This window comes from Schistocerca nitens, chromosome 6, assembly GCF_023898315.1.
Source record: "Schistocerca nitens isolate TAMUIC-IGC-003100 chromosome 6, iqSchNite1.1, whole genome shotgun sequence".
In the NCBI taxonomy this organism is placed as follows: Eukaryota; Metazoa; Arthropoda; class Insecta; order Orthoptera; family Acrididae; genus Schistocerca; species Schistocerca nitens.
The window spans coordinates 4,070,597-4,647,312 of record NC_064619.1 but is presented as its reverse complement, the minus strand read 5'-3'; the positions used below and the strand labels follow the sequence as shown (position 1 = coordinate 4,647,312).

The 576,716-nt window shown below is 41.0% G+C and overlaps 2 protein-coding genes and 1 non-coding gene across 14 annotated transcripts in view; 2 read left to right on the top strand and 1 right to left on the bottom strand.

Annotated features, from left to right (window-relative positions):
- The window catches only part of LOC126262889 (voltage-dependent L-type calcium channel subunit beta-1), a 766,368-nt gene extending 719,328 nt beyond the window's left edge, over positions 1-47,040 (top strand). For 2 of the 12 annotated variants that reach the window (XM_049959774.1, XM_049959778.1), the window contains exons 9-11: positions 2,895-2,936; positions 5,117-5,164; positions 44,427-47,039. In XM_049959774.1, coding sequence (XP_049815731.1) covers positions 2,895-2,936; positions 5,117-5,164; positions 44,427-44,962 — 626 coding nt within the window. In that variant the 3' untranslated portion in view covers positions 44,963-47,039. Of the gene's footprint in view, positions 1-2,894; positions 2,937-3,339; positions 3,463-5,116; positions 5,165-6,837; positions 6,926-44,426 lie in introns of all 12 variants that reach the window. The other 10 variants (XR_007546774.1, XR_007546775.1, XR_007546776.1 and 7 more) reach the window with 10 other exon arrangements.
- Positions 47,041-128,810: 81,770 nt separating this feature from the next.
- Positions 128,811-557,904, bottom strand: LOC126262654 (laminin subunit alpha-1). The gene is made up of 34 exons (XM_049959424.1): positions 557,787-557,904; positions 458,280-458,386; positions 425,617-425,800; positions 415,035-415,174; positions 414,465-414,698; positions 371,535-371,789; positions 367,673-367,843; positions 366,243-366,415; positions 365,950-366,084; positions 360,453-360,708; positions 344,336-344,535; positions 338,472-338,668; positions 334,095-334,348; positions 327,542-327,653; positions 317,194-317,338; positions 297,699-297,846; positions 294,947-295,111; positions 279,575-279,735; positions 272,308-272,446; positions 270,620-270,851; positions 258,171-258,338; positions 256,801-256,967; positions 235,723-235,887; positions 235,496-235,644; positions 235,116-235,415; positions 234,850-235,009; positions 224,440-224,605; positions 213,621-214,386; positions 204,843-205,137; positions 201,995-202,285; positions 171,473-171,635; positions 154,149-154,282; positions 130,708-130,936; positions 128,811-130,622 (listed from the first exon to the last, which is right to left on the bottom strand). Exons 1-34 carry the CDS (start codon positions 557,902-557,904, stop codon positions 130,477-130,479), a joined length of 6,825 nt encoding a protein of 2,274 aa, XP_049815381.1. The 3' UTR covers positions 128,811-130,476.
- On the top strand, positions 552,053-552,127 carry Trnas-cga (transfer RNA serine (anticodon CGA)). Its single transcript has one exon. It is a non-coding gene; the product is annotated as a tRNA-Ser (tRNA).
- Positions 557,905-576,716: the final 18,812 nt, after the last annotated feature.

Here is a 576,716-nt window from a genome sequence, read left to right as displayed (position 1 = left end):
TAATGTGTGAACATTGCATTGGTTGCTTTGTTGCTGGAATGAGGTTTTTGGAGAAAATGTGGATTCCATCATTTCATATGCATTGTTTAGCCACCAGCTCAAACTGGAGGCAATGCGTTTCATTTGTGGATCACAAAAAAATCTGTCTACTATTCATATGATAGTGTAGAGAATATAACATTAGTGCATTTGTTGGTGAATACTGTCGCTGACATTTTCTGCGTTCACCAGGAATGTTTCTGCTGTATTATATTGAATCATTCAGTTACTTATTTTACAAAACGGTCTGTGATGTCAATTACTTCCCTTTGATAGTCTTGTGCAATTGTGCAGGAGATCAGATGTGCTCTCTATGGACAATCACCCATTATGAAAATCTCTGCACCAAAAGAACACTATGTATTGTGATAGATAGCTTTACTATTTATATTCCACAAAATGATATATTGCCACCATCATCAGCAAGTGTAGAAACTTGGTGGAAATCTGCATATGTATATGTCTCTTATTTAACATCAGCATCATGTTTACACATATCTTCAGCACAAACTACTCTTTCCAGTGGTAATCATTGTACAGACTTGCAATACACATAACACCTTCTAGTGGTGCAAATTCAGAGTTCTAAGTTTTGATACAATGAAACTGTTGGGGGATTTACTTTCATTTGTACAACTCTTATGATATAGAGGCCATGGAGTCTCATCAGTTAAAGATACTGGGAATGACTTGTAATGAAAAAGGTAGTTGGTACTCACCATTCAGTGGAGATGCTGAGTCGCAGATAGACACAACAAAAAGGCTGTCAACCAAGCAAGCTTATGGTCAAAAAAGCCTTCATCAGAATTACACACACACACACACACACACACACACACACACACACACACACACACACACACACAGTCTCCGCTGCTGCCGAGCCATAGATTGTGGTCGTGTGTGTGTGTGTGTGTGTGTGTGTGTGTGTGTGTGTGTGTGTGTGTGTAATTCTGATGAAGGCTTTTTTGACCATAAGCTTGCTTGGTTGACAGCCTTTTTGTTGTGTCTATCTGCGACTCAGCATCTGCGCAATATGATGAGTACCAACTGCCTGTTTCATAATGAGTCAATATTCCATCCTGGCTTTCTTTCCCATTGTTCATTATAGGAAATAAATAACTTGTGATAAATGGAAAATTTTTTCCAGACCATGATTCATACCAAGCATTCATGTAACCATTTCAGCTACTCAAACGTGCCTCCAGCTTTTGCTCAACAATTAAAAATTCATTAGAAAATGCAAACTCCACATGGAAGACAGTACATGGGAATGTCAAAGATTCATCTGTCTGGCTGCTAAATGAGCTAATGTAAGATAATGTAAATACATTGAGAGAGAATGTAAGTGCTATCCTTCGCAGGAGAAGTATTCAGTGTAAGAAACCATTTGTTGAATTAATAAGGGACAGGGTAATACTTATGACCTGCTGGTCAGTGAAAATGTAAAAAGTGGCATAGAGTGAAAATGTAAAAAGTGGCATAGACGTGACCAAGCTTAAACATGTGAACAATGAGTAACTAAGATACAATGTATTCTAGAACAGTATCAAGGAATGTAATGGCATTGTTTGAGGTCATAGGTATATGTGGCAGGAAGAGAGGAGGCAGCTCACTATCAAATTTAGGAAAAATAAATGATTGTCAGCAACTACTAAATGATAAGGATTGAGAGGTTACACAGTAGTTTTGTGAGCATTTGCGCTACTTATTTCAGATAAATAACTGGGGTAAAATTGTGGTGCTATATCCAGTAAGAAATACAGTATAAGTGGTAACCTCAAAAATATGAAAGAACAAAAACTGTGAGCAAACCTTAAGATAGGCAACCACTCACTTGCAGCAGTTTGACAGATGACACATAGACACATGTGACAGACCGAGAAAATGCACTTGCCTTGTGCCAGCTAGAACCCATTTCACTCATTTGTATGGCAGTTCAGATATTGTTTTTGTTCTTATACGCCATTAGTGATGCCCAACATATCCTTACATGCAATTAAGTTTGGAAATGGTACACTGCAGTTTGTTTTGTGGCAACACACAGCATATTTTTCAGCATGATGATGCTTTTCCTATACTTATTTCACAAAAAAGGCCTCTGTTACACAAAACTCATCAGTTCCTCATCTCTTTAGTGTAAATATATCATGTTATCATTTTGAAAACACAACCATATGGTGCTAATGTAGAGTATTTTCTAATGTCTTGGACTGTAGACAATAAACACACAGAAACTTAATAAGTCAATGCGATTTAAAGTAGCATTTTGTAATTATCTCATTTACAACCTTCATGTCCAATGATATGCCTTATCCTGTCTTGTTACTGTCTCTTTCTTTACATTGTACATATTTACTGTTATGTACATTTACTGGCTTTTTTATTTTATTTTCTCTGTGAAGTGTTTATCTATTGAAAAATCCATTGTTTTCCTTCCCTTTCTGCTGTGCCTTATATTTAATTTCCCTTTCCTAATCCCACATTTACCTTCCTTTGGATACAGTTATTGTTGTTATTTTCTTTAAGAACAAATGATTAAGTTTTATATAATTCTATGTTGTAAGGAGAGCACATAAACATATATATTAGAATATCATCACACTATATATCATTTTTGCATGTACTGTCATGTGTTTTCATTGTCCAGTGTCGTTCTTTCATATGCATGATGGGCTCCTTCTCTTACGTCTTCACAAAAACTGTATCATTTCACAAATGGATCTAATTGCTTATGTGTGACATTGTCAAAGGTTTAGGCACATATTTGATTTTGTTATGCATGACTATAATTTCTTCATCTTGTTCAACTGTGCTTCTGCTTAACAGCATCAAACTTTATGTCTATCCTACAGGAATTCATCATGATCCGTATGGATATCCACATGCTCACAGAGGTACGAGCTGACACAAACATGTTGCAACAGATAGTTAATAACAGAAAACCTTCAATTAAGTATGTTTTGTGTTGTACCTCATACAGGTTGTGCTATATGGATAGAGATAAGCTGTGCGTTTCTTAGATATTTGCTCATTTAATTTTCACATAAGATGCTTCTTTTTTCTTTTTGTTGTATAACAAAATCTGTGCTTAGATATTTATAATTGTAAAAGCCATTGTTCTGGAGACTACCTATCTCGAAAGAAAACATACTTCTCTTTTCCATTTTTCTTTTAATTTCTTTTTATGTGGCATGCTCATTATCAAACTTAGTTTTCTTTCTTTTTAGCATGCAACTGATATTTTAATTTTTTTTATATTTCTTTTATTCTCTTCTCCTTTTGTCTTATGACTGGCAGAGCCTGTAGTTCCATCAACTGGTGTTGTGCGACAAACTTCTACAGTACCATTATTAGGCTGAGCACTGATGTATTTGGAATTGAAAACAGTAGTTGACCCAGATTTAATTATATTCAGTTGCCGTAAGTATAGTAGTAATGTGCATGTGATGTATCTTTGATGCATGTTTGAGTTTGTTAGTTTTGAAAGGTTGCCTTGATTTCTGCAAATCTTGTGGCATGTCAGACATGAGTTTATCTCTGTGATGAAAGTTTGTATGAGATTTTGGCTCACATTTTTAGCCTTATGTACTATAAAAAATTATGTTGCTCATTTAAATATTGCTGTAAATATATTCATTTTTCTCTCTGTTGAATAGTTTTTCAAGTCCCATTTCAGCTCCTCTTTAATCCTAAATCATCAAATAGATATTCTGGTTCAGAACACATAACATGATGACAAACATTATAACATTTCGACTGTTTGGGAGATTACTTGATGATTATGTATACTAAGATTTTAATTTTGTAAGGTACACATATTACAGAATGCGATTGTTTAGCTTAATATAATAACTGTTTAGGAAGAGAGTCTATACATACCAATACATCTCAACACCAAGAATGTAATTAATAAGTTACAAGAAATGCCAAAAAATTAATGTGTAAGATTCTCAACTGCCATCAGCTTAACACCACAATAGTGCACTGTAATGTACTATCGTGCAATGTTCAGACGTATGGTTATTAGAGAGGGGATTCCTTTGGTATTCTCTCTAATTAATTTATTTGACATAATTTCGACGTGACCTGGCACAACACTGACAGTTTCTGAACATACTAATTGAATGTCAAGTAAACCTGCAAATTTTGGCAGAATTGCCACTCTGAATAGACATTCTAGTGAAGTTTTCATTAGTTTGTTCCTTAGTCTGTTTCTTGTTTTGTATTTCTTTGTTGCAGCAATTGTTATAGCTACTGTGATTTTCATTTAAAATTCATTAATTTCTTTTAGCAAATCTTTATTTGGGAGAGGTGCAGCAGTCATTCTCCCCCTCTCCCACCCTTCCTCACCACCTCTCTCTCACCTCCTCATCCCCTCTCCCTGTCCTATCTCCATGCCCCCCTCATATCCTCTCCCCTCTCTCCCCCACTCTCTCTACCCCTCCTGCTCTCTTCCCTCCCTCTCTCTCTTCCACTTTCTCTCCCCTGTTCCCCTGCCCCCCCTCTCTCTCTCTCTCTCTCTCTCTCTCTCTCACACACACACACACACACACACACACACACACACACACACACAAACCAATTACACCATCTGTGCATGGGCATTGTGTTCCATTTTAGCATGATACTCTCAATTTGTATTTCCAAAGTGTTGCTTGCAGCTGAGTGCAATGTTGTCCAGGTTTATGCTTTCAGATACCTTGTATATTGAATTTTTCAAATCAATATTTAGTCTTTATACATAAATTAAGGCTTTTATATCTCTCCATGACATTTTACATCTGGTGTAGTTGCTTATGCAACGTCCATCTCCACAGTTTCTTTGCAGTCTTATATTTGTAAGAAACGTGCATAAAAAAATCAAGCATTTAGTGAACTAGTATTAAACTATTATCTAACTTGTGTGATAACATAATTTCAGGGAGTTTTGTTATTAGTGATGACACTATAGCTTCATTTAATTGAAGTTCACTAATTTCTCTGAATGCTAATAGTCAGGTTTCTTCCATATTACACACATCTACAGAATTTAAGTGTATTTTCAGAGCTTTTGTGATTTTCATTGTCATTACAGATCCTGAAGAATACCATTTTCTTGCTGCAAGAGTGTTATCACCTGAAGGTAACCCATTTGGAAAAGTATATGCTGAAGAATGTCAATATTTATTACTTTCTTTCCTTTTGTTATGCTCATGATCTGTGGTGTGGACACTTGACATTCACTATCGCTAATAGTGCGGCACGCACACGCACGCATACACACACACACACACACACACACACATATATGTAAAACACTAAAAACACACAAGACCGTGAACTACATTTATGAAAATACTTGATGTGGTAAAAAAGGAGAAACTTGCATAATCATAATAAATAAATGAATAGTACATGTAGAATAATTCATTCATTGATACCTCAACCTGCATTAAAGATTGTTAATAGCCTGAGTATGTTGGAGCAATAATATTAATTACCCTTTGATAATAGAATACTTATAATGCTAAAGTTCCATCAAATTCATTATTTTTTTACTCAGTAACTTTTTTATGGTGAAAACATTGCATAAAGAAACGTCTGTCTTACTACTAGACGTAAACTGTATTTTAATTTACTCCTAATTACTGTATTGTCCTTAAACTTTTCCTATTACCCACAAGACAGGATAATTGTGCTATTGTGACATAATTATTTGGATATATTTGACAGCAACAATCCAGTATTTCCATACATTGATAATCTATTGTAGTCTATTTGGGTCATAAGATGTTTTGTTTCTAAGGAAATAAGATTAGATTTTAAAAATATATGTCTCAGACTTCTAATGTCAGTGGCAAAAGATCAGATTTGGAATGCAGATACTGATTTTTGTGTGCTGTTAAAATGTGTGGTTTCTGGATATGAAGTTCACATAATACTTTCTAACTGAAAATGACTACAGACAGTAATATTAGAGTTGCTAATGATATAAATGACCATGAAATTAATTGTTAGAAAATATATTTCTTGGTGATGATTCAATGTGTCTACACAGTATTTCAATAGCTGGCGTCGTCATCTTCATCAGGTCTCATGAGTGGTGCTCTCAGATATGCTTAGTGTCTGGTCTATGCTTGGGATGATGAGAGTCTGGTTGAAGTCCAGACAGTAAGCACATTGAAAGTCAGCACTTTATGGGGATGAGTAAGTCAGTTGTCAAAATATTGTGCAGAAAGGAATACTTATCCTGAGCAGCACACTCAAAACATACCGTATTTGAACCATATCAGGGGAATCTCTGATATTACTGGGGAACAATAATTATTACTGGGGAACAATAATAATTATTATTAATACTTCACAAGTAAAAAAGTATCTTCCATGACTACACACTGATTGTTAGATCAAGGCAGTCTAGTAAAATTATATGCCACAGCATGAGTCAATGCATGACATAGGCATGTTGTCTGTATGCCTGGCAAAAACCCTATATCTATCAGAAATTGTGCTAAATGTACTATTTGTTTTTGCTACCTGTTTAGCTAACACCCAATGGTGATAAGAAAGAGATATTAGTCTATTTGTTTTAACTATATTTATTTCCAAGAAAATGTAGTGTATTGGAAACAATACCTTGTTTCAAGACTGTATCATACTTCATTTATTTTTTGTTTTTATGAAAGTAAGGACAGTCTTTCCTCCTCTTTCTGTAGATTTTTTGGTAGTCAGTTGCCTCAGATGATAGTATTTCTGGACAATTGTTGTTACAGAAGAAACTGTTCTGTGCTTAGAGTTTACAAATTACTTTCACAGATACCAGAAGAAGTGTGTACTGATGAGAGCAGTGGCATCTGTTGGTCACCGCTCACTTTATCATGTCTCACAATTACCAAAAGGGAAGGTAACAGTCTCAGATGATAAAAGCAAGGAAAATAACAGAGCACAGGCTTATGTGGCAAAGCTCCAAAGGCAAATTAACATGATATGTTAACTCAAATTTATGTGTTGCAAATATTTGACTACTTAAATAAATGCAGAAATATGCTTTTGTGTGCAATTTTTCATCAAATGCTTCATATATTTTGCATGTTGCAACTGTTTAACAGTGAACTGTGAGTTTCTTATGTGTTGTTATGTGGCATAATCTTACAAATATTTCACATATCTAGCACTATTCTTTGTTTATCTTCGGAGTACTATTGTGATATTAATAATTTTTTGTATTTGGTGTTACGTTCATTTGTGTCTAGTGTGGTTTCATGGCTTTATTAACATATTTTCTATAAGCTTATTGCATGAATGAGATTTGTCATTTTAGCTTTTTTTATATCATTATCAAGAAATCAAAATTAATTTTATCTTTCTTATTCAAGATAGTGTTGAAATATACGTAGAGTGAAACATTGTGTAGAAGAATAATATAAGACCTAACTGATAAATTTTATAACAAAAAGAAACAGAATATGATTTACTTAAGTGTAATTTGAAATCTGGAGAGGCAACAAAAAAAGAAATGTTAACAAAAATTTGTCCCAGTACTCAGATTTCTGTTTAATTTACATTTAACGCTATGTTACCCCACCATTCATAACAGCTTTGTTATTATTTGGAAAACTAAACTGCCCAGAAACTATAGGTGATGTTTAGGACATGATTTATAAATTGAAAATCTATGACATGATATTGTAAGTTGTTCATTGAAGAACCTAGTGGATTCCCATTTCTGCATTTCTTGATTTGTCTTCATAGAATATAGAAATCCCAAATGGATAGAGGAAGCTATATATAACTCTTAATATGTGCCAGATATTCTGACAGTGAAATGATGGAGTAGTTAGTAAGAATGTGTTGGAGTTAATATTTATGTGTCATAGAAGTGTGTACAACATTCCTAATTCAAATCTCCACATTTAGGAAAGGTCACAAACTACAAATCATTGCTATGTTTTCTAAGTTTTCAAAATTTTATGTATGAAAGTGCATCTGTGGCAAAGATACTGTAATCTTCCAGCAGTAGCAGCAGCATGCAAGATATGACAGCACCTTAGGTATTGCATTGTTGTGCCACTCGCAGTCTTGCTGTGGTCCAGAATGCTGGATACTTCAGAGACACTCAATAATTCTCACTTCTTTTTGTTCAGAGCTTTGGACAATAACTGTGTGCTTTATGATTATTTAGTTACATTCTTGTGTGATATGGTTTTGTTGTACAGACATACAAAAAAGATTAAAGAAGCGATATACTTATTATTTCACTTAAACAGGATAAAATCAAAATATTTACAGTTGGTGAGTTGTTTGTAGTACATCTCAAGGAACAGAAAAGCATAAAGAGTCACATTGCATTATTCACACAGTTGTTTTTCACATATGTTGGATATGTAACAAACACTAAAGTGTGCCAAGAGTCTATTAGTAGCAGTGATATTGAACTTGTAACACATTTGTGTGTTTTGCAACAAAACACATCCTCTGACTTTAAAGCAAATGAGATGAGAGCCTGCCAACAGTGCTAGCATCAAACTGATGCCAAAGTCCACTGCAGCCAAAATATAACCAAGTGTGTGTCACATTGTATGACAGTAAACTTGGTAGATATTCTAATGCATTAATGCAGAACTGATTTATGCTGCAAAAATAGGTAGTGCCAGTTTTGGCCATTAGGTGCAAATCTAGCAATCTGAATGCAAGAAAGATGTATAGAAATTTTACCATATGTAACAGATTAGGAATGGGATGTGGGCTAAAGGGTCAAACAAGTGCAAAAGGACTAATGTTTATATTATTATTAACTGCCACTTACACAATTTGTTCAGTATGAGCAATGAAGACATCAATGGGACATGTACATTGCCAGATTTGCACCTAGTGGCCAAAATTGGAACTAATTGTTTTCCATTGTAAATCTGTTCTCCATTAACACATTGGCAAATCTGCCAAGTTTTGCTGCCATATGATAATTACAACCCACACAGTACCTCCATGACTGGCTGCACTTTAATTATAACTGCCCGGTATATGACTAGTAGAGCTACAGTATCAGAAGATACTGTAAGGAATGAAATAATGCACATAAATAATTTAATTTGATAGGAATAAAAAGATGCACATCGTGTACATTGTGAATTACTGGAAGGAAGCTGAAGCTGTTTGTATGGAGGAAATAGGTGTTTGTGCATGTCAGATGCTTAACACCTTACCTATACAGTGAACAGTTTACCTTTCCTTCTTGCAATATTCATGTTCCACCAAGGATTTTTCAGTATCATTTCAGTGGCTAGTATTATTGTTTCATATGCATTTGTACAAGCAGTGGGGAGGGGTGGGGACAGTGTGAATAAACAGAGTGCTTCAAAAGCAATGAATCTGATCTTCAATCCCACGTTGTATGTCAGTTTATGATTGAGTGAAAGCTTATTAAAAAAGTTGCGTCACTGATGTAATGTTTTTAAATTCCAGTGTGCAGAACTACAGCACAGTTTTTAATAGTCTCTGTCAGATTTATAATCAATCTAATGTACTTAAGTGAAGTGGAAGTAGCCATCTGTGCAGGCTGAATGATATAAAAACTGGAGATACATGAAAATGTTTTGAAATTAAACTGTAAAGTGCATTTGCAGATGTTGAAAATTACAGTGTTCATAATGCCCAAAAAAACTGCAGTATTAAGCACTAGAGATGTCTGTTTCCTCTATCTTATTATTTATTTGAAGGCATTAGTGCTTGCAGGGCCTGCTTTAGCAGTTACGCCACCCTGGACAAAAAGGCAAATTGCCACCCCTTAAATTAAGTTGTTTTGTGTGTGTGTGTGTGTGTGTGTGTGTGTGTGTGTGTGTGTGTGTGTCTGTCTGTACAACATAGATACATAGTTATAATATTAGGAAAAGGACAGATTGCTACTCACAGTAGAGATGACCCATTGATTGCAGACAGGCACAATGAAAAGTGTGTTACACATTATAGCTTTTGGTCAAAGCCTTCTTCAGCAAAGAAAACACGCACATTCATACAAGCAAGCACACCTCATGAACACATGACCCACTCCGGATTGTTATTCACGTGACGGGCACATTCTGGTCAGTGGTGGTGGTGGTGGTGATGTGTGCATGAGGTGTGCTTGCTTGTGTGCTTTCTTTGCTGAAAAAGGCTTTGGCCAAAAGCTATATTATGTAACAGGCTTTTTATTGTGCCTGTCTGCAACTTTTCCTAATGTTGTTGATATAAGTTTCCATTGTTTGAAAGTAATATTTTTTTATTTTCAGTAAAAATCAAATCTTTTGTTTTAATTTTAGTAAAAGAATATATTTGGAAAGAAATGTATAAAATAAAATAACATTGATTATGAAGCAGTAAAAAACAGTGGAAATTAAGAAATATATGTACCTAACCACAAACTGATAACCATATAATTTTTTTTACATTTTTAAATACCATGATTTTCAAAATAAAAGAAGGTAACATTATCTATACCAAAATTACAAAAAACCCTTTTCTCTTTCTTTTCAGTTTACTTGATCAACAAAATCATGCTCAGTTGCCAAAATGGCCAAACCATTAAGACAATTTTGTGTAGTAGTTGAACGTAAAATGTTGTTAATTGATTTTAACTTAGAGAAACTCCTTTTGCCTCTTGTTAGTGTTATTGATATCATCAACAACATTCTTAAAGCAATAGTAAATTAATAGTAGGTAAGCAATTGTTTTTAGTAAATAACTTGAAAACTAATAGAGGTAGCTGACTGGTGTTACACACACAATGTTTGTACATGTACTGAGATAACATACAAATTTTTATCTTTCATAGTCTAATATTAAACACGTTCAAGTTTTCATAACAATTGCCCAAAATATTGCTCTGATCAAGTTGAATCTTGTAAATTTCAATTGTGACACACTTTTGCATTTTATGACCAATTTTTAGCTTTCTAGTTTTATTATTTAGTGACACTTTTTTCTTACGTTTGTATATTTTGTGTAACTTATTCATTTGATCATTTTGAGGCCTTACAATGTTAACATTAATATACTGAATCATACACTGATGAAGTTTGGAAAAGTTATTTTAATTTTTAATGTCACTCTTAGATTATTGTGAGTCCTTTGTATGTTGAGCACAGGCATGGTATGGTGACTTGGCAATGGTAGTGATGAAATGGGGTATGCCCCAGCACTTTCACTCACCTCTGTAACTATTACAGTGATACAGCACTTGTTTTGCCTCAGAAGGACAAATCCGACCAAAGATTGATAAGAAATGTTTTCCAGATTTGTAAAAGATCAAGTTCAGAGTCTAGATCAAAATCTTTTGTTTGCATCAAATTCCTTATTGGGTTAATGGAATTCAGTGTTTCATGCAAAATAACTGATGAACACACAAGTTTAAATTTCTTAATACAAGTCAATCTCTCTTGTTAAATAAGCAACTTCTCAGTTTCTGTAAATGTTTAGCAAGGTGTCACATATATCTCCCAATTGAAATATCTCTGTGCTACTCTCCCATCTAGTATCAATCAATGTTTTCAAAGTTCAATCTTGAACTCATTTTAAAAGCACTGCCCATTGCAAAGTAGATGGCAAAACACATTTTTTTTAAATGGACAATGTTGAAGAAATTACTACTTCCAAGGATGCTTTTGCCGTACCATTAACAACAAGAGTGAGAGAGTGGATACTACACAAAACATAGAATGCTCGTGAATTACATTGTTTGATTCTGGATTGCACTTTTGCTTTAGCGCAACCCATTATTGTATTACTGCCTTCTGATATTCGGCAAATGTAAACACAAGTCATCAAGTTTTACTATTGTAATATCAGACCTTTGTTTTCCTGTTGACCTTCTAACCAGTAAGAAGCCTAAAAAGCTCCCATTAATTTTAATTTCAATGCCAGTGTCAACTTTATTGACGGAAACATATCTAATTACAAGGGTCACCTGCTCTACCTTATTACTGTCAGGAGTAGAGTCTAAAAATGTGGAAAAATATTTTGTTTTTTAATTTCATCAATAATTGTCACTTTACACTTTGATGCAGTCAGTCTGATATCTTGTTTTGTATAAAAGGCACTCAAAATGTTTCTGTTTGAAGGCGCTACAGTCCAGAATCATTATGTTAATAAGGCAAAACTTCCGTGAACACTGAGGCAATGTACCCTACCAATGTAAAAGGCTGAAGATATCCATTTGGTAAAATACCACATTCTGCTGCATGAAGAATTATGTAATTACCTGCTGCACATCCTTGACTGACAGAAATCATTGACACTTCAGAGCCTTTTTTAAGGGAGCAAAGGTATGATAATTGCATGGGGACACATCAGGACTATAGGCTGGGTGCACAACAGTCTTCCATTTGAGTTGGTATAACTCCTGCAGTATGATGTTTGCAGTATGGGGACATGCTTTATCATGAAGCAGCAGCACCCCTTGTCACGCACCACTCCAAAACAATGGTTTCTGACAGGCATGCTGCCCCATACACATTCTTATTCTCCAGTGGATGTCTACCAGTGTTCATCTTTCAGCAGCCAAGGAAAAAATAACAGCACAGTTGTCCTGTCTGGACACATTTGCTAATAACATCACCATAGCTCACATTTACAACATGCATGTTTGAAAGACATGAATGCTCCTCTAATCACTTGTGTACAGTTTGATGCTCATGTACCCACATTGGAGTTGCACTACATTGCATATACGCTGCAGCAACACAATCGTGTGAAAACTTTTTGATCGTCCCTAAAACATTTTTCAACTGTTTGTAAGAAATTACTATTTTTATACTCGAACACTTTCTTGCTTGCACCCTGAGAAGCCAGGCCGCTTTTACCAAACATTTTAGTAATTGCTATGATTCTCAGAAGCACCTCGTTCCAATGATTTGTTTCAGCATTAATAATTCTTTGAGTAGCTGCATCTATAGTTTTAAACACTTTAACCTTTGGTTCATTTCTAGCCATGGTTTTTGGGGCTGAATAAGATTTTTGAAAATTTTGTGTTCTTTTGAAGTTTCATCAAGATGCTTCCAACTTTTAAAACCATCCTTTGAAAGAGAACTAACCACTCAGCTGAAAATTTTGCAACAGGAACGGTAAATGCAGTTTTGCAAAAGAGAGTACCCTAGCCTTCTCTTAAAACTTGCTCTCCATCGCTTGACCATTGTCATTGGAAGCAAATTTGTAATTATATAATGACATCTTGGGTTGTCGGGTGTTTTGCCGGATATCAGCGTCGCACCTGATGAAGGTTACGAGCTACGTGACCGAAATATCGTGCAAGTACGACGCTGATATCCGGCAGAACACCCAACAACCCAAGATGTCATTAGATCGCCGGGAAAGCCTGAAGAGTTACAATTATATAATGGTTTAAGTGGTTCTTGTGTTAGTAAAAAAACATATTTCAGCATCTCACAAAATTCTTGTCCACAATGCCAGATCTGTTCTCAAAGTTTATAGAACATTTTCTGTGGGTGTCACATTGGTGTCAGTTTTTTCAGTACTTTCATCTGGTGGTTATAGAGTCAAAGCGTCATTAGTTCCAATTGATTTAGAAATTTTGCACATTTGTTTGTCATTATCATCCTTTGATGATTCAATATTTTCTTTTATAACTATATTTGACGTTGAACTCTCAAAGTTGTCATTTGTGTTGGTATAACTCTGGATATAATTTTTAAGATATCAGCTTGTTTTGCCTTTCAGCTGCCTTTTCCAAACTTCTTTTTTTTGTGCTAGAAACCAAACAATTTTCTTTGACTGTTAGATGATCTGGAAAATTAAACAACATAAACTATAAAAAAATATTTAAAAAGTAAAGATTTGTCTTTGTTATAGCTTTTTTTAGCTTTAAAACTGTAATTAACATAAACTTGGAATTGTATTCTGCCAGTCAACATAAAAAATATTTATGCCCACACACAATATTTTTCATATCCTGCAAAAATAAAATCTAGTATTATCATATGTATTTTATACTAACAAATATTTCAGCAAATCATAGTCATGAAAGGCAGTTTTACAATTCTTGTTTTTGAGATTTCATTCAGTTCAGTTATATAAATATAGTATTGATTCAAAAAATTATTTTCATAAAATAAAAATATGAATAATAGTGTCTGTAGAATACATTTAAATTTGATATAATATTTTCTTGATTCAGTAAACAACCTTTTTATATAAAATAAATATTTATTTTATTTAAAAACACTTTCATTGTTTCAAATCAATAATCAACATACAATAAAGTAGTATCTTTAAAAAAAATGTCTTAATTACAAATGTACTTACATTTAAGAAAATCAGGCAAGTGTAAAAAGAACTCGTGCTCTAAGGATTCTGTACTGTTAATGGCACATGTCCGTCACCTGCTAATGCAGGAAGGCGTGTACATACATACATTAATACTTGTTCTGTAGATCATGAATACAACATTTCATAATGATGTGGAATGTGTCACTTTAACATAAGTTTTCTTTACACAAAATACTACTACTACGTGATCAGGTCCAGTGGACTGCAGGCATCTACAAGTTTCCTCCTCCACTGTATTCTGTCCATTGCTGCTATCCGCCACCCGTTCACATCTATTGACAGTTGGTTTAAATCTTCATGGATTCCATCCCTCCAATGCTTCTTGGGTCTCCCTGGCGGTCTCTTTCCTGTAGGTGCAAAATCCAAGAGCTTCTGAGGCCATCTGTGATCCTTCATCTGGGCCACATAGCCGGCCCACTGCATTCGTTTGGCTTTGACAGTTCCTGTTATGTTGGACTGCTGGTATAGTTCCTCAAGCTCTTGGTTGTATCTGATCCTCCATTCCCCTGTATCTGCATCCAGAACTGGACTGAAGATCCTCCAAAGCACTTTTCTCTCAAAAACAAGGAGCTAATGGAAGTCCTGTTTCTGGATACTCCATGTCTCACAGCCATATAGAACAACGGGCTGGATCAGGGTTTTGTACAGTCGAATCTTGAACTGTCTAGAGAGAGATCTGGACTGAAGCAGTTGTGCTAGGCTGTGGTAAGATCAGTTTCCTGCTTGTATTCTGGATCTCTGCTTCACATGATGAGTTCTCAGTGAAAAGTGCCCCTAGGTATTTGAATTCTTGCACTCTCTTGTAGGACAGGTCCCAAACCTGAAATATTATTATTAATAATTTTTTTTATTTTTTACAGTTACTATTTCATATCTAAAACTTCATCTATTGGTTAGGAGTTGTCATTCAGAAATTATTTTAATTTGCTTTTAAATGTTGGTTGGTTATCTGTCAGGCTAAATGACCAGGGATTTTTGTGGAAGCATAATTCACCCCTTTCTGTGCCAAAGTCAGATTAAACCCAGAACAGTGTTGTAGCTATGCACCCCACTGTTTTATCCTTTTAGTAAGCCATGGCTTTTTAGATGGTTTCTTACAATTACATTTCATGCACCCCACTGTTTTATCCTTTTAGTAAGCCATGGCTTTTTAGATGGTTTCTTACAATTACATTTCACTTTTTTCTTAGGGAAACTGTTTCCAAATATACTCACAAAGGTACCATGAAATAGGTTAAATTTTAAATTAGTATCAAGTTCCCTCTACACTGATCCCAGTTTAACTGTTGCAAGCTATACCTAAAATTTTCAGTTGTTAAATCGTTAATTGAACGCACTATTTTGGAGGACTGTTTTGCATTACTGTAGGAAGCTATGTCATGTACTGTAACTAGCTGTGTATCGTGATCAGACAGACCATTCTTTAACAGGAAAAGTTTTTATTTGAATAAATTTATCTGGGTCTATAAAAACATTATCAAACAGTGTGCTGCTTTCCTGTACCACACGAGTAGGAAAATCAATAACTGACATCAAATTGAAAGAACCAAGCAATACTTCAAGGTCAAGCTTTCTGTTGAACTCTTTCAGGAGGAAATCTACATTGAAATGGCCTCAAGCAATAATTTGCTTCCCTCTGTCTGACAGATAGCACAACAAAGAATCTCAGTTTTAAAAAATAGTTGAAAATTTCCCAATGGAGACCTATACAAGGATACTATTATAAAAATACCATTATTTAGTTTAAGCTCACGTGCACATACTTCTTTATGTTGCTCTACACAACATTTTTTGGTTTCCAAATTTTTCACACCATGACAGATTTTAACATATATGGCAACTCCTCCTTTCTCCAAAGTGTGTCTAGTTACATGTGCTGGAAGCTTATATTCGCCTACATTTACCATTCCATACCTGTGTCTATATGATGATCATAGAGGCATAGTATATCTATTCCATCCTCAGTTTCTAAATCTCGTAAACAAACAGAAGCTCATTTACTTTGTTATTTAATTCCCTGATATTCTGATGCAATATACTAACATTATTTTTCACTGTGCTTTTATGAGAATCTTATGACATACTAACATTATTTTTCACTGTACTGTTATGTGAATTTTGGGTTATTTTAACATCTCTAGTACCTGCCTGTCAGAGCTTCTCATTAAGCTTAACTTCAATCAATGTTGGATGTTTGGACACTGATCTTAGCCTAAAAAGGAAGTACTCCCATGAGTTTCAGTGCCACCTTAAAGATTTTGCTATCAACTCACTCTTTCCTATTGAGATGCAGGCCATAGATTGTGAAGTCCCACCTACCAATATCATCAATAGGAACCAAACCTATGCCTGACAAAGTAGCCACCTGAAGCAGCTGATCTAGGTCCATATTGACCCTCCTGACAGAACTGTTCAATTGGGGCCAACATACTGCATGAAAGCAGGAACCAAGCCAACATTTGTACGTTTCATCGCAGATGCTATTTTTACTGGGTCACACTCAATATTGGAGCCCTGACCCTATCAATACTGTTTCCCGCTCCACCCAGTACCACATGATCCTGCTGTGTAAAACCCTTGCAAAATGATCCTATATCCTCTATCAGTTGCCTAAGACATGCTCTAGGCTTGAAAATACTTGTGACCTGGTATCTGTCACCTAATTTTTCCTACAAGATCTGGCCCACACCTCTTCCATGGCTACTACCTAACAACAGAACTTTCCTCCTACTTTCTACTTTTTTTTAAACAGTTGGTTTCCTAGTGAAAGTCTGCTAGGTGCTGACTACACTTCCACGTACTTGAGCCACTTCCTTAGTTGACTGAGGTAGCAAGGCAAATCTGTTGTTTGGGCCAATGATGAAACTGTCAGACACTGTTCTCTTTCTGTGGCCCCTGTTCTTTGCTACCACTTCCCATCTGTCTTCACCCTTCTTCCCCCTTAACCTCATCAGTTCCTCCCTAGTATGATCCAGTTCAACATTACGGGCTCTAATCTTCTCTCCCTGTTCAGCTGCCTTCCTATTCCTTGAACATACTCTCAATACCATGGAAGAGACCCACTTACGTCCCCAGTTCCCATGCTACAACATTCCCCCCAATGTAACCATCTGTCACACCAGCTGCACAGAACCCCAGAACTAACTTTCCTACATCAGCTCAAACACTTCTCACTCAAAGTTGTTTACAATATTTTAACAAAATTTATCATGGCAATTACAGTAATATTCTATTAACTACAGATCTCAAGAGTCACTGAAGTTACGTGGAACACGAATAAACATGTATAATATTAATATAATAATGTAATGCATTTAAACTAACTGTTAAAAATCAAAACTTGTATACCCAAAAAAATTAGGCATAAGATCGTGTAGGCACGATATGCACTTTACACGTTTTGAAATGAAATAAAAGATAGAACCTTTAATTCCCCAAGTAGATATGGCACTACTAAATATATGTGTAATGAAGACAATGTAAATTCCTCAATAAATACTGTACTTAAGCAAATGTCTTAAATTTGTAAGTAAACTTATGTCGGAAGTATGTGGAAACCGCTCCTTAGGTTATGTTTTTTTTTTTTTTTTTTTTTTTTTTTTTTTTTTTTTTTTTTTGAGAAATACTTTGAAATGAGTGAAACCTTCAATAAATAAAATGAAACAGACTCTAATTAATGTCCTTACAATGTAATATTAAATTAATTGACAGTTATTATAGAATTAACTATTTATCTTCATGAGCTCAATATCCAAGCATGTGCAGTCTGCGCCAGAGCTGCCAACATAATAATGAAAGTGCAGATAGCTAACATGATGTAAACCACTCACATGACTACAAATTATATTTTATGCTTGCATGCACCAATATTTTTCTATTTTGGAGTATTTAAAACAGCAAAATTTTTTTCATAGTTACAGTCAATATGGTACCCTTAAATTTTTGAACCCTGGACAAATGTTCAGTTTGCCCAGTCCTAGAGCAGGCCCTGGTGCCAGCCAGTCATGATAGCTAGTTGTGCTGTGATGCACATATATTGCTAAATGGAGACAAGCCATTGTCAATACACTTTGGCAACATATTTGCTACAAGGCTTTCTGGATGACTCCTGTGAGTGCCTGTGTGGATACACAGTTTCACTGGATATATAACAACAATGCTGCATCAAATATTGACAGAAAATTTTTCTTGGTTATTTCTTCTTATTTAGGAATTTGGGGCATCTTTTGTCCATGAATGTAAATTTTGCATTTTTTTCATCTAATATAGAAACACAGATAAAGTAATCTAGAGTCAATTCCCATGATAATCTTTGTGAACAGATTTGCTCTAGTCCTATTAATTATTAATATACTTTGGCCTGCAGTGGCTGCCTCCGCCTGCTGACTTATTCCCTATATCTGAATGCTCTTTTTCCTAATGATACTTACAGAACATGGTGTGAGAATGAGTGAATGAATTAATTAAGTACTTAGAAGTTCATGATGCGTGTCATCACAAGCAGTGGCTGAAGAGAGTGAGTGAGTATATCAGGGCTCTAAACATGTAATTCATACATAAGAGAAGATGAAAGTCTAATAACCATTGGTGACTGGAACACTGAAGTGGGGTAAGGAATATTGAGAATATTGAGTTACAGGAGAGTATGGGTCCGATAATAGGAATGAGAGAAGAAAAAGACTTCTTTAGGTCTGCAGTAAATTGCTTCTTGTCCGCTACAGTCGCAGGTTCGAATCCTGCCTGGGGCATGGATGTGTGTGATGTCCTTAGGTTAGTTAGATTTAAATAGTTCTAAGTTCTAGGTGACTGATGACCTCAGAAGTTAAGTCGCATAGTGCTCAGAGCCATTTGAACCATTTTTGCTTCTTGTCATAACAGACAGTCCCCCTCAGTAGCTAAGCAGTCAGCATGTCTGATGGCTATACAGGGGACTTGCATTCAATGTCTGTTACTGCCAGTTCTTTTTTTGGGAAGGGGGAGGAGACTGGAACAGGGCACTTTCAGCCTCATGATTGCCAATAAAGGAGCTACTTGAGTGAGAAGTAGTTATGCCAATGTTTGGGGAAACTGAAAAAGGTTGGGAGAGCGGGAGCAGACCCTGTCTCCTGCCCCCCTCCCCCTCCCCCTCCCCCTCCGCCAGGGGGCTCACCACTCTTTGGCAAGTTCATGCTTGGCAACCATGGGGCCCCAGCCTCTGCAGCACTTTTTCCCTTCCATGCTGCCTGTCTATCCTCCTGCTATTCTTTTTTCCCTCCCTTGGGGAACATGTCTGGGTTATTATTGGGAATGTTCTGCATTCTGTTGCTGACCTGTGTACAGTCTCAACTTTCTTTTTGGCTCCTTTTTCCTTTCTTTGTTTCCCTTCTCCTCTCATTCCCCCGCTTCGGCGTTTGAGGATCCTCTTTTTTTCTTCTTCCTTCTTGTGTGCTCCTGAAGGCCGGCCCATGCATCTGATGTGTAAAAAGTGACTGGGTAACGCGTAATTCCCAACCCTGGGTAGACAGGTAGCATTTGCACGTACCCCTTGGTACAGGCCAGACCCAGCGAGCAGTGACTGGCTGAGCTGTAACCTTCCCAGATTGCCCATTAGTCCCTTCGTCAGGTGTTCGGCAGGTGTGACCGGAGGTGAGAACAATCACTTAAGACGGGTGCGCCTCCTTGCATAACGGGCCACCAGTTGGAAGGAGCATGCCATCGGAGATGCTGGCAATCGTGGGGGGTTTCCTCGTGATGAGTCACTCATTCTCTCCATCAACATCGACAAAACGAAAACATAATGAGGCTACTGATTTAGAGGCCCTTCCCACTGCACCGTGGTTCCTTGTGGTATCACGTACTGAAGACGGTCAGTCCTTCACCACGATCAATCTGTTTATTATTCAGAAAGATGTTGATGCCCTGTTAAGTCCTGCTCTCGATTACGGAATCGCACTTAGCTTTTGGAGGTGGCTTCTGATGCTCAACCACAACAACTACTTGCTGCCTCGCTTCTCCACGGCTACCCTGTTTGTGTCGAGGCACATAACACTTCGAATTCTTCCCTTGGTGGAATTTACACCAAGCTGCTTGATGGTTTAACCTAGGCTGAAATACAATCTTACCTCTCTGATCAGGGTGTCAATTCCCTTCATCGTTTCATGAAAAAGGTCGATTCCTCCTGGGTGCCCATCCGCACTCTTTTCCTCACCTTTGATAGGGTGGTGCTGCTGTCCAAGATTAAAGTAGGCTACGAAATCATCACAGTCTGGCCATACATTCCGTATCCGATGTGCTGTCATTGGTTCAGTCACACCAGAATGTCTTGTCGATAACCGGTCCAATGCGTAACCTGTTGCAGGGATGCACACGACGGCGAATGTCTGCCTCCTCCTCCCCGCTGTATCAAATGCAATGGCAGCCGTGCTGCCTCCTCCTGGGATTGCCCCGTGTATCTAGATGAGCGGGCTGTTCAAGAGATTCGGGTAAAGGAAAAAGTGCCTAACCCAATAGCTCGCAAGTTAGTGGCTATTTGCAAACCCTGTGTTCTCCCGTCTGGCACTTTAGTTCAGTTCTTGTTACCCCTCAGAAGGACATGGCTACGCAGACATGCGATCTCAGATTTGGCTCTGAGGTTGTGAAGTCACCCAGTGTCAAGGTAACATCGCTGTCCTCCCACCCTCCTCCCCCGCCCGCTGTGCAAAAAAATTCTGACTAACTCTTGCCTCAAGGAGAGAAGCTACCCACTACACAACCGGCAGGCAGGAAAGGCCAGAAGGAGTACTCCCGAGAAGACTTCCTCTGTCCCTCCAGCCAAACAACACCCAAGTGTTCCTCTAAGCAGAAGGGCTCGAAGAAGTCCGTTAAAGACGAACAGTCTTCCCCTTGACCAACTCGAAGATCCTGCTCGGCAGTGTCACTGTGTGGTTGCTGAGCCCGGCCGGCCTCTGTCTTGCCGGTGTGCTCCACCAACAATTTTTCGGTGGTGGACTCTACCGACCGACTGCACAAGCACGCCGATGCTTGTGTGGAAGCCATGGAGCGGGATCCTCCTGCTTCTATGGCCTGTAGTAGCGACTCTCCACTGGCTGTCCCTCAGTGGACACTGAGTTGATGCCCCTACATCTCTTCCTCCTCATGACTGTCCTCCAATGGAACGTTCGCGGGCTTCGGTCTCACAAAGAGGATTTATGGCTGCTTCTAACATCACAGCATCCCCTTGTACTTTGTCTTCAGGAAACGAAATTGTGCCCTCAAGACCACTTTGCACTTACAGATTACTTACCGATTCTTTTTGACCTTCCCCCTGAGGTCAGCATCCCATCTCATGGGGGCGTCATGCTGCTTATACGGGATGACCTTCATAGTCAACACATCTCTCTGACTACCCGTCTTCAAGCTATTGCCATTCGCCTCTTCCTTCCCCCACCTGAATTTGCTCCCTCTGTGCCATTTCTGCACCACCGTCCTTCAGTGTCACCTGGGCTGACTTCCTTCATCTTATTGGGCAGCTACCTCCACTGCTTTTGATACTCGGTGACTTCAATATGCATCATCCCCTTTGCGGTTCTCCCAGAACCTGCCAGAGAGGTGCCCTCTTGGCCAACATTCTTAACCAACTTACCTGCTTCTGCCTTCACACAGGTGCACCCACTTTTCTTTCTGACTCCTCACACACCCATTTGGACCTATCCTTTTGCACTGCCCAGCTTGTTCATCATCTTGAGTGGTCCATTCTTTCTGATGCCTACTTGAGCGACATTTTCCCGTGTGCTGTCAGTCTGCTGACTCCTACCCCACCCCCCTACATGCCCAAATCGCAGCTTACTAAGACTGACTGGCAGCTTTACTCTTCCCTGGCGACCTTCACAGAACAAGATTTCCTCAGCTGTGATAACCAGGTGGACTATCTCTCAAACGTTATCCTAACTGTAACTCTTCAGGCTTTCCCGGCGATCTGATGACATCTTGGGTTGTCGGGTGTTCTGCCGGATAAATACTGGACCAGGTCCACTCGAGGAGCAGTCTCAGGTCGCACCTGATGAAGGTTACAAGCTACGTGACCGAAATATCGTGCAAGTACGACACTGATATCCGGCAGAACACCCGACAACCCAAGATGTCGTAATCCTAACTGCTGCAGAATGTTCCATTCCTCACACTTCCTCTTTACCATGTCATGTCCCAGTCCCCTTGATGGACTGTGGCATGCCACAATGCAATTTGCGCACGGAGACGTGCTCTCTGCATTTTTAGCTGCCACCTTACGCTGGAAAACTGCATTCATTATAAACAGATGCATGCAAAATGTCGTAGAGTTCTTCAGGATAGGAAAAGTGCTAGTCGGATTTCGTTCACTAGTTCTTTTAACAGTTCCAAACCTTCCTCTCTTCTGTGGGCCAACCTCTGACGGCTCTCTGGAACTAAGATCCAGTCCCCCATTTCCGGCCTGACAGTAGGTGCCGATGTCATCGTGGATCCTGTTGCTATCTCCAACACCTTGGGCCGCCATTTTGCAGAAGTTTTGTGCTCTTCCCACTATCACCCTGCCTTTATCCATAGGAAACGAGTGGAGGAGGCTCGGGCGATACCATTCTCTTCTCCGAATCGTGAGTGCTGCAATGAGGGAGCTCTCAGTTCATCCCGGTCCTCCACCCCAGAGCCAGATGCTATGTTGCAGCACTTCTCTCTTGTGGGCAAGCACTTTCTGCTTAACACATACAACTGCATCTAGGCTGAGGGGACATTTCCTGGTCCCCGGTGTGAAGCCACAGTCATACCCACATCTAAGCCCGGTAAGGACATAAACCTTCCTTCTAGCTACCGCCCCATCTCTCTTACCAGCTGCATTTGCAAAGTGATGGAATGTACGATTCATGCCCGGCTGGTGTGGTGACTCGAATCTTGCCATTTACTCATGAATGCACAGTGTGGATTTCGAGCGTGGCATTTTGCAGTTGACAATCTCGTTACTTTGTCCACCCGTGTCATGAATGGTTTTCTGCAGAAATCCCAGACTGTGGCCACGTTTTTCGATTTGGAGTAGGCCTACGACACCTGCTGGAGAACTGGTATCCTTCGTACACTTTACACGTGTGGCTTCCGTGGATGCCTGCCTTGTTTTCTTTGGGAATTTTTACAAGACCAAGTTTTTAAGGTGCATGTGGGTTCTGCTTTGTCGGACATCTTTATTCAGGAAAATTGTGTGCCTCAGGGTTCCATCTTGAGTGTCATCCTCTTTGCTATCGCCATTAACCCTATCGTGGCGTGTCTCCCACCGGGTGTCTCCGGCTCCCTAATTGTCGATGATTTTGCCATCTATTGGAGTTCTCCACGGTCCTGTCTCACTGAGTGGCGTCTTCAGCACTGTCTTGATCACCTTCACTCCTGGAGCATCACCAATGGCTTTTGCTTTTTCAATGACAAAACCGTCTGTATGCATTTCTGGTGGTGCAAGTGGTTTCTCCCACCATCTCGAGTACCTCTCTTTCCTCCAATGATCTCTGTGTTGCCATCTGTCAGGAGGTACCGTATTTACTCGAATCTAAGCCGCACTTTTTTTCCGGTTTTTGTAATCCAAAAAACCGCTGGTGGCTTAGAATCGAATGCAAAGTAAGTGGAACTTCTGTAAAATGTTGGTAGGTGCTGCCACAACTAACTTCTGCCATTGAACATATGTAGCGCTACAGAGGCGTGCTTTACAGGCACAAAGATAAATACAGGCGCCGAAACCTCTGCGTCAGTAAATAAATTTAAAAAAAAGGTGGAAGACGAGATTTTTTTCTCCGCCCCGAGTTTCGACCACTGCATTTTCATACATTATCCAACGTAGTAAATACAAATTCCGTATTGTTCATCTTTGAATGTAGCAGCCTTTCAATGTACTACGAAAATCCGACTGGCAAGACTGTTTGGATGTTTGTCAATAAGGCCAACTCTACGTTCTGAATTTTTTCCTACCTGTGACAAGAGATGGTTGCTAATAGGAACTTTTATGAATTGTGAATCACATGCAGTATTCTCTTCACCATAAGAATAATACGAATATAAACATTTTGCCATGTATTCTTTCGTGTTTGCTGTTATCTCATTTAAATCATGTCTGCCTAATAAACTACAAAACTAGAATGAGACAACAGGAAACGCGGAAGAAAATACATATCATGCCATGTTTATATTCATATTATTCTAACGCCGAATGGTGATACAGTCAGAAATGAAGCACGACAACTGACTAGATTTTTAAATCTAAGATGACTCTAATTTCTGTGCAGAATGTACTGTACTAAAGAGGTGTCTGCAAAGATTTTCAAACGGAGAAAAATTTTCGCTAAATTCTCCTTCACAACATCTTCTATCACACACAGTCTATTATTTGGTTCTTGTTGATTATTATCAAAGAAAGCAGCAGTTTAAGTAACAACAAACAGCAGTCTCTTGCCATTGTTTCATTAATGAGACGATTCCTCTCTTTTTTTTAATTGGAAGCAGCAGTAGCGCGCACAAAAGCAAGCCATGCCGCGAGCGGCGACAGGTCGTAAACAAATGCGACAAACAATGCATGACACATGACAATAATGCATTTTCTGCTTAGAGTGATGTAAACACCTATAACAAAAAGAACGACACTGATCAGATCAAAGAAAACTAAGCAATCAATTCAAACCAGATGAAGGATGTGAAAAAGGAAGGGTACCCATATAAATACAGACCGAGCGCCTGATGCATAGCAATGGCTACCTGGTAAAGCTTAACTACTAAGCTTACAACTCGAACCAAACTACTGTAGTTGTATCATCATTCATTCGACCTACATTGTGTCTCATATTACAATGGACCAACTTTGTTTCGATTTGGAGGTGCGGCCTAAAACTTCTCTCTCGCCTTGAATTTAGAGTCTCAAATTTCAGGTGCGGCTTAGATTCGGGAAAACTTTTTTCCTTGATTTCGAGTCTCATTTTTCAGGTGCGCCTTAGATTCGAGTAAATATGGTAGTGACCCTTTGGCACCACCAACGGTCCTCCCTCGACGGCAATAAGCTTCGGCTTATGAAGCCTCTCCCGGCACCTTGGACAACCTCCTCTCAGGCCTCCCGCTGGGAGGATATTATTTTAATTCGGCTGTGTATTGGGCACTGCCTTTTTAACCATCATCATTTGCTCAGTGACGCTGTCCCACCTCTTTGTACACAATGTGCCCAAATTTTAACTGTCCGCCATTACCTGCTGGAATGCCCATTTTTACTAATTTACATTCCATCTTGGATTTGCCATCTGATTTATTAGCTGTTTTAGCAAATGATATGCAGGCTGTCACCCACGTTTTACTTTTATCCTCTGAAGCAATGTGGTGAAGGCTATTTAATTTTTAGTTTTGGATCTCCATTTTTTTATGGTGTCTTTTTTAGCCCCTTTTTCCACGGCCTTGTTTAGATGTCTCCTATTCTTTCCATTGGGACTGACATATAGTCGTATCCCTTGTCTCTGTGATTGCGTTCTGTAGTTTCGACTTGGGCGCGTATGACCTCAGTTGTTTTTTGCGCCCCAAAACAAAACAAACAAGACTCTGTCCCACAATACTGCTTCTGAATGTTGCCATTGGCATCAGGTGACATGGCAACTTGCAAAAGACCCAGAAACATGGAAAGCTACCAGTTAGATTACATCATAGTGAGACAGAGACTCTGAAATCAGGTAATGGGTTGTAAGGCATTCCCAGATGCAAATATAGCTTTGTATCACACTTTAGTAATGATGAGGAGCAGGTAGAAATTTAAGAGAATCATCAGAAAAAATCAATGTTTAAAGAAGTGGTATACTTCATTATTGAGGAATGATGACTTGTGTTTGAAATTCTCTAAGGCTGCAGATGCAGCTGTAATGAATACCACTATAAATAATTCAGGTGAACTAGAATAGACATCCCCAAAAATTGCAATGACAGAAGTTGAACAGACAAATATAAGCACACAGAATCAGTGATGCAGCGCTCCACCCCTCCTCCACCCCTCCCTGCAAATAAATTTTGGGGGCTTTGTTTCCTAAAAACCTTCGAAGAACAAACATGAAAACATTAGACATTCACACACCATAATTCAGGTTAAAACTGTAATAAACTTACTATTTGATGCAATTGATGCACTTTTTGTGGAACGAACAACACTTTCAGTTTAGTAACTTGAGGCTACCCGCTAAAGCAAACGTCTTTCCAGTTCTCCTACATTTATCGCTCAATAACTTCTCGACAAAGTTATACAAGTTAAGAGAATAACATGTTTTGTGTTCAGTGCATAAAACTGTTAAAGCTTTTAATCTGGACTCGTGACATTGAGTTTCTAACAAATATTTTGATTTGTTTCAATTTAGAAAATGATCCTTCTGCTATTGCAGAAGTAAGTGTCAGAGTCAAGCATAGATGAAGACTATGTATACATCACCTGGACTACTTGCAAGAAAAATATTTTCAACAAACAAAAATTTGTCAAGCTCTTTAATTGACAACATTTCCTTTCTTTTCAGTTCTTTTGACAAAAGTGTTTTCGTGTTAATAAGTACATGTGAAAGATTTATGGTTAAATCTGATCTGTACATTTCTAAACAGCTTTTCTGCTCTTTTATGAATATCTTCATTTTATGACTGACAAAGATGAATGGGACATAAGAAAGAAAATAATTATTAACATTCTGTATGCTGATAAAATGTTTAATTCTCAAATTGCAATATCAGTGGAAGCATTGAAAACTTTGATTTGAAAAGACTCTAGTGAATCCACAACACTACGATCTGTAGAAAGCTCATCCAAAAAATCCTGCACTTTACGAGAATGTTTTGAGATCAACACTCCGCACTTCCAGTAGTACTTCTTCTTCTTCTATTTCAAATTCAGAATTGTTGTTCTGAGTGACTAGGTTGTTTTTTGCAGTTTGAAGAAGTTGAGTCATTATCTATATCAGCATTAGGGGACTGCAGCAGTTTGGAAACTAGGGCAGCATTTCCAAAATATTACTTTGAAATACGGGAGGCAGGAAAAAATTGAAAGTTTCCTCATTTTTTATCAGGTTAGAAACTACTTCCCTCTCCGCTTTATTTTTACTCTGTAAAATGATACTGGGTATACACTGCAAAATTTATTTGATATTCTGTTTCATTGACAACAATGAATCAAATCTGGAAGACAATCTAATTGGGCACAGTAAGCTTCAGAGTCATTGTAACACTTCTGTCAGTTGCAACAGTTTCATTTGTTTGTTACCATTGAACCATAGAAGCACTGAAGAAAGCATAAATGGATTGTACTTCCTCATAAAACTGTTGTAGTTCCACAACATCTGTGATGGAATCATTTAATACCAGATATAAGTAATGCATTGAACAATGTACAAACTTGACATTTGGAACAAATTCCTTTAATTCTCAACTTCAAACCTTAGTATTTGCCTCTCATAGATGCAACATCATCATATGCTTGACCTCTGCACTTACCAGTTGCATGTTCACCTCTTCTAAGTTAGTTTTTATTTCTTTTTAAAAACTCTCAGCATCATTGCACCTTACCTTATAGAATCCTAAGAGTGATTCCTTTATTTCAAACTGCTTTTATTTGGTTTGCTTAAATCTAAGTGCAAATATCTTACAACAGAATGAAGTTTTTCTTTTCTTGATACATCAAGTGAAGAGAACAACTCCTATTTAATTTCATCAATGATCCCTCTAAAACACAACCCTTTAACAGTCATGTAATCTCGTTTTGAATTTGTGGGGTCAGATATTTTGTCTCAGTTTTTATTTCACTTGAAAGATATACTCTGAGAAGAGCATCATATATGGAGAGAAGTTCTGTTATATTTAAGAAATTGCCACTCTGTTTCCCTATATCAGATTTATAATGGCTGCGGAAAGCTGTTTGACATAAAGCTAATGTACTTGTTACATCCAGTACTCTAGATATTATAGCTTTCATTTGGTAATGCTCTTCACTGACAGGCATGTTAATTGTTTTGCCATGTTTCCATGTACTGTAACTAATTCATGCATTTAAATGTGTGGATCTAGTTTCTTGCTTAGATGTTACCAGTCATTAATATCTATATCCACCATCCCACATCTTGAAACTTCCCTGTGTGCCCTGTGCCATTCTCATGCAAACCCTGGGAGAATGGGCATCTCAGTGAGGCAGGGGAGGGGAATCATCACAACCGACCACTGAATGGTTGATGGGTGTAGGCTCAACTCACACGAGATCTGATTGGCACATGAGAGGTGGTAAGTGCAGGTTTGGTGCCATCACGCAGTCGTGGAGAACTCGACTCAGGTGGTTGTGGGATGCATTCCTCAACTGTCCCAGCTGGTTTATCCCACTGAGTGAAACTGTCTGATGCTGGACACTGCCGACGATGTCCATACTATTGGCCACGCATGCCAGTACCCGGTGTGGGCCAGAATAGGGTGGCTGTAGAGCTAGGTTGGCTCTGGCATGCTGTAACATAATAAAATCACACGAGTCCAGAGCAGAATGCAAGAAAACTTGGGACAGGTATGCGGTTGTGGAGGAGGCATACGGATAACAGCTATGTGTGACTGGACAGGCTCGACAAGAGTGGGGAGGACAGATAGGTTGACAGTTGTAGCATAGTCCACAAACTCAGCTGGGAGGACTAAAGTTTCACTATATAGGACCTTAGCAAGATAAATGATGATGTCTACCTTATAAGTTGCGCATATTCCTAATATGACCCACGGAAGGGCGTCAAACCCACTGACCACTGTGGAACAAGAGGGCAACTTTCAGAGTCCTGTGCCGACACTCGACGAGCCCATTCCCTGAGGGTGGTACACTGTGGTATGGAATTTATCCACACCAAAGAGCTTGCAGAGTTTGTTAAACAATAGTGATTTGAACTGCCTACTGTGATTGGTGGCAATGGATGTAGGACACCTGAATCTAGTTGTCCATGGATAAACAAATCCTCAGGCTACAGAGAGTAACACAGTCGAAGATGGACAAGATATATCTGAAACCATCAGTTGTGGGTGATGGCCCTACGAGGTTTAGGTGCACGTGTCAGAAATGGCCTCTTGGGATGTCATATTTGTCTAAAGTGGGCTGTGTATGCCTGCCAGGTTTGCTGTGATGAAATGGCACACAGGTGCGAGGCCACACACAGCAATCCTTCTTCATGCCTGGTCACAAAAACGATTCTGTGACAAGACGCATAGTAGCCTTAGCACCAGGGTGTGAAATATTATGCAAAGCAGCAAAAACTTTGTGACATAAAGCAACTGGGAAAATTGGCCGAGTGACACCCGTGGACATATCCCACCATAATGGCCGACCGTGCCCAGTAGGTTGCAAGGAACTGTCTGTAGGGAAATGGAAGAAGCCTCACATAGGTTCTCAGGTTCGATATGATTGTCTTGTAAGCAGGCCAGTTTGTCGAAATTAAACAGGAGACAAAATAGCGTTGACCCTTGACAGATAATCAGCCACATTTTCTGAGCCATAGATATATCAGATGTCCGTTATGAGCTGAAAGATGAGCTCCAGCTGCCAAAACCTGTGTGGAGAAAGGTAAATGGCAGGATTGAGAGTAGTGCCCATGAGGGGACAGTGCTCTGTAAAAATTGTTATGTTCCTTCCTTTGATGTCCGTGCACCACAAGAAGTTCCCAGTCAAAAGGCGACCACCTCAATTGAGCAGTAAATAGCGTTTTGGAAAAAGCAGAGTGGCTGAGTTGCATCACCAATGTGCTGTTGAAGAACTGCATCTATTGCAAAATCATTTGTCTCTGTCCTGTAAGATGCAAGTGTCTGGCATGGGGTGTGCAGGAGTGACTGCATGTTCAAAGGTGTTTTGAGATGAAACTTCCTGGCAGATTAAAACTGTGTGCCCGACCGAGACTCGAACTCGGAAACTTTGCCTTTCGCGGGCAAGTGCTCTACTATCTGAGCTACTGAAACTTCTGCCAGTATCTCGTCTCCTACTTTCCAGACTTTACAGAAGCTCTCCTGAGAACCTTGCAGAACTAGCACTCCTGAAAGAAAGGATACTGCGGAGACATGGCTTAGCCACAGCCTGGGGGACGTTTCCAGAATGAGATTTTCACTCTGCAGCAGAGTGTGCACTGATATTTCTGGTGTTTTGAGATTCTCAAAAGCTTGCAGCCTATTGTCAGACCGCTCTTTCTGCTGATTACTGGCAGTTTGTTTGCCAGCAAATGCATCAGTAACAGGGGCTTGAATGGCTGCCACCATCAGCAGATTGCATCTGTAAAAATTGATGGTCTCCAAAAACCAGCACAATTCATGAAAATTCACTGGGACTGGTAAATTGCAAATTCAGTCAACCTGATCTTATGGAGGATTTGCACCATCACAAGAGAGGTGTACCCAAGAATGGTAACAGAGATGCATCAAAGTTGTGATTTATCGTGATTAATCTCATCTCCATTACATGCTACCAAGTCCTGTACCATGGGCAGGTGTAGCTTATGTTCTTCATCATAGGAGGAGACAATGAGAGTGTCATCTAGGTATGTTTAGGAGTTGTTGTTGTGATCTTCATTCTGGAGACTGGTTTGATGCAGCTCTCCACGCTACTCTATCCTGTGCAAGCTTCTTCATCTCCCTGTACTTACTGCAACCTACATCCTTCTGAACCTGCTTAGTGTATTCATCTCTTGGTCTCCCTCTACAATTTTTACCCTCAACACTGCCCTCCAATGCTAAATTTGTGATCCCTTGATGCCTCAGAACATATCCTACCAACCGGTCCCTTCTTCTTGTCAAGTTGTGCCACAAACTTCTCTTCTCCCCAATTCTATTCAATACCTCCTCATTAGTTATGTGATCTACCCATCTAATCTTCAGCATTCCTCTGTAGCACCACATTTCGAAAACTTCTATTCTCTTCTTGTCCAAACTATTTATCGTCCACATTTCACTTCCATACATGGCTACACTCCATACAAATACTTTCAGAAACGACTTCCTGACACTTAAATCTATACTCAATGTTAACAAATTTCTCTTCTTCAGAAACGATTTCCTTGCCATTGCCAGTCTACATTTTATATCCTCTCTACTTCGACCATCATCAGTTATTTTGCTCCCCAAATAGCAAAACTCCTTTACTACTTTAAGTGTCTCATTTCCTAATCTAATTCCCTCAGCATCACCCAATTTAATTCGACTACATTCCATTATCCTCGTTTTGCTTTTGTTGTTGTTCATCTTATACCCTCCTTTCATGACACTGTCCATTCCGTTCAGCTGCTCTTCCAAGTCCTTTGCTGTCTCTGACAGAATTACAATGTCATCGGCGAACCTCAAAGTTTTTATTTCTTCTCCATGGATTTTAATACCTACTCCAAATTTTTCTTTTGTTTCCTTTAGTGCTTGCTCAATATACAGATTGAATAACATCTGGGAGAGGCTACAACCCTGTCTCACTCCCTTCCCAACCGCTGCTTCCCTTTCATGCCCCTCGACTCTTATAACTGCCATCTGGTTTCTGTACAAATTGTAAATAGCCTTTCACTCTCTGTATTTTACCTCTGCCACCTTTAGAATTTGAAAGAGAGTATTCCAGTCAACATTGTCAAAAGCTTTCTCTAAGTCTACAAATGCTAGAAACGTAGGTTTGCCTTTCCTTAATCTTTCTTCTAAGATAAGTTGTAAGGTCAGTATTGCCTTGCGTGTTCCAATACTTCTACAGAATCCAAACTGATCTTCCCCGAGGTCGGCTTCTACCAGTTTTTCCATTCGTCTGTAAAGAATTCGTGTTAGTATCTTGCAGGTGTGACTTATTAATCTGATAGTTCGGTAATTTTCACATCTGTCAACACCTGCTTTCTTTGGGATTGGAATTATTATATTCTTCTTGAATCTGAGGGTATATCGCCTGTCTCATACATCTTGCTCACCAGATAGTAGAGTTTTGTCAGGACTGGCTGTCCCAAGGCCGTAAGTAGTATATTTAGCAGTAAGAGCTGTTAAAGAGAAGTGAGTCTACAGAATGTTGGCAAGTGTGTGCTATGTTTTTGAGACCATAAGGCATGTAAGAAAATTTGTGAAGGCCAAAGGGAATGGTCAAGGCTGTTTTTGCTATTTCGCTCTGTTCCATAGATATTTGTAAATATGCCTAGCTGCAGTCTAAAACACTGAAAATGTGTGCTCCACTAAGTATTTGGGCGAAGTTTTCAATGTGGGTGATATGGTCATAGTCTATTACAGTACACACATTGAGACAACGATAGTCACCGCAGAGGTGCACAGTGCCGTCCTTCTTGGGTACTAAGTCTATGGAGTAAACCAATTACTTGGCTGAACAATGCATTCGTGCAGTTCATCGACAGCAGTCTTAGCAAGGCGCAGTTTGTGTGGAGGGAGGTGGGGCGTGCTTCATGATGCACTTCAAGGGGGTGGAGGGGGGGGGGGGTTCTTTTGTGACATTTTTGTGTGTCATTACATTTGTAATAGCATTAATTTGAACAAGCAAAGATGACAAGAGGACATCTCGAGCAGGAGATGATAGCACACAAGAGTCGCTAACCTGAGATGCCGTCTCTGCTGGTGAAAGCGGGCGTGCCAGAGTCACACGAGGTGCGTCACTAGTGTTGCAATATGGCAGCTTAGACAGGTGCCATATGAGGTGTTTCACATCAGTGAGGGCCTGTGTAGCTGTCAACACAGTGCCGTTCAGTTCTGTAATCTGAGCACGAAGGTCGTCGACAGCTGAGCCAAGTGACAGAAGCGGTGAGGCAATTTGCCAGAAAAGAACACTCGGTGAAAGCTGTGTCAGTATTGTTGCGGGGCTGAGGGGGAGAGGGAGCTGATGCAGTGGCTGAACATGCAATTGTGTACCCAAAGTATGGTGCAATAAAGGAGACAACAGAAGGTCAGGTAACAAGCCCAAGTGAATCAGAAATAAGTTCCAAGTACTGGGTCTTTGATGTTGGTGACATGAATGGTTCACCAGGGATGAGATTAATATCTAAAATGTCCATACTATCGATGCAAAGTTCAGATTTATTTTCCGTTTGAAGGAAAAGTTTGGTTGGTATCATGTCCGCCATAGTGCATGAGAGCAGAAATTGGTGGTAAGGTTCTATGGGACCAAACTGCTGAGGTCATTGGTCCCTGGGCTTACACACTAATTAAACTAACTTATGCTAAGGACAACACACACCCGCACCCTAGAGAGGACTCTCGACCTCTGATGGGGGAAGCCACTCGAACCGTGGCAAGGCACCACAGACCGCGCGGCTACCTCGCGTGGCCATGAGAATGGAACGACACTAACGTCAGCTCCAGTGTCAACAAGAAAATGGCAACATGAGCATAAATCCAAGGCATACAGACACTGTCATGGAGTAGAGGATAGAACAGAATGCAATTTCTGTAGGTGCTTTACGTCATCCTCGTGAGCCATAGCTTCTTCTATGGTCCACGTGAAGCATTTGGAAATGTACAGGGTGCTTGGCAGTTGTGAGCAGTGTCCCTGAAAGTTTTGTGGAACAAGCATAGAGGATATACTGGGTAGTGTGCTGCAAGTGAGTCAGCTAGAACCACTACACCCCTTGCGATGGTGTGAGTGGGGAGCGGAGGAAGGGCACCCGCTAGCTCTGTCGTAGTCAGGGAAGTTTGATGAGAAGCAGCTGACGGTCTCATTGCTAGCCACTAGGTGAGTACGGTTCATTGCATTACCCAAGGTGTGCCCGCCCCCAACATCTGCCAGCTGACAGCGGAAGTATGTGCGCTGGCATTATGCACTACACCGAGGAAGTTGGCAGCAGTGCTGAATAATGGCATGTGCTTGGACAGCCAACCATTATTTATCCTCATGTGATGATGAGGTGTGAGGAAGCAATTGTAAGTGTTGTTCCTGTGGCAGCTTAACTAATCACAATGCCCTGAGCCCTAACTCTGACATGAGCTCTGTTATGACCTGACAGCTGGGTAGGGGTTCTGTCATGTAAACTCTTGTCTGCTGGCATATGTGAAAGACGCTCAATGAGGAGTGCACGTACAGAAGTGTGTTTGTTATGCTCGGGTGGGTTTTTCAAAATCACTTAATAAGATCAGGGTACTCTTGCAGATGGTTCCCCAAACAAACAAAACTAATGCCATTGTCTACGATAATGTGTATGCCCAACAAGTTGTCCACTAAGGTAACCATATCATGGGGTTATCCATTTGTATTGGCAGTTGCTTTAGAAAATGACCTGGAGGCAGAGCTTGTGGCAGAGTTGGCAGGGCACAGACAGCGCAAGGGTTTGGTGATGAGCGCAATGTTCTGATGAAAGTCCGGGACGTGTGTTGGCGCTATATGATGCCCAGCACTGACAGTTCGTGTGAAGAAGGTGCCTGCGTGGCCACACAATGAACACGGCATGGCCGGCCTAGAAGAATCGTGAAGCAAGATTGGTGAAACGAAAGCATCAGTGCCGACTTGGGTTTCCAGAGATCTTCGTCTGTGGTCTGCATAGGAGGGAGCAGAACAAGACAACGAGCAAAACGTGACACCGATGCCACAGAAGTATCGACAATGGATGCGGATGGATTCCCAGAGGCAGGCATGAAATTAAGATTGAGTGCTGAGTAGTGGGACAGAAATGTGGCTGGTTCATTGCTTGATGTCTGCGTGGTACAGTAGGTCAGATAGATGTAGGAGTATCCTGGCATTGTTGACTGGAGTGTTCCATCGGCTGGTGCAGAAGTGGGCACATTAAACAGCAGAGTGCAATCAGCAAGAAAGTAGGCATTGAAGGTGTGTGACACATATAACTGTGGACCATACTGGGGAGAGGAGAACTGTGCATGTGGACCCTGAAATTGTACAGCTGAATGGTCTGTAGTGGAGTGAGCTAGTAACTACAGAGACAGGAAACCAGAATCTCATAGTGAAGCAACTTCCTGGCAAAATAGAATCCAGTAGCAGGCAGGTGTATGTTGCATCCAGTGTGGCATGACAAAGGAGGTGAGAGTTGTCTGTTCTGGCAGAGTAAACATTGGAGAAATGGGCATTCTAATTGTATTGGTAGCACCCATGGAAAAACATTGCACTTCACAGTTGACAGCCAGTTCTGTGATAGTGACATCCTACACTGTCAACAATGTTAGAGGTTTTAGTCACTGTTTGAGCTGGCACGAAACCAGTAATAAGTAATGCACAAATTGAAGCACATTCACAGAACTCAAGGTTACCAGTGTCTGTTTTCTATCGACGCTGATGAAATCCACTGATATAAATAACCAATCTTTTACTGTCAAATGCACTTTATTAATGTACAATCACACAAGACATAGCAAAGGATTCAAAACAACAACAAGAAACATGCCAATTCCATGACTCACTGACTCAGAAGATAGAGCATTATTCGTTCCAGAGTCATTGGCATCAGTGATCACCACGACGTTAAAGTAGGGGAGTGGCATAGCCAAAGCCATTCAGTTTTCTGATCTGTTTTTGTGTAGTTATAATAGTAATTTCAGCTAAACAATGTTTTGGTCATAGTGTGTCTAGGGAAAGGTGCCCAAGGTTGTCATGAGCTGCTGTTTATAGCTTCTAGTTTAGTTTCTTCATTTAGTTTACCTTGGAATAATCCTCTAACAGTGCTGAAAGGTGCATTTTGCCAGTTGTCTTGAAATTGAGAATTACAGTCTGTTGGTGGCAAATCTGCATCTGTTGCTCTTGGCCCATTTTCAAACTGTGCTTCACTAGAATTTACATCCAATTCATTTCCACAGCTTGTAACACGTCTTTTATGAACTTCCAGACTGTTAGAATCATCCCCCATTCTTTTTTGCCGTTTTATTAACTTACACTTTCAACTTTTAAACTGTCAAACTTTTCTCCATTTTCACTTTCATTACTAATTTTAATACATATCCATTCTGGGCATGTTGCTGATCACTGGAAGATTGTACCTATCTCCATTGTCTTTCTAACTTCTTCATCCTAGCAGGTTTTTAATACTCTCTTTTCAGCACCACATAAATATGACTTATTTTTAGACATTGTGGTTCCAACTTGATGCAAACATTTAAGAGCAGCCCAGCAAAACATTTTACACTGATGCTTGCACAACTGAAATGAAGAGGGAATAAATTGCATTATACAGATAACTGATACACCATTCTACTGTAAGAGTCACTTTCTGTTAGCTGTTAACTTGCACTGTAACACACACCATTGCCCTGTTAGAGTCACTTTCTATTAGCAGATCACTTGCACTGTAACACTGAATGCATTACAAACATGCAATAAATAAATAAATAAATTGCAAGTCATTATTTGTAGGAGAGCCAATTGTTCTCAATAACAATTGAAGAAAATGCACACTGGAGGAGGTAGCGCATTCCTGACTGCTAGCTGGTGTACAGGCCACTGCTTGAGTAGAAAAATAGCATAGGTAGAATCTGTGCACTGTGTGCAGTGCTGGTGTTTACTAGCACACTCCATTTCTCCTTAATGAGTTTCCATGGTTAAACTGAATATAAGAATATATATAAAAATATAATAGAGGGAAACATTCCACGTGGGAATGTGGATAGATATGTGTGTGTGTGCGAGTGTATACCTGTCCTTTTTTCCCCCTAAGGTAAGTCTTTCCACTCCTGGGATTGGAATGACTCCTTACCCTCTCCCTTAAAACCCACATCCTTTCGTCTTTCCCTCTCCTTCCCTCTTTCCTGATGAGGCAACAGTTTGTTGCGAAAGCTTGAATTTTGTCTGTGTGTTTGTGTTTGTTTGTGTGTCTATCGACCTGCCAGCGCTTTCGTTCGGTAAGTCACAATATATATAAAAACAAAGATGATGTGACTTACCAAACGAAAGCACTGGCAGGTCAATAGACACACAAACAAACACAAACATACACACAAAATTCTAGCTTTCGCAACCAACGATTGCCTCGTCAGGAAAGAGAGAAGGAGAGGGAAAGATGAAAGGATGTGGGTTTTAAGGGAGAGGGTAAGGAGTCATTCCAATCCCGGGAGCGGAAAGACACCTTAGGGGGAAAAAAGGACGGGTATACACTCGTGCGCACACACACACATATACACACACACATATCCATCCACACATATACAGACACAAGCAGACATATTCAAAGACGAAGAGTGCAGAATATAAGAATACATTTTTAAATAAACCACTAAAGACAGTTGAGCCCCCCCCCCCCACCCAAAATAAGAGGCTCCCTTAGTATACTCTCTTATGAAATTTGTTATTAACAACCAAACCCAATTCAAAAGTAATAGCAGTGTGCATAACTACAATACTAGGAGAAAGGATGATCTTCACTATTCAAGATTAAATCTAACTTTGGCACAGAAAGGGGTGAATTATACTGGCACTAAAGTCTTTGGTCACTTACCAAATAGTATCAAAAGTCTGACAGATAACCAACAAGTATTTAAGAAGAAATTAAAAGAATTTCTGAATGACAACTCCTTCTACTCCATAGAGGAATTTTTAGATATAAATTAAGAAAAAAAGAAAAAAACCAAAAAAAATATTTAAAAAATAAAAATAAATAAATAAAAAACACAAAAAATAAAAAAAGTTGTTATATTAACTTAAGTATGTTGTTAAATTAACTTAATTATGTCATGTATTGGAAAATTTGACTCGTTCCACATCATTACGAAATATCGTATTCATGATCCATGGCACTAGTATTAATCTAATCTAATCTAATCTGAGGGTCTGCCTGCACTGCAGGATCTGTGGGACCTTATTTACACCAGTGCAGGAAAGGCAAAGGCAAAGAAACCTTGTATTCTGATAAGAGAAGAAATAATTCAATTGAGTGACAAAAAAGAAGACAAAAATTTTCAGGAAAAGGTAGATATACAGCAATATAAATCACTTGGGAATGAAATTAATAAAAAATGTGAGGAAGCAAAAGCAAAATAGCTACAGGAAAAAGGTGAAGAAATCCAAAAGGAAACAGTCATCAGGAAGACACATTCAGCATATAAGAAACTCGAGATAACTTTCACTGAAATTTAAAGCAGCTCATCAACATTAAGAGTGCTCACAGATACTAGAGCAAATAGGTGGAAGGAGTACATTGAAAGTCTCTATGAGAGAGAACAACTATCTGATGGTGTGCTAAACCAGAAATTGGAGTTGGTACGGAGTTCCAGTATTTGAATCAGAGGTTGAAGTGTTTTCAAAGACTTGCAATCAAATGAAGCAGAAGGCATATATAACATTTCTTTGGAATTTCTAAAATTATTGATGGAAGTGGCAACCAAATAACTCTTCAAGTTAGTGTGTACAGTCTAAGAGGCTGGAGCTAAATAATTGGACTTTCAGAAAACACACACTGTTTAAAATATAGCAAAGGCAGGTAAATTTAATAATTAATCCACAGTCAGCTCAACAACTTGCGCATAAAGTTGTTGTAAAGAAATATATTGTCAAAGTGGTTTTTATGTGAGATATCTGTAAAGTTTAATTAATTGCTTTGAAGTTAGATCACTATATTGTATCTGAAACTTGAGATGCCAACTCTAGCTCAACGCAGAGTTATTTCCACTTAATCACATGACACTGCCCCATCTTTTGCCAGGATGAATATATTCTTGTTCAAAGTTATATTAATTTTTAAGTTAAGTTCCAGAAAAGGGGATTACAGTGAGCTTGGCATTCCTTTTATAATTCTCACCCATTCTGTTGGACTTTTTGATCTTGTCATGAACTCCAGCCTCCAAGCCAGACTACAGTACCTCATTTAAACAATAAATACCCCATGTACATCTGAGTATTAACTAATCCTATTAAGGACAACCCATTCAACACTCTTGCAAAAGGCAGTTGCAATAAATGTTTTGGCTGACCATTTCTCTCTCATGTGTATTAACTACTGATGTAATCAGAAGAACATTAGATATGTAGAGGTTTCACGTGTAACAGTTCCTCGTTCATAAGTTACAAAAATTACTGTGTGTGCCTTAGAAGAACAAATGAGGATTTCAAAGATAACAGTTAAAAATATTTCATTCATTCTTTACAGACTTTCCTGTGTGTGAGGTGACTCTTTTCTGTCTCTCTTCTTTGAGATATAATGACACACTGATAAATGAAAGACTCACTTTAATATCATTTAAGTAATCATGTGTACTGTTATATAAGCAAAATGCACAAATAATGATTTTATTTGTAAAGACTTGTGGAGGAGAAAGAGAAGGAAAAAAACATTATTAAAGATTATTGCAAGCAAACACCACAACCAACATGCTTTATATCTACTTCTGTGCTGCAGTATGATGGTAATTCATTTATTGATTCATTTATCCGTCGTGTTTTGCAGATCCTGTGACAAAGGAAAACCTAGTGGGTGTGATAAGAGGCAGTTTATACATTAACATTACATTATGTTAGTTGTATTCCATGGATCCAGTGGAGCAAGGTCCCTGTGATATAGAAAGATTTCAATGATATACATTTTATTTAAATGCAATACATTGAAATGATCTCACATTATTAAATATTACATATTACAGTTATAATATTAATTATAAAATATCAATTTTAAGAGTTTCTGTGAAGTAACTCTTCTATGAAGTAGGAGTTGCCCAAAAGAAGGTCCTTCTGTTCAGTCTTAAATTCCATCACATTACCCACAAGACACTTGAAAGTGGCTGTGATGTTGATTACATGTCCCCATATATCTAGTTCCTGTCTATACTACCACTGAAGTCATTGTAGACATCATTTTTAGACCTTGTATGCTTTTCACTATTTTTGAGAGAATTATTGATAATGAGAAGAAGAAAAGGTGTTTGTAGAACTTTCTGGAACTAACACCATATATAATTATTACAATCCAATTCTGAATTCAGAAAATACTATCCATGTAAGTTGAAGTTTCTTAAAACATGATTCTGTAACTCATTTATTGAACATAACCATGCAGACCAAAATAGTTCCCTCATTTTTTAAATTACCTACAGCACTAATCATGCCTATTGCAAGTAACTGAACTAAGACATTTAATTAATTCTAAGGTGTGGGGTTTACATTTAGGGAATGATCTATATAGTCCTAAAAAGTTTAACACTTTGTACTACGTGAATTTCATAGCTTGTGGAGTTCTATGAAATGCACTGAACTGTATCTTCTTGCTCTTCTCCAAAATTTAATGATAATCTGTTTGTCCCTAACTATTTGTTGATGTTCTCAAATATTCAATTAGTTGTCTTTTCAGTAAGGAGACTGGTACTATTTTTTATTCATATCCTTGTATGAAAGGAGAAAATGGACATCAACTAGAATACAAGCAAAATATCATTTTTGTAGAGTGTAAATAACACAAAAGCCAAAATATAAACCTGTGGTTCACTATGTTTGATTGATTCGAGTTCCTGTTGCAATGTGACTGGTATGGAACTGCTACATACACCTCCCTGCCATGCAGATAAAATTTCTTCATTTTTCTGACATTGTACATTTTTTCTGTCACTTTTTTGCTATGCTTGCAGTAGGGCTTGTCTTTTTCCTGGAAGAGAATATGTTTGTTTAAAAAGTGCAAACATTTCTATATTTTGATGACTTTGCTTATAATTTTACTATACATTTTGTAATGTGATTCATGGCCCTTGATGCTATGTAGAGCCTTCTTTTAGTTTTACATGTAATTCTTTATCCATTTGTAAACTGGTTTTGGGAGCATTTGATCTACTTACGCAGGTTACGTTTTGTGGACAACTGTTTTCAAAGCAGTCTATGGTTGTGCTACAGATATGTATAACTTCCATTAACATCAAATGTATTCTGAAAATTTTGTTAGTCTGTCTTCATAAATATTTCTTGAATTTCTCAATTTCTTTTTCATTTATTACTCTTATAGTTTTACATTCGTTTTCAATTATGTCATGCACCCTCATAGCAAATGTGGACACACACACACACACACACACACACAAACTACAAAAATTGAAACTTGTGTGGCTTGAAGGGGGAAACCAGATGGCGCTATGGTTGGCCCGCTAGATGGCGCTGCCATAGGTCAAACGGATATCAACTGCATTTTTTTAAAATAGGAACCATAATTTTTTATTACATATTCGTGTAGTTCGTAAAGAAATAGGAATGTTTTAGTTGGATTACTTTTTTCGCTTTGTGATAGATGGCACTGTAATAGTCACAAACATATGGCTCACAATTTTAGACGAACAGTTGGTAACAGGTAGGTTTTTTAAATTAAAATACAGAAATTGAGACGTTTGAACATTTTATTTCGGGTGCTCCAATGTGACACATGTACCTTTGTGAACTTATCATTTCTGAGAACGCATGCTGTTACAGCATGATTACCTGTAAATGCCACATTAATGCAAGAAATGCTCAAAATTATGTCCGTCAGCCTCAATGCATTTGGCAATACATGTAACGACATTCCTCTCAACAGTGAGTAGTTCGCCTTCCGTAATGTTTGCACATGCATTGACAATACACTGATGCATGTTGTCAGGCATTGTCAGTGGATCACGATAGCAAATATCCTCCAACTTTCCCCACAGAAAGAAATCTGGGGATATCAGATCCGGTGAACGTGCGGGCCATGGTATAGTGCTTCGACGACCAATCCACCTGTCATGAAATACGCTATTCAATACCGCTTCAACCGTACGCAAGCTATGTGCCGGACATCCATCATGTTGGAAGTACACCGCCGTTCTGTCATGCAGTGAAACATCTTGTAGTAACATTGGTAGAACATTACATAGGAAATCAGCATACATTGCACCATTTAGATTGACATTGATATAATGGGGGCCAATTATCCTTCCTCTCATAATGCTGCACCAAGCATTAACCCACCAAGGTCGCTGATGTTCCACTTGTCGCAGCCATTGTGGATTTTACGTTGCCCAATAGTGCATATTATGCCGATTTACGTTACTGCTGTTGGTGAATAATGCTTCATTGCTAAATAGAACGCGTGCAAAAAATCTATCATCGTCCCATAATTTCTCTTGTGCCCAGTGGCAGAACTGTAAACAATGTTCAAAGTCATCGCCATGCAATTCCTGGTGCATAGAAATATGGTACGGGTGCCATCAATGTTCATGCAGCATTCTCAACACCGATGTTTTTGAGATTTCCGATTCTTGCGCAATTTGTCTGCTACTGATGTGCGGATTAGCCGTGACAGCAGCTAAAACACCTACTTGGGCATCATCATTTGTTGCAGGTCATGGTTGACGTTTCACATGTGGCTGTACACTTCCTGTTTCCTTAAATAACATAACTATCCGGTAAATGGTCCGGACACTTGGATGATGTTGTCCAGGATACCGAGCAGCATACATAGCACACGCCCATTGGGCATTTTGATCACAATAGCCATACATCAACATGATATTGACCTTTTCTGCAATTGGTAAATGGTCCGTTTTAACACGGGTAATGTATCACAATTGAAATGCCGTCCGCACTGGCAGAATGTTACGTGATACCACGTACTTATATGTTTGTGACTATTACAGCGCCATCTATCACAAAGTGAAAAAAGTGGTCCAACTAAAACATTCACATTTCTTTATGTACTACATGAATATGTAATAAAGAATGGGGGTTCCTATTTTAAAAATCCTATATCCCTTACTACTTGTTAAGACTTGCACTAGGCATGAAGAAGTTTGGCACTTGGTTGTTGTTTCCTAAATCTTCCTGTAACAACTAGCCCTCTCCATATCCATAACTGTTACCTTACAGGAGAACTTTCCTCCTCTTTGAAAAGGAGAAGCAGTTGTAGGAAGTTTATTAATAATTATGTTTAAGTAACCTACTAAAATTAGCAGGAAACTCAATACTTTAGGGGGAAAACAGAAGAACAGCTGTTATTTCCTCAATTATTTTACATAGCTGTTGTTTCTCTTCCATTTCTAATGCAATGTTTGCATATCAGAGGAGCAGTTACCAAAGAATGACAACTACAGGCATTTGTGCCCGAAACTGAGACTTCTCGAGTCAAATATGAATGAAACTGGTATGATTGTTTTATTTTTATCTTTTGTAGTCTCTTATGCTGTTTCATACTTCGCAAAGCACATCAGGGTGAGCCGAACTTATTAACTTGAAATCAACCTATCCTCTCTATCTTTCATTTCTCATCTCTGTTCTTTAGAACTGGAAGAGAGGACAAGCTTTACATTGGGCTGTAGTATGTGGTATAAATAAAACAGTTTTCTGCATCGGTCACTTATATATTTTGCCACTAAGCATTTCAGTAGTTCTAACCATCAGTTTCAGGATTCTTTGTTTACATAGCTGATGTTAGTAAAGAGTACAGATGCCTTTCCACACCAGCAGACCAAGATTATGTTGCATTTTTTGCTGATGATAAAAACTACACAAATAAATTTTTTTTATTTTTTATTTCTTTATAGAAAAGGGGCACTTTTAAAGTTAAGAAACATGAATTTTTGAGAATAATTTATACTTACATGGGAAGTAGAGTCGTAAAAAAGTCTGTATGCTGCTGCTTGTAAAAATATTGCAACTTGTAACAGTACACTGACTTTCTACATCTCTGCTTCCTTTGTAAGTACAATTTACTCTTACAAATTCTTGTTTTTAACTTTGATAGTGCCTTTCCTACAAAACAGTTTTTATCGTCAACAAAAGACTCAACATACCATACATTATGCTCGGTCTGCTGCTGTGGAAAGGTGTCTGTGCTCTTCACTAACACCAATTATGTAAGTAAACAATTCTCCACCTGAGGAGGATGGTGTGAATTGTCGAAACACATAGTGACCAAATAAATAAGTGACTGATGCAGAAAACTGTTCTGTTTATATTGATCAACAGTTGCAGGTCTCAAGATGCTGCCTTTTATGGAAAAAGTGTTCTTTAGTATTTGGGTCCCAAACTAGTATCTGAATATTATTGAGCTGTCAATAAATACTATATTCATAATGCCAGAACAAATATTTAACACCTGAGTGATTACCTACATTATGTGTGTATATAACTCAAATATATTTATTCTGTTTACTCACAATAGAACAATTTTAAAGTATTTCATTCTGTCCTTAAGCTGAATTATTTTATAATATTGTTTAATGACTTGATTTTCTTTTCACGTGTGCAGGAGCAGTAGTGTACCACCAGCACCAACACGGCCGATCGAGGCTGGAGCGGGACCGTTCCGAGTACGACGAGTACGACGAGTATGATGATGGAATAGCACCACTTCCATTGGCAGCAGCATACCACCACACCCATTCCCACCACGAACGTGACCTCCACGACCTCCTCGAAATACCGCTGCAGAGTGTCCGTCTGGAAGACCCACACCGTGATCGTACACATTTCCATCCTGGACACCTCGAACGTGTGGTGCACCACGAACAATCCCATCACAACCATCCACGTGTGGGACACGAACTGCGCGATCATACTCACCGTCGTCCGGTGCGTCGACCCGACCCTACTTTTGTGCCACACGTGCAGTACGGGCCGTCGATGGCCAGAAATGCGGCCATTGCTGGACCTTCAGGCCTGTCTCTGGGGCCGCCTCTAGGTCGTGAGGAGAGGTACCGGCAACACCATTCCATGCGAGACCCGGCAGATGATTACCACTCCCCTCACCACTCTTCCTCACGCCGACCTCTCAACGCTATCTAGCTAGAGCTTCTCTCACCAGAGTCCCGAGAAGACGATGACGACTAGCGGTGCTAGTCGGGGCTCTGTTGTGAGGTGGCAACATAGGAACCATTGCTGAGTGGTGGTTGCAAACAGACTGTCTGTGACAGACAATTTATTTAAAATTCTGTCGATTACCTGGTCGCAGTGTGACTTTTTGAACAATTTTTCATACGGATTCAGTGAAATCATTTGGTGCCACATACTGCTGATTATAAGAGTACTTTATCGGTGGTGACAAAATTGTTTTACCAATTTTGTCCCTGCAGATTATGTAGGTGTACATTGATTTTACTGTTGGTACATGTAGAATGGAAGAGCAGTTTGAGTTTTACGTTTAAGTTTTTCCTCTCTCCTAAACACGAAGCACAAATACTTACTCCATAGGTTAATATTGATATATATTTGACAATTTGCACAAAATTTGTTTACGAAGGACATTTAAATAGTTCACTGTTGTAGACAGGTATGTATCCAGAAGTTAATTCCCAGCATTAGATCAGATGTTTTTGTTAAAGGCACCTAAAACTTGATCCATTTCTTTCCAGCTGACATAGACTAAATTACATTTGCAGTGCATCATAATCCATTCCTTTTGCAATGCAATTTGATAGTGCACCAGTGCAGTTGTTTTCAGATATTTTTTATGTTTCCTGGATACATACCTTCTACTACTAATGACAGAATATATACTCAAAATTTAACATTTCTCTTGACATCGAATTCAAAATGCTGGTGTTTATAACAAAGTTATTACTAAAAAATCATTCAGCATGTCTCAGTAAATGCAGAATTTCTTCCATTTTTGGTAGTGGAAACTTTCAGATTTTTAGGTTTCCATGGAACATGAGGATCATACAGCACTGTGTAAGATACTGGTGCCTAGGTAATGGCTGAGATACAGGTATTAATTTGTTTACTTCTCATCACTGTTTTTTTTCTGTGATACAGAGAAGTGAACATCTTTACCTTCTTATTTTAAGGAATGTGATGTTCTGTCACTATTCAGTATCTGGGAAGAATTAGTTTTCCTCTCGAGACTTAAACCTAAATTTCACCTACCATATTGAAAGTGTAGCTCATTCATTGTACTAGGAATTTTCTAATTTCATTAAGATCTATTTTCACTACACATCTGCTGGAAAAGACTGTATACTTTTATTAAAATTTCTAATAATTAAAATGTAAGTGCTTTTTTGTCTAATTCATGCTTCAGTGTATAAGTACATGCTGCTAATAGTAAGAACAGTGTAATAGTTATGGGAAATGTAATTATACTGTGCCATTTTAAGAATCTTTTTAGCTTTCTATAGATGTTTCTTTTCAAAAATTTGATTGCTGTAGAGAAAATATTAGTACAAAAATCAGTTTCAGCCATTGTCAGTAAATTGTTTCAGAATGTAGATCAATTTAAAAGAGTTAGTTTGTAGTTGGTCTTTGTTCAATTTATAATGAGTAGCTGTATAAAAAAGCTCTGGAATATCATTAAGAGTTATACTGGGTATGAATGGAATTCAAGTGTAATAGCTGTGACTGTGATACTTTTTTTTAATCAAACAAGAGCAACCGTAACTACAAAGTCAATATGGCTGGTGAAAGGCAGATGGGAGGATTGCCTAACAGCAGCTTCGTGCATAATAAAGGGAGCAAGACAGTCATAGGTTTTCAGTTTTGTATCCAAGTCGTGTGGTATGTGCCCTTGGTTCTTACAGTTTTTAGTCAGTTTAAGATAAAGCAGGAGTGGCAGTAGTTTCAGTGAAACACCTGCCTTTTTACAGCAGAAGCAAAAGTTTCAATAAAAGTTCATCATTTACAAAGATTGAAACACAAGATACTTGCCTTATTTCTAGGAGAAATATTAAGAGAGTTTGCTGTTGGCACTATCATAATTGAATATTATGTATACATAAGAAAATACATTATATAACTGCATTTAATCTGTCACAGTATATGCTATTTGATACAAGAATTCATTGCATATTAAGCTGTGCATTAATGTCATTAACATATAAATTTTATCACAGAAGTAATAAGTTTGTTTTCTATCATTGTCTACTGTTTTCCTGTGTCTCATTTGAAATGAAATACAGCTGCATGCAGCAATATAAATGTTGTTTGTTCTTTCATCTGAGATTGCCCTAGACTCATTGCACAGTAAAATAACACCACTTAATAAAAATCCTTGGCTAAAGTGTACTTCATTACTATTAAGTTTGGGAGAACATTAGTTGTTTTATCAGTTACTGAACAGCGTGTGCCCAACTATTCATGCAAACATTCTTTATCTTCTATTATTTTATGGCATAATTTCTCATTATGCCCACAGCTGTTAATTTGTGACTAACTAATTAGACAGATGTAACTTGAATAACCCATATATTTTGTTTGCAACATTACCCAGAGTTAAGATTATTTCATTATTTTCCTGCAGTTTTCTCATAGATGTATGTTACATACTTTTACACCATCCTGATTAAATCCCGCTGAAAAGAAAGTATTTTTCACATATTAACTCAGTAGAATAAAAATGGACCATTCATTCAAAAAAAAGAGGATGAAATTATATGAAATTATATACTTTTAGTGTCTTATTCTGTTAAGACATTTTAACTCTGATAAACAGTGAAGTATTTAGGCTAACTGTCAGTGAGTTACATTTTCGTGTGTCATATTTTAGTCCTGTAGAATCAATTAATTTATGAATAATTTAGCGAAGTTAATTATTATATATCACTATGTGCTACCCATAAACAGATGAAAATTTAGAAAACGAAAACATCTCTTAATGACTGCAGTAAGTAGCACTGCTGAAAATCTCTTGTTATACACATTATGTCTGTGTATGTACTTTGGTGACATGAAAAATTTGAAAGGAAATGGAGGATGATCCATGCTGCAGAGCAAAAACCAGTGAGAGATTAAGAGGGGGTGGCCTGCCCCGGGCTTCTGATCATTGGGGGGCCTCAAGATCTAGAGGCCCCCTCCAGGACCACACCATTTTTAATCATCTCTCAAACAAGGCCAAAATATGTTCAGAAAGTAAGAGGCAGTTTGGAGTTTGAGGTCCCATACATATGCAAAATAGAGTGTGTCTGGGTTAAACATATAATAATAGGAAATGTAGTAATACACAAAGTAATTGAGATACTTATTGCCAGTAGGTTTCTACAAGTACAGTAACTCAAAATTTATTTTTACACACCTAATACTCATTTATATGCATACTGTTAGTTGTGTAACAGCCATCTAATGTGTGTTCCACTTCTCTCCAAGCATTTCACATCATTGCATATCTTCATGAATGCAATGGCACAGATCTGGTAGATTATGAACTGGTGTCTGGTACACCTGATTCTTGCTAAACACCCACAGAAAAAAATCAAGTTGTGTAATATCTGGGCTTCTAGGGGACCAAGCAATGGATGGACTACCTGTTTCAATCCTGTGGTCTGGGAACTTCTGATCTAAGAAATCCCTCACATTGTTCACAAAATGGCATTGTGCACCATCTTGTTGAGAAATCATGTCACAATGTTGCACCAGTGTAACAGATTTTAGCTATATGGCGGAAAGCACAGAGAACATGACCTGCTAAGGCGTCCACATGGCTACCGAGGCACATTTTTGTGCAGGAACGGAAATAATGCGGAATGTAAAGTGACCCCACCATGCTGTATAAGCTCTAGCCAAGTGACCAATGGAAAGTCAGAACCCGAAGGCAAATCAAAAAGTGGTGTTTTTCATCCCTGTGCAGGTTATTAATGTTTTGGCTGCTCTGAAGAGATATCACAAACATGTCACCCTCGGTATGATTTCTTATTATTAATTGTCAGTGACCAACATATCAGTGGTGAAAGCCTTCAGGAGACTCTAACATAAACAACATGATAATAGTAGCCACGCTACCATGCTATTCAGTGTGGCCATGCCGTTGAAGGCGTCTGGTTAGGACATGATGCAGCAGAAATACGCCAGTCAGAAATGTCACTCATTGCAACATTTGAGTTATTTGTCTCTTTATGATCTTCATATATACAGATATAAACATCCAAATGTATGTGACAAGGAAGATTGTGAATGTTATTGCCCCTTGTTTCACTCACAGAAATTTAAGCTCTCCTCTTAGCTGTCTGCCTGACATAGGGTTGCCAGACAATCCATCTTTTTGCTTTGATTAAACCCCTCCATTACTTCTGTACTCAGTCACCAGTTTTTTGTTTTCTTTTAATGTTGTGAAAAATGTCAGATTTAACATGGCCCATAAGAGAAGATATTTTTCAAATTTAAAAATTTGTAAATGGTTGTACAAAATTGTTTAAAGATACCCAGTTATCAACAAAATACAACTGAAGAAAAATTGGATAAAAATACAACAAGATTTACTCCTGTGCAGAAGAACTAAATATCTAAAGGTAATATTTTGTTCTTTTAGTATATGAAATCATAATAACTACAATATGTATTTAGTATTTTATAATACTTTGCTTTTCACTTAGTTATTTATTGAAAAAATGTAGAGAACCTTGTGGATGGGGCAACCAAAGCTATGAGTAGTCATCTTGGATATTAACAACCACTTCAGCAGTATTTAGTCCTTTATTATTGGATCATTACTGGTTTCGTGCCACTGAAAGCCACATCTTCAAGTGAAGATATGCCTAAAACATTAGAGCGGAAAAGCTCAAAATCTTTTTACCCAACTTTTGTTTTCCGTCAGTGCCATGAAACTGGTACTGATCCAATAATAAAGGACTATTTACAGCTGAAGCAGTCATTAATACCCAAGATGAAAAACATGTGTCTTGTGTTGAGGTGACACTCAAAGAACAAAGTCACAAAAGTATCTGCTTTAGTTTATGTGTAACTGTATCAATATGAGCTGGAAAAGATGATCTTTAAAAATGGTAAGGGAACACTTAGTTTTTTATTTTTGAAAATCTGGCAACCCTGGTTTAACCACACACTCAGAAATCACCACATATTCACAAATCATCATCATCATCATCATTTAAGACTGATTATGCCTTTCAGTGTTCAGTCTGGAGCATAGTCCCCCTTATAAAATTCCTCCATGATCCCCTATTCAGTGCTAACACTGATGCCTCTTCTGATGTTAAGCCTATTACTTCAAAACCATTCTTAACCGAATCCAGGTACCTTCTCCTTGGTCTGCCCCGACTCCTCCTACCCTCTACTGCTGAACCCATGAGTCTCTTGGGTAACCTTGTTTCTCCCATGCGTGTAACATGACCCCACCATCTAAGCCGGTTCGCCCTGACTGCTGCATCTATAGAGTTCATTCCCAGTTTTTCTTTGATTTCCTCATTGTGTACACCCTCCTGCCATTGTTCCCATCTACTAGTACCTGCAATCATCCTAGCTACTTTCATATCCGTAACCTCAACCTTGTTGATAAGGTAACCTGAATCCACCCAGCTTTTGCTCCCATACAACAAAGTTGGTTGAAAGATTGAAAAGTGCACAGATATTTTAGTCTTGGTACTGACTTCCTTCTTGTAGAAGAGAGTAGATCGTAGCTGAGCGCTCACTGCATTAGCTTTTCTACACCTCGCTTCCAGTTCTTTCACTATGTTGCGATCCTGTGAGAATATGCATCCTAAGTACTTGAAACCATCCACCTGTTCTAGTTTTGTTCCTCCTATTTGGCACTCAATCCGTTTATATCTCTTTCCCACTGACATTACTTTTGTTTTGGAGATGCTAATCTTCATACCATAGTCCTTACATTTCTGATCTAGCTCTGAAATATTACTTTGCAAACTTTCAATCGAATCTGCCATCACAACTAAGTCATCGGCATATGCAAGACTGCTTATTTTGTGTTCACATATCTTAATCTCACCCAGCCAGTCTATTGTTTTCAACATATGATCCATAAATAATATGAACAACAGTGGAGACAGGTTGCAGCCTTGTCTTACCCCTGAAACTACTCTGAACCATGAACTCAATTTACCGTCAACTCTAATTGCTGCCTGACTATCCATGTAAAGACCTTTAATTGCTTGCAAAAGTTTGCCTCCTATTCCATAATCTCATAGAACGGACAATAACTTCCTCCTAGTTACCCGGTCATATGCCTTTTCTAGATCTATAAAGCATAGATACAGTTCCCTGTTCCACTCATAGCAATTCTCCATTATTTGCCGTAAGCTAAAGATCTGGTCCTGACAACCTCTAAGAGGCCTAAACCCACACAGATTTTCATCCAATTTGTCCTCAACTAATACTCGCACTTTCCTTTCAACAATACCTGAGAAGATTTTACCCACAACGCTGACTAAAGAGATACCTCTGTAGTTGTTACAATCTTTTCTGTTTCCATGTTTAAAGATTGGTGTGATTACTGCTTTTGTCCAGTCTGATGGAACCTGTCCCGACTCCCAGGCCATTTCAGTTATCCTGTGTAGCCATTTAAGGCCTGACATTCCAATGTATTTGATGAGTTCCGACTTAATTTCATCCACCCCAGCTGCTTTATTGCACTGCAATCACTGACCATTTTCTCCACTTCCTCAAATGTGATCCTATTTCCATCATCATTCCTATCCCATTGTACCTCGAAATCTGAAACATTACTGATCGTATTTTCACCTACATTGAGCAACTCTTCAAAATATTCCCTCCATCTGGCCAAGAAATCCACAGGATTCACCAGCAGTTTTCCTGACCTGTCCAAAATACTTGTCATTTCCTTCTTACCTCCCTTTTGAAGACTGCTAATTACACTCTAGAATGGTTTTCCAGCAGCTTGACCCAAAGTCTCCAACCTGTTTCCAAAGTCTTCCCAAGATTTCTTCTTGGATGCTGCAATTATCTGTTTGGCTTTGTTTCTTTCTTCAACATAACTTTCTCTGTCTACCTGAGTTCTATTATGTAGCTATTTTTGATACGCCTTCTTTTTCCTTTCACAGGCTGCCTTGACTGTGTCATTCCACCAAGCTGTTTTCTTCATCCTACTTTTACACACTACTGTTCCAAGACATTCTTTAGCCATTTCTAGTACTGTGTCCCTGTACCTTGTCCATTCCTTTTCCAATGACTGTAATTGACTACATTCAACTAACTGGTACCTTTCTGAGATCGCTGTTATGTACTTGTGCCTGATTTCCTTATCCTGAAGTTTCTCCACTCTTATCCTCCTACATATTGACCTGACCTCCTGCATTTTTGGCCTCACAATCCCTATTTCACTGCAGATTAAATAATGATCAGTGTCATCAAAGAATCCCCTGAATACAAGTGTGTCCCTCACAGCCTTCCTGAATTCCTGATCTGTTATTATATAGTCAATGACAGATCTGGCTCCCCTGCCTTCCCAAGTATACCAGTGAATGTTCTTATGTTTAAAAAAGGAGTTTGTGATTACTAAGCCCATACTGGCACAGAAATCCAAGAGTTGTTTCCCGTTCCTGTTGGCCTCCATATCCTCTCCAAATTTACCCATAACCTTTTCATAGCCTTCTGTTCGATTTCCAATCCTGGCATTAAAATCACCCATGAGCAGAACACTGTCCTTGTCCTTTACTCTAACAACTATATCACTGAGTGCCTCATAAAAACTATCCATCTTATCTTGATCTGTCCCTTCACAATGCGAATATACTGACACAATCCTAATTTTCTTGCTAGACACTGTCAAATCTATCCACATCAGTCGTTCGTTTACATACCGTATTGCAACTACACTGGGTTCCCTTTCTTTTCCGATGTAAAGCCCTGCACCCCATTGTGCTATTCCTGCTTTGACTCCTGACAGGTAGACCTTGTATTCTCCCACTTCCTCTTCTTTCTCACCCCTTACCCGAATGTCACTAACAGCTAAAACGTCCAGCCCCATCTTGCTTGCAGCCCCTGCCAGCTCTACCTTCTTCCCAGAGTAGCCCCCATTTATATTAATAGCTCCCCATCTCATTACCATTTGTTTGCCAAGTCGTACCTTAGGAGTCCCTGGTTTGTCAATTAGAGGTGGGACTCCGTCACCTCCAAAGGTCCAAGGCATTTTGCTCTGATTGTTGCCAGCATAATATTTAAAGTACCGGTGAAGCAGGTTGCTAGCCTTACTTGCCCTAAGTCCCATTGAGTTTTACCCCTAACGGTTGAGGGACTAAACGGTGGATTTGGTAGTCTTTGCCGTATGAGCACAAAGGTGACCACACCTCAGAATATGTCCGAGATGCCCAGCCTTATTCCAAAGTAACTGGTATCCCGACTGTCGGGACCATGGTATCCCGACTGTCGGGACCACTTACTTGGTCACTCATACGTTGCCCGTGGTTCATGAACTAGGACATGACTACAGGAACCCACACCATGAACCACAAATAAACAGCCAAATTTGTATTTCATCCTTTTTTTCGTCTAATCAGATAGAAATGCAAATAACTCAGAATATTTTGGAACATACTTGTATTACATTCATGAGAAAGTCCTATAATTGGTCAAAAATGTTAAGATAGAAAAAAAAATCAGCAAATAATGGGTCACAAACCTTCATCCTGCACCTCCATAATACATAATCTTATTCATTATGCTAAGTGTGTATTGTGACTCTTTCGCTTCCTGCCTTGGATATCATAGTATCTCTTGAAAGCTAATATTGTTGATGCATTAATAACTAACATTTAATGATAATGGTGATATGTTTGTGATAAAATTTCAGTATGCAGTTACACTGAAACGACATACTGCAAGTTGTTATACAAAATAGGTAAATACACCGCATCAAGTCGAAGATTTTACCAGAACAGAGTAATAATCTCTGGTCGTAAATGAAAGTTGTAAAATTGTGCTGCTAACGCCTGCTTTTGGTTTGGGAGTGAAAGGAAGTATGTTTGTATCTTGCTGTATGCTAATATTTTTTCCCCTTTTTTCATGTTTTTAACAGATTCTCAGACCATCAATGACATATGTATTCTTTCCTGTCACAAATATTTGTCCTTTTTTTCTAATATGTCACATATTCTTAGGGTGTGTACCTCAGTTAAAGTGCATGTATGTGGGCCATAAAAATTGCATACAGCCAACAATACATCTCAACAATGTTATCCTGCAACATTGCCACATGAATTGCAGGCACATTTACCACCACACTAAAGGCCACTATTGCCTGGCAATGTTTCCAGCAACACATTTCTGAGCCAGAAGTGTTTGCAAAGGGCCACACTACTGCCACAAAATGGATGAACATGAGCTATTGCAAGACAGTGCAGCACTATTACATTTACATTACACAACCAAGTTACAAACTGGGTGACAATCACCCTTTTGTTTTTAGCTACTGGTGATCCATATAGAAGTTAAATGTACACTGTTTGACATAAAACCTAGTCAGTGGTCAGGCACTGAGTCTTAAGTGCACGCTAATCATGGCATGGAATAAATAAACAGGCCACACCGATAATACACTAAGTCCACCTATCTGCACAATCTGGTAACACTGTGGTCTGCAGCATTTTCTGGAGTCAGTCTTGTGTTTTGTGTGAGTTGTTATACTATGTTGCACCCGTGATCTAGCAGTAAACAGTGCGTTGTCTGAATGCAGCATCTTACAGTTGAAACCACTCATTGCATAAATTTTTGTAGCACCTTTCATCTTCAGTGAAATGGTAGCACAGCTATAACATATTTCACTTTCTGACACACCGGCAATAACAGTTTCAACCAATTACATTTTTTAAATGATTCGTTGGCAGACTATCTGCTTCTGGATGCTACATGCATCAGGCCTCTCTGGGGACCACTAGCAGTGCCCTGCAGTGGCTGCTGCAGTGGTGCTGTGATTGCTTGCACTTTCCAGAAAGTGTCAGCTACTGCTCATTGGGGTGTATTTTTCCTCCTTTTCCTGCTGCTGTTGCTTATTTTGTAAGATTTGTGGTGGGTCTTAAACCATGCAGGAAGCTGCGTCCCTGGCCGATATAACAGGACAATATTTTGACGACCCCAATACACTGCCAGATGAAAGTAGTATTACCTTCCTCCTCTTGGTGGTCCGGATCCTTCCGTGCCACCTCCCTACTGTTTACAACACAACTCACAGTTGCTGTGGTAATACCACTCTCTTGAGTATATTCAAATGTCCATACATGCATACTGTGGGACCTGACAGGGAAAAAAAAAAAACAGAAAAACAACTACCACTCATAAATTGTTCATTACGCCCTTGTTGGTGGGTCATTTACGCCATGGTTCTTGGATTCAGGCACTTGCTGCACCATGGCACAAATGACTCCTGGATGACCAGTGGTTGTAATACCATTTTTTACTAGTCCCCTTCTTGCCAGCTCCACCACTGCTCCACATTCACTGCGTACAAGAAAGGAAACCACACAGTTTCTCTTTCCCACTACATTTATCCTTATTCAATTTACTCATGAGCATCTCTTTTACACTCTCACCTACGAGAGTGTAAAATGCTTTGTTGTTCTTGAGTGATGCTCTAAAAAAATGGCTTTGATATGCATTTCATACCCAATAGCAACAGAGGGAGGTGGTTTGTTTTTATATGATGATTATTGTAGTACACTAATATGCAAGATGCGAGTATTGCTCAAAATTAATTTTGTAGTTCGTGATCCAACTGGACTACCTTACCATTTTGTTTAACGTTGTTCTTAATGCTTTATATCTCGCTTCTTTCCCTTTTAGAAGCAATTCCTTATGCAATTTTTTCATCAGAAATTTGTATGTTTTTGTCAAGCTACAGTTAATAACTGTGCAGTAATGTTTACTGTGATGTTTTGATTTCTTGTTGAACATGTATGCAATAAACAGTGTGAATGCCTTGTAGTGCAAGCTCTATAGCAACATGGGCATAATGCACATTTTCAGGTCCACGTACGGGTTCATGGACAACTTAATATTGGTCAATTGATTGAAAGCGATATTCAAGGCACTATACCGTATTTACTCGAATCTAAGCCACACTCGAATCTAAGCCGCACCTGAAAAATGAGACTCGAAATTAAGGAAAATAAATTTTCCCGAATCTAAGCCGCACCTGAAATTTGAGACTCGAAATTCAAGGGGGGAGAAAAGTTTTAGGCCGCACCTCCAAATCGAAACAAAGTTGGTCCACTGTAATATGAGACACAATTTAGGTTGAATGAATGACGATACAGCTACAGCAGTTTGGTTCGAGTCTTAGCTTAGCAGTTAAGCTTTACCATGTAGCCATTGCTATGCGTAAGGTGCTTTTTCACGTGCTTCGTCTGGTTTGAATTGATTGCTTATTTTTCTTTGATCTGATAAGTGCCGTTCTCTTTGCTATAGGTGTTTACGTCACTCTAAGCTGAAAATGCAATACTGTACTGTGTCATGCATTGTTTGTCGCATTCTGATAATGAGTGTTTATGACCTGTCGCCGCTCGCGGCATGGCTTGCTTTTGTACGCGCTTCCGCCGCTTACAATTAAAAAGGAATCGTCTCATTAGTGAAACAATGGCAAGAGACTGCTATTTGTTGTTACTTACACTGCTGCTTTCTTTGATAATGATCAACAAGAACAAAATAATAGACTGCATATGATAGAAGATGTTCTGAACGAGAGTTTAGCGAAAATTTTTCTCCGTTTGAAAATCTTTGCAGAAGCCTCTGTAGTATTCAATTCAATTCAATTTATTAGCGTCCTTGTAGTACATCATCGAAATGACATAGGACTTGTCAATAAACATTACAATTTAAAATACATATACATGAAAATTTGTAATTGAATTTACTTGTCACTTAGACATTACAATTTTAATAGAACTTTTAGAACATTAACATAAAAATATACAAGTAGGATAACAACGTACAAAAAAAAAAAAGTTAGTTATTCTCACATCAAAGATTATTTACATTCTTACATTAACACTGTTTCACACTTTCATAGAAACAGCAAGTATAAATGTGAGCAATTACACATATTTATTATGTCAGGGAAATATTAACTGCGCTTTTATTGTCAACGATTCATAAACTCTTCAATACTGTAAAAAGTATTGCTCAATAACATGTTTTTTAATTCTCTTTTAAATATGTACAGTTTTGGTATTATTTTTAGTTCTTTGGGGAGAGCACTGTAGAGGATTTTGGGTTGGTATAGTACACTTTTGTGATACATAGCTGTTTTATGAATTTCTCTGTGGAAATCATTCCTATTCCTTGATTCGTAGTTGTGAAATTCTCTGTTTAATGTAGAAAATTCCTCGTGTTATTTTAAGAAACATATGCTGTCATATATGTATAAAGATGGTAGTGTCATGATTTTTAATTCTTTGAAAGCTTGCCTACAAGAGTCTCTATATCCTATACCTTTTATTATTCTGACTGCCTTCTTTTGTAGTCTAAATGAGTGTTTTGTTAGACTGATGTTCCCCCAAAACTGTACGCCGTATCTTAATAAACTGTGCGTGAATGAGAAATAAACACATAACACTGTTTTAATATTACTTGTGCTTTTAAGCATTCTAAGTATATAACATGAATATAATAGAGGGAAACATTCCACGTGGGAAAAATATATCTAAAAACACAGATGATGTGACTTACCGAACGAAAGTGCTGGCAGGTCGATAGACACACAAACATACACACGAAATTCAAGCTTTCGCAACAAACTGTTGCCTCATCAGGAAAGAGGGAAGGAGAGGGAAAGACGAAAGGATGTGGGTTTTAAGGGAGAGGGTAAGGAGTCATTCCAATCCCGGGAGTGGAAAGACTTACCTTAGGGGGAAAAAAGGACAGGTATACACTCGCACACACACACATATCCATCCACAAATACACTGACACAAACAGACATTTGTAAAGGCCAAATGTCTGCTTGTGTCTGTGTATTTGCGGATGGATATGTGTGTGTGTGCGAGTGTATACCTATCCTTTTTTCCCCCTAAGGTAAGTCTTTCCACTCCCGGGATTGGAATGACTCCTTACCCTCTCCCTTAAAACCCACATCCTTTCGTCTTTCCCTCTCCTTCCCTCTTCCCTGATGAGGCAACAGTTTGTTGCGAAAGCTTGAATTTCGTGTGTATGTTTGTGTTTGTTTGTGTGTCTATCGACCTGCCAGCGCTTTCGTTCGGTAAGTCACATCATCTGTGTTTTTAGATATATAAGTATATAACATGTTTGACTTAATTTTTTGTTCAATGATATTACATGCTTTTCCCATCTTAAGTGTTCATCAAACCATACTCCCAAGAATTTAGTGTAAGATGCTTGTTCAATCTTACACTTACCCAGTTCTACTGTAAGGTTAGTTTTTATTTTATTTGTAATATGCCTGAAGTGGATCCACGTTGTTTTTTGGGCATTCACAATGAGTCTGTTTTCATTAAACCATCTGTCTGCTTCGTCTGTTGCTAATGTGACTTTTTCCTGTAAGTCAGCTTCACTATTTGCTTTAACAAACAAACTTGTATCATCAGCAAACAGTACTGCCTCTGCTTCAGATAGTTGACTTGGTAGATCATTGATAAATATTAAAAACAGTAATGGCCCTAATACAGATCCCTGGGGTACTCCATACAAAACTCTCTCGAATCTTGATGAATATGTCCTATCTGCCTGGCTTATCTCCACCTTCTGATACCTGTCTGACAGATATGATTCAAATCATTTGTGGGCAACTCCACGTATCCCATAGGCATATAACTTCCTAAGCAGTAACTTATGGTCGATGACATCAAAGGCCTTTGATAAGTCTAAAAACAATCCACAATTTAATTCCTTTCTGTTTATGGAATTTAGAACAAGTTGCAAAAAATTGAAGATAGCTGTTTCAGTTGATTTATTTTTACGGAAACCATTTTGCACATTAACCAATATTCTATTCTTAATAATAAATTTGAATAGTCTCTGATACATTATCCTTTCTATTATTTTTGAGAAACCTGATAACATTGATAAATGCCTAAAGTTACTAACATCATATTTATCACCATTCTTGTAAAGTGGCTTTATAGTTGATATTTTAAGTTTTGATGGAAACATCCCTGTCTTAAAAGATTCATTTATAATTTCAGTGAGATGCGAGGCTATGTTTCTTGCACTTTGCTTAATGACTTTGTCAGGAATCCCATCACACTCACATGACATTTTATTTTTTAACTTATTTATAGCATTTAGTACCTCTGAATCAGTTACTGGATAAAGGAACATTGTCATGTCATTCATGGGGATTTTTTCCTTGCTATTGGAATTGCATTTAGTTTTAATTAAATTTATGGCTATATTTGTGAAATGTTCATTAAATATGTTGGCAATCTGAAGTAGGTCCTTAACAGTTTTACCCCCACTTTTAATGACAAAGCTGTTATCTTTTCTTTTGTGTCTACCTATATTTTTATTTATTACCTCCCAAGTTGACTTCATTTTTTTGTTTCTCAATATAGGTATCATTATCAAGCTTCTTAGCTGCAATTATTACTTTCTTGTACAGGCTTCTATAACATTTCACATGTGCTTTCAGTACTACATTCTTCCTGGCTGATTTATTTAACTTTCTGAGAGTGTCTGATGACTTTCTAATCCCCTGTGTAACCCATTTTTTGGTTTTATGTTTAGTTTTGACTGTTTTTTATAGGAAAGGCAACATCGAAGCAGTGTTTGTAGCTTTCAAGGAATGAGTCAAACTTTCTGTTGACATCACCACTTGATTCAGAACCCCAGTTGTTATTTTCCAGAATGTAATTAAAAATTCTTATGCTGTCATCATTTATAAATCTCCTTTCTCTGTAATTGTTATTGATAACAGGGTCCTTGTAAGATGTGACATTTAAACTCAATTTGATACCCTTGAGTTCCGAGAAACCAGTGTTATATTCACACTTGTCCTTGTTTATAAATACTTGATCTATTATAGTTTCAGGCATGTTTCCGCATCTGGTAACTTCATTTACAGTTGCCATCATATTATGACACAAAAACAGATTGCACAGTTGTTGTTGTTTGCTACAATCATTCTTAAAGTTAACATTAAAATCACCAAGAACAATTACATTATGTTGAAGTTCATTCAGCAGTCCCTCAAGGTTTTCCATAAAAATGGCAAAGTTGTCCAGTGGTGATCGGTACAAACACACAATAGTAATTTTTAATTTGGTTAGCTCACATATACTGTATTCAAAATCTTTTTCTATGCATTTTAGTTTACATTTAATTTCTTTTGATTCTACCCCTGTCCTAACATAAATACATGTCCCACCCCCTTTATGGTTGATTACATTCTGCACAGAAATTAGTGATCTTAGATTTAAAAATCTAGTCAATTGTCGTGCTTCATTTCTGACTGTATCACTATTAGGCATAAGAATAATACGAATATAAACATGACATGATGTGTATATTATTCCGCGTTTACTGTTTTCTCACTCTAGTTTCGTAGTTTATTAGGCAGACAGGATTTAAATGAGATAGCAGCCAACACGAAAGAATACATGGCAAAATGTTTATATTCATATTATTCTTATGGTGAAGAGAATACTGCATGTGATTCACAATTCATAAAAGTTCTTATTAGCAACGATCTCTTGTCACCGGTAGGAAAAAATTTAGAACGTAGAGTTGGCCATATTGACAAAAATCCCAAACAGTCTTGCCAGTCGGATTTTTGTGGTATGTTGAAATGCTGCTACATTCGAAGATGAACAATACGGAATTTGTATTTACTTCGTTGGATAACGTATGAAAATGCAGTGGTCGAAACTCGCGGCGGAGAAAAAAAAGATCCACTTCCGCTTTTTTTTCCGACGCAGAGGTTTTGTCACCATTATTTATCTTTGTGCCTGCAAAGCATGCCTGTGTGTAGCACTACATAATTCGACGGCAGAAGTTAGTTGTGGCAGTACCTACCAACATTTTTCAGAACTTCCGCTTACTTTGCACTCGATTCTAAGCCGCAGGCGGGTTTTTGGGTTACAAGAATCGGGAAAAAAGTGCGGCTTATTTTCGAGTAAATACGGTATTAGTTTTGAATCAACAAAATAGCCTAATTTTGGAAGCTGCCCAGAGTGGAAGGAAGTTCCTAACATCAGTGTCAGGAAACATTTATGGGGGTGCCGAATTGCTACTTCACAATTTAGCATAGACGAACGACATTCGCTTCACAACTATTCCCCTCACACATGGGTGCAATGTGACAAATGAAAGTCAAATTCGTAAGTTGACAGTTTAGTCAAAGTACTTCAGAGACGTTTGTGTAGTGAAGGAACTTGTTATTCTCAAAGCAGAAATACACTGATGAATCAAAACATTATGACCTCGCCCTTAGCAAGGCTGTATGCTGCCTTGTGGCACCGAGGGTACGTGATGTGGTAAGAGAAGTATATGAGCAGAGAAGAGGCGAATGGAGAATCATTCCAGTGATGATAAGTGATGAAAATGCAGAAATCCAACGACTTACACAACTTTGACAAAAGCCTAATTTTTGTGTCTGGGAGTGAGCGATCAGAAACAGCGATGCTGGTCACCTGTTCATGTGCTACTGTCGTGAGCATCTATGGAAAGTGGTTGAAGAATACTGAAACCATGAGCAGGCAAAAAAAGTTGGATGTCCATACTTCATCACGAAATATAGGAATCAGAGATTTTCCAACTCTCTGAAGCTGGATAGGCAGTGATCTGTGGCACATAGCACGGTCTGGTGCAGGAACAAGCATTTTGGAGCACTGTCGAGTGCGGTGTTCTGCAGCAGAGGATGCCTACATGTTCCCATGTTGACTCAACAGTATCATCAGTTATGATTACAGTCAGCACAGGATCATAGAGATTGGACTGCAGACCAATGGAGTCGTGTTGCCTGGTTGGACAATTCCCATTTATTGTTAAACCAGTTCGACGGCTGTGTCCAGATAGGCCATCATCCAGGCGAACGGCTGCTCGACCCGTGCAGCACACCGTGGACACAGACCAGTGGTAGCAGTATTATGTTATGCGGCACATTCACTGGGCTTCCATGGGACTTGCAGTAATAATCAAAGGCAATATGACAGCTGTGGACTACGTGAACATTGTTAGGGACCACCTGGAACCCTTATGCTTGATGTCTTCCTCAACACTGATGGAATCATGTTGCAATGGTTCAAGGAGCATGATAGTGAACTCACACTGATGTCTTGGCCATCCAGTTTAACTTATCTGAATCTAATGAAAACCATCTGGGACGCTATTGGGAGCCAGCTCAGCGCCCATAAACCAGCCACCCGTAAATTACGTGAAGTGTGTAGGCATCTGGTGCCACAAACATCTGTAAACCTATCAAATACTTGTTTAGACCGTGGCACACAAAATCACTGCTGAATTTTGTTTCAGAAGTGGACCAGTAAGCTTTTAAGTAGGTGGTCGTAATGTTTTGGGTCATCAGTGTATGTGACAGCTTACTGAGATGAGCTTGTCAAAAGACTTAACGTGTAAAGATTTACTTCAGATTTGTTAAAGAATTTCTTCTAGCAATTTGCAGCTGCTTTAAATAAAATGGAAAAATAATAATCTAGACTGCACTGATCTGCACAGTGAATAGAACTGCGAACTCGCACTTCCACTACATCACAAGACAGTTGTGGGACAACTGATTTAATAAGATACTGGTGGGAACAGGTCTCTCTCATCTCAGTATTGAGCACCAAGCCTCATAGTGCAACATCAAAGATAAAAAAAGTTGCTACTTGTGTGAAGTACGGCATTCCTTGAGTCTGAATTTAAATTTTCTGTCTCATTGTCTCATCGTACATGTGGATTATGTAGCAAAAATTATTGAAATGTAAAGGAATTCCAGCTGAATTTAGTGGAATGATTCAGGACCACGTGTGGAAGTAAATGCACTATCACAGGATTGCCAAATATTTGCAACAATGTTACCAATTCTTAGCTGTACTAGGGACAACTATGTAGTGAAACTTGTGTCATGCTCATCTTTTACAACTGCTCAGAGGGCGCGCATGAGCACATTCAGCTATTATGCAGCATTATCTACTGATAATTTCTGGAATCGCGTTTTCTGCATGGCAGAACATCAAACATTCCATTCTTCCAAATTCACTGGCATGTGCATCAGTACCAGATAGGGATAGGAAAGCTCTTGTGACTAAACAACAGTAATAATAATAACAACAAACTAACAATGAATGAAATTTATAGAATTAAAGAAGAATGTTCACAATTAAATCGATTTTCAAAGCAAAGGTCTTCTTAGCATTTTCTTGCAGTTCTGTTATGGTTATTTCCAGAGAAAAGAGCAAAAACTGAAGTGATACACATCAGTAGTCCATCTCCATCTGAATCAGCAACTACTCTCAACTTGGGTCATGAGATGAGCATGATGCTATGGAGCAAACATGACATTGCTTTGTTTAGCACTCTGCCATTGCTCTTTTGGTAGGTAATGCAGAAAGTTCCCATCATTAAATACAAAACCAGTTGGAATTGAAGCATGGAATTACCTTCCTACAGTCTAGAATTTAATTTACAATCTTTATCTAATATAAACAACTACTCAGATTATTCATCATATGAGAATAGGGGTAGCTTATGGATGAAATGACCATTTTGAAATCAAAAAAGTTTACTTCACTAACTCAAATTGATATCTTAAGTGGGAATTATTCAGAATATTTCATTGGATTGACAAAATAGAAGACAATAAACTGTAGTTGAATTAAGTCAGGTGATGCAGAGCAAGTTTTGCTATGTAGGCATCAAAATATCTAATCGTGGTAGAAGTAAAATAGGTATACATTGTAGACTTGCAAATCAAGAACAGCTTTTCTCAAAAGATAAACATTGTAACATCAAAGATAAATTTGTAGCTTGTTTTTCAGTTCCCATAAACAGTACCCCTAGATAAGTGTTACCCATGATTAGAATCACAAAAATGGGGGAAAAAAAGTACTCATTGGGGTGTTATTCAATTTTCTACTCTTCTTAGACAGCTGGCCACATCGTGTATTTGAAATCTGGAGTGCACAGTGTCTCATGCTAGATTAGAGGGCTTTAGTGTCTGTCAACACAGTACAATATGTAAGAAGATGAAGCACTGCCAACATTTTGTCCAGAGATGTGAAGATGAAAAAGTATCCTAGCATTGTCATATTGTTTTAGATAATGGGGAAGAGTATATTGCTGCTGATATATTAATCTCTCATATTTGTCTGCCATGTTCAACAAAATAATGAAAAGCAAACAATGGAAAATCCAGGATGGAATATAACAATACCAGAGAAGGAAAGTTGCTACTCACCATATAGCAGAGATGCTGGGTCACTACAGGCACAACAAAAAGTTTCACACAATCATAGCTTTTGGCAATTAAGGCCTTTGTCAGCAGTAGACACACATACACACAGGCACACATACACTCACGCAAATGCAACTTGCACACACATCTGCAGTCTCAGTATCACGACTCAGCATCTCCACTATACGGTGAGTAGCAACTTTTCTTCTCTGGTATTGTTAAAATAGTGAAAAGATACTATTTAGTATGCACTGCACTAATATAAATGTATTAGCTAAGCACCTGCTGCTTTGCTCACATAGACTTTATGGCCTGCAGAGTTTTTTTCTTTTCATTTAATTGAATTTTTATGTTGTTCATAAATTGCAACACCTTCTGAACTTTTCACACTAATTAAGGTGATATAAGCATGGTTCTTTTCTGAAAGTACTTCTGACCAAAAAATACTTCTGGTAGCTGGAGTCCAAAGATTTTGTTGATCATGTCTGTTGAGTTCTTGTGGAGATAATGTATTTCCTTAGCAACTTTAATCCCCTAACAAATATTTCTTCATATCTAACGGGGAAGTGAAATACCAGTTTTCATAAATTTAGCTTTAAATTTTGTAAATGTAACAAAATATTTTGTTAAAAATTTTCATCGGTATTACACTCCCTTAGGGGTTGAATTTCCAGAAATACTGAAACACATTTTTTTAAAAATTTCTAACTGTGAAGTCAAATACCAGTTTTCATAGATGTAGCCTTAAAAATCCTTAGTAATTCTTTAGTAATTATTTATTTCAAAAAGACTTTCACCCACTTTTTACTCCCTTATGGGTTGGATTTTAAAAGATGATGAAAGACAATTTTTTTTTTTTTTTTTTTTTTTTTTTTTTTTTTTTTTTTTTTTTTTTTTTTTTTTTTTGGCAGAGAAACCAAATACCAATTTTCGTAGCTCTAGCTTCAAAATTCCCTTAATAGTGACAGACTTCCAAAACGCCTTCCATCCCCTATTTTACTCTTTTAGGAGTGAAATTTTGGACAATCCCTTCTTAAATGATGCCTATAGTAAAACATCCACACCCTCTCCAAACTTCAAGTTTCTGTTCGCACCAGTTTGGGCTGGGCTATGGTGAGTCAGTGAATCAGTCTGACACTGTTTCCGCCCCTTTGGGGTTTAATTTCCAAAACAGTGAAGCATGTATTTTTTCATCTCTAATCGAGAAGCCAAATACCAGGTTTCAAAGATTCAGCTTTAAAAATGCTTTTGCAATGAAATATTTCCATAAAAGTTTCACCCTTATTTCACCCCATTGGAGGTTGAATTTCCAAAAGTACTGACATATGCACGTCTTATTTCCATCAGAGAAGCCAAATACAAATTTTCATAGATTTAGCTTCAAAAATGCTTGCACAGTGAAATATTTCCACGAAAACTTCCATTCCCTATTTCTCCGCATTAAGGGTTCAGTTTCCAAAAGCACTGAAACATGTATTTTTTTTTTTTAATTTGTAAAGGAGAATTCAAATACCAATGTTCATAGAGTAGCTTTAAAAATACTTAAGTAGTTCTTTAATAATGACATATTAAAAAAAAATTTCACCCCCGCCCTACCCCATAGGGTTAAATTTCCAAAAATGCTGTAACATATATCTTTTGTTATTTCTGACAGAGAAACTAAATGACAGTTTTCATACGTCTAGCTTCAAAATTGCCTCAATAGCAGCATAAAAAAAACCTTCATCCCCTATTTCACCATTCGGGAGGATGATAGTTCAATCCCACGTTTGGCCATCCTGATTTATGTTTTTTGTGATTTCCCTAAATCGCTGCAGGCAAATGCCAGGATGGTTCCTTTGAAAGGGCACGGCCAACTTACTTCCCCATCCTTCCCTAATCCGATGAGACTGATGACCTGGTTGTCTGGTCACCTACCCCTAATGGGGTGAAATAGGGTAGGGTTCTTTTGGGGGAGAATTTCAAAAAATCCCCTCTAAAATGACACCTACAATATAAGATCGACACCTCCAGATTTCAAGTTCTTATCCTTAGTGTTTTGGACTGGTTAATGATGAATCAATCAGGACATTGCCTTTTATACATAGAGATTACACCTCATTATGGTAATATTACAAAAAAAAGTATTTTGTAATAAAACAAACTATCCCAAATTGTCACAAATTAGCAGGATAATATGCACTTCCTGCTTCGAAATGGTCTCTCTCTACATTGAGTTGGTGGCAGCAGAAGTGTTCTACAGTCAGCTTCAAATGCTGGTTCTGTAAATTTCCTTGGTGGTGTTCATGAAATAGAGCATTGCCTTTCCTCCTAGGATATCCATTTGAGTTCCCAAAACATATCTGTAATGGTTGCATGTTGTTTTAACCTACTGGTAACAGATCTAACAGACCACCTCTGAATTGCTTTGATTTCCTCCTTTAAGCTGACCTTGTGCACATCTGAAAGACTCAAGCAATACTCAAGAATAGGTCACACCAACAATCTATTTCAATCTATTTGTTGTCTCCTTTACAGAGGAACCACAGTTTCCCATAATTCTCCCAAAAAACTGAAGTTGACTAATGCTGTATCCAAACATTATGGTTTCGTTTTTCCTACTTACCTGCATTAAACTACATTTATCTATGCTTAGAGCTAGCCGCCGTTCATTACACCAACTACAAATTTGGTCTAAGTCACCTTGCAAGTTCTAGGCACTCCAGTCCCTAACAGTGCGCCTGCTATGGTTGCAGGTTTGAATCCTGCCCCAGGCATGGATGTGTTTGATGTCCTTACGTTAGTTAGGCTTAAGTAGTTTCTAAGTCTAGAGGACTGATGACCTCAGATGTTAAGTCCCATAGTGCTCAGAGCCATTTGAACCATCACCTTGTAAACTCCTACAGTCAATCAGCCTCAACACCTTGCCATATATCACAGCATCATCATCAAACAACTGCAGATTGCTGCCCATGCTGTCCACCAAATCATTTATGTAAATAGAAAATAATAGCGGTCCTATTAAACTACCCTGGGACACTCCTGATGATACCCTTGTCTCTCATGAACAGTCGCTGTTGAGGACAACATACTGGGTTTTATTACTTAAGAAGCCTTCGAAGCACTCGCATATCTGGGAACCTATTCCATTTGCTCGTACCTTTTAACAGTCTGCATTGGGACAATGTGTTTCAGATGACGGTATGTTTGTATGATTCTGCTGCATGAACAATTTCCTAAACACAAATTTTAAAATTTTGGTTTTTGTTTTGCTACCTTCTACTGCCATGCCAGACTAGTCGACCAGTGACTGTATGGAAGCCTTAGACACACTTTGTGATTTTACATAGGACCAGAATCACTTTGTGATTTTACATAGGACCAGAATTTCCATGTGTTCTCAGCCAGATCTTTTGCTAATGTATGACAGTGGAAGTTGTATTCTTCATGCATAAATATTTTCACAGACATAAGAATCTCTACTAACCTTTTCTTCCTCAAAAATTTTCGAATTTCATTGTTAATCCATGATAGGTCTATTCCATCCTTAATCCACGTACTAGGCAAATTTTGTCCAGAGCACAGTTTACAATCAATTTAAACTTAGCCTATAATTCTTCTGTGTCCATCGTACTGGAACTAAATGATATCAGTTCATTGTCTAAGTGAGTTGCTGACAACTGCTTATCTGTTCTTTATAGCAGAAATACTCTCTTAGCCTTCTTGATTGACTTATTGTAACCCTAACTACATTGATGACATCATGATCACTAATCCTCATCTCTATGCTGGTGCCACGATAAGGCACAGACAGTTTGTAGCCACCAGGTCTAAGATATTTCCATTGCATGTGGGCTGTCAAACTACCATAGCTGCTCAAGGCAGTTTTCAGTAAATGTGTTCAAAAGTACTTTGCAAGACTGTAAGCCTGCATGCCCTGCAATGAATCCATAGATTTCCCAGTCTATACTAGTATGTTACAGTTGCCTCCAACCAGTATTGCATGATCTTTGTATTTACGTACTACTGAACAAAGACTTCCTTTGAATGACTCTAGAACTATCACAGTGGAACTGAGTGTCCAGTAAAAACATCCAACAATTAACTTTGGTTTGCCTAGACCCGTTATACACAATGTGAACACTTCCTCTTTCCCTCTTATGCCCCCCCCCCCCCCCCCTCTTTTCCCTCTTATGGCAAGCTCTCAGTCCCAAGAGTGATTTGAGAGAGAGAACTTTTCTGAAGGGCAGTTAATTCAGGAACTTTGTTATGAATACTTCAAAAATTTACTAACAAAACTTTTTGACACTTGAAGTGTCTTTACTTCGAACAGAACCTAACTTCGCTAACTGAATATAAACTGGCAAGTTTTCATCAGAGTACCTCAAACTATGGCCTAGCCTAAAAAAGAAAACTCATAATCTCTCCACAAGTACTTTGTTACCCGTGTAGCTCCTTTGTTTGTGGGGTGCACACCTGACTTGTCAAGGGGAGTCCTACAATTCCCTACTTAGTAACACAAGTCCTGGAACTTGCAGCCAAGACTGTCACCGTGTCAACGAAGTCTTCCATTGAGACCCTCCACTCGGCCCCAGACTAAAGGATCACAATCAACTCTGGGAACAATACTGTGAATTATGATCTCTGCACCACATGAACAAGAACAGCAGCCTTCAACACCTCTGCCAGTTGCCTGTATGAACTGAGGATGGCCTCAGAACAAATGCAATAGTTGTTGGAGCTAAACTTGAACCACAATTTGCAGACAATTGCATCCTGCACACTTGATAGCCCCAAGCAAGGCTTACTCCACATCTTGAATGAGGCCCCCCAGCAGATGTATTGAGTGCACATTGGTTTTCCTTCTAGCCCTGAACACTATCTTTCTAAAGTGCTCCATAATGTGATTAACATTGGAGCTTCCAATAACTAGCAAACCCCTGCCCATGTGTGCCTGCTTGGTCCCTGAAGGAGTGGCAATCTGTTCACTCATGCGGGAAACAGACAGACAGCCTCTACATTGGCCCTCTACCTTGAGCCACACGAAGGCATTACCATCTGCAAATCACCCCACTGTGAAGGTGGATCCACCATGTTGGATACACTCGGAGGTGTGTCTGCAGCAGAGACTGTGGGTGAAACAAGTTACACATGAGGTGTCTACTATGTAATAACACTGTTTGAGGATGTTAGCATTTGGTAAAGAAATTTCATATGCTGCAAGTAACATATAGTTGCAAACAGAAAAAGCAAATCATCCAATAAAATTTTTTTTCAGTTACCAAAAACATAAGACTCAAAAGCCATACACGTAATTAAATAGGTGAATAACTGCAGTGCAAGTTTGATTCCAGATTCCAATAACATGAAAGGAGAAGCAAGTGTGAAACAAAAAATGTTGACAGTAATGTGTCAAGTATATCATTCTTAAGCGAAACTGTCATTCGTTCCATAAAAACCTACAAGAGAAAAAAGATCAGCTACTTACAATGTAACTGCTGGTGATCCTTTGTGAGTGACAGTGATAAGTGCCTGATGAATGAGTTTTCAATTTTCAGATAGCTTAAGACAGAGAGGAACCAAAGTAACAGGAAGAGGCTACCGAGAGTGTGGGATTAAATTTCTATGCAGTATGTCGCAGTTGCCAATTTTGTTAGTAATTTATTTCTTTATTGCTTTACACCAACAACACCTCTAGGTTACCCCAACAATCATATATGAATTATTGAACCATACTGCTATTTTAAATGTTGCACTTGTGACTGGATCTGACTCAGTGGACAATGCTACTTAGAATTTCATTTTGCCTTGGAGACTACTAAAATGCTTAATAACACATTCTGGATAATAACTGTATCTCCTGAGACAATTATTCATTGGCTGTTGCTTAAGTAAAAAGTTCAGGGTCACATAAGTAGAGTGAAACCAGGAGCACAAATATATATGGAAACTAGACACATCACTCTTTCACATCACTGTGGAATAACTTGAAAAAGTTAAGCATTGGTAAGGCAATGAATTTAGATGAAGTGAGGTTGGTGAAATAAATTAAATTTTTCGAGATGAAACCTAAGTCATCCTAACAACACAGGTTTGAATTTTTGTGCTCCATGTGCATCTTAGGATACATTTATTAATTTTTTTTTCCTTTTGTTGTCATGGAAGTATAAGAGATCAATGGCATCAATATGTTCTGACATTAAGAAATACAATGGGATTACTTTAAAAAATAAGCATTTCAAATATAATCAAAATTATATTTTACATCTAAAAACAAAGATGATGTAACTTACCAAACGAAAGCGTTGGTATGTTGATAGACGCACAAACAAACGCAAACACACACACAAAATTCAGACTTCGCAACCAACGGTTGCTTCATCAGGCAAGAGGGAAGGAGAGGGAAAGACGAAAGGATGTGGGTTTTAAGGGAGAGGGTAAGGAGTCATTCCAATCCTGGGAGCGGAAAGACTTCCCTTAGGGGGGGAAGAAGGACAGGTGTACACTCAAAAACAGAAAGAGAAAGTAATTTTGTGTGTGTTTGTGTTTGTTTGTGTGTCTATCAACATAACAATGCTTTCGTTTGGTAAGTTACATCATCTTTGTTTTTAGATATATTTTTCCCACGAGGAATGTTTCCCTCTATTATATTCATATCATTAATTTGAACCCAACAATTATGTTTGTTATTGTCACTGTTGCATTTCGAAATCTTTTCTGTCATCTTACTTTCTGTTTCTGTTTTTGAGTGTATAACTGTCCTTTTTTCCCCCCTAAGGTAAGTCTTTCCGCTCCCGGGACTGGAATGACTCCTTACTCTCTCCCTTAAAACCCACATCCTTTCGTCTTTCCGTCTCCTTCCCTCTTTCCTGATGAAGCAACCGTTGGTTGCAAAAGTCTGAATTTTGGGTGTATGTTTGTGTTCATTTGTGTGTCTATCAACATACCAACACTTTCGTTTGGTAAGTTACATCATCTTTGTTTTTAGATATATTTTTCCCACATGGAATGTTTCCCTCTATTATATTCAAAATAATATTTTATGATATTAAATCCTGTATAACCTTATGTAACTGACAGTAATTGAAAATGAAAAAATTATAAGTTCTATTACTTTTGTTTTAGCTTTAGTTTTTACTTTTATGCTTCAAGAGAACCACTATATTTTCCAGATGATATCTATCACAAAAATGTTCAAATCACAAAAAGTTGAAGCACCACCACCAAAATATGAAGGCACGTATGCCGCAGTCACATTCTTTAATGTGATTATCTTGAGGAAAAGCATCTTTGGTAACTCTAAATACCTGGCAGTCAGGAAATAATTTCGTAGCAAAACTAAGCATATCAAAGCATTTTGTCGAAAGCTGGAGCTTGCAATTGATTATGGATATAGAAGTATGTTTTATTAAGTTCCTTGCTTCAACTTGTGACTTCTGTTTGATGTGTGATGAGAACAGGCAACTTTTATATAACCTGTTAATGTAATTTTTCGCCTGTCAGTAAAAAAATATATTGCATAGTGCTAATAGAATGGTGTTTCCAATTTCAACTGCCAGGCCATTATAAAAGGAAAGATAGCTTTGCCCATCCCTCCATTTTTATGTATAGTCACAAGCTTTGTCCAGAAACTGATGGTAAGTATCTTTTGTGAGTGCTCCAGAATTTGTAACTGTTGTGTATGCATTATGATGCCATTCCATTGGCTGGTTTTTGTGTTGTTGGACTCAAGTAAGAAATTTGGCACTGACTTCTTGGAGACAAACAAAAACTGTTAGTAATAGTCTTTTGGAAAGTGGCAATCTGGTAATCTCTACTGGTCTATGTATGAGTGCACAAGCTCACAAGTACAAAACAGTTATCCTGATGAAGTGCCTAAATGACAGATGGAGGACAGACTCTACATAAACAAAACATGATCGATTCATGGATGTTCGATTATTTTGCAGAGGCTAGAAGTAATGGACAGTGGTTACTACACGGGCATTGTAGCAATTGGTAATGACTACATCAGTCTCATTGCTGTCATAAAGCATTGAATTCAAAGCCTCAAACACCTGGTGCATTTCATTCAAGGGAAAACAGAATTCAGCAGTGTTGTGTCTTCAAATACATGATACCAATGACAAGGTTACATTTGATGAATTATTGGAAACAGCAACATTCTTTCAACTTCAGACCTCTGCAATAGTTCCTGAAGTCAATCATATTTAGTTATAAGTATGGATCAAACAGAATGTATCACATCTCTAGTAAGAGAATGCTACCATTTTGAGGTGAGAAAGTTACAGAAATAGATTTTGGCCAATTGAAACAAAGAAATCTATCATCAACTTTCGGACCAAGTTTTGCAACCTTACATAAAAACCAGACGAGTGCAAGGATGTAAGGAGTCCCCCCATGTAGAGGTTTTCACACAAACTTAATTGTGTAAATACATAATAATATTTTTGTGTGGCTCAATGGCCTGATGCCACTTCAGTGACTTGTGTGTCCCTAACCTTCCCCAGTCACCCATGTGGAGGAAGGGAACTTATGGTTTAACATGGAAACTGAACCACATGTTGTTTTTTGATGACTCTTCACTAAGTTAGAATTAAGACTGAAAAATCTGTGGTCTCATCAAAATTTGATCCTGCACTCTCCAGATTTGCAGACATGCACTTTACCACTTCTTTTTTTAAGAAAGTGACACAATTGTCGTTGGTGGTAGCAGGGCAAAGTGGGCAGGGGTCATAACTCGAGACCTGACCTCACCACCTGTTGTGACTGCTCAGTCAAGTTAGGAAATGTGTAGAAGTGGCCTAGAATAGGAACCATCAATTTCTTTTATTCCTTTCCTTTAATCCCCCCCACGGATTTGATCAAAAGGGATATACTTCCCTAACAGCTCAAGACCCACAAACACTGGGAAGCATGGCAAGAAACAGAAATAAAATGAGGAGTAAAGGCGAAATCATAGAAATGTAAGGTGGGAGGTAAAGTGTGCACTTCTTCGAGCACATCTCCCATTCACTGTCCAGGTCTAGGGTAGTATGCTGTACCAGTCTGAAAAAGGGTGTTTATCAGGCCCTTGAACCATATGATAGCATGGTGCTTGGTGAGTGGAAAATGCGTGTCCTCCAAAAGGAGAAGGAATTGTGGGCTGATTGTCATTGACGGGACACAGAGGTAACATGCCAGCATCCATTGCATGTGTTCCCAGACATCACATGATGGACATGTCAGTACCTCACTGTGGCAATGAACATATAACACTGATTCGGCTATCCCAAACGATGAAGTCGCTGGTTTGATGGTATGATAGGTATGTTCAGTAAATGCGATACCCAGGTATTGAAGTTTGTCTACCGCAGGCAGCAACAGTATCTCTTCATCGTGGAGGCCACAAGCAATGTTTATAACCACTGGTCTGGGCACACTGAGGATGCTTCCTGGTAGTTTTACATACTGTCAGATCCATGTGATGGTGTTATGTATTTCCAAAGGTGTATGTGCCAAGAGCAGGAGGTCATCTGCACATGCCTGGTAGCAGAAGATATGGCTACTCAGGGTGAGTCCTGTAAGGCCTTTGATAACAGATTCAAGGGTGACTGTGAACAGTACAATGGACAGGGAACAATCCTGTCTCACGGAATGCTGTATTGAAATCGGTCCCACTTGTGTCCGTTGACTCGAATACTTGATGTGGCATTGGTAAATAGGCATTGCAGGGTGTCAACGAATGGTGGAGGGAAACCTTACGCATCACCACCAATAGAAGGAACTGGTGTAGGACCCTATCAAAGGCAATATTGAAGTCGATTGATTCCAGTGCTGCACAGAGGTGGCAGGACGAGGCAAGGTGACAAGATCCTGACATTCGCCCTTGGCAATTTGTAGGTTGTCACCGTGACCAAGCAATATCTGCTCTACCAAAATGATTGAGAGCAATACTGAGTTTGTTTATGCTGCATTGAGAAGAGTAAGTGAGTGAAAGTTTGGTGATATCCAGATCAGGGGATAGTTTATGTACTGGAATTAAAATTCTGGCCACAAAGGCTGTTGACACATCTAAGTTGGGACTGAGCATCTTCTGGATCATCCTGGTCCAACTCTGGAAAACCCATTAGAATTCAACCAAGAGGCCACCTGGGCCTGGCAATTTGTTCATCATACCTTTGGCGATAGTGTTTGCCACCTCATCCACAATGACTGCCTCTGCCAAGGATGTTGCCTTCTTAGCACCAAGAGTACATGTGACATGCTGGATATCACCCTCAGATGTTGCATCATCCATAATCCTGTCATGGTAAAATTGTTGAAAGTGGTCAGCAAAAGCAGAGACAATAGTCACCTGTGTGCTGACACAATTACTGTCTTGCTTTAGGAGGATGGAAATAAGCTGTTGACAATGACAACAATGATCAAACACGGTATGGAGTGTAGATGGTAGTTCTTCAGCCACGATATCCTGTCTGCACGATCTCACGACCAGACCCTGAAGCTTATTGTATGTCAATGAAAGGAGCTTGGCCTTAATGTGCTGCCATTTCCTCTGCATTTTGAGTGACACAGGTAGCTCATAGAGTTCTCATCACATGGTGCTGTAGTAGCTCATGGTGGCTCATGGTGTCTCAATGACACACAGCTGGTTCTTTCCCACATTGGACCAATTCCCTCCCGATCATTTGTTTGGCGCAGTTGAGCCATCACGTTACTGTAGAGGACTATGTGGGAAGACATTCACAGGAATTCCGTGTTGCTGTGATAAGCTGTCAACGAACTGGGTCATTTAGGAGGCAGATGTTAAGCTTCTGTGGCCCACGGCTGCAGCAGGCTGACTGCGGCAGAAGTAGGAGGGAGCTGATGAGTGTACAGTGGTCAGAAAAGGGAGTGGCAATTTCTGTGTGGTGATCGCTCTGGACTGGACAGTGTTGGGAACCTAAATGTGATCTATTCTGCTTGTACAATGGCTTGTAAGATGTGTGTGACTTTGGGTATTACCATGAACCTTCTCCCACACATTAACAAAGCCGTGTTTTCCACCATTCTATGTAGCGCTGGAAATGGAGAGTAGCTGGGATGTTGGTCTATTGATGCAATACATAATTAAAGTCACCTCCAACTATAGAGTGGTTGAAACAACAAAGGAATAGGGGGTTGAAGTCTATGGAGTAAAAAAACAGAATATTGATGTTGGTTTGATATGCCTGACAGAGTATAGATGATGATACACATTCCAGATATGGCGAGGGCATTTCCCATGCAGATAGGAGTATGGTCACACTTAGATTTGCTACCCCTCACTCCAACAGAGTGGTACAAGTTGTATCCATCAAAATCTGGATTTTTTTAAAAATATGCACCTCTAACCCTTTAACTGCTCTGGACGTGTTAATGTGCACGCCTTTGTACCTCTCCCTGTGTGCTCTGAAAGTGCTTACGTGCACCACCATTCCTTCTGCCTGGTACTCTGAATGTGTCTGTGCATAGACACGTTCAGAGTACCAGGCAGAAGAACCGGTGGTGCACGTAAACACGTTCAGAGCACACACGGACAGGTACAAAGGTGTGCGTATTAACACGTCCATAGCAGTTAAAGGGTTAATAGGGTTATATTGTCATCCAACACGTGAATCATTGTTTCGGAATTATTGTATCTGTGCTGCACTGTCAATCACATTGACATCGACTGTGACCGAGCAACGTGGCACAGTGGTTAGCACACTGGACTCGCATTCGGGGGGACGATGGTTCAATCCTGCATCCAGCCATCCCGATTTAGGTTTTTCGCAATTTCCCTAAATTGCTCCAGGCAAATGCCGGGATGGTTCCTTTGAAAGGGCATCCATAGAGGAACAGGTGCTAGAATGACAGCTCTATGAGGTTGTCCGCCACTGTCACTGTTACTGTCTGATGACATCAGTTGGTGGGTGTTGTCCACATGTGAGATGCTATCGTTCTAGTGCATAAGATTGTCACTAGTTCCTGGTATCAACCTTACAACCTTTCTTCCATTTGGATTGCTATGGTGAATGTTCTTTGCAGACATGTCCTTCTTCATAAGATGACAGCAGCGAGTCTCACTGTCTGGGTTTATAGCTTCCATTGGCACCACAAGGGAGCCAAGTGTTGACATGATAGTGAATCTGATAGTGGTGATGGGTGGAGTAGGATACTGTGTAGCAGCCTCCCTGTCTATTGGTCTCTCCACATCCTCCAAACAGTTGCTTTGTGCTGGCTGTTGTGGGTTGTGGTGGCTAATTGGCAGGCTTTGTACAGTCATTGTGGCAGTAAGCGCAGCTGCATGTGTCACTGGCAGAGCGGACAGATTGGGTGGGGGCTTTGCGTCCTTAGCTGGTTATTGTGTGATCCGACACTGTATACATTCTAACTGAAGATGTCCTTCCTTTCCTCATCACAATCACGTGTGGGGTTAGTCATACACGGTAACGGGTCTGCAGCCCCCCAATGTGGAGGTAGGAACGCACGTGGCCACAGAGATCAATAAACACATGTTCAACACTATCCGAGACAGGATATGTCTTCAGCTGTGCCCATTTCTCAGCAATGTTGTCAAGAAACATGCCATGGTGGCAGAGGACAGTTATCACAGCTTCAGCAGGTAGTTCAAAGGCCAGCTAAAATTGTTCAGACACCCAAATCCACATTATTGAGAGTCGGAGTGCCTTAATTGCCGTCCTCTTCCCAGAAGCAGAGTCCTTGTCTCACCTCCCTGATGATCTTGTAGCGTGTGACATCATTGATAATGTTCAGTACACTGTGCTGCTGATGGTGGAATCATGTGTACCTGTGATGTACAATACTGATATCTTTACCTCGTCTCTTAAGAACCATTCCACATCGAGTGTTTTGTGCCGCACAAAGTTGGAGCAAAAGGTGAACTGTAATATTGCTTTATGATATTGGTTCAACCATAGGTCCTGCTAGTACAGCTAGTGCACATGTAACAGCCTGTATGATCACAAACACAGGCAAATGTTGTCCCATGCACAGAACACAGTCATGCGTCCACACTGTAGCAATCCCAAAGGCAGACTGAAGAATCACTTCTTCTTCTTCTTCTTCTTCTTCTTCTTCTTCTTCTTCTTCTTTTTGACTCCTCGTCACAACAGTGAGAGGAGAAGGCTAGGTTAAAGTGAAGACTGCAAAATCTGTGGTCTCACTATGATTATATCCCGCACTCTCCAGGTTTACAGGCACACACTTTACTGCTAGGCCACAACATCTGGTATATATGAAGATAATTCATCTATGGGTTTCAATATAAGAGTTTGCGAGTATCTAAATATTTGACATATATCACCGTGTCTTTTGATTGCATTTAGCTTAGAAACTTATATTTTTACATTTCCAAGGGACCATAGTCATTAGAACCTTAGATAGAATTCAAATTGTTACCTCTACCAGTTCCTGAAAATAGTAGTCTTGACAGACAGCCAGACAGATAAATGGATGGACACATGGACAACAAAGTGATCCTATAAGGGTACGGACAACAAAGTGATCCTATAAGGGTTTAGTTTTTACTGATTGAGGTACAGAGCTGTTTCTGTACATTATTCTCTTGTTGGATGGGCAAAGTTATTCCTCCTTGTACAATGATCTGGTTGTTGATGAAATTGGAATATTAACATGTTCATTAAAAGTGATTCCACCAATGTACACAGTTCTCTCAACCTTTTACTGACGGATAAAAATTACATTCACCTGTTACAAAAGTGCCCTATTCTCATCATGCAGCAAACTGAAATCACAGCAGAAGCTATGAAATTAATAAAATATACACCTGGGTCCATAATCAACTGAAGGTTCTATCTTCCAAGAAAATGCTTTGATGTGCTTGGTTTGCCACGGAATTATCACCAAATCGCATGGTGTTTAGAATATGACCAAAGTTGTTTTTCCTTGAGATAATCACATTAAAGAATGTGAGTGTGGCGTATGTGCTTTTACATGTTGCTAGTAGTGCTTTGATTGTTTATGCTTTGAATGTTTTTATGGTGGATTATCACCCTAGGAAATAAACTGGTTCTCTTGAAGCACAAAGGTAAAAATCAAAGCTAAAACTGAAACACTAAAATTTACATGTTTTCATGTTCAATTACTGTTAGTTACATAAGGTTTATAACATTTATGATGATAAAATATAATTTAGTAATATTTGAAATGCTTCTTTATTTTGAAAGTAATTCTATTGTGTTTCTCAATGTCAGAAAAATATTGAGGATATTGACCTCTCTTACTTCCATGACAACAGAAGAAAAAAGTTACATCATAAGATAAAATTTGAGCATGCAGCACAAAATTTTGAACCTGTGTTGCTAGGATGGTTTAGGTTTCATCTCAAAAAGTTTAATTTATTTTACCAATCTCATTTCATCTAAATCCATTGCCTTATCATTGCTTAACTTTTCCAAGTTATTACACAGTGATATGAAGAGTGAAGTGTCTAGTCCCCATGTATATTTGCTCTCCTGGTTTCAACCTACTTATGTGACCCTCAACATTATACTTAAGCAAGAGCCAATGAACAATTGTCTCAGGAGACAATTTGATATGCACAGTGAATGTCTTGAAAGTGTTATTAAACCTTTTCAGTAGTTTCCAAGATGAAACAAAATTCCAAGTAGCATTGTCCACTGAGTGAGATCTAGTCACAACCGTTTAAAAGAACAGACACCAAGCATTCATATAATTGATTCACTTAGTTCGGCAATGCAGATGCACAAATATGTTCACTTCCTGTGGGAATCTCAGAGTAGCGAACACAGTGTACACAGACAGGGACTGTGGATAGGTGGTGATTGATGGGAATGTGGATCAGCCATGAGGCATGCCAAGATAGTTAATGCACTTGCCTAGTAAGTAGGAGATCCCAGGTTTGAATCCCAGTTCAGTACAAATTTTCACTCATTGCCACTGATTCCACCTAATGCCCCAATGCAGCTGACAGCAGCAATTGCCTTCCTTTCTCCCCATCTCCACCTTCAGTTTACACATAATTTAAAACAGCAGTATGTTTCACCACTTCACCTCAAGAAATCATGTACAAATGTTGGGATAGCTAGAGGGGCTGTTGGTGTGAAACAACCAAGAAATAGATTATGAGAAAAGTGCACCACCTGGGAGAAATTGCATAGAAATTTGTTCCTACACTCACCTAGGATAGCCTCTTCTTGTTACTTTGGTTTCTCTCTGTCTTAAGCAGTCTGAAAATTGAAAAACTCATTCATCACTTGCTTTATTGGCAAAGCATCACCAGCAGTTATATTCTAAACATTATATGCAGTCAGTACTTTTCACCTCTTTGGTTTTTATGGAATGAATAACAGTGTTGCTTAAGAATGACATACTTGACACATTACTGTTCACACTTTTTTTTCCTTGTTTCATCTTCTCATCTCACTTGCCTTTCCTTTTGTGTTATTGGAATCTGGAATCAAACTTGCACTGCAGTGATTCTCTTATCTAATTATGTTCATGGCTTTTGAGTCCTATTTTCCAGTAATTTCAAAAAATTCCCTTGTATGATTTGCATTTTTTGTCTGAAGCTATATGTTATTCACAGCATATGATATTTGTTTACCAAATGCCAACATCTTCAAACAGTGGCATGTTGTCTTTTCATTGGAGTTATTATATACAAGAGGTGGCGTTAATGCAAGCATTCATAACAACTTCCCGGATTGGTTAAAATGATCCCCGTAAATTTAGTTGATATTTTCTTGTTATTTAGATTAAATTTTCTGAAATTATACTCATTTATGGGATGACATAGAGATAACAAATTTATGGTTTTGAGTTGAGGAAGCTCGTTCCAACAGAAACTGCAGTTAACTTCACCAATCATGTTGCAAATTCTTTAGCTCGGTAATAATCGGGACAACAAGGGAGGGTTGTAAATTGCAATTGTGCACTGGATAAGCGGTAAAGTGTTCAGCCTTCAGACAGAATAGTGCATTAGGTTTCAGTTTTAATCTCACTGGAGACAAGATTTCCACCTCTTCTCTGAAAGAGCCACTAGCAGGCAGATGGTCAATCAGCAAAGAAATTCTAAAATAACTTCTCTCCCATACAGCTGGTCGCCACTTTGATTCTGCACCTTTTAGATCTAAAAGTGAAAAAATAGCTGAATTGCACACTTGTTAGGGCCTGCTTCTGTCAATTGCATTGACCTAACTATGGCACTGGATGATTTGCTAGCGAGATGTTACATATATACCCATATCTGCTACATTTGCGTACTTTCTTCATAGTGCTTTAAACCTACATCAGTATGAATATGGACTGAATGTAAAGACAGACTATTTCAAAGCAGAAAGTGTGTATTATTCTGTTAATTCACATAATTTGCAATACCATACTTTAAAATAAAATAAAATAAAAAAATTTAAAAAAATTTCATGACATTATCAAGATAAGTTGTAATTCATTTATATTAGTACAGTGCATACTGAATAGTGTCATTTCATTAGTTTGTTGATCATAGAAGATAAATGTATGAGATTAATAAATTAGCAGCAACATAGTCTCCCCCATTATGTAAAACAATCTGATAATGAAACTTCCTGGCAGATTAAAACTGTGTGCCCGACTGAGACTCAAACTCGGTTAGAGCACTTGCCCGCAAAAGGCAAAGGTCCCGAGTTCGAGACTCGGTCGGGCACACAGTTTTAATCTGCTAGGAAGTTTCATATCAGCGCACACTCCGCTGCAGAGTGAAAGTCTCAATCTGATAATGTCAGACAGTTTTTTGACTTCACACAGGGCTTCATCTTCTTGCGTGTTGTGCTGTGTTAAGAGACAGAAGCTATACAATCTAGCACAAGACACTATGCTGTCCAGATTTATGATAAATGGTGTGGTCAGCTGTCTAAAACGAGTAGAAAACTGGATAACACTGCAACAAGTGGCTTTTTCATCTCTGTGCTTCTGATCATGGGTAATACTTATCTAGGGATAATGTTTATGCGCACTGACAACAACCTACACCATTGAACAAGAACAGAAAGGCTGACAAATATTTTTAAGAAGACTTCCTAACATTCAAATTTATCTTAGCATGTTTATCTTTTGAGAAAAGCTGTTCTTGATTGTGCCAGTCTACATTGTACATCCCTTTTACTTCTGCCGCCATCAGGTATTTTGCTGCTTACATAACAAACCTCAATCTGCATCGCCAGAGTTAATTCAACCACAGTTTATTGATTTCTATTTTTGTCTATCCATCAAAAGAACAATAAATGTCATCTACATGTAATGTTTACTGCATGGTCACTCAGGAAACTTTGCCAATAAATGCAAACAGAGACTGGTGAATGAGCTTTTCAATTTGCAATATATTTCAGGTTGAAAGAAATAAAATAATAATAACAGCAGCATGTTTACCAGTTTGAGTGTGGGCAGGATTGATATAGTGTCCTGAAGATGGTACAGTTTCCTCTCAGTTTACTACCTGATTGATACTAAAGGCATTGGGCTATTCATAAGGGAATTACTGTCAAGCTGTAATCAATAAAATACCTTGCTATGTTAAGCCCATTCAGTTTATGGCTAATCTTAGTTTCGCCCCATTTCTTGAAGACATGCTGAATGTATTCCAAACTTCTCTCACTGTTCCCTGCCTTGTTGACTTCAGAAAGTGGATTAGTTTGACAGTCAGGACTCAATGCAGAAGCCCTTCATTGTTGTACACCATAAAATTGGTTGAGTTGTTATTTTCTTCATACAGTGATTCAAAAATAAAAAATATCTGAAATTTGTAGAGCACAGCATCTCACACTAGACTGGATTTCCGAATCTGATCTTGCATGATTCCATCTAGGAAACTGTATTATTCTTGCCACAAGTGTAGTCAAAACTTTGCAATACTGTAGGCATTGTTTGGCAACTCCATTGCTTAAAAATGATTTTTATGTGTGGGAATGATTGATCCTGCAAAATTAACTGAACTGTTTCTTGTCAACTCGATGAAATAATTTGAATGATTCTCACCTAAGATATGAATTTGAGTTAGTAAACCAAATGTTTTGATTTCAAAATAGTCGTTTCATGTGTGAGTGAGCTACCCCTACTGTCATCTATCACATTATGAGCCATCTACGTCAGTTCCAGTTCTAGCAATGAGAGAGTGTTTGCTACAGAAGTGTTTTTTTATCTGCATTGTTGTAAAGTGCTGCCTTTCTAAAACTGTAACTGTTTTCAAAATGTTGTTGTTGTTGTTGTTTTGGTCTTCAGTCCTGAGACTGGTTTGATGCACCTCTCCATGCTACGCTATCCTGTGCAAGCTTCTTCATCTCCCAGTACCTACTGCAACCTACATCCCTCTGAATCTGCTTAGTGTATTCATCTCTTGGTCTCCCTCTACGATTTTTACCCTCCACACTGCCCTCCAATACTAAATTGGTGATCCCTTGATGCCTCAGAACATGTCCTACCAACCGATCCCTTCTTCTGGTCAAGCTGTGCCACAAACTTCTCTTCTCCCCAATCCTATTCAATACTTCTTCATTAGTTATGTGATCTACCCATCTAATCTTCAGCATTCTTCTGTAGCACCACATTTCAAAAGCTTCTATTCTCTTCTTGTCCAAACTATTTATCGTCCATGTTTCACTTCCATACACGGCTACACTCCATACAAATACTTTCAGAAACGACTTCCTGACACTTAAATCTATACTTGATGTTAACAAATTTCTCTTCTTCAGAAACGCTTTCCTTGGCATTGCCAGTCTACATTTTATATGTTCTCTACTTCGACCATCATCAGTTATTTTGCTCCCCAAATAGCGAAACTCCTTTACTACTTTAAGTGTCTCATTTCCTAATCTAATACCCTCAACATCACCTGACTTAATTCGACTACATTCCATTATCCTCGTTTTGCTTTTGTTGATGTTCAACTTATATCCTCCTTTCAAGACACTCTCCATCCTGTTCAGCTGCTCTTCCAGGTCCTTTGCTGTCTCTAACATAATTACAATGTCATCAGCAAACCTCAAAGTTTTTATTTCTTCTCCATGGATTTTAATACCTACTCCGAATTTTTCTTTTGTTTCCTTCACTGCTTGCTCAATATACAGATGGAATAACATGGGGGAGAGGCTACAACCCTGTCTCACTCCCTTCCCAACCACTGCTTCACTTTCAAGTCCCTTGACTCTTATAACTACCATCTGGTTTCTGTACAAATTGTAAATAGCCTTTCGCTCTCTGTATTTTACCCCTGCCACCTTTAGAATTTGAAAGAGAGTATTCCAGTCAACATTGTCAAAAGCTTTCTCTAAGTCTACAAATGCTAGAAACGTAGGTTTGCCTTTCCTTAATCTTTCTTCTAAGATAAGTCGTAAGGTCAGTATTGCCTTGCGTGTTCCAATACTTCTACAGAATCCAAACTGATCTTCCCCGTGGTCGGCTTCTACCAGTTTTTCCATTCGTCTGTAAAGAATTCGCATTAGTATTTTGCAGCTGTGACTTATTAAACTGATAGTTCGGCAATTTTCACATCTGTCAACACCTGCTTTCTTTGGGATTGGGATTATTATATTCTTCTTGAAGTCTGAGGGTATTTCGCCTGTCTCATACATCTTGCTCACCAGATGGTAGAGTTTTGTCAGGACTGGCTCTCCCAAGGTTGTCAGTAGTTCTAATGGAATGTTGTCTACTCCCGGGGCCTTGTTTCGACTCAGGTTTTCAAAATAAGTTCCAATAGTTCTGCAAAAACTGTATCTTATCACTTCCTTTCATTTCACTTTAATTGAGCTGCTAACTATCACAAGTTAAGTGATGAATCTTAGCACACCATGTCATGTGTTTCCTGGCAGCATCACAGGAACAGCCACAGTCATCTGCATCACATATGCAATATTACATCACCAACAAAATGAGAGAAAGTCTCTGAACAGATACAAAGCAACTGCTAGTGACGCAAATTTGTATTTTGTTCATCATATTGATATCAAACAAGGATAAGTCACAGAAGCAATGAATAAACTTGGTAGTATGCATTACCTATGGCAGATCTGTAGTTGAAAAACGTATCAAACTGCACATTTGCTTGGTTTGTTTTTGCATAGTAGTCATGTGTCTAGTTTTTCTCGATGAATCCACAATTTGATTTATTTCTCTGCGGCATTGATGTATTACTGTATTATCCATAATACCTCCACATTTTGGCAGTATTCCTTATATTATACTTACGTATGACTCTAGGTTGGTTGTAGATACAGTTCAATTGAGATCAGCAGTGCATAGCACTTTACTGTTTAGTGACATTTTGGAAAATGTCATTTTGCACACATTTTTAGTTTTGTTACAAAATAAGTTTCACCACAAGCCAAACAGGATAAGCATGCATTTATATTTTTCAATATTGTAATCTACTGTTGACTTGAAGATGTCCATTAGATTAGCATCTGTTATCACAGCTCCACTGAGAGTTGTCTGGAGCAGGCTGTGGATAGTAATGAAGACATTGTGCTCTGTCAGTGGAGTTCATCATTTTGCTAATACAGCTGAGACTTGGCAATATTGCTGATGATGTTTGGCATCTCATGATCGTTCACTCACTTTTGGGATTGGTGCTCAGTAATCCTGCCAAATTGTTGTAATATTCTCTTTCCTTACTGATGAAGTAATTCGAATAGTCATCATGTTTATAGGAAATCAAGATAGTAAATTAAATATCTAGACCCTAGGAAGGTAATTCCTTGCTTACATTCCAACTGTGTGAATTGTCTACATTAACAAACACAAGAGCAGTGGGAGAGAGCTAAACGAAGCAATATCAAGTTTGCTGTGTGGCGCCATGCCTATCTTGTGGTCTAAGACAAGGGTAGAGCTGGTTCAGTACTCATGCATGTTGCTTTGGTTTTATTATTATTATTATTATTTTATCTTATGAAATAGCCAGTGCAGAATTCAGTAACAAAATGCTAAGAAATTCTTTGCTTTGAACATTAGCTGATTTTTATTTATTTTTAATTCTCAACAACCTCGTGTTATGTAATAAACTTAATTCATTATTAGTTTTTTTACTGTTATTATAGTTGTTCATTCAGTTGCGAGAGCTTTCCCGTTCTTATTTGGTACTGGAGTACTTGGTCAGTGAGTTTGGGAGAATGGAATGTTGAATGTTTTGCCATGTAGAATACATGATGATAGAAGGTATCAAGTGATAATGCTGAATAAAAACCAATTATGCTCATGCCTCCCCTTTGAGCACCAATATGAGATGAGCATGACAAGAATTTTGCCACATATCTGTCCCTATCACAACTAAGAACTGGCAACCCTGTGAGAGTCCACTTACTTCCACATGCAGTCCTAAATCATTCTACTAAATTCAATTGGAATTCCCTTTACAAATCAATGACCTCTGCTGCATAATCCTCATGTAAGATGAGGCACTGAGACAGAAAATTTAAATTTGGACTTGACGAATGCCATAGTTCTTGTAAGTAACAGCTTTTCTCATGTTTAATGCTGGATTAAATCTAATTCTCCACGAATACTCTAAAACTGCCTAGAACACATAGCTCAGAACCACCACTCATGATGGAAATATACAGGATTGAATGGCAACAACTAGACCTGACCTCTTTGAGGATGCCCACATCAAAAATGTTATCAGTGACCGTGACATGATTGTGGCAACAGTGATTACCAAAGTACAAAGGGCAACTAAAACAAGTGGAAAAATATATATGTTCAGTAACAATATTATGAAAACAATGGTTGCTACTCTCCATATAGTGGAGATGCTGAGTCACAGATAGGCACAACAAAAAGACTGTCACAAAATAAGCTTCTGGCAAACAGTGCCTTTATCAAAATTAGATGACAGACACACTCACATAAACTCATGCAAATGCAACTCTCACGCACACGACTGCAGTCTCCGGCAGCTGAAGCAACGCTGCGAGCAGCAGCAGCGGCAGTGCATGAAGGGAGCAGCAAGTGGGTGGGGGTAAGGAGGAAGCTGGGGCAGGGAGGGGGAGGGATAGAAGGTTAGGTATGGGGGACAGTGAATTGCTACCGGGGAGTGAGAAGGGACGAGGAGGAAAGAGGGTGGGGCAGCTAGCTGCAGTCAGGTGGGTGAGGAGGGGGATAGCAGAAAAGGAGAGACATAAAAAGACTGGCTGCATTGGTGAAATAGAGGGCTGTGAAGTGCTGGAATGGGAACAGGGAAGGGCTGGATGGATGAGGACAATGACTAACAAAGGTTGAGGCCAGGTGGGTTATGGGAACGTAGGATATACTGCATGGGGAGTTCCCACCTGTGCAATTCAGAAAAGCTGATGTTGGTGGAAAGGATCCATATGGCACAGGGTGTGAAGCAGTCATTGAAATGAAGAATCTTGTGTTGGACAGCGTGTTCAGCAACAGGGTGGTCCAGTTGTTTCTTGGCCACAGTTTGTTGATGGCCATTCATATGAACAAATAGCTTGTTGGTTGTCATACCCACATAGAATGCAGCACAGTGGTTACAGCTTAGCTTGTAGACCACATGACTGGTTTCACAGGGAGCCCTGCCTCTGATAGGATAGTGATGTTTGTGACTGGACTTGAGTAAGTGGTGATGGGCAGATGTATGGGACAGGTCTTGCATCTAGGTCTATTGTAGGGATGGGAGCCACGAGGTAACGGGTTGGGAGCAGGGGTTGTGTGGGTACGGACTAGTATATTGTGTAGGTTCAGTGGATGGTGGAATACCACTGTGGAAAAGGTGGGAAGGATAGTGGGCAGGACGTTTCTCATTTCAAGAGAAGATGAGAGGTAGTTGAAACCCTGTTGGAGCATGTAATTCAGTTACTCCAGTCCTGGGAGGTACTGAGTTGCAAGGGGAATTCTCCTCTGTGGCCAGATGGTGAGACTCTGGGAGATGGTGGGAGACTGGAAAGATACAGCCCAGGGGATTTGTTTTTGTTCAAGGTTGGGAGGATAATTACAGTCTGTGAAGGGCCCAGTGAGACCCTCGGTATATTTTTAGAGGGGCCGCTCACCACTGCAGGTGTGACGACCACAGGTGGCTAGGCAATATGGAAGGGACTTCTTGGTATGGAACGGGTGGCAGCTGTTGAAGAGGAGGTATTGCTGATGGTTGATAGGTTTGATATGGACAGAGGTACTGATGTAAGTATCTTTGAGGTGGAGGTCAACATCTAGGAAGATATCTTTTTGGTTTGAGTAGGACCAGGTGAAGCAAATGGGGGAGAAGTTGTTGAGGTTCTAGAGAAATGAGGACAGGGTGTACTCACCCTGGATCTGGATCACAGAGGTGTCATCAGTGAATCTGAACCATGCGAGAGGTTCAGGATTCTGGGTGTTTAGGACCTATTCCTCTAGATGGCATTTGAATAGGTTGGTATTGGATGGTGACATGTGGGTGCCTGTTACCATACCCTGGATTTGTTTGTAGGTAATGCCTTCAAAGGAGAAGTAATTGTGGGTGTGGATATAGTTGGTCATGGTGACTAGGGAAGAGGCTGTTGGTTTGGAATCTTTCAGGCACTGGGAAAGGTTGTGTTCAATAGTGGTAAGGCCATGGGCATTAGTGTAAAGGGAGGTGGAATCAATAGTGACAAGCAGGGCACTGTGCGGTAAAGGGACAATGGTTGGTATCTTTTATATAGAAAGGTAGGTTCTTGGTAATAGGCTGAAAGTGTTGGTCTACAAGAGCAGAGATTCTCCAAGTGGGAGCTCAGTAACCAGCCACTATGGGGCATCCACGGTGGCTGGACATGTGGTCTCCAGAAAGCATGTTGAAGGTATGAGTGCGGGGACCATTAGGGTTGAGCAGAGAGGTGGACTCCAGGGAGAGGTTCTGTGATGGGTGTAAGGATTTGAGGAGATCCTGCTGGATTTCTGAAATGTTGTCACTGTGGTAAGGTTTATAAGTGCATGTATCTGACAGCTGGCAGAGTCTTTCTGCCAGGTAATCCTTGCAGTTCAAAATACCAGAGGTGAAGCCTTTGTTTGCAGATAGGATTATAATGTCAGGATCAGTTCTTAGATGGTGAACTGTGGTTATTTCTGTGGATGTAAGGTTAGTTTGCATGTTGAGGAATTCTGGAAAGTTGACAAAGGGTGATTGGGGGCAGTGGGGGCAGATCATGATTGGATGGAGGAGTGAACTGAGTCAGGCAGGGTTCAACATTGGTCTTTGGTTGAGTCTGATTGGTAGGTTTGGTGTCAATAAAGTGTTTCAACTGTAGGGACCGGGAAGCTGGAGGAATCCTTTCTAAACACCCAGAACCCTAAACTCCTTACCTGGTTCAGATTCATTGATGACATCTTTGTGATCTGGATTGAGGGGGAGGACCGCCTATTCACATTCCTCCAGAACCTCAACAACTTCTCCCCCATTTGCTTCACCTGGTTCTACTCAAACCAACAAGACATCTTCCTAGATGTTGACCTCGACCTCAAAGATGGCTAATCAGTACCTCTGTCCATATCAAACCTATCAACCACCAGCAATACCTCCCATTTGTCAGCTGCCACCCATTCTATACCAAAAAGTCCCTTCCATACTGCTAGTCACCTGTGGTCATCATGTCTGCAGTGATGAGTGATCTCTCTCAAAATATATTGAGGGTCTCACTGAGGCCTTCACAGACCATAATTACCCTCCCAACCTTGTACAAAAACAAATCTCCTGGGCCTTATCTTTCCAGTCTCCCATCATCTCACAGAGTCTCACCATCTGGCCACAGAGGAGCATTCCCCTTGCAATTCAGTACCACCTGGGGCTGGAGCAACTGAATTACATTCTCCTGTTGAGTGGTACTTAAGTAAATAAATTAGTGAAATCAAAGTGAACTAGAAATTAGAATATAAATGAAAAACTTGGTTTAGTTTAGAGAGTTACATACTGGCACACAGCGGGCACAACAGCAGAGCAGAAGAGACAATGACCGTGAAGTCAGCAAGTTCCACATAAGCGGGCGCTGTCGATTCAGCCGTCAGGGCATCGCCCGACCGGCTCACGTGTTTCTCAGTTGTCGGATGTGAGCGAAGGCCCTCGCCTACATCCCAAGAGCCAATGACCGATGTTAAGAAGATTCTTCGAGAAGCTTTTCAACGTGACAGCAGAGGCAATGACCGGCTCACGTGTTTCTCAGTCGTCGTGTGTGAGCAAAGGCCCTCGCCTACATTCCAAGAGCCAATGACCGACGTTAAGAAGATTCTTCGAGGAGCTTCTCAACGTGACAGAAGAGCCAATGACCGTAAAGTCGTTCACCTCCAGTAAATTGAAGTGAATAAATATGCAAGACGCAGTGGGGCAGGGAGATGAAGACGAGGACGGAGACGGAGACGAAGAGGGAGTCGAAGACGAAGACGGAGATGGGGACGGAGACGAAGACGAGAGACGAAGGAAGAAAAGAAGAGTAGCAGTAGTTTTCAGTCAGTTTCGGTGCTGAAGACCGTCATGCAAGAAGAGTCTGCATCATGCATAGACGAACCAAGTCCGCCGCTGTAATGGAATAGCAAGCAGCAGCCGCGGCGCCAGAAGACAGAAGTTAAAAGGTATTTGAAGTCTGATTTTTACGTACCCGTGTGACTCGTGAGGACGGGAAGGAGACGGCCTCACCTCAGCAGTCACCTGTGAGCTGGGATGAAGACCTGACAGCCGAAGACTGGCAAGCGGGAGTCCGTGGTTCGAGTCCACCACACTGGCCTTCCCCCCGCAGCGCCGCTCCACTGGCCGACGCAGAACACACGCGGCCGCTTAGAGAAGAGAAACACTGGGACGCGACACCCAAGGTATCATCCGATGCACGATTTCGCTCGCAATAATTAAACGGGCCACCTCATGCTGCACGCCTCCAGTCAACTGGGCGAGACGGCGACACGAGATACACACCGCTACGCGTAATCAGACGCCGCCGCCGCTGCCACAGCAGAAGACTTCACAAACGACACAGCTGCCGCTCTCCGAACCAGAACATTCCGTAAGATACAGTTGTACAAATCTTCAATAAAAGTTATGTTATGTAAAAATGATGTTTCATTCGACCTCATATCCGAGCCAAGGAAGAACCCAGCCTGCCCACATGTTGTTAAGAGAGAAAAGTTAATTTATTTAATATTTTCACCCTGACAGAATGCTTTAGAATGCTCATCCTGACAATTGACAGCATCGAAAGAGAAAACCCCGTTACATTTAGTGAAAGAAGTGTCACATTTAGTATCACAACTGTTACACTCCATCTGTTGTTGTCTCCCGAGAAACGTCCTGCCCACTATCCTTCCCACCTTTCCCACGTTGTTATTCCACCATCCACTGAACGTACACAAAGTACTTGTCCATACCTATGCAGTCCCTAATCCAAACCTCTTCCTTCGAGGCTCACATCCTTGTAATACACTTGGATGCAATACCTGCCCCATACATCCTCCCAACACCAACTCCAGTCCAGTCAGTAACATCACCTATCACATCAAAGGCAGGGCTACATGTGAAACCAGTCGTGTGATCTACAAGCTAAGCTGCAACCACTGTGATGCATTCTATGTGGGCATGACAACCAACAAGCTATCTGCCTGCACGAATGGCCACCAATAAACTGTTGCCAAGACGTAACTGGACCACCCTGTTGCTGAGCACACTGCCCAACACAAGATTCTTCATTTCAATGATCGCTTCACAGCCTAAGCCATATGGATCCTTCCCACCGACACCAGCTTTTCTGAATTGCACAGGTGGAAACTCTCTCTGCAGTTATGTCCTACCTGGCCTCAAGCTTTGTTAGTCATTGTCATCATCCATCCAGATGCTTTCCTGTTCCCGTTCCAGCACTTCACTACACAGCCCTCTATTTCACCAATGCAGCCAGTCTTTTTACTTCTTTCCTTCTACTCCCCTTCCTCGCCCACCGCTGCCCTGTCCCTTGTCTAACCACCCGACTGCAGGAAGCTGCCCTACCCTCTTTGCACACTCCCCAGCAGTTCACTGTCTCCCAACCTCTACCCTGCTATCCCTCACCCTTCCTGACCCATCCTCCTCCTCACCCCCCCCCCCCTCACCCCCCTTTCACTTGCCTCTCCCATCACGCAGTGCTGTTGCTGCTGCTAGCTGTGTGACTTCAGCCACCAGAGACTGTAGTCATGCGTGTATTGCTTCATCAGGAAAGAGGGAAGGAGAGGGAAAGACGAAAGGATGTGGGTTTTAAGGGAGAGGGTAAAGAGTCATTCCTCATTCCTATCTCGGGAGCGGAAAGACTTTAGGGGGAAAAAAGGACAGGCATACACTCGCACACGCACACACATATCCATCCGCACATATACAGACACAAGCAGACATATGTAAATGCAAAGAGGTTGGGCAGAGATGTCAGTCGGGGCGGAGGTGCAGAGGCAAAGATGTTGTTGAATGACAGGTGATGTTCGAGGGGCAGCAACTTGAAATTAGCGGAGGTTGAGGCCTGGTAGGTAATGGGAAGTGAGAATGTATTGAAGGGCAAGTTCCCATCTCCGGAGTCCTGACAGGTCGGTGTTAGTGGGAAGTATCCAGATAACCCGGACGGTGTAACACTGCGCCGAGATCTGCTGGCCGTGCACCGAGGCATGTTTAGCCACAGGGTGATCCTCATTACCAACAAACACTGTCTGCCTGTGTCTGTTCATGCGAATGGACAGTTTGTTGCTGGTCATTCCCACATAGAAAGCTTCACAGTGTAGGCATGTCAGTTGGTAAATCATGTGGGTGCTTTCACACTTGGCTCTGCCTTTGATCATGTACACCTTCTGGGTTACAGGACTGGAGTAGGTCCATCTGTCCAATGGCCAGCTTCACACATCCGTCCACATCAAACTCACCAACAAGCAACACTACCTCCATTATGACAGCTGCCACCCATTCCACATCAAACGGTCCCTTCCCTACAGCCTAGGTCTTTGTGGCAAACGAATCTGCTCCAGTCCTGAAGCCCTGAACCATTACACCAATAACCTGAAAACAGCTTTTGCATCCTGAAATTACCCTCCCGACTTGGTACAGAAGCAAATAACCAGAGCCACTTCCTCATTCCCTCAAACCCAGAACCTCCCACAGAAGAACCCCAAAAGTGCCCCACTTGTATCAGGATACTTTCCGGGACTGGATCAAACTCTGAATGTGGCTCTCCAGCAGGGATACGACTTCCTCAAATCCTGCCCTGAAATGAGATCCATCCTTCATGAAATCCTCCCCACTCCAACAAGAGTGTCTTCCACCATCCACCTAACCTTCGTAACCTCTTGGTTCATCCCTATGAAATCCCCAAACCTCCTTCCCTACCCTCTGGCTCCTACCCTTGTAACTGCCCCCAGTGTAAAACATGTCCCGTGCACACTCCCACCACCACCTACTTCAGTCCTGTAACCCGGAATGTGTACACGATCAAAGGCAGAGCCACGTGTGAAAGCACCACGAGATTTACCAAATGACCTGCCTACACTGTGAAGCTTTCTATGTGGGAATGACCAGCAACAAACTGTCCATTCGCATGAACGCACACAGGCAGACATTGTTTGTTGGTAATGAGGATCACCCTGTGGCTAAACATTCCTTGGTGCACGGCCAGCACATCTTGGCACAGTGTTACACCAATCGGGTTATCTGGATACTTCCCACTGACACCAACCTATCAGAACTCTGGAGATGGGAACTTGCCCTTCAATACATTCTCTCTTCCCATTACCCACCAGGCCTCAACCTCCGCTAATTTCAAGTTGCAGCCCCTCGTACATCACCTGTCATTCAACAACATCTTTGCCTCTGTACTTCCGCCCCGACTGACATCTCTGCCCAACTTCTTGGCATTTACATATGTCTGCCTGTGCCTGTATATGTGCGGATGGATATGTGTGTGTGTGCGAGTGTAAAAATGGTTCAAATGGTTCTGAGCACTATGTGACTTAACTTCTGAGGTCATCAGTCACCTAGAACATAGAACTAATTAAACCTAACTAACCTAAGGATATCACATACATCCATGACCAAGGCAGGATTCGAACCTGCGACCGTAGTGGTCATGCGGTTCCAGACTGTAGCGCCTAGAACCGCATGGCCACTCCGGCCGGCTGAGCGAGTGTATACCTGTCCTTTTTAACTTCTAAGGTAAGTCTTTCCGCTCCCAGGATTGGAATGACTCCTTACCCTCTCCCTTAAAACCCACATCCTTTCGTCTTTCCCTCTCCTTCCTTCTTTCCTGATGAAGCAACCTTGGGTTGTGAAAGCTTGAATTCTGTGTGTGTGTGTTTGTGTGTTTATTATTGCATCTATCTGCCAGCACTTTCTCGTTTGGTAAGTCACAGCATTTTTGTTTTTTATTTATATTTTTTTCCCACGTGGTATGTCTCCCTCTATTATATTTTTCCATTACATTAGATTAAAAAATTCATAGTGTCTTATCTCAATGAGGAACATGAAACTTTCAGCATGATGCAGGAGAATTTAGAGGAACTATGCCTTAACTTTAAAATAATAGTTGACCATGTACTGGCTTGATTTGTACCCAGTAGAACAGTTCATAATGGGAGGGATCCTCCATGGTGTACTGTCACTGTAAAGAAACTTCTAAGCAAACAGAGATTACTGCATAATAGGTGTAAAACAAACCAAAGGACCAAGGGTATAGATAGAGAGATGCTGAATGAAACACATTTGGCTCTCAAGAGAGCAATGTGTGATACCTTCAATGACTACTGTAGCAGAATATTATCAAATGGTATTTCACAAAACTGAAAGAAGTTCTTGTGATACGTAATGAGTGTCAATGGTACCAAAGTTAGTGTCTAGTCCATTACAAATGAGACAGGAACTGAAATACAGGGAAGCAAAGCAAAAGCTCAAGTGCTTAACTCCATTTTCAGAAGTTCCTTTACAAAGGAAAGTCCAGGAAGATTGCCCCAATTTAACCCTTATACCACTGAAAATATGAGGAATGTAAGTATTAGTGTCAGAGGTTTTGAGAAACAGCTGAAATCGTTGAAATTGAACAAAGCTCCAGGACCTGATGGAATCCCTATAAGATATTATGCTGAATTTGTGGCTGAGTTTCCCCTCCTCTAACCACAATCTATCATAGATCCGTCGAACAAAAAACTATGCCTAGTTCCTGGAAAAAAGCACATGTCACATTCTTCTTACAGAAGGATTGTAGAAGTGATCTTCATAAAAACCGTTCAGTATCCTTGACATCGATTTGTTGTACAACCTTAGAAAATATTCTGAGCTGAAACAAAATGAGGTATCTTGAACAGAATGACTTCCTCCATGCCAACCAGTGTAGAGTCTGAAAACATCAATCATGTGAAACCCAAGTAGCACTTTTCTGACATGACATACTGGAAACTTTGGATCAAGGCATGCAGGTAGATATAGTATTCCTTAACTTCCGAAAAGCATTTGACTTAGTACCACATCTATGCTTATTGTCAAAATTATAATCAAATGGGGTATCAAGTGAAAATTGTGACTCAACTGAGGACTTTTGTGTAGAGAGGATGCAGCTCGCTACTTGGATGGGGGGTCATCATTGTAGAAGTAACTTAGGGTGTGCCCTAGGGAAGTGTGTCGGTACCCTTGCTGCTTATGTTGTATATTAATGATGTGGCAGACAATATTAATAGTAACCTCAGGCTTTCTGCAGATGATGGAGTTATCTATAATGAAGTACTATCTGAAAGGATGTGCATAAATATTCAGTCAAATCTTGATAAGATTTTAAAGTGGTGCAAAGATTGGAAACTTGCTTTAAATGTTCAGTGCACTTCACAAAATGAAAAAAACATAGTATCCAGTGAATATAATATCACTGAGTCAGTGTTGGAATTGGCCAACTCATACAAATATCTGGGTGTAACATTTTGTCGGGATGAGAAATGGAATGATCATGTAGGCTCAGCTGTAGGTAAAGCAGATGGTAGACTTCACTTTATTGGCAGAATACAGGGGAATTGCAATCAGTCAATAAAGGAGATTGATTGACAATCACTTGTGCAATTGGTTCTAGAATATTCCTCAAGTACATGGGACCCATACCAAATAAGATTAACAGGGGATGTTGAATGTATACGGAGAAGGGCGCATGAATCGTCACAGGTTTGTTTGATCTGTGGGAAAGTTTCTCAGAGATACTGAAGAAACTGAACTGGCAGACTCTTGGAGATAGACATAAATTATCCCAAGAAAGTCTACTGACAAAGTTTTAAGAACTGGTTTTAAATGATGATTAGAATAATTATAGCATGCACAGAGGCATTCAATCAGTTATTCTTCCCACACTCCATATGTGAATGGAATGCGAAGCAACCCCAATAACTAGTGCAATAGGACATATAACTCCTCAGAATACAAATAGACCTTTGCAAAGGTCCGAGTTCGAGTCTCAGTCCAGCACACAGTTTTAATCTGCCAGGAAACTTTCATAGCAGTGCACACTCCACTGCAGAGTGAAAATCTCATTCTCAAAACATCCCCCAGGCTGTGGCTAAGCCATGTCTTTGCAATATCCATTCTTTCAGGAGTGCTAGTTCTGCAAGGTTCGCAGGAGAGCTTCTGTAAAGTTTGGAAGGTAGGAGACGAGGTATTGGCAGAAGTACAGCTGTGAGACGGGGCGTGAGTCGTGCTTGGGTAGCTCACATGGTAGAGCACTTGCCCGCGAAAGGCAAAGGTCCCAAGTTCGAGCCTTGGTCCAGCACACAGTTTTAATCTGCCAGGAAGTTCCATAACAGCGCACACTCCACTGCAGAGTGAAAATCTCATTCTGGAAACATCCCCTAGGCTGTGGCTGAGCCATGTCTCCGCAATATCCTCTCTTCCAGGAATGCTAGATCTTCAAGGTTCACAGGAGAGCTTCTGTGAAAGTTGGAAGGTAGGAGACGAGGTACTGGTGGAAGTAAAGCTGTGAGGACGGGGCTTGAGACATGCTTGGGTAGAGCACTTGCCCACGAAAGGCAAAGGTCCCCGAGTTCGAGTCTCGGTCTGGCACACAGTTTTAATCTGCCAGGAAAGTTTCATAAAAGCAAACACTCCACTGCAGAGTGAAAACTCGTTGTGGATACTAGATTCTTCCTTAACCATAACTATCTTACCCACTCCAGTACTGTTTTTGTCCATTCCGCACTTTACAATAGGACTTTTGTCCTCAGTCCTTAAAGTTACATTCATGTCTGATTTATAATTGGTTACAGAACCAGTCTCACTTAGGTCCTTCTGTTCGCTTAAAAACTTAACATCTACATATTTGTTCTCATTCACACTGTCTTGTTTGTTAAAGTCACTCATTATGTATCACTAAATACAAAACAGCTTTTGCTATGAAATAACCTTATTCTCATTCACTCTTCTTCCACTGCTCTGCTGTTGTGGGGTGCCATTGGTTTCTGTCCTGGTATAACTTTTCCCTCTTCACTACATCCCATGTTACTCCTCTCCTCTTGAGATCTTTCTTAACCCGGTCTGCCCATCTCTTTCTAGGTCACCCAATTGGTCTTCTTCCTGGTACCTCCATCACCAAATACTTGCATGGAGTTCGAGTCAGGTGCATTTGCTTCACATGACCGAACCACTCCAGTCTCAACCACTCGTCCTCTCCTCTGTAGTCAATGTCACCTGCAGGTCTGTCCTTACATAATCATTCCTACTCTGTCACTCCTAGTTTTTGTAGAGCGGACCTAAGGAACTTCATTTCACATGCTTGTATTTGACTCTCTTCTCTCTTATTTATGACAAGGCCTCTAGACTATACATCATGATTGGCAAGAGATAAGTTTTATACATGGTCTGTCTGGCTCTTTGAGGGACATCCTTGTCCCATATTAGATTTTGCACTTGGTGGAAGAAGCTAGGTCCTTTTGTTATTCTGTTTAAGACTTATAGTTTGGAACTTCCATCGCATTATATGATGCTACCCAGATAATTGAAGCTTTTCAGACATTCAACCTTCTCCCCCTCCAGTATGATGTGACAAGGTGTGGTGTCCCGCTCATCTTCGTTGCCACTCTCTTGTTCCTACTCATAGTTAACGTGAATTTTTTAAATTTTATGTTCTAGTAATCTAGTCTCCTCTGAACCTCCATTTCATCTCTCCCCAAATGGCGACATCATCAGCAAAAACAAAAGTGTTGATATCTTCATTTTCTTCTTCCTTGATTTCTTTCATGATTGTGTCCATAAGTGTAATGAAGAGTAAAGTGGAGAGCGAACTGCCTTGCTGAACACCTCTCTTCATCTTAAACCATTTTGATCTTCCACCTCCTACTTGTGCACTGCTCTCGCAAACATTGTGCAGCATCTGGACCTTTTTAATTAATGAATCAGGAACATTATGTTTTCTCAAGCATTCCCATATTTTGTCCCTTGGTACACTGCCATATGCTTTTTCCAAATCCACAAATACTACTGTCAAGCCCTTTCCTTTTTCCCAATACTTCTCCATTAACTGATGGAGGGAGAAAATGAAATCTATTGTTCCCTTATTACTTCTGAACCCATGCAGTTGTTCCTCTAATTGGTGTTCTAGAATGTTCCGCAATCTGTTTTCTATAACCTTTTCCATTATCTTAAGGCAGTGTGATAACAGTGTGATTCCTCAGTAGTTGGTGCATTTCTTTCGACTACCTTTCTTGAACAGTGGTATTATAATTCCTTTTTTCCATTCATCTGGCACTTTGTTTTCTTTCCATATCAGCCCCAGCACCTGGTGTAACCATTGTATTCCATGGAATCCTGCAGCTTTAATCATATCCACTGTCAGCTCATCTACTCCAGCCACCTTTCCACTTTTCATCTATTTCAGGAAATTCTCAGTTTCTAACCAAGAGATTGGATCCTGCTCCTCCTCTAATTCAATGACTTTGGTGTCACTTTCTTGTGCACCTTCCCCATTCAGTAAGATTTCAAAATAATTCTTCATCTCTTCTCTGATACTTTCCATGTTCCCGATAATATCCCCATCCTCTGTTTCTATCACTTTTATGTCTTCTCTATCAGATCTTTTACTTTTCAATAACTCCTATAGCAGTTTTTGGTTTCCTTTGCTATCCTGCTCTAGTTTCTGGGCGAATATTTCCCAACTCTTCTTTCAAAATTCTCTTTGTTTGGAGTTTCTTTTGTCAGTATTCCTTCTCCACTGTTATTATCTTGTGTTCATCCTTTGCTACCAGCCCCTAGTTCTGATTTCTTTTTTCAAACTCCATGTTTTTTTTGCCATATTACATTTTTTAATTGCAACTTTTACTGTATCATTCCACCAACTGGTTTCTTTGTCCTTCACTTTTACCCTTTGTTTTGCTGCATATCTGCACACCCCTGTTAACTATTGATGTTTTAAATATGTTCCACTCTTCCTCTACACTACCCCTTTCAGTTTTGGCAATTTTTGTGCTACTAGATTTTGGAAACTTTTCTTTTCTTCTTCTTCTTTCAACTTCCACTCCTTAAATTTTGGCATTCTTTGTACACCATTCAAACTTTTCATCTTATAATTTAGATCAGCTACTAGTAACCTGTGGTCACTATCCAAGTGCTCACTTGGTATGACTTTAGTGTTGCTTACTTTTCCTCCAATTAATTTGTCCATTAAGGGGCTCCGGAATGCCCTATACTTGCAATGTTAAAATAACGCTTATAAATTACATCTTTCCTCACAAAGTATTTGAGGTAGGAAGTTGAACTTTTTACAGATTATTTATTGGAATATGGGCTACAACTTAACACAGGGATTTTACAAAATTTTAGTTCAGTTATTAAAGATGATTTTTTTCAATTGTAATGAAAATTCACAACATTTTTTTGCAATTTTTTATTTATATATTCAAAAATATACAGTTTTTTGGAAAAAGGCTGTGTTAAATTATGCAGAAGGTACTGTGTAACATTTACTGAAAGTTTGAAACAAATATGTTTGGAAGATCCTTAGAAAACATGTAATTAGTATGAGAAAATAAAAATTTTGCGAATCGAGCGACAAAGATTGGATTAACTTTTTAGTGCATTCCAGGTCCATAGGATGGATTATCTTCATCCTCTGCAAACTCCTCCTCCAGCTTCCTCTTGTTCCTCCTCCTGTTTACTCTTGCTTGTATTTCTAGACTCTTTACAGCCCTGTCTGCAGCCCGAAGGCGTTCCTTGTCTAAAGCAAGCATCGCTCGTACCATGTTAGAACCTATCTTCATTCCCATATTTCTAAATACCTTGCACCTTACAATGTTGCCATCATTGAAAGTCGCAACAGCATCATACACACCAAAGTGAAGTGTTTCTATTCCAACAAATACAGTCTTGGGGATTCTCGACCATATAACACTATTTACACTTTCATTGGGGTTTTGAGTTTTTCCGTGAATACACTTATTCAACAGTTCAGGTGCTGCTAAGTCTCTGAAAATAGGTTTTATCACCTCCATTATTGCATGAGGCAGACTATGCTTATGAGTGTACACTTCACCAGTTAGCAATCCTTTGTTATATTTACACCAACTGTCTTCTTCTTTGGGACACAAGCTATGTTGGGGATTTTCATTGGTTGAAGAAGTATGAAAAAAAAAGAGCCCAAACAGCCTTCTTCATTTCGTCGACACTTTGTGTATTTTGCCTAATAGCCATTCCATAATAGTTCTGTATTTTGTCAATTACACTGTCAGTTAACCTACCCTTCCCATCCAACCCTTTACCGTCACTGAGTTTTTGTTTTTTGTACGAAGCTTTCAGTCGCCGAAGTCTTGTTCCCATTCGCTTCTGTACGTGTCCAATACACTCAAATTTCTGCACTACAACATCATCACCATAGGGCTTCAGTCCTTGAACATGTTTGAAACTTTTAGAATCACCGTCACCAAGATAATTAACATATCGCACTTTATCACACGCCTCAGAACGCTGGAATATACTGGCAACACCAGCCACTTCCATTCCTCCACTACTGCCACTATAGTTAGCTTTGCAATTATTTTCATGTGTACCTTTATATTTTTGTGGACATCTACAATACTTTGATATTACTGCTACATCTAAAACTTTCCCTGTATACATACTGGTGGCAGATACTACACCATGAAGAGATGTGTGTCCCCGTTTATGCCAGGTACCATCGAACGCTGCAGTCAAATCTCTGTTACCATTATTTTCCATTGCTGCCTCTTCCACAGCGTTCTTCATAGATTCTATACAGACATCTTCTACTTTAGACCCTATTAATTTATTATAGGTCGTAAACTTGGTTGGGGGATTTGGAAGATTCATGATGCCACAGAAAATTGCACCTGCAGTAGCACCCTTACCAACTGAACGCAAGGAATAAACAAATCTAATGTTGTGTTCGTAGATTTTGCTACCATTTTCTTCAGTTGCAGTTACTGCAACACTGTTCCAAAAGGTGGTCATGTATGAACACTTATCACATTTCAGTTGTATTTCACTAGCAAGTCCTACGTGCTTTATTATGGAGAGTTCCAGACCAACTTCACTACAATGAATACATCTTACACAGTTTGAAAAAATTTCTTTGAGAACCGACATATCAAATATTTCATTCACATCTGATTCACCCATAAAACATTCATAGTTTTCACTCATTGAACCAAGCTTCTTCTGTGAAGTATTTTCTTTCCCACTTTGACTGCTATGGGCAGGTGTACTTGAGAGGTTAGGTTCACTCACTTGGTTATCGTCTTTATTGTTTACAGTAATAACACATACCTTTGGCTTTCCAACATTTCTCCTTTTCTTAAAAGCCTTCAGAGGATTTCTAATAACTTTACTTTTACTCATTATTATACTTCAACAAAACAGAAACTCAAGAAACAGAATTAATTACGAATATTTTCGAGATAACGACAGAGTAAATAAACATGAAACAATCGACAATCACACCAGCGATATATATTGAACCATCACAGGTTAGCCACAACACATACTTTATCTCACATCACTAAAATGTACCTGATGAACATGGACGTTAATAATAACACCATTTGACAGCAGTTTAACAGCGCCACAGTGGGTCACGCCCATGTAGAACACATTTCAAAAAAAATTTAAAAATAGTTGTAGTCTTCGGAATTGAATAAATTATATATCTATTAAAAGGTAATAGTCTGCAGATTCAGAAAGCGCAAAAAAGTAAAAATTGAACTTTTCATGATTTTGAGCCTTTCCAGAGCCCCTTAATATATAGTCTATAACTGTCTTAGATCTGCCATCCCAGCCATATCTAGTAATCTTATGGCTATCTTGTTTCTTGAAGAATGTATTTTTCATTAAAAGATGATTCCTTATGCACAGATTTAGAATTTCTTCACCCTCAACATTTTGTCTTCCATATCCAAAAGGGCCCATCACCTCCTCATATCCATTTCTACCTGTGCCGATCTAAGCATTCAGATCCCCAATTATCATCATGTTATCTTCTCTTACTTGGTCTTCCAGTTATTCAAGGAATTTCGTTTTTTCTTCCTCACTGCACCCTTGCTGAGATGCGTACATTTGGAGTATAGTAAAACTATTCTTTCCCGAGTTCACTCTTGCTCTAATTATCCCTTCACTTACAAAGCTCACATCTGTAACTGGGTCAATATCTTCGTGAAACACAAACCCCACTCCATTTTTTGCCTCTTTATTGTGACCCTGCCAGTATAGTTTGTACCCACCTCTCAGAAATTTAGAGTTTTTTTTCCCTTCCACTTGGTCTCACTCGATCCAAGGATATGAATCTTTCTCCTCTCCATCATGTCTACAATCTCTTCAGTCTTTCCTGTCAATGTTATTACATTTCATGTTCCCACTCTCAGCTTGTTTTTTGGATTTATGTTGGGTAGGGCTGCTGTCCTAATGCAGCCATGAAACCCCAGTGCTGATTGGCTATATCATCACTACACTGTAAACCGCTCTCGATTTCACTTTTCAAACTTTGTGAGTCCTTGTTTATTGTGGTTACGTACAATACTCCTCACCCGCAAGGGCACCACACGTAGCGGTTCCACCCGCTTTCATTATTCAGTGATTGTCCTCAGTGTCAACGTACTGCGTTGCTACTATGGCTGAAAAATGGGGTTTGTAATTTTGACACTGACTACTGTTAATAATATAGTTGACAGATGCTCAGTTGCATTTCACTGTCTTTTACTTTCACTTTGGTCAACCCCCCAATACTGCACAGTTATACATATATGGCCAGTGCACTATTGTTCAACTTTCCATAAGCCTCATTAATAGTTTGCAGGCAAACCTACACATACTGCTACAGTCAAAATAAATTAAAAAATCAATTACATATCTAAAACTAAGCACAAAATTAGATCTGGTGTTATATTCTTTAAAACTGAGGGCCAATCTTTCTCTTTTATGAAAATGCAGATTATATTCAAGTATGCTAATGGTACATAGTTAAACATAAAAAATGAATTTAAGGAGGCAGATGGCAAAACAAGAGGAGAATTAAAAATATCCCAGCTTACTTTGTCATAACCTCTCCAGTCCTTTGCCTTCAGCCCTCTTCCTTCCCCTTCAACCCTTCTGCCCAAAGAAAGAGCCACTGGCTCCAAAAGCTTGCTTAATTATAACCTTCTGTTATATGTGTGTTCTGCGCCACCTGGTGAGTAGGTTGTTTATATATTTTTTGTTGCATTCTCCAGAAAGTATATCAACAATCCCTGAGCCCAAAAAGTGTTGTTTGATTAGTCGCAGATACATAATTTTTACTTCATCCTGGACATGACTCCCCATATTCTGATCTCTCACCCTATAATTACTAATTCAAATTCAAATTAATTATTTAAATTCTGTCTCTGCTGACTTTCAAGACATATACTTTGTCCTTTGTAACAGCACACTGAGCAAACATGGTGGATAGCTCAGACTTGTCAGTTGATCAAAATAATTGGTAATTAGCTGGAAAAACCTTCATTTTTTTTCTCATGTTTATGTCTAGGGGTCTCCTTTCTCATTTTCCTGTAGAATATTAACAAAATATTTGAACCTGTAGAAGTTAACAGGTCTGATCTTGTTGTATCAGTTCTAATCAAAACATTGAACACGTTTCAGTTTTCACTTTGTTGATACTCTCTTGAAATCATTTCACAAATTTTAAACAATTCTTTTTCTTAGAGCGTTGTTATATAGACATAATGGACAACACTTGTCCAACTTTGACCACACTACTTTTGTCGGCAAACTATTCCACATCAACTAATTTACTTTACCGTTTGATAATCCATCAATTGTTAAATGCAAAGGTAACAACACATTGGTCAAAGATTATTAAATTCCTCCATGCTTAAAATTCTCTCTGACATTTACATTCATCAAAAAAATCAAGACAGTTTTTTTATATAAGAATTATTTAGCAAATTTATGACAATCAAAAAAAAGAGTATTGCAAAATGTGTGATAAAACATCTTGTATTTGAAATTACACTTGTTGCATAGAATATGATGTAGTCAGACCAGTTTCATTGCGCTATCACATCTTGAGTGATGAGCAGTCCTTATGCAAATATGCTGACGATCTCATTCAGGCCATCACAGACCAAAATTATCTCGCTACCTTGTACAGAAACAGATCTTCCTCACCTTGGCTCCCCATTCATCTTCCATATGCACTGACCAAACACAAATGAGCACCCCCCTCGTGACTCAGTACCAACTATGACTAGGTCAAATGAATCACATTCTCCACAAGGTCTTGGACTTCCTCCCATAGTGCATGTAACTGAGAAATAACCTCTCCATCAACCTCCCCACCCCCTCCCACAGTGGTATTCCACTGTCCACTCAATCTACACAATGTCTTTGTATATGTCCCCCCCCCCCCCTCCCCCCTTGTCAGCACAGCTCTCCTGATTCTGCATCTCTTCACACTTCAACAAGCGGCACTACATCATCTTCCCTCCTCACCCCTACCCTGCTATTCTGCCTCTCTTTCTGTACTCACTGAGTGAGGCAGCACAGTGCTTAGCACACAGGATCCCAATTTGGATGATTGGTGGTTCAAATACCCATCTGACCATCTAGATTTAGGTTTCCATGCTTTCCCTTAATTGCTCCAGGCAAATACCAGGATGGTTTCTTTTGTATTAGCAGAAGAGCCAACACCGTGTTACGAGTGGAGGCCGAAATGCACGCGTTTTAGCTCACGCAGGCTGGCGTGAGGGGGGAAGAACTATACTGACGTGAGGTCTGGAACATAACAAGGAATGAGAATTCAGAAAGCGGACGTAATTAGTTTGATACTTAACTTTAATCCATTAATGATGAACGTCGCTATTGACGGTACACGAGTCACAATATTATCTGTTCAGAATACATTCTTGAAGATAGTACTTATAGTAACTGAATATGATGCCTTGCTAGGTCGTAGCAAATGACGTAGCTGAAGGCTATGCTAAACTGTCGTCTCTGCAAATGAGAGCGTATTTAGACAGTGAACCGAGCTAGCAAAGTCGGCTGTACAACTGGGGCGAGTGCTAGGGAGTCTCTCTAGACTAGGCCTGCCGTGTGGCAGCACTCGGTCTCCAACCACTGATAGTGGCGACACGCGGGTCCGACGTATACTAACGGACCGCGGCCGATTTAAAGGCTACCACCTCGCAAGTGTGGTGTCTGGCGGTGACACCACAGTTTCTTTCAAAATGGCAAGGCTGATTTCGTTTCCCATCCTTTCATAATCCGAGCTTCTGTTCCATCTCTAATGACCTTGCTGTCTTCTTTACCTCCACTATCCACCCCAGCAAAGATCGAAAATCACTACTCACCGCAATGGGGTCACAAAGCCTGGAGATGACAGTGGCTGCATACATGTGATGACAGTGGCTGCATATGTGTGTGTGTGTGTGTGTGTGTGTGTGTGTGTGTGTGTGTGTGTGTGTGTTTGCGCACACTTCTTCATCTGATGCACACTTCTTCATCTGATGAAGGCCTTTGTCCAATTTCTGAATAAATTTCAACAGTCTACTTTTAAATATAGCAGTCTGCAACGCACCACAAAGAGAGGACATTGGGTGTCAATCTATCCAGAAAAAAGACATTCATGAAGAACTATTGAACATTTCCCCAACACAATGGCAATAGATCAACATTTATCAGCATCATGTTTCTGTATAAAACTAGTTGGTTGTAAAGCAGTCTGAACAGGATTTAATTACTTAAATAACATACTACCAGCCATAACATTTCTGAAATGGGATTGAGCAATTTTAGAGTGCTTGGTGTATTACACACACTTTGCAGCAATACAAATGAAAAGGATTTTGTCACCAGTAAGTAGAGGTTAATGCAGAGGCTGCCAAAAAGTGTAAGTGCTCCCTTACGAGAAAGATATTATGCAGAACCTATTAATTACACTTTTGCCGACTTAAAAATTAGCAACAGTTAGTAAACTGTGACATTTTGTTGCACAATGCACACTTATGAGTGGTTGAGACATATGTGACTATTTGCGAATGGCCACTCATTTTGCTGAGATGATGGGGGTAACACACTATAGTTTGGATTTCATGAAACAGTGAAAGCATTGCGGGGAGGATCCTAGTCCAAGCATCATTCACTGATGAGAGACAGTGGCAGATGATTCGAGAGCCTCATTTCATCTCACATAAATATTTTCCACACAATAATACCTCAAATACCTGCTTTAGGCATACCTTGTTGCCAAGCTAGATGCATTGATTCATATAGTTTTTGATGAACTTGTACTGATGTACAATGTTCCTATGCTTTTGCTAGTCTCTGTGCCCTGGCACATGTTGTGAATGAAGGTATACAGGCTGTCCCATTTATCGTGACCACCTTAAATAACTGTTTGTCCACATGAAAATTACAAAATGTTTCAAAGAAATGTTATTTAGCTGTCAGGGGGACATCAATCAGCATGATTGCCTTCATTGTAGCTTCACTTTTTACAAATATTCGAACAGCGGTATGACTTTTTTAAATGGAACCCTGTATTTTTTATTCAGTAATTTATTTCCTTTCCTAAATATCTGTTCAAAAATGTATCACAGTATACCATTCACTGAAACACAATGTTATTAATTACATAACACAACATTGACGTTGACACTCCCAGTGGATAGTACTCGGGGTAATGGAACACATCCACATGCTGATGTTGACAGAGGACAAATGTAAACATAAGTAAAATGCACACCCGTCATCCCGTCAATCGTCATCAGTTGAAGAGTTGTGTGAGTAGAATGTACACCAACGAAGAGAAGGTAGAAATGCTACTCATCTATGGGGAATGTAAGTTAGCATCACAGTAATTGCAATACTTTTTTCTTATGTATGGGTACATTTAGTACAGTAGTTTAGTCCTTTTAAATATTGTTGTGTAGAGTAAGCATGCAGTAAAGGCTGTCCTTCCTACAAACTGCATCGACATAACATTTCTTTTATTGTTGTTGTTGTTGTTGTTGTTGAAGGTAGGTGAAATGCTACGCAGGCAGTGGAACTGTACAGAGAGCGATATCCTGGCAAGAACCCACCTTCCCAATGGATGTTTTCTCGTCTTGTTGTGATGCTTCAGGAAATGGGAAGTTTCAACCCACAACAATGCAATTGTTGTAGCAGACACACAGACGAAGCTGCCAAAGTTACTGTTCTTGCTTTCGTTGCTATGAACCCACATGTGAGCACACGACACCTTGAACACGAGATTGGCATTCCTAAAACCAGTGTACATTGTATTCTTACACGTCACCAGTTCCGTCCTTACCATGTACACCCACATCAAGAACTGCATGGCAATGATTTCCAGAATCATGTACGGTTCTGTCAGTGGGCACAGCAGCAAATCCTCACCAACCCAAACTTCTTCTCCAATGTTCTACTTACCAATGAATGTTCCTTCTCAAACAAAGGACAGGTAAATAAAAGGAACTTGCATTATTGGTCCAGTGACAATCCACGATGACTTAGACAGGAGGAATATCAGCGTCGATGGAGAGTTAACGTCTGGTGTGGGATGCTTGATACTACAATTATTGGCGGTTATTTCATCAATGGTAGTCTAATTGGCACAGTGTATGCCAACTTTCTCAGATGATTTGGCTCTGAGCACTATGGGACTCAACTTCTGAGGTCATTAGTCCCCTAGGACTTGGAACTAGTTAAACCTAACTAACCTAAGGACATCACAAACATCCATGCCCGAGGCAGGATTCGAACCTGCAACTGTAGCGGTCTTACGGTTCCAGACTGCAGCGCCTTTAACCGCACGGCCACTTCGGCCGGCCCTCAGATGATTTCTTCCTCTTCTTCTAGATGAAATGCCACTAAGAACCAGAATGCTTATGTGGTATCAACACGATGGGTGTCCAGCATATAATGCCTTGCGTGCACGTCATGTTCTGAACCAAAGGTATCCTGCCAGATGGATTGGTCGAGGAGGAACAGTTACTTGGCCTGCTAGGTCTCCTGATTTAAATCCTCTGGACTTTTTTCTTTGGGGATGCATCAAAGACATTGTCTATTGCGATATTCCAACAACTCCAGAGGACATCCAGGAACACTGGAAGCAGTAAATAACTCTTTCATTCAATGAGTGCACCAGTGTGTTGGTATCCAGGTTCACCACTTTGAGCATCTTTGAATGTTCTACTCCTGGGCAATGGTATAGGAGAGTCAAAGTCAACTTTGTGTTATTTTTTACTTGGTTTTCATTTGTTTTCTGACAACTACAGCAAGTGGATGAGTTTGTGATCCCAGGCTCAAAGTCAGTGTTGTGTTATGTAATTAATAACATTGTATTTCAGTGAATGGTATACTGTGATACATTTTTGAATAGGTCCTTAGGAGAGGATGGCTAAAGAACATCTGCTTGAAACATTTTGTAATTTGCACCTGGACAAACAGTTATTTAGGGTGGTCAAGATAAATGGGACGCCCTGTATACACAGGGCTTTGACCCCCGCATAGTATAGCGTGAAGATGGTTCTGGATGGTATGAATACTCAATAGTTGTTATTGCAGACATATAGAATTGTATTTGGGAGTTATTAGCTACTCTATGTCTTTCTGTCAGTTGTACTACCCATGATAGTTAACACTGAATCTTGCAGTCAACATGTGTCTGTTTAGTCTGGTAATGGTAGTTTTTTCCCAAGCAGATACTTCTGGAACATTCCTGTTGGCATATCAACCTATATGACCATGGTAATAAAGTTTTCCATGTGCCACTTACGCACCATTAGATCACAGTCAATGCACAGATATTGCATATGTTGCTCATCCGGCAATCAGCCCACACATACACACATGACCACTACCTCTCCCTCAGTGGCCAGGAATAGTGGTCATGTGTGCATGAGATGTGCTTGTGTGAATCTCTGTGTATGTTTTCTATTTCGGAAGAAAGCCTTTTGGCTGAAAGCTTAATGCATAGCACTTTTTTCATTGTGCCTGTGTCTCAACTATGTAGTGAGCAGAAATATATCTTTTTCATAATAAAGAAGCTTTTTATTTGTTTCTATTTTCCCTACATGTTCTGAATTTATATTACCTTTATTACACAATGTTTTATTTTCTTTAGTTGCTGTTTTCTTCTCTTCACCCATTTCAAATTTCATTTCTTTCTCTTTCACTTGTTTATATCACAATGAACTTCAGAAAAGAAGTGCTTCCTGGACTGATATCACCACTCTCAGATGCACTTGTATCTCTGTTTCTTCCTGCTAAAACAATGTGACTTGTAGGTTTTGAGGAATCTGACCCGACACTGTCATAGTGCTTTCCTCCCCTTAAGATGAAACCTGTGGTTCCATAAGGAGTACAATTTTGTTCATTTTTATGTGTGCCTACCGGCTCTACATTTCCTGAAGGTAAGTACAGACCAACAAAACTGTCTGTGAATTTAACAAATTTATTAATGGAATTTTGCTTTAAGTTTTTTACTACTATATTGGTTTATGTTGTGCAGTAATGTAAGTCATATGTCAACTTGATCTGAAACTCAATTGCTTTTTTTATGTGGCTTTTCAATAAAGATGTTATGAAGATTTTTTGTGTGTATTTCATTCAAATGGATAAAGGGGAGTACTCTACTACAAAATATTTTCTGTTTTGTATCGTTAATTGATAACAGAAAATTGCACAAAGTTGGTGACAGTTTATAAGGAATTAGTACTTTGATTCTGAATATTTAAGGGATGGATTGATTCTGAATATTTAAGGGATGGATGACTAAATTCAAAGATTATCCATGTGAATAACACCACACATCCGCAAGTGTTAGTTTAAGGACCCAGAAAGTGCACAATAAGATATGAGAAAAAACTTGTAACCATGAAAGTGCTTTTGCATTTAAAAATTAAAAAGTTCTTGTTCACTAGATTTGGCACCTTCTAACGTTCACCTGTTTCCATCTCTAAACAGATTTGAGGCTAGAAAACATTTTGGCAGATGTAAATGGTTGTTTTGCAGAGCTCTGAAAATTCCACTTGAAGGAAGGAATTCACACGCAAATTGTGTTAACGCAAAAAGACGACAAGCAAGAGCATTTTTCACCTGAAACAAGCAGCTAAACATTGTGATTGCAAGAAATTTTCTCCTTGGTCTCTTGTGTCAGAAGAAAGCATGCAAGCTAACATCCATGAATACCATCAGTATAAATGTTTTTTGTTTGTCTATGCGTTCTGAGAAAAGGAAGAGTAAAAACAGAAACGCACAGAAAATAGAAGAAAAAGCACACAATAGACTCAAGATACAATAAATCTACATCTACACCTTTACATCTATATACATATCTGGAAACTACTGTGAAGTGTATGCCTAGGATACTTCCGATTGTACTACCACATTAGGATTCCTTCCTGTTCTATTCGTATATGGAATGTGGAGAGAATTAGTGCTTCAATGCTTCTTTGTTGCTGTAATTTGTCAAATACTGTCTTCACAGTATGTATGGGAGAGGTACATAGAAGATATAGTACATTCCAGGATCTCTCATTTGGCACTCAGTCCTGAAACTTTGTAAGGAAGGTTTCATGGGATAAGTGACAAGTTTTTAAATAATTGCTTACCTCTCTCATGTGAATCAAACAAACCTATGACCACTTGGGCTGACCTCCTTTGTATATATTCAGTGTGCCTAGTTAGTTGGATCTTGGTATGGGTCCTACACACTCGACCAACATGAGTATTTTGTAAGCAGTCTCCTTTACAGACTGGCTCCATTTTCCAAATAGCCTAATAGTGAACCAAAGTCTGCCATCTGAGCAGTCTGATCATTCCTGTTCACATCTCCATAAATTGTTAAACCAAGTATTTGTAAGTGTTGACTGATTCTGATGACACATTCATATTGAAGCTGTCAGATTCAAAACTAATTTTAAAATCATTAGCTGACAAATTTCATTGTATGTCCTCTCCAGCAACCACCACTTCAAACTGATCTTCGTGAATGATTACAGATGGTTAAAAAAAGCAAGCAAGGAGATTACACTGTGCATAAATGCAGATACTGCAAAAACTGGATGCTTCCAGGACTGAGGGGTAATCTCTCAATGACATCTCAGTGACGATTAGAGAAACTGACCAGAGTAAATTCAAATGACCAAGCCATACATTCAAATCATACAGCTGTTAGTACCTATAAAATAAAAATCATGATGGCTTGATTTATGGTGAAAAAACTGCTCATTGAACCTCACTTAGGGCAGCACAGAGGGTCAAAATCTGCCACCCTCTGTACTAAGTGTATTACAACCGGCATTAGAACTCACTGACCACTAAATAAAAATACTGATTGTACACTTGATGTTCCTGCAGGTACATGATCTGCATGAAAATTGCTTGTGTTGATCCTAGGCTCTAAGATTTAGAAGCATTATGAACTGGTATTAGACTGCTGTAACTGTAGCTCTGCTAAGGTTTAACACTGTTAAAGTGGCTCACCAATCTCTTTAGGCACTGGTTGGACTATGAGAGGCCCTGCAGCCTCCTGCAAGTTTCTGGGACATTGATATTCCATTGCAAGGGGAATAATATTGAATGTAGAGGACTGAGGATTCTCAGGTAATGGCTTCAGGTGGTGGATACTGACATCTCGATACATGAATTTTCACTAAATATGCAACAATATGGCCTTAAAAACTCTATTACTTTTTAATTAGGGACAACAGATTGCAGAGCTTTAAGATCTGAAACAGGTTAGTGGAGCTGAATGCAGCTAATTGCCAGAAGAATAATGGCGTGTGACGAGGGCCTCCCGTCGGGTAGACCACTCGCCTGGTGCAAGTCTTTCGATTTGATGCCACGTCGGCGACTTGTGCGTCAATGGGGATGAAATGATGATGATTAGGACAACACAACACCCAGTCCCTGAGCGGAGAAAATCTCCGACCCAGCCGGGAATCGAACCCGTGCCCTTTGGCTTGACAGTCTGTTGCGCTGACCTCGCAGCTACCGGGGGCCAGAAGAAGTCATTACAACCACAGAAATATCCATCCTATCTCAGTGACTTACAATGTGTTCATTGGGTCTTTTTTAGGATAATTTCATCTGAAAGACAGAGTTGCAGATTAAACATAAATACATTTGAAATGGCTACTGGTACCACAAAATACACCAGTTTCCACAAAGGCAAGGATATTAAAGAAAATATATTGAGTGTCTTTCAACAAAAACATAAGAAGCTGTATACATAAAAAAGAATTTCTCATATCCATTCAGGAAAATAAGAAAGATAGGTGGAATTCTAGTAAATTTTTGTTGCACGTATCAATATATCACATGGCAATCACTGAAAATGAACAGATGAATACAAGCTGTTATCATTCTACTATACAATTGATAAAAAGAAAGGAGGAGTGGCTATAAATGTAAAAAAATGAAGTTCAGACCCAAGCCCTTCAAGTTAATGAATACTGTATTGAACAGCTTTCTGAATGTTGTGCCATAATAATGGATCAGGAAACGTGTAAGCTTGTAGTACTGACAGTATGCAAACCACCAGTAGGAAGTATCATAAGCTTCATAAAACAGCTACAATCAGTTTAAGCACTATATACAGGGTGTCCACCTAACTCTGCCATCTCAAATATCTCTGGAATAACAATAGATATTCAAAAACAGTTTTCATCAGCATGAACGTACAGCAGGGGCTTAGGAAACCAAATATTATGCAAAATTTTAAAACATAAACAAATACTATTTTCAACACAAAAATGTATTTTTAAATGGACAACCCCTATTATTTTTTTATGCAATCAACAGCATGAAAAATCACAAAAATAATGGCGCTGGTTGCATTGCAATAAGTCAATTACATCCCGAGAAATTACGAAGCGAAAATGATGCTTGAAATAAATGAAGCACTAAACTAGTGCACGTCCTGAGCGTGCATCTCACGCTGCCTGTGTCAGGGGCTCACACACTCGGGAAGGTATGCACAATCCACAAACATAAACAACTAACACATCCAATGCAAAGTTACATTTTTCAAATTGTAAATGTATGTTTATTCTAGCAAAATCACAACTAGAGTGACAATTAGAGATAACACACTTGAATTCACTTTGTTAAACACATTTATTAGTGCCCCGTCACCCACAGGAACTGTATTGTTGTGCATTGCATCGAGCATAGAAAATACACCCACATCTTGACCAATGAAACTGTGTCACGTCAACATATGTTCGAAGTGCCCTCCGTTTGCATCAATAAACATTAGCAGATGGGTAACGAGAGAGTGTTGCACATATTGTACAGTTTCTACAGATATTGCCACACATGCTGCAGTAATACTATGTTGCATATCCTCTACTGTCATTGGGGGTTCTTGAACACTCTTGTTCCTCACTGTGCCCCAGAGAAAGAAGTCTAACGGCATCAAGTCGGGGGCCGTGCTGGCCATCACACAGTACCTTCCCGTCCCATCCACCTATTTGGAAATGTCACATCTAGAACATCTCTGGCAACTTTTGCACTGTGTGCGGGACACCGATCATGTCGGAACCACACTGATAGACAAGTTTCCAATCCTAGATCCTCCATGAGGAACGCTAGTGTGTGTTGAAGAAATGATACATATCGCTGTCTATTCAATGTTCCACAGTAAAAATAGGGACCTACAATACAGTTAGCAATGATACCACACCAAACATAGACACTCGACTGTCGTTGATGAGCAACTTGTCAAATCCAGTTGGGATTTTGCATGGACCAGTAGTGCATGTTTCGCAATTCACATTACCACGATTTGTAAATGAAGCCTCATCTGTGAACAACGTACTGATTAGGAATACTGGATAACCTTGCAACTGCCGAAGTGCTAAATGACAGAATGCAATGCGGGATTCAAAGTCATTCCCATACAGTTCTTGTGGCAGTGAGATACGGAACGGATGAAACTGATGCCGATGCAAGATTCTGCACACACTACTGTGGCTTATACCTACACCTCGTGAAATTTCTCAAACACCCACCTGACGATTATGTACTACAGCAGCCAGAAGAGCAATTTCATTTCCACTGCCAATCACTGGCGTCGTACGTCGACGTTTTGTGGGAGCCCAGCTTCCTGTATCTGTGAGTGTCTTGCAGATGTTGCCAATGGGTCGACGTGATGGACACCGCCAATCTGGGTAGTGTTCAGCATACAGTGTCACAGCTGTGGTTGCATTTCTGTGAGATTTGCCATAAATTAAAATAATATCTAGTTTTCCTTCGTTACTGATAGCCAGCATATCGATTAGATGACGGCAAATGTAACAAGCCACAAGGAAACAGGTTTTAATGTGGCAACGTATGTGTATTACGTTACAATATGACAGTTGTTCAGCAGACCAGATTAGGAGACACTCGTACACTGAAGGTAGAGCATGCCACGGTGATATTGGTATGTTTACGGCAGGACACAGGCGCCAGTGCTGGCAACGTCAGAAACTGTGACGCCATTGCTATCCTTTACAAGCCACATATTTCAAAACTTATGAGGTTTAGAAACGTGAAAACAAGTGTGTTACCACTAATTGTACCTCTAGTTGTCATATTGCAACAATAAACGTTATGTGCAAGACATCCATCATTCTGATACTGCATTATTTGACACATTATAAGAGGTGGACCAGTTCAAGTAAGGTATAGCTAAAGAAGGGGCTAAACTATCCACCTTTAGGAGTGCCATCAATGAAGTATAGGGCCAATGATGTGTTGTCGTACAATAGCACACCATACATTAACACTTGACTGACATAGCACGTCAATCACATCATGATTACCGGCAGCATGAGGTGCACGCTTGAGTCTCAGGATGTGTGCTAGCTGTGTGCTTTATTTATTTCAAGCATCAACTTCTCTTCACAACTTCTGGGGATGGTGGTGGTGGTGGTTAGTGTTTAACGTCCCGTCGACAACGAGGTCATTAGAGACGGAGCGCAAGCTCGGGTTAGGGAAGGATTGGGAAGGAAATCGGCCATGCCCTTTCAAAGGAACCATCCCGGCATTGGCCTGAAACGATTTAGGGAAATCACGGAAAACCTAAGTCACGATGGCTGGAGACGGGATTGAACCGTCGTCCTCCCGAATTCTGGGGATGTAATTGATGTATTATGATGCAACCGATGCTATTATTTTTGTGATTTTTCATGTTATTGATTGCATGTGAAATAACAGGAGATGTCCATTTAAAAATACACAAGTTTGTGTTGAAAATACTATTTGTTTACATTTTAAAATTTTGCATAGTATTTCGTTTCCTAAACCTCTACTGTGTGTTCGTGCTGCTGAAAACCATTTTTGAATATCTATTGTTGTTCCAGAGATATTTGAGATGGCAGAGCTAGGAAAATAATTGTTTGTGCAGAATTTAATGTTGATTTTTTGTCAGATAATACTGACCAAGTGCACCTAGAGATGTTGATGTCCAGCTTTGCACTATTTTCCACAGTAAAATTCCCCATAATGACTTAAGGATGTAGTGCATTGGCTTTGACAATGTGTTTTTAGACCACGCAACATGCAGTGATTTAGGTGCCAGACCAATAGTCAGTCATCTTGTTCAGGTTGTAAGCTATTAACATTTTTTCCATATCTGCAAAGTAAATTTTGGTTTTTAAATTCTGCCTTATGTGAAATGCAACATATTTCTTTTTCTATTTGCCCAGACATGTTTTGACAATTGTGTGTCATCTTCCACATTACTTGTGAAAATGGATTTCTACAGGTTGGTTTGTTTTTATGCCTTTTTACTGCTTTGACGACATGTCATCTGCCGAGCAGTCATAAAAAACTTGCTTATTTTTTAAACACTTTTTTGAGAGAAGTGGTTGTGTATGTCACTATACTTACACACTCAAAAAATATATATATATATTACAAAAATAAGCAAATTTCTTTATGACTACTTTGCAAAAGATATGCTGTGAAAATGATAAAAAAAGGCAAAATACAAGCCAACCTGTAGACATCAATTTTGAAAAGTAATGTAGTTTCAGGAAAGGGATGAAAACAAATTAGAGAAAATGCACGATATAGTTTTTAGGCCAAAAATAGAAAAACAACCATCACCTTTGTATGATATTTTACAGGCTTAAATAAAAATCCATGATGATGACACAGAGGTGTCCAAATATTTTTGGGTAAATAGAAAAGAAATACACTATGTTTTGCATAAGATAGAGTTTAAAAACTCAAACCCAAAAGTCAATGGTATATTTGACCAACGTGGTCAAATGTCAACATTAAAATTTAATGACCAGTTAAGTGCAAGTCATAGAAGAACAATACTGTGTTACAGAATCATAAACAATATTTTGCAGGTCTCTTTTGTACAACCTGAAATGAAAGACATTAAGATATTTTTGGCTCCCCCCACTTTCCTTATCATCGATTTTTGAGAAAACTACCCATAAAGGTCATAATGCGTAATCAAGTCCAAATTGATCAGATTGATAGATAATTGAAAATTGAGCAGTTTTCAACATCACATATAGGGTCTGCAAATGCATAGTTTCCCAGAAATCAAGAAAAGAAACAAACAAATATAGATTTGTTAGATTTATTTGTGCAGTCACTGTTTTTATTACCAACAGACACTGGTTTCAAAACTACAACCTCTTAAAGGGATTGCAGAATTCATCGGTCACTAAAAAGTAGTAATTCTACTGGCTATGATGGTGTTTCTAGTAGAATATTAAAATCTTATGTTGACTTGATGGGATTACCTTTAAGCTGTTGCAAAACCCAGGCAGTTTACCTTAATTCCTTTTGTTTTTCTTTCCACAATTATTGGTTCAGTTTTGTGATTTTTAGCTCCAGATCCTTATATTTTTTCTAAAACACAGTTAAAGAAGAAAGGTGATAAGCCATCTCTCTGTCTAACACCAGTTTTTATTTCAAATGGTTGAGGTATTTCTCCTATAAATTTAACTTTAGATACCAGAACCATATTTGTTAAAGATTCATAAATTATGTTTGGTAATTTTGCTTTAACACCAAATTCTATAATGACTCTTATCTACTGCTTCTCCAATCAAATGCTTTATTGAAATCAATAAATTAAACTGTTATAGGTTTGCTGATTCACATTCTGTGACAACCTGTTCTATGCAGGAACCACTCTGACATTCTCTCAATTGTTTGCCCAAAGTTTCTTCAGCTTTGAGCAGGAGAATCTTTGATAATATTTTCATGACATTCCTTTGTAATTGTTGACATTTCGGTTGTTTTCATTTCTATGTAGTATATGGATTAACGCTATTTCCCACTCTTCTGGAGTCTTTTCTGCTTTCAAATTGTTCTCAAAAAACAAGTGTGGATCATTTACAATATTTGGTTCTAACCATTTCAGTAATTCTTCTGTAATGGAGTCTTCACCATTGCTTTATTTTTTTCTGTGTTTTGATAGTTTCATGAATTTCTAGTTCTGTTAGTGGAAACTCTTCCTCAAGATTATCTTATATTGATAGAAATTCTAATTTAACTGTTTCAACTGAATGGTTGAAGAGCTTGTAAAAAAAAAATTTCGATCCCTGTTAGATGAAATTTCTCAAGGGTTCTTTTATTTTTAATCATTTTTGATGTTTTTTTCCTTTTTTGTATGGCTTGTTCTAGGTGTTGTTCTTGCTGTGAACATCTCCATTTTTGAGCTCTTAGTATCATTGCTCCTTCACACTTCTCATTTCACCATATTTTCTTTTTACTCTTGGCTAATTCTAAAGTTATTTCAACCACTTTAGTAATTTGTACCTGGAGTTCATGCCAACCACCAGCCGGCCGAAGTGGCCGTGCGGTTAAAGGCGCTGCAGTCTGGAACCGCAAGACCGCTACGGTCGCAGGTTCGAATCCTGCCTCGGGCATGGATGTTTGTGATGTCCTTAGGTTAGTTAGGTTTAACTAGTTCTAAGTTCTAGGGGACTAGTGACCTCTGCAGTTGAGTCCCATAGTGCTCAGAGCCATTTGAACCATTTGAACCATGCCAACCACCTTTTTCAGTTTTCTCATTTTCTTCTCTGCTGATTTGTATCTGATTACTTTCTGCTTTTTTATATGAAAGAAATCACATTTTAACCTTAGAGAGACAATAATCTGAATGAAATTCCCCATTCTTGATCACTTTTAACATATTTTCCTCGACATTCCTTTTTGATATGACTATGTGATTCAGATGAAATTCTCCTAGGTTTGGATTTAGAGATATCCAAGTTTTGGCTTTTTTTGGTAGTTTGTGAAAATTAGTGGGGAACAGTTTTAACAGGAACATTTTACACATATGATCAGTCTTTTGCCGTTTCTGTTTGTGTTTAATTGTGCTGAATATTCACCTGCAATATTCTTAAGTTTCTTTACTTAAGCACTGAAGTTGCTGAGAAGTAGTAGGTTAACATTGTTTTTATGTATATTGCAGATTTCATGTTCTAAAAGATCACAAAATGGATTTACTTTCTGCAGATTTCTTCTGCTATCTTCCTTTGCAAATTATAAAAGTATAACCTTTGGTCTTGTACCTTATTGTTATAAATAACACATTAAATGAAAGAGAAACGCAGTTTTGGTTGAACACCTGTGTACATGCACCATTTCCGGTGTCTTCAATTGGAAAGTGCTACTAGCAAACATGGTGTTTAGAGAACAAAAAACTTTTTGGGTTTTACAGTTTGCAAAGACTGCTGTTGTTACAGTGCAATATGCATTCCATATTACGTTCCATTGTAATCCTCCCAGGGATAACAACATCAGTACAAGCAATCATCAGTTTGAAGACAGGTCTTTGCAAAAGGAAGAGTATGGGACAACCAAAAGTGACTCAAGAACATATTGAACAAACAAAAGAGTCTTTCATGCTTAGGGCCAAGAAATCAGTTCGTAAAGATTTGTGAATTAGGAGCTCCAGTGACATCCATGTGGAGACTTTTGGGGAGACACAACTGCATGCTTATAATTTGCAGTTGTTAAAACTTCTAAAGCCTATAGACTGTGTTTTACTTGACAACTATGCAAACAAAATGCTGTTGCATGATGAAGATTTTCTGGATCATGTCACCTTCAGTGATGAATTGACATTCCACCCAACTGGAAATTTGAACACACATAATGTGCACATTTGAGGATCAGGAAATCACCACAAGATGGTACAGTTGCAATGAGACAATGAGAGTTTATGCACCTTTCCTTTCTGGTGAAGCAACTGCAACTGGTGTTTCTTATCTTGGTTTTCTAGAACTATGTCTTTTTCTGCAACTGCAGGAAGCTTAGTCACAGAAATTAATTTGGCAGCAATACAGTGTACTGCCTGACTGGCATAACTCAGTATGTGATTGGTTAAACAGTGGTGTCCCTGACTGCTGGATTGGCCACTAAGGGCCAGATGGCAGAGCTTATTTTGCATTGCCTCCACGTTCACCCTGTCTGATGCCATATGATTTTTAGCTGTGGGATTTCATAAAGGAGCACGTGTATCTCCACTACCAGCTGATCTACCCAACTTAAAAGACAGGATTGAAGCAGTTGTTGCAACAATTACTCCAGACATAGGTCCAGCAAGAACTTGCCTGTCAACTTCATGTGTGCCGTGTGATGAATGGTGGCATATTAAACAATTGTATGACAAACTGTTTGAGTTCTTCTTTCATTTGATGTGTTATTTATAATTGTGAGTTGAACATAATAAACGTTAAAAAGCTTTGAAACTGTGATATTCATTATGAAACACCTGGTGTCATCTTGTCTAATAATTTCCCATGCTGCCATCCACTCATTTGGAGCACCTTTTATGTACCTCCCACAAGCTACTTCTTTGGCTTGTATGGGCTTAGCTTTACAATTCTTACTTATAAGGTCAGCACAGTAAACCATCTGCCTCTGCTCAGTCCCTCAAATATTGTCACTTAATATAACTGACACAAGTGCTTGGTGTGCAACTCCTTCCTTCTTCCAAAGCCATAGGCACCTCTGTCCTGCACTATGATATTCACTGTAGCATGCTTTCCCATGCACTCGCTGTGATTGCACCTCAGGATCCTTCTTTACTACTCTTCTGCACTGAACTCATGGCCACCACAATAGCTAGGCCATGACTGACATGGTGTTTGACAGGTTGCAGCCATCTCCTTGCATAATCTTTATAGTTGTTTTGCTCCCACGGCTGGAAGCACAGGGTGATAAGTAATAAATGGCATGTCTTGCGCAGTGGGTCTCACTAATTATAGTTCAAGACAGCCATATAGTTATTTAATTGTAACACTGACGTTTTTGAAATGGTTAGCATTTCTTTCTGAGCTGAATCAGTGCCACACAGCATGCCTGAGTTGCAACACAGAGACATAACACGAGTCTGATTGGCCATAACATCTTCATATTTCAAACCACACTAATCCGGTCGTGCATGTGACGCTAACTTCACTCCCGATGCCAGCTCATCCTGAGCTCCAATATCAAACTGCCGACAAGACGGTGCCTACACCCACTTATAAAAGTTTAATACATTTTTTGTTAAACTAAACATCTATTTTCAGTTAAACTTCCCCATTGGTCTTAGCACATTAGTTTACTTAATTACTGGTTTAGCTAGCCAGTTTACTTGTCTCCAAGGCTGTGCAGCACCATCCAGCCTCTTGCCCACGAAGAAAGCCTGTGGTTAAATTTAGTGTGGGGTTTAATCAAACACATCACAGAGTGTTTACAGAGCTCTTAATCTATACAAACAAATTAATTTTATTGTTCTAAACCATGTGTTCATTTTTATTTACCTACTGTACTAAAGTAACCATTTCATGAACGCATATTTTTATTTATATACTAAATTGTGAGGATCCTCCTGAACTTCTTGAAATAAACACAGAAACTCCAATAATAACCCCACCAGAAAATATAAACCCACTGACAATTCAGGAAGTCTACAAAGCTTTGAGCGAGCTCAAAAACTACAAAGCAAATGGAGAAGATCAAACATTTGCAGAACTCTGGAAATATGCAGCAGAACCCCTGAAGATATCATTACATCAATGCATAGTTAAAATCTGTAATGAACAAGAGCTACCAGAACATTTGACTACAGCTATCATATACTCATCACACAAGAAAGGAGAAAAATCAAATCCGGGAAACTATAGAGGGATTTCCATATTGGACTGCACATATAAAATATTATCAAGAATTCTCTACAGTCGCTGTAAAGATCAACTTGAAAAGGAGCTAGGAGAATATCAAGGAGAATTTAGATTTCAGAAAAGCTGCCCAGAACAGATCATCAGATTAAAATTAATAACAGACGCCTACAAAAGGAGACAGAAGAAAGTAGACTTCGAAAAAACTTGTGATTGCATCCACAAATCTTCTATGCTGGACATATTAAGAAATTTTGGACTTCATCCCAAATTAATAAAAACTATATAATTAGCCCTTACAAACACCAAGTCCAAAGTAAAATTCAGAGGAGAACTATCTGAGTCATTTATGATTAAAACAGGGTTAAGACAAGGAGATGGTCTATCACCACTGCTCTTCAACTATGCTCTTGAATACTTGATGAGAGAACGGTACAAAGAGAATCCTAAAAACATAACAACTGGAACCAAGAAAGATGATATAAACCTAAATTGTTTGGAATTTGCAGATGACTTGGCATTACTAGCTAACAATGTACAGCATGCTAGAAATCAAATAATGAGCCTGAAAAATATAGCGCAAAAAGTAGGACTCCAGATAGGTTTCAAAAAGACCGAGATGATTTAACAGACCTGCTAGTAATAAACCACATAACAATAGACAACAGAAAACTTAAAATAGTGAAGCAATATCTTGGAGGGATTATAACACACAACTTGGATGAAAAACCTGCTGGGCAAGAAAGAACCAATAAAATGATAAAAGCTCAAAAACTAACATAATCTACATACAATAAGAAATGTCTATCAATTCAAACAAAATTAAAATACTACAAGACGGTGGTTCAGCCAGAGGTAACATATGCAAGCGAGACTCTTCTTAAAGACACTCAGAGAAACAGTGTCGACAAAATACTAAAAGTAGAGAGAAGAATAGCTAGAACGTGCATAAATAAAAAATACCAGAAGGAAGGACAATGGCAGATAGTGCCGAATGAAGTAGTGTGCAGGGAACTGGAGCCCATCACAGATACTATCCGTAAAAAGAGGATTTCTTTCTTTGGCCACACAATGACGACACCAGAAACCAGATTAGCAAGAAAAATTATGCAGAATCTGTGGAATCTGAAGCAACAAGGAGGATGGATCAAGGAAATTAAAGAGGATGTGGAAGAACTAGATATAACCTTGTATAATCTGCAAAACAAGACAGAAAATCTCAAGAAACTGAAAGACAAGAAAATAAGATTTAAACCAGAAGCACACAAATGACACACAATGAAAAGGGTATTTACATATGAGAAAAGACAGGAAAGATCAGAAAAAATGAAATATATTGAGCAGTTAAGAAAGAATGAAACACGTGTTTACCGAAGAAGAGGGCCAGGAAATAATTGGCTAAAGTGGTCCAATGAGGTCATAAAAGCAAATAATAATAATAAAGGATAGAATGCTACACACTATATAGAAGAGGTGTTGAGTCGCAGAAAGGCACAATGAAAGAAGAAAGACTGCTAAACTATTTAAGATTTTGGACAAAGTTCTGTTCCGACATGGAAAAGACATATACATTCACACAAGCACAGCTCACACACACATGGCCACTGTCTCAGGGCACTCAGGTCTGAATGAAGCCAAGTCTGACCTGAGCAGCCATCTAGCTGGGGTGGGTAGTGGGGGTAAGGAAGAGGTTTCAGGTGTGGAGTCAATGCCTCTGCCCTTTTATTTGCTATTAAGCTCGAACATGTAGCAGCAGATTATGGGCCGCAGCATAAGCAGGTAATGACTGAACAGTATTATTACTAATGCTCAGCTATCACACAGTAATTTATAAATGGAAATAATTTAATGGACAATAATGCAGACTGGTGGTGAATTACAGCTTGAATAGTCACTTTGAAGTGACTGAACAATGAGAGAAACCTCAGTGGTTTTCACACACAAATACATTTTGTAAGTCAATACTCATGAGAATATCAAATCATAAAACTTATAATACACATATTAATATTGGAGGAAATACTGATAAATATTGTATTGTCAATAAAGTTTGAAATAGTATTTGGTTTGTAATGTACAATCTGTAGTTTTACTGAAAGTACTTTTCACAAAACTATTACTAAATGAGTTTAAGTGAGCTGAGTGCAACATTCAAACTGAATGAAAAAGTAATTAATTATCCTACATTGTATTGAAGACACAATGCGCACTGTGGTGACTATAAACAAGTGTAAAAATGACATCATTAAACATTATGCTTCCTATCATTGCAATGATATTATATGCTGATTAAGTGATGGTTGACTTAACTGAAAAGCCACTATGCCAATTCTGAATAGTATAAGTAGTGACATAATACCTGTAGTCTTTAATATGCAACGATGCAGCTTGATTATATATGATCTCATTGACAGCACAGGAGTTCTTAAATAGAATTTATGGTATTGCCTCGTTTTACTTTTCATATGTCCATCCATACCACGACAGCCATTAGTAACACTCTAAATTAGGTACACATTAGTACATCTTATAACACAGGAACAGTATAGACTCACTTTGAATGACATGATAAGACAACATTAATTCATCTTTCAGAACCAAATTATTATCTAGTAAGATAAATAACATGAAAACTGAGTAAACTTGCTGCACAGTTTTAAATAATACTTTCCCAAATTATCTTGTAAATATGGCACCTCAGTTATGTCCGTTCTTTCACTAACACAACTGAAAATAATACTTAGGCTGTTGCTATTTTCATGAGCATTACTGTTTGCCTCACTGAAAACTGCTAACTCTTCTAAAACTGAAATGTGTAGTTTGGGTTCACACACATAACTTGTTGTAATCACACACAATTACTGAGCGAGGTGGCGCAGTGGTTAGCACACTGGCCTCATATTTGGGAGGTTAATGGTTCAAACCCACGTCCAACCATCCCGATTTAAATCACTTCAGGCAAATGCCAGGATGGCTCTTTTGAAGGGGTACGGTCGACTTCCTTCCCCATCCTCCCATAATCTGATGGCACCGATGACCTTGCTTTTTGGTCTCCTCCCCCCAAATCACAAGCAGTTGTTCATCCACAAAAGCAAAGCTTACATGAAAACCATGTGTTGTTCATGTTGCATAACAGCATAGAAACTGCACGATTAGCTGAGAATGAACCCGATATTATCTGAGTCATGGTTAGGTACTAGTACCAATGATGATAACATCACCTGAGTCACTTTGGTTTTTTGCTCACTAAAATTAACTTCCAAGCAGCACTGTTTCACATCACTGTTCTGATTACCATGTCTGCACTGTAAGTGTCGTCTTTGCACTGAAACATGTGCACTAACACCTAATGGCCATTGAATGAATGGGATTCCCATCGAGATGCACTAACTTTACTTAAAGCCAAGCTTCTTGAATACATTTTTCCACATTCTTAATTTCATAACCAGTATAAATATTCTTTCGACATATTTAATCAGTAATGCGATTGATTATTCATATGACATTTAGATAAGAAATAATTTACTAGCTTCAAGTTTTGTTGCCAGTTGGCACCATGCTGCAGTTGCTACCCCTAAACTGGTACAGGGTGTATATGTGGACAAGGAAAACAAATTCCCAGATTTTCCAGTTAAAAATACACTTTCTCCAGGGTGAAAATACAACATATCAATCCTTTGAATGGTTATGGTTTTATACACCGGCACAGAATTTCCCAGCCCTCTAGAAAACGAAACTCAGGGAAATAAACACGTTTGGAAAGAGCTTTGATGTACAGAAACATGTTCACAGCATATTTTCGTGTTACGAAAGTATAAATTCGAGATTGCGATGCACTTTTGTAAGCCTGTCATAGCTCACGTCATGTGATGTCGCCAGCTGATAACAGCAGATATTCGGAGGATAGGACATGAGATTAGTCAGCCAACAGCAAACACTTTTAAGTAGCATGAACACACAAATAGGAAAAGGTAATGGTTTAAATTAATATACATAGTGTTGCTAAAAGAACAGAAAAGCTTTCACATATAACATTGGTCTCAAAAATTAATAAGCTGCCAGAGAAGCTACGCTTTCACATATGTTGATCTTTTCTGAGTGTGTTACTCTTCAAGACACATCACACAAAAGTGACAGTAAAATTTTTAACGACACCAATGTCTGATCTGGGCTCGAAATTCTACTGTATTATCTCATGTTTGGTTCTTTATTACAGCATAATGCCATACATGCTAGAAGACGAAAATGTACAGTGAACAGTTGAAACAGGCCAATAGTGTAGAATTAAACACTTCATTTCAAATTAATTGACTGCCTCAGCCAAATTTCTTTAGCAAACTGACTAAAATAACTTTATTGTTCTGCAAGGTGATTAATGCTTGACTGTCAGAAAGGAGGAAATAAAATGAAATCTCAAACTAATAACATATTTTAGCCTTCCGTAATTATGTGAATGTATTTTAATTCGCTTGATAGATCCCGGCCACAGAAATCCATTTTGTTTTCATTTGACGTGAGAGCAATAAACAAAGAGGAAGCAGCAAAATCACTAAACATAAACACGGGTCATGTGGAGACTAGCCGCCTCCCCACTACAACTGTCACTGCTCTGTGCATCAGCCCAGGATCTACGATCCCTCCCTCGAGCATTTGAGGTAGGACGAGGGGGAGGATATCGACTTGTCAAAAATATGTTCATTTTGTAGCGCACATGTTTCTGAAGAGTCTGATACATAAAACATATGTGTTCGAGGAAATGTAAGACAAGTTATTTGTTCTTAAGTGTGTCAAAGTGCAGTGCCACACTTCTTCACACAGCATTCTCTATCTTACATCATTGTACTTAGCTCTGCAAATTCAAACATGTAATATTTTGTAATGGATGCCATCAAACTATATTCAGGACAGTGGAAATTAAAACGTCCTGTGGTGCCTCTCCTGCTCCCAGTCGGCCGGTTTGAACCCCCCCCCCCCCAAAAAAAAAAAAAAAAAAAAAAAAAAAAACACCACACACACCACTACTCACAATTAATACTGGATGGGATTATTTGTAACTGGGACAGCAAGAACTCTTCAGAAAATTTGCACTATTTATTACCGATTGGGTCCACCACTCGTGGTCTCGCAATAGCGTTCTCGCTTCCCGAGCGTGGGGTCCCGGGTTCAGTTCCTGGCATGATCAGGGATTTTGACCTGCCTTGAGATGACTGGGTGTTGTGTCTTCATCATCATTATTCATCCCCATTATGGTTGGAGGAAGGCAATGGCAAACCACCTCCAGTACGACCTTGGTTAGTATGGCGATGCGGGTCTACCGCATTGTTCCCCAATGCACTGTCGAGAAGCATGGGACTTCATTTCCATTTCCATTACCTACTAGCTAATAACTCGCTGTTTTGTGTTACATAAAATTAAATATAGCATACATAAAACCAGTAAAAACAAGAGACAAGCAAGACAACACAGATTTCTTCAATCCTTAAGTCCTAGCATTTTTTTTCTCTCTAATATTGCTACAGCTTTACATGGCGTAAAGTTCATGAAAGTTTTTGCTACATGAAAAAACGAAATGTCGCTGTCTAATACTGAAAAAATCTGTTAGTACAAATAGTGCCAAAGACTGGTATGGTTTCTCGATCTGATTAGGTGTGGTTTGTCACTGTCAGCTAGATAAAAAGAAATAGGCCTGCCTAATATTGTAGCAATTGTAACGCACACTAAATAAACAAGACTGTTTTGGCACAAATGGTAATTTTTATAAGACGACAGAATATAATTCATGAAGTACCAATATCAAATGCATATTAGGCCTACTACAAGTAAAAAGCTTTATATTAGGAAATAGTTTCACATTTCATTCATACGCTGCAGCTTCTCAGACATGAGATTGAAAAGTGGTAGTATGAAATTTTTATATAAATTTGGAATCATATTCTTCCATAATTTGTGTGATGTCCACGTTTCTGCTCCTTCCTCGTTCTAACAAACAATCTGGTCATCACTAATTCTGTAACTATTCCTGCCAGTGTCAAAACTTATTCTCCGGTTGATTTCACTAACCCTGGCACAGTCACCACTTTAGTTATCCTCCGTTTATTCTCTGGTTAGCGATTATCATAATGCATTTTCCATGCTACTCCCAGAATAGAACTTAAGTGGCTGCTCAGCGGGGACTGTATAACTGGCCCTTACTAGTGTAACAGTCTGGCCAAAAGTTTTGTGTCAAAATTTCATTTTCTTGGTACAAGAAGATAATATGTAATCTTTCTTACCTGTTATTCCTGTTAGTCATTTATTTCCACTCTGATAGACTGAATCTATGGCCTTCCCTAGTAATTATAACAATGCTGATCATTTGCAAGCCCAGTAAACCACATGAACAGCGACTGGTAGTCACCCGTTCGGCTTTATTAATCTTAGCTCGTACAGCCCAGTCCCCTTTTGTCTGCGGGAAAGTTTATTTCAAGTTGTGATGCATTCAAAAACCAACTTATGACTCATTCAGAAATCAACTTAGAATGTGTTCAAAAACCAACAGGGATGCATTTCAAAATCATACGAATAATTGATAGGCCACCGTGTGCTGGATGCTAGGTGCTTTGTAAAACAAGGTTTATTTCTTCTAGAATATGATTGTCTTTGGTTGCAATATTTTGACCAGCAGTTTTGTATCCAATGTGCTTAATCATCATTATCATCAGCAGCAGTAGCCATTTGGTATCCACTGCTTGATAACGGCCTCCTATAGATTTTTCCATGCACTGAAATCTTTAGCTGCACACATACAAGTAATTCCTGCATATTTCTAATGTAATTTGCTCATAATTCAACAATATAGTCAAGATGCTGAGTCGCAGATAGGCACAACAAAAAGATTATCACCAATAAGCTTTCGGCCAGCGAGGCACACTGCAGTGTGGCTTCAGTTCCCAGAGACTGCAGTTGTAAGTGTGTGTGTGTGTGTGTGTGTGTGTGTGTGTGTGTGTGTGTGTGAGAGAGAGAGAGAGAGAGAGAGAGTGTCTGTGTGTGTGTGTGTGTGTGTGTGTGTGTGTGTGTGTGTGTGCGCGCGCACCTGTCACCTATTTTTGACTAAGGCTTGCTGGCCGAAAGCTTATTTGTGACAGTCTTTTTGTTGTGTCTATCTGTGACTCAGTGTCCAGCGTCTCCACTATATGGTGAGTGGCAACTTTCCTTTTCATAATAGTGTTACATTCCATCCTGGATTTTCCACTGTTTGATTACTCATAATTCATTCACTCACATATTGTGTTCCATAAAGCCCATCACAAAGCAGAGCCTCCATGGAATGAGTCAAATTATACATTCACAGGCAAAGCAACCATTGCAGCCTATGTAAAAGTACACTAACAATGATTTACAATTACTGCTTATTTATTCATGTTGTCTATTATGAAAATTACTTCTCAATTACATTATTACATATTTTAACAAGAAAGCAGCTCCATTGGAAAAAAGTCTCTGCTCTTCCTCTCACATCATTTAGATGATTCTTTCATCTAACAATTCAGACTAAATAGATCACATGTGACTTTGCTAAGAAGAGTCAGGCACATTTTCTCTGTCATTTCGTAGATATTTAAAATTTTGTCTTTTCAGTGTGTAAATGGAGATAGCCCTAAAAATACTGCTCATCACATCTCATAGGATGCTTGGTACAGATAGAAACTGTCAGTTTGTTTCTATTAGCATTGTGAGCTCCTCTTCCTAACGGCAAGCGCACAACCAGTCTGTTTGTGTTGCTATGATTTTCGCTATGTCACACACACACACACAAACAAATATTTATTTGGTGTTGCAGCATAGTATATGAAAAATAGTATGAACTAATGTATGGTTATTAATCACGAAGCCTGAATATTTATATTTCCTATTAGACAGGATACGTTGTTTTTCTTTCCCAGTTCAAAATGACTTCGTATAAACAGAAGCCACTGTGACATTTTGTTGTTAAAGGTTAATAAACTTAACTCTTAGAAACCCAGTTACTCTGCCTCAGGAACGAGAAGTAAGAAATATAAAAAGAACTTAATGCTTTTAATAGTTAATAATTTCTTTTCAGGGTTCACCATTTATTTGTTTTTAGCAAATTATATGTGTGTGAATTCAAATATGCAATAAAACAATTTTTCACTGTTAATTACAATAATAATGTACATACAACAGTAATTTGTGAATTATGGTACTGCAAGTAAATGACAGTGAGGACCAGCATAGGTTAAGCATTCATTTCATCATTATCTAATTTTGCTTCTCTTAATGTCAATGACCAATACAGCCTTTCTAGGCCAACCATTTTGTACAGTCAAATGAAAATTTTCTGTAGATATCATAATTTTAGTATCTTAAATCCCTTAAAAGGATAACTGAACTAGTATGCGAGTGCATAACCCAAAATCTATGTTATAAATCTGTCACTTCAACCTTGGTGACTCACAGTCACTCACTTGAATGTTTCACATTATAAATGAGTTACATACATCTGTACAAACAGTTGATTAAACCAATATGATGCCACAGAGCTACAGAGCTCAAAACCCTTTACATGCTAGTAATTTATCTATAAATTTCCAAAATAATTTTTAATCTGAGCATACTTCATATCAGCTGCCTAATGATGAGTTAATGAGGTGCTATCTTATATAATGAGGTCACATATAACAAAACAAAATATAGCTTAGCAATCACAGTTAAACGACTATACAGGAAGAAAAAATGAAATGTGTGACTTGTATGAGTGACACTAAATGATTTACTTTCTCTACAACACATAAGCGATACGAATAAAGACAAATAAAAAACCATATTACTCAATTATCATCATATAATCACACATTGTACTGCAGGGACTGGATTTTCTCCATATGTGAGTTATTAGCATAATTAACATTTGAATCTTTTTCATAGAAAGTCTGACCACATTTTCCTGGGATTATACATGATCCCTGCCTTTATCATGTGCAGCAGACATGTTTTAAGAAGGTATCTTTTGCCCCTAAGATTTGAGAGTCACTCTTTACTTTTCTGTTTTGTCAACTGCAGTACAATCACCAATTTTACAAGTATAATTTCTGATCCGACCTTTTTTTTTTCTTTTTTTTTTGGGTTGCAACATGTTACATTTAACTTTGTTAATGTACAGAAAACAAATACATGAAAACACACACACACACACACATACAAACCAATATATACAAGTTATGTTTCACAAATAAATACATGATCATTGAGTAATGCTTTCTCACTATTGTACGTATCAAAAATATATACTAATTTACACAGTCAATGCTAAAATTATTGATAAATTAATACTGATTTTCACCATCCACAACCTTAATTACTACAGTACTTTAATGCAACAAAATTGAGCCAAATATGAATTCTTGATTGGCACTTTAAACACTATTATTACAATGGAAAAACCTAGCATAACAAATGAATCTACTGTTAAGAATAAATTATTACATTCTTTCAAGACAACAAATAAGTTAATAACAACAAAGATTGGAATTCATCACCATTCATTATTTTCAATTGTTCAGTATGTTTAAGACATACCTTTGATCAACTGAAATGTCATTCACACCACTTTCTCACAGGAATTACTTATGGCAGTGTTATAATATCAGTCTTCTGTTGCTTTTCCCATTCTCTTTTGAGCAAGAGGCATTGCAGTGGGAACACTAAAACATAGTTATGGCAAGTTAAGTTGACATATGTAAACTATACTTTATGAACTGATTGGGCAAGAGTTAAGTAGAATATTATGCAAGGATGCCATGTCAGTCCAGTCTCTCCTAATGTTCCCAATTTTCACATTTCTGATGCAACCTTTAAAGCTGTCTCTTGTCTCCAAAATAGTACCAGATCCATTATCTGTAAAAGAGCAGTTAAATATTAAATTTAACCACTGAGCCTTATAGTATTGTAAGTAAATATCTCAGACTCAAATTTTACTTACCTGGTAATCCACCAATGTACAGTGGTATACCAACACTGGCCTTTATAAATGAACCATTTCCGGAAAGGCCATATTTGTTTGGTAACTGGTCAACTTTAAGAGCAAGTTCATCTTTTGTAAAAAATGCTGTAATCCTATGCCATTTATTATCGCAGATTGTATACTGTGATGGAAATTCTTGTTCTACACGAAAAGGTTTCCTGTCTCCCATATCAACTTTCATTATGACCTGTAAATAGACACGGTCATAAAAAAAGAGACATTTTAGAGAAATATTTCAACATATGACATTACCATTCATTGAGAAATGAGTTGTATTCTTGTGGGGATGGTAGGAAGATATTGGTGTTTAGAAGAAAATAATGACTGTCATTGTCTATTAATGGTAAAAGAAAAAGGTAAATCTCTTTTCAGTCTGAAAGTTAGTCTGAACATTATGGTGCTCTGATTGGCATGGCCCTGTCTGCCTCCAACATTTGAACTGCACTTACCTAGCTAGTTACTAAGTGACCAACAGTTCATTATGGACTTTCCAGAAGACCTAGCTAGTTACTAAGTGACCAATAGTTCATTATGGACTTTCCAGAAGTGAAAGAAGCAATAAGTGATAGAAAAAATCCTAGGACTAACGGGGCTTGAAACCTGGACACCATGGCTCAAATTCCTTTATGGCCTTACAATGAAGTTGTGTTATGTTTGATGACAGAATTTCTTTGCTTCATACAAGATTATTCAACAGCATGTTCTATATGATGGATATTTAGAGCTTTTAACAAATACATAGTTAACTGTGGCTTTATTATCCTTACAATATATTTTCTGTTCAACTTAGAGCATTGCATGATCTAATAGATTGTAAAGTTTCAACAAACAAGTGTGTAAAAAATCAACTGGAGATGAATTTTCAAATTTCAAAACAAGTCAGAGTCCAGCTTTAAATAAATATTTACAGCAAATTAGCAGTTTTTTTAAAGGTTTTAATGTTTTATGTATCTCAGTAATTTTCAAACTGGGACTGGTTGCCAATAATGACACAATGTATAAAGGGACAAATACACTGTGAGGCTGTTACCAGTGTGGCTTAGTAACCTTCTACCAGTAATGTGAAATACAACACGACAGATTATCTTTGGCAATGTTCACTACACACCGTGACATAGAATTATTGGGTGTATAAGTGTAAGATTGCTCTGAAACATTACACGGGAGACTATAATGCATGAAAATGAAGGGGGTACATCTGGGAGAATTTTATACAATTATAATGTAAAATGTATCACTCAATGCATTTTTGTCCCAGCAGACTGTATCACAAGAGCACAGCAGCTCAATTGAGGTAAGAGATTGTAATGGGTGGAGTAGACAAGGGGGAAAAATGAAGCAGGGAGGGGCAGAAACAGTTGGAGGAAATGGCAGCTGGTGGCTAGAAGAGAAAGGTAGACTCCTCCTCCTGGCACTATCCCTCTTCCTCTCTTCCTCCATGTCACTGTGTGTGAGCTGTGCAGGTGTGTGTGTGTGTGAGAGAGAGAGAGAGAGAGAGAGAGAGAGAGAGAGAGAGAGATTCAGGAGGACAACAGTTCAAACTCACATCTGGCCATCCTGATTTAGGTTACCTGCGATTTCCATAGATAGCTCCAGATAAATGCTAGGAGGGTTCCTTTACAAGGGACTGGCCAGTTTCCTTCCCTGGCCTTCCCTACTCTGAGCTTGTGCTTAGTCTCTAATGACCTCATTGTAAAACACTTAATCTCCTCCTCCTCCTCTGTACCATTTAACTCCAAACAAGATCATTATACATGAAGCGCAACATCAGATTAGAGAAGAACGAGGAAGGAAATCAACTGTGGCTACTCAAAGGAACCATCGTGGCATTTGCCTTAAGAAAATCTAGGGAAATCAGGGGAAATCTGAATCTGATGGATGGACAGTGATTTGCAATGTGAGTGTGCTACCCAGTGCCCTCTTCGCTTGGTGGTAATTTCTTAAAGCTTAGCAATGTTTTCAGTCATATTTGTGTGCATTTCAACTTCTGAATGCCTCTTTAGCCCTTTCATTATTCTTATTCCATTCAGAAGATTCCCTCATCATATTTACACACTAGGAAGAAACTGACACTGTAAACCTGACATATAAAATGAAGCTACTATCCAATGCATCCACAGAAAAGTTAGTTTTATGTCATGATGTTGCGTGAAGACATAAAAATAAATGTATAAATTGAAATCAAATTTACTTATTTCTGTATTTTTTTGAAGTCCTGAAATATTTATTGCAATTAAGCAGGATATTCTTGGCACTATACTTGCAATAATTGGGTAAATGTTCAAGGGAAAAAAAGCTGATTATCTCTATGTTAATAACTAAGCTATACTAAACACCTGCTGCATGTCTCCCACTGCTAGCTTTGACTTATTCATTGATTACAAATATACCTCAAGGGTGGTACTATAAAGTCAGACTCTTCTTTTGTGGTGATCAATCTGAGGACTGCATGGCAGCAATTAAGTTGGCAGCATATCTCCACTCTTAATGTGTTTCTGATTTCTTCTTCAGAAGTACACTAAATGATCATTTTGAAAAGCCTCACAAAAAAGTCTGACATTGTCTACTAAGTTGTTTACATACATCATGAAATGAAATGCTCCTATAACACTTCATTGGGGCATGCCCAAAGTTACTTTTATGACTGAAGATTTCTCTCCATTAAGAATGACATGCTGTGCCCTATTTGTTGGGAGCTGTTTGCTCCAGTCACAAAGCTGGCCTTAAGCCTGTATTACACAATGCGCCTGAACCGTGCAACATATGCACCAGCATCCCTAACGTGCATACCTGTAACTACAGGCTGGTTCACTTCCAACTTATTACACAATTCATGCGAGATATACCAAGCACGCATGTACAGCAGCAGATGAGACGCGTGAAAAGAAAATAGAACTGTCTGATGTCTTGTAAAGTCGTTTGTTCTACCGCGTGCAACTCAAGGGCGACTGTATGATATACTGGGGTGTCATAAGCCCAAATTATTTCTGTGAGCTCAAGGTTCCTATTTAACAAGAAATTGTTTTTTACCATTATTGATTAAGTAATTGTTTTTCTCTTATGTAGGTTAGTACTGTTCTGAATTACAGACTGAACAGTTTTATATTACGACACTTGGTTGCACAGGTACATGTATATCGAAATTTACATTTATACAGCATATTACACATGGAGGATCCACTTGGAAAACCAAATGTCAGACTTTGTTGGGTTCGACCTTGGGTGAAAAGAAGGGATGAAGACAGGGGAATATATTCACTGTTAATGAAAGAACTGAGGCCCGAAGATCCACATGTATTTTGGAACTTAATTAGGATGGACATGGCCAATTTCGAGAAGCTGGTGTTTGTGATAGAAGACAGATTTGGCAAGTGTGACACAGTCATGAGGGAGGCTATCTCACAATCTTGAAAGAAAAATTAAATCATATGTTTATACGTTTTGTGATTGTATCAGCCTACATCACTGATAAAATACCGGTAAACGCCCTGCTATGTTGCAGGCTGGTTTGCAACATTACATTTCCTGCGAATGGGGAATCTTTTAAGAGCCTGGCTTTTAGCCATAGAATAGCACAGCTCACCAATTCAAACATTGTTGTGGATGTATGCAATGCAATTTGCAGCACTTGAAAGGGCCAATACTTAAAAGGTGTACTTGTGTTATTTGTCCAAGTTTTGAATATACATTATAGAAATAATGCTTTCACAAACAGCTAGCATAAAAGAAAGTCCACTGGCAAAAAAATATAAAAATGTTTTCTCTGCATTAATGAAAATTTACTTACTGAAAAAAACACTCCGAAAATCCCCTACACGAAAATCTGAAATGAGCTACTAGCCTCCAAGCAGTAAGCAAATAACAAGCAGAAAACACTGCGGTAGCCCCTTCTGCACATGTGCGCATTCTCACTGCCTAGTGCACGGTCATGGATTGACAACAGTTTAGAACTGTCTCTATTCTGGCACGCGGATAATGTGTCTGCTAATTTTCATAGTTTCACCTGTTCTACCACTAGAGGGCCGTCGCGGTAGAAAAGTACCATTTGCAGCAGATCGTTGTGTAATACCTGCTTTAGTGGCCCAACATAGCATCCGGCAGTGTCCCTTGCTGTCAGCCAAAAGACCATGCCTAAAGAGCAATCCCATGAGGAAAGTGCAGATGGGCATGTGAATCAGGCAACAAATCCAAAAGACTCTGTAACTGGCACACATGCCAAAGTTCCTCTGGATTGCACCCTTAACGGGTGTCACCCAGTGCATGGTGAGAAAACTACACAGAGGATCATCAGCGGATGAGGCAGACATGAATTTTTTTCATTTATGTCTTGAAAACTTGTATGGAGTGCTCCACCTTGGGGTTAGTAGACAGGTGAAATGGGGTGGTAGTCAGATGCTGGGTACCATTGCGAATGCAAAAATCGTCAAGCTCCTGTGATACAAATTGCTGACCTTTATCTGATATGAGGGTCCAGGAGGGAGGTGGGAGGAATGTTGACAGAAAAAATGATGCAAAACACTCAAACAGCAGCTGTTGATGTTGTGGAAGACAGTTCGACAACACACTGGAAAGTGGACAATGCATCAACTACAAACATCTACAGGCTTTTCCAAAAGGGACCTACTGAGTTGGTGTGGACTGCATTCCGAGGGGGCTTCAGGACTGGCCAAGGGGAAAACTTATATGGCAGTGTGGCCTGGTTCTGTGCACAGGCCGTGCAAGGCCTCACAGGATGTTCAGTATCACTACCAATTGCTGGCCAGTATACACGATGCCATACCGAAGCTATCATATGAGACATACCACAATGTTATGCATGCAGCAGCTGGAGTACGCACGGACGTAATGCTGACAGGATGATCACTTAACAGCTTAGCTCTTCCATTGCAGTCGTGAGGACTTTCTGGACCACAGAGGCTGTCATGGAGGAGGAAAATCGTACATAATGCTGACTCCGTTCCCGAAGGAATGCGTTTGGATCATCCAATCTCAACTGCTGAAATGATTTTCTGAAAAAAGTGGGTCTTCAGCCATGGCAGCCACAACCTTCCATGCCATCAAAGGAAAACTGAGCAATGTCTGCTGCAAGATATTGTCCAATGTGAAAACAAGAGCCTTTTGTCTGCTGAACTCCAGCTCTGGTCCCACTGACAACTGTGGTAATGCATCTGCATTAGTATGTTGTGTGGTGGACTGCTAACTAATGGTATAACAGTAATTACTGAGAAAGAGTGCTGATCTCTCTGCAATCGGTGGGCAGTGCTATCTGATGGTTGCGAACAAGGACCAAATAAGATGATTTGTGGTCGGTGCTGAGTAGGACCTTCGCTCCATACAAGAAAAAATGAAACTTTTTAATGTTGAAAACAAAAGCACTGTAGCGCTACTTCATTTTTCATCTGTGAATAATTATGTTGCTTTGCTGGAAGAGTCTTCAATGCATAGGAAAGAGAGGCACAGTGCCATCCATGTTCTGTTGTGACAGGACGGCAACAATGCCATACTGGTATGTAGCAGCTACAGTTAATGGTTTACCTGGTGTAAAAGAAGGCAACTAGGGAGTGGAGTAAGAACTCATGACCCAAAAAATGCATACTTGGGGAAGGAGGCGATGGGGGGAACTACATTGTTTTGCAATTTGCAATAAAAGCCATTCCTTGGAAGGCTTTGGAAAACCAGTTGCAGATTTCGTAAATGCTCCTCTCACGTGACACGCATGAACCAGATGTCATTGAGGTAGATGACAACAGGGAATGTTCCGAATCAACTGCTCTACGTATCATTGATAAATTCCTGGCACAGTTGAAATTCGAAAGGGCAAGCAATTAAACTGGCAAAGCCCAAAGGAGTGTTGAGCATTAATAAACGTCAATGGCAACTGCAGTTGTGCGTCACACGGGTCAATGCATAGAGAATACTGGACCTCAGTAATTTTGGCCAATCTCTTCTCCAACTGCAGACCTGGATACCAGTCTGTGACACATTGCATGTTAACCATCTGTTTAAAATCACTGCAGTGGCACAGAGCACCTTCTGTCTTCTGAATCACCACCAAAGAAGTGATCCATTGGCTCAATGAAACAGAAGAAACAACACAAAGGTCCTGCCAATGCTGCAACTCGGCCTTGACATTGTCGCTTATGGTGAAAGTGATGGGGCAGTGTTGACAAAATTTAGGTACTGCAGATGGTACAAAGGAGGCATGGCCCTCAAAATTTTCTGCCTGCCCCAAAGCATTTTCAAACAGCTGGTCACGTGACCACATTAGTGAGTCTCAAGCTTGAAAAGTGACCAACTGAAACACTAAATGTACTTTTTCTACTACATGGAAGCCAAAAACTGAAAAGGCGTCTAAATCTAACAAACCACAGCTGATATAGATTGTTTTTATTAGCGAGAGACAGGACAAGGAGCTATTGCCATTTTGGAAATTTAAAGAAAAGTGGCCTCAGCATCAGGCAGATTATAAAAAAGTGAGGAATTCAAGTTACACATAATTCTTGAAAGTATAAAGCAGATAGGAAAAGGGAGAATGTATTTCAACATGTCAGAGAGTCATGTTAAACATTGCTACTGTGCAGGGGAGGGGAGAGGGAGTGGGGGATGTTTCCAGAAAAGACACTCATTACTTCATCATCTTCAAAAGATTCCACAATGAAGGACAGCAAGCAACTCATAAAAACTTAATTTGTACACATATTAATAGTATATCACTATACTACTTAGTGCTATTCTAGCTTGAGCCAGCTAAATTTAACATCGTAAATTAGAAAGAAAACCACTAACTTGAAATAAATAAATAAGAATAAAAAAGGCTAGTGCTTCCTCAGTAATATTAAATATCTGCTGTTCATTTCCACATGGTAGATTAACATATTTTTATTATGAGTACATTGGTACTTTTCGAAGAATAGAGTTTCCTACATTTATAACAACATAGGTCAGTTCATAATAAATAACCCTTAACCATTCAGTTGCACAATGAACACACCCTCTTGTCATGTAGCTAGTAAGAGGAATTTTCTATAATTGAATTTAGATAATCAGATGGTTTATAGATGTGCATAACGAGGCATGTATTTAATTTTCTTTGGAATTGTCCATGATTCCCAATTTATTGCTTTTTGTTGGATGGGAGCTTGTTGAACACTTTTGAACTAGAGTGCATAACTCCACTCTGAACTTAAGATATGAATGCATAGCCTAAGTGAAAATTATTTTTGTGTTTAATATGACTCTGTATCACAGTTCAGCTGAGACTGATTTTTATTACCAGCAACAAAATTTTGATCTGCCTTCTTCCCGGTATTGCAGCCATGATTCATGAAAGTATAGGGGATGGATCTCGGGCCACACATGGTCAAATACCTGTTGTCATAGGTAGGAAAAGTGGGTCTTTTTTAGGATAAATTCAGACAACAGGTTCCCCTGCCTAAAGAGTACTCCAGCACTTTAAAAAATACTGAAAAAATCACTCACAAGACAGATTAAACACCTCAAATATTACATATATCAGATATCACAAAGAAAAACAAACCATTGGAAAGAGTAACATGGGGCATTTCACACACCTAACAATCCTCCATCAAAACATGCAATCAATAAAAAATAAAATACAACTATTAGAAGTTGAGCTCCAATCATTGAACTACACAGTAGTTTGTATTAATGAGCACTGGTGTAGTGACACAGAAATTCAACATGTAGTATTATCATTGTATGAAAAGGCAAACTCTTACTGCAGAACTACTGCAAGGGGTGGAGGATCATGCATTTATATCAGAAAAGGAACACAGTTCAAATCAAGACATAACCTCAGTACCATTAAGTGAAGACAAACACTTTGAAATATCAGCTATTGTATTAACAGGGCTTGATATCACCAAGAAATTAATCACTTTTTGTGTGTATAGAACTCCCAGTGGAAGTGTGGACACTTTTTTCAATAAGTTAACAGAAGTTCCAGATAAAGTCTCAAGTACAAAGGTCAACATAATTCTGTGTGCAGACATTAACATCAACACTAACATCACAAATGAATCCAGCAGCACCATCATAAACATCCTTCAAAGTTTTGGCATGTCCCTATTGGTCAACAGTGCAACAAGGGTTACCGCAATAACTTCATCAGTAATTGACCATGTGGCCACAAATATGGACAGGGAAAAATGTGATGTAGCTGTAAAAGATCTTGGACTATCAGACCATCTCTGTCAAATAACATCAGTAAAGTCAGGCATCGAATCATTCCCTAAACTACAAGACTACGAACTACATCTATCAGAAATCAAAATAAAAGATTTTTCCAAAGAACTAGAAAAACAAAGCTGGGATGAAGTGTATAAGGAAACCAATGTGAATATGAAATTCTCAAAATTCTGCACATTGTTTAAATTGAACTTTGAAAAGGCATTTCCAAAAGTATGCATGTCTGTATCAACATCTCACAAAACAGATGGATAACAGCAGGTATTAAGAAGCTCTCCCAATCACTTAAACACCTCAGTTCCATGAAAAAGATTTGCAATGATCCAGAATTCTTAAATTTATATCACAGATACAAAAAGACCTATAGGAAGGTGCCGATTGCTGCAAAAAAGTCATTTAATAACAAAATCATATATAATGCAGAGAATAAATGCAAAGCAGTCCGGGATGTTATAAAAAAGGAAACAGGGAGAGGCAAACAAACACAGAATAACGTACTGCTAAGGGAGGGGGATACAGTAACCAATTGTCCACAGCACTTAGCAAACTATGTAAACGAGCATTTTTTAAGTATTGCAGAGAAGTTACAGCAAAAATTAAATGTAGATGGCACATCTATTGATTGTGTAACAGATGCAAAATTTCTAGGAATGAATATTGATTCTCAGTTGAAGTGGTGTGAACACACAGAGGTACTTGCAATCAGAATGTCATCGGCATGTTATGCCCTTAGAATCCTATCATCATTGTGTAACATGCAGTGTCTATTAGTTATATATTATTCATATTTACACTCAATTCTTAGCTATGGCATTCTTAACTGCTCCATGTGAATACACTTAGCAGTCAGTTGTACACATCAAAAATAATATTGGTAATTGCGGTACAAAAACTCTGTCCATGACCATGCAACAAGAGATAGAATCCACTTACATTTACCAAGAAAAAATAAACATAAAACTCAAAACAGCATTTTATACCAAGGGATAAAACTGTACAATAAATTACCAAAACAGATTAAAGAAATTGCAAAAATACACTTATTTAAAAGGCAGCTAAAAAGTACCTGTTATGCAATACATTTTATACATTGAAGGATTACATAGCTAAAACAGAGTAGGGGTTTGATAAAAATGTTATACAAATGAATAATAATAATAATTATAAAATATCCAACATTCCACATAACACCTTCACATTATGTATTTTTCCTTCTGTTTTCTCCTTTCTAGAAATACTCACCTCCAAACTATGCATGGCACAATACTAACACCTCTTCCTCTTTCTGAGCTCAACATCTCACTCATTATGGAGGGATGCTGAGTCAGTGTTTCAGGATAGCAAATGGGAAGTTGCGGTACAGAAAATGGCCCAGAGGTCACCAGTGTGTGTGTGTGTGTGCGTAGTGAGTGAAGTGTTATGAAAAAATGTGTGTATAGTGTGTGCAGTGACAGATAGTGAGGTATGAGTGAACAATGTGGCATTACATTATTTAATAAGTTATTTGTAAAAAAGTATTGTATACCAGGAGTAAATATAATGATTGTCTCTAACTAGAAGTCTGTAAATATATGTGTATACAAATTAGTTATAATAGAGGGAAACATTCCACGTAGGAAAAATATATCTAAAAACAAAGATGATGTGACTTACCAAATGAAAGTGCTGGCAGGTCGACAGACACACAAAAAAACACAAACATACACACAGAATTCAAGCTTTCGCAACAAACTGTTGCCTTATCAGGAAAGAGGGAAGGAGAGGGGAAGACGAAAGGATGTGGGTTTTAAGGGAGAGGGTAAGGAGTCATTCCAATCCCGGGAGCGGAAAGACTTACCTTAGGGGGAAAAAAGGACGGGTATACACTCGCACACACACACACACACATATCCAGCCACACATATACAGACACAAGCAGACATATTTTAAGACAAAGAGTTTAGGCAGAGATGTCAGTCGAGGCAGAAGTGCAGGGGCAAAGATGTTGAATGACAGGTGAGGTATGAGTGGCGGCAACTTGAAATTAGTGGAGATTGAGGCCTGGTGGATAACGGGAAGAGAGGATATATTGAAGAGCAAGTTCCCATCTCCGGAGTTCGAATAGGTTGGTGTTAGTGGGAAGTTTCCAGATAACCCGGACGGTGTAACACTGTGCCAAGATGTGCTGGCCATGCACCAAGGCATGTTTAGCCACAGGGTGATCCTCATTACCAACAAATACTGTCTGCCTGTGTCCATTCATGCGAATGGACAGTTTGTTGCTGGTCATTCCCACATAGAATGCGTCACAGTGTAGGCAGGTCAGTTGGTAGATCACGTGGGTGCTTTCACACGTGGCTCTGCCTTTGATCGTGTACACCTTCCGGGTTACAGGACTGGAGTAGGTGGTGGTGGGAGGGTGCATGGGACAGGTTTTACACCGGGGGCGGTTACAAGGGTTGGAGCCAGAGGGTAGGGACGGTGGTTTGGGGATTTCATAGGGATGAACTAAGAGGTTACAAAGGTTAGGTTGACGGCGGAAAGACACTCTTGGTGGAGTGGGGAGGATTTCATGAAGGATGGATCTCATTTCAGGGCAGGATTTGAGGAAGTCGTATCCCTGCTGGAGAGCCACATTCACAATCTGATCCAGTCCCGGAAAGTATCCTGTCACAAGTGGGGCACTTTTGTGGTTCTTCTGTGGGGGGTTCTGGGTTTGAGAGGATGAGGAAGTGGCTCTGGTTATTTGCTTCTGTACCAGGTCGAGAGGGTAGTTGCGGGATGCGAAAGCTGTTGTCAGGTTGTTGGTGTAATGCTTCAGGGATTCCGGACTGGAGCAGATTCGTTTGCCACGAAGACCTAGGCTGTAGGGAAGGGACCGTTTGATGTGGAGTGGGTGGCAGCTGTCGTAATGGAGGTACTGTTGCTTGTTGGTGGGTTTGATGTGGACGGACGTGTGAAGCTGGCCATTGGACAGGTGGAGGTCAATATCAAGGAAAGTGGCATGGGATTTGGAGTAGGACCAGGTGAATCTGATGGAACCAAAGGAGTTGAGGTTGGAGAGGAAATTCTGGATTTCTTCACTGTGAGTCCAGATCATGAAGATGTCATCAATAAATCTGTACCAAACTTTGGGTTGGTAGGCCTGGGTAACCAAGAAGGCTTCCTCTAAGCGACCCATGAATAGGTTGGCGTACGAAGGGGCCATCCTGGTACCCATGGCTGTTTCCTTTAATTGTTGGTATGTCTGGTCTTCAAAAGTGAAGAAGTTGTGGGTCAGGATGAAGCTGGCTAAGGTAATGAGGAAAGAGGTTTTAGGTAGGGTGGCAGGTGATCGGCGTGAAAGGAAGTGCTCCATCGCAGCGAAGCCCTGGACGTGTGGGATATTTGTGTATAAGGAAGTGGCATCAATGGTTACAAGGATGGTTTCTGAGGGTAACGGATTGGGTAAGGATTCCAGGCGTTCGAGAAAGTTACCCCCAGAAACCATCCTTGTAACCATTGATGCCACTTCCTTATACACAAATATCCCGCACGTCCAGGGCCTCGCTCGATGGAGCACTTCCTTTCACGCCGATCACCTGCCACCCTACCTAAAACGTCTTTCCTCATTACCTTAGCCAGCTTCATCCTGACCCACAACTTCTTCACTTTTGAAGACCAGACATACCAACAATTAAAGGGAACAGCCATGGGTACCAGGATGGCCCCTTCGTACGCCAACCTATTCATGGGTCGCTTAGAGGAAGCCTTCTTGGTTACCCAGGCCGGCCAACCCAAAGTTTGGTACAGATTTATTGATGACATCTTCATGATCTGGACTCACAGTGAAGAAGAACTCCAGAATTTCCTCTCCAACCTCAACTCCTTTGGTTCCATCAGATTCACCTGGTCCTACTCCAAATCCCATGCCACTTTCCTTGATGTTGACCTCCACCTGTCCAATGGCCAGCTTCACACGTCCGTCCACATCAAACCCACCAACAAGCAACAGTACCTCCATTACGACAGCTGCCACCCATTCCACATCAAATGGTCCCTTCCCTACAGCCTAGGTCTTCGTGGCAAACGAATCTGCTCCAGTCCGGAATCCCTGAAGCATTACACCAACAACCTGACAACAGCTTTCGAATCCCGCATCTACCCTCCTGTCCTGGTACAGAAGCAAATAACCAGAGCCACTTCCTCATCCTCTCAAACCCAGAACCTCCCACAGAAGAACCACACAAGTGCCCCACTTGTGACAGGATACTTTCCGGGACTGGACCAGACTCTGATTGTGGCTCTCCAGCAGGGATACGACTTCCTCAAATCCTGCCCTGAAATGAGATCCATCCTTCATGAAATCCTCCCCACTCCACCAAGAGTGTCTTTCCGCTGTCCACCTAACCTTCGTAACCTCTTAGTTCATCCCTATGAAATCCCCAAACCACCTTCCCTACCCTCTGGCTCCAACCCTTGTAACCGCCCCCGGTGTAAAACCTGTCCCATGCACCCTCCCACCACCACCTACTCCAGTCCTGTAACCCGGAAGGTGTACACGATCAAAGGCAGAGCCACGTGTGAAAGCACCCACGTGATCTACCAACTGACCTGCCTACACTGTGACGCATTCTATGTGGGAATGACCAACAACAAACTGTCCATTCGCATGAATGGACACAGGCAGACAGTATTTGTTGGTAATGAGGATCACCCTGTGGCTAAACATGCCTTGGTGCATGGCCAGCACATCTTGGCACAGTGTTACACCGTCCGGGTTATCTGGATACTTCCCACCAACACCAACCTATCTGAACTCCGGAGATGGGAACTTGCTCTTCAATATATCCTCTCTTCCCGTTATCCACCAGGCCTCAATCTCCGCTAATTTCAAGTTGCCGCCACTCATACCTCACCTGTCATTCAACATCTTTGCCTCTGCACTTCTGCCTCGACTGACATCTCTGCCCAAACTCTTTGTCTTTAAATATGTCAGCTTCTGTCTGTATATGTGTGGATGGATATGTGTGTGTGTGTGTGCGAGTGTATACCCGTCCTTTTTTCCCCCTAAGGTAAGTCTTTCCGCTCCCGGGATTGGAATGACTCCTTACCCTCTCCCATAAAACCCACATCCTTTCGTCTTTCCCTCTCCTTCCCTCTTTCCTGATGAGGCAACAGTTTGTTGTGAAAGCTTGAATTTTGTGTGTATGTTTGTGTTTGTTTGTGTGTCTATCGACGTGCCAGCGCTTTCGTTTGGTAAGTCACATCATCTTTGTTTTTAGATATATTTTTCCCACGTGGAATGTTTCCCTCTATTAATTTATATCATAAATTTGTAAATACTTTGACATGTCCTATATCCTTGTAAAAAGAGATCTACAAGTGAATAAAGCTACTACTACTACTACTACTGTGACAAGAAGCTTCATCACAGTTTCTGACAAAAAGTACACACATATAAATGAACAGATTTACAAGTTAGTAGCCAACCTACTAAGGACAATGTGACAGTGCTCCCTACAACTACTTTTATAAGTCATACACTATTTTTGTATTTTTTTTTTTTTTTTTTTTTTTTTTACATGTTGGCAATGTGAGAAATATGTCCCCAGATGAGAAGGCCATATGAGACACGTGACTGGAAGAGTTCGAAAGTATCGAGACTCATGAAATCTCTTTGCAGATAAGGCTGACATGTTCTTCTCAATTAAGTTTGGGATCAATATGTATTCAAACAGTTTAAAAGATTTATTTTCTGTGCTTGGTCAACCCTAAAAGAAGATGCTGTGTTTCCCATGGATTGCGGATTAGCTTATTTGATGAGGAACGGTGTAGCGCAGATTCAGGGGATTTCTGTGTAATATTACCTGGAGCAGAACTGTCCTGATGTAAGTAGAATTGTGTCATTAGCATACACATATAGCTGTCTGATCCATGTGATGAGGTAGGTCACTGACAGCAATGACGAAAATGAAGAGTGCATGGAAAGTGCTAATTTCTGTACACAGGACACTGTTCCAAAGTCAAGTGCATTATGGAGCCCCTATGGGAAATAGTGCCAAGGGCTGCAAAGAAATCCAGTGTGCACTCCACATGTCTGCCACGTTGTCTCATCTTAGATATGGAGGAGGCCCTGTCTGCAGCTAGCAAGCATACACGGTCCAGTCACTGGCAAGATGTAGCTCATGTCAGCACCAGTGACGATGTTGCTTGGGTGTGAGACCATCCTCAGCTCCAGGTGCAAGCACAGTTCACAATTTGCAGAATCATTCCCACAACTGATTGGGGTTCTTTGGTTTGGAGCCAAGTGGAGGGTCTCAAACAAAGGCTCTACCAATCATTGATGGTCTTGGCTCCATACTTCTGGACCTGTGTTTTATGGTGGATAATTGTAAGACAGCCCTTGATAGGCTAGAGGTGCTCTACACAAAAGCAGCAGCTACCCATATTGCAGAGCAGTTGTGAAGTGCCCATGGCAGTTTTTTAGGCTAGGTGGTAGTTTGAAGTCCTCTGATCAAGCATCACCAATCAGTATGCAGAGAGCAAACTAAAACTGCATAGGAAGTAAAGACACTTTGAATGTCAAAATTTTAATAGAGAACTGTCAAAATATTTGTAACAAGGTTCCTGAATTTACTGCCCACCAGGAAAGTTATGCCCAAATTACTCTTGGAACCGAGAGATGGCTGAAACCTGAAGTAGAAAGCTCTGAAATATTTTACAAGGCATGGACCATACATCAAAAAGACATATTGACAAAAATACAGTGTCTATTAAGGTAAAACCTAAGTCTGACTGTGACGTTACCTGGACACATGTGAAAGGTCTAGGCGATCTCAAATTAATTACTAGATGTTAGTACCAGCCACCTAATTCTGCCATGGCAGTTTTAGAATCATTCAAAGACAGTCTACACTCCACAGTGCGGAATAACTCAAGATCACATAATACTGGTTGACTCATTGCTGGTAGTACGGACATAAAGTCTTGTGAAGTAGTTTTGAACACATTTTCCAAAAACTGTCTTGAGCAATTAGTTTAACAGCACACATGCAATGGAAGTATTTTAGACCTTGTAGCAACAAAGAGGGATTGCTCAGAGAGAATTTTTACTAGAAACAGCAGACAAGTTGTTGTTAGCATCCCACTAAGAAAATGAGTGGACATCATTTGGCTCCAGTATGATGGACATAGAGAAATTATGGACAAAGATTAAATGGACTGTAAATCAAGCTCAGGAGAAATATGTGCTGAATAAGTGGATTAAGGATGAAAAACATACACCATGGTTTAATAACAAATTTCAGAAATTCTGAGGCAGCAGAGATTGTTGCACTTTCGGTTCAAAGAAGAACATGCTAATGATGACAGGTGTAAGTAGTAGAAATCTGCGCATCAGTAAAAATATGGATGCGCAAATCATACAACAAACTCCATCATACCTTGGCAATAAATCTTGGCAAGAAACCGAGAAAATTCTGGTCCTATGTAAAATCGCTAAGGAGGTTCAAAGCTTCTGTCCAGTCACTCACTGACCAATCTGATGTGCCAATGGCACACAGCAAAAGGAAAGCTGGAGTTTTGAATCTCGCATTTAAAAAATCATTCAAGCAGTAGGATAGTAGAAAAATATTGTCATTTGAGCATCCCACACTCTCCCATATGGAGTACACAGTAATAGGCATCCTTGGCATAAAAAAAGCAACTGAAAGAGTTGAAAAGAAATAATTTGTCACATTTGAATATACACCCACTTCAGTTTTATAGACAGTACTCTACAGCGTTGGCCCCTTACTGAGGTTACATTTATTGCATATCTCTTGTCCATTGCCAGGACCCAACTGAATGGAAAAAGCACAGGTGATTCCCATACCTAAGAATGGTAAAAGAATGGACCCACAAAATTACAGACCAATATCCTTAACTTCGGTTTGTTGTAGAATTCTTGAACAGATTCTGAGTATGAATATAATAAATTCCTGTAAGAAGGAAAAGCTTGTGTCCATAAATCAGCATGGATTTAGAAAGCATAACTCAGCTTTGCCTGTTCTCACATGATATATGGGATATTGGTGAATATTTTCTCTTCTTTCACATTGTCTTACTTTTGTCTCTTTGTCTGTTTAAATTGTCAATTATTTTGTCTGTGTAACTTTTGGCGAGCTCTGACAGTGATCTGTCTCTCTCTCTCTCTCTTTTGGCGAGCTCTGACTGATCTCTCTCTCTCTCTCTCTCTCTCTGACACACACACACACACAAACAAACAAACAAACAAACAAACAAACACACACACACACACACACACACACACAAGCGAAAGATGCTCTCTGCAGGCAACACAATACTGCCACACACCTGGCCTATCTGCTCCAACACAGATTCTTTGAACATAATTTTAGTCATGCTGTTTCATTTATTTACATTCTGTAAAGCATAAGGGAATTGCTACCTGTGCCAGAGTTTGTGAAGTGCTATAAAATTAACATCACTGGAAAACATACATTATTTATGTACGTACTGATTTATATTATATCTATTATTTGAAAAAATAATACGTATCACACTGCAAAACTGACATGTGCTATTTACAAATTGTTATAACTTCAAGTTTAACAAGTATATTTAGGAACGACACAACAACACATATATGTCACAGAGTAAGTTGACATGTGTACACGTTAGCGGTCAGATAAGCACTGAGTGTCGGTCTAGCGGCCGCTGCTCGGCTGGCCACTTAGGTGGCGCAGCTGCTGCATGGCTGGCAGACAGACAGCGCCGCACGTAGAGGCCGTGCGTAATTGCGCGGCGGCACTTTAAATGATCGGCGAGTCACAACACTTTTCCCCCCTTTGAAATTGTTGCACCGGTCTTGATGGATGTGTCCTGGAGATGGCTGACGTCCATAGGCGTTGTTTGGCTCGTCGTAAAGTCTCGAGGAGGCGGCTTCCCGTACGGGCGGAAGTGTCCCCGATGATAACGGGTCGCGATGACAGGAGACGTAGGGGTCGACTCTGTTGGGGCCCCACGCACCAATCTGCCCGTTGCGGCAAGTCCAGTTGATATGACAGGAGACACGGGCGATGTGTCAACGTCTGTTGGAGGAGGAGGTGAGTAGATGTACTCTGACACTGGATGGTCCTCCGGTTCCCGCATGGGCACGTCTTCTGGTGGCATCCGTTCTGGTGCTGGCATCGCGATGACGGGTAGAGGGCGGCGTTGTGAGTATGGAGATGTGCCAAGATCCCGAGCATCAGGGAGAGTCAAGAGTGGTGTGGCGGCATTCGGAACAGGTGTTGCTGGCACCCGAGGCCGAAGCTGGTCCGAATGACGCACTGCAACACCTGTGTCCGTCTGGATTTCATACAGGCGTCTGCCACGGTGTCTTAAGATGTGGCCCGGGCTCCATTTTGGCCGCCTGCCATATCCCCGTACCCAGACGAGGTCGTCGGTGGTGAACCGGCCAAGTGAAGGCACCCGCGGCCGGGAGGTGGGAGGCCGCAGAAGATGAAGTAGAGTGCGGGGCTGTCGGCCATGTAAGAGCTCAGCCGGGCTGTGATCGCCCATGGGGGTGAAACGGTAAGACGCCAGGAACTGGAGAAGCGCCTCATCAGCAGCAGAAGTCAGAAGTTTCCGCATCTGAGCCTTAAACGTGCGGACCAGTCGTTCAGCCTCACCGTTGGATTGGGGATGGAACGGCGGGGCCGTGACATGCGTAACACCGTGACGAGCACAAAAATCCGCAAAGTCAGAAGAGGCAAATTGCGGACCATTATCAGTAACAAGTGTAGAGGGGAGGCCTTCCAAAGAAAAAATGCGGGCGAGAGCACTGGTGGTTGCCGCGGTGGTAGGTGACGTGCAACGGACGATGAAAGGAAAGTTAGAGTAAGCGTCAATTACGAGGAGCCAATAAGTACCTAAAAAGGGTCCCGCAAAATCAGCATGAATGCGCTCCCAGGGCTTCTCAGGTGAAGGCCACGGTGACAAAGATGACTTCGGGGCAGCGGCCTGTGACGCACAAGGGCCGCAGGCAGCGACCATGTGTACTATTTCAGAGTCGATGCCAGGCCAGTACACATGACGGTGCGCCAGAGATTTGGTGCGAGACACACCCCAGTGCCCCTGGTGAAGGAGGCGCAAGACCGAAGCACGCAAAGACGCGGGGACCACAACACGTGGCGAAACATTGTCAGTGGAGAGGAGGATAACACCATCCCTAGCCGTGAGGCAGTAGCGCAAAGGATAGTAGTTCCGCAATGGATCAGAAGTCTTAGCGGGCGGGCGATCGGGCCAACCCGTCTGAATACAGCGTAAAACCCGGGAGAGGGTAGGGTCAGAACCCGTAGCAGCCGCCAGCCTGTCCCCAGTGATGGGGAACCCATCCACAACCCGCTGCTCGGCAACATCCAGGTGGAAACACAAAAGTTCGTCCCTATCGAATGCCTGATCAGAGCCCAGGGGGAGGCGAGACAAAGCATCAGCATTCTCATGTTGAGCCGTTGGCCGGAAATGAATCTCATAGTTGAAACGGGACAAGTAAAGAGCCCAACGCTGGAGGCGGTGTGCAGCCTTGTCAGGAAGTGACGTCGATGGGTTAAACAAGGAAACAAGCGGTTTGTGATCCGTAACAAGATGAAATTTTGTGCCATAGAGAAAAACACCAAACTTATGAAGAGCATAAATGATGGCCAAAGCTTCTTTCTCAATCTGAGAATACTTTTGTTGGGCATCCGTGAGCGTTTTGGAGGCATAAGCAATGGGTTGTTCCGAACCGTCAGAAAAACGGTGCGCAAGGACTGCCCCAACCCCATATTGAGAGGCGTCTGTTGCAAGGACAAGATGTTGGCCAGGTCGATAAGTAGCTAGGCACGGGGCCTGTATCAGCATAGTCTTCAATTTCTGGAAAGCCGCGTCACATGACGCGGACCAGTGAAAAGGCACGTTTTTATGCAACAGGCGATGCAACGGCTGAGCCACCGACGCTGCAGACGGTAAAAACTTGTGATAGTATGCTATTTTCCCCAAGAAGGCCTGCAGTTCCTTAACAGACGTAGGGCGAGGAAGGGCATCGATCGCAGCGACAGTTTGTTGAAGCGGACAAATACCATCCCGAGAGAGTTGAAACCCCAAGTACGTGATAGATGCCTGAAAAAATTGTGATTTCTGAAGATTACACTTAAGACCTGCAGTCTGTAAGACATTAAAAAGTGTGTGGAGATTTTGAAGATGTTCGTTAGTGGTGGAGCCCGTGACAACAATGTCGTCCATGTAATTGATACAGCCAGGGACGGGGAGCAATAATTGTTCCAAGAATCGCTGAAAGAGAGCAGGGGCGCTAGCAACCCCGAAAGGCAAGCGTTGGTATTGATAGAGGCCGAAAGGCGTGTTAAGGACCAGAAACTGCCGGGAAGCAGCGTCGAGAGGAAGTTGATGATAAGCTTCTGACAGGTCAATTTTAGAAAAATACTGCCCCCCAGCGAGTTTAGTGAACAGTTCTTCAGGACGGGGCATAGGGTAAGTGTCGATGAGGCATTGAGCATTTACTGTGGCCTTGAAATCGCCACAGAGACGAATAGCACCATTGGGCTTGGCAACTACAACGACAGGAGAGGACCACTCACTGGAAGTGACAGGAAGCAAGACCCCTGAAGTAGTGAGACGATCCAACTCCTGTTTGACCCGATCACGAAGGGCCACAGGAATGGGCCGAGCCCGAAAAAACTTAGGCCGAGCAGTGGGTTTGAGCGTGATATGAGCTTCAAAGTCGTGTGCACAGCCTAACCCAGGAGAAAAAATGGACGAAAAGGTCGTCGACAAAGAATCCAGTTGAGCATAAGGAATAGCGTCAGAGACAATATTGACGAGTCATCTATGGAGAACCCAAAAACGCGGAAGGCATCGAAACCAAAAAGATTTTCTGCGTTGCCCTGGTCGACCACAAAAATGGGAACAGTGCGAACGACGGATTTGTAAGATACCTCCGCATTAAACTGTCCCAAGAGAGAAATCTTCTGTTTATTGTACGTCCGTAATTGCCGAGTGACAGGGGACAGGAGTGGAGAACCCAGCTGAAGATACGTCTGAGAATTAATTATAGTGGCGGCAGAACCGGTATCCACTTGCATGCGAACATCTCGACCAAGGATTTGGACAGTGAGGAATAACTTCCCTGAAAGGGAAGAAGTGCAATTGACAGACAACACAGAATCAGAATCAGCGTCATGTTCATGAACGTCATATATGCGGTCGGATTTACAAACGCAAGACACATGACCTTTCTTTTTGCAATTGTGACACACAGCCCAACGTTGTGGACAATCCTCGCGTGAATGTTTCGTAAAACACCTTGGACATGAAGGAAGTTGCTGGGGATTTTGCTGCAGTTTCTTAGGGGTTTGTTTACGGCTTGGCCGAGGCTGCGCGTGGGAGCGCACTGCGGCCACGTCGACCGGCGGGGACGCGCCGCGCGCGTCGTCAACAGCGCACAGACGTTGTATCTCCCCGACGTCACCCCACGCTTCTATTTGTGCCCCAGCGGCGCGAGAAATTTCTAAAGACTGCGCAATGGAGAGAACTTCATCTAGAGTCGGATTCGCCAACTGAAGGGCCCGTTGCCGAACTTCTTTGTCGGGTGCTGACCGGATAATAGCATCCCGTACCATGGAATCGGCATAGGATTCTTTGTGAACTTCAGTAACAAAGTGACACTTTCGACTGAGGCCGTGTAGTTCAGCAGCCCAAGCGCGATAAGATTGATTGGGTTGTTTGTGACAACGATAAAAGGCAACACGAGAGGCTACCACATGCGTTTGCTTTTGAAAATAGACCGACAGAAGTGAACACATTTCAGCAAAGGACAAAGACGCAGGATCCTTCAAAGGAGCCAATTGCGACAATAACCGATACATTTGAGGCGAAATCCAGGAAAGGAACAGAGACTTACATGTTTGTTCGTCCGAGACATAAAATGCCAAGAAGTGCTGTCGAAGACGTTTTTCATAATCAGACCAGTCTTCCGCCCTCTCGTCGTAAGGAGGAAAAGGAGGTACAGCCAACGACGAGAAACGGCCCGCATTTGACGCCGCGACGAAATCGCGAATCGCCGCTGTTAGAAGCGTTTGCTGTTCAAGAAGATTTTGCAAGAGTTGCTCGACAGTAGCCATGGAATCCTGTGAGTCAACGGTGAAAAGGAAAAATCCACTACCTCGTCGCCAATTGTTATAACTTCAAGTTTAACAAGTATATTTAGGAACGACACAACAACACATATATGTCACAGAGTAAGTTGACATGTGTACACGTTAGCGGTCAGATAAGCACTGAGTGTCGGTCTAGCGGCCGCTGCTCGGCTGGCCGCTTAGGTGGCGCAGCTGCTGCATGGCTGGCAGACAGACAGTGCCGCACGTAGAGGCCGTGCGTAATTGCGCGGCGGCACTTTAAATGATCGGCGAGTCACAACACAAATCTATCAAACTAAGAATTTAGAATATTTCTTCTACAATTTTAGTATTGAAATTAAGTCTGACACATTTCTTTTTGCATAGTGAACATTGCTTATGAATGAAGTGTGTGTGTGTGTGTGTGTGTGTGTGTGTGTGTGTGTGTGTTCGTGTGTGTGTGGGCATGTGCACACATGTGAACAAACACCACATATTCATATAATTGATTTGCCTTGAGGGGCAATAAATAAACCAACTTCACTACATACACACAATTACATTCTACCTTCAGCAGGTATCTCAAAGTAGCGAACATGGAGGACATAGATGGGGCTGTGGATAGTGGTGCTAGGTGGGAGTGTGGATCAGCCAAGAGGTATGCCAAGACAGTCAGTGCAATTGCAGTAAACACATTATGTCCAGGTGGTGCAGAGGTTCATAAGCAGCAGATCCTGGGTGCAAATCCCAGTCCAGCACACATTTTTGCGTATCATCCCTTATTCTGCATAACATTCTGATGCAGCTGACATTGACAGTCTCTTCCCATTCCTTTTCTTTCTCCCCTCCACCCCCACTGCGGTGCAACTATTTCAATGGCACTAATTTCCAGATGCGCCCTCTGACAGCACCACACCAGATTATGCAATGTGTGCAAATGATCTTTCAGGCAACAGCCAGTGACAGACTCGAGTTTCAATCTCTCGATCAATGGACTCGAGCAAGGAGAAAAATTATGTTGGAACTGCCACCTCCTTGGAAATGGTGCTCAACACTGCACCAAATGCACACTGTGGTCTTCTACAACTCCCTCTGGGATGTTTTGCATTCACCATTGCCACTAGTAATTGATGATGTTTTTTTCCAGGTAGGCACTTCGACACGGGACCAGGAGCTCGAATGTCACCCAGTCTGCATGCCCAGGATGATCTCTACATGCCACAGGTCAGTGATGTATACTGGGGCCTCTGCCCACGGACTTATTTGGTGGTCCCACCAGAACCAACTTTCCCTCCACAATTCTGGTAAGCAGCTGTCAGTTTCTCTGGTTTTGGGGCAAATCGTGCAACACCCATCAAGTATTGTCCTGCATTGGGCATCTCTTATGGACAATGTGCTGCCTACAAGCTCCCCCTCCCAGCAAATGCTGCTAGGGAGAAGAGGGCATAGCGACGCCACCCAAAGTTGCTGTGGAAACTGAGTAGCTGGCACAACACTAGTGTTGATCACTGTGTTGCCACCGCTTAGTTGGCACTGGTCAACAGGGGCCTCCTCTGATGGAACTGCACCAGGCTCTAGCACATAAGCCAGCACTGGGCCGGTTCCTCTCTGTGAGGTGGTGATGTGAGCGGTGGAGTGCATGCCATGAGCGTTATCATACTGGCTATGGCATTATTCTGGTGGACTCTATTTGTAATTATAGAACTCTGATAGAGCTCCAGTTGCAGCTTGCTTGGGAATACAGACTTACTTACTGTTCCTAGTAGCATCTTGTACATATAGCTCTTGTGAATAAACTTTGTTGTTTGTATAAGTTGACTGCCTTTTACAAAAACATAATTTTTAAATTTGGTTGTAATAAAGGAATGAATGAGAAAAAGTGATGGAAGACAAACATTTAGGGTTTACATCTGTGATATTTTTTTACTATGATGGGATGGCTGTATTGTACAAATTAACAGATCTGAGTGGGGGGGATAATGCATTGTTTTTTCTCTGTCAAGAAAAAACTTGTAAATAATTTTGCCAAAATTTTATATCAGTTTGAGACAGTAAAAGAAAACAATAACTGATTACCTTCCCACTATTTAGCTCCAGGGAGAATGCTGGTGAGTTGTTTGGTGTAGCAGCACTGAGGAGGACTCCAGTAATTTCTGATGTTCGGAATTCCAGCTCCAGCTCCAGTGGATCCACAATCTCAAAATTCTCTTCTACAAGAAAAAAAAATACAATTATCACCATTTATTTTCACAGATTATGCACTAAAAGTTTATAGCAAAGAGATTGTTACAGTGTCTACTGCTGTTATAATCTCTGAGCTGTAATGGAAGCTGCAGCATTAATATTTCTCAACACACTTTTTCATCAGTCTTTTCTGTGTCAATGTTTCAAACACTTATAGCCAATTTACAGCAATGTTAACAAAATTTCATTTTCTTAATTACAAAGTAATCACAAATTATGTGGTAGGAAAGAAAATAAGCAACTTATTGACTAAAGTATAGGTTGCCACATGTACAATAAAAATCAATTATGCTGACTGCAGCCAAATTTTTACTTGCAGAAATTGGTGAGCTTCTGGCTTATGTGATGAAAATTGCACTACAACAGTGCACATATGACCTCTATAAAAAAAATCATACAAATTCTTGGAAGATTAAAACTGTGTGTCGAATTAGGACTTGGAACCTGAGACCTTTGCCTCTTGTGGGCAAGGTAATTACCTTAGCCAGCTTCATCCTGACTCGCAACTTCTTCACTTTTGAAGGCCACACATACCAACAATTAAAGGGAACAGCCATGGGTACCAGGATGGCCCCCTCGTACGCCAACCTATTTATGGGTCACTTAGAGGAAGCCTTCTTGGTTACACAGGCCTGCCAACCCAAAGTTTGGTACAGATTTATTGATGATGTCTTCATGATCTGGACTCACAGTGAAGAATAACTCCAGAATTTCCTCTCCAACCTCAACTCCCATACCACTTTCCTTGACGTTGACCTCCATCTGCCCAATGGCCAGCTTCACACATCCGTCCACATCAAACCCACCAACAAGCAACAGTACCTCCATTATGACAGCTGCCACCCATTCCACATCAAACGGTCCCTTCCCTACAGCCTAGGACTTCGTGGCAAATGAATCTGCTCCAGTCCGGTATCCCTGAACCATTACACCAACAACCTGAAGACAGCTCTCGCATCCCGCAACTACCCTCCCGACCTCGTACAGAAGCAAATTACCAGAGCCACTTCCTCATCCCCTCAAACCCAGAACCTCTCACAGAAGAACCCCAGAAGTGCCCCACTTGTGACAAGATACTTTCCGGGACTGGACCAGACTCTGAATGTGGCTCTCCAGCAGGGATACGATTTCCTCAAATCCTGCCCTGAAATGAGATCCATCCTTCATGAAATCCTCCCCACTCCACCAAGAGTGTCTTTCCGCCGTCCACCTAACCTTCGTAACCTCTTGGTTCATCGCTATGAAATCCCCAAACCACCTTCCCTACCCTCTGGCTCCTACTCTTCTAACCGCCCCCGGTGTAAAACCTGTCCCATGCACCCTCCCACCACCACCTACTCCAGTCCTGTAACCCGGAAGGTGTACACGATCAAAGGCAGAGCCACGTGTGAAAGCACCCACGTGATTTACCAACTGACCTGCCTACACTGTGAAGCTTTCTATGTGGGAATGACCAGCAACAAACTGTCCATTCGCATGAACGGACACAGGCAGACAGTGTTTGTTGGCAATAAGGATCACCCTGTGGCTAAACATGCCTTGGCGCACGGCCAGCACATCTTGGCACAGTGTTACACCGTCCGGGTTATCTGGATACTTCCCACTAACACCAACCTGTCAGAACTCCGAGGATGGGAACTTGCCCTTCAGTATATCCTCTCTTCCCGTTATCCACCAGGCCTCAATCTCCGCTAATTTCAAGTTGCCGCCGCTCATACCTCACCTGTCATTCAACAACATCTTTGCCTCTGTTCTTCCGACTCGACTGACATCTCTGCCCAAACTCTTTGCCTTTAGAAATGTCTGCTTGTGTGTGTGTATGTGCGGATGGAAATGTGTGTGTGTGCGGGTGTATACCTGTCCTTTTTTCCCCCTAAGGTAAGTCTTTCTGCTCCCGGGATTGGAATGACTCCTTACCCTCTCCCTTAAAACGCACATCCTTTCGTCTTTCCCTCTCCTTCCCTCTTTCCTGATGAAGCAACTGTTGGTTGCGAAAGCTTGAATTTTGTGTGTGTGTTTGTTTGTGTGCCTATCAACATGCCAGCGCTTTCGTTTGGTAAGTTACATCATCTTTGTTTTTAGATATATTTTTCCCACGTGGAATGTTTCCCTCTATTATATATATATACACTCTGTTTTGCGCTCACATTATAGTGTAATTTGCTGTTAGTCTTGTCCTCCTGTATCTCTCTGAATTCAATGGTGCTGATTGATTCTAATGTAATCCCATCCGCTCTGAATGAAATATATACCGTGGTACTTTTCATTTGTATTTGTATCTTGTCACCTGGTAATTAGAGGCTTTTTATGTACACTCCTGGAAATTGAAATAAGAACACCGTGAATTCATTGTCCCAGGAAGGGGAAACTTTATTGACACATTCCTGGGGTCAGATACATCACATGATCACACTGACAGAACCACAGGCACATAGACACAGGCAACAGAGCATGCACAATGTCGGCACTAGTACAGTGTATATCCACCTTTCGCAGCAATGCAGGCTGCTATTCTCCCATGGAGACGATCGTAGAGATGCTGGATGTAGTCCTGTGGAACGGCTTGCCATGCCATTTCCACCTGGCGCCTCAGTTGGACCAGCGTTCGTGCCGGACGTGCAGACCACGTGAGACGACGCTTCATCCAGTCCCAAACATGCTCAATGGGGGACAGATCCGGAGATCTTGCTGGCCAGGGTAGTTGACTTACACCTTCTAGAGCACGTTGGGTGGCACGGGATACATGCGGACGTGCATTGTCCTGTTGGAACAGCAAGTTCCCTTGCCGGTCTAGGAATGGTAGAACGATGGGTTCGATGACGGTTTGGATGTACCGTGCACTATTCAGTGTACCCTCGACGATCACCAGTGGTGTACGGCCAGTGTAGGAGATCGCTCCCCACACCATGATGCCGGGTGTTGGCCCTGTGTGCCTCGGTCGTATGCAGTCCTGATTGTGGCGCTCACCTGCACGGCGCCAAACACGCATACGACCATCATTGGCACCAAGGCAGAAGCGACTCTCATCGCTGAAGACGACATGTCTCCATTCGTCCCTCCATTCACGCCTGTCGCGACACCACTGGAGGCGGGCTGCACGATGTTGGGGCGTGAGCGGAAGACAGCCTAACGGTGTGCGGGACCGTAGCCCAGCTTCATGGAGACGGTTGCGAATGGTCCTCGCCGATACCCCAGGAGCAACAGTGTCCCTAATTTGCTGGGAAGTGGCGGTGCGGTCCCCTACGGCACTGCGTAGGATCCTACGGTCTTGGCGTGCATCCGTGCGTCGCTGTGGTCCGGTCCCAGGTCGACGGGCACGTGCACCTTCCGCCGACCACTGGCGACAACATTGATGTACTGTGGAGACCTCACGCCCCACGTGTTGAGCAATTCGGCGGTACGTCCACCCGGCCTCCCGCATGCCCACTATACGCCCTCGCTCAAAGTCCGTCAACTGCACATACGGTTCACGTCCACGCTGTCGCGGCATGCTACCAGTGTTAAAGACTGCGATGGAGCTCCGTATGCCACAGCAAACTGGCTGACACTGACGGCGGCGGTGCACAAATGCTGCACAGCTAGCGCCATTCGACGGCCAACACCGCGGTTCCTGGTGTGTCCGCTGTGCCGTGCGTGTGATCATTGCTTGTACAGCCCTCTCGCAGTGTCCGGAGCAAGTATGGTGGGTCTGACACACCGGTGTCAATGTGTTCTTTTTTCCATTTCCAGGAGTGTATTTTGTTGGTTGTAGTTAATTTGGACATCATTTCTCTTGTAAATATTCTAGCAGTTTTAAGCACAAACACACATCTGTGTGCTTTGGTGGTTTAGTTTTCGAATCTCTGTGTGTTAATCTAATTTACTAGACACAGTTCTTGCGTTTTTGTCAGTGTCTACAGTAGAATTTCACAGCATGTGTCGACAGTCATTTGTTTGTCTGTGTACTATAGTTTTCCACTGTCTGCAATAAGGATAGTGACTATGACTGCAGCATGCAGATGCAAGCTGAGTGTGAGACACTTTGCTCTCAGCTCCAGGATGTGTTGACTTCAGTTACACAGATTGAGGCTGCAATCGATGGGCATCACTGTTTTGGACCGGCTGTGGGGATGCAATCGACGTTCAGCACAATCCACAAGTCCGCCTATCAGTCCGTATGGGTGGCCAGCCCAGTTACTGCTCGCACTGAGGTTGACCCCTAACCTATGTTCAAGTGGGGGGGGGGGGGGGTCACCTTGCGGTGTGGCAGGCTGTGAAGGACTTCCCAGGGGCTAAATGTGAAACATCCGTGGTTAGTCTGAAAAACAGGTTCCAGGTACTACTTGTGGCTGACAAATGTCTCTCAGCCACGTGCTACCTGTGGCTGATAATGTCACTCAGTGAGATACAGTTGCTTGTCCCATTTCAGAATAAACCTCTCAGCCTGCGAGATCCTGGCACTCACAAACGGTGGGATATTGATAGCTGGGAGTTCCAATGTTAGGAACATTATGGGATTCCTTAGGGACATGGCTGCCATGGAGGGGAAGAAAGCCAATGTGCACTCCATGTGCATAGTGGGTGGATGCCGTGAAGAGCACAGGGGCAGCCAATTGCAGGTGGTGGCTCATGTCAGTACCAATGATATGCGTCATTTTGGATTGGAAGAGATTCTCTCTGGCTTCAAGTGGCTATCAGAAATGCTAAAGGCTTCCAGTCTTACTTGTGAGATGATACCAGGGCTCACCATTTGTAACATAGTCGAAAGGACCAGTTGTGGAACTCTGGTATGGAGCTGACTGGAGAGTCTGAATCAGAGGATCAGACAGTTCTGCAACCATGTAGACTGCAGACTCGTCAACTTGTACCACAGGATGGTGGGGTTTTGGTTTCCACTAAATAGGTCAAGAATCCATTATGCACAGGAAGTGGCCACACAGGTAATGGGGGCATGTAGTGTGGACTGGGCTGTTTTTTAGGTTAGAAAGCCTTGAGGAAGCACAGAAAGAGCTTCAGTCTCAAAGGGTGTAAGACAAACACAGAAAAAACATAGATCATAGGTATAACAGTTGTGAATTGTCATTATTGTGTTGGGGAAGTACCAGAGCTCCAAGCACTAATAGAAAGCATGATGCTCAAATCATTACAGGTGATGGAAGCTGGCTAAAGCCAGAAATAGGTTCAGCTGACATTTTTTGAAGGACTTCACGGTGTTCAGAAAGAGTAGGGCTAAATACAGTTGGTGGTGGTGTGCTTGTTGCAGTCAGAAATAGTTTATCTTGTAGTGAAGATGGGCAGAGATCATTCTTTGCAACAACAATAAAATAATGATTGGATCCTCTCACTGACCTCCCAACTCAGATGATAAAATTGCTAATAGGTTCAAACAAAACTTTTGTCTAATTTGAAAAATGCACCTGTCTCATACAATTACAGTTAGTGGTAACTTCAATTTATCCAGGATATGTTGGCAAAAACACATGTTTAAATCTGGAGGTATGCATAAAAAATCATCAAAAATTGTGATAAACACATTCTCTGAAAATTATTTTGAGCAATTAGTTAATGAGCCCCTTGAACAGTAACTGTTGTGAAAACACACTTGACCTCTTAGCAACAAATATCTCTGAGCTAATAACGAGCATCAAAACAGATACAGAGATTAGTGAACACAGGGTTGTCATAGTGAGACTGAATACCACAACTCCAAAATACACCAAAAATAAACAAAACATACATCTATTCAGAAAACCAGATAATAATTTGCTTGACACCTTCCTGAGAGACAATCTCCACTGCTTCCAAATTAACAATGTAAGTGTAGACCAGATATGGCTTGAATTCAAAGAAATAATATCAACAGCAATTGAGAGACTTATACCAAATAAATTAACAAACAACAATGCTGATCTCCCATGATATGCAAAACACGTCAAAACACTGCTGCAGAAACAATGAAAAAAGCATTCTAAATTTAAATGATTGTAAACCTGCGAAGGTTGGCAGTCTTTTACAGAGGCTCGAAATTTAGCACGGACTCAATGAGAGATGCTTATAAAAGTTTTCAATATAAAACTTTGTCTCAAAGACAACAGAGTAAGGGTGGAAGGTGCTACACCTGGCATTAAAACAAATATAAAACCATAGAAGAGCTAAAAGAGAAAATATATATATATATATATATATATATATATATATATATATATATATATATATAAAAACAAAGATATATCCATCCACACATATACAGACACAAGCAGACATATTTTAAGACAAAGAGTTTGGGCAGAGATGTCGGTCGAGGCGGAAGTGCAGAGGCAAAGATGTTGTTGAATGACAGGTGAGGTATGAGTGGCGGCAACTTGAAATTAGCGGAGATTGAGGCCTGGTGGATAACGGGAAGAGAGGATATATTGAAGAGCAAGTTCCCATCTCTGGAGTTCGGATAGGTTGGTGTGGATGGGAAGTATCCAGATAACCCGGGCGGTGTAACACTGTGCCAAGATGTGCTGGCCGTGCACCAAGGCATGTTTAGCCACAGGGTGATCCTCATTACCAACAAACACTGTCTGCCTGTGTCCATTCATGCGAATGGACAGTTTGTTGCTGGTCATTCCCACATAGAATGCATCACAGTGTAGGCAGGTCAGTTGGTAAATCACGTGGTTGCTTTCACACGTGGCTCTGCCTTTGATCGTGTACACCTTCCGGGTTACAGGACTGGAGTAGGTGGTGGTGGGAGGGTGCATGGGACAGGTTTCACCCCGGGGGCGGTTACAAGGATAGGAGCCAGAGGGTAGGGAATGTGGTTTGGGGATTTCATAGGGATGAACTAACAGGTCACGAAGGTTAGGTGGATGGTGGAAAGACACTCTTGGTGGAGTGGGGAGGATTTCATGAAGGATGGATCTCATTTCAGGGCAGGATTTGAGGAAGTCATATCCCTGCTGGAGAGCCACATTCAGAGTCTGGTCCAGTCGCGGAAAGTATCCTGCCACAAGTGGGGCACTTTTGTGGTTCTTCTGTGGAAGGTTCTGGGTTTGAGGGGATGAGGAAGTGGCTCTGGTTATTTGCTTCTGTACCCGGCCAGGAGGGTAGTTACGGGATGCGAAAGCTGTTGTCAGGTTGTTGGTGTAATGGTTCAGGTATTCTGGACTGGAGCAGATTCGTTTGCCACGAAGACCTAGGCTGTAGGGAAGGGACCGTTTGATGTGGAATGGGTGGCAGCTGTCATAATGCAGGTACTTTTGCTTGTTGGTGGGTTTGATGTGGACGGACGTGTGAAGCTGGCCATTGGACAGATGGAGGTCAACGTCAAGGAAAGTGGCGTGGGATTTGGAGTAGGCCCAGGTGAATCTGATGGAACCAAAGGAGTTGAGGTTGGAGAGGAAATTCTGGAGTTCTTCTTCACTGTGAGTCCAGATCATGAAGATGTCATCAATAAATCTGTACCAAACTTTGGATTGGCAGGCCTGGGTAACCAAGAAGGCTTCCTCTAGGCGACCCACGAATAGGTTGGCGTACGAGGGGGCCATCCTGGTACCCATGGCTGTTCCCTTTAATTGTTGGTATGTCTGGCCTTCAAAAGTGAAGAAGTTGTGGGTCAGGATGAAGTTGGCTAAGGTAATGAGGAAAGAGGTTTTAGGTAGGGTGGCAGGTGATCGGCGTGAAAGGAAGTGATCCATCGCAGAGAGGCCCTGGACGTGCGGAATATTTGTGTATAAGGAAGTGGCATCAATGGTTACAAGGATGGTTTCCGGGGGTAACAGATTGGGTAAGGATTCCAGGCGTTCGAGAAAGTGGTTGGTGTCTTTGATGAAGGATGGGAGACTGCATGTAATGGGTTGAAGGTGTTGATCTACGTAGGCAGAGATACGCTCTGTGGGGGCTTGGTAACCAGCTACAATGGGGCGGCCGGGATGATTGGGTTTATGAATTTTGGGAAGAAGGTAGAAGGTAGGGGTGCGAAGTGTCGGTGGGGTCAGGAGGTTGATGGAGTTAGGTGAAAGGTTTTGTAGGGGGCCTAAGGTTCTGAGAATTCCTTGAAGCTCCGCCTGGACATCAGGAATGGGATTACCATGATAAAACTTATGTGGTGTTGTCTGAAAGCTGACGCAGTCCCTCAGCCACACACTCCCGATGATCAAGTACCACGGTCGTGGAACCCTTGTCCGCCGGAAGAATGACGATGGATCGGTCAGTCTTCAGATCACGGATAGCTTGGGCTTCAGCAGTGGTGATGTTGGGAGTAGGATTAAGGTTTTTTAAGAAGGATTGAGAGGCAAGGCTGGAAGTCAGAAATTCCTGGAAGGTTTGGAGAGGGTGATTTTGAGGAAGAGGAGGTGGGTCCCGCTGTGAAGGAGGACGGAACTGTTCCAGGCAGGGTTCAATTTGGATAGTGTCTTGGGGAGTTGGGTCATTAGGAGTAGGATTAGGATTATTATTCTTCGTGGCAAAGTGATACTTCCAGCAGAGAGTACGAGTGTAGGACAGTAAATCTTTGACGAGGGCTGTTTGGTTGAATCTGGGAGTGGGGCTGAAGGTGAGGCCTTTGGATAGGACAGAGATTTCGGATTGGGAGAGAGGTTTGGAGGAAAGGTTAACTACTGAATTAGGGTGTTGTGGTTCCAGATTGCGTTGATCTTCATGATCTGGACTCACAGTGAAGAAGAACTCCAGAATTTCCTCTCCAACCTCAACTCCTTTGGTTCCATCAGATTCACCTGGGCCTACTCCAAATCCCACGCCACTTTCCTTGACGTTGACCTCCATCTGTCCAATGGCCAGCTTCACACGTCCATCCACATCAAACCCACCAACAAGCAACAGTACCTCCATTATGACAGCTGCCACCCATTCCACATCAAACGGTCCCTTCCCTAAAGCCTAGGTCTTCGTGGCAAACGAATCTGCTCCAGTCCGGAATCCCTGAACCATTACACCAACAACCTGACAACAGCTTTCGCATCCCATGACTACCCTCCCGACCTGGTACAGAAGCAAATAACCAGAGCCACTTCCTCATCCCCTCAAACCCAGAACCTCCCACAGAAGAACCACAAAAGTGCCCCACTTGTGGCAGGATACTTTCCGGGACTGGACCAGACTCTGAATGTGGCTCTCCAGCAGGGATATGACTTCCTCAAATCCTGCCCTGAAATGAGATCCACCCTTCATGAAATCCTCCCCACTCCACCAAGAGTGTCTTTCCACCATCCACCTAACCTTCGTGACCTGTTAGTTCATCCCTATGAAATCCCCAAACCACATTCCCTACCCTCTGGCTCCTATCCTTGTAACCGCCCCCGGTGTAAAACCTGTCCCATGCACCCTCCCACCACCACCTACTCCAGTCCTGTAACCCGGAAGGTGTACACGATCAAAGGCAGAGCCACGTGTGAAAGCAACCACGTGATCTACCAACTGACCTGCCTACACTGTGATGCATTCTATGTGGGAATGACCAGCAACAAACTGTCCATTCGCATGAATGGACACAGGCAGACAGTGTTTGTTGGTAATGAGGATCACCCTGTGGCTAAACATGCCTTGGTGCACGGCCAGCACATCTTGGCACAGTGTTACACCGTCCGGGTTATCTGGATACTTCCCACTAACACCAACCTATCCGAACTCCGGAGATGGGAACTTGCTCTTCAATATATCCTCTCTTCCCGTTACCCACCAGGCCTCAATCTCTGCTAATTTCAAGTTGCCGCCACTCACACCACCTGTCATTCAACAACATCTTTGCCTCTGCACTTCTGCCTCGACTGACATCTCTGCCCAAACTCTTTGTCTTTAAACATGTCTGCTTGTGTCTGTATATGTGTGGATGCATATGTGTGTGTGTGTGAGTGTATACCTGTCCTTTTTTCCCCCTAAGGTAAGTCTTTCCGCTCCCGGGTTTGGAATGACTCCTTACCCTCTCCCTTAAAACCCACATCCTTTCGTCTTTCCCTCTCCTTCCCCTCTTTCCTGATGAGGCAACAGTTTGTTGCAAAAGCTTGTGTTTGTTTGTGTTAGTTTGTGTGTCTATCGACCTGCCAGCGCTTCGTTTGGTAAGTCACATCATCCTTGATGATGTGACTTACCAAATGAAAGTGCTGGCAGGTCGACAGACACACAAACGAACACAAACATACACACAAAATTCAGGCTTTCGCAACAAACTGTTGCCTCATCAGGAAAGAGGGAAGGAGAGGGAAAGACGAAAGGATGTGGGTTTTAAGGGAGAGGGTAAGGAGTCATTCCAATCCCGGGAGCGGAAGGACTTACCTTAGGGGGAAAAAAGGATGGGTATACACTTGCACACACACACATATCCATGTTTCCCTCTATATATATATAGAGAGAGAGAGAGAGAGAGAGAGAGAGAGGCCAGTCACCCTGTTAACACATTAAAAACATTTCCCTAAAATTTTTGGAATCAAGTTGGACACAACACAAAACCCTAAAAGCTGCCCCACACTCATCTGAACATCAGTTAAAACAGAGGTCAGATCTGCTGGCAAATCTGCCGCTGTCCTCTTGTCCGAAAATAAAACACAGTCTAGTAGAATATGGGGCTCAGTGATCTGAAGCCACAAGCACCACACATTGAACAGCTGTTGTGACAGAGCAAGAAGCTGTGCATCAGAGGACTCTAGACTATCCGAAGACGTTTTCGTGGCTGGAAGGAGGTATGCCGTGGCCGCGTAGTGGGCTTTACTAGATGCAGCTTATTATTAATCACTTCCAGCCCTTGGCTTCCCCTTGACACATAACTCTGTACTGCAACAGCGAGGTGATAGCATGCAGTGGAATAGCACACTGAAATAACTGAGGATCACTACACACCTCCTCGGCTGCCCTATCTGCCCTTTTGTTCCCTGCAACATCCATGTGTTCTGGTACCCAGCAGGAAGACAACTCCTTCCCCACCCACTGTAGTTGAAGGAGGGCATCCTGGATATTCTAAGACTACTTTACCTGCTGGGTAAAAGCATTGCAGAAAGGGAAGGGTACTCAAAGAATTGGAACAAACAAGGAATTTACCATTTGAAGTACACCTCATCTGTTCCAGTGCCTGCAGTAAAGTCTTGATGCAGTGGGACCTTGAGGACATGATCAAGGAAGATAACAGAGCAACCACAAGGTCCCCCTGTTTCAGCCCACCCGTAGAGACAGCTATAGAGCTTTGATGATCAGATATAATGGCAGAAAAGAAAGTATTAAAAACATATGCAGGAGTGTGATATCTCCTGTAATGCACCAAATCTAAAATTACTCTGGCCCTCTGCAGTAACCAGGGCAGCAGATGGTTTAAACCTTGAATTTGGAGTTTTACATGCTCCACACCAAGTGACTCCAGCACAAGCTGCACATGGATCCCAAATGGCATTGTTGTTCATGGACAACTGAAGAAAAGGTGTCCCAGAGGTGGACGAGAAACAGTAAGCACTTGTGGCCAGCCTAATCCCCTCATGATGGACAGCATCAATGATCTTCAAATAGGAAGGCCTCACCGATCCATACACAGTACATCCATAGTCTAGCCCCAAATGCATGAAAACCCTATAAACCTGGAGCAGATGTGTTCTGTCTGTTTCCCAATACCTGTGGCTAAGGGACTTTATGATATTCAATGCCTTCAAGGTCCTGGCTTTCAGGCAACCATGAAAATTGGGAGTAAATAGTGAGGCCCAGACCTTCACTGGGTCTTTGAAATATAGAATGGTGTACTTTGCATACATGTCAGGTAAATTAAAAATATGATGAGAATGAGTTACACAAGTATATTGTCTCTCCAGTAGTGTTGTAAGCCTTATGGATATCAAAGAATGTACCAAGAGAGTGACATTTACATACAGAAGCTTGCTGAACGGCTGCCTCTAATAGGGTCATGTTGTCAACAGTGGACGGAAATTTCCGAGAGAGCAGCTAAGGAGTTGCCTGGTCTCTAACAAGCAGACTAGGCGACTACTAACAATGTGCTCCAGGGTCTTTCCCACATAGTTGTTAAGGTGACACGCCGGTAACTATTGGGACATGTGCGGCCCTTTCCTGGTCTGAGCAGAGGTATCAGAATTGCTTCTCCATGAGTTGCCTGTCTACGATGTAAGATTGAAACCTTCAAGGAGGATTTCATTTGATGCTGCTGGTAAATGTTGAAGCATACAGTACCAGATTTGATCGTGACCTGGAGCAGTATCACAAGTCTCAGACAGTGCCAACTGTGGCTGCCATATGGAGAGAGGTTAGTTGTAAGACTCGGAATTGTGGGATCTGAAGTCCAACTTGTAGTCGCACGGTAGCAGCAAAATGCTGGATGGTTAGTTGTAAGACTCGGAATTGTGGGATCTGAAGTCCAACTTGTAGTCGCACGGTAGCAGCAAAATGCTGGATCTTGGCTGATATTGGCTGTACTTGCTGCAAAATGCTCTTCCGTCACCTTAGCGATGTCTATGGGCATTGTTTGGAGACACACCTCTTTCAGGCACTGCTGCTATTGGTAAACGACTGCGTTTACTGTAAATCCTCCGGAAGGCTTCCAATACTGTTGTAGAACAAGTGGAACGGTGGATAGAATCCAGGAACGCTTGGCACGATCTTTTCTTGTTCTCGTTAATTATGCATCAAGCTTTTGCTCTCGCAACTCGAAAGGTGGTGAGGTTGTCTGCTGTCGGGTGGCATTTAAAGCGTTGAAGAGCCTCATGTCTGTCCCGATTGCTGAATGGAACTCATCGGTCCATCAAGGTACAAGTCGCCTCCTAAGATGTCCTGAAGACTTTGGGATCAGTAGGTCAGTGGTGTAAAGGATCACTTGGGTGATGTGGTCCACTCTTTACTGTACACTGTCATAGTGTTCAAATATAGCCACCTGACTGAACAGCGTCCAGTAAGCCCTGCTGACCATCCATTTTGGTAGCTTCTTTTCAGGGAATGCTCCATCCAAATGGTGAATGCCGAGTGGGAAGTGGTCACTAGAATGAAGATCATCAATGACCTCACATTGAATGGGGTCTGCAAGGGCTGGAGACCAGAAAGAGAAGTTGATGGCTGAGAATGACCCAGCAGCAGTACAGAAATGAGTGTGAATATTTATGATGAGGATGCACAGCTCGTGAGACATCATGACATTCTCCAAAACCCGACCCAGAGGGCCAGTAGAGGTCAAGCCCAACAAGAAACGATGAGCATTGAAGTCTCCCAGCAGGAGAAATGGCTGCAGGAATTGTTCCATAATATCTATGAAAGCCTCAGAGTCTATTGCATCTTGTGGAAGTAACAAACAATGATCTTCCAACACACATGAGTATCAACAGCAACTGCTTGCAGATCAGCAGCCAGAGGGAGAGCAGAGGAGTGATGCACACTATTGACAAACACAGCGTTTCAGTTCCTCCACATGTGTCTTGAACTCATAGATGTTCCACTGTAATATAGGAGCCATCTATCATGGGAGTTGCACATTCATCCTGTCTTTCTGCTGGGGAGGGGAGCCCTAATGGGTGGGGGCTCAGTCTCGGTGAGAGATGATTGCCCCAGTCTGACATCAAGGTCCATCAGCTGCACCAAAGGGTCACGAGAGACATCAGCAGGTAAAACAGTGCATTGGGTTAGGAAAATATGGTCACCTACTGAGGTGAAGGAAACCAGCCTTAACGTGCTCTGGAAGTTTCGTGCTACTGAAACTCAGTATAAATGAGTCTTATTTCATGAGATCACCATCCACCCATCTCATTGTGTTCTGTACATCAATGATGCCTTCCTGGGATCACTCAGCTTTCAGTTCTTCTCGGGGAATGTCCACCAGATCCCTGCCGTCACAACACTTTTTATGTAGTTCGAGGTGTTGTGCATACTCCCTGTGACATTGAGCTTTCTAGATGTTCTTCACATGCTAGGAATTAGATGTTTCTAGCAACAGGGTCCTGTTTCAGAAGCACTTGACAGATTTTAAACTTCCAGTGATTCCCTCTAAATCTTTTTGTATGTACAAAGATGAAACTGTCTCGAAGCTCCCCACTTTTGATTTAATTATAAAAAACACGTTCTGGCCACCTGCACGTGTTCTGTTATTCGATACTGAAAGAGTCTGTGTGATCCCCAAGAGTGGAGAACTGGCTACACGAGCTCTCTTGTTTCATTGGGTGTTAGTAGCTACCACTGGCCCACCCTTTCCACTAGGAGGAGGCAAATAAATTTTCGAAGGACCCATCCCAGTCCTACAAACAGTTAGGGAAATAGAAGTCCACCTAGACAGGGCCCCGCATACCTAGGTAAGCCTTGTACAACAGAGGTGTGACAGATTCGCTAGAGGTTGTCCACTAATGACTGTTCCAAACCAACAGCCACGCATCGCATCAGTACGCAGCACATCAGTGCAGCAGTATGAGGGGTTTTTCATAGAGTTTTTTTACCACCCTGGAGACCTGGGCAGTCAAGCCAAGATCCCCATTCCGCGTGACACACAATGTTCCACTGCCATGCTGCACAGTGGCCACTGAAGCATGCCCAGAGCTCACAGTGACAGAGGCCTCGCGACAACTACCGGGCCCCAGCTCAGGAATGCTGAACCCTTGTGGGCATATGCGATTGGATTCGTGTTTTCCTGTCATAGAGGTCACAGTCCACAGTAACTGATGGAAACTCATTGAGTAAAACAGAAGCAATTTCTGCTGTTCTCCAAGATAACGTTATAGGTGCTCTGTTGTTCTTTATGTATATCAATCATTTGGAGACAATATGAGCAGCCATCTTAGATCGTTTGCCGATGATCTAGTAAAGTGATCAAAAGATCAAAATCAATTGCAAAACGATTTATGTAAGATATGTGTATGGTGAGAAAATTGTCAATCAACACTAATTAATAAAAAGTTTGAGATCATCCATATGACTGCTAAGAGTAATACCTAGGAATTAGAACCAACTTAAATTGGAAAGAATACATAGAAAATGTTGTGGAGAAGGTGAACGCTTAGAAGATGCAACAGAGCTACTAAAGATACAGCCTCCCCTATGTTTGTTCATCCTCTTTTGGAGTACTGCTGCACAGTACGGGATCCCTACCAGATAGGATTAACATTAAGAAAGTTCAAAGGGCAGCACATTTTATTTTATTGAGAAATAGGGGAGAGAGTGTCTTGGATATGATGCAGGATCTGAGGTGCACATAATTTTAAAAAAAAAAAAAAAAAACGGGGGGGGGGGGGGTTGCTCATTGTGGCGAGATCTTCTCATGAATTTTCTATCACCATCATTCTCTTCTGAATGTGAAAGTACTTTGTTGACGGTGACCTACAAAGGGTGAAATGATCATCATAATAAAGATTAGATTAGATTAGTACTTGTTCCATAGATCATGAATATGACACTTTGTAATGATGTGGGACGTGTCAGGTTAATTAAAGGTGTCTATACAAGATATTACTTTACACAAAATAGTACATGACACAGAATTAGGGAAATCGGAGCTCACACAGAAAGATATAGGTGTTCGTTTTTTTCCATGTGCTGTTCGAGAGTGGAATAACAGAGAACTATTGGGAAGGTCATTTGATGAACTCTCTGTCAAGCACCTGAGTGTGATTTGCAGAATAGCCATGTAGGTGTAGATTTAATATTATCTTTTGCTTATACATCATATTTCATCATTTCTTATTTACTATTTTTGTAATGTCTCACTGATTTATCACACTGCATAGAAACACTGATTATGAAGGAGAGACTTAACAGGTGTGGACTGAGACTCACTCTTCATGCAATCTGTGATTGTTTTCACTCAGTTTTTCTTTGATCATGATTAGTTTTCAATCTCTTATTGCATAATTTTGATGCTTTCTGAGTTACTATTTTCAACTTGTTTCAGTTTTCTTGCTTTTACCTACACTGTCTCAGTTTTTGTCATGATATGATCTCTCTCAATTTCTCACATGACCCTTCTGTCTTTTATTATGCTGTTTCAAAACCCCACTTCAGAGCATTTGTAACTGTAATTTAACTCTCCCACTTAACTACTGCATGAACATTTTTGCCCTTGTTCTCACTTTGAACCACAGTCATTTATTAAAAACTTTAAACTACAGTATAGAACTATATCTTTTTTCCCCTGTGTGATAATATTTATGTTAGCAAAATAAGTCTGAGAAAACTAAGATTTGCTTGAGTTGCCCACTCAAGGTCTTGATCTGAACACCATGGAACATTTTTGAAATGAGCTAGAATGTTAGATGAATGCCATATCAATTCATGCTAAATTCCAGAAATAATAATTTGGCATCATTATGAAGAATGGAAATAAACTTCGCCTTCACTGTATCATAACTTAACATAAAAATCTCATTAAAATTAAACACTGCATTAGCACAGAAAAAGTTGTCCCACATGCTGCACACGATAGGCAAAATAAAATTAGTTGCAAAAATATGTACAATATGACTAACTGAGAACTGACCCTGGTGAATGAACATGTCATTTTGTGTCATTTTGCCAGTAAGTTTTGCACTGCAGACTTTGCTGGAGGTTTTACCAAACCAGTCTTAAACTCTCATGCAAACAGTTCTGCATAAGCTTTCCATGAGTGTAACATTTGCCAAAGAACACAAGCTGTTTTATCTTGAGCACTTTTCTGTGGTTCATTCAGATGGTCATTAGACATGTCTACTTCCCTCACTTATTCAAATGTAATGACAAAGTAAAAGGACAAAAAAATATTGGAGATGCAAATGTGTAAACATGTGATAGCAACCGATTCACATGTCGAAACTGAGGTTTCAAGCAATTTATATAATGGACAGCTCTCTTCATTAAAAAGCATCAATTCCATATTAGTCTTATAAACTGTTGAATTGTTGATAAATTTTGTATTCCTTAATAAATATATAAAATGCAACATAATTTGTTTTTACGATTGTATGGTCGGTTTTACATTAGTTGCTTTTTGGAGAGAGTTCAGTACACATTACCTGTGAATGCTTTTAAACCTTTTATGAACTGCAATAAGCATGTTTATAAACAAGCTCAGAAAACTTTTGAAAGCAGTGTAACAAAATCTATGGTCATACCAAAACATGTTTTGTCTCTCTCCATTTTTTAAGGAAGAAACTATGCCACAGTTAATTATCACCCGCAAAATGATAAAATATTATAAGCTGGTAACAACTTTTCATCTACTCTACAAATACTGCACATACTGTAAATAGCATAGGCATCTCCAGAAAAATAAGACCCGGCTTCCACACGAGGAAAGCACTGTCCAACTTTGTGATGGGTTGCTTTAGGTCCAACAAGATCTTCTGTTTGCCCATTAATTGTCAGATGGCGTATACACCCTTTGAATGTCTCATACCTCTTAACCTGGAATAAGAAAATGAAATGGAATATTTCTAGTATTTGTTGGCAAAGAAAGAACTGTTACTCACTAAAAGTAAAATAAGATTAAAGAAATTAACTCAAGGACAGCTAACAACATTATGTAAAGGATAGTTGCAGCTCACGATACAGTGGAGTTGCCGGTCACAGATAGGCACAAAAAAGACTGTCAGATAGTGAGCTTTAGGTCAACTAGGCCTTCATCGGAACTAGACATCATACACATACACACACACATGCAAAAGCAGCTCAATGCATATGACCACAGTCTCTGGCTTCTGAAGCCAGACTGTTAGCAGCAGCACATGATGGGGGAAGCAGTCAGGTGGGGGGCTAAGGAGGAGGTTGGGGCAGGGAAGAGGAGGGATAGCAGGGTAGGGATGGGTGACAGTCAAGTGCTGCTTATGGGAGCATACAGGGACGAGGTGGAGGGGGATAGGGCAGCTAGGTGCATTTGGGAGGGGAAGGGAGGTAGGGAGTAGTGGAAAAGGAGAGAAGTAAAATGCTGTGGGCGCATTGGTGGGATAGAGGGCCAGGGAGTGCTGGAATGGGAAAAGGGATGGGGCTAGATGGGTAAAGACAATGACTAACGAAGATTGAGGCCAGGAACATACGATAAATAGCAGGAAGAGTTTTCACCGGTGCAATTCAGAAAAGCTGGTGTTGGTGGGGAGGATTCAGATGGCACAGGCTGTTAAGCAGTCACTGAAATGAAGAACATAGTGTCGGGTGGCATGCTCCGCAATGGGGTGGTCAAGTTGTTTTTTGGCCACAGTTTGACGCTGGCCATTCATAAGGACAGACAGCTTGTTGGTTGTCATACAGATGTAAAATGAAGCACAGTAGTTGCAGCTTAGCTCATAGATCGTGTGACTCGTTTCACAGGTAGCCCTGCCTTTGATGGAATGGGTGACACTTGCGACTGGACTGGAGTAGGTGGTGGTGGGAGGATGTATGGGACTGGTCTTGCATGTAGGTCAATTACAGGGATATGAACCATAAAACAAGGGGCTGGGAGCAGGGGTTTTGTAGGGATGAACGAGGAAATTGTGTAGGTTTGGTGGGCAGTGGAATACCACAGTGGTAGGGGGGGATAAAGGGAAGGACATTCCTCATTTTATGGTGTGACAAGCGGTAGTTACAAAACCATGCAGAGAATGTGATTCATATGCTCCATTTCTGGATGGTACTGAGTCATGAGGGGAATGCACCTCTGTGGCTGGACAGTGGGACTTTGGAGGGGGGGGGGGATATGGGGGACTGGAGAGTTATGGCACAGGAGATCTATTTTTGTACAAGGTTGGGAGGGTAATTATTGTCTGTGAAGGCCTCAGTGAGGCCCTTGGTATATTGTGAGAATGAGCACTCATCACTACAGATGCAACGGCCATGGGTGGCTAGGAAAGGTACTTCTTACCACAGAATGGGTGCAGCTGTCTAAGTGGAGGTACTGCTGGTGGTTGGTAGGTTTTATATGGTTGGAATTACTGATGTAGCCATCTTTCAGATGGAGGTCAACATTGAGGAAGGTGGCTTGATGGGTTGAGTAGGACCAGGTGGAGCAAATTGGGGGGGGGATTGGGGTTCTGGAAGAATATGGAAAGCGTCTCCTCACAATCCAAATCATGAGGATGTCATCAGTGAATCAGAACCAAGTGATGGGTTTGGGAGTCTGGGTGTTTAGGAAGAATTCCTCTAGTTGTTGTTGTTGTTGTTGTTGTGGTCTTCAGTCCTGAGACTGGTTTGATGCAGCTCTCCATGCTACTCTATCCTGTGCAGGCTTCTTCATCTCCCAGTACCTACTGCAACCTACATCCTTCTGAATCTGCTTAGTGTATTCATCTCTTGGTCTCCCTCTACGATTTTTACCCTCCACGCTGCCCTCCAATACTAAATTGGTGATCCCTTGATGCCTCAGAACATGTCCTACCAACCGATCCCTTCTTCTGGTCAAGCTGTGCCACAAAATTCTCTTCTCCCCAATCCTATTCAATTATACTTCCTCATTAGTTATGTGATCTACCCATCTAATCTTCAGCATTCTTCTGTAGCACCACATTTCAAAAGCTTCGATTCTCTTCTTGTCCAAACTATTTATTGTCCATGTTTCACTTCCATACATGGCTACACTCCATACAAATACTTTCAGAAATGACTTCCTGACACTTAAATCTATACTCGATGTTAAATTTCTCTTCTTCAGAAATGCTTTCCTTGCCATTGCCAGTCTACATTTTATATCCTCTCTACTTTGACCATCATCAGTTCTTTTGCTCCCCAAATAGCAAAACTCCTGTACTACTTTAAGTGTCTCATTTCCTAATCTAATTCCCTCGGCATCACCCGACTTAATTCGACTACATTCCATTATCCTCGTTTTGCTTTTGTTGATGTTCATCTTATATCCTCCTTTCAAGACGCTATCCATTCCGTTCAATTGCTCTTCCAAGTCCTTTGCTGTCTCTGACAGAATTACAATGTCATCGGCGAACCTCAAAGTTTTTACTTCTTCTCCATGAATTTTAATACCTAATCCGAATTTTTCTTTTGTTTCCTTTACTGCTTGCTCAATATACAGATTGAATAACATCGGGGAGAGGCTACAACCCTGTCTCACTCCTTTCCCAACCACTGCTTCCCTTTCATGCCCCTCGACTCTTATAACTGCCATCTGGTTTCTGTACAAATTGTAAATAGCCTTTCGCTCCCTGTATTTTACCCCTGCCACCTTCATAATTTGAAAGAGAGTATTCCAGTCAACATTGTCAAAAGCTTTCTCTAAGTCTACAAATGCTAGAAACGTAGGTTTGTCTTTCCTTAATCTTTCTTCTAAGATAAGTCGTAAGGTCAGTATTGCCTCATGTGTTCCAGTATTTCTACAGAATCCAAACTGATCTTCCCCGTGGTCAGCTTCTACCAGTTTTTCCATTCGTCTGTAAAGAATTCGTGTTAGTATTTTGCAGCTGTGGCTTATTAAACTGATTGTTCGGTAATTTTCACATCTGTCTACACCTGCTTTCTTTGGGATTGGAATTATTATATTCTTCTTGAAGTCTGAGGGTATTTTGCCTGTCTTGTACATCTTGCTCACCAGATGGTAGAGTTTTGTCAGGACTGGCTCTCCCAAGGCCATCAGTAGTTCCAATGGAATGTTGTCTACTCCGGGGGCCTTGTTTCGACTCAGGTCTTTCAGTGCTCTGTCAAACTCTTCACGCAGTATCGTATCTCCCATTTCATCTTCATCTACATCCTCTTCCATTTCCATAATATTGTCCTCAAGTACATTGCCGTTGTATAGACCCTCTACATACTCCTTCCACCTTTCTGCTTTCCCTTCTTTGCTTAGAACTGGGTTTCCATCTGAGCTCTTGATGTTCATACAAGTGGTTCTCTTCTCTCCAAAGGTCTCTTTAATTTTGCTGTAGGCAGTATCTATCTTACCCCTAGTGAGATAAGCCTCTACATCCTTACATTTGTCCTCTAGCCATCCCTGCTTAGCCATTTTGCACTTCCTGTCGATCTCATTTTTGAGACGTTTGTATTCCTTTTTGCCTGCTTCATTTACTGCATTTTTATATTTTCTCCTTTCATCAATTAAATTCAATATTTCTTCTGTTACCCAAGGATTTCTACTAGCCCTCGTCTTTTTACCTACTTGATCCTCTGCTGCCTTCACTACTTCTTCCCTCAAAGCTACCCATTCTTCTTCTACTGTATTTCTTTCCCCCATTCCTGTCAGTTGTTCCATTATGCTCTCCCTGAAACTCTGTACAACCTCTGGTTTAGTCAGTTTATCCAGGTCCCATCTCCTTAAGTTCCCACCTTTTTGCAGTTTCTTCTGTTTTAATCTACAGGTCATAACCAATAGATTGTGGTCAGAGTCCACATCTGCCCCTGGAAATGTCTTACAATTTAAAACCTGGTTCCTAAATCTCTGTCTTACCATTATATAATCTATCTGATACCTTTTAGTATCTCCAGGGTTCTTCCATGTATACAACCTTCTTTCATGGTTCTTAAACCAAGTGTTAGCTATGATTAAGTTGTGCTCTGTGGAAAATTCTACCAGGCGGCTTCCTCTTTCATTTCTTAGCCCCAATCCATATTCACCTACTACGTTTCCTTCTCTCCCTTTTCCTACTACCGAATTCCAGTCACCCATGACTATTAAATTTTCATCACCCTTCACTATCTGAATAATTTCTTTTATTTCATCATACATTTCTTCAATTTCTTCGTCATCAGCAGAGCTAGTTGGCATATAAACTTGTACTACTGTAGTAGATGTGGGCTTCGTATATATCTTGGCCACAATAATGCGTTCACTATGCTGTTCGTAGTAGCATACCCGCATTCCTATTCATTATTAAACCTACTCCTGCATTACCCCTATTTGATTTTGTGTTTATAACCCTGTAGTCACCTGACCAGAAGTCTTGTTCCTCCTGCTACCGAACTTCACTAATTCCCACTATATCTAACTTTAACCTATCCATTTCCCTTTTTAAATTTTCTAACCTACCTGCCCGATTAAGTGATCTGACATTCCACACTCCGATCCGTAGAACGCCAGTTTTCTTTCTCCTGATAACGATATCCTCTTGAGTAGTCCCCGCCCGGAGATCCGAATGGGGGACTATTTTACCTCCGGAATATTTTACCCAAGAGGACGCCATCATCATTTAATCATACAGTAAAGCTGCATGCCCTCAGGAAAAATTACGGCCGTAGTTTCCCCTTGCTTTCAGCCGTTCGCAGTACCAGCACAGCAAGGCCGTTTTGGTTAGTGTTACAAGGCCAGATCAGTCAATCATCCAGACTGTTGCCCTTGCAACTACTGAAAAGGCTGCTGCCCCTCTTCAGGAACCACACGTTTGTCTGGCCTCTCAACAGATACCCCTCCGTTGTGGTTGCACCTACGGTACGGCTATCTGTATCGCTGAGGCATGCAAGCCTCCCCACCAACGGCAAGGTCCATGGTTCATGGGGGGAGGATGGTCCATGAATAGGTTGGCATAGGATGGTGCCACACGGATGCCCACAACCATACCCCGGATTCGTTTGTAGGTAATGCCTTCAAAGGAAAAGTATTTGTTGGTGAGGATATAGTTGGTCATGGCGATTAGGAAGGAGATTGCAGGTTTGGAAATCATTGAGCATTGGGAAAGGTAGTGTTCAAAAGCAGTAAGGTCATAGGCATTAGGGATGTTAGTGAAAAGGAAGTTATTGGTCTACAAGAGCAAAGATTCTCTCAGTGGGGACATAGAAACTGGCCACAATGTGGTGTCCTAGGAGACTGAGTTTATGGAGTTAGGAAACATGTAGAAGGAAGGACTGCAGGGAATGGTAGGGGTAAGGAGAGAGATGGACTCGGTGGAGATGTTCTGGAAAAGGCCTAAGGATTTGAGGAGAGAGTGGAGATATTGCTGGATTTCTGGAATGAGGTCATTGTGGCAGATTTTGTAGGTGGAGGAATCTAACAGCTGGTGGAGTCTTTCTGGCAGATAATCCTTGCAGTTGGAAACAATGGTGATGGAGCCTTTGTCAGCAGGTAGGATTATAAGTTCAGGATCATTTTTTAGGTGGTGGATTGTGGTTCTTTCTGTGGATGTAAGGTTAGTTTGCATGTTGAGGGATTTGGGAAATGATGATGAGGCAAGGTTTGAGGTTAAAAAATCCTGTAAAGTTAACATGGGGTGATTTGGGGCAGTTGGGGTGGGTCATGTTTGACTGGAGCAATGAATTAAGTCAGGCAGGGTTCAGAATTGGTCTTTTGTTGAGTCTGATTGGTAGGGTTAGTGGTAAGTATTGCTTCCGCCACAGGGATCGGGAGATGGAGAGAAGGTCTTTAACAAGCCCTGCATGATTGAATTTGGGACTGGGGCAAAGGGTGAGGCCTTTGGAAATGACTGATACTTCTGTGGGGCTAAGGCTTTTTGAGGAAAGGTTCATGACTAATTCAGGTCAGTTTAGGCTCTGGATTCTGTATGGTGGTGGAAGAGAGTTTTTGATGGTAGGGTAAATGTAGTAGGTCTGCAAGGCAGGGATTGTCAGCTATGAGGTTGTGTGGGGGAGGTTTGGACATTGTTGTAGAGGTGGTGGATAGTGGTAGTCCAAGGCAGAAGTAGGAAGTGAACAGGGTGGAGCGGAGGTACTGAAAGAAAGTTTGGGCCTGATTGATATGGTTTTGCACGAATATGTTGGTGGCGGTTAAGGATTGGCAGAAACTGAACAGATGGAAGTCACTGTGGAAGGACGGGTTATAGCCAGAGATGCGTAATTTGATGGTAAGGTCATCTGGGGAGATTCCACAAGCCGAGCAACAATGCAGGAACAATATGTGGGACCTGGTTCAGGCTAGGGATAAGGAAACTGTTCTGTAGTGGCACAGATGGAAGGAGTGAGGCTCCATGGTGGTGGATAAAAACGTGTGAAAATGCATAAATAACCTACAAATACGTCCGAAAAAATTCACAAAAATGCACCCAAACACATGGGAAAAAACATGAAAAGGATGAAATGGATTAAGCAAGGGAAAACAAGATGAAATCTGAGGAAGTAGGACGATATGAAAAAAGCGAAAACAAACTGAAATTAGTGAGAAGACACAATGAGATCAAAAAATGAATAATGTAATGTGGATTGCAGGACTGTGGGTGGACAAGTGTGAACAAGGGGGACAGAAGGTGTGACTAGATTAGGTGAAGTTGTTGGTGCAAACTGGAATAGAGAAGAGAAGTAGTGGGGGGTGGGGAAGGGTTGGTGGATGAGATATAAGTTCGTGCGGCTCAGGAATGTATGGGAAATAACATGGGAAAATAAGTTAAAGTGATGCAGGAAGAGTGATCAATTTGACATGCGGGACATGAGATGCTGCTCCAACAATCAGCACAGTCTTGTAGCTGTATGTTGTGCACAGCCGAGATGGTTGATACAGTGTGGCTCGTTAGTAGAGTCTGCAATGTGGTTTGTAAGGAAAGAAGGATGGATACCGAGTATTATAATAATGCATTAGAAAGTAGTAACACAGGAAAATAGCACTGTGTTAAAGGATGAAAGAAAAGTTATAAGTCAGCCCCACTGCCCAAAATCATCCCATCAACTTTCCAGAATTTCTTAAACTAGAACATTGCTTCACCATCATTCCCCAAATCCCACAATATGCAAACTAACCTTACATCCACAGAAAGAACTGCAATCCACCAGATAAAAATTGATTCTGAACTTATAAATAATTCTATCTGCTGACAAAGGCTCCATCACTATTGTTTTGAACTGCAAGGATTACCTGGCAGAAGGACTCCTCCAGATGTCGGATTCCTCTACCTACAAACCCTGTCACAGTGACCCCATTCCAGAAATCCAGCAATATCTCCAGTCACTCCTCAAATCCTTAGGCATATCCCAGAAATTTTTCCCAGAGTCCATCTCTCTCCTCACCCCCACCACGTCTGCGCCCTGTAGCTGAGTGGTCAGCATGACAGAATGTCAATCTTACGGGCCCGGGCTCAGTTCCCAGCTGGGTAAGAGATTTTCTCAGCTCAGAGACTGGGTGTTGTGTTGTCCTCATCATCACCATTTCATCCCCATCGACGCGCAAATTGCCGAAGTGGTGTCAAATTGAAAGACTTGCACCCGGCGAATGGTCTACCCGACAGGAGGCCCTAGTTAGAAGACATTTTATTTACCCCTACCACAACCCACACTCTTATATGTTTCCTACAGATCATAAACCCAACAATATAAGACACCCCATTGTGGCATGTTTCTGTGCCCGCACTGAGAAAATCTCTGTTCTTGTAGACCCAACATCTTCAGCATATTACTCACAACCTATCCTCCTGTATAAAAGACACCCGCCATTCCCTCCACTGACTCTCCACAATTCCTGTTCCTTTACCACATAATTCCTGCTCATCATTATTGATGGCACCTGCCTTTACACTAACATCATTAATGCCCATGGCCTTATCACTACTGAACATTATCTTTCCCAAAGCCTGACAGATTCCAAACCAACAACCTCTTTCCTAGTCACCATGGCCAACTACATCCTCATTCACAATTACTTCTCCTTTGAAGGCATTACCTATAAACACATCTGGGGTATGGTTATGGGCAGCCGCATGGCACCATCCAATACCAATCTATTCATGTCCACATTCCTTCAGAACCTCAATACCTTCTCCCCCATTTGCTTCACCTGGTCCTACTCAACCTAACGTTCACCTCAAAGATGGCGACATCAGTATCTCTCACTATACCAAATCTACCAACCACCAGCTATAACTCCACTTCGACAGCTGCACCCATAGTATGCCAAGAAGTCCCTTCCATACAGCCGAACCACACATGGCTGTCGCATCTGTAGTGACAAGTGCTCCCTATCAAAATATACCAAGGGTCTCACTGACGCTTTCACAGACCGTAATTAGCATCCCAGCCTTGTGCAAAAACAGATCTCCCACATCTTATCTCTCCAGTTCCCCATACCTCCCACCTCACCCTCCGGCCCAGAGGAGCATTCCCCTCATGACTCAGGCCCTGCAGGACTGGAGCAACTGAATCACTTTCTCTGCCAGGGTTTTGACTATCTCTTTGTCATCATCCTCGTCCATCCCTACATAACTCCTGCTGCCAACATTTTGTCTCATTGCTCATATCCCTGCAATAGACCTAGATGCAAGACAGTCCCACACAACCTCCCATCGCCACCTACTCCAGTCCAGTCACAAACATCACCTATCCCATCAAAGGCAGGGCTACCTGTGAAACCAGTTATGTGATCTACAAGCTAAGCTGAAACCACTGTGCTTCATTTTATGTCGGCATGACAACCAAAAAGCTGTCTGTCTGTATGAATGCCCACTGACAAACAGTGGCTAAGAAACAACTCAACCACCCCATTTCTAAACACACCACCCAAACCATGTTCTATATTTCAATGACTGCTTCACAGCCTGTGCCATCTGGATCCTCCCCACCAACGCCAGATTTCCTGAACTGTGCAGGTGGGAAATCTCCATCCAATATATCCTGTGTTCGTATAACCCTCCTGGCCTCAATCTTCATTAGTCATTGTCCTTACCCATTTAGACCTGCCCCTTTTCCCATTCCAGCACTCCGCAAACATCTATCCCGCCAATGCACCCTTAGCCTTTTTACTCCTCTCCTTTTCTGCACTCTCCAACCCGCCACCCCCTGCACCTGTCTAACCACCCAACTGCACCTAGCTGCCCTACCCTCTCTCCAGCTCATCCCTGTATGTCCCCACAAGCAGCACTTTACCGGAAGGCCTAGTTGGTCGAAATCTCACTTTCTGACAGTCTTTTTGTTGTGTCTATCTATGGCTCAGCATCTTTGCTATATGGTCAGAGACATACAGACTTTTTCACTAGAGCACTTACAGACAAAGTAGAGAACTATTCAAAATATTTGTAGTCTTTACTAAATCAAGTGACAGGAAAATTGACTAAATGGACAGTTAATGCATTTCCCCTGAAAACTGGTGTATGTCCTCCAGATATAGCAAACACTTTCAACAGATATTTTTTAACTGTGGCAGTTAAATCAATAATACAAAATAAAACAGATGAAGTGACTAAAATGATAAAAATCTCAAGTATTAGTTGTAACATTGTTATCATCATAGCAATCAATAAGCAACTTTTGAACAGAATAAAACAAGTTAACCGCTTTACATATTATTATGTCACATCCCATAAAGAAGAATAATGAGACTCTGCTAAAGTTGCTGTCAAGTTCTGTCTCTCACTTTTGCAACTTTCAGTATCATCTAGTATAGTCTTTGCAACTGGGCAAGTCAGTCTGTCCAAAATAGCTTGCAACCTAGTGGCAACTTTACAACTGCATTTGTGTCCATCTACCTGTCCATTTGCTTAGGGCGAACAGGTAGTTCCAAAATACTGCACTGAGCACATGCATTTCTCAGCCTGCCAAACTCTGCAGGAAGTGCAAAGTATCATGTATCTTGCTATTTATTAAAATAAAGGCGATTTGTTTTCTAGTATCATTTGTGTGGAAATTAGGGGAGGGCAGAGAGCACTTATGCACTATACGCTCAGAACTTAACAGTACAAATGGTGAAGTCAGAGGTCTGCAATTGAACAAGTTATTTACAGTCACTAACGACTGTATAGATTGCTACACTAAGGGACAATAGTTTTCCCAATGAGAAGCAAGTGAAGTAAATCCAGTTGTGATGAAGCAAGCTAGGATCTCTTTACTTCCTCTCTTGTTTTGCCATCTGCCTCCTTAAATTCATTTTTGACTAACTAACATTGACATAAACGAGTATGATCTGCATTTTCAAAAAAGAGAAAGGGTGGGTCTCATTCTTAAGAAATATAGCACCAGATCTTATTTTGTGCTTAGTTTTGTGTATGTAATCAATTTACTAATTTATTTTGACTATTACTAGTTAACATCTTTTGTTAAAGGGTGAAATCAGTAATCGTTTCATGACATAAATTCTATTGTTGACTTATAAACAAATATAAATTCTGTGCTAATTATAAACATTTGAAAGAATAACTACTACGATTCTTTAAGTATTTATATGGCTCTATATGAAAAAATGTTAGCAAAGCCAGCTCTTATTTAATTCCAAAATAATTACCAGATTTGTCAAAAGCATTGTTTGCGTAACTATATCTGTTAATGTCATTATTTAAACAAATAATTTGGCCTAACCTTTGTGGTTGATGAAAGTGTTAAAAAGAATGAAGTTTTCGATGCATTCAGTTGAAGGAATGTTTTAATTGTAATTTCTGTAACTTAAACATCGAACAATGTATAGTTTCAGGTGCCTATTATTAAGAGGATATATAAAGGCCCAATTCTTGATCCCGAGACAGTCAGCCCACAGCCGTTTCTCAGTGGGAAACTATGTACTGTTTCAAGTAACAACAATGTATCAACTTAACAGTGGAATCAGTTTAACACAAAGAGGTCGTGGGTTAAAACAATGACAGTGTCCGTTAAATTTATTTGAGAAATAGTGTCACACATAGCTTATTATTCTGCAAGAACTGTGAACTGTGTGGTTAGGTCTTTACTGCTCATAGGTGTTCAACAGCAGAAACTATTGTAGCAGTATGCTGATGTTTGCCTGCAACCTATTAATGAGGCTTATCAAAGTTTACCAATAGTGAACTGGCCATATAACAGTGTAATATTGGGGGGTTGTGAACAGTGAAAGTAAAGAACTGTGAAATGCAACTGTGCAACTTTTGGCTACATCATTTCCAGTAGTCAGTGTTGAACTTCGACACTCCCCCCCCCATTTTTCAGCCAGTATAAAAGTGCACAGTACATCAACACTGAGGACTATCAATGAAGAAATAAAGCAGGCGAATGTCACACAGTCTTTAAGCTAGGAATCTGAGGTGAATTAGGAAACTAAAGGGCAATATTATTCATTCCTACTTTTGCAGAAAACTGTAAATACAACGTTCATCATAACATGGTCCAATTGAGAAACAGTCAACACATATGCGAACAACAGTGTTGGTCATCTTTTTAGCTCCCTTGGCAAACATGAGAAGACTTGATTTTTGCTAGTGCACTTCTGAAGCATTCAGCTGAGTGAACCATTTCAAATGTGTAGAGAAACTGTATCAGCACGGGATTCGAAGGAAATTCTATGTCAAAAAGGCAACAGTGCACTGTTCCCAGATTTACTAATGCTAGAAATATAATCAAATAAAAAAATCTACTAACCAAGTAATGGAAGGAGAACACACACAAACAAAAGGATTTACCTTTCACAAACTTTCAGAGCCAATGGCTCCTTCTTGTGGTGGAAGAGTTGAAGGGGAAGGAAGAGGGGTGAAGGAAAAGACTGCATAGGATTAGGGAAAGGGGTAAAGATTAGAAGTCACCTAGAACACGGGTCAGGGGAGACTTAGCGGATGGGATGAGAAGGAAACACTGATTGTTGAGCACTGCACCAGACGAGAGTTGAAAACCTGAGAGCTTAAAGGTGGAAGACAGGGTAATATGCAAGACAGAGATTACTACTAAAACATTGTGCAGGAGTTAATAATAGTGAAAAGCTAAGTGCATTTTACGTAACAGAGGTGGGAGGGGAGACAGTGTAAAATAGATAAGTAAGAAAATGAAAGATGTAGAAAACTGAAATGGAGTGAAGAAAGTAGTAGTTACTGAGAATATATGCCGAGACGAAAGGAATTAATGTATATTAAGGACAGGTGGGTGGCGAGAAGGACATGATGTAGTGTTAGTTGCCACCTGCAGAGTTATGAGAAACTGGTGTTTGGGGGAAGAAGGGAAGAATCCAGATCTGGTCATGAGGTCATGATTGGGTGCAGAACGAGCATAGGGTCTGACAAGGATATTGCAAAGATTGGGAGGGCGACGGAAAACTATTCTAGGTGTGGTGGGAAAAATCTCAGACAGAATGGATCTCATTTCAGCTCATGATTATAGGAAGTTATGGTCTTGTTGAAGTAACTGATTGATTCATTTAAGACCAGGATGATACTGGGTGACAAGTGATGTGCTCCGAAATTGTTTTTTGAAGGGAACAGCAATACCAGGCTTGAAGGTGATGGTCCAGGAAATCTGATTTTTAACTAGGCTGTTGGGATAATTATGTCCATTGAAAGCTGAAGTGAGAGTAGTGACGAATGCTTTAAAGAGTCTGCATCTGAACAAATATGTTTGTCTCGAATTCCAAAGCAGTATGAGATGGAACGTTTGACATGAAAAGGATGGAAACTGTAAAAATGTAAGTACTGTTGTTTGTTAGTGGGTTTGATGTGGACAGAAGTTTGTAGCTGGCCTTTGGTAAGAACGAGATCAACGTCAAGGAAAGTGGCATGGGATTTGGATTAGTACCATGTGAAATTTAATTGGGAGAAAGTATTTAGAGATTCCAGGAATTTTAACAGGTCAGCCTCATCATAAGTCCATACAGAAAAGGTGTCATCAATGTATCTAAACCAAATCAGGGCTGAAGACTTATGGATCCCAGGAAAGCCCCCTCCAAGCGACCTATAGAAAGGTTGGCATAAGAAGGAGCCATCCTGGTTCCCACGGCCATACCCCTGATCTGTTTGTATGTCTGCTCTCGAAGGTGAAGTAATTGATGGTAGGTGTAAAGTTGATTAAGATGATCAAGGATGTCATAGGCTTGGAATGAGGTGGGTGTTGACTGAGGAAATGTTCAGTAGCTGATAGATCATGTACGTGTGGGGTGTTGCTATAGAGGGAGATGGCATCAATGGTGACAAGCAAGGTGTGTGGTGGGAGTGGGACGGGCACGCATTTCAGACAATCTAGGAAATGGTCGGTATCTTTAATATAGGAGGGAAGCAACTAGAAGGAAGAATTAGGTGAATACCAAGGAGGCTTCAGACTTTGGAGAAGCTGTGCAGAACAATCATCACTTTAAAATTAGCCTAGCATATTACAAGAAACGAAATAAACCTCTTGTAAAAACCTTCGTGGACTTTAAAAAAGCATATGACTGTATCCATAGACCTTCAATGTTAAAAATCTTAAGAAATTTTGGGCTCCATACAAAATTAAACAAATTGATAGAACTCACCTTACCCAACACAGTATCAAAAGTCAAGTTCATGGGGGAACTCTCTGGGCCAATCATCATAAAAACAGGTTGAAGACAAGGAGATTGCTTGGCACCCCTGCTATTCAACTGCACTTTAGAATACATGATGAGGGAATGGTACAAGATTAACCCAAAGAAGATCCAAATTGGAGGACCCAAAGAAAACATAAGTTTAAATTGTCTAGGACTTGCTGATGACCTTGCTCTCTTGTCCAACAGTATCCAGGAAACCAAACAACAGGTTATCTAAATATACAGGAAATAGCACAGAAAATTGGTCTTGGCATATCCTTTGAAAAAACAGTCATCATGTTAAATGACCCACCACTCATAAACAAAGTTGCCACAGGAAACCAAGAAATGACAATTGTAGATAAATTTAAATATCTGGGAGAATTCATAACATATAACCTCAATGAAAAGCCAACATGGCAAAACAGAATAAACAATTGACTTGAGCACAATATATCACCAAGAAAACCTACAACAAAAAGAGCCTGTCAATAGCAACAAAATTAAAACACTACAAACCAGTCACTCAACCAGAAATAACATATGCAAGTGAAACAATCTTCAAAACAACTAACACTGCACAAATAGACAAAATACTCAAAATAGAGAGAAGAATCATCAGAATGTGCATCAACAAATCGTACCAGAAAGATGGACACTGGAGAGTAGCTACAAATGAAACAGCCTACACGGAAATAGAACCAGTAATGAGTACAATCAGAAGAAATGCATTTCATTTTTCAGACATCTAATCAGAACAAGAGAGAACAGGATTATCAGGAGAATAAAAGAAAAATTGTGGAACAGTAAGTGCAACATTAAGTGGATTACAGAAATCAAGGGAGATATGGATGAGCTACAGATTACATCGGAAGACCCAAGAAACAAAACTTACTAAATCAGGAAACTCACAGACAAACAAACCAGAATGCAAACGAGATTCAACAAACAGACAATAGGAAGGGTGATTTCCGATGAAGAAAGAAGGATGAGGTCCGAGAGAATGAAGAAGTACTGGGCTGACAGGAAACTGAAAAATTCTTTGTATAAAGTTGGCTAGAGTGGTCCAATGAAGGCCAAAAATTGTAAATACTAATAATAGGAGGGTAGTCTTTGTACTATGGGTTGCAGGTGTTCACCAACTAAGGCATATATACATTTAGTGAGTGCTTTGAAACCAGCAACTATAGGACAACCAGGATGATTGGGTCTGCAGATCTTAGGAAGAAGGTGTGTGGTTTGGGTGAGGTAAGAAGTTCTATGGACTGAGTTGTAAGTCCTGGTGAGGGGCCTGAGGTTTTCCTGGATTGTATAATCTGCCAAGTCAAATTCAGACTGCAACAACATGCCAGGCTTCACCTCAAAAAGCTATCCCACCTTCTCCTAAACTACCTCAACAGTGGTGTTTCCCTTCCTGTCCCTCTGCAGCTCCCCAGACAGCCATGCCATCAACCACCACTCCTCTCCTAAAAAGCTTGGCCAACCTCCTTAACATCCCAACATCCCACAGCCTTCACCACTGCCCCACAGACCTGTAATAACTCATAATCACGAGCACCAGTCACAACAGTACAGTATTCTTAACCCTCTCATCCAATGCACTCTCCTTGCCTGAATTATCTTTATTATCCAAGGGTCTCACTTTCAGCCTTAAACCTGCATTTAACCATGCTGCTTTGGTGAAAGAGCTACTTTCCTTTATGAGTAATGTCAACTGGAGATATCACTTTACAACCCAAACCGAAAACCTTCCCAACAAGAAACGTGGCATTGAACCCTGCCTTGAACAGTCCCGACCATGATCCTAACTTGATCCATCCCAATACCTCAGAATCATCCCTTATCAACTTTCCAAGAATTCCTCACATCCAGCATTGCTTCACAACCTTTCTTCATGTCCCTAAAACACGGCCCTATCCTGCCCTCTAAAGAATTCCACGCACTACGTTCCCTAAAAGCTGATGACTCCATCATTACCCCCCCCCCCCCCCTCTGTCCACAGCAGCAGACAAAGGATCTGCCACTGTGGTACTTGAGTGACAGGAGCATCTTAATGAAGGTCTATGCCGGCTGTCTGACACCTCTACATACAGCACTTGTCACCAAGATCCCATTCCAGTGATTCAAACTGACCTGCAGCCCCTCCTAAAAATCTCAGGCCCTTCGCAAGGACTTACACCTCAGCCCATAGAACTTCTTACCCCCTCCACCACCTTTCACCTTCTTCCTAAGATCCACAAACCCAATCACCCTGGTTGTCCTATAGTTGATGGCTTCAAAGCATCCACCGTACGTATACCTGCCTTAGTTGATCAACACCTGCAACCCATAGTACAAAGACTTCCCTACTATATTAAAGATACCAATCATTTCCCGGATCACCTGAAATCTGTGCCTATCCCACTCCCAACCACCATGTGCCTCGCTTGTCACCACTGACGCCAGCTCCCTCTATACCGACACCCCCAAGTGCATGGTCTGTCTGCTACTGAACATTTCCTCAGTCAATGCCCACCTGAATCCGAGCCAATGGCATCCTTCTTGCTCGTCTTAATCAACTTTATACTTACCAAAAATTACTTCACCTTTGAGGGGCACACACACAAACAGATCAGGGGTATGGCCATGGGAACCAGGATGGTTCCTTCCTATGCCAATCTTTCTGTAGGTCACTTGGAAGGAGTTTTCATGGGATCTATAAGTCTTCAGCCCCTTATATAGTTTACATACAGTGATGACATTTTCGACGTATGGACTCGTGGTGAGGCCGACCTGTTAAAATTCCTGGAATCTCTAAATACCTTCTCCCAATTAAATTTCACATTGTCCTATTCCAGATCCCATGCCACTTTCCTTGATGTTGATCCCATCCTTACCAAAGCCCAGCTACACACTTCTGTCCCTATCAAACTTACTAACAAACAACAGTACTATTCACATTAGGACAGCTGCCATCCTTTCCGTGTCAAACGTTCTCTCCCATACAGCCTCGGCATTCGAGGCAAACATATTTGTTCGGATGCAGACTCTTTCCAGCAATAAATCACCACTCTCACTTCCGCCTCAGTGGACGTAATTATTCCAACAGCCTAGTTCAAAAGCAGATTTCCTGGGTCATCACATCCACTCCTGCTACTGCTGATCCCTCCAAAACACAATTTCGGAGCACATCACTTGTCACTAAGTATTATCCTGGTCAGGTATATCGACATGGCCATAACTTCCTAAAATCATACCCTGAAATTAGATCCATTCTGTCTGAGATTTTTCCCACCACACCTAGAATAGCTTTTAGTCGCCCTCCCAATCTCCGCAATATCCTCATCAGACCCTGTGCTCCTTCTGCACCCATCTCCCTACCCTACGGCTCCTATCCCTGTGACTGTCCTCGGTGCAAGACTGGCACTGTGCACCCACTTACTACCACCTATTCCAGCCCTGTAACTGGAAAAACTTTTTACTATCAAAGGGAGAGCCACCTATGAAAGAACACATGTCATATACCAGCTGTTAGGTAAACACTGTTCAGCCTTTTACATCAATACGACTAACACCCAGTTATCAGTCTGGATGAATGGGCATAGGCAGAGGGTGAATACAAGCAAAACACAACATCCTGTAGCAAAGCATGCTGTACAATATGACATTCACGACCTTGGTGCCTGTTTCACCACACGGATCATCTGGATTCTCCCCCAGACACCGGTTTCAAAACTCCACAGGTGGGAACTAGCACTACATTATGTCCTCAGTTCTCGCCACTCACCTGGCCTTAATTTACGTTAATTCCTTCGTCTCAGCATATATTCACAGTAACTACTCCTTTCTTCACTCCATTTCAGTTTTCCACATCTTTCATTTTCTGACTTGTCTATTTTTTGCTGTCCCCCCTTCCACCTCTGTTACATACAATGCACTTAGCTTTTCACAATTATTAACTCGTGCACGATGTTTAAGTAGTAATCTCTATCTCGCACGTTACCCTGTCTTCCACCTCTAAGCTCTCAGGTTTTCAAATCTCACACAGTGCAGTCTCCACCAATCAGTCTTCCTTTCTTATCTTGTCCATTAAGTCATCCCTGACCCGGGGTTCTGGGTGAAATCTTTACTACACACACAAAATTCAAGTTGGTTAACCTTTCCTCCAAACCTCTCTCCCAGTCCGAAACCTCTGTCCTATCCAAAGGTCTCACCTTCAGCCCCACTCCCACATTCAACCAAACAGCCCTCGTCAAAGATTTACTGTCCTACACTCGTACCCTCTGCTGGAAGTATCACTTTGCCACGAAGAAAAATGATCTTAATCCTACCCCTAATGATCCAACTCCCCAAGACACTATCCAAATTGAACCCTGCCTGGAACAGTTCCGTCCTCCGTCACAGCGGGACCCACCTCCTCTTCCTCAAAATCACCCTCTCCAAACCTTCCAGGAATTTCTGACTTCCAGCCTTGCCTCTCAATCCTTCTTAAAAAACCTTAATCTTACTCCCAACATCACCACTGCTGAAGCCCAGGCTATCCGTGATCTGAAGGCTGACCGGTCCATCGTCATTCTTCCGGCGGACAAGGGTTCCACGACCGTGGTACTTGATCGTCGGGAGTATCTGGCTGGGGGACTGCGTCAGCTTTCAGACAACACCACATACAAAGTTTGCCATGGTAATCCCATTCCTGATGTCCAGGCAGAGCTTCAAGGAATCCTCAGAACCTTAGGCCCCCTACAAAACATTTCACCTGACTCCATCAACCTCCTGACCCCACCGACACCCCGCACCCCTACCCTCTACCTTCTTCCTAAAATTCACAAACCCAATCATCCCGGCCGCCCCATTGTAGCTGGTTACCAAGCCCCCACAGAACGTATCTCTGCCTACGTAGATCAACACCTTCAACCCATTACGTGCAGTCTCCCATCCTTCATCAAAGACACCAACCACTTTCTCGAACGCCTGGAATCCTTACCCAATCCGTTACCCCCAGAAACCATCCTTGTAACCATTGATGCCACTTCCTTATACACAAATATCCTGCACGTCCAGGGCCTCGCTGCGATGGAGCACTTCCTTTCACGCCGATCACCTGCCACCCTACCTAAAACCTCTTTCCTCATTACCTTAGCCAGCTTCATCCTGACCCACAACTTCTTCACTTTTGAAGACCAGACATACCAATAATTAAAGGGAACAGCCATGGGTACCAGGATGGCCCCTTCGTACGCCAACCTATTCATGGGTCGCTTAGAGGAAGCCTTCTTGGTTACCCAGGCCTGCCAACCCAAAGTTTGGTACAGATTTATTGATGACATCTTCATGATCTGGACTCACAGTGAAGAAGAACTCCAGAATTTCCTCTCCAACCTCAACTCCTTTGATTCCATCAGATTCACCTGGTCCTACTCCAAATCCCATGCCACTTTCCTTGATGTTGACCTCCACCTGTCCAATGGCCAGCTTCACACGTCCGTCCACATCAAACCCACCAACAAGCAACAGTACCTCCATTACGACAGCTGCCACCCATTCCACATCAATCAGTCCCTTCCCTACAGCCTAGGTCTTCGTGGCAAACGAATCTGCTCCAGTCTGGAATCCCTGAAGCATTACACCAACAACCTGACATCAGCTTTCGCATCCCGCAACTACCCTCCCGACCTGGTACAGAAGCAAATAACCAGAGCCACTTCCTCATCCCCTCAAACCCAGAACCTCCCACAGAAGAACCACAAAAGTGCCCCACTTGTGACAGGATACTTTCCGGGACTGGATCAGACTCTGAATGTGGCTCTCCAGCAGGGATACGACTTCCTCAAATCCTGCCCTGAAATGAGATCCATCCTTCATGAAATCCTCCCCACTCCACCAAGAGTGTCTTTCCGCCGTCCACCTAACCTTCGTAACCTCTTAGTTCATCCCTATGAAATCCCCAAACCACCTTCCCTACCCTCTGGCTCCTACCCTTGTAACCGCCCCCGGTGTAAAACCTGTCCCATGCACCCTCCCACCACCACCTACTCCAGTCCTGTAACCCGGAAGGTGTACACGATCAAAGGCAGAGCCACGTGTGAAAGCACCCACGTGATCTACCAACTGACCTGCCTACACTGTGACGCATTCTATGTGGGAATGACCAGCAACAAACTGTCCATTCGCATGAATGGACACAGGCAGACAGTGTTTGTTGGTAATGAGGATCACCCTGTGGCTAAACATGCCTCGGTGCACGGCCAGCACATCTTGGCACAGTGTTACACCGTCCGGGTTATCTGGATACTTCCCACTAACACCAACCTATCCGAACTCCGGAGATGGGAACTTGCTCTTCAATATATCCTCTCTTCCCGTTATCCACCAGGCCTCAATCTCCGCTAATTTCAAGTTGCCGCCACTCATACCTCACCTGTCATTCAACAACATCTTTGCCTCTGCACTTCCGCCTCGACCGACATCTCTGCCCAAACTCTTTGTCTTTAAATATGTCTGCTTGTGTCTGTATATTTGTGGGTGAATATGTGTGTGTGTGTGCGAGTGTATACCCGTCCTTTTTTCCCCCTAAGGTAAGTCTTTCCGCTCCCGGGATTGGAATGACTCCTTACCCTCTCCCTTAAAACCCACATCCTTTTGTCTTTCCCTCTCCTTCCCTCTTTCCTGATGAGGCAACAGTTTGTTGCGAAAGCTTGAATTCTGTGTGTATGTTTGTGTTTGTTTGTGTGTCTGTCGACCTGCCAGCACTTTCATTTGGTAAGTCACATCATCTTTGTTTTTAGATATATTTTTCCTACGTGGAATGTTTCCCTATATATATATATATATATATGAATATAACAGAGGGAAACATTCCACGTGGAAAAAATATATCTAAAAAGAAAGATGATGAGACTTACCAAACAAAAGCGCTGGCAGGTCGATAGACACACAAACAAACACAAATATACACACAAAATTCAAGCTTTCGCAACAAACTGTTGCCTCATCAGGAAAGAGGGAAGGAGAGGGAAAGACGAAAGGATGTGGGTTTTAAGGGAGAGGGTAAGGAGTCATTCCAATCCCGGGAGCGGAAAGACTTACCTTAGGGGGAAAAAAGGACAGGTATACACTCGCACACACACACATATCAATCCACACATACAGACACAAGCAGACATATATTGGTCTTTAAATATGTCTGCTTGTGTCTGTATGTGTGGATTGATATGTGTGTGTGTGCGAGTGTATACCTGTCCTTTTTTCCCCCTAAGGTAAGTCTTTCCGCTCCCGGGATTGGAATGACTCCTTACCCTCTCCCTTAAAACCCACATCCTTTCGTCTTTCCCTCTCCTTCCCTCTTTCCTGATGAGGCAACAGTTTGTTGCGAAAGCTTGAATTTTGTGTGTATATTTGTGTTTGTTTGTGTGTCTATCGACCTGCCAGCGCTTTTGTTTGGTAAGTCTCATCATCTTTCTTTATATATATATATATATATATATATATATATATATATATATATATATATATATATATATATATATATATATGGTTATAATAAAGGGAAACATTCCACGTAGGAGAGGCAACAGTTTGTTGCAAAAGCTTGAATTTTATATATATATATATATATGTTGATAGACACACAAACAAACACAAACACACACACAAAATTCAAGCTTTTGCAACAAACTGTTGCCTCTCCTACGTGGAATGTTTCCCTTTATTATAACCATATATATATATATATATATATATATATATATATATATATATATATATATATATAACAGAGGGAAACATTCCACGTGGAAAAAATATATCTAAAAAGAAAGAAAGTGATGAGACTTACCAAACAAAAGCGCTGGCAGGTCGATAGATGGATGCGGATGGATATGTGTGTGTGTGTGCGCGAGTGTATACCCGTCCTTTTTTCCCCCTAAGGTAAGTCTTTCCGCTCCCGGGATTGGAATGACTCCTTACCCTCTCCCTTAAAACCCACTTCCTTTCATCTTTCCCTCTCCTTCCCTCTTTCCTGACGAAGCAACCGTTTGTTGCGAAAGCTATATATATATATATATATATATATATATATATAGTTCAAATGGCTCTGAGCACTATGAGACTTAACATCTGAGGTCATCAGTCCCCAAGAACTTAGAACTACTTAAACCTAACTAACCTAAGGACATCACACACATCTATGCCCGAGGCAGGATTCGAACCTGCGACCATAGTGGTCGCGCGGTTCCAGACTGAGGCGCCTAGAACCATACGGCCACACCGGCCAGCCCACTTCCTTCCCCTTCAACTTTTCCACCAGAAGAAGGGGCCACTGGCTCCAAAAGCTTGTGAAAGTTAAATCCATTTGTGTGTGTGTGTGTGTGTGTGTGTGTGTTCCACTGCGCCGCTTGGTGAGTACATTTTTTATCTGTCCATTTACATTATATTAACAATAATTGATTATTTTTGTTGTTATAGAAATATAATTAGTTACAGCTCTGTGCGGACATTTGTTAAATATGGTACTTGGGCTGTACTTGGGTTTCTAACTATACATTCTTGAATGATTTCCTGCAAAATGTTAATCAGTCACTTTTAATGAATAAGTATAACATTGCAATTATCAGCACAAGTATGACATAGGAGCAAATTGAAAGCAAAGCAGTCCTGATTACTGAAAATTAAAATACATATCTACTACAAAACAATGTTTTAACAAGGCACCAAAACAACTTATGTAGTATTCCAAACCACTCAGTGTGAAATGCATTAAATATACAGGATGTGTAAATAAAGTTTCAAGACTGATCTCAAAGCACAAAATTTATTGAATACTTTCATACATTGGACTAAAATTCTTCAAAATAGGTGCCTTCAGAATTCACACACCTCTACCAATGAGATTTCCACTGCTGGTAAGCTCCCCGGAACTCCTTAAACAGAATGCTTTTCTAAACCTTTGTGAAAGCCTTTTGGACCGCTGCAGTGCTGTCAAACTGCTTCCCTTTCAGGTATCTCTTCATCCGAGGGACAAAAAGAAGCCACTGGGGGCGAGATTGGAACTACAGCGTGGCTGCGGCAGTACTGCCTTGTTGAACCGGGTCAAAACTTCAGTGATGGCGAAGCAGGTGTGAATGGTCACATTGTCACGGTGGAGCATCCAGTTGTCTTTCTTCTCTGGGTGGACTCGATCCCTCAAATGGCAAAGCTCTCAAGTATAATACTGACCCAAAATTGTTAAGGCTTTCGTGGGCACTTGTTGACAAACTGCCTATTGGCTTCTGTCTCAGGTTCTTCGGCCGACGTTCATCTAATGATTTTTCTGACGTTTCGCCAGCACGAGTGGCTGGCATTGTCAAAGTTTCACCCTCCATTGCCGGTGGTGAACTGGAGGCGAGCTCGCGGCCGCAGACTATATGTACCTGGCGCGCCAACGTCCGAGGGCTTCTCCGCGGTCATTTCCGGTGCGGTTCTCCTCTTGCTACCTGCGACGGTCGTTCGCTGCAGTACGGGAAGCCCGGATCCGTTTACCTTAAGGCTTTCCTCTTTCTTGTTGAAACTGTTCGCGTGTTTTTGGATTTCTACAGCTTCTCTGAACAAGCGCGTGTGATAGTGCTTCTCTACAGCCAGAACTTCCGTGTCGGCGAATTGTATTACGTGGTCGGTCTCATTCAGTGCGTGCTCTGCCACGGCCGATTTCTCCACCTGCCCCAACCTGCAATGTCGCTTATGCTCTTTGATCCTGGTGTTAATGGATCGTCCAGTCATTCCGACAGAGCACGCACTGAATGAGACCGACCACGTAATAAAATTCGCCGACACGGAAGTTCTGGCTGTAGAGAAGCACTATCACACGCGCTTGTTCAGAGAAGCTGTAGAAATCCAAAAACACGCGAACAGTTTCAACAAGAAAGAGGAAAGCCTTAAGGTAAACGGATCCTGGCTTCCCGTACTGCAGCGAACGACCGTCGCAGGTAGCAAGAGGAGAACCGCACCGGAAATGACCGTGGAGAAGCCCTCGGACGTTGGCGCGCCAGGTACATATAGTCTGCGGCCGCGAGCTCGCCTCCAGTTCACCACCGGCAATGGAGGGTGAAGCTTTGACAATGCCAGCCACTCGTGCTGGCGAAACGTCAGAAAAATCATTAGATGAACGTCGGCCGAAGAACCCGAGACAGAAGCCAATAGGCAGTTTGTCATAATACTGACCACTATCAGTCTGTCCAAAAGGCACAAACTCAGCTTTGGTGATGCGGAGGAGTGCCACTTGAAGCTTTGCCTCTTCAACTCTGGATCGTATTCGAAGACCCAGGTCTCATCACCAGTCACCACTTTGTACAAAAAATCAGGTACGGTTTGTAAACGTTCAAGCATTTCCTGTGAAACAACCAGGTGTCACTCCTTCTGTTCATCCAAGATCATTTTAGGGACAAGTTTTGTACACACTTTTCTCATCATTAGATCTTCTGCCACTAGGTGAAACACAGTTTGGTGATTCATACCCACTTCATCTGCAATCATTCTGATGCTGAATTGTCGGTCACCTTTAAAACTTGATGCACTTTGGCCACATTTTTGTCAGTTCTGCTCGTTGAAGGTCTTCCAGTGTGTTCATCGTCCTCCAAGTTTCCACAGCCCTCTTTGTACCTCTTGTGCCACATGAAAACCACGGCATGTGACATGGTGTACTCTGGCCTCTTGAATCATTTCGAACGTTTCCGTACCAGTCTTGTTCAGTTTTACGCAAAATTTGCTCAAACACTGCTGCTCCAAGAGGTGCTGCATTTTGGACACACTGATTTCTCAACGACGTTTTGAAACGGACACTCCCTGCACTTGCAATGTTTTCACTCCAGAGTTTCGCTGGCGAATGTCGATGCTTGGCTCACTTAGCCAACACCCCTGACAATCTGGTGCAGGTGGTGAGACCGGTCTGCACATGCACCACTACTCAGGAAAAAATCATTTTATTTACACACCCTTTGTATATTAAAATAAATACGCAGACTACTGTGTTGTTTTGAATGACTTGTAAAAACACTGTTTTGAAGTAGATATGTATCTGAATGTTCAATAGAGAGGATTGGTTCTCTTTCAAGCTGCTCCTTTGTCTTACCTGTGCTGATAATAGCAATGCTATCAGGATTAAATAAAAGTGACTGATTAACACTCTGTGGAAAATCATTAAAGAATGTTTAGCTGTTGGTCCAACTACATAACTGTCTTGTATACCATATTTAATAATTACCGGCCTGTAGTTTCCTAATTCACCTTAGATTTCTCATTTAGTGACTGGGTTTTCTTTGCTTGCTTTTGACTGGGAAAAATATCTTCCCCTAGTGCAGCAGTCAATACAACCATTAGTGACTGTACATAACTTGTTCAACTGCAGACCTCTGACTTCTGCATTTGTTCATTTAAGCTCTCAGTGTATAGTGCAGTACACTCTGCCCTACCCTAATTTCCACTCAAATGATAAGAGAAATCAAGGTATTTGACATATAAATTGCATTTATTGTAACAAATGACAAGATACACAATACATTCCACTCATTGTAGAGTTTGCTAGGCTGATACACACATCCATTCAATGCAGGATCTCAGAACTACCTGCCTGCTCTAAGTATACAGACAGACGGGCATACCCAAATGCAGTTATACAATTGCCGGCAAAATGGACTGACAGATTTGTCCAGATGCAAACACTATGCCAGATGACATTACAAGTTGCAACACTGATAGAGACAACTTGACAGCAATTTTAGCTGATCTTCACTGCTCTTCTTTATGGGATATGATGCAACACCATGTTAAGTAGATAACTTGTTTTATTGCATTTGCTATAGCAGTGGTTTGAGCTGTATGAATTGTAGTACTCATATCACAGATTCTAAAGACCACACCGACAATGAAATGTATGCCTTAAACATACTACAACGGGCTATTGTATGAGGTTCTTTCAAAAGAAAACTGGTCAGTGCGTATACAGTGTGTCTACGTGGAAATTCCCGGATTTGTCCTGGATTTCCCGGTTAAAAATACACTTTCTCCCGGGCGAAAATATACTTTTTCCGTGTTAAGTGACCGTAAACTATTCCTTGGCACTCCTTTAAATGTTTATGGTTTTATATATCGATGTAGAATTTCCCGCCACTTTAGAAAACGAAACTCAGGGGGGGGGGGAAACACGTTTTGAAACACCTTTGATGTGCAGCAATATGTACGCTAGATATTTTCGTATTAAGAAGGTATAAATTCAAATTTCACCAAATACCGCATGTTACTTTCCGAAGCATTGAAATCGAGATTGCGATGAGCTTTTGTAAGCCAGTCATAGCTCATGTTACTTGATCTCGCCCGCTGATGACAGCATAGGACATGTGATGTAGTCAGCCAATAGCAAGATCACTCTTAAGTAGCGCGAACACACAAATAAGAAAAGGAGGAGGAGATTAGTGTTTAACGTCCTGCCGACAACGAGATCATTAGAGACGGAGCACAAGCTCGAATTAGGGAAGGATGGGGAAGGAATTCGGCCATGCCCTTTCGAAGGAATCATCCCGGCATTTGCCTGAAGTGATCTAGGGAAATCACGGAAAACCTAAATCAGGATGGCCGGACGCGGGATTGACAAATAAAAAAAGTTAATGGTTTAAATTAATATACATAGCATTCACATATAATATTGGTCTCCAAGATTAATAAGCTGGAAGAGAAGCTAACCTTCCACATAGAATATTGATCTTTTCTGCGTGTGATACACTTCAAGATACATCACACAAATGTGCCAGTAAAATTTTTAATAACGATGTAAATGTGTGATGATCTGAGCTCTAAATTCTTCTAAATGGCCGTCCTCAAAGAGTTGATTTTTAAATGAGAGTCAAATGCTTTGTTATTTAATGTATGTAACGCTTTTCAAACCACCGTTCGCAATATTTTCCCGCTACCTGTTAGAAATAGGTTCGTTTCAGCAGTTGCAAGAGAACGCCAGATAACAGTAGTCACCGCGCGATGACGCAGGAAGCCCATATGTTCGTACGTGTAAAACATTAAAAGATCTTACATTATGTCATAAAAGAAACAAGACATCAAAGGATACTCCAAGAGCATCGGAATTTCCTGAACCATACTAAAATGCATAATTCGGGTTAAAGTGCACATTCGTATGTCCAGATACGGATGTAAATTTTCTTGGAGTACCAGTATTGTATTATCTCATGTTTGGTTCTTTATCATGACATACGTGCACTTGAAATGAGCGAACAGTTGAAACCAGCCAACAGTGTGAAATTAAACAGTTCATTTCAAATAAACTGACTGCCTCAGCAGAAAAGATTAATAAAAGCCGAATCTCTTTAGCAAAGCGACAAAGATAACTTCATTGTTCTGCAAAGTGATTAATGCTTGACTGTCAGAAAGGTGGAAATAAAATCTGAAACTAATGACATATTTTAGCCATCCGTAATTATGTGACCGTATTTTAATTAATTTGATATCTCCCGGTCACAAAAATCCATTTTATCATTTAACGTGAGAGCAATAAACGAAGACGAAACAACAAAATCACTAAACGTAAACACAGGTCACGTGGAGACGACCCACCTCCGCACCACAACCCAGACCCTCTGTGCATCAGGCCCGGATTTACTATGTGTCCGAACCGGGGCAATATTAGGTAGTGGCGCCCAGCCACACTTCCGTGACCAGAAGCACGAGAAGGTACTACTCATATGCGACTCAACTACGCCCACAACTGCTCAGAGGAATCTAATTTAAACAGTTGTCACGTCACGCTCATCGGAGGCAATTTGTTGTTATGAAGCACTGCATAGTCTTCCAAAAGCCTTTGGCACATTTTACTATTGGCAGACGCTTGTATGAGCACTGTGTTTTGTTGTTGTATACGGCGCATTTCCTATGCAACTCAAGTTCTTAAGATTATTTTACATTTTTTTTCCTCTCTCGTTCATGTTTTGTTGCTGCAGGGTTATTCTGCAGTAGTGGGGTACAGTAATATCCTTTACTAGAGTATTGGTTCTTAGCACTCAAAATGATAAAAATTTAACTGAAAACTAAAACAATGAAAAATTCTCGGAACTGTTAACAATTCCCCTGAGTACCTCTACCTCGACCTCTTTCGAAAAATCTATGAGCAGTGGGTTCCCCACCAACTGACTGCGGTGAAGAGGACATTGGAGCAGTTTCGATGGGAAATGCTGGAACATCCATCATATAGTACCAACCTTTCACCACGTGACTTTCAAGTGTTTGGACCTCTGAAACAAGTCATTCGCAGACATCTATTCACAACGGATGATGGAGTGTGGGCTGGGTCCAGGCCTGGATCCGACAGCAGCCTACTAGCTTCTTCAAAGATGAAATTGACCAGCTAGTGTCGCAATGGGATAAATGTGCCAATAGTTTTGGTGACTATTTTTGAGTATGTGTATTGTGTATAACTACATTTTTGAGTTAATAAAATTGTTACCATTACTTTCTTTACACTAGTGACCAGGTTTCATTCGAATGCCCCTTATATCTTGTCTTTGGCAAGTGCTGGTGACATGCTTTGTAACTCAATGGGTGGGAGGACGACAAGTAATTGCTAGACACTGCAGGGTGGCGTAGCACATGTTTTTGAAATGGTTCTCAAAGGGGCATTGTCTCCTCAAATGCTCCAGATGGTCACATGCTTTCTCAGTCCAAGAGTGGAAAGCCAGATGACACTGTGTATTAGATACCTAGGCTACCGCAAGCGTGTATGCAAAGTCTACAGAAGGGACAGCCACCAGTGATTCGGCCTGCCTCGTGTTGCTTTCAAGACATCCTCTGTGTATATTATTGGCTCTCATCAATACCAATCACCTATATAAGGTTAAAAAATGCCAGCACAAACAGTATCAAACTGGAGTTCCCCTTTAGTCTCAATCAACTACCACATCAAATCAAAATATGAATGGTTTCTTAACAGTGAAACCGGAAAAGATTTATATATCGAATACTATGACAAAATTAATACATGCTAATGGAATCATCCAAGTAAACACATATTTTATGAGAGATTGTGTTGTGATCTTCAATCTGAAGATTGGTCTCCAACCTACTATATCCTGTGCAAACCTCTTCATCGCCAAATAATTACTTCAACTAAATCTCTTTGTATCTGCTTACTGTATTCATCCCTCGGTCTCCCTCTATGATGATTTTTAGCCCCCCCCCCCCGCCCCAAACACAACTTTCCTCGAATACTAAACTGGTGAACCCTTGATTACTCATAATGCGTCCTATTAACCAATCCCTTCTTTTAATTTCTCCCCCAATTCTATTCAGTATCTCCTCATTTGTTACGTGATCTACCTATCTAATCCTCAGTATTCTTCTGTAGCACCACACTTCAAAAACTTCTATTGTCTTCTTGAATAAAATGTTTACCACCCGTGTTTCAATTGTGTACATGGCTACATTCCAGATAAATACCTTGAGAAAAAACTTTCTAACACTAAAGTCTAAATTTGATGTTAACGAATCTCTCTTCTTTAGAAGTGCTTTTCTTGCCGTTGCCAGTCTACATTTTATATCCTCTCCACTTTGGCCATCATGAGTTATTTTGCTGCCAAAGTATCAAAACTCAACTACTACTTTAAGTGTCTCGTTTCCTAATTTAATTTCCTCACCATCACTTGATTTAATTTGACTACACTCTATTATTCTAGTTTCATTCTCTCATATTAAGTGTAGTAAATACACAGTGTTTGGTGTCATTAAAATCAAACTTTTAAGTGTGATTTAGAATATAACTTCTGTTTGGTTGTAGTTGTTGAGATTAGCCAATTGGTTCACAGCTGTGTAACTTTGTCTATCTTATTGCATGACAATACAATCAACTTATATGGTGGGAGAGGAACAGTTGCAGTCAGCCAAGGTCAGCCAAACTGAATGGTATTGGGGGTGGTATTTTCAAAGTTTAGCTGAGGATTGACGTTGAGAGGATGAGGGGACTTCAGGTTGAGACTCCAGACAGTTGTAAACTGTTTCAGATTATTAGCAGACTTCGGTGTGGGACTTCATCGAATCGAAACATTTTTCAATGTGTTTGAGGACTTCTGTTGGGAGTCAGGAGAGTCCAGACATATCAGTGTTGGAAGGTGCTATGTTTCCTTAACTGTGTTAGTTCCAAACTTCACCTTTTTATCGATAGTATACTGTGATTTCATAGATTTCCATGTAGTTGGACAGAGCTTTGAGCTCTCACTGGGTTTATCTGAGCTTGGAATGCTTACACCAGTGGTATTAGTTCAGAGCAGCAAAGTTGTATTGGAAAGTGTTGTCAGGCTAAGGAACAGTTAGAACATTATTTCTGCAAATTGTGAATGAGAGTTTAAGTCTCTCTGGTACAGTGTTTAACTGCTGAAGTGACTGAGATAATTAGTGCAACTCATATATTGTTATTATTAGATAAATAAGAGCAATTTAAACAAGTTTTTTGTGTCACCCAGTTTCATTGGTAAAATCAAGTTCCAGCTACTTGAATTTAAATAGCACACAGTTAGCAGGTCTACTAGGGCATTACAAACACAAGATCATTACAAAGTTTTGCAGAGGTGTGTGTTTGTGTTTGGTCTGTAGACAAAACCTGATGAGCAAATTTCAGATAAAATCCAGTCCCAAGGAGGAATAGTATTTCTGAACAGGGATAGAACACAAGATGTAAGTATAAATTTTCAGAAAAAGAGAACTATGGAGTTCTTACCTCTTCATCAGCTGATGCAAACTGAAGTCCTGCTTCTGGCAGAGCTCCAAAGTACATTATATTTCGGATATTTAGCTTTTTTGGGTATTTCATTGTCCCATTTCTGATTGTATCGATGAATAATCTAAGATTCTGTTTCTCTCTTTGGAGGGATACATGGTGCCACAAACCATCATTCAGGTCAGAATGAGTTACAATTTTGTTTTGCCGTTTTCCTTTTTTAATTACTACTTTCATTTTCTTGTTAAATAATGTTCCTACAATGTAATGCCTCTGTTTCCGTCTTGAATCCTGTAACGGAAAAAAAATGTCATCCTGAACAGTGAAATTGATGTTATGCACATTTACATAATAAAAATAGATTTATAAATCTTCAATTAGCTATTTATAAATAGAATGTTCTAATGTAAAAAGCAATAGCAAAATCCTTTGCTAACCTAATAGTCTCCGCTTCAATTTCATAAACTCTGTTGATTTTTTGTCACTGCAATTTCTGTTTTTCCCTTTTTCTTTCTTTTTTGTTTTTCTTTCCTTTTTTTAATTACATCTGAACAAATTTTAGAAGATGTTGTGAAACTGTTATATTCACAAAATATTGAAGAGTCAATTGATTTCTTAAACTTCTAACTCACTTCCTAAGTGGTTAATCACGAGAGAAGACTGGATTAAATAAATCACAAGAGTCAAGTTTTTGTAGCTATCCTGGAGTTATGAAATATTGTTTAATTGACTTCGTACAAAATCTTTCCTAGTGTTAATCCTGTTCTATGGTGTCTGCTGTTTATCTCAACCTGGCAAACTTATTTTATTTTATTCTTCTTTTATTTTAATTTACTCCCTTAACATTACAATGTAGTCAGTTGATTTCTTTGTTCATCATATAAATCTTTCCAGATTGTGGGATACAGAACGGACACCCACCCACCCACCCACCCACCCACCCACACACACACACACACACACACACACACACACACCACACACACACCTATATACAGTAGTTATTTCAGCAGACAGCAGATACGTGAATTTTAGCTTTATCGACAAAGGTTCTTGCAGTAGTTGCACTGTCTTGTTTCAAGTCTTTTGTATCTTAAATGATCTAGAAATTCTTCTACTGAATAGAAGCAATTATCCAATAAGAATGCCCTTAGGGCTTTACAAAAAAGTAAGAATGATGGTATGTCTTTTACTTTATACATAAAAAAAAAAAAAAGCTCCGTCTTTAGGCCACAAGTGGCCCTTCCGGGACCGTCCGGCCGCCGTGTCATCTTCCGAGGAGGATGCGGATAAGGAGGGGCGTGTGGTCAGCACACCACACTCCCGACCGTTAGGACGGTATTCTTTGACCGAAGCCGCTACTATTCGGTCGAGTAGCTCCTCAATTGGCATCACGAGGCTGAGTGCACCCCGAAAAATGGCAACAGCACATGGCGGCAGGATGGTGACCCATCCAAGCGCCGGCCACGCCCGACAGCGCTTAACTTCGGTGATCTCACGGGAACCGGTGTAGCCACTGCGGCAAGGCCGTACTTTATACATAAGACTATTGTAAATTTGTATAGTGCTGTTTCCTGTGGTGGTTTTATAGGCTGATGTCCTTATTGACTGGACATGAAACTTTTCCTTTTGCCATGTATCTTGTTTATGGACATCAAAATTTTCATTTACATCTTTTTAATTCTTTCTAATATATTTACAGATTTCCAGTATATACATACAGGGAAGAGGAAGAACTGATGACTTTTGAAAGAGGGGTTTGCAAGAATCTGTTTGTCGACCATGTTGCATTGCTCTTACAGTTCTTTTTTGAGTTAAGAAGATGGCTGAACTAGGTGCTGTATTACCCCAGAATATAATTCCGTACAGTAAGATGGTGTGGAATTGGACACAGTAGGCAGTTCGGACAGTGCTATAAGTTGGTTTGACAGAGAGTAAATGCCGACTGTAACATATTTTATTTAGTGTTCCGTTAATTTTGTTTATATGTGTGTGCCATTTGAAGTTATTTTGAAACCAAAGCCTAAAAACTTTGTTTCCACAGAAGATGAAATTTTGTTGGAATTTATTGTCACACTGGTGCATCATGCATCACCTTTTAAACAGAAATTTAGGAATGTTGTTTAGCTGTTCTGTAACCTTATTAACAGCTGTCTGAAGCTGACTTGCGGTATTTCCTGTAGTTAGGATGCTTGTATCATCTGCAAAAAGTGTTTGTTTGTGACTCAATTTTCAGGTCTAGATCACTTACATACAGCAGAAAGAGGATTGGCCCAAGAAAGGATCCCTGAGGGACTCCTTTATTTAGCACATCTGCATCTGAGAAGATAATGGCATTCTTTACTGTTTTGTTACACTTTCGACACTTTTTGCCAGTTAGATACAATTATTCACTTAAGAGAGGGAAGCCACGAATTGCGTAAACTTCGTTGTATGTGTTATCATGTTATAAATGTTCATCTGCCATATTTTTTGAGGTGTAAATTTGAGAAAAGCCAAGCATGTACCTAAATAAGCACGGAGAACTGCCTAAACACCACACTCAAGCTGCCTGGTATAGTAGACCGATGGTCATTAATCCACCATGCAGATTCAATTCAGGTCTGTCTCAACCCTCCGTCACACCAGCTAGTGCACTGAGCATAAAGCTATATGAATGGGTCACTTCATACAAAATCTAGTTGTATGGTAAATAGTTTAAAACCTGATACAAATTGGCTGTTCTCTCAACAAGGTACAAGATAAAGAATCATACACACATTCATGTCACGTTCAGAACAAACAAACATACTCTCTCAAAACAAAGGTACTTCTCTATCACTTTATTATGTTTGTGCAACATACTTACTGGAATGAAGAACAGAAGCCCATTTGGGTAAAATGTCCTAAAATCAAATTCTAAAGCAAAGTTCTTCTGCAAGATGCTCCGGACACCAAGATCCATTTTTATGTGGCTCTGGTGAGAATCTCCAAATTTCACTGCACCCTGCTCCACCGAATAACTGGCAACCTGACACTTATTCATTTTATGCCAAATACTTCCTTGTGGTATAAACTGGATGTTGTTCCGATCAGGAATACTTCTGCTTGAGCGTCCAATGGCTGCATGTTTAAAAGAAACTGGGTCATCAAACTGAAGCAGTCTGCAACAAGAAGGGCATTTTACTTTAACAATGAAAATGTGGAATAATAAAAGCAACACATAATGTAAATAAATTCAAAGTCAGAAGACTTACAGTTCATTATTTCCACAAAAGAAGACCAACAGACAGTCTCAATATGTTTTGGAGAAGATGATGTACAATAGAATTTATTAAGATATCTTGTTGGAAAAACATTACAATCAAAATTGTTGGTAATTGAATTGTACAGTAAAATACAATGCAATTTTAAACAATTTGAATTTTAAGATGGTCTATGATCTTAACATGCTGTGTTTCCCTATAAAAATTATATGACAGAATAAAAATAATAATCACGATCAGGATATTATGTACTTACAGTCACTGACTATTTAATCAAGATATTCTCAGACAAATGTTAAAATACTATGAAATAACTGACAAAGTAGGTTCACAGTTTTCATATTACTCATATGATAGGAAGTGGTATGTGTCAATGCTGGGTCCATTACAGTACATTCGCATACCCAGTTTGAAACAATGAAGCATGGTGTACCCCATAGTCCTCTGCACGGTTCTTCATTGTTTCTAATATATATTAATCATAATATAATAGAAGGAAACATTCCACGTGGGTAAAATATATGTAAAAACAAAGATGATGTGACTTACCAAACGAAAGCGCTGGCAGGTCGATAGACACACAAACAAACACAAACATACACACAAAATTCAAGCTTTCGCAACCAACGGTTGCCTCGTCAGGAAAGAGGGAAGGAGAGGGAAAGACGAAAAGATGTGGGTTTTAAGGGAGAGGGTAAGGAGTCATTCCAATCCTGGGAGCGGAAAGACTTACCTTAGGGGGAAAAAGGACGGGTATACACTCGCACACACACACATATCCATCCACATATATACAGACACAAGCAGACATATTCTTTGAATATGTCTGCTTGTGTCTGTATATATGTGGATGGATATGTGTGTGTGTGAATATGTCAGCTTGTGTCTGTATATATGTGGATGGATATGTGTATGTGTGAATATGTCTGCTTGTGTCTGTATATATGTGGATGGATATGTGTGTGTGGGAATATGTCTGCTTGTGTCTGTATATATGTGGATGGATATGTGTGTGTGTGAATATGTCTGCTTGTGTCTGTATATATGTGGATGGATATGTGTGTGTGTGCGAGTGTGTACCCGTCATTTTTTCCCCCTAAGGTAAGTCTTTCCGCTCCCGGGATTGGAATGACTCCTTACCCTCTCCCTTAAAACCCACATCCTTTCGTCTTTCCCTCTCCTTCCCTCTTTCCTGACGAGGCAACCGTTGGTTGCGAAAGCTAGAATTTTGTGTGTATGCTTGTGTTTGTGTGTCTATCGACCTGCCAGCGCTTTTGTTTGGTAAGTCAGATCATCTTTGTTTTTACATATATTAATCATAATATATATTAACCACCCCGAACTTGCAATGTAACAATATGTAAATTTTTTGGAAAGGATAGACAGCTACTCACTGTACAGAGGAGATGTTAAGTTGCACATAGACACAAGAAGAAGACTGCTATATATGTGAGTTTTCGACCAAAAGGCCTTCTCCTTATGCATAAACCACACACACATTTATGCAAGCATAACTCACACACACACACACACACACACACACACACACACACACACACACACACACAAACAGTCTCTGATATTTTGTATTTAAGGTCATTGACGAATCATGAAATTCTCGTACCACACTTAAAATTCTATGAAATGTTTGACATAGTAGGTTAAGAAACTGTGAGAGAAATGAGTTTGTGTGTGTAAGCTGGATTGGTGGATTAAAGAAAAAAGTAGATTCTCACAAAAGTAAAGTAAAAAATAATGTTACCATTTTTCACCAAAATATTCCGGGATTGAAGAATAAAGTAGATGAGCTCCTGGTTTGTTTAGATGACATTGAATCTAATAATGTAATAGATATACTATGCCTGTCTGAGCATCACATTGTGTCTGATATGGAAAAGGTAAATATTAGTGGTTATAAACTAGCTGCACATATGAGTAGAGAGAATAAGATGGGAGGAGGAGTTGCCACATATGTCAAAAGTTATCACTGTGTAGAAAGCTTAGATACAAAAAAGTTTTGTCTAGAGCAACATATAGAAGCATTTGCCTGTCAACTTAAACTGAAGGAGGGCTATTTTGTAATTGTAACAGTATATAGGTCCCCTATACACGAAGCCCATGCCTACTACAGTAGTACAACTTTATATGCCAACTAGCTCTGCAGATGACGAAGAAATTGAAGAAATGTATGAAGAGATAAAAGAAATTATTCAGGTAGTGAAGGGAGACGAAAATTTAATAGTCATGGGTGACTGGAATTCGACAGTAGGAAAAGGGAGAGAAGGAAACATAGTAGGTGAATATGGATTGGGGCTAAGAAATGAAAGAGGAAGCCGTCTGGTAGAATTTTCCACAGAGCATAACTTAATCATAGCTAACACTTGGTTCAAGAATCATAAAAGAAGGTTGTATACATGGAAGAACCCTGGAGATACTAAAAGGTATCAGATTATATAATGGTAAGACAGAGATTAGGGAACCAGGTTTTAAGATGTAGGACATTTCCAGGGGCAGATGTGTACTTTGACCACTATCTATTGGTTATGAACTGTAGATTAAAACTGAAGAAATTGCAAAAAGGTGGGAATTTAAGGAGATGGGACCTGGATAAACTGACTAAACCAGAGGTTGTACAGAGTTTCAGGGAGAGCATAAGGGAACAACTGACAGGAATGGGGGAAAGAAATACAGTAGAAGACGAATGGGTAGCTCTGAGTGATGAAGTAGTGAAGGCAGCAGAGGATCAAGTAGGTAAAAAGACGAGGGCTAGTAGAAATCCTTGGGTAACAGAAGAAATATTGAATTTAATTGATGAAAGGAGAAAATATAAAAATGCAGTAAATGAAGCAGGCAAAAAGGAATACAAACGTCTCAAAAATGAGATCAACAGGAAGTGCAAAATGGCTAAGCAGGCATGGCTAGAGGACAAATGTAAGGATGTGGAGGCTTATCTCACTAGGGGTAAGATAGATACAGCCTACAGGAAAATTAAAGAGACCTTTGGAGAAAAGAGAGCCACTTGTAGGAATATCAAGAGCTCAGATGGAAACCCTGTTCTAAGCAAAGAGGGGAAAGCAGAAAGGTGGAAGGAGTATATAGAGGGTCTATACAAGGGCGATGTTCTTGAGGACAATATTATGGAAATGGAAGAGCATGTAGATGAAGATGAAATGGGAGATACGATACTGCGTGAAGAGTTTGACAGAGCACTGAAAGACCTCAGTCGAAACAAGGCCCCGGGAGTAGACAACAGTCCATTAGAACTACTGACGGTGTTGGGAGAGCCAGTCCTGACAAAACTCTACCATCTGGTGAGCAAGATGTACAAGACAGGCGAAATACCCTCAGACTTCAAGAAGAATATAATAATTCCAATCCCAAAGAAAGCAGGTGTTGACAGATGTGAAAAATACCGAACTATCAGTTTAATAAGCCACAGCTGCAAAATACTAACACGATTTATTTACAGACAAATGGAAAAACTGGTAGAAGCCAACCTCGGGGAAGATCAGTTTGGATTCCGTAGAAATGTTGGAACACGTGAGGCAATACTGACCTTACGACTTATCTTAGAAGAAAGATTAAGGAAGGGCAAACTTACGATCCTAGCATTTGTTGACTTAGAGAAAGCTTTTGACAATGTTGACTGGAATACTCTCTTTCAAATTCTAAAGGTGGCAGGGGTAAAATATAGGGAGCGAAAGGCTATTTACAATTTGTACAGAAACCAGATGGCAGTTATAAGAGTCGAGGGGCATGAAAGGGAAGCAGCGGTTGGGAAGGGAGTGAGACAGGGTTGTAGCCTCTCCCAGATGTTATTCAATCTGTATATTGAGCAAGCACTAAAGGAAACAAAAGAAAAATTTGGAGTAGGTATTAAAATCCAGGGAGAAGAAATAAAAACTTTAAGTTTCGCCGATGACATTGTAATTCTGTCAGAGACAGCAAAGGACTTGAAGAGCAGTTGAATGGAATGGACAGTGTCTTGAAAGAAGGATATAAGATGAACATAATCAAAAGCAAAACGAGGATAATGGAATGTAGTCGAATTAAGTCGGGTGATGCTGAAGGAATTAGATTAGGAAATGAGACACTTAAAGTAGTAAAGGAGTTTTGCTATTTGGGAAGCAAAATAACTGATGAAACTTCCTGGCAGATTAAAACTGTGTGCCCGACCGAGACTCGAACTCGGGACCTTTGCCTTTCGCGGGCAAGTGCTCTACCATCTGAGCTACCGAAGCACGACACACGCCCGGTCCTCACAGCTTTACTTCTGCCAGTATCTCGTCTCCTACCTTCCTTTCTTTCAGGAGTGCTAGTTCTGCAAGGTTCGCAGAAGAACTTCTGTAAAGTTTGGAAGGTAGGAAACGAGATACCTGAAGAAGAGAAATTTGTTGACATCAAGTATAGATTTAAGTGTCTGGAAGTCGTTTCTGAAAGTATTTGTATGGAGTGTAGCCATGTATGGAAGTGAAACATGGACAATAAATAGTGTGGACAAGAAGAGAATAGAAGCTTTTGAAATGTGGTGCTACAGAAGAATGTTGAAGATTAGGTGGGTAGCTCACGTAACTAATGAGGAGGTATTGAATAGGATTCGGGAGAAGAGAAGTTTGTGGCACAACTTGACTAGAAGAAGGGATCGGTTGGTAGGACATGTCCTGAGGCATCAAGGGATCACAAATTTAGCATTGGAGGGCAGCGTGGAGGGTAAAAATCGTAGAGGGAGACCAAGAGATGAATACACTAAACAGATTCAGAAGGATGTAGGTTGCAGTAGGTACTGGGAGATGAAGGAGCTTGCACAGGATAGATTAGCATAGAGAGCTGCATCAAACCAGTCTCAGGACTTAAGACCACAACAACAACAACATAGGTCCCCTTCAGGAAACTTTCATTTATTCCTGGAAAACTTGGATGCCTTGTTGTGCTATCTGTCAGATAAGGGAAAGCAAATTATTATTTGTGGGGACTTCAATGTTGATTCACTGAAAGAGTGTAATAGGAAGAATGACCTGGAAGTCTTGCTCGGTTCTTTCAATTTGACATCTGTCATTAATTTTCCTACTCGGGTAGTAAAGGACAGTAGCACATTGATAGATAACACTTTTATAGACCAAGATAGGTTTAAAAATATAAATTCTTGTCCTGTTGAGAATGGGATTTCTGATCATGATGCTCAGCTAGTTACAATATATGACATAGCTCCATTCAGTAATTCAAAACTACCCTCCAAAGTTGTGCATTGAGTTAATGACGCAACAATTACAAATTTCAGAGAAAATCTTCAGCAGTTAGACTGGGATGAGGTGAACAAGGAACCCGATGCTAATTTAAAATATAACTTATTTCATGATACACTTGTAAGAGAATTTGAAAATTGTTTCCCCAAGAAAGTAGTTAAATCTAATTATAAGAACCATGCAAAAAACATTGGCTTACTAAAGGAATAAAAATATCTTGTAACCACAAAAGGGAACTGTATCTAACAACAAGAAAGAGTAATGACCCAGAAACAGCCAAATATTATAAAAACTACTGTGCTACATTAAGAAAGTCCTGAAGCATGTGCATCATGTCTGAGATTAATACCTCTGATAACAAAATCAAAACAATTTGGAATATTATTACAAGGGAGACAGGACAACCAAGAGTACAGGATGACGGTATCACCATCAAAGCGAATGGAAACTTGATAAACAACAAGCCAGAAGTCGAAAACATTTTGATTAATCATTTTTTAAATGTTGTAGAGAAAATAGGATCTAAATGTTCATTAGAAGAAGCAAGGCAGTTAATGGAAGAAGCCTTACCCACACCATTTGATACAATTGAAATTCCACCCACCTCTCCTTCTGAAATTAGAAAGATAATAAACTCTCTCAAGAATAAAAGCTCACATGGAATTGATGGAATTTCCAGCAGGATAACAAAAGCTTGTTCCCAAGAAATAAGTGGGATTCTTAACCACATATGTAATAGCTCTCTGAAGCAGGACATTTTCCCAGATAGACTGAAGTATGCCATTGTTAAACCACTGCATAAAAATGGGGATACGACTGATGTCAACAAATACCGCCCCATCTCTCTTCTGACTGCCTTATCCAAAATTCTTGAAAAAGTAATGTATTGTAGAGTAGCTTCACACCTTTGTAAAAATAAAGTTTTAACAAAATGTCAGTTCGATTTCCATAAGGGTTTATCAATAGAAAATGCTATATATACTTTCACTAATGAAATATTAAATGCTCTGAGTAACCGGAAGCCACCTGTTGGGATTTTCTGTGACCTATCAAAGGCTTTTGGTTGTGTAAATCATGGAATACTTTTAGATAAGCTCAAGTACTGTGGTATGAATGGGCCAGGGCTCAAATGGTTTAAATCATACCTAACTGGAAGAGTGCAGAAAGTTGAAATAAACAGTTCACATAATATGCAAAAAAACTGGTGATTTCTCAAACTGGGGAACAATCAAGAATGGGGTGCTGCAAGGCTCGGTCTTGGGTCCTCTGCTGTTCTTAATACATATTAATGACTTGCCATTCTATATTCACAAAGATGCAAACCTGGTACTTTTTGCGATGATACAAGTATAGCTATCACACACCCAACAGACAAGAATTAACTGGGGAAATTGTAAACGATGTTTTACAGAAAATCATTAAGTGGTTCTCTGGAAATGGGCTCTCATTAAACTTTGACAAAACACAGTATATACAGTTCCACACAGTAAATGGAATGACCTCATTAATAAATATAGACTTCCATCAGAAATCGGTAGCTAAGGTAGAATATTCAATATTTCGAGGTGTATGCATTGATGAGGGGTTGCACTGGAAAAAAACACACTGAGGATCTGCTGAAACGTTTGAGTTCAGCTACTTATGCTATTAGGGTCATTGCAAATTTTCGCGATATACATCTGAGTAAATTAGCTTACCACACCTATTTTCATTCTCTGCTTTCGTATGGCATCATATTCTGGGGTAACTCATCATTGAGTAAAAGAGTGTTCATTGCACAAAAGCGTGTAATCAGAATAATTGCTGAGACTCACCCAAGATCATCCTGCAGACACTTATTTAAAGAGCTAGAAATCTTCACTGTAACCTCACAAAAATATATATATATATTTATAGAGGGAAACATTCCACATGGGAATATATATCGACCTGCCAGCGCTTTTGTTTGGTAAGTCTCATCATCTTTCTTATGAAATTTGTTATTAACAGTCCGAACGAATTCAAAAGTAATAGCAATGTACATGGCTACAACAATAGGAGAAAGGATGGTCTTCACTACTCAAGGTTAAATCTAACTTTGGCTCAGAAGGGGGTAAATTATGCTGCCACAAAAGTCTTTGGTCACTTACCTAATAGCATCAAAAGTCTGACAGATAGCCATATAGCATTTAAAAGGAAATTAAAAGAATTTTTTAATGGCAACTTCTTCTACTCATCAGATGAATTTTTGGATATAGTAAGTGGGTAATTTCCCAACCCCACAAAAAAGTGTCATGTAATATTTTGTCTAATGTAATATCTTGTATAGACACCTTTTATTAACCTGACATGTTCCCCATCATTATGAAGTGTCGTATTCATGATCTATGAAACAAGTACTAATCTAATGTAATCTAATATAATCTGTATTGCAAGTTTGCTATGTTAGAATAAGACATCTCACTTGTATAGCAGTGTTTTAGTAATGCCTGTTTGCGATTCAACATCTCCTCTATATGGTGAGTAGCAATTGGTCCTTCTCATAATATTGATGTTATTCCATTGTTTAAAATGTAAATATTGCTCTTTACACAGATCATACAAGTAAAGGAATAAAAAATTAGAAAACATCAACACTTGACAACTCAGCTGAGTAGCTCCATAGAAAAATTATCCATCTTAAATTGAGCTAGTTAAAGAAAGAGTTTTAATAATTTCAGTTTTTAGTAGATAACTATAAGAGAATTTATTTTTTTGCATAACTTTATGAATTACGTGTGACATTTGTGAAATTATTCACAATTTATAGTTGCCTTTCAAATCACGTTCAGACACACAGACAAATACTATAGCATATGAGAGTTTATCAACTGAAAATTATTTCTTGTGACTATAATTATTTAATTTTATTGTACAATGAAATAAAGGAAGCTTGAAAAATGAAAATCAGGAAACAGTCAAGTTTAAACATCACTTTCTAAGTCCCTGTCACAACTTACATCCTCAGTGTCGACAGTTTGAATTACAACCACCTCATTTCAATACACAATTTTTCTTTTATTTATTTATTTTAATTTACTTAATTTTAATGTTTCAAAACATAACCACTGCCCTTACTCTTAGTTAAACAGTAGAATAGCGTTTTTTTAAATTACTCACTCATTATTGAAGTTTGCATCCTTGATTGTGCCAACCATTGGATTTGCACTTGCTGCCATACTGTGCCAATTTATATCCTGAGGTACACCACCAAAGTAAAGTCCACCAGTTTTTCCTGGAGCTTTAATAACAACAGCACTTCCTGGTAAAACAGCTGTGCTCTGCCATGCATCATCAACTCTCAGTTCCAGCTTCCTTGATTGCTTTATTACTGACACAACATGAAACTGCCCATCATTGAAAGAGGTGGCTGAAGTGAGCACAGCCTTTCCAAATCCAGCATCTAACCATACAATAATTCTACCATTCTTGAGTGATACGGAATAATAATGTGACACATTGTGAGACTTTTCAGTTCTCTCTTCGTCCAATGAATCAGTTTTCGCTGATGTGGTAAGCATAAGCAGAGCATCATTCTGCAAACTACGAAAAACAAATTCAAAAGAGGATTTTCTTTTGAGTGTGTGTGACGGTAATTCCAGATATCCATTCCCTTCAAAACTAACTACTCTGAGTGACAGGGAGCACGAAGCTTCTACACCATAAAATTTTCCTTGAAGAGGATTAATTCCCTCATTTACTACTTGTATACCTGACATGCAACCTAAAAACGGTTTTGTAAAGCCGATGTTATTCTGAGCCAAGTCAAACCCTGGAGGCAGACCACCAATCAGGTAATAAGCCTCAGACAAATCTGGAATAGTGTCAGAACTTTGAGGTGAGATGGGGGATGCTTCATGTTCATCATTCCCGATCTTGAGTTTTGCTGAAATATAAAATAATTAAATTTACTTTCAGCCATTAGAAGAATCAAGTTTGCAAATATAACAAAAGTCACGAATTAAAGTATAAATTTACACACAATCTGTACTTTAACTGTAAAATGTTTTCTTATCTAATGACTCCTTTCTTTTAAATAATTGAAACCCCAGCTAGGAATATCAACAATGTAGGAAAAGACAGATTGCTACTTACGATAAAGAGGATGTGTGAAGTTGCTGACAGGCACAAATGGCCACAAGACACTTACATAAAGCTTTCGGCTACAGCCTTCAGCAGGAAAAGAGACACACACACCATTCACACACACAAGCAAACACTCCTCAAGCACGCATGACTGGCAAGTCCAGCATCTCGGGCCCGAATGCAGCTATCACGTGGGATGCAAGCAGCAATCTGGAGGGGGCGGGGAAGGGAAAGGGATAGTAGTGTACGGGTAGGGAGAGAGATGAATGCTGTCTGGTGGAGTGTGCAGGGACAAGACTGCCACCGGGCAGGAGGTTGTGGGCAGGGATGAAATTCTTATGAGCTCCAGAAGCATCAGACTCTTTTTGCCTTTTTCCTTTGAAAGATAATTTTATGTTTAACTTCTAACTAACAATAGTCAACGCACTGAAATGAAAAGAACTGGACAACAGAGTTGAAATCAATGGCGGGGGTGGGGGGGAAGGCAACGATATGAAATGATATCAGTGAAAATTGTTCAGAAACACTGAAACTTCAATGTAATAAAAATGTTGTGATGACTGAAAATTTGTGGTATTCATAGACTCAAACACAGGTTTCCTGCTTTTTTTCAAAGACTCATCTTATCTATCTATACCATTTGGCTCTCTCACGACACCTCTGGACCTGACAACTTTCGCTGTCACTGATGTTTCTCCATGTGATTTCCTAACACTACTACCACAGGTTCTACCAATGCCACTGTCACACACCCTATGGGAGAACTGATGGTAGTGTTTGGAGATCACACACAGCAGCTTGAGTGACAATAAACGTTTGAATCAGGCCTAGAGGCGCACTCTGAGAACCTAATGGTTACTGTGAAAGCTAGTGAAAAACTAAGAAATCAGGTTTTCTAAACAAACCTGGCACAAACTGACTTATGTTTTAAGGTGGTGTGTGTGTGTGTGTGTCCACACCACAAGTTAATTGGCTTGAGGTGAATGGTTGTTTTTCCTCATTTTTGTTTTTTGTTTCTACTCTGAAACTACTGCAATCGTAATATTTATCTGATTAAACACTGGTACGTTAAAGTACGATCTTTTCTTTTTTGAAGAGGAAGGGAATCCAAGTAGCTTAAATTTTCACGAAATTTACATGCATATCCATTATCAATAATCTGAACAAGTAATTAAAATTAGGATTGCAATATATAAAGAGAGATCAAAAAGTTTCCACTCGAAGACGGTGCGGTCCAGAATTGGTATGCCTATCAAACAAAATCACCGTGAGCACCGAGGCATCCAAAGGCATGATAATCATGTGGGGAAAGATCAGGACTATATGGTGGGTGCTCGACATTTGTGATATGGGGAATAAGAACTGTATATAAAGCTATGCTCATATACAGTGAGTATTAGTGTTGTTATAACAGGCATGTGAAGATTGTTTTTGAACTAAAAGTGAGTTGTAAAGAAAGTGATACCTGGAGGTAATGGAGTGCTGATCTCATTAAAAGAGCAAACCAAAAATTGACAGAAAGTTGAGTTAACAGAAGTCATGCGGGATATAGTGTCAAGAAGTAAAGGAGACCCCTCAGCAAATATCAGAAGCATTGAGTCTCTGAAGGAGCACAGAGAAAGAATAAAAACTTTGATAGGAGGGATAGGTGGCAGGGATAGGAATGTGGGAAAAAGAGGGAGTACCTGCATGAACACTGGAGTCAATGAGTTCATGCAGTGTATGATGACAATGACATGGAGGCATGGTTTGGGAGGGAGTGGCAGGTAAGATGAAGGGGAGACTCTTGTGTATAGGGTGTGGGGTTGTGGGTTAGAAGAGATTAACGCCACAAGGACTGTGGAAGTGAATACTGAATTATAAGGCTAATTTCCATGTCTATAGATCAGAGAAACTTCTGCTGGAGGTAGAGGGGGTGTCCAGATGGCACAGGTTGCGAAACACCCATTGAACTAGAGGGTATTGTGCTCAGCAGTGTGTTCCACCACTGAGTGGTCAACTCCACTTGTGGCCACACTTTGGCAGTGGCCATTCATTCAGGTGGGCAGCTGGTTGGTGATCAAACCCACATAAAATGCTGTGCAGAAATTGCAGTAGATCTTGTGTATTACGTTGCTGCTTTCACAGGTAGTCCTGCCTTTTGTGAAACAGATTAAGCTTGTGATGGGACCTGAGTAAGATGCACAAGGATGGGTAAATCACACAGATCTTGCATATGGGCCTTCCATAGTGATATGACCTCTATGGCATGAGATTGGGAGTGGGAGTGGTATATGAATGGACCAGCATGCTGTGCAGGTAGGAGAGTTGGGAAGGATCATTGGTTAAGATGTCATTTATTTCTGAGTGTGACTATAGATAGTCAAAGCCCTCATGAAGAACATAGTTGGTTAAGTTGTTCCAGTCTGGAATGAAGTCATTAGAGATGGAGCACAAGCTCAGACTATGGAAAGATGGGGGAAGGAAATCAGCCACTCCTTCAGAATGGGGAACCATTCACAAATTTGTCTTAAGTGATGCAGGGAAATCACAGGAAACTTAAATCTGGATGCCAGAAAGGGGATTTGAAACATCACCCTCCCAAATGTGAGCCCAGTGTGCTAACAACTGTGTCACTGCACTCTGTCTCCAGTCTGTGACGATATTGGGTGATGAAAAGGGCTCTTCTTAACAGCTGGTTCTTGGGGGTTGTGGGAAGGTTAAGGTTATGTGAGGATATGGTGCAGAAAATCTGTATGAAGACTAGGTTTTCGGGACAGCACCTGTCTGTGGAGGCCTTTGTGAGACCTCCCCAGCATATTGGGCAAACAAATTCTTATCACTGTAGATATACCATCCATGGGTGACCAGGCTTTAATAGGGGTGATTTTTTGGTGTAGAAGGGGTGACAGCTGCCAAAATATAGGCACTGTTGGTGTTAGTGGGTTTAATATGGACAAAGGCATAGATTGTATAAAAATTTGTCCTGTTCAAAGGCCTCAACTTCAGCCCATACCCAAGTTCAACCATGCTAAACTCATCAAAGACCTACTTTCCTTCTCCTGATCTCAATGTTGAAAACACTTCTTTGCTTGCAATTCCTCCAATCAAAGCCAATATAATCCTCATACTGAATGTCATTTCTTGCAATTCATATCATTGTCCAAATGAGATCTCCTCCCCCAACCACCTCCTGGTCACCTTATAGGAATTTCTTACCTTCAACTTGGCCTCTCCTTCCTTTTCCAGGTCCCTTTCCAAGACTACAAACCTTGCAATGGAACAAAGAACAGACATTTGCAACCTCATGATAGTCTCTGACTTAGCTATCCTCTCTGCAAACAAAGGCCTCATCACAGTCATAATGAACTGAAGTGACTACCCAACAATACATACTCAAATCCTTAGACCCATCCCAGAATCTTCCCCCTGAATCCATTACCCTCCTCACCCCCATGACCCCCCCCCCCCCCCCACACACACACTCAACTTCTACATGCTTTCCAAAATCCATAAATCCAACAATCCTGACTGCATCATCATAGCTGGTTACTGTGCTCCCACTGAAAGAATCTTCACTCGTGTTGAGGAATGCCACCAATGAATTGTTCATAGCCTAGCCACTGATATCAAAGACGAAAATCACTTCCTTCACCAAACCTTGATCATCCCCACCCCATTACCACCAGGATCCCTACTTGTCAATGTTAATGCCACCTCCCCATACACCAACAACACTCAAGCTCATGGCCTTGCTGCTATCAAACACTAACTCTTCCAACACCCTTTGAACTCCAAATCCACTACATTATATGTTATACATCGAACTAAGTACATCCTGACACACAACTACTACTTCTATGCAGAGAAGATATATAAAAAGAAGTCCATGACCTGGTTGTGGCCACCTACATGGCACCCTTCTGTACCAATCTGCTTATATGCCACCTAGAGGAAACATTTGTAGCCTTCCATGATCCAAAACCCCTTGTCTGTTTCACATTCAATGATGATGTCTTAATTATCTGGACCCAGGACCAAAGCCTATCCACATTTCTCCACAACCTCAATAGCTTCTCTCCCATTCTCTTCACTGGACCTCCTCAGCCCATCATGTCACTTCCCAGATGGTGACCTCCACCTCCCTGATGGATCCATCCATGGCTCTGTCCATATCAAGCCCAGTAACCATCATCAGTACCTGTATTTTGACAACTGTCACTCCTTTCACACCATGAAATTGTTCCCATTTGCTCTGGCCACACACAGACAGTGTACTTGCACTGATGAGATTTCCTTTGCCCAAGATGCTGGAGGCCTCACAAAGGCCTCCACAGACAGGTGCTATCCCAAAAACTTGGTCTTCAAACAGATTTTCTCCACCATATTCCACATACCCTTAACCTTCCCACAACCCCCAAGAACCAGCTGCAAAGAAGAAACCTTTTCATCGCCCAGTATTGTCACAGACTGGAGACAGAGTGAAATGGCACAGTGGTTTGCACACTGAACTTGCATTCGGGAGGGTGATGGTTCAAATCGCCATTTCACCATCCCAATTTAGGTTTCCTATGACTTCCCTGTATCACTTAAGACAAGCACCTGGTTGGTTCCTTTGTAATGGGATGGCTGATTTCCTTCCATAGTCTAAGCTTGTGCTCTGTCTCTACTGACTTCATTGTTGATGGGATGTTAAACCCTAGCCAATGATCCCTACCACCCCTCCTAAAGCAGTATTCTGCTGCCCACCAACCTACACAACATCCTGGTCTATTCATATCCCTGTAGAAGACCCAGGTGCAAGACCTGCCAAATTCACCAACCTCTGCACATTCTATGCAAGTCCCATCACAGGCTTATTGTATCCCATGAAAGGCAGAACCACCTGTGAGAGCAGCAGTGTCATATACCAGCTCTGCTGCAATTTTCTGAACAGCATTTTATGTGGGCATGATCACCAATCATCTGTCCAAAGAATAAATGGCCACCATCAAACTGTGGCCAAGAGCAGAGTTGACCACCCAATGGTGCACTGCTGAGTGCAACATGCTCAAGTTTGAAGGCTGCTGCACAAGCCACGCTGTCTGGATCGTTTCCCACCAGCAACAGCTTCCCTGAACTACACAATTATGAGCTAGTCTCGCAACATATCGTCCGCTCCTGCAATTCTCCTGGTCTCAGACTCCAATAACCCATTGCACTCACATCCTCTACCCCAGTCTCACTTTCCTTTGTCCTGCCACCCCGTTCAATCCACACCTGCACATCATCTTCACCATAAGTTGCACTAACTCACTGACTCTAATGTTCATGCACCTGCTGCACTCCCTTCATCATTCCTATGCCACACCATTGCTGCCTCCCTCCTAGCTGACTGCTACCTTCCCCACCCCTCCTCTTGCTTCATGCCTCTCTACCCGTCCCACGTGATGCAATCTCTCAGCCCAAGCCCATCTGCCGACCTGTGCTTTGTGTTTGGTCAACACAGTGTTGCTACAGAGAGAGAGAGAGAGAGAGAGAGAGAGAGAGTCCTCTACCTCATTAGTGAAGTTTTCATTCTTTTTATGTGCCTGTCAATGACTTAATGCTTCTACTGATCAGTGAATGGTCTCCTTCACTTCTACATCTTTTACAGTCTTCCTGGACTTTCCTAACCATATTTTAAGAGTCCAGAAGATATTGCCGATACAATATTATTAATAAGTATTAAAAATTATCAATAATAAAAAATAACAAAAGGAACAAAAAGCCATTCTGATCACTTATAAGTAGGGCCCGGATTTTAATTACCTAAAAAACAGTGAAACATGCAAGCATTTATGGCCTAAGACTTACATAAATATAACCTTAAAAATAAAATATGACTTAAAAGAAGTATATTTAAAGCATTCTTGTGTGTTTATTTAATTTTTTATTCGCCATAAAGTAAAACAAAATTCACTTCTCAAAATATTGTAAGTATAGTTCTTTCTTTCTGTCGGGTTTGTGGGTAATTTGCACCTATTTTTTGAATGTCTCAATGTTTTATTTTCTCAACACAAAGTACAGTGAAAAGATCATCTATCAAAACAGTAAAACAACGTTTTTATTTCTACATAATATTTAAAGCCACCTAAAGGTAGCAGGGGTAAAATACAGGGAGCGAAACTAGATGGCAGTTATAAGATCAAGGGGCATGAAAGGGAAGCAGTGGTGGGGAAGGGAGTGAGACAGGGTTGTAGCCTCTCACCGATGTTATTCAATCTGTATATTGAGCAAGCAGTCAAGGAAACAAAAGAAAAATTCAGAGTAGGTATTAAAATCCATGGAGAAGAAATAAAAACTTTGAGGTTCGCCAATGACATTGTAATTCTGTCAGAGACAGCAAAGGACTTGGAAGAGCAGTTGAATGGAATGGACAGTGTCTTGAAAGGAGGATATAAGATGAACATCAACAAAAGCAAAACGAGGATAATGGAATGTAGTCGAATTAAGTCGGGTGATGCTGAGGGAATTAGATTAGGAAATGAGACACTTAAAGAAGTAAAGGAGTTTTGCTATTTGGGGAGCAAACTAACTAATGATGGTCAAAGTAGAGAGGATATAAAATGTAGACTGGCAATGGCAAGGAAAGCATTTCTGAAGAAGAGGCATTTATTCACATCGAGTATAGATTTAAGTGTCAGGATGTCGTTTCTGAAAGTATTTGTACGGAGTGTAGCCATCTATGGAAGTGAAACATGGACGATAAATAGTTTGGACAAGAAGAGAATAGAAGCTTTCGAAATGTGGTGCAACAGAAGAATGCTGAAGATTAGATGGGTAGATCACGTAACTAATGAGGAGGTATTGAATAAAATAGGGGAGAAGAGGAGTTTGTGGCACAACTTGACAAGAAGAAGGGACCACTTGGTAGGGCATGTTCTGAGGCACCAAGGGATCACAAATTGAGCATTGGAGGGCAGCGTGGAGGGTAAAAATCATAGAGGGAGACCAAGAGATGAATACACTAAGCAGATTCAGAAGGATGTAGGTTGCAGTAAGTACTGGCAGATGAAGAAGCTTGCACAGGATAGAGTAGAATGGAGAGCTGCATCAAACCAGTCTCAGGACTGAAGATCACAATAACAGCAACAACAGTATTTCAAGCATTTCACATTATTTAATACCGTATGTGAATCTTCAGTATCTGCAAAGTTGCACTGGATCACAAGGTGCATTTTCAGATTTTCCATTGTCAAAGATCTACAGTTGTCACTGAGGATAGTTTTGTACCTGGAAAAGCTCCTCTCCACTTCACAAGACGTCACTGGAGCGTATTTGAAGGCAGCCAGGTCACTGGAATTCAGCTTTGTTTCAGTATCTTCAAATGTTGCGGCATTCCATGAAAGACTGTCACTAATTTTGCACAGTGTAGAATATCCAGGATTCCGTTGGAGAACACTTTGCAGTTTGGTTTTCACTTTGTCAGCCACATGACGACAAGCTCGACCCAACTCACTCTGCATATATTGCACAATACTCAGGGCCTCATATAGCTGAGTGCCAACAGCTTCCAGTCGTTTGATGGCTTTTAATATCACTGAAAAATTGCTAAGAACTGGTATAGGTGGGAGGAGCGCTGAAGGTGCTTGTTCCTTGAATTTCTGCACCTGTAGCGGAGCCTTCACATAGATTTTCTTGCCACGGGAAATTAATTTGTCCACGTCAGGGTAATTTGGTACCACCTCTTCGGCAACTCTGTGCAACGCATGTACAAGGCAAGTGGCGTACACCATACTGGGGTAGAGAATCTGAAGCCCTTTGGCTGCTTTTGCCATATATGAAGCACCATCTGTTACAACCAGCAAAACATTGTCTCTTTTCACACATCCAGCCACAATAGCTTCAGAGAGTTGTCAAACAAAATAGCAATCGTCATATTGTTTACTCTATCGAGAGCTTCACACATTAGTAGAAACATATCTCTGGGGCCATCAACTTTTAGAACACCAACAACATCTGCAATATATTGCCCACTAATATCTGTAGTTTCATCTATTGACAGCCAGATCTTTTGCTCACTAATAATAATTCATATTTTGTTGAGCACATCATTGTAGCATACGGATAAATAGTTCTTCCTCAGTGTAGATTCATCCAGAACTGGATGTGTTGCGTACTTCTCCAAGAACCATCTGAAGTGGAGATTCTTCTGCTTTTCCAATGGGATGTTGCAGGACACCATCATCCCTCACAAATCCTTGCAGAATGATTGCACAGTTGACGATTGACCTGTCTGTTCAAATAACAGCGTTTGCCTGCTGTTATTTTCAGCACTTTGTTTCACACAGCTACTGTGTATAGCGGTATTACAGTGTTGTTGCACATTAAAGCGCTTTTCTGCACAAACTTTAACTTCACAAATTTACAAAATAATATTTTCCCATCAGTACTAAAGAACTTCTCTCCAAATTCTGAAACATATCCTCGCAACTTCATGCTGTTGGAGCACTTTGCTTTAGGCGCGTTGAACAAGGCTAAGGCTGCATTCAAACTGGTTAATGGGAACACCTGTGCGACTGCGATGATTATTACGGCAGAAGCCGCCTTTGTTGGCTCTGAGAGCGTATTGTCGTCTCTGCACAACAATGTTTTATGTTCGCGAAACGACTGTTGTGGTACACCGATTTTCTGCTACAGTCCAGAGAAATAAAGCTGCGTGCTAATTTATCTGTTTATCTTTCATAATAGCACGTTAAATATTGTCTCGTAAGCAACATATTCATTTTCTTATTCATGTGTCCCGTAAGATATGAGAAAAACAGTATATACATTTTTGGCAAAAGTTGACGGAAATATGACCTATTATATTAAAAGTTAGCCGCAATATGACCTATTACTAAAATTTGTTGAAATATGACTTTATATGCACAATCAAAATACATTTTTCGACACTAAAATGCCTAGATTTGTGTATAAATTGTTCTAAAATTCACCCTATAGTTCAGAAAAAAATATGGCTTGTCATTAAAATCTGGGCCCTACTTATAAGCTTGCTTGTTGGCACTCCATACACTCTGTTTTTGTAGTCTGACTTACAGTCTCACAAACGTACAATTATTAGTGCTGTCTTTGTCAACGAGATAAGAATCGCAAAAATGTAGGAAAAGACAGACTGCTACTTACTGTGAAGAAGACATGTGAATTTGCAGACAGGCACTATTAAAAGACACTCACATAAAGCTTTCTGTCACAGCATTCCAGCCAGAGATGCTGGAGTTGGTGGTCCTGTATGCGTGAGGTGTGCTTGCTTCTTGCTTGCTTGTGTGTGTGTATGTGTGTGTGTGTGTGTGTGTGTGTGTGTGTGTGTGTGTGTGTTTTCCTGATGAAGGCTGTGGCCAAAAGCTTTATGGAAGTGTCTTTTAATTGTGCCTGTCTGCAACTTGACGTGTCTTCTTTGCGGCAAATAGCAATCTGTCATTCCCTACACTGTTGATATTCCTACTGGGAGTTTCCATTGTCTGAGATGAGAATCTCGATTTTGCAATGGTCTATGTATTACAAACTTCTAAATTCAGGTTTATAACTATAATATTTATAACATGAGGAAAATAAAGAAAATATAACAATACTGAATTGTGGATGATAATAAATAGAATTATAAAGTTAATGTATTACCAGCATTTTTTTTGGGGGCGGGGGGTTGCTATAATTCATCTATACATCTACCTATAAAATGAAGTATGAAATAAGTTTGTAATAAGAGTAAGACTGAAACTTATAGACATAGATAGCTCTATATCCTTTCTTCAAGAGATTGGAGAAATACTTACTACGATACGATATCTTAAGTCACTTGCAACATGATATTACCTACGAATGTGATAGACGTACTATTAATTTTGCAACTAACCTGTTTCATGATTTGATCTTCGGTCAAAAAATCTAATGGCATCTATGTGAAACCATTTTCCAGTGTTGTAAAAATTGGAAGTTGATATTTCCAGTCGATTTCCATCACCATAGAGTATTATAAAAATAACTTTCCCTTCCCTCATTACTACTGCTACAAACTGGTCCTGTTAAGAAAGACATAAAATATAAAAATAAAAGCTATATGACATGCAGTAGCAGTTTCTCTAATGTTTAACATATTATGACTCATTTCTCTAATATTTAAGTGCAAAATGAATCTCATAATAACACTAAAATGCTGAGACTAGAGGCATGTGTAACACAGTTTGGATAATTAATGATCACGAATGGAACTACTGAAAGATGGAACGTGCAAACTTCATGACTTGGCTATGATTACATACGGCGAGAACATTATATGTCACAACAGATAAATAAATGCAAATCTTAATGTTACTGGGGTACAAACTGATGTTAACCTGTCACTTTAAATACAATCATTTGGGACTTGTGTACCAAATGTATCTGAGACAAACAGCACAATCAACAAACCTCGTGGGGCTGAAATTTTGCTAGCAAAAATGCAATTACATTGTTTAAAATAACATTTTTTTTTATTATTCATTGTCACTAATGCTAAGATGTGGATGCATTACAGTGTCACTGATACTGAAACACCAAAAATCTTGCAAGGCACACAATTAAAAGACATGGTGACATTACTATAATTCCTATTTTTAGTTACATGGCACTTGCAAAATTGTTTTGGTATCACCTCCAGACATTTCTTATTCTAAAGATGCAAATGCTTGCAAGTAAACTAGTAAAATGATAACAAGAAGTTCACAACTTTCACACATGTCTAATGTTGAACAATGTGGACTTCACTCTGCTGAAGTTCTTGAATTACAACACAGAACAACAGGAAGTATGTGCAAAATAGCAGGAGGAGCACAACTATCAACAACGACAATTGATGGCACAGAAAATCAAATTTCTTAGTCATTAAAATTGCCTCAGCCATTGGTGCCACAGTTCCACTGGTTGCCTACCTGCCACTATCTTAGTTCCTGTCCTTTAACAAGACCAAAGATGATTGAGATTTGCTCATTATTGGCTGTGCCAAAACTTCATCACAGTTCACGTAAAGAACATCAGTCTTTAGAGGGAATTTTTTAAATATTGTCTGGGCTATAATTTTTTTCGGTTACTCCATAAACTTTGCTCCATGACTAGATCCAGGAAAATTGCATGCCTGAAATTTGTACCCTGCTAGAGACCTATGTTAGGCAAAAGTGTCATTTAATATAAGAATGTATACAGCTTAACCAGCATATAAAGCTTCAGGGGAGTTGAATTTAGAATGGGGTATTAAAATGAACATAGGGAAGAAACTTATACCATCTCAGGTGCAAGCACACTGATGTGCCAAAACATTATGACCACCTGCTTAATAGCTTGTTGACCCAGCTTTGTGAGAAATACATCACTGATTCTGCACATCAGAGATCTGATAGTTTGGTGGTAGGTCTGTGGAGGTATGTGGCATGTCATGTAATCCATGTAAATAATGGGATGCTGATTTGTGTACACAGTAATGGTGCTTGAGAGCAACCCAGATGGGTTTCACAGGATTTACATCAGGTGAATATGGTCACAGACATCAACAAAAGTTCACTGTAATGTTCCTCAAACAAATGTAGCATTGTTCTGGCTCCAAGTCAGACAATTATGCTGATGAAAGATGAAATTGCCACTGAGAAAGACAAAGGGTGAAGGGATGCACGTGGTTTGCAGTTGCCAGCTTGTCTTCGATTACTACCACAAGTCCCTTGCATATGCAGGAGAATGTCTCCCATAGCATAATTATGCTCCCATCAGCCTGCACCCATGGCACACTGCATGTTTCAAGCCACCACTTACATTGATGACGTGTTTGTGGAGACGACCATTGACATGTTGTTGTTGTTGTTGTTGTGGTCTTCAGTCCTGAGACTGGTTTGATGCAGCTCTCCATGCTACTCTATCCTGTGCAAGCTTCTTCATCTCCCAGTACCTACTGCAACCTACATCCTTCTGAATCTGCTTGGTGTATCCATCTCTTGGTCTCCCTCTACGATTTTTACCCTCCATGCTGCCTTCCAATACTAAATTTGTGATCCCTTGATGCCTCAGAACATGTCCTACCAACCAGTCCCTTCTTCTTGTCAAGTTGTGCCACAAACTCCTCTTCTGCCCAATCCTATTCAATACCTCCTCATCAGTTATGTGATCTACCCATCTAATCTTCAGCATTCTTCTGTAGCACCACATTTCGAAAGCTTCTATTCTCTTCTTGTCCAAACTATTTATTGTCCATGTTTCACTTGCGTACATGGCTACACTCCATACAAATACTTTCAGAAATGACTTCCTGACACTTAAATCTATACTCGATGTTAACAAATTTCACATCTTCAGAAACGCTTTTCTTGCCGCTGCCAGTCTACATTTTATATCCTCTCTACTTCGACCATCATCAGTTATTTTGCTCCCCAAATAGCAAAACTCCTTTACTACTTTAAGTGTCTCATTTCCTAATCTAATTCCCTCAGCATCACCCGACTTAATTCGACTACATTCCATTATCCTCGTTTTGCTTTTGTTGATGTTCATCTTATATCCTCCTTTCAAGACACTGTCCATTCCATTCAACTGCTCTTCCAAGTCCTTTGCTGTCTCTGACAGAATTACAATGTCATTGGCGAACCTCAAAGTTTTTATTTCTTCTCCGTGGATTATAATACCTACTCTGAATTTTTCTTTTGTTTCCTTGACTGCTTGCTCAATATACAGATTGAATAACATCGGAGAGAGGCTACAACCCTGTCTCACTCCCTTCCCAACCGCTGCTTCCCTTTCATGTCCCTCGACACTTATAACTGCCACTTGTTTTCTGTACAAATTGTAAATAGCCTTTTGCTCCCTGTATTTTACCCCTGCCACCTTTAGGATTTGAAAGAGAGTATTAATCTTTCTTCAAGATAAGTTGTAAGGTCAGTATTGCCTCACGTGTTCCAATATTTCTACGGAATCCAAACCGATCTTCCCCAAGGTTGGCTTCTACTTGTTTTTCCATTCGTCTGTAAAGAGTTCGCGTTAGTATTTTGCAGCTGTGTCTTATTAAACTGCTTTCTTTGGGATTGGAATTATTATATTCTTCTTGAAGTCTGAGGGTATTTCGCCTGTCTCATACATCTTGCTCACAAGATGGTAGAGTTTTGTCAGGACTGGCTCTCCCAAGGCCGTCAGTAGCTCTAATGGAATGTTGTCTACTCCGGGGGCCTTGTTTCGACTCAGGTCTTTCAGTGATCTGTCAACTCTTCATGCAGTATTGTATCTCCCATTCCGTCTTCATCTACATTCTCTTCCATTTCCAGAATATTGTCCTCAAGTACGTCACCCTTGTATAGACCCTCTATATACTCCTTCCACCTTTCTGCTTTCCCTTCTTTGCTTAGAACTGGGTTTCCATCTGAGCTCTTGATATTCATGCAAGTGGTTCCCTTTTCTCCAAAGGTCTCTTTAATTTTCCTGTAGGCAGTATCTATCTTACCCTTAGTGAGATAAGCCTCTACATCCTTACATTTGTCCTCTAGCCATCCCTGCTTAGCCATTTTGCACTTCCTGTCGATCTCATTTTTGAGACATTTGTATTCCTTTTTGCCTGCTTCATTCACTGCATTTTTATATTTTCTCCTTTCATCAATTAAATTCAATATTTCTTCTGTTACCCAAGGATTTCTACTAGCCCTCGTCTTTTTACCTACTTGATCCTCTGCTGCCTTCACTACTTCATCCCACAGAGCTACCCATTGTTCTTCTACTGTATTTCTTTCCCCCATTTGTGACAATTGTTCCCTTAGGCTTTCCCTGAAACTCTGTACAACCTCTGGTTTAATCAGTTTGTCCACATCCCATATCCTTAAATTCCCACCTTTTTGCAGTTTCTTCAGTTTTAATCTACAGCTCATAACCAATAGATTGTGGTCAGAGTCCACATCTGCCCCTGGAAATGTCTTACAATTTAATACCTGGTTCCTAAATCTCTGTCTTACCATTATATAATCTATCTGATACCTTTTAGTATTTCCAGGATTCTTCCATGTGTACAGTACAACCTTCTTTTATGATTCTTGAACCAAGTTTTAGCTATGATTAAGTTATGCTCTGTGCAAAATTCTACCAGATGGCTTCCTCTTTCATTTCTTTCCCCCAATCCATATTCACCTACTATGTTTCCTTCTCTCCCTTTTGCTACTCTCGAATTCCATTGACGTAGTGTAGCAAAAATGTGATTCACCCTAAGAGCCAACACATTTCCATTTATCGACAGTTGAATTCCAATGGTCCCATGTCGACTGCAATCATAATCGACAGTGTCGTTGGGTCAACATGTATGGTCTGCTGCGGAGCTCCATGTTCAAGAATGTACGATGAACAATGTGCTCCAAAACACTTGCGTCAGCACCAACATTGTGCTCTTTTGACAGATATGCCATAGATCAACATCCATCCTTCTTTACAGAGCAGACAAGGTTTCAAACCCCATCTAGTGGTAGTTTTACTGTCTTTCTGCCTCTTTCCGTAGATGTTCACAAGAGCAGCACATGATCATTCGACCAGATTCAACATTTTCAAGATACTTGTTCAGAGGCTCTGCGTAATAATAATCTGTACTTTGCTGAAGTCACTTATCTCAATGGATTGCCCCATTTGCAGCTCATATCTTCATTAGGGTGATCCCCTGACCATGTCTGCTCCACTAACATACTTTTGTTACTGTGTCGCAAGCCCACTTACTGCATCACATGCCCACAATGCCACCAAGTGGCATCGAACATCACGGTGGGCAGTGGTCATAACATTTTGGCTCGTCGGTGTATAATTTCATGTGTCAAACACGCAATGTAAACACTACTATGCTGACTCCTTTATTTGCGATGTAGTTATTCTTTTGCCAGACAAGGAAGTACACTGCCGAGCACACAAACATGTAAACCTCACTATTATGAAAGTTCTGTCAATAGTAAATTAATCATTTGTATGAACTCCAACCCCCACTCAGCAGTACAAGTTAAGTCCTCATAGAGATGGTGCTCAGTTCTTTTTGAGGTAGCAGGCTCTGATTTTTTTATTGTTAATGTCCTTGTATCACACACAGCTTTATGCCAAAACTCCTACAAACCCCATGACAGGTGTCACTGCTTCTACTATTGAATGAAATGCACTTCCAGAGTATGCCAACACAGCCAAAAGTGCTCCAAATCATCACCCTCCACCGAGATAAACACTGCCTTTCTTCAGTCAATGGTTATAAATACTGCAATCTTGCATCTCCCCATCATATTCCAGACTGATACCCAGGACGTCATTTTTCAAGCTGACACCAATTTCACCTATATCATTACATTCTACAGTGCTGTAACTTCACTATGTCAACCACTTGATTTCAAAATCCATTCAGTCATGATAAAAGGATTTCTTACCACTTCTGTAGCCTCTAACAATTGTTTTGCGCTTATAAATATGGACTGCAGTATATTAAATGAATCCACAGGATTTTTGTTTACAATTTCCTAACTATTCAATCTCATTTTAGCTGTTCTACAGTAATCTAGACCATGGTGCAACCATCACAAGTATTAATTTTTTTAAACATAGGTCACATCTAAGCAAAGAAAGCACATATCCAACTAAGCACATTCATTGGCCATTGATAATTTGCCTGTGATGAATACCTCGAAATAATTTCAGATAACATAAATTTTTATACCATATTCCTATCATGCTGACATGCTGTGACAGTCACCGATCTCCTAAATCAGTTACAAAAAATATCCTATTTAAATGCACAACTTGTGCAGTGCATATGTATTCTTGAAGTAGCAGCTTTGCCCATATGCTGCTCAGGAAACTACACACTTGGAAGGCCATCAATTTGGCAGCCAGTGCTTTCCAATAGTGTCATTCCATCAGAATGAATTCCCAATGTCTCCAAAAAAACTCAGTAGTGCAGTGTCTTAAAAAAAAAGGGAAGGAAGTAAAAGTTCTGCATTCAGACCCACACGGTTAAAATTTGGACAAAGATCACCATTCTCCCTGCAGTTGTTGGATACTTGACATTGCAGCCACTACACGTCACTCGAGTAGCTCCTCAGTTGGCATTACAAGGCTGAGTGCACCCCTTTCCAGTCCCCCACCAAGGAAAAATCTCTAGCAGTCGAAACCAGGTCGTCTGCATGTCAGTCAGACGTGTTGACCACTGAGCTACAGAGGCGGACTAATGGATCTGTCACCTAACTATTTTCTGGCATTTTGCAAAATACGAGGAGAACTGTGCATTGCATGTAATGGTGGGTATTATGTCTGAGTGTCTGCAACCACAAGATTTACTTCACCAGCAGGCTGATGCTGAAGCACTGTCACACTACTCTTATTGGCACAGGCCCATTATTGACCTTATATGACACAGTCTGTTTCTATATCAACACACATTACATAGATTTCCCATCAGTGCAGCAATGGCACTAAAATGGGTCAAGCAGGATCTCACTCCCCAGCAGGTCTTACAGTGCCTACAACAAGGATGGTCTATATAGATGCCACAAAGTATCACTAGTAACCTGTGAACATTCCTTATGCTGGCTGCCATCTTTCCTAAAGGGTGGTGTCATTAAGCTGAGCACAGAATGAAAGACAATGAGCTGCAACATTATTTCAGGAGACACCTTTCCAATGTCTACTACGAAAGTAGTTGCAAAAATATTAAATTCAAATTCAAACTGATTTACATCACTAAATCCATTGTCAAAGCAAGCATTCTCTCATAGCCTGTAGCACAGTAACAAATCCATAAAAACGTTTATTCAGTGTCTCCTTTAGCATATTTTTTCCATTTACAATTAATCTAATGTTTGGAAATCTCACACATGAATATTCTGAAAGTTTCTTTGTCTTCAATGCAAATTTACTGGGCAAACATGAGGTAATTATCAAAGTGCTTGACACCATTTTGATTTCAAGAGAAAATTAGTATTGTGTGTGCTTGGTCACTTAAATTAGAAATTCAATATCTTACCCCCACTAAGAGGTAATTCTTTTACTATCTTTTCTTTCATGTCCCTGAAAAGTGTTCCGTCTTTACACACCTTGGAAATACATAGGAAAACAACACCTTTACTCAACCAGCATACTTCCGAAAAATAAGGCACATTACTACACTCCTGGAAATGGAAAAAAGAACACATTGACACCGGTATGTCAGACCCACCATACTTGCTCCGGACACTGCGAGAGGGCTGTACAAGCAATGATCACACGCACGGCACAGCGGACACACCAGGAACCGCGGTGTTGGCCGTCGAATGGCGCTAGCTGCGCAGCATTTGTGCACCGCCGCCGTCAGTGTCAGCCAGTTTGCCGTGGCATATGGAGCTCCATCGCAGTCTTTAACACTGGTAGCATGCCGCGACAGCGTGGACATGAACCGTATGTGCAGTTGACGGACTTTGAGCGAGGGCGTATAGTGGGCATGCGGGAGGCCGGGTGGACGTACCGCCGAATTGCTCAACACGTGGGGCGTGAGGTCTCCACAGTACATTGATGTTGTCGCCAGTGGTCGGCGGAAGGTGCACGTGCCCGTCGACCTGGGACCGGACCGCAGCGACGCACAGATGCACGCCAAGACCGTAGGATCCTACGCAGTGCCGTAGGGGACCGCACCGCCACTTCCCAGCAAATTAGGGACACTGTTGCTCCTGGGGTATCGGCGTCCTGGGGTATCGGCGAGGACCATTCGCAACCGTCTCCATGAAGCTGGGCTACGGTCCCGCACACCGTTAGGCCGGCTTCCGCTCACGCCCCAACATCGTGCAGCCCGCCTCCAGTGGTGTCGCAACAGGCGTGAATGGAGGGACGAATGGAGACGTGTCGTCTTCAGCGATGAGAGTCGCTTCTGCCTTGGTGCCAATGATGGTCGTATGCGTGTTTGGCGCCGTGCAGGTGAGCGCCACAATCAGGACTGCATATGACCGAGGCACACAGGGCCAACACCCGGCATCATGGTGTGGGGAGCGATCTCCTACACTGGCCGTACACCACTGGTGATCGTCGAGGGGACACTGAATAGTGCACGGTACATCCAAACCGTCATCGAACCCATCGTTCTACCATTCCTAGACCGGCAAGGGAACTTGCTGTTCCAACAGGACAATGCACGTCCGCATGTATCCCGTGCCACCCAACGTGCTCTAGAAGGTGTAAGTCAACTACCCTGGCCAGCAAGATCTCCGGATCTGTCCCCCATTGAGCATGTTTGGGACTGGATGAAGTGTCGTCTCACGCGGTCTGCACGTCCAGCACGAACGCTGGTCCAACTGAGGTGCCAGGTGGAAATGGCATGGCAAGCCGTTCCACAGGACTACATCCAGCATCTCTACGATCGTCTCCATGGGAGAATAGCAGCCTGCATTGCTGCGAAAGGTGGATATGCACTGTACTAGTGCCGACATTGTGCATGCTCTGTTGCCTGTGTCTATGTGCCTGTGGTTCTGTCAGTGTGATCATGTGATGTATCTGACCCCAGGAATGTTTCAATAAAGTTTCCCCTTCCTGGGACAATGAATTCACGGTGTTCTTATTTCAATTTCCAGGAGTGTCTTTTCACAATCAAGTTCTTCCAGGAAAGATGTAAACTGCCAATGCCTCAAACTGTGAGCTCTCAATATATTACTTGTGGTTTACAACATAACATAGTATACTCCTGGTATTTCCTGGCATATATCATTTTTTTTAACTTTTTTCTCATTAAATCAAAAAAGGGGGAGTACAGGTTGGAATATCAAAAATGTTATGAAAAGGATAGACTGCTAATCATCATAAAGATGACATGATGAGTTGCAGACAGGCACAATGAAAAGACTGTTACTCACTTAGCTTTCAGCCAAAGCCTTCAACAGAAAAGAAAAGCAAACACACACATTCCCACAAGCAAGCACACCTCACACATATATGACAACTCTCTCTAATCAGTGTGGCCAGAATGCAATGGAGAGTGGGGCATGGAAAGGGAACGGATAGCAGTAGAAGAGCCAGCATTACCTGACAGAGTGTGCAGGCACTACATTGTGATTAGACAAAGCAGCTTCACATGGCATCTGGCAGATTGTGAGGGCAGAAGGGGGAGGCAGGGAAAAGGAGAGCAGCAAAGAGGGGGAAAAGGCTGGTGGCATTGGGAGAGTGTAGGGCACAATAGGGACGGGAAACTTGACATGGGAGGAGGTGATAGAACAAAGGAGGGCAGAAACTGTTGGATGAAGGGTGTGAGGACAATAAGTTATTGTACGTGAAGGCAGAGATAATTTCGGGAGAGGAGAATGTGATGTAAGGATAGCTACCATCTGCACAGATCAGAAAAGCTAGTGGTGGAGGGGAGAATCCAGATGGCTCAGCTTGTGAAGCAGCCACTAAAATCAAGCGTGTTATGTTCCGCTGTGTGCTGTGCCACAGGGTGGTCCACTTTGTTCTTGGCTACAGTTAGGTGGTGGCAATTCATCATGTTATACAGATGGATGGTAGTCATACTAATATAAAAAGCTCTGCAATTATTGCACCAGAAGTGGTATATGGCATGGCTGCCTTCACAGGTGCCCTAGCCTCTGATGGGGTAGGATAAGTCTGCGACTAGAAAGTGCTGCGTGTGGTGGATTGGGCAGGTACTGCACCTGGGTCTTCCACAGGAATGATCCCTGTGGGCAGGGGTTGGGGCTGGAGGTGGCATAAGGATAGACTACGAAGCTCCACAACATCCCAGTCTAGTAATTTTATATTACAAAGCAGACACTGGGTGCTGCTTTATTTTTCAGTAACAAGTAATTTTCTTTCTACTGTGATTTAAAGTGGAAAGCTTTATTATATTTTTGTTTTGAGCATCTTAACTACTTCTTGGCCATTTTCTTCTCACTAACTCTCATTTTACTACAAAGAAGACTTCAACATACACAATTACAACACACAAAGTCACCAGCAGACCTCATTGCTGAGTGCATTTCCGTTTGGAAAGAGTGGTGATAGAAGGGTATGGGAGTTGGAAAGGGGACTCATAACTGGGTTGGAATGGGTGGGTGGGGTTGAAACTGGCAGCCACTGCAAACAACTGAGAGTGCCCACATCCACATTCTTGCTTTTGCCCGCCATATTCTGGCAGATAAAATTAAAGAAAGAGTGAGATATCACAATTACAAGAGATAACATGGCAGCAATAAATTGAGTTCACCAACCAAAATGCAGTAAATTTTCGTCTAAGAAAGGCACAGAGATAGGGTTAATTGTTGTCATTATTATTTTTATGATGAGCACTTAATGGTACCTTATTTTTGTTAACAGCCATGAATATCAGTGCATTTTCATCCAACGTCCGGATTTTCAGTGATATACTGAAAGCATATTTATCATACAAAGTAGCATCTCGTATTGCATATCCATCACCAGTGAACCTGTATGACTGCTCATCTCGTGATTCTTCAACCCTGTGAAACAAAAAGAATGAAAATTTTTAAAAAGAATTATCTTTCATTAATTCATTATTTATTAAACTGGATAAAATTACACCGTGTCCACCAAAATCCAACTAACCCTTCAATGCAAGCTGTACAACTTCCTTTGATTTCACTGTTAAAGTTCCACAATCCTATTGGTCTTCCATCAAGAACAACTCGATGCAAACACCCGACAAACTTTTTTCTTGCACTGAGCAACTGTGGTGGAACAGGAATGTATGGTGGTAAGCCTCCAATCCAAACAACATCATCTGCTCCAACATCTAAACGTCCAAATCCTGGAGCAGTACTGTTTGTTTGAGGATCACCACTGTATTCTGGTGATCCATCAGGTAAAACTTGATGCCTAACAGCAAGTTTTGCTATGTTGCTAGTCCTGTAAGGAACACAATATTTAATGTCATATGACACTGTTTCAAATGAATGGAATTCAACAACAGTGAATGTAAGTTGTACCTCTCCACCTCTATGCGATACCAGTTCTTGTCTTCCTTGAGAACAGCTGTTTCTATTTTTCTGGGATGTGTGATAATTCCCACTCCACCTCCAACATCCCAAAGAAAACGAATTTTTCTGTTTACCATCTCAAGTGCTATGAAATCTTTCTAGAATTGAAATTAAAAAGTATTTTTATACAAATTACTCTGGATTACAATATGCAAGTGTATATCATTCTGACTTACTGATGAGGAATTACTGCTTGACAGGTAGAACAGCAATGCATCCTTCTCATCTGAATCAACAGCATAATTTAAAATAATTGATGTTGTAATAGTAGGAACCAGAGTCTTAGGTTTATAAGATCGCACACAACCATTATTAGCATTGCTAGTAATAGAGAGACGGATCTGCAACAGAGATTTCAAAATGCATTAAAAATGAAAGTGAAAAGTACCAACACAATTATAGCCTGCAATTTTATGACCTTTCATACAGCAACTAAATTAATGACATTGAAGCCACTGATAGAAGCAAAATTCACATACTTAAAGTCATATTTCATGAAATAATTTTCATTTTGAGGTACATTTCATTTGCTGCATTACTTATTATATCTGCATTAGGTTATGTACATTTTCTATTCCAGTGCTGCATGACCCAAAATTCTCAGAGAAATAGATCAAAATTTTTTCCTCTAAATACTTCTGTTTCTTATATAAATCCACATTTTTGCAGCTGCAACAGCATATGACTTAATAGTGCTGTATTTTTCAGTTGTAACAATTACTCAAATATATCAATGATGCAGCATGAAATATGCACAATAAATATGAACCCAGAAAAATTCAACAATTATATATAAGCAAGCCAAGAAGAAAATACAAAACCACAGCAGGCTTACTACATTTCTTTCTTTTTTTGTATGAAAACTGCATAACATTTTTCAGAACTTTACAGGAACTCATTAAATAAATGCACTTCTGAAAACTTTACAGTAAACTGAAAGCAGCCAAAGAAATGAATTTAAATAATTCTGAGTCACAAGGAACTACAACAAACAATGGAAAATCTGGGACAGAATAATAGCAATATTAAAGGGACAGTTTGATACTCATCACATAGAGGAGGCATTGAGTGGCAGAGAGGTGGACTGAATAAAGATTCCTTATGTATTTAGCTAAATAATATCCAGCAGTGTGTATTCAATGTGCCTGTCTGCCACTCAATGTCTCCTCTACGTGGTGTATAGCAATTCATATTGGAGCTATAACAAAAAGTAATAACACAAACAGAATGGGATAACCACAACAGTGAATATGTAGACAAATTCAAAATAATAATATTCATATTTTTACATAATTCAAATATGATTCCTACATCAATGTAATCCAGCTAAATGATTTCAGAAACATAGTGAAAACATGATAACTAAAACCAGACTCCTTGTTTTACAGTGCTTTAGCTATTTGAAAAACCATTTGAGTAAATATATGGATGATGAAAATCTACTCTGGTTGGCCAGGAGAGGTTTTTACAATAGATCACCCTTGCCTCTGAGTATGAAACAAAAATCATTACTTTCATCACAATAGTTGGTTAACAGGTACCATACAAATGAGGTGATCAAGACAAACTGGAGAAGAAAGAAAGGAAAACACTCAGAAAAATTTTAGAATCACAAAAGAACGAAGATAACAACTGGATAAAGAGGAGAAATGAAGATCTACAAAGATTAGATTAGATTAGATTTACTTTCATTCCAATTGATCTGTAGTGAGGAGGTCCTCCAGGATGTGGAACATGTCAGAAAAACAACAATACATGACAAATATTTACAACTAAAACAAATAATAATAAATGAAAAGCACCAGTTTGCTTTTGTTCTACAATATTATTTTTATTGCTAATCGGTTTTCGGCTTACAAGGCCATCTTCAGGCATTTACTGAGTATTATCACCAAAGAAGTTAAATGTTAGCAGACAACATTGGAAGAGAAGTAACACATCTAGAGTGAAGTAGAAACATACAGTGAGTAACATCTTTGCAATGAAATAGTAAAAACTGAACAGTACATAAATAACAATGGAGTTGACAGGAAAACCTTTAGCACAAAATAAGAATAGCATGCCTACATAACAGTTTCTATTGATAAACAAAACTATTGAAATAAGATAAAATTAGTACTAGGCAAGGCTGCATCAAGAGGTATGAAACATGGAGAGTGATACACAACCAATTAAAAAAGAAGAGACAGTTGTCAATGTAAATACAGAATACTGTTGAATTTATTATCAAGCTGTAATCCCAAGAATTTAACACTGTCCACTTCTTCTATCTTCTTGTCATCGTATGTTAGACATATACTCTTGGGACACCCCTTACAAGTTCTGAACTGCATGTAGTGTGTTTTTTCAAAGTTTAGTGACAAAGAATTGGCTAGGAACCAGTGATTAATGTCCACAAATATTTTATTGGCTGATCTTTCTAAGACTACACTTGATTTGCTATTTATTGCAATGTTTGTATCATCGGCAAACAAAACAAACTTGGCATCTGGTAATGTTACTGATGAAAGGTCATTGATATACACAAGAAAAGAAACATAGGAACAATCACAAACACAATAAGAAAGACGAAATTAAAATTTTGTGGTCTTATGTACAGGATGAATGAATGAAGAACATTTCTAACTTTATTTTAAAATTTAAAAACACCTTGAGATGGTTGGAAAAGAAAAGAAAGACTTGAGAAAACTTAATGTTGCAGAAAGACCTTACACAACAGAGGTATAATGCAGAATCGATTCAATTGAAACTTTTAATTTGCTGCTACGATACATCATACCATTACATATCAGTACCATTATTGCTACAAAAGGTGTCCAGAAGAGTCTGAAAGTGCAGGATTGCATTCTGCACAGCAGAACAAAGCATGTCCGTAGGTATGTTGGTTACCTCTGTTAATATTCTGCGCTTTAGATCAGCACATATGTGATGTTCCACTGGTAAATCTTGTACTTCAGTTACCCTCAGAACCAGAAATCACAGGGAGTGAGATCAGGTGATTGTGCTGGTCAAGCATTTCAAAATGACTGGCTGATAATTCAATCGTTTCCAAATGTGTTTCCGAAAAGCAGATGAACTTCACGAGCGATTTGCAGTAGGGCCTCATCTTGCATAAAAACTGTCGAGTTCAATGCATCTCTCTCCTGTAGGTTGGGCGCGACATGCTGGCAATGCATATTGCAGTAACACTAGCCACTCACACTGCACATCTTTGGATCTTGAGCGTCAATGTGTTCAAAATATGGTGACCATAGCCGTGAAGCCACACCGTATGGTGACACATTCACCATACAGAGGAACTGCATGCACAATGACAGTATATTAAGATCCTTCCACTCAGCAATTGTGTATGTGTTCACCTCATTCGTCAGAGAAAAATGAGCCTCATCTGTCCATAAGATGGTCCAGGGCCAGCCCTCATCAACTTCAGTCCTTGTGAGAAAGTAGAGAGTGAAGTCAACATATCATTGTGCATCCTAGTCCAAGCAGCTGTACGATATGGATCTTGTACGGATACCATTTGAGAATGGTTCGAAGTACCTTCCACACAGAGACCACGGGACGTTCAACTGTCATGACACAGCACGCACACTGCCTGATGATTGAGAACTGCATGCAGTGTTATCTGCTGTAGCAACAGCAATTTCATCAAACTACCTGTGGTGCAACCGCTCGTCGACCTCTTCCCAGAGCCAAGCCCAATTCCTCAGTTGATTCCAACTTCTTCATAGTGATCCGCAGAGCAAGTGGAGAAAGAGGACCCTTCTATAATCCTTTCAGCCAGCGATATTCTTGCAGCTGCATTTTTGCACTAAAATATCTGATGGATAAGAAGTAAAATTAATGAAGTACTTATCTGCATTGATGAGTTGTGAGTAGTCAGCCCCAGTTGACACAATCTGCCTCTCTGAACATCATGTGACCACAGGTATAGATGTGTTAATTGTGGCAGGATTGAGGTTACATCTCATTTCTCCAGAACAGAATTGGAGAAAGGGGGAAATATAACATTCATCAGAAATTGTCATAAATTTATGAACATAAGAGATTCAAACAACGGAAAATTCAGGATGGAATGTAACAATATTATCACCATATAGCAGAGATGCTGAGTCGGAGACAGGCACAACAAAAAGACTCTTGCAATTAAAGCTTTCGGGCATCAAAGCCTTCGTCAATGACACACACACACACACACACACACACACACACACACACACGAGTGGTGACTGGGTGGGGGTAAGGAGGAGGCTGGGGCGGGGAGGGGGAGGGATAGTGTGGTGGGGGTGGCAGACAGTGAAGTGCTGCAGGTTAGATAGAGGGCAGGAGTGAGGTGGGGAGGGGGTAGTGGGGCTAGGGGGGAGAGGGGAGAAGTTGCAGAAAAGGAGAGAAATAAAAAGACTGGGTGTGGTGGTGGAATGATGGCTGTGTAGTGCTGGACTGGGAACAGGAAAGGGGCTGCATGAGTGAGGACAGAGACTAACAAAGGTTGAGGCCAGGAGGGTTACGGTACTTAGAATGTATTGCAGGGAAAGGTTCCACCTGTGCAATTTAGAAAAGCTGGTGTTTGTGGGAAGGATCCATATGGCACAGGCTGTGAAGCAGCGATTGAAATGAAGGATATCATGTTTGGCAGCATGTTCAGCAACAGAGTGGTCCACTTGTTTCTCGGCCACAGTTTGATGGTGGGCATTCATGCAGACAGACAGCTTGTTGGTTGTCATGCCTACATAGAATGCAGCACAGTGGTTGCAGCTTAGCTTGTAGACCACATGACTGGTTTCACAGTTAGCCCTGCCTTTGATGGGATAGGTAATGTTAGTGACCGGACTGTAGTAGCTGGTGGTGGGAGGACGCATGAGACAGGTCTTGCATCTAGGTCTATTACAGGGGTACGGGCCATGAGGTAAGAGATGGGAGCAGAGGTTGTGTAAGGATGGACAAGTATATTGTGTAGGTTCAGTGGATGGCGGAATACCACTGTGGGAGGGGTGGGAAGGATAGTGGGCAGGACATTCCTCATTTCAGGGCACAACGAGAGGTAATCGAAACCCTGACGGAGAATGTAATTAGTTGTTCCAGTCCTGGGTGGCACTGAGTTACAAGGGGATTGCTCCTCTGTGGCCAGACACTGGGACTTTGGGAGGTAGTTGGAGACTGGAAAAGTAAGGCGAGAGAGATTTGCTTTTGTACAAGGTTGGGAGATAATTACACTCAGTGAAGGCTTCAGTGAGGCCATCAGTATATTTTGAGAGGGACCGTTTGTCACTGCAGATGTGATGACCACTGGTGACTACGCTGTACGGAAGGGACTTCTCGGTATGGAATGGGTGGCAGCTGTCAAAGTGGAGGAATTTCTGGTGGTTAGTAGGTTTGATATGAACGGAGGTACTGATGTAGCAATCTTTGAGGTGGAGGTCAGTGTCTAGGAAGATGGCTTGTTGGGTTCAGTAGGACCAGGTGAAGCAAATGGGGGAGAAGTAGTTGAGGTTCTGGAGGAATGTGAATAGGGTGTCCACACCTTTGATCCAGATAGCAAAGATGTCATCTTTGAATATGAACCAGGTGACAAGTTTAGGGTTTGGGTTTTTAGGAAGGATTCCTCTACAAGGCCCACGAATAGGTAGGCATAGGGTAATGCCATTCAGGTGCCCGTAACAGTACCCTGCATTTGTTTGTAAGTAATGCCTTCAAAGGAGAAGTAGTTGTGGATGAGGATATAGTTGGTCACGGTGACTAGGAAGGAGGTTGTCGGTTTGGAATCTGTCGGGCGTTGGGAAAGATAGTGTTCAGTAGCGGTAATGTCACGGACATTAGGACTGTTAGTGTACAGGGTGGTGGCTTCAATAATGATGAGCAGGGCACCGTGTGGTAAAGGGCAGGAACTGTGGAGAGTCAGTGGAGGAAATGTTTGGTATCTTTTCTATACGGTGGTAGGTTCCAGGTAATAGGTTGAAGGTACTGGCCTACGAGAGCAGAGATTCTCTCAGTGGGGGCACAGTAACCGGCCACAATGTGGCATCCTGGGCAGTTAAGTTTATGGACTTTAGGAAGCCTGTAGAAGGTACGAGTGCAGGGAGTGGTAGTGGTAAGTAGAGAGGTAGACACTGGGGAGAGGTTCTGGGATGGGCCTAAGAATTTGAGTAGTGACTGGAGATCCTGCTGGATTGCTGGAATGGGGTCACTGTGGCAAGGTTTGTATGTGGAAGTGTCTGACAGCTGGCGTTGTCCTTCTGCCAGGTAATCCTTGTGGTTCAAAACAACAGTGGTGGAGCCTTTGTCCACAGGTAGGATTATAAGGTTGGGATTAGTTTCTAGATGGTGGACTGCAGTCCATTCTGCAGATGTAAGCTAACCTTACATCTGCAGAAAGAACTGCAGTCCACCATCTAAAAGCTGATCCTGACCTTATAATCCATTGCCCAGCCTAGGTATTAAACCAGTACTTGGCTTTAGTGATAACCTTCATTGAACTGGAGGTAAATGATTGTGACTTGTGATTTATTAGTCTCATAACATACAATTCACAATATAATGCTAATTTGCAGTTGGATTCTGCTCAAATTATCAGTTCATCTTCCATGAACTCTTCTAATGAGTAGTAACATTTGTGTATAAGAATTTCATGTAACTTCTTTTTTAGTAGCCCTAGTTCCATGTTTAGGATGTTTTTGCCTTCAAGTTTGTTGTAGACTTTCATGCCCATATATTGGGGGTCTGAGCATATAATTTCAATCTATGGGCAGGAAGCATAAAATTATCTTTATTCCTTGTACTGTATGGATGATCAAATTGGTTTTTAATGAACAATTCCAGTTTGTTGTGTAAAAATATCATTAGCTCGTATATGTATAGGGAGGGGACAGTCAAAATTTTTAGTTTCTGTAATAATGGACGACACGATTCTCTTTGCTGTGCAGTGCACATATTTCTGATAATTTTCTTCTGGAGCTACAGTACACGAGATATATTATTGGAGCTCCCCCAGAAAATAATGCCATATCTTATCACTGATTCAAAGTAACTTAGATATGCTACTTTGCGAGTGGACATGTTAGTAGTACTTGATAATACAGGGTGGCGCACGAAATGTGTTACCAATTGTTTCTTTCACCATTTACGACGCACATTAGTTATCCCGCTGGAATCTCTACAGCAGTACCAGCAGAGCTTGGAAAAACAAATGAGTTACGAAATGACGTGTAATTCACGATACTGCCGCTAGGAGACTAGTAAGCAGCAATAGCTGACAATGGAAGACTGATGACACAGCAACGATCGGCAATTGTGTTACTTTTTCATGAAATGAAAAGCCTTGTTGTGACTCAGAGGTGTTTTCGACAACAGTCTAACAGACAATGGGTCCCATGCAAGAAGACCATCCACAGGTTGTATGATAAATTTGTACAGGAAGGAACAGTATTGGAAGCGAAGCGACCTCGGCCTAAGCCTGTTTGTTCGCCAGAGAATATTGAAGCGGTACGAGTTGCTGTACAGACAAGTCCCTGGAAATCGTGTAGAAAGGCAGCAGTGCAACTGGGAATATCCAGACGTTCCGTTCAACGCATTCTTAAAAGTGACTTCCATATGTACCCATACAAGATGACCTGTGCACAGAAGCTCACTGAAGAACACAAGCAGCAGAGACTACTGTTTGCTCAGTGAGCGGAGGATAGGGAAGAAACTTTCAACATTTGGTTTTCAGATGAGGTGCATTTTCATTTAGATGGTGTGGTTAACAAACAAAATGTACGCTTTTGGGCCACTGAAAACCCACAAGTGCTTCATGAATGACAACATTACACTCCAAGGATTACAACGTGGGCAGCAATTTCCAGTCACGGACTTATTGGACCCTTTTTCTTTGAAGAAACTGAGAAAAGCGAGCGTTATTTGAGCATGTTTCGCAATAGCTTCATTCCACAGCTTCTTGCTACTGCCTTGCCCTTCAACACGCAGTGGTTCATGCAAGATGGAGCAACGCCACATACTGCAAACACTGTGTTGGAGTTTTTACACGAGCATTTCAACATGTGGATTATTTCACTCAGGTTTCCAGATTGCTTCAATGACGGACAAAATTGGCCCCACAATATTCCAGACCTCAATCCATTTGACTTTTCTCTTTGGGGGTACCTAAAGGAAAAAAATTTTCCGAAATGCCCACGTGATTTAATGGAGCTCAGAAGACTTATTCTTCAAGCTTGCAGTGAAATTACAGAAGACATGTGCCATAGGGTAATCACTAACTTCAGTGTTCGTTTGAAGGGAGTTAGGAAACAAAATGGTGGACATATTGAGCATGTGTTGAGTTAGAACAAATCTCCATGGACGGCTCTTCATTGTAGTATATGTTCCTTTCAGATTGTATTGACAATAAAGTTTATATTCAAAAACAAAATGGTAACTCATTTCATGTGCCACCCTGTATATCCGTGGCATATGCAAAGCTACCCAGTTTGCTGCACAGGTACTCAATATGTGTGTTCCAGTTTAAATTCTTATCGATGTGTAGGCCTAGAAATTTGGCAGAATGCACTTCTGTTAATTCTTCATTTTTATGATTTATACTAATTTCCTGGTCTTTTGACTGTTTGGTTCTGAATTGAATCAAGTTTGTTTTTGATATGTTACGCTTCAGATCATTTAACTGGAACCATGGCTCTAATCTAATTTACCAGTGACTCTACCAGGAATCGCTTCTGTTTCTTCGCTTTCTATCAAGACAGACATGTCATCTGCAAACAGAACGGATGGTGAATTTATGTTTAATGGTGAGTTGTTGACATACAATAAAAAGAGAACTGGACTGAGGATCAAACCTTGCAGAACACCCTGTGTTATTGTTTTCCAGTCTGAATGGTAGTTTACACAATTTGAAGGGATTATTGTTCTTTGTTTTCTATTAGATAAGTAATAAGTAAGCAATTGAAGTACTGCAACCTTAATCCCATATTTTTCTAGTTTGTGGATTAGCAAGGAATGATTTACAGAATCAAAAGCCTTTGTCAGGTCGTAGAAAATTCCGGCTACTTTACTGTTTTTGTCTAGAGCTGTGCTAATTTTTTCAATGAAATTATTTATGAAATGTGATAGCTGCAAAAAATTCTTTCTTGAGATGACAACGCCATCAAAAAATTCTTCAGCTCAGCATTTACTATACAGGACGGCATTGCAGCCCAAACGATCAAGCTTATTGTTTACCCACTACTGCTCATAGTAACTAATGCTCCCTAGACCTTGAAGCTCTTGCCTGGACAAAACAGCAGAAACAGTTGTTCCCATCAGAATACAAGCACTAGAGATCCGATTGCTAAGAAGAATAGCTGGGTATATTCTGTCTGACAGGAGAGTGAATGTAGACAATATAAAAGAACTGATAGCATGAAACTTAATGAGCAGTTTATGGAATACAGAAACAACTGAAAGTATTATGTCATAAGAATGGAAGACAACAGAGTACTAAACTTGGTGATAATTATTAAACAGTGAGCAGAAGATGTTTAGAAAGACCAAGGAAAATCATCAATTTCAGCCGTGAGGCCATAACAGGCAGAGAGATGAAGAAGATACCGTATTTACTTGAATCTAAGCTGCAGTCGAATCTAAGTTGCACCTGAAAAATGAGACTTGAAATAAAGGAAAAAAAAATTTCCCACATCTAAGCCGCACCTGAAATTTGAGACTCAAAATTCAAGGGGAGAGAAAAGTTTTAGGCCGCACCTCCAAATCGAAACACAGTTGGTCCATTGTAATATGAGACACAATTTAGGTCGAATGAATAACGATACAGCTACAGTAGTTTGGTTTAAGTCATAAGCTTAGCAGTTAAGCTTTACCAGGTAGCCATTGCTATGCGTCAGGCACTCCGTCCGTATTTATACGGGTACCCTTCCTTGTTCACGTGCTTCGTCTGGTTTGAATCAATTGCTTATTTTGCTTTGATCTGATAAGTGCCGTTTTCTTTGTTATAGGTGTTTACGTCACTCTAAGAAAAAAAAAGAAAAAAAAAAAGTAGAGAGGAATTGTCTCATTAGCGAAACAATGGCAAGAGACAGCTATTTGTTATTACTTACACTGCTGCTTTCTTTGATAATGATCAACAAGAACCAAATAATAGACTGCATATGATAGAACATGTTCTGAGCGAGAGTTAGGCAAAAATTTTTCTCCGTTTCAAAATCCTTGAAGCTGCTTCTTTAGTACATCAAATTCTGCACAGAAATTAGAGTCATCTTAGATTTAAAAATCTAGTCAGTTGCCGTGCTTCATTTCTGACTGTATCACTATTAGGCATAAGAATAATACGAATATAAACATGACATGATACGAATATTCTTCCGTGTTTGCTGTTTTTCACTCTAGTTTCGTAGTTTATTAGGCAGACAGGATTTAAATGAGATAGCAGCAAACACAAAAGAATACATGGCAAAATGTTTATATTCGTATTATTCTTATGGTGAAGAGAATACTGCATGTGATTCACTTTTCATCAGGTTCCTATTAGCAACCATCTCTTCTCACAGGTAGGAAAAAATTCAGAACATAAAGTTGGCCATATTGACAAACATCCCAAACAGTCTTGCCAGTCGGATTTTCATAGTACATTGAAATTCTGCTACACTCAAAGATGAAGAATACGGAATTTGTATTTACTTCGTTGGATAATGTATGAAAATGCAATGGTCGAAACTCGGGCCAGAGAAAAAAAGCTCGTCTTCCACCTTTTTTTTAAAATTTATTTACTGACACAGAGGTTTTGGCGCCAGTATTTATCTTTGTGCCTACAAAGCTTGCCTGTGTAGCGCTACATATATTCGACGGCAGAAATTTGTGGCGGTACCTACCAACATTTTTCAGAACTTCCGCTTGCTTTGCACTCGATTCTAAGCTGCAGGTGGTTATTTGGATTACAAAAACCGGAAAAAAAGTGCGGCTTAGATTCGAGTAAATACGGTATATCATATCGAAAACATTCTGATTCTTTTAGTAACTGTGACTTTAATCAGTTTTGTAATTACATACCAAACTCTGGTGTGGTGTAGAAGACTCCTGAAGGCATTAATCTGTTCAGGTTAAGCAAATAAATAAAAAATTAAACATAATATAGAGGTTGTCCTAGGATGAATGGTCAATATTCATGGATATGAAAGGAATGATGAATTGCATGAATGGTTTCTGAGATAGAACATATTTAATGTAAATTGTTACTTTTTTCCTTTATTGTTCAGTACATCGTCATTGTTTACAACATACCATAATTGTGTGCACAAAGTCGGGACGAATAATTTGATATAGGACACATGGTCTATCAAGTCAAGAAACTACCACGAACTGTCTTATATACACCTCAATGCATGCACTTTGCACAAGATTTTCTGTATTCTCTCATTCTCTTTATGAATCAGTAAGCCCTTGAGAAAAAATGAGTAAGACCTTTTTAAGGGAAATTTAACTTAGCTTCAGTTTATTCTGCAACAAGTTTTCACTAGAGGCCATGGATTTTGTGTTATTCAAGAAAAACGTACAAAATTAATTTTTAATGTGTTCCTTCTCAGAAACCATTTAGAATGGGGCATTGTCCATATTTTGTTTTTTGCTTCAGATGATCATTCTTGTCATATGTGAATATTGACCATTTCTCCTAAGACAACCTTTGTAGGCAGACTATTGAGTATGTTACAATAATTATGTGTTATACATACCATTAAATTTAATATTCTACCCACCCAAAGTAATTAAGACCTGCATTAAGGCTACCAACACACTAACAACAGAAACTTAAAATGCAACAGACATAGAAGAAGACATAATAGTACAGCTAACAAGAATGCTCACACAACAAGAAAACAGAAGAGCAACAACACATGAAAATGACAACTAGAACAAATCAAATAGGATACAAAGAATAAAGAGCTGAACTCAGATGGCAAGACTCTCAGTCAAGAAAGCGACTTGCAAGCTGTATCACTGTGCCAAGAGTGCAGTGAACAGAGTGACGAGTCAAGTCGCCACGTGGTCTGCTCTGTGCGATCTCGTCCACGAGAGCGGCAGGAAGCAGTGAGCTAGCTTGCAATCTAATCCGTAAGAGTGGTGGGGAGTAGTGATGTTAGCGAGCTACCTTGCAATTCGATCCCTGAGAGTGGTGGGGAGCAGTGAGCTAGAGAGACATCCTACTCTGATGGGGAGTCTGAGCTGCTGGGAGGGAGTTATGCCTGGATTACTTTGCAGCATGCTCCGACCACACGGTGGCTGAAGATTGTAGCTTTTATGATCACTGGCAACGCATTCCAAGTGTAATGCCAAGTCAAAGGATGAGATGTAACAACACACTCAAAAGTATGTAAACATTTACTGAGATTCTGAAATTTGAGATATCCTTTTGAAATCAAGAGAGGAAACATGATGCTGATAGTGTTTTCTGCATTAGTGTATTGGCCTGAAGCACTTTATATCATCATAATTAGTTATTATTATAACAGAGGGAAACATTCCACGTGGGAAAAATATATCTATAAACAAAGATGATGTGACTTACCGAACGACAGTGCTGACAGGTCGACAGACACACAAACAAACACGAACATACACACAAAATTCAAGCTTTCACAACAAACTGTTGCCTCATCAGGAAAGAGGGAAGGAGAGGGAAAGACGAAAGGATGTGGGTTTTAAGGGAGAGGGTAAGGAGTCATTGTGTCTGTATATGTGTGGATGGATATGTGTGTGTGTGTGTGCGAGTGTATACCCGTCCTTTTTTCCCCCTAAGGTAAGTCTTTCCGCTCCCGGGATTGGAATGACTCCTTACCCTCTCCCTTAAAACCCACATCCTTTCGTCTTTCCCTCTCCTTCCCTCTTTCCTGATGAGGCAACAGTTTGTTGCGAAAGCTTGAATTTTGTGTGTATGTTTGTGTTTGTTTGTGTGTCTATCGACCTGCCAGTGCTTTCGTTCGGTAAGTCACATCATCTTTGTTTTTAGATATAATTAGTTATTATGTTTTAAAAGAAAACACGTTTAAAGACAATACATTGAAGGAAAAAAGAATGGAGGTTTCTTTATTTTCTATTTTTATAGATGAGAAAAGCTTCATGTACTAAATAACATATGCAAATCCACATGGTCTTATAACACTTTTTTTAGCTTGGGAAATATTTCTTAAGGATGTGTTTTGGGATGCTGTTGCAGCAGCCTAGCGCAGAATTTTTATCCCGCGCTTTACAGCCACCAGAGATGCATTTTTAAATCAGATGAGCTACCATTCATTTTTTCCAAATCATCCATCACCTACTCTTCAGAAAGATCTGGCTCTTTGGATCAATTCAGGAGTGGACTGCCCATTTCTAATCTATAGGATGCAGCCTTGCAGATTGACCAGCCAGTTTCTCACATACTGGCAAATGGGGAAAACCATATCACCATTGCTAATGGAAGTGATAAAAAAATCTGCAGAAAATGAGAGGTACAGACAGAGACTTAAAAGACTAGACATCTCTCAGGAGAATGCTTAAGCATGTACGGTTACAGGAAAAACCACCAAGAAAGAAGACAGGTGTCCTATGGACAAATGAGAGGAAGGTAAAACACAGCCAGAGGATACACAACTACTGGGGAAAAAAAACAAAACCCATTCCAAATACAATATTTGAATGTTATGGTCCTTAGCTGGCCTATTAAAATGACAACAAGAAGAATATCAAGTAATGTCAGCATTACACAAATTCTGACTTCCATACATGTTCAGTGCAGTAATGGAATCAATGTGAATAAAGACTGTAAACTGTGATGCATGGCTACAATAGCCTAACAATTATCTTATGAACTTCAGTATATTATACATTTCATGTTTTGTGACAATTTTGTTATTATGTTTAAAAGAAAACCAATTTAAAGTTTTTTGATTTATTCCATATCCACTAGGACTGTTTCTGTTGATTTCCATAGAATGTACATTAGCACATTTCTTTTCCTTTATAAATACTTATTTTTCATTTTTAAGGTGAAATCAAATAATGGAAACTCCAGGTCGGAATATCAACAATGTGAAGAAAAGATAGATTGCTACTTACTGTAAAGATGACATGTTAAGTCGCAGACACGCACAACTAAAAGACAAAGACACATTAGCTATCAGCCACAATCTTCATCAGAAAAAGAAACAAAAATACACACCATTCATTCATGCAAGCACACCTCATGCGCACGTGGCTGACATCCCCGGCATCTCAGACCAGAATGTATTCTGGTCTGAGCTACCAGAAACGGCAGTCATGTGTGTGTGAAGTGTGCTTGCTTGTGTGAATGAACGTGTGTGTATTTCTTTTTCTGATGAAGACTGTAGCCGAAAGCTAATGTGTGAATGTCTTTTAGTTGTGCCTGTCTGCAACTTAACGTGTTATCTTCACGGCATTTAGGAATATATCTTTTCCTTACATTATTATTATTATTATTTTCTGACATGTTCCACATCCTCGAGGATTTCCTCACTAAGAGCCATGTAATGAAATCCAATCTACATCAACAGTATGCATGACTGTATATAGAAATTGTTCCCAAGCCAAGAAACTGATTTATTGAGATGTTTCCATTCAGGTGAGACTCAACTTTAGAAGCAGCATTTTCAGAACACAGAAGCACATTATAAGAATTGTACCTGATACGAGTCCTAGAACATCCTGCAGATACATACATTCAAACTTGGTATTTTGATAACTTTGTCACAATGTAATTGATGACATTCCTCTTACCTCAAAAATAGTACAAAGCAAACCCAGGACAAATTAAAAAAAAAAAAAAAAAAGGAAATCTACAGTTCAGATATCTCAAAAGTTTAACTTTAGTTCAGAAATGAGCCAGAGACATGAGTAAACATGTGTTTCTGCATCTGCCAGAACATTTCAAATGTCTTGTGCATAACACAGTGGTGTTCAGGAGAGAATTAATAATATTTATATTGGACAACTGGTTCTATGCTATTGAACAGTATCATCCCAGGGCTCTTTAACATTTATGGTTTAGGATTACAATGTAATTCATTTTAGAACAGTAATACCACAATATTTTCATAACGTAAGTCCATCTAGCGTATTTTTCTGAAATGAAAGTTACTTCTTTGACTTCTTTATACACCCCAGAGACTTCTGTTTGTTCAACCTGAATTGCAATAATTTGGCGTCCTCTTGGGTAAAATATTCCAGAGGTAAAATAGTCCCCATTCGGATCTCCGGGCGGGGACTACTCAAGAAGATGTCACTATCAGGAGAAAGAAAACTGGCGTTCTACGGATCGGAGCGTGGAATGTCAGATCCCTTAATTGGGCAGGTAGGTTAGAAAATTTAAAAAGGGAAATGGATAGGTTAAAGTTAGATATAGTGGGAATTAGTGAAGTTCGGTGGCAGGAGGAACAAGACTTCTGGTCAGGTGACTACAGGGTTATAAACACAAAGTCAAATAGGGGTAATGCAGGAGTAGCTTTAATAATGAATACGAAAATAGGAATGCGGGTAAGCTATTACAAACAGCATAGTGAACGCATTATTGTGGCCAAGATAGATACGAAGCCCACACCTACTACAGTAGTACAACTTTATATGCCAACTAGCTCTGCAGATGACGAAGAAATTGAAGAAATGTATGATGAAATAAAAGAAATTATTCAGATAGAGAAGGGAGACGAAAATTTAATAGTCATGGGTGACTGGAATTCGAGTGTAGGAAAAGGGAGAGAAGGAAACATAGTAGGTGAATATGGATTGGGGCTAAGAAATGAAAGAGGAAGCCGTCTGGTAGAATTTTGCACAGAGCATAACTTAATCATAGCTAACACTTGGTTTAAGAATCATGATAGAAGGTTGTATACATGGAAGAACCCTGGAGATACTTAAAGGTATCAGATAGATTATATAATGGTAAGACAGAGATTTAGGAACCAGGTTTTAAATTGTAAGACATTTCCAGGGGCAGATGTGGACTCTGACCACAATCTATTAGTTATGACCTGTAGATTAAAACTGAAGAAACTGCAAAAAGGTGGGAATTTAAGGAGATGGGACCTCGATAAACCGAAAGAACCAGAGGTTGTACAGAGTTTCAGGGAGAGCATAAGAGAACAATTGACAGGAATGGGGGAAAGAAATACAGTAGAAGAAGAATGGGTAGCTTTGAGGGATGAAGTAGAGAAGGCAGCAGAGGATCAAGTAGGTAAAAAGACGAGGGCTAGTAGAAATCCTTGGGTAACAGAAGAAATATTGAATTTAATTGATGAAAGGAGAAAATATAAAAATGCAGTAAATGAAGCAGGCAAAAAGGAATACAAACGTCTCAAAAATGAGATCGACAGGAAGTGCAAAATGGCTAAGCAGGGATGGCTAGAGGACAAATGTAAGGATGTAGAGGCTTATCTCACTAGGGGTAAGATAGATACTGCCTACAGGAAAATTAAAGAGACCCTTGGTGATAAGAGAACCACTTGTATGAACATCAAGAGCTCAGATGGAAACCCAGTTCTAAGCAAAAAAGGGAAAGCAGAAAGGTGGAAGGAGTATATAGAGGGTCTATACAAGGGTGATGCACTTGAGGACAATATTATGGAAATGGAAGAGGATGTAGATGAAGATGAAATGGGAGATACGATACTGCGTGAAGAGTTTGACAGAGCACTGAAAGACCTGAGTCGAAACAAGGCCCCCGGAGTAGACAACATTCCATCGGAACTACTGATGGCCTTGGGAGAGCCAGTCCTGACAAAACTCTACCATCTGGTGAGCAAGATGTACGAGACAGGCAAAATACCCTCAGACTTCAAGAAGAATATAATAATTCCAATCCCAAAGAAAGCAGGTGTTGACAGATGTGAAAATTACCGAACAATCAGTTCAATAAGCCACAGCCGCAAAATACTAACACAAGTTCTTTACAGACGAATGGAAAAAGTAGTAGAAGCCAACCTCGGGGAAGATCAGTTTGGATTCCGTAGAAATACTGGAACACGTGAGGCAATACTGACCTTACGACTTATCTTAGAAGAAAGATTAAGGAAAGGCAAACCTACGTTTCTAGCATTTGTAGACTTAGAGAAAGTTTTTGACAATGTTGACTGGAATACTCTCTTTCAAATTCTAAAGGTGGCAGGGGTAAAATACAGGGAGCGAAAGGCTATTTACAATTTGTATAGAAACCAGATGGCAGTTATAAGAGTCGAGGGATATGAAAGGGAAGCAGTGGTTGGGAAGGGAGTAAGACAGGGTTGTAGCCTCTCCCCGATGTTATTCAATCTGTATATTGAGCTAGCAGTAAAGGAAACAAAAGAAAAAATTCGGAGTAGATATTAAAATCCATGGAGAAGAAATAAAAACTTTGAGGTTCGCCAATGACATTGTAATTCTGTCAGAGACAGCAAAGGACTTGGAAGAGCAGCTGAACGGAATGGATGGTGTCTTGAAGGGAGGATATAAGATGAACATCAACAAAAGCAAAACGAGGATAATGGAATGTAGTCGAATTAAGTCGGGTGATGTTGAGGGTATTAGATTAGGAAATGAGACACTTAAAGTAGTACAGGAGTTTTGCTATTTGGGGAGCAAAATAACTGATGATGGACGAAGTAGAGAGGATATAAAATGTAGACTGGCAATGGCAAGGAAAGCGTTTCTGAAGAAGAGAAATTTGTTAACATCGAGTATAGATTTAAGTGTCAGGAAGTCATTTCTGAAAGTATTTGTATGGAGTGTAGCCATGTATGGAAGTGAAACATGGATGGTAAATAGTTTGGACAAGAAGAGAATAGAAACTTTTGAAATGTGATGCTACAGAAGAAAGCTGAAGATTGGATGGGTAGATCACATAACTAATGAGGAAGTATTGAACAGGATTGGGGAGAAGAGAAGTTTGTGGCACAACTTGACCAGAAGAAGGGATCGGTTGGTAGGACATGTTCTGAGGCATCAAGGGATCACCAATTTAGTATTGGAGGGCAGCGTGGAGGGTAAAAATCGTAGGGGGAGACCAAGAGATGAATACACGAAGCAGATTCAGAAGGATGTAGGTTGCAGTAGGTACTGGGAGATGAAGAAGCTTGCACAGGATAGAGTAGCATGGAGAGCTGCATCAAACCAGTCTCAGGACTGAAGACCACCACAACAACAACAAACACCTAGTTTACATGCCTTTACTATAGTGTGATCAATCGTTTTCCTCATAACATAATTTGTATTTTCTGCAAGATTTAAGATACTTAACAGCACGGTCATCAGCATCTTTGCTGGATCTCAACACAATACATTTCAACATCTGAACAATGTCTGCATTCACAAGCAAAATTGCTGTGATGCTGCACAAGGAACACATGTCAGCAGATTTCTTCACAATATATGGCTATGCCAACACACACAATGTGGTTTGCATCTATTAAAATCCTTTAATAATTTGGAAAAAAACATTTAAGTGACACACAGCACATTCTATGGATGTTGTTGTTGTTGTTGTTGTTGTTGTTGGTGGTGGTGGTGGTGTAGTCTTCAGTCTTGAGACTGGTTTGATGCAGCTCTCCATACTACTCTATCCTGTGCAAGCTTCTTCATCTCCCAGTACCTACTGCAACCTACATCCTTCTGAATTTGCTTGGTGTATTCATCTCTTGGTCTCCCTCTACAATTTTTACCCTCCACACTGCCCTCCAATGCTAAATTAATGATCCCTCGATGCCTCAGAACATGTCCTACCAACCAATCCCTTCTTCTAGTCAAGTTGTGCCACGAACTTCTCTTCTGCTCAATCCTATTCAATACCTCCTCATTAGTTATGCGATCTACCCATCTAATCTTCAGCATTCTTCTGTAGCACCACATTTCAAAAGCTTCTATTCTCTTCTTGTCCAAACTATTTATCGTCCATGTTTCACTTCAATACATGGCTACACTCCATACAAATACTTTCAGAAACGACTTCCTGACACTTAAATCTATACTCGATGTTAACAAATTTCTCTTCTTCTGAAATGCTTTCCTTGCTATTGCCAGTCTACATTTTATATCCTCTCTACTTCGACCATCATCAGTTATTTTGCTCCCCAAATAGCAAAACTCCTTTACTACTTTAAGTGTCTTATTTCCTAATCTAATTCCCTCAGCATCACCCACCTTAATTCGACTACATTCCATTATCTTCGTTTTGCTTTTGTTGATATTCACCTTATATCCTCCTTTCAAGACACTATCCATTCCATTCAACTGCTCTTCCTAGTCCTTTGCTGTCTCTGACAGAATTACAACGTCATCGGCAAATCTCAAAGTTTTTATTTCTTCTCCATGGATTTTGTTTCCTCTACTGCTTGCTCAATATACAGATTGAATAACATTGGGGAGAGGCTACAACCGTGTCTCACTCCCTTCGCAACCACTGCTTCCGTTTCACGCCCCTCGACTCTTATAACTGCCATCTGGTTTCTGTACAAATTGTAAACAGCATTTCGCTCCCTGTATTTTACCCTATTTTACCCCTGCCACCTTCAGAATTTGAAAGAGAGTATTCCAGTCAACATTGTCAAAAGCTTTCTCTAAGTCTACAAATGCTAGAAACGTAGTTTTCACTTTCCTTAATCTAGCTTCTAAGATAAGTCGTAGGGTCAGTATTGTCTCACGTGTTCCAATATTTCTACGGAATACAAACTGATCTTCCCCAAGGTCGGCTTCCACTACTTTTTCCATTCGTCTGTAAAGAGTTCGCGTTAGTATTTTGCAACCATGACTTATGGTTCGGTAATTTTCACATCTGTCAACACCTGCTTTCTTTGGGATTGGAATTATTATATTCTTCTTGAAGTCTGAGGGTATTTCGCCTGTCTCATACATCTTGCTCACCAGATGGTAGAGTTTTGTCAGGACTGGCTCTCCCAAGGCTGTCAGTAGTTCTAATGGAATGTTGTCTACTTCCGGGGCCTTGTTTCGACTCAGGTCTTTCAGTGCTCTGTCAAACTCTTCAGGCAGTATCATATCTCCCATTTCATCTTCATCTGCATGCTCTTCCATTTCCATAATATTGTCCTATTCTATGGATAGCTGGTACTTAAATGAAAAACAGGGGCTGAGCTATCCACTCAGAGCTCATTGACTCCCTCTCCTGCACATGTTAGATAGGAGGCCAGACACTGCAAAAGTTTGAAATGCATGTTACACAGTTACTGTTATAGGATAGGTTGGTGGGTGGACTTATTATTAGCATACTGAACAAACTCAAAACATGAGAACAAGAAGCTCAAATAAAATAAACATTTTGGCCTCATGATTTCAGATAGGGAAAACTGTTTCTCAGTGGTAATAATTTTATGATGTGTCAACTGTTATCATCAGTTGCTTTCCATATACCTATCCACAAAATGACAAATAATCTTTCCATTGGTTTTCCTGAAACTTTACTGAAATGGCGACGGCGCTGTAGGCGCTCAACGCCAGGGCGGAGGCAAGCACATCTGAACGCAGTGTGTAGGTGCTGCTAGGGCTGTATTGCGTAACTAGAAGCAGAAATGACATCTGTTGAAAAAACTGCCCTTTAATTTACAGCAGCGTGATTAAAGAAATATTTAATGTGACGTACTTACTGACGATACTCCATAAGACTGTTACTGTATGCCAGTCATTTTACAAATAGCGCACTGTTTTTGAAGACAGAAAGAAGAGAGAAGCATAGATGTTATTAATGATTTGTTTTCTTGCCATTTTACTTTTATACCACTTCTGTCACTACTTTCCACTCTATATGCAGTCTGATACATTCAGAGGTTAAAAAGACCAAAGAACCATATGCATTTGGTTACACTAGATTACAAGCATTCTATGTGTGATCAATTACATATACTGAAAATATGCATGTTCTCCACTGTAGTGTCCCTCTGTCCTGCTGCCCATAATATATTCCAGGAATAATGCAACAAGAGATGTAAGAGTTTAATAACCTGTTGATGTCATTAGACATCTAATAATAGCTCAGCTGGTCAGGGACAGCTATGGAAATACCTGAGTCTTATTGAAGGGTCATTCCAGTATTTACCTGATGTGATTCACGAAAACCATGAAAAAAATAAAAATCAGGCTAGCTGTATGAGGATCATAATCATACTCCTTTCAAATTTAAGTACTATACCTTCAACACTGTTCCGGCTACCTCGGGGTTATAATGCTGGAGGACTTGTATACAGACCAAACTGTAATGGAAAAATTAACATACAAGCCTGAAGCTCACAGTTACAATGCATATAACTTACACCATCAGCAGCATGTCGAGCTTTTGTTATACTATCACGTAGCCTCTGTAGTTTTTCTGCAAAAGTATCGTTCCATTGTTGAAACTTACGCCGCTTCTGATTTGCCTCTTCAGTCAACTTTAGGAGCACATCATCAGCCTGCTTTACCGTACTTCTAGTCTGTGATACTGAAATATAAGCAGAACAGAGTGAGTGCATAAAGGACATAAATCAGAAATATATGTATAATATGTAATACTAACAATACTGAAAATTTTGCTAGCTTTTGGACAAATTCTTTTTCAGAAGACTCTTTCCTTCCCATCCCATCCTGTCCAGTAAGTCTCCCCTGACCTTGGGTTCTAGGTGACTTTCCTAAGCTGTATCCCTCTCCCTAAACCTCCCCAGTCCTTTTTCTTCACCCTCTTGGCTCCTCTTAACTCTACTGCCAGAAGATGCCACTGGCTGCAAAAGTTTGTAAAAGTTAAATCCTTTTGTGTGTGTGTTCCCCTGCTGCTGCTTGATGAGTAGATTTCTTTTATCTATCCATTTACATTACATTATCAATAACTGATTCTCTTCGTTGTTATATATTTTGTATTAAGATAGCTGTTATGCATTATTTAGTAGTTTTGGTAAGATGAATTGAACATTGGCACCCCAATGATGGGAGCCTAGAATCTTGAAAGGCATTCCTACATTATGGAAATATTACCATAAAGTGTGTTGGCAGGTACTAAGCTGTAACTGTTGAATATTCAATCTCCTAATAATAATACTGAAACATAAGTTTCATTATGAAGCTAGAATGGTTGTATGTTGGAATAACATTGACTATTAATGATGTTTATAAACAGTGAACTACAGAACAAGGTTATTAAAATAGATTATGTGAATTAATATACTACAACAAGCACGACCAGTTACACTTAATATATATCTAAATTTGCATGTCATACTGCAGTACACAATCACACAAGAAATGTTTGAGCAACCAAAGTGTCTTCTGTGTAACCAAGGAGGAAATATAAGTCAGGAGTGTATGGAAAGGACAGTTCAAACAAATGACCAGGCAGTGGCAGATGTATACACGCATTATGAGACAAATTATAATTATGTGAACATAAGTGGTATGGTTAGATAGAGGAAATATGATGGACACTGAAAATGATATGACAAAACAAAAAGACATTAGAAGACTTAGGCTTAAACTGGGGAATTAGCAATGCGAAAATGGAAGAAACACAATCAGTTCAAGTTAGTACTTTCTCTACAGAAGTGAAAAAAATGAAAAGGAAATGAAGTGAGTAGGGGAAGGGGGGTGGGGGAGAGAGAAATTAATTTACATCAGTATTCTCCATGTGTATTAGAATAAAAGATCCTATACTTACTATTTTCTTCAATCTTTGACAATTGTAGGTCTGTGTCAATTTGTTCAAGTTGAGGTCTCAGTTCAGACCTCACTTTAAATGCCACCTTTTCAGCTTTGGATTGTGCACCATTGACAGTTTTCATTACTTTCCCTAGTTTTTCCACAGTATTGTTCACAGAAACAGCAACTGAAACATACGGCAATATCAACTATAAAAGATGCTCAAAATGAATGCACAGTTAATGATTTGCAGCTAGCTCAAACATTATTATTATTATTATTATTTTACCTATGATAGGACACAGGGAGGAATGTCACAAATACCACAGCAAAAATTTCCATTTGAAATCACAACTCAAGTATTTATAAAACAATGATATCATTATGTCACTGGTGGTTCCTCACTACAGAATAAACATGTACACAATCATTATGATAGATTGTCACTCATTGTAAAGATGACACACTGAGCTGCAGACAGGCACAATGAGAAGACTGTTACACACAGAGCTTTCAGCCAAGGCCTTCTTCAGAAAAGCAATGAAAACACACACACACACACACACACACACACACACACACACACACACATTCACACAAGCAGGCGTATCTCACGTACATGACTGCTACCCCCAGTTGCTGCAGCCAGGATGCAACTGTTGCACTGAACAAAAGCAGGAATCTGGAGTGGGGTGGGGAAGGGAGAGGGGAAGGGGAGGAAGGGATAGCACGGTACCCATGGAGGGAGAGAAAAACGCTGTCTAGCGGAGTATCCAGGGACCAGATGGAAGCGAGACAATGCTGCCAGGCACAGCACTGGTAGGCTCTGGGGGAGGAGAAAAGGAGAGGAGAAGAGAAGGAGAAAAGACCAGTGAATGTGTTGGCAGACAGTGAGGCACAATGATAGTAAGGGGACATGAATTAGGAGGAGGTGATAGGATAGAGGGGGCAGAAAGTAGTAGAGGGTGTGAGAACAGTAGGTTACCGTAGGTTGAGACCAGAGTAATTTCAGTAGCAGAGAATGTTTCCTGAGGATAACTCCCATCTGCACAGTTCAGGGAAGCTGGTGGAGGAGGGGAGTGTCCAGATAGATTGCAGATTTATGATATTCAAACTTAGGATATGTTCAAGAATTCTGCAGCATACTGTGTTTAAGAATTCTGCAACATACCGATGTTTAGACTATTGGTCTGTAATTTTGCAGGTCTATTCTTTTACCCTTCCTATAGTCCGCCCCCATAGCTGAGTGGTCAGTGCAACAGAATGTCAATCCTAAGGGCCCGGGTTCGATTCCCAGTCGTGCCGGAGATTTTCTCCATTCAGGAACTGGGTGTTGTGTTGTCCTAATCATCATCATTTCAATCCCATCGACGCGCAAGTTGCCGAAGTGGCGTCAAATCTAAAGACTTGCACCGAGCGAATAGTCTCCTCAACAGGAGACCTTAGTCACTTCCTTCCTATGCACAGGAGTTACCTGCACTTTTTTCCATTTGGTTGGAACTCTGTGGTGGGCAAGAGATTTGCTACAAATGCAGACTAAGTAAGTGGCCAATGCCATAGACTGCCCTCAGTGAAATTTAATTGGGATTCCTTTCAATTCTGGTGACTTATTTGTTTTCTCATCTCTTTCAGTCGCTTCTCAGTGCCAGGGATGCCTGTTTCTATATCCTTCATAGGGAAATCTGTGTGATGATCAAACAGAGGAATGCCTGTACAACACTCCTAAGTCCATGATTAAAACTTCAGTTTTCCTTTTCTGTTTTCTACTGCTGTGCCAGACTGATCAACAAGTGTTTTCTGTTTTCTACTGCTGTGCCAGACTGATCAACAAGTGTTTGGGTAGAAATTTTTGATCAGCTTATGATTTTACACATGAGCAGATTTTTTTTTGGGATTCTCAACAAGGTCCTTTGATAATGTATGATGGTGGAAGTTGTACATTTCAAGCATCTATCTTTTGGGGGATGCACAGATTTCTAGTAACTTTGTCAGTTGACATTTCCACGTTATTTCTTGATCTGAAAGCACAACAATCTCTGCTTCCCAAGCATTTTGTTATTAAACCATGGCAGATCATTTCCATCCTTAATCCACTTACTTGGTGCATACTTCTCCAGAGCGCAGTTAACAATTAGCTTAAACTTTGTCCATAGTTTCTCTCATACTGGAGTTAAATGATTTCCATACACCATCTAAGTAGGATGCTAACAACTGTATATCTGCTCTTTCCAGAATAAACAGTCTCCTAGCCTTCTTGATAATGAATTTATTAAAACTGATAAAGACTGTCACTATGATGATATCATGAGCACTAATCCCTAGCTCTATACAGACACTCTCAATAAGGTCAAGTCCATTTGTAGCTACACAGTTTAAAATATTTCCATTTCATGTGGACTGTCGAACTAACTGTTCATGAGAACTTTTTGGAAAATGTTTTCAGAACTAAATCACAAGACTGTCTGTCCATATGACCTGCAATGAATCTGTAGATGTCTCAGTCTATACTTGATAGGTTTAAGTCACCTCTGACTAATACTGAACGATCAAAGTACTTCGATGTTACTGAGTTAGACTTCCCTCAAATGATTCCACAACTGCTACAGGGTTACCCATGACTAGATAACTTCACAGTTAAATTCAATAGAGGTGATATTTTTGTTGACAGCAATGAACACTCCTCCTTCTAAGGTGTCTAACCTATCTTTCCAATATACATTCCATGCATCATTAAATATTTTGAAGCTTTCTACTTTGGGTTTCATCCAGCTCTTGGTTCTGAGAATAATTTGAGTGCGACAACTTTGATGCAAGCATTGAATTCAGGAACTTTGTTATAAATGCTTTCGAAATCTACTGTTAAAATTTTGATAGCCAAAATGTCTACACTTTGCATGTGATCTGATTTCGCTCTCTGTGCTTCGACTGGTGACTGTTCATCAGAGGACCTCAGACTATTGCCTAGCTTAAAAAATGCTACCCAGGTAGCTGCTTCCTCTGTGTGTGCTTCATTAATATTTACATTAGTAAGCATTTCAGTAAACAGTGATGATTGGCTTTTTCTATCTTGACCACTGTTGGAATTTTGGCTTCGCAAGGTAGTTGTCTGTGTTTATACTGCTGCTTCTATATACAGAGTGTGTATTATCTTTGGAACTAACATTTGGTTAATTATTACACAATATATTAGTAAACAGTAACTTCATGCCAACCAAGTACATTTGTGAATGCTTCTCTTCTTAAAGAATGTATTTGTTACCTTCAATTTGTTAAATATGATGTATTCCCTGGATTTTGCTCCATTCTGATTCATAGTGTCTTTCGCATTAGTACCTATTAAATAGGGAAATGGTACTTTTCCAGTTCTAGCATTTTAATCCTCAGCTAAAATTACATGGTCCTTATTGTTTGTTTTATATGGCTGTTTATGAAATGATTCATAATATAGGTCTGTTTCTTCAATCAATTGACCACTTCAGTTTTTATACCAACTGGACATTGAAACAATGTGTGCAGCAGCAACAACAGTAAAATAGCAGCTACAGAAATGGGCACAGCAACCAAAACTGCACAATAACAAGCAACATCACCATCCCAATACTTTCACCACCATTACAACCATAACAAAAGAGCTATAGCAGACAGTGCAACAGCTGGTGCCTCAGTAGCAACTGTAACAAGCACCATCACTGTTACCACAGCAGAAAGACATTTCACCAGCAGCATAACTAGGGGTGTCCCTTTTCCCAGAGCCGCCTATGATGACTGGGACTCTTACTGTCATGGCTGTCCCAAAGTTATCGAGCTCAGAAAGTACTTGATGAGCATCTACACCACACTTTTTTTCTGTTCATGGAGATGATTGGGACTATTTGGGTATCAAACGAGAGTGATATAAAGTCTTTCAACTGGATGCCATATGCATGTACCTAACCTACTCCAGAGAGCCAACCGAGGAAAGGGGACCTACCATTTAATGTGGAATCTGAAACACACGCTGTTTCTACTGCATATGCACATCACTGGGAGGTGGATGCCAGGAATCAATTCTGTGACCTTTCAGTTTCCAGGTAAGTGCTTCACCACTAGACCACAAGGTCTGAAGTGAATAAGCATACAAGTGGACAATATGTTTTAAAGCTAGATTTAGCAGATGCATATCAACAGCTGTGAGAGTGTGACACTTTCCAACATGATGCTGTTGTCATTACACCATCTGGCCCTTATCAATCCAAATACTTGCAAGCGCTACAGTAACTTTCCAGAAATTCGCCATATTCCTCCAGCCTATGCAAACAATGTAGATGTCATCATGAACACAAGTGTCACAAAATAAGGCCATATACTGAATAGCTGCTCCACACTTTGCAAGAAGCCAGGCTTAAGTGTAACTATTGTTAACATAAACACGTTTTTTACCATAAGCTGACTACTGGGAACATAAGAAAACATCTCTGCAACAAAAGTACTACGATCAGCTACAATATCTAGTTTATTCAAGACATCGCAATAGCATCTGCACCAGTAATAAACCAAATCTGCCAGATTGGAATCTCTTACTGTATCTTCATACTGCAAAGAGAGATGTAACTGACCTAAACAATTATTCCTGTAACCACCATGCCTTGTTCATTTCACATCAGTGAAGTTACATCTGGTTCACATGAATGCACTGAAAATTAACAATGAAGCAGTCCTAAAAAAATTGAATATTTTCAGTAAAAACAAACAGTGCACAAATACTAAGGAAGAAATTGGGGAGAAACAACCACATATCCAGTCTACAATTTATAATCAGTGTGTTAACAATGGATATTAATAAATTTCAAACAGCAAAGTATCAATGAAGAATCTGTGTTATTATGTGAGTGAAAACACACACACTCTAACCACTATTAAAGAGACTGACAAACAAGATATAATACACAATAAGTTTGACACACTAAATCATTTGTGTAATGAACCTGAATTAAATCATTAACTTATTATTGGAAAACAAAGTGTATTGCACTGGCAACAAATAATCAACGAGACAAATTTCTTATCATGATAGTCGAGGAACAAACTGTGAGAAGTAACTAAAGGAAAAATTAGGTAATCATTTCATTGTGTAAAGTGTTGAAAAACCTGGTGCACCTATCAATAAGTTATATAAAGAAAAGTAGTCAAATTAACTGAGAACTTCTCATTGAACGATATATTAATCGTTTTTGGGGGCTCAAATAACACTGAAAAACTTCTGTAAGAATTTCAGAGCAACGTAGCAGATTTACTGGAATGCATATAGAAACTAACGCACAAAATGAACACAATAATTCATTCAGTGCCGTTTAGGAATAAAGCCCAGGGTCTGGTTGAAAAAATCAAGTCTCTGAATCATGTCATGATAGAATAAATCAATATTACTTCAAATTTGTATTGAAAAGATTTCTGAGAATTTCGACATTGAACAATTGCAAAGAAACATAAATGCAGCTCATGGTCCACATTTAAACAGATGAGGAAAGATTCACAGCTCACTTCTTTCATACATATGGTGGAAACAGAAAACCAAGTACAGTAATAAAGTATACACAAACAGACAAACAGGTAAAAAAATGACTATGCTGAAGTGGAAGAAATAAAAAACAACTGTCCTGAAGTGAACGAAAAGGTAAAGTGAAAGTACCAATCAAGAACAGAGAGACAATTGTGGACCTCTATGTGAGGAGAAACTAGCAAAAAGGAAGGAACAGCAATACAACTACAGAACTAAATTTCAAACCAACAAGTACAACAATGTAAGAAAAGATACATTGCTACTAACCGTAAAGAAGACATGCTAAGCACACATGACTGCCACCTCCAGCATCTCGGGCTGGAACTATTGTGTGATAGTTGCATTCCGGCCTGAGATACTGCAGATGTCAGTCGTGTGTATGAAGTGTGCTTGCTAGTGTTTATGAATGATGTGTGTTTCTCTTTTGCTGATGAAAGCTGTGGCCAAAAGCTCTATGTATGTGTCATTTAATTGTGCCTGTCTGCAGCTTAACGTGTTTTTTTTTTTAATGGTAAATAGCAATCTATCTTTTTCTACATTGTTGATATTCCTACCTGGAGCTTCCATTGTTCATAAACCGACAAATACACCACCACTAGGCAGTCATTAGCTGTGTAAAAAAGGAGTATAATAAAGTGGGATTCGGAAACATATCAACAGAAGGAAGGCAGAAAAATTCTAACCCCCAGAAATAACCAGATTTTTTTCCACTGGAGAGACTACCTCAAAAAGTGAAGTGGTCAAGCAATAAATAATACATTTCCTGTGCTTAATTTTAAGTTGCTCCATCAGAATGTTCAATTGCTGTCCAATAAACATAATGAAATAGAAACAATAGCAAATGATCTGAAAAACAGTTCTACCCTAGGCTTTACTGAACTGTGGCTTAGTCAAGATATGTTAGTGCTGATATACCTTCCTCAGTTCAAACTTGACAACACATTTTAAAAGAAAATATTTAGTCATGAGCGTAGCTGTGTATGTGTTAGAGAAAAATATTGATTTTAGCTGTGTAATTAAATATAATGGTCTGAACAGTGAAAAAGGTGTAGTAGAGCTCTCTATGGTCAAATTACCAAGGCAAAATATAATTATTATACACATGGAAACAAAAAAGTTTTTTATAATACCAGAGGAATTTTGGGAAGAAATGAACTCTCCCAAGAAAAATATAATTTGGTTTGGTGACTTCAATAGCAATTTCTCAAAATTCAATAAATTCAAAGACAGTATTATAAATTTTACTACTGTCATTCAACAAATGTCAAATTGTTACTGAATCCAACTCCGCATCTATCACTGATCAGGTTTTGACAAATACCTGTCAATATGCCTATAGCATGTAAGTAGTGAACACAGGTTTTAGTGATCACTATGCTCAAATTCTGTTGCATGAGACTCAAAACTCCATGGAATAAGACACACTGTTGGAACTTCAATATTGAAAATGTGGAATATTTTTGTTTCCTCCTGAAGGGAGAAAAGTGAAATCATGTATATAACTGTTAAGGTATCAATGACAAATATGATAATTTTATGGCCACACACAATATTTTTTAATGAGTTTTCTAAGGAAATGAACTAGATGTAACTCTGTTCAAAAAACAGACAAATGCATCACAAAAGGGATCAAGATATGTCAAAATAAAAGGAGCTTGTATGAATACTCCAAACAAAATACTAATCACAGTTTTATTAACTATATCATAACATCCAAACGAAGAATAATAAAAGTTATCCCGAAAGCAAAACAACCAGAAAATTACAAACTAATATGTAATTCTAGGAACAAAACTTAAGCATCATGACAACTTCTAAAACGAAAAATAGGTGCAAGGTCAGTTAATAGCAGTAATGTAAAGCTGATTAAGAATAACAACAAATCTAACTCATCCCAGACAAGTGACTAGTGCTCCAACTGATATTCATCAAAAATAGCAAAGCATCTGATAAATACACAACATAACAAGCAGCCAGACACTACTCAAGTACAGTCAGGCCAAAAGCTTCATGCAAATACATTATTTATGCATCCAGCATGTAGTCCAGTTCAGAACAAAACAGTCAACATTCCAGGAAATTAAAATAAATCATAAAAGTTAAAATCTAGAAGAAGTGGATTCTGTGAAATTTTTAGATTAAGCCTAGACAAGAATTTAAACTGGAATAAACACATTGAATATCTATTAAACAAACTATGTACCTTTGCATTTGCAATGAATATTAACTAATGCCACTGACATGGACACAAGGAAAATTGCATACTATAGCTACTTCCAGTCAGTTGTAACATATGGTATTGTTTCTTGGCAAAATTCGAGCAACTTAATGTGCATACTGATAACTACAGAAAAGAATTGTTAGAAACATGTGCACCCTACATACAAGAAAATCATGTCACACATTATATGAAATCTGAAATTATTAACAATTCCCTTCCTATATATCTATGATATTACAATTTTTTTACATAACAATTTAGAATTATGCCAGGGGAACTGCTTTGATCACAATTAGAATACAAGAAATTAAGAAAATTTTATGTTGTCTGCTCTTTTTTTTAAAATTATATGCTCAAACTCTCCAGTATCTGGGAATGAAAATTTCAAACAAACTAAAAGCCAAGATCATTCTGAGTATCAAACTAGATTCACTGAAAAGAAAGCTGCATGATACTCTACTTCAGTGATGCTACTACTCAGTTGAAGAATTCATGAATGATGAATTGAATATTTGAGCAGGATGTAGTTCATCTTATTACGTAAATATGTGAAGGTATATTTACACTAAAAGTTAAATTAATGTTTAAATCATCTTTTCAACCATAGTTTTAGTTTATGAAATTGTATAAACCATATCTTGATGTGTCTCCTGTACTCCAATCAAATGATTATCTTATGTACAAGGTGTACAACTTTGCTTCCGCCGTTTGACAATATGTGGCGACAACGGTAAGTAGCGGTTGAAAGAAACAGATGGCAGATGTCAGGCAGTTAGCTTGGACCTCGGTCAACATAACCACATTCAAACATTAGTTGATTTGTGCCGGCATCATGAAGTTTTTCTTGATTGAAAATGTCAGTTTACGAGCCTAATTCTTGTTATTTGTGGGAGGTGTTACTGTTTCGTTTCAATGTGAAGAAAACAGCGGCTGAGTCTCATCAAATGTTCTCAGGTATGTATGGTAAGGACGCTATTAGTGAAAGAACGTGTCATGAGTGGTTTCAACGCTTCAAGAACGGTGATTTTAACATCATAGACTGGCATAGTGGTGAAAGAGAGAATGTTTTTGATGATGCAGAATTGGAGACATTGCTGAGTGAAGACTCGCGCCAAACTCAAGAAGAATTGGCACGATTAGTGAGAGTGACACAGCAAGCCATTTCAAAATGTCTCAAGGCTATGAGCATTATTCAAAAAGAAGTAACTTGGGTCCCGTGTGAGCTGGAACCAGGAGACTTTGAACGGCATTTGTGTGATTGTGAACAGTCACTTCAGACGTAAAAATGGAGAGGATTTCTGCATCGCATTGCGACCGGGGACAAAAAATGCTTTCATTACGATAATTCTAAATGCAAAAAATCATGGGGGTATCCCAGCATGCTTCCACGTCGACGTTCAAACCGAATATTCATGGCTCCAAGATCATGCTCTGCATTTGGTGGGACCAGCTCAGCGTTGTGTACTATGAGGTGTTAAACCCAAGTGAAACAATCACTGGTGCTCATTATCGAACGCAATTAATGCATTTGAGTGGAGCATTAAAAGACAAACGGCCACAATACAGCGAGAGGCACGATAGAGTGATTTTGCAGCTCGGCAATGCTCGACCCCAAGTTGCGAAAGAGGTCAAAACGTGCTTGGAAACGTTAAAATGGGAAGTCCTTCCCCACCCGCCGTACTCTCCAGACACTGCTCCCTCTGACTTTCACCTGTTTAGATCAATGGCGCATGGCCTGGCTGACCAACACTTCCAATCTCATGAAGAAGTCACAAATTGGATCGATTCGTGGATCGCTTCAAAAGATGAACAATTTTTTTGACGCAGAATTCATACACTGCCCAAAAGATGGGAGCAAGTAGTGGCAATCGATGGAAAATACTTTGGAATGATACATGTATAACCAATTTGTTTCATTAAAGCCTCAAATGTGGGGAAAAAACGGCACAAGCAAAGTTGTACACCTTGTATGTTATGAGGCGAATAAATCACAACACAACAACCTTCATTGGCATCAAGAAGCTAACTGCAACCTGTACTAGCCCTCTCACCAAAAACAGTACCGGGAACTGAGCTCAAGACCTGCGCATGGCAGTTATCTACCTTGACCACTCAGCTACAGAGGTTAACAGTGAATGTCAATGCATTGCTGAAAATGCTTTATGAGCTGATCTATACACATTTGTCTTAATGGTAATGTATTACAGGTATGAGATTGGTAAATTTACATAGGCTATACTGTCAGGGCATTTTCAAGACAATTGTACATGACATTTCTGTACGAAAATTGCTTATTTGAAATGAGCACTCTACAGACATTTCACAGTGAACTGAATGATTGTTTATAAATCTTTATTTTTTTATAAGACTGCTCTATAACTGTAGTTCCTTAATGCTTTTAAAGAAATTAGTATGCCACGTATGAGTTATATGTCAGTTCCCATTGCATGAGAAGGATTGTAAGTGAACTGTCTGACTTTCAGAGAGAACTGAGTTAATATGGGTGCAGTTGACTGGAGCATATATGCCAAAGGCTGCAAGTGTGTTAGTTGTATCAGTACTGAATGGTGGTGAAAGTACAAACATTTCATAAACTTACAAAAATAGCAACAGTGGATGAAAATCAATCCTTGGTGATTAAGATTAGGGGACATTAAGTCAAGCTCAAACCTCTACTTCCTCACTTATTGCACTGCCAACTACACTTTAGTATGTGTTAAGCGTTGCTTGATGTTTTCTTTTCTTATTTTGAAATGGGTGAAGAGTGTTATAACTTCCCTGCACAAAGTGTGGTCCTTTAGTGGATACAGGAGAGAGGAACAGATGATGTTCATGAACAAAGAATTCAGATATTAATTTATTCTACATCTAACATCAAATAGTAAAAATAATACATAACTTTGTTGCTGTAGTTGGAACGTCAGCTGCTAACAGCAGATGAATGTACAAATTTATAAATCTGTGATGTGTGGGTAAAAGGATGTAGGAATGAGGCCTTTGATTGAATTGCATTACATTAGAACAACTTTTCATTTCAACAGTCCGTAGTGAGGAGATCTCCAGTATAAAGAACATGTCAGGAAAACAAGAACACACAATAAATATTTACATAGAAATACCATAAATATTTATATAGAAAAACAAAAATTTATACACTAAATGCTACCACTTTACAATGACAGATGATGTGAATGTGACGAGGCCTTAGCAGAAGAGTTTCAAACATTGTTAAGAGAAATCTGAAAATGTTCTGTTTTTGTGCAGCTGTGCTTATAACATTGAAAAACACTGGGCAAGTAAGTGTAGTAAGCTACTACTAGCAGAAGCCTACTACAGCGAACTACAGTTTGTAGATGTGCACAATCAAAGGATTAAGGGAACAAATAAGAATGTTACAAAAAATGAATAACAACATCAAACACAAAAGAATAATTGTTACAAAAGAAAAAAGAGTAACAAAGGGAAACAGCAATGGATCATTATTGAAGAAAAACTATCAGATAAAAATCAAATAAAGGAAAAATCCAGCATGGAATGTAACAATATGGTGTAAAGGAAAGTTGCTACTCACCATATAGCAGAGATGCTGAGTTGCAGATAGGCACAACAAAAAGACCTTCACAAATATAGCTTTGGCCAGTAAGGCCTTCCTCAAAATTCGACGACAAACACACACGCAAATGCAACTCTCACACACTCACAGAATAAAGAGGATTTACAAATGGGACTTCAAAAGAAATGAAACAATTTTAAAGCTCTGACAATATAAAGATGGTTAGTTATGGGACACTAACTCAGTTGGACAAGGAGAGAGAAGGAAATCATTGTCGGTCTTGTAGAAGGAACCATTACAGCATTTGCCTAAAGTGATTCACATAAATCAGGGAAACACTGCATCAGGATGCCTGTATGGGGATGTGAGCCATTTTCCTCCCAAATACAAGTCCACTGCACCAGCTCATTCAGTACAATATTGAGAAGAAAATGGAGAGAGAAAGATACAAATATTGACTTTTATACAGACAGCAAGTAACAGACAAAAATCACTTCACATGAAGAATATAAGTAGATAATGAATTAGTATACAGAAATGAAGTTATATATAAACAGTAGAAGTAATAAGCAACATCCACTGTATATCTGCAAAAGGAAGGATAGCATTAATTTCTGTTCAATGTAATCACAATGCTCAAACAAGGAAAAATTTCGATATTACACGTGAAAAGTAGTCTTTGTTATCTATCATGTAAAGCAGAATCAGAATGACAATCAGTTTAATCTCAGATGCAAGTAAGATACTGGAGTGGACACTGACAATCTCAATTGTTCCAAAACAAGTTGTAAAAAATATGTAGCTCAGAACGGTATCTGCTGCCTTCAATAGAAATCTTCCTCCTGACCTCTTCTTGAACAAGATGAGCCAATTAAAAATAATTTCAGGTGGATGTACCAGTTTAATAAGGCAGCCAATGAAATTCTTACAGAAATTGTTCATGTAAGTACATTAGAGTTGCTAAAACACTTAAATTATGCAACAAAAATTGTCTGTGTTATTACTTTAAAAACAGTGCATTTAACATTGTGAATTAAATTTATTATTTCAAGACTAAAATAATGAGATGAAATAGTAGCCTTTATCAGTCATAAATTTTTGCAGTTGACAAGAAATTACTTCAAGTGTGAAATAATAATGAAATACAGTGATTACCTTTATCAGTATTAAATTTTTGCAGTTCCCGGGAAATGGCATTATCTTCCTCTGCTGCTGATCTTACAGTTTCCCTCAGTAGATCAACTGCTTTATTTTCATCATCAAACTTTCTTTGCAGTTCTCCAACACGTTTTAGCTGTTGACTTGCTCGACTGATTAAACGAGTTGAATCAGCCTTAGCAATGTTTGATTGTTCAAGAAGTGAGTCTTCAAGTATTCCAGGATAAACCTTTCAATAATGCATGACACATGAGAAATGGTAACTATAAACAGAAAGATACTGATGTGTGTGTGTGTGTGTGTGTGTGTGTGTGTGTGTGTACAGAAACATATAATTGTTCCTTTTCTGGTAAGAGTACACACATTCACACTCACAACTGCACAGACACCCTAACGTATACGTCATGGTAGTGGTTACCACAAGCATGTACATTTGAGTGTCTGTATGGATGTGTATGTGACTGTGTGTGCTCTTACTAGAAAAGGAGAAAGAGCTTGAAAGTTAATGTTACCCATTTTCTGTTATGTATTTCTGTGCCCCACACACCAGTTCACAACAATAATGGTTGCCTTTCCATTATTTCATGAATTTGTGACAAAGATGATGGAATGTCCTGTTCATTACAGATGTATGACGATTATTTAGGCTGTGCCTGCGATACACAAACCAACATCAGGCATGGAAATAATATGTGCACTAAAATACATCCTGCAATTTTGTGTAACATGAAAAATGGGTACCATGTATATTAAAGAATGTCAGGGGGTATTTAAGACAGATAATGATCATGGTGTTAGAGTGTTGCAGATGGTTGACCTTGAATACATTGTTGTCAAATAGTTCTTTCCTCCTGAAATCTTGCCCACCGCTCTTAAATGACACCACTGGTGACATCTTGTACTGGTCGTGACTACCCTCTCATTTGCCAATTAATATAATATCTCATACTGGTTGATTGGCCTCTAATTTTCCAATGATTATGCCTAACATAATGTCATCCAAAAGATGTCTTTAAATATGTCTGCTTGTGTCTGTATATGTGTGGATGGATATGTGTGTGTGTGCGAGTGTATACCCGTCCTTTTTTCCCCCTAAGGTAAGTCTTTCCGCTCCCGGGATTGGAATGACTCCTTACCCTCTCCCTTAAAACCCACATCCTTTCGTCTTTCCCTCTCCTTCCCTCTTTCCTGATGAGGCAACAGTTTGTTGCGAAAGCTTGAATTTTGTGTGTATGTTTGTGTTTGTTTGTGTGTCTATCGACGTGCCAGTGCTTTCGTTTGGTAAGTCACATCATCTTTGTTTTTAGATATATTTTTCCCACGTGGAATGTTTCCCTCTATTAATTTATATCAATGTATTTAGAATATAGTTGTAAGCTCTGGAGTGAACTGAGTGAACAAAAACAGGACAAAGCACCAGGTTTTCTTGCAAAGGAAGAAGAACCTTCAAATAAACTCATTTTTTGTCTTTTTGTGTTTGCTGAAGTAAAAATGTAGATAGAAGAGTATGTGAGGCATTACAATGGTTGTTACAGCTCAAGTGTGCAGGCTGATCAGTGAACAAAAAACAATAGGAAAAAACAATAGGGAAAGTATTTGACACACTAAAAGAGAACGTGGGAGGAATTTTAAATACATCATTATTTACATCTGTCTCAAAAACAAGGGAAACATATAAAACATACCTTTCCATAAGCTGCATCTGCTGCAATTGTTGCATTCACTGCAGCTTCTTCTGCTCTTTTCAGTGCAGTAACAATATCCCTGTACGCGTTACTTGCCCTAAGAGCGAAACTGGCATCTTCCAGTGTGGCATTCAACATTCTATAAGAATGGACAATGATAAGAACACAGGTGATCAAATTGGTTTATTCTGTAATAAGTATCCAGAATTATTTAAAACATATTCCACAAACTAATTGATGAATATTTTTTCAGCAAGCATGGATAACATCAGCCAGAATGGATGTATTGACTTGACTTCTACAACAATAACTGGGCATGTTTTCTCTTTATTCCACAAAACATAACTACACTGATTCTACTTCATGGTGAAAGTATCAAAAACTACATTAAAAGAATATCATTGGATGCTGTACTTATTCAACAGTCCATGAGCAAGTACAGACTACCACCAAAATATAAAGAACTTAGCAGCAAAGTAGATAAGTTATCAGAAAACATAAGCAAAAGAAATCACATAAATAATGCTAAAGTATTATGCTTTTCAGAACACCATACTACAAATGGCATTGACTTATTACATTACAACATAACTACTACTACTGTGGTACAACAAGAGAAGAAGTGGTGTAGCTACATTTATTAAAAATAATGAAATGTTTAGATCTTTAGATGTAAGGAAATACAGTTTAGAGCAACAGTTTGCAGCATGTGCAGTAGAAGTAACAGATGGTTGTGCAACAGTAATGTTAGTAACAATTTACAGGGCACCTGGAGCTAACTTTACGGTCTTTCTGGTTCAAATAGAATTATTGTTTCCTGCTTTATTTTCTAAAAATAATGAAATTATTGTACTTGAGGATTTCGGTGTAAACTTTTCAGCTGAAAGCAACAACAAAATAGAGCTTCAACATCTGATGAATTCATATTATCTTAGATTAGTAGCCAAATATCCTACTAGGATCATATCTGCATGTCAGACTTTGATAGACAATATATTTATAGATGCAACTATGTGCCATTTTTGATAGACAATATATTTATACATGCAACTATGTGCCATAGCTTCACTATCATCCCTGTCTTGAATGGGATATCTAACCATGATGGACAACTCCTCACTCTGCATAACATAACGCCTCTCAAGAAAGCAATCCCCACCTGGAAATCTATAAGATTAATGACCAGAGACTCACTGGAAATCTTTAAATGTAAAGTAGAGAAGGTGGACTGGAGCCCAGTACACAGAGTGGATGAGGCTAACACTAAATTTAACATACTCATAAATGTACAATTGTAAACCTGAATGTGCAAACACACTTTTTTCAAAATACTTAAGAACCATGAATGGTCACTTAAGAAAAGTTTTATATTCATAAATGAATTCTCATCCTTCTTTGAAGAAACTTTTTCAAAAAAGTTTGTTAGAAACAAACCCTGGATCACTAGGGAATTAAACAGTTGTGCAAAATAAAGGGAAAATTTTAGACTTTAGTCAGAATGTCTAAGGACACAACAAAAATTGGTCATTATAAAATGTATAAAGATCGTAAAGAAGTTGATACAAAAATCACCAACATTACATTATGAACGAGAAACGAGTATCTCTAATAATAAGATGAACACTGTTTGGAATATTGTCAGAAGGAAAACAGGGAAGACGAAAAGAACTTGTGAAGGCTATAAAATCAAACATGAAGTAAATCTTTTATGCCATCCTTAAAAGAGCCAATATTTTCAATAAACACTTCTTGTCAGTATTAGAACAAATAGCCTGCAAGAGCTCTGTTAATGAAGCCTTGAGTCTTATGGAAAATACTATCCTCAGAAATATTGATAAAAACCCCGTCACAGTACCTGAAATTGAATGAACAATCATCTCTCCTACGAATAAAAATTTTACTGAAGTAAATATTATCTTTAACAATTTGTTGAAACAGTGCTGTGATTCTATATATTATGTACTAAGCCACATTTTCATTACATCATTACAACAAGGATCTGTGTCTGACAGTCTCAAACATGTTGTTGTGAAGCCCCTCTGCTAAAAAGGTAAAAACATCAAAGTTACAAATTACAGGCCAGTTTCTCTCCCGACTGCTTTTTCGAAGATACTAGAAAACCTCCAATATACAAGAATTTTGGAACAGCCAGCTAGACTTAATATTCTCAGCAAAAGAAAGTTTGGATTCTGAAACGGTCTGTCAACTGATTCTACGTTTTGAAAAATAAAGTTCTAGTCTCTAAATGACTAATGGTGACAACAGGACTATTTTTTATTTCAATCATTATGGGCAGGGCCCTCCAGCTACCTTGGAATTTTGACAATCTAATTTAATAATTGGACAGAACTGGTACAACATCCCTCAGGAGGGCATCCAACAACTCAATCAATGCCAAGCCGAATAACTGCTTGCATAAGGGTCGGAGTTGTACCAACGCATTACTAGCTTCCTCAATTTGTGAAGCTCTTTTCTCTTGGATACACCATCAATTTTTTTTCTGAAACTATTACATTTGTTTGCCTGATGTACATCACATCTACTGATTTCATCCCATTCAGATAATTCCTTCATGGTGTACCACTTTTAATAGAATTTTTTAATTTTTTAATCTCAGTGGCTTTAAACATCCAATTTTCAATTTTTTTTATCTTGTTGGTACACTTGTAGCTTATGTATGTTTGGATTTTCAGCTGTTTTGAATATTTAGTTTATTGTTGACAGTCAAAAAGGTTTTATTTGTTTTCAAGTTCTCAGTAAATTTTTACTTCTGAAAAAGATGGATCACAGAATTTGCATTAAATTTAGCTAGAAAAATGGAATAAAAGTGTGGCACGACAATCGTAATATTAATTGTGGCTTCTGGTGAATCTATTATGGATAAGACAAAAGTTTGCGAGTGGTATAAACATCTCAAAGAGGGTCAAGACGACACTGAAGATGACGACTGTCCTGGACACCCTAGCACATCAATTACTGATGACAATGTGGAAGATGTAAAGAAAATGGTTCTGGAAAATTGCTGAATCACCGTCAGAGAGGCTGCTGATGGTGTCAGCATATCCTTTGGCTCAGGACACAGACATTGCTAAGGAATTGCTGAATCAAGTTGACAATGATCCAGAGCATCTAAAGAAGACTGTAAAAGATGATGAAACATGGGTGTACAAGTATGTCATCAAAACCAAGACCCAATCATCCCAATAGAAACTGGCTGAAGAGTCAAGATCGAAAAAAATTCAACAAGTTCGATCACATGTGATGTTTCTTCTCACTGCTTTCTTCAATTACAATGAGATGTGAATGATGAGTTCCTGCCCTATAGTTGTACAGTTAATAAGGAAGTTATGCACCATTTGCATGAAGCAATCCAAAGAAAGCGAACAGAATCGTTGTGAGACTACTCACTGAAATTGCATGATGATAAAGCTTGTTCATGATTTCTTGACAAAAAACAAAACTTTTATGTTGCCTCTGGCACCATATTCACCAGATATGTCCCCTGTGCCTTCTATCTATTCCCGAGGCCGAGGAGAACCACGAAAGGACATAATTTTGCCACCATTGATGAGATAAAAACAGAATCGGTGAAGCAGCTGAAAACAATAACAGGAAATGAGTTCCAGAAGTGTTTCTAAGATTGGAGTAAATGTTGGCACGAGTGTGTTATATCTGAAAGGGAGTACTTTGAAGGGGACAAAGTTGATGTTGATGAATAAATAAAGATTCTTTAAGAACAATAAAAACTTCCGTTAATTTTTGATCACACCTCGTATGTATGATTTAATACAATGTAACAATGAAAACAATCAATTACAGACAAAATAATTTAACTGGATGGATAAAAAATCTACTCACCAAGTGGCGGCAGAACACACACATAAAAGACGGTTGTACTTGGCAAGCCAGTGGCTCCTCCTTCAGGCAGAATGGTTGAAGGCGAAGGAAGAGGGGGGGGGTGAAGAAAAAGGACTGGACAGGCCTAGGAAAAAGGGTACATTTCGGGACAGTCACCCAGAACTGCGTGTCACGGGAGGCTTACTGCATGGGATGAGAAGGAAAAACTGATTATCTAATGCAGTCCTCAACACTTGGCAAGTAGATTTTTTATCTGTCCAGTTAAATTATTAATAGAATGTAAGATTGAACAATTATGTAAATACTTTATTTTCAAATTCTTTTTGTTGCTCAGGGTCTAGCTTTTGAGGTCTTTGGTGGGTATATTTGGTGAGAAACACATCATCAGCAAATTACATGGTCCGAGGCTGGGATGTCTGAATGTCTGCACCGCCTTGCCCATAAACAGAATGAGTAAGAGAGATGACATAGACACTTGATGCATACCAACATTAATTGAATAGGAAGTAAAATATCACCTAGGTAGCAAATGGTACTTGGAATTTTACAGTAGAGATTTTGGATACAGTGCACACAGTCATCATGAATGTGTAACATGTTTTATATAAACAGCCAAGCTGCATCTGTTGCACTGAAGCCTTTGACAAAACCACACTTATTTGATGATATATGTACACGACATTTTAGGCAATTACCATAAATCTGCACAATAATTTTGTCATATGTAAGACCTGCACATTTTCCATCTGTTGCATTGAGGCCTCTGACAAAACTATATCCATCTGAGAAAATGAGGACACTACAGCATAAGCAATTATTATAAATATGCACAAGAATTTTTGTCATATGTAAGAGCAAGTAGATAGGGTGGTAGATGGAGTTTCACCCACATTTCCTTTAGTTTTTTAGATAAGAATGTTAATGGTAGTTAGTTAGATTGTGGGAAACTGCCACGATAAATTATTATCAATAAAAAAATCAATTTTTGAAAATATACTGTAACTGAATTTTAGGAAATAGGGAGGATTTGAAAAAGTCACCCAGAATCCCAGGTTAGGGGAGACTTACCGGACTGGATGAGAAAGAAAGACTGGTTGTTAGAGACTGCACCAGATGAGATTTGTAAACCTGAGAGCTTGATGCTGGAAGACAGCGTAATATCCAAGACAGAGATTACAGACATAACATCGCGCACGAGTTAGTAAGAGGGGTTAGAGATGTGGAGCGAGAAAAAATACACAGGTCAGAAAATAATAGATATAGAAAATTACAGAGAGTAAAGAAAGGATTACTGAGACCAAAGAACCTAAATTCAGTCTCAGTATTCCTTTCTTTCCTTTCCATCCTGCACTGCTAGCCATACAAAACCATCCTTGTTCAGGAGTTGCTTCCTTCTGACCTGTCAGCACAGCAGATACTCGTTCTGGAATTTTTTGCTGACATAGTTGTGGACAATGAATGGCCATGGAAGATTCTGTGGGCAGGCAAAGACCATTTCCCTCTCCAAGGACAAGTAAATATACAGAACTGCAGATATGGGCAATGGAAAAGCCACACGCACATCAACCCGTACCACTTCATTCTGCAAAAGTGACTGTGTGGTGCAGGTTGAAGGTACTGGTTATCATATGGCCATATCTGTTCAAGGAGATGAGTCCTGTAGGTTCTGTTACCTGTACCGTCACTAGCAAATGCTATGAGTCTTTATTGCACCAACATTATTCCAACCTTCCAACATGTAGATCTATGGGTAGGATCATTTTTATGCAAGATGGCAATTCTCCACATCCTGGACAGCCAGTACAGTGGCTGCTGCTCAGAATTATCAGCCATCATTTCCCTGCAGCCTGGCCATCCAGATCACATGATCTTAATCTGTGTGACTTACAGTTGTGGGGTTATCTGAAAGATGTGTTCAGTGCTCCAATTATGAATGTAGCTTAACTGAAGGCCCACACTGTGTAATGCATTCAGAATGTGACCTCCAACACACACTGATCTATTGTGGAATATGCTGTTCCCCAATTTCAACTTGTGGCAGAAAACGGTGGACAGCATACTGAAGATGTCTTGTGCCAGTTTCATGACAATTAGAAATTGATGTCATTTTGCTTTTTATGCTGTTTTCGGACTCAGACAATTAAACACTAATGTGATTTTGCTTTTGATGCCATCCTGGCATCAGGACAATTAAAAACCAATTTTTCCCATCCAATGTGGTACAGCTTTGCTGTGGTGGATGAGCTTACACACCAACAGCACCACAACTGTTGACTGCCGAACTTGTGTAGTCTTGCAGATTGAACAGTCCTCCGACCACAGCCATCATATTACGATTCATGTGTCATTTGTAGCCAACCACATTTACATTAAAACACCATCTATTGGTAAACTTTGCATTTTTTTTCTGGCATTTCTGTGGCTTGATGTGCTTCCTCTTATTTAAATACCACATTCCATAGTAATGAGCAATCAGCATGAAAATGTTATAGCTACATAATGTGTACTAGCAGAAATGGCCTGAAATTTGCTTACATGAAAAAAGAAATAGCTCCCTACCTCCTACCCCCCCCCCTTTCCAATGTAACAAGGTAACCTATACTCTGCACACAATTAAGTGCCCTGTTGCATTTAAGAAAAAGGAGCACTTCCTTTTGTCATGGCCACAACTTTTTCCTAAAACAAATGGCCGCCTCGCTCTCTGTCAAACAAAGTAACAAATGCCTCTGTCTTCTTACAGTTACGCTTCTTCCTAATTTTGTCTCTCTATTAAGTCATGCCACTTCCTCCCCTCACCCCCCACGCACTCTCACCATTACTTGTGGTTTGATCACATTCCCTTTCCCTTCCACTCCCAGTCTCTGCCTTATAACCACCTTTGGTGTAAATCCACTTGTTCTACTTTTCATGAACTAACAGAGATTCTGCTTATTTCTGCTGTAACTGTTCTGCCTTCCACTATTTTATGTTTTACTTACTTCTGAATGTTGCATCCCCTATTACATATAAATCTTTTTATAAGGCCTGTCTGTTGTGAGACCGTGATGTAAAATATATATAATGCCTGGTAAAATGTAAATGAGGAGCTAATGGTCCTGTTTTGCCAGGATAAATAAATCAGTAAAAAATAAAATAATTTCTTTCTGTTGCATTGTCTTAGCCTCCATTAATGTTGAACATCTCATCACCTTAAGTTAGAAGCAAGTTCATACTGAATCAAAGTAATGTACTGGATGCCAGTTCAAAAGACGTAAAAATCTATAAATGCAAAAACTACAAGGACTGTAATTTTTTTTTAAAGAGATTCGTGTAATTGGTGTGACAGTGATTTTTATTTAACAGTTTTGTTTTAGTTCCATTAAAGCTTAGTCTTAACACACTTGCAAAATAATGGTAATGATACACTCACCGTCTCATGTTTTTCACTCTTTCATACAATTTGTGGGCATGCTCTTGAGCTGGGATGACGTATTTATCTCTGTATGCTGGATTTAGCCTGCTAAGTTTGTTTTCCGTTTCTTGAAGCCGCTCTGTTAGATTTGACAATTCCCTTTGCGTATTTCGAAGAATCTATAAAAGCAAAATAGTTCTAAGGAGATTGATTTGGTAAAGTTTTCCTATGTTGTTACACAAATTCAGGTATCAAAACACAAAAATGAAACGAGATATTCTTACCCTCCATAACACGAATAACTATTTAAATGAATATGAATTTTTAATAAACAATGTTTTTAAATCAGATTATTCCTAACCTCATACAGATAGTCCTGAAATATTTGTGATTGTGAATTTTTAACAGCTATGAAAATACTTGTGAAAAATGTGGGGTGCATGCAATAAATAATATCAAGAACATGGCCTATTCATGCTTACATTAGTAAGTAGTGTAGTGGTAAGGAGGTGCACTATTCATGCCTCAATTATGTATTGTATGCACCCACATTTTTCATTTTAAATCCCACAAGTTTTTTCATGGCTGTTAATAATTCACCATCACAAATTTTTAGGACTATCTATTTGGGGCTAAGAGAAATTATTTTATACTATTTAGACCTATTTCAAAATGTGGTATATTAATAACTTTTACTTAAATAATTATTTTCTGCCTTTTAGTCTAATGTGTGTGAAATTTTTCAGTCAATTTCAAACATTTTAATGAGATTATAACTGAAACTTGTGGTAAATTTCAGGTCTATTTCACCTTTTTCTTCACCCGATTCAGCCAGTATATTGATACCTCCTATGTGTACCTTGTGAAAAGGCTGGAAAGGTAAAAGTTAGAGAGATCTGAGCTCACATGCGGGCTTACCAGCAATCATTCTTTCAGTGAACCATTCACAACTGAAACGGGAAAAGGGAAGGATGGCAGTGGTATACAAAGTACCCTCTGCCACACACCATACAAGGAAGCAGGTTAATAATGCACTGTCATCCAATTCTGAGCTACGTTGAAAATTTTACATCTCTAGCTCATTGAGAAGTTAGTTTAAAATCAACTATAAGACTTAAAATGAATTGACAGACAAACAAGAATGTGATCTAATGAAACATGGTAAAATGAGAAATAACAAGAGAGTTATGTGACCACCAATACATTTAATATAAGAGATTATGTCTGACTTGGACATTGGGACCCATACTCTTTGGTTTCTTTAATCCTCCGTAAGATGTAATGAAGACATATTGTCAATATCGACTTGAGGTCTAGGTGGCATATGATCAGTACTGGCTGTACTGATCCTAGGATCTGAGTTTCAGAGCCAGCCAAGATTGAGACAGCTCTGAGTATAGATCTCCTAAGGTTTATCACTGTTCACATGGCAGACCAGTGTGTCATGGCTACAGTTATTGGAGCCCATACTTCCAGGTGCAAGTTACTGGAATTTTATATTCTTACCTGAGTGAAAGAACATTGGGAGTCATTAACTGAGGAAATTCAAGTAATGGATTTAGCCCATGGAGTATACCTAGCTCCTTATATGTCAACAACTGACAAGATGAAGTTTTGTTAAATAATAACTAACTTCTTACACTAGTCTTCATTTATGGATAGTAAAATGCAAAACTTTAGGATCTGAAAATACGTTAATACACTTGGAAAGGGACTTAAGTAACACTGAATTCAGTACAGTCAGTTTTTTAAAAGGAAAGCTGAGAACAATATTATAGATACTGCAAGACTGTCAGACATATAAGCAAGATTATTTTAAAAACAGACAAAACATTGTTGTTGCTGTTGTGGTCTTCAGTCCTGAGACTGGTTCGATGCAGCTCTCCATGCTACTCTATCCCGTGCAAACTTCTTCATCTCCCAGTACTTACTGCAACCTACATCCTTCTGAATCTGCTTAGTGTATTCATCTCTTGGTCTCCCTCTATGATTTTTACCCTCCACACTGCCCTCAAATGCTAAATTTGTGATCCCTTGATGCCTCAGAACATATCATATCAACCAATCCCTTCTTCTAGTCAAGTTGTGCCACAAACTCCTCTTCTCCCCAATTCTATTCAATACCTCCTCATCAGTTATGTGATCTACCCATCTAATCTTCTGTAGCACCATATTTCAAAAGCTTCTATTCTCTTCTTGTCCAAACTATTTATCGTCCATGTTTCACTTCCGTACATGGCTACACTCCATACAAATACTTTCAGAAACGACTTCCTGACACTTAAATCTATACTCGATGTTAACAAATTTCTATTCTTCAGTAACACTTTCCTTGCCATTGCCAGTCTACATTTTATATCCTCTTTACTTCGACCATCATCAGTTATTTTGCTCCCCAAATAGCAAAACTCCTTTACTACTTTAAGTGTCTCATTTCCTAATCAATTCCCTCAGCATTACGGCTACATTCCATTATCCTCGTTTTGCTTTTGATGATATGCATCTTATATCCCCCTTTCAAGACACTTTCCATTCTGTTCAACTGCTCTTCCAGGTCCTTTGCTGTCTCTGACAGAATTACAGTGTCATCGGCAAACCTCAAAGTTTTTATTTCTTCTTCATGGACTTTAATACCCACTCCGAATTTTTCTTTTGTTTCCTTTACTGCTTGGTCAATATACAGATTGAATAACATCGGGGAGAAGCTACAACCCTGTCTCACTCCCTTCCCAACCACTGCTTCCCTTTCATGTCCCTCGACTCTTATAACTGCCATCTGGTATCTGTACAAATTGTAAATAGCCTTTCGCTCCCTGTATTTTACCCCTGCCACCTTTAGAATTTGAAAGAGAGTATTCCAGTCAACATTGTCAAAAGCTTTCTCTAAGTCTACAAATGCTAGAAACGTAGGTTTGCCTTTCCTTAATCTTTCTTCTAAGATAAGTCGTAAGGTCAGTATTGCCTCACATGTTCCAATATTTCTACGGAATCCAAACTGATCTTCCCTGAGGTTGGCTTCTATTACTTTTTCCATTCGTCTGTAAAGAATTCATGTTAGTATTTTGCAGCTGTGACATTAAACTGATAGTTCAGTAATTTTCACATCTGTCAACACCTGCTTTCTTTGGGATTGGAATTATTATATTCTTCTTGAAGTCTGAGGGTATTTCGCCTGTCTCATACATCTTGCTCACCAGATGGTAGAGTTTTGTCAGGACTGGCTCTCCCAAGGCCGTCAGTAGTTCTAATGGAATGTTGTCTACTCCCGGGGCCTTGTTTCGACTCAGGTCTTTCAGTGCTCTGTCAAACTCTTCACGCAGTATCGTATCTCCCATTTCATCTTCATCTACATCCTCTTCCATTTCCATAATATTGTCCTCAAGTACATCGCCCCTGTGTAGACCCTCTATATACTCCTTCCACCTTTCTGCTTTCCCTTCTTTGCTTAGAACAGGGTTCCCATCTGAGCTCTTGATATTCATACAAGTGGTTCTCTTTTCTCCCAAGGTCTCTTTAATTTTCCTGTAGGCAGTATCTATCTTATCCTTAGTGAGATAAGCCACTACGTCCTTACATTTGTCCTCTAGCCATCCCTGCTTAGCCATTTTGCACTTCCTGTCATTCTCATTTTTGGGACGTTTGTATTCCTTTTTGCCTGCTTCATTTACTGCATTTTTATATTTTCTCCTTTCATCAATTAAATTCAATATTTCTTCTGTTACCCAAGGATTTCTACTAGCCCTCGTCTTTTTACCTACTTGATCCTCTGCTGCTTTTATTACTTCATCCCTGAGAGCTACACATTCTTCTTCTACTGTATTTCTTTCCCCCATTCCTGTCAATTGTTCCCTTATGCTCTTCCTGAAACTCTGTATAACCTCTGGTTCTTTCAGTTTATCCAGGTCCCATCTCCTTAAAGTCCCACCTTTTTGCAGTTTCTTCAGTTTCAATCTACAGTTCATAACCAATAGATTGTGGTCAGAGTCCACATCTGCCCCTGGAAATGTCTTACAATTTCAAACGTGGTTCCTAAATCTCTGTTTTACCATTATATAATCTATCTGATACCTTCTAGTATCTCCAGGATGCTTCCATGTGTACAACCTTCTTTTATGATTCTTGAACCAAGTGTTAGCTATGATTAAGTTATGCTCTGTGCAAAATTCTACCAGACGGCTTCCATAATTCTATGGAAACAATCCAGTTCTATGTGCCAATCTACCTACATTCTAGCCATTTTACAGAAGACCTCTCAGATAGTTGCAGAATCTGATAAATAATCATTATCAGAGGAATGGAAAACTATGACAAAACTAACGGTTGATTCATCAGAGGAGAACTTTAGCTACAGTGCACTATATGTCTCAAGAGGAGCAAAGCTAACTTGTTTCCAAGGGCTGAGGCAGAGTTCCTGAAAAAGAACACTGAGGATTTCGCTCATGACGTTGAAGAATAAAATCCCAAGGAGTGGCTAGACCTCTGCAACTTACTACAAACATCAACCATGAAATTAGAACAGCCACCCACGAAATATAAACATATATGTGTGTAGTTAAGCCATCGATGGGAAAATCAAAGCATGGAATCACTGAAAAGGACACCAAACAGTTGAAAGATGGTGGTACTTCCTGAAGCTTCAAAAATCAACTTAAAAAGCAATGTGCCACAGAAAAACCATGGTAACAACAAAAGCAGGCTCATAGAAATACAGCAGGGGTTCCAGAAAAAACAACGCCTGAAATATCTAAAAGACATACTCTGCAGATTTATCTTGATTTAAACCACCAACACTGTGTTCTCATTAAATTATTTATATTTATTTATTTATTTATTTAGTCCAAGAATCATTTTTAGTACATTGTTTGTAAGCATGATATAGGACAAGGGTTAACACAATTAATTTATGATTAATTTCTGAATTAATTTATAAAATAATGCTATATTTTACTTGATGATTCAGCTTTTGTTTTGTAAACTCTTTTGCTTTATTAAGTGTCTGGAATATTGAGAATAACGCAGAATGTAAAGAGTGGTGGGCATGCCTCTGATGGAAGTAGACATTTTCTAAGTTTGTCACCAAATATGTACTTATTGGTTTTTTTGAATGTGGAAAAGTAAAAAATGGTGTGATGTTGAAAGATGTGACAAAGAATAAAATTCAAGAATAATACAGCCAAATCTTCATCATCAGTTATTTAGTCATCAAGAGCCTAAGAAATCGAAATTTCAGCTGCAAGAATGAACCTCTAGACAAGACTTTGAGCCATCTACAACAACAATAGGATAATGAAGATATGTAAAAAGTTATTATTTTTTATATCTTACACATCTTGAAGCTTTTGAAAATAGTGAAGATACTAAAACAATGAATTTAATAGTGATGTGTAGGAGGGTAAGATTACAACCAGGAGAGGATGACATAACAGCAGAAATTTCGGAAATAGGGGGAAATGAACCTCATAATAAGAATTCATGCACTCTTAATGGAAGTAGGGAAAAAAATGAAATGGTTACAAAGAACTGGAAAAAGATTTTGTATCAGGTGTATCAAAAAGAAACATACAATTATGAAAACTCATACTGATTCACTTATTTAACTTACAGACATGGTTTCAGTGTCATTTTACAACAAAATAATTAAGTTTTCTACCTTATATCTACACAAGTTCAATGTGACTTGCACTGAATAAGCAGCATACATCTCATTTGAAATTGATTTCTTGCCAAACTTGCTGCAGCATGTGAAGCATGACTTGCTCAGTTGCGATGTAGACTGTAGCTCTGAGCTCTGGTGGAGAAGCCAGTAAGAATGGACGAAACATGGTATCCTTGATGAATCCCTACAAGAAAATGGCTAGAGATGTCAGGTCCTGTGAAAGTGGGGGACCATGTAATTGGTGAACCTTGGCTCATTCACTTACCTGGAAAGCGGACATTTAGGAAATGCCAGACATCAAAGAGATAATGTGGCAGTGAACCAACTTGCATGAACTGTACACAATGATCTTAAGTCATCAGCATTGGTGGGGGGGTCAGACGTTTCCAGCATATCTAAGGACACTACTCTGTTGACAGTTTTCTCTTGGAAAAATAAAGGTCTGTAAACTTTGCTCTTGCTAAAAGCACAAAACATTCAGTTTTTGGTTATCACATTCATGTACCAGAGATTTTCATGGATTTTCACTGCTCCAAATCCTACAGTTGTGTTTATTAACTTTCCCACTCAAGTAAAAAGCCAAATCAGCACTAAACATTAACATTACGATCCAATATTAATCTTCATTGAATTTACTTAACACTTCCACATAAAAGTCTTACAAGCCATCCTATCAGCATCTTTTAGTTCTTGCATTAGTGTCAACTTGTATAGTTTTAGATGTAACTGTTTTATTAACACATGCCAAACAGTCATATGTGTGACTCCGGCTCTCGAGAAGCATGTTCAGTCAATTTTGTAGGATTGTTTTCAAAGCTTTGTCTCACTTGCTCTGCAATGTTGTCAGACACAATGGGAACAATCTGAGAATTTATTATGTCCTGCCAAACACCCAGTTTCAATAAAACATTTATGCCACTCATAAACAGTGAGTAACCAAGATGACTACTCACAGCTGTGGCTGCTCCACCTACAAGGTTGTCTGCATAAATATTGAGCCTACAGGGAACATCTTTATCATTCCATGTACAAAATTACACTGCACAGACTTTGACTCTTCCAACCAAACCACACAGCGAGCATACTCGGAACTGGTAAAGACAGCCATCTGCACTGTAACTGCTGCTGTGGCATGATTCTGTACTACTGTACCACATGAGTCAAAATTTGATCTATTTTCCATCTAGACAATACCAAGACTAAATAAGTCACATTAATAAGTCTGCATGAAATTTCAAAATTTTAAAATCCCTTTTGGTACACCCTGTACATCTGTTGCATAAAAAGGTAATAGAGCTGACCCAAATGACTAAAGAGGCCTCTCTCTTCTTGCAGTTACATACAAGGTTCTATCCAAAGCTCTCTTAAACACAGCTGAACAGCAAACACATAATTTGGTTGGTGAATATCAAGCAGGCTTCAGGAAAGGCAGATATGTGCTGAGCAGATTTGGAAGGAATATGACTCTGTTGACAGGCAAACCAATGTGGGCACTTAGAAGAGCTCGGAGTAGACATGAAGATAGAGAATTAATCTGTCAGACCCTCAAAAACAACATTTCAAGTGAAGTTTCTTGGCGAAATATTTGATCATTTTGAAGTAGATACAGGAGGTTGACAAGGAGATGGTCTCTCCCTACTTCTGTTGAATACTGCATCACACAAAGTCATCATCAGAAGACTGGGGAAATAAATTGAGGGTATAAATATTGATAATAATAATAGTAATAATAATAATAAATTGAAAAATACATCCAACTGGCTGAGGAAGTCAAAGACATGTGGCATCAGGATAAAGTTGACATCATAACAATTATACTATCAACTAAAGGAGTCATACCACACAATATCCACCAGTACATCAATGCAATACAGCTACATCCAAACATATATATACAACTACAGACATCCGTAATTATTGATACATGTTCAATTACCCGAAAGTTCCTAAATGCAATATAACACAAACCGTACAGTTAATAAGAAGTGACGCTTGATCAAGGTCCGCGTCACTTTCCATTCTTAACCAGACTTAACGTCTGAGAAAGTAAAGAAATAATAATAATAATAATAATAAATCCCGTGGAGGCCTGGGAAAAGAATAGGCCTCCGGTATGTTCTGCCAGTCGTAAAAGGCGACGAAAAGAACAAACCACTAATAGGGCACTAATGGGGCCTTTTAGTGTGATTAGTTGGTTCAGGACAGAACTAAAGAAGCCTCGGACAAGCGCCGTCATGGTCGGGGACGAGGCTTGAACCCTATGCCGGCCCACAATGGTAACGTCACTGCTAGCCAACTGGTTAATGATTCAAATCCAAATAGAGGTGTTTTGCAGGATATGCTTCCTGCAACCACCCTAGAAGGAATACAAAGACAGAGGATGAGATGGTCAGATGAAGTTAATCGACACCTCATGGTCTGTTATTACCAAGCAACAAATCTAGGAACCAACACAACTGGATACAGATCACAAGTATACACAACATTTATCACCAGATACCCAGAATTAAAATTTTTAACAGAACAACGACTAGCTGATCAGGTCCGTGTAATAATCAAAAATAACAGGATACCCCAGTCAGAATTAGAAAACATCAAACAACAAGTTCAACAAATACTGGAACAAAATAATGTGCAATCAGAAGAAGAAGAAAATACAGTAATGGACTCAAACATCCCAGAGCAAACAAACAAAGAACAACACGCATCAATTAAACAGTCAGCGGAAAACGAAATCTTAAGACAGCCACCAGAACAAGCACAAATAGAACACGAAGTGACACACATGTTAGATATAGAAGAAAAATTTCAGCTAACATATATAGAATACAAAGACACAAACACAGACATTAGACCATTCTTGCATAGACCGCCAAATAACCCACAAGTTGAAACAACAATAAAAACTATCAACACAATCATACACAACAAAATAAATGAAAACACAACTATGGAAGAGTTACAACTACTGGTTTATATAGGAGCACTCACTACACTAAATATACACACTAGGCAGAGATCAGAACCAACTAACACACAGAAGAGGCCCACAAAACCAGCATGGCAACACAGGCTACAGATCAGAATAGAAAAACTGAGAAAAGACATCGGACAGCTAACACAATTTATAAGAAATGAAATGTCATAAAAAAAAATGAAAAAGGTTAGGTAAAATCTCACAACAAGAAGTGATAGAGCAATTAGATGAAAAGAAGCAGAAATTACAAGCATTGGCCAAACAACTTAGAAGATACAAAAAAAGTGAAAATAGAAGGAAACAAAACCAAACATTCAACACAAACCAAAAGAAATTTTACCAGACAACAGATAACACACACATTAAAATAGACAATCCACCAAACATAACAGACATGGAACACTTCTGGAGCAACATATGGTCAAACCCGGTACAACATAATAGGCATGCACGGTGGATACAAGCAGAAACAGATATGTATAAGATGATACCACAAATGCCTGAAGTGATAATTTTGCAACATGAATGTCACCCAAGCAATTAATTCTACTCACAATTGGAAAGCCCCTGGAAAAGATAAAACAGCAAATTTCTGGCTAAAGAAATTCACCTCAACACATTCACATCTAACTAAATTATTTAACATAATGATATAAATTAATAGAGGGAAACATTCCACGTGGGAAAAATATATCTAAAAACAAAGATGATGTGACTTACCAAATGAAAGCGCTGGCACGTCGATAGACACACAAACAAACACAAACATACACACAAAATTCAAGCTTTCGCAACAAACTGTTGCCTCATCAGGAAAGAGGGAAGGAGAGGGAAAGACGAAAGGATGTGGGTTTTAAGGGAGAGGGTAAGGAGTCATTCCAATCCCGGGAGCGGAAAGACTTACGTTAGGGGGAAAAAAGGACGGGTATACACTCGCACACACACACATATCCACCCACACATATACAGACACAAGCAGACATATTTAAAGACAAAGAGTTTGGGCAGAGATGTCGGTCGAGGCGGAAGTGCAGAGGCAAAGATGTTGTTGAATGACAGGTGAGGTATGAGTGGCGGCAACTTGAAATTAGCGGAGATTGAGGCCTGGTGGGTAACGGGAAGAGAGGATATATTGAAGAGCAAGTTCCCATCTCTGGAGTTCGGATAGGTTGGTGTTAGTGGGAAGTATCCAGATAACCCGGACGGTGTAACACTGTGCCAAGATGTGCTGGCCGTGCACCGAGGCATGTTTAGCCACAGGGTGATCCTCATTACCAACAAACACTGTCTGCCTGTGTCCATTCATGCGAATGGACAGTTTGTTGCAGAGGCCACTGCACTTCTGCCTCGACTGACATCTCTGCCCAAACTCTTTGTCTTTAAATATGTCTGCTTGTGTCTGTATATGTGTGGATGGATATGTGTGTGTGTGTGCGAGTGTATACCCGTCCTTTTTTCCCCCTAAGGTAAGTCTTTCCGCTCCCGGGATTGGAATGACTCCTTACCCTCTCCCTTAAAACCCACATCCTTTCGTCTTTCCCTCTCCTTCCCTCTTTCCTGATGAGGCAACAGTTTGTTGCGAAAGCTTGAATTTTGTGTGTATGTTTGTGTTTGTTTGTGTGTCTATCGACGTGCCAGCGCTTTCATTTGGTAAGTCACATCATCTTTGTTTTTAGATATAAATTATTTAACAGTTACATTGCAGACCCATACACATTCCCTGATACACTTACACAAGGAATAACTTATCTGAAACCTAAAGATCAAGCAGACACAGCAAACCCAGCTAAATATCGCCCCATAACATGCCTACCAACAATATACAAAATATTAACTTCAGTCATTACACAGAAATTAATGACACATACGACACAGAACAAAATTATAAATGAAGAACAAAAAGGCTGTTGCAAAGGAGCACGAGGATGTAAAGAGCAACTGATAATAGATGCAGAGGTGACATATCAAGCTAAAACGAAACAAAGGTCGCTACACTACGCATACATTGATTACCAAAAAGCTTTTGATAGTGTACCCCACTCATGGTTGCTACAAATATTGGAAATATACAAAGTAGATCCTAAATTGATACAGTTCCTAAACATAGTAATGAAAAATTGGAAAACCACACTTAATATCCAAACAAATTCAAATAATATCACATCACAGCCAATACAGATTAAGCGTGGAATATACTAAGGAGACTCATTAAGTCCTTTCTGGTTCTGCCTTGCTCTGAACCCACTATCCAACATGCTAAATAATACAAATTATGGATACAATATTACTGGAACATACCCACACAAAATCACACATCTGCTATACATGGATGATCTAAAACTACTGGCAGCAACAAATCAACAACTCAACCAATTACTAAAGATAACAGAAGTATTCAGCAATGATATAAATATGGCTTTTGGAACAGACAAATGTAAGAAAAATAGCATAGTCAAGGGAAAACACACTAAACAAGAAGATTACAAATTGGATAACCACAGCGACTGCATAGAAGCGATGGAAAAAACAGATGCCTATAAATATCTAGGATACAGACAAAAAATAGGAATAGATAATACAAATATTAAAGAAGAACTAAAAGAAAAATATAGACAAAGACTAACAAAAATACTGAAAACAGAATTGACAGCAAGAAACAAGACAAAAGCTATAAATACTTATGCTATACCAATATTGACCTACTCATTTGAAGTAGTGAAATGGAGTAACACAGACCTAGAAGCACTCAATACACTTACACGATCACAATGCCACAAATATAGAATACATCACATACATTCAGCAACTGAAAGATTCACATTAAGCAGAAAGGAAGGATGGAAGGGGATTTATCGACATAAAAAACCTACATTATGGACAGGTAGACAATTTAAGAAAATTCTTTATAGAACGAGCAGAAACTAGCAAAATACACAAAGCAATCACTCATATAAATACATCGGCTACACCACTGCAATTTCATAACCACTTCTACAACCCTTTAGATCACATAACATCAACAGATACGAAGAAAGTAAATTGGAAAAAGAAAACACTACATGGCAAGCACCCGTATCATCTAACACAGCCACACATCGATCAAGACGCATCCAACACATGGCTAAGAAAAGGCAATATATACAGTGAGACGGAAGGATTCATGATTGCAATACAGAATCAAACAATAAACACCAGATATTACAGCAAGCATATTATTAAAGATCCCAATACCACAACAGATAAATGCAGACTTTGCAAACAACAAATAGAAACAGTAGATCACATCACAAGTGGATGTACAATACTAGCAAATACAGAATACCCCAGAAGACATGACAATGTAGCAAAAATAACACATCAACAGCTTGCCTTACAACATAAACTTATAAAACAACATGTTCCCACATACAAGTATGCACCACAAAATGTACTGGAGAACGATGAATACAAATTATACTGGAACAGAACCATTATAACAGATAAAACAACACCACATAATAAACCTGACATCATACTCACCAATAAAAAGAAGAAATTAACACAACTAATCGAAATATCCATACCCAATACAACAAATATACAAAAGAAAACAGGAGAAAAAATTGAAAATACATCCAACTGGCTGAGGAAGTCAAGGACATGTGGCATCAGGATAAAGTTGACATTATACCAATTATACTATCAACTACAGGAGTCATACCGCACAATATCCACCAGTACATCAATGCAATACAGCTACATCCAAACTTATATATACAACTACAGAAATCTGTAATTATTGACACTTGTTCAATTACCCGAAAGTTCCTAAATGCAATGTAACATATACCGTACAGTTAAAAGGAAGTCACGCTTGATCAAGGTCCGCATCACCTTCCATTTTTAACCAGACATAACGTCTGAGACAAGAAAGAAATAACAATAATAATAATAATATATAGTAATAAACTGTTGCTATTCAGATAATCTGCAAATGAGATTGAACTGACCTCAATATCTATCAATCTGCCACAGTCTCAGATGGCTGTCATGAGGGGGCAGGAGAATATATGAGGAAGTCTGATTGGGAAAGGTTGAGATTCACCTCACAACGGAAGTTTAAGCTGCAAAAGAATCTTAATACAGGCAAAGAACATGCACCTCATTCTGGATAAAAAGGATGTATGACCTAACTGCCACTGTCCCCTTAAATGTTTGCAGAAAGTAAGGACCATTTCTTGCAAATAAGGTACTTGAAAGAGGCATTTGTCTTCTTTCTGAAGACTGTTGATAGACTGGCAGTCAACCTACGGAATGTATGTGGTTGGAAGGTTACTTCTGAATACCTATCATCTTTATTCATTAGCGAGACATTTGGTTATGACATCTGGTGCGACTTAAGTTCTATGAAATGTGGGAGGCAATCTTTAGTTCTTATTCTTTGATTACAATAAGAAGGACACAGACTCACTGACAAAAAGAATGTTGCTGACAATCTGTCCCTCTTTAACTACATTCCTCTTGTTCACAATGAATTTTTCTTGTCACTAAAACCAACACATTTGGACAACAGACACGAGAGTGATGAATGATTAAGTACCTTCAAGCAATGAACTTAAGTCTTTTGGCAATTTTCCGTAAATGTTTTCATATGATTATCTATCATTGTGTTTTGTTATTAGAGTATGAGATATAGATAACATAACAGTACCTCCACTACACTAATGTGTTTATTCTTGTATATTTCATGTGTTATATTCTGTTTGTTGCTGTTTTGTGTCTGTGTACAATAATATAGATGTTAACAAAATGGATGTTAGAATAAAATTATCCATATTTGTGAATCAATTGCAAGCTTTACTCCACTGTATCTCTAAACTACTGTTTTGCCACTTACCATTTTGTTCCCTCACACTATATATAAAACAGAAATTCTTAAATACAATAACTTTCTTAATTCAGGTACATCATTACCACATAATCTTTTAGTTATGTTTCAAAAGAGCAGATTGTATCTATACCTTTTATATGTTGTGGTAATTCATTTAATAATTTGATGGCATGATGGGGAGAGACAAAAATAGAACCATCAACATAAAATGTCTGGCCTTTGCCGATGATATAGCCACTGTAACAAATAACGGTAAAGAAGCCCTAGAGAGACCACATGAAATCGCAGCCAGAACTACAAATTTCGTATGAAAAAACCCAGTACATGGACACAAAATCCACAGACAGAAACCCATTGGTAACAAAGTATGGAAAGATAGCACAAGTAGAAAGTTTCAAATACCTGGGAGAGATTATACAGAAAACAGGACTAATTTCAACAGCCAATGAAGAGAGAGTTGCAAAGATACAAAAAGCTTACAGACTTACATGGAACCATTACAACAAAAGAAGTATTTCAGTTAATGCCAAATTAAGACATTACAAACCAGTAGTCTTAACCGAAGCCTTGTATGCCTCAGAAACAACAGTAATCAGGGGAGGAGCGAAATTAAAGGAACTGGAAAATCAAGAGGAAAATTCTGAGAAAGATCTATGGGCCAGTTCAGAGACAGGGGATCTGGATAAAACCACCAACAAAAGAGCTGTACAAACAGACAGAGACAATTACAAACAACATCAGAGAAAGAAGTGCTAAATTCTGTGGGCACAATTATAGGATGAACGAAAATAGGCTGAGCAAGAAGATTTTTAACATAGTGATGAGTAATACGATGAAAACTTAACTAGGCAAAGAAAACCATGGAAGGCCTCAAGAAACTAAATATCTCCACAGAAGAAATAACAAACAGAGAAAAATACAGAGAAAAAAATCAGAAAACAGAAATTTGAGGAAACACCAAAAGAAAAGAAACCAGGAAAGAAGTAGACAGAAGAGAGGAAGAAGAAACACAGTGTGCCATGAAAATTGATTCTGTTTTAACGCTCTCCTAAATGGGGAATTAACGATGATGATGATAATAATAATAATAATTTGATGGCATTGTATAATGAACTCTGCTGAATTTTAGCTTTATTTTTTCTGTCCAGATGCAAATTATAGCTGTTCCTTGTTTCATAGTCAAGTATTAAACAATTTTTCATATAGTAGTATATATTTTTTACATACATAACATTCTGAAAAAAAAACATATTCCCAAGGGACAGTTAAGACATACAGCATTTCAAAAAGTTCAAGGCAGTGGGACTTGCCGCCACTCTTGGTTATTATATGTACTGCTCTTTTCTGCGGTCTGAATACAGCTTGTTAGACAATTTTTCCTATTCATTCCCCAAAAATCTATTCCATAACTAATGACAGTATAATTATAAGCAAAACATACTGATCTGATACATGTAATATCACATTTACTGATGTAAGAATTCAGAGAGTGTAACATGATGTAGAGATTCTCTTACTAAGTATTTTCTACATCCTCTTCCCTCTTTGACAGTCAACATGCATTCCAACAAATTCTGTGGTTTTCACACAATGTGTGGATTCATTGTTAATTTTAAGGTTATTATAATCTGGGTTTCTATTTTTGGTGGTAGTAGTTCATAGTGCTTCTTTTCTTTACATGAAGTGTGACTGTACTGTTTGTCACCCTTTTATATACATTGCTAATAATAATAATAATAATGCCAATAATGAGAAAATGAAGAAGAATACAGAACATGATGAAGGCAATGAAACCTTAGTTGAAAAATGATTGATCTATGTGATAACATCTGTCATGAGACACCTAAAAAAAAGGCTTAAATGATTAGTTATATTATATGTACGCACCGATGCTCTTCTGGAAGCCTCATCCAAGAATAAACTTGCATTACTTATAAGAAATTTATTTGTATCTGATAAAATATTAATATCATCTTCCCATTTGAGTACTTCCTGCACATCATTATCAGTCTCCTTTAGTTTCCTGTTATTTTGGTGATTAATGTTTTCAACCTGCAACATATAACAATAATTTTGCAGCAGCTGTTCTTGTTTTCATGCATTTCACACAATGTTGATAAACTGAGTGAAATAATACGAAATGCAGAAGTTCAAACCCTAGTTTACATTTCATAAAAGGTTAAAGGTCTGAGAGGAAGCCAAAAGCAATTTTTTGAACTTAGCAAATGTAATTTATCCTGTTAACAAAACTATGATTTCTGTCGTTCATCTGTCAAAATTTTCATTATGATTTTTTAAAGTCTCTTCATGTTTTCTTGCTCTCTATATGTGGGGTTGCCTCCTTCTATCCTCATTTGGAATATTAAATAATGCCTTGTATATTTCCTAATCGTGAATTGTTCCACCCAAATGTCTCTCATCATTCAACTTCTCAAAACTTATTTCATTTCGATATTGCACTGCATGTGTTGTTAAGAAGAATATTGCAATGTTCATTCTGTCATGCGTGCATGTACAAGCACAGGCTTTTCTGCAGGAATGACAACATTTGGAAAGTTGGGTCTGGCCATGGATTGTGCATGGACTGCAAAAGTGGTTAAGGCAGCTGCTCACTTAAAGTGGGAATTCCGGGTTAGAGTCCTGGTGTGCCACAGATTTTCACTGTCATCGTTTCCTTATAGAGCTGATGGTTGTTTGTATTCGGAACTGCAAATACATTTCATTTTCTTCATCTATTTCAGTTCATTATTCCTTTTCTCTTTGTTTTTTTGTTAGTACCATTTCATCATTACTCTGCCCTCTAATGATTCAAATTCATTTCAACAAGTAGTTTGTACCATCTGATTTTCCAACACTGGTGAACTGCTCTATGACTCTCGTCAGTTATGTTTGCATTATGGTATGTCTGTCAAGTGCTTATATACTTCATAAAATCCTCATTCTCTTCCTTCTCTCTCTGTGTGTGTCTGTGTGAGCTATTTATTTGTTTAAATGAATGACAAAATTAAATACATTTAAATAATAGAAACAAATCACAAACAGAAACACAGAGTGAGTCAAAATGAACTTTACAGCTTTGGAATGATACAGAAATTTATTGAGATAACCTACAGAATCAGTAGACGTGACTACTGGGAGCACTAGCGTAGTGCACACATAAAATGGCTACTTTCACTTTCACTGTTGCAGTGTATCTGAGTATGCTTGAAAACTTTTTAACTCCACTGATCGATGATGACCAAGACGGGATGGTTTACTACCAGCAAGATGGTGCACCACCTCATTTCCTCATGAGAGTTTGGGTTTCCTTGATAATCGCTTCCCAGATCAATGGACTGACAGTGAAGCATCAATTGCAAGGCCATCTCACTCCCCGAACTTGACACCACTGGGCTACTTCCTCTAGGATTCCATTAAAGACTATGTATAAGGGAGGAACATGTGCATGTTCTTCCCCTATCAAACAATTTTCCAACCTGAAAAATTGAATCTACGCTGCCACTGCACAAGTTATGGCCAATTTGCTGGAATGAGTGTGGGGAAAAATTGATTACTGGTGGGATGTTTGCAGCATCACAAATGGTGGTCACGCCAAATCAAAATGACACTCTTATGCAAAACTTGAAGGTGTTTGCTTCAAAAGACACATATTCTGTAAGTTATGTCAATAAATTTCTTTATGGTCCCAAAGTCGTTGAAATCTTTTCTGGTTCACCCTGTGTTAATACACAGTTATAACTATAGCAAGCACACGCGTCACATAAAGGGGGAATAGTGATTGTTAGAAATTAAAATTGCAGAGCAGCTACAAGTCACTATTTAATTTCTGAATTAAGTTTCTTCAGGACAGCCACAAGTTGCACTCAGTATGTTTTATTGACAGGTTTTGCTCAGTTTAAGAAGAGCACCATCAAATATTCTGGAATATATAGTTTGAAGTACAGTAGTTGTCTGATTACTATGCAATGTCAAGGACAATCTCTGAAAATGGCAATGTAATTAGCCAATTACTGTACTTTAAAGTACAGGGTTTCTGGTAATGCTCCTGTTAAAGTGAGCAAAGCCAGTCAATAAAACAAACTGAGAGCTACTTGTGGCTGTAATGAAAAATTTAATTTCAACAATTGTCATTTCTTCTGCAGGCAAAGTCTGCTCTCACTTAATATCTGAAGATGCTCGCACTGGTTGAGTAAAACATGTCAATAAAGAAATGTTACATGAGACTGCTCTACAGTTTCAATTATAACACTTTGGACTGAAGTCAGTAACTGTACTAACTACATACAGCTGTTTTAAAATCATATTAAAATGCACAGACATCCAGAAATGTAATATATACTGACATTAGCACAAAATATGTATGTCAGAAGGAAATATGTGTACAATGATGTAGCAGCAACATTTAAAGACTGTTGCATTAATCTACATTGCTTACACAGCATTATAAATAAAAAAGCATAAATCACTGGGATCAATTTAAAGAAAGCTTACATGTTATCTTCTGTGTAAATCTGATGAGATAGTAACAATTCTGTTATTAGTAAAAATTAAATTCCTGAAAACAACAAAAACATGTGAATTAAAATGTCATGAATTAGTTAAAAGTAGGTTCAATTCATACGCTGCATTATACCAGTACCTTATTCAAAGTATGTGTCATATTTTGAAGGATGGCATTTAAGTCATTTAACTTCTCGTGAAAACTGTTCAACTTCTGCTTGAGTTTTTGTGTACTTGGTGCAGACTGTATTAAATTCTTGATATTCTTCAATAGTTTTTCACACCCTCTTGAAAACAAATAAATAAGCCATATAGTATTATCAAAATACAGGACATGAGACTCTTACTAATGCTACAGCTTAATTACTCTACATGTAGATATGTACATGCATAATCATGATCAGTCTGTTAACACTTAAGAACAGCACTTTCTTTAATTTGAGCTTAGAAAAATCCTGATACTGCATCCTTACTCGGTGAACAGCTGTCTCAAAGATGTAAATCAAACAGTGGAAACTCGAAGTGGAGTATCAACAATATAAGGAGAAGGATAGATTGCTACTCACTGTAAAAGTGGCATGTCGAGTTGCAGACAGGCACAACGATAAGATTGTTGCACATTTAGATGTTGGCCAAAGCCTTCTTCAGAAAAAGAAACACACACACACACACACACACACACACACACATTCATTCTCACAAGCAAGCACACTTCACGCACATACGAATGCCATCTCCAGCAGCTCAGACCAGAATGCTACTGTCATGTGAATGAAAGCAGCAAACTGGAGGGGTCAGGGAAGGGGAAGGGGCACCAGAGTATGGGTGGAGGGAGAGAGGAGTGCTGACTGGCAGAGTGTGCAGGCACTAGATGGAGGCATTACAAGGCTGCTACCAGGAGCAGTGTCAAGAGGCTGTGGTACCAGGAGGTCTCTCAATGTGTGCTGCCCTCTGTCAACACACCAACCCATCTTTCCACTTCCCTGCTCATCTCCTATTCCACCCCCCCCCCTGCCCATTCCAACCTACTTACCCCATGCCTCCCGACAGTTCACCTGATGGCAGTCTTTTCACGCCTCCCCTTCACCTGTACCCTGATATCCGTTCCTCTTCCTTCCTCCCTCCAGATTGCTGCTTTCGTTCACGTGACAGATGCATTCCTGTCCAAGTTGCCAGAGATGGCAGTCATTTGTGCATGAGGTATGATTACTTGTGAAAATGTGTGTGTGTGTGTGTGTGTGTGTGTGTGTGTGTGTGTGTGTGTGTGTGTGTGTGTGTGGGCGCGCGCGCTCCTTTTTCTGAAGAAGGGTTGATTTCGTTGTGCCTATCTGCAACTCAACAAGTTATCTTTTCTTGATATTGACAATAAAAGATATGTTGTCCCAGGGGCGGATACATATGGGGGGACGCATGGCCGCCCTTGCAGGGCCGCCCATATTGCCACCTGCGCTGCCCCTGCCAGTCAGCCCACATGCTATTCGTTCATTTCTTTCGTCAGTCAACTCAACTGAATCGAGTTATTGAGTAGTTGTACTTTCCTATGTAGCAAGCACGTCCACGTCATCGTATTTTATATATAGATACACTCCTGGAAATGGAAAAAAGAACACATTGACACCGGTGTGTCGGACCCACCATACTTGCTCCGGACACTGCGAGAGGGCTGTACAAGCAATGATCACACGCACGGCACAGCGGACACACCAGGAACCGCGGTGTTGGCCGTCGAATGGCGCTAGCTGCGCAGCATTTGTGCACCGCCGCCGTCAGTGTCAGCCAGTTTGCCGTGGCATACGGAGCTCCATCGCAGTCTTTAACACTGGTAGCATGCCGCGACAGCGTGGACGTGAACCGTATGTGCAGTTGACGGACTTTGAGCGAGGGCGTATAGTGGGCATGCGGGAGGCCAGGTGGACGTACCGCTGAATTGCTCAACACGTGGGGCGTGAGGTCTCCACAGTACATCGATGTTGTCGCCAGTGGTCGGCGGAAGGTGCACGTGCCCGTCGACCTGGGACCGGACCGCAGCGACGCACGGATGCACGCCAAGACCGTAGGATCCTACGTAGTGCCGTAGGGGACCGCACCGCCACTTCCCAGCAAATTAGGGACACTGTTGCTCCTGGGGTACCGGCGAGGACCATTCGCAACCGTCTCCATGAAGCTGGGCTACGGTCCCGCACACCGTTAGGCCGTCTTCCGCTCACGCCCCAACATCGTGCAGCCCGCCTCCAGTGGTGTCGCGACAGGCGTGAATGGAGGGACGAATGGAGACGTGTCGTCTTCAGCGATGAGAGTCGCTTCTGCCTTGGTGCCAATGATGGTCGTATGCGTGTTTGGCGCCGTGCAGGTGAGCGCCACAATCAGGACTGCATACGACCGAGGCACACAGGGCCAACACGCGGCATCATGGTGTGGGGAGTGATCTCCTACACTGGCCGTACACCACTGGTGATCGTCGAGGGGACACTGAATAGTGCACGGTACATCCAAACCGTCATCGAACCCATCGTTCTACCATTCCTAGACCGGCAAGGGAACTTGCTGTTCCAACAGGACAATGCACGTCCGCATGTATCCCGTGCCACCCAACGTGCTCTAGAAGGTGTAAGTCAACTACCCTGGCCAGCAAGATCTCCGGATCTGTCCCCCATTGAGCATGTTTGGGACTGGATGAAGCATCGTCTCACGCGGTCTGCACGTCCAGCACGAACGCTGGTCCAACTGAGGCGCCAGGTGGAAATGGCATGGCAAGCCGTTCCACAGGACTACATCCAGCATCTCTACGATCGTCTCCATGGGAGAATAGCAGCCTGCATTGCTGCGAAAGGTGGATATACACTGTACTAGTGCCGACATTGTGCATGCTCTGTTGCCTGTGTCTATGTGCCTGTGGTTCTGTCAGTGTGATCATGTGATGTATCTGACCCCAGGAATGTGTCAATAAAGTTTCCCCTTCCTGGGACAATGAATTCACGGTGTTCTTATTTCAATTTCCAGGAGTGTAGCTAACACATAACTACGAGGAAAGTCATGGACATTCTAGTGATCTCGATACATTGTTCTGTCTGGCATTTGTTTGAGAAAAGCTTTGAATATTCTACTGTTTCCTTGTACAGAGAATCTTCAATACATAGTGTTATAAATGTGGACTATTTTTGCCGAATAGGAAGCTAGTTTTTTTTATTAAGGTAAAAGTAAAGGTAGTTCAAGGTATCTTTAGTGCCCCCTCCTTGAGGTGTTTCTGTACCTGCCACTGCCTCAACCTGAAAGCTGGTTGGAAACTGCAATCCTTACTAGGCATGGTCCTATGGGAGGTGGTAGGCCATTGCTTTCCCATGACAATTCAACTGAGATACTCAGCCAATTAAGTGTAACCCACAATTTAGTCACATATTTCACACTGCAGTGTAACTTGGCACTTTACACACACACACACACACACACACACCAGTGGTGGAAGACACAGTAAGTAACAGAAAAAAAGAAATGATTCCTTGAACCAAATTTAAATGGCACATGAGAAGCATGAAACTTCCAAACAAACCTGAGGAAAAGTGAGTAATTAAAAACATAATTAATATAAGAATAAAACTTTTGGGTATTTGTATGATTTCCAATCACAATATTTTATTGTTAGACTCAACAAAACCTTCACAATTTACTTACGTAACTCTTGATCACATCTATTTCTGCATATTCACAACTCCAAATTTAGTACTACACATAAATGTGAAAAGCTATGCATATTTTACCACCGCACATGAATACACCTTTCCATTCTCTAAACCAATCCCTAAACCAGTTCTCCCAAGTTTCTGTACAAAATATGGCACACTCGTTGACCCAAGCCCTCAGGAGGTCCTCATCACTCGAAAGTTGCACTCCTTTCAGCTTCATCTTCACACGCAGGAACAGTGAAAAGTCACAAGGAACAAAGTCTGGACTGTAAGGAGGGTACTCAAGAAGTTTCAGTCCTGTATTCCACAAATACCCAGTGCATGCTTTGATGCAGTGAGCTGCAGCGATGTCGTGATGGAGGAACCAAGGGTCCATTCTTGACTTCGGTCAGAGGTTTAAAGATTGGATGACTTTGCGTGGGCACTGCTCAGTGTACCACTTAGTTATGACTAGAGACCGGACTGTATGCATCATGAAAACCTTAAAATATGCATGCAAAATGCTTAAAAGAGTATGAAAAGTGTCGAAATATGCAAGATAAAATAAGAAAAAAACGTGGTAGTTACTGCATGCATTATACTTCAAAGTCGAACCTGTGCATATCAGTTACGAGGAAGAGCACTGGCCACAAAAAATTGGTATGTTTGGAATGCTGATTTCATTTTCTGAATACTTTCTAACAGAGAGATAGAGGGGCTGGCCAGTACTTACCTCATCTCAGTACAGCTGATAGATACACAAAACAGAACAGAAAATTTACATTCCTAACTTTCGGAACTTTGTTCCTTCATCAGGGAGGAGAGAGGAGAAAAAAAGGGAAGAAGGGGAAGTGGATTCAGTTACTCACAACCCAGGTTATGAAGCAACAGGGAAAGGTACACAGGAAGGGTAGTAAGGATGGAGGCATGGTCGTCAGAGGGAACCCAAAGATATTCTACTGTAAGTACTGTGCCAGCTTCAAACCAAAGAGGATGCATACAGAAGTAAAGAGGTATATAGTATAAAGATAAACACAACTATGTAGGAAGAAAAGATGCGTGAATGGCTAAAGAGGAGAGGGAAAAAGGAGAAGCCTGAAGAGTAAATGGAAGTGAGGTTGGTTAACGTAGGTTCAGTCCAGGGGGATGGTGGGATGAAAGGATGTGTTGGAAAGCAAGTTCCCATCTCCGCAGTTCCGAGGGACTGGTGTTGGGTGGAAGAAGCCAAATGGCACGTACAGTGTAGCAGGTTCCTAGGTCTCTAGAATTACGCTGGAGGGCATGCTCTGCTACTGGGTATTGGACATCTCCTTTGCGGACAGTTTTGTGCCCGTTCATGTGCTCAGCCAGTTTAGTTGTCGTCATACTGATGTAAAAGGCTGTGCAGTGCATGCATGCCAGCTGATAAATGACGTGTTGTTTCACATGTGGCCCGTCTTGAATTGTGTATGTTTTACCAGTAGCGGGGCTGGAGTAGGTGGTTGTGGGGGGATGCATGGGGCAGGTTTAGCAGCGGGGTTGGTTACAGGGATAGGAACCGCTGGGTAGAGAAGGTGGTCTGGGAATATTGTAAGGTTTGACAAGGATGTTACGGAGGTTAGGGGGCGACGAAAGGCAACTCTGGGTGGTGTGGGGAGAATATTGTCAAGGGATGATCTCATTTCAGGGCTTGACTTGAGAAAGTCATATCCCTGGCGGAGTAATTTGTTGATGTATTCGAGGCCAGGATAATATTGGGTGACAAGGGGGATGCTTCTGTGTGGTCTGGGTGTAGGAACATTGTTGTTGGACGGGGAGGAATGTATTGCTCGGGAGATCTGTTTGTGGACAAGGTCTGCAGGATAGTTGTGGGAGAGGAAAGCACTGTTCAGGTTATTGGTGTAATTGTTGAGGGGTTCGTCACTGAAGTAGATGCGTTTTCCATGAATACCTAGGCTGTAGGGAAGGGAGCGTTTGATGTGGAATGGATGGCAGCTGTCAAAGTGAAAGTACTGTTGTTTGTTTGTGGCTTTGATGTGGACAGAGGTGTGGATGTGAGCTTCAACAAGATGAAGGTCAACATCCAGGAAGATGGCTTGGGTTTTGGAGAAGGACCAGGTGAAATTCAGATTCAAAAATGAGTTGAGGTTATTGAGGAAATTAAGGAGTGTTTCTTCACCATGAGTACAGACCACAAAGATGACATCTATAAACCTATACCAGGCCAGAGGAAGCAGCTATTGGGTCTTCAGGAAAACCTCCTCCATGCGGCCCATGAAGAGGTTGGCATAGGACACAGCCATCCTGGTTCCCATGGCCGTTCCCATGATTTGTTTGAAGGTCTGGCCTTCAAAAGTGAAGTAATTATGGGTGAGGGTGAAGTTGGTAAGTGTGATAAGGAACAAGGTTTTTGGAAGATCTTCGGGTGGGCATTGGGAGAGGTAGTGTTCAAGGGCAGAGAGACCATGGGTATGTGGGATGTTTGTGTAAAGGGATGTAGCATCTATGGTGACAAGAAAGGTTTCCTAATAACCCTGCTAGTGAATGACTGCACCCACAGACTTGGCACAGTGGCTACAATGCAGGTATGAAGTAGTTTCAGAACACAGCAACAATCAGCATCTTGTGATATATTCTTGCACTGCATTGCAAAACCTTCCTAGTACCCTTTGTATGATCTCCTCAAGGAAAAAGCAAATTGCCATTTCCATTATTTCTTCCTCTTTTAATACTGTACAGACCAAGAATTATTTTTGGGCACTTAACATATCTATTACCTTTGGCAGGATTCTATATGTATGAAAAATACACAGTTACTGTACGGTTCAATCTTCATGTTAAAATGAAGAGGTAGCCGATCCAAATGATTCATGCATAGTAAACCACAGTAATGTCCAAACTGCCCTTTAGATTTATGATAGCTTTACTTTATGACAACAGCAGTAACAGCAAAAAGTATTTCGTGTCATTTAATGCAGCACCTTTATGAAGGTCATTATATGTCTTCCAATGCACCAAGAAGGGAAAAAAGAAATACTGCAGAGCTGATGTACACCATGTCAGAATACTGTTTATATATATACACACACACACACACAAGCAGACATATAAATATGTCTGCTTGTATATATATATATATATAAACAAAGATGATGTGACTTACCAAATGAAAGTGCTGGCAGGTCGACAGACACACAAACAAACATAAACATACACACAAAATTCAAGCTTTCGCAACAAACTGTTGCCTCATCAGGAAAGAGGGAAGGAGAGGGAAAGACGAAAGGATATGGGTTTTAAGGGAGAAGGTAAGGAGTCATTCCAATCCCGGGAGCGGAAAGACTTACCTTAGGGGGAAAAAAGGAAAAAAGGACGGGTATACACTCGCACACACACACATATCCATCCACACATATACAGACACAAGCAGACATCTCACAAGCAGACATATTTAAAGACAAAGAGTTTGGGCAGAGATGTCAGTCGAGGCAGAAGTGCAGAGGCAAAGATATTGTTGAATGACAGGTGAGGTATGAGTGGCGGCAACTTGAAATTAGTGGAGATTGAGGCCTGGTGGATAACGAGAAGAGAGGATATATTGAAGAGCAAGTTCCCATCTCCGGAGCTCGGATAGGTTGGTGTTCGTGGGAAGTATCCAGATAACCCGGACGGTGTAACACTGCGCCAAGATGTGCTGGCCGTGCACTAAGGCATGTTTAGCCACAGGGTGATCCTCATTACCAACAAACACTGTCTGCCTGTGCCCATTCATGCGAATGGACAGTTTGTTGCTGGTCATTCCCACATAGAATGCATCACAGTGTAGGCAGGTCAGTTGGTAGATCACGTGGGTGCTTTCACACGTGGCTCTGCCTTTGATCGTGTACACCCTCCGGGTTACAGGACTGGAGTAGGTGGTGGTGGGAGGGTGCATGGGACAGGTTTTACACCGGGGGCGGTTACAAGGGTAGGAGCCAGAGGGTAGGGAAGGTGGTTTGGGGATTTCATAGGGATGAACTAAGAGGTTACGAAGGTTAGGTGGACGGCGGAAAGACACTCTTGGTGGAGTGGGGAGGATTTCATGAAGGATGGATCTCATTTCAGGGCAGGATTTGAGGAAGTCGTATCCCTGCTGGAGAGCCACATTCAGAATCTGATCCAGTCCCGGAAAGTATCCTGTCACAAGTGGGGCACTTTTGTGGTTCTTCTGTGTGAGGTTCTGGGTTTGAGAGGATGAGGAAGTGGCTCTGGTTATTTGCTTCTGTACCAGGTCGGGAGGGTAGTTGCGGGATGCGAAAGCTGTTGTCAGGTTGTTGGTGTAATGCTTCAGGGATTCCGGACTGGAGCAGATTCGTTTGCCACGAAGACCTAGGCTGTAGGGGAGGGACCGTTTGATGTGGAATGGGTGGCAGCTGTCGTAATGGAGGTATCCACCAGGCCTCAATCTCCGCTAATTTCAAGTTGCCGCCACTCATACCTCACCTGTCATTCAACAATATCTTTGCCTCTGCACTTCTGCCTCGACTGACATCTCTGCCCAAACTCTTTGTCTTTAAATATGTCTGCTTGTGAGATGTCTGCTTGTGTCTGTATATGTGTGGATGGATATGTGTGTGTGTGCGAGTGTATACCCGTCCTTTTTTCCTTTTTTCCCCCTAAGGTAAGTCTTTCCGCTCCCGGGATTGGAATGACTCCTTACCCTCGCCCTTAAAACCCACATCCTTTCGTCTTTCCCTCTCCTTCCCTCTTTCCTGATGAGGCAACAGTTTGTTACGAAAGCTTGAATTTTGTGTGTATGTTTGTGTTTGTTTGTGTGTCTGTCGACCTGCCAGCACTTTCATTTGGTAAGTCACATCATCTTTGTTTTTAGATATATTTTTCCTACGTGGAATGTTTCCCTCTATTATAACTATATATATGGGTTATCTGGATACTTCCCACTAACACCAACCTATCCGAACTCCGGAGATGGGAACTTGCTCTTCAATATATCCTCTCTTCCCGTTATCCACCAGGCCTCAATCTCCGCTAATTTCAAGTTGCCGCCACTCATACCTCACCTGTCATTCTACATCTTTGCCTCTGCACTTCTGCCTCGACTGACATCTCTGCCCAAACTCTTTGTCTTTAAATATGTCTGCTTGTGTCTGTATATGTGTGGATGGATATGTGTGTGTGTGCGAGTGTATACCCGTCCTTTTTTCCCCCTAAGGTAGGTCTTTCCGCTCCCGGGATTGGAATGACTCCTTACCCTCGCCCTTAAAACCCACATCCTTTCGTCTTTCCCTCTCCTTCCCTCTTTCCTGATGAGGCAACAGTTTGTTGTGAAAGTTTGAATTCTGTGTGTATGTTTGTGTTTGTTTGTGTGTCTGTCGACCTGCCAGCACCTTCATTTGGTAAGTCACATCATCTTGTTTTTAGATATATTTTTCCTACGTGGAATGTTTCCCTCTATTATAACCATATCATTAATTTGAACCCAACAATTACATTTGTTATTGTCGCTGTTGCATTTCGAAATCTTTCCTGTCGTCTTATTTTCTCTTTATTTTCTCTTTCTGTTTTTACCAGTAGTCTCACTTTGTATTCACCTTCCCCTTTTTACCGTAATCTACTATACAATTTTATCCTGCCTATATATACTCAATAATACGTAACCCACTTACAAACCATAACCAAATAATTTTATTTTCCGCTTTCAACACTACCGCTGCTATAAAATCCACCGTTTCTAGTTCAATAACAGCTGCTTTCACGTATAAAACAACCATTTCGGCTAGTTCTAATAACTTTCACTATATTTCCACTTCCGTTTTTTCACACATCACTGATCATTTTTAGCCGCGCCCCACAGGTTTTAACGTCATTATTTCTTCGTCAGACAATTGTTAGCCCCATTTTCGTAATCTTTCACCACAACACCACTCCTTTTAATACATTTACACGTTTTTTCGAAATTTTCCCGAATTTCTCCGTCCTTTAACGTGTTTTAGCGGCAACACAACCACCTAACCTTTATGCACATCGCTGTCTACCAACCCAAGTTCACCACAGGATCAACTTAACCAACACTTTTTCGCCTTTTTCCATACCAGATCTCCAGTTGCTTTCTAGTTCACCTTTATCTCTCCCCATATATTTTTATCTTTCATTTTCATTTCAACCTCATGTTACACTTTCCACCTTCTAATACCATGTCACCCTCACAACACTCCCACAATGACCCCATTAAGTTTTATTTACATTCCCTCCGCAAACATGCCTTCACCCTAGCCAGATTACGCTCGCATATTTTGTTTTCTCAGGCTTGTCTGACATTTCGCATAACCCCCAAAGGCCTCACACTTAAAGTTCCCATCTCTGGCTGCAACCCTTCTTTCCATCAGTCCCTATACCAGTTCCAAACTGAACAATCCATTGCCCTCACCCACCTAATCCTTCACCTACACATCAACTCAGCCAATGAACACACCCGTCAACTCCTATCCTTAATAAAAGTCGTCAATCTTTCCTCTCCCACATTCACACCGGCTATTCAGAGCATCCTCCTACAGGCCAACCGCAAATTAGAACAGCATGCCACCCTTCACCTCTTGTGACAGCCAGAGCGAAAGCACCAGCAGCAGCAAGTACTGTTTGTATAAAGCATTTATTTTGCATTTTGTTTACGACCTTCCACTAAGGAAGGGATTCTATTAGTGTTTATCTGCTCTGCATAGTAACTAACAGTTCTTGATAAAACTTTACGTAGTTTTCGTGTTAGATTTCGTAGTGTTTTCTTGATCGTGTAGAACAGAAAGCGCCCAAAAACCGTCTTTTGTTTGTTTCGTGGCCGTTAGCCACTAGTCACTTGAATCAGCAGTTGTCTTGTGACAGCCAGAGCGAGAGCACCAGCAGCAGCGAGTACTGTTTGTATAAAGCGTTTATTTTGCATTTTGTTTACGACCTTCCACTAAGGAAGGGATTCTATTAGTGTTTATCTGCTCTGCATAGTAACTAACAGTTCTTGATAAAACTTTACGTAGTTTTCATGTTAGATTTCTTAGTGTTTTCTTGATCGTTTAGAACAGAAAGCGCCCTAAAACCGTCTTTTGTTTGTTTCGCGGCCGTTAGCCACTAGGCACTTGAATCAGCAGTTGTCTTGTGACAGCCAGAGCGAGAGCACCAGCAGCAGCGAGTACTGTTTGTATAAAGCGTTTATTTTGCATTTTGTTTACGACCTTCCACTAAGGAAGGGATTCTATTTGTGTTTATCTGCTCTGCATAGAAACTAACAGTTCTTGATCGTTAGGAGAGAAATTTATTTTGTACTTATTTGCTGCACTTAGCTTTTAAATAGTTTTTCTGGGAAAACCTAGCGTAGTTTTCGCGTCTCGTATTTCAGTGAGTGTTTCTTGATTATCAGAGTAGCTCATCAGAAGATTATCTTGGGAATTTGTCACCGTATAGAGTAGGGTAAACATAGTCATGTGTAGGGACTGTGGTTGTTGTGAGCGGACGCAAGGAGAATTGGCCACTCTTCGGGGGCAGGTGGAGGCTTTGTCTGTTAGGCTCATCGAGCTCGAGGCGCAGGCGTCGGCTCGTAGAGGCGTTGGGGCAACTGTGGTGAGACCTATGCCTACTTCGGTGGCCTTGGAATCACATGGAACCCCTGATGTCGCTGCGTCTTCCGGCAGTGAGCATCTTACCGGTCAGCCATCACTCCAGGGTGAATGGCGGACAGTGGTGGGCTCGCGCGTGCCTGGCCGAAAGGCGAAGGTGGGATCTGGCCGCGTGGCAGCTGCCTTACCCCTTTCCAACAGGTACGGGGTGCTTCCTAGTGGTGATGACATCGTTTCCGAGCCACCACAGGATGCCTCGCCTGTTGGGCCAGTGGCCGATTCTCCGGCAAGGTCCCGACAGTCACAGAGGGCGGGCCTATTAGTTATAGGGAGCTCCAACGTTAGGCGGGTTATGGAGCCCCTCAGGAAAATAGCGGGTAGGTCGGGGAAGAATGCCAGTGTGCACTCGGTGTGCTTGCCGGGGGGTCTCGTCCGTAATGTGGAGGAGGCCCTTCCGGCAGCTATTGAACGCACTGGGTGTGACCAGCTGCAGATAGTAGCACATGTCGGAACGAATGACGCCTGCCGCTTGGGTTCCGAGGCCATCCTTGGTTCCTTCCGGCGGCTGGCTGATTTGGTGAAGACAACCAGCATCGCACGCGGAGTGCAAGCTGAGCTTAATATCTGCAGCATAGTGCCCAGAGTCGATCGCGGTCCTCTGGTTTGGAGCCGTGTGGAGGGTCTAAACCAGAGGCTCAGACGACTCTGCGACTATAATGGTTGCAAATTCATCGACCTCCGTTATTGGGTGGAGAACTGTAGGGCCCCCCTAGACAGGTCAGGCATGCACTACACACCGGAAGCAGCTACTAGGGTAGCAGAGTACGTGTGGCGTGCACACGGGGGTTTTTTAGGTTAGAGGGACCCCCCCTTGGGCGAAACGATAAAATACCTGACGGCTTACCAGAGAGAACATCAGCATCGTTGATAAAGAACGTCCGTCCTCAGAGACCAAAAACAGGAAAAGTTAACATAATATTGGTAAACTGCAGGAGTATCCAGGGCAAGGTTCCTGAATTAGTATCGCTTATTGAAGGAAATAGTGCGCATATAGTATTAGGAACGGAAAGTTGGTTAAAACCGGAAGTGAACAGTAACGAAATCCTAGACACAGAATGGAATATATACCGCAAGGATAGGATAAACGCCAATGGTGGAGGAGTATTTATAGCAGTAAAGAATTCAATAATATCCAGTGAAGTTATTAGCGAATGCGAATGTGAAATAATCTGGGTTAAGTTAAGTATCAAAGGTGGGTCAGATATGATAGTCGGATGCTTCTATAGACCACCTGCATCAGCAACCGTAGTAGTTGAGCGCCTCAGAGAGAACCTGCAGAACGTCGTGAAGAAGTTTCGTGATCATACTATTGTAATAGGGGGAGACTTCAATCTACCAGGTATAGACTGGGATAGTCACACAATCAGAACTGGAGCCAGGGACAGAGACTCTTGTGACATTATCCTGACTGCCTTGTCCGAGAATTACTTCGAGCAGATAGTTAGAGAACCAACTCGTGAAGCTAACGTTTTAGACCTCATAGCAACAAATAGACCGGAACTTTTCGACTCCGTGAATGTAGAAGAGGGTATCAGTGATCATAAGTCAGTGGTTGCATCAATGACTACAAGTGTAATAAGAAATGCCAAGAAAGGAAGGAAAATATATTTGCTTAACAAGAGTGATAGGGCACAAATCGCAGAATATCTGAGTGACCACCATCAAACGTTCATTTCTGAGGAAGAGGATGTGGAACAAAAATGGAAAAAATTCAGAAACATCGTCCAGTACGCCTTAGATAAGTTCGTACCGACTAAGGTCCAAAGCGAGGGGAAAGATCCACCGTGGTATAACAATCATGTACGAAAGGTACTACGGAAACAAAGAAAGCTTCATCATAGGTTTAAGAGTAGTCGAATCATAGCTGATAAGGAAAAGCTGAACGAAGCGAAAAAGAGCGTAAAGAGAGCAATGAGAGAAGCATTCAACGAATTCGAACATAAAACATTGGCAAACAATCTAAACAAGAACCCTAAAAAGTTTTGGTCATATGTAAAATCGGTAAGCGGATCTAAATCCCCTATTCAGTCACTCGTTGACCACGATGGCACCGAAACAGAGGACGACCGAAGAAAGGCAGAAATACTGAATTCAGTGTTCCGAAACTGTTTCACTGCGGAAAATCGTAACACGGTCCCTGACTTCAGCCGTCGCACGGACGCCAAAATGGAAAATATTGAAATAAATGATATCGGAATTGAAAAACAACTGCTATCACTTAGTAGCGGAAAAGCATCCGGACCAGACGAGATACCCGTAAGATTCTACAGTGATTATGCTAAAGAACTTGCCCCCTTTCTATCAGCAATTTATCGTAGATCTCTGGAAGAACGTAAAGTACCTAGCGACTGGAAGAAAGCGCAGGTCGTTCCCATTTTCAAGAAGGGTCATAAATCAGATGCGAATAATTATAGGCCTATTTCGCTTACGTCAATCTGTTGTAGAATAATGGAACATGTTTTATGTTCTCGTATTATGACGTTCTTAGATAATACAAATCTCCTTCATCATAACCAACATGGATTCCGCAAACAGAGATCATGTGAAACTCAGCTCGCCCTATTTGTCCAAGAAATTCACAGTGCCGTAGACACTGGCGAGCAGATTGATGCCGTATTCCTGGACTTCAGGAAGGCATTTGATACGGTTCCGCACTTACGTTTAGTGAAAAAAATACGAGCTTACGGAATATCGGACCAGGTTTGTGATTGGATTCAGGATTTCCTAGAAGAAAGAACACAACATGTCATTCTTAACGGTTCAAAATCTGCAGATGTAGAGGTAATTTCGGGAGTACCGCAAGGAAGCGTGATGGGACCTTTATTGTTTACAATATACATAAATGACTTAGTTGACAACATCGGTAGCTCCGTGAGGCTATTTACAGATGACACGGTTGTCTACAAGAAAGTAGCAACATCAGAAGACTCGTACGTACTCCAGGAAGACCTGCAGAGGATTAATGAATGGTGCGACAGCTGGCAGCTTTCCCTAAACGTAGATAAATGTAATATAATGCGCATACATAGAGGCAGAAATCCATTCCAGTACGATTATGCCATAGGTGGTAAATCATTGGAAGCGGTAACGACCGTAAAATACTTAGGAGTTACTATCCGGAGCGATCTGAAGTGGAATGATCACATAAAACAAATAGTGGAAAAAGCAGGCGCCAGGTTGAGATTCATAGGAAGAATTCTAAGAAAATGTGACTCATCGACGAAAGAAGTAGCTTACAAAATGCTTGTTCGTCCGATTCTTGAGTATTGCTCATCAGTATGGGACCCTTACCAGGTTGGATTAATAGAAGAGATAGACATGATCCAGCGAAAAGCAGCGCGATTCGTCATGGGGACATTTAGTCAGCGCGAGAGCGTTACAGAGATGCTGAACAAGCTCCAGTGGCGGACACTTCAAGAAAGGCGTTACGCAATACGGAGAGGTTTATTATCGAAATTACGAGAGAGCACATTCCGGGAAGAGATGGGCAACATATTACTACCGCCCACATATATCTCGCGTAATGATCACAACGAAAAGATCCGAGAAATTAGAGCAAATACGGAGACTTACAAGCAGTCGTTCTTCCCACGCACAATTCGTGAATGGAACAGGGAAGGGGGGATCAGATAGTGGTACAATAAGTACCCTCCGCCACACACCGTAAGGTGGCTCGCGGAGTATAGATGTAGATGTAGATGTAGAAAAAACTATCCAATCTCCTGGTTTCCCACCTCCGGAAAGGCAACTCACTCACCTTTCACAACCTTTCCAGCAAACCTCAACCACCTCTCATTGCACACAAACCCAGTCTCTCCCATCTACTCAATCTCCCACTTCCAGCTCCACTCCCTCCAAAACCTCAAAATTCCAATCAACACAATCTGGTACCACAACACCCTAATTCAGTAGTTAACCTTTCCTCCAAACCTCTCTCCCAATCCGAAACCTCTGTCCTATCCAAAGGCCTCACCTTCAGCCCCACTCCCACATTCAACCAAACATCCCTCGTCAAAGATTTACTGTCCTACACTCGTACTCTCTGCTGGAGGTATCACTTTGCCATGAAGAAAAATGATCCTAATCCTACCCCTAATGATCCAACTCCCCAAAACACTATCCAAATTGAACCCTGCCTGGAAAAGTTCCGTCCTCCGTCACAGCGGGACCCACCTCCTCTTCCTCAAAATCACCCTCTCCAAACCTTCCAGGAATTTCTGACTTCCAGCCTTGCCTCTCAATCCTTCTTAAAAAACCTTAATCCTACTCCCAACATCACCACTGCTGAAGCCCAGGCTATCCGTGATCTGAAGGCTGACCGGTCCATCGTCATTCTTCCAGCGGACAAGGGTTCCACGACCGTGGTACTTGATCATCGGGAGTATGTGGCTGAGGGACTGCGTCAGCTTTCAGACAACACCACATACAAAGTTTGCCAAGGTAATCCCATTCCTGATGTCCAGGCGGAGCTTCAAGGAATCCTCAGAACCTTAGGCCCCCTACAAAACCTTTCACCTGACTCCATCAACCTCCTGACCCCACCGACACCCCGCACCCCTACCTTCTACCTTCTTCCTAAAATTCACAAACCCAATCATCCCGGCCGCCCCATTGTAGCTGGTTACCAAGCCCCCACAGAACGTATCTCTGCCTACGTAGATCAACACCTTCAACCCATTACATGCAGTCTCCCATCCTCCATCAAAGACACCCGGACGGTGTAACACTGTGCCAAGAAGTGCTGGCCGTGCACCAAGGCATGTTTAGCCACAGGGTGATCCTGGTAACAAACACTGTCTGCCTGTGTCCATTCATGCGAATGGACAGTTTGTTGCTGGTCATTCCCACATAGAATGCATCACAGTGTAGGCAGGTCAGTTGGTAAATCACGTGGGTGCTTTCACACGTGGCTCTGCCTTTGATCGTGTACACCTTCCGGGTTACAGGACTGGAGTAGGTGGTGGTGGGAGGGTGCATGGGACAGGTTTTACACCGGGGGCGGTTACAAGGATAGGAGCCAGAGGGTAGGGAAGGTGGTTTGGGGATTTCATAGGGATGAACTAACAGGTTACGAAGGTTAGGTGGACGGCGGAAAGACACTCTTGGTGGAGTGGGGAGGATTTCATGAAGGATGGATCTCATTTCAGGGCAGGATTTGAGGAAGTCGTATCCCTGCTGGAGAGCCACATTCAGAGTCTGGTCCAGTCCCGGAAAGTATCCTGTCACAAGTGGGGCACTTTTGTGGTTCTTCTGTGGGGGATTCTGGGTTCGAGGGGATGAGGAAGTGGCTCTGGTTATTTGCTTCTGTACCAGGTCGGGAGGGTAGTTGCGAGATGCGAAAGCTGTTGTCAGGTTGTTGGCGTAATGGTTCAGGGATTCCGGACTGGAGCAGATTCATTTGCCACGAAGACCTAGGCTGTAGGGAAGGGACCGTTTGATGTGGAATGGGTGGCAGCTGTCATAATGCAGGTACTGTTGCTTGTTGGTGGGTTTGATGTGGACGGACGTGTGAAGCTGGCCATTGGACAGGTGGAGGTCAACGTCAAGGAAAGTGGCATGGGATTTGGAGTAGGACCAGGTGAATCTGATGGAACCAAAGGAATTGAGGTTGGAGAGGAAATTCTGAAGTTCTTCTTCACTGTGAGTCCAGATCATGAAGATGTCATCAATAAATCTGTACCAAACTTTGGGTTGGCAGGCCTGGGTAACCAAGAAGGCTTCCTCTAAGCGACCCATGAATACGTTGGCGTACGAGGGGGCCATCCTGGTACCCATGGCTGTTCCCTTTAATTGTTGGTATGTCTGGCATTCAAAAGTGAAGAAGTTGTGGGTCAAGATGAAGCTGGCTAAGGTGATGAGGAAAGAGGTTTTAGGTAGGGTGGCAGGTGATCGGCGTGAAAGGAAGTGCTCCATCGCAGCGAGGCCCTGGACGTGCGGAATATTTGTGTATAAGGAAGTGGCATCAATGGTTACAAGGATGGTTTCTGGGGGTAACAGATTGGGTAAGGATTCCAGGCGTTCGAGAAAGTGGTTGGTGTCTTTGATGAAGGATGGGAGACTGCATGTAATGGGTTGAAGGTGTTGATCTACGTAGGCAGAGAAACGTTCTGTGGGGGCTTGGTAACCAGCTACAATGGGGCGGACGGGATGATTGGGTTTGTGGATTTTAGGAAGAAGGTAGAAGGTAGGGGTGCGGGGTGTCGGTGGGGTCAGGAGGTTGATGGAGTCAGGTGAAAGGTTTTGCAGGGGGCCTAAGGTTCTGAGGATTCCTTGAAGCTCCGCCTGGACATCGGGAATGGGGTTACCTTGGCAAACTTTGTATGTGGTGTTGTCTGAAAGCTGACGCAGTCCCTCAGCCACATACTCCCGACGATCAAGTACCACGGTCGTGGAACCCTTGTCCGCTGGAAGAATGACGATGGATCGGTCAGCCTGCAGATCACGGATAGCCTGGGCTTCAGCAGTGGTGATGTTGGGAGTAGGATTAAGGTTTTTTAAGAAGGATTGAGATGCAAGGCTGGAAGTCAGAAATTCCTGGGTGTGACATATGTCTGCTTGTGAGATGTCTGCTTGTGTCTGTATATGTGTGGATGGATATGTGTGTGTGTGCGAGTGTATACCCGTCCTTTTTTCCCCCTAAGGTAGGTCTTTCCGCTCCCGGGATTGGAATGACTCCTTACCTTCTCCCTTAAAACCCACATCCTTTCGTCTTTCCCTCTCCTTCCCCTCTTTCCTGATGAGGCAACAGTTTGTTGCGAAAGCTTGAATTTTGTGTGTATGTTTGTGTTTGTTTGTGTGTCTGTCGACCTGCCAGCACTTTCATTTGGTAAGTCACATCATCTTTGTTTTTAGATATATTTTTCCTACGTGGAATGTTTCCCTCTATTATAACTATATATGCATAAGAATATCTATAAGTTTTGAGAAATTAACTGAAATTCCTGCGTGCAGCAGAAGTAGCTTTCTTATTCATTAGTGAATCTTTTGAAGTCACTTAGTAATATGACATCTAAGGAAAGTTGTTTATAAAATTTTTGAAAGGCAGTCATAGCAACTAATTCTGAAGACCAAAGACAATCACTAAATGTGTCAGGTTTTTACAAGATGTGGTCTTAAACTGGAATGGACTTTTTAAAAAATGCTTGTGGTTGGACCACCCTCTGAAAAAGCCTTTTGATGCAGTGGAACAACATCCCATACAAGATCGCATTTAGCTGCTTCTCCTGATTTCTTTCAAAATGCCAATCCAGAGCTACTATCCTGTTGTCTTAAGTGTAATTGTGAATAAGTCTACTTGTAATTTTAAAAAAGCCAATTCCTTTCAAATTTTACGATTAAGAGTTTAGACCTATCACACATAATAAACAGAGTAAATACTACTGACATAAACTCATACCAACTGTATGGTGCCATAAATTTTAGAATACATCACTAAATCAGTGTAGAGGGGTCAATAGCATGCTCACATGAAATATGGCAGCACAAACACTGCACAAGATACACCGAGAGGCCTGAAGCAATAACTGGAGGAAGTGGAGAAACAATTCCTAGTCAGAAGCCAAAATGAAGCTTTAAAATTAACTGTATGAGAAAGGAAATTTGGACATTGTATACTTCTGTTACAGTGAAGTAACTAGTTCAGAAATGGGTGCAAAGTAAATACTCTACAAAGTAACATAACACTTCAATTTCAGTAACTGTCCAGAGGCTGTGAGGGAACCAAATTCCCTGCCACATCCATACTTCGAGAGGTTGTATTCACTTATCATAGAGTGAAAAGCACTGTGGTGTTTGGAAGTAATGGCAGAAATGCTGCAGCACACTGAAGCTGTAAGTCAATTAATGAGACATCCCCAAGGCAGATAATAAGGCTTGAGTTCTATTCCAGCATATCATTTTAACTTGTCACACACAAACAATGTACACTGCTATTGGCTCTTTCAGCAAGAGCTATATCAAGCATACCCTTTGTGTGCAAATTTTTTGTTGTTGTTGATTTAAGACTAGGCAGATAAAACACAAAGGACAAGTGTGCAAATAATACCATATGCTAACAAATTTTCTGTTTTCCCTCTGCTTTCACCACCTCCATACATAAACTAATCATTGCTTCTCCACCTTCATCTGTCTCTGTGGTCCTTCTGAGGATATAAAGCCTGTATTTTTATTACTTGCAAATTTATACCTTCATCTTGAACTATTAAATAATATAAACAAATGTCTATTTTTGATTAAAAACTTCTCAGTGCATACAAATTGTTCTAATACTGAAATTTAATTGACAGATTCTGTACTATTTACTAATCTAGCACTTACTTCCAGATCAAATACTCACCTAAGTATATTAAGTGCATTTTGTCCTCTCTTTCCTAGGTCATTTTTCCTTATCTTATCAAGTAATATGTGAGATTCTTGAAGTGCTAGATCAATATTTACTGCTGTCCCATCTTTACCAAAATTCTGCAGCTTCTTAATTATATCTGAAGGAAAATAAATGACAAACTACATTGTTTAATCATGACAAGGATGCTGTAGCTGAAGCAATTAATAGCTGAATCACAGAAAGATGTTAATGAATCTGTATTTATGAATATGCTTCTTGCTCTTCATATTGCACCCGTGGCTGAACTGGGGCATAGTACAGTATTTCCAGTATAACGCATAAATCAAAAGTCTGGTCAGAGTAAATAACAGTAAAATGGAAAGTGATACACAATGGAAAAATGCATATAATGACACCTGCCACCATCTTGGATGCAACTCTGCAATATAATATCAAAAGAGTTTGTACACTGCATTATTTTAGGCCAGATTTTTACACAGAATGTAATACTAAAGCACGTTTTTCCATAGTTGGAACAATTTTTGTGTATTGTATATTTGAAATTTCCACTATGCTTCAAAATCTGCAAATGTTCTTGTCCTCAGAATGTCTTGTTGTTACATTATCTGTGGCATAAATCTGCAAATATTCAACATTCTTGTCCTCAGAAAGTTTGTTGTTACACTTTTATGTTCTATGATCCTCACGTTTTATGCAACTGCATTTAATTTTACAAATCAGTGGGAAAATCAACATTAGCTTGTTAAAAAATATTTCAAGTAAGCGGTGAAGCTTTTCAGGTGCCCCCCAACCATAAAGGAATTTAACAAGTGGAAACTAGATAGACCACAAAGACAGTGATTCAGAAATTTCATGCCACTGACAGAATACAGTATGAAGTATAAAGTGTCTATGAACTGGGTAGTATGTGACGACAGTGATCTGCCCAAAAATATACTATTGTTGTTTCCACAAGCCTGCAACAGAAGTTAGTTCAAGCACTTTAGCCCATTTAAGGTAATTTGTCAGGCATACAGTAACCACCAACCCCATTAAATCTGACTGAGTTGTCACCATGATACAATTAACTAGTCATTAGGTGTGAGAATTGATATGGACCTTCAGTAATAATTCTACAACAGATATCATAAAGTGATCAGGTTGCAATGAAATAATACTCGGTTATTAAAATATAGTAAAAATTAGTGCTGAGTCATGGACAACTAAAGTACTGTGGTGGAGTCCCTTGACTTTCTTCGGCGTAGCAAGTACATTCAGCAGCCTTCACTTACATGCAGTGCCCATTGTACTGCTGCTTTGCACTCTATAATGTCGAGATTGTCTTTCTGTGGATGATTATGGAAAATAAAAGAGGGTAAAATACAATAGAAATATATACAAATTCTGCTTGAATGCCACCTCAAAGGTGCCCATATTAACATCCCCACAAAACAATGTAGTGTAACATCTCTGCATAAGACCCTGAAGTAAAGTCTGGAATTTAATTTATGACACTGGAGCACAGTATGATGATCTGGAACAGTATGCCACCATCTTTCCAGCACTTGAAAAACTTACAGCGGATGCAAATTTCTTCCACCGTCATGCGGTGAACCAGTTCCTCGCAAGTTAGCTGCCACAGCTCTAGAATGCTTTAACAGCCTTGCAGTCAGGTATTTGCTTGGGAATACAAAATAAATAACACTTAGGACCATTAAAATTGCAACACAAGGAAAGATAGCAAATAACAAAATTTTACTTCTTAAGTGTATACAGTACAGTAGGAAGGATACATTATTAAATTTATACTTGATTTGGGCACATACAAAGTGCAAAATTTAGTACATAGAGCTACCAGCTCCGGCAACAGCCATGGCACTAACCTAGCCGGACAGAGAGTCAAACTGTGCTTCAATGACAGATGCAGGTATGTCACCCCATGCTGCTTGATGGTGATCTGTGCAGTTTAACAACAATAGCCCATCTCAGAATCTCCACATTCTGATACAGCCATAATGACACTGTATGCAGGGAGACTTGGAAACAACTGCTAGGGCACTTGTTTGAAGTGCTGGGCCAAGAATAAGAGTTCTGTATCAGAGTTTCCCCTTGGGAGAGTTCTGTATCAGAGTTTCCCCTTGGGAAACAATGGCACCCCTTAGTAAACCACAGTGGTTATCCATAAAACAGTGTGAAACTACTCTATCCCTGGCCTTGCAACCTCAGGATAATGGGCATTTTGAAGCAGTGTAAGATGTGGGACAGAGACAATGCACTAGTGTCCTTTATGACTGATCATCAAGCATAGTGAAAGAAGTGATACCAGCTGAGAAGTAATGTATTTGTAGGATCAATGATCAAGAATTCGGGGGAAACTAGGTATACTGGGCTAAGACCTGGGAAGTCTAAGGGAATGCGGCCATGACAGAGGGCGGGTCTGGCCAAGTACATTCAGCAGCCTTCACTTACATGCAGTGACCATTGTACAGATACCATTACTGAGCCCAACAAGGCAATAGTGCAGTGCGACTTGGTCAAAGTGGCACACCTATACACTGGTTCCCAGTGGACACCGGTCACAAGCACAATTAAGGTCAATGGCTAAGAGTGCTCCTATAACTGGGCATAGCTTTTTCTTACACTAGTAACAACTGGCAGTGTGTAATGCTGGTGGCAGATACATAGTAGTGACTCTATTTCAACTACCAAAAGTATATGTTGTGGGTGCCAGTGTAACGTAGCAAGTTATTACAAGATGACATTCGTTGCAGTAAGGCACGCAGCACAGTGGCTGCACGACGACTATGTTTTTTTCTTTTGCTTCGCTAACAGTACAGCTGACGCTGCCTGCCGTGAGAACTGAATACGTAACATTCAGTCGATACGAAGATTCATACCCTCCATGAATCTACATAATCCATATTAGTTATTATCTGATTTTGTTCACATTTGGTACAAAGCCTTTTGTTATTAACGGAATGATGCTGTCAAAATTTCAGATTTTTATTTATTATAGTTCTGGAGATGAAGAGAATTACTTAAAACTCCTAAAACCTACGCTTGTTTTTTAAAACCAAGTTAGGAACAATAACAGAGTGACTTTCATTATCATTTGAAGCCATTCCAAAGTTATCAGTGCATAAAAATCAATTAATTAGAATTTTATTTTTAAAACTTTAGCCACTGTGCATTACATAATACAAAAATTGGTCAAAATTATTATTTGATTATATTTTGCAGTGTGCGTGCGTGAGAATGATTGAGAGAGTGTTTGTGGGACATACATTACAATTTAATATTTCATTTTATGTAAAACGTTGTACAAACGAACCGTGGGAAAGTTATGTTGCAACAACAATTCAGGAGACGTATGTTGTAATATATAGAGGTAATGCAGCAGTAGGTTTAATAATGAATAGGAAAATAAGAATGCGGGTAAGCTACTACAAACAGCATAGTGAACGCATTATTGTGGCCAAGATATATACGAAGCCCACACCTACTACAGTAGTACAAGTTTATATGCCAACTAGCTCTGCAGATGACGAAGAAATTGAAGAAATGTATGATGAAATAAAAGAAATTATTCAGATAGTGAAGGGAGACGAAAATTTAATAGTCATGGGTGACTGGAATTCGAGTGTAGGAAAAGGGAGAGAAGGAAACGTAGTAGGTGAATATGGATTGGGGGGAAGAAATGAAAGAGGAAGCCGTCTGGTAGAATTTTGCACAGAGCACAACTTAATCATAGCTAACACTTGGTTTAAGAATCATGATAGAAGGTTGTATACATGCAAGAACCCTGGAGATACTAAAAGGTATCAGATAGATTATATAATGGTAAGACAGAGATTTAGGAACCAGGTTTTAAATTGTAAGACATTTCCAGGGGCAGATGTGGACTCTGACCACAATCTATTAGTTATGACCTGTAGATTAAAACTGAAGAAACTGCAAAAAGGTGGGAATTTAAGGAGATGGGACCTGGATAAACTGAAAGAACCAGAGGTTGTACAGAGTTTCAGGGAGAGCATAAGGGAACAATTGACAGGAATGGGGGAAAGAAATACAGTAGAAGAGGAATGGGTAGCTTTGAGGCATGAAGTAGTGAAGGCAGCAGAGGATCAAGTAGGTAAAAAGACGAGGGCTAGTAGAAATCCTTGGGTAACAGAAGATATATTGAATTTAATTGATGAAAGGAGAAAATATAAAAATGCAGTAGATGAAGCAGGCAAAAAGGAATACAAACGTCTCAAAAATGAGATCGACAGGAAGTGCAAAATGGCTAAGCAGGGATGGCTAGAGGACAAATGTAAGGATGTAGAGGCTTTTCTCACTAGGGGTAAGATAGATACTGCCTACAGGAAAATTAAAGAGACCTTTGGAGATAAGAGAACCACTTGTATGAACATCAAGAGCTCAGATGGAAACCCAGTTCTAAGCAAAGAAGGGAAAGCAGAAAGGTGGAAGGAGTATATAGAGGGTCTATACAAGGGTGATGTACTTGAGGACAATATTATGGAAATGGAAGAGGATGTAGATGAAGATGAAATGGGAGATACGATACTGCGTGAAGAGTTTGACAGAGCACTGAAAGACCTGAGTCGAAACAAGGCCCCCGGAGTAGACAACATTCCATTGGAACTACTGACGGCCTTGGGAGAGCCAGTCCTGACAAAACTCTACCATCTTGTGAGCAAGATGTATGAAACAGGTGAAATACCCTCAGACTTCAAGAAGAATATAATAATTCCAATCCCAAAGAAAGCAGGTGTTGACAGATGTGAAAATTACCGGACAATCAGTTTAATAAGCCACAGCTGCAAAATACTAACACGAATTCTTTACAGACGAATGGAAAAACTAGTAGAAGCCGGCCTCGGGGAAGATCAGTTTGGATTCCGTAGAAATACTGGAACACATGAGGCAATACTGACCTTACGACTTACCTTAGAAGAAAAGTAGACTTAGAGAAAGCTTTTGACAATGTTGACTGGAATACTCTCTTTCAAATTCTAAAGGTGGCAGTGGTAAAATACAGGGAGCGAAAGGCTATTTACAATGTGTACAGAAACTAGATGGCAGTTATAAGAGTCGAGGGACATGAAAGGGAAGCAGCGGTTGGGAAGGGAGTAAGACAGGGTTTTAGCCTCTCCCCGATGTTATTCAATCTGTATATTGAGCAAGCAGTCAAGGAAACAAAAGAAAAATTCAGAGTAGGTATTAAAATCCATGGAGAAGAAATAAAAACTTTGAGGTTCGCCGATGACATTGTAATTCTGTCAGAGACAGCAAAGGACTTGGAAGAGCAGTTGAACGGAATGGATGGTGTCTTGAAGGGAGGATATAAGATGAACATCAACAAAAGCAAAACGAGGATAATGGAATGTAGTCGAATTAAGTCGGGTGATGTTGAGGGTATTAGATTAGGAAATGAGACACTTAAAGTAGTAAAGGAGTTTTGCTATTTGGGAAGCAAAATAACCGATGATGGTCGAAGTAGAGAGGATATAAAATGTAGACTGGCAATGGCAAGGAAAGCGTTTCTGAAGAAGAGAAATTTGTTAACATCGAGTATAGATTTAAGTGTCAGGAAGTCATTTCTGAAAGTATTTGTATGGAGTGTAGCCATGTATGGAAGTGAAACAGGGACGGTAAATAGTTTGGACAAGAAGAGAATAGAAGCTTTCGAAATGTGGTGCTACAGAAGAATGCTGAAGATTAGATGGGTAGATCACATAACTAATGAGTAGGTACTGAATTGATTGGGGAGAAGAGGAGTTTGTGGCACAACTTGACCAGAAGAAGGGATCGGTTGGTAGGACATGTTCTGAGGCATCAAGGGATCACCAATTTAGTATTGGAGGGCATCGTGGAGGGTAAAAATCGTAGGGGGAGACCAAGAGATGAATACACTAAGCAGACTCAGAAGGATGTAGGTTGCAGTAGGTACTGGGAGATGAAGAAGCTTGCACAGGATAGAGTAGCATGGAGAGCTGCATCAAACCAGTCTCAGGACTGAAGACCACAACAACAACATGTTGTTGTGAGCTTGCTTTTGTATAAAAGTAGCCAGAATGAAAGTTAGAGGCAGAATAAGTTTATTTATCAATTTGAAGAAAATTTTACACTTTGTTTACTTTGATTAAACAAAATTCAAGAAATTGAAGTTTTGCTGACATTAATTACGATCAAATTAGTGATTGGCTAAGGCAAGATTTGCTGTGGGAATGATCTGGAAGGAACATTCTGATTGGTCATTTAGATCAACAGCCAGTCAGAATTAAGCTGTTCCTGCACAAAAAGATGAGTGGGCATATAGGAGAGTACCTCAAGAGGAGTAGCTTGCTAGCCGGTCTACGGATAACACGCTGTTAGATTGCCCCTTAAAATACTCTGTAAGATGAGGAAATAGTGGCTTATTTCGGTTTGAGCATATCATGACTGGAGTTGCAAACTTTTTAAACAATATTCGGTGTTTCTAAATTAAATAGTTTGAGATATATGGGTGTGTGAACTTTTTGATCATAGTAACAACTCCGCATGACATGTTTTGTGTTCTGTACAAATATTTTGGAGAGCACCTCTTACGAAGAAGACCACTGAAATGACTAAATGTTTAACTTGTGAATAGTTGTGGGTCTGTGACTGGTAGAACATGAAAATTAGTTGGGTCGGACTTACTAAAATTCTGGCTGCGTTTTGAGTGAATATTTGTTAGACAGACAATGAACTTTGAATGATAATGTGTTACCATATTAAATACGGACTTGATATCCATTTCATGTGTTTCAGTATGAATAAAAAGCAGAGTTAATCTAATTTTGATCGCTTTTCTGCACATAAACTGAAGGTCCCGAATGTCCGATTTTTTAATCATGAACTTTCAGGAGCTGACTTTCAACTAGAGTTATTCAGCCTCTGTGTGGTAGGTATCAGGTGGTGGTTTCATCAACACTACTTTACATTGCCTAGCACGTATCTGCTACGGCAGAATGAAGGGGACATTGGCAAGAATCCTATCGAGGTAGGTGGACTGAACAATAGCGTTAACAAAAACGGACGACCAATCCCGCCCCGCCGCACCAGGTGCTGTTTGTAGCTGAGGCAGACACGCAGGCTCCAGTATGCTTATCAATTTGTACACAGAACAAAGACTCTGGAAGGAAGACATGGTGCCATTCCTGTGTCCAGAGTTGTCATTGGGACCACCACTGTTAGTGTACCTCTTTCTGTTGCTACATCAAAGGAAGCTAGAATAACAGTTTCCATGCTTATAGTCTGTAGTGTTCCTGACTTCTTCACACTGTCCTTGTAAATACTTGTCTTGTAGCAAACAAGTGCATTTACTGACTCAGGGTACGTGGTGGGGCTGTACAATACTGTATGGCTGAGCAAACAAAATGTTTGTCCTCTTGGCAACTAACTGTGCACAGCTACTCATATCCTGTCTGGTGTTGAGTATGATTCTCATGTAGCCATCAATTCCATATTATAATCCAATTCACAAACAAAAGCGATTCGTGCAGGTCAAGGCATGGATGGAAGTTGCATTGCTGGCAGTTCCAAGCGACATTTGCGATACATGCATGCACATGCTTTGTGCTTGAACAAAGCATGTGTAACGAAGCAGGGTTGCCCACTGCTATCCTGTTTTGGTTTTACACTCCTTCAGTAACTTAGTTAAGCAATGAACTTTTATTTTTTTTTCATTTTCACAACTCAGATTCCGACTACAGATTCTGTGGCCTTCAGCCTCATAGTACAGAATTCAGAAATAGTTTTAAAAAAATCCCCCTAGTAAAATCTATTATTTCAGTACATTCTAATGTCTATTCTAAAAGTAATGAGCTAATCAGTTTTATTGGAAATGCATAATATTAACAGTTATGGACAATGACGTATATTGTGCAATACATATTAAGTAATATTCGAGTGAGCTAATAGATCAAATTCAGCTATAAGAGTGCATCCAAAAGAAAGCCTAAATTTTACTGATTCCACTGAAGTATTTAAATTAACCTAAAGTCTATTAGTTAAATAGATATTAAGACTTAAAATCTGTAGCCTGTATGACTTTCAGTGCCAATTGTGACCAAACTACCAAATAATTCCGAGATCTGTTTCGATACTTTTGCTACCTTTATTTTTCTACGTAAAATAACTCCAGTCTCAACTTTGTAAGTGCATTAATTAAGAATCAAGTAAATTTGAATATGTAAAAATTATTGTTCAAAAGGGCTGCCATGGTTATAAGTTGGGAATTCCCACGGCGGATGCATAAGTTAGTTCCGCGTATTTAAATTGATACAGCTCACTTATTTTATTTAAATAATAAAACCCAATAGTTAACTTCAAAACCAGTTACAAAGGATCATTTTAACCCTGGGAAATTATAAACTATAATATATTAACAGAAATAGTCAAATATTCAAGCGCTCGTCTATATAAGGTCCGAGCTGGTGCAGCTCTAGTAGTTCTCTGTCAGATTCTCTTGGAGCAAAAGTGCAGCAAGTTGGTTAATTTTTCGGTAACTGTAATTGTGAACTTTGTTAAAGACTCGAAGTTTTTGACCTACCTAATGTGACAATTAAGTGTAAGAGGCCTGGTCACATGAATATTGTGTGTGCGAGTGATAACAAATAAATCGCACTGTGGTTGACATAAATGTTCAACAATGAATACGATCTTGACTTTTGATTTTGGAAAACTTAACCTAGGATCCTGGCTTCTTAATTTCAGTGTGATTTAGGTGAGACGGACGCAGCTACCGGGAAGACAATATTGAATAAGCAAAGCAAGGTAGGTTGAGAACACTGCGCACTACCTACGGGTGAGCAAATGTTTCAGTACCGGTACATCTGGTTGTGACGTGAACTGGTAGGAGGCACTAATAAAAGGACATGTCCCGGCACGTTACACATGTATCTCGCAAATTATGTCTCTTGCTTTCTTCTGCAGGATTTGTCACTTACCACCACCATAAGTGATGAAAACTTGTAACAAATGGAATAAAAATTCAATAAATAATTTGCTAAGATCAAGCCTAATGCTTGCATTGGCTGAAAAACACAACAGATTGGTCAGAGCAATGCTGAAGACTCACTGGCTGTCAGAGAATGTGTGATATAGGTGTGCGGAACAAGCCTAAACTCAACCGCCTTGTTTATTACTTCAGGTATAGCATGACAGGTTATGGGATCCTGACCAATATGAGCAGCAATACTGTGAAATGATGAATCATAATCTCAATAGCCCATGATCCTGTTGCTGTCAAATTCTGACATGCTGGTAGCCATTTCTCATTTAGTCTCAATAGCCCATGATCCCGTTACTGTCAAATTCCGACATGCAGCTAGTTACTTCTCCTTTTTACACAAGGCATAACACAATCTTCTCACTAACAAACAACATTCAAATGCAATTTCTGAATGACACATCCTCTGCATAATCTTACCTCACATACAGAATGTAGATAGTGTTACCTACCTACTTTGTGTAGCTGCAGTGAAATGCTAATGATTTGTATATCTATATTTTGATGTTTGTTGCATGCATCTTTCATGGTGTTGCAATTTTAATGATCAGTAGTGTGTAATATGAATTATTTATCTGTTCCAAAACTGACAATAATTGAACTATGTTTAAACCACTCCAGACCTGAATTTTTTCTGGGGGATGGAAAATAACAATATCAATATTCAATTATACAGTGGAATATAGTAAACTGACCACTTTCATGAATTCTAGTGGTCACAAGCTGCTGCGCAGTGCTATACTGACTTGCCGATATTTTCATAGTGACACCCAACAGTTGGAACCAGCTACACGTGACGAAAAGCTTGTACATTCACAAACGTGTAACTCAGGATTCCATTGGGAAAAAAACACTTCTGTTGCAACTAGGACACAGTAATAGTAAATGTACACAATTGTAGCCAGAGGGTCTGAAAGGGTTAATATGACTCTCACTGTTAATCCATACATCACAGATGTCAGTGGATTTTCATAGGTTCTGAAAATTATAGCTTGATATGTCTTGTTACTTTTTGAGATCATAGCCTATTAAAGAAACTAGAATATCAGCTGTCCAGTTACAGCTAATAATGGATCTGAATTAATCCAAAATTTGTGGCAGATGGATTATGTGATATAAACTAAGAATGAATACTCATCTCATCCAGAAGACATCCAGTATTAACAACAGTATTACTACAATTGTTGCAAAAATATATACATTTTAAAGCACTACTGACACATCAGAAAATATAGTTCAGTCGTGTATTGTTCTGTTGTCCATTTCCTACTTACATCATTCAATTTCTTTGTACAATAATCAGCTGTTCATTCAATTACGAACCTTTACTTTCTGTCCGTTGCTGTAAAATTTCTTTCTGGATAGCTGTAGCCTCAGTTCTAACATCTACCGCACTTTCCACTGCATGTTTTGAATTCCTCTCAAGTTTCTTTACCTGAAAATTGACTAAAGATAATTTCACAAACAGTTCTTCGGAGTAAAATGTTATTACTCTACTTCAAGTTACAAAGCAAAAATGCATCTTCTTAGTAAAACAAATTTAATTAGTCATTGCGAGTACAAAATAGTCACAATGCCGACGTCCTATAAGTCTATAATACTATTATTCCATAGTTATCTGATTAGTATTAAAACAGTATCTGCACAGAAGTTTTGGCAAGAAATGAGTTACTCATTCTTCAATTTTTTATTCTACTTGTTATATAATGTGAGCCAAAATTATATAAGTGATACTCATATAGGAACAACTGAGGTAAATTACTGAAACTTAGAGCTAATGATAAAATGTGCTGAAATGAAGCATTCGTCATTGATGTCTAAATGAAATGCTGTGGGTGTCGACAAGAATGATGGGCAAGTGGCTCTCTGCTGGAGCTAGGTGGATGTGCAGACAACTAACTTGTTGCTTAAATTCTTTATTTCAAATCACAAATCAATATAGAGCTGTGAGCCTGTAGCTGGCAGATGGCAGGCAGCAGGATGGTGGAACAGTAACATGGTGACTGATAACTGGAGCCAGGCAGAACGGCTCAGCTGGAACTGACCCGGGTGCTGAACATGGGACTGCAGTCTAGGAAAGTGCCACAGCTGCTGTCAGACCCCCAAGCGGAGGAACAGGCTAGCACTCACTTTGTACCTCGGACTATGAGGTGGTAGCACAGTGAAGAGTGCCAAGCAACTGACAGTCAGGTAGCAGTCGGCAGTTTAAGGCTCAGTGACGGCAGTGGTGGCCGAGTCTTAAGGACAGTGTCGACTGACACAGACTGAGAATCACAGCACAGCACAGCTGTACCACTTAGACTGTGTCAGTGGATCTTGTCGTGACAAATGACAAACGGTGGATGTCACAACATAGCCCTGCCATATCAAGGACCTGCTCGGCTAGTCTGGGTGTTTAAGTACTGTTCTTTGGAGCTGATCATACAGGAGAAGTATTTCTGTCAAGTTCCAGTATCATGCAGAAGATTCCCAAAAGACGGTCAGTGCGCTCAGCATAGGCATTGCCTTGTGAGAGCAGCCTGAACTGCGGAAATATCTTGCTGCTGCTTGGGAGTTGTTGTGTCGGCAGGCCACTGATTACAGATGTCAGTGTACAAAACTTGGGTCTCTGGCTATGGCGGTGAGCACTAACTGTAGTCTGTGTTGTTACAGAAAGTATGTATGACTTTTTTTAAAAAAAGAAACTGAATGCAACGTTCTAAATAAAGGTTTCTTTTTATTGTAGTAAATGTCACATTTGGCTTCTTCTTTTTCTTCTTCTTCTTCTTTTTGTTCCAACTGGGATCGTCTCACCTACTTCCTTTTATCATTACAGGCAGCGTTTCTGATTTCTAATGATGAACAGATGAAAAATGTAACATTAACATTTTACGGGCAACAAAATCAATTATTCAGCAGCTATTATTATTTTGGAGGAATTGTGGTATTACAAACCTAACTGTAGGGAATAATTAAATACATTTAGCAATAGCTACATAGATTTTATGTTAATGCCTAATGGTTGAACATGCTGTCACAGGTATTATGATATAAGGAAAAGGATATATATGCCTCTGTGGTTCAGATAATAAAAAAGGTCTGGAGAGCACAGCCATGACAAACCTAGAAATTGGCCCCATGTCCTGGAAAGTGGAGCTGGATTATCTGAGTCCTTAAATCTCATACACACATCCCAGAAGCTATATGAGAAAGACTTGTTTACGTACACTGTGCTTGTGAATAAGTGTTGTCAGATAAGTACATGTAGATCCAATGATAACATGAGATAGAACAGCAAGTACATCTTTCCTGAATCAAAGCATTTGAGAACTGATCTATTATACAAACTCACAAGCAATGATTAATTATTGGTGCTAATTAATCTTCAAAGTGTATTTGAGAACTGATCTATTATACAAACTCACAAGCAATGATGAATTATTGGTGCTAATTAATCTTCAAAGTGCATGGTGGTTAAATTATAGAGAGCAGGCCTACAGTTGTATTTGTGACCTTTTATGTCTCAGAAACATGTATTCCTTTGTCACAAGTCTCAAATCTCATACAACTATACCTATAAAGCATCAGTTATTATTACACAATTACAGGCCAGAAGAAGGTGAAGAATTGCAGTATTGTTGTTTACATCATGCAGGTGAAAACTGTGTTCTGCCAAAACCTGTAATCTAATTTCACTGACTCCGTGAACTCAAAGAAAAACTAATCAAAGTCAGAATACTTAGAAACAAGATGATCACTGGACATTGTTCAGTATTAAAAGATGCAAATAGCAGAATGGCTGAATTAGTGACAAAATAAAGCAAATTTATGCACAGCTTAAACTCATTCATCTGAAGAATTTGAGTCAGTTTACTAAACATTTGGAAATCCATGCAAAAGGAAGAGACAGTCACAATGAAGAAGCAATCAGCAGTTCTAATGTGACAGTTGACACTTTTAAAAAAAGACATAGGAAAGTTGATCATAAGACCAAAGTGTGGAAATACTGGTTCAGTTTGCACACTACTCAAACATGCTGATTACGAAAACATTCAAGAGGCTTCTGCATTGAAAGAACATGGAAATCTGCCATATTATGAGGGTGTGCGGAAAAGTAATTCCTCCAATTTTTATGTGTAAACTCTTAATGCTTTTGAAATAAAACAAATGTTATTAACATTCAACATCTTTATTCTTCATGTCTACATATCTGCAGCCCTCTGCCACTAGAGAGCTCCAAATTGTAGTGAGTAACATAACTACGTCGGTGCGTGAGAAACAGATGCTGTAATCAAGTTTTAAATTCAGTGAGTTCATCCGCACATGGAGCACCCTCCCTTTTAGCGTGACAATGTCAGACCACACACAAGCGCTGCAACATGTGCTACAATCTGATGCCTTGGGTTCAGTGTCATAAATCATCTGTCGTACAGTCTTGACTTGGCCCCATCCGATTTCCAAAACTTAAAAACAACTTTAGGACTTATCTTTGATAATGATGAAGTTGTGCAAGCAGAGGCAGGTTGTGACTTCGTCAACAAAGTCAGACATTGTACAGGGACAGTATCAACAAAGTGGTCTCAGAGATTTCAGAATTGCAGCCAGTCGTCAACTTCACTCCACATTATTTCCAGTTGAAATATCATGGAGTGAGGTTTGCGATAACTGGCTGCAATCCCAAAATCTCTTCAAACATTTAATTCACCAGGAAAATTTTAAATTTAACATCAAACTGGTCTCTTATTGGGAGAAATGTGTTTGTCACCAGGGTAACTCTGGTGAGAAATAAATGCGTAGAAACACAGAATAAAGATGCAGAATGTTAGTAATGTTTGTTTTATTTAAAAAGCTTTAAGAGTTTTCACTTTAAAAAATTCAGAGGCATTACATTTCAAAACTGGGTGTAAATAGTATTCTGAGCCAACACGGCGTGTCATATGTTGGACAGGCTACAAAAAATCTCAAGCAAAGAGGCAAAGAATATCTGTGATATAACTGACTGAAGCAGGATCCCACAAGGTAAGAACTACAGCTGTGGAGATGTGGAATTGTTATTATTTTGAAACTTGTCATTTGTCACTGTTTAAATAATGGCAGATCAGAAAGCAGCAAGTAGATTGTTTACACTGTATGTTTAAGGAAACACTTTTGTGAAAATTATGGTGATTTAACATTAAGGTTTTTGTTGGATTATTATTTGTGATTTCTGTAAAGGCCTCTTCAAATCACTTCATTCAACTTTTGATATTCAACCACTGTCCAAAAAGGGTGTCTGCAATTGGTTTGCAGAAATCTGTTACAGTGGTGCTTCCATCAGTGATGAAATCATAAAGATCAACCAAAATCAGCTGTTCCAGAAAATATTAATGCTTAATGCAAAACAACTGAACAGTAGCATGATACTATCTGTGAAATAGAGCCTGCTGTGGGCATATCAAAGACTGCAGTACATTTGATTTTGTATGAACATGTGGCTATGTTTTAAAGATCTATTCCCATTGGATTCTGCATAACATAAACGAATCTCACAAAGAGGCTGTGTCACTGGGTGTAAGGAAATGCTAAAAAAATTCAAGTGAGGAATTGCAAAGTCTGAATATGATTCTGTAACAGGAGACGAAACTTGGAGATATTTGTATGAGCCAGAATAAAAGTAGCAGTCAAGATGCTCTACGATGAATAAACAGAACAAAAGTGGTTCATTTGCAAAGCACTTCCAAGAAAATGACAACTCATTTCTCTGGCTACACTGGATGCTTTGTTATCATTGTTTTAGAAGATCAAAGAATAATTAATGCAAGAGTCTTCCTTGAAATCAGTAAAAACAGCCAAAAATCACATCATTTTTCAATGTGGCAACACCAGCTGTCACACAGCCCACCAGACAAAACATCAAATTAACAACTTGTTCTCCTTATTTATTACCTTATGACGTCGTTCTGTTCTTACAACCAAATAAAAAATGTGTGGACACTGATTTTCAACAACTCAAGAAGTTGTTACTCCTTCCAAAACCACATTTATGAGGTAGGGGAAGGTGTAGTACAGTAGCCAGGGAATAAAAAGTGGCTATTGCATTTTTTTAAAAAAAAAAATAAAAATAAAAAAAAGAGAGAGAGAGAGAGAGAAAGAGAGAGAGAGAGAGAGAGAGAGAGAGGGAGAGAGGGAGAGAGAAAAGAGAAGAGAAGAAGAAGCCTAAACACTGCTGTTGCTCATTAATAAGTGGTCAAACTAGTTCTAACATACACCATTTATATTATTCACGTTACCTCACTTATATGCAGAGTAATCCTTTTTTACAATATCAATGTCTTTTGAGCTACAAATGTAGTTCTTTGTCACTTTCAGTTTGATAGTTTCATCTAAGGACCACTAATGCTTACATGTCATCTGATTGGGCAAAATGCCCACACTACTCATTAGGAAAGTGGCCAAGTTCTTTATACCCCAGTAAGAGTTAATTACTTCCATATATCATGCATAATGCCGCTGATCAGATTGACTTCTAAACCCTTCCATAAACACAGCTTTCATTTTCATTCTATCCTTTCATGATGATTTTGACTCAATTTACATTATTTATAATAGTACCCGTTCGTTAAATTGGGTCTGGGAAAAAAAAAAAAAAAATCTGCCACAGCTGTTGGCATTCTTTCAGATGTTAGGGCTTCAAGATGCCTAGAAATATGTTGTGAGGGGATGGGGTGGGGGGTAAAACACACACACACACACACACACACACATACATCGTTTATTTCCTAAACATTCATTTCATTTAACAAATACAATTATAACAACGTATTTTTACAGAAACATGTCATTCCTCCTTCCTGTAGATTCACGTACAGCTATTGTTGTCATAGCTACATTTCTGCACGAGTTAACACATATTCCAAATTTGAAATACTTTGCCTCAGTACCAGCTAGACTGGCGCAGCTTAAAAGAACTAAATTCTACAATGGCTGGGTCTCTCCCCTTCTGGGAAGAAACGAAATATGAGTTTTAAAAAAATTACAAGAATGAGAGGTGAGGGGCATGCCACCAACAGCAGGCTCTATGCGGCTCTCAAGCCATGGTCTGTGCATCCCTGCTTTAATGTCATTTTATGGTCATTAACATAAATTAAGTACAGGAAAAGATCTGAATCTGATCTCTGTTGGGCTACACACTTGATGTTCCCCCACTCTGCATTTCAGTTTACTACTATGGTTAATTTAGTAAATGCGACCCTCTGCTGGATAAGTTGTGTTATTATGAAGATAAGTCTCCATGCATACAAGAGACCAGAACATTTAAGTATCCAAAGTGGAATTTTATACCACACACTTTCACACAGTCACAGAATATAACAGGGTAGTGTTTCTCGTTTACTTCTCCTGAACAGAAATAAAACCTAATGTGTTGATCTAAGATAAATTGGTAGAAAATCAACACTGCTTAACAGCACTTAAAACCAAAGTGATTACCTATTTAATTCTGCATACCTCCCTGAAAAATTTTTCAAGGGAAAAATCCTGGGCAAAAATGGAAAGATGGATCCACAACATCAATGATCAGTGTAGCAAAGTACGGCTACAGTAGAGAAAATGGCAGAAAGCTGAAAAGTAATGCAGCATCTATGGGACATCACAAATTGTTTATGATGAAGGCAATAATTTGTGGCAGAAATTGCTACTGAAGTATTTTTAAATGAATATGGTGTATTTTAGATAACAAATCATTCATTTCATCATACTTTCCTACATTTCCAGGAAGAATATTGTTGTATGAACATGTCATGCACAGAGGTACAGCCATTACATAATGTTTTAGGGTTCACTTACACAATTTAATAACACACAACCTTACTCCGAAATCTTTTTGTGATAGTTACAAATGTCATATGTATTTTCGTACCCTGTTCATGAGAGCTTTTGCTTTTTTCCTTAGCTCTTCTCCAAAACCAGCCGGAAGTGATCTCACTTTTTCTATTACAGTGATCCATTCGTCAAGTTCTTGTTTAAGGCTGTCAGAATTATTTTGAATTGTACTTAAGGCAGTCCAAGGTGGTGGTACAAAACCAGCCGAAAGGTGCTCTGTATTTGTTGATAAAATAAAACTTAGATTCTCCAGTTCATCAAGAAGTACACCAGTACATTTATCATCACATGCTGCAACAAACAAGGAAACAGTAAAAAATTTAGCAAAAACAAGAAGGGATAGTAACAGTAGCAATATCCTTACTTCCACAACTGTACTTCACTAAAAGGCAAGGACTATCTTGTATCTGTTATAATTAAATGGTAAAAAATTAAATAACTTTGCCTATGGTGGGCTACTACATATCATTAATTAGTGGAGAAAACACACTGAATGAAACAAAAGACTGTTTTGTGTTACAGATTAAGCAGTAATTTTATATTATTCTTTCTAATTGCAAATTAAATCAGAAATTACAAGTGAGTTCACTTCTCACTTACTAATTTAGGTGTGACTGTATAATTATTCAAGATTTCTCTCCCTCATACCACTATGCCAACTATTTAGATGACATTAGGTTCCAGGCAGTCCAGCCAAAATTCCAATTACCTGAATGGATAATATTCTGCTCTCACTCCTAATAGTGGATAGTGAAACAAATCCAGAACTGACAGTAAAAAATAAACAGTAGTGTCCACTATCCCATCGCTAAGAAAACTCATCCCCACAAAATAAGTAACTACATATCCACTCATTACTAGTCTAGGCCTGTCAGATGTTTATCTTATGACAGGGCCGGCCAAACGCTGCACAGTGTGCAGACGTGCAGAAGTGCTGCGCATGTGCGACAGCGACATCTGTTTTTAGTCATGTGTCCTAAATGAACGGCAGTGGCTCCACTTCCCTCTTTATGTGGTGCAAGCAAGAGCGCAACATACCCAATCTCGTTTACCCCTGGTGATCGTAACCTTAACAGAGAAGTACTGAGAAATGGCAGGTACTGTGAAAAAGCAAAGGATGGGAGATCTATGTTCTCAGACATTTAAGAATGACTGGGAACTGCAATTCTTTTTTGTCGCCATTGGCGAAAACTCACAGTGTTTGCTGTGCCGTCGAATAATAGGTGACCAGTGTAAGTTTTCAATTGAAAGACACTACAATACATATCACAAAGATGAGTGTAGTGTACTCAACAGTGAAGAACGGCAAGCAAAATTAAATGTCCTTAAAAAAATGGATAACACACATCAACTCGATTTTACTGTATGTTAAAGTAACTATACTTCTTGAACTCTTAGTTTCTTGTGTTACATTTATGTCTATTTTACTGTACACTGTACAATGTACTGTTTTTAATTTTCCAGAATGACAACCACACTAAATCTTCACCGTGAGCAAGTTTTAAAATCACACTAAGAATTGCACATTCTAGGAAACCCTTTTCCGAAGGGAAGTTTGTGAAAGGGTGTCTGATTGATGCTGCAGAACTTGTGTGTCCCACGAACATTAGCAGGTTTCAAGAAATCAGTCCATCCAAACAAACAGCGACAAGGCGTATCAGTGCTATGGCCAGCGATGTGCACAGGCAGCTAATAAATAAGGCTAAAGACCTTGTTGCTTTCTCTGTTGTGCTCGATGAAGCAACAGATCTTACAGGTACAGCCCAAGTTGTGATATACGTACGTGGTGTCGATAACGCACTTTGTGTAACAGAGGACGTTTTGGACTTGGTACCTTTGAAAGGGACTACCACAGGTGCGGAATTACTCCAAGCTGTCGAGCAAGCGATTGATGGTGTCGGTATGGACTGGAATCGGTTAGTCTCAGTGACCACATATGGAGCACAACCAATGCAAGGCCATCAGAGAGGACTCATAGCACGAAAGCGCAAAAAGCTAGGGCGCACAGACAAGATGTTGTATGGGTTTCACTGCATTCTGCATCGAGAGGCGCTTTGTGCAAAATCAGTAACGTTAGCAAACTTCATGCTCATTGTTGTGTGTACTGTAAACTATCTGAAGACACATGGGCTTACGCATCGCCAGTTTCGGCGGTTCTTGTAGGAATTAGGAGCGGAGTACAGCGACATACCTTACTATACCGAAGTACGCTGGCTCAGTTGAGGTAAAATGTTGAAAATATTTTTTGATTTACATTTGGTCATAGTAACATTCTTACATGAGAAGGGAAAAAGTGAACCTATATTGGAAGACCCTTGTTGGATATCAGACCTTGCATTTCTCGTGGACATTACGTCTCACATGAACAGCCTGAACGTCAGTTTGCAAGGTGAAAATAATTTAATTTTTGACATGTTGGAAAAAGTAAATGTCTTTGAAAGGAAGCTTGCGCATAGGGAGAGCCAGCTATTGACAGAAAACACTGCACATTTCCCGACTCTTGGACTGGTCCATGAAAGTGCTAGATTTCAAGAATACATGTCAATAAAATTAAGGAACAATTTCGAGCACGATTTGCAGATGTAACGAGTTTGTCTCCTGTCATTTGCCTCTTCACTCGGCCATTCTTGTCATCAGTTGAAGATGCTCCGAATGATCTACAGATAGAACTAATTGATCTACAGTGCAATACAAGACTGAAGGACAAGTTCTTTGCAGTGTGAAGTACAAAAGAATTCTATAAAAAAATTTCACAACAAGAATTTCCACATCTGCACCGAGAAGCCGCGAGAGTTATGTCCATGTTCGGGTCGACTTATGTTTGTGAAAGATTTTTCTCGGTGATGAAAATGAATAAATCAAGGTTTCGATCAAGCATTAGTGATGAAAATCTTTGCAACTGCTTGCGTTTGTCAGTGAGCCTTGCTTTTGTGCCCGATATTAAACATAACATTCATCTAATTGTCGGTTATTATGCAGATTTCAGACGGAACTGATGAAAGATATAGCAATAATGATATTGAAATAACAGGTGATCATCGAGAGGTCTCCGGTTATCATTCTGTACAGAGGTCAGTGAGACAGAAATTATGTGGGTGTAACTGAAGGCACCGAGAATTAGTTATAGGGAACCTTGCATTAGTTTAATGTTATTTGAAATCATGAATAAGGTTTGTTGGAAGTCGCTAAGTGCTCTCTTTCTTAAATATTAGATCAAAAACATTACACGTATTTACGTGGTGTCAGTCAAGCTGCCTTAATAAAAACTGACAGTTGTTAACCTTATTAATTGTCTTACTGGGTTAAACTGTTAACATAAAAGTAGACGTCTCAATGAGTAGACTGTGACAGTATTTTAAATGTTTAATACGCGAAATACCTTCTTCCCACGGTTGGCTTGCAAGCTGTGGAAAGAGCACTAGAATGCGCCGGTACAGAGTATCCCAGCAAGTGGATAAAGCGACATCTGTGCGTAGAAACATGCACTACGTGAACGCTGACGGCTGCGTCGTGCACGCTGTGACCCGGAATTCTGCACCGCATGCTTGCAGAATTTCTGGCCAGCCCTGTCTTATGACATCGCCTAGCAGACACATACAGCTTGTGTGAAACTATAGGGAAAAGGACACTGTATTCTGAGGAACCTAAAGTTCATAGGGAAAAAACAGACCAGTAATCTGGAGATTATTCCCCCTGTAAGAGAAACTGGACTTTGGCTCTCACTGCTAATTCATGAAGATAGCAGCGTGGGTTCCAGAAATAGGTCCTCTACATTTTAGGTGATGGAAAATTAAAATTCTAGGAAAGTGTGTTAAAAAAGAGTGAGGTAACACATTAATTTTTTTGCACATAAACATTTCAAAATCTGAGCACACATGGAAGCTTGCTAAGTTTTTTCCTTCTGATTCTCTGTTCTCTACTGGATCAGGGATGTGGGTAAATCACAGTGATACAAAAAGTAACAAAACATCTCTGTGGTACCACCAGAAGATGATGTAATAATAATTTACTTCCAGACAACTAGTTTTGGTCAAGTGATGATCTTCCAGTCACTAAATCATATTTAAAGGAGGCCCCTTGCTGTCAAATACACAACTTTTTTTTAGTTGTACCATCTATCGCATACACACGTCATGAGAGAAATGCTACGGTTAAGAAACACATATCTGATGTCAAGGAATCTTCCTTTCACTTGTAATGTTAATTCATGGCTTGAAGATGGCCAGTGGTTCCATAACACTGTTCTTTAAATACACTATCTACAGAAACATTTTTGACCAAAAGTACAACACACACACACACAAGAGAGAGAGAGAGAGAGAGAGAGAGAGAGAGAGAGAGAGAGAGAGATATTCTACTTTTTTGGGAGAGGTGGGGGTGTGGTTGCTCAGAAATATGTGATTTTGATACTTACACATGCAGCCACGTTGGGTCAGAATGTTGCGCCTTTCCTGACACAAACTGCAGTCCCTGCCAGTTATATCAGTACGACAGTTACACTGACCTGTCTCTTCGTCACATTCATCACTTACACTTCCATATTTATTACAATTACAAGGAACACATGAACCACCCTTTGTCAGTGGGAACCCATACCAACCATAGCTGCATCTGTAATCAGGAAAATACTTAAGCCATAAATGAGTAATTTTCTAAAGCACATATTTCCTATGAATGAATGATAGTCCCCAATAATTATTTTGCTTCACTGATGAAAAGAACACAAATGTACACAGGATGAAGCACTTTTATATTATTTTCATTCTACATAGAACATACAGCAATTTAGTGCAAGAATATCTATTAATACTATGCTTATTTGAGCTATCTAATTCATGTGAGTCAATGTAAAACAGACATTGTCAAGTTCTTTACACCTACTCACTCACCCCTTTGACCCACCTGAAATAATCATGAGCTTCTTTCCATGCCCCTCACACCCCCTTCTCCTTCCCTTTTATTGACTCATTAATTCTCTTATCTTTGATTTCATGATAATGAGTTCTTTGAATGATAATATCTTTTTCCAAATACAGATGAGTAATTTTACTTCTATACTGACCACTTAACTCACCCGTGGTCTAGGGGTAGCGTCTTTGATTCATAATCAAAACATTTTCGGTCCCGGGTTCGATCCCCGCCACTGCCTAAATTTTGATAAATAATCAGCATTGGCGGCCGAAGACTTCCAGCATAAGAAATCAGCCTCATTCTGCCAATGGCCTTGTCAAAGAGGGCAGAGGAGTGGATAGAGGTTCAGGGCACTCTCTTGTCCTAGGGGTGGGAAATTGCCCCTAAAGGCGGAAGAATCAGCAATGATCAACAACATGAGGATGCAGAAGGCAATGGAAACCACTGCATTAAAGACACGTAACATGTATCCACAGGACATGTGGCCTGTAATTGAAGAAGTGTCATGATGATCTCTCCATTGGCAAAAGATTCCGGAATAGTCCCCCATTCGGATCTCCGAGAGGGGACTGCCAAGGGGGAGGTTACCATGAGAAAAAGATTGAATAATCAACGAAAGGATAACGTTCTACGAGTTGGGGCATGGAATGTCAGAAGCTTGAACGTGGTAGGGAAACTAGAAAATCTGAAAAGGGAAATGCAAAGGCTCAATCTAGATATAGTAGGGGTCAGTGAAGTGAAGTGGAAGGAAGACAAGGATTTCTGGGCAGATGAGTATCGGGTAATATCAACAGCAGCAGAAAATGGTATAACAGGTGTAGGATTCGTTATGAATAGGAAGGTAGGGCAGAGGGTGTGTTACTGTGAACAGTTCAGTGACCGGGTTGTTCTAATCAGAATCGACAGCAGACCAACAGCGACAACGATAGTTCAGGTATACATGCCGACATCGCAAGCTGAAGATGAACAAATAGAGAAAGTGTATGAGGATATTGAAAGGGTAACGCAGTATGTAAAGGGGGACGAAAATCTACTAGTCATGGGTGACTGGAATGCAGTTGTAGGGGAAGGAGTAGAAGAAAACGTTACAGGAGAATATGGGCTTGGGACAAGGAATGAAAGAGGAGAAAGACTAATTGAGTTCTGTAACAAGTTTCAGCTAGTAATAGCGAATACCGTGTTCAAGAATCACAAGAGGAGGTATACTTGGAAAAGGCCGGGAGATACGGGAAGATTTCAATTAGATTACATCATGGTCAGACAGAGATTCCGAAATCAGATACTGGACTGTAAGGCGTACCCAGGAGCAGATATAGACTCAGATCACAATATAGTAGTGATGAAGAGTAGGCTGAAGTTCAAGACATTAGTCAGGAAGAATCAATACGCAAAGAAGTGGGATACGGAAGTACTAACGAATGACGAGATACGTTTGAAGTTCTCTAACGTTATAGATACAGCAATAAGGAATAGCACAGTAGGCAGTACAGTTGAAGAGGAATGGACATCTCTAAAAAGGCCCATCACAGAAGTTGGGAAGGAAAACATAGGTACAAAGAAGGTAACTGCGAAGAAACCATGGGTAACAGAAGAAATACTTCAGTTGATTGATGAAAGGAGGAAGTACAAACATGTTCCAGGAAAATCAGGAATACAGAAATACAAGTCGCTGAGGAATGAAATAAATAGGAAGTGCAGGGAAGCTAAGACGAAATGGATGCAGGAAAAATGTGAAGACATCGAAAAAGATATGATTGTTGGAAGGACATACTCAGCATACAGGAAAGTCAAAACAACCTTTGGTGACATTAAAAGCAACGGTGGTAACATTAAGAGTGCAATGGGAATTCCACTGTTAAATGCAGAGGAGAGAGCAGATAGGTGGAAAGAATACATTGAAAGCCTCTATGAGGGTGAAGATTTGTCTGACGTGATAGAAGAAGAAACAGGAGTCGATTTAGAAGAAATAGGGGATCCAGTATTAGAATCGGAATTTAAAAGAGCTTTGGAGGACTTACGGTCAAATAAGGCAGAAGGGATAGATAACATTCCATCAGAATTTCTAAAATCATTGGGGGAAGTGGCAACAAAACGACTATTCACGTTGGTGTGTAGAATATATGAGTCTGGCGACATACCATCTGACTTTCGGAAAAGCATCATCCACACAATTCTGAAGACGGCAAGAGCTGACAAGTGCGAGAATTATCGCACAATCAGCTTAACAGCTCATGCATCGAAGCTGCTTACAAGAATAATATACAGAAGAATGGAAAAGAAAATTGAGAATGCGCTAGGTGACGATCAGTTTGGCTTTAGGAAAAGTAAAGGGACGAGAGAGGCAATTCTGATGTTTCGGCTAATAATGGAAGCAAGGCTAAAGAAAAATCAAGACACTTTCATAGGATTTGTCGACCTGGAAAAAGCGTTCGACAATATAAAATGGTGCAAGCTGTTCGAGATTCTGAAAAAAGTAGGGGTAAGCTATAGGGAGAGACGGGTCATATACAATATGTACAACAACCAAGAGGGAATAATAAGAGTGGACGATCAAGAACGAAGTGCTCGTATGAGAAACTTAACATCAGGATTGATGGTCACGAAGTCAATGAAGTTAAGGAATTCTGCTACCTAGGCAGAAAAATAACCAATGACGGACGGAGCAAGGAGGACATCAAAAGCAGACTCGCTATGGCAAAAAAGGCATTTCTGGCCAAGAGAAGTCTACTAATATCAAATAGCGGCCTTAATTTGAGGAAGAAATTTCTGAGGATGTATGTCTGGAGTACAGCATTGTATGGTAGTGAAACATGGACTGTGGGAAAACCGGAACAGAAGAGAATCGAAGCATTTGAGATGTGGTGCTATAGACGAATGTTGAAAATTAGGTGGACTGATAAGGTAAGGAATGAGGAGGTTCTATGCAGAATCGGAGAGGAAAGGAATATGTGGAAAACACTGATAAGGAGAAGGGACAGGATGATAGGACACCTGCTAAGACGTGAGGGAATGATTTCCATGGTACTAGAGGGAGCTGTAGAGGGCAAAAACTGTAGAGGAAGACAGAGATTGGAATACGTCAAGCAAATAATTGAGGATGTAGGTTGCAAGTGCTACTCTGAGATGAAGAGGTTAGCACAGGAAAGGAATTCGTGGCGGGCCGCATCAAACCCATCAGTAGACTGATGGGGGGCAAAAAAACGAACTGACCACTATCGAGCAGACCATTTTAGTACATTTGTACATCATGGCCGAACACAGGGTCACAACGATTAATGCATCAGAAAGAAAACGTTGTCTTAAAATTGTAGAGTGGTGTGCCCAACTAAATCAAAATGAAATAATTCAAGTTGTGTGTTTGTTCTTCAAATTTTAATCAAAATCAATGGCTTTTCAGTACTGTAGATCACGAATTTATTTCAAAATAAAAGCATGCTTTGTTTTAAAAAGTTAAGCACAAATGTGTTGTTTAAAACTATTGCCTTATTGATTTTCATTATTCTTTTTAATTTGAATTATTTGCAAACCACTTTATGAGTAAGTACTGCATCCCTAGCCAATTGGTTAGCATGGCTGCCTTCAGAGCAGATCTGGCTCTGATTCCCGGTACCTCGTCATATTTTTTTCTGAGGTAGAATGGTCTGGAATTGGATTCATTTAGCCTCATGAGGACAAATGAAGAGCTGCTTTAATAAAAGAGCAATGGCACCATCAGGATTCAACTACTAGCAATAACGGCTGGCAGGATTAGTGACATAACTATCACATTTCCCACAACATAGATCGTTTCTCCTACTGCTTTGTAGGCAGCAGTTGGCCAGTTGGAACAGGCCTAAAGCCTAACCCCCGAGTGGTGCTCACATTTTACAATTTTATGATTAAGAGTACAAGTAAAAACACTACCACAAATATTTCATCAATATCTATTCTTAGGTAATGAGAATATATGTCAGAATGAATATCTGTTGCTTCATCCATTTTGATGGAAATACAGTAGCTGCGCAACTCCTAAATTATCTGTTGCTTCATCCATTTTGATGGACATACAATAGCTGCACAACTCCTAAATTAACTATTGATACCAATATTTCACGGGCACTAAAATTTTTATACAAACTGCATATTAGAAAATGGAATACTATTTAATTGTTGAGGAGAGGATTCAACAAATCATGACAGTAACTTTAAACACAACATATGTTTCTCCAGTTTCATAAGTTTTTTGCATTTAGCAGTGCTGTAAGAAGTCTGGCAAAAGTATAACAGTACCTTTATCATGTTCTTTATTAGCAAGCTTTCCATGTGGACCTCAAGTTAGCAAAATTACTAGAAAAATAATTTTGGATTATTTGTGAAATGAGGAAGTCATGTTTCAAAATTATTTTCTGACTTGTTAGGCTTTCAACTGTCTACCTAAAATGCCTAAACAAACCACACATATGAATGTTCTTCACCATTGATTGCTGTATTTGTGAACCACAACAGTTGATTAGTCTTCAGTCTGAAAAATCTCTTTCCAGTCACTAATTGAAAGAGAAGAGTACTGATGTAGCTGTTGGCATGACAAAGCAGAAAGTGTTTTATGTAACAGTTCACAGGAATTTCAGCATCAAAGCACAAACCAATTAATAACACTATACACAAAAATCACAACTGAACCAAAAATGTAAAAGAATGCAAACTCAGCTGAAGGTATGTGTGAGCATGCAAACCCAGTCAGCAGCAAACTGCTGTCAAGTCATTGTTGTTCTGTTATTATTTGATAAGTACTGTGAGTATTTAAATGCAGGAAAAGAACTGAAATATGCATTTTTGATACTGGAATACAATTTGACAAACACTATTCTCAAAGCCACAGACTCCCATTACATATTATTTGTTTGAGGGATTCAATAAAATATCACTTTTATTTGCATATCTGGCATGAAATAGTTTACTTAGTCAGTATGGACTGTATTACAACCATCATATGCAGATCACAATCAGGAGCCAAATGATTTTTACATGCTCCTCTACGACAATATTCGTAATCTGTGTATTAAGTCTGCATAAAAAAAAAAATTCACTTGAGAAAACTGCAAAATTATAAGAAGATATCAACTTTCCTATTTTCATACATATCTGTTGGTAGCATCTGGACTCACACTTCCCTACGAATTTTTTACACACATTTCATAGTGCCGTGAAAAAGAAATGAAATTCTAAATCCTACAAATGACTTCTGTGACTTCCTTCTTCTGTCAGGCATGTCCAGAGTTTTTACACTTGAAGGATCTCTGATGTGTAAGGTTTCGCTTCTTTCTTAATTACACAATAATCCCCAACAAAAAATTTATTTCTTACACAAAAACTGTTGATTTGTTTTACCTTTCGCATCTTTTGCCAGTGTATCCCGGGCGACAATGGCAGTGAACATGTCCTGGTGTTACTCTGCATCTGACTGCAAAATTGCCTCCTGGTACTGGGTGTGGGCAAGGGCATGGCAGGCATGAACCTCTCTCTGGATCTCCATAAAAGCCTTCTGCACACCGATCACAGTGTGGACCACTGGTATTTTCGCTGCAGTTCTACCTCACAATTAAAAACATTAATTATTAATATGACTAATGTATCTATCTACAATAGAAGAATAAACAGTCACTATACATAAATTGTGTTGGGGAGAAAGGTCAGGGGTGTTCCACCTATGGTAATATTACAATGTATTGCAGATGATAGAAGAAGACACTGAAAATGGCAAAATGAAGACCTCTGTTTAAGAAAGAATTATGGATAGACCTAAAATATATACAAGGGTGGAACTTTAATAGTAGCAACATTGCTGTGGAGACACAACACAATGGTATCAAATAACACGGCTTATACAAAACTTCCCTGCAACAACCATTCCATGGAGATCACACTCGAAATTCGCTCTTTGGTTTTAACTGATTTTTACATATTATTTTGGTTTTGAGGTGACAAATTTAAAAGTGTGTTAAGCCGTTTTTCATCTGTCCACTCTTTCATGGGTGTGGAATGCACAGTGGCCAGAACAGTGAAGGTGGAGAACCGCCAACCTCTCAATCGTTTGTCTGTAGCACCATGAAGAGTGTCCAACGCTGTTTATAGTGCTTTTCAGTTCCTGAATACTAAAGAAGACAGTATGGATGAATCCACTGCTGAAGTCAACTTAGCCACCAACCAAGAGATGCCTGTCACCAAACTACCTATGAAACAGCAAAATTCGAAGGACCTACAACTGCTCAATAAGGCCAATATACTTCCCTACGTGACAGACGGCCCTGGACAGTTGCACAAGTAGCAAGCACAGCAATGGTTACATCCATCACTGAAAATCAACAATACTAGCTAAAGGTAGTGTGCTCCCTGCCGCCGTTGGATAAGCAGCTGCAGCAGCAAGTCGTATACTCCTAGCTCACTCATTTCTTACATAGTTTAATTCTTAATTTCTTTGCGTGTTTTTGGTACTTGCATTGTTTGATACATAAATTTCGGGCGTATTATAGTATTTGAGAGTTGTAGCATCGCGTTTTAGTACCTGAATAGTGTAAATTCGTGTAGTCGTTTGTCTTTTGTTTTTGTTTTGAACGGCCAGTGTCGGTTGGTCAGTCAGTGTGCTCCCTGCCGCCGTTGGATAAGCAGCTGCAGCAGCAAGTCGTATACTCCTAGCTCACTCATTTCTTACATAGTTTAATTCTTAATTTCTTTGAGTGGTTTTGGTACTTGCATTGTTTGATACATAAATTTCGGGCGTATTATAGTATTTGCGAGTTGTAGCATCGCGTTTTAGTACCTGAATAGTGTAAAATCGCGTAGTCTCCTTCCGCTGCCGAGCAGTGTGTCAGCAGTGCGTTAGTAGCAGCATTACTGCATTTACTACGCAATCTTGTATTTTAATAACCGTTTAAATTTTGTCGATTTGTTTGCGCTCTCTGTAGATTAGTTCAGACGTTCTTTGCAAAACAGTTTTTAGCATGGATAGGGACTGCAACTGCTGTGTTCGGATGCAGGCTGAGTTGGCATCCCTTCGCTCCCAGCTTCAGGCAGTGTTGGCTTCGGTCACACAGCTTGAGGCTGTTGCCAATGGGCATCACTGTGGGGGTCCGGATGGGGGTTTGTCGGGGACGGCCAGCTCGTCCCACGCATCCCCCGATCGGACTAAGACTGTGGTTGCCCGGGATACTGCCCGCATTGAGGCCTATCCCTCACCTGTGGTAGAGTGGGAGGTAGTCTCAAGGTGTGGCAGGGGGCGAAAGACATTCTGGAGGGCTGAACGGAAGGCCTCTCCAGTTTGTCTGACGAACCGGTTTCAGGTTCTGTCTCAGGCTGATACTGATCTTCGGCCTGACATGGCTGCTTGTCGTGTTCCAGAGGTTGCCCCTCAGTCTGCAAGATCCGGGCGGTCGCAGAGGGTGGGCTTACTGGTAGTTGGGAGCTCCAACGTCAGGCGCGTAATGGGGCCCCTTAGAGAAATGGCAGCAAGAGAGGGGAAGAAAACCAATGTGCACTCCGTGTGCATACCGGGGGGAGTCATTCCAGATGTGGAAAGGGTCCTTCCGGATGCCATGAAGGGTACAGGGTGCACCCATCTGCAGGTGGTCGCTCATGTCGGCACCAATGATGTGTGTCGCTATGGGTCGGAGGAAATCCTCTCTGGCTTCCGACGGCTATCTGATTTGGTGAAGACTGCCAGTCTCGCTAGCGGGATGAAAGCAGAGCTCACCATCTGCAGCATCGTCGACAGGACTGACTGCGGACCTTTGGTACAGAGCCGAGTGGAGGGTCTGAATCAGAGGCTGAGACGGTTCTGCGACCATGTGGGCTGCAGATTCCTCGACTTGCGCCATAGGGTGGTGGGGTTTCGGGTTCCGCTGGATAGGTCAGGAGTCCACTACACGCAGCAAGCGGCTACACGGGTAGCAGGGGTTGTGTGGCGTGGACTGGGCGGTTTTTTAGGTTTGATGGCCTCGGGCAAGTACAGAAAGGGCAACAGCCTCAAAGGGTGCGGAGCAAAGTCAGGACATGCGGGGACCAAGCAGCAATCGGGATTGTAATTGTAAACTGTCGAAGCTGCGTTGGTAAAGTACCGGAACTTCAAGTGCTGATAGAAAGCACCGAAGCTGAAATCGTTATAGGTACAGAGAGCTGGCTTAAGCCAGAGATAAATTCTGCCGAAATTTTTACAGAGGTACAGACGGTGTTTAGGAAGGATAGATTGCATGCAACCGGTGGTGGAGTGTTTGTCGCTGTTAGTAGTAGTTTATCCTGTAGTGAAGTAGAAGTGGATAGTTCCTGTGAATTATTATGGGTGGAGGTTACACTCAACAACCGAGCTGGGTTAATAATTGGCTCCTTTTACCGACCTCCCGACTCAGCAGCGTTAGTGGCAGAACAACTGAGAGAAAATTTGGAATACATTTCGCATAAATTTCCTCAGCATGTTATAGTCTTAGGTGGAGATTTCAATTTACCAGATATAGACTGGGACACTCAGATGTTTAGGACGGGTGGTAGGGACAGAGCATCGAGTGACATTATACTGAGTGCACTATCCGAAAATTACCTCGAGCAATTAAACAGAGAACTGACTCGTGGAGATAACATCTTGGACCTACTGATAACAAACAGACCCGAACTTTTCGACTCTGTAAGTGCAGAACAGGGAATCAGTGATCATAAGGCCGTTGTAGCATCCCTGAATATGGAAGTTAATAGGAATATAAAAAAAGGGAGGAAGGTTTATCTGTTTAGCAAGAGTAATAGAAGGCAGATTTCAGACCACCTAACAGATCAAAACGAAAATTTCTGTTCCGACGCTGACAATGTTGAGTGTTTATGGAAAAAGTTCAAGGCAATCGTAAAATGCGTTTTAGACAGGTACGTGCCCAGTAAAACTGTGAGGGACGGGAAAAACCCACCGTGGTACAACAACAAAGTTAGAAAACTACTGCGAAAGCAAAGAGAGCTTCACTCCAAGTTTAAACGCAGCCAAAACCTCTCAGACAAACAGAAGCTAAGCGATGTCAAAGTTAGCGTAAGGAGGGCTATGCGAGAAGCGTTCAGTGAATTCGAAAGTAAAATTCTATGTACAGACTTGACAGAAAATCCTAGGAAGTTCTGGTCTTACGTTAAATCAGTAAGTGGCTCGAAACAGCATATCCTGACACTCCGGGATGATGATGGCATTGAAACAGAGGATGACACGCGTAAAGCTGAAATACTAAACACCTTTTTCCAAAGCTGTTTCACAGAGGAAGACCGCACTGCAGTTCCTTCTCTAAATCCTCGCACAAACGAAAAAATGGCTGACATCGAAATAAGTGTCCAAGGAATAGAAAAGCAACTGGAATCACTCAACAGAGGAAAGTCCACTGGACCTGACGGGATACCAATTCGATTCTACACAGAGTACGCGAAAGAACTTGCCCCCCTTCTAACAGCCGTGTACCGCAAGTCTCTAGAGGAACGGAGGGTTCCAAATGATTGGAAAAGAGCACAGGTAGTCCCAGTCTTCAAGAAGGGTCGTCGAGCAGATGCGCAAAACTATAGACCTATATCTCTGACGTCGATCTGTTGTAGAATTTTAGAACATGTTTTTTGCTCGAGTATCATGTCGTTTTTGGAAACCCAGAATCTACTATGTAGGAATCAACATGGATTCCGGAAACAGCGATCGTGTGAGACCCAACTCGCGTTATTTGTTCATGAGACCCAGAAAATATTAGATACAGGCTCCCAGGTAGATGCTATTTTTCTTGACTTCCGGAAGGCGTTCGATACAGTTCTGCACTGTCGCCTGATAAACAAAGTAAGAGCCTACGGAATATCAGACCAGCTGTGTGGCTGGATTGAAGATTTTTTAGCAAACAGAACACAGCATGTTGTTATCAATGGAGAGACGTCTACAGACGTTAAGGTAACCTCTGGCGTGCCACAGGGGAGTGTTATGGGACCATTGCTTTTCACAATATATATAAATGACCTAGTAGATAGTGTCGGAAGTTCCATGCGGCTTTTCGCGGATGATGCTGTAGTATACAGAGAAGTTGCAGCATTAGAAAATTGTAGCGAAATGCAGGAAGATCTGCAGCGGATAGGCACTTGGTGCAGGGAGTGGCAACTGTCCCTTAACATAGACAAATGTAATGTATTGCGAATACATAGAAAGAAGGAGCCTTTATTGTATGATTATATGATAGCGGAACAAACACTGGTAGCAGTTACTTCTGTAAAATATCTGGGAGTATGCGTGCAGAACGATTTGAAGTGGAATGATCATATAAAATTAATTGTTGGTAAGGCGGGTACCAGGTTGAGATTCATTGGGAGAGTGCTTAGAAAATGTAGTCCAGCAACAAAGGAGGTGGCTTACAAAACACTCGTTCGACCTATACTTGAGTATTGCTCATCAGTGTGGGATCCGTACCAGATCGGGTTGACGGAGGAGATAGAGAAGATCCAAAGAAGAGCGGCGCGTTTCGTCACAGGGTTATTTGGTAACCGTGATAGCGTTACGGAGATGTTTAATAAACTCAAGTGGCAGACTCTGCAAGAGAGGCGCTCTGCATCGCGGTGTAGCTTGCTCGCCAGGTTTCGAGAGGATGCGTTTCTGGATGAGGTATCGAGTATATTGCTTCCCCCTACTTATACCTCCCGAGGAGATCACGAATGTAAAATTAGAGAGATTAGAGCGCGCACGGAGGCTTTCAGACAGTCGTTCTTCCCGCGAACCATACGCGACTGGAACAGGAAAGGGAGGTAATGACAGTGGCACGTAAAGTGCCCTCCGCCACACACCGTTGGGTGGCTTGCGGAGTATGAATGTAGATGTAGATGTAGAAGACACTGATGAAAATTTCTATGAACAATATAATATTGGCCCTTACACTGTATTCACTGAAGGTGTGCACAAGAGAGATGCAATGGGAGATTACACCCAAAGGCTATAAGTCAACTGATATATATGACGGATCTACAGATCTCTAAAGTGTTAGGCAAAATCTGCCCACAACCATGACAAAATCAAATTAAAGACCACAGCAGTTACTAATTATATGGTTCAAAATCCTGTTTTCATACATGAGGGTCTTTTAAGCACAGATATATACTTTCCTTACCAAATACATGGAATAATAGAAGATCTAATGGCTGAATAGTCAGAAAAAGAAATAATGGCTGTCATCCAATGTCAATATTCATGAAAATTATCAATTTTTGGAAACACAATATAATTGGATGGATATAAAAAATCTACTTGGCACGCTGTACTAGGAGAAAACATATGAAAGTTATAAAACTACGCAAGCTTTTGGAGCCAGTGGCTCCTTCCTGTGACAGAAGGGTTGAAGAGGAACGAAGAGGGATCAAGAAAAAGGACTGGCAAAGTTTAGGAAATGGAGAGTGTTACAGGAAAGTCACCCAAAACCCCAGGTGCGGGGAGACTAGCTGGACACTTTCACAACTTTCATGTGTGTTTTCTCCGACAACATTGCGGTCCGAGCTGCTAAAGATGGCGGTCATGTGTGTGTGTGAAGTGTGGTTGCTTGTATGAATGAATGTGTGTGTGTGTGTTTCCTTTGCTGAAGAAGGCTTTGGTCAAAAGCTAAATGTGTAACAGACTTTTTGTTGTGCCTGTATGCAATTCAACGTGTTATCTTTAAGTAGAAATCTATTTTTTTTTTCATTATATGAACAAGTTTTTATCATATTACACTCCGATTAATCAAACAATGGAAAATCGAGGATGGAGTGTAACAATAGTATGAAAAGGACTGTTGCCACTCACCAAACAGCAAGTGGTTCAAGTGGCTCTGAGCACTATGGGACTCAACTGCTGAGGTCATTAGTCCCCTAGAACTTAGAACTAGTTAAACCTAACTAACCTAAGGACATCACAAACATCCATGCCCGAGGCAGGATTCGAACCTGCGACCGTAGCGGTCTTGCGGTTCCAGACTGCAGCGCCTTTAACCGCACGGCCACTTCGGCTGGCCCACCAAACAGCAGAATGCTGAGTTGCAGATGCATGTGCCTATCTGCAACTCAGCATTTCCGCTACATGATGAGTGGCAACTTTCCTTTTCATAGTATTGTTACACTCTGAATAAAATTACTTGGTGATAGACAGATGGCAGTGGAGGGGAGCAGAGTTGCTGGCTCATACACAATATGCCACGTGCTCATGAGATGGTGAGACGCGCGCGCGCGCGCACACACACACACACACACACACACACACACACACACAAAATAAACACATCACCTCCTTACTGGCTGTTGCCCATATTTTTGTAGGTAGACCCACTGCTGCTGCACAGATGTGGTGCGTAAGATACAGTAATCACACATTCCAGGTGAATAATAGCAATAAGATGGGTATCCAGTCACACAGATGTAGCAAAGTAACAAATTACCTAAAAAAGCAGAGAAAATTGTGGGGAATGAACACAACTGAATTTTGCTAACAATTATACTACTAAAAGACGTATACTATTATATCTTTGCTGTTGTCTCTGTGGCCACAAGAAACATCAGAATGTAATAAAATAATAATTTGTTTAATGTTATTGACCACTACCTATTCATTACAACTTCTTTCAAGTGTCTTACAACATTATGCCAATCTGATGACGAAGTTTGGTTTATAGCATTCTTTGTCAGTCTTTCCATTTGTGTCAGAGTACATTTTTTGTTGTTCCTTAGAACATCATCCTTATCTTGAGCCCATAAGAGTTCGATGAAGTTGAACTGGCTGTGGTATTGTGGCAAACTGAGGTCCCTATGGCCATATTTTTTGCCATTTCATATACAACATATTCAGTACCTGTGTGTGGCATTATTTTATCTCCTGATCCTTTTGTAGACTGATTACAAAAATTCAGATAAACTAATCATTTCTATTTCTTACATGCTAACTTATCTGTTGTAACACAATATCCAGGCAACGAAATGTTTTTTTGTTGTCATGATCAGACAGGCTCTTTTGCTATCCTGTATTTATACTTCACAATAATGCTCATCGCAGAAACGGATCACTGGCAGCAATTTCAATGGAGTCTGCTACTACTGTTGGAAACATAACTGTTAATCATACGTGTGTGTGTGTGTGTGTGTGTGTGTGTGTGATGAAGGGTTTGGCTGAAAGATTAATGTATAAAAGTCTTTCTATTGCGCCTGTCTGCAACTCGACATATCCTAATGGTGAACAGTCTTTCTATTGCGCCTGCCTGCAACTCGACATATCCTAATGGTGAACAGTCTTTCTATTGCACCTGCCTGCAACTCGACATATCCTAATGGTGAACAGTCTTTCTATTGCACCTACCTGCAACTCGACATATCCTAATTGTGAACAGTCTTTCTATTGCACCTGCCTGCAACTCGACATATCCCAATGGTGAACAGTCTTTCTATTGCGCCTGTCTGCAACTCGACATATCCTAATGGTGAACAGTCTTTCTATTGCACCTGTCTGCAACTCGACATATCCTAATGGTGAACAGTCTTTCTATTGCACCTGTCTGCAACTCGACATATCCTAATGGTGAACAGTCTTTCTATTGCACCTGTCTGCAACTCGACATATCCTAATGGTGAACAGTCTTTCTATTGCACCTGCCTGCAACTCGACATATCCCAATGGTGAACAGTCTTTCTATTGCACCTGTCTGCAACTCGACATATCCCAATGGTGAACAGTCTTTCTATTGCACCTGCCTGCAACTCGACATATCCCAATGGTGAACAGTCTTTCTATTGCACCTGTCTGCAACTCGACATATCCTAATGGTGAACAGTCTTTCTATTGCACCTGTCTGCAACTCGACATATCCTAATGGTGAGTAGTAATCTATCCTTTACATAATTGTATGAATGAAATCAGTTATGCCACGAGATGCCTAGGACTAGCAACGCTTAGGGAACAAATGAAAAGAATCCATAAATTCAGATGTGGGTACAGGAAGAAGCAGCTTTTGATTTCAGGATATGATGTCATAAAACTGCAACCTGACTACATAGGACATTGCCTCATGGCTTACAACAAAATAATATTTGAATATGTATTATCAATACAAGAGTGTACTTACTAGCACCAAACATAGAAAACAAACAAAAAAGGTTAATATTCCATATTTGACTTAGTGAACGAAGTTGACTACTATCTCACAAAAACCCATTTAACAGCTAAAAAATGTGTTCATGGAGTACTTCCTTCCACCTACAAAAATACTGACATAATTTATTCCCCATGATCCAGAAAAAAAAAGAGAGACTGTGCCAATTTCAAGACCTCACGTTCTGTTTTCTATTCCTTTCCATACAGTATTCCTTCATCCCTTTAATATGTTTCAGTTCATTTGAATCTTATTTATTTTCCTTCCTGCCTTGAAGGCCTTCCATCTGTAATGATTTTCTTCTAAAACTGTGTTTGGGATTCTTCATAAGCCTTTTTTGACCTCTAGAATCCAGTTTATAGTTGACTGTTGACTTCTTTTACCAAAGACCTCTTGAATCCAGCTTGTTGCTGACTTCTTTTAGCAAACATACCTGAGGACCTGTTTAGTTAACATGTTTTCATCTATTCTGTATAAATGTCTTAAGAGTATTACTCTCCACATTGTTGTTCTCTCCATTATACATTATGGGCCATTAAGGTTGCAGCACTGTGAAGGCAGCATGCAACAAGTATCACATTGACATAAAGTGTACTAGATGCTTGGATATGCAAATGATTAGCATTTCAGAACCAAAAAGAAGGTACGAGCAACAGAACATAAGAAAAGATTACACAATGGGTTTTCATCCAGAAATAGCATTTGAATGCTGTATTGTTTGTAAGATCATGTTATGCTTTGTGTATGATGGAGAACCCCTAGCATGTGTCAGAATATGATAGACACAGGAAATTGATCTATCAAGATTGTTGTTTATCATACCACGATATTGCTGCTTGTGGTGGTCAGTATCTCACGAGTGTCTTGCAAATAATTTATCAATGGGTTCAAGAGGGTCACAGTCAATACCATGCAGGATCTCAGCAGCCCCACTGTATAACCATGTGACAGCCACATAATAGGCTTGCCCTTAGTAAGGCAAAAATATGTGTGGTCAGTACAATTACATTTGTAACACCACGGACTGTCAGCATGATGACCACCGTTGTGACTTCCCTTGATGTGGTAGCAGAAAAAGTAGTACTGACAGTAGTGGACCCACGACAACACTGGACACAGGGGCGGCATCTAGTCATATCTTCAAATGAATCTCAGTACTGCATATAGCGCCACAATGATTGTATCAATTTGTGTACACTCCAAGGAGAACAAATAATGGCAGATTGGCATTGCAGTCCAAGTTGCTAGAGATGGCAATCATGTGTGTGTGAGGTGTGCTTGCCTGTGCGAATGAGTGTGTGTGTGTTTTCTTTTCTGAAGAAAGCGTTGGCCAAAAGCTAACGTGTAACTGTCTTTTCGCTGTGCCTGTCTGCTTTTTCGTCTTTATGGTGAGTATCAATCTATCTTTTTCTTATATTGCTTTAAACATTGTCAGACTGCATTTCACATTGCCACAGGCCCAGAATCTGGCCTGGGTTGTGTTAAGGTTTTGGGGATATATTTAGATGATAAATTATCTTGGGGTCAACACTTACAATATATTAGTGGCAAGCTGTCAAAATAAATTTACTTGTTAAGGTGACGTATCGATTGAGCACCTGAAGTATATGTTAAACATATAATTTTTTTATTTTGCTAAAGCATATTATATGGTATTACCTTATGGGGTAACTCTAGTTGTGTGCATGACATCTTAATACTGCACAAGAAAGCTATTACGGTTATTACTCTTTTCATATAAGGCACACTGTTAACATTTGTTTTGTGAACAAAAAATCTCAACAGAAATAAACTTATATATACTATGTTTTAATTTATACAAGGAAGTTACCAGCATTGAAACACAGATAAAATATACATTGCTACAACACAAGAAACAATAGACGCATTTATACTCCATACTACAGATTGTGAAAAATCACTTAACAGCTATGAACTCATGGGGCACAGATTATTTAATAAGCTTTCACAAACAGTAGAAGTTTTATCAGAACAAGCAATCAAACAAATTGCGCCTCACTGGTTAGTTATCCATCCAATCTGTGGTGTAAAGGAATTTACCAAATGTAACATAAAACTGTAATGTTAATAACTAGCATGTTGTTTCTTTTAAATTATCATCTATATTCTATTATGTGAGTGATGCTGTGGGTTGCTGTGAAAGCTGAATGACAAAAAATTGTTATTATTATCATTATTTTATTATTATTGTGTGCACAGCAAAATCAACTCTGGTTTGCACAGCTGGTAATCTGGACAGAAACCACTACATTTCTCATATGGTAAGGTCAGTGCCCCCCCCCCCCCCCCCCCATGAACCACGGACCTTGCCGTTGGTGGGGAGGCTTGCGTGCCTCAGCGATACAGATGGCCGTACTGTAGGTGCAACCACAACGGAGGGGTATCTGTTGAGAGGCCAGACAAACATGTGGTTCCTGAAGAGGGGCAGCAGCCTTTTCAGTAGTTGCAGGGGCAACAGTCTGGATGATTGACTGATCTGGCCTTGTAACATTAACCAAAACGGCCTTGCTGTGCTGGTACTGCGAACGGCTGAAAGCAAGGGGAAACTACAGCCGTAATTTTTCCCGAGGACATGCAGCTTTACTGTATGATTAAATGATGATGGCATCCTCTTGGGTAAAATATTCCGGAGGTAAAATAGTCCCCCATTCGGATCTCCGGGCGGGGACTACTCAAAGAGGACGTCGTTATCAGGAGAAAGAAAACTGGCGTTCTACGGATCGGAGCGTGGAATGTCACATCCCTTAATCGGGCAGGTAGGTTAGAAAATTTAAAAAGGGAAATGGATAGGTTAAAGTTAGATATAGTGGGAATTAGTGAAGTTCGGTGGCAGGAGGAACAAGACTTTTGGACAGGTGATTACAGGGTTATAAATACAAAATCAATAAGGGGTAATGCAGGAGTAGGTTTAATAATGAATAAAAAAATAGGAGTGCGGGTTAGCTACTACAAACAGCATAGTGAACGCATTATTGTGGCCAAGATAGACACAAAGCCCATGCCTACTACAGTAGTACAAGTTTATATGCCAACTAGCTCTGCAAATGATGAAGAAATTGATGAAATGTATGACAAGATAAAAGAAATTATTCAGGTAGTGAAGGGAGACGAAAATTTAATAGTCATGGGTGACTGGAATTCGTCAGTAGGAAAAGGGAGAGAAGGAAACACAGTAGGTGAATATGGATTGGGGGGAAGAAATGAAAGAGGAAGCCGCCTTGTAGAATTTTGCACAGAGCATAACTTAATCATAGCTAACACTTGGTTCAAGAATCATAACAGAAGGTTGTATACCTGGAAGAATCCTGGAGATACTAAAAGGTATCAGACAGATTATATAATGGTAAGACAGAGATTTAGGAACAAGGTTTTAAATTGTAAGACATTTCCAGGGGCAGATGTGGATTCTGACCACAATATATTGGTTATGAACTGCAGATTGAAACTGAAGAAACTGCAAAAAGGTGGGAATTTAAGGAGATGGGACCTGGATAAACTGAAAGAACCAGAGGTTGTAGAGAGTTTCAGGGAGAGCATAAGGCAACAATTGACAGGAATGGGGGAAAGAAATACAGTAGAAGAAGAATGGGTAGCTCTGAGGGATGAAGTAGTGAAGGCAGCAGAGGATCAAGTAGGTAAAAAGACGAGGACTAATAGAAATCCTTGGGTAACAGAAGAAATATTGAATTTAATTGACGAAAGGAGAAAATATAAAAATGCAGCAAATGAAGCAGGCAAAAAGGAATACAAACGTCTCAAAAATGAGATCGACAGGAAGTGCAAAATGGCTAAGCAGGGATGGCTAGAGGACAAATGTAAGGATGTAGAGGCTTGTCTCACTAGGGGTAAGATAGATACTGCCTACAGGAAAATTAAAGAGACCTTTGGAGAGAAGAGAACCACTTGTATGAATATCAAGAGCTCAGATGGCAACCCAGTTCTAAGCAAAGAAGGGAAGGCAGAAAGGTGGAAGGAGTATATAGAGGGTTTATACAAGGGCGATGTACTTGAGGACAATATTATGGAAATGGAAGAGGATGTAGATGAAGATGAAATGGGAGATACGATACTGCGTGAAGAGTTTGACAGAGCACTGAAAGACCTGAGTCGAAACAAGGCCCCGGGAGTAGACAACATTCCATTAGAACTACTGATGGCCTTGGGAGAGCCAGTCATGACAAAACTCTACCATCTGATGAGCAAGATGTATGAGACAGGCGAAATACCCACAGACTTCAAGAAGAATATAATAATTCCAATCCCAAAGAAAGCAGGTGTTGACAGATGTGAAAATTACCGAACTATCAGTTTAATAAGTCACAGCTGCAAAATACTAACGCGAATTCTTTACAGACAAATGGAAAAACTGGTAGAAGCGGACCTCGGGGAAGATCAGTTTGGATTCCGTAGAAATGTTGGAACACGTGAGGCAATACTAACCTTACGACTTATCTTAGAAGAAAGATTAAGAAAAGACAAACCTACGTTTCTAGCATTTGTAGACTTAGAGAAAGCTTTTGACAACGTTAACTGGAATACTCTCTTTCAAGTTCTGAAGGTGGCAGGGGTAAAATACAGGGAGCGAAAGGCTATTTACAATTTGTACAGAAACCATATCGCAGTTATAAGAGTCGAGGGGCATGAAAGGGAAGCAGTGGTTGGGAAAGGAGTGAGACAGGGTTTTAGCCTATCCCCGATCTTATTCAATTTGTATATTGAGCAAGCAGTAAAGGAAACAAAAGAATAATTTGGAGTAGGTATTAAAATTCATGGAGAAGAAGTAAAAACTTTGAGGTTCGCCGATGACATTGTAATTCTGTCAGAGACAGCAAAGGACTTGGAAGAGCAGTTGAACGGAATGGACAGTGTCTTGAAAGGAGGATAGAAGATGAACATCAACAAAAGCAAAACGAGGATAATGGAATGTAGTCAAATTAAATCGGGTGATGCTGAGGGGATTAGATTAGGAAATGAGACACTTAAAGTAGTAAAGGAGTTTTGCTATTTAGGGAGCAAAATAACTGATGATGGTCGAAGTAGAGAGGACATAAAATGTAGACTGGCAATGGCAAGGAAAGCGTTTCTGAAGAAAAGAAATTTGTTAACATCGAGTATAGATTTAAGTGTCAGGAAGTCGTTTCTGAAAGTATTTGTATGGAGTGTAGCCATGTATGGAAGTGAAACATGGACAATAACCAGTTTGGACAAGAAGAGAATAGAAGCTTTTGAAATGTGGTGCTACAGAAGAATGCTGAAGATAAGGTGGGTAGATCACGTAACTTATGAGGAGGTATTGAATAGGATTGGGGAGAAGAGAAGTTTGTGGCACAACTTGACTAGAAGAAGGGATCGGTTGGTAGGACATGTTTTGAGGCATCAAGGGATCACACATTTAGCACTGGAGGGCAGCGTGGAGGGTAAAAATCGTAGAGGGAGACCAAGAGGTCAATACACTAAGCAGATTCAGAAGGATGTAGGTTGCAGTAGGTACTGGGAAATGAAGAAGCTTGCACAGGATAGAGTAGCATGGAGAGCTGCATCAAACCAGTCTCAGGACTGAAGACCACAACAACAACAACAAGGTCAGTGGCTGTGGCATATCTTCAAGCTCTTCGTGGCATTATCTTTCATCAAATAATGCATGACTCCACATTGCCCATGCCATCCTGACCTACCTAGATACAGACAGTGCTTGACTGTTGTCCTAGCTAGCACTTTCTCCAGATCTCTTGTCCACTGAAGACTTCTGGTCATGGGCTGCTGAGAGACTGGCATAAATCCACTCCTTTCTGGTGTTGCAATTGTAATGGTAAGCAGCACATTTTCTACATTCTGATATATTTCAGCATTATTTCTAAATTGATAGGAGTGTGTGTTTTCCTTTTCCCATCATATTCTTTACAAGTCTTCTCTCCAATGTTTCTGATTTATTCAAGTTGTAATTCAATTAGGCATTCACTGGCATATAGGTATTTTGGTTTCACCATTCTATAGTAGAACTTTATTTTATGGTTCTTAGGTAACCAATTTTTTTCTTATATACATTCTTCATTATATCATAAGCTCTCTCCATCTTGTGGATCATTTCCTCTATAGAAAATTTCTCTCAGCAATTTTTTGGGCTAATTTCTCCCAAATATTGGAATATTTTTACTTTATAACTTTCTTTCTACTGAGATTCTTAAAATTTTATGTTATGGATTTATCTTCTAATTATTTATGTCAGACACAACTGTCTACTTTATGAAAAGACATTTACTTTTTTCTTTCTCAAATGAATGCAACAGTATAATATAGATGCAATAAAAAGAGAAATTAATTGTCACTGAGAACAATCTCAAGTTTAGAAAAAGTTTTGAGATAACTGTATAAAATGGAATGTTCACTTGAGAGAACCTCAAACCTTTAAAGAAAATTTGACAAAGACCTCATATACACATTAGCACGCTACAAAATAGATAAAAGTCATCAAGAAAAATTCAAGGTTTGTAAAACATACTTCAATAGCTATCTACGACCTGGAAATGTGAGACATGAAAGAACTTATTAAAAAATATGTGGATGTGCTGAAAAGCAATGCCTCCCATTTTTAGGTGAAATTTCTTAAAGCTTTTTAAATAAAATAAATGTTAATAATATTCTACATCTTTATTCTTCACGTCTACATATTTATTTTTCAACATAGTCAACCTTGTGACGAACATATTTCTCCCAACAAGAGACGAGTTTACAGATACCACCACTATAGAATGTTAGACTTTGTTGACAGGTCTACAAGCTCATGCCTGCTTGCACCACTTCACCATTATCAAAATGAAGTTCTCAAAAGTGTTCTCTAAGTTTTGGAAACAGTTGGAAGTCAGTTGGGGCCAAATCGAGACTGTGTGGAGAATGATCGATGACAGTGTACCGAATGCATCTGACTGTATCAGATGTCACAGTGCTCATGTGTGACCTGACATTGTCATGTTGGAGAAGAGGGTGTCCATGTGTGGATGAACTCTCCAAATTAGAAACTTGATAACAGTATGCTGTTTCTCATGCACCAACATAGTTACATGGTGCACCACCATGTTACATGCTACAATTCAGAGCCCTCTAGTAGCAGAAGGCTGGAAATATTTAGACATGACAAGATGTAGAATGTAAATAACATTTGCATTATTTAAAAAGCTTTAAAAGTTTTCACATAACAAATATGAAAGCATTACTTTTCAGCACATATTTGTATAAATGACAAGACTGATCTTTCTTACATATAATTTTCTCTATGTAATAGGATTAATGAGTTTACAGAAATTCCCAGCCCCTAAGAGCAGATACAAAATTAACCTAAGCATACTCACAAGACAATAGCCTGTTTCAATATCACAGATGGAAGATCTGTTGTTGCACTGACACGGACGTGCTTCACCAACAAGTTTGATGATTATGGTCGACGTTATCTGATTGTTGTCATACCATCGATAAAAGCCAATGCTTGGATCCTGACATGAAGTTGAGTTATATTCAGGTGGACAAGCACAGAGTTCTACTCCTTTTGCAAGAGGTGGGGGCTGCCCAGGAACAGCCACAGCAGTATCTAGTGTTACATCTCTTAGGCTGAAAAAAATATATATTTCCATTAAATTTAAGTACCTCAGATATGTAAAAAAAGTCAAAGTTAAAACAATATGTCAATGCCATGGCACTTTCAAGGTATTACTCAAATATTTTCTACTTTTAAGTCATTAGTAATTGATGTCACCTTTCTTTATTTGGCTGTAATTACTAAAGAACGCTACACAAACAGCAATATCAAGAGGCCGAAACATTCAGATAACTCAGCGAAATGCAGGTTAACTCTATTTTACACCTATATCTGCACAGAAAGGAATCAGAGTTCAGCACAGGTTCTGTAATTGATTCAGAGTGTGCTTGTATACTGAATCAATTGTACCCCTCAGTGTTTACGAGGTATCATTCAAATAGTCGTAAAAGTTTAAATCAGTTGATTGTGTCTACTAATTACAGTCAAATAAAGGATAAATGACATCACTTAATCTCTATTAATATATAAAGACAAGACTATTTAAAGCTTTTTATAAAAAAGTCTCAAAAATTTCTAGACCAATTTACTTCAGATTTTTACATGATACTCTAATAAACTTTCAGGTGGACATAGCCTGTATATGTTTTTAAGCAAGCATATACGCGACTTTTGTTACAACCAGCTGAGAGAAAGAAAATGCTGTGCTGTGAAAATGGGCAGTTTTATTTTCTTCCTTGAAGCTTTTAATTAGAATAGCAGGGCATTTAAACCATTAAACAAACTCTTTCTAACTAAACTAAACTCCATCCAAACAGGCCTTGGAAGGCCCAACTGTATTGACCAGCCACCATGTCATCCTCAGCCGAGAGGTGTCACTGGATGCGGATATGGAGAAGCATGTGGTCAGCACACCACTCTCCTGGCCATATGTCAGTTTGCGAGACTGAAGACAAACATTTTCTCCCATAAACAGAAAAGTGACCTGTTTTGTTTTCTTCCTTGCAGTCGGTTTCAACGGAAAACAGTAAAGTCATATTTATGACTTGAATATTTATGACTTATCGGATTATATTTATAATAATACTACTATGGAATCTGAATTGTCCAAACCTTTGCAATTCTATCGTTTTGCATATTAAAACTATGTGCCGCTACTATCCTCACAGATTCACCAGCTGGAGATGTTTCTCCTACCCCATTTACAAATGGTACGAACTGATTTACCCATTATTTATGTGTATTCAATTCCCAATCCATGTTTTCTTTGCACTAAGAATAAAAGAAGACTCAAGGCCACAGAAAGCAGAAGAAAGGAGGTGGGTAGAGGAGCGGAGAGGGGTGGACAGAGAGGGGGAGAGAAGATGGAAATGGGGGAAGGAGGTAGACAGATAGGGGAGAAGGTGATGGGCAGTGAGACAGGAGATGTGCAGAAAGAAGAGAGGATTAGGATGTATATCCAATTCCCATACATATTTAGTAATTGTGAAATATTGTCCGGTTCACCAGTAATTTTGTACTGACAGTAGATCCCATTTATACGAAATTCTCAAAACATATAATTAGTATTTTAATTTGATTGTGTTTGTATACATATGCGAATACATAAATAGATACACTTTATTGTAACAAAGTGTTAATTTTATGTTCACAGTATTTAGCATGCAGCTTTACTGTATGGTTAAATGATGATGGCGTCCTCTTGGGTAAAATATTCCGGAGGTAAAATAGTCCCCCATTCGGATCTCCGGGCGGGGACTACTCAAGAGGATGTCGTTATCAGGAGAAAGAAAATTGGCGTTCTACGGATCGGAGCGTGGAATGTCAGATCCCTTAATCGGGCAGGTAGGTTAGAAAATTTAAAAAGGGAAATGGATAGGTTAAAGTTAGATATAGTGGGAATTAGTGAAGTTCGGAGGCAGGAGGAACAAGACTTTTGGACAGGTGATTACAGGGTTATAAATACAAAATCAAATAGGGGTAATGCAGGAGTAGGTTTAATAATAAATAGGAATGCGGGTATGCTTCTACAAACAGCATAGTGAACGCATTATTGTGGCCAAGATATATACGAAGCCCACACCTACTACAGTAGTACAAGTTTATATGCCAACTAGCTCTGCAGATGACGAAGAAATTGAAGAAATGTATGATGAAATAAAAGAAATTATTCAGATAGTGAAGGGTGATGAAAATTTAATAGTCATGGGTGACAGGAATTCGTCAGTAGGAAAAGGGAGAGAAGGAAACATAATAGGTGAATATGGATTGGGGGGAAGAAATGAAAGAGGAAGCCGCCTTGTAGAATTTTGCACAGAGCATAACTTAATCATAGCTAACACTTGGTTCAAGAATCATAAAAGAAGGTTGTATACCTGGAAGAATCCTGGAGATACTAAAAGGTATCAGATAGATTATATAATGGTAAGACAGAGATTTAGGAACCAGGTTTTAAATTGTAAGACATTTCCCGGGGCAGATGTGGATTCTGACCACAATATATTGGTTATGAACTGCAGATTGAAACTGAAGAAACTGCAAAAAGGTGGGAATTTAAGGAGATGGGACCTGGATAAACTGAAAGAACCAGAGGTTGTAGAGAGTTTCAGGGAGAGCATAAGGGAACAATTGACAGGAATGGGAGAAAGAAATACAGTAGAAGAAGAATGGGTAGCTCTAAGGGATGAAGTAGTGAAGGCAGCAGAGGATCAAGTAGGTAAAAAGACGAGGGCTAATAGAAATCCTTGGGTAACAGAAGAAATATTGAATTTAATTGATGAAAGGAGAAAATATAAAAATGCAGTAAATGAAGCAGCAAAAAGGAATACAAACGTCTCAAAAATGAGATCGACAGGAAGTGCAAAATGGCTAAGCAGGGATGGCTAGAGGACAAATGTAAGGATGTAGAGGCTTGTCTCACTAGGGGTAAGATAGATACTGCTTACAGGAAAATTAAAGAGACCTTTGGAGAGAAGAGAACCACTTGTATGAATATCAAGAGCTCAGATGGCAACCCAGTTCTAAGCAAAGAAGGGAAGGCAGAAAGGTGGAAGGAGTATATAGAGGGTTTATACAAGGGCGATGTACTTGAGGACAATATTAGGAAATGGAAGAGGATGTAGATGAAGATGAAATGGGAGATAAGATACTGCGTGAAGAGTTTGACAGAGCACTGAAAGACCTGAGTCGAAACAAGGCCCCGGGAGTAGACAACATTCCATTAGAACTACTGATGACCTTGGGAGAGCCAGTCATGACAAAACTCTACCATCTGGTGAGCAAGATGTATGAGACAGGCGAAATACCCACAGACTTCAAGAAGAATATAATAATTCCAATCCCAAAGAAAGCAGGTGTTGACAGATGTGAAAATTACCGAACTATCAGTTTAATAAGTCACAGCTGCAAAATACTAACGCGAATTCTTTACAGACAAATGGAAAAACTGGTAGAAGCGGACCTCGGGGAAGATCAGTTTGGATTCCGTAGAAATGTTGGAACACGTGAGGCAATACTAACCTTACGACTTATCTTAGAAGAAAGATTAAGAAAAGGCAAACCTACGTTTCTAGCATTTGTAGACTTAGAGAAAGCTTTTGACAACGTTAACTGGAATACTCTCTTTCAAGTTCTGAAGGTGGCAGGGGTAAAATACAGGGAGCGAAAGGCTATTTACAATTTGTACAGAAACCATATGGCAATTATAAGAGTCGAGGGGCATGAAAGGGAAGCAGTGGTTGGGAAAGGAGTGAGACAGGGTTGTAGCCTCTCCCCAATGTTATTCAATCTGTATATTGAGCAAGCAGTAAAGGAAACAAAAGAAAAATTCGGAGTAGGTATTAAAATTCATGGAGAAGAAGTAAAAACTTTGAGGTTCACCGATGACATTGTAATTCTGTCAGAGACAGCAAAGGACTTGGAAGAGCAGTTGAACGGAATGGACAGTGTCTTGAAAGGAGGATAGAAGATGAACATCAACAAAAGCAAAACGAGGATAATGGAATGTAGTCAAATTAAATCGGGTGATGCTGAGGGGATTAGATTAGGAAATGAGACACTTAAAGTAGTAAAGGAGTTTTGCTATTTAGGGAGTAAAATAACTGATGATGGTCGAAGTAGAGAGGATATTAAATGTAGACTGGCAATGGCAAGGAAATCGTTTCTGAAGAAGAGAAATTTGTTAACATCGAGTACAGATTTAAGTGTCAGGAAGTCGTTTCTGAAAGTATTTGTATGGAGTGTAGCCATGTATGGAATTGAAACATGGACGATAACCAGTTTGGACAAGAAGAGAATAGAAGCTTTCGAAATGTGGTGCTACAGAAGAATGCTGAAGATAAGGTGGGTAGATCACGTAACTAATGAGGAGGTATTGAATAGGATTGGGCAGAAGAGAAGTTTGTGGCACAACTTGACTAGAAGAAGGGATCGGTTGGTAGGACATGTTTTGAGGCATCAAGGGATCACAATTTAGCATTGGAGGGCAGCGTGGAGGGTAAAAATCGTAGAGGGAGACCAAGAGATCAATACACTAAGCAGATTCAGAAGGATGTAGGTTGCAGTAGGTACTGGGAGTTGAAGAAGCTTTCACAGGATAGAGTAGCATGGAGAGCTGCATCAAACCAGTCTCAGGACTGAAGACCACAACAACAACAGTATTTAGTGTTTCATAAGCAAACATTTTCCCCAATAAACTGTGTTTGAGTTTTTGCAATATGTCTCAAGTGTATCAAATGAAGGATATAGTGACGATCAAACAATGGAAAATCCATGATGGAATGTAACAATATTAGAGCACAATAAGCACAACAAAAAGATTCACACAATTATAGCTTTCAGCCAATAAGGCCTTTGTCAGCAATATACACACACATACTCACACGCACACATACACTCATGCAAACGCAACTTGTACACACGTCTGCAGTCTCACATAACTGAAACCACACTGGGACTGCAGACGTGTGAATCTTTTTGTTGTGCCTATTGCGACTCAGCATCTCTGCTATATGGTGAGTAGCAACTTTCCTTCTCTAATATAGTTAATATAGTGATGATCTGCTGATACCATTGTGTGTGTGTGGGGGGGGGGGGCGCACACAAAAAACCCTTTGCAAAATCATACTTAAAATGCAGTGACATGCACATCAGCATCATATATTTGAAAATAGATAAAGGAGCTCACAATTACACAAATTTCTATCATTTTCTGTTGAACGTTTAGACGTGCAACATAGCACAATGTTGAATGAACAGATTACAATTTGAAAAATAGTTTTGCATACGAATTTGATGTAAAATGAGGCTATACCTACACAACCTTTGAGAAATCTAGTGAGTCTGTTGCACGTATCAGTATATGTTGAATGTTTTGCAAAGCAATCATTAATATCTCCCGTGTTACTTTTTCTCCCAGCTTCCCTTTCTGTCTCCACAAAGACTCATGGAACCTGAAACATTACGAACTGAATGAAATTACACCCTGGTTACCAAGCATATAAAACATACAGAAATTCCAGTCATTCAGTAAGAGAGCTTATGTTAATTCAAAATAAAAAACAATTATTTCAGTGAAAAACACAACTGATACTAAAATAAGTAGTTTTACCTGATTTCATAATGTCCATGAGGATTTGATGCAACAGGATAATACTCCAAAATTATTCTTCCATTTCCCTGTAATTGTACCAGGGGATATGATGGCACTGTCTTCACAGGAAAAATTCTGTTGCTGTTTTCAGATTGGATTGTAAATCGTAGATAACCACCATAAGACAATATCTAGAAAGAGCACCAAATACAAGGAATGTAATCTACAGTTTTCTATATGTTTGCAATCATCAAACTGGCAACTATTGCAAATATCACAGCTCTAAATGAAACTTTCACAATACTTGAACTTAATAAACACAGCCTTTGTTAAAGAGTTGATATATCACAAATCATCTAGTAGAAAAACAACTAGTTTTATATCAGCACATGTATCCCTTCTGTCTTAACCTTGTGCCACCCATCCTTTGTTGCTGACTTGTGCTCTACATCTGTTTTCTCTCTCTCTTATCATCCATTTGCAGCTTTTCCCACATTTTTCCTAGCCTTTCTCAAGTGATGGAGGATTTGTCTGAAAACTCAACAACAGTCTCAATCTTGTTGCGTCTACTGATGATTCAAGGCCTGAACTATAGGATGAATTGTTATCTTTACTTCTTCAATTACTGAAGATGTATTTTCCTATTTGATGCTAATGTGCTAATGAATCAGCAGGAATATTAAGCAATATTTTTCCACACCTTCAGCACTATGCCAGTTCAGTTTTGAACACAGTGTATCACAAAAATTCGAAGGAAGGTCTTGTAAAAAAATAATTTTGATGTTTTTAATGTTTGAATATGGAATTATCCATAGAAGACTGTTTTTCGGTAGGGCGGACGGGAGGGGTGGGGAGAGAAGAGGAGGAGGAAGAGGAGGAAGTGAGAAAGAGAGAGAGAGAGAGAGAGAGAGAGAGAGAGAGAGAGAAATATCAGTGACAGGCATAGTATAAAATTATGAGGAATCAACAGATGAAAATTTACTGTTACTTCACAGGTTTGTTCTTAGTACAATCTTCCATTATGGAAAAAAATGTTCACAAAAAAGAAAGTGGAACCACACTTATCAATTTATTTATAATCACAGTCATCTGCAGCATATTGTACATGATCTTGCATTTCTTTGTTTGTTCACTCTCTGTACTCATCACTAGCTCTCAGACTACTGTATAATTATACCTAGCTGTTAAACGGCATCAATAAATCTTAATTCTGTGCAAACAGAGATTTCTGCAAAACTATCATTATCTGTAACATTATTAATGTATATGAAAATAACAATAAGAAGTTAACATCCATACGGTCACAAATTGAATAAGCTGTCAAGTTTTCATTGCAATTTTTCCTACAAGCACACAATAGCAAAACTATGGATTAATGCACTGCTTTACTTATTGTAATCTAGAACAGGGACACAAGAATGTTCCAATATTATTTTCAGTATAAATACCTTGTCACCAAGAAACTGTTTTGGTAGCTGCCAGTACAGTGGAGTTCCAAAAAGATAGCTGCTTCCAATTTTAATGTCTCCTGCTTCACCTGGTATGATTAGGAGACTGTTAGTTACGTTTAAATTACCTCCTGAGGTGTTAAAAAGGATGTTTTTTCCTGGAATTTGAACCTGTGAACAATCGAGAGATGTGCTGTACAAGAAACTTCTAGTTCCAGTCCAAGATGCTGGAGTTTGGAAGGCGGGTATGAGTGAGGCTTGGTTGCTTTTGCGTGTGAATCATATGTGTTTCTCTTTACTGATGAAGGCTGTGGTCAAACGCTCTATGTAAGTGTCTTAATTGTGCCTGTCTGCAACTTAACATGTCTTCTTTATCGTAAATAGCAATCTGTCAAACCTACATTGTTGATATTCCGACCTGGAGTTTCCATTGTTTGATTTTAAACTTTTGGGTTGTTAACTTTCCTATTTCTCAGCATGTATAATCATAAAAGTGAGTGTGACCTTAAGAAGACATTTTATGTTTAGTTTAAATCATGCAACTTAATTTATGCTCTTCGCTCATAGTAGGCCATTTAAAAATTTCCAACAGAGGTGAATTAGGTCTAGAAGTATATTCCCAAAGGCTACACTGTGTCACAAGATCATCAGGAAGACAGTCTCATGAATATCTCCTCAAAGTCACCAACATAAAGTTTCAAAACATAAATTTTATCAAACTGCCACTGTTTTGGACTTTTTTCGTTCACTATTTCCATAATTCCAAGATTTCAGCAAGCTAGGTGTGTTTCTGTATGAAATCCCTGTACTGTGTTTTGTCCATCTTATAGTTTTTATTATAATTACTGACAATTCACAAATCTAGTTTTGAGATCCTTGAAGATATTCTTCCCAAATATCAAGAAGTCTTCCTTTTGGTCCTGTACAAGGAACATTTCAATTAAAATAATCCTGAAGGGGTCCTTTGGTGATCCATTCTCTTTCTATGACAATACCAAAGTAATTCTTTGACTTCAACAATGTCCAGACTCCCTGTGCCTGCTTGGTTTAACATACCACATTGTATCACATTTGGACCATGAACTAAACTGTACAAATTGAGGACCATTTTCACAAAACTCAACTGCTATATAATTTGCAAAAATGAATTATGAGGGCTAATCAGAGAGTAGGGAACATTTTGGCATTAAAAAAAACTAAGTACAAGAAATACATTTTATTATATACATCTGAAAGAGCGACTGACGTATTACTTTTCCACATAGTCACCAAGTACATTGAGGCACTTATCATAGTGGTGGACAAGCTTTGAAAGACCTTCGTCATAAAATTCTGCCACCTGAGACTTCAGCCAGTGAGTCACACCCACCTGGAGTTCCGCGTCGTCATCAAAGCACTGCGTTGCAAGCCAGTTCTTCATCTTGGGAAACAAGTGGAAGCCGATTGATGCAAGATCGGGGCTGTAGGGCAGATGAGGGAAAATTTACCATTTGAACGAATTAAGGAGTTCTTTAGTGCAGTTTGCCATGTGAGGTCGTGCATTGTTGTGCAAAAACAAAATTTTGGATGTCAGCTTTCCTCGGCGTTTGTTTTGAACTGCTCTTCTAAGGCTGTGCAAAGTTTGGCAGTACCAGGCAGAATTTATGGTTGCTCCACATTCGAGAAAATCAATAAGAAGCACACCTTGCCTATCCCAAAACACTGTCGCCATCAACTTCCTTGCTGACAAGGTTTGCAAACATTTTCTTGGTTTTCGGGGAGCCCTTGTGTGCCACCAGTCCATGGCACTGTAATTTTGTCTCGCAATTGAGGTGTTTCACTCAAGTCTCATCACCAGTTACGATTTGATCCAGTAATGAATCACCATGTTTGTGGTAGGCCTCCAGAAATGTCAACGTTGCCCCCATTCGCTGTTCTTATGGTGCTCTGTAAGCATTTTGGGCACCTATCGTGCGCAAAATTTGTGGTAGCCTAGCTTTTCAGTGACGATTTCATACAACAAAGTCCGTGAAAGTTGTGGAAAAGAAATCGAAGGCTCCATTATTGTGAAGCAACAGTTTTCACGAATCGTTTCATCAACTTTAGTGACAAGATCATCAGTCACAATGCTCAGGCGTCCACTCTTCTCTTCATCATGAACGTTGGTTCGGCCATTTTTTAACCAAATGCACCATTTCTGGATGGAACAGTCACTCTTTACATTGTTTCCGTACACTCTGCGCAGTTCACGATAAATTTTTTATGGGTTTTAGGTTTTTTTGCAAACAAAAACCATACCACAGACCGCACCTCACAACTGGCGGGATTTGCAACTGCGGCGCACATTTCAAATTCGAATATCGAAAAAACCAGATGCGCAGAGACATTCGTGCTGTCACGGATGGATGCCGACTGAGCAGTCGAGCACGCACATCCCAAAATATATGCAATCGGCGCGCGCCTAGCAGCGTCAGACGGAAACGTTCCCTACTTTCTGAACAGCCCTCCTATATATGCATCAGTGTATTTCTAAATGAGACGAATCCATTGCAGTACATTGATTTTATCAGAATTTGTTATTTTCGTTTGGTCTTGCAAAAAAAAAAAAAAAAAAAAAACAAAACTTATATTTTTCTAAACTCGACATTTATAAAAAATGAGTTTTGCCAAATGTGAACATATATTGCTTATGGTAAAAATATTACTGTTAGTTTACTACAAAGTAGCTCACTACTTCCCAATCAGTGGTCACAGTTACATACCCCTGGCAGGGTCGTTGGCACTATTGAAAAGGAACTGAGAAAACTTAAAACCATAATCTTGCCACCAAACTATTATGAGATTCTCAGCCACGAAAAGGAAGCTACCATTAAAACAAAATGTATAGCTTCAGGGGGGATTTCTTTTTTTTTTCCTTCTTTAAAAAAAATCTGCCTAGCCAAAACAACATTCTGTTCCTCTCCGATCATTGATGAAGTGATGAAAACTAACATAGTTTCACAGACATTGACTGATCAGGTGAAATGAAACCTAGAAACGTGTGAGTGTCAAAATAGCTGACGATGTAAAGAAACTAATGAGATTTTTTGATACATTGTCACAAGAAGCCCATGAGTTCTATGGGAAGGCCCCAGAGTGTTATGATAAACAGGACAATGAAAATAATGAAGTGCAGTGCCTTAATGAGTCAGTTTACTAAATTATTATTTGTTCAGTAAATTAAAATAAACTAACACATTACTGATATAAAATAATTAATCTACAGAAGTTCAGTTTTGGAAAAAAATTCATGACTTTTATATATTTTTTATCTGCAATGGAAAGCTGACAGAAAGATCTTCTGCTACTGTATTACAGATATAGAGTTTATCTGTGAAATATAATTTTGTAAGACATCAGCAAAGTATACTGTTCAAATAATTCAATAAAATGAGTTTCTTGTTGTTTTTTACTTTCTTTTTAACTTTTGTGAAAGCACTCCTCAATTACAGCTCCCACACAAAAAACGAGTAATTATGAACAACTGAGTTGTTAGGAAAAAGATGTAATCATTCTGCTTTCCTAAACTCCTGAGACCTCAATATACATTGTGAGAAAAAGTAAAGCTTAATTTGACCATATCGGTTAGTTATAAGGCAAACATGGCCACACAGAAACAGGTTGTCAAATTTATTCCCAACAATAAATGCTTGACATAAGTGGTTTTAAACTGTAATAGTGTACCATCCTGGATTAAGAAAAGCTTCCAGTAACCAATACAGGAAATCCAGCCAAAAGTCATCTGAGAAGATAAAAGGTTTATTACGAGATAACAGATATAAATTTTCATTTTACACTTTTAATTAACATTGACAATCATGGTCCATAGCTGTAACAGTCTTACCTGTATATAATTGATGTCCTGTGACTCGAATGGGAATACTGATGGCAGTCCTTTAAACTGGGGAGGATCTGTAGTGTACATTACTTCAAGAGTCCTTGACCTGGGCATCATAATTTGACTCCAGGTCAGCCCAGCCTGGGTGCAAGCTGTGGTACGACCAAAGCAGAAACACTGAGTGCATCCATCTGGATTATCTGCTTGCAGACCAAACGTACCTTCCTTGCACTCATTACATTTTTTTCCAACAACATTTGCCTATAAAAAAAGTTTTTGACAATTTACAACAATGTATTCACATTTGAGCATGTTTCATAAATTGATTATGGAAATGTATCTTCATGGCACTGTGAGTGAGATGTCAAAAGAGTACAAAATCTTAAATAAATATTGAGCTTTATTGTGTCAACAACTCTTCTTACGATATGTTACAGAAAAGGAGCATGTATTGTGAACAGTCATATTTGATATTCATATTATAAATTTCAAACACTCTCAATATCACAATGTAGCTCCACTGTTTTATGTTGCTATGTGGCGAGTGGCAGATATAAATGTTAAGGAATCTGAATTATTCTTTTGGCATTTGAATAAGGTGATGCTTTTCACTGTCACTGTTTCGTTTATACAGGACAACTCAAACAATATGTCACAACTCCAGAAATATACAGCAGGCATCTGTATCTTCATTTCCAAAAATGTGGAACATCAAACTTCAGATAAAACTTTCAGGATTTGATCGATATTTGATTCCACGTCATTGGACTGGTTTTGAGTAATCTTCCAAGTGGCTTACACACTCACCTGATTAAAAACTGTTAAATTCATTCTTTCGGTGTCACATGAAGAAGAGGTTATTCCTTATATTGTTACCCAATGGTTTCAAGTTTCAACATCACACTTACATCACACCTGTCAGAGTAACACCTACTCTAACTGTTCAAGCATTGGGTCAAACTGACTTTACACAGGAAGTCTGCTAAAACATACATAATGAAAATATCAAAACAAATTAAAAATTCATGGGGGAAGGTGGGGGGGAGGGGGGAGAGGAGGAGCTGCATGGAGACAAGAAGTATAGGACAATTCCTATCTACTTAATTAAAAGATGCTTGTATTACGAGATGGAGGGAGAGGGGGATCGAGATGACACAGATTCTGAGATACAAAGCACATTTTAAGCTGAGCATGTTGTACTCAACAGCACATTCTCCCACTCGGTGGTACACTCCGCTCTTTGCCAGTTTGACGATGGCTGTTCACTCGAGCTGACAGTTGATTGGAAGTCATGTTCACAGAAATAGCTGTGTAAAAGCTACATAAAAGAGCTGGTATTAACACAACTGCCCTTCCAGGTGGCTCTGACTTACACAACAGGATATGCTTGTTATTGTCTTAGTATGTGACGGTTGGGTGTATAGGTCAGGTATTTTCCCAAGTCATTCACAAGGATATGACCATTGTGGTAACAGGTTGAGGTAGGAGTTTCATTAGGATGGGCCACAATATTTTATAGATTTATTGGGTTGTGGAATTACATTTTGGAAAAGTTGGAAAGGATTTTGGATAGAATGTTCCCCATTTCCAGGTGTAATGGTAGGTAGTTGAAGCCAGTGGCGGATACATATGGGGGGCATGCACCCCCGCCCCCCAACCCCCGTGGGGCCACTCACATTGCACGTTGCCACCCGCACCGTCCCAAACAGTCAGCCCACATGCTATTCGTTCGTTTCCTTTGTCAGTCGACTATAGACTGAATCGAGTTATCGAGCAGTTGTACTTTTCTATGTAGCATGCATGTCTGCATCATCGTATTTTATACATTTCTGTTGGGCATGTAGATAGAGACCCTTCGATATGTAGCACTATAAATATGGACTATTCGCCAAATAGGAAGCTAGTTTACATTCAGAAGCAGAAATATTAAGACTGAAGAATGAATAAGTAAAAAGTCCTAGTTGTAGCAAGTGCAAGTGTGAAGATTAGTCAAGAGTGAGAGTGATCAGTTGATTGTGAAGTATTAATAATAGTAATTCTTAGTAATTTCTCAGTAATAAAATTTTTACTAATAACGTAACAATAGTTTAAATAAAACTTTTATTAAACTTTACATGTGACTTGATTATTTTTTATTACGGTAAAAGTAAAGGTTGTTTGTTGTTGTTGTTGTGGTCTTCAGTCCTGAGACTGGTTTGATGCAGCTCTCCATGCTACTCTATCCTGTGCAAACTTCATCATCTCCCAGTACCTACTGCAGCCTACATCCTTCTGAATGTGCTTAGTGTATTCATCTCTTGGTCTCCCTCTACGATTTTTACCCTCCACACTGCCCTCCAATGCTAAATTTGTGATCCCTTGATGCCTCAGAACATGTCCTACCAACCGATCCCTTCTTCTAGTCAAGTTGTGCCACAAACTTCTCTTCTCCCCAATCCTATTCAATACCTCCTCATTAGTTACGTGATCTACCCACCTTATCTTCAGCATTCTTCTGTAGCACCACATTTCGAAAGCTTCTATTCTCTTCTTGTCCAAACTATTTATCGTCCACGTTTCACTTCCATACATGGCTACACTCCATACAAATACTTTCAGAAACGACTTCCTGACACTTAAATCTGTACTCGATGTTAACAAATTTCTCTTCTTCAGAAACGATTTCCTTGCCATTGCCAGTCTACATTTTATATCCTCTCTACTTCGACCATCATCAGTTATTTTACTCCCTAAATAGCAAAACTCCTTTACTACTTTAAGTGTCTCATTTCCTAATCTAATCCCCTCAGCATCACCCGATTTAATTTGACTACATTCCATTATCCTCGTTTTGCTTTTGTTGATGTTCATCTTATATCCTCCTTTCAAGACACTGTCCATTCCGTTCAACTGCTCTTCCAAGTCCTTTGCTGTCTCTGACAGAATTACAATGTCATCGGCGAACCTCAAAGTTTTTACTTCTTCTCCATGAATTTTAATAACTACTCCGAATTTTTCTTTTGTTTCCTTTACTGCTTGCTCAATATACAGATTGAATAACATCGGGGACAGGCTACAACCCTGTCTCACTCCTTTCCCAACCACTGCTTCCCTTTCATGCCCCCCAACTCTTATAACTGCCATCTGGTTTCTGTACAAATTGTAAATAGCCTTTCGCTCCCTGTATTTTACCCCTGCCACCTTCAGAATTTGAAAGAGAGTATTCCAGTTAACGTTGTCAAAAGCTTTCTCTAAGTCTACAAATGCTAGAAACGTAGGTTTGCCTTTTCTTAATCTTTCTTCTAAGATAAGTCGTAAGGTTAGTATTGCCTCACGTGTTCCAACATTTCTACGGAATCCAAACTGATCTTCCCCGAGGTCCGCTTCTACCAGTTTTTCCATTTGTCTGTAAAGAATTCGCGTTAGTATTTTGCAGCTGTGACTTATTAAACTGATAGTTCGGTAATTTTCACATCTGTCAACACCTGCTTTCTTTGGGATTGGAATTATTATATTCTTCTTGAAGTCTGTGGGTATTTCGCCTGTCTCATACATCTTGCTCATCAGATGGTAGAGTTTTGTCATGACTGGCTCTCCCAAGGCCATCAGTAGTTCTAATGGAATGTTGTCTACTCCCGGGGCCTTGTTTCGACTCAGGTCTTTCAGTGCTCTGTCAAACTCTTCACGCAGTATCTTATCTCCCATTTCATCTTCATCTACATCCTCTTCCATTTCCATAATATTGTCCTCAAGTACATCGCCCTTGTATAAACCCTCTATATACTCCTTCCACCTTTCTGCCTTCCCTTCTTTGCTTAGAACTGGGTTGCCATCTGAGCTCTTGATATTCATGCAAGTGGTTCTCTTCTCTCCAAAGGTCTCTTTAATTTTCCTGTAGGCAGTATCTATCTTACCCCTAGTGAGACAAGCCTCTACATCCTTACATTTGTCCTCTAGCCATCCCTGCTTAGCCATTTTGCACTTCCTGTCGATCTCATTTTTGAGACGTTTGTATTCCTTTTTGCCTGCTTCATTTACTGCATTTTTATATTTTCTCCTTTCATCAATTAAATTCAATATTTCTTCTGTTACCCAAGGATTTCTATTAGCCCTCGTATTTTTACCTACTTGATCCTCTGCTGCCTTCACTACTTCATCCCTCAGAGCTACCCATTCTTCATCTACTGTATTTCTTTCCCCCATTCCTGTCAATTGTTCCCTTATGCTCTTCCTGAAACTCTCTACAACCTCTGGTTTTTTCAATTTATCCAGGTCCCATCTGCTTAAATTCCCACCTTTTTGCAGTTTCTTCAGTTTCAATCTGCAGTTCATAACCAATATATTGTGGTCAGAATCCACATCTGCCCCTGGAAATGTCTTACAATTTAAAACCTGGTTCCTAAATCTCTGTCTTACCATTATACACTCCTGGAAATTGAAATAAGAACACCGTGAATTCATTGTCCCAGGAAGGGGAAACTTTATTGACACATTCCTGGGGTCAGATACATCACATGATCACACTGACAGAACCACAGGCACATAGACACAGGCAACAGAGCATGCACAATGTCGGCACTAGTATAGTGTATATCCACCTTTCGCAGCAATGCAGGCTGCTATTCTCCCATGGAGACGATCGTAGAGATGCTGGATGTAGTCCTGTGGAACGGCTTGCCATGCCATTTCCACCTGGTGCCTCAGTTGGACCAGCGTTCGTGCTGGACGTGCAGACCGCGTGAGACGACGCTTCATCCAGTCCCAAACATGCTCAATGGGGGACAGATCCGGAGATCTTGCTGGCCAGGGTAGTTGACTTACACCTTCTAGAGCACGTTGGGTGGCACGGGATACATGCGGACGTGCATTGTCCTGTTGGAACAGCAAGTTCCCTTGCCGGTCTAGGAATGGTAGAACGATGGGTTCGATGACGGTTTGGATGTACCGTGCACTATTCAGTGTCCCCTCGACGATCACCAGTGGTGTACGGCCAGTTTAGGAGATCGCTCCCCACACCATGATGCCGGGTGTTGGCCCTGTGTGCCTCGGTCGTATGCAGTCCTGATTGTGGCGCTCACCTGCACGGCGCGAAACACGCATACGACCATCATTGGCACCAAGGCAGAAGCGACTCTCACCGCTGAAGACGACACGTCTCCATTCGTCCCTCCATTCACGCCTGTCGCGACACCACTGGAGGCGGGCTGCACGATGTTGGGGCGTGAGCGGAAGATGGCCTAACGGTGTGCGGGACCGTAGCCCAGCTTCATGGAGACGGTTGTGAATGGTCCTCGCCGATAGCCCAGGAGCAACAGTGTCCCTAATTTGCTGGGAAGTGGCGGTGCGGTCCCCTACGGCACTGCGTAGGATCCTACGGTCTTGGCGTGCATCCGTGCGTCGCTGCGGTCCGGTCCCAGGTCGACGGGCACGTGCACCTTCCGCCGACCACTGGCGACAACATCGATGTACTGTGGAGACCTCACGCCCCACGTGTTGAGCAATTCGGCGGTACGTCCACCCGGCCTCCCGCATGCCCACTATACGCCCTCGCTCAAAGTCCGTCAACTGCACATACGGTTCACGTCCACGCTGTCGCGGCATGCTACCAGTGTTAAAGACTGCGATGGAGCTCCGTATGCCACGGCAAACTGGCTGACACTGACGGCGGTGGTGCACAAACGCTGCGCAGCTAGCGCCATTCGTCGGCCACCACCGTGGTTCCTGGTGTGTCCGCTGTGCCGTGCGTGTGATCATTGCTTGTACAGCCCTCTCGCAGTGTCCGGAGCAAGTATGGTGGGTCTGACACACCGGTGTCAATGTGTTCTTTTTTCCATTTCCAGGAGTGTATAATCTGTCTGATACCTTTTAGTATCTCCAGGATTCTTCCAGGTATACAACCTTCTTTTATGATTCTTGAACCAAGTGTTAGCTATGATTAAGTTATGCTCTGTGCAAAATTCTACAAGGCGGCTTCCTCTTTCATTTCTTCCCCCCAATCCATATTCACCTACTATGTTTCCTTCTCTCCCTTTTCCTACTGACGAATTCCAGTCACCCATGACTATTAAATTTTCGTCTCCCTTCACTACCTGAATAACTTCTTTTATCTCGTCATACATTTCATCAATTTCTTCATCATCTGCAGAGCTAGTTGGCATATAAACTTGTACTATTGTAGTAGGCGTGGGCTTCGGTCTATCTTGGCCACAATAATGCGTTCACTATGCTGTTTGTAGTAGCTAACCCGCACTCCTATTTTTTTTATTCATTATTAAACCTACTCCTGCATTACCCCTATTTGATTTTGTATTTATAACCCTGTAATCACCTGATCAAAAGTCTTGTTCCTCCTGCCACCGAACTTCACTAATTCCCACTATATCTAACTTTAACCTATCCATTTCCCTTTTTAAATTTTCTACCCTACCTGCCCGAATAAGGGATGTGACATTCCACGCTCCGATCCGTAGAACGCGTTTTCTTTCTCCAAATAACGACGTCCTCTTGAGTAGTCCCCGCCCGGAGATCCGAATGGGGGACTATTTTACCTCCGGAATATTTTACCCAAGAGGACGCCATCATCATTTAATCATACAGTAAAGCTGCATGTAAAGTAAAGGTAGCTCAAGATATCTTTAGTGCCCTCGCCTTGAGGTTTTTCTGTATCCGCCACTAGTTGAAGCCCTAGCTTCTGTTTCCACTATATCCTATCCCATACCAACCACCGCCACTGCCTCCACACCCTCCATTTCATCCTTTTAGCACAATCCCTCTCCCATCCCCCCACCCAACCAATCCACTCCAGCACTTTATTGTGTGCCACAAGAACCCCCACTGCCTACTCTACGATAAGCTCACTGGTGAGGTACTCTGATGAATACTCGCCAGTCAATACACAGATAGGGACATCAAATAACATTCAGAGTAAAGACACTTTGACTGTCACAATTTATTCAGTAAATTGTCAAAGTATTCATAACAAAGTTCTTGAATTTACTGCCCTCCAGAAAGTTGTAATGCTCGAATTATTCTTGGGACTGAGAGCTGGCTAAAACCCAAAGTAGAAAGTTCTGAAATATTTAGTGAGTTATGGAATATTTATCAGAAGAACAGATTAGATGCTGTAGGAGGAAGTGTTCAATGCAGTTGACAAAAATGTTGTCTCCAATTTTATTCCTAGGAATTTGACCGAGTTATGTTCTACCATTCTTTATTATTATGAATAATACAGATTTCCTTATTTTTGACTGTTTGGTCATACACAATGGAAATATCTTAGGCCTTGTAGCTATATACAGGCCGGACTTTATCGTGGCGTCCTTACAGAGATGATGATTACTGATCATGTTGTCATCACAGCGAGAATGGTTACAAAGGTTAATAACTCAGTTAAGAAGGCTAGGAGAGCATTTCTGCCAGAGAGAGCAAATAAGTAGCTGTTAGCATCTCACTTAGCCAATGGACTGAAATCATTTAGTTCCCGTATGATGGACATAAAGGAACTACGGGCAAAATTCAACCAGATTGTAAATCAAGCTCTGAACAAGTATATGTCTAGCAAGTGGATTAAGGGCAGAAAAGACCCTACATGGTTTAGCCAAAAACTTCCAAAAATGCTACAAAAGCAAAGGCTGTTGCACTCTAAGTTCAAAGGACAACATGAAAAAGTTAATAGAGATCCATGTGTCAAAAGAACTATGCACAAAGCATAAAATAACTACTACCACCATATCTTAGCACAAGATCTGGCTAAGAATCTGATAAAATCCTGGTCCTACGTAAAATCACTAAGCAGGTTTAAGGCTTCATTTGAGTCACTCATTGAGCAGTCTGGTGTGACAGTATAAGATAGCACAACCAAAGCCGAAGTTTTGAATTTCACATTTAGGAAATCATTCATGCAGGAGAATTGCACAAACATACTATTGTTTCACCGTCTCTCAGAGTCCTGTATGGACAATTGAGTAATAAGCATCCCTGGTGTACAGAAACAACTGAAAGAATTGAAAACAAGCAAGTCACCCGGTCCAGATGGAATCCCACTACAGTTTTACAAAGAGTTCTTTACAGCTAAGTAAGAACTTAGCTTACATTTATCATGAATCTTTCACCTAGCGCTAAGTTCCAAGCAACTGGAAAACAGTATACAAGAAAGGCAATAAGAATGGGCCCACAAAATTACAGACCAATATTCTTAATGTCGGTTTACTGCACAACTCTTCAACATATTTTGAGTTTGCATATCATAAGTTTCCCAGAGACCAAAAAACTTATGTCCACAAATCAGCACTATTTTAGAAAGCATCGCTCAAGTGGAACTGTGTATGAAAGGCAAAAGGCAGATTCCCTATTTCTATATTTCCAAAAATTATTTGACTTGGCCACCAACTGTAGACTGTTAATGGAGGTATGACCATACTGAATAGGTTCCCAGATATGCAAGTGGCTCAAATATTTCTTAGGTAGTAACCAACATGTTGTCCCCAATGATAAGTGTTCATCAGAGACAAGGGTATCGTCAGGAGTGCCCCAGGAAAGTTTGATAGGACTACTATTATTTTCTATACATAAATGATCTGTCACACAGGGTTGGAAGCAACCTATGGTTGTTTGCTGATGAGGCTCTGATGTCAGAGATGAGTAGCTGTAGGATGATACAAGATGACTTAGACCAAATTTGTAGCTGGTTTGTCTCTAAGTGAAGAAAAATGTAACTTAAAGTTGAAAAGCAATGTGAAATGGAATGAGCACGTGAGGATTGTGGTAGGGGGGATGAATAGTCACCTTCAGTGTATTGGGAGAATTTTAGGAATGTGTGGTTCAACTGTAAAGGAGACCACATATGGCACACTTTGTTGTTGTGGTCTTCAGTCCTGAGACTGGTTTGATGCAGCTCTCCATGCTACTCTATCCTGTGCAAGCTTCTTCATCTCCCAGTACCTACTGCAGCCTACATCCTTCTGAATGTGCTTAGTGTATTCATCTCTTGGTCTCCCTCTACGATTTTTACCCTCCACACTGCCCTCCAATGCTAAATTTGTGATCCCTTGATGCCTCAGAACATGTCCTACCAACCGATCCCTTCTTCTAGTCAAGTTGTGCCACAAACTTCTCTTCTCCCCAATCCTATTCAATACCTCCTCATTAGTTACGTGATCTACCCACCTTATCTTCAGCATTCTTCTGTAGCACCACATTTCGAAAGCTTCTATTCTCTTCTTGTCCAAACTGGTTATCGTCCATGTTTCACTTCCATACATGGCTACACTCCATACAAATACTTTCAGAAACGACTTCCTGACACTTAAATCTGTACTCGATGTTAACAAATTTCTCTTCTTCAGAAACGATTTCCTTGCCATTGCCAGTCTACATTTTATATCCTCTCTACTTCGACCATCATCAGTTATTTTACTCCCTAAATAGCAAAACTCCTTTACTACTTTAAGTGTCTCATTTCCTAATCTAATCCCCTCAGCATCACCCGATTTAATTTGACTACATTCCATTATCCTCGTTTTGCTTTTGTTGATGTTCATCTTATATCCTCCTTTCAAGACACTGTCCATTCCGTTCAACTGCTCTTCCAAGTCCTTTGCTGTCTCTGACAGAATTACAATGTCATCGGCGAACCTCAAAGTTTTTACTTCTTCTCCATGAATTTTAATAACTACTCCGAATTTTTCTTTTGTTTCCTTTACTGCTTGCTCAATATACAGATTGAATAACATCGGGGACAGGCTACAACCCTGTCTCACTCCTTTCCCAACCACTGCTTCCCTTTCATGCCCCCCAACTCTTATAACTGCCATCTGGTTTCTGTACAAATTGTAAATAGCCTTTCGCTCCCTGTATTTTACCCCTGCCACCTTCAGAATTTGAAAGAGAGTATTCCAGTTAACGTTGTCAAAAGCTTTCTCTAAGTCTACAAATGCTAGAAACGTAGGTTTGCCTTTTCTTAATCTTTCTTCTAAGATAAGTCGTAAGGTTAGTATTGCCTCACGTGTTCCAACATTTCTACGGAATCCAAACTGATCTTCCCCGAGGTCCGCTTCTACCAGTTTTTCCATTTGTCTGTAAAGAATTCGCGTTAGTATTTTGCAGCTGTGACTTATTAAACTGATAGTTCGGTAATTTTCACATCTGTCAACACCTGCTTTCTTTGGGATTGGAATTATTATATTCTTCTTGAAGTCTGTGGGTATTTCGCCTGTCTCATACATCTTGCTCATCAGATGGTAGAGTTTTGTCATGACTGGCTCTCCCAAGGCCATCAGTAGTTCTAATGGAATGTTGTCTACTCCCGGGGCCTTGTTTCGACTCAGGTCTTTCAGTGCTCTGTCAAACTCTTCACGCAGTATCTTATCTCCCATTTCATCTTCATCTACATCCTCTTCCATTTCCATAATATTGTCCTCAAGTACATCGCCCTTGTATAAACCCTCTATATACTCCTTCCACCTTTCTGCCTTCCCTTCTTTGCTTAGAACTGGGTTGCCATCTGAGCTCTTGATATTCATGCAAGTGGTTCTCTTCTCTCCAAAGGTCTCTTTAATTTTCCTGTAGGCAGTATCTATCTTACCCCTAGTGAGACAAGCCTCTACATCCTTACATTTGTCCTCTAGCCATCCCTGCTTAGCCATTTTGCACTTCCTGTCGATCTCATTTTTGAGACGTTTGTATTCCTTTTTGCCTGCTTCATTTACTGCATTTTTATATTTTCTCCTTTCATCAATTAAATTCAATATTTCTTCTGTTACCCAAGGATTTCTATTAGCCCTCGTATTTTTACCTACTTGATCCTCTGCTGCCTTCACTACTTCATCCCTCAGAGCTACCCATTCTTCATCTACTGTATTTCTTTCCCCCATTCCTGTCAATTGTTCCCTTATGCTCTTCCTGAAACTCTCTACAACCTCTGGTTTTTTCAATTTATCCAGGTCCCATCTGCTTAAATTCCCACCTTTTTGCAGTTTCTTCAGTTTCAATCTGCAGTTCATAACCAATATATTGTGGTCAGAATCCACATCTGCCCCTGGAAATGTCTTACAATTTAAAACCTGGTTCCTAAATCTCTGTCTTACCATTATACACTCCTGGAAATTGAAATAAGAACACCGTGAATTCATTGTCCCAGGAAGGGGAAACTTTATTGACACATTCCTGGGGTCAGATACATCACATGATCACACTGACAGAACCACAGGCACATAGACACAGGCAACAGAGCATGCACAATGTCGGCACTAGTACAGTGTATATCCACCTTTCGCAGCAATGCAGGCTGCTATTCTCCCATGGAGACGATCGTAGAGATGCTGGATGTAGTCCTGTGGAACGGCTTGCCATGCCATTTCCACCTGGTGCCTCAGTTGGACCAGCGTTCGTGCTGGACGTGCAGACCGCGTGAGACGACGCTTCATCCAGTCCCAAACATGCTCAATGGGGGACAGATCCGGAGATCTTGCTGGCCAGGGTAGTTGACTTACACCTTCTAGAGCACGTTGGGTGGCACGGGATACATGCGGACGTGCATTGTCCTGTTGGAACAGCAAGTTCCCTTGCCGGTCTAGGAATGGTAGAACGATGGGTTCGATGACGGTTTGGATGTACCGTGCACTATTCAGTGTCCCCTCGACGATCACCAGTGGTGTACGGCCAGTTTAGGAGATCGCTCCCCACACCATGATGCCGGGTGTTGGCCCTGTGTGCCTCGGTCGTATGCAGTCCTGATTGTGGCGCTCACCTGCACGGCGCGAAACACGCATACGACCATCATTGGCACCAAGGCAGAAGCGACTCTCACCGCTGAAGACGACACGTCTCCATTCGTCCCTCCATTCACGCCTGTCGCGACACCACTGGAGGCGGGCTGCACGATGTTGGGGCGTGAGCGGAAGATGGCCTAACGGTGTGCGGGACCGTAGCCCAGCTTCATGGAGACGGTTGTGAATGGTCCTCGCCGATACCCCAGGAGCAACAGTGTCCCTAATTTGCTGGGAAGTGGCGGTGCGGTCCCCTACGGCACTGCGTAGGATCCTACGGTCTTGGCGTGCATCCGTGCGTCGCTGAGGTCCGGTCACAGGTCGACGGGCACGTGCACCTTCCGCCGACCACTGGCGACATCGATGTACTGTGGAGACCTCACGCCCCACGTGTTGAGCAATTCGGCGGTACGTCCACCCGGCCTCCCGCATGCCCACTATACGCCCTCGCTCAAAGTCCGTCAACTGCACATACGGTTCACGTCCACGCTGTCGCGGCATGCTACCAGTGTTAAAGACTGCGATGGAGCTCCGTATGCCACGGCAAACTGGCTGACACTGACGGCGGTGGTGCACAAATGCTGCGCAGCTAGCGCCATTCGACGGCCACCACCGCCACCACCGCGGTTCCTGGTGTGTCCGCTGTGCCGTGCGTGTGATCATTGCTTGTACAGCCCTCTCGCAGTGTCCGGAGCAAGTATGGTGGGTCTGACACACCGGTGTCAATGTGTTCTTTTTTCCATTTCCAGGAGTGTATAATCTGTCTGATACCTTTTAGTATCTCCAGGATTCTTCCAGGTATACAACCTTCTTTTATGATTCTTGAACCAAGTGTTAGCTATGATTAAGTTATGCTCTGTGCAAAATTCTACAAGGCGGCTTCCTCTTTCATTTCTTCCCCCCAATCCATATTCACCTACTATGTTTCCTTCTCTCCCTTTTCCTACTGACGAATTCCAGTCACCCATGACTATTAAATTTTCGTCTCCCTTCACTACCTGAATAACTTCTTTTATCTCGTCATACATTTCATCAATTTCTTCATCATCTGCAGAGCTAGTTGGCATATAAACTTGTACTATTGTAGTAGGCGTGGGCTTCGGTCTATCTTGGCCACAATAATGCGTTCACTATGCTGTTTGTAGTAGCTAACCCGCACTCCTATTTTTTTTATTCATTATTAAACCTACTCCTGCATTACCCCTATTTGATTTTGTATTTATAACCCTGTAATCACCTGATCAAAAGTCTTGTTCCTCCTGCCACCGAACTTCACTAATTCCCACTATATCTAACTTTAACCTATCCATTTCCCTTTTTAAATTTTCTACCCTACCTGCCCGAATAAGGGATGTGACATTCCACGCTCCGATCCGTAGAACGCGTTTTCTTTCTCCAAATAACGACGTCCTCTTGAGTAGTCCCCGCCCGGAGATCCGAATGGGGGACTATTTTACCTCCGGAATATTTTACCCAAGAGGACGCCATCATCATTTAATCATACAGTAAAGCTGCATGTAAAGTAAAGGTAGCTCAAGATATCTTTAGTGCCCTCGCCTTGAGGTTTTTCTGTATCCGCCACTAGTTGAAGCCCTAGCTTCTGTTTCCACTATATCCTATCCCATACCAACCACCGCCACTGCCTCCACACCCTCCATTTCATCCTTTTAGCACAATCCCTCTCCCATCCCCCCACCCAACCAATCCACTCCAGCACTTTATTGTGTGCCACAAGAACCCCCACTGCCTACTCTACGATAAGCTCACTGGTGAGGTACTCTGATGAATACTCGCCAGTCAATACACAGATAGGGACATCAAATAACATTCAGAGTAAAGACACTTTGACTGTCACAATTTATTCAGTAAATTGTCAAAGTATTCATAACAAAGTTCTTGAATTTACTGCCCTCCAGAAAGTTGTAATGCTCGAATTATTCTTGGGACTGAGAGCTGGCTAAAACCCAAAGTAGAAAGTTCTGAAATATTTAGTGAGTTATGGAATATTTATCAGAAGAACAGATTAGATGCTGTAGGAGGAAGTGTTCAATGCAGTTGACAAAAATGTTGTCTCCAATTTTATTCCTAGGAATTTGACCGAGTTATGTTCTACCATTCTTTATTATTATGAATAATACAGATTTCCTTATTTCTGACTGTTTGGTCATACACAATGGAAATATCTTAGGCCTTGTAGCTATATACAGGCCGGACTTTATCGTGGCGTCCTTACAGAGATGATGATTACTGATCATGTTGTCATCACAGCGAGAATGGTTACAAAGGTTAATAACTCAGTTAAGAAGGCTAGGAGAGCATTTCTGCCAGAGAGAGCAAATAAGTAGCTGTTAGCATCTCACTTAGCCAATGGACTGAAATCATTTAGTTCCCGTATGATGGACATAAAGGAACTACGGGCAAAATTCAACCAGATTGTAAATCAAGCTCTGAACAAGTATATGTCTAGCAAGTGGATTAAGGGCAGAAAAGACCCTACATGGTTTAGCCAAAAACTTCCAAAAATGCTACAAAAGCAAAGGCTGTTGCACTCTAAGTTCAAAGGACAACATGAAAAAGTTAATAGAGATCCATGTGTCAAAAGAACTATGCACAAAGCATAAAATAACTACTACCACCATATCTTAGCACAAGATCTGGCTAAGAATCTGATAAAATCCTGGTCCTACGTAAAATCACTAAGCAGGTTTAAGGCTTCATTTGAGTCACTCATTGAGCAGTCTGGTGTGACAGTATAAGATAGCACAACCAAAGCCGAAGTTTTGAATTTCACATTTAGGAAATCATTCATGCAGGAGAATTGCACAAACATACTATTGTTTCACCGTCTCTCAGAGTCCTGTATGGACAATTGAGTAATAAGCATCCCTGGTGTACAGAAACAACTGAAAGAATTGAAAACAAGCAAGTCACCCGGTCCAGATGGAATCCCACTACAGTTTTACAAAGAGTTCTTTACAGCTAAGTAAGAACTTAGCTTACATTTATCATGAATCTTTCACCTAGCGCTAAGTTCCAAGCAACTGGAAAACAGTATACAAGAAAGGCAATAAGAATGGGCCCACAAAATTACAGACCAATATTCTTAATGTCGGTTTACTGCACAACTCTTCAACATATTTTGAGTTTGCATATCATAAGTTTCCCAGAGACCAAAAAACTTATGTCCACAAATCAGCACTATTTTAGAAAGCATCGCTCAAGTGGAACGGTGTATGAAAGGCAAAAAGCAGATTCCCTATTTATATATTTCCAAAAATTATTTGACTTGGCCACCAACTGTAGACTGTTAATGGAGGTATGACCATACTGAATAGGTTCCCAGATATGCAAGTGGCTCAAATATTTCTTAGGTAGTAACCAACATGTTGTCCCCAATGATAAGTGTTCATCAGAGACAAGGGTATCGTCAGGAGTGCCCCAGGAAAGTTTGATAGGACTACTATTATTTTCTATACATAAATGATCTGTCACACAGGGTTGGAAGCAATCTATGGTTGTTTGCTGATGAGGCTCTGATGTCAGAGATGAGTAGCTGTAGGATGATACAAGATGACTTAGACCAAATTTGTAGCTGGTTTGTCTCTAAGTGAAGAAAAATGTAACTTAAAGTTGAAAAGCAATGTGAAATGGAATGAGCACGTGAGGATTGTGGTAGGGGGGATGAATAGTCACCTTCAGTGTATTGGGAGAATTTTAGGAATGTGTGGTTCAACTGTAAAGGAGACCACATATGGCACACTTTGTTGTTGTGGTCTTCAGTCCTGAGACTGGTTTGATGCAGCTCTCCATGCTACTCTATCCTGTGCAAGCTTCTTCATCTCCCAATACCTACTGCAACCTACATCCTTCTGAATCTGCTTAGTGTATCATCTCTTGGTCTCCCTCTACGATTTTTACCCTCCACGCTGCCCTCCAATGCTAAATTTGTGATCCCTTGATGCCTCAAAACATGTCCTACCAACCGATCCCTTCTTCTAGTCAAGTTGTGCCACAAACTTCTCTTCTCCCCAATCCTATTCAATACCTCCTCATTAGTTACGTGATCTACCCACCTTATCTTCAGCATTCTTCTGTAGCACCACATTTCGAAAGCTTCTATTCTCTTCTTGTCCAAACTATTTATCGTCCACGTTTCACTTCCATACATGGCTACACTCCATACAAATACTTTCAGAAACGACTTCCTGACACTTAAATCTGTACTCGATGTTAACAAATTTCTCTTCTTCAGAAACGATTTCCTTGCCATTGCCAGTCTACATTTTATATCCTCTCTACTTCGACCATCATCAGTTATTTTACTCCCTAAATAGCAAAACTCCTTTACTACTTTAAGTGTCTCATTTCCTAATCTAATCCCCTCAGCATCACCCGATTTAATTTGACTACATTCCATTATCCTCGTTTTGCTTTTGTTGATGTTCATCTTATATCCTCCTTTCAAGACACTGTCCATTCCGTTCAACTGCTCTTCCAAGTCCTTTGCTGTCTCTGACAGAATTACAATGTCATCGGCGAACCTCAAAGTTTTTACTTCTTCTCCATGAATTTTAATAACTACTCCGAATTTTTCTTTTGTTTCCTTTACTGCTTGCTCAATATACAGATTGAATAACATCGGGGACAGGCTACAACCCTGTCTCACTCCTTTCCCAACCACTGCTTCCCTTTCATGCCCCCCAACTCTTATAACTGCCATCTGGTTTCTGTACAAATTGTAAATAGCCTTTCGCTCCCTGTATTTTACCCCTGCCACCTTCAGAATTTGAAAGAGAGTATTCCAGTTAACGTTGTCAAAAGCTTTCTCTAAGTCTACAAATGCTAGAAACGTAGGTTTGCCTTTTCTTAATCTTTCTTCTAAGATAAGTCGTAAGGTTAGTATTGCCTCACGTGTTCCAACATTTCTACGGAATCCAAACTGATCTTCCCCGAGGTCCGCTTCTACCAGTTTTTCCATTTGTCTGTAAAGAATTCGCGTTAGTATTTTGCAGCTGTGACTTATTAAACTGATAGTTCGGTAATTTTCACATCTGTCAACACCTGCTTTCTTTGGGATTGGAATTATTATATTCTTCTTGAAGTCTGTGGGTATTTCGCCTGTCTCATACATCTTGCTCATCAGATGGTAGAGTTTTGTCATGACTGGCTCTCCCAAGGCCATCAGTAGTTCTAATGGAATGTTGTCTACTCCCGGGGCCTTGTTTCGACTCAGGTCTTTCAGTGCTCTGTCAAACTCTTCACGCAGTATCTTATCTCCCATTTCATCTTCATCTACATCCTCTTCCATTTCCATAATATTGTCCTCAAGTACATCGCCCTTGTATAAACCCTCTATATACTCCTTCCACCTTTCTGCCTTCCCTTCTTTGCTTAGAACTGGGTTGCCATCTGAGCTCTTGATATTCATGCAAGTGGTTCTCTTCTCTCCAAAGGTCTCTTTAATTTTCCTGTAGGCAGTATCTATCTTACCCCTAGTGAGACAAGCCTCTACATCCTTACATTTGTCCTCTAGCCATCCCTGCTTAGCCATTTTGCACTTCCTGTCGATCTCATTTTTGAGACGTTTGTATTCCTTTTTGCCTGCTTCATTTACTGCATTTTTATATTTTCTCCTTTCATCAATTAAATTCAATATTTCTTCTGTTACCCAAGGATTTCTATTAGCCCTCGTATTTTTACCTACTTGATCCTCTGCTGCCTTCACTACTTCATCCCTCAGAGCTACCCATTCTTCATCTACTGTATTTCTTTCCCCCATTCCTGTCAATTGTTCCCTTATGCTCTTCCTGAAACTCTCTACAACCTCTGGTTTTTTCAATTTATCCAGGTCCCATCTGCTTAAATTCCCACCTTTTTGCAGTTTCTTCAGTTTCAATCTGCAGTTCATAACCAATATATTGTGGTCAGAATCCACATCTGCCCCTGGAAATGTCTTACAATTTAAAACCTGGTTCCTAAATCTCTGTCTTACCATTATACACTCCTGGAAATTGAAATAAGAACACCGTGAATTCATTGTCCCAGGAAGGGGAAACTTTATTGACACATTCCTGGGGTCAGATACATCACATGATCACACTGACAGAACCACAGGCACATAGACACAGGCAACAGAGCATGCACAATGTCGGCACTAGTACAGTGTATATCCACCTTTCGCAGCAATGCAGGCTGCTATTCTCCCATGGAGACGATCGTAGAGATGCTGGATGTAGTCCTGTGGAACGGCTTGCCATGCCATTTCCACCTGGTGCCTCAGTTGGACCAGCGTTCGTGCTGGACGTGCAGACCGCGTGAGACGACGCTTCATCCAGTCCCAAACATGCTCAATGGGGGACAGATCCGGAGATCTTGCTGGCCAGGGTAGTTGACTTACACCTTCTAGAGCACGTTGGGTGGCACGGGATACATGCGGACGTGCATTGTCCTGTTGGAACAGCAAGTTCCCTTGCCGGTCTAGGAATGGTAGAACGATGGGTTCGATGACGGTTTGGATGTACCGTGCACTATTCAGTGTCCCCTCGACGATCACCAGTGGTGTACGGCCAGTTTAGGAGATCGCTCCCCACACCATGATGCCGGGTGTTGGCCCTGTGTGCCTCGGTCGTATGCAGTCCTGATTGTGGCGCTCACCTGCACGGCGCGAAACACGCATACGACCATCATTGGCACCAAGGCAGAAGCGACTCTCACCGCTGAAGACGACACGTCTCCATTCGTCCCTCCATTCACGCCTGTCGCGACACCACTGGAGGCGGGCTGCACGATGTTGGGGCGTGAGCGGAAGATGGCCTAACGGTGTGCGGGACCGTAGCCCAGCTTCATGGAGACGGTTGTGAATGGTCCTCGCCGATACCCCAGGAGCAACAGTGTCCCTAATTTGCTGGGAAGTGGCGGTGCGGTCCCCTACGGCACTGCGTAGGATCCTACGGTCTTGGCGTGCATCCGTGCGTCGCTGAGGTCCGGTCACAGGTCGACGGGCACGTGCACCTTCCGCCGACCACTGGCGACATCGATGTACTGTGGAGACCTCACGCCCCACGTGTTGAGCAATTCGGCGGTACGTCCACCCGGCCTCCCGCATGCCCACTATACGCCCTCGCTCAAAGTCCGTCAACTGCACATACGGTTCACGTCCACGCTGTCGCGGCATGCTACCAGTGTTAAAGACTGCGATGGAGCTCCGTATGCCACGGCAAACTGGCTGACACTGACGGCGGTGGTGCACAAATGCTGCGCAGCTAGCGCCATTCGACGGCCACCACCGCCACCACCGCGGTTCCTGGTGTGTCCGCTGTGCCGTGCGTGTGATCATTGCTTGTACAGCCCTCTCGCAGTGTCCGGAGCAAGTATGGTGGGTCTGACACACCGGTGTCAATGTGTTCTTTTTTCCATTTCCAGGAGTGTATAATCTGTCTGATACCTTTTAGTATCTCCAGGATTCTTCCAGGTATACAACCTTCTTTTATGATTCTTGAACCAAGTGTTAGCTATGATTAAGTTATGCTCTGTGCAAAATTCTACAAGGCGGCTTCCTCTTTCATTTCTTCCCCCCAATCCATATTCACCTACTATGTTTCCTTCTCTCCCTTTTCCTACTGACGAATTCCAGTCACCCATGACTATTAAATTTTCGTCTCCCTTCACTACCTGAATAACTTCTTTTATCTCGTCATACATTTCATCAATTTCTTCATCATCTGCAGAGCTAGTTGGCATATAAACTTGTACTATTGTAGTAGGCGTGGGCTTCGGTCTATCTTGGCCACAATAATGCGTTCACTATGCTGTTTGTAGTAGCTAACCCGCACTCCTATTTTTTTTATTCATTATTAAACCTACTCCTGCATTACCCCTATTTGATTTTGTATTTATAACCCTGTAATCACCTGATCAAAAGTCTTGTTCCTCCTGCCACCGAACTTCACTAATTCCCACTATATCTAACTTTAACCTATCCATTTCCCTTTTTAAATTTTCTACCCTACCTGCCCGAATAAGGGATGTGACATTCCACGCTCCGATCCGTAGAACGCGTTTTCTTTCTCCAAATAACGACGTCCTCTTGAGTAGTCCCCGCCCGGAGATCCGAATGGGGGACTATTTTACCTCCGGAATATTTTACCCAAGAGGACGCCATCATCATTTAATCATACAGTAAAGCTGCATGTAAAGTAAAGGTAGCTCAAGATATCTTTAGTGCCCTCGCCTTGAGGTTTTTCTGTATCCGCCACTAGTTGAAGCCCTAGCTTCTGTTTCCACTATATCCTATCCCATACCAACCACCGCCACTGCCTCCACACCCTCCATTTCATCCTTTTAGCACAATCCCTCTCCCATCCCCCCACCCAACCAATCCACTCCAGCACTTTATTGTGTGCCACAAGAACCCCCACTGCCTACTCTACGATAAGCTCACTGGTGAGGTACTCTGATGAATACTCGCCAGTCAATACACAGATAGGGACATCAAATAACATTCAGAGTAAAGACACTTTGACTGTCACAATTTATTCAGTAAATTGTCAAAGTATTCATAACAAAGTTCTTGAATTTACTGCCCTCCAGAAAGTTGTAATGCTCGAATTATTCTTGGGACTGAGAGCTGGCTAAAACCCAAAGTAGAAAGTTCTGAAATATTTAGTGAGTTATGGAATATTTATCAGAAGAACAGATTAGATGCTGTAGGAGGAAGTGTTCAATGCAGTTGACAAAAATGTTGTCTCCAATTTTATTCCTAGGAATTTGACCGAGTTATGTTCTACCATTCTTTATTATTATGAATAATACAGATTTCCTTATTTCTGACTGTTTGGTCATACACAATGGAAATATCTTAGGCCTTGTAGCTATATACAGGCCGGACTTTATCGTGGCGTCCTTACAGAGATGATGATTACTGATCATGTTGTCATCACAGCGAGAATGGTTACAAAGGTTAATAACTCAGTTAAGAAGGCTAGGAGAGCATTTCTGCCAGAGAGAGCAAATAAGTAGCTGTTAGCATCTCACTTAGCCAATGGACTGAAATCATTTAGTTCCCGTATGATGGACATAAAGGAACTACGGGCAAAATTCAACCAGATTGTAAATCAAGCTCTGAACAAGTATATGTCTAGCAAGTGGATTAAGGGCAGAAAAGACCCTACATGGTTTAGCCAAAAACTTCCAAAAATGCTACAAAAGCAAAGGCTGTTGCACTCTAAGTTCAAAGGACAACATGAAAAAGTTAATAGAGATCCATGTGTCAAAAGAACTATGCACAAAGCATAAAATAACTACTACCACCATATCTTAGCACAAGATCTGGCTAAGAATCTGATAAAATCCTGGTCCTACGTAAAATCACTAAGCAGGTTTAAGGCTTCATTTGAGTCACTCATTGAGCAGTCTGGTGTGACAGTATAAGATAGCACAACCAAAGCCGAAGTTTTGAATTTCACATTTAGGAAATCATTCATGCAGGAGAATTGCACAAACATACTATTGTTTCACCGTCTCTCAGAGTCCTGTATGGACAATTGAGTAATAAGCATCCCTGGTGTACAGAAACAACTGAAAGAATTGAAAACAAGCAAGTCACCCGGTCCAGATGGAATCCCACTACAGTTTTACAAAGAGTTCTTTACAGCTAAGTAAGAACTTAGCTTACATTTATCATGAATCTTTCACCTAGCGCTAAGTTCCAAGCAACTGGAAAACAGTATACAAGAAAGGCAATAAGAATGGGCCCACAAAATTACAGACCAATATTCTTAATGTCGGTTTACTGCACAACTCTTCAACATATTTTGAGTTTGCATATCATAAGTTTCCCAGAGACCAAAAAACTTATGTCCACAAATCAGCACTATTTTAGAAAGCATCGCTCAAGTGGAACGGTGTATGAAAGGCAAAAAGCAGATTCCCTATTTATATATTTCCAAAAATTATTTGACTTGGCCACCAACTGTAGACTGTTAATGGAGGTATGACCATACTGAATAGGTTCCCAGATATGCAAGTGGCTCAAATATTTCTTAGGTAGTAACCAACATGTTGTCCCCAATGATAAGTGTTCATCAGAGACAAGGGTATCGTCAGGAGTGCCCCAGGAAAGTTTGATAGGACTACTATTATTTTCTATACATAAATGATCTGTCACACAGGGTTGGAAGCAATCTATGGTTGTTTGCTGATGAGGCTCTGATGTCAGAGATGAGTAGCTGTAGGATGATACAAGATGACTTAGACCAAATTTGTAGCTGGTTTGTCTCTAAGTGAAGAAAAATGTAACTTAAAGTTGAAAAGCAATGTGAAATGGAATGAGCACGTGAGGATTGTGGTAGGGGGGATGAATAGTCACCTTCAGTGTATTGGGAGAATTTTAGGAATGTGTGGTTCAACTGTAAAGGAGACCACATATGGCACACTTTGTTGTTGTGGTCTTCAGTCCTGAGACTGGTTTGATGCAGCTCTCCATGCTACTCTATCCTGTGCAAGCTTCTTCATCTCCCAGTACCTACTGCAACCTACATCCTTCTGAATCTGCTTAGTGTATCATCTCTTGGTCTCCCTCTACGATTTTTACCCTCCACGCTGCCCTCCAATGCTAAATTTGTGATCCCTTGATGCCTCAAAACATGTCCTACCAACCGATCCCTTCTTCTAGTCAAGTTGTGCCACAAACTTCTCTTCTCCCCAATCCTATTCAATACCTCCTCATTAGTTACGTGATCTACCCACCTTATCTTCAGCATTCTTCTGTAGCACCACATTTCGAAAGCTTCTATTCTCTTCTTGTCCAAACTGGTTATCGTCCATGTTTCACTTCCATACATGGCTACACTCCATACAAATACTTTCAGAAACGACTTCCTGACACTTAAATCTGTACTCGATGTTAACAAATTTCTCTTCTTCAGAAACGATTTCCTTGCCATTGCCAGTCTACATTTTATATCCTCTCTACTTCGACCATCATCAGTTATTTTACTCCCTAAATAGCAAAACTCCTTTACTACTTTAAGTGTCTCATTTCCTAATCTAATCCCCTCAGCATCACCCGATTTAATTTGACTACATTCCATTATCCTCGTTTTGCTTTTGTTGATGTTCATCTTATATCCTCCTTTCAAGACACTGTCCATTCCGTTCAACTGCTCTTCCAAGTCCTTTGCTGTCTCTGACAGAATTACAATGTCATCGGCGAACCTCAAAGTTTTTACTTCTTCTCCATGAATTTTAATAACTACTCCGAATTTTTCTTTTGTTTCCTTTACTGCTTGCTCAATATACAGATTGAATAACATCGGGGACAGGCTACAACCCTGTCTCACTCCTTTCCCAACCACTGCTTCCCTTTCATGCCCCCCAACTCTTATAACTGCCATCTGGTTTCTGTACAAATTGTAAATAGCCTTTCGCTCCTTGTATTTTACCCCTGCCACCATCAGAATTTGAAAGAGAGTATTCCAGTTAACGTTGTCAAAAGCTTTCTCTAAGTCTACAAATGCTAGAAACGTAGGTTTGTCTTCTCTTAATCTTTCTTCTAAGATAAGTCGTAAGGTTAGTATTGCCTCACGTGTTCCAACATTTCTACGGAATCCAAACTGATCTTCCCCGAGGTCCGCTTCTACCAGTTTTTCCATTTGTCTGTAAAGAATTCGCGTTAGTATTTTGCAGCTGTGACTTATTAAACAGATAGTTCGGTAATTTTCACATCTGTCAACACCTGCTTTCTTTGGGATTGGAATTATTATATTCTTCTTGAAGTCTGTGGGTATTTCGCCTGTCTCATACATCTTGCTCACCAGATGGTAGAGTTATGTCATGACTGGCTCTCCCAAGGCCATCAGTAGTTCTAATGGAATGTTGTCTACTCCCGGGGCCTTGTTTCGACTCAGGTCTTTCAGTGCTCTGTCAAACTCTTCACGCAGTATCTTATCTCCCATTTCATCTTCATCTACATCCTCTTCCATTTCCATAATATTGTCCTCAAGTACATCGCCCTTGTATAAACCCTCTATATATTCCTTCCACCTTTCTGCCTTCCCTTCTTTGCTTAGAACTGGGTTGCCATCTGAGCTCTTGATATTCATACAAGTGGTTCTCTTCTCTCCAAAGGTCTCTTTAATTTTCCTGTAGGCAGTATCTATCTTACCCCTAGTGAGACAAGCCTCTACATCCTTACATTTGTCCTCTAGCCATCCCTGCTTAGCCATTTTGCACTTTCTGTCGATCTCATTTTTGAGACGTTTGTATTCCCTTTTGCATGCTTCATTTACTGCATTTTTATATTTTCTCCTTTCATCAATTAAATTCAATATTTCTTCTGTTACCCAAGGATTTCTATTAGCCCTTGTCTTTTTACCTACTTGATCCTCTGCTGCCTTCAGTACTACATCCCTCAGAGCTACCCATTCTTCTTCTACTGTATTTCTTTCCCCCATTCCTGTCAATTGTTCCCTTATGCTCTCCCTGAAACTCTCTACAACCTCTGGTTCTTTCAGTTTATCCAGGTCCCATCTCCTTAAATTCCCACCTTCTTGCAGTTTCTTCACTTTCAATCTGCAGTTCATAACCAATAGATTGTGGTCAGAATCCACATCTGCCCCTGGAAATAACTTACAATTTAAAACCTGGTTCCTAAACCTCTGTCTTACCATTATATAATCTATCTGATACCTTTTAGTATCTCCAGGATTCTTCCAGGTATACAACCTTCTTTTATGATTCTTGAACCAAGTGTTAGCTATGATTAAGTTATGCTCTGTGCAAAATTCTACAAGGCGGCTTCCTCTTTCATTTCTTCCCCCCAATCCATATTCACCTACTATGTTTCCTTCTCTCCCTTTTCCTACTGATGAATTCCAGTCACCCATGACTATTAAATTTTCGTCTCCCTTCACTACCTGGCACACTAGTGCAAACCTATTCTTGAGTGCTGCTAGATTTGTTACCAGTAGGCTCTAACAATATGCAAGTATTACGGAAATGCTTTGGGAACTCAAATGGGAATCCCTGATGAGAAGGTGACATTCTTTTCAAGGAACACTACTAAGGAAATTTTAAGAACCAGTATTTAAAGCTGACTGCAGAATGATCTTACTGCCATCAACATAAGTTTCGCCTAGGGACAATGAAGATAAGATAAGAGAAAGCAGTGCTCATATAGAGGAAATGGCTAGTAGTGGCGCAGGGTAACCTCCAACATGCACCGTACAGTTGCTTGTGGAGCATGTATGTACATGTAGATGTGGATGCCACAATTCTATTGCATCGCCTTCCTAGCCATTAGCTTAATGCCAGTGGAACGTAATCAGCGAGGACAATGCGTGCGAGTGTGTGGTGTGTGTGTGTGTGTGTGTGTGTGTGTGTGTTTCCTGTATTAGATTGTACGAAAGCTTAACATTGTTTCCAATCTTGTTTATGTGCTATCAACATCTAAGAACCTGAACTATATGAAGACATATTGCCTTTACTCCTCCATCAATTACATTCCACCCTAGACTTTCCGTTACCGTATCATGGCAGCAGGTTTGTCCACATCTCCAGAGAGAAGATTTTTACACATTTTGTGTTATCACCTGTGTATGTTGCACCCAAAGGCCAATCAGTGCCCTACCAATGTTCTCTTTTCTGCATGTTTTTTCTTGTGAGGTCGCTGCTGCATTTATCGACAAAAAGCAATCAAATTTCTTAATACTCAGATTTGAATTAGTTCATGTTCCAACGTTTTGGTTGAAGTCCATCTCATGCTTATTTATTTGATATTTTGTTGTGAAATAACTGCACCAGGTTGCTAAAGATTTATGTTTTATCATTCCGCAACTAGTTTCGAACTGGTGTTCAGTATCTGACAGATGAATACCACATGTCTACAATGTCAAAATGTAATCCGTGATTGCTAATCACTTTGTGAATGTGTGTTCCAAACTTGAGTATGTCACATCATAAGTGAGAGTCACATATTCACACAGTGATAAATAATTTGGATTAAATTTTATGTTTCAGAAAAAAATGTCTTTTACAAAAACAGAGCTGTGCAGTTTTAAGAATAGCCTATTTGTTAACTCCAAACTAAAGAAATGAAAAAGATCAATAACTGTAAAAGAAGCAGAGGAGGAAAAGAATGAAGAAAATACTGAGTAATCTTAGCACATTATTTGTAAGCCACATTAGATTTACAATATATGTGCTGCTGCTGTAATACACCAGAAACAAAGAGTTTACGTTGGTACATTCCTGCAGCCATAGCAAATATTACTTTAATCCTACATCTAGCATATTTAAGTTTTAATCCTTTTTGAAGTGAGATAAATTACAAATATACTATTACAGAATATGTCATTTTATTTTATGGAGTATTTGCTTCCTGCAGTTGCCTTGATGAAACCTGCAATATTGCTTGTAAACATATTTATAGTGCCATTTTCCATCTAAAAAATAGCAGATCTTTATCTGAATGTTGGGAGGAGAGATGACTGACTAATCCCAGTATTGTGAATTTTTATTATAAGTGGGAGCATATGCCTGAATAGTATAAAATTGATGTGTGGCAGAGGGCACTTCATATCAATGTTACAGGCGAGGAAGGTGCATCGCACCAATGTTATGTGGAGAAGGATTCTTCGTATCACTGCTGCGTGATGGAAGGTGCTTCATACCAATGTTAAGTGGCAGAGGGTGCTTTGCATTGATGTCGCATGGCAAAACATGCTCTGCTCCGATGTTGCACGGCAGATGTGCTTCGTAGCAATGTGACTTGGTTGCTTCATACTGATGTTAAATGGCAGAGGTTACTTCATACCATCTTACAAGGTGAAGGATGCATTTAATGATGTTGCACTGGCAGAGGGTGCTTCATAACAATGTTAAGTGGCAGAGGGTGCTTTGTTCTGATGTTGAATGGCAGAGGATACTCTGTACTGGTAGAGGACACTTTGCACTGATGTTTCAAGGCCACCCGACTGCAGCTACTGACGTAAACTACCACTACCAGGAGGCCAGTGCCAGCCAGATATCGTCAACTTCCTCAATGATGTGCATTGCAGGACACATCAGATATTAAGCTAATAGGAAGATTTTTGTAGTGTTATGTTTAAGGTGGGTGAGGGCAATGTGGGAACAGGTCACACAGAGAATGTAGCTTGGACTGAACTGGTGCCGCAGGTGGGCAGACTGGTGCTGCAGGTGGGCAGACTGGGTGGTGTGATAGTTTGCAGCTTCCATCACTGCTACAACATGTCACTCCAAATGCCAATTAAATGTGGAACAGATAACATTTGTGTGTCCTAAGAACTTTCTGGGGTGTGCTGCTTAAAGCCTGTAAGTTATATGAAAGTGATAACATTCAATTAAGTAACACTGTTCTTTGAACTTTAATTTTAATTCTAGGCAGTGGCCAGTAAACAAAATTACTGCTACACCAGATAAGTCATCCAGCCACAGTAAAAGTACTGAGACACTTAAATCTCATGGCGCATGTACAAATTAATAAGCCTAAGTTCTATATTTAAACTATTATTACAATTATATAACATTCAGTGACCCCCCCAAATGAACCATGGACCTTGCCATTTTGGTGGCATAGTTTGCATGGCGCAATGATCTAGATAACCGTGTCGTAGATGCAACCACTACAGAGGGGTATCTACTGGGAGGCCAGACAAATGCGTGGTTCCTGAAGAAGGGCTGTAGCCTTTTCCATAGTTGCAGGGGCAACAGCCTGGATGATTGACTGATCTGGCCTTGTAACATAAACCAAAATGGGCTTTCTGGGCTTGCACTGCAAATGGCTGCAAACAAGGAGATACTACACCCGTATTTTTTTCCCAAGGGCATGCAACTCTACTGTATGGTTAAATGATGATGGTATCCTCTTAGGTAAACTGTTCAGGTTGGGGACTACTCAGGTGAAGGTCGTTCTCAGGAGAAATGAAACTGGTGTTCTATGGAATGCATGGAATGGCAGATCCCTTAATCAGGTACATTGGTGAGAAAATTTACAAAGGGAAATGGATAGGTTGAAGTTAGATATAGTGGGAATTAGTGAAGTTTGGTGGCATGATGAGCATGACTTCTGATGAATACAGTGTTATAAATACATTAAATACATAATCAAATACGGGTAATGTAGGTGTGGGTTTAATAATGAGTAAAAAAGTAGTGTGGATAAGCTACTATGAACAGCATAGTGAATGCATTATTGTAGCCAAGACAGAGAAGAAGTGCGCACCCACCACCGTAGTACAAGTTTATATGTCAACTAGCTCCAAAGACGAGGAGGAAATTTAGAAAATGTATGTATGATGAGATAAAAGAAATTACACAGATAGTTAAGGGAGCCGAAAATTTAATAGCCGTGGAGGACTGGAATTCGACAGTAGGAAAAGAAAGAAAAGGAAAAGTAGTAGGTGAATACGAACTGGGAATGGGGAGAAGGAATGAAAAAGGAATCCGCCTGTTAGAATTTAATCATAGCCAACACTTGGTTTAAGGATCATGAGAGAAGGTTGTATATAGAGACCTGGAGTCACCAGAAGGTTTCTGATTGATTATATAATGGTTAGACAGAGATTTATGAACCAGATTTTAAGTTGTAAGACATTTCCAGTGGCAGATGTGGACTCCAACCACAATTTATTGATTATGATCTGCAAATTAAAACTGAAGAAACTGCAAAAAGTGAGGAATTTAATGAGATGGGGCTGGTTAAACTGAAAGAACCAGAGACTGCAGATGGTTTCAGAGGGAGCATTAGGGAATGATTAACAAGAACAGGAGAAAGAAATACAGTAGAAGAAGAGTGAGTAGTTTTGAGAGGTGAAATATAGAAGGCAGCAGAGGATAAAGTAGGCAAAAAGACCAAGGCTAGTAGAAATCCTTTGGCAACACAGAGATATTGAATTTAATCGATGAAAGGAGAAAGTATAAAATCACAATAGATGAAGTGGGCAATGGGAATACAAATGTCTAAACAATGAGATTGACAGGAAGTGCAAATGGCTAAGCAGGAATGGCTAGAGGAGAAATGTAAGGGTGTGTGTGTGTGTTTATATATATATATATATATATATATATATATATATATATATATATATATATATATATATATATATATATATATATATATATATATATATATATATATATATATCAGAGGGAAACATTCCACGTGGAAAAAATATATCTAAAAAGAAAGATGATGAGACTTACCAAACAAAAGCGCTGGCAGGTCGATAGACACACAAACAAACACAAATATACACACAAAATTCAAGCTTTCGCAACAAACTGTTGCCTCATCAGGAAAGAGGGAAGGAGAGGGAAAGACGAAAGGATGTGGGTTTTAAGGGAGAGGGTAAGGAGTCATTCCAATCCCGGGAGCAGAAAGACTTACCTTAGGGGGAAAAAAGGACAGGTATACACTCGCACACACACACATATCCATCCACACATACAGACACAAGCAGACATATTTAAAGACAAAGAGTTTGGGCAGAGATGTCAGTCGAGGTGGAAGAGTAGAGGCAAAGAAGTTGTTGAGAGACAGGTGAGGTATGAGTGGCGGCAACTGGAAATTAGCGGAGATTGAGGCCTGGCGGATAACGAGAAGAGAGGATATACTGAAGGGCAAGTTCCCATCTCCGGAGTTCGGATAGGTTGGTGTTGGTGGGAAGTATCCAGATAACCCGGACGGTGTAACACTGTGCCAAGATGTGCTGGCTGTGCACCAAGGCATGTTTAGCCACAGGGTGATCCTCATTACCAACAAACACTGTCTGCCTGTGTCCATTCATGCGAATGGACAGTTTGTTGCTGGTCATTCCCACATAGAATGCATCACAGTGTAGGCAGGTCAGTTGGTAAATCACGTGGGTGCTTTCACACGTGGCTCTGCCTTTGATCGTGTACACCTTCCGGGTTACAGGACTGGAGTAGGTGGTGGTGGGAGGGTGCATGGGGCAGGTTTTGCACCGGGGGCGGTTACAAGGATAGGAGCCAGAGGGTAGGGAAGGTGGTTTGGGGATTTCATAGGGATGAACTAACAGGTTACGAAGGTTAGGTGGACGGCGGAAAGACACTCTTGGCGGAGTGGGGAGGATTTCATGAAGGATGGATCTCATTTCAGGGCAGGATTTGAGGAAGTCGTATCCCTGCTGGAGAGCCACATTCAGAGTCTGGTCCAGTCCCGGAAAGTATCCTGTCACAAGTGGGGCACTTTTGTGGTTCTTCTGTGGGGGATTCTGGGTTTGAGGGGATGAGGAAGTGGCTCTGGTTATTTGCTTCTGTACCAGGCCGGGAGGGTAGTTGCGGGATCCCGCAACTACCCTCCCGGCCTGGTACAGAAGCAAATAACCAGAGCCACTTCCTCATCCCCTCAAACCCAGAATCCCCCACAGAAGAACCACAAAAGTGCCCCACTTGTGACAGGATACTTTCCGGGACTGGACCAGACTCTGAATGTGGCTCTCCAGCAGGGATACGACTTCCTCAAATCCTGCCCTGAAATGAGATCCATCCTTCATGAAATCCTCCCCACTCCGCCAAGAGTGTCTTTCCGCCGTCCACCTAACCTTCGTAACCTGTTAGTTCATCCCTATGAAATCCCCAAACCACCTTCCCTACCCTCTGGCTCCTATCCTTGTAACCGCCCCCGGTGCAAAACCTGCCCCATGCACCCTCCCACCACCACCTACTCCAGTCCTGTAACCCGGAAGGTGTACACGATCAAAGGCAGAGCCACGTGTGAAAGCACCCACGTGATTTACCAACTGACCTGCCTACACTGTGATGCATTCTATGTGGGAATGACCAGCAACAAACTGTCCATTCGCATGAATGGACACAGGCAGACAGTGTTTGTTGGTAATGAGGATCACCCTGTGGCTAAACATGCCTTGGTGCACAGCCAGCACATCTTGGCACAGTGTTATACCGTCCGGGTTATCTGGATACTTCCCACCAACACCAACCTATCCGAACTCCGGAGATGGGAACTTGCCCTTCAGTATATCCTCTCTTCTCGTTATCCGCCAGGCCTCAATCTCCGCTAATTTCCAGTTGCCGCCACTCATACCTCACCTGTCTCTCAACAACTTCTTTGCCTCTACTCTTCCACCTCGACTGACATCTCTGCCCAAACTCTTTGTCTTTAAATATGTCTGCTTGTGTCTGTATGTGTGGATGGATATGTGTGTGTGTGCGAGTGTATACCCGTCCTTTTTTCCCCCTAAGGTAAGTCTTTCCGCTCCCGGGATTGGAATGACTCCTTACCCTCTCCCTTAAAATCCACATCCTTTCGTCTTTCCCTTTCCTTCCCTCTTTCCTGATGAGGCAACAGTTTGTTGTGAAAGCTTGAATTTTGTGTGTATGTTTGTGTTTGTTTGTGTGTCTATCGACGTGCCAGCGCTTTTGTTTGGTAAGTCTCATCATCTTTCTTTTTATATATATATATATATATATATATATATATATATATATATATATATATATATATATATATAAAAAACAAAGATGATGTGACTTACCAAACGAAAGCGCTGGCACGTCGATAGACACACAAACAAACACAAACATACACACAAAATTCAAGCTTTCACAACAAACTGTTGCCTCATCAGGAAAGAGGGAAGGAAAGGGAAAGACGAAAGGATGTGGATTTTAAGGGAGAGGGTAAGGAGTCATTCCAATCCCGGGAGCGGAAAGACTTACCTTAGGGGGAAAAAAGGACGGGTATACACTCACACACACACACATATCCATCCACACATACAGACACAAGCAGACTCCATCCACACATACAGACACAAGCAGACATATTTAAAGACAAAGAGTTTGGGCAGAGATGTCAGTCGAGGTGGAAGAGTAGAGGCAAAGAAGTTGTTGAAAGACAGGTGAGGTATGAGTGGCGGCAACTTGAAATTAGCGGAGATTGAGGCCTGGCGGATAACGAGAAGAGAGGATATACTGAAGGGCAAGTTCCCATCTCCGGAGTTCGGATAGGTTGGTGTTGGTGGAAAGTATCCAGATAACCCGGACGGTGTAACACTGTGCCAAGATGTGCTGGCTGTGCACCAAGGCATGTTTAGCCACAGGGTGATCCTCATTACCAACAAACACTGTCTGCCTGTGTCCATTCATGCGAATGGACAGTTTGTTGCTGGTCATTCCCACATAGAATGCATCACAGTGTAGGCAGGTCAGTTGGTAAATCACGTGGGTGCTTTCACACGTGGCTCTGCCTTTGATCGTGTACACCTTCCGGGTTACAGGACTGGAGTAGGTGGTGGTGGGAGGGTGCATGGGACAGGTTTTGCACCAGGGGCGGTTACAAGGATAGGAGCCAGAGGGTAGGGAAGGTGGTTTGGGGATTTCATAGGGATGAACTAACAGGTTACGAAGGTTAGGTGGACGGCGGAAAGACACTCTTGGCGGAGTGGGGAGGATTTCATGAAGGATGGATCTCATTTCAGGGCAGGATTTGAGGAAGTCGTATCCCTGCTGGAGAGCCACATTCAGAGTCTGGTCCAGTCCCGGAAAGTATCCTGTCACAAGTGGGGCACTTTTGTGGTTCTTCTGTGGGGGATTCTGGGTTTGAGGGGATGAGGAAGTGGCTCTGGTTATTTGCTTCTGTACCAGGCCGGGAGGGTAGTTGCGGGATGCGAAAGCTGTTGTCAGGTTGTTGGTGTAATGTTTCAGGGATTCCGGACTGGAGCAGATTCGTTTGCCACGAAGACCTAGGCTGTAGGGAAGGGACCGTTTGATGTGGAATGGGTGGCAGCTGTCATAATGGAGGTACTGTTGCTTGTTGGTGGGTTTGATGTGGACGGACGTGTGAAGTTGGCCATTGGACAGGTGGAGGTCAACGTCAAGGAAAGTGGCATGGGATTTGGAGTAGGACCAGGTGAATCTGATGGAACCAAAGGAGTTGAGGTTGGAAATGAATGGACACAGGCAGACAGTGTTTGTTGGTAATGAGGATCACCCTGTGGCTAAACATGCCTTGGTGCACAGCCAGCACATCTTGGCACAGTGTTACACCGTCCGGGTTATCTGGATACTTCCCACCAACACCAACCTATCCGAACTCCGGAGATGGGAACTTGCCCTTCAGTATATCCTCTCTTCTCGTTATCCGCCAGGCCTCAATCTCCGCTAATTTCAAGTTGCCGCCACTCATACCTCACCTGTCTTTCAACAACTTCTTTGCCTCTACTCTTCCACCTCGACTGACATCTCTGCCCAAACTCTTTGTCTTTAAATATGTCTGCTTGTGTCTGTATGTGTGGATGGATATGTGTGTGTGTGCGAGTGTATACCTGTCCTTTTTTCCCCCTAAGGTAAGTCTTTCCGCTCCCGGGATTGGAATGACTCCTTACCCTCTCCCTTAAAACCCACATCCTTTCGTCTTTCCCTCTCCTTCCCTCTTTCCTGATGAGGCAACAGTTTGTTGCGAAAGCTTGAATTTTGTGTGTATATTTGTGTTTGTTTGTGTGTCTATCGACCTGCCAGCGCTTTTGTTTGGTAAGTCTCATCATCTTTCTTTATATATATATATATATATATATATATATATATATATATATATATATATATATATATCGACCTGCCAGCGCTTTTGTTTGGTAAGTCTCATCATCTTTCTTTTTAGATATATTTTTTCCACGTGGAATGTTTCCCTCTGTTATGAACGAAAGCGCTGGCAGGTCGATAGACACACAAACAAACACAAACACACACACAAAATTCAAGCTTTCGCAACAAACTGTTGCCTCATCAGGAAAGAGGGAAGGAGAGGGAAAGACGAAAGGATGTGGGTTTTAGGGGAGAGGGTAAGGAGTCATTCCTATCCCGGGAGCGGAAAGACTTACCTTAGGAGGAAAAAAGGACGGGTATACACTCGCGCACACACACACATATCCATCCACACATATACAGACACAAGCAGACATCTCACAAGCAGACATATTCCCTTGTGGAATGTTTCCCTCTATTACATACATATATATATATATATATATATATATATATATATATATATATATATATATATATATATATATATATAACAGAGGGAAACATTCCACGTGGAAAAAATATATCTAAAAAGAAAGAAAGTGATGAGACTTACCAAACAAAAGCGCTGGCAGGTCGATAGACACACAAACATACACACAAAATTCTAGCTTTCGCAACAAACGGTTGCTTCGTCAGGAAAGAGGGAAGGAGAGGGAAAGATGAAAGGAAGTGGGTTTTAAGGGAGAGGGTAAGGAGTCATTCCGATCCCGGGAGCGGAAAGACTTACCTTAGGGGGAAAAAAGGACTGCTTGTGTCTGTGTATATGCGGATGGATATGTGTGTGTGTGCGAGAGTATACCCGTCCTTTTTTCCCCCTAAGGTAAGTCTTTCCGCTCCCGGGATTGGAATGACTCCTTACCCTCTCCCTTAAAACCCACATCCTTTCGTCTTTCACTCTCCTTCCCTCTTTCCTGATGAGGCAACAGTTTGGTGCGAAAGCTTGAATTTTGTGTGTATGTTTGTGTTCGTTTGTGTGTCTGTCGACCTGCCAGCACTTTCATTTGGTAAGTGACATCATCTTTATTTATATTTCGTTTGGTAAGCAGGCTTGTGTCTGTATATGTGTGGATGGATATGTGTGTGTGTGCGAGTGTATACCCGTCCTTTTTTCCTTTTTTCCCCCTAAGGTAAGTCTTTCCGCTCCTGGGATTGGAATGACTCCTTACCCTCTCCCTTAAAACCCACATCCTTTCGTCTTTCCCTCTCCTTCCCTCTTTCGTGAAGAGGCAACAGTTTGTTGCGAAAGCTTGAATTTTGTGTGTATGTTTGTGTGTCTATCGACATTCCAGCGCTTTCGTTTGGTAAGTCACATCATCTTTGTTTTTAGATATATTTTTCCCACGTGGAATGTTTCCCTCTATTAATTTTTATATATATATATATATATATATATATATATATATATATATATATATATATATATATATATATATATATATATAAAAAGATGATGTGACTTACCAAATGAAAGTGCTGGCAGGTCGACAGACACACAAACGAACACAAACATACACACAAAATTCAAGCTTTCGCAACAAACTGTTGCCTCATCAGGAAAGAGGGAAGGAGAGTGAAAGACGAAAGGATGTGGGTTTTAAGGGAGAGGGTAAGGAGTCATTCCAGTCCCGGGAGCGGAAAGATTTACCTTAGGGGGAAAAAAGGACGGGTATACACTCGCACACACACACATGTCCATCCACACATATACAGACACAAGCAGACATGTCTGCTTGTGTCTGTATATGTGTGGATGGATATGTGTGGATGGATACGTGTGTGTGTGTGAGTGTATACCCGTCCTTTTTTCCCCCTAAGGTAAGTCTTTCCGCTCCCGGGATTGGAATGACTCCTTACCCTCTCCCTTAAAACCCACATCCTTTCGTCTTTCCCTCTCCTTCCCTCTTTCCTGATGAGGGAACAGTTTGTTGCGAAAGCTTGAATTTTGTGTGTATGTTTGTGTTTGTTTGTGTGTCTATCGACATTCCAGCGCTTTCGTTTGGTAAGTCACATCATCTTATGAGACTTACCAAACAAAAGCGCTGGCAGGTCGATAGACACACAAACAAACACACAAAATTCTAGCTTTCGCAACAAACGGTTGCTTCGTCAGGAAAGAGGGAAGGAGAGGGAAAGATGAAAGGAGGTGGGTTCCACGTGGAATGTTTCCCTCTGTTATATATATATATATATATATATATATATATATATATATATATATATATATATCTATCAATATGAAATATGTCTGCTTGTGTCTGTATGTGTGGATGGATATGTGTGTGTGTGCGAGTGTATACCTGTCCTTTTTTCCCCCTAAGGTAAGTCTTTCCGCTCCCGGGATTGGAATGACTCCTTACCCTCTCCCTTAAAACCCACATCCTTTCGTCTTTCCCTCTCCTTCCCTCTTTCCTGATGAGGCAACAGTTTGTTGCGAAAGCTTGAATTTTGTGTGTATATTTGTGTTTGTTTGTGTGTCTATCGACCTGCCAGCGCTTTTGTTTGGTAAGTCTCATCATCTTTCTTTAGATATATTTTTTTCCAGACACCTTTGGAGAAAAGAGAACCACCTGTATGAATATCAAGAGCTCAGGTGGAAAACCAGTCCTAAACGAAGAAGGGAAACCAGAAAGGTGGAAGGAGTATATGGAGGGTCTATACAAGGGAGATGTACTTGAGGGCAATATTATGGAAATTGAAGAGGACGTATAGAGGAAGATGAGGATGGAGATATGATACTGTGTGAAGAATTTGACAAAGCACTGGAAGACTTAAGTTGAAACAAGGCCCCAGGAATAGACAACATTCCGTTAGAGCTACTGATACCCTTGGGAGAGCCAGCCATGACACAACTCTTCCATCTGGTGAGCAAGATGTATGAGACAAGCGAAATACTCTCAGACTTCTTCAAGAAGAATATAATAATCCCGATTCCAAAGAAAACAGGTGCTGACAGGTGTGAAAAGTACCAGACTATCAAACAATGGAAAATCCAGGATGGAATGTAACAATATTCTGAAAAGGGAAAATGCTACTCACCATACAGCAGAGATGCTGAGTCGCAGATAGGCACAACAAAAGCTGTGGCTTCAGCTGCCAGAGACTACAGTCGTGTGTGTGTGTGTGTGTGTGTGTGTGTGTGTGTGTGTGTGTGTGTCTATTTTTGACAAAAGTCTTGTTGGCCGCAAGCTTATTTGTGACAGTCTATCTGCGACTCAGCATCTCCACTGTATGATGAGTAGCAACTTTCCTTTTCATAATATTGTCACTGAACCATCAGTTTAATAAGGTGTGTTTGCAAAATACTAACACGAATCCTTCACAGAAGAATGGAAGAACTGGTAGATGCCGACCTCGGGGAGGAACTGTTTGGATTCTGGAGAAATGTAGGAACACGTGAGGCAATGCTGACCCTACAACTTCTCATACAAGATAGGTTAAGGAAAGGGAAACCTACATTTATAGCATTTGTAGACTTAGTTAAAGCTTTTGACAGTGTTGACTGGAACATACTCTTTCAAATTCTTAAGCTGTCAGGGGTAAAATACAGGGAGCAAAAGGCTATTTACAATTTATAGAGAAACCAGATGGCAGTTATAAGAGTCCAGGGGCAGGAAAGGGAAGCAGTTGTTGAGAAGGGAGTGAGACAGGGTTGTAGCCTATCCCTGATGTTATTCAATCTGTATTTCCCAATGTTATTCAATCTGTATTTTGAGCAAGCAGTAAAGGAAACAAAAGATAAATTTCTAGTAGAAATTAAAGTCTAGGGAGAAGAAATAAAAACTTTGAGGGCTGCCGATGACATTGTAATTCCATCAGAGACAGAAAAGGACTAGTAAGAGCAGTTAAATGGAATGGACAGTGTCTTGAAACGAGGATATAAGATGAGCACCAACAAAAGCAAAACAAGGATAATGGAATGTTGTCAAATTAAATCAGGTGATGCTGAGGGAATTAGATTAGGAAATGAGACACTTAAAGCAGTAAAGAAGTGTTGCTATTTGGGAAGCAAAATAATGGCTGATGGTCAAAGTAGGGAGGTTATAAAATGTAGTAGACTGGTGATGGCAAGAAAAGTGTTTCTGAAGAAGAGAAATTTGTTAATATCGAGTATAGATTTAAGTGTTAGAATATCCTTTCTGGAAGTAATTGTATGGAGTGTAGCCATGTATGGAAGTGAAACATGAATGATGGACAGTTTAGATAAGAACAGAATAGAAGCTTTTGAAATGTAGTGCTACAGAAGAATGCATAAGATTAGATGAGTAGATCACGTAACTAATGAAAAGGTACTGAATAGAATTGGAGAGAACAGAAATTTGTGGTACGAGGGTGGGGAGTAAAAATGGTACAGAGAGACCAAGGGATGAATATAGGAAGCAGACTCAGAAGGATGTAGGTTGCAGCAGTTACTCTGAGATGAAGATACTTGCGCAGGATAGAGAAGCATGGAGAGCTGCATCAACGCAGTCTTTGGAATGAAGACCACAACAACAACATCCAGTGAGCATGAATGAAAAACACCATAATTCCCCTGTACAACCAGCTTGGTAATCTACCAAAAACAATTTGTTTCTGTGTTTTTGTTTCACCAACTATGTTACAAGAATATTGCCTCTTGAAAATGATTCTTAAAAATCATTAATGGCGACAGGAGTTTGATGTCACCAGCTTTGATCACACATGGCAGCAACATCATTTACTTTTGATTAATTACTGTTCCCTAATTTTCAGGCCCTCTTCTTCATTTCAGTTCTTTCTGCCATCTCTTTTTTCCATCATTAGAGTTTTTAGATCTTCCCTTTGAGATCTACCCAACCAGTGCAACCTCCACAGGCTAGCAAACTTCATTCTATTTTACAGTGTAACAACCCTTCCTAACTGTATCCTTATGGTCATTCTTGTGGATGTCACAGCCAGTTTCTGGAAGTAAGAGGAAGGGAAAGTGTAAATTCCTGCAGTAATTTGTTATCTGCATTATAAGGAGAACTGCTGCAACATTCTGCACTGAACTGATGGAAGCATATGACAAAAGTGCACCATCTTATGACACAGTGGTTAGATGATGCAGATGTGTGGCCAAACAAGAGTGAATGACAAAAAAGAGGGGGCAGACCATTTTGCTGTGATGAACTGGCAATCATATGAGAAGTGAAGGATCTGGTTCCTGTATGGGGCAAACTGTCACACAAGCATAATATCAAATATCCTGATTATGTTATGGGAATCTGTCAAGATGTAACAGGAAGCTGCCTAAGGGGATTTTTTTTTTTTTTTGCTTCATGACAATGCCCCAGCTCATTCTGCACAGAATGCAGTGTCACATTGTGTCTCTTCACACTATCAAATTTTACCTCAGCTCCTGCATTCTCCTGACAAGACTCCCAGTTATTTCTTCCTCATACCTCAGATGAAGAAACCATTGTCAGGTACGCATTTCCAGGATAGCAATTAGTTGATTTTGGAGTTGAAAGATCTCCTGAATAGTCAAAGTGAATATTTTTATAGCCAAGGTGTCTTCAAAGTCATTCATCACTGGGAAAAATGTGTTGCATTGCAGGTGGTTTCCCAGCACCAGTTGACGTAAATTTCTGAAAAGCTCTGGCAGAAAGCAGCTATCTGGTATGAAATGCTATTAGTAGGAGCAGGAAATGGCCAATGATCATGCCTGCAGTATGCTCCTGATGTTGACTGACTTAAAGACATGGATGTTGCAACTTAACACTTATGTGGAGTGATTTTGGAGTGTCTTAAATCAGAAATTGTAGCCCTCCTGGGTGTAAGAGGTGAGTTGTGGGCATTTTGGAACAGATATGACATTTTAAAAGATTGTGTAAGTCCAGCTGGAAATAAGTAATTCCCATATATCATTATAGTTTTTCTACCAGCATGGAAAGTTTTTCAGTGTTTCTTAGAGCATAAACTGTATGTGTCCATGAAATTTTGCTTGCTCTGCCAGTTTTCTAGGCAAGTGTTGTGGTTTATTGGGCATGCATATGATTGGTAAGAAAAAGCCTGACAGTACTGAATTGTGCCATTAGCTAGCTGGATCGTGGTGTTTTAATGTATCAGACAGGCTTGGCATGGTCTAATTGAATCCAATGAATTCCATTTGTTTTCCTGGTCATCTGAAGTGTAGTATTTTTGTGTGACTTTTAACCTGTTAATTCTGAACTATAATTATTTTTGACCTTTGTGGAGGTTATTGGCAGAAATTGCTCGGAACCAGCTGGAAGCATTGTATGAACCATAACAGCATAAAATTTCCAGTCTAATAGTCAGGTCTTGGACTCTTCATGGCACAACACTAAGATTGTGTGGATTCTGGGCACATCAATGAGTAGAACTTCAAGTGGCCCATGAAAGATCTGCTGAAGAGTCTAAGGAATGTTTCAATAGCAGTTTAATAACAGATTAGGTTTAGTATAAAATACACTGTTGAGCCAAAGCATAATCACCATGTGGTTAATAGTGCTGGGATCGGGATGTGAGCCCAGGGCAGCAATGGACTTGGTTGTTTGTAGGTCATGTGAAGGTGCCTCTTTCTCACTGGGACATGTGTTGTAGAGGTGGTGGTGGTGGTGGTAGGTGAAACCACTGGTGAGTCATTAATGAAACATCCCTGTTTACAATATTCCTTTATTCATTTTAGTAAAAACAGGGGATTACAGCAGGCAGAATGTTGTTGCCTCTGAATGATGTTGGTGGCTGCTGGCACATCAAGTGCTGTAGTCAACAACTGCCAGCTCAGGAGCCAGCACAGTGTGTGGCAGCAGTAATGGACATGGCATCAGCGAAGCTGTCCCTGAAGTGTGTCAGGCACAGCTCTTGGCAGCCTGACTAACTAGTGGTTGCTATGTATCACTCCGGAACAGACACTGTCCGAATCATAACATCTTGCATGGCTGAAGCTGAAGGTGGGTGCCCTCACTGGGTGGTGATCAATGATAATGGAACCCTTCAGGAACTGATGTACAGCAACAGAGAGACAGGGCCATGTCCAGTCCAGCCTTGAACAGTCATCCCACCAGGGAAGTGGCCTCTTGCAGGAGGTAATCACCCAGCAGGTGACCCAGTGGTGAGAAGGTGCCAAGTGATCTGCATACAGTCCCAAGCTGAGACGAATGCCTGCCACTACTAGAGACGAAGACTTTGGTAGCTGACTGGATACTTCATGTGGCACTGCAGTGGCTGGAAGTTAGTACTGCCTTTCAGAAGCACTGGCTACCTCTTTCTGCTTTGTGAGCTTCCTGAAAAAGCATTCTTTGCTTCTGTGTACACTTTCTTGTGAAATAGTGACTGGGCTTCAGGTTGACGCCATTTTGCTTAGCATCTCAAGGGCAGTTCATCACACCTGATGGAGTCCCATTGGAAGTCGCCCTCCTTGGAGAAATTCGGTCTCTGTATTTGTACCTGGACACAAATACCTTAACATATGTTTTATAAAGTGGTATAAAAACACAAAGTTTTCTCATCTTCTTACTATAATTCTTAGCATAAACCAAATGGTTCATTGGCTGTTCCTTGATACTTATCATTATTCACTGTGGTTAGTTCAGTCCATTGGCAAGTGGTGCACTAGGAGCTCATCAACATGGAAGGGTTTCCTCTCAAAGCAGACATAGATTACGCAAAGCAAGGTCAAAACCATAGTAGTACAAAAAACTGAGACACTTGCGTGATGCTTATTCAAGAAATCCATTCCCAGGATCATGCAGTACCTCTCACCAAGGAAGAGACAAGAGGTTGTAGTAGTTGGGTCGTAATCATTGGGCCACAATGACTTAATTTGTTCTGTTATTGTTGTTTAGTCAGATCTGAAGGAGTCTAGCCAGAGCTGTAGTATTACCCAGCATCACCATTCATAGGCACTGGCTACTTTCTTCTGCATAACTGATTAAGTGTGCTTTGGTTCTGAGTATATCTAATTCCGAAACAGTGTCTGAGCTTCAGGCTGATGCTCACTTACCTCTGTACAGCATCATTTTGCAGAGCATCACAAGTGCAGTTCACCACACCTGATGGAGTTGTGGTTCAACAAGAATATGTTGGGTCATCTTTGGAACACAATACAGTAGCAATTCTGCATGGCTTGGATTCAACAAGTCCTTGGTAGGTTTGCAGAGGTTTGTGGCACGAAATGTCTATGCATGTCACATACTTCCCATAAACTACATGCCAGTGGTTTTTGGACACAGAGATGGCACCAAATAGCATTCATAATGTGTTCCACTGGGTCCAAATCGGGCAAATTTGGTGGCCAAAACAGCAGCACGAGTTCAGCATCATGTTCCTCAAACCACTATAGCATGATTGTGACCTTGTGGCATGGACAATTATCATGCTGGAAGGTGCCGTCACCTTGAGGAATGACATGAAGGATGTAGTGATGCAGATGGCCCACAATAATGTTCACATATTTATTGAACACTTTTACATGGGCCCTGAGTGGAGAATGCTGAGAGCAGAAACTTGCTGAACACCTCATAGCAAAATCACTTTTGAGACAAGCCCTGCATCCTCCTCCCAGAGCAGCCAGCTTACAGCTTATAAAATAAATGAACATGTAATGGATCAATGTGTCACAGAAGTGACATGAAAGTAGATGGTGAGTTACAAGAAGGACCACAATAGCCTCCTTGCTCATTTTTGTCCATATTATTAACAATCACTACACACAACACTGTTATAACCTTTAATCACTAATAATTTGCGTGGATCTGCAAAAGTAGAAACACTAGCGGGTTACATACTACTAACTCCGTATCTGTCCTTCGACTGCCGTGCCGTGACTTGCGGCCGGCGCCGTTCATAGCCAGGTGGCGCTCCTGCGCTCGGCCGAGCTGCGGAGCGCCTCTATCGCCGTGTTCGCGTACTGACGTAGCGGCACTTTTAAATGTCGTGGCACTGTCACAACAAACACTGCTCACAGATCAACACTATATTCACAACGACCACTTATTGCTATAGTGCACCACACTGTTACGTAACTAAAATTGGCAACAAGCATCATCATTCCAGGCTGGCAAAAAGTCAGCCAAATTCTGCTGATCACATATGGGCCAAGATAAAGTGTGTGACCAATAGTTCACAACTGCCATGTAGCCTTCAATTATTGCAACAGGGCCTGTGGAAGCTCTTGATTTTGTTCATAAAATTATAAAACAAGATCACCAACTCTCCTGCAGCATAATGCCATAAAATTTTCTATGCCTATCCAGGAATTTCCTTTGCTGAAATACGATTTCCTGTTTCTCATTTCATATGTCCAGTGTTTTCAAGTTCCATTTCCAAATATTAATTAAATGACTAGTACACACCAATGACCAGAACAAATATTTTTTTGCTGGTAAATTATATAATGCTCATTTTATCAATATTAAGGTAATGAAGCTCAATCATCGTTCTCAGGGTTACAAAGCATAAAATTAATAAGCCAACTTTTCCTAAGTTGTTATTCTTGGTACCAAGGAACATTGTGTAACATTTTTCACTGTTTAACATCTGCCAGAAAATAATCATCACAATATTTAAAGACCATAATATAATTTCTCTTACTACAAATTTACACAATGAAATAAAACTATTGATAAACATGAAGTTAACTTACTTTACAGGGACACTGTCCCGATTCATCGCACAGACACTGCCCAGTCTTTGTGTCACATTTATCCTGTTGTGTTCCAGGCAGATGACAATCACACAGTCTGCACACTGGGTAACCATAGTAGCCAACAGCACATGATGAACATCTGTCACCGTGAAAACCTCTACGACACATGCAACGGCCACTTGTACTGTCACATCTCTGCTGTAAAGAGCCAGCAACATCACAGTTGCATGCCTGTTGAGAAATCAAATGTTATGTTTCTCTTTCTGATATATCACAGAGATAAAGGCAGTAAATATGGCTAAATAAGAATGAGAATATATGCACTGACTCAGGGAAAAGTACAAGAAAATCTTTGTAGGTATAGTCTTTTAAAACACTTTACTTCTAAATATATTTTCACAAAGTAAATAGTAATGTTTGTCTGCAAATCCTTTGGATCTTTCAGATTTATCATCGCCATCAGTTTGCAGGATAAATCTACTCTCATTTAACACAAAGGATAAATACACAAAATAATCCATCACCTAAAATACAGATAACTTCATTATATCTCAAGAAAATGTATACCTTACAGCCTCTTCCCGATATGAAACCCCAAGCATTTGGCTGACAGCGCTCACATAAGTTTCCTTCTGTGAAAGGTGGGCAAACACATCGACCAGTATCTGGATCACAAATATGCCCAACATTGCTGCAAGATTCACATCCTGTAATATGCAAGGTAATCTCTTACACAAAATCAGTATTTTGCATGTTTAAACACGCACACACAAATAACTCTAAAAACATCTAGACATTGCGTTGATAGCCTGAGTTGGTTAACGTCATGCATCTCTGATAGTGGTGACTCGTCCTGTGAGCAATGAAGCAATGAATACCCACAAAATATTCATGTATGAGAAATTTTTAATGTGCATAAAGATGCCAAATTTAAAATCGCCCTTTCTCATGCCTCTGTGTGTGTGTGTGTGTGTGTGTGTGTGTGTGTGTGTGTGTGTGTGTGTGTGTGGTCGCGCATGTGTGTTTAGTTCTTACAAGTTTGGGACAACCTGTAGGAAAATCCATTTCTATGGCCCAAATACCACATTCCAGCCTGGCAAAGGGCAGATAATATAGTGGGGATATGACGTTCCTCCTATTGTGAGCACTGAAGCAATACTCTGGTGTGTGCTTACCGGAGCCTCTGCTTCCCCTCCTGCTGCTGAACCTCATCAATGCACAGTTCCTATACCTCACCAACTGTTTAGTCAACACGACACATAGATAGCAGATTTAGAAACTACTTCATATCTGCACTTTTCCATGACTTAATAATGTCTGTTATGTCTCTGTTCCCTGTGAGAAATTATATTTCTCTCCCTGAAACATAAACAAGAGTCCAGTAAGGAGTTAATTAACCAGTGCTGCAACCATATTTTATTGTTTGTCATGTGAGAGCATTCAATATGCAGTTGCTAGTTCAGACATGAGTTCTCCGATGTGCAGTGTCTACAGTGTGAAGTCAAAATGTGTGATAATTCAGTGCAGAGACTACAGGAAACTTAACTTCTCCTCCCTGTCACTTGAAGCTAAGCTCTGTATTGAGCAGCTAGGAAGACAGACACTGGAAGCAACTGTGTTAACAATGACGCTGTTTGTAGTGAATTTGCTGTTGTTGATGTGGGCATCTTATCTGCTCTGATAAAGGAAGTGGCAAAATGTAAACAATGTGTTGGTGTAGGCTGTCTGGAAATAACTGAACAACAAAGTAGCAGGAAGGGTTTAGCATCAAAATTAGTTGTTCTGTGTAGGTCCTGCAATATATCTACCTCAAAAATGAGTTCGAACATTGTACATAATTCATATGATGTGAATTTCAAGTTAGTGTACGCAATGCATGCAATAGGAAAAGGAAAAAAGGCTGCTCAAACGTTTTGTGGTTCGATGGGCCTTCCTCCTCCTCCCAGTAGGTTCAGCAAGTACATAAAAATACTTTTAGGTGCCTTGACAGATGTGTCTAAAGCATCTATGAAATGTGCAGTAGAAGAAACTGTAAATATTAATGGAATCAGGGATATTGCTGTTGCACTTGACAGGATATAGCAACATCGAGGACATCGTTCGTTGAATGGTGTTGTAAGTGCTACTTCTCTGGAGAATGGAAAAGTTGTTGGTGTTGAGTGCTTATCTAAGTACTGCTACACCTGCCATGGTAACACTGAAGAACATATTGAACATCAGTGTTCTAAGAATTATGATGGTTACAGTGGAGGTGTGGAGTGTGATGGAGCTCTACAAATATTTCAGAGGTCGGTGCCCTTTTATAACGTTAGATGTACGAAGTACCTAGGCGATGGGGAGTCTAAAGCTTTCAATAAAATTAATGAGTTCAGTGTTTATAGTGGAGTGTTGTGGACATGTGCAAAAGAGGATGGGAGCTAGATTCAGGAAGCTACAAAGAGAAATTAAAGGAAAGTTGCTATCTGATGGAAAATCTCTGTCTGGCCAAGGCAGATTGACAGAAACTGAAATAGACCTTCTTAAGGGTTATTATGGACTGGCCATTAGATGAACTGCACCTCTGAATGATGTTACAGCAATGAGAAAAGCTGTATGGGCCACCTACTTTCATAAGTTGTCCACAGATGACCACCCTGTTTACGGACTTTGTCCTAAAGGAGCAGATTCTTGGTGTGAATGTAGCTCCATCTGGTGGAGTATGGGACTACAGCTGCTGTGATTCTTGGTGTGGTTACCGAAAAGCAAACGAAAGTGGTCAAAGATACCATCATAAGCATTCTCTTCCTGAGCCTGTTATGAACAGAATAAAACCAATTTTTTGAGACCTGAGTGACCCTGTTTTGCTTAGTAAATGTCTTCATGGGGGCACTCAGAATACAAATGAAAGTTTCAACGATTGCATATGGGAGAGATTACCCAAGAATGTTTTTGTAGGACTAAATACATTAAAAGTTGGTGTACTAGATGCAGTGATATGTAGTAGACCTAAGCTTTATTGCAGAATCAACTAAATTACAGAAAAAATAACATTTTTATTAGGAAAAAAATTATAAAAATTAAAATGTATGATGTGATATTTTTTATCCCTGTAATATACATAGTAGGTGGAATTAAATAGGTCTAGTACATCAGCCACCATGTCATGCATATCTGGTAAAAATTTGGTCTCCTCCAAATGTATAACATTGAATTGAATGGTACCTCAATTTGAGGAAGCATTTTGGACAAAAATTTGCATCAATTTCTTTGTAATTTTTTTAACAACTATAAGCAGGTTCAAAAATATTCAAAATATTTCTAATTTGTTTAGAAAGTGTGCTGCATTACCTGATATCAACAAAAAGTCTGTAAAACATGTACATTATAAACAGTGCCTGAAAGAAATAGGTGTTGATTTTTACATAATCTTGAGCCAGAAAAGTACTCTGTATCCTTAAATAATGACTATAGGAATATACAACCACTGCCTATGTATCACACACCTACAGATCGTAAGGACAAGATTAGATTAATTACAGCGCACACAGAGGCACTGATACAATCATCGTTCCCTTGCTCCATTTGTGAAACGAACTCAAAGAAATGCTGCAATCAGAACTACCCTCTGCCTTGAATGTCACAGAGGTCTGTGGAGTACGGATGCAAAGTCCTGATTCTAGACATTTGGATAATTTGTAGTATAAGTGGTCAATGAGATATGTTTTTAATTTATTTTTAAATGAATAGAGATTCCCAGTGCTTTACTTTATATTAGCTGGAAAATTGTTAAATTTCTTTCCTAACTCTATTCTGAACCCTAGATATGGATGCAAAGTCTTCATGAAAATTATTTTTGTCTTCTGTACTGTGATCATGTAAATCACAGCTCAGCTGGAACTGATCTTTATTATAAACAACAAAAAACATTAATGAGTATATTTATTGGGAAGTGAGTGTAAGGTGTCAAGGTATTTGAAAAAGTTTCTGTAAGATGGCTGGTTGTCTACTTTACATAATATTGTTACAGTCCAGTCTGGCTTTATTTACTTTAGGTGCACTGCCCCAGAAGAGAGGTCCATGTTGAACTGAGCTTCTTAATTAGTTTATCTAGGTGCACTTAATTTTAACTTGTTATCCATCTGGATTCCAAGCAATTTTACACACAGTTTTTAATATAGTGTATCACCAATGAGTCTACTTCTGGAGCTAACAGTTATCAATGCTTGTTTACAATTCCCATAATCTGAGTGTGAAATTATAAGCTGTTAGATGTGAATCTCTTGTAGGTCTGTTCAGCTGTCATCTGGGCTGTGCAGGCCTGCTAAGGTTGATTTTGGCCTTTTATTGGTATGCTTGTAACTTAAGGAATGTGATGAAATTGAAGAACTGGACAGGAAGGGAAGATACGACTTACTATACAACAGAGTAAAGACTATGACATGGGAACAAAACAGAGCAGGAAGTGCTACTATGGAAATTTTGAGTAAAGACGAAGAGGTAGTGTACAAAGATCGTGACGATGTCCTCCAGAGATAGGAAGAATATATAAAAGAGCTATATGACACAAATAGCAAACCAGAAACTCTGGAACTTGAATCACACAACAGTGTAAGTGATGAAGAGAAAGGACCGACCATCATAATGGAAGAAGTAAAGTCTGCCATTGCTGCAATGAAAAATGGCAAAGCAGTAGGTACAGATACAATACCGGGAGAAATACTAAAATGCTTGAACCACAATGGAATAAGAGAAATATTGAGGTTATGTAATAAAATATATGACAGTGGTGAATGGCCTGAGGACTTTTTGACAACAGTAATGATTCCATTACCGAAAAAACAAGGAACCAAGAAATGCAGCGAGCACAGGACAATCAGCCTCATTTCACATGCAGCCAAAGTGATGTTAAGAATAATTAATAAAAGACTTGAAAAAGTAATAGAGGAGAATCTCGGCGAGGAGCAGTTTGGCTTTAGACGGAATACGGGCACCAGAGATGCAATAGGGCTCCTACGAATCTTGGGAGAAAGGTTTATTGAAAAAGGAAGAGACCTATATATGTGCTTCATCGATTTAGAAAAGGCATTTGACAATGTGGGATGGGACAAGCTGGCGACTATTATGAGGGAAAAGAGAGTGGACTGGAAAACCAGAAGACTTATAAACTCATTATACCTTAATCAAAAAGTTTCAGTTAAAGTGAGAGGAGAAAGTACACACTGGATCAGACTAGGGAAAGGAGTAAGACAAGGATGCTGTTTATCACATACTCTTTTCAACCTGTACTTGGAAAATATGATTGACCAATGCTCATTAGATGACAAAGGAGTAGAAATTGGAGGAAGAAGAGTAGGATGCTTGAGATTTGCTGATGACATGGTCCTTCTAGCCACAGGGGAAAAAGAATTACAGGATTTGGTGGACACCATTGCAACTAATGGAAAAAAATATGGAATGAAAATTAACACAAATAAAACAAAAGTATTGGCAATAGGAGGAAATAAGGAAATAAAAATTGTGCTGAATGGAGAAACACTAGAACAGGTGCAAAATTTTAAGTATCTTGGAAGCAGGATAGACACCGACTGGAAGTGCACCACAGAAATTAAAACAAGGATAGCAATGGCAAAAGAGGCGTTTTATAAGAAAAGGAGAATCTTCTGCAGCGGTCTGGACAGAGAACTCAGAAAGAGACTCACAAAATGTCTTGTATGGAGTGTTCTTCCATATGGCGCTGAAACATGGACTATGAGGAAAAAAGACAGAGAAAGGCTGGAGGCTTTTGAGATCTGGACATGGCGAAAGATGGAAAGAATAAGTTGGATGGACAGAGTAAAAAATGAAGAGGTACTGAGAAGAGTGGGAGAGAAAAGACAGTTACTAGATGTAATAAAGAGAAGAAAAAGAAATTGGATTGGGCATATATTAAGAAAGAATGACGGACTGATAAAAACAGTTTTAGAAGGTTATGCAGAAGGGAAAAGGAAGCGAGGAAGGAAGAGATTCCAGATATTGGATGACATGATGGACGGCACAACATACAGCAGCCTTAAGAAGGAAGCAATGGATCGCAGAAAATGGAGAGGCAAAGGACCTGCTAATATAGCAGTTAACTGATGATGATGATGCAACTTAAGAAAACATTACAGTTTTTGGATGCCCATTTAAGTCGTATTGATCCTTGTAACACTGTATATGTTATGTTCCCTCATTCTGAGCTTGGTGTCATGCCTGTGACACCAATAGATTAGATTAGATTAGATTAATACTAGTTCCATGGATCATGAATACAATATTTCGTAATGATGTGGAATGAGTCGAATTTTCCAATACATGACATAATTAGGTTAATTTAACAACATACTTAAGTTAATATAACAACTTTATTTTATTGTGTTTTTTTTGTTTTTCTTTATTTTTTATTTTTATTTCTTTTTTTTAATTTTTTTAATATTTTTTTTGTTTTTTTTTCTTAATTTATATCTAAAAATTCCTCTATGGAGTAGAAGGAGTTGTCATTCAGAAATTCTTTTAATTTCTTCTTAAATACTTGTTGGTTATCTGTCAGACTTTTGATACTATTTGGTAAGTGACCAAAGACTTTAGTGCCAGTATAATTCACCCCTTTCTGTGCCAAAGTTAGATTTAATCTTGAATAGTGAAGATCATCCTTTCTCCTAGTATTGTAGTTATGCACACTGCTATTACTTTTGAATTGGGTTTGGTTGTTAATAACAAATTTCATAAGAGAGTATATATACTGAGAAGCTACTGTGAATATCCCTAGATCCTTAAATAAATGTCTGCAGGATGATCTTGGGTGGACTCCAGCTATTATTCTGATTACACGCTTTTGTGCAATAAATACTTTATTCCTCAGTGATGAATTACCCCAAAATATGATGCCATATGAAAGCAATGAGTGAAAATAGGCGTAGTAAGCTAATTTACTAAGATGTTTATCACCAAAATTTGCAATGACCCTTATTGCATAAGTAGCTGAACTCAAACGTTTCAGCAGATCATCAATGTGTTTCTTCCAATTTAATCTCTCATCAATGGACACACCTAAAAATTTGCAATATTCTACCTTAGCTATATGCTTCTGATTAAGGTCTATATTTATTAATGGTGTCATACCATTCACTGTACGGAACTGTATGTACTGTGTCTTATCAAAATTCAGTGAGAGTCCGTTTACAAGGAACCACTTAGTAATTTTCTGAAAGACAGTATTGACAATTTCATCAGTTAATTCTTGTTTGTCAGGTGTGATTACTATACTTGTATCATCAGCAAAGAGAACTAACTTTGCCTCTTCATGAATATAGAATGGCAAGTCATTAATATATAATAAGAACAACAAAGGACCCAAGACTGACCCTTGTGGAACCCCATTCTTGATAGTTCCCCAGTTTGAGGAATGTGCTGATCTTTGCATGTTACGAGAACTACTTATTTCAACTTCCTGCACTCTTCCAGTTAGGTACGAATTAAACCATTTGTGCACTGTCCCACTCATGCCACAATACTTGAGCTTGTCTAGCAGAATTTCATGATTTACACAATCAAAAGCCTTTGAGAGATCACAAAAAATCCCAATGGGTGGTGTTCGGTTATTCAGATCATTCAAAATTTGACTGGTGAAAGCATATATGGCATTTTCTGTTGAAAAACCTTTCTGGAAACCAAACTGACATTTTGTTAGTACTTCATTTTTACAGGTATGTGAAGCTACTCTTGAATACATTACTTTCTCAAAAATTTTGGATAAAGCTGTTAGAAGGGAGATTGGACGGTAATTGTTGACATCAGATCTATCCCCCTTTTTATGCAAAGGTATAACAATAGCATATTTCAGTCTATCAGGGAAAATGCCCTGTTCCAGAGAGCTATTACACAGGTGGCTGAGAATCTTACTTATCTGTTGAGAACAAGCTTTTAGTATTTTGCTGGCAATGCCATCAATTCCATGTGAGTTTTTGCTTTTAAGCAAGTTTATTAATTTCCTAATTTCAGAGGGAGAAGTGGGTGAGATTTCAATTGTATCAAATTGGATAGGTATGGCCTCTTCCATTAACAGCCTAGCATCTTCTAATGAATACCTGGATCCTACTATATCCACAACATTTAGAAAATGATTATTAAAAATATTTTCAACTTCTGACTTTTTGTTCGTAAAGTTTTCATTCAATTTGATGGTAATACTGTCTTCCTCTGCTCTTGGTTGACCTGTTTCTCTTTTAATAATATTCCAAATTGTTTTAATTTTATTATCAGAGTTGCTGATTTCAGACATGATACACATACTCCTGGATTTTTTAATAACTTTTCTTAATATAACACAGTAGTTTTTATAATTTTTGATAGTTTCTGGGTCACTACTCTTTCTTGCTGTCAGATACATTTCCCTTTTCCGGTTACAAGATATTTTTATACCCTTAGTAAGCCATGGTTTGTTACAAGGTTTCTTACGAGTATATTTAACTATTTTCTTGGGGAAGCAGTTTTCAAATGCATTTACAAAAATGTCATGAAATAAATTATATTTTAAATTGGCATCAGGTTCACGGTACACCTCATCCCAGTCTAACTGCTGTAGGCTTTCCCTGAAATTTGCAATTGTTAAATCGTTGACTGGACGTACTACTTTGGAGGACTGTTTAGTATTGCTGAATGGAGCTATGTCATATATTGTAACTAGCTGTGCACCATGATCAGAAAGACCATTCTCAACAGGCTGAGCATTTATCTGGTTAAACTTATCTTGGTCTATAAAGAAGTTATCTATCAGTGAGCTGCTATCCTTTACCACCCGAGTAGGAAAATCAATAACGGGTGTCAAATTGAAAGAACCGAGTAATACTTCAAGGTCATTTTTCCTATTACCTTCTTTCAGAGAATCTACATTGAAGTCCCCACAAATAATAATTTGCTTCCCCCTGTCTGACAGATAGCACAACAAGGAGTCCAAATTTTTCAGAAATAGATGAAAATTTCCTGATGGGGACCTATATACAGTTACAATTATAAATGTGCCTTTATTTAATTTAAGCTCACAGGCACATGCTTCTATATGTTTCTCTACACAAAACTTTTTTGTTTCTATACTTTTTGCACAATGATAACTTTTGACATATATGGCAACTCCTCCTTTCTCCATATTTTCTCTCATTACATGTGCAGAGAGCTTATATCCACTTACATTTACCTTTTCCATATCAGTAACAATGTGATGCTCAGACAGGCAGAGTATATCTATTTCATTCTCAGCTTCTGAATCTTCTAAACAAACCAGAAGCTCATCTACTTTATTCTTTAAACTCCCAATATTTTGATGAAATATACTTACATTATTTTTGATTATACTTTTATGAGAACCTTTCCTTATTCTAACATTTGCAGTACTCTCCTGTCTGAGTTTCTCATTGTGCTTAGGCCTAGTTCCTATACCAGTGGTCACACGGTGTTCAGAGAGGCAGATTATGTCAACTGGGTTGGGTGACTTTAATTCATCAATGCAATTACCTAGGACTGAGATACAACTTGGTGGAGATAAAATTTCTGGTGATTGGTGAAAATTTATAATTGATAGCTGTGATTGGTGATCCAATGTGCTAGAATTGTGCTGTTTAATTTCTTTCCTAAACTGAAGATTTGTTTCAATCCTGACCTCTCGTAGAACTTGACATCTTTCTGTCTTACCTATCCTAAAAAAGGTGCTGCTCCAACACCTGTAACCACTGGTAGTTTACCATTCATGGCAGTGCCAGGATCATCTCCTTTCTATTATGATGGTAAGACTCAACCCATGCAAGTGGGATGCCATTAATGGCACAACACTTATTGTTAGAATAATTTCTATTTTAAATGCCTCTGTTTATCTGTTATAAAACACCCTTGTGAATTGATACTTTATAAATAATTTTTTCTGAAAAGTGAAGACTTTTATCCTTTTGCAACCCAGGTCTCTTCAAATGTATTTTTCAAGCAGTAGGTCCCAAATGCATGTGTAATATTTGCCAGTTACTGTTTTGCCATTGCAATGCTGTGAATAAGAAAAATTCCTTTAACATTTCAGAAAATGCTGACTGTAATATTTCTGGCAGATGAAATCAAGTTCACTTGTTTTGGTACGGGGCCACAGCTTTCACATAATGCTACGACTGCCATTACGTTTCTAATGGGAAGTGGTGGACCCACATTTCATCCACATTAACAACTCAGATCAAACAACTTGTTGGATTCTTTCATAAAAGGTCCTAACATAGACGATATTTTTTTTGCGATTGTTTTTGGTCAGCATTCAAAAAATGTGGCATCTACCTTGTAAAATGTTTTCTCATAAGAATTCTCCATGGAAAATGTCCATACCCTTTTTCCTTATGTGCCTATGGACTCAGGCATTTCACATCTGTATGAATTTTCATTAGGGGATAAATCAATCAAAACAATTGTACCACAGCAGGGTGTTCCTCGTTATTGATCTGAATGAACAAATCCAACATGACTATTGGAAAAACCTTATAAAAAGATCTATTCTGCATATAGAGCTAACACTTTACTTGTAGTATTATGCAAAAAAATCATAAATACCAGATAATTTCCTGTATTACACCTATAAATTTTCTGTTGCACTCATGCAGGCAATTATGTAAAGGAAAGCTGCTGCAATTTTTTTCATTAACCATATTACAGTCATCACTCACAACTAAAAAAAGGACAATATTTAATGATTTGGCTTTATCTATAATTTTCTAATGCTGTAGCATTTTATTAGCATAGAAGAGGATCTTAAGCCTCTTTAATCATTTACTGGCTAGATCCAGTGTACTGCATTTCACTCCAGCACATTAAAAGTTCACTAGTGTTTATAAGCTAAGAAATATTAAGTTATAAATTCAACCTAGGAGTAATTTATTCAAATGAAGACTTCACTGTAATAAGTTTATCATTCTTGTGAAAGGTGAAATGGTTACAAAGTAATAACTTTTCCATAACATTGTCATAAATTCTAAAATAGAGGAATTCTGGAAAGAATGACAGGTATGGCATACATGAAATTTCAGGGTAATGAAAGAAGAGGAGCAGAGATTTAATTATAAGTGAAAAATTTGACAGATGCCCAATAGAGTGCTAGTACAATAAATCATTTTAAAGGTGAACTTACTTGAACAGCCAGAAACAGAAAAGCCATAATAATGTGGAAGGCAAGTATCACAAATCCTCCCTCCGATTCCAGATTTACAATGGCACTGACCAGTAACTTGATCACAGGAAGTGTTAATAGAACCTATACGATCACAGCCACAAGGTTCACAAGGGGTCGTTGCTGAAAGTCCCCAATAACCATCCTACAAGGCCAAATAAAAACATTAGACAATCTTCATTAAATCTTCATAAATTATCAAGAATTGAAGCACAATCCATAAATAAATCAACACAGTTCTTTTTATGGCATAGTCCATATCAATTTAGGCAGGTTAGGAAAAAAATCTTACCTTGAAAGTCTCAGATGTTATTGAATTAAGCATATGTTAAAATGAAGGACTAAGTAAGGAACACATATTATTTTGTTTCTTCCCAAGAAAATTCTGCTCCGAGATACAGCCCTCCAAAGATGACACTGTGCATACCATTTTGAAGATGCGAATTTTGGAAAAAAATTTTAAAATGCTGTATCTCTGGAACAGTTTTAGATATTTTGTTGGTATTTTTTTTATTTTAAAGATAATTGCTTTATGATTACAAAGAAATCCTGCATTTGGACTTATCTGCCTTTCTTTCACTATAGCATTCTGAACTTTTTTTTATAATTTACAGAAAATTTTTTTTCTTTCAAAAATGCCAATCCTTAAAATTATGATTTTTTTCCGTTGGTTAGTACTATATAGGTCTATATTCCCTGAAAAGGAGAGCTTCCACTTTTAGCTTGAACAGGTTTTATAAACAATTGAAATTTTTGCCATTCATAAAACCTGTTTTATTACCACATTATCACATAACAGGCTCATAAAAATCAAAACCTAACCTTATTTAACATAATTTTAATTTTGAAAGATGAGTAAGACACTCATTTTTCAAGCATTTTAAATGGTTCCAAAATGCATGCGAAAGGTCCGAAGACTTAAAGGTTTCAATTTATACAACTTCTGTGCACTCTGTTTTGTACTGAAATTTGCCAGTCAATTAACTAAAAATGAGCTCAACTGGTTCAGTATCTTCCTTTGATATAGAGTGATACCTTCCTGTTGAACCAATATGAGGAACAATATTCAAAACATCGTGAACGGGAAGTGAGCACTGATGGCATTGTTGTGTCTTTCAGCTGGAAAGCTATACCCACCATCTGCTGCATGTGGTAGCACAAAGTTCACTACAATTTCGTTTAACTCATAACTGGTGTCTACAATCTCTGTAGTTCATTAGTCACAGTCCTACACACATGCCAGAAACATCCATCTTCTCAGATTGTGAATCTGAATATTATCCTACTGTTTCTGACACACTTGTAGTTCTTGTGGGGGAATTACAGACCCGTTCTCAACAAAATCACGGTGAAGCACTAAACATAGTTCTTCAGCCTGTACACACTCTTTCACTTCTGCAATGTGTTGTTGCAAATTCTTCAGGTGCTGGTGTGTTGCTGCTTTCACTGATCTTTTACCAAGTTCATCAATGAAGCTGTCAAACACAACAGTTTTCTTAATTAGTTTATTTTTCTCCCACGTCGCATATGTAATTTCTGCAGAGTTATCTGCAGGCCAAGTGTCTGTAAAGACAATCCTCCCTTTCCAGGGCAGTCACCAAATTCTTGAAACAAACAAGTCTCTCACTTTACGTCACAGACTACCAATGACTTCATACACCCAACCAAGTTGTCATATGTCATGTGCTCCATTAAGTTCTTCAAAGTTACCACACAGAGTTCAAAATTCGCGAAGTACACAGATAAACAGACATCTCTAGGTGGGTGTAGAAATACCCACTAAGGTCATAGTGCATAAAATTTTGATCTTCCAATATGTGAAGTTGTATAGTTGCTCTTATAAATTGCAAAAGTTTCTTTAATACTAAGAGTCATGTACCTCTTCACTTTCACAACTTTTTGACCTTCAACTTTTGTAGTGTCTTTTGTGCTAGCACTCTGGCAAGAACAGTCTCGTTTATCTTCCAGGCAAAATGACTGCACTATTTGAACTTGAGCTGCCTCTATAGGATGACTAAAGGCTCCTTTTACAGACCTTACATTTCTTGATTTGTCCAACATGTAATTTGATACTGATGGGACGTGGTTCAAAATTGTTTTCTTCAAAAATGTCTATGGAATAAGAGTTAACACTTGCATCTTTTCACTGTAGGATGCACAATATTCAACAGCTGAATTGATATTTGCGAAAAATTCCTGGCAGGAGGTGCAAGAGTGCTTTGGTTCAGTTTCTTCTGAAGGTTGAATTTCTACTTTGAAGGGTGTGGTCAGTTTTGCTGTAGTGTATTCATCCATAGCTTTAGGAATTTCTCTGCACTTTCTTGATGCATAGTACTTATGACTCGACTTCACTGACCATGGTTTCTTAACAGGACTAAAACCTACCTCCGTAGTTGACTGATTCAGGGTATTTAATTCTTCCTCTACAGATGCAAAATCTGCATCATCTGCACCATGGGAGGCTTCACTTTGTTCAAATACAATCATTGTTGTTATTCTGTCAAATAATTTATAACACAAAAAGTCATCACTGGAAACATGTTCACTTTGAAACAGAGTCTTCAAATGAGAACACCTATTCCCAAACTGAACGAAGTCCGTTTTTTTGTTTGTCATATAAATCACTCTTTTATTGATATGCAAATAGTCAGCACATTTCACTCTCCAGTGGCCCCAGTCAGAAGATATTTCAAACAGTTCTTTTCACAAAACACAAAGCAACTGTGTCAACTGGCAAATTCCTCGAAAAACACAGAACTCATTGGATGGTCTCAGATTTCTTAGAAGCCTCTTTAGTAAACAAATTAGCACTGAACAACTACAATACAGAAACCTGCAATGAACAACCATGACAAAGAAACTGACAAGAAACTACAACACAGTGTAAGAAATATCTGTAACAATGAAAGTGAAAAGAAATAACTGCAAAGAACAAAGAGATAAGAAATAATGCAACAAAGACAATAGAAATATATGTTTAAATGTGTGTGAATTCCTAAGGGACCAAACTTCTAAGGTCACCGATCCCTAAACTTACACACTACTTAAACTAACTTACGCTAAGGACAATACACACACCCGTGCTTGAAGGAGGACTCGAACCTCTCATGGGATAAAAAGAAATATTGTAACAAAGAAATTAATAAGAAACAACTTCAGTGAAGACATACATTACCCTCGAAAGTTAAAAAATGATTTTTTTAAAAATTAAAACCATTCCAATTTAAAAGTTGAAGCTCTCCTTTACAGAATACAGTACTACATGGTACCGTACTAACCAACAGAAAAATTTTCTGGATTGGCATTTTCGAGAAATTTTTTTTCTGTAAATTATAAAATAATTCAAAAGGTGACAGTAGAAGAACTTTGACTGACACGTCCAAACGGAGGATACCACTGTAATCATAAAGCAATTATCTTTCAAATAAAAAAAATCTAACAAAATATCTAGAACTGCTACAGAGATACAGCATTTTAAAAAAAATTCTGGAATCCACATCTGCAAAATAGTGTTCGCAGTGTCATCTTTGGAGGCCTATATCTTGGGGCACGAATTTTTTTGGAGAAAATGAAAAAAATAAATGTCATACTTATTTCTGAATTTTAACATGTGCTTGATTCAGTAACATCTGAGACTATGAAGGTAACCCCCCTGCCTGAAGTAATCATAATAATAATAATAATAATAATTTTATTGTCGTTCAGCTGATTACAGCAATAGACAAAGTCAAGAGCATATGTTTCTACATAAACTACTATATCGATGTAAATTGGTTTACATAAAATAGGTACACATTAGAATACAGTATTTTCATCTTCAAAGAATTCATCAATGGTGTAAAACAGATTGTTCACTAGTAGCTTTAAAGATATTTACAGGCAGTTCTTTAACGTCAGCACTTAGTCTATTGAACATCCTTAGTCCAAGAACTAGGTAAGAGTTATGCGATTTTGATAATCTATGATATGGTACATCTACAGATGTTCTGTTTCTAGTATTATGGCTATGAATATCACTTGTCAACACAAAATTAGACACATTGTTTCTAATGTACATTAAAACATTGTAGATGAATAAGTTTACTACCGTAAGACACTGCAATTTAATAAACAGAGGTTTACAATGTTCTGTTTTATCAGAATCAGTTATTATTCTTATTACTTTCTTCTGTAAAAGTAAAATGTCACTTACATGACAGCTACTACCCCACAGTAAAATTCCATAAGAGATGATGCTTTGGAAGAAGGCAAAATATGCTGATCTCACATAGTCATTGGGAACATGTCTTTTTAAATTTCTAATTAGATAAATAACTCTTGAAAGCCTAGCCAATATATTTTTAATGTGTGGTTCCCACATCAATTTATTGTCAATAGTAACACCTAAAAATTTAACAGTTTCTAATTCCTGGTAGTTAGGAATCTCTTTGAGGCTAAAGTAAAGTGTCTGGGTTTTGTTTTCATTTAGCAAGAAGCCATTAGGTTTGAACCATAATGAGGACTGAGCAAGGGTATTTTCGGTCAGTGTTTTCAGTGTACCTAGATCAGAGTGATACCGTACAGATTACGCCTTTTTACGTGCACAGCTTTAGGAAAATAGATCTGTTAAAAAGAAGTGTTTTCATGTTAACTGGTTCTTCCGTTGCTTCATGTTAGTACAACATAATAATAAATGAAAAGCACTATATTGCTTATGTTCTACATGATCTGAGTTACTGTACTTCCACATGAATTCTGTTTCAAGAATGTCATTTACATATTTTAAGGACCATATTTAGGGTGTGTGATGCCCCTGTGAATAATTTATTTTATGCCCCCTGTTCCTGAACTTCAGCATTGCTGTTTATTTACAGATTACCAACAATAAAGCTGCATAATCATTAACTTCAATTATAAACATTACTTAAGGTTTTAAATAACATACAACACAAAGCACACGTGGAAGACATATATATTCAAAAATTATAAAATAACTACCACAGTTCAGTAGCCCCTTTTACTGAAAAATTATCACATAAGTATCAAACTTGAACATACTATATGGAAAAAAAGAAACCATGATACTTTAACACCCTATATGAAAATTACTTCACTTAAATCTGAAATTTCATCACTCCCAAATACACAGTACAATACCATTTAACTAACCTTTTCCAAATTATGGTGAATTTAGTGAAATGACTTTCTTCTTACTTTCGTATTTGCAAATTCATTCATCACGTCCTGAAGATCAGACTGACTGGCTCATGGCTGATTTTATGCGTATTGCTACAAGACTGATCAGGTGTTCTTACTTTTTATTGTTGTTGAGGATAGTTCTTAATACTTTTAAAACAGAAAAGAGCCTTTACAACTGAACTGTTTGTTGCTGGAGTACAGTTGTAGTCTTAAGTGCTGTCTGGCCTACACATTTAGAGTCTTGAGCGCTGCCAACACAATTAGATAGACTTCCCCATTTAAAAAAAAAAAAAAAAAAAAAAAAAAAAAAAAAAAAAAAAAATTCTACAGAGAAATGGAAGAGAAGACCACATATCAGCATCTCCTTTCTTCATACACAACCTATAGCTTTTGAACTTCATCAAAGTTGTTCTCTATGTCAGAATCAGACTTGGAGACTGCTCTAAGCTTCTCTGCAGCATCATAAATTTGAACAGTTTCTAGTTCAGCAATATTTGAGAGGGAGGAAAACCTTAAGTTAGATTCTCTGTAAACATTGACTCTCTTCTGCAACTTATCTTGAAGAATTTGTATACGATATTTTCATTCTTTTCCAGGTTTCAACACAATCTGATCCTGTTTCTTCTTCAGGACATTTGTGTTTGCCTTCTGAGTCAGATAATTCATCAAAGAATCTTTTGTGTTTAATTTTAAGTTTCCTTTCCTTATTCTCAGCAGCTAGTGGAGGTGGAACTGATTCCAAATTCCTGGTCTCCGTAAGTTTCTTTTCATCTGGATCCCTATGAATTGAAAAAGATGTCTGAAGCTCAGCTAAAAAAATACACTGTAAGAGTGTCAGCATTTCAACAGAAGTGGAAATGTCAACATCCTCGGCTCGCAGTTTTTCACAGCTTGGACAAACTGTTGCAGCAAACAAACCCACACTGATTAAAGCTACCTTAATGCTACTTAACTTTCTAAGACCAACTTCAGCTTCACATCTAACTATACGACTCCCATTCTCTAAAATTGTTCTTAAGAAAACATAGCTTTCCAAAGTGCATTCAAACTCTTTCTTGCACCCCGACATACACAGCATCATGCTGTATGCTGTGTCACACTCACAGAATCAAAAAATGTTTCCAAATGTTCCATCTGCCTTTAGAATCTGAAAAGAAGTTTATAAACTTTGAATCGTCTCAAACAACAACAAAATAAAAAAAAAAAAAAAAAAAACGGGCTGCTGCTGTACAGCATCAAGCAGTTCGTGAGCCAACTAGATTCAGCAGCCAAGCCAAACATGGAACGAAGAAAATTACGAGTTTCGATCCTTGAGTCTTGCTTGTAAACACATGTAGGTTGCGTTATCGTGTGATTGACCTCTACGGTTGACAAATTTCAGTCGAAGTAATTTTAAGGTAGGCTATTCAAAACTTATTCAGAAAGCTTCTCTCCATCGTGACCTAGACTTTTTAAAAAAACGCAAACATCTTTCAACTGAGAACCCACCTTCATTTTCGTGTCTAATTATTATACTTAACTGGTCATGAAGCGATATATCTTGTGTAGAAATTATTGTGATTTTTTTAAAAAAAATAACTTCATTAGATAATTTTTTCGGTCACTGATGCTCCCTTAGGGCATACTAAATCTTCATCTGTTGCTGACAAGTACGAAGTAAATCCTTTTCCACGGTTACCAAAACTAGTCATGGGTGACTGGAATTCGTCAGTAGGAAAAGGGAGAGAAGGAAACATAGTAGGTGAATATGGATTGGGGGGAAGAAATGAAAGAGGAAGCCGCCTTGTAGAATTTTGCACAGAGCATGACTTAATCATAGCTAACACTTGGTTCAAGAATCATAAAAGAAGGTTGTATACCTGGAAGAATCCTGGAGATACTAAGAGGTATCAGATAGATTATATAATGGTAAGACAGAGATTTAGGAACCAGGTTTTAAATTGTAAGACATTTCCAGGAGCAGATGTGGATTCTGACCACAATATATTGGTTATGAACTGCAGATTGAAACTGAAGAAACTGCAAAAAGGTGGGAATTTAAGGAGATGGGACCTGGATAAACTGAAAGAACCAGAGGTTGTAGAGAGTTTCAGGGAGAGCATAAGGCAACAATTGACAGGAATGGGGGAAAGAAATACAGTAGAAGAAGAATGGGTAGCTCTGAGGGATGAAGTAGTGAAGGCAGCAGACGATCAAGTAGGTAAAAAGACGAGGGCTAATAGAAATCCTTGGGTAACAGAAGAAATATTGAATTTAATTGATGAAAGGAGAAAATATAAAAATGCAGTAAATGAAGCAGGCAAAAAGGAATACAAACGTCTCAAAAATGAGATCGACAGGAAGTGCAAAATGACTAAGCAGGTGTGGCTAGAGGACAAATGTAAGGATGTAGAGGCTTGTCTCACTAGGGGAAAGATAGATACTGCCTACAGGAAAATTAAAGAGACCTTTGGAGAGAAGAGAACCACTTGTATGAATATCAAGAACTCAGATGGCAACCCAGTTCTAAGCAAAGAAGGGAAGGCAGAAAGGTGGAAGGAGTATATAGAGGGTTTATACAAGGGCGATGTGCTTGAGGACAATATTATGGAAATGGAAGAGGATGTAGATGAAGACAAAATGGGAGATAACATACTGCGTGAAGAGTTTGACAGAGCACTGAAAGACCTGAGTCGAAACAAGGCCCCGGGAGTAGACAACATTCCATTAGAACTACTGATGGCCTTGGGAGAGCCAGTCATGACAAAACTCTACCATCTGGTGAGCAAGATGTATGAGACAGGCGAAATACCCACAGACTTCAAGAAGAATATAATAATTCCAATCCCAAAGAAAGCAGGTGTTGACAGATGTGAAAATTACCGAACTATCAGTTTAATAAGTCACAGCTGCAAAATACTAACGCGAATTCTTTACAGACAAATGGAAAAACTGGTAGAAGCGGACCTCGGGGAAGATCAGTTTGGATTCCGTAGAAATGTTGGAACACGTGAGGCAATACTAACCTTACGACTTATCTTAGAAGAAAGATTAAGAAAAGGCAAACCTACGTTTCTAGCATTTGTAGACTTAACTGGAATACTCTCTTTCAAATTCTGAAGGTGGCAGGGGTAAAATACAGGGAGCGAAAGGCTATTTACAATTTGTACAGAAACCAGATGGCAGTTGTAAGAGTTGGGGGCCATGAAAGGGAAGCAGTGGTTGGGAAAGGAGTGAGACAGGGTTGTAGCCTGTCCCCGATGTTATTCAATCTGTATATTGAGCAAGCAGTAAAGGAAACAAAAGAAAAATTCGGAGTAGGTATTAAAATTCATGGAGAAGAAGTAAAAACTTTGAGGTTCGCCGATGACATTGTAATTCTGTCAGAGACAGCAAAGGACTTGGAAGAGCAGTTGAACGGAATGGACAGTGTCTTGAAAGGAGGATATAAGATGAACATCAACAAAAAGCAAAACGAGGATAATGGAATGTAGTCAAATTAAATCGGGTGATGCTGAGGGAATTAGATTAGGAAATGAGACACTTAAAGTAGTAAAGGAGTTTTGCTATTTGGGGAGTAAAATAACTGATGATGGTTGAAGTAGAGAGGATATAAAATGTAGACTGGCAATGGCAAGGAAATCGTTTCTGAAGAAGAGAAATTTGTTAACGTCGAGTATAGATTTAAGTGTCAGGAAGTCGTTTCTGAAAGTATTTGTATGGAGTGTAGCCATGTATGGAAGTGAAACATGGACGATAACTAGTTTGGACAAGAAGAGAATAGAAGCTTTCGAAATGTGGTGCTACAGAAGAATGCTGAAGATAAGGTGGGTAGATCACGTAACTTATGAGGAGGTATTGAATAGGAATGGGGAGAAGAGAAGTTTGTGGCACAACTTGACTAGAAGAAGGGATCGGTTGGTAGGACATGTTTTGAGGCATCAAGGGATCACAAATTTAGCATTGGAGGGCAGCGTGGAGGGTAAAAATCGTAGAGGGAGACCAAGAGATGAATACACTAAGCACATTCAGAAGGATGTAGGTTGCAGTAGGTACTGGGAGATGAAGAAGCTTGCACAGGATAGAGTAGCATGGAGAGCTGCATCAAACCAGTCTCAGGACTGAAGACCACAACAACAACAACAACAACCAAAACTAGCTTTATGGTCAGCCAAAACAGAATCATATTCCACAATTAATTCCAAAAACATCAGGAAATTTGCATTTTTCACAAAGCCAAATGCCTCTTCACCTTCACGAAATGCTAGATGTGCTAAGATGTGCACCAATCACTGAAACCAGATATTGAAAATTGAGATGCGTCATTGAATAATTTAGGACAGTGCACAGAACTAAGACCCTCGGCTAGGAAAATATGTAAAATATTCACGTTTGATAATTTCCCCAATCACCAAAACCCTCTGAAACAATTTTCTGCTACATAGTACATAATCGCTGAGAGCCGTTGGTGTGTCGCCTAAAGACACAGAAAATTAAGCATTTTTGTTTTGGTTAATACAATTTTTAACTAAATAAACCAGTGTCTGGTCATTGTTTTCCCAATAAAGTGGGTCATTACTGGGAATAGGATTTAGGGCATGCAGATTCTTGATATCCTTACAGAACTCCTAAAGTTAGAACTTCTGTATTCTCTAAATTTCATCTGCACTTACAGAGCTTCATTTTTCACTGTTACTGTTTTGAACGGTAACTTCAACTGTATCTTCAAAGCCACACGGTTCAGTTTCACTTTTACCACTAAAATATGAGGCCAGTCGCGGTATTTTCTGTAAAAGTTTACTATCCTTCTGTCTTTTTTCTTCAGCTTTCTTTCGATATGCAGCGCCTCTTAACCTAGATCACCCATCCACGCTGTTCCCGTGAACTTAAGGAAAAAAATTTTTGATGTAGAATGTTAGAAACTGAACATTCAGTAGCCTCCGGATTATCCGGCCTAATGTGGCGAAAAGTAAAGCTGGACAACAGATAAAACGGTTCATCACCCATTTCGGACTCTTTAATTAAAGCACAAAGGACCTTACAAACAAACTTTAACAACTCACGCACTTCGGCCGTCGGATATGCAACTGAAAGAACAAAGAACACAGGGTTGTCAAGAAATCTGCATCATACGTGTTTTCATTGTTGCTTATGAACGCTTCTAGGTATCGTTTTTTGCAAGGTCCGGAGAGTGATCTCGTAATTTATACAATATTACAATTATGACTGCAGATGTGTTAGAAACAAAGAAAGATGTATAAAACATTTTGAAAGGCCACGCAGCATTGTTGCCGGCGCCTGCTTGCTAGAACATGGGGAAAAATACAGTCTGTTCAATAAATGAATCATTTTCCTATAGAGAAGTATTATTATGTTGTTTTCTAAGTAAGTCGGACAGTACGGATACCGGATAGTCACGAGTCAGGTAGTTGAGTGTCCACTGTACTTTGATTATATCAAATTCAATGGAACCAACTGCACCATGACCAGGTAGTACTCGAATTACATACCGTAATTTTGAGTTGAGAACCAAGTGAAACGTTGTGCTGTGTTTGGCGGCAACATAACATGAATGGATGAAGAAATGAGCAACGCGCCACAACAAAGCTCTCGTAGACCACGTGATTATGTAGAGGGTAAGGCTCGATTCACACGTTGGGAAACGTCACGTCAACGTCAACGCGGGTTACGTGACGTCAAAATGTTCGTTCAATGCTTTCAAATGGCAAAGTTCACACGGTGGGCAACGTCACGTCAACGTCAGTTTGCTTGCCGGCCGGTATACTTCGAAAGAATAGTTTGACGTTGACGGTGGGGGTCACGTGGTTGGCGAACTGATTACGATTGGCTGTTACTTTTCTGTCTGTTGTGCGGCTGCTCGCATGGCACGAGTTTGATTCTGTTAGCAGTGTTCACCACATCGAAAATATCTACTGAGTTTTTAGTTATAAAATGTTTTTATATAAACATGAACGACGAGAAGTTAATTGAACTTGTTCGACAAAATGTGGAGTCGTATGACATGAGCTGCAAAAAATACAGCGACACTTTTTTTAAAGAAGAAATATGGAAGAAAATTGAATTGGTTATCGGTCGCCCAGGTAAATAACTGTGTGACTATTGTAGGCCTACTGCAGATTATATTTATTTTTTATGTAATGTATTTAGATGTATAACATCGCACCTGCATCTATTTATGTATTATGTATTCACGATTAGGAGGCGAATACGCTTAGCAGAGGTTAGAGCCTTCCTGCTTTCCAATTTCACAATCATTCGCGAGTCGTGAAAGTTTATTTCGACCATGTTTATATGTAATACTTATCATTCCGAAGCAAATATAAGTATCCTACGCCACATAGTCATTTTGGCTAGTAGTTTACTTATGTATAGTATTTATTTACATACTTTCTGGTACTGAGTCTCACTCAACATTTCGTATGGATACAGCTTATTTAAGTACAACTACAATAAAAGTTCGATGTTCCACATTCATATACAGTGTGCAGTTGGTTCTCTGCAGTGCCAAAGTTTAGCCAATAGATCAATTTGTTGATAGTGTCCAGTATTACAATAAATATTCTGTTCTATAAAATACGTAGAGGTACAGAACAGGAACCCTCCAAGCTGAAGCATCAGACTCACCTCAAACAAACCATTAGTTTTTCTCGTGGAGAAATTGCACGGCGCGTGTTTGTGTCTGCTTTCTTGATGCTGCTGCTTGTCAAAGACAGCAAATTAAAAAATTGCTGTCTCGACATTCGTAAATATTTATAAAATGACGTCTCCTCTTCTTCCAGCTCTCTATACAATGTGTGATATTCGCCTTCACACATTCTCTTCAAAATCATTTTCTTCACCCACGTTCGTTTTGATTGCCTTGCCAGTTTCCGCAGCAAGTTCATCAAGACTAAATATAATGTCCGCCATTCTCTCTCGTAAACACTTCTGCGAGTTTCCAGTAACGCGCCAAAACGTGGTTGAAGTTTTGCCGTCGCTTGACGGTCTGTCCAGTGTGAATGCAAGTGGATTTTTGACGGTGTGTGCGTCACTGACGTTAACGTCACGTTGCCCACCGTGTGAATCGAGCCTAAAGCTGTGTCAAACTGAGAGCAGGCTGTCCGTGAGCTCGGTTGTCTGCTATAGAGATGGACAAACTCGTTCATCCTTGGGAACTAGTTCACTGGTGATCGCTCTTGTTTGGGAACCGTTCATTTTTACTCGTTCACTGTTCATTTGTGCTTGGTATATGGTTCTTATGAAAAATTGAAATTAGTAGTATAGTTGACTGAAGATGGAGGGCGCCAAGAGGGGGCACTTGCCTCCCTCCTGGATTAGTGTTTTCATTCATAACAGAATTCTCACAAACTCGTTCATCCTTGGGAACTAGTTCACTGGTGATCGCTCTTGTTTGGGAACCGTTCATTTTTACTCGTTCACTGTTCATTTGTGCTTGGTATATGGTTCTTATGAAAAATTGAAATTAGTAGTATAGTTGACTGAAGATGGAGGGCGCCAAGAGGGGGCACTTGCCTCCCTCCTGGATTAGTGTTTTCATTCATAACAGAATTCTCACACACTTGTAATTTTCGTGATTCTGCAAAACCTCTCGTTTAGCGAACTGTAGCATTATGTGGCTGATCGCAGTGAAATAATATAAAGTGGTGCACGAAAAACCGAGCGAGAGTACAGACTGCTCACCAGTTACGCACGATTTGTTGACCGTTTCGAGCAGAATAGCTAAACATGTAATAATTAGGCAGTGAAGAAAAAACAAATAAGCTAATGCAAACAGTAACTTCGAAACAATAGATGACGGTTGTTCGCCGACAATGAGCAGTATAAAACAATTAATCATAAGAATAAACCTGATGTAAACAAAGACAAACGCGATGGTTGGTCAGAAGCCGTAGCACACGTACACTGGTGTTGTTACGCTCTTGGAAGTAGGTCCTACTTATGTATAAGATATCTTATTACTAAGTTACGTTAAATGAAGCGTTAAGATATTCAAATGTATTAACAGCCATCATTGTATTTCGTAATCACGCTTTAGCTACGTAGCTTTTATTTGAAAAATCTTGTACAGTCACGGCCTCTGCAGCGTTGTGTTCTGATTGTCGCGCTGTTAATGTGCAGTCTGAAACTGGCTGAGGCTGCTCTATGTTCCGTGTTGAAACAGTCGAGTGGAACACGGTTAATAAGTGCCGAGAAATAGGCTGTTCTTTATGTTTTTCATAAATTTACAGAGATAACCGGCTTTGAAGTTTTCCTAGCGTTGTAGCCTATACAATGCAGTTGACTAGCAACAAGGATTGAACGTGTAGCGCAGTCGGTAGCGCAATTGTACGAGCAGCGATGGTAATCATTCGTGCGTGGGATCAGGTTTCCCCAATAAAACTTTTTTTTTCATTTAATTTGAAATACCTACATCTCGTAATTATAAAACTCATCAACATTTGTTATGAATAATGCACGTCTTCTTGTTTCTAATTACATATTGGACGCGAAATTCCTGTTTCCATTTCAAATACAAATTCTTAATTATCGATATTTTATGAAAGACTATTCATAAAAGTTGTTTAAATTCAGAGAACATAACGATTTAATTTTTTAATGCAAAAATGAAAAACCAAATCCTCTTTATTTGGACTATGTCCATCGCTTTATATCACAGAGGTAGATAAGTATCGTAGAAACAGCCATCAACGTATTTCGTAATCACGATTTCGCTATGTATTTTTTATTTCAAAAATCGCGTACAGCCGCGATCTCTTTAGTGCTGTGCTCTAATCGTCGCACTGTTAATACGTAGTGTGAAAAGGCTGAGGCTGGTTCCAGCTCCGTCGTGAAACACGCGCTTGGAACACCATTAAAGAGTGGCGAGGAACAGATTGTTCTGAATATTTTCAACAAGTTTACAGAAAAGTATTCGTTGCCAGCGATACGGCAGATTGCGGAAATGACGTCTGAATATACTGGTATCTTTTGTGTCAAGTGTTCTGAGTGCGCGGAAAGAAAAACAATACCGGCAACTTTCCACACCAGGGAAGACGCGGAAACGTCAATCGTGTACCTTCCGAATATGTGATGATTTTGTTAAAAGTGCTGTGCGGTCAAAGGTGCACGCGTTATTCTTGAGAAGCGAGCCCACAATAGATAAGGTTCTTAAGCTTGGTAAATGACGATGATGATTTGCCCACTTTTAAAAGGTACATTGGTTTCCAGTTCGAAAAAAGGAAACGAAATAGTATAGTAAGACACAACAGTTACCGATACGAGGCAAGCTTTTGTTGCAGACCTGTCACAGCCGGCCGCGGTGATCTCGCGGTTCTAGGCGCGCAGTCCGGAACCGTGCGACTGCTACGGTCGCAGGTTCGAATCCTGCCTCGGGCATGGATGTGTGTGATGTCCTTAGGTTAGTTAGGTTTAAGTAGTTCTAAGTTCTAGGGGACTGATGACCACAGCAGTTGAGTCCCATAGTGCTCAGAGCCATTTGAACCATTTTTTAGATCTGTCACAAGAGATAAAGAACCCGACGGGAAAAGGAAAGAGGTTAATTATTGTTCATACTGGTAGCAACTGCGGTTTTGTGGAAGGTAGTAATTTAATTTTTGAATCTGCGAAAACAGGAGACTATCACGAAGAACTGAATGGTGAAGTGTTTCTTAAGTGGTTTACAGATGTTCTGCCCAAATTAGAGCCCTCCAGCGTTATTGTGATGGACAAAGCACCTTATCACAGCGTTAAAATTGAGCGTAGGCCGCTAAAATCTTGGAAAAAGCAAGACATTGTAAAGTGGTTGGTAGAAAACGAAGCCAACGTCGATCCTACCGCAATTAAGGTTGAATTGCTGCAACAGGCTGAACGTTATACTGTTGACCAATACATTGCTGATGCAGCTGCCAAATCGGCAGGTCACATTGTCGTTAGGTTACCACCGAAATCTGAACCCGATAGAACTGATTTGGAGCCAGGTGAAGGGGTTTGTCGTCAGAAATAACAAGACATTTAAGCTGCCAGTCGTACTTAAACTAATGCGCGAAGGTTTGCCACACGTCACTGGCGGGATGCAGAACAGCGAGCGGTTCTAGGCGCTACAGTCTGGAACCGAGCGATTGCTACGGTCGCAGGTTCGAATCCTGCCTCGGGCATAGATGTGTGTGATGTCCTTAGGTTAGTTAGGTTTAAGTAGTTCTAAGTTCTAGGGGACTGATGACCTCAGAAGTTAAGTCCCCGAGTGCTCAGAGCTATTTGAACCATTTCTGATGCAGAACAGCATGTCGTTAAAGAAGAGGAGAAACTGTGGCGCTTGGATGGTTTCGTGGGTGCTGTTGTTGATAGCCTCGTCATCAACGCAGCAGATGACAGTTCGAGTACGGATATGTATTCTTCGGATTCAGATATGGAAGGAGTTCAACGATTACCAGACGAATGACTGTAAGTAATACCTTCAGTGGATTCTATATTTAACTATACGGTGAAATCCTTCAGTACCCTCTTACGTTACACGCAGCTTATGCAGAAAAATTACTCTGTGGTTAAGTCAGGAATTTTCATCCTTCTTGTTTTTAATTACAGTAGTACATTAGCTGAAAACGATAACATGTTGGGTTTCCGTCTAATCGTCTAAGAGGCGTGTTGTGGGGGATTTGCACTGTATTATTTCATTCTGCTTAAAAATTAAATGACACTGGAAGCTTTATTGCTCCTCTGCTCGTCTCTTTTTACGTGTGAACTGCAGCTGGCCACGTCACTGCAGCCTAGCTGTACCAGCTGACCGGCCACTGCTGTCCTAGTTAGATGCGCCGGTAAAGCTGTTGTCCCTTGTTATCGCTAAGTCGATGTGCCCGTCAACGCATAGCACAAAACGTACCCTTATTATCGTACTTGACAGTACCCGAGACAGCGTGGCTGCAGTCCCACGTGAAACGGAAATCCAATGAGGTTCCAGCAAACGCGGAAGAATACATAGTGCAATGTTTACATCAGGTTTATTCTTATGGTGAATAGTACTCGGGGCCGATTTCTGTGCGTCACCCTGTACCACTGAAATATATTGTAGAAGTTATCGTATTCTCTTTGCAAAATGGGACACCAGAAACTCGATTATGGAGCGCGGGCTTTATTCGGTTGTACGTCGGTCTGCCTTCCATAACAATGAACATGCCCTTTTACCTTGGATCAAAAATGGCCACTCGTGTGTGCCGTGCCGACTCCCTTTGCATGTGTGATAACAAAAAAAATCATACCTTTTTATAAGTATTTCTTCTGCTGTTTATCGAAATAGTGAAGTAAGCTGACATGCTGTTTTGTTACCTGAAAAGATGTATGTATTACATACCAGGTAATATTTATGTAATTTACTTCGTCATAAAATACATTTTAATTACCTGTCGTGGACGCTGAATAGAATACGAAAAGAACTAGAAGTTCAGAGTTCAAAAAAAGTTTGAAACAGATCTAGAATGGGCGTGCGCAGCGAACGAAACGAACAACAAATCGATACTGAATTAAAGATGAGCAGTCGGCTGTGGAACTGCGACGAGTGGCCACGCGAAGGAGGACAAGACCGGCCCAGTGAGACCGAGACAGACGGGAACAGGACCAAGGTTGGAACGAGACCGGCCGATGTGCCGTTGCGGAAACGAGATCGACCGTTTCCCGTTCCCGGGACCTGTAAGTAGAAAGCCGCGGCCGAAGTGAACCATGAAAGGCCGTTCCTTAGAATTCGTTCCTCGCTCGTTCCGTTCATCTTACTGAACCGTTCCTTTGGACAGTTAGTTCCCGAACGACCCATCTCTAGTCCGCTGCGATCGGCTGCTGTCAAACAGAGCGCGAGAAGGACGCAGCGATCCAGCTGTCGAATGGAGCTCGTTGCGAGCGAGTCAGCTGCTGTCCAGTAAACACGACTAGCAGTTCTCACGACGATCAATTGTTGCCTTTATTTGCACCCGCGTCGAGGAAACGAAGAAACATGAAATATGAAATTAACACTAAACGACAAGATGACGGGGAATTTCATCGTCGTCGTCGCAAGTAACTGTGGTCTTGTGAAGACCGTTAATTCAGTTATTTTCGAATGGCTCGCGAACAACTGGAAACGTCACACAAAATGATTTAACCGAAAATCTCAAAAACTGAAACGGACTAGAGAAAGCCCATAGATTTAAAGGAAAGACTTATCAATTTATTTGAGGCAAGCAGGTTATTTATGATGTTAACTGAATCTTCCGTCGCGGCTCGGTAGAACATTATTTCTGATAGAAACCATTTATTTTATTTTACTATTTCCTGTAACTATGTATTTTCCAAAATAGTAATACTCATACAATTTGGAACTATGTAAATAAAATATAAATTGAAAAAACAGCGACAATAGTACTTTATTGTACAAACAAATGTCAGCTACAGGTCGATCATCTACAATGAAACAAAATTTTGCCTCCTCTGGAGCTACAAAAGTTTTTGGAAGATTCCCTTGATTCCAAAATTGGAATGGTGACTTCATTTTATGATACAGTGACACCACCGAGTCGGGTGATAGAAGGACTGCGGGATATAGCTGTGGTGGTGTTTCATCGTCTAATTTCGCAGGTTCAATCTATCGAAATACTGCGCCAGCTGAATTTTTAAATGAGTCCGTGCTCGAGCTGGGAAAGCCTCAAACGAATGTGCGTAACTCAAAAAGAAGTTGCCATGTGGTCGAACTCGCGCTTTTCTCTCCTGTTACAGAATCACGTATGTTGATAATTTCTGACTGCAGCTACAGCTTCGTTTATTTCTTTGGGTGTTGACTGACATTATGGATTCCATTATGCCCATAGTCAGGAAATGGTTCCTCTCACTCTTCAGCATTTGGTGATGTATGATGTGACGACAGTGTGTCAGGAAGAAACTCCAAATGACCTACCCATGGCCAATTCTGATACTTCTTGGCAGAACCTATGCCTCCCTTTATGAATTTAAGGTGTTTGTTATGGGAATCTCGTAGATGTTCCCGTTTTACACAAACAGTCTCAACTGTTGGTCAGGCCATAAGCAAATTATTTTATTTCATATGATGCGTTTATTAGTAACAAATAGTACAATTTGTTCCAGATATTTGGCCACTGGTGATCCACACCTCATCATTGAATTTAATTTCGCATGGGAAAGATGTCACTTGTACTCAGGTGACACATGCGAAAAGGTTTCCGATGTGAGTGTGGCCGCACGACGAGAATTAACAAACACTGAACGCGGAATGTTAGATGGAGCTAGACGTACGAGACATTCTGTCCAGGAAATCGTCAGGCAATTCAATATTCCGAGATCCACAGTGTGCCGAGAATACTAAATTTCAGGCATTACCTCTCACCACGAACAACGCAGTATCCGACGACCTTCACTTAACGACCGAGAGCAGCGGCATTTGCGTAGAATTGTCAGTGCTAACACACAAGAAACAATGCGTGAAATAACTGCAGAAAACTGTGGGACGTACGACGAACTTCCGTTAGGACAGTGCGGCGAAATTTGGCGTTAATGAGGTATAGCAGCAGACGACCGACGCGAGTGCCTTTGCTAATCCCACGACATTACCTGCAGCGCCTCCCTGGGCTTGGACCCTAGTCGACTAGAAAACAATGGCCTGGTCAGATAAGTCCCGATTTCAGATGGTAGGAGCTGATGGTAGGATTCGAGTGTGGCGCAGACTCCACGAAGCCATGGGCCTCAGTTGTCAACAAAGCACTGCGCAAACCGGTAGTGGCTCCATAATGGTATGGGCTGTAGTTACTTGGAATACACTGAGTCCTCCGGAAACCATTTACAGCCATTGATGGACTTCATGTTCCCAAAAACTGATGTCATGTCACTGGGCCACAACAGACCACGATTGGTTTGAAGAACATTCTGGAAATTTCGAGCGAAGAGTTTGGCCACCCGATCACCTGACACGAATCTCACGAACATTTATGGTCCGTAATCGAAATTTCAGTCCGTGCACAAAATCCTGCACCGGTAACACTTTTACAGTTATGGACACGGCACTAGAAGCAGCAACGTTTCTGCAGGGGACGTCCAACTACTTGTTGGGACCATGCCACGTGGAGCTGCTGCACTGCGTCGGGCAGAAAGAGGTCCGGCACGATGTTAGGAGGTATCCTGCGACTTTTGTCACCTCAGAGGTATGTGTGTGTGTGTGTGTCAAGAACTGTATTTACCTCAACCAGCAGAGGAAATCTGGAAAAAACTGAGAGGGGATTGATGAGACGCGATTGATAGAACCGTGGCAATTTCCTGAAAGAATAGTCAGCATAGATGGGAAGCATGTTAAAAGTGAAGTGTCCTAAAAGCAGTGATTCAAATTATGTTTGTTACAAAAACTTGTTTTCAATTGTCCTGCTTGCAGTTACTGATTACGATTACAACTCCGTGGTTATCGACATGGGCAACTGTGGCAGACTCTGTGACAGAACAAGTTCTGAAAACTGTATTTATTCCGAGAAATTAAACGAGGAAAATGTCTTCTTCCTCCGAAACCACTGCCAGGCACAAACATACCCGTCCCTCATGAGCTGATAGGTGATGCAGGATTTAAATTACAAACCATGAGATGACCCCTTTTCCCAAATCAGCTGCATTGGAAGAGCCATCAAAAGCAGTTTAAATAAATAGGCAGGAGTCGTCGCGTGGTGGAAAATGTCTTCGGTACACTCGCTCAAGACTAATGAGTCTCTTTAAGGCCTATAGATTTAATCAGGCTCGGATCTGGGGGGTGTGGAGCAAACTGGGATATGTGACCGGGTGGCAGTTTCAGGGGGCGCCAAATTCATATTCTTGAAGAAAAAAAATCTTGTTTCACAAAGTGCCTAGCATCCGGTGCACGTTGGTCTTTCGATTATTTATATGATTTCGAAACGGATCCCTGTTAGTTTTTGAATATATTTGAAAACAGTCCAAGCTTATTTCTGAAAGAATCAGTTGACTTTTGAATGCGTGCGTAGTGTACATGAGGTCTCTGCCAGGGGAATCCCCGTCGCATCTAGAAATAAAAAGTTTTCCTGCAGACAAAAAGGGGCGGTGCTATATATGCTGAGACAAATAAACCAGAAGTGGTGAATGCCGATCGATGTTTGTTTATATGGTTGATTGGGTGTGCGAATGATAAGCGTTATATTCAGACTACCAGAGTGGAAATAAACGGCTAACAGGAATAATATGTAAGAAAGATTATGTTTTATCTTCTCGGTGTATCCAAGAAAACGAAATTTCGACAGAAAGTTTGTGCCAGATTGCTACACTACTAAGGGCCAGTTATACAGTCCCCGGATAGTAGCCGCTTAAGTTATATTCTCAGAACATCCCGGAAAATGCGTTGTACCAACACGTAATAATACCTAACCTGAGAATAAACGCGTGATAACTGAAACGGTGATGCTGGCAGGGTTAGTGAAGTTGGCCGGAGATTAAGTTGTCATGGCAGGAATAGTTATAGAATTAGTGATGACAAGATTGTTTTCTAGACTGAGGAAGGAGAAAAACGGGAACATCACAAAAACTATATAGAAGAAAATGACGATTCCAAATACATATAAAAATTTCTTACTACTACTACTACTACTACTACAACTACTACTTTTCGATCTCATGCTCGAGATATTAGGGCATATCAATGCAATGTGAAACTATTTGCCGGCCGAAGTGGCCGTGCGGTTAAAGGCGCTGCAGTCTGGAACCGCAAGACCGCTACGGTCGCAGGTTCGAATCCTGCCTCGGGCATGGATGTTTGTGATGTCCTTAGGTTAGTTAGGTTTAACTAGTTCTAAGTTCTAGGGGACTAATGACCTCAGCAGTTGAGTCCCATAGTGCTCAGAGCCATTTGAACCATTTTTTTTGAAACTATTTCCTAACATAAAAGTTTTTGTTTGTAGTAGGCCTACTAGGCATTTGATATTGGTACTCCGTGAGTTATATTCTGTCGTATTATTTATGTAAATGAGTTAGACAAAAACGACCATTTGTGCCAAAACAGTCTCGCTTATTTGGTGTGTGTTACAACTGGTGCAATATTAGAAAGGCCTATTTCCTTTTATCTAGCAGACAGTAACATAACAGACGTATTGAAATCGAGAAAGCACGTCAGTCTTGGGTACTATTCGTATTAACAGCCTTTTCAGTATTAGACAACGACATTTTGATTTTTCGTGTAGCAAAATGTCTGACTAACTTTGATGATGTAATAGATTCTTTCGCAGACAGGAAAGCACGCCGTATAAAGATGTAGCAAGATTAGAGAGGAAAAAACAATACTCGGACCTAAGGATTGAAGAAATATGTACTGTCATGCTTGTCTCTTGTCTTGACTGGTTTTATGTTTCCTATTTTTAATTTTATGTCACATAAAAAAGAAAGTTATTGACTAATAGACAATAAAGAGTGCAACTTTTCTGAAGAGTTCTTATTCTCCCAGTCTCAATCCTCCCCCCCCCCCCCCCCACTATTAATTGTGAGCTTTTTTTAAGAAGGAGGGGGGGGGGATGTTGGATGTCAAACCGGCCGACAGGGAACAGGAGAGGCACCACAGGACAGCCTAATTTCCACTGTCTTGAATGTAGGCTTGATGGCTCCCATTACACAACATATACGTTTGAATTCTACAGAGCGAAATACAGTGACGTGCGACAGAAGAATGCTCTGTGAAGAGCACTTCGGCACACTTAACACCAAATAACAAGTCTTTCATTTCGTTGAACATATACGTTTTATACAGGGTGGTCCATTGATCGTGACCGGGCCAAATATCTCACGAAATAAGCGTCAAACGAAAAAACTACAAAGAAAGAAACTTGTCTAGCTTGAAGGGGGAAACCAGATGGCACTATGGTTGGCCCGCTAGATGGCGCTGCCATAGGTCAAACGGATATCAACTGCGTTTTTTAAAATAGGAACCCCCATTTTTTATGACATATTCGTGTAGTACGTAAAGATGTATGAATGTTTTAGTTGGACGGCTTTTTTCGCTTTGTGATAGATGGCGCTGTAATAGTCACAAACATATGGCTCACAATTTTAGACGAACAGTTGGTAACAGGTAGGTTTTTTAAATTAATATACAGAACGTAGGTACGTTTGAAAATTTTCTTTCGGTTGTTCCAATGTGATACATGTACCTTTGTGAACATACCATTTCTGAGAACGCATGCTGTTACAGCGTGATTACCTGTAAATACCACATTAATGCAATAAATGCTCAAAATTATGTCCGTCATCCTCAATGCATTTGGCAATACGTGTAACGACATTCCTCTCAACAGCGAGTAGTTCGCCTTCCGTAATGTTCGCACATGCATTGACAATGCACTGACGCATGTCGTCAGGCGTTGTCGGTGGATCACGATAGCAAATATCCTTCAACTTCCCCCACAGAAAGAAATCCGGGGACGTCAGATCCGGTGAACGTGCGGGCCATGATATGGTGCTTCGACGACCAATCCATCTGTCATGAAATATGCTACTCAATACCGCTTCAACCGCACGCGAGCTACGTGCCGGACATCCATCATGTTGGAAGTACATCGCCATTCTGTCATGCAGTGAAACATCTTGTGGTAACATCGGTAGAACATTGCGTAGGTAATCAGCATACATTGCACCATTTAGATCGCCATCGATACAATGGGGGCCAATTATCCTTCCTCCCATAATGCCGCACCATACATTAACCCGTCAAGGTCGCTGATGTTCCACTTGTCGCAGCCATTGTGGATTTTCCGTTGCCCAATAGTGCATATTATGCCGCTTTACGTTACCGCTGTTGGTGAATGACGCTTCGTCGCTAAATAGAACGCGTGCAAAGAATCTGTCATAGCGTGCAAAGAATCTGTCATAGTCCCGTAATTTCTCTTGTGCGCAGTGGCAGAACTGTACACGACGTTCAAAGTCGTCGCCATGCAATTCCTGGAGCATAGAAATCTGGTACGGGTGCAAGCGATGCTGATGTAGCATTCTCAACACCGACGTTTTTGAGATTCCCGATTCTCGAGCAATTTGTGTGCTACTGATGTGCGGATTAGCCGCGACAGCAGCTAAAACACCTACTTGGGCATCATTATTCGTTGCAGTTCGTGGTTGACGTTTCACATGTGGCTGAACACTTCCTGTTCCCTTAAATAACGTAACTATCCGGCGAACGGGTCCGGACACTTGGATGATGTCGTCCAGGATACCGAGCAGCGTACATAGCACACGCCCGTTCGGCATTATGATCACAATAGCCATACATCAACACGATATCGACCTTTTCTGCAATTGGTAAACGTTCCATTTTAACACGGGTAATGTATCACGAAGTAAACACCGTCAACACTGGCGGAATGTTACGTGATACCACGTACTTATACGTTTGTGACTATTACAGCGCCATCTATCACAATGCGAAAAAAGTGGTCAAACTAAAACAGTCATATTTCTTTACATACTACACGAATGTGTAATAAAAATGGGTGTTCATATTTACAAAAAACGCAGTTAATATCCGTTTGACCTATGGCACCGCCGCCTAGCGGGCCAACCATAGCGCCATCTGGTTTCCCCCTTCAAGTTAGACGAGTTTCGTTCTGTGTAGTTTTTCGTTCTGTGTAGTTTTTTCGTTTGATGCTTATTTCTTGAGATATTTGGCACGGTCACTATCAATGGACCACAAAGATGCGCGTTACAAAATGATCATATTTTTGAAAAATCGATTTTTTAAAGTTTTGACGTCCTATTTCAAACTCCCGAGAGAGATTGGGGCGGGGGCGGAGGGGGGTGGGCTCAGCTATCAAGTTTTAGCCCCGGTTCGGCAATATCGTAGCTCCGGAACTGGACTTATCAATCGATTCTGCAGACGCTGTTGTCATAGCGGCATATTTGCAGCTTAAATTGTGCTATAGTGACACCACTAGTTTGTGCAAGCACACTAGTATTTCAGCTGAACTGTATGTGCACAACAATATTCATTTGGTACTATATCATGCAATTGCGCATTTATTTATAAACAAAGAAAACGCGTGTTTGATGTAAACTTGCGTCAATTTTTCTCCCTTGTTGCCGCCTTTTGCATCACACTTTTACCGTCATTGTGTCGTATATCGTACAAAAATACATTTGCGCTCACAAACACAATCAGTCTTTCTGTTGCCGCCCCCGTCTTGCGCACACTTGCCCGCCACGAGTCTTGTAGAAAATCGCAGCTGCGCGCCGCAGGCAAGGCTGGCCTAGCGGCTTGAGCGCTTACCGTTTGACAGAGCCTTAAGCCCTCGCACATGGATGACGTTATACTTGGTTAAAGAACCACGAACGACGGTTGTGGGTTGGACAAATATATGGAAGGACCTTGTAATTGCATGCTTGAACATAAATGACAGGTACAAATATTTGTCAACACTTGGTCAATAAATTATTGTATGCCCGAATGCTGATGCAATGAACATTAAAATACACTAAACAATTTTTTTTTCGATAGAAACATTTTGCCGCCCCCAAAATTTTGCCACCCTGTGCAGTCATAGCGTTGCGCCTGCTTAAATACGGACCTGCATATTTTTTTCCAAAAATGACGTTATAACCTACATGAATCCCACTATAAATTTTCCCAGTTCATTAAAAATTGAAGTCATTATACTTTTATGTTCGTTTCTTAGCTGTCATTTTTGCTTCATACAGGGAGGATTCACGTTTGCCACTTCTGTATCACTTTTGCCGAAGGAAATATAATTCCATATTTTGCTCTTTCTCATGATACGTTCGTACACAAGGTGGCTCGGTCTCATCCGCATGAACAGTCAGCACTGCGCCTGTTTCAGATAAAAATGTCCTGTACTAATGTGTAGAAAATTCGTGGTCTGAACACATCATGTTTGTAATGGGGCCAGCTGCTTGCTTGTCTCATGATCATCACACGATCTCCATGTGAATCATCACAAGAGCCATATTTTCATTAAACACTAAGACATGTTTGTTTCATATTGCGTCATGAATGTTACAACCACACTGACAACAAATGTATCACCATAATATGTTGTGGTAGGGGTACATTCACTCCATTAATCATGGACGTTGACAAGGTGGGTGATTTCTGAGCCTCACTGATGCAGACACGGGTACAGTAATGCAACCACAATGGAAGGGTGTCTGTAGAGACGCTAGACAAAGATATGGTTCCTGAAGAGGAGCAGCAGCCTTTTCAGCAGTGGCAGCAGCGTGGGTGATTGGCTGATCTGAACTTTTAACGTTGGCCACCATGGTTTTGCTGTGTTACCACTGCAAACAGCTGAAATCATGGGAAAACTACAGCCGTTATTTCTCCCGAGGGCATTCAGCTCTGCTAAAGGTTAAGTCATGATGCTATCCTCTCGGGTAAAGTATTTCAAAGGGCAAATAGGCCCCTATTCGGATCTCCGGCGCCGAATATTCAGGAGGATGTGATCAACAGAGCACAACTGATCCTCTACTGATTGGAGCGTGGAATGTTAGACCCGGTAACAGTGATAGGTTGAAGTTAGGTTCAGTGGGAATTAATGAAGTGCAGCAGCAGAAAGAATAGGACTTCTCGTCAGGTTAGTAGAGAGTTATCAACACAAAATAAAATAGAGGTAATGATTAAATAGGTCTGATAATCAATAAGAAAATAGGAATGCGGATAAGCACAGTGAATGCATTATCAAGCCGAGACAAACAAGGAGCCAACACACTCCACAGTATTACAAGTTTATATGTGAACTATCTCCACATATGGTGAAGAGAGTGAAAGAATGTACGATGAGATAATATAAATTATTCAGGCTGTTAAGGGAGAAGAAAATTTAATTGTGATAGGTACTGGAGTTTGGTTATAGGAAAAAGTAGAGAAGGAAAAATAGGAGGAGAATATGGACTGGGCCAAAGGAATGAGAGGGGAATCATCTGGTAGAATTTTGCACAGAGAATACGTTAATAATCACCTGATCACCAACACTTCGTTAAAGACAGAAATATGGAAGCGCCGTGTTAATGGATACTTGAACATAAATGCAGACTCCTGCCAAGCCTGAACGCTGTGCTGTGCAATATCCTCAGTACGTCGTGTGTAGTTGCGAGTGCATTATGTCTGAGCTAAGTGAATCTGAACGTGAGAAAATTATTGGTACTCGTATGGTAGATGTTTCTGTAACCACAGGAGCTGAAGTGTTTGGTGGTTTCAGGAGACACGATATGGTAGATTTATAGTGTATACAGGAAAGCTGAAAAACATGATTAGCTAGGTTACAACGCGGATGAAAGTGTACATTTAATGATGACACAGGATAGCTGAAGAAGTTTGTGAAGAAAAATAAGAGGACGCAGTTGCAGAAGTCACTGTGGAACTGAATACCGCACTCAAGACCCCAGTCAGTACAAAAACAACATGGAGGGAGCTTCAACAGCAGGAAATTGCAGGGCGAGCTGGAATTCCAAAACCACTCGTCAGTGATGGAAATGCTCATAACAGGAGATCGTGGTGCCTACCTGTTAAAGAGGCGGTCATGAAAAACAAGTGTAGGCCAGATTTTATGCATCCAGCATTCGAGAACCAGAGCATTCAGTGGCTTGCAACAAACTCAGCACATACTTTGAAATCTTTATGAAAAGTTTTCCTGCCGACAACCCCCACAAAATGATGAAAGGGAAAAAGTTTATCGCTTACTACATTTTCGCTGTCCACACAAAAAACTGTCGCAGTAGGCATGACGTCATGACGCTTACATTTATTGCTTCTTTGCTATAATTCTATTCGCAACACATTTAGCAGACAGTATCCACATATGGTGCTGAATGTACTTAAAAGCGGCAAGTTAAGTGTTTATCTTTTTCTGTGTTTCCACGCAGTATATTTATTAAATTTCGTGCATGTTTCTCTGTTTAAGAGGTTTGATCCCGCGTTTCTGTAAGTGTAAATTCATGAAGTCTGTAGCGCAGTAGTTGCTCATTTGTTTTGTTTTGAAAGCGACGATCCGTCTGTTTAGTGAGCCAATCGGCCTCCAGCTCTCGGCTGATACACGCCTACTAGTTATTGAGAGCTCCAATGATAGGGGCGCTGTGGAGCCCCTAAGGCAGATAGCTTTGAGGGCTGGAAAGAAAGCCAGCGAGCACTCGGTATGTCTGCCGATGGCCTCATCAGAGACGTGGAGGCGGCCTTGCCCGTGGCTATCGAGCGTGCAGAGGGCAGTCGTCTGGATGTTGTGCCTCACGCCGGTACCAACGACGCCTGACGCGCGGGTTCTGAGGTGATTTTCAGTTCGTACAGACCGCTGGCGGTGGCGGTGAAGTCTGCTAGCCTCACGCGCGTGGTGCAAGCACAAAATTCTGGTCGTATGTAAAATCGCTAAGCGGGTCTAAGGCTTCCATTCAGTCCCTTGTTGACCAGTCTGGTGTGGCAACTGAAGACAGCAAAACGAAAGCCGAAGTTTTAAATTTCACGTTCAAGAAATCGTTCACACAGGAGAATCGTACAAAGATACCGTCATTTGAACATCGGGCAGACTCCCGTATAGACGATATAGCAATAGGCACACCTGGCGTAGAGAAACAGCTGAAAGATTTCAAAGCAAATAAATCATCAGGTCCGGATGGAATTCCAGAGATTCATCTACGACATTGGCCCTTTACCTATCTTGCATTTATCGTGAGTCTCTCGTCCAGCACAAAGTCCCAAGCGACTGGAAAAAACCGCAGGTGACTCCAGTACATAAGAAGGGTAAAAGAAGGGACCCGCAAAATTTCAGACCAATATCGCTAACTTCTGTTTAGTGCAGAATCCTTGAACATATTCTCAGTTCGAATATAATAAACTTTCTTGAGACTGAGAACCTTGTGTCCACGAATCAGCACGGTTTTAGAAAGCATCGCTCGATCGAAACTCAGCTTGCCCTTCTCCCACATGATGTACTGGGAACTACTGATGAAGGGCAACTGGAAGACTCCATATTTCTAGATTTACGGAAAGCATTTGACACGGTGCCCCGTTGCAGGCTGTTAGCGAAGGTACGAGCATATGGAGTGAGTTGACAGATATGTGAGTGGCTCGAAGACTCCTTAAATAACAGAATCCAGTAGGTTGTCCTCGAAGGCGCGTGTTCATCAGAGACAAGGGTAGCGTAAGGAGTGCCCCAGGGAAGTGTGATAGGGCCGCCAGCAATCTGCCGTTGTCTGCTGTTGATGCCGTGGTGTACGGCAGGGTGTCGAAGTTGAGTGGCTGTAGGAAGATACAAGACGACTTTGACAAAATTTCCTGTTGGTGTGATGTATGTCAGCAAGTCCTAAATGTGGTAAAATGTAAGTTAATGCGGATGAGTAGGAAGATCAAACCTGTAAAGTTTGAATACAGTATTACAAGTGTCCTGCTCGACACAGTGAAGTCGTTTAAATATCTGGGCGTAACGTTGCAAAGCGATACGAGGCGAACGTGCATGTGAGAAATGTGGTAGAGAAAACGAGTGGTCGACTTCGGTTTACTGGGGGAATTTTAGGAAAGAGAGGTTCACCTGTAACTAGACCGCATGTAGGACGCTGGTGCGAACCATTCTTGAGTACGGCTCGAGTGCTTGGGGTCCGTACCAGGTCGGATTCAAGCAAGACATCGAAGCAATTCAGAGGCCGGCTGCTAGATTTATCACCAGTAGGTTCGAACAACACGTGAGTGTTACGGAGATGCTATGGCAACTCAAATGGGAATCCCTAGAGGGAAGGCGACGTTCGGGGAGCACTTGAGAGGAAATTTAGAGACTCGGCATTTTAAGCTGGGTGCCGATCGATTCTACTGCCGCCAACATACACTGTGCATATGGACCACGAAGATGAGATACGAGAAACTAGGGCTCACACGGAGGCATGTAGAGCGTCGTTTTTCTCTCGCTCAATTTGCGAGTGGATCACGAAAGGAAACGAGTAGTAGTGGTGTAGTGTACCGTCCGCCAGGCACCGTGCGCTGGCTTGCGGAGTATCTATGTAGATGTAGAAAATCGTATCGTTGTACGATACGTAGTTCAGGAGATACGAGGGAAGGAGGAGATGGACAGAGAGAGAGAGAGAAAGAGAGAGAGATGGGGGGAGGGAGGGAGCAGGACACGCACAGGAAGAGTGGCGAGGAGGAGATGGGCATAGAAAGGAAAGAGGAGGACATGGCCAGAGAATGGGTGAGGGGAGTGGAGGACGTGGGCAGAGAGAAGGGGGAGTAGGAGGTGGTCAGGGAGGGGGGCAGACGAGATGGACAGAGGGAGGGGGAAGGAAGCGATGGACTATGTAAATGAAATAAGTACACACATCAAAAAACGTTTCGCGTCACCTCGGTTCCGTGAGCTCCGGAACTTCTACAGAAAATTGGAATGGAGATCAACAAAACATCATTTCCGCCCTTTTTATTGCTCACGAAAACCACACATTGCATATTGTACCACCGTACAGCGAGACCATCAGAGGTGGTGGTCCAGATTGCTGTACACGCCGGTACCTCTAATACCCAGTAGGACGTCCTCTAGCATTGATGCGTGTCTGTATCGTCTGGCATACTATCCACACGTTCATCGAGGCACTGTTGGTCCAGATTGCCCCCCTCCTCAACGGCGATTCGGCGTAGATCGTTCAGAGTGGTTGATGAGTCACGTCGTTCATAAACAGCCCTTTTCAATCTATCCCAGGCATGGTCGATAGGGTTCATGTCTGGAGAACATGCAGGCCACTATATTCGAGCGATGTCGTTATCCTGAGGAAGTCATTCACAAGATGTGAACTATAAGGGCGCATATTTTCGTCCATGAAGACTAATGCCTCGCCAATATGGTTGCACTATCGGTCGGAGAACGGCATTCACTATCGTATAGCCGTTATGGTGCCTTCCATGATCACCAGTGGCGTACGTCTGCCCCACATAATGCCAGCCCAAAACAGCAGGGAACCTCCACCTTTCTGCACACGCTGGACAGTGTTGAGACTGACTGGGTTGCCTCCAAACACGTCTCCGACGATTGTCTGGTTGAAGGCATATGTGACACTCACCAGTGAAGAGAACGTGATGCCAAACCTGAGCGGTCCATCCGACATGTTGTTGGGCCCATCTGCACCGCTCTGTATGGTGTCGTGGTTGCAAAGATGGAGCTTGCCATAGACGTCGGGAGTGAATATGCGCATCATGCAGCCTATTGCGCACAGTTTGAGTGGTAACACAACGTCTTGTGGCTGCACGAAAAGCATTATTCAACATGAAGGCCTTGCTTTCAGGGTTCTTCCGAGCCATAATCCGTAGGTAACGGTCATCCACTGCAATAGTATCCCTTGGGCGGCTGAGCGAGACATGTCATCGAAAGTTCCTGTCTCTCTGTATCTCCTCCATGGCCAAACAACATCGCCTTGGTTCACTCCCAGACTCCTGGACACTTCCCTTGCGTGGGAGCCCTTCCTGGAACAAAGTAACTTTGCGGACGAGATCGAACCGCGGTATTGACCGTCTAGGCGTGGTTGAACTACAGACAACGTGAGCCGTGTACCTCCTTCCTGGTGGAATGACTGCAAGTGATCGGCTGTCGGGCCCCCTCCGTCCAATGGGCGCTACTCATGCCTGGTTGTTTACATCTTGGTGCAGGTTTAGTGACTCCTCTGAACAATTAAAGGAACTGTGCCTATGATACAATAACCAGTTAATGTCTGTCTTCAGGAGTTTTGGGAACTGGGGTGATGCAAAACTTTTTTTTTGATGTGTGTACATATCAGAGCAACGCAGGTACTCAGCTAGTATATACACGCGAATCCGGCAATAGGATATACGTACTACTCTTCTTGTCCCCTCTATCTTTGTCCATCTCCTCTCCCCCTTCCTCTCCCCACCTCGTCCTGCCCCAACTTTCTGTCCATTCCCTCCTTCCCTCTCTCTTTATCTATTTCCTGCTCTGTTTATCTCCTCTTCCCCTCTCTGAGCTTTGTTTATTGTTACTGCCAACGGAACCTTGAGTAGGAACTGAAGTCTTAAAATGATGGGTAAATCGGCTGGGAACATTGGTACACGGGATGTGAGATAACTCTCCTGCTGCTGAATCTGTAAGGATAAGCTTCATTGACAGTATTTTGCATAGTTTTAATCTGCAGAGGGGTCGGATTACAAAGTTTCGGACGATTCAGATTCCATAGTATAATTCTAACCATAAACGTGTAAGTCATAAACAAAGCTTTCCTGTTTTCTATTAAAACGGAAGGAAGAAAACAAAACAGTACATAGTTGTGAGTACAGTTTTGTTTAAAACTGTGTAGAAGGCGTATATAACAAGATTTCAGATGACAAGCCAATATCAAGCACCCTTATTTACTGTGTAATGTTAATTCAATGCATGTGTGTAATTTCGTTGCAGTTTTAGGAGCTTCGGCCCTTTAGGAAACTTAATATGTCGGTATAATGTTACGAAGAGACATATTACGAGTGAAACGGACTGTCCACGTTTGGAGCGGTGAGCTATCTGTGGACTGGTTTGGTATTTTCAAAACTGTATTGGAGTCTGTGGGAGGGCCGAGTTCCAGAACGGCTTAAATCAAAAAATAAATGGGCGGACAACGCGTCGGGAATAATGCTCGTGCTGCTGTGCACTGTTTTTTCTGGTAATTACGTCACTGTTATTAAATTAACTCGATTGAGCTTGTCCCGCTCTGCTTTTGGACTGATAGGGTTTTATTTTTGGTGTATTTTGACGGACCGGCCATCGGCGAGACAACGGAGCGTCGGTCCCAGGGATCGTGCAGCAGTTGTCTCAGGTAGGAAGCTCTGAAATCACACTGTCGACCGACATTTCGTTGCTGCTGTGCACCAGTACAAATAAACTCCTACAGAAAAATATCAGTAAATTGTGGTACATAGATTCAAGTCAGTTTTCAGTTTACTTTGTACCACTTCTCCTTCGTTAACACCTCAAATTAAAATTAAAATTGTGCTGTTAAGGGCAATTTCAATGTCAGAACTTTACATAGGTTCATATAACAAGTGTGTTGACCTAACGGTTGTATAATTTTAAAAACACTAGGGACAAATAGTAAACAATTTTGTTCTATAGATGTTGTGAACTCACATTATTAAAGACAGTGCTGATGAAACAGTACAGGCATTTATAATCAGTTAACAGCGTCTTGAAGTGGAAAGTGTTTACAGCTGCGTCATTTCTATTGACTGCACTGTTTAATAATTAAAGTTTCCCACCAAGGATATTCTGAATTGGTTCAAATGGCTCTGAGCACTATGGGACTTAACATCTGAGGTCATCAGTCCCCTAGACTTATAACCACTTAAACGTAACTAACCTAAGGACACCACACACATCCATGCCCGAGGCAGGGTTGGAACCTGCGACCGTAGTAGCAGAGCGGTTCCGGACTGTAGCGCCTAGAACCGCGCGGCCACTCCGGCCGGCCAGAGCAGCAGACGCAGCGCCGGTGGTGGCAGGGCAGGTTACCTGGCAGCGGTCGCAGGCGCGGCCGGTCGTGTGGGGTCGGCAGGGGCACTGTCCAGTCACGATGTCGCACACCGCGCTCGTCGCGCCCACGGAGTGGCAGCCGCAGCCTGCAAGACAGAGAGGGCCGCACTGGTCACACCGGCAAAACACGCCACCACTGGTACACATCGACGAATTTCTTGCCTGTTGAGGTAATGAAACTTTGGTAGCCTAGATCGTCACTCTCATATATTACACAAGCTTAGCTGAACACCAGTTTGGCTTCCGAGATAACAGAGGCGGAAGAGAAGCTGTCCTACGCCTTCACAGTATAGTATTGTATTGTATGTTAACCGGGGGCCTAGAAACGACGGAGAGGCTCCGTCCCCGCCGCAGCCGCAGTGGTCCACAATCCCACGACGACTACCATAGTCCACTTTACCCCTCCACAGCCCCACAACACCGAACCACTCTTTCAGGATTACTGTTCCGTTCGCCCCCCCCCCCCCCCCCCCCCCGCCGTCCACAGGGAACGTCTCACACCAGACGAGTGTAGCCCCAATGTTTGCGTGGTAGAGTAATGGTGGTGTACGTGTAAGTGGAGAACTTGTTTGCGCAGCAATCGCCGACATAGTGTGTGTAGCTGAGGCGGAAAAAGGGGAAACAGCCCGCATTCGCCGATGCAGGTGGAAAACCGCCTAAAAACCATCCACAGACTGGCTGGCTCACCGGACCTCGACACAAGTCCTCCGGGCGGATTCGTGCCGGGGACCAAGCGCTCCTTCCCGATCCGGAAAGCCGTGCGTTAGATCGCTCGGCTAACCGGGAGGGCTTCACAGTATAGTAACTGAAGAAAGTTTTAGAAGCAACAGAAAAATTTTCATGGCTTTCGTGGATTTCAGGAAATTGTTCGACAACGTCTACTGGAACAAATTAATAGAAATTCTAAAGGTTATTGAACTAGACTATAGATAAAAAATAATTAAAAAGCTGTACAATTGTACTAACGAGGAAACCCTTGAGTGTGACGTCGCAGGTTCAGTGTTTAGTTAAGGCTCATTTGAAAGTGACTGAGCATGTCCATCAGGAGGGTGACAATTTACGGGATGTTCAGAAATCAGCCCTCTATGGTATGTGTGTGTTATTCTTCATAAAATGGAAATCGTCGACATTCGAGAAATGTTCAAAACAAACCATTAACTTGCACCATGAACACCGAATGTAAAATGGAGAGCCATAGTAATCACCATCGAGATCGAAGGCGAGCTCCTTGCAAGATACAAACCGGCTGGACGTTCAGCTAGGTATCCACTCTTAAAGAATGCATATAGAATCATACTGGTGTAACGGGGAGATGAGAACTGAGGCAATATGATGACATGCAACCGAATGCGAAACAGTCTGCCGTGGAGGTTATGACGAAATTCGCTATTTTTAAGGCGTAGCTCCAGATAGTACGATGATATGTTTTACAGGCACGAAAAAAACAAACATTCAGAGGCTGGGTTTGTCCGGTGGTTGCAGGCGGTATGAACTGCTATGTGACACACTTTTCAGGATGGATGGTTTGCTCTTGAGGAGTATGATTTTTATACGCAGACCGGGAATCAAGCGAATGCAAGTTACTTTGACCTGATATGGGCCAAAATCAGTTCTTATACTACAGTTGTAGTTCTCTGACGCCCATTTTTCCACTCTTACCTGTTATGTAAATATTCCCTACTGCCCTTGCAAGATCACACACACGAGAAAGAATCGTAGGGGGCCAGAGCACCTCCAGCTCGTCGCAGCACAATAAACGACTTTCCACCCAACTTTACTATACAGATTAACAGTCGACATAAGCTTATACGAATGCGTTACGGCATTGGTGTTAGTTGATCTTGGTACAACACTCCTGGTACCTCTAATTTCCAGGGTTCCTTTCGTGTGCATTTCCTTTTCAAATCCCGACTGGTCAGAGTTGAAAATAAATTCCTTACTGAACGATGACATGAATTTTTTTATCTCATCTACAAATTTTCGGACCAATCTGCTGTTTGCTGTGCATCGTCAACTTGACGCATTGTTTGAACTCTCTTTATTTTACGTCTTCCACTTCTGTAGCACTTTTTAAGTTATGCAACCGTCTACTGCTTCTCTTGAAATCACTGTAATCCATGTCGCGCGCAATTTGATGTGCACAACGTACTAGGTCACTATGATGCACGTACCGTAAACCGTATCGAGCATCTTTAAAACGCGCAAACACCAGTTCGAAATCTGTTCATAATTTTTTCAGTATAAAGCGGATGATGTTTCATGTACGTAATTATGTTTACTATCCGCTCCTTAGACAATGATTCTCCTTTACTATGGAATTTGTGGCTCCCTGTCCCACAAGGATGATGAAGTTCATTGCTTGACACGTGTTTCAGTATCACTTTCACCTGTGAAGCATATATCGTCATCACTGTACTCCTCATGTACGTTGTCCGCACAACCGAGCGTATACGACACCAAACATTCCATTGACTCATCTTGCAGAAACGCTAATATTTCATTTGCCACTTCTTTCTCACTCTGCGAAATTCCCTGGGCTTCTTTCTGACGAAATGTCAACTTCGGCAACTGTTGTTGTAGATATAATTCAATATCAGCTTTGTTTATCGCTGCCACTGCTCTGCTTTGTATCAACACCACTAGCATTGTAAAACTGTTAGTGAGTTATTCGTCGACTAAGTAGTTCAACTACGCTCCGTAGCCTCATGTTGTGTTCGCCAATGGACATCTTCAGTCCTGCCCCCTGTTGCCGTGAGGAGCCAATGTTGTGGTTGCATGGTAGACAATATGTGGGGCATCGAAAGCAGTAAACATCCCTGGCCTTTCGCGACGTCGCACTCAAGAGGTTCCTTGTAAGTACAAAAATAGTAAAGACGAGAAATACAAAAAGGAAGCTAGACTTCTTAAAGGCGTTAGATGAAGATGCCATCTGTCCCCATCCCTATATGACACCTACATAGAACATGCAATAAACGAGTGAAAGAGTACTGTATATGTATCAGAATAAATAGAGAAAGACTACAGATGCTCAGGTTTGCAGATATCATAGCTGTGATAGTTTCAGATGAAAAAATCTCCAAACAATCCTAGAAGTTATGGATGCAATACTAACGGATGAGTACGGCATGGAAATGAAGTGAAAAATACAGAGATATTCGTGTCGTCTAAGTAAGCAATAGACATAAACATTAAAACTAAGGAAATAAAATAAAAGAAACAAGATAATACAGATATTTAGGAAGTAAGGTAACTGAAGACGGAAGACGCAATGAAGTCATAAGACAAAGAATTTGAGAAGCAAAAGCAATGTTCATGTATGTAAGAAAAATGATTTGTTCAAACAAGATAAATTCTGAAATGAATAAAAGAATAGTTAAGAGCTGTATAATCGGAGTGTAGCGCTGTATGGCTGTGAAATAATGCACAATAGTTGATAACGAAATCTCTAATTACTTGAGGGATGGTGCGGAGACATGTGTTAACGATAAAGAGGACAGATAAACCACCAACCAGGAAGTCTCGCAAATAATTAGCGAAGAGAGGTCATTTTGGGGAACAACAGATCAAAGAAGACCAGATTGATCACATAATACGACGCAGCAGGTGTCCTCTTAAGTGTTCTCAAGCTGACCTAACGACATCGTCAGTTGGCCACTGTATGAGCGAACCTGGACTGTGGATCAGTGGTTATAGACTCTTCTTTACCATTAAACCCATACAAAAATGACATTACAATGCACGCAACACTGTCACACATATGACACTTCATCCGCAGATCGAATGAAGACAGTTTCAAGTCACCTCTATAAATTTCTGACAACAGCAGTGTGAGGTATCTCAATTGTCACTGAGAATTCTGGTAATAATTACTACTATATCTGTTAGCTTCTATATTTCATACGGAGAAAAATTCTATAAATATCGAAACAAGCAAAATAACGACAGGAAAACTTCAGCATATAAATATTTCTTCTTGCTAAGCACCTTTGACATACTAATTCCTTGTTCGTGGCTTATATTCAAAACTTGTTTATTGTTCGTATTTACATATTTGAGTATTAAAGACACTTTGCAAGCTTCTTGTATCTTTGGATGCTCTGTTATTTATTATAATACGTATTTTGTGCGAGTCGTTGACAAGAGTATTAAATTCTCAGCTTTTTACGACACAAATTATCAACGATACACGACATGTATTTATTAATGTTCTTTAATTTAAAAGATTAACCAATAAGTTTTAAATACTCGAGGCATTGGCGCAGATTTTGCATTGAGGTGTACACTCATTATCTCGCACAACTTTTATCTACATGGTATCCGCTGGAGCGCATCGAAAACACCTCATAATTCCATATTGCTATTAAGAGACTGTAATGATATTATTTTCTTACTGTGCTAGGTTAAAGATTTCTCGCCCCTGTGGGATATGCGTGAAAGCTTTGCACCAACAGTCACACTACCAAACCAGCGGGAACGTTATGCGGGCAGTCTGTATAGAAGGCGAAATGGGCATGTCCCACGCTACTGGGTGTGCAGTTACGGGGGATATTATTTTAATTGAGGAAATTATGGTTTTATGTGAGTGTAGTGCAGTCACACAAAATATTCTCTCTCAGCACGCAATTAAGGTAGTGTGTCAGCGGGTAGGTACTTTCCAAAATTGGGTTTCGTCTCGGGAAGGAAACTGAAACCAGAATCACAAAAAGCAAATACGTTGCCACGTGTCTGTATATTACATTATAAATGTACTTTCCACTTCACTTGGACGTTAGATTAGATTAGATTAGATTAATACTAGTTCCATGGATCATGAATACGATATTTCGTAATGATGTGGAACGAGTCGAATTTTCCAATACATAACATAATTAGGTTAATTTAACAACATACTTAAGTTAATATAACAACTTTATTTTATTGTGTTTTTTGTTTTTCTTTATTTTTTATTTTTATTTTTTAATTTTTTTTATATTTTTTGTTTTTTTTTCTTAATTTATATCTAAAAATTCCTCTATGGAGTAGAAGGAGTTATCATTCAGAAATTCTTTTAATTTCTTCTTAAATACTTGTTGGTTATCTGTCAGACTTTTGATACTATTTGGTAAGTGACCAAAGACTTTAGTGCCAGTATAATTCACCCCTTTCTGTGCCAAAGTTAGATTTAATCTTGAATAGTGAAGATCATCCTTTCTCCTAGTATTGTAGTTATGCACACTGCTATTACTTTTGATTTGGGTTTGGTTGTTAATAACAAATTTCATAAGAGAGTATATATACTGAGAAGCTACTGTGAATATCCCTAGATCCTTAAATAAATGTCTGCAGGATGATCTTGGGTGGACTCCAGCTATTATTCTGATTACACGCTTTTGTGCAATAAATACTTTATTCCTCAGTGATGAATTACCCCAAAATATGATGCCATATGAAAGCAATGAGTGAAAATAGGCGTAGTAAGCTAATTTACTAAGATGTTTATCACCAAAATTTGCAATGACCCTTATTGCATAAGTAGCTGAACTCAAACGTTTCAGCAGATCATCAATGTGTTTCTTCCAATTTAATCTCTCATCAATGGACACACCTAAAAATTTGCAATATTCTACCTTAGCTATATGCTTCTGATTAAGGTCTATATTTATTAATGGCGTCATACCATTCACTGTACGGAACTGTATGTACTGTGTCTTATCAAAATTCAGTGAGAGTCCGTTTACAAGGAACCACTTAGTAATTTTCTGAAAGACAGTATTGACAATTTCATCAGTTAATTCTTGTTTGTCAGGTGTGATTACTATACTTGTATCATCAGCACAGAGAACTAACTTTGCCTCTTCATGAATATAGAATGGCAAGTCATTAATATATAATAAGAACAACAAAGGACCCAAGACTGACCCTTGTGGAACCCCATTCTTGATAGTTCCCCAGTTTGAGGAATGTGCTGATCTTTGCATGTTACGAGAACTACTTATTTCAACTTTCTGCACTCTTCCAGTTAGGTACGAATTAAACCATTTGTGCACTGTCCCACTCATGCCACAATACTTGAGCTTGTCTAGCAGAATTTCATGATTTACACAATCAAAAGCCTTTGAGAGATCACAAAAAATCCCAATGGGTGGTGTTCGGTTATTCAGATCATTCAAAATTTGACTGGTGAAAGCATATATGGCATTTTCTGTTGAAAAACCTTTCTGGAAACCAAACTGACATTTTGTTAGTACTTCATTTTTACAGATATGTGAAGCTACTCTTGAATACATTACTTTCTCAAAAATTTTGGATAATCAAAACAAAAGAGATGACCCAAAGAATTTCCTGTAGGAAATTTAGCGTCGTCGATACAAGACAGGAAAGATTGCTGTAGCATTAGAAAGTACAATCCGTTGTGAAATATTAATGCAACTGAATAAAAGAGTTACGTTTATTTTTTTAATGTTCATTCTTCAGATCCTACACCATTTTTGAAACGTGGGCTTGTTGATAGCACTACAATATACCTTAGGATACTTCTCCCTTTTAGTCAAATAGTGTCATAAATTTATTTTATCCCCAATTCGATACAGTCTGTCTTTTGAATTATCCGATTTACCCACACAATCTTCATTTTTTTCTGCAGCGTCACATTTCAAAATCTTCTATTTTCTTCTTGTCTGTACTGTTTATTGTCCATGTTTCACTTCCATACAAAGCTCTGCTGACGACTAATACGCTCAGCAAAGAATTTCTAACGCTTTCTTTTACATGTTAAAATATCTCCCTTTTTCAGAAAAGCTTTCCTTGCTATTGCAATTCTGCATCTTATACAACCTTTACCCCTGTCATCATCACTTATTTTGCTCCCAAAGTAGGAATTTCGCTACTATTTTTAGTGTCTTCAATCTAAATCTAACTCCCTTAGCATCAACTGATTTCATTCGACTACATTTCGCTAGTCATGTTTTACTTTTGTTGATGTTTATCTTATAACCTCTTTAGAAGACACTTTCGTTCAACTGCTCTTCCACGTTATTTGTCGTCTGCGATAGAATTACAATGTCGTCGCCAAACCTCACAGTTTTTGGTTGTTCTCCCTGAACTTTAATTGATCTCCAAATTTCTCCTTAGTTTCCTTTACTGCTTGCTCAATGTTCAGATCGGGGAAACGCTACGACCCTGTATGACTCCCTTCTGAGCTAAAGCATCCTTTTCATGTCGTTCGAATCTTGTAGCTGATGTCTGTTTTCTGTAAAAGTGATAAATAACCTTTCCGTTCTTGTATTTTATCCCTTTTACAATCGGGATTTTGAGAGAGCATATTCCAGTCAGCATTGTCAAAAGCCTACTGTAGGTCTAAGCTGCTATAAACGTACGTTAGAATTTTTTCAATCTTCTAAGATGATGTCTTCTAATATGGCTAATTGATTTGCTAAATCAAATTAAGGTTTTGTTGCTTCTCACTCATCGCACTGGTAAGTATGTATCATCTCTTAACAGTTGCTCGTTTGTTGAACAATTTTCGCATGTTTACTTTTGATGATTCACACTTAAGCAGATGCATGTTTACGAGTATGTGTATCAAATTGTGTGTTTTCTGTCCATAGGAATGTAGCGTGATCATTATTTAGACAGCAGAATTTGCTAATTTTGATGGGCTCTTTCATTGTACGTATTACTGAAGTTCACTTTCTGAGCAGATTATCTGCAGGCTTGTTGTACAGAAGTTCCTTGACACATAAAAGCACATAGAGTAAATATTTATGGGATTCATTTGTAAATATTTTTTTTATTTTGTCATTATCTTCAAACGAAATAATGCTTACGACTCCTTGAACTTTATTAGAGACGGTGCACAAGTTTGGCTTGTGTTAACGACGGAGAAGGAAATCGGCCGCACCCTTTCAAAGGAACAATCGAGGCGTTTGCCTGGAGTAATTTAGGGAAATCACGCAGAAGCTAAATCTGGATGGGCGGACGCGGATTTCAACTGTCGTTCTCCCGAATAGTACCCATCTTAATACTTTTTTAAGTCGTATACATTCCTCCATCTTCCTGTAGTCGCTATGATGACCCTGAACTTCGGTCGATCCTCTTTTTCAGATCCGTATTCAACCATGCCTGATGTGTTTCACCCACCAGAAAATTTCTTTTATGAATTAAAAGTCCTCAAAAACTAACCGTTGTTAATAAATAAGTAAGCAGCTCCTTAATGGTGCGAAATGTCTGTGACTGCTGAGGAGCATCTATTCAGAATGCGATATTACTTAATATTGACTCTACGTCCAAACGACGATGACGTAACGTCAGATTTAAGATTGGTTTGAATTAACTTATTCCTGGGGCTGCTTCGCTGGCATTGTTACGGTGATGGACACAGTGGTGATTTGTCAATCTCTCAACAACTTGTTTAGCCGCCAAAATCTTATGCGTAGTCTTCTAGACGAATCCCGCCGACGACCATCTGCGTGTCACTTGGTGGGATCAGATTAAGGTCCTACTTCCTCGCCGAACTGCTTTATTATGCAGTCATAACCGTTGATTTGTATCTCCTAAAGAACCAGTCTCATTTGTTGGAGCTGTACCGCCGGAAAATCAGCTCTTTATGTTCCTCCTCCAGAGATCGTCTTCAAGTCATTATCTCTTACCACATGTCCTAAGTATTCCGTAGGGGTTCGATATCATCCATTTCATTTCCATCAAGTACGCCGCTTACAGATATTCATCGTAACGTCAAAAGTTATTGTCGATACGTCAGTAAAACAGTACGTTTCCGAAAGTCTGTCAGTACTTTCCTCTGCAGGAATATGGAATACATTATAATAATCGTTGTCTGTTCATCTATGAAAGAAGTAAACTACATTCCTCATTGCTATAACTGATATTTATCTTTTAGCGTTATACAAAGGCTGAAATAACAAGTGTTTCAGTTTCGATAAAGGTCTTTCAAAATGTGGTCAGTTAGAGGAAAAAAAAGATTACGGTTATCGTCCTGTCGACGACATTAGGGTTTAAGGGAAGAAAAATTAGTTTGATTACGTGTTACTCCATTGAGCTCCACTTTAGGAACTGCATTTTCATATTATTCGTGACTTTCCTTTAGCGAATTATTCATACCTGTGATAAACGTCCTACTAAAGCAAGGTGTCACATGCGTAAAACATTAAGGGCTCTTGGAGGGAACTGGTGAAATTCAGTGTCAGTTGTACGTATATTTTATATGTCATTTTAGAGAGCTGAAATGCGATCAACAAATGCCACATTGAAGAATCTACCAGCACCTCATAAAATTCTGATGGGGAACTTCAGTCAGAGATGAATTGTAGCCATCAACAAACTCGCCAGACCCTTGCAGCGTCTTGGCTATTTTAAAGTCTTCCAATTTTGCTCTAACATTTCGCTTGTATTCGTCAGGCGACAAAAGAAATTTCTTGTTTGATACGGCTTTGAGATTCTTAACAGCAGGAAATGTTCAAATATTGTCGCTTCAGTTAACGGTATTATTTAAAAAGCGCTTCTAGAGCTTGTCTCTCTTTTACAGAAGTACTTTGCTTGCACTGCGTGTTCTTGATGGCGTGTAGAGGTGTAAAAGGTGATACAAGGCTATTCTAAATTCGGAGAATGTGGGATCCGTTATGCACACGAAATAATAACTCGTTCTACAATAAAAGAATGAAAATGCGGAACAGCCTTTGGATAAAGGTTTGAACTTAGTGCGGTGTTACTTTCCTGCTGTCATGGTGAATGACATCTTTGGATAAGGCGACAAATGATTAATCACGTATAAAAAGTATCCTTTGAGGTCTAGGAGACAGCTGTTAGTCATGAGTAGAAGGGATTAGTAAGGTAGGAAATTAGTGACATTTTGACTGAAATGTGGAAGCAAGTTACCATTTATTAAATCGAAATCTGCAATTTCTACATAAAAATATAAATGTATCGGTAAAAGTTTTTCCTAAAACGTCAGCAGATGCTTCTGTACCTACTTTGTACGTAACAGTTTACAACAATAACCGTTTATAAGAGATGTTGTAGACGAAATAGTTCGTGCACCAGAAACACATATTTAAAAAACTCCTTTGCTTTGTAACAGCAAAACCGTTAACGGTGCAACTTACAAGACCGATTTCAGCTATAGTATCGGTTTTCATTACAACGCTAGGCAGGTGTGCTACGACATAACTTCTGTTGTGCGAGATGTCGCAGTGGTTCACACACTGGACTCGCATGGCAGTTCGCGCCCCTCTCCGCTCATAAGCATTTATGTTTACTATGGGTTTCCTAAACCATTTGTCCGCAGCTCGTGGTCGTGCGGTAGCGTTCTCGCTTCCCACGCCCGGGTTCCCGGGTTCGATTCCCGGCGGGGTCAGGGATTTTCTCTGCCTCGTGATGACTGGGTGTTGTGTGATGGTTCAAATGGTTCAAATGGCTCTGAGCACTATGGGGCTTAACATCTGTGGTCATCAGTCCCCTAGAACTTAGAACTAATTAAACCTAACTAACCTAAGGAAATCACACACATCCATGCCCGAGGCAGGATTCGAACCTGCGACCGTAGCAGTCGCGCGGTTCCGGACTGAGCGCCTAGCACCGCGAGACCACCGCGGCCGGTCGTTGTGTGATGTCCTTAGGTTAGTTAGGTTTAAGTAGTTCTGAGTTCTAGGGGACTGATGACCATAGATGTTAAGTCCCATAGTGCTCAGAGCCATTTGAACCATCCTAAACCATTTAAGTCAAACGACGTGATGGTTCCCTCGAAAATAAAGCGGTCACATTTCCTTCCAGTCCAAACTCCGGCCCTAACGCTTAGTCATTTGATTCCTAGTCCACTGTCTAATCTGATCAATTGCACAGAACGATGATTTTATAAGCTATTGATTTACTGTTGCATAGCGATAAGGTCCCCGGTTAATACGGGTTTGTGAAGGAGGCACGGTGAAATTAATGAATCTGGTTTTGTAATCTGGCATCATTGGTTTGATGGACCACAAAGTGGTAGATGCTGAGGGAGCGGATCTGTACTGGTGAATGTTTTATCAGACAATGATTCTTCACGAAACACAAAGAATATTTTGGCGTCAACGGAATTACTCAAACGAGGGAGCGTGCTGTGCGTTGTGCAGGAAGAATTATCTACTCCTCCCTATTTTTTTTTTTAAAGGCCCAAAGTCTAACATCCGAAAGAACAGTTCAGAATCCCAAATTAAAATATAATATCTTCCGAGATCAACAAAATAATTATATCGCAGAGTTTGGCTCATCAAGATCTACTATTATCATTTTTTAAAAAGAAAGTTGATGCCGATAACTCGGTGACTAATCGAGCGAGGTGGCTATAAGGGTAGCTTATGGGTCGTATCAGGATAGGTCAGTCGGCAGAGCACTCGTCCGGGAAAGTCAAAGGTCCCAAGTTCAAGTCCCAGTCCGGCATACAGTTTTAATCTACCAGGGCGTTACAGATCAGCGCACACGAGGCTGCAGAGTGGAAGTTCATAGTGAAAACATACATACATGTGAATACGGCTAGCAGTTTTATCCCTCTTCCTTTCGACATATAGGACCTAATGTAGGATCTGATGTGTGTTTGTAGCGAACATCCGTAACTCACATTTTCATTTTGGGGATCGAGGAATATTCCAGGATGAGCATAGTGGCCTTCTGTGTATCTTGTACACATGACAGCAGAAAAACTGACCGGCGGAAATCGCAGCCAGTGTTCAAGTCCTATACAGCACTGACGCGAATGAAACGCAACATGCCATATATTTCAACCTACCTCGGGAACATGCAGGTGACGGAATATTAGGTCAAAAATTAAAGGAAACTGACCTTTTCAGTATTCCAGATCTGTTCCAAGAAGGCACAAAATATTTTCTGCAAATAGGTTATGCTGGTATCATCCATAGTATAGTACAAGTTAACTGAAAGTTCTTAAATGGTCACTGTGCAGAGTAAACAACATGCAGGCTTTAAATGTAAAGAGTCTCATGTTCGAGTCGATGTGATGTTTTTTTTTTTTTCGCCATGAGAAATATATTTGTTGTCTACAAAGCCCTCGACTGTATTACACGAAACACATTTCTATGATGAGCAGCTACTTTGCCACATAAGATGCGACGGGATCTTCGCTATAAATCAATGGGAGTCATTTCTGGCGGAGACTGACCTCCCTGTAATCGCAGACTTTAATTTGCTACCTCTGTTTGGCATAATACGTGAAAATTACTCGTACAGTTTCATTGATATTGCGCGGTAACAAGCAGACAGTCTGTCGAGTCGAGTTGGTTTTGCAAGGACACGAGTCGTTCTATAACAGCCAATGAAAAGTAGCAGAGCAGGTCAGGTACGTGCGTCCATCACTTTCTGCCGAGTAACATTATTCGTGCGCCGTGCCTCATCGTGAACAAGCTATTTGTGAGCGCGTCATTACTCTTGTGGACTTTGACAGCGTCCTAAGTGCACTACGCGACGATGGATAAAACGTTATCGAAGTATTAGAGAATCCATCTGACATGTGTTAACTGCGCTTTCGCATGTAACAGCACCTGTCAAGGATAATGAACTTGTCAACACGTTACGGCAAATTCGTTTCTTACACGCAATGTAGTTGAAACACACTGTAGACTGCGTTTGCCCGGTCGGTGGATTCCGTTCAGGAGGCCAGAATACTTAGGAAACGTGCCGCGACAGAGGTGAGGCTCCGTGATGATCATCGACTCCACCAATTAGCGTTTACTCAAGACAATGTCAATCGCGATTGGCGGAACGTGATATTTTCCGACGAATCGGTACTGTCGTCAGTGAATGATTGTCCAGTGCGAGTGTACAGGCCGCATGGTGTCCGTTTCAGCGCCAAATACATCCATGAGTTATCTCATAGTGATCGTGTGTATCAGTTTGACAGTGGATGTGTTCCTATGGACTTGGAATGGTTCACAAGACACATGGTCGACTTGATACCGCCCATGAGTAATAATACTATTGTCCCACCAGTGCGACAACGAGATGCTGAGGGAGTAATCTGTTTGCACCAAGACCACTCTGCTACATACACGTCAGCGATGGCGCAGCAGCGTATTTCAAAACAGAATGAGATTTCTTTTCCCTATTGGCCTTCTTCTGCACCAGCCAAAAACACTTTCGAAAATGTATGGGCAGAGATGAAACGTACGATGCGAGCAAACTGGGCTGCCCCGCGCCGTGAATTCGTGATGACCTTTGGAACGTCGTCCAAGCTGACTCGGAGGAAGTGGCAGAAAACGAAAGATTTTTTACTCACCTCGTAGGTTACTGGCAGTCAACTGAAAATTAACGCCTCTGGACTGAATATTAAGTGGTATAGAAGCTACTTCTGTGCCCTTTTGAGGACCGAAAAATCGTATTAAGAACTGTAAACTTTTCGTTTTGTTAATATTATGAAAGTGTCTTGAAAGGAGGGTTAAGATGAACATCAACAAAAGCAAAACGAGGATAATGGAATGTAGTCGAATAAAGTCGGCCGATGCTGAGGGAATTCGATTAGGAAATGAGACAAAGTAGTAAAGAAGTTTTGCTATTCGGGGAGCAAAATAACTGATGATGGTCGAAGTAGAGAGGATATAAAATGTAGACTGGCAATGGCAAGGAAAGCGTTTCTGAAGAAGAGAAATTTGTTAACATCGAGTATAGATTTAAGTGTCAGGAAGACGTTTCTGAAAGTACTTGTATGGAGTGTAGCCATGTATGGAAGTGAAACATAGTCGATAAATAGTTTGGACAGGAAGAGATTAGAAGCTTTCGAAATGTGGTTCTACAGAAAATGCTGAAGATTAGATGGGTAGATCACGTAACTAATGATGAGGTATTGAATAGAATTGGGGAGAAGAGGAGCTTGTGGCACAACTTGACTAGAAAAGGGGATCGGTTGACAGGACATGTTCTGAGGCTTCAAGGGATCACCAGTTTAGTATTGGAGAGCAGCGTGGAGGTTAAAAATCGTAGAGGGAGAACAAGAGATGAATACACTAAGGAGATTCAGAAGGATGTAGGTTGCGATAGGTACTGGGAGATGAAGAAGCTTGCACAGGATAGAGTAGCATGAAGAGCTACATCAAAATAGTCTGAGAACTGAAGACCACAACAACAACAATATTATGATTTCTGCGGACTAAACGAATTAGCAGAGTAACGCAAAAAATACTGCTCTAAGCCACATATGAACCAATTTTTTGTCGCCAAGTAGTTGGTAACTAGACAGCCGACTACGGCACTGAGCTATGAAAGTAATGTTTAAACAGCTGCTGACATTTACACGCTTCTTACCTCTGTGCCTCGATTAGGTCTGAAAGGCTACGAATGTCACAGCAGCTCTATTTTCTTGCGTGTTTTTAGTGCGCACGTCCTTACGCTGTCAAAAGGGTGTTAGTCCTTCTAATACATTCACGATTACAAGTGTTATTCACTTTCATGAACATATCTATACACCCTGTGATGCGACCGGCACCTTCGTAACATGGCGGGTAATTCAAATTTAAGCCAAGCGTCAAGTGTATCTCTTATACTATTAGGAAACTTAAAGCGTAAAATAAAAAATTGGGATCTAACACTATTAAACAGGTAGTCGCTACAGAGAGGTGAACCCCTTTCTCGCTCTGGTAACATACGTTTCCTCAGGAATACGTCGGCTACTGTACAGTTAAGCGATCGTTGGCTGGCACCGGCAACCGGTGGTTGCTCTTTCTGAAGCGGATACGGTAGTGGGGTACGAGACAGAGGTTTAGCGTGGAGAGGCTGCCGGAGGCGCCGGGCGACCATCTGGCGCTGCGTTATCGGCAGGCCGGCCACAGAATGGCACGGCAGGCGGGAGATAGCGCCTGCCCCGGGCTGCAGCTGCCGCCGCTTCTTGCTGAAGCGGCGGGCGCTCTGGAGGCGAAGACACCCCCAAGTACGATGCGTATAAATGTCAAGCTTCCCTATTCTTGTAGCTACAATGTGACCATTACACTGAGGTGACAGAAGTCGTGGAATAGTCATGTGCCGTATACAGATGGCGGTAGTACCGCGTACATAAGGTGTAAAAGGGCACTGCATTGGCGGAGCAGTCACTTGTACTAAGGTGGTTCAAGTGAAAAGGTTTCCAACGTGATTATGCCCGTACGACTGGAATTAAGAGACTTTGATCGCGGAACAGACGCACGGGACATTCCATATCGGGAATCGTTAGGGACTTCAATATTTCGCGATTCACAGTGTCAAGAGTGTGCCGAGAATACCAGATTTCAGGCATTACCTCTCACCAAACACAGCACAGTGGCCAACGGTCTTCACTTAACGACCGAGAGCAGCGGCTTGAGTTGTCAGTGCTAACAGACAAGCAACAAACAGTGCATGAAATAACTGCAGGAATCATTGTCGAAGTACGACAGACGTATCGGTAGGGCAGTCCGGCGAAATATAGCGGTAATGGGCTACGGCAGAGAACGATCAACGCGAATGCCTTTGCTAAAAGCACAGTACGGCTGCGGCACCTCGGTTGCACCCTATACAACTGGAAAACCGTGGCCTAGTGAGATGAGTTAGACTGCGCCGCAAACCCCACGAGGCCATGGACCCAAGTTTTCAACAAGGCTGTGTGCAAGCCGGTGGTGGCTACATAATCGTGTGGGTTGTGTTCACATGGAATAAACCTGGGTTCTCTAGTCCAACTAAACCGATCATTGTCTGAAAATCGATATGTTGGGCTACTTGGAGAGCATATGCAGCTATTCATCCATTTCATGTTCCCAAACAACGATTGAATGTTTATTGATGACAACGCGCTATGTCACCGGACCAGAATTGTTGGCGATTGGTTTGAAGAAAATTCTAGACAGTTGAAGCGAATGATCTGGCCACCCAGATTTCCCTACATAAAGCCCATCCAACATTTATAGGACGTAATCGAGAGGTCAGTTCGTGTACAAAATTCTGCACCCGCAACACTTTCGCAATTAAGGACTGGTATAGAGATAGCATGGTCCAGTATTTCTTCTGGGGACTTCCAACGACTTGTTGAGTCCATGTCACGCCGGGCTGCTGCACTACGTGGGCAAAAGGAGCCCCTACACAACATTAGCAGGTATCTCATGATTTTTGTGACCTCAGTGCAAATTTGCATCAAGTGTATTTCATGCTTGAATATGCAAATCATTTCCATTTCTCCTTCTCACCATACATAAATCCAAGTCCGCTGCTCGCTTCTTTCTATATATTTGGGCTAATCTCAAGGACTACTCAAGGGATTTTGATGCGGTTTTTACTAACAGATTGACTGATGCATGAGGAAAGTTTGTGTATGTTTAATTTATAAATATATCGAGCAAATTGTCTGAACTGGGATGAATGTGTCACTCCCCAACGCCGAAACGAAGCGGTGAAGGACAGAATTCTTTGGATCTACATCTATACGCTGCGCAATGCAGCCACCGCCAAGCTGTATGCCCGTGCAAACGCTCTGCTTCATTTGATGTACCGGCAACAGGAGGAACAAATGGTTCAAATGGCTCTAAGCACTGTGGCACGCAACATCTGAGGTCATCAGTCCCCTAGACTTAGAACTACTTAAACCTAACTAACCTAAGGACATCACACACATCCATGCCCGAGGCAGGATACGAACCTGCGACCGTAGCAATCGCGCGGTTCTGGACTGAAGCGCCTACAACCGCTCGGCCACCACGGCCGGCACTATGGTTTACAAGAGGGATGCTGTCACGGGCTAAGCATCTAGATCAGGTATATTTTCTTCTGGTTCATTTTATTTTATTTATGGCCTTCGATCATAATTCATCTAGGCAGTTTCCAATAGATATCCTACAAATTCAAAGACACATTCAGTTGCACCTACACAGACCTCCCATGATTCATACAGAATACTTACATTGGTTGTAAACATATTAGTTCAGTCATAATGTGCTCCATCATTTCCACGTGACGTCACTCCAAACGTGAATGACATATGGAACAGATAACATGGTCCCTAAGAAGTTTCCTATCGTGCACTGCTTCAATCGTTTCAGTTATATGAAATTGATGATGTTCAATAACCTAACATTGTTCTCAGAATTTTAAGCATACCTCTACGCAGTGACCAATACTCAAATCTAACGCTAAGCCAGACAAGTCACCCGGCCATAGATACTCAGTGCTAACCGTGTGATGTCACATCGGATTACTAGTTGTGTACGTAAGAAAAAATTTCGCGATGGGTTCTTCATTCAAAAACAACATTTCAGTGTTGTTTGTATGTGAGAAATCGTGTTATGTGTCGTGTAAGGAGGGGAAACGTCTGCCACACGCTTGGAAATTTAAGAGCGGTAAGATCATGGCCTATCGAAGCTGCTGTGGTTTATCGTCCCGTGCTATTGCTGGACGAGTTGGTCGCGATCACACGACCGTCATACGGATATGAAATTGGAGGCTACATAAGGCCCATATCCAACGCAATTGGGATCTCACTGAGTCCATGCGACTAGGGCCCGAGAGGACAGACATACACTACGTGATCAAAAGTATCCGAACACCCGGCTGAAAATGACTTACAAGTTCATGGCGTTCTCCATCGGTAATGCTGGAATTCAATATGGTGTTGGCCCATCCTTAGACTTGATGACAGCTTCCACTCTCGCAGGCATACGTTCAAATCAGTTGATGGAGGGTTTCTTGGGGAATGGCAGCCCATTCTTCACGGAGTGCTACGCTGAGGAGAGGTATCGATGTCGGTCGGTGAGGCCTGGCAGGAAGTCGGCGTTCCAAAGCATCCCAAATTTATTCTATAGGATTCAGGTCAGGACTCTGTGCAGGCCAGTCCATTACAGGGATGTTATTGTCGTGTAACCACTCTACCACAGGCCGTGAATCATGAACAGGTGTTCGATCGTGTTGAAAGATGCAATCGTCAACCCCGAATTGCTCTTCAACAGTGGTAAGCAGGACGGTGCTTAAAACATCAGTGTAGACCCGTGCTGTGATAGTGCGACGCAAAACAACAAGGGGTGCAAGCCCCCTCCATGAAAAACACGTCCACACCATAACACCACCGCCTCAGTATTTTACTGCTGGCACTACACACGCTGGAAGATGACGTTCACAGGGCATTCGCCATACCCACACCCTGCCATCGCATCGCCACATTGTGCAACGTGAATTGTCACTCACACAACGTTTTTCCACTGTTCAATCGTCCAATGTTTAAGCTCCTTACACCAAGCGAGGCATCGTTTGGCCTATACCGGCGTGATGTGTGGCTTATGAGCAGCCGCTCGACCATGAAATCTCACCTCCCACCTTACTGTCATGGTACTTGCTGTGGATCCTTATGCAGTTGTGATGGTCTGGATAGATGTTTGCCTATTACACATTGCGAGCCTCTTCAACTGTCGGCAGTCTCTGTCAGTCAACAGACGAGGTCGACCTGTACGCTTTTGTGGTGTACGTGTCCCTTCACGTTTCCACTTCACCATCACATCGGAACCAGTGGACCAAGAGATATTTAGGAGTGTGGAAATCTCGCGTACATATGTATGACACAAGTGACACCCAATCACCTGACCACGTTCGAAGTCCGTTAGTTCCGCGGAGCACCCCATTCTGATCTCTCACGATGTCGACTGACTACTGAGGTCGCTGATATGGAGCACCTCGCAGTAGGTGGCAGCACAATGTACCTATTATGAAAAATGTATGTTTTTGGGGATGTCCGGATACTTTGGGTCACATAGTGTATTGTTCGCAGGATCGTACAATGAGTCACGAATTGACCTTGACTGCGATAAGACAAGTGTACACTAGGTCAGTGGAGCACTACTGTCAGTTCGGTGAACACTGTGGTGCCTTCCCTTCATATGGTATCAGGAAAAGGCACGCCAACTGGCACGTGCATAACGACAATATTATACACATTGTGTTTTCAGATGAACTCTGTTTCTGGGTGCAACATCGCGATGGACGTATCCATGTGTGTAGGCTTCAAAGAGGACGAACACTGCATTTTCATCGTCATTAACCAGAACCCGGCGTGTATGAGTATCGGGGATGCATAAACAATAATTTGTACAGCAGTCGTTGCATTTCTGACTTTCTAATCTGACGGTTTTGTCTCATCCTCGAGGTACGACGTCATAATGCATGGTTGCATCTTCCCCGTGTTGCGCTGACCTACTTCGAAAGAGAAGATATGCCACTGTTGCTCTGGCCAGTAAGATCTCAACCATTGAAGACCTCTGGTCATGGTTTCCGTATACCACTTTCCAACTACTACGACAGATGAACACTTTGCACAGAGATGAACCAGCATAGAATGGTATACCCGTATTCGTCATCCAGGCTCAGTCAAACTCGATGCCCAACCGGTTTAAAACCATGTCACGGCCACAGCTGACAGCCTTGTGGACTAAATTTGTGTTATATTACAAATGTAACCATGTATTGTTCTTACTATACCGTCTATTTCTACAATTATACTCCGCAACTGTGCGTGGTGGGGGGTACGTCTGGTTACAGAATAATTTTCCCGGTCCATTCGTGAATGGTGCATGGAAAGAATAGTAGTATACAAACTTCCGTAAGAGCTCTAATTTCTCCGATGTCCCGGTTGTATTTATTTCGCAAGACACATTTCGCAGGAAATAATATGTTGCCCGATTCTTCATCGAACGAACGGTCTCGAAATTTCAGCAGGAACCGTGTCCATGATACACAATGTCTCTCTCGTAGCGATAGTCACTGGTGTTTGTTGAGCATCCCCGCAACAATCTCGCTGAGAGTAAACGATCCCGTGACGGAATGTCCAACGGAGTAACGGTTTCAGCATGGTGGACAATACTCAACAATCTATCGAACAAGTGTGTTGCAAAATGGTTCAAATGGCTCTGAGCACTATGGGACTCAACTGCTGAGGTTATTAGTCCCCTAGAACTTAGAACTAGTTAAACCTAACTAACCTAAGGACATCACAAACATCCATGCCCGAGGCAGGATTCGAACCTGCGACCGTAGCGGTCTTGCGGTTCCAGACTGCAGCGCCTTTAACCGCACGGCCACTTCGGCCGGCCAAGTGTGTTACAAACAACTTCTTTGTGAATGATTTACTTTTCCTTAAGATTCTTCCAGTGATTCTCAGTACGAATGATGGGACACAGCATCTCCAAGGTAGCGATGAAGTTGGGATTTTCCCGTACGACCATCTTACGAGTGCACCGTGAATATAAAAATTCGGTAAAACATTAAATCTCTGACATTGCTTCGACTGGAAAAAGATCCTAGAACAATGGGATCAACGACGACTGAAGAGAATCGTTCAAAGTGACAGAAGTGCAACCCTTCCGCAGATTGCTGCAGATTTCAATGCTGGGCCATCAACATGTGTCAGCGTACGAACCATTCAACCAGACATAATCGATACGGGCTTTCGCAGCCGACAGCGTACGTGTACCCTTGATGACTGCACGACACAAAGTTTTAATCCTCGTATGGGCCCGTCAACACGACATTGGACTGTTGATGACTGGAAACATGTTGCCCGGTCGGTAGAGTCTCGTTTCAAATTGTATCGAGCGGATGGACGAGTACGGGTACGGAGACAACCTCATGAATCCGGCATGTCAGCAGGGGACTGTTCAGGCTGATGGCAGCTCTCTAATGGTGTGGGGCGTGTGGAGCCCTGATGCGACTGACAGGTGACTCGTACGTAAGCATCCCAATCATCTGCATTCCAACGGACTTGGGCAATTCCAGCAGGACAATGCGACACACCACACGTCCAGAATTGCTACAGAGTGGCTCCAGGAACACACTTCTGAGTTTAAACATTTCTTCTTGCCACCAGACTCCCCAGACATGAACATTATTGAGCATATCTGGGATGCCGTACAATGTGCTGTTCAGAAGCGTTTCCACCCCCTCCTACTCTTACGGATTTATGGACAGCCCTTGAGGATCCATGCTGTCATTTACCTCCAGCACTATTTCAGACATTAGTCCCGTTGCGGCGCATCTGCGTGCTCGCGGACGCCCTACACGATATTAGGCAGGTGTACCAGTTTCTTTGGCCTTTCAGTGGATGTGCTGCTTCAGCAGCCCGTACCTGTGGGTTTTATACAACCCGCAACGCCTTCCAACACTACGAGCGAGATGTCCATCTTCTCTCGCTCGCTATGCGCAAACTATTAGTCCAACAGAAAAAATGAACTGGATCTTTCAGTGGGAAATTTAATGTAGTTAAATTGTATACCAGGATACGTTTACACTGGAGACCGTGGTATCGTGTTATTCACGAAATACGCCTCTGGAGGTCACTTTTGTACATTTTTCTTGAATAACTCGAAAACTACGGCCTCTAGCTGTGTTGCGGAAGATCTCTATTCGCGGAATCCATGTACGCGCTATAAGTAAAACTTTGTTGTTTGGTATCATTTCTAATGATACAATTTCAATGGCCAGAAGTGCAGAGCCATACGCATCCGCAACAGCGTTGTTAAGCACTTTCCCGTAGATATTTCCACAGTTTCTTTTACATTTCGTCGCCGTTGCTGATTGAGACACTGGGACGAGCCAGCCACACGGCGCTTCCGAAAGCAGGGAGACGGAGGCTCCGGCGATCCCCGCGCCCGCCAGGAACGCCGGCCACGCATAAATCTGTGCCGTAATTTAGAAGGCGCCCCCTGTAACGAGCGCCGCGGCCGGCCGGCTCGCACGCGCCCATTATTCGGGCAGGCCGCGGGATCACAGCCACCTCTCGCCGGGAAATTTATGTGACACTCCGAGGGTCGACAGTGTCTCGCGCACGTCGGGCCATTGTGTGGCGCCGCGCCTCTTAGCGCGCCGGCGCCCGCCGCTGAATAAAAAGCAATTAAAGCCCGCCTCCGGCCAGTAAATCATACTTCAGGCGATAACCACGTCCACTCCTACGGCAGGTATCGGCAGCTTTTCACTCCACCAACAGTGTGTAATTAATTTCTGTCGGTATTCAGGGGCAGTGCGGCAAGGCCCGTGTAAAGACAGTCAGGTGAACAGAGGCGAAGTTTATTAATGTCGAGGCTAAACAAAGTGCAATTTGCAGTCAAGGTAAGCACTGTGAAATTAAGCCTTTCATCAGGGCAGGCTACAGAACTGTTACAAGCTTTAAATGTAATCTATAGGCCATCTACGTTTGTGAGTGTGTTGTACCTTTACGATATGTACCTACAACACATGATGTTCCCTGCTCGGTGCTTGAATCTAGCTACCGATTTTAGAATCACATGAACGAATGCGCACTGCACGTCACCATCAGCACTTTCTTTATTATCTCTTTATTGTTGGACCTGCAGCATATATTATGCCACAGTAGGACGTTACGCAGATAATTGGATAACAGTATGCAGCTTCATTTTTTGTTTTAGTAGTATGATAGATACGAAGCCCACGCCTCCTGCAGTAGTACAAGTTTATATTCCAACTAGCTCTGCAGATGACGAAGAAATTGAAGAAATGTATGATGAAATAAAAGAAATTATTCAGATAGTGAAGGGTGACGAAAATTTAATAGTCATGGGTGACTGGAATTCGAGTGTAGGAAAAGGGAGAGAAGGAAACGTAGTAGGTGAATATGGATTGGGGAATATGGATTGGGGCTAAGAAATGAAAGAGGAAGCCGCCTGGTAGAATTTTGCACAGAGCATAACTTAATCATAGCTAACACTTGGTTCAAGAATCATGAAAGAAGGTTGTATACATGGAAGAATCCTGGAGATACTAAAAGGTTTCATATAGATTATAAAATGGTAAGACAGAGATTTAGGAACCAGGTTTTAAATTCTAAGACATTTCCAGGGGCAGATGTGGACTCTGACCACAATCTATTGGTTATGACCTGTAGATTAAAACTAAGAAACTGCAAAAAGGTGGGAATTTAAGGAGATGGGACCTGGATAAACTGACTAAACCAGAGGTTGTACAGAGTTTCACGGTGAGCATAAGGAACAATTGACAGGAATGGGGGAAAGAAATACAGTAGAAGAAGAGTGGGTAGCTCTGAGAGATGTAGTGAAGGCAGCAGAGCGTCAAGTAGGTAAAACGACGAGGGCTAGTAGAAATCCTTGGGTAACAGAAGATATATTGAATTTAATTGATGAAAGGAGAAAATATAAAAATAAAGTAAATGAAGCAGGCAAAAAGGAATACAAACGTCTCAAAAATGAGATCGACAGGAAGTGCAAAATGGCTAAGCAGGGATGGCTAGAGGACAAATGTAAGGATGTAGAGGCTTATCTCACTAGGTGTAAGATAGATACTGCCTACAGGAAAGTTAAAGAGACCTTTGGAGATAAGAGAACCACTTGTATGAATATCAAGAGCTCAGATGGAAACCCAGTTCTAAGCAAAGAAGGGAGAGCAGAAAGGTGGAAGGAGTATATACAGGGTCTATACAAGGGCGAAGTACTTGAGGACAATATTATGGAAATGGAACAGGATGTAGATGAAGATGAAATGGGAGATATGATACTGCGTGAAGAGTTTGACAGAGCACTGAAAGACCTGAGTCGAAACAAGGCCCCCGGAGTAGACAACATTCCATTAGATCTACTGACGGCCTTGGGAGAGCCAGTCCTGACAAAACTCTACCATCTGGTGAGCAAGATGTATGAAACAGGCGAAATACCTTCAGACTTCAACAAGAATATAATAATTCCAATCCCAAAGAAAGCAGGTGTTGACAGATGTGAAAATTATCAAACTATCAGTTTTATAAGTCACAGCTGCAAAATACTAACGCGAATTCTTTACAGACGAACGGAAAAACTGGTAGAAGCGGACCTCGGGGTAGATCAGTTTGGATTCCGTAGAAATGTTGGAACACGTGAGGCAATACTGACCCTACGACTTCTCTTAGAAAATGGATTAAGGAAAGGCAAACCTACATTTCTAGCATTTGTAGACTTAGAGAAAGCTTTTGAGAATGTTGACTGGAATACTCTCTTTCAAATTCTAAAGGTGGCAGGGGTAAAATACAGGGAGCGAAAGGCTATTTACAATTTGTACAGAAACCAGATGGCAGTTATAAGAGTCGAGGGGCATGAAAGGGAAGCAGCGGTTGGGAAGGGAGTGAGACAGGGTTGTAGCCTGTCCCCGATGTCATTCAATCTGTATATTGAGCAAGCAGTAAAGGAAACAAAAGAAAAATTACGAGTAGGTATTTAAGTCCACGGAGAAGAAATAAAAATGTTGAGGTTCGCCGATGACATTGTAATTCTGTCGGAGACAGCAAAGGACTTGAAGAGCAGTTGAATGGAGTGGATAGTGTCTTGAAAGGTGGATATAAGATGAAAATCAACAGAAGCAAAACAAGGATAATGGAGTGTAGTCGAATTAAGTCGGGTGATGGTGAGGGAATTAGATTAGGAAATGAGACACTTACAGTAGTAAAGGAGTTTTGCTATTTGGGGAGCAAAATAACTGATGATGGTCGAAGTAGACAGGATATAAAATGTAGACTGGCAATGGCAAGGAAAGCGTTTCTGAAGAAGAGAAATTTGTTAACATTGAGTATAGATTTAAGTGTCAGGAAATCATTTCTGAAGGTATTTGCATGGAGTGTAGCCAAGTATGGAAGTGAAACATGGACGATAAATAGTTTGGACAAGAAGAGAATAGAAGCTTTTGAAATGTGGTGCTACAGAAGAATGCTGAAGATTAGATGGGTAGATCACATAACTAATAAGGAAGTATTCAAGTGCTTCAAATGGCTCTGAGCACTATGCGACTTAACTGCTGTGGTCATCAGTCCCTAGAACTTAGAACTACTTAAACCTAACTAACCTAAGGACATCACTCACATCCATGCCCGAGGCAGGATTCGAACCTGCGACCGTAGCGGTCACGCGGTTCCAGACTGTAGCGCCTAGAACCGCACGGCCACTCCGGCCGGCTGAGGAAGTATTGAATAGGATTGGGGAGAAGAGACGTTTGTGGCACAACTTGACTAGAAGAAGGGATCGGTTGGTAGGAGATGTTCTGAGGCATCAAGGGATCATCAATTTAGTACTGGAGGGCAGCGTGGAGGGTAAAAATCGTAGAGGGAGACCAAGAGATGAATACACTAAGCAGATTCAGAAGGATGTAGATTGCGGTAGGTACTGGGAGATGAAGAAGCTTGCACAGGATAGAGTGGCGTGGAGAGCTGCATCAAACCAGTCTCAGGACTGAAGACCACAACAACAACAACATGTAAGATTATTTACGCTTTATTGCCTACATCAGTACGTGTCCTGACTTTGTAGAGGGACGTATGTCAACTACGAGTAAACCGTTATTGCTGTCTGTAGGTGCTGATTGTAACATTATTATCAGCAACGTTTTAAAGCAGTTCGATAATTTTCTGTTCCACATAAATTATAATACGTTTTTTACTATCTGACGATTGTAGAAAATTGATGTTGACAGCTAGTTTTTTTACTCAAAGATATAAATTCAATTTTGACAGGAAGCTGTCTGCTCAAAGACATATCAAACTTGAATTTCTACAAATATCAGATGTACAGAACTCACGGACTTCGAACGTGGTCAGGTGATTGGGTGTCGCTTGTGTCATACGTCTGTACGCGAGATTTCCACACTCCTAAATATCCCTAGGTCCACTGGTTCCGATGTGATGGTGAAGTGGAAACGTGAAGGGACACGTACACCACAAAAGCGTACAGGCGACCTCGTCTGTTGACTGACAGAGACTGCCGACAGTTGAAGAGGCTCGCAATGTGTAATAGGCAAACATCTATCCAGACCATCACAACTGCATAAGGATCCACTGCAAGTACCATGACAGTAAGGTGGGAGGTGAGATTTCATGGTCGAGCGGCTGCTCATAAGCCACACATCACGCCGGTATAGGCCAAACAATGCCTCGCTTGGTGTAAGGAGCTTAAACATTGGACGATTGAACAGTGGAAAAACGTTGTGTGAGTGACATTTCACGTTGCACAATGTGGCGATGCGATGGCAGGGTGTGGGTATGGCGAATGCCCTGTGAACGTCATCTTCCAGCGTGTGTAGTGCCAGCAGTAAAATACTGAGGCGGTGGTGTTATGGTGTGGACGTGTTTTTCATGGAGGGGGCTTGCACCCCTTGTTGTTTTGCGTCGCACTATCACAGCACGGGTCTACACTGATGTTTTAAGCACCGTCCTGCTTACCACTGTTGAAGAGCAATTCGGGGATGACGATTGCATCTTTCAACACGATCGAACACCTGTTCATGATTCACGGCCTGTGGTAGAGTGGTTACACGACAATAACATCCCTGTAATGGACTGGCCTGCACAGAGTCCTGACCTGAATCCTATAGAATAAATTTGGGATGCTTTGGAACGCCGACTTCCTGCCAGGCCTCACCGACCGACATCGATACCTCTCCTCAGCGTAGCACTCCGTGAAGAATGGGCTGCCATTCCCCAAGAAACCCTCCATCAACTGATTGAACGTATGCCTGCGAGAGTGGAAGCTGTCATTAAGGCTAAGGATGAGCCAAATCCATATTGAATTCCAGCATTACCGATGGAGGGCGCCACGAACTTGTAAGTCAGTTTCAGCCAATTGTCCGGATAATTTTGATCACGTAGTGTATGTTGAGTAATGGTGACAGACAGATATTGACGAAAGTTTTGACGAAAAATAAGAGGACGTAGGCTGCAAAAGTCGCTGCTAAACTGATTTTAGCTCTTGTGAACTCTTCTCAGCACCAAAAGAACAGGAAGAGAAGCAGGGAATTGCAAGAAGTGCTGGTACTGCAAAACCATTCATCAGTGACGCAGATGCCAGTAACAGGTAAGCGTGGTGTCGAAGCCATAGATTCTGGGCTACGGGGCAATGAAAGAATGTCATTTGGTCGGATCAGTCTTGTTTCACACTGATGGTAACTTCTGACCATTTTACGTCCCAATAGTGAAACACGCCGGCTGTTCGATGATGCCTCGGGCAGCCGTATCGCGGTATTCCACGAGCACCACGGTTACGCTGCAAACCCGAATTCCTGCCAAGCATTACGTTACCATTTTGACTGATCAGGTCCGTCCCACAGTACAGTATTTTTTTCCCAGAAGTGAAGCTGTGTTCGAAGACAGCAGGGCACTTGTTCACACAGCTCGCACCGTCCAGGATCGGCTTTCTGAAAACGAGGAGGAACTGTAGCATCTCCTCTGGTTGTCAAAATCACCAGATCTCAATATTATTGAGCTTCTGTGGGTTACTTTGAGAGAAGGATGCGTGATCGCTATCCACCTCCATCATTGTTACGTGAACTTGCCACTAATTTCATTCCCATGAGAAGCATACAGGACTTGTGTTTAGCCATTCCGTGGCAACTGGAAGCTGTTTAGAATGCCATCCGTTTTTCTAAACGTATTTGGCAGGGTAATGTGTTGTGTTTGTCGTGTTTCCATGTTTTTGTCTATCCCTTGAAGATTTATAATCTGGCAGCGTCTCGTACCTTGAAGAAGAATGTGTTCTACAATGAAACATGTGATGTTTGTAAATGACCTGAGGTTTTTTTATGTCGTAGCAGCTTCCCTCGTCTTAAAAATGTAAATTTGTGCTCATAATGAATTTAATTTTTAGGTTAATGTAGATAATACTTCTGCTTAGTTTCATTCCACTTACTGATTATCAGTGTGTAGTACAGTAATAATATAACAGATGTATTATTAATTTCGGTATTGACAAGGTTTTGTGAGCTGCAGCGCTTTTCTGATTCAGTACAATATTTGTTCCTATGTACATGCCCATGTTGTACCTTGGAAAAAATCTTCAGATTCGGACCGCAGTAATTCTTGTACTTTCAGGAAAAGGTTGAAGCACGGAGAAAGTGAATGCTATCACTTCGAAATGGAAAAAGTAAATGTGTTAAACTCTTGTTACAAACTTAGAAGAGAGCGCCGTCATCGATCGTTGTTGTAATTATGACATCACATGGCAATTAGTGAAGTTCGGTGGCAGGAGGAACAAGACTTTTGGTCAGGTGATTACAGGGTTATAAATACAAAATCAAATAGGGGTAATGCAGGAGTAGGTTTAATAATGAATAAAAAAATAGGAGTGCGGGTTAGCTACTACAAACAGCATAGTGAACGCATTATTGTGGCCAAGATAGACACAAAGCCCATGCCTACTACAGTAGTACAAGTTTATATGCCAACGAGCTCTGCAGATGATGAAGAAATTGATGAAATGTATGACGAGATAAAAGAAATTATTCAGGTAGTGAAGGGAGACGAAAATTTAATAGTCATGGGTGACTGGAATTCGTCAGTAGGAAAAGGGAGAGAAGGAAATATAGTAGGTGAATATGGAGTGGGGGGAAGAAATGAAAGAGGAAGCCGCCTTGTAGAATTTTGCACAGAGCATAACTTAATCATAGCTAACACTTGGTTCAAGAATCATAAAAGAAGGTTGTATACCTGGAAGAATCCTGGAGATACTAATAGGTATCAGATAGATTATATAATGGTAAGACAGAGATTTAGGAACCAGGTTTTAAATTGTAAGACATTTCCAGGGGCAGATGTGGATTCTGACCACAATCTATTGGTTATGAACTGCAGATTGAAACTGAAGAAACTGCAAAAAGGTGGGAATTTAAGGAGATGGGACCTGGATAAACTGAAAGAACCAGAGGTTGTAGAGAGTTTCAGGGAGAGCATAAGGGAACAATTGACAGGAATGGGGGAAAGAAATACAGTAGAAGAAGAATGGGTAGCTCTGAGGGATGAAGTAGTGAAGGCAGCAGAGGATCAAGTAGGTAAAAAGACGAGGGCTAATAGAAATCCTTGGGTAACAGAAGAAATATTGAATTTAATTGATGAAAGGAGAAAATATAAAAATGCAGTAAATGAAGCAGGCAAAAGGGAATACAAACGTCTCAAAAATGAGATCGACAGGAAGTGCAAAATGGCTAAGCAGGGATGGCTAGAGGACAAATGTAAGGATGTAGAGGCTTGTCTCACTAGGGGTAAGATAGATACTGCCTACAGGAAAATTAAAGAGACCTTTGGAGAGAAGAGAACCATTTGTATGAATATCAAGAGCTCAGATGGCAACCCAGTTCTAAGCAAAGAAGGGAAGGCAGAAAGGTGGAAGGAGTATATAGAGGGTTTATACAAGGGCGATGTACTTGAGGACAGTATTATTGAAATGGAAGAGGATGTAGATGAAGATGAAATGGGAGATAAGATACTGCGTGAAGAGTTTGACAGAGCACTGAAAGACCTGAGTCGAAACAAGGCCCCGGGAGTAGACAACATTCCATTAGAACTACTGATGGCCTTGGGAGAGCCAGTCATGACAAAACTCTACCATCTGGTGAGCAAGATGTATGAGACAGGCGAAATACCCACAGACTTCAAGAAGAATATAATAATTCCAATACCAAAGAAAGCAGGTGTTGACAGATGTGAAAATTACCGAACTATCAGTTTAATAAGTCACAGCTGCAAAATACTAACGCGAATTCTTTACAGACGAATGGAAAAACTGGTAGAAGCAGACCTCGGGGAAGATCAGTTTGGATTCCGTAGAAATGTTGGAACACGTGAGGCAATACTAACCTTACGACTTATCTTAGAAGAAAGATTAAGAAAAGGCAAACCTACGTTTCTAGCATTTGTAGACTTAGAGAAAGCTTTTGACAACGTTAACTGGAATACTCTCTTTCAAATTCTGAAGGTGGCAGGGGTAAAATACAGGGAGCGAAAGGCTATTTACAATTTGTACAGAAACCAGATGGCAGTTATAAGAGTCGAGGGGCATGAAAGGGAAGCAGTGGTTGGGAAAGGAGTGAGACAGGGTTGTAGCCTCTCCCCGATGTTATTCAATCTGTATATTGAGCAAGCAGTAAAGGAAACAAAAGAAAAATTCGGAGTAGGTATTAAAATTCATGGAAAAGAAGTAAAAACTTTGAGGTTTGCCGATGACATTGTAATTCTGTCAGAGACAGCAAAGGACTTGGAAGAGCAGTTGAACGGAATGGACAGTGTCTTGAAAGGAGGATATAAGATGAACATCAACAAAAGCAAAACGAGGATAATGGAATGTAGTCAGATTAAATCGGGTGATGCTGAGGGGATTAGATTAGGAAATGAGACACTTAAAGTAGTAAAGGAGTTTTGCTATTTAGGGAGTAAAATAACTGATGATGGTCGAAGTAGAGAGGATATAAAATGTAGACTGGCAATGGCAAGGAAATCGTTTCTGAAGAAGAGAAATTTGTTAACATCGAGTATAGATTTAAGTGTCAGGAAGTCGTTTCTGAAAGTATTTGTATGGAGTGTAGCCATGTATGGAAGTGAAACATGGACGATAACCAGTTTGGACAAGAAGAGAATAGAAGCTTTCGAAATGTGGTGCTACAGAAGAATGCTGAAGATAAGGTGGGTAGATCACGTAACTAATGAGGAGGTATTGAATAGGATTGGGGAGAAGAGAAGTTTGTGGCACAACTTGACTAGAAGAAGGGATCGGTTGGTAGGACATGTTTTGAGGCATCAAGGGATCACAAATTTAGCATTGGAGGGCAGCGTGGAGGGTAAAAATCGTAGAGGGAGACCAAGAGATCAATACACTAAGCAGATTCAGAAGGATGTAGGTTGCAGTAGGTACTGGGAGATGAAGAAGCTTGCACAGGATAGAGTAGCATGGAGAGCTGCATCAAACCAGTCTCAGGACTGAAGACCACAACAACAACAACATGGCATTTTCTTCCGTCTACAACGGCGGCTGCGAGAAACTGGTTCGCTCGCAACTAAGATTGACTGTGGTGCTCCACTGAGGCGCCGCTCTCTCGACTTTTAAGAGCACGTCCTCCGTCACGTAGAAAAGTAGCAGACGGCGAGTACTCAAAAACATTTCGCATGCCACGAGCTCCCAGCGTACGTTGAAGCAGAAGATTTGAAAGCGATTCGATCTTCAAACTCATTTTACATCAAAACCTTATCTACTAAGTCCCTTCTACAATCACTGGAAGGCTGTAACAGGAATTATGAAATGTATTTGGTGCTTTCGTTTATCCACTTGCATTATTTTAAACCTCCCCCCACCTCTCCCTTCCTATTCAGTTAGTGAATGAAGGGCGTCTGCAAGACCCCGTATGAGCTCCGATTTCTGTAATATTCCTGCCCTGATCATATTGGAAGAGGTACAGAGGAGTAATTACTATGTTACCTGACTCCTCCTGTAACGCAGGTTTTCGAAATTTTAATAATGAAATCCTTCTTGATTCCTATTGCCCCCTTTATAGCGTCTGCTGCTGAAGTTGGATGAGAATAACGGTGACGTTATCATTCAAAACTGAAGGAAATTGTGATGAAAAGCGTTTTTCTACTTTCAGTATATCCTGTATTACTCATACTTAGCTAGGGTTCCGAACTGTGATCAGCACTCAAGAATTTGTCGAAGGACAGTTTTGTAAGATACATCTTTTACGAATGAATTACCTTGCGATAAAACTTTTCCTATGAATTTCAATTTTACGTTTCATGCAGCTACATTTACGCAGTATTTCGAGCTTGAATCCCACTGCTACGTATTTTCCAGGGAACGAAAGTTATCTGTAGCTTATTCAGAGACCAGTCGAAGGACATGAAAGGGAGGCAGTGGTTGAAAAAGGAGTGAGTCAGCGGTGTAGACTACATCCCATGTTGTTCAGGGTAAAGGAACTGAAGTAAAGATTTGGAAAAGGAGTTAAAAGTTCTGGGAAAAACACAAAAAAATAGTTTGTCGATATATAGTAATGCTGTCAGAGACGGCAAAGGATTTAGAAGAGTAGTTGAATAACATGGCCAGTGACTTGAAATGGTTAAAATAAACAAAAATAAAACAAGAGTGATGCACTGTTGTCGAAACAGATCATATGATGCTTGGGAAATTCGGTTAGGAAATAAGAAACTGAGAAGAGCAGACGAGTTTTGCTATTGGGCATTAAAACAAATGTTGATGGCAGAAGTAGAAAGGATGTAAACTGAAAACAGAGTACAAAAAGAAAACCCTATCTGAAAAGAGAAATATGTTAACAATGAATATAAATTCAAGTGTTAGGAAGTATTTTCTGAAAGTATTTGTCAAAAGTGTAGTCTCATATGGAAATGATGAGAAGTACAGACAATACGAGAATAGAAGTATTCTGAAATGTGGCCCTAAGAACAGCAGTCGTGTATGCGTGGTTTCTGCTGTTTATTTTGAGGCAGTGTCCGTTGGCGACAATTGCATGTGCCATGTGTAAATGAAACGCACTTGCTAGGAGGCTGTGTTTACATCCACATCAGTTTCGATGTTACCTTCTTCCGATTTCTATTTATGTTGAATGAAATGTGTAGCTTTAACGTGGATGATCATTTCGTCGTTGAAGCTCAGTTGATAGGAATTTAGTTTCTGGTCGTCTTGAGCAAAATACGTTTCCCACGGGGTTCATACTTAATAAAATCAGTGTTCTGCTATTTTTACAAGTGGCATGCTGTGTTAACCCAAGTATGTACAGGTTATAATGTGGTCATTCCACTTTTTGTGGTGAGTAATTTTAAATACGTATCTTAGCTCTACATTTAGCTGTATGTGTGACTGGCTTTCTTATTTGGTATAGTGTGTTTTAGTGACAGAAACATTTTTTAAATTTTAGTTTGATAGTTTGTTACTTATAGTTTGTTCATTGAAATTCTTTTTCCGGTTGCAAGCATTTACGCCTAGGTTTTTAGGATATCTTCATTTCGTAGTAATAGACGGCAAATCATCGAGTAAAACTGAAGTGATTTCAGGTGTTCCCCAGGGAAGCGTCCTGGGACCTCTGCTGTTCCTGATCTATATAAATGACCTGGGTGACAATCTGAGCAGTTCTCTTAGGTTGTTCGCAGATGATGCTGTAATTTACCGTCTAGTAAGGTCATCCGAAGACCAGTATCAGTTGCAAAGCGATTTAGAAAAGATTGCTATATGGTGAGGCAGGTGGCAGTTGACGCTAAATAACGAAAAGTGTGAGGTGATCCACATGAGTTCCAAAAGAAATCCGTTGGAATTCGATTACTCGATAAATAGTACAATTCTCAAGGCTGTCAATTCAACTAAGTACCTGGGTGTTAAAATTACGAACAACTTCAGTTGGAAAGACCACATAGATAATATTGTTGGGAAGACGAGCCAAAGGTTGCGTTTCATTGGCAGGACACTTAGAAGATGCAACAAGTCCACTAAAGAGACAGCTTACACTACACTCGTTCGTCCTCTGTTGGAATACTGCTGCGCGGTGTGGGCTCCTTACCAGGTGGGATTGACGGAGGACATCGAAAGGGTGCAAAAAAGGGCAGCTCGTTTTGTATTATCACGTAGTAGGGGAGAGAGTGTGGCAGATATGATACGCGAGTTGGGATGGAAGTCATTAAAGCAAAGATGTTTTTCGTCGCGGCGAGATCTATTTACGAAATTTCAGTCACCAACTTTCTCTTCCGAATGCGAAAATATATTGTTGAGCCCAACCTACATAGGTAGGAATGATCATCAAAATAAAATAAGAGAAATCAGAGCTCGAACAGAAAGGTTTAGGTGTTTGTTTTTCCCGCGCGCTGTTCGGGAGTGGAATGGGAGAGAGATAGTATGATTGTGGTTCGACGAACCCTCTGCCAAGCACTTAAATGTGAATTGCAGAGTAGTCATGTAGATGTACCTGTTTATACTGACAAAACTTATTTAATACTGAGTCTATGCAATTTGGGAAGCGTAAAATCATTTGTAGCGTACGCTTCGACACATTTTTCATTGTATTTGTTGTGGCGACTACAACGAATTCAATGTCGGTGCATATTATAATCCTTTAGAAGGGTAGAATATGATTGCCCAACTTCATGTCAGAATGTGGCGTATGGATCACCACGGCAGCTCTATAGTTCCCACTCCAGGACACGTATGTATTTGTTGTTGTTGCTCTCCCTACCTCCGTTCCCCTCTCTGTTTCACTCCTTTCAAAAGATGATGAACATTTTTACTCCAGCGCAGCTACTTATGGTCAAGCTGATCGTCGTCGTAGAGAGAGAACAATTTCGGACAGGGGGATTATTTTCAGAAACTTTCGTTTCGACATAACTTGTTTTCATTTTCCTGAGTTGCTCGATGTGAATAGTTATGAGATATACGCTCTGCAACTCACCCAGTCTGCAAACGTTTGCCAATTGAAATCCGGATATTTTGGAAATTATATATTTGAAGTATATATAAAAGTAAATTTCATCTTCCATACACTTACAATTCATTAATAAGGATGTGCAATCACCTGATGTTGTTTAGATGATTAATTCCAAGATGAAAAGATAAAGTAGGGACACAGTTAGGGTGTTGCTTTCACTTGTACTATCAAAGTGCACCCTCAAAGAGGAGGAGGAAATGATCGTAATTGTAGGTGATGTGTGACTACGTGGAGGAAAACCACACTCGTGCTCTGAACGGCGTTTTTGCGCTTTATGATTAAAGACTATCTAGAAGAAACACTGTGTATAAGAGAGGCCACTGCTTCACCGTGATTATAACAGGTTTTTACTCAGAATTTATACAGTGAATTAATATGAGAAACAAGTCGATAAAATTCTGAAAAGAGGTGGCTGGAAAGCCACATACAGGGTGTATCATAATTAATGGCGTAAACGCATACAGTTGAAAGTACACGATACTAGAAGCAAACAAGTATCAGTAAAAATAGGGTCGAAAATGCATACCTTAAGAGCTGCGAGCAATTTTTCATCTTCGATACTGTAAAGCAAATCTCTTCTACTGCAAGCTCTTTGCTTTCCATATTTTGGGAGATGGTAATGTGGACCAAAACAAGAAAAAAATGTCCCGTAAACATGTGCTCTAAAATTAATACCTTAAGAGCTATGAGCACGAGCTCATCTTCGCTACTTGGAAACGCATCAATTGCTCATAACTTTTAAGGTATGCATTTTAGAGCAAATGTTTACTGGACATTTTTTCTTGTTTTGGTCCATAGTACTACTTCCAAAAATGTGAAAAGCAAAGAGCTTGCATTAGAAGAGATTTGCTTTACAGTATCGAAGATGAAAAATTGCTCGTAGCTCTTAAATTATGCATTTACGACCCTATGTTTCCGGAGACTTTTTTGCTTCTAGTATCGTGAACTTTCAACTGTATGTGTTTACACCATTAATTATGATACACCCTGTATATTTTTATCTGCTTCGCAAACGATGTGACAATTAATGGGCGCAATTAAAAATATAGTACACAGTGAAACTTACGGAGAAACGAAACATGAAGCTGGTCTCTTAAAGTAAAATTACCGTAGAACAGAAAAAAAATGATTTAGTATTTTTGGCTGTGTATGTGAAACATCGGCGCTGGTAAAGAAAATGAGAAGCTTGAAGATCTGTTAAAATGATACTTATCGAATGTAATTATCAGAGCCGTCACAGTAGCGAAACGTGACGATGTGAGGCAAAGAATGGAATGGCATTACGACGCATCAATACTTGACACGTAATGGAACGTTGCTTTACTGGAACACGTGCCACTGGTTATGTTGGACAGACCAGTGAATGAGTCTAAAAGCAAAGGGGGGTCAGTTAAAAACAATGCATGAAATGAACTTTGTAAATAGCTTACATCTAGTTTTAACTGAGGACAATATAAAACGTTTCCCGTTTCAAGTGTTTAAATTGAGAGACAGTAGACATTTGCAACTGAACGACTTGACGAGAGCGGTCGGCCGTATTGCTGAGGATGGAAAAGGGACACCCCTAGCAAGAGGGGTCCCATGGCCACCAGAGGTGTCCGTCCCACGCAAGCTGGACTCTCCCCTCCACCGCCGCCACTGTAATTTTGGGGCTGCGTGACTCCTCCCTCGCGCAACGCACCCACGCGGTTTTGTGATCTCAATAATCGTTTTTCATTCTCCACGCATGACATCCTGAAGACGGTACGTCCAGACGTGACCGCACCGCCACGAACCAGTGCAGCATCTCAGCTGTAGGCCATGGCAAAGAACTCTACGCAACGAGCAAAGACACTAGTGGTGGCAACTGTCCTACTGCGTTACTGGAGACGCAAAATGCGTCACGGCCGTCCGATTTTGCTGTGTCGTATAACGCTTCTTCTGCACCAGTGGTCAAGAACTGTCACCACGATTGCGAACAAATAGCGCCACGACGAGCAGTGCTTCGACTGCCGATTAGGAGGCAAAGTAAGTTGGTGAGTCGTGTGAGTTGTAGAACAGCAGCGGTAGGCTTTCTGACTCTTTCAAAGAGTGCTGAAGTGAAATGGAATATAGAAAAATCGGCAGCATTTCTTGCGCAACAGAGAAGACCTAGAGAGACAAATAAAACGCAAAACTCAATCACAATGTGCTACTGAAGTTCGTACTACGAATGTCCGAGACACCAAACCTGGCGTTGCTTTTACTTGCATGGGGAATGTTAAGTTACAATCAGCCGCCGCCACAATTATTATTTTGCTCTCTTCTGCCTCTCTGTCTAATGCTTAGAGTGGCTGAATGCTACTGATAAGACACACATTCCATTCCCAAGGGCGTTCCATTTATTTCCGAGCTTCGGAAGGACCCTTCTTCTGAAGAGGTATCGATCATCATTACTTCAGATGCTGCTTATGACTGAGTTGTTACTGAAATTGTATTCCTAACATAGACAGGCGTATAGATGCTGTCATCCACAGCCCGGAACAAAGCCGATTACTGAAAAAAAAATCACAGAAAAATCTTTGTCAAGAATGAAGCTTGCGTTGTCAGCAGTCTGAAATCATACACCAGGTTCAAGCAAACTTGAAACTGTAGTTTACACAAAAAATGGGAAACGAGAACTACCTTCTACGTCAACAGGTGGTCAGTAAGGTTCGTATCGAAGGATATTTGTATAGTCGCATACGAGAATTAATCAGCAGTATTATCACGAAAATCTACGATATTAGGGTCAGAAGGCTCCTTCGTGAAGACCTAGGAGTTACATACGCGTAGTTTAAGGAGCGACAGTGACTCTTTCTTCAAGAGCACTCATATAATCAAATTTTTGGGACGTAAAGTATTACATAATGTGTTAATTCGATTAAATTAATCTGTGTGTCCTTTACAGACGACGATTACTTGCATCCTCTACGCGGATAATGTTTTAGGATAAATTTGTGATTGAGTACTCTTAGTTAAAATGTAAAAGTCATGAGCACCTTATGTAGAATTTATATCTGAACCTAGCTTTCTTAGAGATTCACTAAGGTCCGGAGACCGCATTGAACAGTAGGTCCGGCAATAACTGTCTGGGTAAGTCTGCATAAGGGTCGGAAGAAGGTAAGGATGCACCACCTCCGTGCGTTGCTTTGTAGTGTTCGTACCAACCTTCGCGTTAAACACAGTTTCAGTATATCTTTCCAGGCGACAAAACAGTCTCCGTCGTGTTCGAGCATTCTCACCAGCCTTACAAAATTGTTTTACTTGTTGCTTCAAGTTGTGTGTGTGTTAATTTACCCAAGTGCTAACCACGGTCACGGATCTGGAAATAAGTCCTACAGTCTGCTCTTTGACAGTTCAGAATTGTGCGTCTGAATGTATGCCCGTGTTCTAATATTGATATTCCATGTTTTTCGCACCAAGATTTAATGTTCTGTTTCATTTGAGACCCTGCAGTATCAGGTGCTTCATGTACTTCCATTCTCTGCACTCCAGACAATTAACCATTTATCTTTTAAATATTTTTGTATGTAAGTTCTTCAAGTGGCTAGTGTTAATATGTGCTGCTGTAATCATGTTCCTTGAGAGTCCGCGTGAATTTCATAAAATAAGTCTACGGAACTGTCCAACCATTGAAGTAATTTTTTTAAAAAAATCACATTTCATCAACACCATTTGTATCACTGGCCTCTTCAAATAGCTGTCATCAAACTACTGAGTACAGCAATGGTTTGAAGTTTCAGTTAAAGAGTTAGAATATTCTTACTCACCAACATTTACGATGTTTAACAAAATATTTCATTCATTATAGAATTTTACTCAAATTATTCTATTAAAAATTGCGATACCTAGAATGGAAAGTCTAACGAGCACACTAGATTGAGAGTAAACTAAAGAAAGACGAAATTAATGTGGCGTAGCAAGACTTAGAGTAACGGTTAACTAAACTTCAAAGTTTGGGACCACGAAGTAAACGACGTAAGGAATTCTGCTATCTTGCAAGCAAAATAACACACGAGGCAACAAAGACATAAAAAGCGCAGGTAAGGAGGGCATCCCTGGCCAAATGAAGTGTACTAATATCAAAATGGTTCAAATCGCTCTGAGCACTATGGGACTTAACATCTGAGGTCATCAGTCCCCTAGAACTTAGAACTACTTACACCTAACTAACCTAAGGACAGCACACACATCCATGCCCGAGGCAGGATTCGAACCTGCGACCGGAGCGGTCGCGCGGTTCCAGACTGAAGTGCCTAGAACCGTTCGGCCACATCGGCCAGCACTAATATCAAACACTGGTCGTAATAGAAGGAAGACATTTCCGGGAATGTAAGTTCGGAGCACCGCATTGCATGGAAGTGAATCAAGGACTACGGAAAACAGAAGGGAACAGGAAATGGAAATTTGTGGTAAGTTTCTGTGGGACCAAACTGCTGATGACATTGGTCCCTAGGCTTACACACTACTTAATATAACTTAAATTAACTTACGCTAAGGACAAAACACACACCCATGGCCGAGGGAGGACTCGAGCCACCGACGGGGGAAGCCGCGCGAATCGTGGCAAGGCGCTGTAGACCGCGCGACTACCACGCGCGGCAAGGAAAGAAGAGAATTGAAGTGTTTAAGATGTAATGTTAGAGAAGGATGTTGGCGATTAGGTGGACCGATGAGAAATGAGGTTTTCTGCAGAAACGACGAGACAAGTAGGGGCGACAGGACGACAAAACACATGTTGAGACATCAAGGAATAAAGTCCGTGGTATTGAGGAAGCTATAGACGATACAAACTCTAAGGGCAGACAGAGATTGGAGTATATCCGATAAATAATTGAGGGCGTAAGGTGCAAGTTCTACTCTGAGATGAAGAAGTTGGCACAGGAGAGGAATTCGTGGCGGAGCGCATCTATCCTGTCATAAGACGGCTGGGAAAATTTCTCAAATTATCGAACTGCCCTCGTTGACTTCATATACTTTTCTGGAGCACCACAGTTTCAAGATATTCGGTGGAATTTATTGCTTCTTCGTTGGGCCAGTTATCTTCATTACTCTCTGTGTATATCTCGTGGCTCCTTGAAAATGTTACATATTTACTATGAGACAAGACTCGTCCCTGAATGGCCCCTTTCCGAGGGTCAAATGCTGTAGACTCTTCGTCCTTTACTTATATTACTCGCTGTATCTCAGATGAACGTTATCCATTTCCAAGTATCCTAGAGTGGTGGCTACAACATTTTGTCGTCTGGTACAGCGGCGTCTGGTAATAGGATAAATGAATTCTGGCTTGCGCTCCTAAATCTGGGCACCGTTCAAACCTTGTTACCTGCAAGCTACGAGCAAGTCGCTGCATATTCATCGAGACAGGCGGCGTTGCGCCCCAGAATGTGACGGCGGCAGCAGCGGCGCCGGCAGGGCGTGGAGCAGGGAGGCCCGCAGACTGACTACCTGCTGCGGCGCCGGCGCCGGCGCCGGGCTGGTGGGGCGTCGCAGCCCAGGGCGGCGGCGCCTTCCATTCAGCGAGGGACTCGAGCCGCACTGGTTATTTCGGTATAAGGAAAACATTTATATGTTATTATTACACCGTGGGGTCTGGGTAAATAAAATTAGACGGCCGTGCCAGTTGTTAGGTAAATGTGAGGCATAATAACACGGACGCGAAGCCACAATGAATATTAATGTGGGGACGGACGCACAGCGCGGGGAAAGCGATGCTTTCTACGGCACGGCACAGCAGTCATCCATTAACGGGCGCGTCACAACTCAGTTAGAGAACGAGAAAGCAATTAACACGGCTCGAGAGCAAACCAGTTCGGGAGGAGGAGCCACGGGTAACGGCCAAGGCGCGCCTGCGTTGTGGAGGTCGCTCGTCTTAAAACCCGAAGATCGAAATTTGCTGAAACTATTAAGCAGTATACTCCTAGTTTCAGCGATTTGCGGTACTGATAACGACCCGGATAGGAAATTTATTTCAAGAATTCGTTAAGTAGAAGGTCTTCATAGGGATTATATAAAGAAAGTGGTTTCGACTGAGTTCCTTACAAACCTACCGCCTTATTGCTCCTAATGGTGTATGTATCACTGGAGAAGGGCAGCGTGCTGTTTTTGACTAACTGCGTAAACAGGGTGTTCTGACCCAGAAGACGCAACTGATTTCGCACTGTGAGAGTGCCAAAGCATTTAAGACGCTGGGCAATCACCAGGTAGAAGCAGGCCTCTCCTCATCGTAATGCTATCCATTTTTAGGGTTCCGGGACTCAGTCTGTAAAAAGGGAACCTTTATAGGATTGCAGTGTTGCCCGTTCTCAAGAACGCGTAAATATATCAAGTTCAGATTTATGAACTCTTTTTCTCAGGATCGGGCGGACGCATCAAGTTCAAATTCGTGTTATACATTAAGGTCTGTGATCCCTTGGAAGTGTAATAATTTGAAGCTTCTAAGTTTCTTCAGTCAAAAAGTACGGTCATTTATGTCAAATATTTTGATACTTTAAAACTCACTCATCAAAAGCTATTGTTTACTTCCTGTTGACCTAAAATCATGGAATTTGGCAAGAAGCGATGTTCAGTACAAGTAAAATAAAACTTGTTAAATTGTAACTATATCACATAATGAATGTCTTTTGCCATTTGAACATACATTACATTGCATCCGTCAAAAACATAAAAGACGAATATTACTGCATGCAAACATAAAATGTAAGTTGTAGTCAAGTTTTAAAAAGTAAGCAAAAATATTTTATTAAATCTTCTCTCCCTGCATATATATATATATATATATATATATATATATATATATATATATATATATATATATATATACATATATATATATAAACTGAAGTCCCCCGCTCGTTTCTTTTTGTGTGTTCGGGGTAGTCTGAAGAACTAGTGTAGAGATTTTGATACGGACTTGGAATTTGCGAGACCGATATCTTGACAGTATCGATGTATATGGATAATTAAGTGCGCGAATCTTAAGGGCACTTGGATAATTTTTAACTGTCCCGTGGATTCCTGGTCATTTCACTGAACGAAGTGAAGCAGTGGTAACGACGACAGTAGTTCAGTTCGCCATCCGGCCATACAAATTTGAATTCTCCATGGTTCCCCTATATCACGTAAGTTTCCTTGAAAAGCATTCGGCCGAGCTTGTGTCCCGTCTCTAATGACCTCGACGTCAATGGGACGTTAAACACCAGTGTTCTTTGCTTCTTGGATCATCTCAACCAAATGCCGAGGAAGCTCATGTGAGAAGGCCTCAACAGAATTCTTGCACCATATTTGTCCAACCCGAGCTTAAAATCCGTGTCTAATTATGTTGTTACGACGTCGACAGTACATGAGAATAAATAGGAATCTTTTTGAAGGAATCAGCCTTGCATTCTTCTTGAACGTTTTAAGCATACCACGAAAAACCTAAGTCGGAATAACTGGACAGAGGCGTGACGGCCATTCCTCTTGCATTTCAACCACTGCACAGCGTCGCTCGGATGTGGATTGCATTCAGGTATGGCTCATTTACTTGTCTCGTAAGCTAGCATGGTATAAAAGAAACTCAGTCTCTTTCCCTCTCTCGTGTTACTTTCTCAGACAAGTTAAATGCAACTTTTCCCCGTTTTCTGAGAAGTATTCGAAGATGTGAACAAATCATGTAGCGAGACTAGTACGTACGGCTATCGTTTACAGATAGGTTTTACTGCACCCGCATACATAATAAAAAATGTGAGTTATGCGGCAATTTTCTGTCACTTGGGATGCAGTATATGCATTAATGTAGACCGCTTCACAACGTAACCACCTTAATAGGTTGTAACGTGGAATATTCATGCTGCCACTGACCCGCCTTATTTATTTTATGAGGTAATGCACAGTGGCACCGGTCTTACGGCATAATAATGAGAAAAATGGGTCCTTAGCCGCCAGAAAGTATTACCAAAATTACATTATTTCAGCATTCACTGGAGACTTAAACGTGACTAGGAAATATTTTCATAGTCATTTTGGGATCTGATATTTGAAGAGTGGTAGCAGAAAGCGTTATAAGTGCCAAACCTCACATTTTTCAGGAAATCAGAAAACTCTGTAACTCTTTTTGTACATAATTTATTTGTATCCAAAAAATTGAAAAGGTGTTCTGATGCCACAGAATTACGCTATCCACCTCATTGCTGTGAAAAGAAAATTAGACGAATTAGAAAATAAAAAATAATTAAGAGCGTTATAAGTGCAATTTGAGGAAACTGACTGCTTCTAAGCGCCAATAAGAGTTTTCATTCTAACACTAAGTGCCATTAACACAGAGGCACTACGTTTAATTTGGGATAAAACAAGTACAGAAGTAATAAATAACTAGTAGAATATCGTGTACAAACCATTTCTCTCTCATATATATATATATATATATATATATATATATATATATATATATATATATATATATATTAGTACTGTTCTGTTTCTTATACTACTCCATTATTGGGATCAGATGTTTCAAAGTTTACTGTAGAGCTCCCTAAGCTGTTGAAGAGGGAACAGGAACATCGTCAACGAATCTTTGTGTTTTGCAACTGTTAAACAGGGCCAGTCCTTCAAATAAAGTACGGCAAGGCATATATGAGACATGATCTTTCCTCTTTTGAATAAACTGACATTTTTTTGTTCCTCTGTTTCAGAGAAATAATTTTTAATAGCTATTTGAGACTGATGTGTATGAGACACTTTGATCACACTGCATTTGGAGACCTTACACGCCTCCATTGACAGCAGTGTCCCAGCAAAATCTTTAAAATCAGACGAGTCAGTGATACGCATTGGGTATGCACTGGAATTACACGGAATGGGTTTATAGCCTCAGCTGACGGAACTGCTAAGGGTAGCACCGCTTGGAACAAAGACTACGCACCTTCCAGTAATGAATGTCTGGAACATTTTCTCCATGATTTGACACTTGGAACAAATCTAGGGTCGAGCAACAGAGTACCGAGAACACAGTAACACTGAAAACGCTCTTCCTTTTCTTTCTAAACGAAAAAGAAAAGAAGCACGTAGAACTTATTCCATTTCCAATCTCCATTTGTTATATTGCTAATATGCAAAGAATAGTGGTGTTCTTCCTAAATGACAATGCACATTTGCGCTTTCCGGACGCCTTTATTTGTGATGGGCAATAATTAATTGCTGTCTTACACGAATGGTGCAGGAGGAAACAAGATAGTTATCCGCTTCTACATCCTCTCTGTAGTGTTATCGCCAAGATACTCTTGTCGAATACAGAAAAGAGCCTAATATTTACGGGATCATCACTGCATACAAACTACTAATATAGGTCAGAGACTTTTGAAGAGGGACATCAATCATACTTCTCTTTGAAGAACCGAAAGCGTTCTTAAAACACTTTTTTAGAAAAGTATCAAGCACCGATCAGACTCATCACTGCCTTCCCATGTATTTCCGCATAATACAAAGTAGGCAATATTCGCGCATTAGGTACCTTTCACTAGTAAACTCTTAAATTTTCCCTACACCCTCCTCCTTAATTATCGTTAAGATCTGCATAAACATTTTACGATATACTATGGAATCTTTGAGTAGTGTAGGTTGTACAATAATTATTAAAGGATATTGTCATTTTTCCCTGTATTCGAGGGACTGTAAATTTTTTTAACGCTCAGTCATCACTTGCTGCCTCGAGAACTTATCAAACAGTTTCGCTCAATATCATACTTGTCTCCATTAGAAAATCGTGTACAAATGGACTTGAAGGAAAGCAGTTTAGGGCTTAAAGTCCCACCGACGACGGCGCCATTAGAGACGGAATACAAATACTAACTGAGGAAGGAAATCCGTCGTGTCCTTTTCAGTGCAACCATCCCGTCATTTGCATTAACCGATCTTGGGGAACCAAAGAAAACCTATATCTGAATGGAGTGAAGAGTAACTCAAGTTCTCTTCTGCGGAATGCGAATCTCGTTTCTTTATCACATTTCCACCTCGATCGGTAAATAGCTTGAAGCAGCTGCATATACGAGATTCTCACGTTTTTCCTAAAAATACTATAGCCTTCCATTAACTGGCGAGAAGTGATGCTTGCAGGTGGGGTTATGTTAGCAAGGTAAATTTTAAAACAGTTACTATCTGCACAGAAAGTACATTCAAGCGTATTTTGTAGATTACATAAAACGTTTATAAATTCGAAATGGTGGCATCTGCTTTTCAATTTCACTTCATCTCTTTCGGTATCTTTTCCTTGTATCTCATCATTGTATTTAAAGTTCTTGATGTTTGTGTTTAAAGATGCAAATTTTTTGAAAGGGTTCTTTATTTTACTGCGCAATTTTCGAGTGAAACGTCCATGGTTTCCGAAGTTCGAGTATAACGTGAATGATTTAATGTTGACGCAACTAGGGCAGATGTGATTTAGTGTCTCACTTCATTCATTCCTGTGGTGCGGTGCCCAGTACCAGGCTTCCTGATGGACAGCACTTAAGCAGTTTGCGAGGCAAGTGTGTTTAAGTGTTACTGTTTTGTGTGGACGAAAAATAATATCATGTTTGTGTTCGTGACGATGATGAGAAAGAAGAGGGTGGAACTTCCCTACAACGGAAGGAAATTTCGTAGTAACGGACAATTTTTATCTACTCCCGACTGCTTGTTTCTACAATGAGAGGCCGCAATAAACACTGAATCACAAACCACTTTATCATATTCAGGCTCGATTGTTTTTACCACTTTCAAGCTCTTTGGAGAGCGCACTCATCACATTTAAAATTCACAACTGCTACCAGTGAGGGGCCCGAACCCGTGACCTCCTTTTAACAACGCAGCGAGACGAAACTGAAACTCCGCAAGGCGATAACATACTATACCCTGAGAAGCAGTCCACCCTTGTTTAATTTAGTCTATTGGCTAGTAAGCAGGTGAGACGAAGAAGAACATCGATGTTCAAGTTTTGGCTGAATTTGTTTTCTTACTGTTCTACATGACAGAGGGGTTTCGACTAAGGAGATTGCAGCGGAAGAAAGGAAGATTAGGGTTTAAAATCCCGCCGCCTAAGGGGTCATCAGAGACAAAGCACAAACTCTGATTTTGTAATAACTGGTAAGAAAATTGGCCGTGTCGTTCACCAGGAAACCATCTTGGCATTTTCCTTGCACGATTTAGGGAACTATGCAACACTTAAATGGTGTTTGAACCTCCGACCTCTACGAACGGCAGTCTAATGTCTTAACTATCGCGCCATCTCGGGAAAGCTGTGCCACGGATTGGTTACTTCCAAATACGGTGTTAGCTGAAAAGCATGATAACGATAAAAGTACAATGCTAGTCACCTTCAAGAATGCACAGTATGCATTTACTCATTACGGCTTGAATAAATTCATTTGGAGAACAACACAAATTGTCTCCGTTGCTATTTCATTGTAAAGAACCTCAGCATTCATCAAGATGCTGAACCGAAACAATTTTTTCATAATACGTAAGGTAATCTTTAATATATCTTTTACGAATGTATATTCTCCAAGAAGTGGGACCGAAATTACGAATATAACCAAATCAAAACCACTTCAATATTTTAATACCATCTGGGTGCAAAAGGGGTTCGAATATCCATATTGCTTATCCAGAAGCTATGAAGATGCGAATTTAAACTTTCCCCTGTATTTCATCTATTTAATGAAGAATAAAAACGAAACGTTTCAACATACATCTCTTGTATTACCTTTCCAGAATTTTTTTTTTCCAGAAATGAGGGTTCTCGTTGCTCTGCTTAGTTTATTGCCCGGCCAAGTAAAGCACGGGCCTGGAAAGTTTATTTTAGAAGCAACTGAGTATCAGTATGAATCTATCCATTCGTAGATCAGTGATGATCACCATGAAATGTTGCGGTTGGTGACTGAATTTCTCTCCATCAGAGCGCTAAACTGTCAAGTCTCGCGTTCAAAACGAGACAAACAACGCGACCAGCAAACATGTCTTAAACTTAAACACCACGGTGCTTCGTTAGACACGGTACTATTAGCGACGGGTTATCTCTGCCTTTCCCAGATCTCACAATTATTTCAATCAACCAGTTATTCAAGGCGTTACAGCTGTAAGTGCAAATTTGGAAGCTGATTTTCTGCCACAGGCAGACCATTTGCAGTGGTGGAAGTACCGTCGGCTGTCAGAATAGATCCTGGCACTAACCTGTGATCGAAACCTAGAGGTTTGGATGTGCTGTCTGTCAGCTAGCGCACTTCACCGCCTTCTTCATTGCGACAGCCGGTGTCCATCGCCCCTGGCTGGAGCGTCAACCCGCACAGCTCCGGTGAGCCAAACACTCATCAGCAGGAGCAACAAACAACACGCGGCGCCTGGACCGGGCGCCGCTTCAGATGTGGTTTCAACGGGCGGCATTCATGAGTATCACTTGCGCTAGGCTCAGAGGCTCCGTGCCTGCCTTCCGACCGCTGACCCCGCACAAATTTTCCTATAACCACGACGTGGGCTTCACATTTTGTTTCTGCCGTATTTTCTCCACTGTTGGCTTTCCTTATGAACTGGCGTCATTACGATCCTGAACTCTCAACTCTGATGTCCTTAGGTTAGTTAGGTTTAAGTAGTTCTGGGGGACTGATAACCACAGCAGTTAAGTCCCAAAGTGCTCAGAGCCATTCGAACCACACACACACAATGGTTCGCACGGTAAATCCTTCCTCCACTCCAGTATTCTGGTTTAAATTATTTGGTTCGGTGGCTTACCTGCAGAATTCTCGACTACCGATCCAAAGACCTCGGCTTCGATAGGGGGTCGGTCGGTCCTACAACGTTTTTTTTTTTTTTTTTTTTGTATTTTTGATGCGAACGTTTGTTAACGTGACAAATTCCGAGTTGGACAGCGATTTGGAGTCAACATCAAACTGTTGATATTCACGTAACTGTCTGGGAAAGTCAGTTCACAGTCGGATGAAGGTAACGGCGTACCACCTCCCTATTATCCATGATTAGTAAGGCACTATGGTGTTCGTATTGATACGAGCTTCCCTTTTTCATTTGTATTTAGTAGTCCTTAGTCTCATTCCTCGAAATTCCAAGAAGTCCTCCAAAGCAAGTTCCACGTAACTAAAGATGGTGATTTGGCGGAAATGATTGTTTCAAGTGCACAAGAAGTCGGTGGCCTATGCCAAAAAAATAAACAACCAAAGAAATTCAGTGCCAAAACTGAAACCCTTTTACAACAGAGGAGAGAAATGAAAATCCAAACCGATCGTGACATGGTTGCGTATTCCGAACTATATAAGGCAGTGCGAAGAGAAATGAAAACTGACTTACAGAAATTCACTGAAGACACCTTACGAGCAAGCTTGGAGAACAAGACAAGTTTAAAGTCAGCCAAACGAAAAATGGTTCAAATGGCTCTGAGCACTATGGGACTCAACTGCTGAGGTCATTAGTCCCCTAGAACTTAGAACTAGTTAAACCTAACTAACCTAAGGACATCACAAACATCCATGCCCGAGGCAGGATTCGAACCTGCGACCGTAGTGGTCTTGCGGTTCCAGACTGCAGCGCCTTTAACCGCACGGCCACTGCGGCCGGCTCAGCCAAACGCAAACTCACAATCTGTAAAAAGCAGATTATCGCACTCGATGGAAATGACTGTCGAATCACTGAAAAGGAGGCGGTTTTGAAGTTCATCAGAGACTTTTATAGCAATTTGTATAGCAATCCAGGGGAAAATATGAGTGTATCTAATTTAAAATGATATACCTAGTGTTCCAGATATACTCCCATCGGAAGTCGAGTGTGCTCTAGATACCATGGAGAAGGGAACAGTGCCGGGTGATGATGAGCTCAGTGTTGACATCCTCAGACTGGCAGGAGAGGTAACAATAAATCACTTGGCAAAAGTATTTACTTCCTGCCTGCACTATGCTTCAATCCCACTATCGTGGAACAAGGCTAAGATTATTTTGATACACAAGAAAGGAAGTATTCACAATATTAAAAACTACCGTCCTATCAGCTTGCTCTCAATTTTGTACAAAATTTTCACAAAGATCTTGTTAAACCGAATTAGTTCCACCCTAGACTCAGCCCAACCTATAGAACTAGCAGGATTCTGAAGAAATTTTAGCACTATTGATCACATTCTGACCGTTAGTGAAGTGATAAGCAGAGTGAATGAATACCAACTGCCTCTCTGCATTGCCTTTGTTGACTTTGAAAAGGCATTTGACTCCGTTAGCCACGTAGCTGTCCTCCAAGCTTTGAGTGACCAAGGGGTGGGAGCAGCATACATTGAAGTGCTCAGGAAAATCTGCGAGAATTCTTCAGCTTATGTTAACATCGGCGAATCAACTCAAGAATTCCGCATGATGAGGGGTGTCAAGCAAGGCGATCCCATCTCCCCAAAACTGTTCTCTGCTGTATTGGAAATGGCTATGTCAAAGCTGAGCTGGGAAGGTAAGGGAATTAGAATTAATGGAAGAAGGCTTACCAACTTGAGATTTGCTGATGATATTGCCTTACTGGCCAAAGACTTCGCAGAGCTCCAAAACTTAGTTACAGATCTTGCGTCGGAATGTCAGCTGGTTGGCTTGAAAATGAACCTTTCCAAAACAAAAGTAATATCCAACAAATGGGTCCCAGCTGGGGATGTGAAAGTCAAGGACAGTCTACTAGAAGAGGTCAGTGAATATGTCTACCTTGGCCAGATTATAAATATGAAGGGAGACATAAGGCCAGAAATCTATCGACGCATCAAGCTTGGCTGGCAAGCATTTGGGAAGAATTCAAAAGTATTCAGATCAAAAATGCCAGTAAATCTGAAGAAAGCAGTATTTGATCAATGCATTCTTCCTGTGATGACGTATGGCTGCGAGACATGGACACTGAACTGATTTACAAAAGAGAAACTTAGGACAGCACAGAGAGCCATGGAGAGATCAATGCTGGGCTATACAAGAAAGGACAAGAAAAGGGCAGATGACATCCGGTCTGTGACGAAGGTTAATGACATCTAGAGAGAGTGGCAGTGGGCTGGCCACGTCGCAAGAAGAAAAGACAACATATGGAACGAAGCTAGCACTGGAGTGGAGTCCGAGAGAGCACCGGAGGCCTAGAGGAAGACCACCAGACAGATGGGACAAAGACATCAAGAAGATCGCTGGTAACACCTGGCACAGAACTGCCCAAGACCATCCCACTTGGAGAAGACTCCTGAAAGCCTACCTGAATCCATGACTCGAAGAGGCCACATCATCTAATGATTGAATTGGCTGATGATGATGATGATGACGATGATTATGATGATGAGTCTTTAGTCTCCTTTGACATGGTCTTCCATCTTTTCCTATCGTATACTAACCTTTTCGTTTCTGCTAGTTTGCCATGTCCGATGTTCGTGATAATCTGTTTTACATGTCGTAGCCTTTCACTATTTTTGCAATGTATTTCCTCCACTACATGTTGTACTATCAAATCAGTTATTTGAGCACACATTCGCACATATCGCAGTAGCTTGCTCCTTATTTTTGTAATGCTCTCTGTTCTCGTCTACATATTTCTAATGCCTGAAATTTCCATTTTTTCAGGTTCCCCTAAGGCGCCCGTTTCAATTCCATACATTGATAGCTGTAGACGTAGATTTTAGAAACTTCTCAATTTATGTCAATATTTGGAATCGCGAACCTCTGCCGGTGAGAGAGCTCTCTTCCCCCAAGCGAATCTGCTTCTGCGACCTAACTGATTCGGTTTCCTCCTGTTCACTTGGTTCTCAAATAACAGAATTCTTTTATCTTTTCGAATAAGTCCTCCCGATAGGTTGTCATTAGCTAATTATTCTTTCCGCCATTTTCGTCTTTGCTCATTGTTAACACAAACTCTGTCTGTCTATTCCACTAAACAGTAATTAGCCCTCCTCCTTGTTGCCCAGAATAGCAGTGGTATGAAATATTTAAAACTGGCATCTGCTCTTCTTAGATCGTGGCCTACAACAGTGGAATATTAACATAAAAAACAAAATAATGAGCTTTCACCCCCAGCAAACACCAAGGATCAGCTACTTTTGCCATAAGAGTAATTGCTTATTTTCATTCACTGATCCTTACTGGGTAGCATCCAGGGGTAGTTCTTCCCTTTCGCAAGCAGTATTTATTCTATAAAAGGAAGCAATTATAATTGTGTGGTTCACATTTGTACATCTTGCAGACACCTGTTTAAGCAAGTGAATATTTGCCACAGCCAGATGGTATATTTATTGACTGATTAAATTTGTTGTCAACAATCCATTACGTTTTGAGAGTAATAAAAGGAAAAATGATATATAGTTCACTCTAGTTATTCTAATTTTGACATAGTATGAAGTTAGGTACATAGCTATAAAACTGTGACCATATGTTCGTGCAAATAAAATGTCACACACATAGAAACGTTTTAGAATATAGTTTAAAGTTGTTTCTCCATAACACCTACTCCAGGAACACAGAGCGATTCTTCAACAGAAATAAGTACACGGTTACAAACTTGTAAAAGGCTTCGTGTATCCGTATACACTGGTGGAAGTGGAAAGTATTACACCATGAAGATTAAATTGATATTACTCCAATATTTCTATGCCTGTGGGAGATCTTCATTAATATACCACCCTTACGCGACCTTATTTTCTATATTTTCAATACTTTAAAAAGCATTCTTGCAGGCGAAGAATGGTGTAAGTGCACGATGGATGGCTATTGGGTGAATCTTACATTGCTGTATCTTTGAGCCAGCGATCACATCACAATAAGCCGTGAGGACTATCACGTGCAGCCCATTTTTCGGACATTGAGAAAGGCTGAAATATTGATGTGAGGCACATGGGAGGATCATACCGACAGATTTCAGAGATCTGCATTGGCTGCAGAACCAGAGGTAAAGGGGAAGGACTCAGGACGACAGTACGGTAAAAAGAGTAGGTACGGGCGCTTCCAGAAGAATCACACCATGAGAACATCAGAGCATTTTTTGATTCGCTCTGACAAATAAATGTGAGACAACAGCTGAAATCTGGGCAAGGGCTACAGCCGGAGTGTCACGACTAATTGCCGGGAACAGATTAGTGAAAACTGGGTGCAGATATCTAGTTACCACGAGTCGTTTACCACTGACGCCACATCAATGACAACAGAAACTTGCACGGTGAACAGCCAGAGTCAACTGGAACACTGAATGGCATTCTGTGATGTTCACAGAGGAGTCTCGCTTCTGTTTGTGGCGTTTTGATCAACGGCAGTGTATTCGTAGACGATTTGTTGAACGGTCACAGGACGCACAGATTCTCGAGCCCCTTACGTTTCCAACCGTTTCCAACTCATGGAATCATGGTGCGGGGAGCTACTGCATATGGCAAAAGCACTGATTTATGGTTGTTGTAAGGATGCTGAACGCTCGCCAGTAAGTGGCAAGAATAATAAACCCTGTTGTCATATACTTCATGACCCGGTTACCGAATGTGATACTCCAGAAAAATAATCCAAGATCCCCGTGCTGCAGTTCACACCACAAATGACTGGAAGAATATATGGTTAGTTCAGTGGCCTGCCAGGTCCTCTGAATTTGTCATCCACAGAGCACACCTGGAGTGCGAAGGGAAGATGTATACCTTTATACAATCCTCTTGCCAACAATCTTTGTGAACTGACGCAGCATGTGTTTAAGGCACGGGCAAGAAATTCCTCAAGACGATATTCGCAGGTTCTTTGCTTCCATGCCACAGAAAATACAAGAGTTTACTCGTGACTGTTGGAAAGCCTCACCTTATGCTAATGCCGCTGATGGACGTCAGTTCCGAATGGAATTAAAGTTTAATCATTTAATATCCGTTATGCGATGAGCATCTACAGGAAGTACAGGGCAAGGAAAGAGTGATGCCTGTTTGTATGAATGGGGGCCATGATGCGACTATAGGACTGCTGCGCAAACTACGCAACACCTGACTGAAAAGTTATTATTACGAAATTTCCTGGTGGATTCAGTGAGTTGAATTTGGTGACACCAAGACCTGTGAACCTGCTAAGAGACTTCGATATTCAGTTACAAAATTGTTGGGTGTGTTTGTTTATTTTATGTATTTTTTGTGTATTTAACCATTTATATGTAAAGTCCTTAAATAAGAATGTAAGAATGTAAAATCACAATGCATCCAATATGAAGAATAATAGCCCAATAGTAATATCCAGAAAGTTTTTTTTAAATATTGGACTAATGTTTCATGTTGTAAAACTTTCAATTTTCGTCACTGTATCAATGGTTCTACAACACTTTTTACAATTGACACGTTCCATATTATAACAATTACCGTAAATATTATCGACGGAACACCGAACCATCTAGTTGTCTCACGAACGCCGTACAGTTACAGAGGCCATAGTCATTGTCTGTTGTAAAAAGCTTTTTCACGCTCCTCGATGTAAGAAACTCGGCAGGAAATCAATGTTTTAATCCATAGGACTGACATCCATGTAGTACGACATGAGCGACCTTAATGAACGCCCCACAGTATGACAGCTGGGGCTCGGCCGCGGGGAAATAGAGGCCAAAGGGTTGCCGATCTGAGTCTGCGGGCGCAGCGCATCTGGAAAAGCACCAACAGGCTGCGATTTATTTGAGCCCGCTGCTCCCCGACCCGTCTTAAGAGGTCGCGCAGGGATACAGAGTAAACAAACCGAGGCGCTACCGATTTAGAATTTGGTGGCAGCAGCAGGGGAGCTGTCCAAGGATGGGCGAGATGAAGAAGGCTTCCAAATGAACATGCTTCCCGGAACTGTCTGTACCAAAAGGAATGAGCCACCTAAACTCAGGGCTACTTTGTTTATAATTGTGTTTACTTTCATCAAAACCGTTACAAAATTCACTTCACTTCAAAGACAAATTTTCCGGTCGATGTGTATTTTAAGTGCGAGTTAGTTCTCAACTCCTGGCATCTGCATCATTCCCAATGGAAGATCCCGTAGTATTTAATTTGAGAAAACATTAACGACGAGGAATTACATTATCAGAGTAGAAAATAAGCTATTCTATCTCCATCAACGCTTAAACCTATGCTTCAGCTGAAGACATATATTATGGAATACTCTAATAGAATGTGAACAGTATAGCATTTTCAAGAATAACAGTGAGTAAAGATTATAACCTATATTTACAAAAACGCTGGCGGAAACTGCAGAAAAGAAGCAAGTGATGTTAAATTCGTCTAGACTTTAATGTAAGTTCTTGGTTCGTAATCATTTGCAGTACATAATAGCAAAATATCAATCATCGCGTTGGTGGTGCACCTCAGCTATATAAAAAAAAAGGAAGAATAGGTATAGTGGACCAGTATATTTACACTATAGTAATGTAGGCTGGATAAAAATTTTATCTAACCAATGACAGCCACTGGCTGCGGACTCAACTGCAACTAAAATCATAGTAATCCTTGCCAGGTAGGGAGTAATGATGCATTCGGAAGTATAAATATATTTTTAGATGTCCTCCCCAGTTTTTGTAGCTGACACTATTAGTTACTACCCTTTGATATCAATTTTCTGTTCCCAGGCAGAAGTGCATTTTATATTCCAGTAGTTTTTTTCCTCTCCGTTCTAAAAATATCCATTTTCCGTACCCTAACGAACGTAACATAAGGGGAAGAAGAAGGTGGTGAACAAAACATTCCTGAAAATATTCCGATGATGGTTCAGATGGCTCTAAGCACTATGGGACTTAACATCTGAGGTCATCAGTCCCCTAGACTTAGAACAACTTAAACCTAACTAACCTAAGGACATCACACACATCCAAGCCAGAGGCAGGATCCGAACCTGCGACCTTAGCAGCAGCAGCAGCGCGGTTCCGGACTGAAACGCCTAGAACCGCTCAGCCACAGCGGCCGGCTTAATCCGATGCGCTATGTTCTTATAACAGAAATAAGAAATGAGAAATTGTACACTTAAACAGGTAATATTAAACTCGTGAAATTATTTGATTGTTGCAAAACTAAATGTATGCTCCTAAAACACGGCACAGTGTAAAGAGGGAAAGTGTCTTCCGCTTAAAACAGAGCTTAACTTTTCACTGGCACGTTTTCTCCTTCTCTGTAAGAATAATTTATTGCTTTTTAAATCATACGACTATGTACTCCACAGTGAACACAAATAAAAATTAGCCCATTCTAGAATTATGAAAGGCAACGATGGCAGAGTCCAAATGAAGTTGTCCGCAGCTCGTGGTCTCGCGGTCGCGTTCTCGCTTCCCGAGCACAGGGTCCCGGGTTCGATTCCCGGCGGGTTCAGGGATTTTCACCTGCCTCAAGATGACTGGGTGTTTGTGTTGTCCTCATCATTTCATCATCATTCATGTAAGTGGCGAGATTGGACTGAGCAAAGGTTGGGAATTTGTACAGGCGCTGATAACCGCGCAGTTGAGCGCCTCACAAACCAAACATCATCATCATCATCATCATCGTCATCCAAATGAAGTTCGTTTAAATCCGCGGCTGAGGTACAAACACTTTCCATGTTCGTTCCCCCTTATTCATTTCATTCGACTGTGGATAAGACTCCTTGGCACTGTTGAGTCTGAAAAAAATCAAAGAAAGGACTCCAAGACGACTACTGGTATACTAATACTGTGCATTTATCCTGGTGGATATTATTCTGACATTAGCCAGGATTGGCCAAATAATTACTTCCGATTTGTCTCCCAGCGGACGATAACCGTAAACTTTTCCTCGAGCGCTATTTTTTCCCCCTTCAGTTTATTGGATTTTGGGACGTGCCGATTCACCCATCTCAAGAGTGTACTGTTAATTATGACGATACGAGCGCAGGGCCAACACAACACCCTCGGGCGCCATTAGAGACCAGAGGAAGCAAGCTTCGTCCAGCACACTGCCGTGGGGCGAAGAGGGACGTGTAGGGGACAGGCCGCAGCTGCTTGGCAGTGTAGCCGCTGCACCACCTGTCTTCTGCTCACTGTGGACGAAGAGCTGTCTGTAGCGAGACGCCGTGGTACTGCGCGACAGTGCCGGAGTAGGGCGTGCTCTATCACATACCGACATCGTTTGATGTCCAGAGGTGACAGGGACCAGCACAAACGATTAAAGTTTCAAACCTCAAGTCCGGACATAGGGAGCCGAGTGCAAAAGAAAATATCTACAAACTGTATTCAGTCACGTGAGACATCACGTTCTATTCACGTCGTTGTCTTTTCGGCTGAATGCAATGTTCAAAAGAAATTCACAAGTCCAGTGTATCCATGCACAATAGTCTTTTGCGTCAGTAGTTAGAACTTCTTGGAAAACGGGAGGTTAGAGTAGGCTATAACGTTCCGCTGATTACGAAGCGCCCGCATCTCGTGGTAGTGTGGTAGCGTTCTCGCTTCCCACGCCCGGGTTCCCGGGTTCGATTCCCGGCGGGGTCAGTGATTTTCTCTGCCTCGTGATGGCTGGGTGTTGTGTGCTGTCCTTAGGTTAGTTAGGTTTAAGTAGTTCTAAGCTCTAGGGGACTGATGACCATAGATGTTAAGTCCCATAGTGCTCAGAGCCATTTGAACCATTTTTTGATTACGAAGCGATTCAGAGAGTGCACAGTTGAAGATGGCCATAGCAGGAAATTGTCGACGTTCTTCAGAAAACCGCCCTGACATGTGTCTGAAGTGATTACAGAAACCACAGGAAACCGCGATCGAGGTGGCTGTACTGACATACTTCCTGAAGTCCACTGTCATCTCGGTCGGCCGAGCAACCAGTCTCTACCGTTGCTACAATGTCCTGCGTGGCTGAGAATATAAAATGTAGAAAATAGTTTATTCAATAGCATCACACTCAGCGGTCGTACGAAGGCCCTGTCCGCCATACTGTCGTGCGATCCACTTTAAAACCTTTTTTTACGGTCATTTTCTTCCCAATGCTTCTCCTGTCGCTCTCTGCTATTTACACTCGCTGCAGAGCACGCTACAAACCTCTTATTCACCGAAAACATCTGTCCTGTGTGCATAATCATTTTGTTCTTCATTTAGGCACCAGGTTTTTATTTGTCGCTCCACCTTCCCGTCCAAAAATAGTACATTTTTTGTGTAGTTTTGCTTCTGCTATAGTTTTTAACTTTTGAATTTCTTCTGTTATCACTTGTCTACTTTTCATCTTGAAGTGTGTTAAATAATTATATCAGTAATTTATACAGCTGCTACTCAAACAAGTTTTTTTCCCCAAATAGCAGATCTCCATAGAGGAAGCGAAACGTAGCATATTGTCCTAATTTGTAGTCCGCATGAACGAAGAGTCTACTCGACAGAAATAAATGTGTGGTGACCAGTGACTCGACTGACGACATTAATACAAGTAATCAGTGCCACCACAATGTACAGGAGTGAACTGCAAGGAGCACTGGAGGGGCGGCAATGCAGCGATAGCTAGCAGGCAAACCGTAACGTAGTAAACCTTGGCCGTGATGAGTTGGAAGTGGAGTGATCAGTTTACAGTTACCTGTGGATTAGTATGTGGAACGGAAACGAATTGTTAAAGAAGGGTCAAAGGTAACAACTCTTTTATTAATCACAACCGCAGACATGTGGTACACAATCGTGGCTATATCGGTCAAGATTTCTTAATGGTGGAAAACGCAACTGAATAATAGCAGCAGTGTTACGAAGGAAAAATTACTGAACTGCAGCCCACGCAACTGCTTCGCAAGATAATTTAGAGCAAATTTGCTTAAGTATGACAGACACACACTCTAAGATAAAAAGAAAGACACACCACGAAGGAATTTTGTGAATGTAACGGAAACTGGTAGATGTGATATACACGTACAGGAAAACAAATGAACACATTTTTTCAGAAACAAATCTGATGATTTATTCCAGAGAAACAGCTTCACAAATTGATCAAGTTAGTGACGCGTTGATCCGTCTCTGACCCTTACGCCAGCAGTTATTCGACTTGGCATTGATTGACAGAGTTACTGGATGTCCTCTTGAGGCATATAGCGCCACATTCTGTCCAACTGGCGAGTTGGTGGGCGGCCCTGCCCGTAATGCTCCAAACGTTCTCAATTGGGGAGAGATCCAGTGACCATGCTGGTCAAGATACAGTATGGTAAGCACAAAGGCAAACAGTAGAAACTCTCTCCGTGAGCGAGCGGTTATTATCTTGCCGAAATGTAATCCCAGGAAGTCTCGCTTTGAAGGGCAACAAAAAAACGGGACGTAGAATATCGAAGAAGTACGGTTGCGCTGTAACGGTAATTAGCATGAATACCAAAAGGGTGCTGTTACGAAATGGAATGCCATCCCAGACTAATCACACCAGGTTGCCGGCATCCCACCACTGTCTGGGGCGTCTCTGCACACGTCTTCGCTAATCGTCGGGGCTCAGTTCGAAGCGGGACTCATCACCAAAGAAAATTCTGCTTCAGTCACTGACATTGCAGCTCCAAGATGTGTCTGGAGACGCCCTGGATAGCGATAGCATACAAGCTCACTGTCCCCCGCCATACGGACCAACTACCACGAGTCTTGGCCTCGGGTGCCATTTCTTTTCAAACGGGACTTCTTCGGTTGCCCGCGGCACCCTTAAGCACAGTGGTGCGTCGGCGATGTTCTACGCCCCGCTGCGTTTCCCTTCATAGTAAGCCATCCTGGGCTTATATTTCAGCAAGATAATGCCCGCCCGCACACGACGAGAGTTTCCGCCGCTTGTCTTCGTGCTTCTCAAACCCTACCTTAGCCAGCATGGTCGCCGAAACTCTCCCCAGTTGAGAATGTTTGGAGTATTATGGGCAGGGCCCTCAAAGCAACTCCGGATTCTGACGATCTAATGTATCCTCAGAAGGAGATACAACAACTCTATCAACCAATGCCAAGCCGAATAACTGCTTGCATAAGGGCTAGAGCTGGACCAACGCATTATTGCCTCGTTGAATTCGTGAATCTCTTTCTCTTGAATAATACAATTTTTTCTGAAATTGTAATAATTTGTTTGTCGGTATATGAACATCAATCGATTTTCGTCCCATTTGGATAATTTTTTCGTGGTGTGTCTTTTTTTTTTTTTACCCTAAGGGTGTAGTACAAGAGCGATGGCAATTCACGCGTGATTGTAGCCACCATATAGAAGAGTCTCCACTCTTCATGTATGGAAGGATACTTACTGCGTGAGATTTATTTTCTTGACTAAAAACTTCCAACACCGACATCACCACCACAACCTATAGGAATTCCACAGACAACAACGGTTTTTTTTTTACTTATTCGAAAGGTTAATAATCAATATATTAGTAGCTTTGCTTCGTCAGTAACTTTAATCAAAGGATATGCTTTCTGGCGTGTTGGTTTAAGTACAAATTCCATAGGCTACCAGGGATTATATCCACAGAAGTGGAAGCCGGCTCTTGATGAAATAATATTTTGCAGAACGTTAGGAAAATGTTTCCTATTTAATGTTAATGTCATATCCTGTCAAGCACAGACAGAAAATTCAGTTAGTGTCTAAAGTCCCTAACGAGGAAAATCCTGGAATTTTTTGATTTAGTACCACATTTTGCATACTGTCATTGTCGCATCCAAGCTTAGATCTTGCAAAACAAGGTGCGGCATCACTTTCAATAAAACCTACGGCTTTGCGTGTCTTATGTAGGTTTTAGTGAAGCTGACAATGAACTTCGATTTACAGCAACCGAAATGTCGTAATAAATAAAATAAAAATATATTAAGGGACATAGGCGCATCTGCTCACAGAAATCCACAATGACTGCAGACTCTTATTGTTTGCAGGTTTCACCCACAGGGCCTATTAAATCTGTCATTGTTGAACATCGATCCGCCTGTCATGACTTCGTTCTCGCCGACAGAACGTTAAAGGTTAATCTTCCTTCCTTCCTTTCTTTTCTTCTTTTTTTTCTTACTTTTTTCCTTTCATCCATAGTGTCTATTTTAAATTTCTTGCTTATAACATCTTTTGCAACTGTTTTAAATCTTTATTTCAATCGTTGTAAAATATATATCTAAAATGAGATTCGCCTGCCTTCGATTTCGTCCACTAAAATACTTGCTGCAAATACGGAGTACCTACTATGTTGCACACTACACAGCTAATGTAAGCATTTATAAGCGTGCGGGATAGCTGTAAAGCTGTCAAATAACAATTAGTCGTAAGTAATTAACAAATAAGGGAACAGATTTAGCAGAAGAGAAATGATTATTTGTGTGTAAACGTTCGTAAACTTTTGCCTCTACCGTGTTTGGCACAGTGAAAAGTTCACACGTTCGTTAAGTGGTGTGTCGGGTTCAACGAACATCCGTAGCTGAAGTTGATGGCTAGACGTCTGAAACTGTCACAACAAAGAATCAGGCATCTACGCACACCGACGAGATTTAGATTAACGGAATGTGAAATAGTGCAGAAGTCTCGAGTATCCAATAACGCCCTACAAGCGCCGGCGTCCAAGTCGCGTGGCCTTCGCCCCAAAGAAGGATGGACCGAGACACGCCGAAACTCGATACCCCAGGCCGCTCCTGAGCATCGCGACCCGTACTCACACACGCGCGCGCGCACACGCACACACACACACACACACACACACACACACACACACAGAGAGAGAGAGAGAGAGAGAGAGAGAGAGAGAGAGAGAGACCGCTCTCGTCGTTAACACACGTCGCGTGAGATGACTCGCCTGGCACCCGACTCCTCATATCTCAGGACAGAACTTGCGCTATGACGACATCAAGGGAACGAGCCGCCTTCGGCAAAGCTGTATCGGGTGTCCGATAGGAAACTAACTGTACATGTGTGACTGACAGACTGTTGATATCTGAATGACTTCTGATCACAGCCAATGGGACATGACCAAAATCAGATATCAGATGGGTAATCACTAGCTCAAATTAGGCGTCCTTGCGTAGGTTATCTTGCTAACAGTATTATTGCACGGCTGCATTTCGCAAGACTACCGTAAGTAGTACCATTCAAAGGTTATTGCGGTCAGTACTCTGTTCACACATCATGACTCGTTCATGGAGAAGCAATTTTTCATCAAGCAATATCAGAGGCTTGACCCAAAAATACTTTGTCACAAAAAACTTTTTTTCAGAATAAAGCGCATCTCATTTAGCCAGCGTTACTCCACAAGCGCTCATCCTATAACACATACCTAGAAAGCTGCATCTGAGAGCGTCAAGGATCCTACGAAACCTCAATACACTACGGCACACTAAAAGTAAATTGTAAATAACATAGGTAATCACAGTGCGTCTCTGCAACGCGATATACAAAGGACTTAGATCACGACTTCAGGAGAGGAACAGCGAAATGGACACTACAGGCAGCGATGTGCTGAATATTTCTCTCTACAGGAGTCCCCAGCGGCGTCCTGAGGTACATTACACTATGTCCTGCAACGATATATGTAGGTCGTTGACGTTTGATACTGCGACTGAATATGGAAGAGCACAATACACGTATGTTCAGCCTGTCCGAAGTCTGGAGACCTTGCATGCCAGAAAACGATGTAAGTCTCTTTTACAGCTAGCTGCCGGCCGCGGTGGTCTAGCGGTTCAGGCGCTCAGTCCGGAACCGCGCGACTACTACGGTCGCAGGTTCGAATCCTGCCTCGGGCATGGATGTGTGTGATGTCCTTAGGTTAGTTAGGTTTAAGTAGTTCTAAGTTCTAGGGGACTGATGACCACAAATGTTAAGTCCCATAGTGCTCAGAGCCATTTTACAGCTAGCACGTCATAATACTGTTTGTCATCCTATGCAGAAATGCTAGAATGTCGGGCAGTTGAAATCCACATAGCTGTTGTTGCTGGCATCTTCTTCGGTCCATAATGTTTTCTTTAAATGTGACGATAGAACATTTCATTTTTCTTCAGCGTGAAATGCACCGACGTGAAACTTCAGATTTAGATTTATCGTAGCGAGCCCACATGTCTGACTCATTTTGCAGTGACCCGAAGTTAGACTATATGTATTACCCCAAACCATAGCGATATCTTGAATTTTTGTGTCTACAGATTGTTCATGAGGTGTCAAATTCGATACTTATACGCGAACCCAAGCTTTCAAAATGCTGTTTTTCGCAATTGTAATTGCTGACCTAACTGGTATCTGTCCTTTCGGACATGTCCGAAAGTTTTTCATGTTATTAGTAAGTTGTCTGGCAATTCAAAACGTAACAAAGAGACTGTTTCCTAGTTTATACTGGAAAGTTGTGCCAGATAACGGGAGAAAGTCAAGGGACGTTCTCAGTTGCGTTGTTCGTGTGGATTCACTGCAGACACCTGGATGATTTTGACATGGAAGCAAAATTGCGTGCCGAAATAGCAAGAAAATATTTGTGATAGTTAAAATCTCATGAAGTAGCGCGTCTGAGGTGACGAGAAAACGAAAGGTATGAATTGTGAAGCTCAAGTGACAGAGGGGGCATGTCGCTTTCGGCTGTCAATGGCCGCAGAGGTGCACCGCGGGCGTTGTTCTGCCCTCACCTTGGCGACCCGCCAGCTAAGCTATTGAGGTGCTAATGACGACGCAGTTCCTTGCGGCGTCGCCCCGTGTCCTTCGATTTCTAAAGGCGAATTGTACCAGTGGGCCTTGGATGAGAGGTCGACGCGAAATCGAATGTGGTCTTTGATAACGAGAAAGCAGAACACAAGTTAATTATTTCACGTTCCAAAACGAAATGCAAGTTACAGATATAACGGCACTTCTTTACTTTCACAGACGCATACTACATATAGTGTAGTTCGTCGGTCACTTTTGTTCTTTCAGTTACGATTAAGAACGTAAAAAAATATAACTGCGAATCATGAAGAAAGCGTCGTGCTCACAAAGCTGGTATTAGCACTACGATAATATCTGTTGATTCAATAGTGTGCTGAAAGAAACATCAGGAAAAACTGACGCTTCGCACTTCCGTTAAATATCTAATCTTATTCAGATGTGGAAAGGAAAGAGAGTGCAAGAAGTTCTTTAAATAATTAATTTGCTAAATTCATGATTGACGTAAAATACTGACTGAAATTCCTAGGTAGGACTGATCGAAAAGGCCAAAAAGATCACATACGTTAGTGACACTACATAGAACGAATTAGAAAATGTCCCAGTTTGAAACCGAATCTCACAAGTGAAAAGAGTACATGGATTGTCGAAAGTACCTACAGAAAAAATTGCAAAGGTTTCAGCCTGATGTCAGAACTGGGAGTTAAGTCTCCGAAATACAGATTTTGCTGGAGCAACACTCCAGGACTCTTTTACACGTTCTAATTTATTTAGCACGACATTGCAAGCATTCTCCAAAATCCAATGGCTCTAGAAAGTCAGTATCTGTGAACCGTGCTGGCAGATGCCGAAAACCATGCAACTTGATTGTATCGCGAGCGCACAGTCTGTACCGCAAAATTCGTAAGGAGTATTCACACGAATCATTACCATCATGCGTTAGGCCTGTTCGACAACATTAATTGCATTTCCAGACATGAAGAAGTGTACAACTTGGTAATGTCCACTTATAAATAAATAACTCCCCCCTAAAAAAAAAGACGAATATACATTCTGCTCTAATATCAAAACAATGAAACACTTTTATGAAATGGCTAATATGCAGGATTTTACAAATTTGGCTTTATAGATTCCTTTCAGCATCTTGTGATATTATGTTGTTATGCCAGGTAAACCAGTAAATAAATCCGAATGCTACTGCTAGATCAATTATCGGGATGACATACTGCTGTAGGTATTTCACTTTACTCGTATCTACAACAGCGTTATTTAAACAATGTGAACATGTTGAGAGTTTTATTGTACCCATGTACTTAACCATTTTTAATTCGACTCTACAAAGAATTTATATCTAATTTATAAGTAAACGATTGTACATAGAGAGGAAAATAAATAGAATTAATGAGTCCTTCAATCAACTTATACCAAAGCTTCACTGGTTGAGTAAAGAGCACTACTTGCCTCCAAATATCATTATCGGTGGCAATTTTGATTTTGGCTGGAGCCACAATCATGGTAAATTTTTTGAATGATGCTGCCGCCATTTGATTGTAATAATTTGTATTTTATTCCTATATAAGAATAAAACAAAAAATTATTGTAGTCAAACGTCGGCAGTGTCATTCAAAAAATGTCGGTAGTCTGCTTCTTCTTCTTCTTCTCCTTCTCCTTCTTTCTTCGTGTATTGAGTTGTGTAAGCTGCTACGTCTTGTGACAGTTTTGGCCATTCGAGCTTTTCACAGACCTTTCCATTCGGCCTTCTTTTCTTTTCTTTCTTTCTTTTGCTACCGCCTGTACCCCGCATTGTGCGCAGGGTCGGCAGGGTTAAGTACGAATTTGGCATGGTTAATGTTAAGGGGTGGCCGGATGCCCTTCCTGCCGCCACAGACCCTTCCATTCGGTGAGGCGTCTTCTTCTTTCTGAAAATAATATTTATCAATTTTTCTCTATGAGCCTGTTTGCGATGTCATTTGCAAATTTATTTCATGTTCCCTCTTAGTTTCGTTGCCGTTCCACTCAAAAACATTTACACTGTCTGTAATCGTCATTCTGTAGATTTGATTCCATAATTCTTATAGCGGGGCAGGAACTCAGGATTTTATTAAAAACCATCATCAGTCAATGTTCTTACTTGATATTTTAATTTTCTGTTAAGTTTGTGATTGACACAATTGACTCACAATAGTAATTTAGTAATGGTTTCACAGTCATACTTTGTCAGCATGATTTTAGATAAAATATCATAAAAGACGACAATTCGTTTTGAAAAACCCATATAAAACAGACAGACTGTGTATCGGATAAACGAAGTCGCAATGGATGCGCCCTTATTGCTCATATTAGGATTACAACTGGGTTAGTACGGAGTTATCAAAATAATCTGTATGATAGCAGATCGTATGTTGAGAAAGTTCAGCCCCGCGATCAGACTATGAGATGCTACACTGCTGATTAGGGCCAAATATGAAATCATCCATCCACCCTTCTCAATGTTCTACGCTCAACGAGCATCACGTAACTTTCACATTACACAGAATCGACAGAAGTCATGGGACACCTCCTTATATCGTGTCGGACCTCCTATTGCAGCAGCTCGAGATGCTATGGACTCAACAAGTCGCTGGAAGTCCCCTGCAGAAATACTAAGCCACGCCGCCTCTATAGACGTACCTAACTGCTAAACTGTTGCTGGCGGACGATTCTGTCCACGAGCTGACCTCTCAGTTATGTCCGATAAATGTTCGATGGGATTCGTGTCGGGCAATCTGGGTGGCCAAATCGTTTGCTCGAATTGTCCAAAACGTTCTTCAAACCAATAGCTGCATACGGTCTCCAAGTAGCGGAACAAACCATTTCCAGCCAATGATCGGTTAAGTTACACCAGAGACCCACAACATTATGGAGCCACCACCAGTGTGCACAGTGCCTTGTTGCCAACTTGGCCCATGGCTTCGTGGGTCTGCACCAGACTCGAACCCTATCATCAGCTCTTACCAACTGAAATCTGGGCTCATCTGGCATGGCCAAGGTTTTTCAGTCGTCTACGGACCAACCGATACGGCCACGAACCCAGGAGACGCGCTGCAGGCGATGTCGTGCCGTTAGCAAAGGCACCCGCGTCGGTCGTCTGCTGCCACAGCCCAGATTTCACCGCACTGTCCCAACGAATACGTTCGTCGTACGTCCCACATTGATTTCCGCTCTTATTTCCTGTATTGTTGGTTGTCAGTTAGCACTGAAAATTCTACTCAAACGCCGCTGCCCTCGGTCGTTAAATGAAGGCCGTCGGCCACTGTGGTGGCGGTGGTGAGAAGCGATACCTGAAATTTGGTATTCTCGGCACACTCTTGACTCTGTAGATCTCTGAATTTTGAATTCTCTAACGATTTCTGAAATGGAATGTCCCATACGTCTAGCTCCAACTACCATATCCCGTTCAAAGACTGTTAATGCACACAGTGCGGCCATGCAATGGAGATACCGTCGTAGACGGTGCTAAACACAGCCTTCCGAAATGCCTTCCGAAAAGAAGACGAAGTAAATATTACAGAATTCGAATCGAGAAGAGCTGCCACCGTGAGTAACATACAAGTAAATATCCTCGGAGTAGTGAAGCAACTTTAATCACTTAATAAAAGCAAGTCTTCTGGTCCAGACTGTATACCAATTAGGTTCCTTTCGGAGTATACTGATGCATTAGCTCCATACTTAACAATCATATACAACCGTTCGCTCGACGAAAGATCCGTACCCAAAGACTGGAAAGTTGCACAGGTCACACCAATATTCAAGAAAAGTAGCAGGAGTAATCCACTAAATTACAGGCCCATATCGTTAACGTCGATATGCAGCAGGATTTTAGAACATATATTTTGTTCGAACATAATGAATTACCTCGAAGATGGTTCAAATGGCTCTGAGCACTATGGGACTTAACATCTATGGTCATCAGTCCCCTAGAACTTAGAACTACTTAAACCTAACTAACCTAAGGACATCACACAAAACCCAGTCATCACGAGGCAGAGAAAATCCCTGACCCCGCCGGGAATCGAACCCTAGAACCCGGGCGTGGGAAGCGAGAAGGCCACCGCACGACCACGAGCTGCGGACTACCTCGAAGAAATGGGTCTATTGACACACAGTCAACATGGGTTTAGAAAACATCGTTCTTATGAAACACAATTAACTCTTTATTCACATGAAGTGCTGAGTGCTATTGACAATTCTGGATTTCCGGAAGGCTTTTGACACTGTACCACACAAGCGGCTCGTAGTGAAATTGCGTGCTTATGGAATATCGTCTCAGTTATGTGACTGGATCTGTGATTTCCTGTCAGAGAGGTCACAGTTCGTTGTAACTGACGGAAAGTCATCGAATAAAACAGAAGCGATTTCTGGCGTTCCCCTCGCTAGTGTTATAGGCCCTTTGCTGTTCCTTATCTATATAAACGATTTAGGAGACAATCTGAGCAGCCGTCTTTGGTTGTTTCCAGATGACGCTCTCGTTTATCGACTAATAAAGTCATCAGAAGATCAGAACAAACTGCAAAACGATTTAGAAGAAATATCGGAATGGTGCGAAAAGTGGCAGTTGACCTTAAATAACGAAAAGTGTGAGGTCACCCACATGAGTGCTAACAGGAACTCGTTAAACTTCGGTTACACGATAAATCAGTCTAATCTAAAATCCGTAAGTTCAACTAAATCCCAAGGTATTACAATTACGAACAATTTAAATTGAAAGAACACGCAGAAATGTGGGGAAGGCTAACCAAAGACTGCGTTTTATTGGCAGGACACTTATAAAATGTAACAGACCTACTAACGAGACTACTTGCACTACGCTTGTCCGTCCACTTTTAGAATACTGTTGCGCGGTGTGGGATCCTTACGAGATACGACTGACGCACGTTTTGTATTATCGCGAAATATGGGAGAGAGTGTCGCAGAAATGATACAGCATTTGGGATGGACATCATTAAAAGGAAGGCGTTTTTCGTTGCGACGGAATCTTCTCACGAAATTCCAATCATCAAATTTCTCCTCCGAATGCGAAAATATTTTGTTGACACCGACTTACATACGGAGGAACGATTACCAAGATAAAATAAGGGAAATCAGAGCTCGTACGGAAAGATATAGGTGTTCATTCTTCCCGCGCGCTATACGAGATTGGAATAATAGAGAATTGTTCGATGAACCCTCTGCCAGGCACTTAAATGTGATTTGCAGAGTATCCATGTAGACGTAAATGTAGATGTAATCGCTCGGAAACCTTTTCACAAGGATCAACTGAACACAAATGACAGCTCCGCCAATGCACTGCCCTTTTATACCTTGTGCACGCGATAATAGTCCCATCTGCAAATGTGCTATCGCTATCCTGTGACGTTCGTCACCTCAGTGCACGTCGTTCTTCTTAATTTTTCAGCACTACCTAATTCTGCTGTCATCGTTATACAGTGCGCGTAAGGACCACGAGGATAAGATGCGAGAAATTAGGCCTCATACGGAGGCACACAGACAGTCGTTTTTACACTACTGGTCATTTAAAATTGCTACACCAAGAAGAAATGCAGATGATAAAAGGGTATTAATTGGACAAATATATTATACTAGAACTGACATGTGATTACATTTTCACGCAATTTGGGTGCATAGATCCTGAGAAATCAGTACCCAGAACAACCACCTCTGGCCGTAATAACGACCTTGATACGCCTGGGCATTGAGTCAAACAGAGCTTGGATGGCGTGTACAGGTACAGCTGCCCATGCAGCTTCAACATGATCCCATAGTTCATCAAGAATAGTGACTGGCGTGTTGTGACGACCCAGTTGCTCGGCGACCATTGACCGGACGTTTTCAATTGGTGAGAGATCTGGAAAATGTGATGGCCAGGGCAGCAGTCGAACATTTTCTGTATCCAGAAAGGCCCGTACAGGACCTGCAACACGCGCTCGTTCATTATCCTGCTGAAATGTAGGGTTTCGCAGGGATCGAATGAAGGGTAGAGCCACGGTTCGGAACACATCTGAAATGTAACGTCCACTGTTCAAAGTGCCGTCAATGCGAACAAGAGGTGACTGAGACGTGTAACCAATGGCAACCCATACCATCACGCCGCGTGAGACGCCAGTACGGTGATGACGAATACACGCTTCCAATGTGCGTTCACCGCGATGTTGCCAAACACGGATGCGACCATCACGATGCTGTAAATAGAACCTGGATTCATCCGAAAAAATGACGTTTTCCCATTCGTGCACCCAGGTTCGACGTTGAGTACACCATCGGAGGCGCTCCTGTCTGTGATGCAGCGTCAAGGGTAACCGCAGCCATGGTCTCCGAGCTGATAGTCCATGCTGCTACAAACGTCGTCGAACTGTTCGTGCAGATGGTTGTTGTCTTGCAAACGTCCCCATCTGTTGACTCAGGGATCGAGACGTGGCTCCACGATCCGTTACAGCCATGCGGATAAGATGCCTGTCATCTCGACTGCTAGTGATACGAGGCCGTTGGGATCCAGCACGGCGTTCCGTATTAGCCTCCTAAACCCATCGATTCCATATTCTGCCAACAGTCATTGGATCTCGACCAACGCGAGCAGCAATGTCGCGATACGATAAACCGCAATCGCGATAGGCTACAATCCGACCTTTATCAATGTCGGAAACGTGATGGTACGCATTTCTCCTCCTCACACGAGGCATCACAACGTTTTCAGCAGGCAACGCCGGTCAACTGCTGTTTGTGTATGCGAAATCGGTTGGAAACTTTCCTGATGTCAGCACGTTGTAGGTGTCGCCACCGGCGCCAACCTTGTGTGAATGCTCTGAAAAGCTAATCATTTGCATATCACAGCATCTTCTTCCTGTCGGTTAAATTTAGCCTCTGTAGCACGTCATCTTCGTGGTTTAGCAATTTTAATGGCCAGTAGTGTACCTCGCCCTATTTGCGAGCGGAAAATGAAAAGAAATGACAAGTAGTGGTACGTGGTACCCTGCACTACGCATCATACAGTGGCTTGCGGAGTATCTAAGTAGATGTAGATGGGTAATATTTTTTCTTCTGTGCCTCCTCAAACACGGAGAGAGGGCTTATCGTTGTGCGAAGTGATCGACGCCGTTTTGAACCTGGCAGCATTCGCACTAGCATTAAGAGCAAATTCACACGATCAAATTATTGCTCCCGTGACAGGGGGCAGCGGTGCCCGGTTATTTATGACTTATTAAACGCAAGATACGCGGACATAAATTTACCTAACTCGCCTCGTTTAGAGGACTCCACTAGTCAGTGGGGGGTGGGGGAGGAGAAAGGCAAGTGGGATTCAGGGGGAGGGGGGAAAGAGGACTGGGAGGAGCCGGAGATTTATCGATATGAGTGGAGTGGGCCGCTTAATTGGCCGTAAGGTCAAAATTGAGCCGTATCGGAGCCACGATCTGCCGCGCAGGTTGGCGCGCGCGCGGATTCTGCGTCTGGTGCGGGCCGGTCGTGCGGCACGCAGCGGGGGCTTCCACAGTGCTGGTGCCTTCCTACTCAGAGACCGCGCTCACCCGCGGCTCTCAGCACGTCGCGCCCTTCGATCTCAGATAAAATTGCCGCGGAGAAGCCCCCAACGCCCGCCGAGCCACTGCCTCGCTATTTAAAGATATTTCTGCGTAGCAAGGTAAATTAAGAATGATCTTTTCGCCCCGCAGCGGAGGATGCGCTGTCTGGTAGATTATATAGGAAAACAACTGCTAGCCTGTGGCTAAGCCATTCCTCCTACCCTGGGATTTCGAGCCCAGCAAGGTATCCATAATCACTCGGAAACCTCTTCACACGAATCACCTGAATACGACGGGTACTGGCAGGTCTGTAAGGCGAGTCGTGAAACGTGCGTCGACAGCTGTTTCTGGTTCTGTGTACAAAAGGGCAGGGTCAGGGTTCGCGTCCGCGTACGAAGTACAGTTTTAATCTTTCAGTAAGATTTAGGTTAAATTAAGTTTCACAACTGAAATCAGTAGACGTGTTGCTGAGTGTCTTTTCTTTTAGTGTTCAACCCTGAGGTTGGTTTGCAGCAAAGCGCCATTCCTCTCTTCTGTCTGCCTTCCTCTTCATTTCCACGTATGTGTTACATCCACCGTCACTCATGATTTGTTGCATGTATGATATCCTTGGTCGCCCCCGCCGATTCCTTCCCTCAATAGCTCGCTCATTCTGCTATTGTTCCAATGATGTTGTTGTGTCGTAGAATGTGCCCTACACGTTTGTCTCTTCTTGTTTGGATGTGCCTCCACAGAGATCTGGTTTCCTGTACTCTTCTAAGCACCTCATCATTTGTTACTTTGTCTCTCCAGCTGATCTTCATCATCCTTCTATAGCACCACATCTCCAGGGCCTCTAGCCGTCTTCTCTCTTCTCTTCCAACTGTCCAAGTTTCACATCCGTATAGGGCCACACTCCAAACGAAACCTTTCATGATACGTTTCTTTATTTTCAGACTGATGTTGTTGCTGGTGAGTAAGTTCCTTCTCCAATTAAATGCAATGTATGTTTATTATATACAAATTCCTGGAAAACTACTGCGACTTTCCTGCTCAGAACGTTATTTAAATATTCCAAAAAGTTGAATTTCCAAATGAGCAGGAAGTAAATGATTTTTCAGTTTAGACAATTGTGCAACTGTTTCTGTGCCGGTTGATATTATATTGACTGAAAATAGTATTTCACGGACAACTTTTGTTAACGAAATCCATGTCAGGCACTACGCCGCGATTCAATGGTTTATATATTCTGCAGAAAGGGACAGGAAACGGTGTGGAATCGCCAGTTTGAGTACATGTTAGGTTTTCAGTGCTGTTTAAAACTACAGCCATGGATTTTGATTTTTATTAATAATCACACAAGCCCTGTGTGAACTGTTGCTTTATTATACATTTCCAGCTATCTACGCATGTACAACTGTACGCCACTTATGGTGGGTATTACATCACAGACCATTCACAGAAATGACGTAGTCAGTAAATGACTGTATTTTATTCATGATGGGCTGGAAACTTTTGCAGCTGTATAAGTGTTTAACAATAAGAATCAACAGCAAACTGTGACTATTAATTCGAATGACTGCTGCAGCCAGACAGAAGTCTTGGTTAACATGAACTGCACTATCAACCATAATACGCGCGTACCAGTGAACTGTGTACTACCACTGACAAGGACGTATCCGCCATATTCTTCTCAAGAGACCCTAAGAGTGAACACGGCACGTTCAAAGCTTTAAGTACTGTGTTATTTTCGGTAAAGAAAACTTTCTTTTCATTTGAGTGCCATGATTTTTCAGTAAATATAGCAAATATTTATGGTGCGCCATTTTTCCACAGTACAGAAGACACATGTAAAATTGCACAAGTAATAAATCGTTCATTTAACGACGCTGTGGCTGGTTGCAGTATTCTCTTATTGTTGTAAGAAATTAATGGCTGCTGCCAGCATCGCCTGACTTGAAAAAATACTGGCCATATTTTTATTTATCACGGCATGAAAGGACATTCAGCAACATTACTGAAATATGATTGTACGATCAATGTGTGCCACTGAACTATCACTCCATCAGAAAAAGAATTGGTAAGCTTAAGAGTTAGTTGAAAAGTATTTGAACTATCAAGGAGTGCAAGAATACAACAGTATTCTCTATAACAGAATGTGTACTGGAGAGGTTTACCGTGAACTGAAATGTAACAGAAGGGCAACGGTGTGCAAGAACTGTCCGTGGAATTTACCTGACAAATGCATCCTAAAAGACGTTCAAATATTTCTTGTTTCCTGAAGTTACGAATTACACTTACAGAAGTAAGAAACAGCCGGTCTCACATTGCTTTCATACCTCTACGCATTAAGTCATTACAATTTACTGGATGTGTCGACAACATTCCGAAACTATATAACTGTCTTCCGCAAACTAATTCTGGAGAACAAAAGGACAGAAGGGAGAGAGGGGGGGAGGGGGGAGAGAGAGGGGTAGAGAGTGAGAGGGGGGCGGAAATGTAAGAAAAAAAAATCAATGTTCTTTTAAGTCAAAGACGTATGGGGTGTGTGGTTTTTCTAGATGCTTTAAAAAGAAGCGGGAGATGACTAGCTTCACTTAAGAGGATCCTCGATTTAAAAATGAACGTTTATTTTCAGTTCGTCCATAAATACAGTTACCACAAACCTTTGTCTTAGAGCGCGGTGTTTAAGTGACAGGATTAACAGCAGGCAAAGGGAAGTTCGTTTCAAAGGCACGGTCATGCGCTGGAATTTTTATGGTAGGTACAATCCTGCTCACGCTAAATACTGAAAAGAGTATGCCGCCACAAGGAATCCAAGGATCAAGAATTTCCCTGTGATTATTCCGTTTCGTCCGGTCCAAATTTGACCAAATAATTGCAAAGAGCGAAATCATAAGTGAAACAACGTACCGCCAAGGCGTAATAAGGTGTTCGTTTTCCTTATCCAAATGTGTTTCGAATAAAAGTTACCGCTAGAACTGGCCCTTTACACCGATTAGATTTCATCAGTGGAATATTCGGAGAACGCCTGCGTTCTAATATTTCGAAAGTTTCTGTCCCTCACGTAGAAATTCTTTTCATTTTCTAAATGCAGCTAATTGCCAGATGTACACTTACCATAATTGTTAATCGACGTTTGAACTACCAATGTATTTGGGTTTTTAAACGTTAGCGTGATAGAAAACTACGTGTCTTCTTCAAGAGGACTGTGGATAGATTTACGTGAACATAGTACGAAATATTATGCGCAACCTGTAAGTACATGGCAGTCTTCAGCACCAGACGTGCAACGGCGCCAGATCTGCTAGCCTAGACTTAGAAATAAGACCTATACCAATCCCAGTTCGTGGCATACAAAATATTCTCGTTTGACGAAAGAATGGCGACATTTGTTCTTAAACCGAGGTAGTATGCCGCCAACAAAAAGCCAAGACTATATAAAAGTGACTGTTATTTGTGGTAGCATTTCAGCAACGATGCACATCTCGTAACGAAGTAGGCCACGAGTGGTCGGCGTTTGCCGTTCGCAGACCATAACATCGACTGCAAGTGCGCCTGCGTTCCGTGCGGATGCCTGCACGTGGTTCCGGGTGTTTGTCGACCCAGTGCGGCGCCTCTGATGTGCCGCCCACGACAGACGGTGCCCCCCCCCCTCCATCTACACCTAACAAACGTGCACGTGTGCCGCCTTTAAATCGCCTCCGAGCTGTGAGCGCTTAGCTGAAGATTTCCGCATGTCGCAAATTTGTGCGCCAAAAGGGCCACTGCTCTCTCAGGGTTAGGAGGGAAGAGTGTGTGGGAAGAGGGGGCGGGGGGAGGGGGATCATGTAGACAAAATACTAACTGACCCTGTAACTACAAATTCTAGGCAGCAATTGCTGATTATTTCATAACCATAGCTGTATTATTTATGCATGATTCCAAAATCAACAGGATACTGTCAGGGTACATAACGAAAATCGCCATCTCAAAAAAGGTTTACGAATGTAGATCAACAGTCTGAAAGATTCAGATTCGTATAGCAGCTTCTGCACTGGAGATGTGGAAAACTGACATCGTAAGACCGCTAGGGAGAATGGTAAGAAAGAAAATTAGGCTTTAACGTACTGTCAACGACGTGCAGACGGAGCACTAGGTCGAGATGCGGGAGGGAAAGTCATCCGTTCCCATTTCGAAGAAATCATCGAGGCATTTCCCTTACGCGATCTAGCGAAACGTCGGAAAAACTAATTTTTTTTCTGTTTGGACGGGGATCTACGTCTATATACAAACTCCGCCAGCCACTGTACGGCGCGCGGCGGAGGGTATCCTGCACCACTACTTGCCATTTCCTTTCCTGTTCCACTTACAAATAAAGCGAGGGAAAAACGACTGTCTGTATGTCTCCGTATGAGATCTAATTTCTAGTATATCTTAGTGGTCCTTACGCGAAATGTTTGTTGGCAGCATTACAATCGTTCTGCAGTCAGCTTCAAATGCCAGTTTTTTCATAGTGTTTCTTGAAAAGAACGTCGCCTTTCCTCCAGGGATTCCCATTTGAATTCCCAAAGCATCTCCGCAATACCTGCGTGTTACTGGACCTACCGGTTACAAATGTAGCAGCCCGCCTTTGAACTGCATCGATGTATTGTTTTAATAAGATAAGTTGCGGATCCGAAACACTCGAGCAGTACTCAAGAACAGATCGCACTAATTCTCTACATGTGGTCTCCTATACAGATGAACCACACTTTTCTAAAATTCTCCAGATTATCCGAAGTCGACCATTCGTCTTCACTGCCACAACCCTCAAATACTCATTCCATTTCACACTGCATTGCAACGTTACGCTCAAATACACAAACGACGTGTCTGTGTCAGACAGGACGTTACTAATCTGAACTTCTGTTCTCGCAAGGCTGAGTCGACTACCTTGCCACTGGGCTGCGTCACTCTGTATTGAAGAGACACGAAATTTCTTACTGAAAATAAAAATAAATGCTACCAGACACTATTAATTAGTTTATTATTTCAAAACAAAAGTTACCAGCTTCGTTTATTAATCTGTGCAAAACGAAGCATTTCCATGCCAAACGTCAGACGTACCATGACACAACATTCTCCACGTTTGTAGAACACAAAAGAATTTCTTGGGCCTCTTAAAAGAGTGATATGGTATTATAGTTCGCCAGTGGTTGTAATATAAAATATATTTTTGTTTTGCAAGTCCTCGCTGCAGAACACCAGTACTTTAAGGACCATTGATGACCACAGAAAACTATCGACATACAATTGTCAGTATTTCATTGTGAACACCATACTAAAGGCGTTAAAAATGTAGACTACCGCCTGTAAAAGAACCAGCAGACTCGTAATCGGTAAAGCCTGTATTTTAATTAAACAAATTAATAATGGCTGGTTACTGTTTTTATTTTAAGAATGAACTGACATCTTCTAATTTTGTGCTTTGTTGTGTTTGCCCACAAAAGTCTTATTCACTGACAAGCTATTTCTAACAGCTGTGCTACCAGATTTGTTATGACAGTCTTTTTGCTGGGGATCATTCGTCTGAAATGCCGGTTTCAAGATGCTGGCTCGCTCTTAAAATATAAAACGCAAAACAGCGAGACAAAGCGAAACGGCTGCCATCTGCCACGCCAAGTGACAGCAATGTGCCGTGCTCCAGTTTCCTAAGATGTAACGAGCGGCTGTTCTGGTACTCTGGGAAAATAAGAGGTAATAAGATGCGGGCTGTATAATACGTACATCAAATACTAATAACATTAAAATTAATAGTGTAACGCTACGAGTAAAATATATAACTGTTTGTGGTCCACATTCTTCTCTTCTCCGGACATTGCGCAAACTGTGTTTCAAGCAGCTTCCAGATGCACGCGTGTTGCTTCGTCGTTGTGTTTCCGTTTGTCAGACATTTTCACGGACAATATTTTGAAACAAAGATGATGAACATGTTGCTATGTCAATCATAAATATCACCATAGCAACATAAAGTATGTCAGTTTGATACGTCAGCAGCATATCACGATATTAGCTGGAGTGATATCCCACTGAAAAAAAAATTGCAGTAAACAGTGCACTACTCAGGATAAGGTCCAACGACACGTGTTTGATACGATAAAACTTTCTTGCAAGTGCATAGTATGTGAGTTGACATCCAAGACAGCACCACCGGGTCCAGCAGGTCATTTTAGTTGTTATAATAATAAAGCAATGCTTCAAAGATAGAGACGGGTGTTCAATGTGACCCTATCTCGACAAGTCGTGATTCATGAGAGGCATATTAATCGTCAAGTGTGTCCTAAAGTTAGTGGCACTGAGACATCAGCTTTATCATATAATGCTGACCGGTTCACTGATTCTGATTTTACTGCGGGGTCTGGTGTTAGCCAAGAACTCGACACAACGAGCCATGTACTGAAACTTCCAGAGAAGAATGGCTTTGTTGTCTTAGCGTAATGAAAGAGCAGCGTGTTTCACGAGAGAGCGATGCACAAGCAGGGAGCGTCTCACGACGGATCTAAGAGTTCACGCACTTCACACTCAGATAACTACAGTTTTGATTTATAGTGTGGAAGTGAAAACTGATATATGATATGGAGAGCATTCACAACAGAGGAACATTTTAAAGGAATAAAAATCCGATTCAGTTGAAATTTGTCTTTTTCACTACACGATCGGTTTCGGTAGCTTGAAGCTCAATCATGAGGTGTAACCAAATAATTATAACTATTTCTCACCTTCTTTTTATACCGAAGAGATTGCCTCTCATGATACCTAGTGGTCAGTTCCGCGTTACATAGGGGTGTCCAGATAGTGTGGTAGGAATTTGCATCCATGTCACATCGAAATTGTAACAAATTGCCCTGATCCGTACGAACTTAATCATGTATATAGACAGTTCCCTAATTCCGGGAATGGAGAATCTCGACCATATGTGCCTGTTATCCTCAATGATACTGGCAAGATACCGGTCCCAGGAATTCTAAGATTTTCGAGAACGTCTTTTCAGTAATATAAATCTGACATAAAGCCATGTAGGATGCAGACGAGAGTTATTATAATAATCAGCAGTTCTCCATTCAGGCTGCCTTGGTCGCAATGGTAGAAGCCAAAGTCAGGCAAGGAATGACTATTGCTCATATGACGCGTTTCGTAATTTGCCCATCATCAGAAATCCAGGAGAGATTATTGGGCCTAGATATGGAGTTTCAAATTGTGTGTGAAACAAGCATTTCCAGACTGCAATGAAGTCATTCCTTCCCCGAAGTTCGACTTTTATCACTGCGACTAGTCAGCCTGAATGCAGAGCTACTGACTGTTTTAATTTCAGGTCGGACGTCGGATAACAAGTGATAAAAGAAATATTTTTTCGTATGATATATTTACAAATTAACAATTTTCGGATTTTTTTTCCTTTATTTGTATTTTGAAACATGGGTTCTTGCCAAATTTCACGATTATAGATCAACGGGAAATATGCTATACGTTTTGACGAGTCAGTTTCGAAATATACACTAAAGTAGAAGCTAACGTTTATTATATCGTCAAGGAACCATAGACCTTAATATTTGACATAAATTTCAACTTGATTCGTCAATTCGTTCATGAGAAAAACGATTTTTAGCAGACAGGCAGGCAGGCAGGCAGACAAACAACAAAGCGACCCGTTTTTATCGACTGAGGTACGCGACGCTAAAAATCATGACTGTGTAGTGGTCGAGGCAGGCAGCCAATCACGGGGGATCATACCCAAGCCAGACAAAGCTAGGACGCTCACGTACAGCAGCCGTAGGGGCACGCCTCGACAGCCGACTCCCATATACTCGTGATTTTTTAATTAATTGGAGCATCTGATGACGGAGTCTTAAGATTCCGAAACCGGTCTTGCAGTAAAAACGTCAAATTACTTACAGCTGAAGCGAAGTTTTATTCCATTAAAATGAAATAACTAGTTCATCATTGCTATGAAGACATATATCATCACAAATAAATAAATGACAACGCCTATAGACAGAAAAAATTGCTGAAACTCACGGCTACACTTTCTGCGAGGCACCTTTCGTGTAGACACACATTTTTCAAGCAACGAACTTGCTTTACAAGTTTTCCTAAGTGACTTAATTTTTGTGCTTCACAGCCGCATAAGAAAACAGCTAATGAGCAACATGTTTTACGAGAGAGCAATACATAAACAAGCAGCCGTAGAAAATGTGTGATTATTCACCGTATTACATAAAGAAAGTACAATTTTTAATATTATACCATCATGACACAAATTCCACCAAAGATTGCTATCGCTGACGGAATGTTTTCGATAAGGCATTCAAATGTTTAGAGGCATCTTTTTTTTTCTTTATTTCTTAAGGATTAATCTCTAACAGCACAGCGTATCTACTTTAGATTTTTGACATACCTAAGGTGAAAGTAATGGTAGGATAATGCTAGAGAAGGATAAAGGGGGGAGGGGGGGGCGGCAGCGGTGGCCGAGCGGTTCTAGGCGCTTCAGTCCGGAACCAAGCGGCTGCTACGGTCGCAGGTTCGAATCCTGCCTCGGGCATGGATGTGTGTGATGTCCTTAGGTTAGTTAGGTTTAAGTAGTTCTAAGTTCTAGGGGACTGACGATCTCAGCTGTTCAGTCCCATAGTGCTTCGAGCCATTTGATAAAGGGAGGTCACGCACCACTGCATGTGGAAACTAAAAGCCTGTACATCGATCTGATATTTACAGTCACAGGAACTCCCAAGAAAGCAACAAAGATGCGAGGGCGGTTCCTACATAAGAGAGTAAAACTACAGTTTTTGCGTAGTTGGTAAGAAATTAAAAAAAAAAAAACCTGAAGCAATACCAGTGGAAATATGGCACGCAAATTATTATGGGATGACCTGAGGACCGTGGAACCGAGTCCTGACCAAAGTCTATCGTCGGAGAAATGTGACAGAGAGAGGAATGTTGAATCCATATTATTGTGAATGGAAGAAGATCCCGTTATCTGTCGTAGCCAAATGTCGTCGCTTTCCATGAGTATAGGTTCGTCAAGCTCGCATTTGTCGTTAATAAGCTGGTCGCACAAAACTTCTGGAGTTGACAACTGAAATACTTCGATGTGCCCATCTGTGGTTGTGAGATGTCTTCTTCATTAGACCATACACGGAGCGGTGTGTGAGAATGGTGGAAATGTTCGTTCAACCTTTGTTGCAATATGGTATGAGTTGGAAGACGTTGGAATTATCATGCGCTGCGGAAATGTTTATCATCAATCAGTGCTGATTCCTTAAAAAAGAAAATAAATTCCCTAAATGAGTCTACGATCGATGTGAATGTTTTTGAATTCTGCTGTCTAAATGGGTTAATTAATTGTCATTCTTACATTCGGCTAATTCTGTCGTCAGATTAAAAATCAGGGCTCATAAAACAAAACCGAGCGGGGTAGTGCAGTGGTTAGCACACCGGACCTGCATTCGGGAGGACGCAGGTTCCATCCCGCGTCCGGCCATTCTGATTTAGGTTTTCCATAATTTCCATAAATCGAATAAGGCAAATACCGGGATGGTTTCTTCGAAAGGGCACTGCCGCTTTCCTTCCCCATTCTTAAACACTAATCTCCTCCTCCCCCTCTCCCCCCTCATCTTCCTCGTGGAACGAAGTTCAAAGTCAGTTTTAATAAAATCGATGCCTAAGCGGAGCGTTGATTGCCTGACAATCAACTTTGTTTTACGAGTTGTATGTCGTGATCTGATGATAGCAGAAGCCGAAATATCTTAATAAATGAAAGTGTGTTAAGCGATCTAGAAGGCTTAATTCGCAGAAGTCCTGATTTAATCTTATGGAAAGCCTTCGTCTCGAGATTCCTAAAAGGAAATCTAAAGGCCAGAGAATCCTGTGACTTTGACTCATGGGAATCTGTGATCGCGAAAGAAAGTTTGAATGTGCTAGGTCAGTGGTTCGCAATCCAAGGGCCGTGGTCCACTTGTGTGGCGTAAGCAGCATGGCAATGGGCTGTGAGCGCTGGCCGAGAGTCCAGGACAGAGATAAAGAGTGCCGGGAAGTTCAGGAATTTCACTCACCTGCTGTACAGAATGAAATAAAACTTAAATTCCTTACCAGAATATTTTTTTTAATGTTTAAAATGACCAACATTGTGTGCCACCAGGCAGCTGGAAGTCTGTGAGTGCTCCCCTACAGACTGAGCTACAGGGATGGTGCGCCTTCTTGACTGGCTGCTCACGGAGTAAACACGTAATGTGCCGCAACCCCGTCGTAATTAATCGAATTGGTAGCTTCTATGTCACATATGTTCACAATAACAACTCACCTGAATTTTGCTCGTTTAATGTCCTGACACAAGAAGGAAGGAAGACGGTTGTTGTTTTACGTGCCATCCACGACTAAGGTTGTGAGAGACGGAGATTTGCTTGCACTTCTCACTACTGGAGGGGAAGGAAGCAACCAATCCGGCATTTGCATTCGAGTGACCTGGGTGACAGCAGAAAACCGATATCTGGATGGTCGACCCCAGAAATGAACCCGGATATTTAGAATGCGGGTTAAGGGCGTCAGCCAGTACACCTCTTCACTCAGTCCCCTTGGAGATATTGGTGAATTATTGTTAACTGAGAAACTTGACGGGCTTTTCGACACGCTATCTATGTGAACGAGCCCTTTCAGCGGTATTTTTTTGAAAAACAAGTACAAGAATAGATTGAATGTTGATACTGATATGACACTAAAATTAACCAGCTCTAATCCAGATATTGATTCCCTCATGGGTGAAAAACAATGTCGATGAGTTCTTTTTAACACTGATCATTCGATTTTCAGTTGTCATCTGGTTGTGACGGCTAAGTGAATATAGTAACAATCCTTTCTTTATCAAAAAATATAAATATTTTTGAATTGTGTACACAAGAATTGTGTAGTATGTTTTCGTAATTAGGGATAGTTTTATATTTAGTCACTGAATCTCTAAGATTTTTTTAAATAAAATACTTGGTCCGCACAGCTGAAAAGATTGGGAACCGCTGTGCTAGGCGATATTCTCAGAAAGTGCTTCGACTGTTGGTGCTTCCTTATAACAGTTGAAAAGATCTTCAACAATAGCAGGCGTTGTAAGAAAGTTTTGAGTTTTTGACATTTGATAGGAAGAATGTGTTCTCAAATGATAACGTACCATTTCACCGCCTATACCAGGGAAAAAAAGATGGAGTATCGAATAGGTTTATCTACATTTAACAATGGAATTTTGCTGGTAGTTTCAAGTAAGAGCATCAGAATGTGAGGAATGCTAAGCTTTCGTTTGGAGGAAGTGAGCTCACAATATGAATCGACTGATAATGTGTAGCCAACGCAGCCGAGAATCTTCAGTTAGTGATGTAACACTTTTTATCGCTGTTACGCTACTTTTCCACGTGTCTACCGAACGTCAGCTACTTGTGATGTATTTAAATGCCGGGGGTGGGAGCTGTGGTCCCCCTATCTGCATCTGACAAATATTCCGAGGCGTGGCAGCCACGGTTGCTGCCCGCCCGCAGTAAATCAACGGCTGTCGACCAATATGGAAGACTTCAATTTGGCGCGACCAGTTTCAAAAGCCAGCGCCAGTGTCCGCAACACACTGACTGGCTGTCAGTCGACATCTGCTGGAAGCTAACTCGCCATTCAAGTCGGCCGCGCTCCGGTCTGCGAGGCTCCGCAGTAATTCAATGTGACCGCAGCTTAGAGTGCTCTGACGAAACTCAAACACTTCTAATGCTCCAACGTGTTTCATACCGAACCGACGTACGTGAGTATATTACTAAGATAAGGAATACAATTCAATACGATCACGGCTTACTGTGTTGCAACACAAATCATATATCTTGGCGGATTTCACACCAGATTAAGTTGAAGGACGTTTGTTTAGCTTCAGCGCAAACGAGAACATTAGAAAAACATTCAAAATGTATAGTGTCTAGTGGCCAGACTGTTTAGAGAACAGGAGCGATGAACATAAAAGGAGTTGTTCAAAAATAAATTGAGAGATTAAAATAAAACCTGCGTCCCTAGCTGAAAATACGAAAGATTAAAATTCAGTGTCCAAACACAAGGTCATTAGAGACAGAACACTAGTTCAGATATGAAAGAACTGCGAAGTAAACTGGTCGTGCCTTTCTGAAAGCAACCGTCCCGGTACTAGCCAACTGGATTAAGGGTACAGGAAAGCTAAGTCTGGGTGATGAGAAGACGAGAATTTAAACTCCTGAACTAGCTTTTTGCGCCATTTCGTTCCACTCGAGCAAAACGCATATAATTAAACATACAACACTGAACATCAGTATCTCTCGGTTCTGCACTAATAAACATGCACTGTATAAACAAAACTATAGTGACCCCTCCCCTACTTTGCATTGTCCCCACGTTTCCATAACAGAGGTCATTAAAAGTAGTGGTATGTGACAGGACTTATCTCGGAGTGGCTAGTAGCGGAGGAACCATTTTTATCCTTATTTTGGCGTTTCACAATTAAGATACTCATTCAGCATTAAGAGACTTTTTTTGGTATGTAGTTATGTAAGTAATTTACGCTTATCGCTCTTCGAGGCCCAAAGACACAACAGCCTAGCTCCCTAAAAGTATGCTCATCATCGTCTTATTCTTTTGTGGTGGGCACACACCGTAATAGTACCTTCAAAGTCCACTGTCATGCCGGAAGCGGGAAACGAACACACGACCTCATCCTTACGAGATATTACCCCGAGACCACGAAGACAGGGTGGAAGAAATTTTCATCTAACTGTCGCAAAGATGCGATGTACACATAAACAGTGCCAGATTAGGCTTCAGCCTTCTACACTCCTGGAAATTGAAATAAGAACACCGTGAATTCATTGTCCCAGGAAGGGGAAACTTTATTGACACATTCCTGGGGTCAGATACATCACATGATCACACTGACAGAACCACAGGCACATAGACACAGGCAACAGAGCATGCACAATGTCGGCACTAGTACAGTGTATATCCACCTTTCGCAGCAATGCAGGCTGCTATTCTCCCATGGAGACGATCGTAGAGATGCTGGATGTACTCCTGTTGAACGGCTTGCCATGCCATTTCCACCTGGCGCCTCAGTTGGACCAGCGTTCGTGCTGGACGTGCAGACCGCGTGAGACGACGCTTCATCCAGTCCCAAACATGCTCAATGGGGGACAGATCCGGAGATCTTGCTGACCAGGGTAGTTGACTTACACCTTCTAGAGCACGTTGGGTGGCACGGGATACATGCGGACGTGCATTGTCCTGTTGGAACAGCAAGTTCCCTTGCCGGTCTAGGAATGGTAGAACGATGGGTTCGATGACGGTTTGGGTGTACCGTGCACTATTCAGTGTCCCCTCGACGATCACCAGTGGTGTACGGCCAGTGTAGGAGATCGCTCCCCACACCATGATGCCGGGTGTTGGCCCTGTGTGCCTCGGTCGTATGCAGTCCTGATTGTGGCGCTCACCTGCACGGCGCCAAACACGCATACGACCATCATTGGCACCAAGGCAGAAGCGACTCTCATCGCTGAAGACGACACGTCTCCATTCGTCCCTCCATTCACGCCTGTCGCGACACCACTGGAGGCGGGCTGCACGATGTTGGGGCGTGAGCGGAAGACGGCCTAACGGTGTGCGGGACCGTAGCCCAGCTTCACGGAGACGGTTGCGAATGGTCTTCGCCGATACCCCAGGAGCAACAGTGTCCCTAATTTGCTGGGAAGTGCCGGTGAGGTCCCCTACGGCACTGCGTAGGATCCTACGGTCTAGGCGTGCATCCGTGCGTCGCTGCGGTCCGGTCCCAGGTCGACGGGCACGTGCACCTTCCGCCGACCACTGGCGACAACATCGATGTACTGTGGAGACCTCACGCCCCACGTGTTGAGCAATTCGGCGGTACGTCCACCCGGCCTCCCGCATGCCCACTATACGCCCTCGCTCAAAGTCCGTCAACTGCACATACGGTTCACGTCCACGCTGTCGCGGCATGCTACCAGTGTTAAAGACTGCGATGGAGCTCCGTATGCCACGGCAAACTGGCTGACACTGACGGCGGCGGTGCACAAATGCTGCGCAGCTAGCGCCATTCGACGGCCAACACCGCGGTTCCTGGTGTGTCCGCTGTGCCGTGCGTGTGATCATTGCTTGTACAGCCCTCTCGCAGTGTCCGGAGCAAGTATGGTGGGTCTGACACACCGGTGTCAATGTGTTCTTTTTTCCATTTCCAGGAGTGTATATTAGATCCAGTTCCAACCATTTTCACGCTTGTGAGTGACGGCTTACATCACTGCTGAAGTACTTGCAATGCACAGATAAATTAATCTTCCTGGCAGTTTCCTTGTTGCTTTCTGAATGAAACAGGACGTATGAAAGCATCAAATTTCACCATCTTCGTGTACTCATTTTCATCATCAGCACAAACGCAGCCCCGTACAGCCACAATTCACATTCATCGTCTTCTCGAAGGTCACACTTAATAAACGGCAGTGTGCTCAGGAACAAAACACTTTTTAATTGTTAGGCAGAAATACCTTTCAGGGGCTTTTAGCGGAAATGAATATACTCCGAGAGTTCTACACTCTTGCCTAAGTCTCTACTGTTCACACAGAGTAAACTAAAATACATTCTTTTTTTATGCTTTTAGTTCCTTAACCTAAAGGAAGATAAGGCTGTTGGAGTAATGATCCAGTGGAGAGTGAGGCACTTTTCAGCCAAAATAAAGAGGAGCTGGTACTGGGACACAGTGGTCCAAATTGGAAATGTCTGAGAGGCGACGTCTATTTTCAGCATTTTCTACACCGAGCCTTGGGAACAAGTTTTCATTCACTTCTGAGACAGGATGTCTCAGACTAAAAGTACGTAAGCCTAGTGTGCGTTGAGGTGTCCCAAGAGGAATGGCTAATATTTCAGAATGTGAGAGGAACGATCATTCGATGCAAAAATGCGTCTAGTAAACGTGCTCTCTAAAAAGGGTTCACTTGTTCATCGTCGCTTCTGTGAAATACATCTCTTCCCCTGAACAAGTGCCCGTAACTTTTCTGGTATGCGTTTTAGAACCCATGTTTACTAGACAAGTTTTTTTTGTTTTCATCCTACTACCTCGTCCCAAAATATGGAAAGCAAAGAGCTTCGAGTAGAAGAGATCTGTTGCACAGAATCGAAGATGAATAAGTGCTCATAGCCCTTAAGGTATGCATTTTAGAGCTCACATTTAGTAGAATTTTTTGCTTCCATTGATCGTTCCTGTCATATTCCTGAATACTGACGATTGCTCCCGGGACACCTCGTATCGGTATTTTTTTTTTTTTTTTCACTTTGCGTGAATGTTAATTTTTGTTTCCATTTCTACGTACACTCCTAACTACGCCATGTTTTTAGCTTCTTTGGACAACACTATTTTCTTAGGATTTGGCGTTCCTTCAAGAAGGAAATTTTTCCGTAAGCAAAATTCTCATGGGTAAATAATAATTAGCGAAGAACTGGATGGAATTATCAGAAAAAAAATAGTTTTACGAATAGCCTGTTGCGATTATGTGAATGTCGCAAGAAAACCTAACGGATGGTGGGTGAGGGGGAAAAAAACCACGGCTCTTCAGATAACAGATGAAACATGTAAGTGCTACACCTTATGGATAGCGTCGTACGAATATTCGTTGTTGCTGGAGTACGGATTAGAGTGAGGTTTGATTTCCAGTCAGACGATGTCAAATAAGGTGAGGGAAGGAGGAGAGAGGAACGCAAAAGGAGTTTCAAGTCTAATTAATGCAGTGGATGATTTTTGAATTCAGTTATTTACAACAGACCAGTAAGTGAAGAAAAATTCTCTCAGATGTTCTTTTTCCTCCTCTCTATTCGTTTCGTAGAATCTATATTGAAGGCATAATAATATTTTATGGCTCGATTACATGGTGTTGGAACTGGAAACGCGCCACAGAAACAAGATTTAAGGAGTGTCCACTAATGGTGACTGCTACTGAACACACGAGAAAACATCCAGACACTATCTGCACACAGAATAAACGAGAGCCCAGGATGCAGACATCGACACAGGGGGCGCAGCCTGAGAGCTCGCTCACGTTCACGTCGCACTAGGCAAGCGTGGAGTGAGAGGGCGCTGTGGCCGGGGTGCGGCGCGCCTGCTGGTTATAGGACGGGCACCCGGGCACACCTAGGTGTCGGCTTAAAAGGAGCCTGGCGCGCCTGCCTCCGATGAAAAGCGTGCACGGCTCCTGCGAAATGCGTCGCCACTCCCGTCACGTCATTAAAGTGGAGATGGCGAAACATTGTGTCACGTAGTTCCGTGTGTAATTTGTACGTCATCTGGACAGGCGCTGCGTTGAAAGGTCTCCTTTATTCACGGTTCTCACGGTAGAAGAAATGGGGAGGTACACACATGGGCACAAAAATGCATACAAAAGGACCAGTTTTGAATCTTTCTGCATTTATGAAACCTCAGGAACCTTGGCTGAAAAGGAATAATTCCACAGATATACGTTCCAGCAGAGCAAGAGGATTGAATTAAGCATTATAATACTAAGAAAAGTTTGTATAATTTACTTGTTGTCTGGTATTAAATATATATTTATTCAAGTAACTAAAAAGTGAAAAAAACTCTAGCCACATTGTTCATTTGCGTCTCCAGCACGGAGCGCATAAGTAAGAGACACGGTCAGCCCAATATCCCTGCTTCATTTATGAAGCACTTTTTCTAGTTATGTCGTACTTCTTATGTCGTGATTACTGATATGCGTGTCGAGTTCATATAAAATGCTTGAGGAAGGCTGTGTAGATCTTGGTGACGTTATGGGCTCTAGAATGTAGCCACAGAATGGAAACATTAGCCGTGCGTTTCTTGTATTGGTCTTGATAAAGTACACATTTTCTGTACTTCCGGCGCTCATCTGTAATTTCTCTTGCCTTATCTTCACGAACCAGAAAAGATGCTTTGTTCCCCATGACAGCGGCTGATTTTCGTCTCCGTAGCATTATAACATTACTTGCATGCTTTCTTGGACATTTTTATTACTGTGTAAATGTCCAGTCATCTCAAGCCCAAAAATCTATAATCGATATAAAACAGGTTTAACTTGCTGTCAACTGCAAATAGAACCTTGTAGAAAAAGAGAAAATATAATCTTACATCCTTTTGATCTTACTGATGTTTGCCTTTTCGGCTGCCCTAGAATTCTGCACAGCATGTTTGAGTACTCATCTGAGATTCCAGCAAGACATGAATAACTTGTAGTAATTCGTGCACCAATTTCATTTTCATATACTTTTATACTACGGTTTTCCATTCGACATTATTCTATGCAACTTAGTTTTCGCGGCAGCGACGCCATTCTAAAGTTAAGTTTTACCTTGTACCTGTTTGACAAAGTCCAGCGCTGTTACTGGACATCTTACCGCCCATGTTTCCATTTTCCATAGATATTCTCCACCTCTAGTGCCGGCATACATAATCTCCTTCTGTTCACTATTATCTCTTTTCTTTAACCCACATCCGCCCTTCAATTCTAAACGTCCAGCAAGCGTCTCGTAAGGACGAAAACCGCGCTATTTCTCTAGTTCGGTCCTTGTGTCGGGAACGCAGGAGAGGAAAAACCTGTCAATTTGAACCAGCTGTACTTGATGCAAATAATAACTGTCTCCAATGTATCAGAGTGGTCTAGAGGAAGTCGAGACGAACAATTTGATGTAAAACAATTCTGGTCTGTCAAGACGGGGAGCAACCTCTAACTGGCCGATAAACACTACCTAAGCTACAGCGCATGCGCGTAGCACGAGTTTTCCATTATTCTGTCGCTCTCTTCGAGCAAACTGTTAGTCGTAGAGAAAAAATGAATGGGACGTTGTTGTAGGAAATTTAAAGTAGTTTAATGTTTTAGCGGGAAAAGTTTTTACAAGAGCCACTGGTTTTCAAATTATTCACGAAAAACGTGCAGAAGTGATCTTCAAACATAGCACACCCCACCCCCCACACTCATCCCCCTTCAGTCAGGACTTTTGGTATGTTGTTCACAGCACTCCCTCCTACCACTATACGAATCATTTCTCACATTCGACCACTTTTGGTTTTCATTGACTGGACTATTAAAACACTGGCTTGGTCATGCCCTTACAAATTGTAAAATTAACGTTTGTGTAAATTTTACCTCACAGTTTTGTGAATTTTAACAGCATAAAATTAGGAATTAAATCTTTTTTTGTATGGTCTTGCGACAACGAAACTACTGCACTTGTAAGGGTTATGTTTAGATCGAATTGTAACTGTAATTACTTCTTATATAGTTCAAAAAATCCTTTTTTTCTTTCGTAAACCCTTTGCTGAAGTATAAATTAGTAAAGGTAATGAAATAACGATTTAGCTGGCGGCGTAATAGTTCAGTCAGTCAAGATAAAGAAACATGTAATAAGTGAGTGGGAAAGGGTTGCGTTTGAAACTCATTATGTTTTTTCTTAACAACTCTATAACCGTGGCTTCTATCGGAAAGGTATCCCAGTATGAAATTAAACTACATTAAAATTGAAACTTCCTGGCAGATTAAAACTGTGTTCCCTACCGAGACTCGAACTCGGGACCTTTGCCTTTCGCGGTCAAGTGCTCAGTGCTCTACCGACTTTGATTTTTTTTATTTTTATATAAGTGCTCTACAAATTTTTTTTAGATAAACAAATAAAAACCTCTTGGGTATGAAAATAAAAGACAACGTTCTTCATAAAATAACAGAATATCCTTTGAAAACGTAAAACATAAAAGGTAGCTATATTTCCGCAACGGCCTTCTTTTGTATTTTTTTGTTTTTTTTTGTTAACATAAATGAGTATACAGTCTCACCATCAGCAGCAAATTTTTTGAGCACAAGAGAAAGAGAACAAATAGGCTGCAGATAGAGAGCTAAGTGTGAAAAGGATAAACATGTGTAAGGAGAAAAAAAAAACTTAGAAGAGGAGGAGAAAAGAGAAGTGAAATAAATAGGAATACTTTCCGCGCCATGCTCCACTTTGGCGCGCCAGTAGAACAAAATGCATTCTATCATTGATCATTGAAGGGGAACGTGGGATCGTCCAGTCTGGGCTGGCACGGTTCGTTGAGATTCCAGCTTTGAGGCGGGTTGGTGAAAATGCTCTGTAAATAGTTCGCGAAAGTGGCCCGATAGTGTCGATGCCGGCGAAGGGTGTGGTGATGTACTTGGAGGCGTGTCTAAAAGTCCGCCGGATCGACGATGTCGTCCCGGAAGAGGTAGTTGACAGCCATGCCACTGATCCATGTAATGGCGTGCCACTTAGCCGATGGAAAGTAGGTCGTGTCGGGATGTATCAACATAGTGGGAGAAACGTGATGTGGTGGTAACGGAGGTAGAAAGCCACAATCTTCTGTACGAGGGTCCAGACAGCTGCTGCTGGCCCACACTCAAAACGATGTAAATCTGTATCTTCGACATTGCACTTGAGGCACAGGGGTGAGTCCACCAGTGCGATGCGATGCAGTTTCTGTCTTGTAGTATACTTGCCGTTGACTAGAAGGTACCACATAGAGGTGGTGTCAGTGGTGTGATATGGTTGGTGGATCGTTTTCCAAACTGTAGGCCATGAAACCTGGGGGTGACGTGTTTCGACGGGGTTGCGGGGTGGAGACTTTCGGAGAAGGCGGTAGATGTCGCGGGTGGTCGTCTTCCTGGTCCTGGGGAGCTCGGTGCATATGTAGCTGTACTCCAAAAAGAAACGGCCGATATGTGACATCGGAGGTGGGATGTGTGCCAAAGACGTCGGTGGGCGTCTCGAAACAGGTGCGAGCTCGGTGGTCAACATTCCAGTAAAACTAGCATTTTGGCTTTTCCATAACCGGAGCATAGTATTGGTGTAAAGTGCCGTAGTCCTGGCTCTCACATTAACCAGCTCGAGGCCACCATCCCGCTTCGGTAAGGTGAGAGCTTCATACTGGACTTTGAAGATGTGTCCAGAACAAATGAAATAGCCGAATGCCGCCTGTAACCTGGCCGCCATTGTCGCAGTGATGGGCAGAATCTGCGCTATATGGGGTATCCGAGCTGCCAGATGGGTATTGACGAAGGTGACCCTCTGGCACATATTCAGCGGGCGTAGTATGTGATTTTGTATGTTGGCCCGGATGCGTTGCAGCAGCGCCCGAAAATTGATCGCCGAGGTGCGGCGAATGTCTCGCGTGTACACCAATCCGAGACAACGAAGGGTGTCCACCAGTTGAAATGGAACTACGCTGTCTGCGGGAAGGCCGCGGCCGATCTTCATGGCGCATGATTTTGCCACGTTCATAACGCTTCCTGCCCCTGCACTGTAACGGGTAATCCACTGCATCGCAGCTTGGACGTCAGCCGCTGAACGTACGACGAGGGCCAAGTCGTCCGCGTAAGCTCGGCAGCGGAACATATGATCCCGGAGTGGAATACCTGTCAAACGTCGCCGTAATCCGCAAATGAGTGGTTCCATCGCAATGGCATAAAGCACCGTCGACAAAGGGCAACCCTATCGTACTGAGCGTTCAATCCGTATAGGTTCTGTAAGTCTGCCGTTGACGAGAAGTCTGGACGTTGCTCCACGAAGGAGCCGCATAATCACTTGCGTGAACGTCGGGGGAATTGCCATTCGGTCCATCACTGCGTTGAGGAATGCATGATTGACGCGGTCAAACGCTTGTTGGAAGTCGATGGAGATTAAAGCGCCTGGCAGTCGCGAGTGTGTTGCCACAGCGATCACATCTCGATATTCACTGAGGGCCGTCTGTATATTACGATCGCCGCCTAAGGATGTTTGTTCGTAGGAAACAATGTCCCGTAAGACACGTTTGAGTCGCACTGCTAGAAGGCGTGTAAAAATCTTGAAGTCCGAATTAAGTAACGTGATCGGCCGATAACTGTCGAGTCGTGTTCCTCCTGCGGGTTTCGGGACTGGTACAAGTAAGCCTTCCATGAACATTGGTGGCGGGTTCGCCGCGCCGGACAAAAGTTCCCAGTACATGTCTCTCCATCGTGGCATCATCAAATCTTGGAAGGTTCTGTAAAATTCGAGAGGTAAACCATCCGGGCCGGGAGATCGATTCAGAGACCCCTTGGCCACAGCGCCTTGGACGTCGTCGGTGCTCACTTCAGCAGTCAGGAGGGTTGCAGCTGCTGCGTTTAGAGTACCAAGTGTCTCCTGGGCAACCTCAGCAATGGCCTCTGCACCGGCAGGTACTTCTTGGTAGAAAAGTCTATAGTGCGTTGTGAATGCATCCGCAATGGTAGCTTGCGAAGTCAGCCGTCGTCCATCAGGTAAGTCTAAAGTTGTCATTAAAGCCTGTCGGCGTCGACGAACATTTTGAACAATATGATGCATAGAAGGGTCTTCACCGTTAATCCTGTCTTGGCTGCGGGCTCGTACAATGGCTCCCTCTAGACGGCATCTGGTCAAGGATAAAATCTTTGCCTTGATGCGTTGAGCTTCTTTGAGGCGATCCGGGGATGGAGGATGATCCATGAGTTCACGTAGAGCGCTATAGTAGAAATCAGTTGTATGGTGATTCCACCTGGCTTTGGCTCTGCCATAGTGTGTCAATGTGCGTCGGATGGCCGGTTTGGCGCACAGCAACCACCACTGCAGTGTGGTCTCGTAACGCATAATGCGTTGAACACAGGTGTGCCACGTGTCGGTGACCTGTTGTCGACATTCTGGGTCCCGCAGTAGCGCGACATTGAGTTTCCAAGGTCCTGCACTGCGCCATATAGATTGTCGACGTAGGTTCATGGTACAGATATAGATGTCATGATCCGAAAAGGCAGACGGCCAACGTTCTGCGTCGAGGAGAACTGATTTTAGAGCGTTAGAGATGTATATTCTATCAAGTCGGCTGGCGGAGTGGTTCGTGATGTGTGTATACCCCGGGCGGACGCCGTGTACCACTCGCCATGTGTCGAGGAGACAAAGGCGGCGGACGAGGAAGCGAAGTTCGGGACATGTGGTGAAATGGGAGTATTGGTCTGTGCGCTCGAGAACACAGTTGAAATCTCCACCTACGATGAGATGATCGTATCGACCGAGGAATAAAGGCGTGATATCTTCTGCGTAGAACTGGGAGCGATCCCTCCGTTTATCAGTGCCCGATGGGGCGTAGAGATTTATGATTTTGAGTCCTTTAACTGTTATGGCCACCCCTCGCGCTGTTGGGAGGTATGCGACATCGGAAACTGCAATTCCTTCTCGGAGGAGGATGGCTGCGCCTGAGTGTTCCATAGCTGCAGGGGTGGCGTACGTCTCATATCCTTAACACCCAGTCCAAGTCGCTGTCCTCAGTGCTTGTAACAGGGCGATGTCGATGTCCGCTGCTCTTAGCGTGTCACGGAGCAGTTGAAGTTTAGCGTGGGAGCCGATATTATTAGTACTGATAGTAGCTATTCGGTACGCCTGATGGGAGATCCGTGCTGCCGATAGGTTCGTAGCTGGTGAAGATTGTTGTGGTGGATAATGGAAGTCCATAGAAGTCGCAGGAGTCGCCGTAGAAACTTCCCCCGTTTTAGTGTTGGTCTAACGGAGAAACAGATCTCATTTCCGCATCAGATGGAGGTGGAAAATCCGTGTTATCCGCCCATGAAAGGTGTCCGACAGGTTTGACATCGGCGAGAGGTGGCAGCGCTGGCCGAGTCGCCTCAATGGCGTCGGTGACAACAGGCGTGCTATGTTCCATGGCTTCTGGGCGCGGGGTTTGCGCACTATCTCTGTTGGACGGTTCACCGTCTTGTGGATGACGCGTCTCCGTGGCAGACGAGAAAGTGTTATCGTGTTCTCCGTCGGAGTGATGTGGCATCTCTTCGTCCTGCGGAGGGGGCTCAATGGTCGAGTCTGATGTCTTGCGGCGTTTTTTTCGTCGTTTGGGCGACTTCTGCTTTCGGCAATGAGTTTCGGTGTCTGAGGAAGGAAGAGAGTCACGTCGTTCCGGTACAAAAGCCGTATCCTTGTGATCTTCTATCGGGGGTGTGTCCGGCTGTTGGACATGTTCACGGGTGGCATCGCCGGTGTCAAGGTGCTGGGACGCCTCCGGGTGTATCGGACCAGAGAGACGCTCATGAACGGCGTCTTGTGAGGGCTGGACGTGCAGTGTCGCCGCATAGGAGACTGGAAGGGTGGTCGTGATTCTGTCGGTGTTCGTATCGTCGGGCCTTAGTTGTGTGATGCGGCGTTGCAGGCATTCATTACGGACGTGGTCTTCTTTGCCACAACCGGAACATGTTCGAGGTTGTCCGTCGTAAATGACCACCGCACGGCAGCCGCCGATAGAAATGTACGATGGAACGTGCCGTTTGAGATCGATTCGGACTTGTCTCACACCATTAACCACCGGATACGTCGTAAACTGTGCCCGTGTCTCGGCTACGTGGCTCTGGACTTTTCCGAACGGGCTTAGCGCCGCGATGACTTAATCTTCATTCACCTCGAAAGGCAGTTCGAATACACGGACCGTCCGAAGGCCAAGTCCTGCACGGTCGACATCCACAGGCCCGACGTTTCCGTCGGAGTGCCGAAATTTTAGTCCGTGTCGCGTCCTTTGAATGATCTCGTTGCAGGCAGCGTCGGAAGTCATCTTAACATAAACGACGCTGCTAATGATCGATAGGTGTATGCCGATGAGTTCGTCACGCGGGATCTTCACGTCTTCGCGTAGGAAGCGTTCGACGGCCAGTGCTTTGGGTCGTGCGTATTCGTTTGAGAAGGTGAACTTAAGAGTGTTCTTCCTGTAAGAGTTGGCCATTACAGCTTGTTCGACTGAGAAGCGCTGTGACGAGGAAGTAAACAAAACACTCCGCGCGCGCAGCGGCGTGGACGGCCGAGCGCGGTGCGCACTGCTGCCCTGTCGAACGCAGACTGACGTCCATCTGAGCTACCCAGGCACGACTCAGGACCCCTCCTCACAGCTTTACTTCTGCCAGTACCTTTGCACTTGCCCGCGAAAGGCAAAGGTCCCGAATTCGAGTCTCGGTCGGGCACACAGTTTTAATCTGCCAGGAAGTTTCATATCAGCGCACACTCCGCTGCAGAGTGAAAATTTAATTCTGGAAACATCCCCCAGGCTGTGGCTAAGCCATGTCTCCGCAATATCCGTTCTTTCAGGAGTGCTAGTTCTGCAAGGTTCGCAGGAGAGCTTCTGTAAAGTTTGGAAGGTAGGAGACGAGGTACTGGCAGAAGTAAAGCTGTGAGTACCGGGCGTGAGTCGTGCTTTGGTAGCTCAGATGGGAGAGCACTTGCCCGCGAAAGGCAAAGATCCCGAGTTCGAGTCTCGGTCGGGCACACAGTTTTAATCTGCCAGGAAGTTTCATATCAGCGCACACTCCGCTGCAGAGTGAAAATCTCATTCTGGAAACATCCCCCAGGCTGTGGCTAAGCCATGTCTCCGCTATATCCTTTCTTTCAGGAGTGCTAGTTCTGCAAGGTTCGCAGGAGAGCTTCTGTAAAGTTTGGAAGGTAGGGGACGAGGTACTGGCAGAAGTAAAGGTGTGAGTACCGGGCATGAGTCGTGCTTCGGTAGCTCAGATGGTAGAGCACTTGCCCTCGAAAGGCAAAGGTCCCGAGTTCGAGTCTCGGTCGGGCAGACAGCTTTAATTTGCCAGGAAGTTTCATATCAGCGCATACTCCGCTGCAGAGTGAAAATCTCATTCTACATTAAAATTCCTACAAAAAAGGGCCCTATTTATTTTTCTCTGGGATTAATACCCTGAAGAGAGCGATAGAATACTGAAAACCTCGTGCTATGCGCATGCGTTGTGATTTAGACCGAATTGAGGTAGTTTCCCGACTTGATAGACGACGAGTGTCGTCTCGACACCCTCTACACCACTGCGGTACGTTCTAAATAGTTATGGCGCACACCCTGTGTACTGTCATTCTAAAATATGTTTTCAGTCGTTGAAGAACACAGTTGGAAATTAAGTGTTATTTGCTTATTAATCGCGTACTAGCAATTTTAGCGAGGCTGTGGAAAGCAAAGTTGTCACGCGTGCACTTTGCAGAGCCTACGACAGTTGCTTCGCGTTCTGAGCTGAGCCATCACCGACCCTCTGCTTGGCGGCTCGCTAACACATTCCACACCGTCCAGCTAGAGACCGCAGTCATCGTCTGCGGAGACAGAGGAGGCCGCTGTATTCCCGAGTTGACGTCCACAACGCACTGTCTGCAATCTCTTTGACACAGTGGAGAACGCCCTTCGCTGTCTTTCTTCCAGAGAAATACTCAGTTAGGAAAGGATGTACTACTGTTTAAAGTGTACTGGGACATACCGAGATATTTAATGGACGAAGCCTACTAACCGAAAGTCTAAATGAATCCGGACATGTGCGATATTTTCACAATTACAGAAATTTTAGACGTATCCATGGCAAGGGGTGTAGCACTCTTTTAAAAGTATGATGAGACTCTTACGAGGCGACCCAAACTGCATAATGCAAAGCTTCAGTGTTCCAATACCTGAAATTTTCTGACCTATTGAAGTTGTGTGCTAGAATGCCTTCCATTTCGAGGGCAATGATGTTGCCAACTCTAGGGGCATCTTCCATGCACCAGAAACTCTCTCGTACATCCCAAACTCCACAGATGCTTTCCTGCGTGCTTTCAAAAAATGGTTCAAATGGCTCTGAGCACTATGGGACTTAACTTCTGAGGTCATCAGTCCGCTAGAACTTAGATCTACTTAAGCCTAACTAACCTAAGGACATCACACACATCCATGCCCGAAGCAGGATTCGAACCTGCGACCGTAGCAGTCGCGCGGTTCCAGACTGTAGCGCCTACAACCGACCGGCCACCCCGGCCGGCCCTGCGTGCTTTGCTGGCCTGTCATAACACTCGTGGGAGAAGGGATAGTACAGATGTCTTAGACGCAGCCTATAGTTCATTTTCAGCAATGACGCGGACGTCAAGGTTTACACCTCTGTGCTTCAGCCTTTCGGGGCTATGACGTTCACATCAATGCTGATCGCATAGCGATCGCAGATCAGATTACCAGTATAATCTGCAGTCACAGAAACTGTTTGCAAGGAAATGGCATCAGAGCAAGCATCCTGTCCGCGAAGCTGCACCTCGCAACTCATCAGTGGATAATCTGCTGCTGACAGTGGCAGAGTTCTAAAGCGACAAGAACGTGGCCAATCAATAGTGCTGTTTATCTTCTGCAATATTGCTGTTCGCGTTGGTCACAATTGCCTTGCGAATATGGACTAGATGTGTTCAAGAGGGCCATACTCATACAGGATCTGAGCGGCCCCGTGCAAGTGCTCGACAGAACAGGCATGTTGCTCGCTCGCTCGTCCACAACTTGCAGGCACGGTGCTGTGAATGGCCTGTACGCCGTACAAACCAGCAACCTTTCTAACAGCAGTGCTTTACCAGCGCTTAACCTTGAAGGAGTTATACAATAAGCAGACGATAGAGCTTCAATCACGCCCGCTGCCCAGGCCAGCAGGCGGCAGGGCGATCGCAGCCAGAGGTCGCTGGCCCAGAGCACCTGTTCGCCTCCGCGGAGTATACGGTCGCAAATACACACTCATCAAAAAAAGTTTTGCATCTTCCCGGTTCCCAGAACTCCTGAAGGTAGACGTTGAATGTGGATATTGTATCACAGACACAGTCCCTTTGACTGTTCAGAGATGTCACTAAACCCCATCCAAAGATGTAAACAACCATGCATGAGCAGCGCCTATTAGACGGAGGGGGTCCGACAGCCGGTCTGTTCCAGTCACTCCACCAGAAAGGAGGTACAGGGCTCGTGTTGTCTGTAGTTCAACCATGTCCAGACGGTCAATACCGCGGTTCTATCGCGTCCGCATTGTTACTTTGTGCCAGGAAGGGCTCTCAACGAGGGAAGTGTCCAGGCGTCTCGGAGTGAACCAAAGCGATGTTGTTCGGACATGGAGGAGATAGAGAGTGACAGGAACTGTCGATGACATGCCTCGCTCAGGCCACCCAAAGGATACTACTGCAGTGGATGACCGCTAACTACGGATTTTGGCTCGGAGGAACCCTAAGAGCAACGTCATCGTGTTGAATAATGCTTTTCGTGCAGGACGTCGTGTCATGACTGAAACTGTGCGCAATAGGCTGCATTATGAGCAACTTCACTCCCGACGTCCATGGCATCACTTTCTCTTCACCGATGAGTGTCGCATATGCCTTCAACCAGACAATCGTCGGAGACGTGTTTGGAGGCAGCCCGTTCGGGCTGAATGCCTTAGACACATTGTCCAGCGAGTGCAGCAAGGTGGAGATTCCCTGCTGTTTTGGGGTGGAATTATGTGGGACCGACGTTCGCCGCTGGTGGTCATGGAAGGCGCGTAACGGCTGTACGACACTGCCATCCTGCGACCGAAAGTGCAAGCATATCGGCAGCATATTGGCGAGGCATTCTTCTTCATGGACGACAATTCGCGCCCTCATCGTGCACATCTTGTGAATGAATTCCTTTAGGGTAACGAAATCGCTCGACTAGAGTGGCCAACATGTTCTCCAGACATGAACCCTATCGAACATGTCTGGGATAGATTGAAAAGATGCTGTTTATGGATAACGTGACCCATCAACCACTCTGAGGGATAGTTGGCCGGTTTGGCCGAGTGGTTCTAGGCGCTTCAGTCTGGAACCGCGCTACCGCTACGGTCGCAGGTTCTAATCCTGCTTCGGGCATTGATGTGTGTGATGTCCTTAGGTTAGTTAGGTTTAAGTAGTTCTAAGTTCTAGGGGACTGATGACCTCAGATGTTAAGTCCCATAGTGCTCAGAGCCATTTGAACCAACTGTGAGGGATCTACGCCGAATCGCCGTTGAGGAGTGGGACAATCTGGAGCAACAGTGCCTAATGAACTTGTGGATAGTATGCCACGATGAATACAGACATGCATCAATGCAACAGGACGTGCTACTGGGGATTAGAGGTACCGGTGAGTACAGCAATCTGGACCACCACCTATGAAGGTCTCGCTTTATGGTGGTACAACATGCAATGTGTTGTTTTCATGAGCAATAAAAAGGGCGGAAATGATGTTTATGTTGATCTCTATTCCAATTTTCTGTACGGGTTCCGGAACTCTCGGAATCGAGGTGAGGCAAAACTTTTTTACATGTGTGTAGTTCCCTTAGTATCTCTACGAGGCTGGGTATTTACTGCAGCGTAACGCCACTCCGAGGCGTATTTCGTAGAGCTTCGGGCCAGGAGACCATTGCACCTGGAGTTCTCCTGTCAGAGTCTCGACCGGAGCCTTCTGTACGTACGACGCCGTACCACACCAACCGCTGCCGACTGAGGGAGCCCCAGGATTTCGGTTCTTCATCGGAGACGATCAGAAACTTGGTATCGGCCGTCGACCTTCAACATGTTATTTTATTCTGCTTTCAGGTGAATATTAAATTGTGACTGATTCGTCATTGTAATTTTCAGCCTAAGTCCAGACTTGTGTAAATTCATTGCAATCACGAACTTCCGCAAACTATTATAGTGCCTAACTTTTCTCCAAAGGAGGAGTATTTTGGTTTACATACCTTCCAATAAAACTATTCTACATTGTTTACGTTGGATGCGTTCTCATTGTACCTCAGCTGCGAGAAGAGGTAGCACAGGTCATGTACATGACCTGGAGTCAGGAAATGAGCTTGTTTGCAAGAAGACAACTAACCGGACAGATTGTGCGATGACGTTAAAAGCATCACCGACGGGCAAGACGGCGATCATAGCTGGCGGTTTCCCTTGACGTGGCAGCTGAGTTGCACCGACAGTGGTGGCACACAGCAACGATACTGGACGCCACGCCTTATTTTCAGTTCTGTCCACGTCGTCACCATGGAAGTACCCGAGCGCGTAGGCCTCCGAGCAGAACAACATCGACAGATTGTATTCGAAATCGGTATGATGGTATGGAGGTACCGCTGAGTACACAACACGGTTTAAGGCTACAGTTATGTAATGCTTTGTAAATGAAAGTTCCGCCATTTGACTGTATGCATTGTTTATTCTACTGTAAAATCATGATTTCGGTCTGTGGCGATTTTCAAGAACTACAATGTTGGGTGTGATCAGACTTCTATGAAAGAAGTCATAGTCGAAATATATTATATACTAGTATAACCAAGTTTAATATATTTTGACGGTGATTTCGTTTATAGAGATCTGATCATGCTCAACACTGTGGTTCTCGAAAATGGCCAGAGGCCGAAATCGTGATTGTACAATAGACTGAACGATGTATACACTCAAATGGCGGAACAAAAGGGAAAAAAAAGCCGATCACCTCTGATTCAAGTAGCCAGTAATTTGGTAAGCAGCCGGTACGTGTCTGACGTGACCAAGATGGTGGCTGTGACCTATCCTCGAGTTCTCCATGACGCTACCTTGCAACAGGATAACCCAAAACCGCACGTTTCCCACACTGTCTAGACCTGCCTTGATGCAGAGGCCGTACCCTGAATCTCTGACCCAGTGAAAATATATGATTATGCTTCGCCGGGAAACTGGCACGCCACCGCTCGCCATGCATTACGATTGATGAATTCTGGCCCTGAGTTAAAGCATCATGTGATCCGAGCTCAGGTCAGTGGCCAGCTTGACTAGAGCCGTTGGTGTAGCTAGAGGTGGCAGCTCTATGTTCTAAATTTCACATCCCGTATTCCTCCAAATCTTCTATAAAATTATTTCGCGTTATTCCTACTATACGGTTTGAATTTTCTTATTTTAGGACAGAACGAGCGATTTGTTTTACTTGATGAAGGCATCCTAAATCCAAGATCGCATAAATATTTCTCTACTTAAAATACCCGGTTTCGACAGACTTTGCTGTCATCTTCAGGTATTAAAAAATCTTTTTTTTATGAAAGATTTTCATTTTAAGATAGACCTTTCCCCAAGGTATCATGCTGTTTTTTTATCCTCATGACAGCTTGGCGTGACATCCATCTTAAAATAAACACGTTTCATAACAAAAAGGTTTTTGTAAGACCTGAAGATGACAGCAAAGTATGTCGAAATCGGCTGTTTTAAATTTAAAAAAAACATTTATACAATCTTGGCTTTAGAATGTTTTCAGTTACTATTCTGTATCCGCACGACTAGTAAAATCTTGTTATTTGCTGCCCTACCTGGTGTTGTAATTATATTGGCCAGCAGTGCCCAATGACGGTGTGACGCTCCTTGAAACCAGAAAAAAGGCGTGTTACTTGTCTCATTATTTGCAACGACACGTAGGCGTCATCAGGCGCAGACAGGCCGGCTTGCCTCGGAGCGCGCCCGGTAGACTTAGGAGGAGGCGGTGCCGGGACAGGCTGGCTGGCTGGCTCGGCTGCCGCCGCCCGGGCGGTCCGCGGCCAGAGAGATTACCGCCGCGCCGGCTCATGAATCATTCATTGCGCGCACGCATCAGCGGCCGCGCGGGGCTGCCGGCCGCGCGGCTCTGTTTATTTGCGAGCCCTGCCCTCCACAAGGGGGCCCCGCGGCTCGGCAGCCGGGCGCCGCGTGAAATACTCTGCTTTACGGCCGTGTCGGCAGCGTTATTTACTAATTCCGGGGTGAATTGGAGTCAGCGAGAGCGATAACCTCTAGAACAGTGTGTAATCTCTGCCTCCGAGTCTCATAAAAGCGAAGATATCTTTGGCTTCCGACCGCTTGCTGCTCTTCGAAGTACTCCTAATATTTACTGAGCTCACAGTGTGTGTGTGTGTGTGTGTGTGTGTGTGTGTGTGTGTGTGTGTGTGTAAATGTAAACAGCTTTTCCTGGACTAGCACTTTCGGGAGAAGTGAACTGAAATGGCATTTAACTCCCGATGGGAATCTGTAACTCCTGATAATGCCTGTTAGTTTTCTCTTTCAAAAGTTAGCATTGAACTAATATTTACGAACATTTTGCTTTCGAATAATCGTGTGTAGCAAACTATTTGCTTTATCAGTTAACACATAACGTAAGTTATGATACGTAAAGTATCACTTCAACTAAAGTTATACCTATTAAAATGCATGGTGTCCACGTACAGGTTTGTGTCGCCTACTTTTTTATATCCAGGAATCGTTTATGATACAATTTTCAATGAGAAACTTCTATGACTGCATCAGGAAACAATAATGTTGTATAATTTTACGTGGGTTGGGTCCTCAACGTTCATATACGAGGTGCGTTTGAAAATTCCGTGCAAAAATAAAAACTACTTACGTGTTTGGGGTAAATCTTTTTTATTTTTCGACACACTCTCCTTTTAGACTTATACACTTCGTCCAACGCTGTTGTAATTTTTTGATCCCTTCCGAATAATAGGAACTGTCGAAGTCTGCAAAATAGCTATTAGTTGCTGCAATGACCTCCTCGTTTGAATAAAATCTTTGTGCCCCCAACCATTTCTTCAAATTGGGGAACAAATAGTAGTCCGAGGGAGCCAACTCTGGAGAGCAGGGGAGATGTGAAACGAGTTGGAATCCTATTACCATTAATTTTGCGACAAAAACTGCTGAGGTATGTGCTGGTGCATTGTCGTGATGGAAAAGGACTTTTTTGAGGTCCAATCGCCGGCGTTTTCCTTGCAGCTCGGTTTTCAAACGGTCCAATAACGATGAATAATATTCACCTGTAATAGTTTTACCCTTTTTCAGATAGTCGATGAGGATTATACCTTGCGAATCCCAAAAATACAGTCGCCATAACCTTTCCGGCCGAAGGAATGGTCTTGGCCTTTTTTTGTGCAGATTCTACCTTGGTAACCCATTGTTTAGATTTTTGTTTGGTTTCAGGAGTATAGTAATGCATCCACAGTGTCGAGAGGACTCTTAGAGTCCTGCGGATTCTTCCTGAACAGCTGCAAACCATCCTTGCAACACTTTACACGATTCCGTTTTTGGTCAAGCGTGAGCAATCGCGGAACCCATCTTACGGATAGCTTTCTCATGTCCAAATGTTTATGCAAAATATGATGTACCCGTTGATTCGAGATGACCACAGCACTAGCAATCATACGCACCTTAACTCTTCTGTCATCCATCACCATATCATGGATTTTATCAATGATTTCTAGAGTCGTAACCTCCACAGGGCGTCCAGAACGTTCACCATCACTTGTGCCCATATCACCACAACGAAAATTTTGAAACCACTTATAAACTGTTCTAATCGAAGGTGCAAAGTCACCGTAATGTTCAACAAGCTTCTCTTTAGTCTCCTGAGGCGTTGTGCCTTTCATAAAGTAATGTTTAATCACCACACGAAATTCTTTTTCGTCCAGTTTTTGACAATCACTCTACTACTAACTAAACATGACCTCAATACGCGTCGGTGGTGCCATCTCTAGGACTTTGCACGGACTTTTCAAACGCCCCTCGTAATTAATGAACACTATCGTTCCCCATTACGGCTGTCAAGGAATTTACTTTTTATTTATCACTATTGTAATCTGGAGTAATACAACAGATCGTAAGAAGTATATTACTACGGTGGTTTTTATCTGATTGTGTGGACACCGTTCGTTTTCGCTTGATACTTGGGCTAGGGGCTGCATTTATGGTTGTGTAGTATTTGTATTTGAGACTTTTGCCTGAGACTGAGTACTATTACTTGTTATTGCAGTCGCAATAAATGAAAAATAAATCATTTGATAGCCGTAAATGGAAACAATCATGTTTAATAATTACTGCTGTGTGGTGAACATTTTACTGTTTTGGGAGTGGATCCGGTAGCGGCGAGGAACCTCAGCCACTGTGTGGACATTTCACTAAAGTTCGGTAGTGAACCGTGCCACCATCACGAGGGCGATCTACCACTCAACACCGAACACTTGGACAACCCGTCAACTCGGCTACTCAGCCTCGTGTGATTCTGACTTGATGTAAGCATTACGAGGTGCTCAGAATGCAAGTATTACGACGGTATATCATTACGCTGCGTTGTTCCTGAAATGGATACTTCAGGCTGAAACAGGTAGCAAGCCTAGTACTTGTCAGACTGGCATTACGAAATAACACCTGAAAAACCGTACGTCGTAATTGTTCTTCTGGAAACTGTGAGTTATAAGACCGCATTCGGAGAACAGGGAACATTCTCTGTGCACTCAGTGGCGAGAACGGCGCCGCCGTGACCAGAATTTCACCGACGGCGCCTCCGCAAAGGTTACTGCTCGACGCGTAGGACTGCGAAACGGGAGTTTAAAATCGAATATACGGTATTTGGTTAGTAACACGTGTATGTAGGTACCTGATTTGCCTCCACATTGTAAATGACTTCTTTAGTTTTTGGTGCTGTCCTAGAACAACAGAGGAAACTGAAAGCAATTTTCGGAAACGTGATTTACTTTCAGCTTCATACATAGTTCAGATCTTTAGCATTCGAAATCATTCGATTTGTCGTGATTCCGTTAGTTTATGATCGTGAAATTTCTGAGACCTTTCAGATGCATTTCCTGAAACATGAGGGTATTTTATGCATGAATAGCTGCCGGTCTTGAACATTTCTTCAGTGGCTACTAGCGAAACAGGCGATACCACAGTTAAGGCACTAGACTGGTATTCGATAGCACTGAGACTGAAATGCCCTCCCGACTGACTCGTATTTTTTTCCAAATCGTTTTAGGAAACGCATTCTTGCCCATCTTAAGTTTCTTGTCTCCGCCGGCCCTACTGATGAGAAGCTTAACTCAAACTCTACTTTTCTTCCTTCCCTCATCCAATGGTTGTTCTATGAAACGTTCAAAACTCACTTGTTTATCTTAATTACTTGGGCCAGTCTCTTGATCTCTACATAGCTGCTGCAGCTAGTTACTTCGATAATTTTCATTTTACAACGACTCGGTGGATAAGTGGGTAACTTTCAGTACAGAAATTGGAAAGGCCAGTATTCAATGCTGGATCGGCCCTAGTACTTTCTCTGCCACTTACCGCTTCTTCCACGTACGGTAAGATATGGTAATGTGAAAAATGCAAAGTTGCACCGTGGTGTGGAATCCACTTCCCTATGAGTTTCTGGGTGTGGCAGTTCAGATACCGCAGGAGCATAATTGAATACTATTAGCAATGGCTCTGCACCTGATAGAGTAATAGAGTACAGTAATGTTCAAACCAATCTGCAGGCTGACGACAGCTTTGCCTTTCTTAATGATGTATTTCTGTCCATATGCGTTCTTGCTCTCTTGCTTTCACATTTAGCTAATATTTTCCATTAGCGTAAACTGCAGAGGGCAACGGCCTTGCTGCAGTGGATACACCGGTTCCCGTCGGATCACCGAAGGTAAGCGCCTGTCGGGCGTGGCCGGCATTTGGATGGGTGACCATCCGGGCCGCCATATGCTGTCGCCATTTTTCGGGGTGCACTCAGCCTCGTGATGCCAATTGAGGAGCTCCTCGACCGAATAGTAGCGGCTCTGGTCAAAAAAATAAATAAATAAACCATCATAACGACGGGGAGAGCGGTGTGCTGACCACACGCCCCTCCCATCCACATCCTCAGCTGAGGAAGATACGGCGGTCGGATGGTCCCGATGGACCACCTGTGGCCTGAGGACGGAGTGCTTGCTTGCTTGCTAAACTGCAGAAAGGCTCTAGTTAAGTTTTCGAATGATATACAGCTTTGAGCCGGCCGGTGTGCACGAGCGGTTCTAGGCGCTTCAGTCTGGAACCACGCCGCTGCTACGGTCGGAGGTTCGAATCCGGCCTCGGGCATGGATGTGTGTGATGTCCATAGGTTAGTTAGCTTTAAGTAGTTCTAGGTCTAGGGGACTTATGACCTCGGATGTTAAGTCTCAGAGTGCTCAGAGCCATTTTTGGTACACAGGTTTTTTTCGTCGAAGTGGCTTGCTGTTGAGAGCCACATGGAATAGTGATAATTCTATTACAAATAACTAGTTACAAATGTTTTGATGGTGGTATAGAGAATGTAAGTCCTGTGGGCTTACAACAGCGACGTACATCCAAACAGTGCAGAGTTTATTGGCTCACAAGGCGCTGGCACACAAGACCCATAGTAGTACTTCCACTAGAGACACAGCGCAGGAGGTTTGGGGTAAGTCACTGGCTCCCATCTCCCATCCGTCAGCATGACACACTGCGAGCTCAAGTTGATGCCATACGCTTCTCGAGTGTGTTGCTGCCTTACTAGGTTGGACTACAGAGTTTCCTGCATAATTCAGCCCGTGATGGTCACCAGGAGTAACTTTCGTGGGACCTTTTGAACCCTTACAAGCATTTTATGTAGTCTATAACCTAACGGGATATCCAGCAGTGAAATGCTACAGGTTCTACAGTAAGACATGTAGTTACATTAACGTTGTGAATAATGTCATATTCGTAGTAATGTTTTTTGGTAGTCGTATTTTTTATAATAACTGACTGGAAAATCCCAGTCGCTTTGCGTGAAAACTAGATGGACAATTGCGACATTTTACGGACACCACCTAATCTCGTGAGTAACTCGTCGTTGTCGCATATGCATATATCTGCGCACATTTGCTTAATGCTTGTATCGTTCAGAGTAAAAAGTATGTAGTTCGCTCTGTATGATGCAAATACTGAGCAAATTATTGGAGATACGTGCACAAATGATTACGGCGAATAGCGCATACAAAAAACATGAACGTCGATTACTGTATGTCTTCATTCGGTGTGATCGAGATTGTTAAATAAATGAGTATTATATTCTCCTTGCTTTGAGTGAGCTGATAACCATCTTCATAGCGTATGAAATCAAAGGAGTACAATAAAGAATGCGGCTAAGAGACTTTATGCCCTCCAGAACTCGACATACATGAGAAAGGAGCCGGTCTCATATTCTGCCACGACGTAGGTCACTATTGACTTAGGAAGAATAGATTTCCCAGTCAGCAATCGCCTCTCCATGTTGGCTGCTTATAAGGTCATGCTATGTCTTGTGTAAGAAGCAGACATGTCTACCAGCTGTTGTCAAATTTTGGCAGCGGCAGGATCATGGCCTTTCGAGACTGGGTTTCATCGTTCCTCGCTATTGCTGATCGCGATCTCACGACAGTCTTGCGAATATGGAATTGATGGGTACAGGAGAGCCGTACAAAGTGCCGTGAAGAATCTCGAAGACTGCACGTGACTAGCACCCGAGAGGACGGACGTATCGTTCGCTCGGCCGTCCAGGATCGTGCAGCCCCGTCATGCAGCTCGAATAAGGAAGTATATTTGTTTGAAGCAAGGCAATTATCCGTACTTACAGTACACTAACAATAGGAGAACCACGGACTGTCAATAAGGCGACCATTTTTACGGCAGCAGAGTGAGGCACGCTATGTTCGACTGTCGCCCTGGCCAGCGCCTTCTCCGGATCTCTCACTCATTGAAATATCTGGTCATCGGTTTCCGAGAAACTGGCTGCCCAGCCACTATGACTGATAGGTTGAAGCGCTATGGAATGACATATACCGGAATCTGGAGTCAAAGCTCAGTTCGATCCAAGCCAGCCGCATTAGAGCCATTATTTGTGCCAGAAATGCCCTCTCAGTGCAGTCAGTTTCGCACCCTGTGTTCCCCCAAATCACGTAAAAATGTAACCACACATTCTTCCGACTGTATTGTGCCCGTAGAATATTTAAAATTGCATTATCTGGTGTTATAACTTTAATGCTAGACAGAGGCCCTGGGCGGAGAAGAGGTCCGCAGAGGAGGAATCTGAAATTTGTTGACTCGGGCCGGACTGTCAATAAGGCGACCATTTTTACGGCAGCAGAGTGAGGCACGCTATGTTCGACTGTCGCCCTGGCCAGCGCCTTCTCCAGATCTCTCACTCATTGAAATATCTGGTCATCGGTTTCCGAGAAACTGGCTGCCCAGCCACTATGACTGATAGGTTGAAGCGCTATGGAATGACATATACCGGAATCTGGAGTCAAAGCTCAGTTCGATCCAAGCCAGCCGCATTAGAGCCATTATTTGTGCCAGAAATGCCCTCTCAGTGCAGTCAGTTTCGCACCCTGTGTTCCCCCAAATCACGTAAAAATGTAACCACACATTCTTCCGACTGTATTGTGCCCGTAGAATATTTAAAATTGCATTATCTGGTGTTATAACTTTAATGCTAGACAGAGGCCCTGGGCGGAGAAGAGGTCCGCAGAGGAGGAATCTGAAATTTGTTGACTCGGGCAGTCCGAGGCGGAATGCGGGCGAGCGCGGGGCCTGATTCGCCATGTGGGCGCGCCTTGTGCGCCGCCGGCCCAGTTTCGCACCGCTTCGGCTGCGACGAGCGCCGCCGCCGCGCCGGCCTCGGCCACAAAGCGCGCCTTGTGCCGCCCGCGGCCAGCTACCGCCACCAGCCACCAGCTGCCTCTGGCCGCGCGCCCCGGCCGCTGCTGCAGTATCGGGTGGCCGGCGTCCTCGTGCCGCAGCCACTACACCCCATCCACACGACAAAAGGAAGATTCTACGGGTGTGATCTGTCAGGTTATCTCGGCGCGACTCGTTAATAATGTACTTCCGGGTGGTCAGCCGAGTTATTGTATCCGTATTATGCCCGACAATTCGTTGACAGACCTAGTCATCTTCTTCAGACGCTGCAAAGTTGTGCTGTTATGTGTAGCCCACTCGCTGCCTGGAGTCCAACCAGACTACGAACTATTGCTAGTCCTGCCCCGCTATTTATGATGGCTAATTGTGACCTCGACTCCGACTACACCCTTCGATTCCCTTTTGTTTTTCAGAGCCCGCATTGATATTCTGTAAAAAGCACATTCTCTCAGTCTTTCCCAGTTCTGGTGTATTGAAGGCCGGCGAGATATTAATACATTGAATGCCAGACAATAAACCTCGCTTGTACTGTGACCCCCATCTTTGCTGGAGGGCCACAAAATGTCTTGCGGAATATCGACGTCCCCATATGACTAGCGCCCGAGAGGACGCGCATTTCGTTCGCTCCGTCGTGCTGGATCGTACAGGCCCGTAACGTACTTTGAATCAGGAAATGGGTTTGTTTGCAGCAAGACAATGCAATAACTTTAGCAGAATCTCGGACTGTTAGTATGGCGACCATTGTACGTCTAAAGGTCTATAGTTACGCTGTACCAGAAATTCGACGTTTGCACCACAATATTGCATTCATATTTATCTTGAGGTTTCTTTCCATTGGCAACGGGGTCACCAGCACCGAATTAATCAGATACAAGATAGCAGGAAGGGCAGCATCGCTCAAAAATTTTTAATCTTTTTATATCTACGTCATGATGACTCATCGTAAATAAAATCGCACATGTTACCGCAACTACATTACAGGGTAACAAGCAGTTGTCATCTGTAATGTCAATGTGGTAACATGTGCGGTTTTATTTACGATGAGTCATCATGACTTGGATATAACTGCACATAGCTACACAGTAGCTGAAATAGATCTGCAATAAACAGATTAAAAATTTACGAGCGATCCTGACCTTCCTCCAATCTTGGATTCGTGATCATATTCGATCCAGTGCTCGGCGACAGATGACTTGCTTTATTGTTTTAGTCGCGTGTATCGCTGACGTTCGCTGCATCTCTCCTCAACCTGTTCACCCGACTTAAGACAAGATACATTTGCAAGGAATACGCTACACACACAGTTTTCAGAAATCTAGATAGTCTTTGACATTACAAATAAGATTTTTATCTTAGTTGACGAGGATGAAATACACTGCATGCCATGTTTCCGCATGAATCTGTGAATCTGCTACCAGCATAAAGTAGCACCTCTCTACGTCTTTCTCAGGTTCTTGATTCTGACTACAATACCGGCTCAGTTGGAGAATCTGAGTATCCATTCCTTCGGAACACTATTTGTAGGTGTTGTAATTCTTCGGCGAGGCTCCCCTTCTCTCAAAGTGTTGCAGCTCTGTCTGTAGTAAAGATTTATCTTTTATTCTGGCGGGTAATATTGGGTTGGGACGTGGAAATAGAGTCAAGTGTGGGTGTGTCAGCCATCGTTACCACGCACGGTACAGTACGCGGACGAGAAGAATGACATCGAGAGCAAAAGGCGGCCATTGGGGATATTTTAACTGAACGAAACTAAATGTGTATCGTGACGAAAAAAATGTATTGCAGTATCTGCATGCACACTACCACTGTTATTAGAATATTGACACAGTAGTTACTCATAACACGTACACACAGATAGATAATGACAAATCCAACAGATTTCTACATGAAAACGTGGTGGTTTTTCATAGGTGGAGAAAACGAAGATTTTGGCTAGAAAAACAAGTAACTACAAAACAAGTGAAGATCCTTTTAATATAAAAAATGAAATGCGTCTGGAAGGAAAATAAACATAAGTGCAGCAAGAAAAAGAAATTATTATTTATAAAGCGAATATGTATCTAATCACTCATAAATTATGTGAGCTTTTTAGCGTTGCTGTATTCTATTTGGTTATTAATCGGTTCGTGTGGCACACTCACGGTTAACATTAGCAGCGAACATTAAGATCAGCAAGAAACTGTTTTGTGGATTACAGTATTTAAGTTTCACGGTACTAATGAACGAACAAATCCACAATAAGTTTAGTCAATTTTAAGAATTTTATCGTTTTATGAAACCCAAACAGCTGAGGAAATTATTGCTTTCAAAGTGATATTTATGTACACGTATCTGATATTCAAAATTTAAACTGTTGTAGTACTTGACGGAACATAAAGTGATGGAATGTGATACTCGACAAAAAAGGCTTGTCAGAAAGCTATATGGTTGTTGCTTTTTTTTTCCGGCTGTAACTCGGCGATCAGGCCCCCAGCCACGCGATGCCAGCAGGTTGCCGTGTCGTCGTTCTGGAGGGACACGGGTTCAGCACACCGCTCTCCGTTGGAGCCGCCACGCCGCTTCCCACCCTACTTGCTTCTCTTTTGGTCTCACAGGGCTGAGTGCACCACGTTCCACTTCTTCCATCAAAGGAAACTCTGGCAGTACCGGGAACTATACCCGGGTGTTCCGCGTGCCTGATACTGACCGCCCAGTTACTGAGGTTGATGTATCATACAATTTAGTAATTTCTCGAATGTTTTTGAAAATTAGAGCGCTTACAGCGGCGATTTTAGTGATGTAAAACAATGAGTGATGATCATATGTTGCTGAGAGAGGAGTAAATAATCGAAATGTAAGCAAGTAGTTGTGTGTTATTCTCGCCAGCATGCGAATAAGTTACCAATAAGCAATGAATTTTGGAGCCCAATAAACGAGGCATCAGAGACGACTGAAATGGTGTCATGCAAGAGATACCAATAGCGTATGCAAATGGTGTGTGTTATTGCCGCTACATATATGGACGGAACTGGAACGCGAAAATTCGCTCGGAAAGCTTAATAAGAGCAGTTTGAAATGCAAACAGGGAACGTATCAGAGTTTATTTCTCGGACAGCGAAAGTACTTCGCACATAAGGGGCGCGTTAGATTGATCGTTGAAAATAAAGAACTGACAAGTTGGTAGGCGGATCAGGGAGAGCACGTGCTGAATTTAGAGATACGGGATAAGTAAGAGCAGTTGTTAAATACGTGAATGTTACACGGACTCGTCTTGCTCGTCCATACACCCATAAAAATACGGTTAGAGACTAAAAGGTACAACTTTGGTGCAAATGATGAAATTGGAAACTGTGTGTCACGGATTTCGGAGGCCACGTCCATCCAAGTTAGTTAGGACAGAAGTAATCTAGTTTACTTTCTTGCTTATTGGACAGGAACATAAAAATGTAAGCCGCATTTATAATGCAATACGCTTCAGCAATGTTCTCATGTTGCCTGCCCGCGTGTATTTTATTCTTAGTCCCATTACCCCGCTCGAAACAGCTACTGGACAATTCATCTATGGCCATTTTTAACTTAAAGAATGTTTGGAGTGAAGTAAATCTTTGAGCATTGTATTCAAAAATTATGTATCCAGATTGGATAAAAAAAAGTCTGTGCTGTGAAGTATAAAGATTTCTTCAAGAATTATCGGAAATAATCGGTGACATCTCACTTTCTATACTAACTTGCTGTTTTAAGTCGTGGACGCACGAAACGCCAGAGCGACGAAGACTGCTCCTGGGCAACTACTGTTCTGGAGACAACTGATTCGGTGATTTGCTGGGACATGCCAGTAGCCATTTCCCAAGACCTTAAAGTAAGTAATGAATAGACAGAACAATCAGTATTTTCCAAATTACATTTATATGTATGTTTTGACTTTACATGTTTAAAAGTACAGCTACGCGTAGTCTGACGTTGAATTTTGCTATAAACCGGCTATGAATTATAATGACACTATGGCGATATGCTAAGTACTTGGGCTCAAAAATAATAGACAAGCAGACCCTCCCAAGACCTTAAAGTAAGTAATGAATAGACAGAACAATCAGTATTTTCCAAATTACATTTATATGTATGTTTTGACTTTACATGTTTAAAAGTACAGCTACGCGTAGTCTGATGTTGAATTTTGGTATAAACCGGCTATGAATTATAATGACACTATGGCGATATGCTAAGTACTTGGGCTCAAAAATAAATAGACAAGCAGACCCTCCCCATCGAATAACAAACACGAGAAAAATGGTTCAAATGGCTCTGAGCACTATGGGACATAACATCTATGGTCATCAGTCCCCTAGAACTTAGAACTACTTAAACCTAACTAACCTAAGGACATCACACAACACCCAGTCATCACGAGGCAGAGAAAATCCCTGACCCCGCCGGGAATCGAACACGGGAACCCGGGCGTGGGAAGCGAGAACGCTACCGCACGATCACGAGCTGCGGACAACACGAGAAAATATCTGTGACAAGCACACAGGGTTAGTTGAAGTTCCGGCGCATTCGTACACCCATTTCTAAATACAACGCCAATTTCCGCTTCAGATTTACCTATAAGCGTACGGAAGTAATAGATCGAACAAAACAAAGCGTCTTAAACGCGATTGACACTTACTGCCCTTTATGCATCTTTTCTAGGTTACGGCCTTACAAATTTCGAATCCTCATCATTCCTGGAAACCTATCAGTAAACATACATACTGCAACAACGGCAGAAAGTCCTCTTTTGGAAGATGCGAGAAAATACCTGATATGCGCTTATTGTACATGGAACCCTAATTTCCTCCTCCTACACAAGAAAATAATTATCCAGGAGCTATCTAGTTACCTAGGTGATTTTACGTTTCTCTTTCTGTGATCGAAAGGAAAAACGATCCCCTACTACAGAGGCTGTTTGTGAAAGCCAGCTCTTGGAAGGATCGGGGACGCAGTCCAGAAGCAGCTGGGTCAGACTGTGGGGGCTCCGGGGCCTTGTTTATAAACCTATTTGTTCTCCAGAGTAAACAGTCCGCCTTTCCAGCGGGAGCACCTTTGCTGACACATCTTCACAGAGCTTCCTCTCTCACTATAACCTTATTATCCGTCAAACCCACAACGTCACGCACTATATATAGAATTCCCGTGTCCTAAGAGGCATATTCTGAAGGCATGAGCTCATAGCGGTATCAAGTTACTATCGTTTGGCTTTCAAATATGTCTTCAACATGAAGAGAGAAACTGAAGTGGTTGTTTTTTAGCAAAAAGAACTGCTGACTACAGCGAATTTCACACGCCCCACGTTTTGCGCAAAAAATGGTTCAAATGGCTCTGAGCACTATGGGACTTAACATCTATGGTCATCAGTCCCCTAGAACTTAGAACTACTTAAACCTAACTAACCTAAGGACATCACACAACACCCAGTCATCACGAGGCAGAGAAAATCCCTGACCCCGCCAGGAATCGAACCCGGGAACCCGGGCGTGGGGAGCGAGAACGCTACCGCACGACTACGAGCTGCGGACACGTTTTGCGCAAAGATGAGAGGAAAAGCTGTCACGAACTCCAAGGTTAACATAAACACTACTTTACTGTTGGAGGTGGCGTTCCCTTGCCTTCATCCCATCTTAGCCAGTCTTGATCTTGCGAAATCTTCTGGCGGATTAAAACTTTTTCGCTGGAAAGGGGCTTGTAACAGTCAGCTTACTTTTCGTGGACAGTACTGTTGGCGACTGAGTTATCACTGTCCGCAAAAGCATTTTGTCGGTAGAGAGGCAAATACGCTCATAAATTCTAACTACGCAGCTGTGGCATCGTGAATCGCTGCATATGTAGCTAACTATACTTTGTTGTTTGATGATCGATCGGCTCTATGATTTTCTCCAGCTACGTAACGCTCTGTCAGTGCTATACGAGTATTTATGGAGGTAACACCATTTGCGGTAACACGGTGCCTCACGTTTTTGACAGCATTCTAACCAAAACTTGAATACGTGTCAAACATCAGAACGATATCTGGACAGTGATACCGCATTCCTTTTTCTGAGTGTTAAAGGCGCTGCTCTGTGTCGGGCACGGTAAGGTACACCATACAGCTCACGCGTCTAAAACCGCCTGTTAACGTTATTCACCTTCAGAACGAAGTGATATGTGCATTGTTGCGCTGTACATTGACGAGCCTAACATTATGACCACCTGCGTGTACCGTGTCAGTTCATGGACAGAGCGGGAAAGCCTCAGACCCCCGCGTTCTGTGTCCAACACCTTGTCGCCTACTTGTGGTTTCACAGTCCTTCATCTACTATCCACACACGCTCGCGACACTACCGCGCGAACGGCAGCCCGGCTTCGCCGTTTCCGATGCCCTGGTTACCAAGCGTCGGGACATAACTATGTGCCTTCTGTGAAAGACGATTATGTCAGTGGATTTACCATTTGCGACCCGTATCGTCACTAGAGTGATTCTCCGTTCGTCTCTGACCCCCTCACATGCTTTCCTTGCCACGTCATATCCTCGCAACGGCAACAGGCGGCAGTCACTCTCGTGGAGTGCAGTAATCTTCAGGTTTTAGTGTGTATTATGATAATTGTAGAGTAAAGCGTATACCAGCAGAAAAATGCTCCTATCGGAGCACAAAATATGTGAATATGTTCCTGTATATTTAAAAGACTCGACTGAAAAGTGGGGTACCACCTGTCTCGGTTTACCACCCTCAGCACCTTTAAAAATTTTCGCAACAATTTTGGCATACGAACATACTCGGGCATTTTTAACACGCGACTCACCTCAGACTCCCCCAAGCTGCTCTAATTGTAACTCACTCACGCGCACTGGTCCATCGCTGAAATTCGCTGATACCCATCCACTGCCCGTTGCCCTGTACCACTCACTCATCCGCGCCAACTCATTGTCACTATCTCTTTGTCTGTCTCTCTCTCTCTCTGTCACTGTCCCCTGTACCACAGCCACAGCCCCATTTGTTCTGTCCTACTACTGCAGTCGCCTCTCACTGTCGTTGCCTCCCTCTTGCTCTCTCTTACTGCCAATATTTCATTCCTCCCCACAGCGTGACGGACTGCCGTCCTAAGGGGCCCGTGTTCGATTCCTGGCTGGGTCGGGGATTTTCTCCGCTCAGGGACTGGGTGTTGTGTTGTCTACATCATCATTTCATCCCCACCCGGCGCGCAGATCGCCCAATGTGGCTTCGAATGTAATAAGACCTGCACCATGGCGGCCGGACCTGCCCCGTAAGGGGCCTCCCGGTCAATGACACCAAACGCTCATTTCCATTTCCATTCCTTCCTACTGCTGCTGTCTCTTCTCACTGTCACTCTCTCTCTCCTCCTCGTTGCCATTGTCATATACTCTGTCTCTCATTATCAGTGGCTCTCATCCACTTTCTCTTTATTCCTCCCTCCTGGCACTGCCTGCTTGACCCTTTTCCTAGCACTGTTCTATCAGTGTCAAAACTTTCCTGCTGCCACTGTGTCCCTCTCTTCCTCTCATACTGCCATTGTTTCCTTCGCTGTTTCTGTAACAGAACCATTGTCTACTATCTTCCAGTATCTATTATCTTTTCGTCTCTTTGCCATGGCCTCTGTGTTATTCTCTCTCATCGTCAAAAGCGCGAATATGTTCCCATGCCAAGAATTTTGTGAAAATTTTTAAAGATGCTGACTAAGATAGAGTGAGGCAGCTGGTACCCCATTTTTCTGTTAGGGTCTCTCAAAGAGAAGCATATTGGCCTTTTTGTGCCCCGACAGGAGCATTTTTCAGCTTTTTTACCTGCTACAGCAGGGCATGTAATTCATACGAAAAGAAATGTATTGCCCAATTAAATTTAGATAGTTTACTTGTGTGAAATTGAAATATCGCAAAACTGACTTTACACCTCAGACCAAAAAAAAATCTGCATGTGATTCAGTACTACAAAATGGGGTTCCCTGATGATAACGGAGACAATTTACAGCATATTTCTCAGTGCTACGTCACTTTATAAACTACGTTTTCGCCTCACACCGGATTTTATGTGCACATGTAGGGTAACTTTTAACATGCAGAAAATTTTCAAGGTCGTTCGAGATCATGAGCTTAGGAATTCATCGTGCAAATTACAGTCATTTGTTGTGAATGGCCGTCTCGAAATCCGCGGCGCGACGGCGAAAATGTAGCAAAAAACAAAGTTTTTGGGGTTTTTCTGGATAACCGATAAAGATTTTTGAAAACTGGGATATGGTTCTTCTAAATAAATGCCTAGAGATTATACCGTTAAGAAGTGAGCAATTTACTGCGCTAGGTTATCACTTAGATTTCGCCTCATACCGAATTTACGAGTAGACATAGAGTAACTCTGAACAGGTATCTTGGAAACTAACATAAAAATCAAGAAAATTTTCAAGGTTGTTCGAGATCGGTATTTCAGGAATATATCATAAGACTTTCAACCATTTGGTGTCCATAGTCGTCTTGGAATAATCGTCTGGATTTTGGTTCGCTAGCGACGGCGAAAATATAGCAAAAAACGTTTTTGTCGGATTTTCAGAGGACCCGTCCGTGAACTAATGCTGCCTCCGCAAGTTCGATCAAGTCCACCGTAGACCACATCAGAAGCAAAAAGAACCAATCGATTCTCCCCATTTGCCTAAGCAGGAAGAAGTGTGTAATATTCATACTTTGACCCTGTGCTGTAGGATAGGGAGACTGAGGCGATCCTTCTGTTGGGCATGCAAATGGTCCCTAACCCAAGGGCCACCCAAAACACTTTATCCTATCTTTCTATCAGGAATATGAGCACCGGAGAATCCTGTTTTTTTTTGCGCGGCGTTTTGGAAGATATTAGAAACGCATGCTGACGCATGCGTACTGATGGATAGTATCAAATGCTCTCTCTGTCTAGAGCCTTGAAGACATGCTTCGAGATTACTATCGAAATGTATTACGTTCTCGTGGAAAGAGTGTTCGAACTATTTCCATCTCTGATTATAACTTGTTCAGAGATGTAACCGGTAGTGCAGAAAGACCCTAGTCCATAAAATTCCTTGAGCGATCGACAAGGGACAGGTACGGTCATATGGTAACCTGGCGAGTTGATGACCGTCTTGGACAATGCCTTTAACGCGATAAACAATTGGTGTTCAAAAAAATGGTTCAAATGGCTCTGAGCACTATGGGACTTAACATCTTAGGTCATCAGTCCCCTAGAACTTAGAACTACTTAAACCTAACTAACCTAAGGACATCACACACATCCATGCCCGAGGCAGGACTCGAACCTGCGACCGTAGCAGTCGCGCGGTTCCGGACTGAGCGCCTAGAACCGCGAGACCACCGCGGCCGGCCAAACAATTGGTGTAAGAGGTACCAGTCGGTACTATAAAACAGCTCCTCACGTCATCTGGAGGCTTGGTTTGAGGGTGGTCTTACAAAGCGAAACCGGTAACCAGAATTAACATGAAAAATAAAACGTTATTGCGAACTGGAGCTTTACATTAAAAAAAAAATTCTAACGAACTTTATTAGCCAATGGAAGATGAGAAGGAATTCGTTGAAACTACAGTTCGGTTACAATTTCTTTATATGTAATGTGATACGAAGTAAAGTATTTCCATTTATATGTGTTAGTAATGGAATCGAGCTAACACACCAAATGTTGTATTGTGTCGAGTTCCGTAACATATAAAGATGATATAAAGCTCCAAAAGTTACTATGTCACTGACTGCGTGAATTTTGACGCAGATAAAACCTAGGCGTAGTATGTCCAAGGTAAGTTTGCTACCAACTTGAGCAGGACTATATCTTGTACTGTCACAATTGAACACGCATCCAGCTGGACCAGTGTTCAAACCCCATCCGGCCTTCCGATTTAGATATTCCGAGGATTCGGTGCATCGTTACGGCAAATGGCGGGATGGTTCCATTGAAAACGACACGTCCGAATTCTCTCCCTGTCCTTTACTATCATAGTTTGAATTCTGTTTCTAACGAACTTGTCGTTGACGGGACGTTAAACTCTAAACTCCCTCTGTTGCTTGGTTCTTTAAATTAGTGGATATCCTTCGAAGTATCCGAAAGTATAAATAATGAACTCCGTAATACAACTGTCGGCAAGCGATACCAGACTTCACGAAATGTGTGATGTGGAATACGACCTCCACTTGGCAGTCTGCTCCCTGGTCCGGCCATGACGTGCGAAGAGGCCGAGCCAATCAATCCCGCCCATATGCACACGCGGCCCAAACACTAGACCTAGAGCGTGGCTCAGGCGGCGGCGGCGGCGGCGGCAGTATTTAGCTCGCGCGGCTGCTATTCCGAGCCGGCCGTAAGAACGTGCCATGTTTTCATTCCCCGGCCGGCTGACGCTGCCCAGAGACGTGCGTCCCTAAAACGACGCGAGTGACACTTGGGCAAACAGTGGCGTCCGAAACAGGCGTACAAACCATGTCGTAAGCTCCGCTGTCGTCTGAAGTCAACAACAATCCACTTGGAGTTGGTCAATTAAGCGTCTGCACCATTTCTGTGCGAATTTGACCGATGAAATCTTCTCGGGTTATCAGTCAAGTGGCGGCATCTTCTCGAATCAGCATTTACATTCCTCCTCCCCCCCTCCCCCCCAAATGAACTATGGACCTTGCCGAGGTGGGATGGCTTGCGTTCCTCAAGGGTCGAGGATGCAATAGCCGTACCGGAGGTGTGCCCACAAAGAGGAGGTATCTGTGGAGAGGCCACACCAGCCTATGGCTCCTCAGAATGGGCACGAGCCTCTTCAGTAGTTGTAGAGGCAACAGTGTTAATGATTGAGCGGTTCCAGAAGAAGAACAAGAGGAAGAAGAAGGTACAAGATATAGCCAGAGGAGCTTGCTTCGAGCCGTAAGCGAATCAAAAATCGACGTTCAGCATCGTAACTTGTGGCGAAAAGGGGTTGCACTAGTTTTATCCAGAGAAAGCGGCAGTAATGTTTCTGGACCTCCCTGAGTGATGCTGCACTAACTGCTTGGCGCGATGTTGATTTAAATGGAATGACACATCAAATGATCAATCCCGCGTCCGGCCATCCTGAATTAGGTTTTCCGTGATTTCCCTAAGTCGTTCCAGGAAAATGCCGGGATGGTTCTTTTGAAAGGGCACGGCCGACTTCCTTCCCCACCCTTCCATAATCCGATGAGACCGATGACCTCGCTGTTTGGTCCCTTCCCCCAAACGATCCAACCCAACCCATTACATCAAAGGAGAGCCCAGATAAGGATCATTTACACCACCCACCTTTCTCAAAATTCATTAAAGTGCATTAGATTCGGCATGAGCCACAGTGCCGGATGTGTAATGCACTTCATTCACAAACAGGCAGTAACATCCATTTGCAGAGACACCCGAAATATATGTCGACATAGCTGGGTACTGTAAACAAAAGCCGGCCGCGGTGGTCTCGCGGTTCTAGGCGCGCAGTCCGGAACCGCGCGACTGCTACGGTCGCAGGTTCGAATCCTGCCTCGGGCATGGCTGTGTGTGATGTCCTTAGTAGTTAGGTTTAACTAGTTCTAAGTTCTAGGGGACTGATGACCTAAGATGTTAAGTCCCATAGGGCTCAGAGCCATTTGAACCATTTTGTAAACAAAAAAAACCTTATGAGCAGAGATGAGGGATAATGAATGTAGGACAGCTCCTAATGTGCATTTGTTGCTGTTCTCGATGAGTTGTTGGCTTCGAACCGACACTATTTCCTCACACCACTGCCCGCGTCCTATAAACAGCATACTGTACCAAGACCAGCGCTTCAAGTTGGGGTTTCCGCTCACTCCTGATCGCTGTCCTGCCGTAATACACAGGATAGAAAAAAATGGTTCAAATGGCTCTGAGCACTATGGGACTTAACATCTGAGGTCATCAGTCCGCTAGGCTCAGAACTACTTAAACCTAACTAACCTAAGGA

Coding starts and splice junctions, on each gene's coding strand:
- LOC126262654 (XM_049959424.1), bottom strand. CDS start 557,904: ATGAGCCGGCGCGGCGGTAATCTCTCTGGCCGCGGACCGCCCGGGCGG. Junction 367,844..371,534: donor AGGACATCAATTATATACAG/GTAAGACTGTTA, acceptor GATTGTTCACAG/GTTCAAATTCCAGGAAAAAA. Junction 366,416..367,672: donor AACAGTTTCTTGGTGACAAG/GTATTTATACTG, acceptor TGCTCTTTCTAG/ATATTGTCTTATGGTGGTTA.